The following is a 576,716-nucleotide window of genomic DNA, read 5'->3' as shown; positions in this document are numbered from 1 at the left end:
TCTTCTGAGGCGAAATATGAAATGAAGGGAATTTAAGCTTGGAGTTGGAGTGTGGGTCCAAACACGGAAACTGAATGGGTTACACGGAGGCCAAGGAGGCAGCAGCCTGAGCACATTTCCTGAACTAAGGCGGCATCATTTCCTGAAGGAAGATCTCGGGGCGTTGAGGTCGGCGGGTCTGTTCTGATGCCCCCCTCCCCTGGCCCTGCCACCCATCAAAGGGCAATTGCTATCCACGTCCATTAAGTAGGAAAGGGGGGAAATTCGCTCGGGTCAGCCGCCTCCTCGCCTCCCCTTCCGCCGGTCACCGCCCATACCTCGGCTAACGGCCACCACCCGCTCCGCCCTCCTGCCGCCCGCGGCCCACCCCAGCAGCGACACCCCTGCCACACCGACCCCTTCTGCCCAACACTACCCTCCGCGCTCCAACGGGCGATGCGCTCCGTGGACCTTTCCCCTCCTACCCCCCTCGACTCCCCCGCCTTCCTCCCTGCGTTTTCCACCGCCACCCACGCCCCCCCATTTACTACTCGAACAAAAAAGGTGGAAAAAGGCCTTCGTCCCATTCGATTCCGGTTTCTCCACCCGCCCGGCCAATTAGACCTACAACGGGAATGTGGACCGGTAATTACTGTCTTTCGCGTTTGACACGTGGAAACATGTTTGACGTTCAAAACGATTGGCCGCCATTAATTCTTTTCGAGTAGCGAAGCATTTCGGTCGTGACGCTCTGCTCTGGTCAGGATGGGTTATTTGGGGAAATGGGGGTCAGCGACTGCATGGGAGGAGGGGGGCGGAAAGCCGATGCCACCCATGAGTAGGAGAGAGAGGCAGAAATTGGCAGGCAGGCAGCAACAACGGCACGGTGGGGCAGCAGGCAGTTAACTAAACGGATGTAGGGATGAGGCCACCGCAAGCACTTGGGTCATGGGAAACCCGCAGAGGCCAACCCAAATCTTTACCATAGCTTCATCCACCACAGTCTCCTGTCGCCAAAAATAGAAACTTTTCCATTCTCTTCCAAAAATTTCTCTTTCCTCAAAGAGCCATTAAAGAATATTGTTTGGTGGACTGAGAGACAAGCATACTGTGAACTTAAACTTGAATGGCAAAATTTGACAATGGCGGTCATTTTGGTTACCATTATTATTTATTATTTTATGAGGTAATCTACCGGTTAAGGTAGGTTTTTGGATGGACAAAGCTACTAAATAAATATTTTGTGACTCTTAACAAAACACAAAATCCAGTATCCTACTCTATTTCAAGTCCCTCTTCATCTCTGAGTTTTTTCTTCCTCTCTTCATCCCGTCCAACATCCCTATCCTGTTCCTCCCCTTTCCACGTTTGCCTAACATTCTCCCATCTATTACAGTCATCAACAACCCACTGCCGGTCAATACGCCCTTCATCCATTTTTCCTACCTCCATAGGATATCTCCTAACAAACCCCTCTCTTCGCTCACCATACCAAGTACTTCCTCATTTGTTTTCTTCTCTGTATATTTCACCTTCTCCATTCTTCTCCACATTCACATTTAAAAAGCCTCCAGTCTACGTCTATCCTCCTGCTTTCATGACCACGTTTCCGCGCTGCACATAATTACGCTCCATATCAAAGTTTTGACGAGTCTTTTCTTAATATCCTTACCCAACGTCCCTCTCATCAACTCCCTTCTCCTTTTGAAAGCCTCTTTGCCTAGCGCAATTCTTCTCCTTACGTCCCTATTGATTTGACCGTGTTGGTGCAAAACACTTCCGAGATACGTAAAATGTGCTACCTGGTCTAGTTTTTGCCCTCCTACTTTAATGTTTAGCTAAGCTTTTTCTTTCTAGAAAATCGCAAACCCTTTGTTCTATTAATATAGATTTTCATCCCATACCTGTTGCACTGAATTTCCAATTCACTCAGCAATGCTTGCAGCGCCTTGGCTGACTGACAAACTAAAGCTTGGTCATTAGCGAACCTAACTGATTTTACGAAGTCCCCGCCCATTTCATTCCTACCTCCAGTTCTTCCCATGCCTCTTTGATCATTTCCTCTGCATACAGGTTGAACAGCAACGGTGATAATGGGAAACCCTGCCTTACACGTCTTTCTAACACTGCCCATCCGGACTCCCCGTTCCCCACTCGAACCTGAGCAGTCTGAGACATGTGCAGGTTACGTATTAGCCTCCTTTCCTTCCAATCTATTCCTATTTTCTGCAGAATACTCATTAGTTTTTCCCAATTCACTCAATCAAACGCTTTTTCGAAATCTACGAAACAGGCAAATACCTCCTGGTTGTGTTCTATGTTCCTCTCGATTAATAATCTCATTACTGTAATGGCATCACGCGTGCCTCTCCCCCCTCCCAAACCCAAACTGATCCTCCCCTAAGCAATCATTTGCCCTACTCTCTATCCTTTTGTTTATGATCCTGAGAACCACTATAGCTGCGTGGGATATCAAACTTATTGTCCTGTAGTCTTCACATGATTTAGCCTTTGCCTGTTTCGGAATAGGAACTAAAACTGATCTCACAGTCTTTCGGCCAGATTCCTTCCTCATAGATACAACGCATCAGCCCATATATCCTCTTCCTCCCACATTTTCCTAAACATTTCAGTAGTTCCGCAGGAATATTATCTACCCCCACGGCCTTACTTAGTTTAATCTCCCTTAATGCCCTTTCTATCTCATGGTCGAGTATGCCTGGACCTAAGTTATCTTCCTCTACGTCATGTTCTTTTTCTATGACTGACTTTGTTGGTCTAAGTTCTTACCAGTTCTTCTATATACTCGTTCAATCTCTCTTGGATCTTTCCTGTTTCAACTATTATCAAACCCGCCTTATCTCTAACTGTTACCAAATATCTTCCTTTCTCACTTCCCGATAAAGATTTAACTTTGCTGTACAGCGCAGTAATTTCACCCTTCCTCTGCAAACTTTCCATATCCTCACACTGCGTTTTCCACCATGTTTATTTTGCTGTATTTGTTGCCCGTCTCAATTTATTGTTTAACTTTTTGTACTTCATTTTGCCTAACTCTGTGCTTACATTCTTCCATTTTCTCCTCTCATACATCTTTGTAATCATCTCATCCGAGATCCATGGTTTCCTAGTTCTTTTCAGGTTAAAGGTTTTAATAGTGTCTTTTGCGGCTTAAGATAACCCTTTCTTGATACTTTCCCATTTTTATGCGATAGTACTCAGCCCTTTACCATCCTCCATGATTTCCTCTAGAGCCTGTAGTACTCCTTCCTTTTCAATCCATTTAATGCATCCACATTTTATTTTCTAACCCGCCGCCCCTTCCTTATCTTTTTGAAACGGAGGCTACATTCCATAACAACTAAATAGTGGTCAGAGTCCGCATCCGCTCCCGGGAAGCTGTGCGAATTGATCACACGGTTCCCAAACCTGTGTCTAACCAGAATATAATCTATCTGATACCTTTCTGAGTCACCTTGAATTTTCCATGTATATCTGCATCTTTTGTGGTGTCTAAACCTGGTGTTGGTTATGACTAACCCCTGTCTCATGCAGAACTCAACTGCTTTCTCCCCGCGGTCATTCCTCGTGCCTAAACTGTAGTCCCCCACCTCATCACCATCTCTTCCTTCGCCTATCGTCGCATTCGAATCTCCCATCACTATCAATTGTTTTCCTATTTCCTGCGATTATGTCATCTAACTGATCGTATATCCTATCGACCTTTTCCTCCGTATGGTTGCTCGCTGGCATGTATAGCTGAATAATAACCAAGTTCGTCGGTTCTGCTTTTATCTCTACTAGTAATATTCTATGCGTTATCTGCTCTATGGTGACTACGCTTCTTCCTACCTCTTTATTTAGTACTATGTCAACCCCTCGTTGGCTCTTGTCCCCATTGCTGTATATCATTCCATAACTATCACCACAGTAATCCCCGCTATTCCTTCATTTCACCTCGGATAAACCTAAAGTATCTATATATCCTCCTTCCATCTCTCGCTTAATATTCTCTAATTTTCCTGCCCTCATCATTGTCCTAACATTCCACGTTCCCATTCTAACTAATTTGGTCTTTTTCTCCTGCGTCTTCTGTCTTGCTGCTGTCGGTTTTCTTAAGGAAGTGTTTCGTGAAATGACGACCGCGGAAGCCTTGCATCCCCCGCTGCCGGGCACGACACACGGCCGATTGGGCCGAGCCCCGTAGTTACCAGGACTTAAAATCTCTTTAGTGACCATCATATTTATCTTGTGAATGATAATTGAAGTGGTTTCCTGTTGCCTTCCTCAATAGTGTTTTTAAGGTGACACCATCACTTACTGGCCGTCCCACTGGGGTCAGACGCCATTGCAGCCGCCTCACTGAGGAACAGACGCTGCGTGGACTACCTTTCGTTTCATCTACTTAATACCCCGCAAACCGCCGCAAGGGCGTGTGGCGGGGGATTGGCTCCTAACCTTCGACCTATCTGGCATGGGTGGTCCTACCAGGAGTAAATATTATTACTCCCGCCAGCCCAGCTCTAGGGGTCATCGGAACGCGCAAGTCCTTCCACCACGTCAAGGTTGTAATCCGGGGAGTTACCGTAATCATGTTCAAAACATTTAAACTAATCGATGAGTTAACTGGAAAATGGAATACTTTGTCAAACGCACGATTAAAATTTGAGCAAAACACTAGGGAAACGGTGGCTTAGTTGTGCTGTTTATTCGTTATCATCTAAATCTACATATTACCTCATAAATGTGGCGGGGGGTGTTAGCTCACGCCCTGTAAATGAGATCAAAACCAATTGCAAAAATAACCATTTTAAGCAAATCTACACCCATAGAGTACACAATCATGCAAAAACCTTTTTCGTTTTCATGCATACAAATGCATATGCTATCAACTCACAAACACATGTAATTTAAAACGTAGAAAAAATGTATTCAATAACGTGTAAACTAGAATTTGTGAAGTAAGAAGGCGTAAGGCCACTACCACATGGACATGCAACATAAAATGGTCTCCGCCCCCAAGGGCACTTGTAGGGAATGTGACACAACGCTGCAGGCAGCGGGAGAGCCCCCCCCCCACGGAGAGGGACGACGGATGGAAGGGGAAACTTAAAAACAAAGCCGAGTAAGCAATACTGTAGCGAGCAGTGCATTCTTTAATGGCATTCCCACGCGGAAGGTTTTTGAAAACAAAACACGCGAGGTTAGTGAAAGTGCATGCATTTGATTAGAATTATGTAGTACCTAGACATTGTGATTGGTAAGCGGAATTTTTGCTGCCCATAAACCGACAGTATCTATTCCGTATTGTCCGCGGGAAAGAGTCCTTGAGTCAGCAAGTTCTGGCATCTATGTATTTCCCGAATTTTATAAACATGATCAAGGCGACCAACGTATGGTGGAGTGCGAATAATTTGCAAAACCTTGGCTCTAAAGCATATGAATCTGAATTCATGTAGCAAGTTCGAATCGTCTTTCTTCTAATGATTCCGACCCCAACTCCAGAATACTTTTCGTTTTATCGAAAGAGTTTTTAACGAAACGGGCTGCCCGGCATTGAAAATTCTCTATTTCCGGAGTGAGGCCTTTTTCACTCGGATCCCATACACTGCATGCATATTCTGAATGAGGCCTTACAAGAGCATGGTAACAACGTTACTTGACCTTGGAGCCAACAATGCGTCTAATAAATCCCAATTTTTTAAATGCTTGCCCGCAGATTTTACGCATGTAGGTGCTCGAAGTTGTCTTTAATGATTGTAAAACCTAGGTATTATACCGTTTGAACTATTTCTAGGCCAACTCCAGCTAGTTTGTGAACAAATCCTGTTAATCTTTTAAGGAAATATACCACCGATCATTTATTAAAGTTTAATGACAATCCCCATTTTGAACAGCATTTCGTTACGCAATCTAGATCCTGTTCTAGAATTAAACGATCCTCATCCCCAGGTGTATCCCGATGAATCACCGGCTCATTCGCGAACATCCTTATCTTACTTTTCACTCTGCGGTTCAAATCGTCATTAATCGTCTATGGACTCTACCTCAATGTGTAAAATTTCTCGTAGAGTTCAATGTTTCTTCAATATCACATAGATGATATTAACGGAAGGTTTACATTAATAAAAATTACTTAAAGAAGTAGTACGGTCTAGTTACGAAAGCAATACTTTGGCTAGAATGAATTTTTCTACATGCATTTATAAATGTTTGTTTCACCACTGGTGGAGACACCATAATATCTCAATATGGTTGCAAAACCAGTTTTGGTTCCTGGACCTCATAGGGCTCGGCTACGGCAGTGGCGGATATTTATTTCTTTGTGTTACCAGATTGGTTTTCCCTGGCCACGTGAGTGAGGAGCGAAGCAACAAAGCCTCAGCATATGTGATGTTCCATTGTACGTATTACCATACGCTCACCGTATTCCTCTCTCTTGCTCCCTCCTACCCCTTCATCTTTGCAACTCCACACGCACTTCTGAGCGCACTCCCAAGAGTACTTTCATGCCATCCTCTCGTTTTTTTTCTCCCTCGGAGTGAACGAGTTACTCTGAGATTCCGCTTTGGAAAAGTAATTTACCGGGTAGCTCCGTGCTGGATCGAATCCGCAAACGTTTATCGGAAAATCCCCCTCTTCACCCTCCCCCGCGTTACGCACTCCTCTTCCTTTTCGCCACAAATCTCCACCTATTCTACCCCACTTTGCCTAACCTCTCCGGACACACACATTCGCTGCTATTTCTTACGCCTCGCTCTCATTCAAGAGACCGCGATCGCCAGCCTTGGTCACCCATCTCCCTCGGTCTCCCCTTGCAACCCGTCGCTTCTTCAAGAACATTTATCCCTTCCATCATTCTTCTTTTTTACTCTTCGCTTCTAATGCGTCTGTGTGGGCGTGATTCGCATGCTCATCGTTTGTTTCGCATGCAGTCGGATTCTAACTAACGGGTGGCGTCCAATCACATACGCCACAAGTTCTTACGACGGCTGGCAGAGTATTGAGTAGATGTGGATGCGATGTGAAAAAGACGTACCGAAACCGGACTAGCTGAAGAATCCGAAATCAAATCAAATATGCAATCCGATCCTATTTCGATCGTGGTCCTGCTTTTTAACAAGTCCTCTCAAAGATTTCTTCCATTTCTATTTATTTATCCATATCTTTGGTTTCTTGTTACGATGTTCATAGAGCCATGGTGTCAGAGTGTTTCACTCTTGCAACCGTGATTAATGTTAGAACCGAGTCGCCAGTGGATTCATGGCTTACTTTAAATAAGCGGTAAGCTACAATAGTTAAAGTCAGTATTTGGACTGGAGATCATCACCGTGTGCAACTGATCTAGTTACCAGGCTCAATTAAAGTTCTGAATATTGATGTATTTTAATTTTCCAAAGTGTTATTTTAGATAATCGAGGATCAATAAATGATAATTTTGGGAAGTAGTTGGATTTAATGGAACCAAAAAAATACTTCCAACGCCTTTTTAGTGATGCTTTTTCATTAATTATAAAGTCAGCAATTAGGGTGTAAATAAATGATTGAATTCTAGCCTGAGAAGGACGCCACTTCCTTTCACCAGTCTCATGTTTATCACAATATTTTTCCAAAGGGACAGCTTGACTGCGGTACCACCCTTTTCCCAGTAGGCATATCTGACTTTGCTTCTACCGTGTGTGCATAATGGGAAAGGGATACGCCAGGAAAGGTGCCTTCAATTGCATTCCGGAAATCGTCGCACGTATTTCAAACAAGCTGTCTGCAGTCACGCGTGAGGTATTCTGTTATTCACTGTTCACGCTCCTGAGAACGGAAGCGGGAAGAGCATTTGGGGGATTTATTGTCGAATGCTTGTGAGTTTTTGATAGCAGAGAATCGGAGTGTCCATTAATCCCAGGATCCTCTCCGGGGACAAATATTTGACTTCTCCTTTTGAGAGTGGCGATATGCGATCTTTTGAAGGCTCTCTCTGGTGTCCCCTTACTAAAGCCATGAAAAGGGAACGACGATGTGCGCAGGTTTTGTCTGTGAATGTATTTGTATCTCCAAATGCGTCGGTCAGTTTTGTTTTAGGATAGATCTATGAGATTTTGTGGCGATATTTAAGCATATACTAATCACTGCATTGAACAAGATTTAGCATATCGTTAATATATCTCGCTAATTACAATAATTTACCTTCCGAATTTAAGGGATAGGTGGATATTACTGGATGCGATATATGTGTGAATGTATATGTGGATGTGATATATTGCGGCTATTTGGTAGGTAATTATACAATAAAATAAATAATGACCTAATTATGAAAAACCTGGTGAGCGTAGTTATGAAACTACAGGACAAAATTTTCTTTTGTTAGTTTGCTGTACGATAAACGAGAATTGCTTGATAGTGTTTAGTTTAACATAAAGGTCAAGGAAAGTGACATTTCATCTACATAATGCGCCGCAATCCGCCGCCAGGGGCGTGTGGCGGGGGGTGTTAGGTCACTACCCTTAAACTAGAATAAAACCACATGCTAAAAAAATTATGTTAACTCTACACAAATATTAGTTTTTTCAATGCACTTGACAAACCTTAATCACAGGAAAGAGTAATTACAATCAACAATATTTAATAACAGGGTAAGTTCATTCAAATCATGCAGTATCAGTCTTAAATAAATGAGTCTATTAAATAAAACGGATAACTTGCAGGAAGAATTATGTAAGATATCGACAAATAAACACACTACCAATACTAATTATCTCCTACGCGATTAATGTCATGCCTGTTATGGTCTCTAATGGCTCAAGGAAAAAACGAAATTTTAAATCTCTCCGTTCTACAATAAGTCTCCCTGATTTTACGTTGGTAATCTAGTGAACCGTAGTATGTGGGGGCGTGTAATATGTCTACATTTGCATCTACTTAATGCCCCGCAAGGGCGTCTGGCGGGGAACCACCCGTATTTCATAAAAAACCGCTTGAAAAAGCCACAAATTTATACAATCCACAAACAAAACATGGTATACATTCATGCAAAAAACCTTACACCCCACGTACATGCAAACACCTTAACTACCAACTAACATACACATACATAGAAATATACCTGATATCTTTGCAATGTTTAATTTTGTTCCGACTTGTAAATTAAATGTTTTTAATATTTCTAAAGTAACGTGTTTTATCTTTGTGGTCTAATCTACCTAAGTAGTGTGTGGCCATAATAACTCCTTTAGTGTCATTGTTAAAGTTTGTTCTGCACCTTTTTAAAAGACTTGTTCTCTTCGTATCTCAAGTGGCTCCCAGCCTAAACCCCCTACGATGCCTGTGTCACTCGCCTTCTTATTATAACAATTTTAACGAATGTGGCAGATTTTCTCTGGACTTAATATAATTCTTTTTGTCAAATTTCCTCCCAGTGGTCCCAAATACTTGCGCCATATTCCAAATGAGGTCTAACTAGGGCAAAATAACACCTCTCTTTAACTTTTTCATTACATTTCCCCGTCACCTGTTAAATGAAGTCAAGTTTCTTTAAAGCGGATCCGCAAATTGTCCTGATATGTGCTCCCCATGAAAGGCGTGGTGTCAGAACTACCCTTAAATATTTAACTTAATCGGCTTTAGTTAGCACTGAACCCTCAATTTTATAATTTATATTCTGCCCGCCACTTTTTTGTTCCAAATTTTCAAAACTGCGCATTTTCCTATGTTAATTACTTATCCCCACTTACACCAATCCGATATTATGTCTAAGCCTCTAGAGACTAGCTCGCAATCTGATAAGCCCCTAATTTTCCTGTACACCACCGTGTCGTGAGCAAATAATCTGAAATTGCTAATAACGTTTGATCTTAAGTCATACAGATATATTAAGAATAGAAACGGGTCTATTATACTTCCCTGGGGGACGTCCGAAGTTACACCCCTATCCGTTGTGAAAAACCCATCGATGGCTACATTTTGTTTGCGATTTGAAAAGAAGTATCCAATGCAATTTATTATTTTTCTATTGATACCATAGCATTTGAGTTGGTGTAACAATTTATTGTGCCGGATTATATCGGAGGTTTTCTTGATATCCAGAAATATTGCGCCAACTTGTGTTTTTTTCTCCCGATCGAAGTATATCGTGAATTAAAAGACCCTATTGTGTTTCGCAAGATCTGATCTTTCTAAATCCGTACTGGCTGTGACTTACCATCTTTCTACTATCAAGGCATCCATCTCATAGTTTTACGGACAATAATGTGCTCTAATGTTTTACAAGAGATCGATATTAAAAAATGATCGATTTATTTCTATCGCCGCCTTTATGTATGGGAATTATACGGGCTAAAGCATATAGCATTGATCTGAACATTATTTTCACCTGAAAGAAAGATATCAACAACAAAAAGTCCCAGCTGGGTCTCACAAGATTTCCCCTTTCAGAAACCCTGTTGGGTTTTTAAAAGTAAACTCTGAGAATCAAGCTATTTTTAATGATTGCAATTATAATGATGTGCTTTAAGATTTTGTATGAGATGGATAAGAGAGATCCGGATCGATAATCAGTCCGATATTTTCGGTAGTTTGTTTATGTCCGTTGCTAAATAGGGCTGACTTTGTCGACTAGTTTCCCTGAACCTCCAGTACATATGACCGAAATGCTTTTGTGTTATTGTCCAAATATTCACTTGATCTTTATTTTTTAATTCTGTTTAAGCCTGGCAACATGTATTCCTTACGTTTGCCTTAGATGTTTTAAATTTATGAAATAAAAATAACTCTTCTCGACATAGATCTTTTTATGGAGCACCAAACGCTTTCTATGTTACTATTGGAGCATAACTCAATTCTGTTTTCGTGAATATCTTTAACAGCTATTAACACTCCTCTTTCAATTCTGTTTCCTGTCTCCTCTGTGAATTCTAAAGTCTTTTGGAAAAATCTTCTTGCCTGCAATGTCTTGCGATAACCAGTTCACTTAAAATAGTTATATCGGCTTCGGTACTTCTTATGATTTGGTGAAATCCGACTTTTTTGTTTTTAAAACCTCGGTAGTTGGTGACCACTACGGGAATATCTTTATCGTTTTACAATTCATAGTAATTTCCCCTTCTGATTCGACCTACTGTAGGAATTAATTTGGCTCATTTTCGTGTATAAGTATAATTCGCTAAGTATAATCATTAATTACAAATTCCGTCATTCTTGTTGTAATAATTATGTCGAGAACTCATGCTATGCTCGCTAAGTAAATTGCCATTAGTTGACCTAATCTCTCAACATACAAATATGCTAAACTTTCCTCATTTGTAACTGAATTACACTCGCTACATTCAGCGATGCCCCATTCGGACATTAAACTTCCGAACGTTTGAGAGACTCTCAACACGATCCAAGGACAGGCCGCATGCCAATGAAGTTCACTCTAATTACCTGGCGAAAATTTTCCCGTCTATTATTAACCCCTTCAATTCGGCTTCAAATAATGCCACGATCAAATCGCGGTACAATTGTGCAAATGATTAAATTTACAAGAACCTTAAACTGCACTCGATTCACTTAGCCCCCGAATTTAGCTCCTCGAAAGAATTCCTACGGATCCGTGGTGTGTGACGTCGTTTGTTCCCACATATGCTACGATTCGCAACTTGGAGTAATGCGCGTCACGTGCCATCCCCTTCACCGCCCTGTTCACATTCTTCAAGCGTCAGAAGACAATATTGCTCCAGTGTGGAGTGCTCGCTAAGATTGTCTCATGTAACGCTGTTTTGTGGGAAAACTACTGTAGTTGGGTCGAAGACGGTGGGTCAAATACATTTTCTTTTTCGGGATTCGTTATCCCTTTTTTGCTATAGTTCCATTTTTACTCGATATCACCAACTCTTTTCCTACACTCATTATTTTCTCTACAGCCTGCTGGTACTCCTTCGGGGTCGATCCAGTTAACGTTTCTACATTCCACTTCTTTTGTTAGACCACCTGCCTCCCCTACCTTATTTTTATGAATTGGACACTCTACTTCATAACTACTAAATTGTGATCAGAGTCCGCATCCTCTCTCGGGAAACTGGACGAATTGATAACGCGGTTCCCCAAGCTGTGTTACCGGAATATATTCTAATTTATACATTTCTGAGTCACCTGGCATTTTCCATGTATTTCTACGATTTTTGTGTTGCCTAAATCAAGTGTTGGTGATGAAAAAATCCTTTCTTCTGTAGAATTTAATTTCTTTCTCACCGCGGTCATTCCTTGTACCTAAACCTCAGTCCCATCACCATCTCTTTCTTCGCCTACCGTCGCATTCCAATCCCCGTCACTATCAAATGTTTCCCTGCGGGAACACACGCGATTATGCCCTCTAACTGGTCGTATAACCAATCGAATTCTTCCTCCTAATGATTGCTTGGTGGCATGTATACTTGAACAATGACAAAGTTCGTCGGTTCTATTTTATCTGTGCTAGTAATACTCTATCCGTTGCTTGCTCTATGTGGACTACGCTTCTTCCTACCTCTTTATTCAATATAATGGCAACCCCTTGTTGGCTCTCGTTCCCACCACTGCATATTATTATATTTGCTTTGAAATAACCAGGAGTTCAAAAATATCTAATTTATTCAAATGAGCCGTTGTTTGGATAATTTGAGGCAGATATAACATCAGGCGTTAATCAGCGAAATGTAAATGAGAGCCTACTTTCCTTGAGTTACAATAACGGCCTAGGATTCCTCGCAAGCAAAAGCGTTTGATTTTCTGTCGAACAAACATGTACGGCGAATTAACTAGCATTTGAGGGCAGCGGGCACATTATAAGCCATTTAGATCTGATATGGAATTGTTGCGAGACATACGGATTAGTATTAGTTATTAAAAATGTACTGTGATAACGATATTTCAGATTTTAGAGAATAAAGAGAAGGTAGATGAATAATGTACAGAAAATAGGAGGAAGTACAAGGAGTTCAATACCAAATGAATTAAGGAACTGACATGGCGGATGAACAGTGGTAAAAGGTAACGTGGGCGAATATGGAGATTTTAAAGAGGACGGGTGGAATGGGGATGCTGTACAGGAAGGTGAGGCCACATTCAGAATGTTAGAAGATAAAATACGAGCGCACCATTAAAGATAGTGAGAAATATTTTTTATTCAACCAGGAAAGATTCACTTGAAGTAGTAAGAATACGAGACGATATATTTGATAAAAATATTAGGTCAGCAAACATAATATGTAGATAGGAATCGAAATGGAATGATTCGGTGGGGAAGGTTAACACTCCCAACGAAACTACATAATGGTTTAGGAAAATATGGAAGAAAGAGTTTTATCGCCTAATTCGTTTAAAGCTTTAATGGGGAATTTTGCCGGAAGATTTCATCAAATGAGTGTTTGTTACAACCTAGACAGGAAAAATTTAGCCACACACGAGGACTACAGTATGATAACCTTGATTTAAAACGTACCTTAAGTGATACTAAGGATCATCATGAAGAGGTAGGTAAATAACTACTTAGGGGATAATCGGTATGGAATCGAAAAGAGAGAGGTATGCCGTGAGGTTGTAGCAGTATTAAGGTCACAAATGGAAAGGATAATAGAGATAATACTGAATGCAATTCTTTCTGACCCTTAGATTGAGTAAATAGCGTAACAGTTTTGATAATGCCAGAGTGCATACACGTAGGAGTAGATTCGAGGGTTAGGAGACATCCACAACCTGCACATGTTTATGACCGATCAGTTGCTGCACCGGAATAATATTCGGGATAAGCAGTTTAGAAGACAGAGGTGCCCAATAAAACTCATAATTTTCAATATGCATGTATGCAGAGGAAATGTTAAAAGAGTCATGTAAAGTAAAGGGAACCCATGAAAGGTGGTGGAGGTTCATTAAAAGGGTTAGGTTTGTTGATAATCAAGTTTAAGTCGACGAGTAACCTGGTGTAAAACAACCAATGATGGTCCCATGGTGTGTTGCGTTTATGTAGTTGTAGATATCTTCCACGAGGGTAAACACCCATGTACAGATAAGTTGAAACGACCCACTACCTCTCACGAGAGTGCTTTATGTGTATACCAATTCTTTATGCCATGTTCTACCAAATTCAAACACATACTCCATTAATTAATTAGGTTGAGGAAAATCATATAATATCGGATTTACCGAAACCTTAACGACTACATTCAAGCAAGGTAATATTAGAAGAAAGGGAAGAAATATTTGAAAGCATTTGTGTGAAGTGTTGGAAGATGGATCAGAGTCGTGAACCATGAAAATATACGGAGAAGGAGAGGATAATCCTTTGAAACCTAGTGCGGAAAATAAACTCTGAATATCAATTTGAGAGGCAAGTTATGACAAGGGCTAGAGTTCAACAAAGTGCATTAGAATGTGAAGATATGAAGTACTATTAATAAATGAAAGAGCAAGTTGATTGGGCACATTCTTAGAACTATAGACGTGTATGAGACATTTTAGGGAGTAAAATTAAAGGCACTCTAGTGGAAATTAAGCGACAAATACGTGGGTGCAGTGAAAAACGTTAGACAGTTAATCGGTCAGGAGTGAAAAAAATTAGAATTGGACGAGAAAAAGTGGAGAGCTTAAGTCCAACCAAGCTTAAGATTGAATTAATCAATTATTACATGGTATATGCCTGTATGTAAAGATGGAGATTGTGTACATTTCCAATGATCAAGAGTCGTGCAATATTGTTGAAGGAGGAAAAATTGACGGTGGTGCAACCTTTCATGCATAATGGATTTCCTGGAGGAATTCAAGTGAAATTGTTTGATCACATCAATACAGAAAACCTTCATGCGAAGCGTAGAGTCGAGAGAAATATCTGTACCCGTCATCTAAACCTAGATTCGCTTTCGGTATCTTGCAGCTCCATTTATATCAGTGAGAACTTTTATCACGGCAGGTGTAGGGGTTTTAATGCAGCGAATAAGTTGAAAACGGTGAAGAATTATGCCTTTGAATTAGAACTTTGGGTGCACCGAAGGAATGAGTTGTTGACGAAAGCGGAATAGAAATCCTTGCTGAACTGACATCTATTACTGACGTCAAAAAGTATTCACTCGGCTATACTATTTTTATGCTAAATAAGTGACTGTTTTCGCACTTTTTCGGTTTATTAACCAAAATAAAACATTCACATCTTACAAAACAAATTTGACACTTTTTCTTCACCTCTAAAAATTAGTTGTAAACCTCTTACCATTATTCTTTCTGAGATTTGGTTTAGTTCCAACTTCACGAACATTCATAAAATAGATGGTTTTATGGTATTATCTTTGCCAAATATATGTCAATAATAGTATTCTTTGCTTACACAAATTGGTGTGATTGATTCAGCAGACTGCTTATATAGGACAATAAAATCTACTGTTACTGAAAGCATTCTTTTAAACATATACGTGCACGAACCAGGATATTTCTTTATTATGATTCTTAAAAGGTTGAATCCAATTCTGAATAATGGCGGAAGAAATGTTTGAGGCTGGACATATGAGGATGAACTTAACATATTCCTATAATGACTCAGAATGCTAAAAAAACTGTCTACTCAGGATTTATCATGTTCATTAAATCAGCGCCCAATAACTAATGAACCATCCTCTACATGCGCACATCGAGAGTACCTTTGATGCGTAGAAGTATTATGAAATTCATGATAGGTGAAATCATTAATAGTAATTAAATTTCTTGTGTAATGTTTTGCACCTGTGTCCGATCAGTCATCGGCCACATTTTGCTTTTCCGCAGAAAAAATTACCACCTACCAATTAAGAAGACCAGGCAAGGGAAATGAAATCAGTGACTTCTATTGGTAAACTCACTCCGCTAAAACAAATCGCCTGGTTTGGATGGTGTTATCAGTAATATCCCAAGATATGACTCGAATATATAGCTCTGGTTTTCTCATATAATTAAAAGATAAGTTTATTCACTATCGATTACCGTTAACCTAAAATGCCGGTCGGCCTTCCAGTGGTAAAGGGTTGCATTTAAATGGAAAATTACGGAATTAAATTTCCTCTAGATATGCTCCAAATCCCTCCCATGGATTACCTTGACGTGGCGGAAGGGCTTGTGCGTTCTGATGACCCTCAGAGCTGTGCTGGCGGTAGTAGTAATAATTGCTCCTGGTAGGGTCACCAAGGCCAGATAGGTCGAAGATTAAGAGCCAGAAGAAAGGTAGTCCACGCAGTGTCTGTTCCTCAATGAGGCGGCTGCAATGGCGTCTGACCCCAGTGGGGCGGCCAGTAAGTGATGGTGTCACGTTAAAAACACTATTGAGGAAGGCAACGGGAATCCACCTCAATTATTATTCCCAAAAATATAATGATGAACAATGAGAATATGAGTCCTGGCAACTACGGGGCTCGGCCAAATCGGCCGTGTGTCGTGCCCGGCATCGGTGGAGGCAAGGCTTCCGCGGTCGTCTTCCCACGAAACCCTTCCTTAGGAAAACCGACAGCAGGAGGACAGAAGACCAAGAAGAAGAAGACCAAATTAGTTAGAATAGGAATTTTGAATGTTAGGACAATGATGAGGGCAGGATTAGAGAATACTAAGCGAGAGATGGAAGGAGGAAATATAGATATTATAGGTTTATCCGAGGTGAAATGGAATAATAGCGGGGATTACTGGAGTGATAGCTATAGAATGATATACAGCAGTGGGGACAAGAGTCAATGAGGGGTTGCCGTAATATTAAATAAAGCGGTAGGAAGAAGCGTACTTGGAAGAGCAAGTCCCGGATATAATATTGCTAGTAGAGATGACGAACTTGGTCATTGTTCATGTATACATGCCACCGAGCAACCATAAGGAGGATGAGGTTGATAGGATATGCGATCAGTTGAAGGACATATTCGCGTGTGTTCCTGCTGGAAAACATTTGATAGTGATGGGAGATTAAAATACGAAGATAGGCGAAGGAAGAGATAATGATGTGGTAGGGATTACGGTTTAGGCACGAGGAATGACCCTGGAGAGAAAGCAACTGAATTTTGCAGGAGGGCGGGTATAGTCATCACCAACATTGGTTTAGAAATCACAAAAGGCGTAGGTGTACATGGAAAATGCCAGGTGACTCAGAAAAATATCCGTTTGATTACATCATGGTTAGACATAGGTTTAGGAACAGCATGGTCAATTAGTACAGCTGCCCGGGAGCGGATGGGGACTCTGACAGCAATTTGGTTGTTTGAAGTGTAGCGTCCGTTTCAAAACGATAAGGCAGGGGCGGCGGGTTAGAAAGTTGAATGTTGAAGCAATAAACGGATTAACAAGGAATGAGTATCAGAAGGCTGTAGAGAAAATCATGGATAACGGTAAAGAGTTGAGTCCTATCGAAGAAAAATAGGAATGTGAAAGCCGCAATGAAAATAGGAAATAGAAAGTGATATCGAAAGCCGCAATGAAATTATGGGAACCGTTAACTGGAAAAGGACAAGTAAACCATGAATCACGGATTACAAAAATAGATGAGAAAAGAAAATGGAAGAATGTAAACACACAGCTAGGCAGAATGAAGTACAAAGAGTTAAATAATAAATTGATACGGGTAGCAAATAGAGGTAAAGAGGCATCGTGGAAGACGCAGTGCGAGAATATTTAAAGTTTGTTGAGGAAGAGTTAAATTGGTGCCCTGTGCAGCATGGTTAAATCACTATCGGGGAGTATAAAGGGAGGATTTATGCCAACAGTTAGAGATAAGTCGGATAAGATAATAATTGGTATAAAAAGATCTAAGAGAGGTGGACGGGATATTAGGAGAACTGTTTGGTAAAAGCAGAGAACAACAAGATTAGACATAGAAAGAGAACATGGCGCCGAGAAAGATAGCTTAGGTCTGGACATACTAGATGTGAGATAGCATTAAAGGAGAGCATAGGGGCAGAAAAAATTCCTGCGGAACTACTAAAAGGTTTAGGAAAATGTGGGAGGAAGAGGCTATATGGACTGATTCGTGGTATCTATGAGGAAGGAATCTGGCCGGAAGACTTTGTGAGATCACTTTTAGTTCCTATTCCGAAAAAAGTAAAGGCTATATCATGTGAGGACTACAGAACAATACATTTGATATCCCTCGCAGCTAAAGTTGTTCTCAGGATCATCATCAAATCTAGAGGGTTGGGCAAATTACTACTTCGGGGTTTAGGAAGGGGAGGGCCACGCGTGATGCCATTGCAGTTATGAGTACACTAATCAAGAGGGATGTAGAACACAATCAGGATGTATTTGCCTGTTCGTAGATTTCAAAAAGGCGTTTGATAGAGTGAATTGGGAAAAAATAATGAGTATTTTGCAGAAAATAGGAATAAATTGGAGAGACAGGGGGCTAATTCGCAAATTGCACATATCTCAGACTGCGCAGGTGCGAGTGAGGAACGGAGAGACCGGAATTGCAGTGTTGGAAAGAGATGTGGAAGGATTTTCCATTGTAACCGGCGATTTTCGACGCATATTTAGAGAAAATGGAGCATGAAGCATGGAGAGAAGAACTGGAGGTAGGAATGAAATTGAAGGGAATTCGTAAAATAAGTTAGGTTTATAGTAGGAAAAAAGTAAACGCTACATCATGTCACGACTACAGGACAATAAGTCTGATATCCCACGCAGCTATAGTGGTTCTCAGGATCATAAACAAAAGGATAGAGAGTAGGGCAAATGATTACTTAGGGGATGACCAGTTTGAGTTTAGGAACGGAATAGGCACGCGCGATACCATTGCAGTAATGAGATCACTAATCGAGGGGAATATGGAATACAATCAGGACGTATTTGCCTGTTTCGTAGACTTCGAAAAAGCCTTTGATAGAGCCAATTGGGGAAAGACTGTGAGATCAGTTTTAGTTCCTATTCCGAAACAGGCAAAGGCTAAATCATGTGAAGACTACAGGACAATAAGTTTGATATCCCACGCAGCTATAGTGGTTCTCAGGATCATAAACAAAAGGATAGAGAGTAGGGCAAATGATTGCTTAGGGGAGGATCAGTTTGGGTTTGGGAGGGGGGAGAGGCACGCGTGATGCCATTACAGTAATGAGATTATTAATCGAGAGGAACATAGAACACAACCAGGAGGTATTTGCCTGTTTCGTAGATTTCGAAAAAGCGTTTGATTGAGTGAATTGGGAAAAACTAATGAGTATTCTGCAGAAAATAGGAATAGATTGGAGGGAAAGGAGGCTAATACGTAACCTGCACATGTCTCAGACTGCTCAGGTTCGAGTGGGGAACGGGGAGTCCGGATGGGCAGTGTTAGAAAGACGTGTAAGGCAGGGTTTCCCATTATCACCGTTGCTGTTCAACCTGTATGCAGAGGAAATGATCAAAGAGGCATGGGAAGAACTGGAGGTAGGAATGAAATGGGCGGGGACTTCGTAAAATCAGTTAGGTTCGCTAATGACCAAGCTTTAGTTTGTCAGTCAGCCAAGGCGCTGCAAGCATTGCTGAGTGAATTGGAAATTCAGTGCAACAGGTATGGGATGAAAATCTATATTAATAGAACAAAGGGTTTGCGATTTTCTAGAAAGAAAAAGCTTAGCTAAACATTAAAGTAGGAGGGCAAAAACTAGAGCAGGTAGCACATTTTACGTATCTCGGAAGTGTTTTGCACCAACACGGTCAAATCAATAGGGACGTAAGGAGAAGAATTGCGCTAGGCAAAGAGGCTTTCAAAAGGAGAAGGGAGTTGATGAGAGGGACGTTGGGTAAGGATATTAAGAAAAGACTCGTCAAAACTTTGATATGGAGCGTAATTATGTGCAGCGCGGAAACGTGGTCATGGAAGCAGGAGGATAGACGTAGACTGGAGGCTTTTGAAATGTGGGTGTGGAGAAGAATGGAAGCTGAAATTGACTGAGAGGAGAACAAATGAGAAAGTATTACGTATGGTGGGTGAAGGGAGGGATTAATTGCGAAATCATTAGGAGGCAGGAAAAATGGATGAAGGGGGGATTGAGCGGCAGTGGGATGTTGAAGCCTAATAGAGGGGGGAATGCTGGTATTCCAAGAAAGGGCAGGAATAGAATAGGTATGTTGGACAGAATGAAGGGAGGCAGGACGTACGCAGAGATGAAGAAGGACTTTAAGAAGAGTAAGATGCTGGATTGTGATTTTTCAGGAGTAACAAAATATTTATTTGGTAGTTGAGTCCATCCAAAACCTACATTAACCGGTAGATTACTTAATAATGCTCCAAATATAAAACAAATACCTTAAATTAGCGCCTGAAAGTTTCAGATAGACAAATGTATTCAGTCTCAAATAATTTATTTAATTTAGAAAATTTATGTAATCAGTTTTACCAGTATCTCAACGTAGAGTATCTAATATTTTTAAAATGTGAATAAGATTTCAATCAAAATTAGTGGAATAGTACATTGGTAATTAAATATTTCTTCACTTAACCTTCCTGCATTACGTAACTGAAAACATTTATGTATGAATGTGCCTATAGAAAGTTCATTCGTATTAATTGTGATTCCATGGATCTTTTATGAATTAATAATTTCCAAAATAAGGCCAATAATTGCCAACTATGTATTTAAACGGTATTGAACACTATGCGCCGAGTAAGCTTTTGTCCATTTTAATGTTCTAGCTAAACGTGAACAGTTTGTAGCCGTCATATTTAATACGATGTTGGGTAGATACCATTTTATTAACCCATCATTATTTAGACAAGATAAAGGAGGAGAGAAGACGTTATGCGCGAAGGTAAATGTTGCCTGTGGAGTACAACCGATGGATGCATTTAATCGCAAATATGTAAAGCACTTTAGTAAAATTAAGAAAAACCATTTTAAGGTAATTTAAGAAGTGGTACTTCTAATTCACATGCTTCTACAATTCTCATTTATCGCTTGTTTGTTTCACGAGTACAGAATCCCTTCCCCGGACACAGGACTAAATTATCTTGGTCTGTTTTGGCGCAATATCTGACTAATTACGCCTAACTATTTTGTGAATATGTTTTCTAGAACGTACACCCTAGTTTTGCTCTGCTAAAATATTTCATTTGAGCATATATATCCTCCAGCCTTATTATTCAGGTAATTTGTTTCGGGCAGCTTATCTGTCGTCAAGGCCAAACAAGAGTTCAAAGAATATGAAATCACACCCAAATCTTATTATCTGTAGCAATAAGGTTAACGCTTCTTATTGTATTTTATTACTGATGACTCATTTTTTGAAAATTGTTACAATTCAGGTGCATTGAGCTCCCTAAGGACTTCCCAACTTGTGTGGAATAAGAAGATAGAAGCTAAATATTGTGTCATCTATGGAGCACTATACCATATATATTCAAAGTAAAAAGCAATATGTATTTTCAGTTAAATTTAATGCACCCTTGTGTAGATGCTTCAAATTTTAAATATAAGATGAAAAAAGTATATTTGACCTAAGTCTTACGCTGTACCTACAAGATAATAATATTAGCATGTTGAAGACAACAAGAGCACGTGTGTTTTATTTGATTTTCTAGATCTATCAAAAGGTCCAGTAGTAAATATCTATGAAGGAAAATATTTAGATATTGGTCCAAGCAGATTGGCGTATGCAGGAATGTCAAATATTCCTGGGTTTTATGAGACTGAAAATTGTGCCTAGTGTTCCTACTCGTGGCTTTAATCTCATCCTCTCTCTCCATCTCTCCTCTATCATCATTATTTTTCGAGCATCAGCAAGTTTTGGATTTTTGCAATGGAGAATCACTCGAACGAAAGTTAATGACCAAATAAACAAGGAAATGAAAACATACGTATATTTAAACACTCAAGAGTTTTTTTTTGGAAAATTCATCATTCACTTTTAGTTAATTTTGTTGCTTCCAATCTTGGAATAAAAAGTCAAATAGATGACACATGTTTTCTTTCCCATTAAAACTTCCCCACCCGTTGCATGGCCCTGGATTGTTCCGCGGCCCCAAACGCGCGTCTTGCCAGGTGTGCGGTTAAAGAGTTGGAATCCGTCCGTCGGCAGCGGTGCTCCCTCACACCCTCTTTAACGCTTCCTTCGCTCCGTCTCGTTTGCCTCACCTCCCATGCCATCCTTCTCTTCCCCTTTGGTCAGTTGGTCGTGTCGAGCGAGCGTTTGTGAATGTCAAACGCCATGCCTTTGGAGCGTCCATGCTGCCTCACCCACCCCCGTCGTCCGCCCCCGTCACCTCCGCAGCACTTACTCCCTCCCGAGCCGCCCCTTTGCCGCCCCCTTGAGGTCCCCCTCCTCTCTTCTGGGCCCCTCTTATACCTGTCGCTCTCTCCTCGGCCACCGCTACCCGTCTCCGTGACACGGCGTCGGCTTGACGGACGCTCAATTGAATCGCCAGCTCCGATATTTTGTTCGGAATCCCTAGGGATTTCCGCCTTGATCATCAAGGATTAAAATATTTGGATCGCACAGGTTGGCCGTCGCCGAAGTCCAACGTAAGCAGGAGCCTGGGAGTTGACGAGAGCGGGGCGTCGATATCGAGGGCCCAGGACGCCCTCAATTATGAATGAGCTCCGTCGCAGATGCCTATCAAAGGGTGGACCCGTGGATATTTCATAATTGAGCGGCAAGGGGCTTCGCGTTGAGTGGAAGGTGTCAGTTATAGTGCGAGTGAAAACGGTGGAGTTATAAATTCCCCTCACGCTGCGGCCGTGTTCCACGAAATTATTGCCGCACCCACCTCGGATGCGGAGGAAGTCGATGCCGCACCTGAAACCGTCCCCTATCCACCCCTTGAATATTTCATGTCATATTTGTGTGGAACCATAAACTGCATTTGTTCGCAGGGAGACTATGTATAAGTTTCGTTCGAAAGCTTTCGGATACTTTGAAATACCCGTCATACGTATCTAGCCACAGCAAGAAATATACGTGAATGATGCATGGGAACGTGGGACAATTAGCACCAGAATAAGCGGGCGAAATATTACCCGGCACAGAATTCAATCAAATGTTTCCGCGTTGGCTGTGATGACTGACCGACTGCTCCCGTTAGTGAACAAGCATCAGTAATCCCATCTGGATGATCAAAAGTCATTTGCATTATGCTTCTTCTTCTCTGTCTCTGATGATCAGTATTATTTTAGTGTGAGCGCCTTCCGGTGAAAGGGAATTGTATACACCCCAGCAATAGGAAATAATGGAAAAACTGGTTTGCATTAAAACTATTATTTGAATGAATTTTATGGATTTTCTAAAACCAGTATTCTTAGTACTTGGTCAATAATGGGTGAAGGCTACTGGTAAATTTGGTCGACATCTTGAACGTAAGGAATCCAAGCATTTCATCTAAGAATGCTACTTTGCCATGTTGATGTATAGGGTATAATGTCTTCCAACATGAACGGGATAGAATTCTATTCTCCGTTGTTTTTTAAAAGGGTAGATATGAACTTGAGTTTTACTTTTAAACTTTAAATAGAGAGTAACATTGTCTCTTCTTCTCCCGATAAAATATTGAATTTGGTGGATAAAATATCCACAGTATCGTAGCATTTGTGTCTCGAATGAATATATTTTGTCAACCTTTTACTGAGATGAACATCCTGAAGTGTATTTCGCATTGCTTTGATTGGTTCAAGCCACTGAAAGGTCATATGCATCCCAAAATCGAAATATCAATCATGCACATTTGCTGTTTAGAAAAACCGATTTTTTTACGAAACAAGCGTGTTTTACCGTTCACTTTAACTCATCGGGGATTTTAAAATCATTTTCCGGTAAATTTGCTCGAGAGGATGTATAATCAGATAAATATGGCTACTATTGGATTGATCTTCTTTGCGCGCTATTAGGCGCAATAAGTGATTTTGAAAACATAACAGTTAATAGCATGGATCTTCTGACTCCGATATCTTGTTTTCTGTAAGATAATGCCTCAGACGTTACTTGGTGGAAGTCATTCATACTAGGCGTAAATGAGGGAAGAATAACTTGGCAGATTTCACTAGAAGTTGAATGTTTCACGGCCATGGTTTCGTCGCGAGGCAATATTATCACGTCACCTGTGTTGATGTCGCCTTGCGACGAAACTACGGCCGTGAAAAATAAAAATTCTTGTGGAAAATACCAAGTTGGTCTTTTCTCATTTAGGTGTTTATTGATTTATTTAGGTGTTTTATGAATATCTGTGCTTGTAAAATTCCTTGTGTTCGGTTTCCACCGTCAAATTAAGTAGATCACGAGTAATTGGGAGTTTTGCGTCGGTTCCTCTTGGGAAATGTTGAAGGGTTTAGCTGTCTAATGCGGAAGTGGTAATTAAAAGTTTTCTAGGAGCCAATTTGCCCATTGTCGCTCGCCCGGGGACACGCGATCGCTGCTTACGTTGTATTTCGTTTAGATACGTTACGTGTCAGTTTAATCGATGCGCTAAAGTTGTGATGCATGGGGTTCTATTTGGGATTCATTACATCCAAATTGAGGTAATAGAATGAGGATTTTTCTCAATTACTACAGCACATCATTGAAACTTCCTAGCGCCCTATCGATCGTGATAATTTTTGGTTTAGCTCCTGGCGGAGCCTGTAATTTACCTCCATCTTATTAGTGCCTAAAACCGTTGTACTCTCTTCTTTATGTGATATTCTGTTGCTATTAGAACAGTTTCTATTGCATGTAAAGACACATACTACCTTGATCAAAAATTTCCCGGAATTTATTCAGAAAATTAAAAATACAAGTTTATTCATCTAAATCTATATTGTCCCCTTCAAAGTAATCCCCATCGACTGCAACACACTTATGCCAGCGCTTGATCCAATCCTCGAAACATTTTTTATATTCGGTTTTCGGTATGTCCATCAGTGCTTCCTGCGATTTTTCCATTACTTCCTCTCGGCTGCTAAAACGCGTTCCCCGTAATGGTTTTTTAACTCGATTGAACAGAAAGAAGTCACAGGGAGCCAAATCAGGTGAATTCGGTGGCTGTTGGATGGTATTTGTTGCATTTTTCGTCAAAAAATTACGAATAATGATAGCACTGTGCGACGGTGCGTTATCATGGTGCAAAATCCACGAGTTTTCTGCCCACATTTCTGGTCTCTTTCGGCGAATTGCTTCACGCAAACGTCTCATAACGCCCAAATAATACTCTTTGTTTACTGTCTGGCCTTCTGGCAAAAATTCATGATGCACTACACCGTTGTAATCCATGAAAACCGTCAGCATTGCCTTCTTTTTTGACTGAAAACGACGTGGTTTTTTTGGTCTCGGCTCATTTGGTGAACGCCATTCACTTGCCTGATGTCTGGATTGCGTGTCGTACTCATAAACCCACGTCTCGTCTCCAGTAATGATCCTTTTGATGAATGTGGGATCGGATTCAGCCTCGCAAATCATGTCTTTTGCGACGTCAACACGGTCTCTTTTTTGCATGAAATTGAGGTCTTTTGGCACCAACTTTGCTGCTACACGACGGAAACCCAAATCATTAACCACAATGTCTTGGGCGGATCCATAGGCAATGTTCAAGTCCTCCGCTATTTCTCTGATGGTTAATTTGCGGTTATTGACCAACATTTCTTTTACTTTATCAATTTTTTCACCGACTTTCGATGTCGATGGTCTGCCACTGCGTTCATCATCTTCGATTGACTCACGACCACTTCTGAACCGCTCGTGCCACTGGTAAACGACCGTTTTTTTAGAGAATCGTTGCCGAAACACTTTTCCAACATTTCCAACGTCCGTGCGCCACTAAATCCGTTTTTTACGCAAAATTTAATACAAGTTCGTTGTTGCAAATTTAAATCCATTTCTGAAATTGTAAAAAATCGCCAACACACACAGAGATAGATGTACTCTTGGCTACGTAACTTTTGCAAATGTCAAGTTATGACACTAAGATTTAAAGGGAATATCAACAACAGATGTGCCAATTTAACAAAAAAAACAGAACTCAAATCGGAACGATGGGAGCGCCACACGGTGGTTATTCCGGGAACTTTTTGATCAAGGTAGTATATCTATACAGAGAAGATTTGAGCCATTTAAGGCAGAATATGTTATGCGTGGATAGTCCTGACTTTTATTTACTTTAAGTAATTTGGACTCATGAAAATAATAAGCAATCGAAAAGTCTAAAATAACGTCTATATATTATTGATGTGTGCAACAATGAGACAAAATGGAATGAAGCGCCTATGTTGAATTTAGTTTGCGAATTGGTGTATTTGCTGAATTATTTTCATTAACTTAAATTTATTAGGTATTTGTTTCATATGAATGCACAATCATTTATTATATATCTGCGGGGTAGACATGCAAATTCCTTCATTAAGCTAGTTTTGCCTCGGGATGATCAGCCCCAAGTCAGGAAACGCCACCAAATCATCTCAAAAGGAAATTTTATCCCCTGATTTAACATCCACATTTTTTGGTAGTTTTACACTTAATGCTCGCTCAAAAAGATTAATTAATACTTTTAACACGGACGGTGCTGATATCTATACTTTGAACGTTCAATGTTAATAAATTATTATATAAAATAGTAAACAGAAGTAAATGGAAGTAAATAAAAATAAATTAGTGAAATGAAAAAATATGACATTATATTACTCTTTTTAATGTTTTACCCTCCTTCAAAAGGGCTTCATAGCCTTTAGCTCAATCTTGTTATTTAATTTTCAGCATGCTTCTGATTGATCTCGTTTCTTTTAGCTTTTCCTATGTTTTCAAATATTCTATCATTATTCATTGTCGTTATAGCTATTCTCACTTGATGCAGAGCCATCTCTACTCTTGAAATAAAAGCTTTTGTTAACTATGTATAAAAATTAATGAAACGAAATGGTTCGAATAAGATGACATTTAAGTGGTAGCTGAAGTATCGCTCACACCAGCTCACTAAATCAAAATGCAGGTGTAGGATTGTAGCACTCTAGGTCAGTACCATAGTACTGCGAGGAGTATCGCATAGTACGGCGAGGAACAGAACGGTCGAAGGATCATTCTGAAAAAGAGGACGACGTGGGACTTAAGTGCATGAGATTTTATGCTGATGGCAGACTATATTAATGACGGAGTAGATGATCTGTATGGTGATATTACGTGCCAATGAAGTAATAAAATATGTCATTAACATTTGGTAATCAACCGTTTGACGCATATTTTTCATGGACTCAGGTAAATTTGCCCAACAAGACCCAATCTAACGCCGCACAGAACAAAAACCTGCAGCATGCATTCTCGCTCCATTTCCTCTAACATGCCTTATCCTTCTCCTCCCCTTATCTCACCCGGCAAAGGTTTCCCTCTCTACCAGGCTTCAACACTCCATCGTCGTCCAAATGATCCGAATTCACTCTTCCTGCCTCCTTTGGATTTCTCCTAGCAACCGTCTCTCCTCCCTCAACATGAACACTCCGCCTTCGTTTGCTTTCCTTTCCGTCCACTCCACCTTTTCAATCCTTCTCCACATTCACGCTTCAAAAGCCAATTCAATGTACACCAATCATCTTTGTTCAACGAATGTTTCCGCGACTTTCAAAACGAAAGGCCCTTCATGTCAAGGATGTGTCGAGTTTTTTCTGAATATTCTTAATGTCCTTGCTATCAATTCATTTTGCTTTTTGAAGGCTTCTTTGCCAAATTCAGTTCTTTTTCTTATGCCCGCACTACTTTGACTATTGTGATCCAAATTGCTTCCAAGATGGGTAAACTGTTCCACCTTCTCTAGTTTCTGAACTCTTATTACTTCTTTATTTTAAAAATGATGGGCGATAATAGAAACCCATGACTTATCCCCCATCTTTCCAAGGCTACCTTCAAGAAAACAAGTAATGGCAGAATAAACAAGAAATAGAAGATGCAGTTAAAGAGAAAGACCCTAGGTAGTGTATTTGGACCAACTTAATTAGGAAAATGAAGTGCGTTGCGGAAAGCTGGTAGAGGAAGATATTTTCCATACTTAGGGTAAAGAACATTATGCCTTCAGACCTTTATTTGACGTAGCAGTAAGGGACATTAAGGCTATCGAAGATTATAAACAGAGATCAACGAAATTCCTTCGGGCTAATAAAATATTCTGGAATTATGACTTTGGTGGGGCCATACTATCTGTAACACGCAATGAATCTGTACCTGAGTCGTGTAATCCCAATATACGTATAGAAAGATTATATTGCTCTTAGACCAAAAATAACAACGGGAAAATGTAAAAGCACCCGAGAAAATAACTTCAAAACCCAAGTATCAAAGACAATGTTAACACTAATTTGGGCACGAGCGCGGCGGGAGACCGAAGATTAAGTAAAATCAATTTGAAATTGTGAGAAGTAGGGGAGTAAGAACACTTGTTCTTCATTTCATACTTCTCGATGAGAATAGTAACTCCTTTATTTTAACATTTATTTTAAAACCAATTGGAATCATCTCCAAAGACAGTGGACAGATGGACCTTCAATACGGATAGCGAGCGGCTGTGAAAATATGGGAAGAATGAACTGAAGGTAAGTTAAATTAAGGAGTGAAAAGATTCCGTCTTTAATACTGTATGTAAATTGAGAATGCATTAAAAATAAAAAAAACGATAAAATGTGTCTTCAGGGTAACGGAAGGAAAGAAAGAGCGAGCTGAAAATTGCGCAACCTGTAATAAATAGAATAAAATGAGTGAGAAGGATTTCAACAAACACTAATGACGAATAGACTAATTAAACTAATACATGGAATTAAGTACTAGCTATCGTTAGTAAAGGACGCAAGAAGTAACTGAATAAAGGAGTTTGGATGCGATGGAAATGTGGTGTTAGAGAAGAATGATGAAAAACCATCATGAAAGAGTAAAAAAATGAAATTGAAAGAGTGCGCTAAGAGCGAAATCCAGAGAAAGGAACATCTCAGAAGAGAAAAACATAAATACCGAGGAACTCTAGTTCACCGTCGACCGTAATTGGAGAAACAGGAGGGGGAAGAACAAACTCAGGACGCCAAGGAATATTCCGAGAACATGAAATGCACCTCAGCCGAAGGAACCGTGGGGAGAAAAAGAAATTAAGTCATAGGAAACATTAACGACAAATGACTATGATGATTCACAATTTTCGGCGAAGATATTTCAAATGCAAAACAAATAAATCAAAAATATAATAATACATTATACCTAAATTTAAATTTGTGGAGCAATATATTTTGAAAGACGATAATGAGTTTTTGGATTTGGACGTTTAAGGCATGCCTTCTAGATAGTGGGAGTTTCTATTTAGATTCCCAGATTAGACTTTCGTAGAACTCATAACGTTTTAAAACCGAATGGAGGTCCTTGATCTCTGAGACCATTAGGCTATCTCTGAGCTGACATTTCCCCATTATTGTGGGACTTAGTGTAATATATTTATAACTAAGCTTATTTGTTTCATAAGAGATATATTATGACAGGGACATATTTCACAGTTGTTACTCGCTTTTACACTTCCTATTTTCATGTTTGATAATTTGTATTCGTAAAATTATTATTGAATTTTCTTATTTAATGGACCTGATTTATAATCTATTTCTCTCTGTAAAATATTTTCGAAATATTTCCAAATTCCGCTATGAGGGAATACCATCCACTTTATGTAATATATCGATTTCAGTCACCAAGAGCGTGAGATCAATTCCTTGTGTCGTCAGTTTCGTTCTGAGCAAATTTATCGAGATTATGCCGTAATTGATTGTCTAAATATTTACACGGGGTTGTGGAGGAGGGGCAAGTGGAGTAGTGAGCAGTAGTGTGGCGTGGTTGGGGGAGGAAAGGGTCGTCGTCCAGGGGGAGGAGGACTCAGTTGCCTGGAGGGGAGGGGCGGGGGGGGCTTAAGGCCTCTTCGTACAAATGTGGCCATCGGAACGGGGACGAGAGCAATCACATGCGATATCGATCCTGGAGGGAAAGGGGAGGGCGGGGTGCGGTCGGACGTGCGGGTCGGAAAGCTGCGGGGCGGAGCGCAAGGCTTCGACAAAGGTGCGCTTTCGTTTGAAGGGTGGTAGGAGGGGGTTTGGAGCAGGAAGTTCTGCTCCGGGAACCATTGAAGGACAACACATGTACGCGTATGATGAGAAAATACCTTGGGATAAACTGAAAAATATCTTTAACGTGGTTTTGGCTGTCGAAGCCTTACCGGGCGTCGCGTTCCCAATTTCGACTGATATCTCGTGGATATTCCTTCTCGGGAATATGCTGAATGGCCTATGGTGGCCCATTTCCTCGACAATTCCCGAGGTCCACGGGGTTCATCGGCGATACTCCGGCACCAGCCTCGCTTCTGGAAGGATTGGAGCAAAGGTGGAGCTCGTTGCCGCCGCAAGTGTTGGTAGTCAGTGGACGAGAGGATGTGGATGGATGAGAGCAAATGGATTCGGCGCTCACCGAGGCTTCCTTCCCGCGAACGGCTTCCTCCCAGTCGATCCACCATACGCGCGTATCTGCCAAGGGACTGGCTGGCCGTTATCTCTCAGGAGACTATCGAAACTCAAAATTGTGTAAATACTGAAACACTTGAAAAAAATGAACAACATGACATTCTTGTTTAGAGCAGTAGAAGTATCCACATGGATGCGCGCAATTTTTATATTTCCTTCAATTAATTGGTGTTCTTATTTACGAGAATGTAATCACATGAAGAGCTTTTGTTTCGCGATCATGCTCCCGGCGCCAAAGTTTCTCGCCAGGGTGCAATTAAATCGTCAACATTTTGCCTTTGTGAACTAGCCTCACAGCTGCCACAATCGCGTTAAATTTTCGAGGAGCACTCTCTGGGTGATCCGCTTTGCACACTGAAGTTCCGTAGCTTCCTTTCATGCCACTAAGGATTTCGAGGCAATATTTTTAAGTGGCTTTTTACGAAGAATATTTTTCTGTATCGGTGTAATAATTTTCCCAACACTAAAGTCTTTATTGACGCAACATTACGAGTTCACGTAGAGAAATTGAGGGATTCAATAAACATTAGGTCCTCCACCATGTCCAAGAAATCCAGAAGTCAGATCAGAATGCGATAGCATATTGATGTGGGTGAAAATAATCAGGCTGTATTTTCCACCCCATCCGCCTGTCGTTTGACCAGGAGACGGAGACTTACTCTCCTGCTGCCTCATGATGAAAAACCGTTTCTCGCGATTTTATTCTTACTCATAAATGCCCTTCTGTCCTCAGTCTTGCAAATGCCCCCAAGGTACCATAGACCATGCGAACCGCCATACATTTGTCTCGATGTGGCACAGGGAGTCGGGAAACTTGATCTTTAGTCTTATTTCACATGCCTATGCAGTTCATCTTGCAGGTTTAAAACGAAATTATGTGTTCATCACTTGCACTTATTTTAGTGTCCCTTCAAAGATTCTGGTTACCAAACTTCACGAATTTATTTGCCTTAAACTTTAGTAATGGAATCACATAGTGTTACATGTTTCTTTTCTTTTATCGTCTTCGTTTAAGTATGCTATTGTTTAGTTCACGAGGTTCACACCATGAGATGATCGGGCAACTTTTTTCCGATATCAGAAGAACTACCACGTTGATAACAGAATAAGGTGGCTTCGACAAAGATTCAGAAGTACGTTATGTATTATCCATCTTCTCACACTCAGAATAATCTCAAAATCAGGATAATCTCCACGTATTTCCCAGCTTTGAGTGCTCTCGTTGCACAAAATTTGAGAGGTTTGTTAAATCACATCTTCCATTTGATGTGCCTCTGGCTACGTTAGTCTTTCTCACCTTCAGCTAGGTCAGTGCACCTTTCTCTGGGTTTTCACTGGATTGCGTCATTAAAGTTTGATTCACTGTCTGAGGTTTCGTCATTTTCGCATTCCAGTTCCATCACTATTCGCGTTGAAATTAACTGAATTGGCAAACCATTCAGCCTCACTTGTCTTTTTCTAAGTGATTGGCGTCGAATGACAGACATTGAGACGGCACTAAAGAAGAACATTCCTGTTTGTGGCAGTCTCCGATTATTGATTCTATCGTTAGTGATCGAAGTAATCAAAATTTTCTGGGCTATATGGGAAATATGAGTGTGGCGCTTGATATCGCATTCTGAAGGTCACAATCTCAAACTGTTTCGTATGTATCGCTGCTTATGAATCAACGTATGTACCCGCTAATATCGTAGAGTGAGATTTTGTTATGATCAGGAATCGCCTTGGGCTGTGAACCTCTTTCACGTGATCACAATTTAGGCATTCAGAAGGATTTGCATATTGTAATGTGATATAAATGTGCAAAGTTGATAGCAACCAATTAAATAGACGAGTATAGGTGTAACATAATTTTGTTTTTTCTCTAGTTTGTAGACAAGGAGGCAACTAAATGGTAGCTCTTTTGTAATAAATGGAGAAAACATTCAATGTAGTTTTTTTTTCTAGCTTCTTTTTTAAGGTTCAAAAAATAAAAAAAATTTCATGCTGAAAATTATTTATAGGCTTCAATATTTTCAGTCTCAATCAAATCGCTTCTTTGAATTACTCTCCTGTACCCATCCCCGAAACAAACCATCATGAAATATGAACCATGATACCAAATTCTTTTAAATTTATGATGAAAAACCTAAATTTTTATTTTGAAAATTAAAGGAAATACACTATATTCGTGGCTTTAAATCTTGATATTTAAGCTTCTTAATTCACTATTTTGTTTCGACCAATACTGTCTGCACAAATCACAGACTTTGAAATAAATCTTTGTAAGTAATAATCAGTATTCTCACAATTTGAACATGAAGTGATGCTACTTATCCCTGTAAACAATTAACGTGATATTATTAATAATCACTTAATGTATTTTTAATTCCGTGTATTAACCAAAGCACACTATTGCTCAACTTATAATCTGAATAATATTAAATGCACCTTCATGCAAGCTTTCCCTTCTTCCTCCATAATTGAGAGTTTTTTTTGGGATTTTCATGCAGCATCCTCATTATTATAAAGTAAGGAAAATTCCATGCTCTTTAAATGGGTAACTATAACTAGGTACGTGAAGATTTCTATTGCGGTTTCCTTCCTGGAAAAGAAATCATCAGGGCCTAACTCGAAAGTATGGATTAGGAGAGCTGACTATAGGGTGCATACGGCAGGGGAAAAAACTTCTGATGTGGGACGTGAGTGACTACGTGGCCCAGAATGATATTTATCGTATGGGTATCTCTGGTTTACATCCCTGACAGTTATTTGTACTCTCTGCCACTGAAAATATTATGCCTTTCTCTCTACTCCTTCCAACGATCAATTTCTTTCCTTCCCATTCATTCCCTCTTTTCAGTGCCACGTGCGTCTCCATCCTGCACCCTTCCTCCGTAATTCCAGTGCATTAACACATCGTCGTCCAGTAGATGCTGGAAATATATTACCGACTCAGATGCCATTTACAGATACCGATGTAAGGGCAGAAAATACGCATTGAATCCAGAGCTTACAACAAGAGGGCATATGCACCCCTTGTTTCCACTATTTGACGAAATCTCACTCTTGTTCTATGCACCGAGGTAATATGGGCAAATTTTTCCCAGAGTTTGGAAAATTAGTTTTAAATTCCATATTATTTGAGCAGTTCAATGGATACAGTACATTTTGTACGTCATAGCCGCTATTAGAGCCTAGCGAATTCTTAATGGCAGTGAAGGTTTATACATATTTTCCTCTTTATGGTCCGCAAATGAACGGCATTTCAATCGTATATCGAATATTCATAATAAAATGGGGAAGAAATGACGGTATATGAACTTGAAAATGAGAAAATTATTAAAAAAGAAAAACTTTAAATTTCTCGATTTTCCATTCAAATCTCGTCCTAGAATATGAAAAAGACTACAGGTAAGTCTTGTGCTTCTAAAGACACTATGCTAATCCATACATGTATAATGTTCAGGTCTACTAATGTACAGCTCAGCTATTGTTTCAATCAGAGGAAAGATTTCGAAAGGAAATTCATAACTTCCAAAGAAATACACATAAGAGGGGAATAATAATTCCAGTAGACTTTCAGCGCATGAGTGTAGCTTTCTTTGTCCAGCTCAACTTAACATCCATTTCTTTTTATTTTGAACTCTATAAATTAAGAATTATTGCTCTAAACATTTTGCGGATCATAAAGTATTACGAGAGGCTCATAGGAAATATACTCAACCTGAAAGAGGCCCTTTTTTGTGCCAAAATATATCATGAGATTATCTAATCTCTATGGAAATATATACGTTAAAGTAACCGAAATACTTCATTTTTTTCCTTCAAGACCAGTTTAAGTTGTGAGAATGGGCAATATGGAAATATATGAAATTGTAAATATAAGAGGTTTGAAACACGGCATTGAAAAATCAAGAGGATTTCAGCTGTTAGGAATTACACATTACACAGTTCTTAGTATAGTTTCAGCTAGAGGAATGTTTTTATTAGTAAAAATGATTTGAAAGCAAAAATTATTAATGTCGTAATTGGATTAATCATTGGAATTTGTGAAGGCATTTGTTTGTTATCCCCTAGATTTGTTTATTTAATGTCGTGTGATAACCTCCGATTATGAGTGAATGCGCAAATGCCGATGCCAAATCATCTTTTCACGACGGAGGGCTTAAGAAAAAGGAGTAGTTACTTTTTGTAAATAGTTAGATTGCATTTATAGAGTAAAGACAAAAAAGAATTATGAAATCTATACTTCTTGTCACTGATTCTCAAACTCATCATGGCGATGCCATCGGGAAGACCAGAGTTTCGCAAGAGGACCGTCATTGACACCAAAAGACTGTGACCCGTCACTTTAATCCAGGGTCTCTTTTCTCAGCTCGAAATTTCATTTACTCCCGTGATTTTCCCCTCTGTCTTCGGGACTTTTATTTAAATAAGTGGAAGTGTCGGACGATTGGAAAGGTAAAGTGAACAAGAAACCTAAAAATTGAATATTTTAGCAAAATCAATTGAGGAGGATTCACCTTGAAATCCTTGAGTTAAATATGTGATTTTAGTTTTTGTAATATTTCATCTCCCTACTGACAGTTTATATCTCTTGTATACATAAATAATAGAGTATTTGCTATCCACAAGTCTCCATGCCCTTTATTTAAGTATTTGCATTGATAAATGTTTGCTCTAAAGATGATTTTGAAATATTTAATTGTAAATGAAGTGAATATAGTGAATATTTTACTTTCGATAAAAATTGGAAACCCAGATTTAATAAGTTCGCAGCCGGGTCAGGGGTAGTTAGGAAAGTGAGTACATTTTAATCCATAGTAAAATCATTCTTCCCTAAACAAAGATTTATGTTGAGCAATTGAAGGGTAGATAAAAGTGCTTGGTGGGGTGTAGCTCCCTCGACAACAGCTCAAGACCAAAAAAGTACCATTTCTGACGTATTTAAACGTATAAATGTAGGGTTGTCAATTTTAGGTTATATTTTAGGAATCTCAGCGGCGTGTTTTCATAGCCTCATTAACTTCTACACTTAAAATTGCAATGTATGCCCATTAATTCATAATTTGGGAACATCGCACACCATGTAGTGAAATACTCTCAGGTACCGTGTGCTACCTGTGGGCTGTGCTACCGTGGTGGACTAAGATAACATTAATTTCGGGACCACATATCAATGCCGTCGTCAACAGTTACCTTCGACGAATTGTGAATCAAATGGTAGTTAATAATGCACTCGTGGAACATAAGGGGAAATAAGCGCATCATTGATCCATTCCTAATGATTTTCCAACTTATTAACTATGACTAAGGAAATACAAAGGTTAACACTTTCCAATCCTGGGTCTAACTTTTGGCCAGGCTCGTCAGTACACCCCTTAACTTCGGCGTTTTACGTGCATAAAATCTAGTATCTATGATGTATCGGTAATATTCTAAGAATATACTTCTGCTCCTAGACCAACTGTGATGTCATATCGTCAAATCTCTCGAGCACGATGGTAATTTGGGAATACTCTTACGATTGTTTATATAAACAATACTGGTAAAATTACAGCGAAAAAATTAGTTTTTTATCAAGCATTGAAAATCTTCCGTAATATAGACATGTCCACTGTACTGTACTTTGTGAATCTGAATTTTTAATTGGTGGCGTACAACAGGCCTACTTTTGACAATTGTGCCACATATTCATTTCTAAATGCCACAGGAACGATTTCATCGAGTATTTAAAAATGTATCACTTGAGGGAAATGGAATTCGAACATACCTTTAAGTATAAATTAGTATAGAATGAGTAAACTGCTGGCATTTCAGCATTTGTCGCAAAAGATTAAAATGAAAGTTAAACATTTGTTTATAATAGGTATCGTTACATTCACGCGTAGTTGTTTTGCCTTTCAACTTGTAAATTATTAACGTGCACTCATCAGTGTGGCTAGGGAAAGTAATGGATGGTCCCATCCTCTCAAGCAGCGAGACAGCCGAGGTGTTTCTATCGTCCCCGGGTCTCAAATAGCTCCTACGTCTTCTGTGAATTGCGAGAGCACGGATGATCCCCAGTGGCTGCCCCGCGGCTCTTCTTCCCCGTCGTCCACCCCGTCTCCGCGGGCCATTCTCGCGGGTGACGATCGAGGTCTCCGTCCCAGGCGCCGGCGAACTAAAGTCCCCCGTAACCTCTCGGCGGGAGGCCCACCCGCCGCCAGGACGGCCGTCCCTCCCCCCTACACCCCTCCGCGGGAGGAAGAGGACGGAGTCTCGTCGGCGACACGTCGACACTTTTCTCTCCCTCGCCTCGCTTCGCCTCCTGCCCCCCTCTCCGCGCCTCCGCCGCCCCGGGCATCCCATTATAATTTCCCATCCTACTAATCGCCGCCACCCCCAGTACGCTCCCTTCTCCCCTCCCTTCCTCCTCGGATTTCAATCCCTCTCGGATATTATTTCAATTGTGATCTCAGGGAGTGCGGTGGGTGGGGCGGGTGGCTCGAGCGAGCCTCGAAACATCCGCGTACTTGTGCACCGCCATTTGCAGTTTTTGCTCTCGGCTCTCGCAATCCCGGTCAATGTGGCTCAACCCCCCTCCCCCACAACTCCCCCCCACCGTTCTCTCCTGAGCTCCCCCCTGCCGCCCTCGGCGTAATTAAGCCTCATTTGTCCGCTTCCTAGTGCGCTCCGCGATGGGTGGAGTGGGGGGAGAATCCGGCGATTCGCGGGCACTGGGAGGGGGGAAGGGGGGCCTCTCGGATGCACTCGTCGGCGGGTGGACGTGAGGGGGCGGGCGTGGGGGAGGGGTCGAAGATCCCCCTCCCCCTCGCGCATTTCCATCCCTCGACCCCCCGCAACTCTCCGCATCCTTCGCTCCACCGCGCGCCGCAGCGGCACGGGCTGGTGCGGCCGGCCGGCGGAGAGGGTCGGCGGCACGGTGCGGGGGGACGTGTGTGGGGGCGAGGGCGGGGGCCGCTCCTGATTGAGAGTGCCCGCTCCCGATGCTTTTGTCCACGGCCGAATCGCTCCCCGCGCCCTCCTTCCGGGCCGCTGCCCCGCGACAATGGCCGGCGGCATCATTGTTGAGAAGGGGTTCGTTCTCTCTGCTGCGGAAGAAGTCGCTGTGAGCCTTCCTCCCCAATCCCACCCAAGCCCCTCGCCCCGCGACGCCATCAGGGGGTCATTAGACAAATGAGGAGGGTGGCTTCACCATCACTCCTTTCCCATGCACCCCCGTTCCCCCCCCCCCACACACCCACGCACATCCCTCTCCTCGATAGCTATCATTCAATAGATTGCGCCTTGGCGGATAACCCCTTCTCATGAATGGGGCCTCTCCGCTCTCTATGGATATTTCTTTGTTGTGTGCTGATTTTCGCATTGGCGCTTTTCGATTTTTCATAGTGCCCCTTTGAATGAGAGCAGGGAACCCTTATTTCCTACCCTGTGTTTTCGTTATTGAAATGCACCAGAGCATCTCTCAGCGTGATAAGGGCTTTGCAAAGCAACTTAAGAGCCCTTGCTCATATTTAAAAATACTGTAAACATGAAGAGATGCGCTCATGCTTTTACACTCACATGATCTGTCAGTGTGGAATAAGATTGACCAATATTTTTGAGAAAACCCTCCATTTTGCCGGAAAGGTTATATTCTGTGATATTTAATACAGCTCTAATCATGCTGCTGAAAAATCTTTTACGTTTACATTATTTTCGTGTATTATACCCATTACTCTTATGTTGTATTGTTTAATAATTACTATTGTTTTTAAGAAGTATTTTCAAAATTATAAGATAGGTAACTCAATAGCAAGTTTTCTGAGCAACTGGTTTGCGTTAATAGTTGGATGGATCCTATGAATAATAATTTGTGCAAATCAGTTTTTGATATTTTAAGGCTTTTAAACATTGCAATTTAGATCAAAATCCCATTATTGAAATGGCTTTCACGACATCTTAGTGGTAGTCGGTATAATATGCTCGTAAATGAGTATTTGTAATGAACTTCTGAGCAAGTTGACGCGTTAGTCAGTGCTGTATAAAATGGAAAATGTCACTAAGATGTTTTCGAATTGTGGTTGGAAATCTTAAGGAAATAAGAAATGGGTTTGAAATATTACATTTTTAAAAGCATACTTTTTTCAACTCTGTGGCTTAGTCAGTTCACAAATGGCATCCAAACTTTTATTTCATTCTCAGACCACAAAATAAAATTTGATGACGAGATCCAACTCTCAATAGATTAAATATAGTAATTTTTCCACGCCTAATACATTACATGGTTCCAATTATAAGGTCCTCATTCCTAATACAATTTTATGAATACCTATACTATTCTAGTACATTTTCTTTTCATACTTGAACTCTCTACAACAGCCCGTAATGCTTATTGGACATCATTTGTTCGTTCACTAAAGTTAACCAATTCAAAAAGGTAATTCAGACTCACTTAACTTTATCGTCTTCAATTTTTCGTTTTTACAATTCAATGGGAATCGAATAATTCCCAGTATCAATTTTCACATGTCGATAATAATTCTATGACAAACATTTCGTTAAAATTGCTTCTGCTAATTACCTCCTTTACGGAACTACTCGAGACGGCTTTTTTAAGCCCAGGTTAACTGCTGGTTAAATACCTATAAGTCTGAAGTAAATCATTTTGGGAAACCGCGATTCAAATACGTAGTCCTCATAGAATCATAATTCTACCACCCGTACTTTTCTTAAATGCTCTATACTTTTCCTTTGATGTTATAGCCTTGTGATTCATTTGTGATTTAAACGAATCTTTACTGGGTTACTCATTTCAAATTGGGCACCTATGGTAAAAATTGTTCGAAAGATATTATTCAGGTATTTCAAACTATTAGTCTGGCATGACCGCAGAGAAGAGTATTGAAACCTGCCAAGACGTTGGGCTGGTAGAAACGCACCTGTATGGGGAATATCTTAACATTAACCAAAACCATCTGTCCAAATTAATGTTAGTACTCTATTAACAATTAAAAATAGAGTTATTTTATAGTGTAGGTTGATTTTTATGTAGGCAGTTGGGTGAACTATCTATCTCGCCTAGAGAATAAATTTGAAGTTATTTTTGGGGGATAGATTTGAAATTTATTCAATTTCTATCTTCTGAGCCCTCTTATAACTCGGAAGAAGTGATGTCGACATCATTTTTAGAAGCTAAAGTCTGGAAGTGAGCCGAAACTCTGAGTAATTATTCATCCTCACCAGCTGATGTGCCTATTCCTTTGTCTCTTCAAATAATTTCCTTAAACTATGGATATGCTAATTAAATGGAAATGCACAACCAATTTACAATAATGGAAACATCGGCTAAATATTGGGATTCTTTCACAAATAAAAGTTTGCAAGTATGTCCATTGAATTTGATTAATTGATTTCCGTCAATATTGTTTGCATCTAAAGGTACATGAGAGCTGTTGGGTGGAATGAAGTTTATCATATAGGACATATTTTGGGTACAGTCAACGATAAGTATGAAGAATTTTTAATACGCAGCCGGAGGGGTGGGGTGACTGAGGTTTGTGAGGTGACTTGGGCTCACGAGGGTGAGGGTTGTTTCTGCAAAGATCTAGAGTGGTGCTGAATAAAGCGAGCCGATGAAGTACCCGGCTGAAAGAGATCCAGACGTCTGAGGGTGGGCGGGTCTGTGGGTGGAAGCGGGGGCACGTCTCAGCGGAATCGCTGGGGAACGGTGAGATTCCTCGGAGCGAGTGTCTCTTTCCTTTCTCCAATCGCACGAAGTCTACCGGCGTGGCGCATCAAAACGTTAAGCTCTGCGTCTGGCTGTGGCCTGTTTCATGGTAATGCACTCCACCTTCGTTTCCACCTGAAATTGTTTGCAAGTAGCGAGCGGTTTTTTCATGGGTTCCCCTAGCGTGTTCAATCGTGAGAATTGACTGTATTAAACATCTCCTACCATCACTCATCGTGAAATTTCGGACGTGTCACGGAGGTGTATCTAGAATAAAAACTAGTCATGCGTGATATTTTCTATCCAGAAGCTCTTTGAAAGAGCTTCTGGATACATATGGTTTTGACTTTCACCTCGGGGACATATCAGGATATCGAAACGGAACTTTCTGTTAGTCTAAAATGGTATCCAAAATATTAATAACGGTGGCATACGAGTCATGAGTTCGGCATACTAAGCCAAAACATTTTCTCATTTTTTTACGCATGAAAATACATTATGATCTTTGATCAATGCTTTAAGTATAGAAATTAAAAAGTAAGGCTCAACTGTTCAATGCGCAGTGCATTTAAACAATGTAAAAATTGTTGGAACTGCAGTGTCCTTTAGGTTATTTAGGAACTCTTCATTGAAAAAAAATATTATCTAATGGTCAAAGTCAATTCGACGAATCTGAAATTTCTATCCCCAGATGAATTTTTTGTAAGCCTGTCGTAGTGAAAAGAAAAACTTGCTTTGCATTGTTTACGCATAACTAACCCAAATGAGATTTACCCTAAAATCACCGTTATATTTTGACTTTTAGGTTCCTGTGTCTGATTTTATGCCAGTCACGAAACACTTAAAGAGTGAAAACAAACTTTAAGTTTCGAGGATGACATCGATACGCGACATGGCTATTGAGATATCGATTTGTTTGCCAACGTGGCAGGGAATCAAGCTCACGCGTCGACCCCATGATTCAAGCTATTTGTGTTTTTGTCCTGGAAGAAAATGGATGGAGAATGTTTCTTCAAATGAATACGTAGGTAAGATTTAGCTGAGCTTAATTTCCGATCGATTTAATTTCATTCTATATTCATCATTGCAGTTTCCTCACTTGAATAATCCAATGATATTTATAATGGTTTTAGAATGGAATCATTTTCTGTAAATATTGGATTCAGGCAAGGACCATTTTGTCTGGGATTCATGATTAATTCTGCAGGCTGTAAGAAAACACCAACTGCCTGCAAATTACATAAATTATAGGGGAACAAGACTTCATAAATATTTATGCATTTAAGTGAGTGAGAGCGAAGCCATGTTCGGCATTATTTATTTATCTTGATGGATGAAGGATTCTAATTAAGGGTTTACACAGCTACGAGTCAGAGGAGACGGCTTTGAGAAGTCATGACGAAAAAATGGTGGACACTTGGCATTTTCAAATTAAAATATTTAATCCCTCTCAGAGACCTGCTGTGCCCATTAGCTACGCCCTTGGCAAAATTGCTGTCTATAATTACCGCCGTTTTATAGGCGGCGATTTCAAACTATTATGCGGAAGCACCAAACGTGTTTTCTCCATTAATTACGTCCTCAGTGCAATGTCTGGATCCGTGTCCCGCGGAAGAATTCAATGTCACTCGTAAAGGTCGCTATATACTCCCAAACTTCCCCTTTTTGCGAAGAGATTCGATGTGATAATTTTAAGAAATCCTTTGAACAAACCACCAAGGGATCATATTTTAGGATAAATTAATCACAGAAGCAGTCTTAGTAGGTGTTTTGAGTTATAAGAAAACGCATTAATTTCTTCATTAAAAAAATTAAGACCTTATTTCGCCCACGAGGATGAATTTGGGTGAACTTTACATTCGAAAAAAATGTGTACGGTACACGTGTCGCACATTTTTTATAAACGAGGAAATCTCTGATAGATAAAATCCAATAGCAATTGCATCACTCTTTATATTTCTTTCGAGAAATTCGGAAGAAATTGGCGAGAAAAAGTTGAAATCAACAATGTTTGGTTTGTTTGCCGTACTATTCTAATGTTTCTAATTAAGGCTACGGAAATTTTTATATCCCTATACTAAGTTTACAACTAATTTCACCTTAAATTGAAACAATGAAACTGTGAAAAATGTAGGAACTCATATCATGATTATTACTTGAATATTCAAGCTATTGAGCACACGTTTAGAGTACCTGGGTCACATTAAGATGGAAAAATTGTAAGAAAGAGACAAAAAGAAATACATTTACTGATTGACAGCTTGTGAACACGAGTTATGCATTAATTTTGAGCTTTGAATTTTATTTTCCCAAGGGAAACGATATGAAGTCGTTCGCGGAAATTCAGACTAATGCACAGAAGTATTATGCAGTTTATGAAAATACCATAAACACAGTAATCAACCCGCAGGTCGGTTTGGTAGGTGATGGTAGAGTTCACCCAGTACTAAGTCCGACGGCGTGTGAAATTCACACGTCAGGTTAGGGGGGCCAGTTCCTTTCCCTGTGCCAGTTATGGTTTCCCAGGAAGACCTGGTACCCGAAAAATCATAGAGCTTGGGTGGAGCTGCAGGTGCCCGGAGACTTGCCCGGGAATCGAACCCGGGACCCTCCAGTTAGTAGTCCAACGATCTACCCCATGGAATACCGCGACCCATTATGCAGATTATTATACTCCAATTCCTCCATCGGAAATTTATGGCCTAGGCTTGAAATATTCAAATACTAATTTCACTTGTATTTTTGGTTTATTTTATTTTTTATTCGAATTTTATAGATAAGTCAGTAAATACTACCTGCATGCATAGTTACATGATATTTAAAGTTTTCAATCGAAATTATTGGATGGATTTATCATTCATTCTCCAGGCATCTAAGGATTATTTAGTGATTCCCAGAAAGAATTAAAACTCACTTCCTGATTCCACATTTCTTTGCTTGCTTCCTAACTTCATTTTTTCTCGGTAAGGCTACAGGAATATAAATAATTATAGGGAGTATGAATGAAAATTTAAATCCGTAGAATGAAAAGCTACAGTCAGTAACATCGGTTATTCTTATAAATATATATATGTATCTACATAATATATATCTATATAATATATATAAAATATATATATATATATAATATATATATATATATATTAATAATATTATATATATGTATATATATATATATATATATATATATATATATATATATATGTATATATATATATATATTTATCCTCCACGTGGAGCCCAGTGCTCACCAGTCGGCGAAAGGGCTGCAAAATTACTGTACGCATTAGAAAGTCAGTACGATGGGAATGGGATGAGAATCAATGGCTATGCAGTTTTCGAGAGAGAGGAAGGCTAATTTAAATATTAAAGTGGGAGTTCATCTAGATCTACATAGTACCCCGTAAGCCGCTGCAAGGGCATGTGGCGGGGAGTGTTGGTTACTAACCGTATAAGAGAAAAAAACCGCATGCAAAACCCACAAATTCATGCCCATCTACACCCACAACTCGTACGTATTCATGCAAAAGACTTTATAAATTAGACGCATGCTAATAAATATACCATTAACTAACATACAGATGCGTCTGCGAAAACATATACCTCATGTCTGTGCAACGTTGAATCTTGTCCCGACTTGTAAATCAAATGTATTTATATAGTGCATTTGGTTGTTTACCATTATAATTCCTGATTGTCCGGGGATAGAACGAGCATTTGCATCCAGCTGTAGTGGAATGTAACTCCCTTATCTTATCCTTTTTCCCTGATTTACCTAAACAATGTGGGGCCATAAGAATTCCTTTATCGCCATATATGTTTTCTTCTCTGTCCATTTCACCTTCTCCATTCTTCTCCACGCCCACATTTCAAAAGCCTCCAGTCTACGTCTATCCTCCTGCTTCAATGACCACGTTTCCGCACCGTACATAGCTACGCTCCATATCAAAGTTTTTACGAGTCTTTTCTTAACATCCTTACTCAACGTCCCTGTCATCAGCTCCCTCCTCCTTCTGAAAGCCGCATTGCCTAGCGCAATTCTTCTCCTTACGTCCCTACTACTTTGACCATGTTGGTCCAAAACACTTCCGAGATACGTAAACTGTTCTACCTGCTCTAGTTTTTGCCCTCGTATTTTAATGTTTATCTTAGCCTTTTTCTTTCTAGAAAATCGCGTAACCTTTGTTTTATTAATATTGATTATATTAATAGCAGTGCCAGCAATGCCTGCAACCTCTTGGCTGACTGAGAAACTAAATCTTGGTCATCAGCAAACCTAACTGATTTTACGATTTCCCCGCCCACTTTCATCCCTACCTCCAGTTCTTCCCATGCCTCTTTAATCATTTCCTTTGCATACAGGTTGAACAGCGAAAGTGATAATGAGCAACCCTGCCTTACACCTCTTCCTAACACTGCCCATCCGGACTCCCCGTTCTCTCTCCCACCCGCACCTGAGCAGTCTGAGACATGTACAGGTTGAGAATGTACAGGAGAAGAATGGAGAAGGTGAAATGGACAGAGAAGAAAACAAATGAGGAAGTACTTGGTATGGTGGGCGAGGACAGGGATTTGTTGGGAGAAATCCTATGGAGGCAGCCAAAGTGGATGAGGGGGGTTTTTACCGGCAGTGGGATGTTGAAGACTGTGATAGAGGGGAGAATGTTGGGCAAACGAGAAAAGGGAAGGAACAGGATAGGGATGCTGGACGGGATGAAGGGAGGAAGAAGGTACTCAGAGATGAAGAGGCACCTGATATAATGTAGGTTGCTGGATTTTTTGTTTGTTAGGAGTCACAAAATGTTTTATTTAGAAGGTGTGTCCATCCAAAAACCTACCTTAAAAAAATATATGTATATATATATATATATATATATATATATATATATATATATAAATTTGTAAAAACATCGATTAAGATGTTTAAACACAGAAACACAAATAAAGGACACTCTCATACGGCGTGTGCGGTAGTCCAGGAGGTAGAGCATTAGACCACTGACCCGGTTCGATTCCAGGGCAAGCCTATATGAACACCCGCAGCTCCACCCGAGCTATGTAATTTTTTGGGTACCAGATCTTCCTGGGAAGCCATAATCGGCAGAGGGAAAGGAACTGGCCCCCCTTCCCTGGGCTTGTAACTGGCTGAACTCTACCATCACCTACACCGACCTTCGGTATGATTGCTGTGTTTACGTTTTTTAAAAATATATTGTGTGTGTAGTGTGGCAGAGAAAATTGCAATTGTACTTTATTTTAGTTGTTTTTCGTAAACTGAGCAATAGATTTTATGCGAAAAGCAGGTTATTTTTGAAATGTTCGTTATATGAACACCAGCTTCACAGCAGACTTTCCTGAAATACGTAAAAATGGCTTTAAGAGTAAATGACTTAAACCGTCGAAGAAGCCTTTGAAGCCCGTATACCTTAACTCGCTAATACTAATCGAAGTCATACGTGTAAAATAAAATTTAATGTGTTATTTAGAATTTTTGGGTAATATTGTAGTATTGAAATAATCAACAAAATCCCCACACATGCTGCATCACGAGCGATTTGGGGTTCATTGAAATGAGAATGATATCTACTATTGAGAAGGAATAAACGTTCTGGATCAGGTTTTGGAATATTGATTAATATCTAGGAAAAAGGAAAATGTGGCCTTTTGTAGGTATACAGTTGATGTACCAGTTAGTTGTAGTAGATATGTACACTGATACTTCATTTATTGGCCATTGTTAGCTAAACGTTTGCAGAGTGATTGAAGTCATTTACGAAGGTTTATTACTATGAGTGGGCTCGTTCTTTGAGCAAACGCCTACGTCTGATATTCCGAGGTAATCGTTTCAGGCCTGGGCTGAGATTATGCGTCGGTTACTGCTGGCTATTATTTAATTTTAATTTAGTATATTATTATATATTTTCCATTAGATTAAAATTTCCTCTGAATTCGTTTATGAAAATCACATGGCCTGAAGATTTTTACTCCTTTCATTAGTTTAAGCCTGAATGTAATATATTTCAGCTCTCTTAAAATATGAAGATGGTGGATTCAATTACACTCCGTTTCACTTTTTAATGGATATATCTTCAGAAAACAATCAATTTTAAATCGTCAAAAGGACAGAATGAAATTGGGAAGGTCTGATCTCTTAATAATATCATGTTTGAAGCAGAGCGTTGTTACGTAACGTGCGTTATGAAAACTTGCCCTTTGTCATTATGTCCTCGCTCGTGGGTATTTCGCCCTTTGCCCTTTGATACCCAATATATTTTATAGAAAAATGGAAATTGCAATGACAGGAGCATAGATTAGAGCAACTCCATTATGTTTCAGTTATACGTAGTACCATATACAGTATAGTACTTGTATTCGTCCTCTCGTGATGCCCTTAGTAAAAGGTCAGCTATCCTCATTCTCTTGCCAGTTACTCTCAATTCAAGCGTATTTTGGGGTGCAATAGATTCGGGAAAATATTAAAGTTGGTAAAATAGTTTCCTTTACCGGCGAAAATATTCATTCTTGAATCAAACCTGTCCGTATGAAATTTATTTTAGGGAAGACATCAAAGGGGTCAAGATTTCTGCAACCGAAATTACACTTCGTTCTTGGGCCATTTTGTATTTCAAATCAAAAATAAATATGTTCCTTCTACCCGGATCAAATCAAAATAAGATTACTTCAGTTCCTATTTGTTTTTCGAGCCTTGATATGCAGATCGGAGGGTGGAGGATTCCGCATTCAAATGGTAGATATCATGTTGTTATCTGACCCGGTGTGAGCGTTCATTTAATCCAGTGGTGTTATTCGCGAGGCGAGCAATAATAATCCTTTTTCTTAGCCTTCGTCTTCAGGGCGTGACGCTCTTTCGAATTCCCCGCCCTCCTCCTTCGGTGGGGTACGCGGGACGAGGAGAATTATTTATCCGTTGCGGAGAGGATCGGGGGTGCGGAGGGGGGCAAGGGGAATGAAGAGGGGCGGGGTAGTTGACGCGAGGGAGTGATAGCGAAGGGGGTTGGGGCGGGGCGAGTGGCACTCGTGGGTGGGGGCATCTCCTCGCGTTTATCTTCCTTTGTGACCAACCCCCGGCGCAAAGACATCCATCTCCCCGGGTCCAAGGGGACACGCCACCCCTCCCGCCCTCCGCATACCTCCCCGACCCATCTCTGACCCTCCCCACCCCCGCCGCGGACAAGCCGCCCCCACACGGCCGCACCACTGCCACCACGGCCCATCCCAAAGCTTCCCCGCAGCAAGGCCTCAGAGCCGTGGTGGCAATGCGGTACTCCAAAACCTTCCCTTCCTCCCACTATCCCTCCCTCCCTCTCTATCTCTCTTACTCCCCACTCCCATCGCCTTTCTCCGTCATTCAACCCCCGCTCCGTCGTTCCAATTCCCTCTTCCCCACCCCCGATTGCCTCCCCGCCTCTCTCCCCGGCACGCTCACCCACTATTTCACCGATTCAGGTGACACTGTCGCCACTCTGCGCATCTCACGCCAAAACAGGGGCGGCGGCGCGCCTGGCTTCTTGAGCGCCCTCCCACCCCCCTCCCCTCTTCCCCCTCCTCGCCCTCCTTAACGTTCCCCCACCCACATTGAACGCGACTCCTTCCCCGACACTGCCTCCCTCCCCTCCAGCCCGCCCTCCCATGGTCAAGAAAGAATGTAATGATTCGAAATGTTTATGCATGGATATTCAATAGGGAATTTGAAATCCCAATGCTTAAAATACTCTTCAGTCACCCCTATTCCATGCGCACTGTGTAACCAGTTTATGACGAATACTTACATGAACTATTTTTGCTTTGAATTATTTCTTTGAAACTCCGATTCTGTCGAGAAATATTATTCCCAGGGCACCGAGTCATGCTCGAACGATAATTTCGATTTACAGAATTGTTGTAGAGTGATTTATTTCAATTATGTTGAAAAATCAATGAAAAGTTTAAACTTGTGGAAAAATGGAATTTTTAAATGAAGGGCTAACTTAGAAATTTTCCAAAAACATTTGTAATGTTCGACCAAGGGTTTCGATTTATTTGTGCACTGAACTGATTTTCCCTAAGCCCATGGCGCTGGGAGTGACTGAAGTTTTGGAAGCTTGACGCGAAATGTTAATAAATATAAATAAATAGATAAATAAATAAATAAATAAATAAATATATATATATATATATATATATATATATATATATTCACACACACATCTATAATTATATTTATGATTTTCCTAAGCATTAATATCTTCCAAGAAATTTGTATTGATAAGACAAATACTACACTTAAATGAGTTGGATATTTTTCATTATTTTTGTTGAGTGGGAACATTCGACTCAATCTATTTTTAGTGATCGCTTTTGTTACTGATAATTTCAAAATATTCAAAATTCTCTGACTTGATGACTTGTCATTTCTCTAATTCATGAGCTTAACAACCATGTGCTTTAGGACAATACGCAGTTAGGTACGGAAAGTTAAAAAAATGTGCTTTCCTTGTTTTCCACCTAAACTGCTATTGATCTGTGTATTGAAAGGATGTTCCTAATACATCGCAGATCTAAATCCCTCGGCAGTGTTTTATTTAAATATTGATGCTTAGTGGGATCATTGTTCTTATAAATATCATAAATTGGTGATAAATCCATAAACGACGATTTGGAGCTTGCTGAGAAAAAACGCAGGAAAAAATAAGGCATGTCTCCTTAAGATTAGCGTAGTAATGGAATTAATTTAATACTTATTTTAATTGAGACAACTAAATTAACCTGAAAGCTAATCAATCTGAAGAGCAATGGCTTATCAATATAATAACATATACTTGCGAAAATTTGGGAAAAGCTACTCATTAGCAAGTATAAAGAAAGGAAGGATAACCTTTGAAGAATTCAGTGTAATATATCCCCTCTAAGATTAAACCACGAATTTGGAATCCCAATCATGCTGTGACAACGGCTGTGACGAAATATTAACATGAAATTAGAGAATTCAAAATAAAAATCAACTAGAATTTCTACAGTGGTAGTATTTTCAAACCAGATCATTTCTTTAGTCTCTTCATTAGCGAGTGAGTAGGAAAAAGTAACTACGGTAGGTACGGTAGAATTGTCCGTGCAAAAAGTGAATCGTGACTTATTCAAATGTGTTTATTCAACTTTTCTCTCGTGAAGATTATACACGAGAACGAAATAGTAAAAATTCCTTTTCATTATTCAAACAAAGTGCTACTTTAAGACTTGAACATTAGGATATCAAAAACATGTATGACCTTATAGTTTACACCCGCAGTTAGAGGAGGTGACGGACGGTGGTAAAGTCGCTACATCGGTTTCTCTCCGTAAATAATGGATATCGCAAAACGAGAACGACCATCAAACATATTCCATGCAGAATTTTAGCGCTCCATCATAAATTATTCATATTCGATGAAATTCCATTAGGTCTTACTCCGTCGCAACGGCTTTAAAAAAATCCGAGGTCTGCTCTTACATTTCGGACGGAAAGGCGACATTAGAGTGTTAGGCGGCAGAAGCACTCCGCTGAGCGACGCGGCAATTGCACGATTTTGGGCACGGCTGTCCCAATTCCGCCCGGGGGCCACCTCCGCCAGTCTCCAATCCCCGCTCTCCTCGTCTCTTCCCTTCCAAGATTTCACTCGCCCCTTACCCGTAACTGGATATCCCATCTTGAATCTCTCCTTTCCGACGCTACTGCCAATTGGGAAGGCATTCAACTGTCTCCGTATCGGCGTGAGCCATCTTCCGCCCCCGATCATCCCGCCGCCGCCGCCGCCCCCGTCCCTCCTCCCGCACGACGATTCCCACGGAAGTAACCTCACTCTGTTTGCCCCCACACCTCCCGCGCCCCCGTCCCATAACGCTCCTCCTCTCCACCATCCCGAAAAGACCGACCGGCACATCTGCCCCATTGTGCTCGATCTTGGGGAATAGCTCCGAGGGGGAGGTGGGGGGGTTGGGGGTATGGGGGTCGTCGGGGAGAAGGGAGGGGGGTCGCGGCGGCGGGTTGGGGGGGTGGTGGGGCGACACAGCCCCTGGAGTGTGGGGGACCAGAGTGGAAAATGCGGCGAGGGGGCGGGGGAGTGGTGGCAAGCCCTCTTTTCGGAAGAACCAGGGAAAGATTAATGTATTTGATAAGCCGTTCCATCCTGCCATCAAATCTGGATCCGGGCCGTTTTGGTTCACCAGAGTTCCCCTGACGTATCGCTGGAGCCGATTCTATCAGGCGGTTCAATTGTCCGTGAGGATTCCCTATTTCGAGCGCCGCTCTCAGCCATCCAGCTCTCGCGCCCGGGGGCTCGGGGGAGGGGGCAGGATCGAGGGAGGGGCAGGGGAGACGAGAGGTGGCAGCTCTTAGGGGTGGGAGTCCCGTCGCTTTGTTGCGGGAGTTACGAGGGGGTTGGGCGGGTTTGGATGGGGACGGAGTTGAGGGGACCGGCATTGGAAATGGCGAGGGGTTGAATGTGCGGCACGCCATTCTCCCACCGCCCCAACTCCGGCCACCCATCCGACCCCGAGCTTCGACCCCCCCCCCCCGGCCACCCACCCACACCATACCTACCACCCTCCCCTCTCCTCCTCCCTCTCCCCGCCACTCCCTCCTGCCCTTTCAATCGCATCATCACGGTGGGGCTGAATACAAAAAAGGAATTCACTTGAAAAGTGAAACATTTACAGAAATTACTCATATCCTTGCTCACTTCTCTTCCGGAATAAAAAGCATGCTCATTTCGGACAAGGTTCTTCGCGAGTAATAAATAAACCGTCGCAAGTGCCACGCGTGTAATTATATCGTGGCGTTTTTCCTCGGCATAATTTTACCAGAAAGATGAAACTTCTCAAGGGGCGAAACATTTCTTTTGTGAATGTAAATTAATTTTCATTTTTTGGGCTTTGAATAATTTTCATTGAGCAATCTCTAGTTCCTTTTGCGGAGATTGTTTGTTCTTGGACGAAAATTTGATCTGCCACACAGGGGTTGTTTGTCACGCCGAAACCGATAGCCAGATAAATAACATTATTGTTTCATTTTCATTTTTGCAATAAATGGTTAACTCTTACATCTTAGATTAAAATGCCGTATGAATTTGATGTCCTCCGAGTTTTCTAAAAATTGGCATCACACTGGCTTCCTGAGAATCTGAACAAACTTAGGCTAAAGTAGACGACCAGGAACCCATTAAATCATTAATGTGAAATTAGATTCACCTAGAAATCTCTAAGGTCAGTAGAAAAAACAAAAATGAGGTAATTTAGTCCTTTATTCTCCGTTCTTTTTTATTGCGGATTATTTTTTTGGGTACGTATTAGTAATACGGTACATTGGGCATTCGTTGCTTTCTTGTGTGTGTTAAATGATATAATTTTTATATTTCGAGACCAAAAATTACTGGAAGAGGCATTCCCTTACCTGTTTCTGGAAACGGTATTTTTGCCAATGAAAACAGGGCCCTGTCCCATCCACTCCCACTGGTTGTTATCCCACCAGCCGTAAATCCGACCCATCCTCACTTATTTCGATTCATTCGAATCAACTCGGTGGTTTGATGCTCTTCTTGAGTGATATTTGGAATCGGCCGACCTTGAAAGGAGAGCGACCAAACAGAATGAAGGTGTTGTACGCCAGTTGGAAATCAAGAGCTGTTTCATTCCACGAAAATGCATTCGTCCTTTTTGTACCCCGCACAAAGCATTTTGGATTATTCCAACTTTACATATTTCATTAATTTGTGGTGCATCAAATCCTCAAAATGAGAAATAATGCAGAGGATATACTAATGTGTTTAACTTAGTTCATATTGCTTTTGAAAATATTTGTCGGTACTCTCTCATACTCCTCTCTCTCTTTTCTGTCTCGTCCAACAAAATCCATCTCGAATTTTCTTGGATAATTACTCAACCCCCTATTGATTACGAGTGTTTGTATTGTAATGTATGTTCGAACTGGCTACCCCTCCGACATTGTTTAGACTTCCTTCCTTCTCAGAGAGCAGTTCGATTGTAATGGTTTTGCTCTAAACCTCTAGATTGAAAATAATACAAATAATAGACTTTCTCTGAACAGTCACTTAAAGACAAATCATAAATTAAGGTAACTAGTCGAAATATTTAACACAATCATAAACTCTACTGCATAGATAACGAAAACAGAGTAATTATAAAATTAATATTTATTGATGACCATAGTGTCGCCACTGTGTGGCATCACCAGGTGGTGCTAACTGATGATGCCACACAGTGGCGAACCCATGGTCGTCAATAAATATTAATAGTGGGATTGCTATTTTTCTGTTATCTATACAATGGCGGCATTCCGAGTAGTGACTATATGAATAACATGACATGAAAATAGACCAAGTTGGTTAAATCTATCCAATGTTTTCTAAGGTTAAGCTTTGCCATTGAATTTAGAAGCGTAAGTGGGAGCGCCTGAAACTAAGTGTTCTCTAATGCAGATTTTTTTCATGATTTTCAAATGAACGCAGTAAAAATGGCACATAAAACGATGACATGAATTTGGGTAGATGATATCGTCTATATAACATTAAAATAATAAAAAAGGGAATGATTTCATCGATACGCGATAAGACCGATTTTGTCAATATATTCTGGTAATAACATTGTGGTATGTTCCGTATGTCAATTTCCCTCTTATAGTCCGTAGAATCTACAGATTTAGTAGGTAAACTTTAAAAAATATTTAATGTCTGGAATAAATCATTAAATAATCTCCACTGTAATCGACGATATCGATGTACGTTTTTGAAGATGTTTCATTAGCATTAGTCTACTGGGTTAGAGAAGTTTTTGGCGGATACTAGGACTGCACATTACGGTACTCCAAAACTCTCACTAATATGATTCCAAGTAACCATTAACGATGTGATACATAAAGGTAAATTATTCTTTTTATCCCCACTCATTCCATCCTAAATGAATTGTCTCTTCTCTTTACTTATTCTGTAGTTCTCTTTCAGTATTCTACTCTCTAATACCGTCTTCAGTATCCCATTGCCCCTAAGTATCGCCTGCGTTCATTCATCTTGTCACCTTCAAACCTCTCCCAACCATCATCTCCCTCCCCCTGCCATGTCTTAAACTTGGCTACTTTTCATTTCAATCTATTTTATCCTTTTCATTCTTATCCGCTGACATACATGCAAAAGCCTCGCTGCGTACATGCGCTAATCATCTGGCTTCCACAACCATATAAAAAGATGCACTTATAAATATAAAAACAAAATTTCCGATCCGTAAAAAAGTTATTATTTTATTTACATCTCTACATGAGGTGCCTGTCGTCAACTTCCATCTCTTAGTAAAAGCATCTTTATCTACTTACAATACTATCTATTTACAATTCTCCCTTGAATTTCTCTATTAATTTTCTCCCCTATTAAAACTTTTCCGCAAAACGTTAACTGTTTTATCTACTCTAGTTGAATTCATTAAGAATTAATTTTTACATCTGCCCTTGTCTTTTTTTTTTGAGAATCTCAATGACTTCGTTTACTTACTATAAATTCCCACCCCATTCCTATCCAACTGACTCCGTAACACTCTTTAAGAAGAACTGAGAACCTATTCCTCCAGTTTACTCCTTTCATCTGAAAAATATTTGTAATATTAAGGCTTGGGAAACATATGATAATTGTTCATGTATCGATAATATTACTCAATATGTCCTCTTTGGTTCTCCATGGCCGTAATTCGTCATTACCCCTGCAGTTAATGAAAATGGAATATCACACATCACTAACCTAAGTAGTTTCTGAAGGTAGTAGAACGTGAATTTGTGCGTGTCTCCCCAAGACAGTGTCTTTGATTAATAACCAAAAGCCTAGCGCTTTCTTAACCATGTTCAATCCTTGCCATGCGATTTTTAGATTGGTGACGTATTTTCGATATAGTATTCGTGCGGATTAGTTAGGTGTACCTGGGGTAGGTTTTCGATGGATCCTGACACTACAAGAGACTACGGTAATGTAACCCTAAGCTCTGGTTAACATGACAAAAATATCCTTAAACCCTGTACTAAACATTAAAATAATTCGCTCTTTAGCTTTGCATACTTTCTACCTTACTCAAGTCCAACCAAATGGCCTATTATTTTCCTCCCTCTAACTCACTTACCCAGCATTTTTCCTTCTCTTGTCTCCATCAGTATCCCATTACCTCCCAAATTGTCTGGTCTTGGAATTGCTTCCAACAATCTCCTCTCTTCCGCTACCATGACAAGACCTTCATTTTTTTCATTTTTGTCCATTTCACTCTCATCATTTCTCCATACCCACATCTCAAAACTCCCCAGTGCACATTTATCGTACTGCCTCAACGATCAAGTGTCCAAGCTAGAACAAGAAACTACGCTGCATCATAAATCTCCCACTGAGAGCTTTATTATTCCTTAAGGTGCTTTTAGTCAACTCCCATCTGTTCTTAAAACCGCTGCAATTCGTCTTTTAAGCTGAATTTTTTGTCCAATTTTGCAGCGCTGCGAATCAGGACGCAGATGGCTGACTACGGTGCCGCAGTTGCTCCGGCAAGCGAAAACGCATGCTCCCCTGTGGTCATTTACTTATCTCCCACCAAAACACAAGATGCGCGGATCCTCGCCGTATTCTTCTCCTGTTCGGTGCCAACGCAGTCATGAAAACGCGGTATGACGGCGCCTCTAAAACGGAGCTCAAAATGGAATGTATGCAAATGTGGCTTCATGGTCCCTACTACTCTGCCTAACTTCCTTCAAAAAACTTCGGAAACCGGTGAATATTTCCACCCGTTCTATTAAATGTCCCCTTGCTTTAATGTCACTCATGTCTTGTGTGCTTCCTTTGTTCATTAGAATCTCATTACCTCCATTTTCGTATGATGAAGTCTCATCTCATATCTTCTACTTCTACTTCTACTTAATACCCCGCAAGCCGCCGCAAGGGCGTGTGGCGGGGGGTGTTAGGACACCACCCGTTATTTAGAAAAGAAAAAGAAAAAAAACCGCATGCAACAACCACAAAATCATATATCCACAAAAAAAAACATGGCATACATTCATGCATAAACACTTACACCCCACACACATGCAAACACTCAATCTACATTTTACATACACATGCACCTGAAGGTATACCTAACAGCTTTGCAGTGTTTAACTTTGCTGCGACTTGTAAATTCAATGTTTTCAATATTTCTAAAGTGACTTCGGTTTCTTACTATTATGATTTCTGATTGTTCGGGGAAAGAATGAGTATTTGTACCCATCTGTCCTGGAATCTATCTCCCTTAGTTTATCTCTGCGGTCTGATCTACCTAAGTAGTGTGGGGCCATTATAATTCCTTCAGTGTCATAGTTAAACTCGTTTGTTCTGAACCTTTCTAAAAGTCTAAGCCTCGCTTGTTCTCTCCGCACTTCAAGTGGTTCCCAGCCTAAATCCCCTAAGAGATCTGTCACACTTGTGTTCTTATCATAACAATTTTTAACGAATCTAGCGGATTTTCTCTGGACTTTATCTAATTCTTTTTGCCATATTTTCTCCCAAGGATCCCAAAAACTTGCGGCATATTCCAAATGAGGTCTAACTAGAGCAAAATATCTATGCCATTGATTTCGCAATGCTCTTACTAATGTTTATAAACCTTTAGATGACTGGCTAAATTATCCTTAATCATTTGCAAGTCAAACTTAGAGGAGTTGGTGAGTTATCCACCAACTTTCACGCCAGCGAATCCCATGCCTCTCTCAACGTTCCCTCCGCATATACATTGAAAAGAACAGGGGATGGTGGACACCAATAATCTTACTTCCCTTCCCAGCAAAGTCAATTCGGCCACTCCATTCCACAACTATCCACAACTGTGCATTCTGAAACATCAACATATTCCGAAGCAAATTTTATCTATTCCAAGATATTATTTCTGAGTACATTTCACCTATCCACACAGCCTTCTCCGATGTCGTTTCCTTTTATGAATATACTATTTAGCTTTCAAGTATTCTTCTTCCTAGGCTATCACTACCATTATCATATTCTACTCATGAGAGACTTTATATAAAAAGTATATGAAAAAAATATGATCGTGTAGTTTATTTATCTTTCAAGTGACCTTGATGACGGGATCATACTGGGATACTACAATGGGATCTTACTCTACAGGTATGGTAACTAGCTCTTCTATAATTGCCTGATATTCACGAAATTGAAGAAAAAAAACATAGGTTTCCGTACTAAAACCTAAAGCCATTCAAATTAAGTTGCTCGCCTATGCCCTACAGACAGGCATATCATAAGGGAAGATTTACTTGAAACAAGATATTTCCTCTTTGGTATTCTATCTTCAAGAAATCTTTGGGATTTATTGCTCCCTTTCAATGATTTCCAGGAAATATTTGCGTGTCTTTGGACACACTTTTTCCATTTTACGAGAAATTGCCTCAAAGGGAGTTGTGTGTCTCTTTTAACTTGAAACTTACCAGACAAGTGACAAGCTGGAGGAAGATTTCGTGGTTAAGAATTAATATGTCAATGTTTAAGAAAAACAGAGTAATAATAATGTGAATTGTGGAGGAATACCTGGTAGAAATTTGTATTCGGTATAACTGGCAGTTAAGGAGTTATGTAGACAAATAGGCTTTAAGTAGCCAGGGAACTCACTGAGAATATGATTCTGTTTCAGGAGCCGGCATTGAGAATTTCCGGGATAAGGAATATCTTAAGTTTGGCTGAACTATTTTTGTTGAATGAGTGCGCTACATATGTGATGTTGGTGAGCACAAAATTTCCGGTATTACACTATTGAATTAATCTGGAAGCCAGAAATGCAAATATTGGAAAGCATCCAATGAATAAATCAATTCACCCGTAATTAAGGACACTTTTGTCTCGGGCTTAACAATGTGAATTTTCTCCATATTAAAAGGAATGGTAAAAAATACTGCATTTCCACAATTCACAATTAACTAATACATGACCATGTCAGTAACGTTATGAGAATTCTCGATAGCATAAAGATACTAAGCCACAATCAGCAAGGATTTAGATAGAGCAAATCTAGCGATACCCAATTGGGCCGCTTTATTCTCGATATCCTTTGATCGGGATCGGGAGAAAACAACACATAAGCCGATGAAGTATTTCGGGATTACAAGAAAGCTGTCGATGAAGTCTCTTTTAATAAATTGTTATGCAAACTAAAACGCGGTGGCAACAATGAGGAAAGAATAAATTAAATTTGAGACTTGTCGTAAAATCGCAAACCAATAGTAATCATCTATGGGTTATGCACAACGGGCGTCTCACAGGGAAGTGTAACAGGGCCGCTTCTATTCTTACCATATATTAATGACTGAAGCTCGCACGTTAGTAGCAACATCAGATTATTTGCCGACAACATGGTGGTATACAGGGAAACGATTGTGAGCTACTCTCTAGAGGCTTAGACAAAATATCAGATTGGTGCAAGGAATGGGGATTACTGCTTAATATAAGCAAATGCTCAGTTTTGAAATTTTTGGAACAAGAAAGTGGCAAACAGGACAAAAACTATGAAATGGAGGGTTCAGCGCTAACTATGGCCGATTAAGTTAAATATTTGGGGGTAGTTCTGACACCACGCCCTTCATCGGGAGCACATATCAGGGCAATTTGCGGATCCGCTTCAAAGAAACTCAGCGTCAATAAACGGGTGATGGGGAAATGTAGTGAGAAAGTTTAGCAGAGATGTTTTTTTACTCTATTAAGACCTCATTTGGAATATGCCGCAAGTATTTTGAATCCTTTGGCAAATTTTGGAATATTTGGAAAAAATTGCCAAAAGTACGTAATTAGGTAAAGTCCAGAGAAAATCCGCCAGATTCGTGAAAAATGCTAAAATAAGAAGGCGAGTGTCAAAGGTCTTTTAGGGGAATTAGGCTGGGAGCGACCTGAGACGCGGAGAGAATAAGCGAGACTGAGACTTTTAGAAAGATTCAGAAGGAACTAGTTTAACAATGATAATAAAGAAATTATTACAGCCCCAAATTATTTAGGTAGATCAGACCACAAATATAAGGGAGATAGATGCCAGTACAAATAACAACCAACTGTCATTCTTTCCCCGGACAATCAAGAATCACAATAGTAAGAAACCAAAGTCACTATTGAAATACCAAAGACATTTAATTTATAATTCAGGACAAGATTCAACTTTGCATAGACATAAGGCACATTCGTAGTTGCATATGTATATTAGTTGATAATAAATGTATTTGCATGTGTGTAAGTTATAAAGGTTTTTGCATGAATATATACAATTGTGTGTGTAGGTTGGCATGAATTTGTGAGTTTTGCATGCGGTTTTATTCTCTTTTACGTGTGGTGACCCAGCACCCCCCCCGCCACGCGCCCTTGGGTGGCTTGCGGGGTACTATGTAGATGTAGACCATGGTTTTGCTGCCGCGTACAATTATCAAGAACTGATGATGCTACGCGCCTGAGAAGCCATGGTTGTGTGTAAATAAGGTGTTAATTGTGGAACTGCAGTTTTATTTTAACATTCTTTGCACAAAATGGTCGTCTGCGAATCGTTAGTAATAATGAGGGACCCTCGTGATGTTAACAAAGCCGACACCAGGTGGAGGATTCAAGATTGATACCACTACTATGCAAATACGTGTCGTTCAATTGAAACGAAAGTTTTGTGGGTTCAAGAGTTTCTAAGATGCATTGACAGCATGTATTACCAAAAAATCCATCATAATTCCAAAATATTAAATTAAATTAAATATTAAAAATTAAAAATTAAATTAAATAAAACCAAACGATTTTCATATCTACTCAGTATCACAGAGCAGCGGGCGAGCTATTTATTTTAAATTTATGACGCATTACCATTATGAAAATTGCATGTACGAGGGTCATCCGGAAAGTAGTACCCGTTCGTGCCGCATGAAGTGCTGACGACGCGAGTAGCCGCTGGACGAGGTCAGATAGCTTCAGTGGCTTGTCTGCCTTCTCTGAGCCAAGTTGCGTGACGCTAGCATTGCCTGTGTTGTTTCTGTGATTGTTTACAATGTTTAAAAAAATTGAGAACGCCGCCAGTTGTGAAGTGAGGGCAGTGATTAAATTCCTCAATGCAAGAAACGTTCGCCCATGTGATATTCATCGCCAATTAAAGGAGGTGTATGGAGACAATGTAATGGACGAGTCGTCTGTTCGGCGGTGGTGTCGCAACTTCAACATGGGGAGGGGGAACACACACGACGATGAGCGTTCGGAGAGACCGTCTGTCATTACAGACCAACTGGTGAGCTCAGTTGACGAATTCGTGAGGAACGATCGGCGCGTCACAATTGATGACATCTGTGAGCATTTTCCCAATGTTTCTCGAACAATTGTTCATGAAATTGTTAAACACCATCTGCATTATGCAAAAATTTGTGCAAGATGGGTCCCTCGCGTATCTCAATGAGCTGGCGGCGAAGGACTATGCAGCAGGAATACAGAAACTTGTCACACGTTATGACAAATGCCTTAATTTGCTTGGAGATTATGTTGAGAAGTAGTTTAAAGTATCCTCTTTCAAATAAAATATTTTATGTTTGTTAATATTTACTTTTGTGTCTTTATTTCACGAACGGGTACTACTTTCCGGATGACCCTCGTAGTATCGATTAACAATAAATTCGTTCAATACGTATTGTGGTTATGGCCATTGAAAAACTCACTAGAAAGTTAAAGAATTCCCCGAAAAAGAATTAGAATTAAGAGGTTTCCCTAATTATGAAAAAAAACAATGCACAGCCTCCATAGTTTGGGGCGATAAAATGTAGAGACTCAGGAGGTTTGAAGAGTGTAAATTTACAAAAATCATAAATTGAGTAGCTTCAGGCGTGATGTGGTGGAAGTCGAACATAATGAATAACTGATTGAAGCACTTTTCCACTTGATAAAAATATTTTTATTTACGACCGGGTTTCGATGTATTACATCATCATCAGGTGATGATGATGACCTGATGATGATGTAATACATCGAAACCCGGTCGTAAATAAAAATATTTTTATCAAGTGGAAAAGTGCTTCAATCAGTTATTCATTTACAAAAATCGTTTGTGAGCTCATGGTTGTTATTGATATTAATAGATGAGACATCTGAGGCAAAAGGTGATGCCACGATTTAATAAACGCCTGGTGGAAAAAAACAGTACACAGCTTTCGAATTCATTACGACAGAATGTAAACAAAGTCAGAAAAATGTAAGTAAAATAAGATCGATAAAGTATTTCTCAAGCTGATATTTTGATCAATGAGGTAAGGAACTGCAGCTAAGTACGATGCTACTATAGTTAACGGTAGCAATATTTCTCTCATGAAATCAAAAGTGTGTGGTATAGTTACGCGTTATGAAATATTTAATCTTGATTTTCTAATAAACTAAAGATTGATCACATTCTTAAGTAGGTATTTCTGTCTTCAAGGGGACAGAGCATTGAAGATAGATAAATACTAGGATTATGTTTTAAGCGTTAATATTTTCATTACTGCCATGGCATCGTATTTTATTATTTGTTTATTTTATTCAATATAGTGTTGAATACTTTTAGTATTGATTGCATCATCATCATGAACAGTATTTCAATTCTCAGATTGATTCTCTGTAGCTCTTCATTTATCTCTGTTCACTCTATTAATTCCCTCCCTGAAAGCTTTTCGGTTTTACATCCTTCTCAATTTGTCTCATGTACATGTTTATACGTCTTTCTCTTGTGATTCAACCTTCAAATTTCTCTTCTATTGTACGCATTAACTACACTAATGTGCCTCAAGATGAGTCCAATCCATCTAGTTCTTCTTTGCCGTTGAGTACTCCATACGGTCTCCTCCACTTCTCCCCCTGTTAATTTTTATAATTTTCCTCCAGCGCTAGGTTTCAACGGCAGGTAGGTTAGTTAAAAATTGAAAATAGGTAGAGGACAAATACCCTCTAGGGTTTTAAACTCCATCTTTTAGGGAATATTTGAATTTGATATGAATTTGTAAATCAAAGCTAATTACAGGTATGTCTCTGATCCGTAGAGTACCATTGTCTATATATTTTCTTTTGGTCGCTTAGGAATTAAAATTATGGTACTTCGGTGCCAACGCATTTATGATCGTTTTTCAATATAGAGATGGAAGTTAGATATTCTTGTTTATTAGTTTAACTTCGTCGTCATGACTAATACATACTTTCAAGTTACTATCAAAACTTTTCCGTTCCTACTGGAAGTGTGCCTATTTATTTTCTCCCAAGTTAATCTCAATTTTCTGTCATTTGTGATGTCTAATTAATAAATTGATTCCATTTAATAAATAATTTTACCATTTATATTTTTAGATTCTCAATGTATAATTTACTTTGTTTTAAAGAGTAAGCTGTAATTTTCTTTCATTTCCTCTCTTTCCTGTCTTCCGAAGTTCTTATATCATACTAGTATGCTTTTCAGGAAAACCAATCTCCCGTCATTTTACTTTGTCGCATTGGTCAATTTTTTACCTACTTCGTAAAATATTTTCCCCAACCCCGTGCTCACATCACTCGATGTTCTTTACTTTGACATCTTTATAAACATCATTCCTCTAACCTTTCACCTTAGCCTTTCACATTATTTTCGTATTTAACATTTTTGCAATTTCCATCATCATACTTGGCTGTAATTTACCTATCCACTTATTCTCATTTAGAATTTAATAACTTATTTACAGTGTTTTTCATATTTATTCCAGAGAGGGCATCTACGTATATATATCATATTTTCCCGTCCATCTTCTTTAGTTATCTCGGATTCAACGTGGTCCAAGTTGCATAAAAACGACCATTGAATTATGACCTGGATTTTCATTTGTTACTGGAAATCTGTTGGAATTAGGCTACTACTAAAAACAATGAATAGCTAAATTAAGTATGTATGTATGTATTAGACCCACATCTGAAAGGCTCCGAAATATACTTCTACCTACAACCAAACTCAACAATGATCAATATTCTGAAACACACAGATTACGCTTCGTCAAAAAAATTTTCATTAATAATTCTATCTCGTTAAAAATACTAATTATAAAAATATTTTCCTCCTGTTCTAATTTATACCTTTCTGATTTGATGCCTTCTCATATCTTTAAAATCTTATTATTCTTTTTGCTGTAATTTTTTCCCATTCATTGCCTATTACACTGGTTCTGCGATACGTTCAGCAACAATAGAAATGTTCTCACTAGCTGAAAAAATAAAGCGTCAGCATTTGATTATCTGAACAATTGTTTCATATCTTACAGTATTTAATCATGTGGTTCGAGATGGTGCGGTGGATAACGTGTATACTTCCCACCGAGAGAGCCCGGGTTCGAATCGCGGAGGCTATTTTTCTCAGTATCCCGGATCCTACGGGAGGTGCTTTGTGGAGAGCACTTTGAGTAAGTACGACGTCCGTCGGATGGGGCGTTCAGCACCGGACCCCTTGGACCCCTTTCGACTAGAGTAGGCTAATGCCGACGTCGGGTTTCTCTCCACCTTTCCCATCCATCTCTAACGGCGCAAATGACTCAACTTATCGATCGCCTCGCCTAAAACTACATCTACTCATCTTTCCTGAGATCCTAATCTTCATTATCCACTACTCTCTAGCGCTCATGCGTTTTCCTTTACAGGTCCTCACACCCCTTTTAGAAATATTTGCATATAAACTACGTTCATCTGTACTCATTTACCTTTTTCTCTCAAAATTCCGTTTGCAAACCATTGATATTCTTCCTTGTCCTAAAAACGTAAAAATTTACGTTTTATATTGGTAACCTCATTCACTGTTTATCCTCTCAAAGATCGGAAAGATTCATGGGTAATAAATTATGATCCGGATTTCCATTGGCTACTAGGGAACTGTGTAGACCCTTTTAAATATATGTCTAACAACGTTGTATATAATGTTTGACTTCATGGTTTTAGTCATGAATATTAATAATAGTAAAGTTCCAAGAGTCCCTACCTTTGTCAAGGCACTTTATACAGGGGATATTCTTAAAACCTTTCTTCTGCCAAACACGATTGTTGTCTCCTTACTGTTATTCCTTTTTTCTTAAATACTAGCTCATTTTTCCTTCTTATCTTTTCCTTCGTTCAACTCAGTATTCCGATCCCCTATCATTGTGTTTTTAGAAGGGTTTCCCCGGTATTTCATAAATGCATTATATAATGGTAGTTTGAAAGGTTCTCGAAATCACCACCAGATGTCTGTGCTAGCGCAGCAACGAGTTCCCATTGTAGTAATAGGTAATCCATTATGAGTGAACACGTAACGCGTCAGTACTCTGAGAAGAGATCTGTTGAACGGACGCCTCTCTGTTGTTGTTCCCGTCTTGTGATTTGTGAAGATGGAGAAAATTGAGATTCGAGCAGTGATTAAATGCTTCGTAAAGAAAGGTACGAAAGCAAAGGATTTTGATGCCGACTTGCAGAATGCTCTGGAAGATCCTACTCCCTCATATTCAAATGTTACCGAGTGGACAAACGAGCTTAATTTTGGTCGGGATAGATTTGATGATGGGCCGCGTATTGGTCGCCCAAAATGTTCCGCCATCCCATAAATTATTGCAAATGTGCATAAAATGATCACGGAGGATCGCCGATTAAAAGTGCAAGAAATCGCTGAAGATGCTGTAATATCTTCTGAACGGGCTATCACATTTTAACAGCAGAATTGGATATAAGAAAGTTATCTGCTAGATGAGTGCCTTGACTCTTGACATAGGATCACAAATTTCCCTCGTATAAGCGATCTCTGTTTCATCCTTTATTGATATAACAACTTGGATAGTGTGTGAATAGCCTCTCTTTCTCCATCATGCTTTTAACTCTAATAGTATTAAATAAATCCATGGCGCAAATTCCAAAAACTCAAAATTTTCTATTCAGTGTTCTTTCTACTCAGTATTCAGTGCCATTCAGCGTGCTGAATCTCATCTCCTCTTTTTTGTATGCCACCTTACGCTACTGTTTCAGTAACAATTGATGCCCTTCTTCCCATTTCAAATGATATTGCATGTGCTGATTCCCTCCTTCAGTTTCTTTTTTGAAGCTTTCAAATTTCCGCGGCTTCATATCTTGCTAGTAGCAGCTATTGTGCGAAGGCGAGCGAGATTCGAGGGCAAAATGCGCCATCGGGCACACATGCGATATGAGCAATTTGGTAGTGGTGGGTGGCTCAGAGAATCGAGGAAAGGTGGAAGGATTTGTTTGTCCCATCCGACGGGTGGCGTACTCCATTTGAAGTCCTCTCCATATAAAAGCCAAGTACGGGTCGGGCTAAGTCTGAAAATTCTACCGCTGATGCATTTGAATTTGGATCCTCGGAGTTGGAAGTCGTGGCATAAGGCACCGCATCAACCCCGATGCCCCTCACAAAATGCTAAGTCACTGATGGCATGGCAACCTTTCTCCGGCAAAACTCGGTTACTTTCTCACCTAATGCTCAATAATTATTAACTTTAATGCCATAGAGCCCTTCTCCCGCCACAGCCTTCCGACTCACTTGCTATCAAAATGAAGTTTTATGGTCCTGGATATTTTCCTTGATCACGAATGTGATCATGCATATAATCCACAATTATATTGACAGATCCTAACGTCATGAAATCGTCCAAAAACACTGACATGCAGAAGTTTGTAATGCATACATTTGGAAGTTTTGATTTTAACTACTTCAGGGCCTACTACTATTAAAATGAGTAAAATTTATTCCGCACCTTACAGCACTTGTGAAATAATCAAAATGCATTAGTTTTAGGATTGACAAAATGACTGATATACTGTATAGTTTTCCGATTTTATTGTTACTGTTTGGCCTCAGATCATTTTGACGTTTTTCATTACTGTTTCTGGAGACATTTTCTTCCCTACGCTCGCAATTTTAAAATCGCCAAATCTGAATGCGTGCTTAAGTTCAGCGCGCCGTAAATGATACAGCTTTCAAGCTGAATCGTGTGGAGTGAACACCCGAAACTGTTTTACGAGAGACCAATTGCTGCCGCCGGCCCGTGGAAGTGGACGTGCGAGTGGGTGTGCTCTTCACGCGATGATTCGATGCACGAGGGCTGTTGGGAGGGGAAGGGGGCAAGGGGAGAGTGAGAGTGTAATGCGAGAGGGCGGGGGGTGGTGCGAGGGGGCAGGGGTCGATTAGCAATTGGAAGGCACTCGGAACCTTCACCCCAGCCACCCTCTCCCCTCCCCTTTCGCCCCTTACGGGATCCACGGAAGAGGGAGGGAGGAAGGGCGGGTGGGGAGGCACGATGAGTGTGGCGATATTGCGAAAGGAATCCACGTTTCAAGCAAATCCCAGTCTCTCCTTCAACTTTTACATTCAACCAACACCTGTCTACCTTATTTTTCGAGCTCGCTTATTCAACTCATTGAACCGTATGGAGAATTGATGGAGGGGTCGCAAAATTTCTGGTGGATGTTTTATTTCGACACGGTAATGGGGGACCTTTGTTGAGACAGCTGTTGATAAGATTGGTGAGACGGACTTTAATTTTGTCTTAATACTCAAAGGAATAAACGGTGGGAAGCGTGCTCGTCCATTACTTTATTTATTTATACTTTTTAATTTATTGCCACTTCGGACTTGGCTTGGATGCTGTGTTGCCTAAAAAAGAGAGCGGGTCGTGCTGAATGGTCTGTAAACTGTAGCTCATTAAATGAGCAATATAAGGATTACAACTTTTTATCAAGTTGCCCACTTATTCTCTTGTCAAGTAAGTTCTAAGGCAGTAGCGTGAAGATAATTGATGTAATACATGATCACGTTTCCAATTATTTGGGAATCGCAACAGCTGTACAGAAACAATTTTGCGCAGAAATAATGCCAAATCATGCCGTGTGATTCGGCTATGCTTAGCGACTACATGGCTACACATCATCATAAAGATACTTACATAAAAAAATCACTCGAAAAAACCTTCGGGTTAATTGCTCGGGAGGTTATACCTACAGCTGCTCTAAGTACATGGTGCGCCAGCATTACGTACTTCCTTTTATGTAAAGCAAAAGTTATATTGTCGCACCCTGATGCTCTCACTCTGGGTATGGCGGCTAGGTTGCATCAGTATAAATTGGTATTGGCGTTTTTAGTTTTGAAATGACCTTATCAAATGCGTAGGAATATTTTTTCATTTAATAAGTCCATGGAAACATTAGTCTCGATGATCATAATTACGGGCATGTGATGACATTATTATGACTTTTACTAAAAAATTAAAATTCAAATGAAAAAATCAACATCCGAATATCTTTCACACCAAAACCTTTGACTTGAGGACAGAAGAGGATTTGTTTGAAAGCATCCAAGTAATTTTGTAATAAAAAGCACGAAATTGCGGCATGGAATTTTGATCTTAGTCACTTTAGGAATTGATTCGAAGGAGTTATATATTCGTTAAATTACTTGAGAATTTTCGTTAATTTGATGTTTGTCAATTTTTTTATTTTCTGATTTTAATTCCCACAAAGGCTCTACGTTAGTTTTTTGGTAACTCTAGGAATTATAACTTTTCATTCCCAGTGCCCCCATTTCATCAGAATTATTTAAACTTATTAATCCAGGGTCAGTATTCGTTTATTTCATTGTGAAGTTCCTTGTAGCCTCTCCTAGCTTTTGTCTTTACGTCAATTAAAAAGGTGGAATCTGAAATACTTAGTCAAGTCATCCTGGAATGGTATTGGTAACAAACCGGCCAGTTTCTCTTATTTCGGGTCACCTTTTCCAGTACTCTCAATTGAATGTACACGTATTCCTGTTCATATACCTGTTCACTTAGTTGTCATAAACATTTCACTTGTTCTATCGTGCGTCTAGATATCTTTCTTAGGCCACGTCTCACTACATTTGAAGAATTTCTAACAGCCTGCCGTATTGATGAATTCGATTAATGGATAAGCTGCTGTCTACTAAACTTTTTCTGGTTCTCATTACAGTATGCTGACACGGTTTTGCTCTAACTTTTCAAACTTATTAAAATTTCATAGTTCACGGGTTTGAATTGAAAGATACGGCAGATTATTTTGAATACAGACAATTGTAAACCAATTCCAACATGCACGATTAGCTTTGGCGAGAAAATCTTTTAAACGACATTTTTTGCTTTGACGCGTGTGCATTCTAAACGTTAGCAATTAATACTGAGATATCAAGCCACTCTTATTGATAGTCATTATAATTTTTTATGCTACGGAGTGGGTGAATTAAAGTTGAATTATGTCTATCAAAATAGTTTTGTTGATGCGACCTCTTTTCAGAGATATCTCGTATCACAATGCATTTTTTTACATATCCTGTCCAGACATTTTGAAAAAAAATAATGATTATTGATTAAAACAACTTTCGTCATGTAAAACCTATGAATTAGTGTGAATACTTAAATAACCACAAATTATCAATCATAGCCCATAGTGAAACGATGCCATGAAATGTATGGCCTGTTTTGAAAAAAGTCTCATTTAATTTTTTTCCCTCTCCTAGATGTTTGCGTTGAGAAGCGTTCGTTTTGCCCCGTGATCGGGAGTTTGAATAGGCAGCAGCATCAAATATTTCTAGACTTTATAGGCTATTTATAATGGTCATACATGTATAAGGGTCTACGCTCTCCTTCATTTCAACTTCCGCTAAAGTCCGTTTCATATATGTACTTAAGAGCCAAGTGTGTTTTATTTTCCGATAGGCTTTGGCTAACTTCGCTCTGAGACTAATCAGCAATCTTCACTACTTCAATGTTTATGCTTTAAGGCCTTCCTGCGCTATTAATTACGAAGAGCCATCACCCAAATGTACCGACTTCTCGCATTCATGCATCACAAAGCCTAGCGGAAATCACTTCATCCCTCGTGCCTTTTAATACCCCGTGTCTTCTTGACCCAAGCGAGTGATTAATTCACGCATAACCTGTAGCCAGTAAATTTCTCGACACTTAGTTACAGCTGCTATGTAGCATGCGATCATCAGCAGTAATTGAAAGCAGACATCTTCCAATTAAGCCGAGGATTAATTTAAGATCGCCAAGGGACACCGTTGAAAACTTCACCGGCACAATAACGCAGGCCATTGATTTTTTGGCCGGTTCTGTCGAACTTTCCTCAATCTGCCTACGGCCCAATGATCAATCCGCATCAAATGTTTCACTTTCGTTTTTTGTGTAATTCACCGTTCTCTGATTATTGTTGCACTAGTTTAATCCAATTAAAATATTTTGAATTATTTTGTATGAGATTTTGGGTGCAAAATAAGGGCGTCAATGAGGACAAAACGCAAATAATGAACAATGGATACATTGTAAAAGTAAAATAGATAGCATAGCATTTTTAAAAGAATTTCATGCAAAATGTTTTTCAATGCAATAAAATATGCGTGGAAGATAGACTTTCCAGTATTTCTACCAGGAAAGTGACACCGTTTAATAAATTATAATCGCATACTTTTGCGTAGGGTAAATTAGCAAATCAAATACATAATCAGAAGCACTCTGGCGATACCAAGTCTTTTATTTCGATTTTCTTCCATTTTTATACTATTTGGGAAATCTTGGCCTTGTTCTCGTTTATTTCCCTCAAGCACTGGAGCATTTGTAACTATAATAATGTTGAATACGGGTTTAAATTTCAGCTAGTCTTTTTGTACACACAATTGGCCTTCTCAGGCAATCTACTTCATTACTATTGGGAGGAGTTGAAAAAAATTAATTTATAGAGTTATTTGTGAATGTTTACTTGATGAATGAAGATGTTATTTAGTTCCGAAGAAAATGACCTCAGTTACTTTATTTATTTATTTATTTATTCAGCATTAGTCCGAAAACAGCACACTTTGGCCTTTACATCGAACTTTTAACAATGATAACAATGGTCACATTTACAAACACCCAAGCCCTAGATGGAGGGAATCTCACCTAGGCGGGAATCGAACCCGCGACCCTTGGAATGGCAGACGAGGACGGTACCCCGCCGCCACCAGGGTCGGCAACTGATACTGCAGCGATTTTTGTGGGGGAGGTGCGTCTTGCAACGACATTTGCCCAATCTGGGTCGTTTGTTGGCTGAAGGGTGAGACCTGGGGGGGGGGGGGAGGGTGTGACAAACTTTGATAAAAAGTCGACTTCCTCATTTGCCTACTCTTGTTGACAAATAGTTCTATATAACCTATTCAACGGCTAGTTGACGCTGGATAGCATAGTTAATTACTTGACGTCTCTGTTTAAAAACGACAATAATTATAACTTTACTTCTGAAACAATACCAATGATTGAAGCCAAACCACTCTGAATGAGTATCGAGGTAGTAACCACAAAATTGTTACACTCGTGTTTTGTAGGCTAAAAATTTTATTTCCGGGAATTAGTTAAAATATACCTACAGGGGATTTATATATAATGTATATCTAAATTTAATGTGAGGGAAGAATTATCGGTATTGTTGCTGCTCTAGTTTACAACATTTAAACTTCAAGGCTAATAAAGCTTACAGTTAAATGTAAGCAACTGATCTTCACTGACCATCCTGACGCTAGAAAGTTGATTCGGAAGGGTTTATTTATGTGCCGGGAAAGCATTGCAACATAAACCGGTGGGAGCAGTTTTTCATCTTAACAAAATCACGGCACGAGGAATGGTAGACCTCTTATTAGGTTGAGTTATCTTTGGCCGGGAAGGGAAGAGTAGAGAAATATCCATAAATCGCATATTGGTAAATATGATAAATCGTATTATTTTTCCTGTGAAAGGATCTAATAAAATGAGGAGTGGGGGATTAATGTGTGTGGAAAGGTAGTTGGGGTGGCTCAGTGGATGACGAACGAGCAAGAGGGGGGCGACCGAGGGAGTGAAGGCAGTGGGGGAAGGACGGGTTGCCGAGGGTGGCGCGTGGGACTTGGTAGCGGCGGAACAGGGTGCGGGGGGAGGGGCGATAGGAAAAGGGGTGAATTTGTGAACAGGGCTTGAAGACAGTACTTGAATCGATTATTTAAGCTTAGGATCTCGCTGCTGTCGTCAGCGTTTATTTTCGGTGATACACCGTTAGGAAAAAAACGATGGGTTTGGCATGACAATTACCCTGCCAGAGTCAGGGTTTTAAGCTGTTGTGTCCCTGTACTGGCCATGTGTCGTCATTTCCCTCGGCCGCTCCTTCTCCCTTGGAACAATTTCATTTGAGAACCCGTCAATCCCTTCTTCCGAAACGCATTCTGCTGTCACCGTTTTGAATAAAACACTTAGCGTCATAATTGATGACGGATTTTTCCACGGCCCTGTTTCATATCAAGTGAAATGAAAAGCTTTAACTTTTTTTCACCAACTAGGAGCACCGTACGTGTTGCCGTGCGAGATAAGCAGAATATGGAGGAATTATGAATTCGACAATGAGTTCTCTATGATACCAAAATCCACAATGGTGACATGACATTCCTTCATTCTATCCGTAGGCTGTATGAAATAGCCATATTTATATATAATTAGCAAAGAAAAAGAAGCAGGTACAGCTTATGTTCCCTGCGAACATTGAAAATGTTGGTAAAGTTTGTACACACGCATGCCTATAGTTTTCGGCAACTACGGTTCACCAACAATATGTTGACCCCACCTTTCAGCATGTAAATTTAGATAATAATAGTGTGACAAAAATTGTAGGAGGATAAGGGTATGAAGAGACTTTTTTTATCTGCTACATATGTCTGGAAATAAACACAGACATGTCTGCGAAAAGCTACTTCAATTTAAAATGTGATTTGAAAAATGTATAGAGAAAATATGAACCAAATGTAGGCGCTCTTTTTTCGAATGAAGATAGAGGTTTTTTCCAAACACTACAAAATATTTGCTCATACTTAACCAACGTCCAGAAAAATAAAGCTAACAAATTCGGGTATGATTCTAGTCCACCAAAGAGATCCGATTTCCCGCTAAAGATGTCACCACAGTCGGGGAGATTTTGCGAAGCTAGCAGTATCTCACAGTTCGTTCCACAGAGGACTCTGTCAACCAGTATTGAGACGAAGGTGTATTTGAAGTTTGGGCGCCCTTTTTAAAAGTTTTTTTAATGAATAACCATTCTACACTGCTGTTATTTTCGTAGTTTTAAGGGAATAATTTTTCTTTCTCTTTTGAAGCTAATGCACGAAGAAAACCTGATGATCTAAGGTACGAATCTTTTACCGTTACAAATAATTTGAGCTCCGTATAAAATTTATCAATATATCATAGTATGGGTGGACGTGGTAATCCAGGGATAGAGGTTTGGTCTATCGCCCGGAGGGCCCGGGTTTGATTTCCGGGTATCCTCGGCTCTACCCAAGCTGCGTATTTTTTTGGGTGCCTGCTCTTCCTGGGAAACCATAACCGGAGCAGGGAAAGAAACTCGACCCCCTACCCTGATGTGTGAATTTCACACGCCGTCGGGCTTAGTACTGGGTGAATTCTACCATCACCTACCAAACCGACCTTCGCGTTGCTTACTGTGTTTATGGTTTTTTTATGAAGTTAGCACTAGCGAACCTAGACAGAAACACAACACACTCATTCCTAAGGAACTCCAGTTTCACACACCGGTCGGCTTATTATTGAGTGAGCTCTACTATCACCTACCAAGTCAATCTTCGTGTTGATTAGTGCGCGCACAGCTTTTTTATCCCATTAAAATATTTTAAATATATTTCTGTGAAACACTACAAGGTTATAATTAAGTATCTCTTCGTATTTATTTAGCGAATGACTTGAAAAATGCAAAACTATAGCATTTCAGTAAAGTAAAAATGCAATGCAGTTGATTATATTTCATTGCTGAAGCTATTAAGAAAATGAAAACTGCAACAGAATCACTATTCATTATGAATAGAGCATTAAATGAAGAATGCAATGTTTTTTATTTTGGTACTACAAGTTTCAACGCTTAGGGAATAGTTTCAACAGATACCTGATGAGGACGCCTAAGCGTTGACACTATTAGTACCAAAATAAAGAACAGTGGAAAGGTTCACTGTGTTCTTCATATAATGTATTTGAACTTCCACTAAGTTGGGCAATAAACCATCGACTAAATAAATAGAGCATATTGGACGCTATAATTTACTTGTTCTTTAAGGAAAGTGATTATTGATCGATAATACAATTAAATACTTAGGTTTTACATAATCTTTAACAGTTAAAAAAAGTCAGTCGAATCCCATGGTTAACTGTAAAGCTAAGTAAAGAGAATATCCGAATCTAAGGATTTGTTATCAACGCTGAAAATTTTTATGATTAAAGAATATTTTAATTAGTCACTACAAAGTTTGCACACTAGTCACAACACGAGATTTGTGAAGTCGTCGAGGAAATGCGGGGGTTGGCGCGGTAGTTACCATAACGCAGTCATCCACTGTGATGTATCAAAATACAGGTTTTTCACAAGGTAAAAATCTTTCGATCCGCATAAAAATCATCCCGCTCAAGAGCAATAGTTTTTAATCGGTAATATCCTTGCTTTAACATGCCCAGGGAAATTCGTAAAAAAATTTTTCCGGCACAAAAGATATTCAGTAGGGTGTTTTTTGTAAGTTTCAGAGTATTTATTCTGGTAGCCAATTCTATACCTATGCCACAAAAAGTATAATAGGCAGATAAATTAGGTGCTCTTCTTCTGGATTCCTTCGCATAGGTTGACATCATTGACAATAGTTTTTCCTCCAGAACAGGTAGTAAAAGCCGTTGAATTCCATCCATTAAACTGTTGTCAAGAATGCCTTATTAAGCGGTGAAACCTGGATGAATATGTCTCACGTCGCCAAAACCTACAAAACTATTAACGGAATTATAGAGAAACCTAATAATAAACTCAAAATATCAACCTTTTGTCTTTAAACGTTTCGACATTATAGGCGATGGTTTTTCCATCACCGCTGTTTGGGTGCGCAACGGATTCCTACAAAAGCCAGCTCCTCAAAAACAGCGTTGTGTGTTTTCCGATTTCGAAAAAGGAATATTGCTTTGTTGGTCGCAATTCGGGATGAGCTACAGCTATGACCATTCCCGAATGCTCCAAGGGAAGGTATAGCGATACACTATATACATACATATATATATACGATAAATAAAAAAAATTCATCCATTACAAATATTTTGAAAATTGGCAATTATAACAGAAACGTTTTACCGAAACAAGCGAAAAATCTCCTCATCTACGAGGGTCATCCGGAAAGTAGTACCCGTTCGTGCCGCATGAAGTGCTGACGACGCGAGTAGCCGCTGGACGAGGTCAGATAGCTTCAGTGGCTTGTCTGCCTTCTCTGAGCCAAGTTGCGTGACGCTAGCATTGCCTGTGTTGTTTCTGTGATTGTTTACAATGTTTAAAAAAATTGAGAACGCCGCCAGTTGTGAAGTGAGGGCAGTGATTAAATTCCTCAATGCAAGAAACGTTCGCCCATGTGATATTCATCGCCAATTAAAGGAGGTGTATGGAGACAATGTAATGGACGAGTCGTCTGTTCGGCGGTGGTGTCGCAACTTCAACATGGGGAGGGGGAACACACACGACGATGAGCGTTCGGAGAGACCGTCTGTCATTACAGACCAACTGGTGAGCTCAGTTGACGAATTCGTGAGGAACGATCGGCGCGTCACAATTGATGACATCTGTGAGCATTTTCCCGATGTTTCTCGAACAATTGTTCATGAAATTGTTAAACACCATCTGCATTATGCAAAAATTTGTGCAAGATGGGTCCCTCGCGTATCTCAATGAGCTGGCGGCGAAGGACTATGCAGCAGGAATACAGAAACTTGTCACACGTTATGACAAATGCCTTAATTTGCTTGGAGATTATGTTGAGAAGTAGTTTAAAGTATCCTCTTTCAAATAAAATTTTTTATGTTTGTTAATATTTACTTTTGTGTCTTTATTTCACGAACGGGTACTACTTTCCGGATGACCCTCGTAGATTCAGTGTCTCTCTTGATTTTGCTACCAATAATACACAAGTAATCAACCCGAAGATTGTTTCGAGAGGTGCGGATTAAGTTCATCCAACAGTAAGCCCCACGGCGTGTGGAATTCGCATTTCAGTAAGGAGCGGCATTTTTTTGGTGCCGCCAGTGGTCAGGAGATTACACCTGGTGCCCAAAAAATCACACAGCTGGGGTGAGACTTAGGGGACCCAGCTGAGCCGACAGAAATCGAACTGCGGCCCTCCAGTCAGCAGTAGCCTCTCCGGGTTGTCGCCAACCCACTGGATGCCACGCCCCCAAGTTGCTACAATAACATGTTAAATTATAAAATTATAAGATGGTACTTCATTTTGAGCGGGAGAAAAACATGAGGAAAACGGGATATGACGCTACAGGATACATTGGTCGATTACTCAAACTCTTTTTGCAAAGCAAATTCATTAGAACATACTAAAACGGTGATTTATCTACGTACTCAGCTACGTATGTTTTACCGCTAAATCATCATACGACTCGTGTCATGTGTATTTTATGCTCACTAGAAATTATTTATAACGGGGAAATGGAAAAATTAGAAATATTTCAGATATGTGAGTAAGCATATCGTTTTTTGTTATTACTTCGCGTTTTAATGCAACAATTCAACACATTCGAGATCCATGGTTTCCTAGTTCTTTTCGCGTTAACGGTTTTAATAGTGTCTTTTGCGGCTTTAGATAACCCTTTCTTGATACTTTCCCATTTTTATGCGATAGTACTCTGCTCTTTACCATTCTCCATGATTTCCTCTAGCGTTTGTAGGTACTCCTTCCTTTTCAAACCATTTAATGCTTCTACATTCCATTTTCTAACTCGCCGCCCCTGCCTTATCTTTTTGAAACGGACGCTACATTTCATAACAACTAAATTGTGGTCAGAGTCCGCATCCGCTCCCGGGAAGCTGTGCGAATTTATCACACTGTTCCTAAACCTGTGTCTAACCAGAATATAATCTAGCTGATACCTTTCTGAGTCACCTGGCATTTTCCATGTATACCTGCGTCTTTTGTGGTGTCTAAACCAAGTGTTGGTGATGACTAACCCCTGTCTCCTGCAGAACTCAATAGCTTTCTCCTCGCGGTCATTCCTCGTGCCTAAACCGTATTCCCCCACCTCATCACCATCTCTTTCTTCGCCTACCGTCGTATTCCAATCCCCCATCACTATTAAATGTTTCCCTGCGGGAACACACGCGTTTGTATCCTCTAATTGATTTTATATCCTATCGACCTCTTCTTCTTTATGGTTGCTCGGTGGCATGTAAACCTGAATAATAACCAGGTTCCTCGGTTCTGCTTTACAATAAACATCATATTCGCCATTGTAGCCGCCTCCCTGAGGAACAGACACTGCGTGGAGTACCTGTCGTCTGGCTCCTAATTTTCCACCTCTTTGGCATGGGTGACCCTACCAGGAGCAATTATTACTACTCCTGCCAGCACAGCTCTAGGGGTCATCGGAACGCCCAAGCCCTTCCACCACGTCAAGGTTGTAGTCCAGGGGAGTTAGTAGTGAGTTATATAATGTATAACACTTAGCATTAGTGAACACAGGCAAAAACACAGAAACACACAAAAAAGAGACTCACTATTTTTCGAAATTTCGGTGTTCGCGGCCACCTTTATCAAGGAAGAGAGGGACAGAGTTCTGTCGACGACATTTAGCTCCATAAAATTATTAAGAAATAATTTGTGAGTGTTCTTTTTATTTGTTTCTATATTATTTGTTGCTGTCCAAGTTTTTATTCAGCACTTCTGTGTTACTTCGACGAAATCATCGATGCATGTATATACGATATACACACACACGTAACTTATATGATGTAACGAGCGAAGGTATTCTTTTGAAGATTGGTATCTTGTAGTGGCATGCTAGAAGTTTTCCAATGATAGATCTTTGATTTTCAATATTATATGTTCATATTAAACAGAGAAAGGTAGTTTCAAAACTATTTTTTTCACTAGAATTAAGAGATGTGATTTCTTTATTAAAATCTTCTGAACAGAAGAGCACGCAGGAGAAAATACGAACATGGCAGAGACGAAACATCTATTCAAGGATAGGACCGTTTGGAAAGGCATTTTTGGAATGTTTTCTTTCAGAACTCGAAACCAAGATTTCCTTGGAAGGATCGAATCCCAGAGAAAACGGCGTGTGCTTCTCATCTTCACTGCAATCCTATTTACAATTATCAAAATGGTCTGTAACGTAAGGCTTAATGCCTTACCGTATATTAATGATTACACCGTGAATATATTTCACTATCGGAAAGGTAGGAGTCGAAGGATCTCTCCTTCTTATTCGGCTGAAACCTAAAGGAAAAGCGGGTGTTGGCACCTCATACTCACTACTGCAATGACTCAAACTCAACACACTCAACTTACGCCTCAAAATCATCAATGATCTCTTCGAATTAGCCAATTAAGCGTCTCTTTAGATGTAATGATTTTTTTCATGCAATATCAATATATTATCCTGGTGAGTATTCAAATTGATTGACATTAAATACAGCCTATTAAACGACTCAAGGAAAACCTCCAACTTTATTGGTTCATATATATTGCCTGCTTTATGAAAGGTCTGCTTCTACTTGAGAAGCCAAGATGTCGGGATTTCAAGTTATCAACGACAAATTGGTACGTAATGTTTGACTTAAAATTGAGAGAGAGATGGATAGCAAATTGCGGTTTTTCATCTGCTTGCACGTAGATGCAAGCAGATGAAAAACCGCAATTAGAAACCACCTACATGCAATCAGATGAAAAACTAGGGATTACGGGGAATTTTGAAGGGCCGGAAACAGTAATTATTGTATCTCTGTACCTAGTTAACGTTATGCTTTCAACATCTAATCGAAACGAAAAGAAAATTTAACTCTTATCATGATGAAAGCTTTGTACATTATTGGTTGGGTGGACTAGTGGATGATTTCCTTTATTTGGCGTATTTTGTGTCATGGACAAGAATGTGCTTTACTCATGCAAGTTAGTCCCATGGGCACGAATTTCCCAGAAACACATTATTTTCAATTCTCTCTAATGAATCAATTTCTTGAAAAACAACTACAGAATACAAATTGATACATTTTATTTAAAACGTATCATCAGTTAATAAAATAAAGCCACTCTCCCCAGTGAAAGTGAATGATTGCAAGAAAAAAAACAGTTTTGAGAATTCGCTTTGCTTCCCTTTTTCACTTCACGAATTTTTTTTAGCAAATAATAATTGATCTCAATTCGCTTCATCTGTTTCAAGCAGTAAATTCATCACTTCAAATATAACTCACAGTAATTTGATTTCGCATTCAGTCAAACATCTCCCCACATCGAGTGCTTTGAACTTGACTACGCCAATATTTCCTTGCATCCATACATTGCAGTAAATTATAGGCAGGACAGGGAATTGAGTGTACTCCTAACTTCATGCGTCAACTGTCGAAACAATATTAGGTAAATTTATATTAGGTTGCGACTTTGTATTGTAGTATGACGTCTTGGCATTGAAACGCGCTGTGTATTAATATAGAGTCAAAGGAGACAATATATGCCGTAATGTAACCATGCACACCAGAGACGATTGAGTAAACTTATTGAGGAAACTTTCCACGAGGCAGAAGAATGTGACAAATATTTGTCTTATTAATAGAAACAGGGTCGAGATAGAGTCCTGTAAGTGAGGTACATAGCGCATTTATTTTTTGTGGGTTTTTTCCTGTGCACTTGAAAGAAATCTTTTGGAACATAATAATTTTAGTAGGATAGACAATTTTAGCTAAATAGCCAAATGTAACGTTTCTGTGGGATAATTTCCGCACAACATTTTAAGCATTAGTATTTTTCCCCCATGATACTCGGAAGAGGATTTTCTGACCACTTCCAAAGAGAAAGTTAACGCTCAATTTAAGAGATAATTTTGCGTTTTGGCAAATAAAACTACCGGCAGGTAAGAAGCCCATCCGGCTTACTGGGCTCCTACACAGGGCCCTATTGTTACAAGAGGAGCTAAGTTATGTTAAATTTAACGCCAATGAAGTGAGTAGATGAAAATGTGTTATACATATTAAGTTACGTAAATATATTGAACATATATTAGAATTGCAATATCTATGTGTTTTTTGCTGCTATTACGTATGCATCGCAAGATTATACTAGTATGCTGGATGAATAATTATTAATCACGAGGTAAACCGAAATTTAGTGTATTACCTTTACAAATATAATTGAATATTACTCCAAATTATATTTTTCAAATATGTAATGAAATATTAGTGAAGGTACAGATACAAAATTGGTACATTAACTTGTAACAGTTGACTCTAAAACTAAAGCTTCCAGGATAATACCTTCATTTTTGTTGAAAAGTAACAATACATTCAGAGAATAGCATTAAAATTTAGTTTTTTTAAAACTGGAATCTTTAGTACAGGCTGAGGTTCATGTCTCGTTCATTTTGATTATTTCGCAAACACAAGTTAAAGGTCAATGCTGATTCCAATGAATGGTTAAATTAGTGGAACCAAAAATAAAATAAAATATATAATTTTTTTGAATAATTTTTAATGAAACCATTTCTAACGTTAATTACGTCCTCTCTTCTCTCAAATTTTGGTTTTCACTGAATTCCACAAAAGGTAAAACGGGTTTTTATCTCGTTGAGAGGTGGCGTAGAGCCCTGGCAGAAATTTAAGAGCGGGGGAAGTGGTACCATAAATACTGTACGATCAAGGGCTAAAGGCGACCCTTCTCAGCCTTTAAACCTCTTTCCAGCGAGCGACAAGAAGCTTATCACTTTCGGAATTAATAAACGCCCAGAAAGTTATGTTTTTTTTGTCATTTACGACACATACGAGATTATGTTTCTTTATTTCCCGTCACCCTAAAAACTATACTGAACTTCAATTTGACCATGATTAAATTAGGTAACATAATTACACGGTTATAAGTTTACCTTCGCTTTGTGCGATGCAATGAAATTGCACTTGTTTTTAAATGGGAATCTGGGATCAGTAATTAGAGAGTTTATGGAAGTAAAAAAGCCATTAACTATTCTGAACATGTTCATTCTCTCAGCTTACGTGGGAATCTGAGAAAGCTTTAGAAATTATTTGATTTAATATATTTTAACAGATATACAGAACTCTAGTTAAAGGATTTAAGTTTTAGGAGGGTACATTTTTTACTGTTGCCTTACATTATTAAAGACAAAAGTGAAGCGTGCAACGTTTTTGCAAAGATAACAATGATCAGTCTCTACAAAGTGTTATTTTAATGGAATAAAGTGTTTCATCATAAATATCCCATTTTTTAGACGATTTCCTCTTTTATAACCTTTCAAAAATGTCACATGTTTTGGCCGAACTGTAATAAAAAAAGGCTATGATTTGTGAACTTATCATTATCGGTGAATACTAATCGCTTCAACTGAAGAGGCCATTATAATTATTTTATAATGCGAGAATGGACTTGCTGCAATTATATTGTGCAGTCTAAATTTTAATGCCCGTTCTTCTTGCTCAATAAAGCTTGATTATTTGATCATTTTCTACAAGGGTTTCACTTCTGTCCCTACTCAAAACACTCTCCCCTTCCAGTTTTGTCTTCTTTATTCTGCCGTGCCTCGGAATATGCCCGGCTTAATTTTACTCCTGTCAGTATTTTTTTCGCGGGGCTCTTTATCCTCCTGCCTGAAGCCTTCTGGAAATTGGCAGATGTCTCCTCTTTAATCTCGATGACAATTGAGTGAAAAAGGTATTGTTTCAGAAGTCCTGTTGTATAGCCTTCCAAGTCTGATGTCATTTTCCGGAAAACTTCTGCCAGGTATACGGTGCGAAGTTTCATCACATTCTGCTTCATGATGCGATGTGCTGCTCAAGCATCCAGATATAGTGATGTATGATTTCTGAATCTACTTTTACACAATACCCCGCAAACCAACTTAAGGGTTGCTAGGACACCATCCGTAAAAAAGAACAAAACCTCATGCAAAACTTTCAACTTCATGTCCATATACACCCACACAGACGTATATACTGCACATGTATTCATGCTAAACCGATTTTAAATTACACACATGCATATTCATACACTAGCCACTAGCATACACATTAAAATGCACTCACGAATGTACCGGATGTCTGCACATTGTTTATTCTTGTTCTTGCTTGCTATTTGAGTGCCTTAACTATTTCTATTTTTACATTGATATCTTATACTATTATGATTCCTGATTGTCCGAGGAGAGATCGAATATTTGAACCTGTCTGCGCTGCAATCTCTCTCTCTTGTCTTATCTTTGCGGTCCAACCTACCCCAACAGCGTGGTGCCATAATAATTACCTTTGTGTCGTTGTTAAACTCGTGTGTTCGGAACCTGCTAAAAGTCTTGCTTGCTATCTTCGCATCTCAAGTAGCTCTCAGCCTAATTACTCAAAAATTCGTGCCACCTTCGTCTTCATCTCGTAATATTTTTTTACAAATAGGCGGATTTTCTCAGAATTCGTCTAGTTCTTTTCCCATGTACATGCAGCGTATTCCAAATGTAGTCTACCTAAAGCTAAATAACTCCTCTCCCGTTGTATTACATCATTTATATTACTATATATCCTCTACTATTATTGGAATTATATTTCCCCACCACCCGTTTAATGAAGAAGAGTTTCTCTAATGCGGACCCGCATATTCTCCTAGCATGTGCTCCCCAAGAAAGGCGTAATGAGAGGACTACCCCATTTGATTTTACGTCATCTGTCGTAGTTAGCACTGAGGCCTTTATTTCATTTTTATGCCCTGCTCATCAATTATTTATATCCAAAATTACGAGACAGCTCATTTGCTTATGTTAAATACTAACTCCCAATCCGATACGAGTATTTTGTCTAAATCTCCATAGAGTAGCCTTCAATCTGCCAGGGTCCTTTTATTTCTGTACGATATACTATTTTCTCTACAAATAATAAAAGGTTACTACTAATTTGTGAGCTTAAGTCAGTAATATATATTAAGAATAGTAGCAGCCCTATTACCCCCTTCCCTTGGGGACACCCTAGGAACGACACCATTCCCGATGTTACATTTGCCTCCGTTGAGCACAGCCCATCGATGACTTCTGTTGATGTATGGATAATCATCGATATTAGTTTGCAATATGAAAATAAGTCTCTAATGCAATTTATTACTTTATCATTGATACCGAAGCGTTCAGGTTTGTTTGACAGTTCATTGTGAGGACTGTATTGAAGCCGTTCTTGAAATTTATGAATACTGCATTGACTTGTGTGTTGTTATCTCCCGATGTAAGGATATCGTGAACAAAAAGACCGAACTGGGTTTCGCAAGGTCTGCTCTTCCTTAATCCGTGCTGGTTGTGGTTAAGTATCTTTCTACTATCACGAAATCTCATAGCATCACTAAAAATGATCTGCTCCAATACTTTACATGAAATCGATCAAGAGATGCTCCGGTAAATCGTAGATTTCTCTCTATCGCCGCCTTTATACATAGATAGGGGTTATGTGAGCCAGCTTACAGTCCCGAGGTACGAAGATTTCTTCTTTCGATTTTAGGGAAACACTTTAACAATATCTTCAGCTTATTCCTTCAATATTTTAACAGGCATACAGTTTATCAGCTTCGACAGCTTCCAACAATAGTTTAGCAGTTAGCAGCTTCCGGACCTGGTGCTTATTTATTTTGATACTACCAAGCTGTTCTATTCCTTTCTTTGTAAGAGTTATATCGCTCATGTGTTCCTCGGGTGGGTGTGGAAACTCGTTTGGTTCATTTGTGTCTTTATTGCAGACACTCTGGAATAAATTTTTGAAAATATTTGCCTTTTTATGCCGTCTGTAATACGTTCGCCGATTTTCGTCTTCAAAGAATGTATAGTTGGGCGTATACCCTTTATTTCTCTAACGTACGACCAGAATGACTTTGGATTATCTCAAGATATTTGCATATCATTTTAGATTTGACATTGTGTTCTTCATATAATGAACATTTTCCTTGTTGACTAAGTATGTTTTATGCTTTTCTCTGTTTATTTTCTCTAATTTAGTTTTTATTACTATTACAATAGCTTTATGATCGCTGATGCCATACATTATTTCAAATTTTTGTGATAATCCAGGGCGTGGACGTCGCGAAGATATTAAGTATGCTGTGACCTCTTGGCGATTTAACAATTTGTTCTAAAGAGTGTTTTCCGATTATATGTAGGTGTTTTTCGCATAAATCTCACTTTTTCAGATTTTGCTATGCAAAACAAGTCCCAACTAATTTGGCGGTAGATAAATATCCCCATCGATTATAATATATACTATTGCTTTGATGGTTGGCGAGGGTGGACCTTTGGTCGTCGATCTCATGCAGAACAATGATATTGGATTCTGGGGGTTTGTAAAATGAGCACACGAATATGCTTCTTACAATTTACTTTTTCGACGAAATTGTAGTTTCTTCAATCTTTAAAATGGGATACAACTGAAAACTCTAACAATAACATATCACGTACAATACATTTGATTATGGTAGAGGTAACAAGCTTAGAGTAGAGTTCTGGTAAGCAGCTTGAAACTTAATCTTTCATTGTTTATGAGCTGAATATTCCGCAAGAGTGGGGTTTACATCTTAAGTTTTGTGTCCTGGTTTTTCAAACTTCAGTAAAGACTGTAAGTGCCAAACGAGAAAATTTTCGCATTGGGAAAAATCTGAAGGGCAGCGTAACAGCCGGAATATTGAACCAACTCGTATCCTTTTATGAGGGGGTCGCTGACTGAACTGAAGCAGTCCTGATGAAGGGTAAATATTGGTAAAATAGTAAAGGCTCCCGGGCGTTCATCCGTGTCAGGGTCTCTCTTGGCGACAACTCCTCCAGCCATGCTGTTGGCGTCTTCAGGTAAGAACTTCTGACCTGAAGACGGCAGTTGCAAGGCTGGAGAAACTATTGTCACCAAGAGGTACCCTGACGTGGAGAAACACCCGAATGCCTTGACTACCATGGATAAACGCCGCTGAAACCTCCGATTCCAACTAATTAACGATTGGTACTTGAAATCATTTGTACTGCGAGAGGAAATGCAATCAGTCTATATCTCTCGCACATTTACGGTTCCTTGTGTAAAGTGGCGCGAAGTGATCTCCTCATCGGATTCATGGCGCAAGTTTGAGGGATGCGCGGCTCACCTCACTCATCCTGGCACCACTACATGCATGGGCGCTGCCCAATACACCTACCCAGGGCGTTCTCTCACCCTCTCCGCTCAATATAATGAGTCACATATCTTCCTTAACGGGACTACTGTCGCCTCGAGCTAATGCCCGCGGCCGTCGGCACTCGGGGCGACCCGTGTGGCTACACGGATCAACTTCTGGCCGTACGGCCCAGGTGGCCACGGCTGCTTATACGCCTCAGACGCCACCCTAGTTTCCTTGGCTCGAAGGGGTCATGCTTCGACGGAGAAAATACGTAGACGTCCTCTGCCAAATTTGATACGTAGATGTAGATACGTAGTTGAGATAGTGTATACATCGAGGAGGAATCTGCCACGAAATATGATGCACATTACCTGTTTTATTTTTAACGATGAAGATAATATTCCAATTTCTTGATGTGCCTTTCCTTTAAGGCAGATTCCTGTCAGGGAAAAAATTTTGTGTGAGGGATACTTCGGATTTTTATTAATAATTTTCAAATTAGCATTAAGCAACAATAAGTAGTATTCAAGATTTGTAACATGCTGCAGGCATCTCTATATGGTAATTGCCAACGTCGAAGTCACTCCTGGTAAGCTCACGCTCCATACCCCTACCAAACCTATAGCTATCTACGTAGCTGCTTTAACTGATTTTCCACTCCTAGGCATTTTCACCTGGACATCCGATTGAAATGCCATTTTATCTCCAAAATATTTCACCGTCAGGAACAACATAGCGCACTATTTGTGGGTGCATGCCTGGAGCTTCTCATTATACTACTTTGGTGGACCCCATTTGACTCCTATATCTCAGTACTTTGGCAGATTCCGCGAACTTCACTGTCACCCACAGCAGCAATAGTTGAAGTCTTGAAGGAGATAGCTCTGCCGGCGGTACCGGCAGCTTCTGGTGAAACGGGAACCTCCCATCCGTTGTGCAGTTTATTTGTTTGTAGGAGTCGAAAAGATATTGCGCCACACCAGCACCGTCTTTCAATTCAGTTTTTCAATATTATTCATTGAATGCTGTTCTGTTTCCAAATCTTAAACATACCTGTATAATATTTGGAAAAAGTTAGAACTATGTGATATTAGTTAAAAATTTACGCGGGAAAGAGCGTTTCAACGCTTTTAATGTTTTAAAACCGTTTTTATGTTTTCCATGGTTTTCTGGAAAAAGGGATCCAATGAGAAATTGAATTAAGAATTGTGATATTTCGGTGCTTTAAAACTGTTTTCTTTTTTACTGTATAGAGCACGGAGTTTTATTTACTCTAGTGAATGTATCACATTTTAAAATATAACTTCCTTTCAGACACGATTAAAAGAACAAAATATTTCCTTAGCACTTTTATTGACGTCATGTGCATAACGCTTTCGAGTATCATCAAGATTTACTTGCCTGGCATGGAAAAATGATAATATTATTGCGGAAGTTCAATATAATAAGTTCAACATACGCAAAGTATTTTTAACGAAATTTGAACCTAACAATTGCAGCAGATAATCACTTAATTTTATTCGGAAGCAAGGATAAAATCAATTAGTGAACTACATATCCTCTTGGCAATTGTAATGATGCTCGAAAGAGACGACATTTTTAATCAAAGAGGCGAATTTAAAAAGAACTGCAAAATTCATTTACGTTGACGAGGATCAGACGAGCGTAAATATCACTCTATGACACCCTCTCCAAAAACTGGACCACGTTTGAAACAAGACTGACGAATTTTTATAAGTATAAATAAAGTTCGATTTCCTCTTTGGTGGTGTCTGAATCACGCTCCTTCGTCTGTTGGGGAGAGAAACGCCAAAACTCAAGCGCCACTTGCTAATAGCAAGCTAATGCCGACACACTTTACACCTTCCTTCTTGTCCAGAAATATCTTATTACCCTTGAAAAGGTTAACATGCATCAGCAGCTTCTTTATAATCTATTGAAAATTAAGTTTAATGCATTTCTATTAAGACGAAGAAAAACATAAAATGTTCATTGGATTCGTTTAAAACTTTACGTACATAGGGATACTTCAAGAATATAATGGGAATGCCAATGAAAAACTGGAAATTGAGCATATTTAAGAGCTAATTAAACGATTCTCATCCCAAGATATCTCCCTATAAATCACCGTGCCATCCGTAAACATCCTTATCTCACTTTTTACTTTGCGGTTCAAATCGTTAACAAAAATCAAGAGTGGCAACGGCCCAATTACACTTCCCTGAAGTACACCCGAGGTCACTCGTACGCTGTAGGAACTAGCGCCGTCAAGGACTAGGTACACTTTGTCCCCGCTCTGAAAGAGAGTCTTCAACCTAATTAATTTCGCCTTTGTTTATCCCTACGACCTTTAATTTATGAAGAGTTTACCATGGGGAATCTTATCAAATGCCTTATGAAAATCAAAAAGATCGCATCCACTTGATCGCACTCTCACCCGATAAAAGTAAGTTATAGAATGGAACTGAAAATAATGTACTCCAAAATTTTGCGACATATAGAAGTGAGAGAAATGGGTCTATAATTACTGGGGCTCTCACTGTCATCATTTTTGAAAATAGGCGTTATTTGCGCGGGTTTCCAATTCTTTGAGAGTTTACACTCTGAGGGATTTCTTAAATATAACTTCAAGATACGGGGCGATGTTAGGAGCTAAATGCTTTATTACTCTAGCTGGTATATTTTTGGGACCTGAGGTTTTGTTGGATTTAATCTCATTGAGCAAATTGACAATTCCATGTTCGTCCGCTGTTATACTTGCCATGGCTTCAGTGTGTATTGTTTCTTGGAGATACGTGGTGGCAACATCGTTCGTGAAAACGCTTTGGAAGAATGTATTTAGAATGCTAGCTTTTCCCTCTCTGACAGTATGAATGATATTGTTACAATCTTTGAAGCAAGCCACGGTTGCTTACCCCCTTTTACTTCCCTAACGTATGACCAGAAAGCTTTGGGGTCAGTGTCCAAATACTCGCATAGTACATGTTTAAAGTCTGATAAGTCTCTACGTAATTGTGTTTTGGTTTCAATTGTAGAGGATATATGCTAGTCCAATAACTGTTTATTCTCCGAGGATGATGTGTTCATGCCTGCTTTCTTCACCCTAGTGTTAAATTCTCCGCTTTCGAAGGGCTCTTCTTACGCTTTTATTGTACCACCTGGGGTCGCGATTTGCTTTAACGTATTTTATAGGAATGAAATCTATGATGCCTTTTTGCATGATGTTGACAAATTGTGCCCAAGTTTCTTCCGTTGGCATGACTTAGGCGCGTTTTGCACTCGGGTAGTGAAGAGTTAAATGGTCTGGCAAAATTTTCAAAGTCTGCTTAATGGTAATTATAAATTTTTCTTTTTGGTTTAACAATCTTTCTTATTTCCTTACCGATGTTGAAATTAAGGGATTTATGGTCATTCAAGCCCTCGTCAGTTGTTACACTCATTATACGTTCCGGTGTGTTCGTAAGAAATAGGTCCAATATGTTCTTTCCACGGGTGGGCATGCGTACTGCTTGATGGAGGGAGTTTCTTTGCGCTAATTTCTTAATGTCCGAGATATAACGCCATTACTGTCCCAATCGATACCAGGGAGGTTAAAGTAACCACCAAATATGTTGATGCTGTTATTATTTTTACATGTATATGTGTATATTTGCTCATTGAAGGCGCTAAGTGTTTAAATATCTGAGTCTGAAGGTCTATAGAATGAGCATAAGTTAATGTTGGGTTGATTAGGTCGCAGTAAGGTGAATCAAACCTTTTTATATTACTATTTTCGAAACCACATTTTCTGCTTTCAAAAATACTTTTCACTACCACGAAAACTCCGGGTGTTGTACCTCCATCGTGTCGGTAAACTGTGAAATCTATTGGGAAAATTTCTTGGTCAATTATATCATTACACAGCCAACTCTCTGTGCCTAATTTTATATCGGCGGAATAACTTTGGGTTATGCTTCGCTGTTTTATTTTTGAGGCTTCTGCAATTTAGCACAAGGATAAATAGATAAATTTTGTTTTGAATGACGTCAGTATTTATTGTGACTCTAATTTGGAATGCATTTGTGGAGAAGTACATGTCAAATGTCTTTCTACACCAATGTCATTGTTGTCCTTTTCTTTCATATGTTTATTAATAATTTTTTCTGCGCTAGCTCCAGAGAATAGCGACCCACCAAATGACCTTCTCTTTATCCTAAAAACGGCCTACAGTGGCCTAGTATCCTATCCGCTACCTTAATCGCCGCTTGAACACGTAATTTATGTACAATCGACCGCGGACTACCTGATGTTACATCCGCCAAGTTCTGTGAATTTTTAAACTAGTATTATTTTACAGAATCGGGGACATGGATAACTAATGAAACTCAATGTGCACCATTTATTTCTTGCTTGGGATCATTTTAAATCCAGTCCAACTTACTCTTAGTAGTTGAGAAGACGGATGCCCAAGACCCTTTCTTCAAAACTTTTTTTTCAAATTGGTCCTATTCATAAACCTATCGCTATTTACCAATGGATCTAGGTTAATGCAACTTGATTCAATGAATAATAACAGATAAAAACCATACGAGTTATTTAGATAACATACATGCGGTAGAAATTTGGTGCAAAATAATCCACAAATCGTTGACTAAGGTGCAGTATTGAACCGAGATACATTTCCAAGCTTTATTTACCGAAAATATACCGTCGCTACTTAAGAACCCATACCTATAAATAATAGCCTTTGTGTTTTTCTTACGTCGGTAACAAATGCCTCACTCTCATGACCATGGACATATTTTTCTGCTCGCTGCCTCATTTATAAACGAAATCCTCTTTCTGCCGCCTATTAGGTGGGGATAAACGCAGAAGCGCACCGACTTAAGTTTTGGTAAAGAGATGTAAAGTATACGTTGGATAAAGTAAGGCTCTTTAGTAGTTCTTCCTTTCACGTTCAAAATTTTCATGCTCTTTTCCCGATTTATACCGTTGTGAAAACTCGCTTGCGGTTCGCGGCACCCAGCTCAAACTGCCCGAATTCCCATCCAAACAGTTTATAAGGATCGTAGCTAAGGAGCTTTGGCCACCTAATCCAGGATTCCCGCTGCTCCTCCCATTATTCCCCTCTCCTCCTTTAGCCCCACCCGGCCCCTTCTCCGGCCGCCTGTGCCCCCCCCCTCACAACCCCTCCCGCGAACTCCACCCTCCTGCCCGCTTTCGCCCTCCAACCCTCCCTCCGGCCCTCCACGGCTCTCGTGCGGTGGTACACGGCTCTCCACTGCGGTAGGCCAGCGAGGCCTACCCCGCAAACGGCAAAATGGATATAAGGCTCAATTCCCTTTATTTGCCTGTCAGGCGATGATGCCCCCCCCCTTTTACCCTCCCTGAAATCTGCACGCACCCTCCACCTTCCCCAGTCCCCCCATACCAATCTCTCTTCCCTCCCACCCGCCTCTGGGGATTTTTAAGGAGATTTTCCCCGGAGCTCGGGTGGTTTGGAAATTCCATGCACGTGCGCCGGGGTCCCTCGGCGGCTTGCGATGCTTGTTTTCTCGGCGACCTGGTCTTTACATCTAAACGAGAACGTATTTATTCTCAGATCGAGCCTACTTACCTTAATACCCTGACGAAAATTCGAATATACCCCATGCGTATTGGCATACATCGGAGTTTCAGCTCGTCATGCCTCTCGCTTCAGTGGATTCGTCCGAACCCCACGGGGATATGCATAATTTGAAAGAGGATTTGCTTTTTACTGTTCTGACTAAGAACGTAAGAAAGAGTCTTCCTTCGTAAGAAATAGGGTCAGGATATTGTTTATTAGACCAAGTTCCAAAATGCCAGAGTGACCTCGGATTTAAATGGTTCGCCGTAAGGAAGAGCGTTGCAGCAAAGCATCCAGGTTTCATAGACCCACTTATTATCATTTGCTATCCGATTAATCAACCAGTAGTTGAATATGCGCGGCGTCCATGTATTCGTATATCTGGGTAATTAATTATTGCTAGATACATGCTCCTTGTGCAAATTTATCAAAGTAATAAATACTTTCAAGAGATTTAGCCGCGTGTTATTCCTCCATTCAAGTTATACGTTATACAAAGATATTTTATAAATAGGAAAGTAAAAAAAATATTTGGGATGAAAATTTAACGTTCCGTCGAGATATTGTAATTTCGAATATTTTTAGTTTAAAATAATTGCTCACCAAATAAAAATAAAAAGGCACATCGATTTAAGAAAATAATGCCTCTCCTTTCACAACTTAAGGTATTGAGTTCTCGTAGTTTCATTAATTATATTTCATTTACAAATACTCGTTAGTAATTCAGTGAAAGATAATGTCATGGCAGCGAACTGATTAGGATAAATGTTGAAACTATCCTTCAGGTACACCCAGTCTCGTTCACAGTTGACTCTCATCGATATTCTTCTACACAATTATCAATAAATGTTTTTATAGGTAATAGTATCATAATGACATTATTCGAATTCAATATTTTTCCTTCCCCTTATATTATCGATAAAAATGGCTAGTCGTTTAGATAACTAGTGGCTGGCTAAAAATCCGACCGTACAACGGCGCCGTCTATCCTCGAGGAGTTTTGGATGCTAAAATCGTCATTCTTCCTCCCCCACTATGGTATTGATCAAAAAGTATTCGTGAAATACATGAGGGCTAATTCATTTTACAACAGAATTCTGTTTAAAAATTTTAACTCTACCGTAGTGGTACATTTTCTCCGGATTTTGTCTTTTAATCATTTGCAAATGTTTTCACCCAACAACTAAATACCATAAATTAATTACGATATTGGGTTGAATGTGAAATAGCCTAGTGAATGAGCCTAGGTTTAGAAAGATGATAATTTTTTGGAATGTGAACTGTTTTGCGTTCTTTGAAAGTGGGTGGTCGTCGTGTTGTTCTGCGAGTGGGAATAAATGGCATGTTGACATACAGGGTTCGTCCGGAAAATAAGTGTACTGAGCTCAGGAAAAAAAATTTATTACACTTTTACATATCTTAAGCTAATATTCCTCAAAATAGGACCCTTGTGAGTCGATACACTTGTTCCAGCGGCGTTCTGATTCCTGGAACGCTCCAACGAAGGCATCATCGGGAACCTCTCGAAGACACGTCGTCACAGCCTCTTTGACGTATAGCGTCTCCAAAGTCCCGTATAGCGTTCCTTTCAAACTCCTCTTTATCTCGTCACCCGAAACAACGTTCTCTAAAAAATCTTTGCAGTGATCCGCAAGTTGTGTCGCGATTTCCAAACGATTGAGTCTTTGATCACCACTGAGCACTTTCGGCACCAACTTTGCACAAATTTTTCGCATCTGTAATTGCTCCCTAATAATCTCGTGCACTATTGTTTTTGGCACATTGCACTGCTCTGCTATCATCCGAACACTAAGACGACAATCAGAGTTCAGTACATCGCGAACTTTTCGCGCATTTTCGTCGGTGAGTGTCGTTGATGGGCGTCCAGGCCGTGGTTCGTCGTCGACCTCTTCTCTGCCCTCCACGAACATCTTGTGCCACCGAAAGATCATGCTTCTGGACATGGCTGACTCCCCGTAAGCCTGGTTAATCATACCGACAGTTTCGGTAGACGATTTCCCAAGCTTTACCGCAAATTTGATGGAATAACGCTGCTCCAAAAACTTCGGCATCGCGTTCCGTGACGTGGGTCGAGCGTGGAGGTTCGCGTTAACAGAGCTCCTCACTACACCACAGCTCAGAGCCGACTGCCTTTTTCAGCGTCGCTTGCCAACATACCCCCCTCCAATCGCAGCCCGTCAGAGCGGTGCTGGACGCGCCTGGAGCGGCGGGAAAAAATCAGTACACTTATTTCTTATCAAAATTGGTGTTGTAATTTTTTGTTTTGGTGGGGAGGCAAAGGGAGAGGCAGCCAAAAATAAACAATAGTTTTAAAAATGTTAAAATGAAAACCTTTTTAAAGGAAAACACAACTCCTGGCTACCAAAATAAAGCAGACACTGCAAAATTTACTGCACGAGAGCTCTTTGGAATCGCTATCCGATCGCCACTGCAGGGGGAAATATGAAGTGACATTCATAGAATTTTTATCAATTTCATTTAACTGGTCTTTCAGATGTGTTTTTGTAATCCTCATTTAATTCGTGATCAATGAGTTAATTTGTGCAGTAAGTTTTGCACGTACGCGCCACGCGTGCCCTAGATTCGTGATGACTTGTCAAGCACGTGCATCACTTGTTGTTTAAATTAAGAAGTTATTGTATAGCAGCATGAAACCTTTTTTTCGCTTTTCACAAGGAAATACGCAGCGTTTATGATTTTGAATGATTGAAAACATTTCAATTTTGTCGGTTCTATTTGTGAGAGTATGTAACATCGATCCAATTAAAAATCGATTTTTAATTTTTTATTTCATTTAATATTTTCTATATGATTTCATATTTTACTTAAAATAATACCCTCTTTCAATGCTAAGTCTGAAAATATGGGTAATAGTTTATACACAAATTGTTTTCCGAAATATCCATGTGGAATCAGCCTTTTTTAAAGTTTTTATATGCTTTTATGTAATTTTACAATCACATGTTCATATTATCGTATATCCTATTGTTTGTACTGATCTTTAGTTTATACGAGTGGGTTTGTTGTATGCCTACATGAGAAACTCTTAAAACCCTTCTCTCGATACAAGTAACCCACAAAGAATTGCTTTCCCTCCTCCCTCCCATTCTCTTCCTAATGATTTGTCCTTTCCCCCTCATTTTTCCCTCTTATGCACGTTTATGCTATTGAAGTTTTTTCCGGCCAAAACAAGATACCTTTAGGGTGGCAAAAGTTATTTAAACCATGGTCAGTTAGATTTAAAATAGTGCGAAATTCTTTTAATAATTTATTACTATTAATATGACATTTAATTGTTATTTTTTACCATTACTTCATGAGAAAAGTTTTTTAACTCCCACTCTCTTCCACCGACCAACTTTACTTTCATAATTCTTGCGTCATAGTCCTCTAACATTTTATACTACATACACGTACATCCAATTATGAACCGGCTGCACAGCTGTTCAATGTTGGACCTCATGATGCACCGTTCCCTCTCAACACGCAGCACCAGTAGTCAACGAGCATTAGTCACTCAGTTAAATGATGGGAACTTATGAGATTTTTTGAGGACGAAATATAAAGTATGCATCAAAGTGCACTACACTAACCGGGCAAATATGCGAATGAATTGCGCCACTATTGTGGACAATATACAACATTTAATTTTGAAGGGCATTTATCATGCGCAAAATATGGTATGTAACGCCCTTAAGTTGACGAAGGTGAGCCAATACTTTTGGAAAACGTGCATATGAATAGCAATCTCATTCCTAGAATGTATGAATTGAGTATGGGGAAGGGGGATGATGCATGCTCTTTTAATACCTCTAAGTCTATAAAAAAGCTCTCCACTGGCGAATGTCTCTTGGTCCCGTCACCCCCCCGCCAATAATCTCTTTGCTAACTCACACTTCAATTTCATGACTTCCCTGAACAATTTGTCCAATTGACATCACCTTTACAGCATTTATATTTCGTGTTAAAAAATAAGTGAGTACTAATATCGAGTACTTCGAGAATTAAAGTTTGTGTAATACGTAGGCATGTTATTCGTCCCTGCTTGAAATGGCAGAGATGGAAAGCAATAATTCCAAAATTGAAAATTTCGTACCAGGAAGGAATGAACAAAATTTTAGCTGTAGATGCTTTTCATGCACCGAAGTCTTCCTTATGCCTTAGTAAAAAATCATTGCGTCTCATTAAGAATGATGGGTATTTATTTTCAGCTAACCTTATAGGGTAGCTATGTGGGGATGAATGAATATATAAGTATTAGATTTTTCTGCAAATTTCATTTCTGCAAATTGATAATATTCAGATCCATGGCTACATAAAATCTCACCTTGAACAGTTCAGTCTTTCTACCATGAAAATTAGCATCAAGGTCAGCTGCCCTAATTATTTATCATGATTACTCCATTTTATAATTTAAAGAGGATTGGGTGTCTCGTGTACCTACTTGCCGTGCACGTCCATTGCGCACGATATGACGCTCTCATCAGAAACGTGAGCTCGTCCGATGTGAATTGAGCGAATACATGCTATGCAACGTGACTCATCGTCCGTGTTAAGTGTTCTAGGGTGAAGCTCGGGCGTGAGGTCGATTGAACTTGGGTTGCTCGAGCGGAGGGTACCGTCAGGGGATCGCGTTTGTGCTTTGTGTGCCGAATCGTTACGCGTTCAGCCCAAAGCTTGATGCACCGTTGGTCTCGTGGACTTGTCGGGCGTATTTACTCAATCAAAGGTGAGACTTTTAGATATTTTTGAGCGATGAATTAAACGAAAAATATTATGCACAGAAAATGCTTCCCAATACGTAATTTGCAAGAGAAGAATCAAGCAGCGTAAAATTTTCATCATACGCATTTTATCTCTAACGCTGCTGCCGTTATTGTTCTCCATTTTTATGATATATAGGTCAAATGAGTAAGAGAAACAATTTTGAGGCCTTGATTTATATGATCTTGAAAAATATGAAAAAATAAATGGCAGTAATAAGTAGGTACGTGAAAATATTTACAGGGTCAACGGGCGAAAATATCAGGCCTAGTACTTAGATACAATTTGAATTTTTCTTTTCAAGATTAGTGCCAGATATTTTTTTCACGCAATTCTTTTTTCATTTTCCAGACAAATAAAACGAACTTTATGCGCCTAAATAGAGGTTTTTACAAAGATTCGCTTTGATAGAGCGGAATTTATTTGGCTCCAACTTTATTTTACTCCAACCAATAGGAGGAAGGCGTGAAATTCAATTGCATTACCTTCGGGACCCGCTCTGCTCGTATTTGTCGTACCCGGCAGCGGGAGAGTTATGGCTTCCGCGGCCGTTATGTCATGAAACCCTTGCAAAAAAAAGGAGAACTGACAGCAGCAGGACCAAAGGTGTAGAAGAAGAAGAACAAACTAGTAAGATAGGAACTTGGAATGTTAGGACAATGTTAAGGGCAGGAAAATTAGTGAATATTAAGCGAGAGAACATAGAACAGGCAACGGATAGAATATTACTAGTAGAGACAAAAGCATCACCGACGAACTTGGTCCCTGTTCAGGTATACATGCCACCAAGCAATCATAATGACGATGAAGTCGATCGGCTAAAAGATCAGTTGGAGGATACATACGCGTGGGTTTCAGGTGGGAAACATTTGATAGTGATGGGGATTGTAATGCGACGGTAGGTGAAGGAAGAGATGGTGATTAGGTGGGAGACTACGGTTTAGGTAGGAGGAATATCCGCGGGGTGAAAGCAATTGAGTTCCCTAGGAGACCGGGGACAGTCATCACCAACACTTGGTTTCGATACCACAAAAGGCGTAGGTATACATGGAAAATTCTAGATATCTCAGAAAGGTATCAGTTAGAGTATGGCATTATGGCATGGCATTTGGTAAGGCATAGATCTAGGATGAGTTCGATTGGTTTGCAAAGCTTCCTTGGGACGGATGCGGACTCTAATCACAATTTAGTGCTCATGAAGTGTAACGTGCGTTTCAAAAAGAAAGGGTAGGTGAGGCAGGTTAAGAGGTGGAATGTTGAAGCTTTAACTGGATTGACAGAGAAAAAGAGTATCAACCGGCTGTAGAGAAAATTATGGATGGCAATAAAGAGCTGAGTACTATCGAGGAAAAACGGAGATCAAAAAAAGGATATTGAAAGCTACAAAAAATACTATAAGAACCGTTAATGGGAAAATGACAAGGAACCCATGGATTACGGATGAGATGATTAGAAAGACAGATGAGAGAAGGAACTGAAAGAATGTAATTACAGAGTTAGGCAGAAGGAAGTACAAAGAGTTTAATAATAAATTGAGACGGGTGGCAAATAAAACAATAGTAGGAAGGTGGAAGACGCAGTGCGAGGATATGGAAAGTGTGTAGAGGAAGGGTGAAATTTGCGCGCTAAACAAGAAGGTTAAAATACACTCGGGAAGTAAAAAGGGAATATCTGTGTTAAGGTAAAGAACTTAGGCCAGCAAGGTCATTCATAGAAAGAGAATATGACATAGACGAAGATAGCTTAAGTCCAGCCATACTTGACGATGAGATAGAAAGGGCATTTAGGGAACGGAAATCAAATGAGGTTGTTTAAGTAGACATAATTCTTGCGGAACTACTGAAAGGTTTAGGAAAATGTGGGAGGAAGATGCTATATGGACTGATTCGTAGCATCTATGAGGAAGGAAGACTTTGTTAGATCATTGTATGTTCCTATTCCGAAAAAAAGTAAAGGCTCTATCATGTGAGGACTACAGAACAATGCATTTGATATCTCACGCAGCTGTGGTTGTGCTCAGGACCATCAACAAAGGATAGAGAGTAGGGCAAATGATTACTACGAGGATAATCAGTTTGGGTTTAGGAAGGGGAGAGGCACGCGCGATGCCATTGCAGTAGTAAGATCACTAATCGAGAGGAATATAGAATAAAATCAGGACGTATTTGCCTGTTTCGTAGATTTCCAAAAGATGCTTGATAAATTGGAAAAAAAAATAAAAAAAATAAAATAAAAAAGTAAAAAATTGGAAAAAAAACTTATGAGTGTATTGTAGAAAATAGGAATACCTGTACATTGGAGGGACAGGAGGCTAATTCACAACCTGTTCATGTCTCAGACTGCGCAGGTGCGAGTGTAGAACGGACAATCCGGATGGGCAGTGTTAGAAAGAGGTGTAAGGCAGGGTTGTCCATTATCACCGGTACTATTCAACGAATACATGGAGAAAATTATTAATAAGGCATGGGAAGAACTGGAGCTAGGAATGAAAGTCGGTGGGGAATCCGTAAACTCTGGTAGGTTTGCTGATGACCAAGCTCTAGTTTGTCAGTCAGTCAAGGGGTTGCAGGAATTGCTGAGTGAATTGGAAAATCAATGCGATAGATATGGGATGAGAACCAATATAAATAAAACAAAGGTAATACGATTGTCCAAAAAGAGAAAGGCTTAGGTTAACCATAAAGTAGAAGGGAAAACCCAGAGCAGTTAGAACAGTTTACGTATCTCCGAAGTGTTTTGGACCAAAATGGTCAATGTAGTAGGGACGAAAAGAAAACTATTGCACTGGCCAAAGAAACTTTCACAAGGATGAGGGATGATGACAGGGACGTTGAGTAATGATTTTGAGAATAGACTCGTCAAAAATTTGATATGAAGCGTAGCTATGTACGACGCAGAAACATGGCCACTGAAGAAGGATGATTGAAGTAAGAGGCTTTTGTGAAATTGAATTGGAGAAATGTGGAATTGGAGAAGGATGGAAAAGGTGAAATTGACCCAAGGAAAACAAATGAGGTAGTACTAGGTATGGCAGGCGAGCAGAGGGGATTTTTGGGAAAAATCGTAAGCATGAAGGAAAAATGTATGGAAAGCGTATTGATTGGCAGTTGAATGTTGAAACTGTGGTCAAAGGGAAAATGCTAGGCAAACGAGGAAAGGGCAGGAACAGGATAGGGATGTTGGATGATAAGAAGGGAGGAAGGAAGTACACAGGGAAGAAGAGGGACTTGTTGCAGAGTAGGATTTAGGGTTGTCTTATGTTAGGGCTTGATTATTATGTATTTGGTAGTTGTGTCCGTCCGAAACCTACCAAAACCGATAGATTACCTATTATACATAATGACTATGGTGATTTTAATACCGGAAAGGGGATTTTTAGTTTAAGACACCTAAAATTTAAAAGTTTCATTGAGACCAAACATTTTCAAGGGGCATAAATGTTGACGACAATAACGTAATACTAGCACAAATCGTTATCGAGATATCGAGCTCTTTATGAACAACCTCGGTCGTTTCATTTCATGAAATAATTGGATATTCTTATTAGTATATCTAAAATAGGATGTCGAGAGTTTACTTTCTGCAATGGGGGATCAGTCCCGTAACCGTAAAGTACTGAGGACGAGAATTTGGAATCCGTGTTCACAGCGTGAAAAATGTGGAAACAGTAACCCGGTTTCTAGATGAAAACAATTACTCTTCTTAAAAGGTGACCCAGGCGATTAGATTGTATCGTTTGCATAATAAAATACGATTTTCCTATATAATTCCTTGCTATGCTTTAGTTCCCTGATAATCAGATTACCTACTCAGGGAATGACTTAAGCGATAAAAAACGTCGTTGTTAGTACAAAATACAATCCTTAAAAAGAGGGGTCTTCATGTTGGCGAAATGTTTATTAACTTGATAGGAAAACATTGATTATAAAGGGTCAACAACTCGACGGAGCAATTTAGCTGAGAAATTTTGTCATTATAAAGGGTCTGTCCCAAAAAGTAAGTAAAATGATTTTTTCTGGTGAAGCGGACGTCTGGAGTGGGGCGGTAAAAATGGTGAGAGGTCTTGGGAAAGCAACACGACCCGCGTCACTTGTCTGCGGGACATTGCAGTCTGAGGGTCGCTGCTAGACTGAACCCCTGTGCGAGGGTCGTGTCATAAGTTCTCAATGCGTAGACAGGAAAGGGTACACTTACATCTACCAAATGCACTTTATCTATGAATCTGCGTCTCACAAATATAGCCACATAATATAATGAAAAGCTATTTGAAGCTCCAGATCATTGTTTCTCAAAATGCTTTTTTCCGAAGTCCCATTAACTCTCACTTTCTATACGCTATTTATCCATGGTTTCTCTAGATTTCAATAACCCCTCGATTGCTACCTATCCTTGAGAATCGGTCCTAAACTCTCCCTATTTATACTTTTCATTCTCTTCATATCATCAATCCAAATTTTACTCTCCATAGATTGTCCATATACCTTCCACACCCGTTCAATCAAAATTGACCCAACACTTTCCCCATCACGCTTAAAAGACTAATGGTATGATAAAATTCTAAGTTACCCCTTTCTTTTCTTCTCTGAAGAGGAGCGAGGAGATTAGGGAAGTGGACGAATGAATAGGTAAAAATATCATCTCTCGTTGAAGAGGAGCGAGGAGATTAGGGAAGTGGACGAATGGATAGGTAAAAATATCATCTCTCTCTTCAAGCGTTTTATGCAAGTAAATTGGAAAACTAGTTTAGACAATTCATATGTACGAACAGCTACTAACCAGTCTCATTAACCTGCAGCTTTTCCAATCTTCAAAAATTTGCTCATCTTGGAAACTCATTCCCATTGCCACTCACTCACATGCTCCCTTGCATATAATACCAAGATCTAATGTATTTGACAAAAAGTCATACTCCACATCATTTATACATAATTAATTCATGCCAAGATACTTTCTCTAGTAGTCTTGAACTTCGGGATACTTCCAGAAATGTACTGTAATTCATATTTTGCACCGAGGTCAACCTTTTGGCCTTACCTTGTATTTTACTTTTACATGTATGTATAACATGCTTTTAATTTCAGTCTCTCGTAAAATTAAAATAAAACATTTATGGCGCCCTCATTAAGTTCACTCTCACAATTCCGTTTTCGAGATATTTTTAGCATTCCACCTCGGCCGAGTTAATCTCATACCCTGGCACATATTTACATTGAATTCTTACGATTTTCTGTACGTTACTTTAGTTCTGAATGCAATATGCACGTAAGTCTTTGCAGTACAATTTACCCAAATACACAAACTATTTTTCACTTTTAATACACCACATTTCCACCTATTTTTCACGAATGCTCTGTTTTTCATAATGTGCAACAGTGTCAAAAATCATTATTTTTCATGCATTCATACATGTTATCCTTTTCCATGCATTACAATGAATATACATGTAAACTATAGATTAAACTATTTATTCTAGACAAATATGCCATCTACCATTCAACAAGGTTCTCCATTTTTATTCACTCACTTTTGTTCACTAAAAGATCCTGACACTTTTACAGAGGTGACTTTTACAACACCAGCGGAGCCAATCGCGACTTTTCATACTATTAGTCGATCACCTTAGTCACACTCCGTCGTAGATTCTCTCGCTTCTCTTGAGGACTTCATCCTTTCAATCTCAGTATTCACTGATGTATAACGAGTTAATTACAACTCAGTGAATGCTAACTTTCATCGGAACCTAAAGCAATTTAGGGAATATCAAATCTTTGTTCTTCACTTGCCTGTACCTGAGCCCTCTCGTTATTGGCAACCCTTACCACTAAATGTTTGGTACACTATCGTTAACTCTAGAGCGCAAAAATAATTTCCATTTATGTCAACACTCAAGTCGCAGAAAAGAGATTTGTTTGTCTCGGAGTCGTTTCCTGCAACAGTACTTGTCTGTTTCCATCCAAAAGTGTCACATTAAAAATACCTAGGGATCATGTATCGTTGCCACGACCATTTTTAAATAGGCTGATGTGATACGTCCATCTTGATTTCTACCCTCTATGGGTATTATTGTACATTTATGAATAATATGATATGTAAGGTTACCATTTATGTCCAGTACCATTACTTACTTATGTACAGTATTCCCGGACAAAAATGAGGGGCATTATCGGTCAGTTTTGGGGAATTTTCACCAGTGTTTCACAAGTGAAACCAAATCCTGGCAATGCTCAAGGTTCACTTTTCCAGTTTAAATAAATTAGTTAATGTTTGGAAGAGACGGTCTTGATAGCCATCACATCATTGCTCTCATGAAGACGAGGAGAATAGAATACAGGTTACCGTTTAGTATTTTATAGTTTCATGGGTAAAATTGAGAGAAAGAGGGAGTGAGAACAATGGTGAGAGAACATGTAAAGAGCAAACATTTTGCTGCAGGAAGCAAGACAATCGATATGCAATGAAATGATAGAAACAGAAAGTACGTTCCTGTTCGAAGTGTTGGTATATAATAATGACTTATAAAAAGGATTCTGACATCATATAACATTTGATGACCTTTCTGTGATTTAATTTTACCAAATCACGATAAAATTGAAGGCACAAGATGAAGGACCAGTGTGAAGTTCAAAGTCTTAGACGTAAAAAAACAGCTAACGTAGGAAATGCTTTCTGGCGTGATATGGTGAAGGCTTTTCTTCACGATATACACTCGGCCATTTGGATACCTCCGCTATTTCTCACGTTACTCGAAAACGGAGGTTACTTTCTAGACGACCCTTGTGCTATTGGTGATCTCTGTCCTCACCTCTCAAACTAGCCGTCCGGTTGATTACTGCAGTAATTTAGATTATGCCTATATATCATAAGTGAAAATGGAATTTATAATAGATAATTTACTCATATTGTCGTAATCAAGGCAGGAAATTGCTGTCTTGCCCGGAATATTAACATTTAAAAAAAATAATTTTTTCGCCAGGGTAAAAAGAATACTCGCTTAATTTTGGCATCCTAGCAGAAAATCTCAAATAGATTTCAACAGTAGCTGTATTAGAGATTTCAGGCGTAGGATTTTAAAGCATAAGCTTACGATTTACTTATTACAGTTATCTGCTATGTTCTTTGTAACAACGTTCTCGTGGTGTTGGCTATAATTTCCATCTGGCTACATTAGTTCTAGAAAATAATATATGCTTTAATTAATTTATGACCACTACTTGTTCCTCTAAAGCAAAAGAGTAGCTTCTTTATTCTCTGTGAGACAATATCATGATAACTGACTGTTTTTAGTTTTGTATAGGAACGATTATAGCTCCAGTTACACAAATAAATATTGCATCACAATTGAGAAACTTAATTTAATATATGCGTCTCTAGAGATTTACATGTTAGGCTCGTTTTGTAATGTCTCGTTAAATCCAGAAGTTGGTCTAAGTTTACTTGATGTGGAGATAATTGATAGTTTCCATTTCAGAGAAAGTACTGTCTGCTGCCATGCTAATCGTAGTAACTCAACCATTAATTCAAAGAACAATTAATAAGTCGCTTTGCACTAAACTAACGACGATCAAACTTTTTTTGGCCTTAAATGGAGGTTAAACTTAATCTTCAGTTGAACGAGGCATTATGAAATCAGTCTTTAAAAAGTTTAATTGATATGTTATTTATCATTTGTAAGTAACTTTCCTACAAGGTTGAATGTTCTGCTTACCTCTGCCTCTAGTTTATGTGGATATCTATCAAAGGCAGCTGTGGTTTTTGATCCCCAGTTGGTTTGAATACAGCTGTTGTGTGCATAGTGCTTAAAAATGGGATTTAGTAGTTCATCTGGTCTAGCTAACTGCCTATGCATATTAAGTCATTGAGATAGTAAGTTGAGTTTCAATTCTTGTGCGTTAATAATTCACACATGCATTAAGAAAGGTGCAGTTTGTACTCTTAATGAAAACTTTCCAACCTTGATATTTTGTTGCACTTTCGACATGATTGTCTTGTTTTGGAATAAAATCTCAAATAATTACAGTAATGCACTTATGCATTACTGTAATTACCCTGAAGACGATGGCAGAGTTAGCCGTCGAAACGTCGGTGCACACCACGCTGACCCGGTGGGAAACCCGAGAGAACTTCCTGAAGAATATATCATTGTTTATTTTTGTATGACAACTGTAAATCGTATCACGGTTTTGCTTAAGAAAAATTGGCACAAAAAGAGCATACTTCAACAAAAAAGTCACATATTATCTAAATACATACGTAATAGATACCTTTCAGCTCCAAATCAATTCGTACCGTATAATAATAAAACATTATTCGTTTAATTGGATACTTTTATGCATACTTAATGATTTCCATGCATCTGTTTTATGTGAAATTATTAGAAATATAAGCTATTACCATGCAGAATTAACCAAACAATTAAGCGGCGAGAGAATATGTAAAAATAGAGTAAATAAAAATTTGCAATTAGGCACTACTGAGGAGTAACTCCCGTGGGCTTTCCTCTTTGTCGAGCAGGAGGAAGAGGTGAAGGAGCACAAAACCCCAATAAACTTTTAAGGGCCATGGGGGAAGATTAAAGCAGGGACCTCTCTTCTTCTCGCGGAAGATGGGCACAATCGATTCATCCCCATCCTTGACTAACATTCAGTCTCCTTTGGGCAGTGCTGCGTGGGCCGGGAAAGTGAGAGGGGGCGTGAGGGCGAAGGGGGACCGCCGGACCCCTGCCCGGCTGGGGATATGCGAGTCGTGTTATGGGAGGTGGGACGACATGACTAGGGCTGGGAAATGGACCGTAGCGGCACCCCTTCCTTCTCCCTTCCCCCTTCCCCCGAGCAGGGCCCCCCACACACATACACACACGCACACAACTATACTCCCCCTGCCCGCACTGCCCCTCCCCCTGTGCGACGGCTGATACGCGTCGTGCGCCCTACTCCCCCGGAACCCCTTTAGCCTTCCTCCGCCGCCAACCCCTTCCCTCAGGGCAGATGATATCCCTCCCTCCCGCGCACACCAACCCTTTTCCTAGCTCCATGCCGCCTGGGGGCGTCGGCCGGCTCCCCCTGACCCTTGCCGACTCTCCCCCCCTGACCCCTGCCAGCTCCCCTCTGACCCCTGTCGACTCCCTCGCGACCCCTGTCGGCTCCCCCCTGACCCGCTACATCGTTCCCCCGCGCCGAGGCACCACCGATTGCGATATTTACACGGATGCTAACATTCATATGTTAGATGTCACTCGGACAAGTGTTCCATTCCCGCCTCGCTGAATGGAAGGCGTGAGGCGAGATGTACCGTGTGGGGGGGATGGGAGGGGGCGGTCTCCCCAGGGGGCCCTGGTTTTTATGGAGGCATGCTTGAAAGAAGAGCTCTTATCTCCGCGTCAGATTCACAAAGCCCTCCCGCGGTTTTCATTAGAACTTAAAAGATCGTTTACATTTTTATTAAGTCTGCCATATTTTTGCTCTAGTGAGGTAGGTTCCTGAATAAGATTTACTGGAGTAAAATAATCGTTTATTCCTTTTTTATATTGGTAGGAGGAAAGGAGTGTGATTAAATTATCCTTGGGTTGAAGAAAAATACTTCTGCTTATTCATTTGTAGCTACTTTACCCTCTGCCCGCCAGTTAAATTGCTCATTCCAAAATGTTGTCCAACGTTTGTATCGCTGTGAGTTTGGAATGAAATTCATTAACATTGGGTCCCACGCGCCATCCCCTTTGGTATATCATTTCCATAAGTACATTGAAAGGTGGTTTTCTTGTTTATGCATTCCGCAATGGATGCCATGCAAATGTTGCGGTCCATTTTCCTTATTGATATAACCCACCGGATATATTTTATCAAAATGCAACATCCTAACACAAGAGAGGGTCCAGGTTAGTAGTGGGGGACTATATATTCATATACATGCTGCATTGTGTGGAATATAATAGATTGATAGTTCTCTGCTTTAGATAGGCCACATTTGGAATTCGCCGCAAGTATTTGGGATACATGGGAGAACATGTACTGTCAGAAATTGGAATAGGTTCAGAGAAAACCCGCCAGGTTTGCTAAAACTTGCTAAGAGAAGATAGCTAGTGTGACGAGTATGTTCAAGGAATTAGTATGACAGTCCCTTGATTCAAAGTGAGCAGAAAAGAGTGCCTTTCTGTGTTTTTTGCGACACCGAGGGAAATATTAAGGCATGCAATTACTTGTATACATGTATTTGTAGATTTCTTTACCGCGATAAAATAAGAGAAAAAGACGCTGCAAACAACGGCTTTAAGCATGCGTTTTTCCATCGCAAGACACGCAGTGATAACAAGATCGAATACAAGCATCGGAATATATTTATTAAAATACGGGCATTAAATGATTAAATCAAATATTGTGGGATATAAATGAGCATTTATTTGCGTACTCGTGGTTTGTGCAACAAATACGCGAACTGGTGTAATCTGGTGGCTATGATCCGGACTATAGCCCTGCCTACTAGCAGCGCTAGTTGCCTGAGACCCAATGAGCCATCTGTGCTTGGCGGATCGTCGAACTGTGCGCATTGTGCCAGTTATGTTAGTTTCTTGTTTTTATGTCCGTTGTCCTTGTTTTGACTGTTAGTCGAAAATGTAAATTGAGGAAATCACGTAGTAACGAAGCAACACCAAGTTTTTAGTGAAATGCGGCTAAAGTGATAAGGAATTTACTAAAATGTTGACAACGGTTTACGGTGATAATCCTCTGAAGCAAACATCCGTTTTCAAGTGGATTAAATCAAACCGAAAAATCAAGACGAAGCCGATCGAAAATCAAAGTCATGCACCTGGTTTTCTCAAATGTCGAAGGTGTTGTTCGTCATGAATTTCTTCCTAAAGGACAAACAGTAAATGCTGAGTTCTACCTTACAGTTCCGAAGCGTTTAAGGAATCGCGTGCCACCAAATTTGACTCAAGATGATGGATGGGTCCTTCACCATGACAATGCACCTGCACAATCAGCATTGATTGTTCGCCAGTTTCTGGCAAAAAGTTGGATCATCATCCTTGATCATCCTCCTTATTCGCCAGTTCTCGCCCCCTGCGACTTTTTCCTACTCACAAAATGCAAAAATGTGATGAGGGGACATCTCTGGGAAGATGTAGACACAATAAAGCAAGAAACAACGAGAAAACTAAAAGCCCAACTGCTGAGGACTTCCAAGGGTGCTTTAAACTGTGGAAAAGAAGATGGAATAAGTGCATAGCAACGAATGGAGAGTCCTTTAAAGGGGATAAAATCGGTGTAGACTAAATTTTGCAAACTAAATATTTTATGGCCTTAGTTCGCGTATTTATTGGACAGTGTAGTGTGCACGAGGTTTTCAGTACGTTAGCTAATACACTTACGTAGCTTTTTCCTCAGATGCACGACTGGGTAAATTATTATGCACATTTTGTGTGTGCCTTACGAGTCACCCCCGTCTCACGGCTAACGGCGGCTTGAGGGGTTTAGTTTGGATGTACGTAGATTATTTGAATTGAATACCGAACTCAGAGAGCACCTAAATATTTTACATTGAGGTCTATTTTGAATATAAATAATAATATTTCACCCAAAATTTTTCACGCTCGATTGTTCATACCAATTACGATTGTCCATCAAGTTTATAGCAATCCTTATCAGTTACTCAGCATCGTGTGCTAGCTTCATTCATCGCCCCGCCGATATGCATCATTTTCATCGCTCTCCCTCCAACGCGGCAGCAAAAATATCAGTGCCGTCACTTCAGTGAGCGTAGTGTTAACATTTCAATTTAATGCCGGCTTTTTCTCACAACGTCTACCCGCTCGGAGGCAACGGTCAGTTTTCCGCGAGAGTGGGCATTTTTGCGCGCAATTCCCAAATGCGCCTCCTCGCTGGCCTCGGCCCACCATGGTATAAATAACATATCATATGGAAATTCGGTATTATCAACCGGAATAAAAGATCATCATCGGTGGAATAAAAAGAGGGCGTGATTTGTGTGCGGGAGGGGTTGGGAGGGCGACGATGAAGCGGGCCCGAGTGTGAGGAGAGGGAGTGCTGCCCTCGCCGCGTCCCTTCCCTCCCGCCGCCGGCCACGGCCGCTAGCTCTCCCCCACTCCCCACCGCCACTACTCCCGCTGCCCACCGGCCCTCTTCTCTCCAACCTTTCCCCAATCCCTCCCTCCCCCCAGCCATCCCCCCCGCCCACCACACACACATACACACACACGCCGCCGCCGCCTCCGGACGGCACCAGCGCGGGGGCCCGAGCAGAGGCACCAAGCCGCCCTCCCCAACAAGGCGTAATTAAAGTAACGACCAACTAACGTAGCCGAGCCCCTGTTCCTCCCCATTCTCTCTCTCTTTCTCGCCCGTCTCTCCGCGCACCCTCCCTCCCTATCACTTCGCCCCTTTAACGCCCATTTCCAGACCCTCTTCCCTCTCACGTCCTCTCTCTGACTAATTTTCGGCCTACTCTCTCCTTTCGCCCCCCCCCACCCTCACCCACGTCCCTCAACCCACTTGCCCCACCCACATCCTCAAAATCATCCACATTCCCTCCTTGCCGCCCGAGCGACTAATTTTCCTCCGTCTCCACGCACGCACACACGCCGCGCCAAACAGAGAGGAGAGCCCGCACGCCTCCACACGCCAGCCCAGCGCTCCTCCTTCCCTCCTCCCCGCCCTCCTCCTCCTCCGCCCCTCGTCTTCCTCCACCCCCTTAATCATCTTACTCTCCGCCCTCACCACTACCACCACGCCCTCCGCGCCTCCGATACTTCCTCCCTCCTCCTCAACCGCCCCCCTTCAACTTCCGCAGTCCCCCTCCCCGCACCCCCCGCCTCTTTCCCCTCCCACCTTAACATTCCTAGTTGCCCTCCCCCCCGCATTTCGCCATCGCCGCGCTCCCCAAATAACCCCTTCCCGCCGCTCCAGCGCGCCTCTCAGCTACCCACACACACACACACACACACACACACACACACACGCACGCTAGGCCCCTCCCCCCCTTGCCCACACCCCAGTTACCCGCTCTCCGCTCCTCCCTCACTTCACTTTCCTCTCCCTCCGGCAACCTCACGAGTTTTCAGCCGAACATTTTCTAGGACATTGATTATGTTTGATATCCCTTTTTGACGGATTGCGAATATCATTTGCTCCACGTTTTCGGACTTTGCTAGATGGATTTGAGTTGCCGCGAGCGTTTGAAAAACAATGTCATCGTCATGACGGTCATATTTTTTTTGTCATGAAACGCGCCGTTTTAAGTTTAACAGAGAGCAAATTTCTCAAATTTCCCGTTTTTCTTACGCTCGATATCGGAATATTTTCCCCGGGCGTTTTCGATATCCGAAATCATGCACTCAATTTTATCCCGTGGCACCCTCACACTCGGCTCACTCCACCATCGAAAATTCAATAGATACTTGCCTCATTGTGCGCACTCTGATGGTAACTCGATTTCCCATTGTGATCGCCGTTGTCGGTTTGTGCTTTGCATGCCATGGGTGCTGGTGCGCTGAGGGAAAGTGTCCTCGTAAAACTGCGGCCGTTCCCACGCCCCTCTCGTGTGAAGGCATCCCCCTCCCGCTGCTCACCCTCAGTCCCCACACCCTCTCCCTCCGCCCACTTCCGCCCCCGCGTGCCCCGGCAGCCACCCTCTTCACGCTGACCGAGAGATGCGTGCGCCAGCAGCGTTATAGCAGGCCGTCCCACGAGCCGCTCCCGACCGAGGGGCGTGCGGGGTTAGTTCTGGGTGGGGCGGAGAGGTGGGGGGAGGGTTGGGGGAGGGGTTTGATGGTGTGGCGAGCAGGAATGGCCCTGCGATGAGAGGCTAGTTTTGCTAAAAAGCCGCACGGAACGAAAAGCGGAGTATTTCAGCATTCTACCGAGAGGATTATAATTAGCTGCGGGGTTTCTTTGCTGATATGCTGATGCTTTTGACACATTTTCTCTCATTTTCTTTATTTAAGCGTGGAATCAATCGGATATAACTCACTGAGGGGGCCATAACTTGGTGAGGTAACATGGGAAAAGGCGAACTATTTCGGCATTTAAAGCGACATCTCGCTCTTGGAAGAAGTACCTGTTTTTAAGACACAAAGCATCCCTCAATAAAAAATTGTCGCTTATGAAGGCGTCAACCTAACTATACTTAGCCTAAACCTACAATTGCTTCAGGATAATACTTAATTAAACCCATACTCAGTTATTCTCAAACTCACAATACATTCTATGCTTCGATGGCACCAAATAGTTAAACAAATAACTCGTGCACAAGAGCGATGATTAACATTTTTAACTTCATCTACTTCACCCACAAATTATTTTGCTTTTATTGAGTGGCCTCTGGTGAAAAAAATATTGCATCATTTTCTACAATGCAATTGAAATCTGTTGACAACATGGATATGCTCATTGTTAATTTTTCGCTAATAAAATATCATTTTCGGCTATTTAGCATCCAAAAAAGCATGAGAAAGTTTTCGGCAAAAATACGTTAGGGGGAAAAATAATATTGTTTTCCATGCATGAAGAATTAACCAAACAGTAATTGTATGATAAATTTAGTTTTAAATGGTCATATCGTAGAATTGCCAATACATTTATAAAAAAACCGTGCACGGTGTTTTTTATAAATGTATAGGCAATAGAAAGTGATTCTTTGTAAAATGGAGTGGTTTTTCCTTAATGCCACACCGCAAAGCATTCTCTCGTTTTGCTCACCCTTGCGTAGCACTTAAATCGTCTCTCAAAACTTATTTGAAAATATGTGAAATTTTGTTCGAGTGGAAGCATTAAAGTTAGTGAGGTGTAAATAAACCGTACGTGGTATTTGATACACCCGCCCATCCTACTCTTTCTTTAGCCCTATTTTACCAAGCTATTCCTTTCAATTAACTCATTTTTTTGCATGTGATTCTCTTCTTTACAGTGTCAAAATACAAAAGAATGCGTGTCCATCAATAACATACATTGAACTTAGTCAACAAATGGCAAACAAATGCATCTGAAAAAGAAAAATTTAATGTTTAGTTAAAAATTATTTTCTCACCTTCTGTAAATTTTTATCGTACAAATCCAAGATTGCCCCAACAACAGATTAAAAATCATTCGCCTGTAGCAAAACTTGGGAACCCGGATCCCTCGAGGTTTGACTGAGTGCTAAAACTGAAAGACCTATTGGGATTACTCACAAATCTGAAAGTGCCGAAACAAGTGCAGCAATGAAGAGGAACCTTTCGAGAACTTCTCTCTAATTATTTCTTACGGCCGGGTGGCAAGTCTTGGTGACTGAGAAACGAACCCGCGTGGCGACCATGTTCGGTAAATATGATGACGATTACTTTTCTTCAATAGGGATTGTTTTTACAGTCATACCGCGAATGTGTGCGTGGTAACGAATAACCACAATAATTATATTTGAGATAAATTATTGTAAGCAGTATTACGCCAGGTTAGGTCAGGTTTCTGCAAGACCCTGGTACTCATTCTACTCTAATTTTAAGCCCTAACTTACACGGCAAAAATTTTCTTGAACCCTAAGACACATATCACTTTATCTCATTCATTATTCATAACGACTGTCAACCTCCCTTAGTTCCATACAAAATGCCTATTCTTTTCCTTTCTCTCCATCAATTTCCCTTTTTTATTAATTCTCTCGCCATCTTCATCATCCAATTTCCTCTCAGTATGTCTTGCATCCAATTGTCCTGCGTTCTTTAAATTTTACGCTACAACCTTTATTCTCTCTACTATTTCTGGGACTTCATTGGGTGTTTTACTTTCCATTCAATTTATTGTTTCTATCATTACCCACTCCTACTTCTCAAAGGCCTCCACCTATGTTTATGCTCCTGCTACAATAATCAAGTACCCGATAGAACTACGCTACGTATTAGAGTTTGCACTAGTATTTTATTTAAAGCTTTACTTAAGGTGCCTGTTGTCAACCTACGCCTGATTGTAAGAGCTACTTTATACGCTACAATTCTTCCTCCAATATTCCTTACACAATGCCCAACCTGCAAACAGTTTTTTTAACTATGTACCTTTTGCATGTCATTTTATGGAAAGCAGATTTCCCAAGGCGGTTTCGTTACAATCCTGGAAGAGCGTAAAGGGTTCGAAAATCTGGAGAAATGTACTCTTTTCAAAGCCGCTGAATGTGTTATCGCTAGCTTCAAGTCAGATTCAAAAGTAATATCAATTACAAATCTAATTACTAGTTCTACAAGAATTACATCACTATTTAGGTACACATTAACACAATTAGGTTTCTTGGAGTTCAATTTAGATGGAAACGAGCCGAAAAGTGATAGAATATTTTCTTTTTTTCGCATGAAATTAATGATTTGATATTGGGGTTAGCAAATATTTTCACCATTAATGCTTTTTTTATTCAATTTTTTGTTCTCGAAAATTTATGTGCATTATATAATGTTATGTGATAATCTTTCTTCTACTTCTCTCTTGCTCTGTGCATACGTCTTGTGTGTCCTTTAGGGATGACATTTTTAACCGGAACTTTTGAAGGTAATTTGTTCTTTTTAAATCCTTTTTTACTCCGACAAAAAGGCACTTCTTTTAGACACTTGATTCATGATTTTAAATTCATGTCAGCTGGTACTGAACAGATTATTACGGGTTCTCTTCAATGAAGACATTATTTTTGAGTTTATGTTTAACACCAATATAACATTAACCGTAAAGGTAGTATAGCGATTTTCCCATACGATCCACGTAACTTGCCGTAAGTCATTGAATAATTCTTCTTTAATTACCAACTGGCCATTAGAAATTACAAGAGATTATGAATCATTATGAAAATAAAACAACACAGTTCGTTCATTTGTAGACATTCAACTAAGACTAAATGGGCTCATTATCTTGAAGGAAACGTACGAGTAGTGTGGATATTATATAAATATTACTTTCGACGTAATCAGAGAGTCTTTGAGGACTATTTCGTTATTATAGCTGAATAGTAAATTTTTTACAGTATAGTTTTTTATTCTAAAGAATAGTAAACGTGTAGATTTACAGTAACATAATCTGCATGTTGAATAAAATGTGATGTAGGAACGTGGATGTTGCGTAGTTTTTCGGTGTGAAGATTTGTCTCATCTTTATAACTTATGAATCCTAGAATTAGCTTAAGATAGCTCTCCGAGTAACCCTGATATATCTCATTGGTTCTATTCCTATGTCCATTTCACCGTCGACTTCTATGACAAGCTCCTTTTAAATTACGCATGGCGTCCCTAAGTAGTTTTTATTCCCATTTAGTCTACAGCAGCATGTTTTATTTTGGAACATTTTCAATTTGTTTTTCTCTTCTTCTTACTAGTAACTTTAATTAAATGCAACAATTTCAGAGTGTAAAAATCAATCGCCTTGACTGGGATGATTGACTGGCGAATGATATTTACACTGAAATTGTTGCATTGAAATGCACATTAGCGGATGACTCCGCTAAAAGTTACTGTTGCGGCATCTCCCGCAGTTTCTTTGGAAACTTTAATTAACTTCATACTTAAACTCTGAGGGTATTTTATATATACCCAGTCTATTCACTTTATTTTCTTTTGTAACAGAAGAATTTCAACCCTTTTAATCTTCGTTTCACTTTGCAGCTAGTTTTCCACGTCCCGCCGTGGTAAAAACATTGGCCTTGTTCAAATTTATTATAAAACATTTCCTTATGGGCAGTCAAATTATGCGTCGATGTCTTTTCATATCTCCTGATATTACTTGCATGTTAATGGGTGTTTACTAACGAGAATTTCTGGAAGCCACGGTCTATCTCTTACTGATACGCCTACCTTCCCTGTTTTTAAACTAAACACATCCATGTCTGGTAGAATTAGAGAAAGAGTACAGTAGTAAAAATTCTACTTTAATATACGTCTAATACTTCTATTCTATTCTCTAAAACAATTCTTCTGTGCTAAAAAACTTGGAAGCTGAGATTATTTCTTAAAATTTGTATGCTAAAGATTGTGTCAATAAAATCATTTCCGTCAATCACAAAAATATACACCCATATTGCCTCTTTCTATGATTATACAAACAAAGACTTTATAAATCGTAGTGGTGTTTTCATTTTAGTGTCTTTATTGTCGGGTTTCTGGAGTATTTTTGTAACAATGTACTAAGGAAATACCAGCTACTCTTATTTATCAGCTGAAAAATCATATCATCGTTGATAAAACAATAATGTCTTGAAAGAGGATATGTTATTCCATTTATTGAATTATGAGGGGTAATAATCTTAACATTTTAAAATGGATATTGGATACGCGTTAATTTGTCACATTATGCTGCAAAACAAATATTCTCACGATTTTCTGGTTTCACATTTGCAAGTCTGCCCATTAAAGGGATACAATGGCTGTTCGTGTAAAATAATCAACGAGAATGAATGAGTCACACCCTATGCAGGCTTCTTTAGGGCTGGTATTTGGATCCTGCTGAACAGCATTAAAATTGCCTCCTTCTTCGACATCAATATTACTTGTGTGATCTGGAAAGTTTTCGGCTTGAAGATGAGACTGAAAATTTATATTTTCAAAAAAGTTTCATTTTTCAAAAAAATCACCTTAAAATTAATGCATTTCATACAGCGGTATTCCAATGTCATTATTCCGTCTTTGTAGTGTTCTTCCGAAGTGCTAGAAAATAATGATGTACAGCCGCAATCGCTTCTTCATAGCGTAAATCCCTCAATTTTTCCGTCACAAAGATAATTTTACGGGCAGGTGCATTTTTCTGATGGGAAACAATTTTTTCCTGTGCAAGCCCTGCCTGCTTTCACGAATTTTTGCCACTAAACGACAAAATTCTCACTACTTAACGTTTACACATGGATAGCTTCGAGCATGAAAACACAAATAGGGAAACAAATTATTTCTTCCATGTTTTGGTGTATTTGGTGCCGCCTTCGTTCTTTGATGGTAAGTGATATTTTCGAGGTATACGTGAGGGTGGCATTGATTTAAGAAGGAAACTGTGAATAGGAGAATACTTAGGAGTTGGCTTTGTGACGGTGAGGAGAAAATGATGGCTAATAATTGTCAAATGGGTGGCTCGAATGCATGAATTTTTGTATGACAGAATTAATCTTACATCTCAGCATCCAAAGCATGAAACAAAAAACGAACGAAGCAGCACAAAGCAATCTCATACTTTTTTTTGACCTTTCGTTGACTATACTAAAAGAAAAGGTCCAACATGAAGTTTTTCGAAAACCTACCCTCAAGGAAATTTGAACAGTTTTATTTTAACTCGCATATAGGCTAGTAAATATCACAATGTAAAAAGAAAACTTTAAAATGGAGATAGCATACATTTAGAAAATTGCAAAGACAAACTGTTTTGTGAGTTGACCAAAATTAAAATATCACTTATTCCAACAGGAAAAACGAATTAATTCGACACACCAGCGGAATAGATTACCGTTTCATTTAAACTTCAGGAATATCCTGGAAAGAATTTTAAACCGTAAACATATTTACATGGTACTCAAGCTACGAAAATTTGCAACAATTACAAGGCAAAAAATGACAAAACATGCCAACAAAATGATTCTGCATTTATCAGATTAACTGCAAGTATATTGATTCCGTTTTCATTGGACAGGCACGGAAAAAATCGTTACAAGATACAATTGATTACCATTCACACAACAGAACATGGTGATGGATTATTTGGCAATACGTAATTAATTAGAGAATTTACATCCGAAAATCTACTTCACACTATCCCATTTATTTATTATAGCGATTATTGTATGCTCATTTTTTTGTTTCACGAACACACTTTCAAACAATGAGATACTCTAATAAACAAATATTAAGGCCCTTATCCTTTCTCCTATCGTCCATAGTCGTATACCATGACTAGGTATATGGACCAACATTTTTCATAATCCCAAGGCTTTCTGCCCCCATCCACTCCTCTCTTCCTCTTTTCTTCATTTATTTATTGTAAAGCTGAAGTTGATGGAAATTTGAAATAAAATTTTGATACATAACTACACCATGGTAAGAGAGAAGTTTAGTCATATAATTTTGCTCTTTGTCATTTTAATTTCAATCAATTGTCTCTCTGTCAATGCCATATTTTAATACATTTAACTCACTTTAATTCGCCACACCGAAATTGTGCAAATATTAAAGATTCCCTATTCTCTGACATCATATTCACCCAAAACAGTATTACTACTTTTACTCTAAATTGCATTCATTCATTTGCACATCCTCTCAATTTCTAAGACAGGTCCTAGGAGATTTGACGCTGGTGTGTCTTCTATTATCCTTTTATTAATCACACTTCCTTAATATCAGTCAATTTTAAACTTACGCCATTTTATCCTTTTCTTCATTCTTTTTCCTTCAAAATTAAGAACTCATTTAAATGCAACGATTTCAGAGTGTAATAATCATTCGTCTTGACAGGGTTTTGAACCTGGATCCCTCGATGTCCGGCCGAGTGCTTTAGCCAGTTAAGCTATCGAGGCATCCTCTTAAATTCTGAAATTTATTAGAGGACTCCTCGATAGTTCGAATCCCGGGCAAGGCAAATGATTTTAACACTCTGAAGTTGTTGCATTGAAATGCATATTAGCGGATGAATCCGTTAAAAGTTACTGTTGCGGCATCTCCCGCAGTTTCTTGGAATTAAGAATTCATGATTTTACACTCAGACACTACGGGTTTTTAAAGGTACTTCCTTTCGATTTCATTAAAGCATCACGCATATTTAGGTTTCCCAAGTCGATACTTTCCTTATCTGCCGAATTAGACTTCAGCTTATCCTAAAAAACATGCATTGGCAAGGAATTATTTTAGTCTTTTCTTGCAGTATTTCGACTTTTAAGCTCAATTGCTTTTTCCCCCTAGTATATCCCTAGCTACCCATTTCCCCTTTGTGAGCCACGCCGCTGTCATAGCGTCTTGTATTATGTAAAAGTAGGAAATTTTCCTCTTCTCAGTTATTTGTTTCACCATATGCTTTTTCTGTTTACTCAAATTTCAAGAACCAAATGTCAAGGTATGACAAGCTGTCCATCCAGGTGTCCGTTGCTTCGTAAGCGTATCTGATACCACAAACGGAATTCGAACAGAGTTATTATGAGCTTGTTTTAGCCAAAAACCTAGTAATATTACCTCAATACTATGTTCGCAATCCTTGCCATCTCTTACGTAAGGACTAAACTAATGCCAAGTAGTATATACAGCCTTGTCGGCACGAACACCAAGGGATCTCAAAGCGGATTTCTGACGTGGCAGAAAATGAAAATTATACAGATTCCAATTGATAACCCAAAAATTAAAAATGTTCCCATTTACCTGTAGTTATACATTTTTGAAACATGATATATTCCCAGGCATGTACTTGTCCGCCGAACCAACACACTCTCTTCTCAACGATTTTCTATGGAGTAAACTATTAAGTGAGCTTGAAAACCTCAAGTTGACTCGTAGTGTAGCATTAATTAATAGGAGTGTAGAATCTTCCAAAGCTGATTGCGCTACATATTAGCAAGTTCTCAAGTGGGGTATCTTAAGAGTATGTGAACCGTCGCTATTGGTGTTCAGATTATTCGCACCAATGAAAGTCATCAAAATGTAAAATATTACATTGTGTTTTTGGGAAATTTTTGTTCAAACATATATATATATATATATATATATATATATATATATATATATATATATATATATATATATATGTTTATTTATTTATATATAGGGAAAGAAACAAAATATTTAGCTTATCCTGAATATTCATTTGACTTAATACTATGTATGTAAGATGCAGTGTCATTCACTTTGTTTTTTGTCAAAGAGATGTATATATATTATTATTAGGTAATCTACCGGTTAAGGTAGGTTTTTGGATGGACAAAGCTACTAAATAAAACATTTTCTTGTGACTCCTATCAAAACACAAAATCCAGCATCCTATTCTATAACAGGTCCCTCTTCATCTCTGAGTACTTTCTGCCTCCCTTCATCCCGTCCAACATCCCTATCCTGTTCCTTCCCTTTCCTCGTTTGCCTAACATTCTACCCTCTATTACAGTCTTCAACATCCCACTGCCGGCCAATACAACCGTCATCCACTTTTCCTGCCTCCAAAGGATTTCTCCCATCAAACCCCTCTCTTCGCCCACCATACCAAGTCCTCATTTGTTTTCTTCTCTGTCCTTTTACCTTCTCCATTCTTCTCCACAACCACATTTCAAAAGCCTGCAGTCTACGTCTATCCTCATGCTGCAATGACCACGTTTCCGCGCCGTACATAGCTGCGCTCCAAATCAAAGTTTTTACGAGTCTTTTCTTAACATCCTTACTCAACGTCCCTGTCATCAACTCCCTCCTCCTTGTGAAAGCCTCTTTGCCTAGCGCAATTCTTCTCCTCACGTCCCTACTACTTTGACCGTGTTGGTCCAAAACACTACCGAGATACGTATACTGTTCTACCTGTTCTAGTTTTTGGCCTCCTATTTTAATATTTAGCTTAGCTTTTTTCTTTCTAGAAAATCACATAACCTTTATTTTATTAATATTGATTCTCATCCCATACCTGTCGCACTGAATTTCCAATTCACTCAGCAATGCTTACAGCCCCTTGGCTGACTGACAAACTAAAGCTTGGTCATCAGCAAACCTAACTGATTTTACGAATTCCCCGCCCACTTTCATTCCTACCTCCAGTTATTCCCATGCCTCTTTAATAATTTCCTCTGCATGCAGGTTGAACAGCAACGGTGATAATGGGCAACCCTACCTTACACCTCTTCCTAATACTGCCCATCCGGACTCCCGTTCCCCACTTGCACTTGAGCAGTCTGAGACATGTACAGGTTGCCGATTAGCCTCCTATCCCTCGAATCTATTCCTATTTTCTGCAATATACTCATTAGTTTTCCCCAATTCACTCTATCAAACGCTTTTTCGAAATCTACGAAAATTCTTCTCGATTAAAAATCTCATTACTGCAATGGCATCACGTGTACCTCTCCCCTTCCTAAACCCAAACTGATCATCCCCTAAGTAATCATTTGCCCCACTCTCTATCCTTTTGTTTATTATTTTGAGAACAACTTTAGCTGCGTGGGATATCAAACTTATTGTCCTGTAGTCCCCATATGATGTAGCCTTTACCTTTTTCGGATTAGGAACTAAAACTGATCTCACAAAGTCTTCCGGCCAGATTCCTTGCTCATAGATACTACGACTGAGCCCATATAGCCTCTTCCTCCCACATTTTCCTAAACATTTCAATAGTTCCGCGGGAATGTTATCCACCCCCACGGCCTTATTTAGTTTTATCTCCCTTAATGCCCTTCCTATCTCATCGTCGAGTATGCCTGGACCGAAGCTATCTTCCTCTACGTCTTGTTCCTTTTCTATGTCTGACTTTATTGGTCTAAGTTCTTTACTATACAGTTCCTCTATATATTCCTTCCATCTCTTTTGGATCTTTCCAGCGTCGACTATTTTCTTTCCCGCCTTATCTCTAACTGTTAGCATAGATCTTCCTTTATTACTTCCCGATAAAGATTTAACGTTGCTATACAGCGCACCCATTTCACCCTTCCTCTGTAAAATTTCCATAACTTCACACAGCGTCTGCCACCATGCTTCCCTTGCCCTATTTTTTGACCGCCTCAATTTATTGTTTAACTCTTTGTACTTCATTTTGCCTAACTCTCTATTTACATTCTTCCATTTTCTCCGCTCATCCATCTTTGTAATCATCTCATCCGTGATCCATGGTTTCCTAATCCTTTTAGCGTTAACGGTTCCGATAGTGTCTTTCGCGGCTTTCGATAACCGTTTCTTGATACTTTCCCATTTTTTTCGATAGTTCTTAGTTCTTTACCATCCTCCATGAATTCCTCTACCGTCTGTTTGTACTCCTTCCTTTTCAAACCGTGTAATGCTTCTACATTCCATTTTCTAACCCGCCGCCCCTGCCTTATCTTTTTGAAACGGACGCTACATTTCATAACAAGTAAATTGTGATCAGAGTCCGCATCTGCTCCCGGGAAGCTGTGCGAATTTATCACACTGTTCCTAAACCTGTGTCTAACCAGAATATAATCTATCTGATACCTTTGTAAGTCACCTGGCATTTTCCATGTATACCTGCGTCTTTTGTGGTGTCTAAACCAAGTGTTGGTGATGACTAGCCCCTGTCTCCTGCAGACCTGTCTCCTGTCAACTGCTTTCTCCCCGCGCTCATTCATTGTGGCTAAACCGTAGGCCCCCACCTCAACACCATCTCTTCCTTCGCCTACTGTCGCAGGCGACGGTATATATATATATATATATATATATATATATATATATATATATATATATATATATATCTATCTATCTATCTATATATATATATATATATATATATATATATATATATATATATATATATATCTATATATATATATATATATATATATATATATATATATACATACATACATAGAGAGAGAGAAGACAAGACTTTTTTAATTTGTAGTAATCTGTTGGCTCTATTTTTACGAGAATCAAATGGTACCCTAGGTTTTAACGCACAGTTTTGATTTGTTGTCAAAAATGGATTATAATTCAAGGTGCTGATTTATTTTATCTTATGCAGCTGTCTTGGCTGCATCACTACGCTTCCAATTGCATGCTCAATACACTATGGAAAAAATTGCCAAGTAGGAAGAATTATGGGTCACGTTACCCAAATAGAATTTCGTGTAATTAGTTTGATTAAATAAGACAAGAAATCAGAAGTGAAAGGATTAGAATGTGTTTTCATCATAATAATATAATTCGATGATTGAAGAAAGTTATGGTAGTGGAAGTAAATTAATTGAAATAATTTCACATTGAAATAGTTGTTTCTTATCCTGATAAAACCACAAAAAACGAATTGTGTTTGATTTTTTCTAAAGGTTTAGTATTTTAATGCTGAATTTTAATTTTAGTTTTCTCTTTGTTACTTACAATGACAAAAACTAACTCATTTTTATATATCAATAAAATGAATACGCATCCGTTCTCAGTTGTGAATAAGTGATGATTATTCAATGCAATCGGCAAACAATCCTTTGTCTGACCGCAAAAAAGCTATGCTGCAGCCGAGGCCGGATGCGTAGTAATCAAATAATTTATTACTTTCCAGCTGCATTATTTTTTGCACTTGAAATTCAATATTCTCGTTTGTTTGATTTTAGTGTCGTGGAAATTCATAGTCTGAATATAATTCCCCGTCATTTTTCCACAACGGGGCCACGGAGGTAACGCATTTGACATATTTATATTTCAAAATATTTTGTGCGTGATTGGAATATTAACTTAATATCGGGCTTTAAAATTTCTCAGAACTACGGAAAAAACTTGAAATGGCGTGGTCTAATAAAGTTAAAGGGAAACATGAATGGATTGGTTCCGTCGTGGGTGTGTGACATTTCAGTTTATAATTAAACAACTTGATACGTCGAGTGTAAAATTATTTCAAGTCAATAGACATTGGAATGAAATGTCTAAAAATCGTTCGCTGAGTTTTCTGCGAACATTCGGTTTTTTTCCGGGAAACTGCGGTGAGATTTCTTAGAGGTGGTGATGGTGGAATCTACGAGGGTCATCCGGAAAGTAGTACCCGTTCGTGAAATAAAGACACAAAAGTAAATATTAACAAACATAAAAAATTTTATTTGAAAGAGGATACTTTAAACTACTTCTCAACATAATCTCCAAGCAAATTAAGGCATTTGTCATAACGTGTGACAAGTTTCTGTATTCCTGCTGCATAGTCCTTCGCCGCCAGCTCATTGAGATACGCGAGGGACCCATCTTGCACAAATTTTTGCATAATGCAGATGGTGTTTAACAATTTCATGAACAATTGTTCGAGAAACATTGGGAAAATGCTCACAGATGTCATCAATTGTGACGCGCCGATCGTTCCTCACGAATTCGTCAACTGAGCTCACCAGTTGGTCTGTAATGACAGACGGTCTCTCCGAACGCTCATCGTCGTGTGTGTTCCCCCTCCCCATGTTGAAGTTGCGACACCACCGCCGAACAGACGACTCGTCCATTACATTGTCTCCATACACCTCCTTTAATTGGCGATGAATATCACATGGGCGAACGTTTCTTGCATTGAGGAATTTAATCACTGCCCTCACTTCACAACTGGCGGCGTTCTCAATTTTTTTAAACATTGTAAACAATCACAGAAACAACACAGGCAATGCTAGCGTCACGCAACTTGGCTCAGAGAAGGCAGACAAGCCACTGAAGCTATCTGACCTCGTCCAGCGGCTACTCGCGTCGTCAGCACTTCATGCGGCACGAACGGGTACTACTTTCCGGATGACCCTCGTATTTCAATGCAGATGTCGAGAAAAATTTTGAAATATTTCATAAATTTATAAAGGAGTTGTTTTGGGATAGTAGGTATCATAAATTTTAAATGAATTATTTTCATTAAAGCCAGAAGTAGCTCTATCATTTACCATACATCGATGGTATCTGATTGATTTTATTTTGTAGATACCTAAATCATGCATGGTGTTTTTTAAACATGTGTTCGGTGTCGTATTCGGTGAACATAATGTAATTTTGTTTTCAATTCAACAAATGAAACTATGATTATATTTAACAGGTAAAAATGTGGCAGGGATCAGGGGTCTGATACAAATTGTAGCCCACTGTGGGTGCACGACGTTCCCTCCGAAGAAAGGAAGGTAAAAATCCTTTAGAATTCCCAGGAGTTAATTTTATATCGGCGAAAACAATAATAAATTTTAAGATAACTATATTTGTGTCTATGGCCATTGTTTCTCTTTTTCTAGATTTTAACGATATATCTTTTAAAAATGAATGAGTGCTTAATAAAAAAATAACTAAGATGATAGGGAAAATATAGAGATAAAATATAACGAGCAAAGGTTTTATTTACGGCGTATATCGAATATTCCACCCATGAAGGGACCACTATAAGATCACTTAATTCCTTTCTGCTTCCAGATGGCAACCTATATTAACTCCGAATTCGATTAATCAGTTCGTGGGGATCGAGATGGTGCGGGGGCTAACGTACTGGCTTCCCACCCTGAGGGCGCGGGTTCAAATCCCGGCGGTGTTGAATATTTTTCAGAGGTATCTCGATCCCTACTTGAGGTGCTTTGTGGAGGGCACTTTGAGTGAGTACGCCGTCCGTCGGATGGGACGTTAAGCCGCGGACCCCTTGGCGCCTTTCGTAAAGAGTAGGCTAATGCCGACGCCGGGTTTCTCTCCACCCTTCATCCTTTCCTGTCCATCCCCTATGGCGCAAATGACCTTAGCTGTCGGTCGCCTCCCCTCAAAACTACTACTACTATCAGTTCGTTTAGTCCAGCGCTGCCTTTTTACATCAAGCTCGTGCGTACTCATCCCGCCTTAGTAATGGGTTTGATGCCTACGTTCGTTGTCCGCCCCATACGAATCTCAATTTTGGGATACCAGGGGGCACGTAAAAACCATAATGCTTTCAAAGGGAAAAATATTATGCAACCACCATTTAGTAAAAGCGAACACATCCGGAGTCAGCTGAAACCTTCTCTTAACAAAATGTGTCGAGTGATCTGCCTCCGACGAATGGAGTACGGTGTTTGTAATGCACTCCATATGGCACCAAAGCTGGTATTCGTATTTCACTTAGAAAATTATCCTCCGTCAGGAATCAAACCCGTCATTGACTTGGGAGCAGTCGGTACTAGCACAATGGATACAGGAGGAATGAGATCTCATTGTGATTATTGTCGGTCCCTAAATGACGCGTACCCGAGTTTGAAGCCTTGCACTGACGTTTTCATTGTATTATGTTCAAAAGCCAGCTTGATTATTTCTTCAATAATGGATTTTCGAGATGGATTTAAAAACAATACCGTAGATAGAAAGATAGAACAGGGGGTAATCTGAGAAAGGGAAATGCGTCGAATAATGGTTTGCTTGTGAAATGTGGGACGTTTTAAAGAATAATGGAAACTATCGGTAGTGGGATCCTTTTTATTTCGTCGTAATATTGGAAACTACCATGAATTCCCGGCATGAGGTAATTTTCTCGGTGCTACCACTTGATTGATATCCTTGAAATAAGTTAAACATATTATCGAATCATTTTGTCTCCATTAGCTCCCATTAGAGTGTCCGCAGGTATATTGTGACAGTTTTCTGACTTGCAAACCAGTTTTATTTGATTTTTCAATGCTATATTTAAGAGGTACAGGAGGGACGGGGTGGACCAGAGGTAGCGTGTCTGCCTGTGGAGCCGAATAACGAACAATTTTCGAAGACAAACATTTTTCAGCATGGAAAAAAAAGTTATGGGTTTTCGGAACGAGGCAACTACACATTAACAGAAAAAATACAATAGCGGTAATTCGGAGCGAAGCAACGAGAAAAATAGATCCCTGAATCCATGGTGAAAGGCAGCATTTTCACCATAAGGCACTGGTGGCGCAGACCGAGTGGGTCAGCTCGGCATCAGCTGCGGGCGAGAATGACGTGCACGGTATCGGCTGCAGTACTGCGATGTGGAAGGCAGCGGGAAACCACTACACTAGTCTCCCGAGAAGATGCAGCCTTGCATTCAAGATATGACGCGATGGCACTCCTCCGGGTAAAATCTTCCGCAGGTAAAATAGTCCCTCAATCGGATTTCAAGGTGGGGACTCCTGGAAGGGGAACATCAGTCAAGGTAGACAAATTTATGATAAGGATATGGAACGTGAGGTCATTGGAAGTGTGCGGGAAGTTGGAAAATGCTAATATGGAGATGGACAGATTGAGAATCGACATTCTAGGAGTGAGCGAGATGAACTGGGCCGGGGCCGACGACTTCTGGAGCGACGGATACAGGGTGGTATACTCAGGAGACGAACAGACAATTGCAGGAGTGGGCATCATATTCAAGAAAAAGGGGGCAAGAATAGTCAAATTATGCTGGAAATATAGTGAGAAGATTCTGATGATAAGGTTAGAGGGAGTCTACAGACACAGTGATGGTGCAATTATATACAGGGTTCGTCCGGAAAATAAGTGTACTCAGCTCAGGAAAAAAAATGTATTACACTTTTATATATCTTAAGCTAATATTCCTCAAAATAGGACCCTTGTGAGTCGATACACTTGTTCCAGCGGCGTTCCCATTCCTGGAACGCTCCCGCGAAGGCATCATCGGGAACCTCTCGAAGACTCGTCGTCGACCTCTTCTCTGCACTCCACGAACATCTTGTGCCACCGAAAGATCATGTTTCTGGACATGGCTGACTCCCCGTAAGCCTGGTTAATCATACCGACAGTTTCGGTAGACGATTTCCCAAGCTTTACCGCAAATTTGATGGAATAACGCTGCTCCAAAAACTTCGGCATCGCGTTCCGTGACGTGGGTCGAGCGTGGAGGTTCGCGTTAACAGAGCTCCTCACTACACCACAGCTCAGAGCCGACTGCCTTTTTCAGCGTCGCTTGCCAACATACCCCCCTCCAATCCCAGCCCGTCAGAGCGGTGCTGGGCGCGCCTGGAGCGGCGCGCCCAGCCCAGGAGTCAGTACACTTATTGTCCGGACGAACCCTGTATGTCAACATCCAGCCATTCAGAAGAGAAAATAGAAGAAGTATACGAACAACTGGAAGAAGTTAAAGGAGCAGCAAAAGGGAAGGAGAACCTAATCGTGATAGGGGACAGGAACGCTGTGGTTGGAGAGGGCCGAGAGGGAAGGAGCGTGGGACAGTTCGAAATGGGAAAACGAAACCCCGCGGGGAAAGACTGGTAGATTTCTGCAACGAGAAGAACATGGTAGTGGCAAACATCCTCTTCGAACAACGTAGGAGAAGAAGATACACCTGGAGGATGCCAGGGGACAAGGCAAGATACCAAATTGACTACATCCTCCTGAGAACGAGATACAAAAACCAAGTTAAGCAATACAAGAGCTACACCGGCGAGGATATGAAGAGCGATCACAACCTGGTGATCATGGACAGCCAACTGCAATAAAAGAAAATTAAGAAAGTGACACAGGAACCCAGATGGAAAACAAAAATGCTGGAGGAAAAGCAGGCAAGAGTAAAGTTCACCACAACCATTGACAGAAAAATAGAAGGAATAAAAGCGACTAGCATAGAAGGACGATGGAAGGAAATAAGGAATATCATAACGGAAGTAGCACATGAACAACTCACGAGTAAGTCGGCGCCAAGCAAACGGCTAAGTATAACAGCTAAAATAAGATTCCTCGTAGAGGAAAGAAGAAAATACAAGAATTCAGGAAATTAATCTGAGGAAGCCTTTTACAATAAGTTGCGGAACCAAGTCATACGGGAGAGCAAGAAGGCCAAGGAAGAGTGGATAGAAAGCTGCTGCGAGGAACTCAATGTCAACTTAAGGAACGGAAACAGTGAAACTGCTTATAAACTGGTGAAGGTAAAATTTGGATTTTGAAAAATAAAATCCCACAACGTCCGAGTTGTTAATTGTAAGACACTGAGAAGTGGATAAAGCCAGTGACCGAGCCATGAAATACGTGAAGAACAAGGCACCGGGAGTCGATAAAATAAACGGAGAAATTATCAAAGCACTCGGAGCCAATGCCAACGGTACCCTATTTGAAATAATGAAAGAGATCTACGACAGTGGAAGACTACCTGACAACTACGAGAAGAGTGTAATGACAGCAATGCCGAAGAAACCTAGAACAGATAAATGCGAAGGGCACAGAACATTTGAGCCTGACTACTCACGTATTGAGAATACTTACTCGGATAATCAGCCGACGAATAGAGGGAAAGGTAGACGAAAGCCTCTCGGAAAACCAATACGGATTGAGGAAAAACCGAGGAGCAAGAGAGGCAATATCAGCTTGAGGGTACTGGCGGAAAAATTGATCCTTGTAAAAAAAGCCATTACATGAGGCATTCGTGTAATTGGAGAAGGCGCTCGACCATGTCGAATAGAACAAAATGTTCAAGATACTAGAAGCGCTTGGAATGGACTACGAACACTGAAGAATAATGTAGAATCTATCTCCTCTACAAGAATCAGGTAACAACCATGCAAATGAAATATGGAAGGAAAATAGAAGCTAAATAAATAAAGGAGTTCGATGAGGATGCAACCTCTCGCCAGCACTATCCAATATTTATCTAGAAGAGGCAATTAAGGAAGCACATGGATAGGGTATCAAAGGAGTCAAGGTGAATGCCGAAGAAATAAACCCGCTGCGGTTCGGATGCGACCTCGCAGTAGCAGCAGAGACGCAAGAGGACCTCCAAGCAAACCTGAGTATTATGAACCAAGTACTTAGGGATTATAATATGAGCATCAACAAGAAGAAAACGAAAATCCTTTTGTGTGGAAGAGAGAAGCTAAATGCAGATATCACAATTCGAGGAGTGAAACCAGAGCAAGTGGAATCTACTTGGGCAGCAGTATAACTTGGGATGGAAGAATCTCGACCGGCATCAAGCGAAGAATAGCCCAAGCAAAGAAGGCTTTCATTGAGAAGAGGCAACTACAGGTACTATGTTCAAAGAACCTAAGAATGTCAACAGGGAAGCAATTCGTCAAAACGCTCGTGTGGAGCATGGCACTCTACGGATCAGAGACATGGATTATTGGAAAAGTGGACCGACGATGAATATCGTAGAAGTATTTGCAACATGGTGCTGGAGGAGAATGCTGAAAATTAAATGGACAGAAAAAGTGAGGAACGATGAAATATATAGACGAGCAGAAGAAGAAAGGACCATATGGAGAGCTCTACGGCAAACAAGTACTAGAAGTAGAAATTGAAGGAAAGATTCCGCGTGGAAGGCCAAGAGACAAGTACATAGGGCAAAATACGAAGGACGTAAAACAGGGAACCTATTAGAGGGTGAGGTAATGACGAGGGTGGTTCAATAAGTACCCGTGTTAGATATGAAGTAACCCTTTTTTCTGAAACATTTTTTTTATTTTTCAACATAGTCCCCTTTTTGAAAAATACACTTCTCCCAACGTTCCGGCCATTTTTTGAACCCCTCCAAAAAAAAGGTTTTTTCGAAACCTTCAGGGGATCGAGATGGTGCGGGGGCTAACGTACTGGCTTCCCACCCAGAGGGCCCGGGTTCAAATCCCAGCGGTGTTGAATATTTTTCAGAGGTATCCCTACTTGAGGTGCTTTGTGGATGGCACTTTGAGTGAGTACGCCGTCCGTCGGATGGGACGTTGAGCTGCAGACCCCTTGGTGCCTTTCGTAAAGAGTAGGATAATGCCGACGCCGGGTTTCTCTCCGCCCTTCATTCTTTCCCGTCCATCCCCTATGGCGCAAATGACCTCAGCTGTCGGTCGCCTCCCCTAAATACTACTAAATACTACTACTCGAACTCTCCAAAATACTCCTCGTTTGAGCTAAATTTTTTCCCGCGAGCCATTTCTTCATGTTAGGGAATAAGAAAACGTCGCAGGGAGCCAGATCCGGTGAATACGGGGGGTGCGGCTGCAATTCATATCGTAGTTCATGCAAAGCTCGAAGTCGACAGCCGGATCAGCTTGTTGTCCACCGTGAGCAATCGCGGCAACCATCGGGTCGACAATTTTTTCATCGCCAACTTATCATGCAAACTATTAATTGCCGTTCCGGTCGACACACCCACGGCCTCTGCTACTTCGCGCACTTTCGTTCGTCGATCAGCGAGAATCATGGCGTGGACTTTTTGAATGAAATTCCTCGGTAACGTCTGCCGGGCGTCCTGGTCGCTCCTCATCAAAAACAGATGTTCGCCCACGTTTAAATTCGTCGAACCAATCTCTAACTGTGGTCATAGATGGCGAAGTGTCCCCATAAACAGCATCCAACTTTGCTTTTATCTCCTCGCATTTCCTCCCATCCAAAAACAAAAAGCGAATTACCGAACGATACTGCTCGTTTTCCATCTTAGCGAAAATCACGAAATACGTCTTACTCGAATGGCTGCCAAATCCAAACTAACCTTTAAATCAATCCGAAATTTGTTTCACCATCATTTGATAGATGGCAGCAAACGATGATAACATAAATGTCTCTCAGGAACGCCGTTTGTTGTCAAACACGGGTACCTATTGAACCGCCCTCGTAACACTAAAGAGGGAAAAATGGAGGGCTGCCAAACCAATATTAGGATAAAAATACTAATGATGATATTTTACAGTTGCCGAAACAATATTTTTCATAAAACTCGAGTCAATATTATATATCTTAGGTGGCCCAAAACCTTGGCAAAGACGTTAAACACTAATGAACCTTTCATTGCACATTTCTTTCACCTTTAATACTGTCGGGTCTAAAAGGTTCTGAGTTTGCGGAAACGTTGTCACATAAAGGTTTGTCGGATTTTTTTACATTTTGCGTCGAAAATCATATCTATTTTCTTTCTTATTGAGACGTTGCGGAGTTACATAAAAACATCTTTATCAAAGTCAATCTGCGGCATAATATAAAAGAGCCCGTTTTATCGTAGGCTGTACTTTTGGGTATTCCAGGACTAATGCAAATTTGTCGATTTTTACATGCATTAAATTTTGCACAAACTAGATTATTAATTTATAAATGTTGCTATACAATTTCAAAGTTTATTTTCATTTTATCAGAAGCTTTCAATAATTGGATTAATATTCGTTTTCTCGGAAGCTGGTAGCCCGAGAATCTTGCGCATCAGATTGTTGTATTTGTAAAAGCTAAAAGTCAAGAATTAAAAATATTCGCAAAAACTTCTCTGAAAAATACAATTCGTCTTAATTTATCGATTTCAACGTTAAAATTCGATGATATTTTTAATTTAATGCGCATCAATCAAGTGAACTGAACTCCAGGCCAAGGAAATAATAAAAGCCCGGAAAATGTTGCGTATATTAGACAATCATGACGAAATAAGAGATGACCAAGGGGGCCCTTTGATCTCCAGCAAAACTCATTCCCCTCACCTTTTCTTGATACACCATGGTTCCAACATGGTTCTATTCTGAGACTGAAGAAGGTGTAATATACAACTTGATTGAGCAAAATGAGTCTGAAATCGCTCTTTTATTCCCTCTTTTCGTGACCAATCTTCTTTCGAAATTATGAAAGCCCAGTGTAAATTTCACTAACAATAACATTTTCTATTATTTGAAATAGTAGTTAATAATAATATATTTCATAGAACATATATTGAAACGCACGGTCTATACCTGGAAGTTAATCGAATTTCAACTATAACCACGCGAGTATAATATTCAAATAACTTTCATACTCGAGTATTGTTAGAGCACTGTACCAATTACCTACTCTCCCTACATGGATTAATTAGCTTGTTTTGGAGTTGAACCTTAGTGTTAATAGGTTTGCATGGTAGAATGCGCGTGAAGAGGATTGGTATGGTAATCGAGGAAAAAAAGTTACACAGATTATTACTCACCAGATTGTGACTTTCAATAAAAAATTGTGCAAAATACCTAAAAAGTGGTGGAAATGAAAAATGGTAAATTATATTCTGTTCAACGACTTTGTCAAAAGTACTGAGCCATCGTTAGTATTTAGTCTATATTGGAATGCACTATCGATCATATTTATCACAACTTTTGACTCATAAAAGTCCAAAAAAGTTATCTCTAGAGGAGAAACTTCAACGTGATCTAGGTAAGGCAATTGATCACCCTCTTCACCTATATAATCCGAAAGAATGAAAAACCTTGTTTATAAATTGACACTGGCAAACTGTAGGACTTCCACCTTGGCCGTTGTATTTGTAGCACCCCTTATGGTGGTCCCAGCAGCGACGGGACCCCTTACTTGTGGTACCGGGGCTGGGTGGGGAGGGGAGCTGGCAAGCATCCGCGTCTTGGGTGGATGGGAGGCTCGCCCCCTGCCCACGACGTCGCCACCGGCCGCCGTCCGCTCCACTCACCGCCCACAAATGCACTCGACCCCCCTCCCAACCCTCTCTACACGCCCCCGTGTTCGCCCTACGTCCCCACCGCATTCCCTCTCCGCCAGCTCGGCCCCCGTGGCACCCCCTACTCTGACCCTACCTCTGAATCTCCACTATCCCTCCCCCCCGGTGGGGCAAACACGTTTGCCATTCCACGCTCCCTGCGCCACTCCCCTCCCGCCCCAGTCTCTGACACCCAACCCACCATTTTAACCCTTTTGCAGGGCCTCACTTCGCTCATCCTCCCTCTACACCCCATCCTCCCTCTACACCCTGCTCCGCTTTACCCAGCATCCCCCGTCCGTTCTCCCCAGTATCCACTGTCCAATTTCCCACTGTAGCCCCCTCTTCCCCCATCCCGTACTGCACTACTCCCCCTGCCTCCTCTAAACACTTCTTGAATCCATTTCATCCGGTGATCGGATTGGCTGCTTGGGGTAGACCCCCGCGTCTTCCCCTTGTCCAGGGTCCGGGGATCGACTCCTGACCGCCTAACTGGATATTCACTCTCGACGTAGCTTCCGTTTGGCTTTACTTTGGAGAGCACTGGGCAGGAGATTTCACTGCATGCTGATAGGGTGTCGGGACCTCGGGGTATTGTAATAAGGGACGTATTGACCAGGAAAACTCATTAAACCCCGGAGGGCCCGTTCCTATGATGCCGCTCGATTGAATTCAAACTACCAGAACTTTCTTCAACTTGATATGATGTCTCAGTAACTTTTATCCATGAGGTTGAGTATGAAATCGTAAACTTTGGCTTCTATTTGGTCAGAACAATCCTCCGGCATTGGTTTATCTATTCACCCTTGAAATTTATGACCAACATTCAATTTTGAAAAGGGAGCAAGAATTAAACTACGACACGGTTGTAAATTATTGACGAGATTGTACCGTTGAAGAGGGTCTAAAATCCTCACCGGTCTTTCCAAAATTTTCTAAGTTTATTTTTCTCAATGTTGGTCTTCTGCATTCACTTTGTTCCCTGTGATGTTCACTGTATATTGTACTGCATGCGGATCATCTAAGTCTTAGAGAAACATTACTGAAGTCTTCGCACTCCATTGCCAAGATGGCTCATCCCTCGTCTGGTTATTTCCATTATTCATTTAAATAACTACAAAAAATGAACCCTAACTCCCAAGTGCTCTTTTGCCTCACACCTCAACACTCGCAGCATCAAAGCAAAACAGAGGCATATTTTGCTTTGTTCTGAACCCGACACCACCTTTCAGCCCATCTTCCCGCCTCCTCAAGTCCAATTCTTCTCCAGCCATAAGGCGCAAATGACTTCAGCTGTCGAGCGGCACCATAATCACTACCGTAACTACTTGCGTCTCCGTTTCGCTTCCTCCCTCACTCCATTTTACAAAGTGTTTTCACCCTTTGCCTCGTCTTGATTCACATCTTTCCTTGTACCCTTTTCCGCCGCCTTCCATCCCCAACCCCATCTTCATAGATTAACTGAAAACAGAATGGGGCCGGTGGTCTCAATTTCACCCAAAATAAACTCATATTCTTTCTTACCCCCCCCCCTCTCAACTGCCATCCCTCTCTCCCCGAAAACTCGCCTACTTCTTCCCCCTCCAAACTTCGTCGCCCCTTTTAAAACTTTTTCCGAAAGCACCGCATGGCCCGAGCCCAATACGAAAGGGTTTTTCACGCGCTCACAGCCTCTTCATTCAGCTGTTTGTTTGTGAATGTGAACACGACCCGAGTTCGGCATATTATCTTTCGATGGCCGTGTCTCCCCGGCACTCGAACTCATCATTTAACGTGTCCAAGGAGAATGGCGGCAGTGGAACCCTTTACACGCGTACGAAACGGGCTGGTCTCTCTCCGCCTAATGTTTGCCAAGCGTCTTCCCCTCACAGAACGTGCCTAACGCCACTCTGCTCCCGGAACCATCCTTCCTTACCCAGTGCTTTCCCAAGTGCCGGTTGTCCTCATCGAGACTTGAGTTTAACACCCGCTGAGAGCCGGAGAATTGATAATCGAGGTGCGCCGGTAAGTGACTTCCTGCGTGTGTGACGATATTCCTGGAGTGTGAAGGGTGAATACTTTCAATTTCTGCGCAATTATTATTGTATCACAGTTGATGAAGATGGTTTTAAAATACTCATTTCAGTATTTAACTCTGAAAGTGGTATGAATTCCTTGGATGTATTAGTTGACTGGTCGCTTACTTCCCATGTGCGAGTTTTTAGTCATAACTTAAACTACTATTATTAATAAGTCCTTGTACTGCTACTTAGCTACGTATCTAAAATAATTAGCTGCATTGATAGTAGAGCTTAAAAAGAGGGCGTTACATTCGCCAGGTACATAATTGTAATATCTCAAATTATGAGCTCTACATTTGATCCCATTCTCTCCCAATTAATCCCATTGTATTAATTATTATGGGAGGCGCCTGAAAGCTAAGGTCATTAGCGCCGTAACGGATGGATGGGAATGAAAGAAGCGTTGAGAGACACCCTACGTCGGCATTGGCCTAGTACGAACGAATGGCGCCAAGGGATCAGCAGTGTAACGTCCCATACGACGGACGGCGTATCTACTTAAAATGCTCTCCACTTAGCACCCCAAGTAGGGATTGGGATACCACTGAAATAACCGGCCTTCACCGGTATTAAAACCCAGGCCTTGGTTTTCTCCCATGTTTTAAATTTAACCATCGCTAACGTTTAAGGCCAGTCGTAGTTGTTTGTGGCAAATGAGAGAACATAATGAGCTTAACGTAAAATGTAATATGAAATGCTTGCATTAAAATCATACCTCTTTACGTTTCCCTCTCGCGGCTCAGACCAAAGATTTTCAAGGGGTGTATCAGACCGCCCGCCCATAGGATAGAGACCGCTGCCTTTTAAGTCTGCGGAGAGGTCACCAAAGAGGTGGCGCTCTCGGTGCTCCGTCACGACAAAGGGCTTTCTAGTGTATTCGATTTCTCGCCAAACCTGCGTGCGCCGCATTTAAAAACATTTGCTTAGCCATTCAAGTTTACGTCCTGCGTCCCGCCTCTTCCCCCAACCCGCGGAACCACCGTGTACCCCCTTCCCGTCCTCCCACCGCCGCGCGCCGTGCGAGCGAAACCGCGGTCATTTCGCAGAGTTTTTATTGTAACTCTCGGAATTCCGTCTTGCGTTGAGCGACCCTTGTTCCCACCGCTGCCCCCGACCGTTTGCCCCTCTCCCGTAACCCTTTCGCGTTCGCCCCATTTCTCCCAACCCTCCAACCCCCCCCTTTCCCCCCGGAGCGGAGCGATACCCGATATGGGGGTGGTGATGAGGTCCGGCAGCGTTCGTTTCGGTTCGGATGGGTTCGTTGCGGCCCGGCCCGGGTCCGGGGGTGGTAGGGGGTTGGGGGAGGAGAATGGGGGAGTATAGTGGGGGGTCCGCGTGTGAGTGGGGGAGGGCAGGCGTGCGCTGGGGGCGGCATTCGCGGGGGGCGTGGTGGCAGAGCAGGCCTCCTCGTGTCCACGTCAGCTCCCGAGCCTGCGTCGTCTCCCGCCTCCTCTCCCCTCCCACCCCAACGCCTCCGCACATGCTCGCCTCTTCGTTAACGCGCGATTGTGTTATTTGTTGGCATTCGGCTGACTAGCGCCGGCAAATTGAGTCGCTGGGGCGAGAGCGCGTGGACCGAGGAGCGCGGCGACCTGATAAGAGAGAGAGAGGGAGTCGCCGTGTGTGTCCCGCCGGGAGGGAGGCCGTGTCCGACGCGCACCTTCCTTCCTTTCGGTCTTGGCGCCCTCGCCTCTGCGTTCTCCCCCCCCGCCCCTCCCCGTCCCCTTCCGGGCCCCCCCGTAACCCCCTCCCCAATCGCCCCCCAGCCGAAACGCGACTGCGCCCTTGCTCTCCCGTCCGCTCCCTCGGCCGCCAGCCGCGTGGGATCTAGGCCATTGCCTTCCGTGGTGTGTGCCGCGTACCACGCTGCGTGGTGCCGCCCTTCACGCCCCAGGAGCCCCCGCGTGCGTCGTCATCCGAGGGCGGTGTCCCCGTGTGGTGCCCGTCAAGGGGGGCAGCCGGCCCCGTGGAGACGCTACCGGAGGCCCTCTTCGCCCGCGCTGCGTCCTCCGGGGAGGAGAGCTCGTCGGCCGAGAGCTTTCCGGAGGGTCCATCGGACGTCGGCGGGCCGCGCTCCCCCGTCTCACCGTGGCCCCCCGCTCGCGTGTTGCCGGCAGGAGGGCCAACCCTCCCCTTCCCGCCCTCCAAGATTGCTTCCGACGTCACCATTTGGTCCACGCTCGCCAAGGCGGAGGCCAAGGCCGCCTTTGTGGGCCACCGCTCGTCCGCTGGGGACTCGATCACCGCGACGGTGGCGGGTGGGGGCGGAGGGGGGCAGGACTCGGCTTCGGCCACGTCCTCCGCCTCCGATGATCAAATGCACCCCACGGCCGACACCAACGCGTTCAATGACAGCTACACCAAGATGACGTCGGACGTCCTGGCGGAGAGGGCCCTCGGGGAGATCCTATCGGAGCACCCTGGGGAACTGGTGCGCACCGGCAGCCCTCATTTCGTGTGCACGGTGCTCCCGCCTCACTGGCGCTCCAACAAGACCCTCCCGGTGGCCTTCAAGGTGGTGGCTCTGGGTGGCGTGGACGACGGCACTCTGGTGACCGTGAAGGCAGGGAACGACGAGAATTACTGCGCGGAGTTGCGGAATTGCACGGCCGTCATGAAGAACCAAGTGGCCAAATTCAACGATCTCCGGTTCGTTGGACGGAGCGGAAGAGGTGAGATGGTCCTCATCGTTTATAAGGGGCCCTGAAGAGGGCTAAGGGGCCGCGATGCCCCGAGACCCCCGCGGGTGTTGCGATGAGGCAGTTTCGCGCGGCGCGGCGCGAAGTTCTCGCCAATGGCGGGACGCGGGCCGGCCGGCATCCGCCTCTCCCCGCGCCCGTCTCCCGATAAACGAAGTCGGAAAGTCGGGCCAAGTTTTCCCTCGCGGGCCCAACTTCTGAGAAACTTTTTGCGCATGGCAGAAAAATTCCCCCCACCAAGGCTGCCCCCCCGCCCCCGACGCCCCCTCGCGCGCCCGATCGTCCCCATCCCCCTCGGAAATAGACCACGAAGTCGGCGGCGGGGCCATCCGACACCCTCGCCTTGTCTCCGTGGCATGTACGCCAATGAATACCACGTGCTCACGCGAAATATTGTCACCACGCGTGCCCGATACGCTTGAAGGAATAATGTTGCGATCGCTGTTTGTTGGTATCGCGGAAGCGCTTGTTCAACACCTTGTAATTAAGTTAAGGAGAAATCCACTCCTTCGGAACGAAACTTGTAGATATTGTTGTAAATATTTTCGCCGTCTTATGTGCATCACCCAACTGATAATTCAAATGATCAATGATTTGAGTGTGTTGTATATTCTGCTAGTAAATAATGAACCAGGAATTCATGCTTAGTATATTTCTCTTTAGTGAACTGATGGGAAAAGTATGATATCGCCGGTTAACGGTATATTTTTGTCTAAAAATGGTTCTTTTTTCTTTGACAAACCGTTATAATATTTTTCACCGACTCAAAATATTTAAGAAATAGTTGATCAAAATTTTCTCTGAATCACTTTTGATTTTATAATCGCGTATTCCTCACAGACGTCTAAGGGAAATTATGTTTATTTTAGCTTTTCACTGTTCTCATAACACTCATGTCTTGGATATATGTTGAACAATGGACTTCTTTCTGCCGCCACCAATAGTTCAAGGAAAATATGCTCTTCTATGTTTTTGTTATTATGACAAAAATATCTGGCTAAATTCTCATTGTTCCATACGGGATTATGTTTTACGAAACTTTTAGGTAAAAGTAAAGAAAAAAGTTTGGATAAAGCAGTATCATTTTTCATACTGTTTCTCGACGAAGGCTTTTAATTAATTTGCGTTTCAGGGCATATCTAATTATTTTGACTTTACTTTGACAAATCAGGATGGCGTGATAGCAAGAGTACACCTGGATTGATTTCAAAAGACCAAAGGTGGCATTGCCGATCGCCAAGTGGACCTCGGTTGCCACTGACACATGTTTCTTTTGGTATCACGTGGCATCCGAATATCATCTCAGTTGCATTAACGTTGAGTAATCTCTGCAACCTTTGGGCTTTATTACGACACCTCACCTGAAGGATGATATTTACATTCAGGGGAAAGTAACCCGGATTCCCGTAGGACTTTGGTAATACTTACTTCTATAATTTGGGCGAGAGACTGTTTTGTTCACTTTGCATGTTTGTAGACATTACAAAATTAGAATAGATATCTTAATACAATAAAAGTATAATTCCACTGTTAAATAATATTTTTCCAAACCACCTGCTTGGTAGCATTATCCAAGACCTTCTGTCACTTAACGATAATAATTACTACTTATTTACTTAAAAATAGCCCTTCCTTTTCGCCGACAGTGCCGAAATTTAATTTTAGAATATAGATATTCTTAAAAAGTGAAGTTTTTGAAGTTAGTTCATTGAAAAATCGCAATAACTTATTTTTGATAATATGCGTAAGAATTGTTCACTGTAGCGCCACGTGCTTGTAATAATTTCTCTCTAATACACGTTTTTCGTGAGAGGGAATGCTGTTCACATGTCTCCCTAGCTTTCATGCTCGAGGCATATGTCAAGGAATATCGATCGATCTCTTTCCTTTCTTTGGGTCTATTTGTGTTTAACGATAGCAATTTGAAGGAATGCATCGCGTGCTTCCGCTCACCCGACCAGGCGTCTCCTTTTTCGCCTCGCTCGGATTCTAAAGGAGCAGTCGAATGTGCTCTTCGGACGGCGCGGCTGAGGACGGCTCGCAAGCGCTCTCACTCGCGCTTGCATGTGCTACCGTGCAACGATCGCCATCCTTAATCTACCAATAATAATCTGCCTTCCCAATCACTCCATTAATGTTTTACTGTAAATGATTCCTTTGATTCTGGATAAAATAAATAATAGTTTTCAAAAGCAAATACTAACAAGTGGAAATATGATCGGCTAAGACGAAAATTACTGTTTTCGGTTGGCAACGGAGTCTGTGGGGGTATTTTATCTTACCTAGTAAGTTTTTGTTCTTGGATTCACTTTCGACAAGTTTTATTCAGCAAACTAGCAACAGTTGCATGACTCAAGTATGTTAGATCAGCTTTGGAAGTGGAAATTGGGTTTTTTGGTCCGTTTGCGTAGTTTGGTGCATGATTTATTTACATTAAGATACTTACGCTAGAACTTTGACCTTGCGTTCCAACATACATTTTCAAATAAATACCTTTAAAATTGTGTGTTTACTGCGCTGAGTACGATGAAATTTTGAAGGCGGCATTTGATTTCGTTGTGAAAAGTGTGGAAGAAATTCTGATGGATTTATCATCAAGAGGGACAAGCGCGAAGTTTAATGTGACTGTGTGGGGAACGAATGCAAATAGGTGTGCATCGTATTGTTGGATCCCCAATAGAAGTACAATATTTTCCGTGTTCAATAGTGTATTGGATTAATGAAATGGATTGTAATTATCGTACGATTTATCATAAATTTAATTCATAGATTGTTAGTATTGTCTAATTTACATTCTGTTGAAGTTTTTATTCTAAAAGTACTGCTGGAAGAACATTTTACAAATTTTCACTTTATCCTTCCGTGACAAATTTGAAATAAGCATGTATGTGCCAGTTGAACAACTGTTGAAATCAATTGCAGTTTTTATTTGAGTTGGTTTGTTTTTTTTAAACTTACTGATATTTAAGTGCTTCCACATTTTAATTGCTTGATTTAAGAGGTATATGGGAAATGGTTTTACCAAAAGGGTGCGATTACTAAATCTTAGCTTATCATAGTCATTCTTCAGAGTGCACGAAAGGAGGTGAAGTTTTTCGAGTTCCTCCCGCCCCTAAGCCATGTGATTTTCATCTAGTTATTGCTCCCTTCACGTCCGTGCATCAGTTGTTACCATGTGGTGCATCTAATCAGCAGGCTCAACTTAGTCACATTATGGAGTGCATTTTAATTATATGAATTAAAAAGTTCAGTGTCCATACGGGTAACCAAACATGTGCTGTCCCTTAGAAATCAGCTTTCATCTTTTCTTGTGTGAAAACAGCAATAAATTGGCCAGTCAGTGACACAGGCGGCTAGTTTTATATAAAAAATGTGGATTGTGGTATTCTTGGTATCATTTCTTGGAATGTGCTTCTAATGGATACGAAGAAGAAGATCTGAAATATTCATCTAAAAAGTGTGAACGTGATCCTTTGCACAAAAGTATATTCTTCGATTCTGCTTTTGCAACGCTTAGCTGATGTGCATGTGGAGAAGAAAAAGTACGTTGCCCATAATAAAATCTCAGTTTCCTGAGAAAAACATAAATGTGGGCGTTAATGAGGAATCTGAGAATTTCCTCAGTTCAGGGAAAACGCACTTGATTATGATTAAGTCAAAGTTATCTAGCGACGGAAGCCCATTTGTCCCTTTATCCTGATATAAATAAATTTTACAAGCAAGTGTAACTAAATTTAATGATCATTAAATTACATTCGGCGGTAACTCGAGTTTCAGTATAAGAATTTAGTGGATCCAATTTAGTGATCGGTATGGTTTACGGCTCATTCTTTGAGATTAGCTTAAATTTAAGCATTTATGCCGAAAACACTTCAAAATATGCGGACTAGATTATCATACACGAAAAGCAAATATGTCTTCGAGAAAGGTACTTATAAACCTAAAATTCTTTTACCTTTTGACACCAGGTTAATTCTACTCACTTGGATGTAACGGGGAAACTAATATAATTATGCACCGTTGTAAACTGTCATCAACTTTAGTCTTTCATTCCTCAAATTTGTCCAACAACAATCTTACCATGTAGCTCTGTATGCGTGTTGAAATTTCCAAATGCAATAGGTAACTCATTTACAAACTTTTATCCTCCATCAAAGTCAAAACAAAGGAATCAAAAAAATGAATCCCAATTTCCAGGAAATAATATTTTCAGGCCTTTATCACTCACTCACATAAATATATATAAATCATTACATGAGAAGATTTATGTACGTTATGTAAGTAAATACTTATGATATTAACAATGCCATAATTCGCTGCAGCTAAGGGAGTACTAATTTTGTCAATGGTTATTTATCGTTGCATTGCTGAGTGATGGGTATTAGGAATTGGTTATTATTTGATTTCGAGTGGTGAGCTATCCTCTTGTAAACTGTTTAATTTTTCACCTGTTCACTTGGCTACACGTAGTAATTTTACTGAATTTTGCTTACACTAATGAATGGAGCCATAGATTTTAACTATGTATAGTTATTATAGCGAGAGTTATTGTAACTGAAATTATACTCTTATTGCCATTATCATGAATATGTTCACTGACTCAACTTCAAAAACCACTCTGGTATACCCTTTAAAGTTAAATAGTAGTCACTTATCGGTGCTTGATATTGAATTTACATTTTACATTTACATTTTGGTTATAGGTTGTATATATTTATGCAAAACATTTCGACTCAACGAACATATATTCGTAAAATGAGTTAATTACTCATCAGAAAATTTTACTTAAGAACTAAATAAATAGTTTCTCATTTATTGTAAAATGTATTTATGCCCTCATAAGTAAAAAAATGTTAAATATTGCGTGGAAATATCGAAACAAATAATGTAAAGATACCTATGGTTTTTGTGCAGTTGGTTTTTAAATCATCATAATTTTATCAACTTGATGATCATTGATTAGCTGAAATAACCGAGAGATTTTCCATTTGCTCCCATTTTGAATAGTTCCAAATACAGCTATATATCATTACTTTGTAGTATTATGCTGTAAACTACGAAAATAATCTCCTGTAATGTTTTACTCAGTGCAAAGTGTTTTGTGGACCTTTTCAGTTTTTAGGGGAAAGAGTTTCAAGTTAGTAAGAGAGGGACTGAATCTATTCAGCATGTGATATTTCAGTTGCGCAGTAATCGTGCTAGTTTTCAAAGCGTGGGTCTTTCGTTAGTAATAAAATTGTGCATAACTTTGAATAAAATAAAATGAAATGCTTTAGTGAAATAAACAGTATGCTTAATGTGATTAAGCTTTCTTTTCGACTTATGGGCTTACATATATACAAGGACGTGGACTTGTTATTTATTTCCTGAGCTTTTTCTTAAAAGGTAATTATTTAAAGCGTTTTTCTTTTTCAAAATATACATAAGCTTGGAACTTTAAGGGATTTTACTTTTATTTCATTAATAAAATGTGGAAGTGGAAGTCATAAAACACATTATTGCAAAATGATTCAGCCAATATTTATTGTTTTTTAATTAAGGAATTTTTGGAGAAAGTACTTTTTTATAAAAAATTACAAAATTATTTAAAATTCTGGGAATGTAGAATGATTTTCAGTTAAATGTTCTCACAGATTTGATAAATCTAAGTTGAATTTACTTCTTTCTTTTCTTTACTTTATTTAAAATGTTTTATTGAATTTTGTTGCACATTTTTATTTTGTCTAAATGAATTATTTCACGCTGCCGTGTAACTTACCGTGTAACTCAGTCATGCTTCGAAACTTCCCTAGGGGAATTTGAGAGTAAATTAACAGACACAATTTCCTCCATCAGATGTTATTATCCTACAAGTGTCGTATACCGTTAACTAATGTATATTTTCAGAATTTATATGTCAATTTTACGCTTTAGATCCCTTGTAACTTTATTCAAAAGTATATCTGTAGCATTATCTATCACAAAGCATGCTGCTTAAAATCTTGAAAAATTGTTTACAAAAATTAATGAAAATCGGCCTATGCAACCGCATTAGAATTTTACCACGCTTACCTTTTCAAGAAAGATGTTTAGAACTAATTTATTCAATTTATTGATAAATTAGCTGCACGCAACTGTATTTTCCTTACTGGATCGCCCCTTGTTTTAAGCGAATTCCCAGTGATTCCCGCGGGTACCAAAGATAAGAGCAAAGTCAGTGATATTCTTGGCGGTAGGACATTCTGGGAAACAGCAGATGCAATTGAGCAGGGGAATAATTAGGGGCAAGATGTCATTGTTAATTCTAAGTTTCCTTTGAAATAGGCATTTATATTATATTTGTTTGCCGTTTTCGTTCACCATAATACAAATATTTTATTTCCAGTTTACTTTGTGACGCTTTGGATTTCCTTAGTGAAGATAGGAAATGAATTAATCATCTCATTTACGGATAATGAACTGTCTGTTTTCAAGTGGAGAAAAATTCTGTGATGACGATGAGATTGTTTTTCAAAAAGTACCGTCTCCGGGACTGTAACATAATTTCGCTCTGACCCAAGGTGACTGTATTGACTTGAAAATTTTGTGTACTCATGTGAGTTATCATGATGACGGTGTTCATTGGGCTTTCCGTTTGGTTACTCTTGTATTCAATCACACTTTAATTGTTAATATTGCCTCTGAATCATATGTACGACTCAACCTCGGCCCTAAATTTATGTCTAAGCCCTGTGTAAAACTAAACATCCTATCTGCAAAACATCACACCATTTTTTATTTCCAAATGAATCCTGCCTCCTTTTATTTGTCAACCAAACTACTTAATTTTTTCTTCCAAATTTTCCTCTCTCAGCCCTTCTCTCTCATCAATATGAACCACGCATTCGAATGATCTCTCAAAAGGAGACAGGTGAAAACTTTTACTCAATGAATAGTTTTGATGTTATATTATACATTCACATTCTTTATTAATCATCCAGTGCTAGTTTAGCATAAAGTTGAGTGGTTTTTATTAATTAATGTAAAAGTAGAACTCTTCCAGATAAAATTCATTTTCCCTCGAGACGATAACTAATACATCATTTTCAAACAGTATTTTGAGTAATTTTCGCTCGGCCAATTCCTTATATGATGGTGTGCAAGAATTTTATATTTCCTCGAGGTAAGAAAGTGTTTCGATGTCTCTTTGTTGGTAAACATGGCTGATGAGCCTAGGAGCCCTGGTTAGGCATCTCCGTGGGCGGCATGCGCGAGTCCAGGCCGGTCGGAATGCATCCGCCGCAGCCGCAGTCTGCGCCTTCTGAGGCGCACACCTATTTTACTTTCCATCGTTAAGCCCGAGGGCGCCATATTCCCTGATATTTTGCCTTTTGCACTCCATCCGTCTTACAGAAACGAGTACTAAAACTGGTTACCCATAAACATACAGACAAATGAGAAAATAGATCCATATATTATCAAAGAAACGTTACCCGAGTTCCTTTCCTAGTCTCTATTGGTAATTGGTACTGTTTATATACTTCAATGAAACTTGTTGAATCGATTAATATTCAATAGAAATAGGAGGGCAATTACTGACCCTTATGTCGGATCACAGAGTTGAATGCGCTGAACATTAAAGTAACCACAATTTTGTTATTTCCCATTTACCCATGGGTGATTGTATAAAAGAGAAATTTTCAATTTAGCCTCCGTTAACCCCTCCGAGTCTGTTATCTTTATTCAGTGGCTCCATCACGCGCTAATATATGGATTTAAAGCTCAAAAATGAAAGTTCATTGGATAGAGGTAGTTAGGTTACCTATTCATTGCAGAATATTTTCGTACATTAGTAACTTTATTAAAATCAATGAATATACATTAAACATTATATTTAATGAGGTCAGAATATTTTAAAGCTCAGAAATATCAGTTAACATGTGAAAAACTCATTTAAATGATTCAAGTCATTATATTCAGTGTAAACAATATTTTACATAATAACATTTTTCAAAATATCATAAATGCGATTTTACTGCAACTATTTAAGTAAAATTAATAATTTCCAATTGCGGATAAGTTAACTCTCGAATAATTCGCTAATTTTTTAATATGCTACAATAATTGGGATTTTGGAGTTTCCACATGCTTCTCTATTTATGCAGTTGATAGCCCATCAAACGTCAAAAACAAGGAAGGTTCAGAGAAGGAAGTATAAGCTTAAATTTAACTTAAAATTGTCAATCTCTCCTCTTTCTTACAAAAACGCAACTTATGCCCGAGATTGTATTTGTAAACTAATCAACACCAAACAAATCGTAGTTAGTGAAAAATCTTGGATATTGTTAACATTTCATACTATTTTTTAGCCTAGATGATATGCCTTTGAAACATTTAGTGCACATGCATGGGCATGTAAATATATGGTCCACCGTATGCATGCTTGTCTGTTGTCTATCATTTAGGGTGTGTTTGAAGACTATTGTTCATAGCACATATCTTTCAATCCCCATTTTCAAGAGTAATTGAGGCGCAAATGCCTTATGGTAATTGTGTACGCTAATACGCCTCTGCTAGCTGAAAATGCATGTAGATGAATTTTGCACGTAAGTGATAATTTTAGGGCCTTTAATCTAAAATACTGACTTTAAAAGTCAGTAATTATGCAAAATCAAGTTTTACGATTGAATTTTAAATATGAATTGCAATATTTTCAATTACGAGAATTTAAAGTGCTTACCTAGAATATTTACTGTTGTCTCGTCCATTTTACAGGAACAAAAAATTAAGGACATACAACTCACCGGTCATATATTTATTTCGAAAATTTCTCAACGCCACTGGATGTAAAATATGATCAAAACAAAAACGGACTCTTTGTCTAAGCTGGAGAACAGACAATACACTCTTTACCTCGCTTCATTAATTGGAAATACATCTAACATATGGCAGAATACAGTATAAATATCAGGTAAATGTGGCGGGTATGGTGTTAGTACGTTAGTAGTAGTAGCATTGCGTTAAAATTAGGATAGATTGGGAACGGAAGAAAATGAACAAGAAATACTACGGATTGGATACAATGAATGCTGAAAATCATCAAAGAAGGACTCTAAGCTGTAATGGTTGTAAATAAACCGTTCATACACAAGGAAAGTGTTTTGTGAGGAAGGAGTGCTTCTATTATTTTATATGTATGCACCATAAGCTAAAGAATTAATCAAAGGCAAGAAAGTATAAATGGATGAAATAAGTAAAAGTAATGAAATTTATTGAATGTTTAAAAATTTTTCTCTTTGCCAACCCCTACTTCGAAAAGATTCTGTGTGATGAGTATGCCTATAAGAGGTCATTGAAGCAAATTGTATGGATTCAAGTTTGGATCCAGTTCTGCTCGAATTTATGTAAGATATATCTAGGAAATGCTCGAACTCGATATAGGTGTATGCCTACCTGTGTATTTGCAATTGAATTCAAGATTAAAATAGGTGGGGACAGTGAGGTAAGGGATGAGAAAACAGGAGCGTCGTACATGTCATTAAATGATGAGGTATAATAAGTCAGATTTCAAGAGGAGATATTTCAACAAGCCGGAATTCCACCCATGGATCTTACTTTCCCCGAAAGGCTTTCTGGGGTGTTCAAAAGGTGGACACAAAGAGAGGAATTATTAAGTTAAAAAGAACTAATTTCATCGGTCAGTTTTACTTCTCATTTTTCCAGCTGAATGTTCTAGTTGGATATTAGAACGTGTGTGTACGTGTATAGTATATGTTTCTTAAGTAGAGACTAATCAGATTCATAGCTTGGAAAAATGCAAAATATAGTCAAATACATTAGAGTAAACCTTTAAGAGTGAAGTTACATCTGTTTCATTTGTTATGAAAAATTAGATCCAGTAGGTATATTTCAATTCTACTGAATATTGAGAGTTGCTGAAATGTATATACTGCTGCAACACGAGGGAATCGAAACAATCCTACTGGTCGTAGACACTAATTCACCCAATTATTGGCAATAAATATAATTTATAGCTATTCATAATAATTATAATGAAATGGTTGAAGATAAAATGATTTTGGCTAAAGGCAACCATGTTTTCGGTGAAGGTTAAATAGAAACGCGAACGTCGGAAATATGGTTCGGAAACTTTTAACTTCTGTCTGGTGGGCAAGGAGCATTTCAAATGAGAGATAGTCTTACTCATGACTAAGGTATCCTGCAACCTTGTTCTGTAGTACATAATTTACGATATTGAAGAGTAACTGCTTGATAATACCATCATAATTCTAACTAATAATTTGAATATAGGTTATCTGATTTCACGAATGATGGAAGGATAAACAGGTCTATGTTTTTCGTTTCACTTCTTAAATCTTCATATTATCAGCGTTTGAATGGAGGTAGGGTCTTATCAATGCAAAATGATGTAGTGCTTATGTTGATAAGCGTAGCAGTTCATTAAAAACAGCGTTCAGATTGTGATCACGGGGTCCCAGGGTCAATCCTGGGTGATGACTTCCTTGCAAGACCAGCCTGTATGATTTCATTTGTCATCTCGTAGTATCGATCGAAATCGTAAGTGGAGCAGAAAAAGGAACTGGGCTCCTGTATACGGGTGTATCAATATTAAATGCCGTGGGGTTTAGTCGGTAACAGTTGAACTCTGCTCTCACGTAATTACTTTACTGCTCGGATTATGCTGTCTCCGGTTAAAGAACACCTGGTTAAATATTTGATTTTGAAAAATTACTCCAATTATATCTTTCCATTGGTAATATTTTACAATCAAAGAAATTTTCGGGTTACGTGCATTAAAATTAAATGTGTGTGCGTGGGTGTGTTATACATATATCTAAGCTAAAGTGATTTTTCGGGTACCAGGTCTTCCTGGGAAACCATAACCGGCACAGGGAAAGGAACTGGCCCCCCTACCCTGATGTGTGAATTTCACACACCGTATAGGGCTTAGTACTGGGTGATCTCTACCATCATCTACTAAACCGACCTTCGGGTTGATTACTGTGTTTATGGGTTAAATATATATATATATATATATATATATATATATATATATATATATATATATATATATATATATATAAAGTAAAAGTAGCGTATTGCAATGGTCTCGGTGAAGGTATCACGCATTCTGTGCATTGCAGTCCACCAAGTAACATAAAACGAGCATTGTCGTGGTATTATCTGCTTTAGCGACTTGGATTGAATAAACTCATAATAATTATAAATTTAGAAATATTGCTATTAATCTCACACTGAAGCGCTCTATATTTCATTTATCCAAAAAACGTTGTAAATTCTTTGGTTTTGCATTTGCCCACTGCGTTTTTCTACTCTCTTCCTCTGCTGATCCTATTAAATTATTCTGCGTACTCTCCGAAATGTTCAAACTACCTAATGTTCCATTTATTTATTTCACACATGATTTTAGCATCAGCATGCGTTCTATGCGCAGTAAACGCGTAAAAAAAGACGCGGAGAATTTAAGAATTACTTTTCATGCACGGCTTTATTTTTACAATTCAAAGATGTATACAGGTCGATGTTAAATGCATGCATTCAAAGATGGATACAGGTCCTGTAAATGTCATACGCAAGTATTTTATCGTGTGATAATGCATTATGGTTGAGAATTGTTTTATTATATTTAGTACTTTTAAAAACGGCGAATGGAAATGAAGGCTCGGGCGCGTTGAAAATCACCCATAGCTAGACATTCTTCATATAAAGGTTTTTGGTAAGATATCTGGACGTACGCTTTATTCACTAAGAGTAGTCACGGCTCCTTATCTTGCTAGAGAATAGTACATGTATTCATTCTCACGATTCAACAGCCCATAAGGGGGCAGAAAGTTTATTGAAGATGGAATGGACTGTAGATATGCTTCAGGTGGGGCAAAAATACTGGGTAGCAAAATCAGCATCAGCGGCTGGCTGTAAGATAAAATGAGCATCGTTCATCAAAATTGAATACAATAGAAGAGAAAAATTTTGTGTTCTAAGACCCAATTTTTCCCAATAATCGTACAATAAACATTCAAGTTGTTAGCACTGTTTTTAACCACGGTAAATATGGTACTGTTAAATTTTAATAATTTTAAAGAATGAAAAAACTTTTAAAATTTAATAATTTTAAAAGTCTTTTAACCATCGCATTCTTTGTGTTATTAATAATACAACTGATTACACAACAATAATTCTACATATCATTCAAATATACATTTATAATTTAGATAGAAGGGCATAATAGATAAAATTATTAACAATCTTGATCATAATTTAATATTATATTGCTGTGCAAAGTAATCGGAAAGGAGATGTATATATTATCAAGTAATATTACGTTTTTCCGCGTCATAAAAAGGAATTTCGAGTCCTACAAGAGTTCAAGGGACTTGTTATATCTGAATCAAGGTCTTGGTGGTATTGCAATTTCTTATATTCTGGCTCTTTCGTTGTGTGAGCCTTAATACTAAATTGTTTCAAATTAAACTGACAATAAGACCTCTCGGTTACTCGGCAGAAGAAACGAGCCTCTTCGGAAATCAAAGATAAATCATAAATTTATCTCAGCATATTTATATTTCTTAATAGCCTTAGTCATATTATACTTGCATGTATTGGAAATTCACACATTAACTGTTGTTTTCAGGGCAAAAAAGTCTGAATGAATTCGCGTTTGATATAAGGTTTTTATGTTTTTTAAGTCGTTTCCCATCGTAACAATCTATCATTTAAAACAACTTCAAGAAATTGTGCGATCGCAACCTGGCAAGAAATCATTGTGACTAATTCCTTACTATTTATACCCTGATTCTTAATTTTCACTGAAAAGATCATTATTTCATTCTTACTTCATATTTGTTTGGGTTAAAAAGGATGATTTCTCAGATACAATTTTAACCTCAACGTGATGTACTCTTTGGGGGCAATGAAAATACTCCACGCTTAACCTAATTTGATACCATATCCTCCAGCAGGTTTTCTATCTCACTAAATGCATGCGTTACCTGCTTATGAATATTAATGCATTTCATATTAAGCACTCATTATTCAAAGCCTCTGAATCCTTTAATTAAATTCAATTAATGGTGCTGGTCAGTCATGTGTCAGTCATAAACTTTGATGGCAATCATCGACTTGTTTCCAAATACATAGCCAAAGGAATTTAAATGATATTTCATTATGACACATGTTTCACAACTAAAGAGAAGGTGTCTACGCTTCGTTTAAACTGTCGATTGGCTGATGAGTGATGTAAATAACTCATTATAATAGAGTGAGAATATTTGTAATTTGTCTTTTACGTTTTCAGTTCAATATAAAATATCTGTTAAAAGTCAATTTATTTTCATAAATATTCCCACTTCACGTTATTTTCTTTTTATAAAGTTAATTATTCTGACAACTACCGGCGGCGGTGCAATCCGTAAGAAAATAAAAACAAGTTTTTCAATTACATCTAAACCGACAGCACGCAATTTATCAAGTAAGATTTTATTCACCTTTGAGGAGACTGAATTGGCTCATGAGGTTAAATATGGTGTAAAAAATTAAATATTAATACATCGAAGAGTTTTCACTTTTAAATTGAATAAATATTTTACTCGGCGTACGCATGACACCGTATTGGCGGCCATGATCTAACGACAACTCATAAATACCAATGGAGTAAGTTCCAATTATTACTTGGGTGTGTACTTACTGCTGTTATTAAACATACCCATTATTAACTACATCCAAGTCTGATGAAATTATTCATGAAACAGTAATATAATGCCGTGAGATTTGGAATCGAGAGCAACCCTGCCTATCATCGATACCAACTAATGATCCTGATGAATTGCAGCCAAATATTTGAAAATGAACATATATTTATGGCATAAAAAGATATAATTCAATTTAATCATTATTAGTATTTGAAAAACATTGGTTTACTGCCGCTCTCCATTCTTCTCTGACAATGTTAGTTCATTTCCCCGTATCAGCTTTTATGTTTTACCTCCTCCTTATTTTGTCATACGTAACTCAAGTAATTTTACTTTTGTAACCTATGTTCACTGCGTTCATAATTTGTCCGGCAAAACTGTCTTCGTTCAACATTGTTTCCGTCATATTCACGATGGAGGAAAATTTTGCACTATTAGACCGCCTACGAGACAAACGACCGCCCACCGACTTTCAACCTCTCTCATTGAGGCACGCCATGAGCAATTTTTCTCACCCTCCCTCTACCTAACCGCTCCCTGAAGTGAAATCCTTCAAGAATATGGTAATATGCATGGGATCGGCTGTACTCTGTAATAAGCCGCGCACTTTTACTTTCAAAAACGTGGAATTGGAACGAGGCAAGTCTCCTCTCCCCCTGCTCCGCGGCGGGCGGCGTACCCCGGGGGCTCCGACCATCGACGACGAGGAGGGGGCAAAGTCCGTACTCCCCCCCCCTCGACTCCCCCAATCCCCGCTCCACACCCCGTGCTTCGCAGGCTAGGCAACCACGGCTGCCATCCGCGACCCGCCCGCCGCCACAACGCAACCACCCCCGCCAGGCCCCGTCATCGCCAGCGGCCACCCACCGCAGCGAGCGACCGACGGCATTGGGGAGGAGCGGGGCGGGAGACCGGAGGTGGGGAGGGGGACGGGGGTGGAAGGGAGGATGGAGGGACAGAGGAGGGGCATTTAGAGGCCGTGAAGGGAGGCGTTCGCGACGCGCTGCCCCCATCGCTCGACCAGATGATCGCTGCTTTGTTTCCAGTATTGATTGGATTGACCCCGAGCTGATTCCAGCGGCGAGGGGAGCTTGTCAAGGCAGGATCTCCCCACACCAGGATTGTTTGTAGTTGCGTGTTTGGTGGACTGAGCCCCCCCGTCGGCCGACCATCCATATCATTGCGCGCATATGCACTTCCGTTGTTCCGGGTACCGCTCGATTACAGCACGAGTGAGTTGTCTCGGGTGATAGTGGCTGTGTCGGTAGGGCTGAGGTTATGGAGGGGTGGGGTAGGTGAGAGGCGGAGGGGGGTCGGGGCGGCAAAAAGAGCTTTTATTTGGGAAGGATTAAGGGAAGGCTGCTGGGGCATTGCGGCTTCCCGAGGGTGCGTTTCAGTTGGGCCAAGTGTCCAGGAGTGAAAAACATTCTTTTCCACGTAACTTGGGACATGCCGACGCGAGAGATAAAAATATTTATTCGTAGGTTTCCATTCGTAATTAAGTGTGAAAATATGAGAAGGTATTGAACTTTATTCTCCAGTGGCAATTGTTCATATGCACTTAGCGAAGAGAAGACTGCCGGCGGGTGGGAAGCGAGTTCTTTCGCGGAAACCGGCCATTGTCCAATGCCTAAATGAAAATGAGAAGGCTTATCGCGGTGGTATCGACCTTTTTGAAAGACAGTTCAATCGTCCAAACCAAACTCAACACAAGAATAAGTTGTTTTAACTTTATTTAAACGCATTAGTACAATCACCGCTCAAGGTTTTCGTCCTTTAGATTTTTTAATTTGTTTTTTGTAAAAAAACAACGTAGTCTGCAGCGCAGTTATATTACGGAGCATAGGTTTTCTTAACATTAGGTCGCTTTTATATTCTCTGTGGACTATTAATTGGGCAACGGTTGTGAACATTCCAAGAATTCATTTTTCCGTTTTGCATAAATGATTTAATTCGCTGTGCGATATCCTCTGTTCGTATTTGAAAGTTTGTTTTTGGATAAGCTCAAAGATAAACTTACGAAATTTAACCAATTTTATATCATGTAGATATCCGCGTTATCATCAAATAAGAAAGGATTCCCGCTCTCACTTAACGATTACAGAGGCATTCACCTTGTCCCTTTTTTTGCCTTGCCAACCACCGGCCATTTTCTGGTCGATAATTGCTCGCGGGCAAATTTTGCTGCTATAAATTTTAAAGTAATTCACAAAAAAATCATTAGAAAACTGGAAAAAGATTTTTTACGACTTTAACCTATGCTTATATTTAATGTTTTCAGTTCTGGTATTGCTCTCTTCTCGTATCCTCCAGAGAAATAATTCGAATTTTTCCTGTAATTGATGCCCGTTCTAAAATGTTCTCTCAACGACCACAATGGCGTCAAATGAAATACAAATCCGTAGCAGTTTAATTTGAACAGCCTCATCTTTATGCTGAGTTGTTGGTGGCATGCTAAATGCTCGTATATAAATGCAGGACCTAACTTTTAACAATTTATTACGAAATCAATTAAATTAAAAAACGTATTTTTGGTTGAACTCCTGAGTACATAGATACTTTCCAACCTTAATGATAACTAATATGTTCTTAGAATTACCATTACATATTCAATTCCACATTTGAATTATGATTATTATTGTTAAAAATCTACATGTGCTGATAGAGTGTCAGGTGGCATACAAGTCCCAAGTAATCACAAAAGATTATAGATAAAATCAGACAGTAAAGCAAAAGTACACTTAAAGGAAACTTCCAAACACACATCTCTTTAACAAAACAAGAGAATCCCCATCTCATTTACATCAATCAATCAGCAAGAAAAAAAAGATAAATTAAAAAAATTAAGCTGTTACATATAATTTTACGCCACACATCAATCAAATTATTACATATATTCCTTACATCTTTTCTAAAAAGTATGCACTCTGTTAGGAAAGGGCTCAAATATTTTTGCAGGTAAGATGTGTTATGTTCTCATTATAAATAGCAACACGCTAAAAAATTAATTCTTAAAAGTCACATAATGCCATTTAAATTTTGCATGACAGTAATACATATTCCTAGCCGTAAAAAATTTGTGGATTTATTCCTTTATACCAAGTCAGAGAGAAAAACACTCGGATAGTAACACATGAGAAAGAGAGAGACTGGGCTGGAGGACATACGACCTTATCATCACAGAAGGGAATACTTCCCTTCTCAAATGACAGTGCTGGTTACTCTGCTAGAGTTTTTAGTTTCTTAAATTACTTAAATTCCTTTTTTCAACTAGTACGAGAAATATCAGAAATTATTTCCACGTTACAAGAGCACAATATCGTGTCAAAAACATGAATGATAACCAGGATTTAAGAGTGTCAGGTTGTATGACTATGTCAAAGGATAAGTGTTAAGAAGGATTTCTTGTGTCTTTTGGGTGAAAGATAAATCCAGAGACTCATTGAGCCACCAAAAACAGGAACATGAAATAAAAGCTTACGCTGAAGTTGATTAAATTTGAAGGCTGTGAAGACGCTGCAACTTAACTCAGCTGATCAGATGATGGATCTCCGTTGCGTGAAATATATCTGCTCTTACCAACCGCGCGACAAAAACCCGCTAGGGAAATTCTTATGAGGCAGTGCACGGTGCGGCGTGTGGGAGTGGCCGTGACGCCGAGAGACCATCCCCGGCCGAGACCATCCCCGGCCGAGACTCCCCGGCCAAGTTCGGTACGCGCAGAACGTGACAATGAAGTTGGGCAATGTGGTGATTGGTGCCATTTTTCTTGTAATTCTTGCCGGAGGACGCTTGACGTGTCCCAGACGAGGAGTGGAGGGCAGGGAGAGGGGCCGGAAGGTTCGGGGGAATGGTTTCGTATTGGGGTGGGAAGGAATGAGTGGGGGATGGCCAGTCGCGAGGGGGCGTAGTGATTGCCGGGGCAGACGGAGGCAGGCTTTCGGGGCGGGGGTAACTGTGTACAGGGAGGGAAGTGCTTTTGGGCTTGTGGCTGCACATGAGGGCCGACTGGGATTCCGGGTATAAGCGACACTGGAGGTGGGAAGAGGAAATGGCTTCGACATTAGTGAGGTCTATAAAGACGCGAGGCGCTTGCTCATGCTCCCCATCCTCTTTATCACTCGCCTTCCCCTAATGGACTTTTGTCAGTCGCCACTTTCTTTATTCTATCCCTTTGAGACTGAATTTTTGACTCTCGGGCACTCCTCTTTAACGTGTTAAACAATGAACGTCTGAATGTGTGTTTATGCGTTGGTTCCATTTCTTGTAGTGAACGGCGTCCATTTATATTAATACGCTGTTTTTCCCTTTTGTGTCAGGAAAGTTTAATTATAATATTATTACAAGTATTTTCAAATTGATCGAAACAAGCTGAAGTACACATAATCAACAGGGAGTTGCTACATTTCTCACACAATCTCTTTTCAGTTTAACAGTTTTGAAGTTTAACATCTATTGAAATATGGTAACGAGATTTCCTGATGGGGTGTTTTATTGACAATGAATTAATATCCTCCAGAGATATATCTTTGTTCATTTGACAATTTTTTTATTTCCTCTCTAATAGTTTTTGAGTATATCACCTTTCATGTTTTCCACCTCTGATTTACGCCAATGCTATGCATTTTGTCTCCCGGCATTCGGCTTTCAGCCAGCTACGTGAGTGCACATATTCCGTTAGTTATTCTTAGGTTTTTCTTTTTGTAGCACTGTTTGACTATATACAATTTATTAATGTGTATTTTGCCGGTACGACCGAATTTGGGCCATTATAACGTTTTCTACGCATTGAAAAAAGTTACATTCGCGCGTTGCATTGATTTCACTTCCCAGGTAGTTAGAATGTTCAGGGTGCATCAACGTCGAAGTCCACCCCTGTCACTTCACTTCACTCACTTCCGAGGATCAAATACGGTGTGGTTGTGGACGAGCCACTTAAAAATAGCGAAGAATTAGCTGGATGATTGGATAAGTAAATAAGTCATATTATTATTTGGGTGAGTCATATTTTTTGCTTGATTTAATGTAATTTATTAGTGTATTTTTCTCGTGCTAGCGCTCTGGGCTACTAAAGGTACGGGTTTATTTTCATTATTTGCTATTTCATGAATTGAAACTCACTGCAGAAACGAAAAACAGCGAGCACTTCAACAAGCGATCAACAAATCGGCTTAAACATTAATATCAAAGTTAATATCCCATTAATAAAGGGTATCAAGTAGATTTTCGACGTCGCAAGACATCACAATACCAGAAACTGCCTTTTCCATGATCTCACTGCTTCGAAGAATTCACTACAAAATCAAAGTTTTGCTAAAGAAGCGTCTTTTTAAAGACATTTTATCGAAGAGGTTATTGATTTTTTAAATGAAAAATATGTAAATTTAATTGAATGGCTGAGTAGCTTGATGTAACGTGTTTCTTTTGATGTTTTATGTACTGATATAGATTCCAATTTGAGAATAAGTGAATACTTATATTCCATCAGCCTTAGTCTAAATGTGCCTCTCAATGCATACCGCTTACTCATACTTGGCAAGGCCACTATCCCTTTGCCAATTTCAAAGAGCTATATATAATGCCATAAATTAGTTCCTTGAACAATAAAATTAAGGTTAGATGAAATGTTCGATTGTTTATAGAGTTTACACCTGTTTTGAACGTTCAGTTTTGTGGTACATTTTGAGCACTTTGGAATAGTATTAATCGTAAAATGCAATACCTTCATTCAGTTGAAATAGTGCATTAACCAAGAAAGGGATAATTAAATTTCAATGTTTACGGGAACCCGAACTAAAGACAATCCTTTTGCAATTTAAAAAATCTCAGCAGAAAAAGCCTTTAATACCTGTATGTGGAAATGTACTCACCCTTCACCATTGATCAGAAAAGTCACTCGAGAGATTGTTTAACAAAATTGAGAATAGTGGATTTTCAAACGGAATAAATACTCGTCAAGTATATATTAACAGTGGCATTGAAATTATTTTCACATTTGAACAGTCAATTTGTTGAATTTTCCAAGAATTTTGCGCTGAATTTTATGTAGAAAAAAATTGAAATGCACATTTAAAATATGCATTTTTAGCAACGCCCTTAGTTAGTACTGACTAATATTTCCCAAAAAGATACACGTATTTGGATCACATCCTCCTATCATTAATCAGTCACGCTGTGGTTTATGAACGAAGCATTCAAATTTCGGAGAACTTGCCGGGATCGCTAATAGTATATTGTTCGAAAGGGAGAGCGTTGAGTGGTTGGAAGGCTGCCGCCGTTTGTAGCTACTCAGATGAGGTGCTCCAACTCTCGTTTCCCCGGCGTCTCTTCCCCTCCACCCTCCCCTCCCGCTGCCCTCCCTCCTTCACTCGTCGCCCCTCTCCCTCACACCACGACCCCTCCCCTCATGGCGCCCTATCCCCTCGTCCTTCACATCCACTCCAACGCTTATCGCCAATGTCATCCGAGAATTCCCCGGCGTCTGCTCACAGACAGTGTCTGACATGGCCATTGTCTCCTGATTCCAAATCGTGCCCATCACCTTCACCGCAGTGTATTCGACGATACAGTCGTTTGGATCGGTTCACAATTCGCCACCAAGGAGTACTTGCTCCGCAAATTTTGAGGCTTCCGAAACACATTCCAATTATGTTCAGTGCTCGCATTATTTCCAATCGACATGATGGTCCTCTAGGGTAGTCATTGTTTAGTTTTTTGGAAAATGGCTTCGCCTCTGTCCTCATTTCACGTTCTGTTGCCGTTTTAATATCCCATGGAATTGCATCTCATGGCTAATTTATCCCTTAGATTTTGATGGAGACTTAAAAGAAATCAGTAGCCGAGTAAAAATGTCGAATATTTATCCGAAAGTAAAGAAAATTGTTCTTTTATCCTAAAAAGAAGAGATTGCCAGAATAGAGGATGAGTAGACATGAGAATTTAAATGATCATCAAAATGAATTAAACAGTCAAATGAATGAATTTTGATATTAGAGTCTAGACACGTAATAATTTATATAGAATATTGAATTAGAGTGCATGTATAAAATGGAGGCTTTTTACGAAGAAGGAAAGAGATAGAGTTGATGGCAGGCAACTGAAGAAATGAATGATGTAAATAAAAGATTAGTGATACTTACCTTTGGAATGTAGTTTTACATGACTTGGGGACTTTGTCAATGAGGCAGGAGTAAAAGCGCAGATTGGAGACTTTTGAAATGTGGGTATGCAGAAGATTGGCGAAAAAAAATTGAAGGGACGGAAAACAGACGAAGTTGTTCGAGACACGGCAGTAGGTGAAAGCCAGCGGGTGGGAGACATCCGAAGAAGACTGACAAATGGATCGAGAGAGGCGATGCTGTTGTGAATACGGTAATAGGAGATAGAATGCTGGGAATTCGAGGTTGAGTGAGGAAAGGAAATTAAATTAAGAATATAAATTAGGGAGATGGAAAGTATGCTAAAGAATGAGTTACTTGAATAAGTCGTGCGGAGTTAAAGGATGTTTTCTGAAGCGTTTGTCAAGGTCTAGGCAGAGTAGTGTGTAGTGACAGGGTCCGTAAAATATTTACATTAACCTGGTACTCCTCTGTTAATAATGAAAATATATTAGTTATACTCTAATATTGCCAGATATTTTGAGAAGTGTATAGTAAATGGAAGTTTGAATGATGCTGGTAAATGTTTTAAGAAAATCATGCTTGAATATGCAAAATTTCCATGTTATAAGGTTTGATCGGTAGGATAAAAGTTGATCCTTGTGTAAGGTAGAAGAAGTGAGAGTTATTGTGAGTAACAAAGGGAACATATAGCCTGAGGATAAGCAGCTGAAGGAGCGGAATACCGGAATAAATGGAATGATATTCATCATAAATACAATATTTTCAGAGAAAGTACTAAATGTGAAAAAGTGATTGATGAAGAAACATGAGTGGTAAACGCAGATGCAATGCAAAATCATTTTGATAAGAATGTATAAGCTGTTTCGGGATTGGGAGTATCCAAGTAAAAGAATGCAGTACAAAATAAGGTTACAGATAACCCTGGGATAGATGTAAAGTTTAGCACTTTTGGTGGTATTAACAGCAGTGGCTTAAAAATTTAAAAACTCTGACAGCATAAATAGGCATAGATAAAATCTTTGCACTTCAATGAGTGCCTGAGGTATGCATTCATGTCCCAAAAAGGTTTATCTGCGTTTTTCGACCGAATGAAGGGTACGACAGAAAAAATTGATGGCATTTTTTGAAGTTTGTTATAGTATATGGGCTGAGTGAGCATTAACATGTATTAAATGACCTAAAAACAGGGCGATGAACTAATACGGAAATTAATTTCAAGAGTCAAAAGGACCTTCAACGGGGGGTTTTAGCCAAAAGAAAGCGAGAAACCATATTGTGTGATGTCGTCATGATTATTCATTGTTTTAAGGGATAAACATGTGCAAGAGGATGCTTGAATGCAGTAGACCTTATGATTGGGGAAAAAAATTCACCCGTTCTCTCTCCTGTACGCTGAAGACAGTGTTTCTGATTGAGACCCCCAAATTTGGGGGAAACCCGGGGATGCTTTTACAGGAGATAGTGATAGATAGAAATGCTTAAAAAGCATCGGCAGTAATGTATGATAATGGAAATAGAGGAATTATTGCATCGTGAGTATAAACGGCGAATTACAAATAAACGGAACAAGGGAATGGTTTCAAATACAGTGGCAGTTATCAATGAGCATTGAATAAATGAAGTGAACTAAAATGCGTGTGCGAATACCAACAGAAAAATTATCCGTAGTGTGTGAAGTATATCATAAATGGGTACTTGTATGACGCAGCTAAACTCAGCTGTATATATATATATATATATATATATATATATATATATATATATATATATATATATATGTGTATATATATATATACACACATATATATATATATATATATATATATATATATATATAATATTCTCTTCCCCGCATTAATTCAAGGAATTGAAACTTGGACATGCCAATACATATTGGTAAGCCTAAAAACTAACTAAATCCCGCACATATTGGGAGCTTGAGGAAAACTTTGGTGAAAATTGAATGCACGGAAATTGAGGAAGGGGAAATTAAATGCAAAGGGTTTGTTGGATAGAATTTGGATTTGGCACACCAGCGTAATAGACAATTTGAAAGAATTCTACTCTAAAATAAGAAAGTATTCTACTTTGGTTGGTTTATGCTGGCAGATTGATGAAATTCAAGTCACCAGTGAGATTTAGGTGAGGTAAATAAATGTCTTGAGAGGAAGGGGCAGAGGCACTATGGTGTCATTAGTGGCTGTAGTTGAAGAGGCTCCTTGCAGAAGTATTAGAAATATGAGGAGAGGAAGAGCATGTGTGAAACAGTTTTAATATATGGCCGAGTCAAACGAAGTGCCAACGATGGAGCACAATGGAGGAAATAAATGAAATGAAGTAGTCTGCTCAAGTAAAATAACATTATACGCTCTTTTGACCCGTTCGAACATTGAACTGCGTACAAAATGAGTAACAATAATGAATGTCAGGTGAATTAGTTTTCACATTTAGTTTTTAGATTACTCGAAGACTTTTCAAAGCTTATTCTGAAGATGTTGAACTATTCCAAGGGGAAAATAATGTGAAATTAGAACATTACCCTCCTGAACATTTCTTACAAGAAGGCCTCTCTTGTGTACGAGTATGTCCTGCTTACCTGTATTTGTAGTTTTCTCAATGATTATAATTTATACTTGTACATATCCTCGGTAGTTCTTATATTTCCATATTTTCACCCAAACGCCTTGTTTTCTGCATAATTATACTTGATTACATGTTCTTATGGATGAGAATTAGAAAACGACGTAGCAAAATCAATTATTGCTACCCTGAGAAGATCCAAAGTATGTTTGGACGCTAGCTTTTACAATGTGGATAATGATTTTTGATGTTGAATCATATTTAATGGACGAGGAACACAAAAGGACATTTTTAACAGGATGTTTACTCCATCTAATAATATGCTGCTATTAATAACTGCAACATTAATCAAAACTGAGTCATGCATTAATGTCAGCAATATAATTAACATAGTGAGCATAGTTCAATAAGTGAGCAAAACATTTAGGAGTCATCGTAGCACCCACCATGTTTGCTCGTTATACGATGAGGTGAGGACTGCATGAAGATATCTTCACCATTTTGTTAATTTTAAAAATGTTTTATCGTGTAAGTCTTCCAATCATTGAGGTGATAAGCAACACGGCCAGTGGAGGACTAGGAGGGTGCTTTTATCCGAATTATTTAACTCATATTCGTTTTTGTCGTGCCCTTGGACAACCCCTCACTCCCTCGGCGCTTTTCACCTCGCAATACGGCAGGCAATCACCCCCGACCTCCGACCCACGAGGCAACACACTCACAGGCACGCATTAGCTTCTATTCCACCGGTCATCCATAAATATTCAGTTCCCATCCAACGGCCTCACCCCAGCCCTCCTCGCCCGCCCACCCTATAAATTCCCATCCGAATTCGATCCCCTGGCCCCATCCCAAAACGCGTCGTCCTCTCACCCCCTTTGCCGCCCTGGCCTCCCCTCACGCCCCTCCCCCTCGACGCCGGCCGCCGCCGCCGCCACCACCGCTCGGTCCCCGCCCCTTCACTTACCCCACCCCACGAACATCACTGCAAACCAACTCCCGCACCTATCCCCCGCAGTCGCTCGCTCCCCTTTCCTTCCTCCTCAAACATATTCACTGCGTCCGAAAATTAGCCGACACATTTTAAATTAATAACTGCAATGTCGCTACAGACAGAACACTCCAGTTTTGTTTGATCAAGTGGAAATCACGTGCAGCTGTTTTTTTTATCTGTTTCCGTATTGTGGGATAGGAATAGAAATGATCGTAAGAGAATAATTTAGTGGAAGCAGCTGGAATAGTTTTTTTTTCTGGCTGGGAAATTTTCAGGCAAGCGGAGGATGTTTCTGAGGTCCAGTGAGTGCGTGTACATGCTTACTTCAGCACCAAGTGTTAGTAGCCATTTGTCAGTAGTCCATCAATTTTTGGAGTGTCTTCAAAGATCGCAAAAATTCTAGTTGTTCTTTAGAGTTATGAAAAAGTCATTGAAAATACGATCGTATTTTAACTTCCATCATGGTGGTTTTTAGTACATGATATTATATTGCTTTCTTCAGACATTTGCTACACTTGCCATTTACGTGTCTATTATTATTTTCTCACTCAACTCGAGGTGTAAAAAAAGTCTCTCCAACCCATTTTTTCATCTCTTTGGGTTTTAACCAACATCGTCATTTCTATTCACAGGAATTTCATACGCGTCATTGGCGTATTCGCGAATGCTTTTTACGGCCTTGGCCACGGTAATCTGTTTCTCTGCAAAGTTAAACTTTACCCTTGGTCCATTGGACATTTGCGGATGTAAAGGATTTTGGCGTAAAAATTCGTCTCATCACAGTTAAAGAAATAACATGAACGCCAGCAAAATTTGTCGCGTAGGGAAATACAACCAACGTAATGTCGTGAAGTGGAAACGTTTAATAAATTCCAGCGCCTAGAAATTGGCAACTTTAGACTTAGTCGAAGGCTTAAACATGAGGTTGAAGTTTCCATGTTGCCTGAAACCTAGAATTTAGGTCAAATTTTATAGCTGATGCCAGGCTCGTTCCAGGTGCTGTCATCAAAGTGTCGACTTCGCGGCTCCCCTACAGACGTAGCGACTCGAGTACCACACTCTCAGTGCGATACCTGCCCGGCGGCAGGTATCTGTTCTATTTGCGGCTGCAACGATGTGCTTGTCCCACGCTCACATCACATTTGTCGATTGGAGGATTTAGATCCACCATTGGCTAATATTTGTGCACAAGTCGAGTGCGGATCATCCGGTGAAGGCTGATGGAGCTTGGGAGGGAATGTTAACCGCTAACCAAGTCAGCGATTTTACGGATGGCCAGGAATATTCAATTCTTTCCCCATTTTCCTTTGCCCATTGACTCATATTTTGCTCATCTGCCTTCAAGTCTTATCTCAATAATCATTTTAGTCTTAAAACATTCTAGACAAGAAATTTCTCTCCTTGAATAATTTTCAATGATGTGAAAAATTTTGTTTATTGTAGGTTCAGGAGGGATGTATAATCGAATTTAAGACCAATTAGGCGGAAATTTTTTCGTTTTTTTCGTTCTATTCATCGCAATGTAGCATGCTTATCTTTTTGTTGATTGATTGTTGAGGTAATTTTTTTTTTCAATTTACGGCATGCACTCTAATTAACTAGTTTTTGTGTTCCCTGGACTGAATATTTGAGAATTTTGGGACTACAGGGGATCAGTCGGTTGTCATTTATTTAAACAGAGTGCGGATCATTTACTTATTAATGTGCGTCTGAAATTTCATAGTCCCATCTTTACACGTAATTTAGGAGGAGTTGTATTTAATATTGTGAAACAACTTTTCCTTGGCAAGTGGGGGTCCGAAAAACGTGTGCGTCAGACTCTCTTGCTTCTTTCATCGCCTTTAGTGGATCGCGATATTATATGAGTTTTAACCCTCGTAGTGCAGCTATTTCGATTTATTTTATGTAGTTTTTTAGCGCTGTGTATGGCTTCAGCCAGAAAGCCGTACTGAACTCGCTCGGCCACCGTCCGAGAAGTTCATCTCCCGCTCAGCGGGCGCGGTTGCCACACTCACCTGGCTTCTCAATCGCTGGTCTGACTAAATACAAAGTCAGGTATAATATTTCATATTTTATCCAGGAATTGAAACATTCACTTTTGCGGAATTACTTATGTGGTTCACATGACCTGTATGTAACGCACTTCGTCTCAGTATTAAATATATGATTTAACGTTTTGAAAATCTTGATTTGAATCATAACTAGTGGCTTTAAATATATAGAAATATTACTCACCTGAAGAAGTGATATAGTATAATGGGTCTTAGAAGGATCAATCTAATTCTGATATACCAAAACAAAATCACAAATGTCTTGAGGTTAAAAAGTAAATGCCAGTTTTTACCTCCCTTTTAAGATCCAAAGATTTTACGAGAAAAATGATGAATAACAGGAACGAAATGTAGAATATTTACTTGTTCAAATCACCTCTTAAGTGTCAACAAGGTTACTTGACTACTTTCGTGACTTCAGACAGACGCATCAAGAGATTTAGTAGCCGGGTGACTGAGGCAACAGCGCCCGTAGAGGCGGTGGTTAAAGTCTCGAATTGTGGCCGATACGGTTCAATGCGGCTTGCTGACTGTAGCCATACGCAGGGCTAAAAATTATACTTAAAAATAAATAGAATGAAACTGTTTAAGGCGTCTCACCTTTTTCCTTGCTCTGAGAGTCTACATTCTTCGATTCCCTTATTGCATCAATCTTCCCAAATATCCAGTCTGCAATCCATGACTTCCGTCCGCAATGAATGGCTTTAACATTTTCTTATTCATCATTCCTACTTATTCATTCGCGCCTATCTATTCATTTTGCTAATATGTTTAGGTATATATTTCTATGTTTCTTATGTAGCACCCGTCTCTTAGTCCTCACCTATACTTTTTTTCATTGCCATCTGGTGCTCTATTCTTTTCGTCTCGGTTAATGTTCGTATTTCCTCCACCAATTTCTCTCTCTTATCCTCTGAAATCTGATGTTATACTGCATTAGTACTAAATTATGATCTAAATCAGCATCTGATTTAGGAAAACTGCGGAATAGTTCCTTCTCTTTAAACTCTTCCTGGCCACATTACAGGTAAACTGATATCTCTCTAAATCCCTGAGAATTTTCCAAGCACACCTACGTACATCTATTTTGTGTTTAAACCAAATATTCGCTCAGACTAAACCCTGACCGCCTACAGGCCTCTATTTCTTTCTCCCCACGATCAATCCTAGTTCCTACGCTGTACTTCACTAACTTACTCGCATTTATCCCTTCTCCCCTCTTCGCATTTCAATCCCTCATGACTAGCGAATGTTTCCTCCCAAACACCTTCTATTATCTCCTCTAATTGACTACAAGCCCAGTATATTTTTCCTCCATATGGTTAATTGTTGGCATGTAGACTTGAATATTGACCATGTATTTTGGTTATGCTTTTATTTATACTAATGTATTCAATCATTCCCTTACCCTGTATTTACTATGCTTTTTTCAGACTGCTTGATCTACTATTGCTGCCTCTAGCTGTCTGTATTCTTCCTCGTTGCATACTCCTCTCTAGATATTGTCCTAGTAATCTCTGGTATCCTTCCATCTCAACTCGCACACCCTTCAAATATTTCCTTTCTCTATGTACCGGAATTCAAATGCTACAATTCTTTTATCCTCAGCATGGTCATAATTCTCCAGATTGTTTCAACTAATCCAGTCATATTTTACCTCTCAATTTTTCTGCTGCTATAGATTCCGCTTTGTAAGAATTTTTTTGCGATGAATACCGCAGTAGCCTTGCTTCTATTACTCATGGGCACGATACACGGCAAGAAGGCTGGGTCTTGTGGCTGCCAGGTCTTATAATAATATTTTTCCATCATAAGTTCGTATGATAAATAATTAAGGTGGTTTTCCGTTGCCTTCATCAATAGTGCTTTAAACGTGACAACATCGCCAAAATGACCGCACCACTTGGGTAAGACGCCTTTGTAGCCACCTCACTGTACTGCCATTACTAAAGGCGCAACCTTTCATTTGGCTACAACCACCATTGAACATAACTGGCATGGGTGACCATACCAGGAGTAATGCGATTACTTCCGCCGGCACAGTTCAAGTGGACTTCGGATTTCACAGGCCCTTCCAATACGCCAAGGCATTCATTCATTCATGGGGAGGGCTTGAATCAGGGCAAGCAAAGTATAATTTTGGTTTTTGACAAATAGAACACGTACTTTATCGCTTAATCCGTGGTAAAAACCTACGTTTTTGGTAACATGGTGTTACATTCGAACGCATTTTCTTCAAAGATGGTATTCGTGACCTTGCCACGTTATAGTCCATGAAAAAAGTAGCGTGTGATTTTAATTGCACAGAAATAATAACAATGAAGTGGAACGATCTTTTGGCCCTTGGACTACTCAATTGTATGTCAATTTGCTCCTGGTCTATTTATACCATGAGTGGAATGGTCTACGAAGATCAGAGCATGGAATTCAGTAGTCAATGTGGCGGAGGTCGACGCTATTTCACTAATGATTCTGCCACGAAGAACTTTTTCTTGTTTCGGGAACGAAAATCAGTTGATTTGTGTTGAATTAATTATACATTGGTTCAGAAGAAAAAAAATAGATGTAATTAACCCAAGCGAATTGTCATTATTAATCACCTGAATGAATGTGAAATTAATTTGAAAAAATTGGTGTCATAGGTAGGCAATCTACCCACTAAAGTAAGTAAATATATTATATACCACCAATGCTTGACCTATCTTGCTCCCTCCTGTTTCCCGTTTTTTACCTCTTCTTCTTTTCTTCATCGCTTGCGGAAAATTTGTTCTTTTCCTCCTCTCTACTCCCAAACTCCTCATTCTCTCACGTCAATTAGCTCCTACGGCTTCTTCGAAATTCGCGCTGCAAGTTTCTCACTTCACCCAACATTAGCTTTGTCATTAGCCTGCCTCCATTTGAAGCATGCCCTCTCAAATCTTGCCCATATCCAAATCTTAAATGGCTCCAATTTACGTTCATCCTCTTTCCCCACTAACCCGTTCCGGATCCATCCAGCGTTTGAACCATTTGAAAGTCCACTAAGAATGTCTAATGTTTTCATGTTTATCAATTCTCAATTAAAAAGGATAATCTGCCAATTAAACGCTCAGAGAAACAGTTATGAAATAATTTTCCCCACAAAAATGGTCATGAAGACCGAAATAGCTAAGCCAAATTTCGATAAATAATTGGGAAATCTTATGTTTGCAACCCCATTGACTGTATATCTATAATGTGTTCTGTACTCTATTCTATGATTAGGTCAAGATTTGTTTCTGCAGCTTTGTTTTCATATAGCTTCGCACGTAAAGTTTTTCCATCGAATATACTCGTATTAACCAAATCACTGCCAGGTTAACTCAACTGTGTTAGCTGGACTCAGTCTTATATAGATTAAGGCCTCTAGCTGTACTGCTAACTCATTTTACTATATGAAATGCATTTCGACGCCTAGGTGTCATATGGGGTATCAATTGAGTACTGTGTCATTCACCAAGCCTTTATGTGTATGCACATTACAGCGTAAGGAAATTGAAAAAATGAGGTTGGTATGAATGGGTCGGGGATTGAAACGGATGATACTCATTAACCATAATCCCGAATCATATTTAGAGACATATTTTATAGAGCAGTGCCATTACTCTTGCCAAATTAAAAGTTCTTGAGCCGACGTAAGGGCTGTCATATTGGAGCGAACGAAGATCATCCAACGAAAGAAAATATCTAATTGCTAAACTACAGGTATGTTTGATTTGATTGATCTCCACCTAAATTATTCTATTCCATTTAGAAATTCGACTGTCGTTAAAAACAACCCCCCCCCATTAATCCATCCCCTCAGTTCTCCCAGGTTATTATTAAAACGTTAGCTTTAGCATTATTTTAAATATTATAACTTAATACTATTTGAGTCATCTACTGTTTTGAAAAGTTTTTTTCTGTAAGATACACCATTTTAAACATTTTTCCACACCATTTTAAAACTTTTTACGTGAAGGTATCCTTTTTCGAGGCTTATAGATATGATATGGTGGCAACTGCTAGTGGGATACATGCCGTTCCCCGCGGGGATTTCGGTTTGCAGGGCTAGTGTTTCAGTCGGGCTTGGCTGGTTCTTGACATTAGTGGGTGTGCGGTGTTAGTGACCGGTATGGTATACTCTTTAATTCCTATCAAAACATGCATAGTATTTTGGAGACGAAATTTACTCTGTGGATGTATGTGGTAGATGATAGCAGCGTATGGTGGCCTTCACGAGTTCTGTATATCAGACTTTTGGAGCCGTGATTGATAAGAAACGTTCCCAAGTTTCAATGAGTGGAGTAAATTTGATGCTTCGGTGTATTGGTAAAAATATATCGACATTTTACATTGTCATTTCGTTTCCTTTTTGTATGTGAAGGGTCGGCTGGTATTCCTATTTTTGAACAGGAACTCACCATTTTTTAACGGCAGTCGAACAGTAAAGATTTCAGCGCGAGGGAGGCGAGCAGATTACGAAGCGCTGGTATCGGTTGCATTGATGTCCTATAGGTCCAAATATTAAACGTGGAGACATTTAGTGGAAGCCCTCTCTCTCAAGCCGCTGTTGTCGGTCCTTCCTGGAATTAGTCGATGGCAGTCCATAGAATAAAATGCTCCTGAATATTTCTACGCTGGATTCAACAGTGGAGCTACCGAAAATGTGAATTCATTCAACGGCAGTTGCCCCTCAGTCAGAGCGCGTTCATAAAATCCAATGGATTGCTCAAGCATTAATGTTCACAAAGCATGAGTTATTTTATTGTTTTCTTTTTTCTCCATTCAAAATCATTCCGTCTAATTTTGCTAAAAATCTTCCATCTAATGTGTTCCTCTCACTCAATCTGAATTAGCATGATTGATAAACCCATGCACTTTGCTGAATGATGTTTATCTAAATTTTCTTTGGCGCTGATATGAAAAAGATAAAGTTTATAATATTATTAGGCCTTTCAGGATCATTCCTCAACTTCACCTTCAATATTTTATTCTTCAGCGAATTCCCGTATCCATTCTATCAACAACGACTCCTTTATTTCAGCTCACTCGGAAATATGAGTGGAAATATTCAACGCTCCAGATTAGCTCCATACTACTATGTTAACATATTTACCCTGGATTTTTATTAATACAATCCCGAAGAGTAGTTTGCCTCTCATGTCAAATGGGGATTCTCAAGTTCCTGCATTTTACACGAAACAAATATAACGTGCCATTAGATTTAAATATGTCCATTACGGCTCCTGTCATTCTACGGTTTTTTTCCTTTCCCAAATTCGCGCGCGGGGGAAATGGATTGAGAGTGCACAAACACACGCTTACACACATAAAACGTGAAAACACACACACACAGAGTGGCGCTGCTGCCGTCACATAGTGCGTCTCGGGGAGTGAGAGAGTGCTTCAGCCTCGAGAGGAGAGCGCGCTATGAAAATAATTACGCAAGCTTTTCCCTCCGCAGGTCATGCCCTAAGTGCGCTCTCGCCGATTTTCTTAATTTGGTTGAGAGCAGGTGAGTTAGCGGCAGCCCACTCCAAAACTTGCTCCAAATTGGTGCGTGCGATTGCGGTGCGTGCTTCGAGGGCTCTTCACTTATGAATGCATACCGAGGCCGTCACCGGAAACCCTCGAGTGCAAGCCACCGTGATTAGTTCTGCCATTTCTATGCAGAAATTGACTCGGGATTCCCAACTCAACTCCGCGTTCAGCTGCTGGTTGAGGCCACCGAAAACGGTTGTCATTCAGCAATAGTTCAACGGTGGAGCGGTCGTTTCTCCGATGTCCATAGTCGCGGGGAGCGTTTCTGTGATTTTGTGCATATTTCATTGGAGAAGCACAATAGAGGATGAACTTACAGCGAATTTATCTTGGACAGAGAGTAATTTTTAACGGAATTGTCTATTAAAATCCAAACCATCGTGTTGAATGGTGAATGCAAAAACGAAAGAGCTGTATTGTCTCCACTAGACATCGAAAAATTTTCGCATACTGAAATATTTCAATATTTTTCAGATCCCATGAGCTTATTATAATACATTTTGACCTGCTTTGATAGTCTAGAGAAATAAACGCTCATACATCATCGGTATTCATGAGAGCTAGTACTAGCGTATTTACTGAACTAGAAGTTAGTGAATACTTAAATAGCTTATTTCATAGGTCCAACCTCTTCAGTGTACGAGGGTCATCCGGAAAGTAGTACCCGTTCGTGAAATAAAGACACAAAAGTAAATATTAACAAACATAAAAAATTTTATTTGAAAGAGGATACTTTAAACTACTTCTCAACATAATCTCCAAGCAAATTAAGGCATTTGTCATAACGTGTGACAAGTTTCTGTATTCCTGCTGCATAGTCCTTCGCCGCCAGCTCATTGAGATACGCGAGGGACCCATCTTGCACAAATTTTTGCATAATGCAGATGGTGTTTAACAATTTCATGAACAATTGTTCGAGAAACATTGGGAAAATGCTCACAGATGTCATCAATTGTGACGCGCCGATCGTTCCTCACGAATTCGTCAACTGAGCTCACCAGTTGGTCTGTAATGACAGACGGTCTCCCCGAACGCTCATCGTCGTGTGTGTTCCCCCTCCCCATGTTGAAGTTGCGACACCACCGCCGAACAGACGACTCGTCCATTACATTGTCTCCATACACCTCCTTTAATTGGCGATGAATATCACATGGGCGAACGTTTCTTGCATTGAGGAATTTAATCACTGCCCTCACTTCACAACTGGCGGCGTTCTCAATTTTTTTAAACATTGTAAACAATCACAGAAACAACACAGGCAATGCTAGCGTCACGCAACTTGGCTCAGAGAAGGCAGACAAGCCACTGAAGCTATCTGACCTCGTCCAGCGGCTACTCGCGTCGTCAGCACTTCATGCGGCACGAACGGGTACTACTTTCCGGATGAACCTCGTACATATTTTGTCTCCAATGAATATTTTTAAAAATTTGGCTCAGTCAGTGTGCCAAGAACTCCATCGTTTGTTTTTTTCTGTTCCTTCATCTTTATATATATATATATATATATATATATATATATATATATATATATATATATGTATATATGTATATATATATATATGTATATATGTATATATGTATATATATATATATATATATATATAGTGTATGTATGCTTATCTAAAGGAAAAGATTGCAAAGTAACATTTAGCAGTTATATGGCACAAGCGTGACACAAGAAAGGAAACTGGAGCACCAATAACTGAACGGAAGAATTCGCAAGAGAGTAGAGATTTTCGTCGGCCCAGACTTATTTTTCGTGGGATGTAAGACATATTGATTACTATTTTATTCTTTTATGGTAATCGCCTTGTTAGCATCAGTAATTCGCCGCTAGATATCTCTCGAGTTTCCTCCATCTCGTATTACGGTACTTTCGAGGTAGATGAATTATTCCAATTGCTTAAATATCTCTCCTCTTAATGAAATACCTGTATACCCATTCTCTCTTCCACGTACGAGGATATAAGGTTTCTTATGCTTTACTTTCTTGCTATATCTGTGAAGTAACCCACCCAATCCGTTCAGTGAACCGTGCATGGATTCTGATTGCCATATTCCAAAAGTTATAACAAATGGGAAACATAGCATGATAATTTATTATCCACTTTATAATTCTTTCATGATCATAGTTCGCTGTTGCAAAGCTTGTTTCCCCATCGATGGAGTGACTCATTGAAAAATAGGATTTGGTATTTTCTCTGGAGTCGATGACCATATTATTGAAAGCCGTCCAGTAGTTTAACTGTTTTGTTATAACCAGTTATAAGCTTCTAGTATTCGTTAATGAAATTATTTTTATTACTCGAGGGCTCTAGTCATTTCTTACGGTAAACTCAACCGCATAGAGACCATTACATGATTGTAAAACATACAATTAAAATTGGACATTCTCGCTTCGCTACCGAGGATTCTATTTGTTTTCTCAATTTTTCACAAATAATAGCCACTCTTAGGTTAAAAAATTTCTTTGTCAATTCTTAACGTAGCCCCCTTACTCGTACCACATAAATCCTCCGTATAGGCCAATAGAAATTTAATGTTCATATGATGAATTAACAGCGAATAAAATTATATTTTTCCGTACTGTCCCTAATGAATTTAACTAATTATCAGAGTACGAGAATATAACTTACATCCCTCATTGTGAAGACAATCGACATGTAACCGTAAATCGACGTATATAATCATATAATCGCGGACACGATTACCTAACTAAAATTTTGTCTAAGATTTAAAATACTTGATGATGGAAATATTATTATTTTCCATGATTGCGGAAAATTTTTTCTCCTGATTTGTGCCTTGGTCTCTCTCATGGGGAAACAATCTTTTACTTTATCTTCTAACATATTAAAATATATGATTGTCTCTCAATGTATGCCCTATCTATCAACCATTTGCCCCGTATAGTTTTGTCTTTAAATCTCCTGTTCGTCAAGTCACTTCTTCGTTCATTTTCTCCTTTGTACTTTATATGATATTATTACAGGTAATCTACCAGGTTAGGTTTGTTTTGGTTTGGCGCAAGCTTCCAAACGGTAGAGTGACAATCCACTTGTCTCTCCCAGCAAACGCAACCAAACAAACAATTCTACAACCAGCCCCCCTTCAATTCCGTATAATTCCTTACTTCCCTCATTCCGTCCGACATCCCTATCCCATTCACACCCTTTCCTGGCTTGCCTAACAGCCTCCCTTCTGTCACAGTTTTCAACATCAAATCGCCAATAAATATGATCTGCATCAATCTTTCCTGCCTTTTTTGGATTTCTCCCAAAATCCCCTCCTCCCCCGACCATACTTATCACTTTTCATTTGTTTTCCTTCCCGTAAACTTCACCTTCTTCATCCTTCGGCATAACCACATTTCAAAAGTCTCCAATCTACACCTATCATCCCGCTTCAATGGCCATGTAGCCACGCCATACAAAACCACGCTCCATTTCTAACTTTAAGTAAGCCTTTTCTTAAGATCCTCCACTCAACGTCCATGTTACCCATTTCCTTCTCCTTGTGAAAAAGTCTTTTACTAACGCAAGCCTTTTCCTTATGCCCCTAGTACTTTGACCATATCGTCCTAAAACACTTGTGAGATGCGTGAACTGTTCATGCTGCTATAGCTTACAGCTTACCTTCATATTACAATGTTTAGCTTAGCCTTTTCTTTCTGGAAAATCGCATAACCAGTGTTTTATTTATATTGATTTTTACCCCATATTTACCGTCCTTAACTTTCATTTAACTCAGCAATTCGTGCAACCACTTGGCTGACTGATCAACTAAGGCTTGATCATTAAAAAATCTATCAAATAAGGTCGTGAGGGTAGACAATATTCCCGTGGAATTACTTAAGGTTTAGAAAAATGTGAGAGGAAATGTTTTTATGGAATAATTCGTAGCATTTATGAGGGAGGAATTTGATCGGAAAACTTCGTTAGATCAGTGTTAGTTCCTATTCCAAAAAAGGAAAGGCAGCAGTATGAGTAGCACAGAACAATAAATATGATTTCGCACACGGCTGAAATGGTTCTCAGGATGATCAACAAAAGTATGGAGAGTAGGGCAAATGAATACTTAGGTGATGATCAGTTTGGGTCCAGGAAGAGGAGAGCTATGCGTGATTCCATAGCAGTAATGAGTTTACTAATAAAAATTAACATAGAATACACTCAGAATATATTTTCTGTTTCCTGGATTTCGAGAAAGCCTTTGATATAATCGATTGGGTGGAATTAGTCTATGTATGGCAGAAAATAAGAGTGAATTGGAGGGGTGGGAGGATAGGATCCACTACCTGTACATGTCTCAGACTGCTTAGGTGCCAGTGGGGGTTGGAGAGTTCAGATGGACAGTGTAAGAAAGAGGAGTAAGGCAAGGTTGTCTATTATCACCTGTGCTGTTCGACGTTAATGGGGAGAAAATGAGTAAAGCGGCATGGAAAGAACTAATGATAGGAATGAAAGTCGGCGGAAAATTGAAAAAATCGGTTATGATTGATGATGATCAAGCCTTAGCTTATCAGCCAGCAAAGGGGTGGCAAAGAATGTTGATTAAATTGGAAACTGAATGCGATAGACATAGGATAAGAATGAATATAAATAAAACTTAAGTTATGCGGTTATCCAGAGAGAGAAAATCAAAGCTTTACATTAAAAAAGGTTATGCGATTTTCTAGAAAAAAATAAGCCTAAGCTAAAAATTAAAATAGAAGTGCAGAAACTGGAGTAGGTGGAAGATTTAACGTATATTGGAAGCGTTTAGGACCAAAATGTTCAAAGCAGTAGGAGAACAAGGAAAATAATTGCGCACGGCAAAGAAGATTTTGCAAGGAAGAGGAAATTGGGAACAAAGACGTTGAGTAAGAATGTGATGAAAAATCACATTGAAACTTTGATATGAAACGTAGTTATGTACATCGTGGAATCGTGTTCAATGAAGCACGATGAAAGGCGTAGAATGGAGGCTATTGAAATGTGGGTGTGGATAAGGATGGAGAAGGTTAAGTGGGCAGAATGGAAAAAATATGAGGAAATGATAGGTATGGTGGGGAAGGAGATGGTATTGTTGGATGAAATCACAAGGAGGCAGGAACATGGATGCAGAGCATATTGATTGGCAGTAAAATGTTGAAGACTTCTATAGAGGGGAGAATGTTAGGCAACCGAGGGAGGGGCAGGAATAGGATAGGGATGTTGGACGAAATCAAGGGAGGAAGAAAGTAGTCGAAGATAAGAAGGATCCGTTTATAGAGTAGGATGTTTGGTTGTGTTTTTTGGTAGAAACAAGATAATTATTTAGTAGCTTGTGTCCATCCAAAACCTACCTTAAACTCCAGAAAACCTATAATAACTATTATTTGTATAATTATATATATGTATGAGCATATATATGTATGAGTATATACATATATGTATATATATATATATATATATATATATATATATATATATATATGTATAGTAGGATGTTGTGTTTTGCTAGGGGTCACAAATTATTTAATTAGTAATTATGTCCATCCAAAAACCTACCTTAACCGGTCGATTACCTGATAATATAATATAAATATACTCATTTATATAGAAACTGATATAAGGTAAAGGGATAGGAACATGCATAAAGGACGAACACAAGAGAGGTAGGAAAGGCGGAATCAAGCAGATCACGAATGTAAAAATATTTTCTAGACCCGGATCCCGGTTTAGGAAATATTTTTAAATATTTTTTAATTCGTGATCTGCTTAATTCCGCCTTCCCAACCTCTCCTGTGTCCGTCCTTTACGTGCGTTCCTATCCCTTTTCCTTATTACTGTTTCTATATATATGAGTATTTGTTCGCCGTTTGGAGGGATTTCGTGTTTGAATGTATACATATATATATATATATATATATATATATATATATATATATATATATATATATATATATATATATGTGTGTGTGTGTGTGTGTATATATGTATGTACAAGAGGTCTGTCCAAAAAGTATCTCGAATTTGGAATTTCTGCGGGCTACGTATATTTTATTTTCAACTTTTTTTGTGGTGTTATGTAGGTTCTCATGTCTCCCACTTATGCCGAGAAGTAAGACCATTTGAATGATCAGTTAATTTTTGACAGCTGTTTTGCTGGGATGTGTTTTGGCTTGTCCTCGATTTTTGCCTGTTCCAAAAACTGGATGAAAGAATCTGTATCAAATTTTGTGTGAAAAACTGAATTAAGTTCCCGGACGCATTCCAAATGTTGACTGTGGCATATGGAGAAGCTACCTTGGTTCGAAACAACGTTTATCGGTGTTTCGATCCAAATTTAAAATGTTCTCAGAGGGCCGAGAAGATGTGAACGACGAGGAGCGTGCCGGACGCCCGAGCATGTCAACAACAGACGAAAACATTGATGAAGTAAAGAAAATAGAATAGGCCAATCGTCGAATCACCGTTAGAGAAGTTCCTGAGGACTTAAAAATATCCATTGGCTCGCGTCATTCGATTTTTACCTATGATTTGGGCATGACACTGGCCGCCGCGAAATTCATACCAAAATTGCTCAATTTCGACCGAAAACAGCAATGCATTAACATTGCTAATGAGATGTTTGAATCTGTCCGCGGCGACCCAAATTTGCTCCTGAGGGTCGTAACTGGTGGCGAATTATGGGTTTATGGTTATAACGTGGAAACTGAAGCTCAATCATCCCAATTGAAGCTGCAGCACGAGCCAAGACCGAAAAAAGTGCGCCTAGTCCGGTGGAATGTGATAGTTTTGCTTACACTTTTCTTCGATTGCAGGGTCTTTGTGCATCATGAGTTCTTGCCACAGGGTAGAACGTTAAATAAAGAATATTACCTGAAAGTTATGCGCAACTTGCGCGAAGCAATCCGCCACAGATTCCCGGATTTTTGGAAGAACAAAAATTGGCTTTTGCACCATGACAACGCCCCTGCTCACATATCGTTGCTTGTGCGCGACTTTTTGGCCAAAAATAACACACCAATGATGCCGCAGACATCGTATTCCCCAGATCTGCCCACCAGTGACTGTTCCTCATTCCCGAAACTGAAGAGGCCCATGGAAGGACGACGCTACGCCATGATAGACGAGATAAAAACTGCATCGAAGGAGGAGCTGAGCAAGATCAGAAAAATGATTTTTTGGAGTGATTCTCGGATTGGAAAAAACGTTGGCCCAAGTGTATAATATTTAATGGGGATTTCTTTGAATGCGACAAAATAGATATTCATGAATAAATAAATAATTTTTGAAAAAGCACAAAATCGTGATACTTTTTGAACCGACCTCGTTATATAACCATTTTCTATAGGAGCGTGAATATGAGTATGGGTTTGAAATTGCTCTTACCTAAATAACGTTTCATGAATTCATTTTTTTTCCTCATCCCGTGACCACGAATATACACATAGTTGACCAAGAAACCAACCAACTATTTTCTTGATGGAAAGGAAACAAACTATGCAAATTTCACTTGAATAGAGATTTATTCACGACCCGGGTTTCAAACACTTAATGTCATCTTCAGGTGAAGATGACATTAAGTGTTTGAAACCCGGGTCGTGAATAAATCTCTATTCAAGTGAAATTTGCATAGTTTGTTTCCTTTCCATCATGGATAAATTTCACAGGGTTAACCCTAATACCGTTCGGTTTGTTAACTATTTTCTTGTTAAATGCCATGTTTTTCTTGGACAATATAGTTGGCCCTTCTTTTTGGTCGCCTTCTAATCGTGATTGCCCATCTAATTTTGCACGTCTTATTTTACGCAGCTTCTAAAATGATTTTTCTTGCGTCTCAATTTTGTTCTCACTTCTCTACTCCTGTGGAAATATCTTTTGCTACTTTTTTAAGTGTAGGACTAAATAGATTAAGTTATGTAAATTTTACTGGCATATGCATTGAGTATGCAATCCATTAATTGATTAATGCGGGAATTGTAGATTTATCTTTGTAATTGCGATTATATTTGTAAAACAGACTTTGATTATTTCTTCCTCATTTACACCAATTCTTTTGATGCATACGAACGGTGATTCGTTTAACATCTTCCATAGAAGCTAATTAGTACTGGTGGGTTGTATCATCATGTTCAGCAGTACCTTCATTTTTGTCCGCTACTATTTTTGCCGACTTTCTATTCCATTTAACCGACTTGGTTTATACACACTCGGTAAATTACTCTAACGTCGCTTTAATCCATTTCAAGTTTATCCCGGATTTTTCAGCTCTACACAACTCCGCGTCACTTGGTTTTACCTTCACTCGGAATCGATTCTTCCTCTCTGGCCGATCGGGTCCTCTCTTCTTGCCTCGTTCTCCCCATTTTGGTCGCTCCCCGGCATCCGCCCTCCCCTTCACACCCCCGACCGCCAACCACCCCTAAGTACCCCCTACATCCCCCATTGCAAGCAATCAAGGCGTTTGTCACTCGAAGCCTTCCTCGCCCCCGAACATCACCCCTTCCCCAATCCCTAAGCCGACCCCCTCACTTATTCGCAAACGCCTCCGTCTGCCCCCGCCGCGCTGTCCACCCTCATCCAAGTCACGGGGCTCCCGGCCTTTTGTCGGGGCGGGCCGCATTTGAGCAGATTTCTGTAGACGGGCGCTGACGTAAGAGCCGCACGGCTGCCTCGCACGCCGCCGTGTCTTAATCGAATTATGTAGCCAGCGACTGTAAATCTGCTCGCGGTCGTAAAATTGGAGGCGTGGACGGATTCGCCTCGGGAGGCGAGTGGCTTGCCGGATGGGTTTGTTTAATGAGCGAGCTCGCGAAGGAAATGAGAAAGGTTTTGGAAAATGGGTATTTTTTTATCTCGTGTCGATCACCCCAAATTGATTGGTGCGGTGGATAACGCACTTGCTGCCTGACTCGTGAAGGAAGAACCCTCTTCCTCTGGCGTCCAGTCCACCATCATTTACTGTGTATATTCCTCCAAAGGTTACATAGGGTAAGTGCGATTTGAACTCTGCAGAAAAGATAGTCAAAACCTGGTTAAAACTGGATGGCCTTTGTGGGCCACAGTACTAATCCCATGAACCTTGCTGTAAAAGGGTTTGGGAATTATTAATTCAGAAGCACGTCGTTTGGCGTTCCTGTTTTAGTCATATAATTCAATATTGCCATCATACCCTGCCACTCTTCCTAAATTGATAATTCCCATAGTCTTCTACAGTCATGCCTCATTGATATGGAATGTTTTTCAGTTACCTAATATCAGTTGCTTCGCGAGCATTTGTCCCGTAAAATATTAGGAAATTCCGCCCATAATTTCCTATACATAAAATTCATTCATATGCTGAGAATATCATTTACAAATTTTTATTTTATTAGGTTATCTACCGGTCAAGGTAGGTTTTTGGATGGACACAGCTACTAAATAAGCATTTTGTGACTCCTAACAAAACACAAAATCCAGCATCCTACTCCATATCAGGTCCCTCTTTTTCTCTGAGTACTTTCTTCCTCCCTTCATCCCGTCCAACATCCCTATCCTATTCCTTCCCTTTCCTCGTTTGCCTAAAATTCTCCCCTCAATTACAATCTTCAACATCCCGCTGCCGGTCAATACCCCCTTCATCCACTTTTCGTGCCCCCATAGGATTTATTGCAACAAACCCCTCTCTTCGCCCACCATACCAAATACTTCCTCATTTGCTTTCTTCTCTGTCCATTTCACCTTCTCCATTATTCTCCGCACCCACATTTCAAAAGCCTCCAGTCTACGTTATCCTCCGGCTTCAATGACCACGTTTCCGCGCCGTACATAGCTATGCTCCATATCAAAGTTTTTACGAGTCTTTTCTTAGCATCCTTACTCAACGTCCCTCTCATGAACTACATCTTCCTTGTGAAAGCCTCTTTGCCCAGCGCAATTCTTCTCCTTACGCCCATACTACTTTCACCGTGTTGGTCCAAAACACTACCGAGATACGTTACATTTACAAATATAAAAATTACATACAGGCATACAGTTATATTTTCAAAACTAAAGACCCCCTGCATTGTTTTCACTGGTAATGAATGTTTTTACTTGCTTTTTGCTTAAACACATTATTCAGTAGGAAGATTATACAAACAGAAATGATTGATCAAGGGGTGAATCGATTGTAATAAAATTTTTTTATTACATAAAATATAAGTAAAAAACTATGGAATTCTTCAGTGACTAGGATTTATTTGGTCGAGTCGTTATGCGTTATCCATCAAATATTATGAAATATAATTAATTTCGTTTCAGTTGCTCACGTTTTTATTTGAAGGGTAAACTTGCCTACATGGGTTTTGTGTTTTTAAGGTTTGTTTGAAAACTATCGGGAAAAGTTTCGGAAAAATTGCTTTATTTCCGATATTGCTACAAACCCTCAAAATTCTTCAAATGACATCCCCAGATCTTTCACATCGCCAAATGTTCAAGGTTAATGGCGTGTACTACCTTCGTATCAATACCAATACGATCAGCAACCATGCGAACAATTAACTGACGGTCTGAATTCAGCACTTCACGCACAAGCTGCACTTTGTGGTTGGTTCTTGACATAAACGGCCGCCCAGCGCGAGGCTCGTCCTCTACACTCTCTCGGCCATCTTTGAAGAGCTTGTGCCGCTTAAATACTGCAGTTTATGATATGAATTCTTCCTTGCGCACTTATCAAACCATGCCCAAAGTCTCGGTACCCGATTTCCCCAGTCCAACCCAAAATTTGGTGGCGTACCGCTATACAATCGTTCGCTGCATTTTGCGCTTGCACCGAGTCACTCAAAAGGGGTCCACTCAAAACATGATCTAGCCTTAGCGTACTCATGCAGGCGGTCAGTGCTTGGCGTGTGTTGAAGGTGAGACCCCTTCCCACCACCGGGACTTAGCGGTGGGAGCGCACTGCGGCGTACAGTCACATCAGGGAATAACTGTTCCTGATACTTTTTATGTAAACCTTATACGACTTTTCTTGTATGAGTTAGTTGCGACAAGGGAAACGATGCGCGCAAGAGGCTATTAATGTTAGCATCGTTACAACTGTATGTCGTTTTCATGATTTCAAAATAGACTCATTTTTTTGGTCTGCTGCTTTTCGGTTCAAACATGCGTTTCGACTCTGAAGCCATAACTTGTCAAGGTATGCCTAATATACGTAGGTTCATATTTGAATGTCTCGAATTGCGGTATCAAAAAAATTCATTTTAACAAATTATTCAAATACTGGAACCTTGATTAGTGCAATTATTAAGATACTTTTAAAGTTTACTCTTGTTTTATCTGTTAACATAAATATTTTACTGCCGACTCCGACGCATTACAAAAAGATAACGAGATGAAATTAAAGAACGATAGTAACTTTCATGAGTTGTCTTCCTAAATGAATATCTTAACAGCGTGCAATTTTATTCACGTAATGGAAGAGTAATTTTTAATAAACTTGCCAGCTCCTCGTGTATAACTATTACAATTTCCTCAGTTACTCATAGAATGACAACACGATTTCATTTATAATTTCTTTTTGGAATAATGAATATGTTTCATAATCATATGCATGCGGTAGTCTTAATATTGATGATTACACAGTATTTGGATTTCTTATTTACAAAATTAAGGTATACTGTTTATGAGGCACACTGGGATTAAATTGTGTTGGCAAGATGCTGATGACCCTGAAAAATTTTATTATTTGAAATAAAAGTTTTATCAAAAAGGATAAACCGAATGAGCTATAATGCGGACTTCATTACGAAACGAGAATCCACTGTGACAAGACTTTAATTTTATGTGGATTCTCTCCTCTTTCGTGTTTTATTTAAAATATAATTACGCTAAACCACTCACACAAATGTTACAGTTCACTTCAAGTCTTCGATGACTTGTGCCTGTGGATTGTACTTTCGCTATGCGGCAATCTACTGGCATTAAAAGTGAGTAGGTATATTAAATCTTTATCACTTGTAGGACTGTGACCTGGAAGACAACTCTCTCCATTCGGTACTCCCTTATGTACTTTATGAACGCTTTATGCCCTATTCGCTCAATATCCTTTCACCTATTATGTTAGTAGAGGTTGTTGCAAAATTTTCAGGAGAAACATATACCTCAGGTGAAATCATCTTTGATATGGCCAGCGGTGGGGATAGAGCAGATTACAAAAGAGGGTGGTTTGGTCAACTGTAGTAAGCGATTTGGAAATGGAACCCTAGAAAAAGATAGCTTCGAGTGAGTGAATGATTTCCGATTTTGAAAGTGAGAATTTGAATCATAGGCTTAGGATTTAAATGAATAATATAAATAAAAAAGGGGACTTTCGGAGGAGAATTGATTTTACTTCTGAATCTGACAACCTACAGGTATATGCAGGAGTGGGATCATTTTCCCAGAGTATACCACCATCCTGGAAGTTCTTGCATAAATATGAAGAAATCGTTTTTAATCATGGTTGAGACAAAAACGAAGCCTACAGACGCCATGGTGTGTACCATGACTTCGTTTATAAGGTAACGGAATATTGGAGCAGTCCTGAAAGAATATAAAAAATGACGAAAATGTTGACAGGAGAAGAAAAACTCATAAGTAACCCTGGAAGAGTAAACTTTCATGCGTGCTAATGAAAAATATCCTTTTTGAAAAGTACCATAGACGGGTATGAGTATGCCTTCGTGGAAAACGCTTACGAGAGCTAGTCATCGGAAGCAGGGATTGAGGATGTCAATACTTAACCGTATAAAGTACCCAAAAGGGTACAGCTAAATTTGCTAAGATGAAGCCAGAACTGAAATCAAAGACGCAAAGTTCTCCATATAATCAGCAATAAACTTTAAAGTGATACTCTGGTTTTACAGTGTACCCTAGGATAAAGATAGGAAAAATAATCTCAGGAAAGGGTAGATGGTAAAACATAACCAGTGTTCTATACCAGAATCTATAGATTTCGCTTTGAAAGTTTCAGTCTTCGGCTATTTTATGTTTAATAACTTCAAAAATAAAACTTGAGGATTATACGAAGGTGTATTAATCAAAAACTAGCGAGTAAACAGGTATTGAATAGTCAACTGTCATTGGAAAAGACAGGTTTGGTGTCAAAGGACCGACGCGGTTTCAATAACTGTAATAAATAAAATTATCTACGGGCCGTCCACATAAAATGGAAAGAAAATGAAACGTCTGTCTCATTAAGTGTAACTCCAAAGATTTTTCTCCATGGAAAGTATGGAATCAAAAGATAATGTTTCGATTAAATTACTAAAATCAATCAATCACAATTGAAGCATTTCTTCGGCTCAAATCTCCGACACACCAATTTGAGAAAGCTAAGAAAGCAGTCAATCTCACTGAAATGAAATTCAATAGGGCCACAGTCTGAGCATAAAAATTCTAGTTACCGCGCGTGCATTTTAAAATCCAAAGGTAATTTATTATTTAAGTCCGTAACATTCCAAGAAATGAAAACAATGGGAATTTAATTCCTGTTTCCTAAAACAAGGTATGGTCAATAAACTACCTCGGTAATGAAAATCCAATTTCTCTCTCTCAAAATGTAAGCCCAAGGAGCAGCTACCGACATTTGTTACGGTGAAACGTGAAAAGAACTATTGATTGGGCTGTTAAGGTATTCTATTCAGATATCGAAAGCAAAAAAAAATCAATTTTTAGAGTATATACGACCCTCCTCTCTCATGTGTTTGTGCGTGTCTGTTTGCGTGCATGCATGCATGTAAGTACGTGTGTACAGGTGCATATATATATATATATATATATATATATATATATATATTGTCAATCACACGGAAACATAGAAACACCTTAGCGAAAAAATTATAATATTAAGATGGTAATGTTATAAAAACACTAACTTAAGACTCATAGTTTTGTGGTCCCAGCTAATTCCAACAGACGAGGATGTATGTGTGTGTTTGAGTGTTATTGTATGTGTACGTCTGTATACATACACATGAATCCACACAAACAAATGGATGTGCATGCATGTGTGTATGAATACGCACAAAAATTCACACATGTTCATACTTCACCACCTTTTTTAATATATCGGTGGCACAACCTGTAAAACATTCGCGAGTGTCCTTTTTTGTTTTATGTCATCGTCATGCCCGCGAAAACATTCATGTTCACTGGAAAATTTTCCGTGAATATATGAAACACAAATATACACCTCGCCAATTTCGCCGATAATAACGCAATCCAACTCAGTGGTACGAGGCATGCAACAAAAAGCCTCTCTTGAAAAAATAGGGAAATTGGTAATGAGAACGCGGAAATAAAAAGAATTTATCAAAAATGTATGTACCAAGTGAGCGTTTTTAATTAAATGAGTTAACAGACCCAACTGCAGATATTATTCCATGGGGACATCGGGTGGATTTGGGTTTTGGTGTGCGGAGAGAAGTGCTTGACCGTTGCCCAAAATACTGCCGTATTCATGGAGCGAATCTATTTTGTTGCGTATCTCTACTATCTTTTGTTGCGTATCTACTCTCAGCGAGGTCAAGGTTCACGAATAACAAAGTTTGATAAAAATTGTTAACTTTAAAAATTATTGAATTTACTAAGCATCAACTGCTCATAGCATTTAAGAAGTTCTGAAAAAAAAGAACCATGAGCTACAAGCCTATTGATCTGATAGTCAAAATTGGAGAGCCAACAAAACATTCCTTTTTTTAAATATTGACGCAAAATGACTTAGATGAAAGCATAGAAAACAATAAGTATGAACGTTGGTATAGCGCAATCAGATTGGTTCGCCATTTCAACATACACCAAAGTAAAATTAGACATAAAACCCACAACAAAGAAAAGAAACTCACTGAGTGAGTTTCTTTTCTTTTTTGTGTGTGTCTGTGTTTTTGTCTTTGTTCGCTGGTGCTAAATTCATATACATTATTATTCACATCCCTGAGACTCTCATATAAGTTATATATATTATATAAATATATATACACACACATATATATATATATATGTATATATATATACACACACACACATATAAATATAAATATATATATATATATATATATATATATATATATATATATATATATATATATATATATATATATAATTAGTTAATCATGGTTAGAACGCAGTGAAATTTATCGAAATTCCATTATAATCTTAATCCTATATATAGCATCGCTAAAAGTGAAAGGAATACATTAATATGGTACGTTGTTAGTTCGATAACTCCATGGAAAATCCAGGAGATGGCGTTTTATTTATTGGAAAGTGTCTTAGTTCGCATCTTCTCTGACTAGACTTCTGTGTAATCTTCAGATAAACCCATCTTCTGGTCTCATTTTCATAAGCGATTGAAGCCACAAGCATTTGTTTGTTTACAAAAAGGGGTAAAAATAATTTTGCTAAAAAATGTGTTTCTTGTGCTGATTAAACATTTCTATTTAAAAGGCTCAATATTGGAAGAGATCAAAGCAGATTTGGATGGCGTTCATGGCACATCTGCTCCTGTGTTTGCGACTGTTTACAATTTGGTCAATGTGTTAAAACGTGGCCGTAAATCCACAAATAATGGACGTCGTTCGGTACATGCAGTGAAATTGGCTTGCTTCAGAATGAATGACAAAGTCCACGAAATAGTTTTGACTGATAGATGAATCAAACTTCGCGAAATATGGGTACCGGGCGGATAATTATATGTGTGTCAATGCTTGATGTTACTCAAGATCCTCCATCTGGTTTTAGTTTAACAGTAAAAATGTATCAATCATGTGGACTTTCATCCCACTACGGATGAAATAATTATGATTGGGAGTTTATGACAAACGTCGTTTAGAACTCAAGTAAAGTTAGTAGTTTTAGGGGAGGCTTGCCAATATCTAAGGTAATTTGCGCCATTGGGGATGAATGGGAAAGGAGGAAGGGCGGAGAAAAACCCGGCGTCGGCATAAGCCTTCTCTTAACGAGAGGCGTCAAGGGGTCCGCAGTTTAACGTCCCATGTGACAGACGGCTCACTCACTCAAAGTGCTCTCTTCAAAGCACCTCAACTAGGGATCAGGATGTCACTGAAAAAGATCTGCCATCTCCAGGATGTGAACCCGGGTCCATGGCACCATCCAGATCCCGGTTTATAACTCGAGCAGTCATAGTCAAGGTACACAACTTCTTTGATTTGTTGGTCAGGCATTAGGTGAGGTGAGCTCAGAATATGGCATAATTCATCATTAATAGACTTTTGAAGCCATCTGGTCAGTGTAGTGGGTGTAAATGAAGTCATCGTTGAACAATTTATCATTTTGCATACATCGAAATTGAAAGCCGAGGAATTAATATGGTAGATCATATTTGTACCGAGTTTACGTCGCGTAGTGGGAAAACTGCCCCACGACCAACCCTTCCAAAATCCCCAAAAACCTCAACCCCTTAAACCCCCAACCCCAATCCCCTCACACCTCATCACTTCGCTTCCTTTTCATTCGGCTCTCTCCCGCCCCGCCTCCTCCCACTAGTCGCCACACCATCTACTATTCCATTCCGTACCAGTCAGCTGCAGGGCACGAAAACCGCTCCCTCGCTGATTTCCGGTTTTTGCTCATTGCGTGACTGCTCTCACTCTCTCACCCTTTCCTCGCGGCCATCCAATGCCCTCCTCTCGGCCCAACCCCACACCCACACACCCACAAACCCCTCAATCTCCGATGTCCGCGCCTCTGACTATCGCCGTATGTAATGCTCGTGTATCCTTATCCAAATCGATCTTATCAAGGCGCCCACCGTTTCCCATTTGAGTGACAGGATTCAATTCTATCGCCAGATAGTTTATACGAGGGTCATCCGGAAAGTAGTACCCGTTCGTGCCGCATGAAGTGCTGACGACGCGAGTAGCCGTTGGACGAGGTCAGATAGCTTCAGTGGCTTGTCTGCCTTCTCTGAGCCAAGTTGCGTGACGCTAGCATTGCCTGTGTTGTTTCTGTGATTGTTTACAATGTTTAAAAAAATTGAGAACGCCGCCAGTTGTGAAGTGAGGGCAGTGATTAAATTCCTCAATGCAAGAAACGTTCGCCCATGTGATATTCATCGCCAATTAAAGGAGGTGTATGGAGACAATGTAATGGACGAGTCGTCTGTTCGGCGGTGGTGTCGCAACTTCAACATGGGGAGGGGGAACACACACGACGATGAGCGTTCGGGGAGACCGTCTGTCATTACAGACCAACTGGTGAGCTCAGTTGACGAATTCGTGAGGAACGATCGGCGCGTCACAATTGATGACATCTGTGAGCATTTTCCCAATGTTTCTCGAACAATTGTTCATGAAATTGTTAAACACCATCTGCATTATGCAAAAATTTGTGCAAGATGGGTCCCTCGCGTATCTCAATGAGCTGGCGGCGAAGGACTATGCAGCAGGAATACAGAAACTTGTCACACGTTATGACAAATGCCTTAATTTGCTTGGAGATTATGTTGAGAAGTAGTTTAAAGTATCCTCTTTCAAATAAAATTTTTTATGTTTGTTAATATTTACTTTTGTGTCTTTATTTCACGAACGGGTACTACTTTCCGGATGACCCTCGTATTTCTCTTTCATGGATTCCCCGACTGTCCGTAATCACTTTCCTCGGTGACATTTCCTCAATGAGTGTTGGCTTTTCAATGAGGCCATGATGCTGGCCATTAACACGTTACCTAAAGCGTTTGAGATCGAAGGGCATTTTTTAATTTCCAATGAAGTCAACCATTGACTGAGAAACTGTAGCTATCAATTTCAATTGCTTCCATTGCATTAGGCGATGATCTCCCGTAATATATTTGTTTTTACGTGCGTATAAATATAATATCATCTACTTTAACATAGCATTTTCATCGATAATGCTTTCCATTTGCTACATTAGCTTACCCTTATGCTCATAATATTCTTGTTACATTAATCTGATACTTTTTGCCAGCCCCAGAATTTTCATGGATATTTTTAATATTCATTTTTCTTTAGTGCACTGATTTTTTAACAAAGTATATCCGTTACAATACTCAATAAGATCAATTTGTAATTTATTGTCTTAGGTAAGCTTCAAAATTTATTAAATCTCATCTAAATACATTAGATTTTGAAAGATTTGAAAGCACAACTAGTTCCACAATCAAGGCTTCAGTGCAAAAACTGTTCATAAGCCTTGTTATCAGAACTGCTGTAATGCCACCATCCATTGCCAACGTGACATTTCCAACTGATTTCTCTCTAGAGCGACGGGTTTGTTACATGCATATTAGGGTCGAATCACATGTTTCTTGTTTTATCCAGCGTGGAGGCGGGTGCGACAGCGGAGATAAGTTATTTGCCGCCTGTATTTCAATATTTTGTCAAATTTACAATCTAGGCATGCAGTTTTTCCATCCTTAGATGTGATCAATGCTTTTCCTATCATAATTTCTCTCTGATCAAATTCACTACATTCATTGTCCCTAACTAATCTAATTGGCTTAAATGTATACTCACACCATGATTATACGAAGTATTAAAATATCTTTTAACAACCTTTCTCTCCTGATTACTCTCAGAAAATATAAGCAATTTATTCTGAATAGAATTTATTCATTTCTCTTCTACTTGTGGCTCTCTTTGTTTACTTATATCCTAAATAACTTCAGATTTATTTTGTATCCTGAATTACTGATTTTTTTTCCGTTTCTGCTTCAAGTATTATTTCCTCTTTTTCTTTCACGAAGTTTTGCCGTTAAATTTTTCTCCTCTCCCCAAGCCTGAATTCATACAGCTTTCCGAAGTTTTTGTACGGCAGTCCTACGACTTTTACTCGCTGGTACTGTTCGCGAAATTCTTTGCTACTACTTCGCTTTACTCCAGCTGCACGTTTGAAGCTACAAGCTAGTGTTTTGTTCCTAAATTTGTATTTCCCATTGAACTATATATAATTAATATTTTCTCTATTTCATCATGGACAAAATAATCGATAGTGTTTCTAAAAATATTCATGTGCATTCATGAAATAGTAAAGATGTATGATTTACACATAATTCGAGGCGAATACTCCTCTTTTCAGGCTCAAGTTTTCACCACCATTTTCACCACTCCGGTGTGGTAATAGTCCTCAGATATTTGCGAGGGACCACTTTCAACATCAATCTTATGATGTTTCAAAACATATTACAAGAGCAGATATCTTTATATCTCCATCTTATTTTCTCAAACTTTTGGCACTATGCAAATAGTTTTTCAATGTTTTGGTAGTAAATGATGATAAGGTACAGTAAAGGCTGTCTCGTAAAGGCAGAGTGAATTGTCGTCAATCAATCGTGAACTCCTGACCGCACTGCCTTACAATTTGTCTCACTTTTAACAGCATCATACCCCTCACTTTATTTTAACATGCATACTGAATATACATTCGTCTCGTAGCCATTTCATTCATTATTATTTTGTTGATTTCCACGTCCAACTTAAACATCCCAATATAACAATGGTTTATGTACTATTGCGTCATTTGTCTATTGATAGGCTAGTCTTACTTGACCTAATTTGCTCATTATGGATTAGATCGCCAGTGGCGTTTGATTTATTTTCCCAACCGATTAAAAAAAGGATATTCGACTATATCAGCCTTTACACTGCCCGTACCAAGCCCTATCAACGATTACTGCAGTCTAACGACCAGTTTTGGTTCGTTTCTGCCAGCATTCTATAACTGAAACCCAAGCCTTTTAAAACCGCAGACCCGCATATAAGTGATACACTTTCTGAGAGGCCCACCGCAGCGCTGCCCGTTCCCCACCACTAGGAGGTACAGGGTGCGTTACTGAAATAATGCAATTGAATTTCCCACACCGCTCCTGTTGATGGGAGTGGGATCGACCACTAGGAGTAGGTGGGGATAGGGGACGCTAGGCTTTCCCACGAAACTTGTCTCAATGCTCTCTAAGCTGTAGAAGAGGCAATAAATGAGTTATTGTAAACCTATGCGCGTCGACCGTGTAAAAAAAATGGAATCGACGACCAAGAAAAGTTACGCGATTGGGTTTTCTGCTAAACTGAAAAATCTCTTGAGGAGACGAACCATATGAGTCGTGAGGCTTACGGGGACTCTGTTCTATCCTACTCACAAGTTTTGAGGTGGTTAAAGGCCTTTAAAGAGGGCCGGGAAGGGTTCACGGCGAGCAACGCTCCTAGCAGCCGTCAACCAGCAAAACCGACAACAATGTGGCTCGTGTTCGACAATTGTTGCCCTCTGACCGTCGATTGAGTATGAAGAAGGTTGAAAATGGCCTAAACTTGTCGTCTACTCGTGTGTTTCACATTGTTACTGAAGATTAAGCGATGAGGAAAGTGTGCGCCAAGCTCGAGCCTAAGGTGTTGTGAGACGATCACGTGAACTTCAACGCGCCTTACCACAACGCACTACGAGTCCGCGAGTTCCTGGCCAAGCTCTAGGTGCCAACGCTGCCCAATCCCCCTATAGTCCTGACGTCACTCCAACAAAATTCTTTTTGTTCCCTCGGATTAAGACAGCCCTGAAAGGCACCAGTTTTTCGTCCATAGAAAATATCCAAATAGCCGTGACGAAGACCTTGCGAGAGGTCCCCGAAGAATTCTCCCAAGGTGCGTTCCGATCAAGGTAGATTCGCTGGAGAAAATTTGTAGAGGCCCAAGGAGAGTGCTTTGAAGAAGTATATGTGCTAATCTGTTTAATAAACTACTTGAAAAAAGAATTGCATTACTTTCGTAAGCGACCCTGTTTATGCTATATACTGACACATCGGGACGCGATAGAGATATAATTCACTTTTACATTTACATGTAGAATCGCGGGCCGCGGTAGTCCAGGGGGAGAGCTTTGGACTACTGACCGTAGGGTCGAGGGCCGGGTTCGATTCCCGGCCAAGTCTCTGGACATCTGCAGCTCCACCCAAGCTATGTGATTTATTGGGTACCAGATCTTCCTGGGAAGCCATAACCGGCACAGGGAAAGGAACTGGCCCCCCTACCTTGATGTGTGAATTTCACACGCCGTCGGGCTTAGTACTGGGCGAACTCTACCATCACCTACAGAACCGACCTTCGGGTGGATTACTGTGTTTATGGTTATTTACATGGATCACTATAAGGCACCAAACGATTAATAAGGAATTAAATTTTAACTTTTTGGGCGGAATCATTATATTAGGTATCATATACCTTCAAATTTAGAAACAAAATCCACTTAAAGATGGGGAAAAGCATGATTATATTTGCAATGTTTTCTGCTGTAACTTTCTAATATAAATTCATTTGAGAGTAAAGAACAGTAATTTGGTAATTTAACTCGAAATTGATTAAAACTGCCAGCTGGTTACGACAGACATGATCTTCAGGTTATCACTCAGCTGATAGAATAATCTGATTTTGCCTCGAATTTAAGATATTTGACGCCAATCAGGTAGGATATTAGAGGCCAAATTTTGAGTTTATCGCATGCGTTTACAAAAATTCCATATTGATAGCTAATTAAATATCGATAACGGCTATTCGCGGAGGTGTGCTATTAATTTTAAAGCAACTTTATGTTAAGAGGAGGTTTTATGGGAGTAAATAGAGATTGCCATCAAGAGCACACACAATACATTTCTAAATGATATTAGTGGAGTGAAAGCTGTAAGAAAAGCTGTAGGGTCTAAGGAAAGAGCGCAGGAAAGGAAACGATAGGAATGGTAGAGAATGAGAGAATTAGGAAACCATGTGCAACAGGAATTAAGGTTAAGAGGATGGATAAAAGAGGAAAAAGGGAAGAAAGTTAACACAGAATCAGGAAATGATTGCTCAGCGATCTAAATAATCAACTTAGGCGAGAAAATAATAGGGCCAGGAAAATGTGATGGAAAGATCTATGTGATAGAGGACACGAAGAATTAAAATAACGCTACATCAGAAATCGGAGGAACTGTTAGATTGTAACAATAGGAAAAATGTGTGTATAAACTATATTTCCCTTGCGCTTCTTAAGATCTACTTTTCCTAAATCATTGCTGGTTATGTTCCAGCTGCCGACAAAAGCTATAATAGTTGACGATTACATGGTCAAATATTTTACTGTAGATCAATAATGAAGTAATCGATCCGTAACGTAATTTTCCCAAATTTACTTTTAATTTCTACTAATATAGTTTTATGTTGCTATTCGATCATTCATGTTCACGTTTATGATAAAATCCGGCGTAAATGTGATAAATATATGCCGAGCCGATTCATCTACTGTAAATGTCAGTGATTGTCATCGAGAATTTGGCGAATATACATGGTTTGTCCAAAAATTAGTAGGATTAAGTTGATTAAAAAAATATTATGAGCAGAAATGATATATTCACTCAAAAGTCCTTGAAGTACCACCCTTGCGCGTCCACAATCTGCCAATACCTGGTTTTCCCCGCCTCTTACGCCTTTTGGAAGGCGGGGCCCGAATGTTATAACGCTTACACCGAGCCGTGGTGACGTCCTTTCAGCACGGATTTGAGGCGGGGGAAGAGTAAGAATTGTGGTGGGGCAACGTCCGGGCTGTGAGAGGGCTCGTGGGGTGGCTGAGGCAGGGTTGCCACGTTGTGCCGGGCCAGGTAGTCCGTAACTCGGAGAGCATTCGCGGCACTAACATCGCACACACCTTCTCATACCCAAATTTTCGGTCACAAGTCGATCCACATCACTTTTAGGGAAGCCAAGTTCTTCAGAAACCATGCAAACACTTCATCTGCGATCCCTGTCAAACAAAGACTTCACTCTTGTAAGATGTTCGCCGCTGTTTGAGGTCAAAGCGCGTCCTAAATGTACGGTGTCCTCAACATCTTCTCTCCCTTCCCTAAACCACTTAAGCCACTCAAAAACAACTATTCTACCCATGAAGTTATCACCCTTGAACAAGTCATGAGTCTCTTTCTCGGTTTTTCCAGTTTCATCCAAAATTTAATGATGTAGCCCTGTTCCAATAACCCGGTCATGACGGAGCGTAAGGAGGTCACTTTATAGAGGTTTCGCAAACGAACGATCCGCCCTCCGAAAAAACTTGCAGGCGACTGTTCCCGGCCTCCAATCTTTTCTGAGACCCCCCTCCCTCGAACACAGCCAGAGAAACCGCCACCCTTCCGCCCGTCTGCCCAGGAAAAAATATATCATACTGCTTTTGGGGGAGATCTTGTATTGAGTTTTTCCCTTCAATCGCGATATTTTCCGATTTTCCGACGCAATAGTTGCCCAAGTCCTTTGACGGCAAATCAAAAATGACTATAACTATACGGTAGCTATGCTTGTGAAAGAGTGTATGTATTTGGTATTCAGGCTTTCAGGGTACATGTATGTGTGAGGCTGGACATCTGGACTAATTCTTTGCATACAATACACATTTTCTCTATATTTTTATCATTAAATTCATAATGAGTCTTACTGCATTGTGAGTCAACGCCCCTTCACCAAATATATTAGGGTTTTTCTTTTCTGAAGACGATGAAACCTTTGATAAAAACCTCGCTATATCTTCGGTAAAACGAATATCCACTTATGTCGCGATATCTGCCATTATTAAGAAATTTGTCTTATTTCAGATCTTTGGTTTTTCATAATTTGGTAATTTAGTGTAATATTAAGTTTTCTATATCGCAATTCATGTTTGTTGGCAGTAGGAATTGAATTCCGGTTGGTACTGCCATCGTTCTTATCTGCTTTTTTCAAGCTCTATGCACCTACTAGGATTAGTCTTATACATTTCTTTTTACTGCGATCTATCGGTTCCCGTCCGAATGCTACCTACTCTGATTGAAAGATGATACAGTACGTCAAAAGAAATGTCCTCATATACGGATTCAAAAGTGTATTGTTGCGTTTTGGTGTAAGTGACAAATGTTTAAAAAACACATTTTTCAAATTAATTAAATTGAGATTAATATATAATTATTTTTATTAATTTCGGTAATTAGAGAAATAAAAAATGTACCGAGTAGACAATTTTTGCAATGGATATGACCTCAGTAGATAGCCCAATTTTTTAAACTTTGATTAATTTAACCTTGTTAAATTTTTTGGAAAATATTTTTTTTTTTTTGGTGTCGAGAGGTGTCATTAAATCGAGAAGTTAAACACGTGTTTAGTTTGTATTGGTGTGTTTTTAACGTTAAACATGAAGATTAATATTAATATTTTCGTTGCAGGCAAAAGTTTCACGCTGACAATCACAGTGAGCACAGTGCCTCCTCAAGTAGCAACGTACAACAAGGCCATCAAGGTGACAGTAGACGGACCCAGGGAACCACGAAGTAAGACCAGTAAGTGCAAATTCCTCGAAGCAATTGCTGGAGAATTTGTGGTATTTGACTTCGTAATTTGAATTGGGTTTTCATCCGAAACATGCTTTGCTTCTCTTTTTGCCTGCTGCTTTTCTCTGTTTCGTCCGCCGATAGCTTTAACCATTTGTTTTAATTTCAATTAATGTTAAATTAGTATTAGTAGATTTAATAGTAGTCACATGGAATTTTTTTCACCACAGATTGTATTCAATGAAAAAGAAGTACCTTCAAACCTATGTTTAGTTAGTTCACGGATAACATAAAGAGTAATTGTAGTTTATGGTAGTATTATTATTTAAATATCCTGATTAGTAATGGTATATATCACAAAATGAACGCTAATCCTTTTTTTCTGCGTAGTCCAATTTACTTGAAATGAGACAGATTATAAACAAATTGAGTAACTTCAGGCGTGATGTGGTGGAAGTCGAACATAATGAATAGCTGATTGAAGCACTTTTTCACTTGATAATCCACTTGATAATCTATGCTTGAAAAGTGCTTCAATCAGTTATTCATCGAGACAGATTATGCTGAAACTATGGCTAATTTGACATTCGGCTAGCATCGGATGAAATGTTTCTGTACACTAGGACGCACAATAACTTATTATTTTAAGTATTAATATTTAAGGCAAAGGAAAAGAATTACGGTAGTTTAGTTAAATGAACTATTGAGTTGCTTGGATATTTTCCTTTCGGTGGACTGACCGATGATTAATTTTAAAGTTATTTCCTTTCCCGGACATTATTTATATTTTTGTGTAGGGGACTTCTGAAATTCTCAGCGGGGAATTTCATGTTTTTACACCCTATTAGTGCACTCGCGTACTCGCGTATGAAAAAATAAACATCGCGTAGATATTTAGAAAATCGGGACTGTTGTGATGATGTAATTAACTAAATTTTAGGATCGCTCCTTGGGCCGCTCATGTCAATCAGTCTACTGATAGTCCAGTCTTATTTGATCTAATACGCTCATTACGGATTCTATCGAAAAATGTTGAATTTTCATGGATATTAGCGGATGACTCCGTTAAAAGTTACTTTTGTGGCATCTCCCACATTTTTGTTTGGAATTTGAAATAGTGGTACTTGACTCAAACATCATCGCTTTTCTAAACAAATCCATCAAAAGTTTTTGCAGTGACTTTCACTGGACTGGCGGAAGGGAATGATACCCTCGTTCATTTTTTGTACTTAAGGCGATTTAATATCCTTTTGAATGGATAGTCCCTTTCTCCATCAGCCAATGAGTTTTCGCCAAATCTTCAAAACAAATGCCATTCCCTAATAATTCCTTAAATTAGCGTTATTCAGGCTGCTTTGCAACGAAAGCCATCAACGACTAATTTCTTCTCCGTGCACATTCCCGATTTGTTCAAGTAGGCTCCCCATTCCACGCATGTTCGAGCTGTGAGATCGCAGCGACTGCCCCCAATCGCTGAGCGCGTGATTGCTTTGGCTGGCGGGCGGAGCACACGCGGCCGTCAGAAGGCAAATTCAGCCGCCCACGCCCGCTCACAACGGCAGAGGAACTGCCTTTTCCGAATATTTATTCCGATGAATAATTACTTATGCTAACGAATCAAAAATGGTAAACTTTCCATTAAACTTTATCCGTTTTAAATTCATCTATAAATATTCATGCTTCTTTATTTATTTTTATTCGCTCCAAGATCCATTTTGAATGTTATTACGCTAGGCTGAATGACTTGAGACGGTTTTGAGTTGAGAGCATGCACTCACGAATCAGAAGGACATCGTGAAGATGCAATGTCGCCTAGCCGTCCTGCACATTTATTCATTTATAATTTAGGCCCATTCTTTGCTGTTGTCGGGAGAATGATGAACCAATGCATTTGAAAGTGACGGATATTGGCTACGGAAAACGCATTGCAGTAACTTACCCATTTACTATCTACTTAATCGCTTCTATAGACGTGATCATAATACACCAAGAACACCCTTTCTTCACATATCAATTTTTAATTCAGGAGCGGTGTTACGTTAGACTAATTAGTATTTAACCTCTTGACTGTTTTGACTCTCTCAGAGATTACCAGTCTGTAGAAGAGAGTGGTTTGACATCTTCAGGAAGCAGCTGTGAGGATGGTTAAGGAGTAAAGATTAAATTTTTAGGGTGTTTTTTTAAATATGAAGGCCAATGGCATGGCCCGAGTTAGAGAAATGTGGTTCATACGAGGGTCATCCGGAAAGTAGTACCCGTTCGTGAAATAAAGACACAAAAGTAAATATTAACAAACATAAAAAAATTTATTTGAAAGAGGATACTTTAAACTACTTCTCAACATAATCTCCAAGCAAATTAAGGCATTTGTCATAACGTGTGACAAGTTTCTGTATTCCTGCTGCATAGTCCTTCGCCGCCAGCTCATTGAGATACGCGAGGGACCCATCTTGCACAAATTTTTGCATAATGCAGATGGTGTTTAAGAATTTCATGAACAATTGTTCGAGAAACATTGGGAAAATGCTCACAGATGTCATCAATTGTGACGCGCCGATCGTTCCTCACGAATTCGTCAACTGAGCTCACCAGTTGGTCTGTAATGACAGACGGTCTCTCCGAACGCTCATCGTCGTGTGTGTTCCCCCTCCCCATGTTGAAGTTGCGACACCACCGCCGAACAGACGACTCGTCCATTACATTGTCTCCATACACCTCCTTTAATTGGCGATGAATATCACATGGGCGAACGTTTCTTGCATTGAGGAATTTAATCACTGCCCTCACTTCACAACTGGCGGCGTTCTCAATTTTTTTAAACATTGTAAACAATCACAGAAACAACACAGGCAATGCTAGCGTCACGCAACTTGGCTCAGAGAAGGCAGACAAGCCACTGAAGCTATCTGACCTCGTCCAGCGGCTACTCGCGTCGTCAGCACTTCATGCGGCACGAACGGGTACTACTTTCCGGATGACCCTCGTATATGTTGGGCACTCATTTATGGTACAATGAGCTAAAACGCTGAAGTTAGTCGAAGCGACAAAACAATATGATGGCATTCAAACCCACGTGTCTCATGTGGCACAATTTTTTCCTCTGCTACATTAATACATGTGCTTTCATCTTTTCTTATTCCGTAGGGGAGACGCGACGGAACTGACGGGTGATTGCCCTCCCACATTACCCCTCTTTGCTGTTACATTTGCTCTCGTCATATATTGCAAACTTAATTTTTGAAAATAAAATATGCGTGTAAGAACGGAAAAATATATTGAATTTCTTAGCAATGCGGCATCTTTTAGGGTGTTTGTGAAATATATTATAAACCCAAATGTACCCGAAAAATGAAATTGAGCCTACCATATGAATAAGCAGTATATATATATATATATATATATATATATATATATATATATATATATATATAAAATCCATTATACAACTAAGATTGCAGTAGACGAGTGCCGTGGGCACAGGAATGGACATTTGAATAATAATCTTTGCTATGGTAGAGAAATCTTGACGATAAAGTAACGCCAATACATACACTACTGTAGTGCGTCAATTATGCGTTGGGGTATAAAAATACATGCATTCCACGTTTCTCGGGTTTTCAGCGCACTTGTAGTCAATAGGTTAGCCAACGTTTCTGCTGACGTCAAAGGTTGCTCAAAGGCAACTTCACCAATGGGAACTCAGTAGAAGCTGTTGTCTAGTAGTGTTATTAGTTATGGATTTATAAAAATATAATGTGCTTAACCAGATGGCAGGCTCAAATTTATTTTCATTTCTAGTTGCATTTGTGCATTTAATTTCACACAAATTTGCTCAAATATCTTGAATAGATACAAAATTTATAATTTCGGGTGAGCGATGGAAACCTAATGTTATTTCAATGCAACAATTTCAGAGCGTAAAAATCATTCTCCTCGACTGGGACTCGAACCCAGATCCCTCAATATCCGGTCGAGTGCTTTAGCCACTTAAGCTACCGAGGCGTCCTCTTAAACTCTGAAATTTTGGGGCTTTTAAAGGAACTAGATGTTATGACGAAATAGCGTACATACAATGTCACATGCATTCGTAGTCGTGCGCGAGGCGCCACTGTCCACGAGGTTAAAGCCAACTTTAAACACGTATGGTGTTTTCCCTTTGACAAATTCCTAAGAAACTGCGGGAGATGCCGCAACAGTAACTTTTAACGGAGTCATCCGCTAGTGTGCATTTCAATGCAACAATTTCAGAGCGTAAAAATCATTCGCCTCGACTGGGACTCGAACCCAGATCCCTCAATATCCGGTCGAGTGCTTTCGAGCACTCGACCGGATATTGAGGGATCTGGGTTCGAGTCCCAGTCGAGGCGAATGATTTTTACGCTCTGAAATTGTTGCATTGAAATGCACACTAGCGGATGACTCCGTTAAAAGTTACTGTTGCGGCATCTCCCGCAGTTTCTTAGGAATTTGACTAATGTTATTTGTTTCACTAGAATAGTAGGAATTTGGTAGATTTAGGACTATCAGGTTAAAGGTGCAGAGGAACCCCTGAGTTGGCATAAGGCTACTCATAACGAAAGGCCCTAAGGGGTCAGGGTGTAACGATCCATATGACGGATGAGTTCATGAACTTGAAGTTAAGGTTATTGACCAGAAAATAGCACTTTTCCGCTAGTTCAAAATCTATCACCAGCCAAGTTTCGATATGCTGCATCATAGTATCCCTAATTGCTCATTTGGTCATTAATGCTCCGTAAATTCCCTATGTCTCGCCTGAAGCTACGAAATTCGTCCACTTGAAGTCCTCTTCGTATTTCACCCCACATGGAGAACGAGGTGCCACTGAATTACGCGTCCATCACCGGGAATCTAACCGGTTGTTTCATGTTGGGATGCCGATAAACCAACCACCGCACATCCCCATCCCCAAATGTGGATATAAATAGGGAAATAACGACTTGGCAAAACTTGAATACTTGATGGTGCAGAGCTTGTGTTGAATCACCCACCGCCACACACCCTGGCGGTGATTTGTAGAATAACACGGAGGTATTGTCTAGTTCTCGGCTCCATGAACTTGGCAGAAACCGGCGATATGTACATGCAGAGATCACCGAACGTACTGAGCTGAAACCTGGAAACGAACATGAAAACACGTACCGTGAGTAGATACGAAATACTTGATCACAGAATTACTCTTGTGACAGCGTCGTTTTAACACTCGGCTTTGGGAGCAGTACCTACACGGACGGCCGCGTGATTCCCCCGAGATAATAAATGGGATTGGTTGAGCGCATTTTGCAGGAAATGTTGGCCGGGAAGTGGGTAGCTGGGCGAGGGCGTGCGTGGGGCACGGCGGGGAGCGAGATGGGATGGTGCATTGTCGGATCTTGGGGAAGGGGTTCAAAGGGGGAGAACCAGGGGAAGGTGCCCGAGAGGGGATTCACCCGCGTGGGATCGGGTCGAGGCCAAATGAGTCGCAGGGAAAGACGAGTTCCCCTGTGGTCGAAGAGGGATGGGGAGGCGGGATGGGGGAAATAGTGAACGCGGATCAAGGGGAAATTTGTTTACGCCTCTGTCCTGTCGGTTCAAATTGTGAAACTCGAAAGTGCACCTCCGCCACACAAATAATAGAGAGTGAAGAAATTAGGGAGCTTGGAAGTTTCATTACTCACTGTAATTACGGAATGAAATTGGTTTTCTGTTTCAGCGGACAGAATGTCCTTAGGTAGTTACGTGAAAGGGTATTTTTTCTGAATTTGGAGATGAGTGTTGGAAAGAAATTTTCCTACGTTTTTTCGTAAGTAGGAAAATATTTTAGAAGGAGCTTCTTAAGTGTGGGAAACATAACGAGAATCAGAGAAGTTAAAGATATGGCAATGTTTCATCTTCCCTGAATGTTTCCAAGTTGTGAATTTTTCTTGTTAATCAGACTACATCAAACTTCTACGCAACGAACCTCAATAAACAGCTGAAGACCATGGGCAATGTTATTTACTGACTCGATAACTAGTCAAATTATCACGCAAATGGAAGTAAACATAAAAGTAGAACAGCATTTTAAATCAATTCGCTTTTTCAGAGGGTGGTGACGAAAAGGTAGCATTAATGTGCAAGGCGAATGGCGTTGAGACGAAGAGAGCCCTCGGCGGTAGGTGACGAGTGGTCAGCCGGCGTCGGCGACGTCGGTGTGTGGGACGATTGGCTGATGCTTATTTACGGATTTGCTGCGGAGTGCAGGAGGGACGAGGAGGGTTCTACTTGATCGAAAACCCGAAAACAATTTGCGATGGTGTGAATAGTGGCGATGGGGGACACGAATGTGGTCTTCAGTTAAATTTGGAAAACAAATGGGTGGTAAAACGCTTCTGGGAAAAGGAATCACATCAACTTTTCAGTTATAGTCTCAGAGGAATCGCTAAAAGCTTAGCGGGCCAAAAGAAATGCTTCGGACATCCACAACACTGACATTTAAGAAACAAGCGACAATAGTTTTAAAGCAGAGAAAATACACCAAACAAATAATTGGTATATATTCAAATGAAAAAAGTAAATAAAAGTGTTACTTCGCCATGGTTGAACTTGATATTATACGATATGTACCGCAAGAATGCTGAATTCAACGCAGAAATATTAGCTCGTTGAGTAAAAAAGAATATTGCTGAGAAAAATCGTCCCATTCATAAAAACTTGGGAATATTAAACGTCAAATGGTTATTGAAAAGTCTAAAATTAAATAAGAAAGGGACGAAAAAGTTGCATGAACGTTTAGCATACTGAATAAATGAACTCAAATGAGTTTATAGTTTACATCGAAGGAAGAGTCCCAAACCGATAAAAAAATTTACCTTATTTCATCATTAGACATAAGAATAGCCCGGTGATGCTATAATTGGTGAAACTAAATATATTTGAATGAGGATTTCATTTTATCTCGCAAAAATAATGATCAAAACATTGAAGGACAACAGGCCAACATTTCAAACTGTTTCAATCTACAGTAATGCATTTGTTTTTGCCTTTCGCGTAAAATTTTGGAATTTAAATAAAATATTGAAATGAAATAAGTAGCTTTGTAATTCCACACACACTTTATTTAGAACACTACTTAGGTTGAGATGATGGACGTCATCATCTGGCGATGATGACTTTAAATTCTTTATAGATATCACTGTATATGTACTAGTCAATAGTCTACCTAGTCCGTTTGGTCTATATACACGTATATTAATCCACTTATAAATACGTGTATATAGAATATATACACGTGTTGACGCCGTCGCTGGACGTCATAAACACGTAATAATAGCGTTCAGCTTCGAAACCGAGGTGGTATTCTAATTAAAGAATTTGTGGAATTACATAGTTACTTATTTCATTTCAATGTAGCAATACTTATACATTATAATCCTCTTTAAGACAGTTGCTATGTTCTCTATTGAATGGTGAAGCAACACATAACCAAATAAAATGCGCCCCTGTAGGAGCTTCAATGGTAATATGTCAAGGTAGAAGGTAATGATAATTTTGTGTTCTTCTATTCCTAATTTAAAATAAAAAGGAAGTAGGAAAGGTAATTTTCGCGCAAAAGGGCAACTTATATTTGAATCTCATTATTTATTGTATCGTTGAAAAATTGACAGTGCTTATTTATATTTTAACTCCTGATATTAGAATAGTAGATTTAACAAAACTGGACCTAATTTATTGCTTTCGAAGGTAAATAAAGATGCACGATAAAAAATTAAACGAGGTATTGATTACGGATTAACTGATGGAAATAATTGCAGTAATAGATTATTGAGAGGGAGGTGGTTAGAGATTGATTCGCTATCCGTGGTACACGAGAAATGAAAGGCAACCCCATACACCCAAGTCCGTGGTGCAGATAAAACCAATTTGGATTTACATTAAAGAAAATAACAATTTGGCGGGATTCTGCAGTTGGGGCCTCATAAATGTAGTTAGATGGAGAGGGTGTGCCTTTTTTAAAGCATGTTTTTACTAATTATGGTTGGCGCGACTAGTGACGTTAAAGGTGGTAAGCATATTTTCAACTGGAATCAAGCGCTCCTTAAGCTAAAAAAATAAAGTGATGATTATACTGTTATTGCAGTATTTTTAGCACCCATCGGCAAGAAAACCGCCTTTTCAAGTCGTTTTTTTCACATTTTCGCACTTAAAATTCGTGAAGAGGCCCAATTTAACCACCATTTTACATCTTTCTTAGTCCACTGGATTTAATGTGTTCAAAATGTTTTGGCTCCTCTACAGGCACCTTTTATACATCCCTTTTACTCCACATGATGACTATTTTCCGCCTAATGTTTTATTTCTCCCTTTCCTCAATACGCTTCTCCGCCAGTTGGAACTGACAGACATGGCACGTAAAATCACATCGTTTTCCATGTGACATTTTTGTATTTTTTATCACAAGAATTATATTGTTTCCCAGATCGCACAAAATTATGCGTAGTTGTTTCAAACTAACAAAATGCCGAATTATTTATGAATTATTAAAATTATATGAAATCCAAATAAGGGCGCATAAGAAAGTAAAGACTAAATGCAAATTTGTAACCTAAGTACTCGCGTGGCACTCGAAAGGCTCACAATATTGATTCCTGGAACAAAATATGCGGTTCCGATTTCTCGAGGATATCAACAATATAGAAAACCACTTATTGTTTTGTAGTTAGTAATTATTGCTAAAACAGGCATCATGTCTTCATCATCACAGGCAGGATATGTCAGGCTCAATCCCGCAAGGTTAAGAGAGAGGATTAAAGAAGAGCGAGCTATCTGTACACGGTATTTGAAGTGAGACTTATAACTCTGAACAAAGCATATTATTTATTGAATAATTATTTAAAAGTACGTTTTACTTCATATCCATTATCCCAGTCATGTGTCATGTTTGTCATTTTTCTCAGCGAATGATTTGGAGAGATACTACATTTAAAGGCATTTGGTGTTCAAACTATTTTAACCATGAATAAAAGAAACATTAAAATAAATTTTCTTACCTCACCTGAGCTTACCTCGTAGGTAATAAGTCCAATTGTATTTGCAACTTACACAATCAGAGTAAGGAGGCCAATTTCTTTCCCTGCACAGACTGTGGTTTCCTAGAACTTTCTGGTACCTGAAAATCAACCAGCGTGAACAAAGCTGAGGGTGTCCAATATGTTCACCGGGAATATTATTTACCGAAATATTAAATCTACAGCAGAAGGGATATCACCTGGAATAGAACCTGGGCCCTCCGAGGACTATTCTAGCGCTCTACCCTCTGGACTAGTACAATCATACAAACGCATAGAAATGGCAAAGGGCATTTAAACAGTCGTTGCATTGTTTCGGTGGTGGCCTTCCGTCACCGTCAGTAGTAGAGAACAATGATTGATTCAAAATGAGTGATAAGGTTGAACACTAGACCAAAATAAATCACATTTGACGCCTTATTGGCATTTAAAATGTTTGTCGGAGCATACGTTGTGGGTTTTTCAGGAATTTTTAACTGAGATTTTCAAACCACGCCCCTCACCATATTCACTCCCATTTCCACCCATAAATGGAAAACTTGTACACCCTAACCTGCTAGCAGATCTACTCATTACCCCTTTTCTTCACAAAACTTCTCAAAAGTCCTTCATGTTTTCCCTATAACCGAAAAAAGTTACCCAAAAATGAATAAAAAGCCCTAAAAACATACGCTCCAATTCCGACATTATTATCATTACTGCAGACAAGCGTTCCTTTTCAGTGACGCTTAACCCTCAAGGCGACATAGAATCACATACAAAACTTGACTCGACTTTTTCTCCGCATAAATAATCACCGATTTTCAACCAAATCTGCATCCTTGCATCGAATTCCGCTTTATTGGCCCACATTTTGATCACTGTTTCTCTCTTTTTGTCCTAGAATCTCTCCTCGATTCCGTTTCGAACATGGAAGTAAGGACTCGTGAGCTATATGTATCTGGGACCTAAAGGCCTACTAAACCCCAGGTCTCAACAAGCTATACTAAATTGAACCCCTTTACCCATTGCACGAATTCTCTTCCGACATCGACAAGTTTCCATCAGTTAGTATCCAGTTATCCAGAAGCAGAGAGTGAGACAGGAACAAATGGTCATTGCAAATTAAAGTACAATGCTAATATGGATTATAGTCCAGGCAAGAAATATGTTTTTAGTTGGAGATATACGATGAATTATTAGGAATAAGAACAATTTACACGGTCCGTATATTACAGAATTTAAAATAAAAAGCAAACGGTATTACGAGCATCATATGACTTCAATGTCAGTGTCCTACGCGAGTGAGCAATAAAGGTTGTGACATTAGAGGCAGGTAGCTGTTAAGAAGGGGACATTGGGCCAAGTAGGGGACGGGCACACGTAGTCACCAGAAGTAAAACATGAACCGGTCTACTAACGATTTCAACATGTTCTAAGATATCAAACTCATACCCTTTGTTCATTTTATGTGAAATAACAGGCTCAAAATGACTTAAATATTTGTTATCAAACAAATGTTTGGATTAGTTTTATATATTGCCAAATATAAAACAATGTCTGTTTTCTTTTACTCTATTAACTCTTCGTCCAGTTTATGACAAAACTCTGGACGAAAAAGTTATCATGTTTGCACACACATTCTCTTTCTATCTATGTTAGCAAATTTATCTTTTGCGTTGAAAAATATTGTGCTCAAGTTAAAGGAATCATAAAATGGTCTTCCAAACTTTTCGGCCAGAAAGTTTTAACATTATTTGTGACAGATGGTTTTTTAGGGTAGCCTACTCCAGTGAATAGGTTTTACGGGGGAAAAAGGTTGGTGGTAATCACACAAATATATTATTTTTTTTCAGTATTGTGAAGATTGTATGAGTGCAGTAATCATTTCTAAGGGCGAGGACATTTAATGGTCCTCAGCACTCTTCGGTATTTTATCCCAAGCATTTTTATATGAATTAACTGATGGCTCATTGACCTAAATGCAGCCATTTTATGCGTGTAGTGATAGTATCACTTATTAAGAATGATTACGTCACATTCGGTTCGGTTTTATAAATATAAAAACTTTGTAGTTGCTGTTTTTAATACCTCCATAATATTCAGGAAAGAACAATGGCCCACCAATTTGAAAAACACCTCGGTAAACACAGAGCAGGTCACTGTCGACACCAAATTTTGTCAAGCACGACAAAAACTGTAACCCGTTGAGGCCCCACTTTGGAGTAAAATGTGGTACACTGACTACGAGGCAGGCAAATGCCGTGATCGTGTCCTCAGATAAATTGAAAATTTGAATCACAAAAGGAGGATACAATGGGATTTACAGTAGAAAATTATTCCAAGAAAAAAATGAATCATGATTTTTTGGCTATACCAACTCTAAAAGGGAATGGCGTGAATTCTGAATGCATGTATGTAAATATATGAATTCAGATTTTCCACCCGTTCAAAAAATGTGTGGCCTCGAATTCAATTTTGGTGTATCATGGAGAGAATAATAAAATTACTGGACTTATAAAAAGTATTCCCCTAATGGTGAAGATTATATTTTTCTGATTGGGAGGTTGTTCTCAGCAATGTGAGTCATTTTCTTCATAAATGTGATGTACTCATATCTACATCTACATCTACTTAATACCCCGCAAGCCGCCGCAAGGGCGTGTGGCGGGGGGTGCTAGGACACCACCATAATTTAGAAAAGAAAAAGAAAAAAAAACCGCATGCAATAAAGACAAAATCATATATAAAAAAAAACATGGCATTCATGCATGAACACTTACACCCCACACACATGCAAACACTCAAACTACCAACTAACATACACATGCACCTGAAAGTATACCTAACATCTCTATAGTGTTTAATTTTGTTCCGACTTGTAAATTCAACGTTTTTAATATTTCTAAAGTGACTTCGGTTTCTTGCTATTATGATTACTGATTGTTCGGGGAAAGAATGAGTATTTGTACCTATCTGTCTTGGAATCTATCTCCCTTAGTTTATCTTTGTGGTCTGATCTACCTAAGTAGTGTGGGGCCATTATAATTCCTTCAGTGTCATATTTAAACTCGTTTGTTCTGAACCTTTCTAAAAGTCTAAGCCTCGCTTGTTCTCTCCGCACTTCAAGTGGTTCCCAGCCTAAATCCTCTAAGAGACCTGTCACACTTGTGTTTTTATCATAACAATTTTTAACGAATCTAGCGGATTTTCTCTGGACTTTATCTAATTCTTTTTGCCAAATTTTCTCCCACGGATCCCAAATACTTGCGGCATATTCCAAATGAGGTCTATCTAGAGCAAAATAACACCTCTCTTTAACTTTTTCATTACATTTCCTCACCACCCGTTTTATGAAGCCAAGTTTCTTTAAAGCTGATCCGCATATTGTCCTGATATGTGCTCCCCATGAAAGGCGTGGTGTTAGAACAACCCCCAAATATTTAACTTGATTTGCCGTATTAGACACTTGACAGAAATTATGGAAAAAGAGGAGACTAGCTGGGATATTGCTGGTAGCAATAGTTTACGTAGACCTAAATATGATCCAATTTTGTTATGATCAACGTCCTTGGTTCATTTTGTCCGTAATTGCGCTATTAGCAGCCGAAATAGGTTTTTGGCTGCATCAACGTGGGAATATTTGCTCTTTCTCCCCTTGGCGGCATGAAAGTATAAAATGAAGAGCCAAGGGTTTGCATCGCTGGCCTTATGGGCAACGCTCGTTTATGTATTTACGCCCTGCCCTGGGAGCCGCCATACGGGTTGCGGTGTAGATACACCATCCGTGAATAATCTAGTCGAATGGAGTTCAAGTTTTCCTGTTGAAGGATTCCGTACTAGTATCAATACAAGGACAGTAATTTTTAGTTTTTTTTTGCCAATGTAATAAAATTACGTTTGCTTTATCAACGTTTTCAATCAGTTCTTTTAACCTTCCATGCCCAAAATATTCTAAATATAGGGTTAACGGATTTTTCTTATGTAGTTGTATCAACCAAACTCTTACTGTTGGGAGTGCTGTGAACGTACGTGTGTATTCTGAGAGTGGGAATGATTGCTTCGATGCCACATGATGATTCTGGTGGGACTTTGAATAGTCAATGCTACAGTGACCTTGACACTTGGCATTGGGTGGGCTGTGGTCAGACACATTACAGCTCTCCGAAGTCAAGGGCTTGCTCCTTTTTTAATATAATTATTTTTTGTCGTATCGTTCAATCTACTCTACTTATTCATTTCAAACACCAACCATTCTTTGAGAATTCATGATTCTACGAAATATTCTTTTCGTAACATTTGTGTGTTATGTTCATAGCCCCGAGTCATTGATTTCTTTTACAACAGCGAATAATGTTTCTGGGTACCCAAAACTTCACCATAGGTGGTTGACTTTTTGAGTTTCAGATCTTCCTTAGAAACCATAAACCATTCAGGGAAAGAAACTGCCCCTACCTGATGTGTTAGTTTGGCACACCACTGAGCTTATATTATTGGAACTCTATCTACGCCTATCTAACCAACCTTCGAGTTAGTAACAATTGTATTAAAATTGTGGCTCCTAAATTGGCGGTAATATTGGTGAAGTTTGTGCAGACGTTTTTTATAGTCAAGTTAAATCATTCGGAGAAATAATATCACATGTCACATTCTCATTTAATGCATTTCCCAAACAATATCTAATTACAAATTTTAATTTAATGAACAATGCTTCAGCGCTGGCTTGATGTATAAATGAAGGAAATACCTCAATATATCTTTTCATTTAGAAGTTTTAAATATGGTTTTCTACCCTTTTCCTTTTACTATTAGCTAGGTTGTATTTACTACAAAGTGCTTTCTTTTTCGTGGTCGATAACGGAGCAAGCAAAAAAGTCCTTTGGTGCAATAATGCGTAGCCGTTTCGTGCGAAGGGATTAGCGTGCGACCACCAACTGCCTGCCCCTTGGCACCCGGGATAGTGCCACTTTCCGGGCTTGGTTGATTTTCCCTCCCCGAGCATGAGAGCGTGGGAGCATCAGGACGAGTATTGCCCTTGCCAGCTTAGCCCGAAGCAGCTTGCCGCAATCTTCCGTCTTGTTTGAGGCTCTTGGTCACCCTTAATTCTAGCAGGAGAATCTTACATTAAAATTCCGGTTCCTGAACGGTCCAAAAATCTTAGTGCTATTACAGTCTTTGGCTAACAAATCCAGTCTCAGTATCTGTGATTACAGGAAAATTTCTCGAGAATCTGTCGTCGAATTTCACTTCAATTGTGCTATCAGTTATGCTGAAACTCTGAACACCTGCCATTATATATACATAAATAAATAAATAAATAAATAAATATATATATATATATATAATATATATAATATATTTCTATATTTATTTATATTATATATAATATATATATAATATATATATATATTTATTTATATTATATATAATATATATATATATATATATATATATATATATATATATATATATATATATATATATATATAAACATAAAGTATATATATATATATATAACCATAAACACAGAAATCAAGCCGAAGGTCGGTTCGGTAGGTGACGGTAGAGTTCACCCAGTACTACGAGCCCGTAAGCCATGGGCAATCACAGAAGTATTTCAAGGCATTCTGATGATAAAGGAATTTACCTGAAAAACAATTCCGACTCCGCAAGATACGGCATGGAGGAATGACCTCTTCATTAAAAGTATTCACTGTGCTAATCCGCTAATATTTTGTGCTGCAAGACTGCTTGAAGTTGATTTCAAATGGTTAGAATAGTAGTGAGTGGGTGACTCTTATTCGGAAATTGTGCTGATGAGAATTTCTCTTTACTACTATTTTCTCTAATTAGATATTTTCAAATGTGGTAAAAGGGTTAAAAATGCACATTGCCGTCTCACTTCATAACGATATGGTATCGTGACTGAAAAATCTTTGGTTGGAATATTTTTCATCTCTCCAATTATCAGTCCATTCGCCTTATCAAGGTCACCACTATTGCAGCATTTGAAACGTAAAGTTTTCGTCAGTGGCGCGAAACCAAGGGGTTTTAAAGTAGCTGTTCATGTTACTTGTTCTCGTAGGTATCGTCAAGCCTGCTTAACGCGATGTGATAATAACGACTTTCGTGCGGAGGGAGTGCAGAGATTTTTCTTGGGGATCGGGAGGCATAAAAGAGATCACCTCTCTCCAACAGGCCCTCCCTCATAAAGCCGACCACCTCTCACTGCCTCTGAGACGCCCTCAAATTTCCCTTGGACCCTCTTCATCCCTCTGCCCCTTTTGCCATGCGCGGATTGGATCGTCGGGTCCTTTTGATCGTCCCATCTGGGCGCATTAGTAAGAATGAGGTTTGAAAGTAATTTCGAGAACGAATTATGGCTTTAATTTCTGTTCACGGTCACAGGTAAGTATACATGTAGAAGGAGGGCCACACCCACTGCTCCCGGATCCTCCGAACTCATTTTTAAGGGAAAGGCGTCGGGGGAAACATTGGGAAAATACACGAAAGTGGTATTTCTTTTCTCAATATCTGGTTTTTCGTGGATGAATATGAACTCAATAGAGTTAAGAAGAAATACTTATAATGGGGTCCATATATGTGCCAGTGCTTATTATGTCTTATAATGGATCTCGAGTGGAGCTAAAATGGAAGGAATTGTCTAGGGTATCTGAGAGGCAAGATTGTCGTTAATTGCTTCTGATTGTAAAAAAGGAACGGGTATTGATTGGTTTATCTTACAGCGCCAAGTGCCCGAATTTAAATACCATCAGGAAATTTTCATTTTAATCACAGTTTCGTCTGAATATTTACAGAAAACATGCTCTGCACCATTCCAAAGTTCGGTCGGGACACATGGGGTCTACCGATAACTCTAGGCGTAGAAAATATTAGTAATAATCCATGAATAGCAATAAATCCAGGCCCATCATCCTTTCATTTGTCAAATCTTGGACGATAGAAATTTTCATCTTCAAAACCTATTTTGAGTTAAATATACAAATAAAAGCAAAAGCGATTTGGAAGTAAATGAGAAAATAATGCCGAGCCAGTAAAAACCATGCTATAATTTCGTATTCCGGTCCTGTTGCGTGCGAATCCGTGCGTAATATTTCTGCTTGTAGCCAATAATCAAGCCTAGGATTCTCAGATAACTCGCCAAGACACTCTTTACTACTCCTGTGCTCCTCTCGCTCTTTACTCCGGTGAAAAATATTTCTTGGGGCCTCACACACTTATCCCAGCGACCCATTCACTCTTAAAACCCATCAGCAAAGTTCTTTTTCGGAATGGTCAATCAGCTGCCTCGTCAATTTCTCCTTTATCTCTCGACCAACTTTTGGGAAGACAGGGCTTTTGTTTCAGGGTCATAGCCGTAGACCCCTGACTCATCTCCGATTATGACCTGTTTTAGAAATCCTGCCATCGTTTTTGACTCTAGGCAAGTCCCCTGCAACTACAGCAGGAAGTTCTTGTCTTAGACGAGATAAAAGATTCTGCGACGTGGCAGCTGTTCACTATTCCGAAAAATAACTCTGCCGATTGTTCTGAAAAGAGGAAGAGACGCTGGTTTACAGTTTCACGAAAAATTTGATGGCGTAGCACTGTTCCAATAATTGGTTCATGACGGAGCGTAAGGAGGTCACGTTATAGAGGTTTCGCGAACGAACAATCCACACTCCGTATAGGCTGGGAGCCACCGTCAAAGGCTTCCAACTTTTGCTGTGACTCCCTACCCTCGAACCCAGCCAGAGAAACCGCCGTCCGTCCATCTGGGGAAAAGTGTCGTACTACTTCGGAACCGACGCTGTATATGGTTCTAAAATATAATGCGCTATCGCAGTCGCTGATAAAATCCACTCTAAACCTTAAATTAAAATTCTCATACCTCTCAATCATGCGTGGCCTGTATGGGTTCTTAGCAAGTTGGCATAAAATAAATTGAATTTCTTCGATAATATCTAAGCCCTTGCATTGAAATGGTTTTTATTAGTGCTCGCCTTACCCTCCACGAAAATCTGAATTATATTCAATATTCCTTTTCATTCGTCGGTCAAAGGATAAAACATAGTCCCCATGATCCGTATTAAGTGCACCGATTCTCTCTGAATTCTCCCTAATCACACGCTTAAAACAGGACTTTATCACCAATTGTCCACAGCTGCTCTTCCTTGACAGTTTCCCGGTAAAATCGTGTTTTTTCCGCATTTATTCATTACTCCATGGGTATATATCCCGATTATCGCTGATTAGACACTTGCTTAATGTCCGCTTCTCTCTCTCCAATGACTTCATTTATTCGCATTCTAGGATATTTCGCTATTTTTACTGAGTCATTAACATCTGTCATTTCTTGAAAGTAATTATTACCTTCTTTTCCATTAAATATCACGCTACTTATTTGGTTAGCTTGATATTTTTATGCATGTGCCATACCTCTCATATCAACTGTTTTGCTATGCCACCTGAATTCGTCAACACTTCTGTGTGTGGGCAATCAATTATTAAGAGTAGGCTACCGATGATGGATTGTTTTTGGTGGACCCTATAGAGAAGCTTTGCTACATCTCTAAGGTTCTTATAGAACGGCACTGAATACGAGTGCACTATACGGTGAAACCTACTTTACATTAGGTCACCCCACTATATGTTATTTTCTGCCTCCCTTCATTAAACCCGTAAAATGTATTATTTTATTTCCCAATCTCGTTTACACTACACTCTACCCCTTACCAAAGTTGTCTGATGCCTATTGCCGCGAAATAAATCTATTTTCACAGCCTTCTTGATATTTATCGCAGCATCATACGCTCTTTCATCACCATGCCTATGAACTTTTATGCTTGTTTTCTTTCCGACTTACTCAATTTTATCATCCCTCTCCACAGCTATATCTCAAAAGTCTCCAGTCTACCTTTATTGCTTGCGTACGTTGTAGCTACGCTGTGCTTAGAGAATAACTAAATAAATAAAAATACGAATTATTTTTCAGCATAGCTCCCATGACCTTTCGAAATAATCCTCATTTTATGCTCTGCACTGGGAAGGGAAATGTTTTAACTACCTCAGCCCACTCACGCCGAGATTCCCGGATAACACGGATTATCTCGTTTCTAAGTCGCCGCTCCCCCAACGTGCTGCCGCGGCACATAATTGAGAATTTGAGTGGCGAAGGGTGAAGTCGAGCGGTCTGGGAGATTTATTCGATGGAAAGGGAGGGGGTGGCAATTTCTGTCCTTCCCGACAATGGGAATCCGGAACGGAAGAAAGTGGGGCTCGCCAACCCCATCTTCCCCCAGAGTGCTCCTGCACGCACCTAATGGGCGCACGCCCCCCCCTTCACAATTCGACGCCCGCGGCTCCCTTTCGGACGCCCAGAGCTGGACCCGCAGGGCACCACGCTCGCGCTGGCTCTGGCGCCACTCCCCCCCCCGCTCTTTTCACCCCCCCCACTCTTCCTCCCTCCCACCGCCGCCCCGCAATCGCGCACCGTAGGCCCCTTTCCTCCCACCCCCTCCCGCGCCTTGGCATCGACCCGGCCGCGCCCCCCGCCCGCCCCCACGATCGCTTCTCAAGACACTCGCTCCCCCCCCTCGCCCTGTCCACCGCCCGCCCACTTAATCCCCGCCTCCTCCCCCGCCGCCCTGGAAGGAGAGGCCGCCGCGAGCGAGGCTCATTGGTCCTAGGCAGCCGAGGAGACCGCTCCACTCCAGCTGATTGGTCGGGAGTGCGGCGACCGGGGTGTGAGGGGCAGATCACGAATGGGAGCCAACTTCCGCCAAGTGACGTCACTCGTTATGCCTTAATCGCTCTTTCTGAAGTCGCCTCTCCCGACCCTCACTATCGACGATTTCGGCCAATTTAGGCCACCCTTCACGCCGCCGCACTTCTTCGGGGGGGTGGGGGGGTGGGATGGGTGGGTACTCTTCTCCCGTTTCTCCGTCGAACCCTGCTCATGGCCTCTCGCGCGGGAACTACGCCTCTGATACCCTTTCACACGCACAAATTTACCCTGGGTCCGGCAAATTATGCAAAGCGAGCTGTCAAAGTTTGGAGTTGAAGCGTTGTTTGCCGCCGTTGTAACACGCTTGTGCACCGTGGACCAGGGATGACTTCAGCGGAGTGTCCGTCCGCGGGCGCCGAGGAGTCTTCGGGAGAAGGAAGGGTTGTCGTCCGATGTTTGGCATTGCGCCCGCTGCCCCTCATCAGGGCGGGCTTCCGTTCCCACGCTCGCGGGAATCGTCGTCGAATGAGGGGTCCTCAGCGGTGGTAGCCAAATCACTTGTCGACTTTGAAGCCCTTTTCTATTTACTCTTATCGTGTCTGTTTGAAATGATTATAATAGAGGTAGTTGGCTGTTTTATGAAGCTTTTGATTGGAAAAATTGATCTGCCAACTGTAAATTGCTAACCTTGGCTTAAAGAGGCGGTATAATCACCAGCAATGCAACAAACTCTTGCTCAATTCCGTACACCTCCTACCTCCCTTCATTCCGTACAACGCACATGTCATTTCCCTCCCCCTACCTCGCCTGCCTAATCTCCGCACCTCTGTCACCGTCATCATCATTCCGTCGCTTTTCAAAATGTCTTCGTCCACCTTTCCTGACTCATTCCGATTTCTCCCAACAACTGTCTTTCCTCTCCTACCATGCCTACTGCTTTTACATTTTTTCCCCTCCGTCCTCTTTGTCATCCCAATCTAAAAACCGTTAAATCGTCATTTATCATTTAGCTACCATAAAAATAATTTGAAAAGGGCTGAATTGGGTGATTTTTTTTAGCAAGGAAAACATTTAGACGACTTATTTTTGCTAATGCTTTCTTTGAAGAGACAATACAAAGCATTTTTTGTTGATATCGTCCATGATGTCTGCGCATTTAGCAGCCTAGAATTTGAGTTTTTTCATTGAAATTGCCACTTATGGAAGCATCAAAAAAGGGTACTTTCTTTTCTTCTCGCCGTTGGTGCTTATCAGTCTTAATGGATGAAAAATTCGTAAGGCTTGTCGATTGAGGACCAAAGGCATGCATGTGTATGTTTTGTTTCAGTCGCATTGCATTGGCGTGTCGGTATATGGGGAAGATATGTTGTTGCTGTTGTCGGAAGAATTTAGGAGTGGAGGTTGAGGAGTCGTGGAGGAACGTGAGAGAAGAAAAAGCACAGATTGATATCATCAAATAAATAATTATTACTTTCTTTTACGTGAATTTCGACCGATCTTAATAATTGTTTCTAAGGCACAGGGAAACGGAGACTGTCTTTGGGGTAAAAGGTATTGTCTATTGTCAGGCATTAACTTGGTATGAAACAGGAGGGCGGCGAACCTTCGATTTCATGTCAAGCTAACGTTTCATGCCTTCACCTGTTTATCATTCTTTTCTACATTCGCTGGCTCTACAATCCGTACAGGATTGGCCTTGCGCTCTCATATTCCCTATAAAATCCATATTGCATTGATCCATGCTAACTATTTCGCAGTTTAGTTAATTTAGATTACTGTGTTGTTTAGAGGATCTAAATAATCATTTTTCCTGTGGTCTGTCTTTTGAGATCTCATTTCCGATCATCCTTGTGTATTTTTTCTTGCAAAACCTCTGCGTCAAGAGGTTTGCCCCATCTATCTGATTCTTCCACTACAAATCTTTGTTTCTATTCTTTTTCCCTACTTTTCTTTTTAAAACTTCCCGTTTCCAATTTTATCAATTTGGCACTCGTCATCTCCTTGCAGCAAAATTTGATGAATACACAATCCATTTGTAGTCTACTTTTACATATTATTATTAGTGTTTTCAAAGTTTCTTTATCTATAACCTTATGATATAGAAGAAGGATTAATTGCCTCTCAGTCATAAACAAAGTCTTGTTCTTTTGAAATTCATGGAATTTCTTCCATACATAATGCTAGTGCCAGGGAAGGTCAACTGATTAAGTCGTTATATTTTGTGTTCAAAATAATCACACGTTTGCAACTGAAAATAAATAGCATGCTTAAATCTTCCATTATTTCTATGTTAATCTACTAAGAAACGTAAATAAACTTCCAAAATATATGAAGAATTTGCGAAAGCTTTCAAATATGTTCAGAAAGCTTCTGGAGAAAAATGCATATTTTTCACCCAGGCTGAAGCGGTTAATCCCTGTTTTTTGGTTGTGCTGTTTTTAGGTATTTTTTTGGGATGGAGAACAATGTATTGTACGCCATTCTAGTACTCATGCAGCCACCTGTGACCCGGACGGGTACCGCTAGCAAAATAACACACGCAGTGGTATACGAGACATTTTGCATTCTCATTTACCTTCAGTTTAATTTCTTCTCTGCATTTAGAGTTAATATTTAGGGATAAATGTGTGCAATATAGATTGATCTCAAAGAAACAGACGTATACGTATCTATCGTTAATATATTTGAAATATTGCTAGTTAAAAACAGTACAATTTACCTGCAATGATAGAGTTTTGAGTGACTTAGGGACTGTGCACCAATCCACTAACATTAACTCCCGTCTAAGACTTCAACACAAAACACCAAAAAATAGCATATGATAATACGGAATTTTTTATCGCATCATAATTTCTCAATAAGCCATGCAAACACACCTACCCCTCAACTTCCTCATCCTAATTTACCTCTCCAATTAGACTTCAATGCTTCATGTACCCTAATTCACTTGCTTTCTTCGAATTTCTTCTAATCACCTCCTCTTTCCCCGTATTCGCAGCATATAAGTTAGCTCTCTTCTTCTATTCCATAAAGTCATCTAGAACTCGAGTCCCAATTCAATTTTTAGTTCCTGCTTCTTTCTTGTGTCCTTTTCTGTCAAGTTTCTTTAATTTTTTCGCTGTGACTCCTTTGTTTTTCTCTATGCCAATTTGGAACCATTTTCTTTTCTCTTCTACATTTTAATACCTTTTGTTTCCACACTTTATCTCTGGAAGTCACCGTATCTGTTAAATTTTATTCCTTTATATTGATTCCTTCTACATCTTTCTTTACTTCTCGGATCTAACTTGCTGTTGTCGTCCTTTACCAAATATATTCGTAGATCAATCTTTTAACCTATTTTCATCCATTCTATATAGATAACAAGAAATGCCATTATTTATATTTTTCATATATGATTATAACTTATTGGGCGACGCACTTTTGTATTTCATCCGCTACGTTACTACTTAGCTTGCTCTGTTTCATGTCCAATTTACGAATTTTTTTTCATTCTTCTCCACAGCCATTCTCACCGAATTTTCGCAAAGGTACAGGGTACAGGTGGACTGTTGTTGAGGAAGATTCCAAGGGTTCCCTTTGGGGAAGGATGAGGAGGTCAAACGATATCAGAGGGGCATGAGAGTTAAAATATTTATTCGATTTTCGTTTATTGGTTAAATAATACATTTCTTTTCATTTTTTAAATCATCCCTAAAAGTAGAGTGAAAATGCAAATACAACGGTATTGGTAATGCGAATTTGTGAATATACAAATAAAGTAAAAATTCAAAAGAATTTGCTTCTTTACCTACGTGTATGCTTTGGAATGGAAACCGAGAAGGTTCTCGGTAGGAATTTATTTAATCGGTGCCTTCTACCATTTGTTTCTGGAATCAGCCGAGAGGCTACCGTAAATATTTTTCATGTCCAAGGCATATTATCATTACCCTCCGATTCCCGCTATAAATACTCCCTAACACAATGCGGAACTTTTTTCCGAACTATAAATATGCAACGTATTTGTAATATCTGGAAATATTGGAGTATTTAGCAGTGTGAGGGCAGCTTGAAGAATGTGTTTCATATAAAGGTAATCTTATGCAATTCTTATAACCTTTTCAATGATGAAAGGAGAATTCATTATCAAACTGTCCTGCAGATATAGTGGCACTAGAGATAGCAACATTCAGGTAAAAATTGTAAACATTCACGGTACTACCAAAAAGTTAAAGTTAACACGCCGAAGATGATCATTAATTTTAAAGTTCTCTGCGTTTTTCTCCCAGACATGGTCAAAAATATTTACTCGCTATTTATACTCTATTTGCCACATTTCGTCATTTTGAAACCGCGTAGCTACCCCATCAATGAAAGATTTGATTTAGAGTACTTCCATGTGTAAGAGAAATTGTCAACTTAAGTTATATTAATATCTTAGGCTATAAGCCCAGATTGCCGAAAAACACGCTAATGGGTTGAACGAAAGTAAATTACACTTTTTGAAAAATCATTACGTGAGTGTAACAAACTATTCTTTATATTAAAAATATGTTACCATTGAATGAAATTAGGTATTACCTGTTTTGGGTATCTTTTCAAATAAATAAAAACGGAGTTTTGCTATGATTGGCATCGATAAAATCATATCATTATTATAACCTCATCCGTCCACGTACGAGTATGAATACTGGTACATTCGCATGTAAAATTCAACCTCAGCGGATGCCATTCTGGCATTCAACTCAGCCCTCTACACGCAATGGAGTACGAAGGAAGATATGATCATGTTGCCTAAATGAAATGTTCATTGTATTCGCTGTACTGCATTTAATCTGTATTGGTCATTTTCCTTTAGACATTTAGTAGGGCTTTCAGTGCGCTAATGGCTGGAGTACCATCACAGTGCCACTTATTTGGGGAACACTCTGTCCTATTACAGCATCCAGGATCTAATCAAGAACCAACTAGACCTTCGTTCTTGGCAGCCAGAGGAAACTGATAGTCACCAGATTTAATCTCATTTCATACTCAAATTGTTTATTATTATTATTAGTAATTTTGTCAAGTAGTTGACGAATAAATCAGACACACGTTATGTTGTTTTTATAAAAAAATAACGACGGCTAGTCTTATCAACCGCTGCCCCAGTCGGTATCATTATGGATATCTTCCTGCGGCGAACTAAGTTTATGTCTTACAGGATAAATATATAAACATCGGGTTCGGTTAGAGCTCTACCCCAAATACGGTAAGCAACATTTCAATAGTCAATGTTCGCGTTCTGGTACCTTTTCCGATTTATTTCTTCTCCATTGTCATCTCAAACTTTTTTCTCAGAGCAGGTTGAAATATCATTATAATGATGAAGTAACTTGGGAAATAATGAAATTGCAACGGAAACGAGAGACATTGAACATCCAGGGTTGGTCTCCAGCTCTACGACCTACCCTAGGCTTTGACAGATTCATTTATCAGATTCAAACTCCTTGCTGTACTGAAATATTATTGAAATCCGTATTTTGATCCATATTCGCTCCACCTTCTTTGTTTGGGACCAAAGCATAGAGGATTCTTAGATCTTGAATGCGTTTCATTTTTTTCTGGGCATCATACAGACATGCGTTATCCATTACCAATGTTTCATCTTTTTCTTCACCCTAATGCACGCATTATGTCCCTTTCATTCATGAACGGCATTAACTGAACTCATTACAACAAAGTGTGGGCATTCAACGCCATTGAATTATTCTGAGTTACACAGAACGCCTTCATAATATTAAATTTTAAAATTGATTTACTAAATGAGTATTATCGCAGGAACGTGTTGAGTCTGATAAATGTAATATTAGAAACGGTAGAAATTATTTCGTCGATCAAAATTTATTTTGAAATTTCAAAGAATCTTCGGGAAATTCCGCAACAGTAAGTTTAACGGAGTCATCCGCTAATGTGCATTTCAATGTAACAATTTTAAAATGTGAAGTTTATTTTGGTTTCATTGTTTAACGTGGACGGTTGCAAACCCATGGGGTAAAAAAATCACCACACAATCCTTCAACGCTTCACTATGGTAGCTTTGCATATGCGGCGTGAACATCTTAGGGTATATTAACCAAAACTGAAAAGTTATTGGTAAATAATGCCACAGCGAGCCTTCGAAGCCGGCCCAAATTCCTTGTTTTAAGTGGCAAAGTCCCTTTAACTCCTTTTAGGGGCAAATGGTTTTTTGTGCTCGAGCCCGGTTTGTTTGCATGACCACACGTAATGGGAATTTGAACGGTTTTAATAGAGGCGGGGTGAGACCCAATGAGTTAAGACACGGGTTTTGGAAAGTGAACAAACCACTTGCACATTTGACTTGCGAGATATGCTTGTGAGTGACCAGTATCCACGCGAACAGGAATGCCGGAGGAATTGTTGTTGCACGCAAAATAGAAGGGAATTCGTCTCCAAGGTGCAGTCACCGTCCGTACAGCCTTCCCCTCTACATTTTATCCCCCCCTCCATCTTCCGCCTCCCCTCCTCCCTCCGGCTACCCTTCTCTTCCTGCCCCCCCTCCCAGCGCAGCCTTGCTCCAGACTATATATTACCGACATTCCACTCGGAGCTCTCCCGCTTTGACAATATATTTCTCCAAATTACCATATTTATGCATTTTATTTTATGGGTCCACGAGGTCACTCGGTTTCTCTCATTTTTTTGAAACCAGACACTGCGAGGGACTGATGGGGAACTTGGAATAGTTTGGTGAACCGCGCTACATTTTATGCTTGGAGCGCCGCCCGTCTTTTTGGGTATCCGCTTATTTTCACATGCAACGAGTTTTTGATTCAAAGGGAAAAGAATGCTGACAATTTTAAGAGAGCGGCGGGGCATTTATTTTGACTTTCGATGGCACAGGAACGTCATGGTTGTCAAACACAAAAAGAGTGACGCTTTTCATATCGGTTCATGCATGTTATAGAATGATTATCACAAGTTCTGAACGATATGAACTCCTATATCGCTTTCCAACTTTCTAAACTCAACCCGATAGTTGTGCGTAATGTAAAACTCTATTCCCTTTTTCATTGATAGTTGAACTCACAATGTTCGTATATGTGGGAATAAAATTGTTAACAAAGGGTCTATTGTGATGCACTTTTTCATATGTTTAGAAAGCCGTATGATGACCAGCGATAAGTGAACACAGTGCGTAAATGATTAAATGAGAGGGATCCAATACCTTGATATATCATTATTATGTAGCCGATGAGTTCTAATGGATAAATTCCACGTGAGTTTTAATCCAAGAGTCATGTTCAAACTTCCTAAAGTTATCTCAGATTCCCTATCATTGCCCTTTATGTCAGTCCTGAATATAGATCGAAATATCTTTGGTGGATATTGGACTCGTAAGAATGAGGAAAATTTGACTGATATGGAAGCGAAGAAGGCTTTGACGAAGCCGGACGTCCGTTTGAGCGTGTGCTGCTGAGTGCCCTTCAGTGAATGCTTAAAAATACGAGATTATTATAACGAAGAGAAAATTGCAGTTACTATTATTCATGTCGTCGCGGCATTAAGGGAGAAGAAAATAGTCACAGCTCTACATTTAGTTTATTGATAACTTACGAGGCAATGAGAGGAGACCGGCGGAATAGCTATATGGAGGAAGTCCAAGGAGGCCGAGTCTCTCGAGGTCGCAGACTCAACGATGGCACGGTTGGGATCGGACTCCCCGAGCATCCATACTACCGCGCTTATAACCCCCATCAAGGATTCAATGGGCGGATTGAGTCATCCTTCGATACCGTAGTAAGGCGGGGCCAGAGAGTTAGAGGAGGGGGTTACTGGACTTGCCCCCACATCCCTGCTGCCGTGACCCCCCACTACAATATCACACCGGTGAGCGTTAAGCCCCCGGATAATAAAAATTCGGCCCTAATACGTAACAAAAATTATGTATTAAAAATATAATATATCCATTATTATTAGTACTATGTAAGTAGTCTTCAGAAATTCCTTTGAAAGTATCATAGAAATGGAAACAATGCAAAAATACAATCAGTCTTCAGCAAGTCATTTGAAAATAACATAGAAATGTGAACAATACAAAAATAAAAATTGAAAATCCCTACATAATGACAAAAAATAATTAGAATAAAATTTCTTCTTGCTGTAGCACTTAAAAAAAATATATAGGGATCGTTCTCGGAAAAAGGCCTTACCAGTGCACTACTCTGATAGATACATCAGCGGTCTTTCCCGTGAAGTCGTCCGATCCGATGAGGGTCACTCGAACCGTGCCTTACATTTGCGAGGCGATGGGGACTGATGGCCGCCAGTGACCTCATCCGAGGTTTTTGCGCTCATAGCGCCATCGCTGTTTGCTGAGCGTTCTCACCGGACGTCGAAGCGACGCTTCCGCCTCCGTTGAGATACTGGTGCATGGCGTTACTGCAGCACGCTGAGTTGCGGGACGAAGTGCAAAGGGTCCCACCGAGGCTGGCGGGGTCGTGGAACCCTTCCCCGTGGTGGTGGAAATAATGGTATCGCACTTGACGGTGGTGGCTGCCGCCTCCACATGCCCATTTGCGGTATTACCACCGAAACCGAGAGGCACGACCATCAACCCCTTTGTGGTGTACGTAGGAAATTATGTGATTTACCACCCCGGTGTGGTATAGGTGCTGCTGGCTCCCCTCTTGCCCCTCCCGTGGTCCTCCGGCCCGATATTTTTGCCCCCTGCGCACTGTTCATGGGGTGCAGCCGTAGCACCAGCGCCTCCTCCTCTTCCGAGTCCTCCTTTATCTTCGGAGAAAGGGAGAAGCCAAGGAAGTGCTCGTGGCCCCCGTGGGCTATGAGGTGCCGGTAGCACTATTGCTACCTCTACACCCCCTCCACCGCCTCGTTCTCATCCTCATCGAGGGCCATCATTAAGAAAACAAAATTGGAGCAGTTCCTTAGCCGATTCTTTCCCTACCACCGGTAGTGCTGTGGTACACTCTCCAAGGAATAGTTCTTGGCTCACTAATTTATAATTCCGCGCCATACACAGCATAATTGAGAAAGTGGGTATCTTGATATTCTCTCCCAAGTGCAGCAAATCGGAGCCACTATTTGCACCAGAAGACTCTAGCATCTTTACTGAGACTACGGACCGTCCGGAGGCACGTCATCAACGACCTTATGTAAAAGGTAAACACAGATACGCGAAATAATAATTTTCTGACGGCCTGGCGTTAGCATCACCTCGCTCTATAGTTCCGTTTTCCACATATTTTTCAATCGTTGGTTCCGCCTGAATGTATGTATTTTCCCATTGTGAATCACGAATCCTTTCGGTTCGATTGCGCTCCCTAGCCCAGCGGAGAAGTTATTCACCGACTCCAGGGTGCGTTGTACGCATGTTATGAACATGCTTACAACACCTCCGCTCTAGGGAGATGGGAGACATTTTCATTGAAAATCTACGGTGAAAGTTGTTTGCAAAACTATTACGGTTTGCCAAGATATGAGGGTAAGCGGTAACATACTCCGCAGCGGTGCCACTGAATCGTAACCGGGCGATACTTAGGGTTTAGATTTCCGTCCATGCACTGAGATGTCTAACCATTTTCAAGCAAGAAATTAATAGCGGTAATGTCGTCGTCTCCTTTAAATAGTGGGAGGAAGTAAGCTAGATTGTCTGATGCTGGGGACTTGTGGGGCTGGGTATCGTATGACTTGGGGCAGCGGATGATATGAGGACATTGACCGTGGGAGCAAATTCAGATGACCAAGAATAAGGATTCGGCATTGGATAGAAAAGATGGTAATATACGGGTTTTGCGAGGGGTGGAAGGAACGAAATCAAAGAAACCATGACAGAGGTCGCTTTTAATGCACAAAAAAAGGATAGCTTAATATAAGTGTTGGCCGAGAACTTTGAACGTACAGCCTTGACAAATTAAATGCCTTATACGCCAGCAAGCTTATCGCAATTGCCTTTGAGCTCAATGTTAAAGAAATTAAAATATCACAAGAATAGTCCAAAAATAGATATAATGATACTGGCAATGAAGGGACTATACCTAATAGCTTACTCCTTTTCTCCTTCTATGTAAACTAGAAATCACAAGTACCTTGCCATTAATACGAGGGTCGTTACTCTTACACACCTGACACCAAATAATGTCGTCAAGTCATTAAGGGAGAGGGAAAGGCAGTACATAGTTCTGCGCTTAATTTATTGAGAACGTACATGGCAATGGGGCTAGACCGACGAAATAGCTACGCGGTGGAGTTCCGGGGAGGCCAAGTCTTGCGGGGTCTCAGACTCAACGAGGGTACGGTTAGGATCGGACTCCCCGAGCATGGATGAAGTCACCCTTCGATACCGTGGCAGGGCGAGGCCAGAGAGTTAGAGGAGGGGGTGAGTGGGCTCGACCCCACGTCCTTCCTCCCTAGTCCCCCTACCACGACATTCACATATTAAATTACGGCAATTTAATCTTATTTAGAAGGTGATGGTGAAAGACTCATTCGCTAAGAACACATTAGATTGAGGCTAAAGCATAGTGCATTCTTCTTCGAGATGAAGTTTGTCACCTATTATAAATTCAATATAACTCCCGACCCTGGAAGATCTCCATATTTTACTTTGTCAGTTGCAAAGTGACGTCAACCCTCGTTTTGACTAGCAGGATGGGAATAGTACTTTAATCTCGCATGATTCCTATAATACCGTGGCTTTTACGTCTTTCACCATATAATATTTCAGCAAAGTCTGAAGAATGGTACCTTTTATTGAGAACGTTCATGGCTATTTAAGTGCCTTCTTGCTCAATATGTCCACACAACCCTCGTATTTTACCAATCTTGGTGGCTCTAACGCCTATGAGGGTCTTAGTAAACCTTTTTGGCTTGCTGTTAGGGGTTTAACGAACGTGGTTTTAGACCCGTTCCTAATTTGAGCAGTCTCTATATACCGATGACGTCGTCCCCAATTCTTTTTCCACCTAATTTCATCCTTTTGCTTCCTTCAAACCACTAATTCCCTTCTACATCACTCTCAAAGAAACGTCTGCTACCCATTATTTTTTAACTCTTTTCCCCCTTAATATCCGTCATGAATGCGTCTTCATTTCTTTCCAACTCATTTTCTTCGTTCGTATCTAATACCACGTAATGGAAGATCGGTCCATCTACATTTCTCTTTCCTCAGGAAAGTAATAGGCCCATGCCAATATGCCAACTTGTTTTCATTGAGAATCAACTCTGCTCTTTATTTTCACGATCATTGTCAATAATTCTATCTCTCCGTGAATTCCTCTTTTTCTGTCGCAATTCATTCTGTGAATTTACTCTTGATCACTCTTTGCTAAGTAAATTTTGATTCTGAATAAATTGAGAATAAATTCGGATTGGTAATGTGCCTACGGATAGTTTCTATTATGATATAAGTCAAAAGTAATGTTAGGGATGCTATTCACCCAAGTTTCTATATTGGTGAAATAGCTGATCAAAGTACGGTTAATGTTATATCAAAAATGGTAGTAATTACTTTTTACTTAGCTTATGAGTGAATGAATCTATTTATTTGTGCAGCCTCGCCACTCTGAAGTTATACAATGGTTTCTTTTCAAAAGGTTACCCTTTTTTTCTACCACACACGTTATTTTAACATCCCAGTTTTGAGAGCTTGATACTTTGTTGCTATAATTATTTTTAAATTTTGATCGCTTCTAACATCGGTTGACTATTTACCCTGTAATTTCATCCCTTGAGTGGTCATATTAACGTGTGAAATTATTGAAAAAGCAAAAACACAAACTGTTAAAAAAAATTGTGCGTACTCCAATGATTTATTTTACTTTGTAGGGTAAAGTTCGCATTCTGTTTTATTCATATCAGATATTAGAGGGAAACTCTTCAATTTGTAACGACGGGTGAAAGTTCTCAGTTAAAGCCGTTTTTTTTAATCCAATAGCTTTGAATTAGTCACTTAATAAGAAGCGACGCCTGTAATGCCGTTAACTTTCACTTTCCTCTAAATGGAAAGATATTTTCTATTTAGTAATATTGTGGCTAGCTGTCTTGCTCTATTTAAAAATTGTTTATTTCGTTGAAAACATTCCTACTGTTCCTAATATCTCAGAAATCACAACTCTATGTTTAACGGAAACAATTATTTTGAAAATATAAGAGAAAAATCACATTTTACTAATTGCAACTGTGAACACCATTTGTTTTTCGACCATTTAGCACAATTATGAGACAAATATTATCTACGATTATGAAAAAGGGGAAACTTTCTTTCGAAAGAAAGCAATTACATAAGTTAACGTCACGACCTCTGAAAACTATATTTTTTTCTTAATATAAAGGACTATTAAGTCGAACGGTATTTAGATGATTTAACCTAATCACTTGCGACTCTGTTAAAAATTCAAGTTTTGTCTTTATGGGCGGCTATAATAGCGAAGAGCATTCAACAATAATTCTACCATTTGAATCATATTTGATATACGGGAAATTATTTGCATGGAAGTCCAGTCCAAATATGAGCCAGATCAAATTCGTATTTGATTTAAAGCTTATTGTGGCCTCTGCATGAGGAATCAAGGAATCATTAATTGTTGTGTGGTCACTATACAAGCATTGCGTAAGGTTTTCATATGACGTCCAATTAATATTTTTTCTAGAATAGTAATTTTTTCATGCATCACTATTTTATCGGCGATTTTGATTTTCAATTTCATTCTACTGGGTGGAGTTTGGGATTGTCATCCTTTCAGGTATGGGATAGGCAGTGCAATTGCAGTGTTCCGACGATGTACATGTATATATGGTACGTATATATTGCTATCTTTGTCAATAACGACAGGCATGCATGCCTTCAAGGGAACAGTATTCCGCCAACAGTATGACCACAAAGTATGGCCAAAGTTCATGTTTTAAGTCACAAATCCGTCACAAGGAGTTCTTCCACGAATGGATATTTGAGAAAGCTACATGTTCGAAAATGGTTTATTTTGGAAACTATTGAAGATTCATTGCGATGAGGCCAAAAACGCTGCCTTCAAGCAGTTTCAATTGAGGTGCCTTCAAGAAATTTTAAGGCTGTGTTGAATGGATGGAGGTTGCATGAATGTTGAACTAATATCAGACATGTTGTACATTATTCACAACGGTATTGGTTTAAGCAGTTGTAACTGGTTTTATCCCTTTTCCTATAAATTAACTTGCTTCCCTTGTTACCTATGATTGCCGCCTAGAATGTATTCACGTCGATTCCTTCAATCATTCCAGTATTTCACGTCACCTAAACCAATCATTCTCTGTCTTTGCCTTTTGAAATAGTTTTATACAAATCTTTCACGGAATTCCCAGTTTATTTCAGCGCTCGTTTTAATGACCTGAAAAGTGTTCACCTGCGAATTATCATTTAACAATTTAATATTTTATCGCAGTTTCAATTTAATGGGAATCGTTGCTTGATATAGTCTCTCTAATTACCTGTTTTCGTGTAGCTTGGGTTGGTGTGAGAAGTTAATGATATGGTTTTTCTTGAGAATTGAAATTTGTTCACAATATAAGTTTAATAGAAATGATGTTCATGCAAATTCAGAAATAATCCTTGTTTTTTATAACCGATTTTTTAGAAACTTTTCATGTAGAAAGATTAAGGTCTCTCCAAAACTTACTCAGTCCATCATTTATTTCAAGAAAATGCTTTCGACAATTCCCCAATTCACTTAAACTGTTATAAATTCAGTCCAGTTGCGTTAATGGTGTCTGTCACAGAAACAGCCCAGATAAAGTACGTGCATCTTGTAATTCAACAGTTAGAATTCCCATGCATATTTTTATCAGCCTAAAACGAGCTGGTGAAATAGGTATAATTTAAAATTATTATTGTGTAGTTAAATTATAGTCTGGTTGATTTCATTTTGATGATGGAAAAGAACAAAAGCGTAGCAAAGTGAAATAAATCAACTCTCGAATAGTCATCGCTATTTAAGTAATTTTAAACGTTTATCATTTATTCGGTTTTTGGCATTTATTTCCAAAAGTTGTCCAACACGAGGCATTTTTCTCTTTTTTCACCTATTATAAGCTCCTTCGAAATTACACATATTAATCAGAAATGTTGAAAAACGATCTCCTTGGTAAAGATAAACGTTTATCTTAAATTAGCGATAATTATGCAGGATTGGTTAGGGATTAGGACCTAATGCCGCAAGATGAATTGATGAAAAAGGGAGCTGCAGCATGAAATGATGCTTAACGGTGTCAAGGAGGGATTAAATAAGATTCACATACGATAAGCCACTCGTATTCCACAGCCTCCCAAAATGAATTGATCTCATTGGGGACTGTCTCCGTGCTCACACGAGCCGAGCACACTCGTCCAAGGTGCCCGCTCCTGCTCAGCCATTTTGTCTCTTCCTTCGGAGGTAGCTTCACTCCGCGGCCCTCACCCACCCTCCCCCGCCGCACCCTTCTACATCACCCACCCACTCCCCTCTTCCGCCTTCTCCTCTTATCCCCTCTCCTCTCTCCACCTCCTTCGCCGCTATCAATCCCCCTTGATGCTCTGGCGCCTTGAGTTTCGCCCTCCTCGACCCTTCTGTTTCCCTTGTCCGGCGGAAAAAACCGGGAAATGGACTTCCATCATTTGCTTGCTAAGGCGGGAAACCTATTTGCAGCAGAGATCTTTTTTCGCGATGATCAAGAAATACTGAGTGCAATATTCTATTTCAGCCATGCTCGACTCAAGTAGACTTATTAGCATGCAAAACGTGTGCTTCTAAAGGGATTATCATTGAAAGAGAATCGTCATAGTGAATGAATGATGAGTTTTATCTCTGAGATGCTTAAAGGATGATGAGTTTGGGAAAGTACACTTCTTTCCAGGAAATTTGGAACTATTATATTTTTCATTCAGCCGTTGTCCATGCCGCCGGGTACATTAATATTGATTTTTACTGCGTGTGCAAAAACTGACGAACTTACAGATGAGAATGATGAATGGGATTGTCCGAAAATTGAACTCTATTGGGGCAAAATCTGGAAATGTATTAGACGGTGTCTTATGATAGCGTAGCATTTCCAATTTTTCAATCTAGAGCGTTATTACTAAATAAGAGTTTTCTAACTTCTACAATTTACATAGGTTACCCTTCTATTTTATTTCTAAGTAATAGCAAAGAATTTAAACCCAACCTGATGCAAAAATACGAGAAAATTCGGACAATATCGTAGATGGACCGGTAGAACCAAGAGTTAAATTTCAATGAGTCGGAGTTAACACAATTTTCTCCGTAGATTATAGTACAAATGTCGAAGGATTGGAAGCAGTGGTCAAGGGATTTTGCACAAAATAATGCAAGGTCGATTCATGGGTATTTAATTTTTATTGCAATTTACAGCCTTTTAAAGGTAACTGGTATTGGCTCCAGTGAAGGCTATAGTTGATGAAATGTTAACTTTCTCAATATAATATTGTTTAGAATTCCAATGTTACTGCCGTTTTCTTAATTACCTTTCATTTCATTGGAATGCTGGAACACGGTACACAGTTCAACTTCCCTCTGTAATAACTGGTAAAAGACATGAGTTATGCATGTAGTCATCAAGTCAGAATGCAAATGGCAGACAGTAATTCTTACACTCTTTGACATAATGCACTAAACTGGGTTAAAAAAAGCATTTGTCCTTAGAAATACATTGCATCTGCTATGGTCAAGCAATTCCGTGCAGAGCATGTACGTGGTCACCTTATGCCTGGACCATGATTTTAATTAGCTTTATACCAAAATAATCCCCAGAAACTAGTAAGAATCACTTTTATTTTTATACAGACGAATGCTAATTTTTGATGATGAGTTATCAGTTGATCGGACGTTTTGTGGTCAACGCCTTAATTGGGTAATATAGCCGAGAACATATTTCCGGTTAGTAATGCAAGTGAAAAATTTACTTGAGAATTCGGATAGTAGATATTTACTTACATAGCTATCGTCGATAAGATTGCCAACAAACTTCTTATTATGTTTTGATTGTATAAAATAAAATATATTTTATAATTTAATTAGAGTACCCGAGGGTAAGAATAAATTTATATTTGAAACAAGGGTCATTTTAATTGATTTTACACCTTTAATGAGTAATTAGTAGCCTATATGAGGTACCACAAAGGTCTATAAATACTCGTAGGCATACCCGTATGAGATGAAAGGCGGTACGGACATTTTCTCAATTTTATCGCGTAATCTTTCCTTTCTATCAGTATTAAACATTATAGAATATTTTCGTGCAAATAGTAATGTATGCTATTTACAAGAGATTTAATTTATAAATAATGACAGCTTGATAGTTGTATCTTTCCTCGTTTCAGTCTTAGGTCATTTAAGTTTGTGCCCAAGACTAGTTCGCATGCTCGTCTAGACATTAGTCTGCAAACGGCAGTAAAAGAGTGTTGACAAATGTCTTTCTTAAAAGAATCGGGAGAAAACCTCTCTGTTATTTCAATTGGGTGTATCGTGTGCAATGAACGTGCGATTTATTTTATTATGGTCTTTCCTCGACATGTTTGGCAAACCAAATAAATGTTGAGATTATCTGCATTAAATATTACGTAAATATTCTGACTTACCAGGAGGTCAAATGAAAATCGAAAACGAAATGACTGAGGAGGGATCCTTGAAGGGACTCTGAACAGGGATATCTAAACAAAATGCAATAAAAGGGTATTGCTGCCTTAAATGACTTGTTTCCAGTTAATGGGATAGGGTTCAAACCACAAGAGGGCAGCGTGTGAAAAATTCGCTTCTCTTAGGCCGATCAGTACGTCAAATGGTTATGAAGCGGAATAGGACCAGTAGGGTAAATCTTTTAATTCTCAATGAGAAACGAATATTGCCAGAGACATACGGGTATACCTGTATATCTATATGTATACACACACATATAGTATATGTATAATATGTATACATAGTATGTATATACAATATATAAACATATATATATATATATATACTATATATATATATATATATATATATGTATATATATATTTATTTATTTATTTATATACATAGTATATACCCACCGTAAACAGTAATCAACCCGTACCCGAATGTTGGTTTTGGTAGAATTCATCCAATGCTAATCCCGACGGTGGAATTCACACATCCTTTTCCTACATATACGAGCATTTATATGTTTATATATATATGATATAGAAACACTCACACGAGCAGTATAGTATTTGAACGGCACAATAGAACACAAATAAAATAGTAACACTTAAAAGGACACTGACGTTGTAAATTGTTTAAGCTTTCAGCCTTCTCCGAGGCCTTCTTCAGTCTTTGGCTTTTAGGTTTTGGCTTAGGTAATATATATTCTGACATAACTATGCCACTGGGTATATTTACTCGATAAATCGATTCTCCATTGTTAAAAATCAATATGTAATTCTGTTAAATGTATAAATTGTGAAATTTGCTTTCCGTATTTCTCTACGACCTTGAAAAAATCTCATTTCCATTAGATACCATTTTTTTGATTCCTCAATCTTTATATTTTAACAATGGCATCAACTATTGCTAAATAGTTAAAAATTTGCGCTAAGATGGTTGTTTTTTCTCATTGTCATTGCTACCTGTGGCGTTTTGTTAAAAATTGATTCGGTTTTATGGTCAACATTTTTCCTTCAGAGATATTTCAAATAGATCTGTTCCAGGTTTAGGACAATATGGTAAACACTATCCGTTGTCATTCTACTTCTCTTATCCGTTTCACTTCTTCCTGAAATCGCAACAAAAAGGCCAAAAGAAAATTTTAAATTAATTTTTCAAATTTAGCGGTCATTCGCTGAAAAACTTTGCAATAAGGCATTCATTGCGTCATCACTCTTAATACCTGAGCAGAAAGATTTAATTTCAATGTTCTGTAAAAATACGATTACTTTAAATGCTTTTTATTGACCTTTTCCTCCCAGTGGCTACTGAAAATTTTCAAAGTTACATTCATAAAAATATTTTGTTTGAGGCATCATTCAATAGCTGTTGTCCTTTGAAACAAATTATAGCTCAAAATATATTTTCATAATTTCAAATTGAACTTTTATTTTCTTTTACGGAAAAGATGAGTGTGTTTCAAAAGTTGGTTCTTAAGCTTCGAAAACGATGGAGGGCTTCCCCCTAATTATTTCCGTGATATTCCCTGGCTCCTGGTTTACTTTCCCGTTTGTTACTGCGTAATTTTTTTCTCCTCTTTGTTTTGTACGTTTGGTATGAATATTGTTACGCCATTGGATTTATTTTGCTTCTTATTAAATTGATTTACCTACTTTACAAAGTGTAATTCAATTTTTTTATCAGTATTAAAAGTGCCAGTTTTCATTTCGAAGGAGTTAATCATGTCTGTTTACTTAACTGCCATGGATAATGGAATAGTGTCCAATGAAATTGATGACTTGCTTTTCCTCTCACTTCCCTGGATACATGACTCGCAGAGTTACTGCATGCAGTAACGATAGGAAATTGGAAGATCAATTGGAATATTATTTGCTATTTGTCCATAAAAGCCTTTGTATCTTACGGTCGTCAATGCCTCTTGTCGTCCGTGGCACCCTCCATTCCCACTCCTCCAACTCCCACGGCTGGCAGGCTTTTATTCAACTGGTTAAAAAAAGGCTTGGAGATCAATTGTTTCGTTGAGGAAACCATTTGTCTGACCAATATAATGCTATATGAATCGCTGTGTCCATTAAATCTGCCTTTTAATTTATTAGGTCTAAAATTTGCAGTGTATTTTTCGTGCTGCACAAATACTTTGATGTTATTTTTTATTTACTTTTTATTTGACTTTGATTTACTGTTGATTTATTTTTGATTTACTCGCCATTACTATTTCATAGAATTTTACCAACCCGAAGCATCCTTCTGGAGGTTTAATTTTTTTAAACTTTAATGCCTTGTTTTTAATTTGAAATCGACATTTGATCAATCAATTTTTTCCGAGACGCATGGTGAGTGAGTTGTTTAATTTATCGATCGGATGGTCATTTGAAAATAATCTAATATTTATGCCTAATTATCTGTATATATGAATGTATTTGAAAATTGCCGGGATATCACGGTTATTCGTGCAACAATATGTGTTTGGCCTTTCATTTCGGATTTTTAAAAATTACAAATTAAAGCAAAAACGATCCAAGAAGAAAACGGTCCGCTTCTCTTTGCTTAGTAATTCGAATTAGCGCGAAAACAACGTAAAATACACAGAAACGCATGACATTTTATGATGAAATGATTAAATTGGGATTAATCATTATCGAATCGTGGTTAACAAAATAATTAACGATATCACTTCAACATTTAAAATTGAACCACTTTCCCGGTTTATAGTACGTGTTAATTAAATTTCTAATCGTCGTGTCAATCCCGGAATTCACGTAAAAAGTTCCGTGGTCACTGTTCCTTCGTGGTTGGTGAGGGGCAAATGGCCTCAAATATGTTTTACGCCTGGTACGTCACCATAGCAGCTCTAAAAAGTTTGTCAGCTGATCCTAGTCCGTGGATGGCGAAAGGTTTCATTTAGTGATCTTGAATGTTCCGGGAACGTTTCAAAAATCTTCAAAAAGGTCTCGCCCACACGTTTTTCAAGGCAATTTTGTCTAAAATTTTGTGAAACGTCAGAATTGCACTTGTTATCCCGCCAAACCTCTTTCACCACCCCGTGCCACTTGCCTCGCAAACTACTCTCCTATTTGTTCTTCCTTACGACGCCAGTGTTTCACGCGTCCGTGAAAGGTTTTTACTCACAGTGGTATAAAATGTGCTCCTATATTTATTAATGCACTGACGCATGAAAATGCATAATTTTTGTTCAAAAATACACCGCATCTGAACTGATCATTCATCTTGATGGGTAAAATTTCCGATCGCAAAATGGCTATGAGAATATCGAGGCTAAATGAGATATACACGATTAAAGAATCTTTTTTCGGGAAGTAGAATTCAAATGAAATAGAAACGCAGAGAAATTTCAGAAATGATGTGAGTGAATAGCAATCCGAAAAATTTGGCACATGGCAAATAAAAAGACACATTTTCCACTTAAAGAGCCTCGTTTTCCGCTTTTCTCCATCACCCCACTTAGTATAGTAAAGGTTAAGCTTCGTTAATTTGTTTACTCTAAATACTGAAATGACAATTAAACACCATGAACAATATTTAATATCTTAAAAAATGTTAGCACCAACAGTTATTTAGTTATAGCCGACCATTTTATGCTACCCAAAGGAATATTATTTCATATCACATGTGTAATGTTTGTATATATTCTACACTCTTCATATATTTTGTTCCAGTATTGCGTCTGCGTTAGCTGTCGTTAGTTTAAACAGGTTTATTTTGCATATTGCAATAATGACGGTTAAACACTCCTTTAAAATTTTTATGCTGTGTTTAAATATTCTCATCTGAGCTACATGTGGTACAACTTAAGGCTGCTGGAGAGTCTATCATTCCAAATAGCAGTCGTAGAAGTTAATGTAAATTCCAAAGACACTGCGGGAGATGCCGCAACAGTAACTTTTACGGAATCATCCGCTAATGTGCATTCCAATGCCACAATTTGTGTAAAAATTATTCGCCTTGACCAGGATTTTGTCAGAGTTTAAGAGGACGCCTCAATAGCTTAACTGGCTAAAGCACACGACCGGACATTGAGGGATCCGGGTTCAAATCCCGGTCAAGGCGAATGATTTTTTACATTCTGAAATTGTTGCATTATTGTAAATGTTTATAAAAAGGAGGCAACCAATTTCAAAAGGAAGGCGGAGCCGGATTTTCAGCCAGTAAGTTAAGTACAGGTAGACTTAGTGCGAACCCCTTGTTTCATCGAGATTGAAGGTCTTTGAACTAAGTTAATGCCACAATCAATCAAAGGTATAGAAAATTTCGTTGGGCATCACCGACATGTTTATAGAAAAATCGTACGTTTGTGCGCGGTTGTTTCCGCGAATCCCATTGAGATATTTCAACTATCTCAAAAAAATTATCGTGAAGACCGTTCTTTACCCATCCCATAGTCAAGATCTAGACCCAATGTGACTTCTACCTGTTCCTCGATGAAAGAAAATGCCTTCATATAGGTCGTATTTCATCTTCAGAGGCAGGCGTAGGCGCACTGGATATGTTTTAACTTGTAACCGCGTGGATACAATATTGGGTCAAAATCAATGCAAATTGGTTCATATGTACATTCCTCATGCATCGAACAAATTAACATAAACTTCACCGTAAATTATGCGTATAAAAATTTTATGATTACCCTGTATTGAAAATTCCTTGTACTTCGGTATTCTCCGGGATTGACACGGATGGCTGAAATATGTATTCAGTGTGTATGACCAAGCCATGTATTCAGGTTATGAAACGTGGTAGAAGAGGGGTAGTATGATAGAGTACTGAACCGAAGGGCCCGGGTTCGATTCCTAGGTACGCCTCTCTGTCGCCCTCGGCTTCACGCAAGATGTGTGATTTTTCGGGTTCCAGATCTTTTTGTGAAGCCCCATAGCCGGGATAGGGAAAGGAACTGGCCCCCATATTCTGTTGTGCGAAGTTTACACGCCGCATGCCTCAGGTAGATTTTAAGTGAGTCCACCTGATTTAAACCGACATTTGGGTTGGGAATTGTGTTTTTATGGTTTATATTCAGTTTGGTATTTGATGGATCCTATCTGTTTTCCATGGCTGTTTTACCTATTGACACTGATACTGTACGAAATGATTTCAGTGTAATACTGCTGAAGTACCTTCAAATTATTAGGAAACAAAATCTCAAGTTCCACGGACATTTTTAGATTGACGTACGGAATGCCTTTTGGTTATTGGTCATATGTAACTATTTAGGATGCGGGCTAGAGGGGGAAGGAGATGGGGTGTTAAGTGGAAAATAGGGCTAAGCAGCTGGCGACCGTGAAACAGCTAGGCGCGAATCAAATTCTTTTCTTATTTGCCGTGAAAACTATTTCTCACACAAGTCGAAACATACTCTTTCATTCTTCATGTATGCTTATGTTTTCTTTAATTTTTTTACGTTCCGCTTCATTGAATTCTTAATGTATAGAAAACAGCATAGGGTGATAATCAGCAAATCCTTCTTATTTTTGATTTGTTTTTGTTATTTCTTCGCTGTCAATGGATCACATTACTGCTGTAGTTTCTATGTACGCTTATGACCATTCTGTCAATGTACTTATGGTTCATTTGTACGAAAGGTTATGGTGCCATATTGTTTACGCAGTGTTCATAATTAACAATATGTTTAAAGTTGGCTTTTAACCTCGTGGACAGTGGCGCCTCGCGCACGACTACGAATGCATGTGACATTGTATGTACGGTATTTCGTCATAACATCTAGTTCCTTTAAAAGCCCCAAAATTTCAGAGTTTAAGAGGACGCCTCGGTAGCTTAAGTGGCTAAAGCACTCGACCGGATATTGAGGGATCTGGGTTCGAGTCCCAGTCAAGGCGAATGATTTTTACGCTCTGAAATTGTTGCATTAAAATGCACATTAGCGGATGACTCCGTTAAAAGTTACTGTTGCGGCATCTCCCGCAGTTTCTTTGGAATTTGTCAAAGGGAAAACACCATACGTGTTTAAAGTTGGCTTTTAACCTCGTGGACAGTGGCGCCTCGCGCACGACTACGAATGCATGTGACATTGTATGTACGGTATTTCGTCATAACATCTAGTTCCTTTAAAAGCCCCAAAATTTCAGAGTTTAAGAGGACGCCTCGGTAGCTTAAGTGGCTAAAGCACTCGACCGGATATTGAGGGATCTGGGTTCGAGTCCCAGTCAAGGCGAATGATTTTTACGCTCTGAAATTGTTGCATTAAAATAACTTGTATGTTTTGATCCACGTCTCGAGATGCACGAAATTGATATTGAATTCTCTTCTCTACGATGAGTCTGAAAGAGGAATGACTCCTTTTTTTTCTCTGCTTCAAATTCCACATTAGTCATTGCTTAAGTAGTCCGATGCTTTATTGTAGCTCTTCGATAGGTTATTATTGTCAAACTTTAATCCAGGGAGATCGTCATGCAGATTTCCGATGGAAGTAAATGCACTATCCCTGTGTTCATTTTTCCTCTAGAATAGGTAGCATGCATTATCTCATCATATTTGGCTCAGTTGCCCTCATTATTACATGCTCTCTTTGATTATTTATTGGAGTCTTTCTTTTTTATTCAATTTATTCACCATCGGATTGTAGCTTATTCATTGTATAATGTCAGAGATTAGAATTTTTTATCGTTGCTTCAGTCGTATTAATGGAACTAAATTGCGTTACTAACTAAAACTAACAGTTAGGGGAGATTTCCGTAAATGGGTTTGCGTAAGGGATGTCAATGGCATCTCTTACACGTATGTGACCTGTGAAGTGGAAAATATAATTATTTCACGCATATTTATATCCAGATATTTAAAGTTTGCCATAAGTATTTCAAAACAAAGTTTTCATTCTCAAAATTAAGTTCTTTTGTCAGTTTGTATTGATGCCAATGGACTAAGGGAAGCGACAAGGTTGGGGCAAAAATCGAGTTTCTTAGCAGTCATGCGTATCGGAAGTTGGTATTGACGTGAATATTTCGGTAAACTCCAGGGAATAATCCGTTTGAAAAATAATCAAGTAAAATCGTAAGATAATGCCATAAGAAATTCGAAATGACTTGGCTCAAAGTTAAAAAAAAATATTCACATTTCACAATGAAAGTACGCAAGGCTGGCACAATTTGAACACGGAGTGTGTGTATACGTAAAATTGTTGTCCAGGAATTTCTTACTCCATGTTAAAAACAATTTTACCGTCAGTAATTTAAGGTTATATAATTTGTCGTTTATGAATCTGAAACATGTATGCAGGCAATCTGCTAAAATAACGGATGGTGCTAAACTGGTCGAGGGAAAGGCTCGACTATCTTTCGAGAGCAAAGCTCTTATTCTTGTGCGATAAGAGGGTACTTCAAGCATATGAGACGAAAGGTCCAACTGGGAGTTAATCCGATTAAATGAACGATGGAACTATTAAGTAACATTAAATTGATGACACTAATTCTTAACTAAAAACTAAGTATTTACTAAAAAATCTTATCGTTAAGTGAGAAATGAAAATCGTCATCACAGAGAAGAAAATCAGAGGAACGCCAAAGCATAAGAACAAATACTGTTTTCGATCCGAAAAGGAAAACTGCTGGAATATTAGATGACCGTGCAAATGGCTATTTACCAAGCGCATTCATAAAATGCCCCTTCTTTACCAAGCGCCTACATAAAATGTATGGAAAAATATTCAGTAAACTGACTTGATAAATAAATTCCCACAACATAATTTATATTCTAAAAATAAATAGTACCGTGGTGTTAATAACTAGCAACGACAATAACGATTCTGTTTTTTCATGACAGTAGTGTTAGACGAGAAGCAAGGACAAAGACATACCGTAGATCATAAAATAGAAGAAATTCAATAAGATATATCACCTATAATGACGAACATACAGGAACAAAATGACTTTTATCATAAGCGATATTTATTAATTATTAATAATGTGACATAACAAATATGAAAAATAATAGAATTAAAATATTTTTTATTGTTTTAATACTACAGTGATATTCTCGACTTATGAAAAGCATTCCTTGTTTAGACCAAACCAAACCTGGAGACGGAGAATACATGTTTTTCCAAAATGGTGAAATGGTTATTTTAATTAAAATTTTCTCATAATTGAAGGATCCATGCTATTTCCGGGAATTACCGTCACGTAGGTGTGTTGTTTCGCCCCCATCTATGGAGGCGTCTTCAGGTCGAAGTGATCTGCGTCGCTAAAGCTCATTGAAGGCCCTTGCGGGCACATTTACACCGAAACCCACCTCGTCATTCCTCAGCATTCGACTGCAAGGGCTCTTTGTGTTGCCCTTGGGCTGAGCCTTTCCAGCCGCCAAGGCTACTAAGGTGAGAAGAACTCTTCTGCGTCCTCAGGCGTTCGTTTTCTTCCCGCTCAGAGCAGCCTTGGCCTCTTCTTCGCCGGAAGGGTGCCTTTGGTATCTAGGGAGGCTATGGGGCGCTTATAGCGGTCCCATGGCCAGATCTTAATTTCGGTGACCCGACAAATTAGGGTCGCCTCTGCCGCTTTCTCGAAGAATTCTCCCGAGATTCTAGGCAGAAGGACGTCCAGGGGTTCCAACTTTCCGTCCTCGTGCATTTCAGAGACGCGGGCGCAACGACCGCGTCCCAAAATGTTACGAAGAGCAGAATTCTGCACCAGTTGAATTTGAGCAAGACTCTTTCGCGACACTCCTGACCATACCGCTGCAGCGTAGGTGATGACTGGCAGCACGCACGCTTGGTACAGTCTACGCTTCGTGTCCATACTCAGGACAGGCGGGCAAAAGATCGGCCGAAGCCGATTAAGCGCCGCGTATGCCTTTGTACGAACCCGAAGTGCTTGGGCATTCCAAAGGAGTTTCCGGTTCATCAGCACTCCGAGGTAAAGAACTTCAGATTGCCACGGTAGAACGACTCCGTTCACCGATAGTTTCACTCCTGGCGGCCCACCATTTCCCGGATGGAAGATGATCGCCTTCGTCTTTTGTGCATTAACCACAAAGCGCCATCGGCAGTACCATTCTAGGAGTTCCACCACGGCGTTCTGCAGTCTGCACCGCGGTCACCTTCTGCCAGGAATGGCACAGGATACATGTATCGTCGGCATATAGAGTCAGGATCTCAAGATTCCCACAATGAGTTGGAATGTCCTGGGTAGAGATGTTATAAAGCAGTGGCCCAAGGCATGCCGGCGGAGATCCGACGCACCCCCGAGTCCGCCCCGAACCACTGCACTGTGAATGACCTACCTCTCACGTAGGAGTGAACAATCCTGATTGCCCAAGGTGGGAAATGGAGTCGCCTCATCTTCAACAGGAGATCCGGATGCCAGACCCGATCGAACGCCTTACTGACGTCGAAGAAAGCCTCGGCAACCGCAATATTCCTGTTGAAGCTGTCCATGATGAAATCCGTCGTTCTCACCAGCTGATGGACTGTGTAATGCTGTGCACGGAAGCCAAAATGCTCCTCCGGATGGATATCATTCTCCAGGACGAAGTCAGTCCGTGGTCATTGCAGCAGTCGCTCGAATATCTTACCGAAGCCGTCGAGCAAGGAGATATGCCGGAATTCTCCGGGACCCACCTCCAATTTATGTGACTTCGGCAGACAGACGATTCTCGCTCTTCTCCAAGTGATCGGAAACTAGGAAATCCTGACACAGCCATTGAAGATCGTGGTCAGGTACCCCACCGCCGCTTTGCGAAGCTCCCGGATGACATCATTAAACCCACCTCGCGATTTTGACGCTATGTATAGGAGACGCTGACTGGCCCGGGGTTCTCTGATTGGCTCTTTCTTGGCAGCGAATAGGAATCACCCTTTTCCACATGGAAGTCAGGGTGTAGCCGTCCTCACGATAGAAATTATTGGATTTCTTCAGTATTTCTACCGCTTCTCTTATGAGCCTCGGAAAATAATGCCTCTCTCTTGCCAGTCTGGTTGAGGCATTGCCTAAACAATTCAGATCCTCACTCACATGGTCGAGAAGATCTTGGTAGATCCGCATGCGAGTTTCCTTTTGCTCCTGCGAGTTGGCTCGCAGCACCGACTTCCCACACGCCTTTCTCATACCCTTTTTCGGCCAAAAGTCGATGCCCTTTACTTAAAGGGATGCCAAGTTCATCAGAAACCATGAAAACACTTAATTTGCGATCCTCGTCCAACAAAACCTACACTTTTGCCAACTTTTTGTCACTTTTTGAGGTCAAAGGCCTCCTAAACGATCGGCGTCTTCAACATCTTCTCTGCCCTACCATACTAACTTGTGCCACTCAAAAACCCCCATTTTACCCATGAAGTTATTTACATACACTGCCTTGAGCATGTAATGAGTCTGTTTCCTGTTTTTGCTCAATTTCACGCTTGTTTTGATGACTTAGAGCTGTTCCAATAACCAGTTGATGACGAGCCTTAACGAGGTCACGTCATTGAGGTTTCGCAAGTAAGTGATTCCCACTCCGCAAAGGTTGGGGGGCAACTACCACCAGCCTTCAGCTTCTCCTAAGACTACTTCCCCTCGAACCCAGCCAGAGAACCCGCCGCCCGTCCGTCTGTCTATCCGAAAATAAAAAGGCATACTACTTTTGGGAAAGACCTTGTATGCGGAGGAAATAGGGTGAGATTAATTTGTAAAGTGTGTGAAAGGAACGAATTTCGGCGTGAAATCCATCACAAATTGAGATTTGCGAGTCATTAAACTTTAATAAGGCATTTATCCAAGAAATTGCTATAAATTTTGAGTCAATTATAAAATAAGCTGTGTGTTTGGGATGAAAATGAGCGGAAGAGATATAGAAAATAAAGTGATCATTAAATACCACCACTTAAAATGAATAATAAAATTAAGAGACACGAACTTGAGCAGGTAAAATATTTAACAATTTTTGAAGTATTTTAAAAGAAAGAGGACAAAGTATTTATGCTATCAAAAGTAGAAATGCGTTTGAAGGTAGGTAAAGATAATTTCATTCGGAGTTAAGGACAAATATCTTAAATAAAGATGCTAAGTACATAAGAGTGGAAGCTATCATTAAACGTGAAGCCCCACTCTTGTGGAAACAATCCTTGAACAAATATGATGGGAGCAGACTGAGGGTATTTGAATAGTGGGTTTGCAGGGTTACGGAAAAAGTGAAATGAACGGAAACAGAAAACCGGTCGGAGAGGAGAGATAGTGGTTGGGAATTTTCGAAAAGATGGGGAATGTGAGTGAAGGGAAAAATGAGTGGCAAAAGATTGATGCAAAGCCTATAGATTTGCAATACGTTAGTAGATATTAGCAATAGGGAAAAAGTAGGCATGTTGGAGGAACTAAGGAGAGGCAGTATGCATTTTAAGATGTAGAATGACGCAGGCTCAACGGTATTAATGCTGTGTTAGTTGGATGTTAGAAATGTATCAGTGCTTAGATATTGTATCAATGAAAAACCCACCTTGAGCACTTGTCTACTCTTAATAACCGCACATAAGTTATATTATTCTGAAAATTGAAGGCATCTGTCTCTACGTTTATGTGTAGCTTGTGGCGCCTATTTGTATTGATTATGATAAAATATTCAACAATGAAATTAGTCCCAATAACATAAAAAAGTGAACTTAGTCAGAAACTTTGCTGAGCATATTCATAAATCTGTGCATTATGGAGCCATAGTCGTAGATGAAGTACAACCCGTCCAAGCGATACTGGAAAAGTTATCAGGAGAAATATTTCGCAGAAGGTGTATTAAAGCGTGTTTTCTTAACAAATCGGGAGATCAGTGCGGTATGGTGGAAACAAGAGGGACAATAAGCTGCGGTTAATTGAAATAATGACAACATAATAGACTATTAATTATGATCAAAGAAAAAAATGTTTTCCTTATCGGGAAATGAATTACTTTCTTTTCCAGTCAAGAGATATTGCTGCTTTTTTCTAGTTACTAATGATATGCATACTTGCGAAAAAATCTGGAAAGCGCTGCAGCAATATGTAGTAAATAGAGGCCAATTTAATGATAGAGACACAAAAAAGAAAATAGATATTTTTCAGCTTCGGCTATCCAGATATCCAGGGTGAAAGTTTTGAAAGAATTGATAGGGGGATGGTAATATTAAGGAAAAATAGGCAAAGGGGGAACCGGAGAGATTTTAACAGTTTGAGAGACAATGAATAATTGAGGGGGATAGAGTAGAATGGCAATTAAAGTGGGAGTTCCATTGGTAAGGGCACAGGGCACAGGACGAATGCTTGAGCCAATTAAGCGGGTGCATAAGATGATATCACTCTCCAGGATCATGCGAAAGCGGAGAGTTGAGAGCTTCAGAGAATCAGTATTCGGAATGATGCCCCGATGATTCGCATCCACGTGAGTAGATTTTTCGTGGGATATCAATTCTCTCAAGGAGGATTCTCCCAATGAGCAATAACAGTTTCAAAACTTTTAACATAAGATGAAAGGAGCGCGATTGGAATCATGTTAGAATGAGTTCAAACCACAAAAGCGTTAACATCAGATGGGTGACTGTTATGCTCATAGAACATAAAATATACATGTAAGGAATCATTGCCACTGCCACGTTGTGGTGTAGTATGATTCAAGGAATTAGGAATTTGGAATAACGGACGAGAAAAGAATCAAAATCATCAAAACCTGGTGCTAGTGCCTATATTGAAGATCAAGTAAACATATAATCTGAGCTAAGGATAAGTATTTATTGAGAAGTAGGGGTAATGGCAGCAAGGCGGACGGTGAAAATGAGAAGATTCAAATTGATGGGGAATACTTAAACGCATAACGGATTTGTTGGGAGCAACAGGGAGGTGAAAATAGGATGGAGGGCACCGCTAAGAAGAACATGGTACTTTTATACAAGCAAAGTAGAGAAAGAAAAGGAGAGTGTTGGACCAAAATAACTAATGAAGGCGCTCCTTATCTTGTTTCCCCTAATACTTGGCATTGTAGTATTCCCTAAACCCGAGGTTGCCAAACTATGTTCCACGGAACACTATTTTTTTGCTGAACTTGAATAGGTATTCCGCGGCATTTTTAAAAGGTTTTATACACTGCAATACATTTAAAGGTCTGCTACTATCTACTCCAAGTAATAAATTAAAAATAAATTTTAAATTTCCTGCTTTACGTATGTGCGCGCGTGTGTGGATACATATCTTAAGCAAAAGTGACGCCGCGTAAATAATGCTTGTTCCCACTTCCAATGTGCGGGCCTTCGCACCAACCACTCGCGCATTCCCACGAGTTATGAGTTACTTTTGTAACTCACTGCTGCTCTTCCCAAACTGCAGGTTGAACTAATAACAAACACGCATTTGATCTTTGATATTTTAGTAGGAATGAAGAGCACTTTCCATCTTTGTATATTTGGAAATATCTTAAAAATGAAATCACAGCTCTCCTCCACTCTTCATCAAAAGACAGTCTTCGGCATTGGTGCATAAATTCGGGGAGGAGAGGTCTGCGGGAAATTGAATAATTAAGTCTGTGTTGGTTTTTAACTTTAAAATTTGGTTGGCTTTGAGCAGAAATTTTTTGCTAATAAGATTGTCCTAATTACCAAATTTATTGTCATCATCTTAAAACTACCCATGGATTTGGGTTGAACACTGAAACTTTGAAAAAAGGAAGGCCAAGTAATTCAATTGATACGTCTAATGCGTCTATCGTTGAAGAAGAAAATTATCGAAAACCCGTCGCTTCTTCAAAATCTAATATTAAAGAACAAGTGTCGTCTACGAACAGACCAAAACGGAAGTACGATGAAAGTAATTTAAACTTGTGATTAACGTGTATTGGCAATTCGGATGCTCCAGATGCAAAGATTTTATGTTATAAAATATTCGCAAGCAGTTCTTTGCCTTCAGCAAACCTCCGCAGGCACTTAGAAACGATACACAGTGATTATAAAAGAAAATACATAGTCATTTTTAAGATAAAACGTGGCTCACTAGAAAAATCAAAACTTAAAATGATTAAAATAGTTAAAACTGATAATGGAAATGCAACAGAGGCATCTAACCATGTGAGTTATCGTATTGCACTTAATTGTGATGCTCATACAATAGGGGAGACTTTCATTAAGCCATGTGTGAAAGACATGGTGTCATTCATTATTAACGAACAGCCTGCTAGAAAAATAAATGCAACAAATTTTTCAAATAACATTCATTCACGGAGCATTAAAGATCTTTCTACTAGCATAGATAAAGAGTAAATTCGTCGTCTTGGACTTTGAAGTGAATATGCATTGCGAATGGATGAATCTACAGATGTTATAGAACTAGCTGTATCACTAGTATTTGTTCGTTATCCGTATTATACAAGCTTTGAAGAAGATTAACTCATGTATCAATGTTTACATGCAAAAACTACAGGAGAAGATACTTGTATATTTAACTGCATTATAATTACATCTAGATGTAGATGTACATTACAAATCAAGAGATAGGTTGGAAGAAATGTATTGATATTTGTATGGATGGTGTTCGAGCTTTGGTAGAAAAGATGAAAAATGTTGTGTCACGTACTCAGAAAAAGCTACAAGAGCCAACCGTAGTCATTGTATTTTGCATTGGAAAGCACTCATGGCTAAAACATTTCCACAAATTGAAAAAATTATGGATGAAGCCGTGCAAGTAATAAACTAAGTAATCAGCAATCCAATCCAGCAATACAATCAACACCACTTCAATCCAGATTATTAAAAATTTTGTTGAATGAAATGGCTCGTGGACCTAAGCTCTTTTATTATATGCTGAAGTGAGATGGCTATCCAGAGGGAAGGCACTGTTATTAAGACTTTGTGAGCTTTGAAGTGAGGCATTGGTCTTCCTGAAGACAGAAAATAATGCAGTACAAGTACAAAAAGTTGTTGAAATTTTAACAAACCCGTCATGGTTGATAAAATTTGCGTATATTGCAGATATTTTTACCAAGTGTAATGAAGTTAACTTATTAATACAAGAAAAAGTATTGCAATTTTTATAATACGAGATGAAATTGCACCTTTTGATAAAAAATACAATTTGGAATTTCATCAGTTGAATATAATAATTTTGATGATTTTCCTGTCTTGCATGAATTTTTGAATGGATTAAAGTCAAAAGCAGATTACAGCGTTTCCAAAGCATTTTTTGAGCATATTGAGGGATCTGGGTTCGAATCCCAGTCAAGGCGAATGATTTTTACACTCTGAAATCGTTGCATTGAAATGCACATTAGCGGATGACTCCGTTAAAAGTTACTGTTGCGGTATCTCCCGCAGTTTCTTTGGAGCTTCTACGAGTATTTAACTTGAAATTTACTCTTTTACAACATTTCCCAAAAAACTGCTGAGGAGGATTTTGAAGTTCGAAATCTATTTTCCGTGACAGCTAAACCAGTAGGCTTCAATTTAACCATGAAAATCTAATTGATTTAATTATTGCTGATTGGAGACAAAAATACAAAGATCAGTCTGTCAAATATTTCTTGGCGAGTGTGTCACAAGAGTTCCCCAACTTATCAAAGCAAGCTATTACTACTTTACTTCCATTTTCTGCAACATATTCTTGCGAAGCCGGATTTTATAATTATGCTGCGACGAAGTCAAAATGCTGGAACAGGATCGACGCCAGACCAGATATTTGAATAAAAATTACCAGTATTTTGCCTGAGATCAAGAAGATATGCAATTAAAATTTCTAAATCATGAAAATCATTGAATGCTTTATTTTATTCATATTTTTCAGTTTATATAATACTTTAATATTTAAAAATAATTAATAAATAAAATTTTTTGAAAAAAGAATGTTTATTAAATTATAACAAGTAGTATAACCCAGCCTAAAAATTAAGCTAATTGTTTCGTCAAACTTCCCAGATTTACCAAGGGTTCCATTACAGAATATGGTTGAGAAGCCCTGCCCTAAACTATCTTGCGTACGCAATGGGACCACTCGTTATTATTTTACCATTTTACTTCCCAACAAACAGCCTGGTTTTTCCAAAACTCAGTGTGTGATGGAACTTGAAAGGGAAGATTTAACTGCTTTGGGTGTGACAAACAAGCACTAAGATTGAAATATTGTTGATTGCGAAGAAAATGAGAGAAAATACAGTAGATATGATCACTGATAGAAAGTTTTTACCTATTTTTATCGCAGTTGAGCTTTTAGGTTAATTCCATTGAATATGTCATATATCTTTTAGTGTCTCTCTTTTTTGGCATTTCTTTTCTGATGGGGGTGTCACCAACGAAGAAATTAGAATTGTATTAGTAGATAGTGCATGAATTATTCGAATTTCACGAAAATTTGTCGTTCATCATTTATATATGGCTTCACGGCTACTGCTACATTTTGAAAAGGATGTCAAATATTCTGCCAAAACATTACAAATATTGCTGCTCAAAAATTGCATTGGATGAAAGAAAGTGTGATAGCTCCTATATATTAATCTCCTTTCATTACCTGTAAATTATCTGACGATAAATAACTCGTTTGAATTGCATTGGGGAGTAAGCACTGGACCTTCTTATATGATTGGACTCATTCGGTTCCTATCTTTATCATTCGTGGAAAATAAGTGCATTAAAGTATTTTGAATCTATATCGCTATATCACTCTTCCTAGTCCATGTCTATAATGATTGTTGTTACATATTTAACTTTACCTAATTGACGATAACCTACTTCCCATAAGACGAACATTCCAAATACCGCAACTGGCATTTTTTACGTCGGATGCCATAAACTGAATATTGACTGATATTGAAGTCGGAAGCCATAAAATTGCACTCTAATTGAGATATTCCAAAAAAAGATAGTAATTATTGCAAATGGAAAAAATTACCGAAATGTACTCATTGAATCTCAGTTGACGGCTGTGTTAGTGAATATTCCTATTAGTATTTAACAGCTGATGTTAATTGGGCCAAGGCTTACTACCATTCATTAAAGTTCTTTTAAACATGTATGCTTTGCATAAAAAGTATCGGAAACAACTCTTTCCAGATGTGACTGTGCGTCGCAGCGCGCTCACACGGCGCAGGCTTGGTGGTGGGGGTTTGACCTTAAACACGCACCAATCGCCTGCGAGTGTTCGTTCCGGCTAGATTGTTTTTTTAGTGGACCCCTGTCGCATGAATCGGTGCAAGCGTAAAATACAGATGCAAATAAAATAGCTATACAATGGACGATTGGAGAGCGGTACGCCATAAAATTTTGAGTTGGACTGTCAAAATCGGGTATGGAGACGTTGGGCATGATTCGCCAAGTGTTAAAAGCATGTCACAAACTTGTTTTTAAGTAGCACAAGCTCTTAATCCATTTGCATCCATAAGCGTTCTGGTACGCGCGCTGTTTATGGCCTCAATCACCACAAGCGCACTGGTACGCACAACGCATAGTGCTCGGTTGAACCGGCTGCTATCTTAGGTTTTTTTTGTAAGTTTGTGTCAGCTATCTCTATGTTTATAGTAGCCACCATCTGACGGCTTCCTCGGGAAGTTTTTCTATTCATTACTTTAGAAACTGCCTTCTCTTATCTGTAACATGTAGGTCTCTACAAAAAATCCGGCGGTAAGAAGCGAAGGTTTAGTGAAAGTGTCGATGAAGAAAATATCAGTCAATTACTTGATATTCTTAGCTCTAGTGATGCTGATTCATGTAGTGAAGAAGGGTACATCTTTCCAAAACCCCTTGGGCTACTGAATAGGATTGTTTCGGAGAGTAAATATTATTCAGATGACAGTGCTTCGGAAAAAATAATAACACCAACATAAATGTTGGGATCAACTGTGATATTATATGGAGCTAGAAATAAGATTCTCAAGAGGCTCAAGTTATTCATCCTTCCACTGTTAGTGCAGGAATATCCCGTGATTTAGGCGAAGGTTATAGTAAGCTTTGTGCTTTTGAAATTTTTCTAAATGAAGAAGGTGTCCAGAATGCTGTCACGAACACTTACTTACAGGTATGGATCAGCTGACTGTGACTTTCACCATGCGACTACTAGTGAGTTGAAAGTGTGTTTTGGTCTTGTTATTTTGATGGATAAAATTGAGAATCCTACTTTACAAAGCTATTGGTGTAAAGGTGCATGTATAAGTTCACCCTACCTAAGTACAGTAGGTAATGACCCTCTTAGAAAACTAAGGCCTGTCATAGATATGACGATTGACGTTTTTCGTGAAGCATACACACCAACGCATTCCACTTGCATTGATGGATCACTGATGAAATGCAGAGGTATACTACACTTCATTCAATATATTTGAACAAAGAGGGAAAGATTTGGGGTGAAACTATATAAATTATGTGGCTGTAGTAATGGTTATATAACTAACTTTAAAATTTATGTTGGGAAATACAGAGTGTACATTATTCCTGTTAGTACCAAGGTTGTGTTATATTTGATGACAGAGTCTAATCTACTAAACAAGGGATACTCGTTATTCATTGATAATTGGAATAGTTAACCCGATTTATTTTACAAATTACATAATTTAGGAACTAATGTCTGTGGTACCTTGAGAGCCCGACGGAAAATATACCAAAAGATATTAGGAAAACACTTAAAAAAGGTGCAGCTTTATCTTACTGTGGTAATAACATGAAAGCAATAAAATGAGGTGACAAAAGGGATTTTGTAATGCTCAGTCCTACGTACCCCTTGGAGTTTGCAAATACTAAAAGTAGACTGGAAAAGTAAGAAGGTAAGATAGGTAAACCCACTGCTTAGATTGTTTACAATCAGAATATGGTAGTAGTAGATTTTGGAGATCAGTTATTGAGCAAATTCCAATGCATGTGACGATATAACAAAGCTTATAAAAATTATTTTTTACCGACTATATATGATGCTACTAAATGTATACGATGTGTATACATTTGTAAATAAGAGAAAATATAGAACTTTTCATTATTTCATACAGATATTAGCAGAAGAGTTGTTAGAAAAATTTTATCAAGGTGTTGTGATGAGACGCAGTAATGATAAACCCAACTTGCCTGCGAGACTCGCTGATCGTCATATCCCAGAAAAAGTTGAGGCAAAAGGTAAACGAACGGCTACATCGTATTGTGTGCCTGGAGAAAAAGCTAAGGAGGGAGTCTACGTGGAAGTGTGATGTCTGCAAAGTTCCACTATGCATAGATCATTCGAAGCCATTTCAAACCCTAAAGGATTATCCCCAGTGGTGTGAAATATTGAAATAAATGTTTATTTTTGTGAACATAATAATTTCTTTTTTATTTTAATTGATACCTTATTTAAGAGCGGATAACTATTAAAACGATTTCAAAATTTTGTCTAAAGTAGCTGTCGTTTACCTTGCAAAATATTCTCTTTTCAAATGTGCTGCATTTGTGATTGAATACCATAAAAGTCGGTGGTGTTTGGGGTCACTTTTAATCACAGAGAGAGGATGTTAATGGGTTAAAAGATGGCCTAGAGAGCGTGTAGGACGAGCCCCACGCTGGACGCCGTCGACGTCAAGAACCGTGGACCACGTGTGGGTGAAGTACTGAATTCAGACCGTCGGTTAAGTGTGCGCGTGATCGCAGATCATAATGGCATTGATACGATGACAGTTCGAAACATTTTCCCGAAACTTTTCCCTATTCTTTATACAAACCTTTTACTCTCTAAAAGAGAGCGAAACTTGTCACAGTGTTGGCAAATATGATTTTGTGACCCCAGAGTGATGCTACATTGGTTTTTGAGGTTTACAGGAATCAGAGTTTTTTAAAAAATGCATAGGAGATCATAATTTATGCTGGGTAAATATAATTTCGTATATCACAGGTTACCATAAAACACATTAGTATAAGTAAATTTACCCCATTCCGTATTGATTGACTGAACACTATTTAAAGTATTAACGAAAAAGGTATTGACTCAGTAAAATTAATATTTCTTGCTGATGGAATATACACTTGACGTGATAGAAGGGCTTGTGCGCTCCCATCGAACCTAGAGCTGTGCTGGCTGGAGAAATGATGTACACTCCTGCCACGGTCACACTTGCCAGATAGATTGAAGGACAGGACCCAGGCAAAAGGTGTTCCAAGGTAGCGTCTGTTCCTTAGTGAGGAGGCTGCAAAGGCATATAATCCCATTTCGGACGCCATATGAGTGATGGTGTCACATTACAAACAGTTTTTAGGAAGGCAGCAGTGAAACGATTTCAACTATTTATTCCAAGACTATTAGGACGGACACTAATGTTATTGAGTCCTCGAAACTACAGGACCAAAGCCAATCTGCCGTGTTCCATGCCCCGCAACGGGAGAGGCACGGCCTCCGCGGTTTCATATCACGAAATCCTTGCAAAGCGAAAGACATAGTAACAATGCAGAACACACAGAAGAGGTGCATTCTTGTTGGAATAGGGCCCTAGAATGTTAATACGATGTGGATGACAGGAAAGTTGCAAAACAATGTGAGAAATGGGAAGAGGAAGCATATCAAAGATGTTGATTAAAGGGCAGCGGGTATTACTGGAGCGATAGTTAGACTAATGTAGAGCGGAAGGGAAGAGAGCCAGCGAAAGGTGACAATAAGATTGAACAAAATTGTAGGAGGGAACGTAATAAGCAATTGACTGATTAGCACACTGATAATATGAATATACAAACAATAATGAACCCAAGAACTTGGTCAATTTTCATTCTACATTACACCAAACAATCATTGGGAGGAGGAATTTGAAAGGGTGCACGATCATTTAGAATAAATTCCTGAAGGTTGTCTTGAAAGGAAGTGTTTGGTAGTGGGTAGGAACGTGACGGTAGACTAGTAAAAAGTTGGTAGTGAGGTGGGGTAGTTGTAGATTTAGGGGACGCGACGGACAGCGGGGGTTATTTGTGACATTAGGGATGGATGGGAAAGGAGAGAGGGTAGAGGGAAACCCGGCGTTGGTATTAGCCTACTCTTATCGAAAGGCGCCAAGGCGTCCACAGATTAACGTCCCATCCGATGGACGGCGTACTCACTGAAAGTGCTCTCCATAAACACTTCGGGTAGGAATCGGGATACCACCGAAAAAGATCTTCACTCTCCAAGATTCGAACCCGGGCCCTCTGGGTGGGAAGCCAGTACGCTACCGCACCACACCATTCGAATCCCCGTGAGGTGGGTGTTTATAGTATACGAACAAGGAATAAAGCAATATACAAGCAACATTTGAATTTATGCAGGAGACTGAGCTTATTCATAACGAACACTTAGTTTCAACACCACAACAGGCGTAGGTGCACATGAAAAACTCCCGGGTATCCAGAAAGGTATGTTTCAACATATTTTCATTAGATATAGGTTTAGGAAGAAAATTAAAAAAAAAGGATTTAGCTTTTGTTTATAAAAACAAAAGGAAGGTGGTTTTGGGAATTGAATGTAGAAGCATTAACGGGTACGGCAAGAAAGAAATGTAAGTAGGTTTAAGAGAAAATGGTTGTTGAGATCACGGGACTGAGTTAAATAGAAGAAAAATGGGAGCATAGAAAAAAGGGTACCGGAAGCCGCAAACGAAACTATAAGGAAAGTAAATAGGAAAAGGACAAGGGAACCATATTTTACAGAAGAGATAATTAGAAAGGTGGAGGAGAGAAGGAAACAGAATAAAGTAAGCCCAGAGTTAAGTAAAAAGAAGCATAAGGTGTTCAATTAGAAATTGAGATGCAAAACAAATGGCGCAAAAGAAGCGCGGTGGAACACGCCGTGCAAGGATATGAAAAGTTCACAAGGAAGTGTAAAATTGGTGCCCTATACAAAATGTAAAAGCCCTGATAGGAAATAAGAAGGGGAAATGCGTGAAAAAAATCCAAGGTAATCCATAATTTATTGATTACATCAGGAAATATTCAAAAATAGGAATGAATATACACAGCTGTACTGGCAATAGGCCGAAAAGATTGAGCATGGAATGAGAATGTAATTTAGATGGGTATAGCTAAGGCACAGGTTAACTTGATGGCGAGGTGGATAGGCAAGCAAAGGAATAAAAATCGAAATTGGTTAAGGGGTGAATGAAATAATTCCGGAACTATTTAAGGGTTTAATATTAGGTGGGAGGAAGAATTTTTATGGACTAATTCCTAACATTTATGAGTGAAAAATTTGGCCGGAAGATTTAGTCAGGTGAGTCCTTATACCAAAAAAGGAAAAGGCAGCCATATGTGAGGACTATAGGATAATAAATTTGATTTCGCATGCTTTTATAGTGGCATTGAGGATCGTTAAAAAGAAGATGGAGAGCTAAGCAAATTATTAATTTGGTTATAATTAGTTTAGGCTCGGGAAGGAGAGAGGCACGCGTGATACCAAAGCAGTATTGGGATCACTAATGGAGAGGAACTTAGAATACGAGTACTTTTTGATTGTACGAGATTTGTCGTATTTGTCTGTTTCATAGATTTCGAGAAGGCATTCGATGGATTTAGTTGAGGAGAATCATGAATGTGTTTTAGAAGACAGGCGTAAATTGGACAATTGGATGACTTTTCGGTAAACGTCTCCAATTACGCAGGTGTGAAAGGGAATCGGGATGCGTAGCTATAGGAAGGGGGGTATACAGTAGCAACTGTGCATTTCAAGACATAATATGCGGAAGGAATGGTAAAAGAGAATTGGGAAAAATTAGAGATAGGAATAAAATTTGATGGGAAATTCATAAAATTAGTTAGGTTTTCGGATGATCAAGCTTTAGTTTAGAAGTCAGCCAAGGCATTGTATGCATTGCTGAACGTTTTGGAAAGTTGGTGGAATAAGCATGGGAGATTGGAGGTTTTGGTAAGCATGGTGTGGATTGGAGGTTTTACAAAGTTTTAAGTTGCAATGGACTGTTGAAGACTGTGATAGAGAACGTCAATCAAATGAGAATCGGATAGAACTATGATAGGTATGTTTGACAAAATGAGGAGAGAAAGGATTAATGTGGAATTAAAGAGGGGCTTATTTTACGTTCGGATGCCAACATGTGATTTATTTGGAGACACATGGGAATGTATCGCTGCACAGTTGTATGGTATCTGTCCCTTAAAAATCTACGTACCATAACCGGTAGAATACCTAAAAATAATAATATAATAACTGTCACATTGCACTTTGTTTCTTATTAACTAATTAACTGATTGATGGAATGTAGATGTTGAGGAAATTTGAATCTAATCATAAAATAAATATAAAAAATTACAGGTCGTTTTTTGTGTATGTGGTGTCTCATTTGTCCATATCATCGAATTCTTTTGGCAGTGTACCTTATAATTGTCCCGAATAGGAATTCGGTCCAAAAATTCGTAAAATTTAGGTAGCTTTTTAATGGACAATAAAACTGAGCTTTTACCTACGTGAAAGGCGCATTAATATAAACGTAAAAGGCGCTGGAAAGCTCTCCAGGATCTCTCGGAATGAATAGTACTGCTTCAGAAACGAAGTGAAGTTTTCTGTAATTTCTGAGACTAGCAAGAAAATCGTTGTCATCAAACGAGAACAATTACACCATCCAGTCACGGTCATATGTTTACTAAAAGCATTCCATGACATAAAAATATTTGCAATTAGAGTGCCCATTTTGGTTTCACTCAATCCCAAAATGAATACTCTTCTCGTCCGGTTTGCACGAATACTTTCCGCATTTTGTTAGACATCAAGCACTCAGAGGGCACCATTATCCTCAGCTTCCCACATCATATTTCATCGAAAGGATTAATGAGATCGAATCTCCTTTGCGCGTTCAACTCGAGAGACAGACACGGTGTCGATTCTGTGACGAGTGAATGAATATAGCGATTTAGAGTGTATCTATTCGCAGGCCCCGGAGTATGGTGATTCAAGGATTAGGGCGGAGAACGTTGGGAGGAGTTATTTAAGATGGAGGCGACGCGAGTGTGGGTGCTGGGGCGTCTGGGGCCGTGAGGACGGCGGGTGGGCGGGGGACGGGTGGATGAGGGGGGAGCAGCAACTTGTCTGTGAGAGAGCGGCGCAGCTGCTGTGCCGCCTGTGGTCGAGGCAAACGGACTCTCTCAGCCGTCCCTCCTTCCGCCCCTCCCATACACCCGCACCCCCGGCTCCTTAGCCCCCACCCTCATCCGCTTCACCCCTCCAGTCCACCCCAGGGCGCACACCCCCTCGGAGACCGCCCCGGGGGCGACTAATTCGCACGGCCGTCGGAGAGCGAGAGATGGCTGGGGCCGGAGGGGGGGAGATTGTCGGCGTTGGTGCCCTCGACCGCCTGCTGGTCGGTGCAAGGGTAGAAGAGAGGGTGGGAGACGGCGACGGACAGTCTTTTCTGCGATGGACCGAGATGGAGAGAGGCTGCTACCACATCTTTCTTAGTCGAGGACTTGGAGAGGAGCGGAAGAGTCATTCTGATCCAACTTTTTTTCTCTATCTGGTACTAGGCCGTTCTATCGAGACATGCGCTTAGCAGTGAGACATTTCAACGTCGAATAAAAATCCAAATTTTCCGGGAAAAAATTTATTCCATGGAATATGCTAATGGCTATGTATTCCCTGATACGAGTACTTCAGAAATTAATCTTGTTCTTTTTTGTAGCGCCAGGATTATTTTTTCACAGACCTGACGAATACTTTTTTAAAATATATATTTCGGTACAAAAATTTCTATTATCATAACAGGTATTCTGCCGGTCAACGTAGGTTTTGGATGGACGCAAGTTAACAAACAATTCTGTTGTCCCTCCTAACAAAAGACAACCTGATATCCAGTACTAAAATAAGCCCCTCTTAAATTCTGCAGGCCATTCATTCCTCCAACATCCCTAATGTATTACTTGCCCCTCCCTCGGTTGCCTAACATTCTCCCTTCCATCGCAGTCTTCAACGCCCCGTTGCCAATCTGAATGCTCTGCATCCATCCTTTCCATCTCCTTATCACTTCTCCCAAAAATAATCCCCTCTCTTCCTCCATCATACCCAGTACTTCCTAATTTGTTTTCCTATCTGTCCACTTTACCTTCTCAATCCTTCTCCATACCAAAATTTCAAAAGCCTTCGACCTACCCCTATCATCCTGTTTCAGTGGCCATGTTTCCGCGCCGTTCATAACCTTGCTCCATTCCAAAGCTTTAACGATCCCTTTCTTAACATTCTTATCGTCCCCATCATTAATTCTCTTCTCCTTATGAAAGCTTCTTTGCCTAACGGAATCCCTCTCTCTATGTCCCCACCAATTTGACCATTTTGGTCTAAAACACTTCCAAGATATGTTTACCATTCCATCTGACATAATTTATGCTTTCCTATTTTAGCGTTTCACTTAGTCTTTCTTTTTCTGGTAAACCGCATTACCTTTGCTTTAATTACGTTTATTCTCAAATTCGAAATTTCAAATTCACTCAGCAATGGTTGCAACCCCTTGGCTGACTGGCAAACTGAAAGTTGATCATCAGCAAACGTAACTGATTTTATGAATTGGCCATGAAATATTTCCTGTATGTAGTTCTTCCCACGCCTCGTTAATAATATTCTCCAAATATTCGTTGAACAACGTAGGTAATGATGGAGAACCCTACCTTACCACTCTTCCTAACACTGCTTACATGTACTTGTCGTCCCCTACTCGTGCCTGAGCAGTCTGATACATATGCAGATTGCGGATTAGTCTCAAATCCTTCCAATCTACTCCTATTTTCTGCAAATCATTTATTAGTTTTTCGCACTTCATGGACAACGAATTTGTCGTCGGGGAAAGACCTGTTCTGATAACCCCTAGACCTTTTCTGGCGGGAGCAATGATATTTTCTCCTGGTAGGGTTATACATGCCAGAAAGGTAGAAGGGTGAGTCAGACGAATAGTACTACGCAGCGTCTGTCCCTCAATGAGGCGGCTACAAAGGCGTCTGACCTCAGTGGGGCGACCATTGAGTGTATGTGTCATATTTAAAACACTATTGGGGAAGCCAATAGTGTTACCAACCACCTAATTTTTTTATCCAGTGATATTTATGATGCACAAAATAATGTCAATAAGTCCAGGAAATTCCGGGACTCGGCCCAATCGGCCAGGTAACGGCCCAGCAGCGAAGGAGGCGAAACTTTCGCGGTCGTCATCTCGCAAAGTCCTGGCAAAGTAAAATTCACGGCAGCAGTACGAGTTTTCCGAAAACAAATATGGTGGGCGTTTTAGATACAATATAATGCTGGGGAAAGAAGTGCAAGCTTCAGGATGCCCGATGCTTGTCTGTTTGTACTGGGAAAAAATTTATTCTGGAAAATATCACTAAAATTGTTAATTTTGGTGTAGAAATTGCGTCATAATACCCAAGAGGTCAACTCAGAGAAAAATTAAGCGAATAAAATATTCTTGGTGGCCCAGAAGCCCTCGCGGCAAAATATCAAACAATTTTGTTGCCATTGCACACATTTATGCGGAGAGCGTAGAATTATGCACCTGATCACTCGTTGAGAGAAAAAAATTTCAATTAGCTTGTGTAATATTTGTTATTTTTTCCAATTGAATGCTTCCAAGTAGCTCTTTTAGAGATGATTATGAGCGTTTATATTCCAAGCGCCAGAAATGCATGTTGCGCTGCGTATTTATTCATGTTTTTTTCAAATATTATAATCTGATAAGGTAGCATTTCTTCTATTTTTGCCGTATTTTAAATTTATTTTTATTAAAGATACTGCGGAATTTATGGAGTAGCAAAGTTTTTTACCTGTAGCTTTCCTGCCTAATTTATTCAAAGCTAGGCTTAATATATCGGCATTACTTTTTCCCGTATATTTAAGTCGCTATAGCTATTTAATGTGTTTCCTCTTTGTCAGCCATTGTAGCTAATCGAAGGAAGGTATAAAAATTTGGGTGAGTAAAAGAACCGACGATCAGAGTAACCTTAAAGTGTATTAAATGATCTGTGGTCTTTATCTACTAAATAGGCCGAATCAGAGTTCAAGATGGAATGGAACCACACTGTTTTCTGGGGGGGGGGGTTAGTGAGAAATGGTGCAACAACTAAAGAGGTCCGATCTTCCTGGGAAAACGACGCACAGAGAAGATTAATCGAATTGGAAATATAAGCACACAGAGAAAAGGGTCCTTTTTTGTATTGAGCCGCTAGGAATTTTCCTGTATTCGCTTCCATATGTCGTAGAATATTTATAATACTCATCTTTAGTGCTTTTTGTCTTAGTAAATATTTCAATTTGTAGCAATATATATGAACTTGAGGACAAAACTCTGAATTAATTAATTTTTTACTCAAGTACCCGGACCAAATATTATAAATAGGGTTTAGTGCGCACCTTTGACGCAGAGTAAAGAGCACTTTCACATCTTATTTCACGGTGGATATCGATGACTCGGTCTATTCAATAATGGTCAGGCATGGCGAGTATGTTTCATGCGACGAACGAAATACCCAAAAATAATTTTCAAAAGACCACCCCCACTAAATTACTGTTGCATTGGAAAAGAAAACAAAACCACCGAGGTCGAAGAGAGTTGTTCACCCAAGACTGCAAAATTGAACCTGTAACGGAGAGGGCAAGCGTTTCTAACTTTCACCCAGATCTTAGTTCGAGGGACCATTCTGTAGGAGGTTTTGGCGTTTCATTTGTACAGTAAGAGCTTAGGGTCCCATAATAACTGAGCAGATCTTGCACTTACGTGCAGTATAGTTAATTCAGTAGTGGGGGTTTTGAGAATTTTGCTTTTTTTAGTTTTTCATGTTGTCAATTTTAAGGCTCAAAATATCTAAATATGGTCGAGAATACGGGGGTTGGACTCCGTAGTCGTCCGGATTACGATATTTCTCAGCATTACCAGGTCGGTGTTATCGATTGAGATTTACTCCACTAAGGTGGCATGTGTGGACCAAGTTATTGGTTATTCAAAACATTAGTATTCACAGCCGTGAAATACTCTTCATATGCTTCATTATTTTCTTTATTTTCTCTTTGTAGACAACCTTATTATACAACCTTGTATGCGACGGCATGGGCTCAAAATCGTGCATTTGTGAAATTTATTTATCCACATTCTCTCATAATCTCATCATATTACTCTGACACTCGTTCTTCGCGTGGCTGTGAACCTGACAAAAATACAGTATCTACCTCCGCCCCCCCGCGGCGATGCCCAGCTGGCATGCGCCCGCACGTAACTTTCGGGTAATTGTACCTTGGAACCGTAGTTTAGCGTTCGACATTTTTTCAGCGTTTGGCCTCGGCAGGGTGTATTGCGAGGACAAAGGTTTGACAAGAAGACTCCGAAGCTTCTTTATTTGTATTTGTAAACAGAGGCCACACAAAGTTTGAGGGAGGGTAGAGATAACCATAAATTTTATGAAATTAGGAATGAGCTAAGGACTGCATGCTGAAATTTGTTTGCAATGATACCTGATCTCATAGAGTATGTGCTTTAAGAGGAATAAAAAAACCTTTTAAATTTCATGAGAGCGTTAATAATACGGTACTACCAGTTTCATCACATTGATGACATTAACATGTACCTGAAAGGGTCACATATGAGATGAAGCCGGAAGTACCGTGTTAACAATTGTTTTGTGGATTTTACAAAGTTGATCTTATTCGTCAAGATGAATGTTCACAAAGTTGTGGTCGATGTCATTGATATGAACTCAAACTTCAGATTGATGAGTTTCCGCAGTACTTATGAAATTCTACTTTTTGAATTTTGCCCCCTTTTAAAATTCATCAGCCAGATATACAGGGTCGCACCCAAAAGTGGTAGGACTGATTTTTTTACAAGAATTTTATTGACGATATACTTACATCGACTTAATAATCTTCAAAGTATGCTCCTTGAGCTGCTACACACTTAGTATAACGTTGCTCCCATTCCCCATACGCCCGCTGGAAATTTTCTTTGGGGATGCCGTTGATGACCCTCGTCGAAGCCTCTTGAACGACCTTTACCGAGTCAAAACGTCGTCCCTTGAGCTGTCTTTTCATCAGGGGGAAGAAGAAGAAGTCCGGTGGTGCCACATCGGGAGAATAGGGCGGGTGCGGCAACGTGGCAACGCCGTATTTGGCCAGGAGCTGTCTGACGACGAGCGCGCCATGGCAGAATTTTCGGCACCATCTTGGCGCACACCTTGCGCATGGCCAAATCCTGTGAAATAATGCGTTGGACGTTGGATGCAGACACACCCAACTGGTCTGCAATTTCTTCACTAGTTAAGCGTCGTTCTGTGTTCAGCAGTGTCCTCACTCTGTCCACATTCGTGTCGGTTCTTGCCGTCGACGGCCGACCGGAGCGATGGTCGTCTTCAACGAACTCCCTACCCTCTTTAAACAACTTGTGCCACTCAGATCCTGTGGAACGGCTTAAGGCAGTGTCCCCATGAGCCTGCTTGATCATATCGAGGGTCTCAGTCGCCATCTTCCCGAGTTTCGCACAAAACTTCACGGAATAACTTTGCTCTTAATTCAGATTCATTTTGTTTTTCGACGCGGACAAAAAACTTGCTTCACTAAAAACGGTGTCCTCAGTCAACGACAGCCCGTAGGCAACTGAGGTTGGTGTCGGTCTGTTGCTAAGAGCTCCCTCCACCTTACCCTGCCAGGCAGACCCCCCTCCACCGCTCCGTTCGCGCCAGAGAAAATCAGTCCTACCATTTTTGGGTGCGCCCTGTATATGCAGCTCAGATACTGCTGGCCGTGATTCACCAAAGTAGTATAGAGTTACTGTGAAAAGTCGCAGGAATCCGTAAAACCGTCATAACGGATATTAAATATGTGAAATATTAGAAAAATATGAAAATAAATACCAAAAGCGAAGCAGGTAAACCATTGTTAGCCATTGGTGCGTAAAAGCAACATTTAACATTACCCAGTTCACCTGCCTATTTTTCCTTTTGCGGTTTATAATTTATCCTCATTCTTTTCTGTGTGGTTCCTCATTTTTCACCGAACTATCCATAGCGTACTGGGATTTTAGCTTTACTCCCAGAGGGTCATGAAGGAAACCTGGAGTCTTTGGTTTATTCTTTTCAATGATGATAGCAGACTTTTTGTATTGAGTACTAGTGCTGTGATTTCTACTGCCAAATGAAAAGTTTAGTTTCTTTTTTATAGCCTCATTAATTTCTCTGATAAAAATTGTTAATTATTTTTTGTTTCCCTTTACAATCATGCATTTAAACAGTACTTATCATGCTTATGTAAATCCTGAATTAATTCATTCCTATTTCTTTCATTCCCAATTCGTTTGCTTGATTTTTATTGAGCAGTTATTCTATGACTTCTTTGTTGTAATACGCACAGGTAATAACTTCAGTAATACCTATATGCATCATCCTTTGATTTTTGAGAAAATTAGAGGTATCTATCTATTAAGAGATTGAAAGATTGTGTTTAGTTTTAATTACATAGATTGAACACAGAATTAATAGCAAAGGAATAAACCTCAAATGGTATCGTAAGTGGTGTTTACAGGAGATTTTGTTTTATAGTGTCCAGATATAACCTGATCGATTCGTGAAATTAGCCTCTGAGAAATAACTGAGAAAACTGAAGGAAAATACTTGAGTGTAGATTGACAGAGGGCTCTAGTCACACACATCTGAGATTCTAATTGTTAAAAAGCTATTTCATTTCTCAAACTATCCTCGAGTAAATAATGAGTATTTTATTGAAACCTAATCGGCATCAAAATTCAAGTCTTGCTAGTTTGTAAAATTGACATAAAATAATAATTAGTCTCTCTTGTCGTTTGCACATTAACAAAGCTCATGAACTAAAAGTATTTAACGTCTTGGGTAATCTTGTTTTAGGAGTAGTTATTCGGGGAGGCAACCAACAGCTAAGGTCACCTGAGACATTAGGGACGGGTGGGTGATTTGGTGGTGGCAGGACGTCCAGGGATTGGGGAAGGGATAGGGGGTAACCCGGCGTCGGAATAGGCTACACTCAGCAAAAGACACCAAGGGTTTAAACAAATCAACGCCCCATCCGACTTGAAGTGCTCTTCTAATGGCACCCCATGCAGGGATTGAATTACTTCTGCCAGAAACAGACTGCTACGGTCTGGTTTCTCACCTGGGCCCTTAGAGGAAGGGAGCCAGTGCACTAGTGCCGCACCAAAACGATCTCCAGAATTTTTATTTATCGTCAAGCAAATCATTAATTTATACGATTAAAAATGTTACTCACGCTTCTAAAAAGACTTAGCTGCTCTCGATATACAAGTATTTCTTCTGAATTTTTGGAATGAATAATGGAAAATATTTCACTGGCAAATCAAACTCTGCCTAAAATCATTTGATTATTCATTCTTTTTTAAATCATGCCACTTGTTATCATTCTACTGATGGTTTCCGGAATTCTTCATGAATAGCTAATAAACCTAAATTATTTGAATAGCTAATAAACCTAAATATAAGAGATTATTTGGCAACTTAGTAGTTTAAGATAACTACGTACTAAATTTAATGATTTTGAATATCAGAACATTTTAATGTAGTCAGAGGGAAACAATTTTAAAATTAAAGAATGATGAAAAACACATTGCAATGCAAATCTCGAGTCTCATGTCATTTGCAACCAGAAACACAAAATGAGATATTAAACTTGAATAAAATTGAAAGCGAATGACATGTTTTAGTTTAGAAAATTAGATTAACGGCTTGTCGGACATTTTATGGATTCCAACTCTGCTTCAATAACGGTGATGTTGACTACTACTGCTCCGGGTGTCTGAAAACATTTCAAACTAATTTTTCTCGAAGATCATCCTCAAAAACAGTGCATTAAATAATTTATAACTGATATCATGATCCGCAGTTAATTTCTATATACCTCAATGATCTTATCGGAGGAAAAACTAATATGTCATTATTAAATTATCAGGAAAAGGTATATACCTGTAAGTCTAATAGTGTTCTCATCGCTATAAGAAATAGGGCCTTTTGGGGTACCTTTAGGAGTATGTTTAGCAGTGAAGCATGAAAAATCTAGTTCTTAAAAAATCAATAAATAATTTAGTAATTAGAAATAATAAAGCTTAATTATTTTATCAGAAATTAAATTTTCAAGAAGCCAACACATCTCTACGTAGATGTAGCGATGACTTCTGATTATTTAGATTCATAACCATACATTTCAGCGATCTTCTTTTCCATAGTAGTTGCCAAAAGACGTTTCTCCATTCAACAGTTCATTATTGAATATCACTCTAATGTCTCATGACACGAGAGAGTGGGGCTTTTGTGAGTAGTGGTATATTCTTCAAGTGCGTTTCCAAAGTCCTCTAAACTATTTACTTTCCTTGTAATATTTTATTTTTTCATCCATGAGGAACACATTCATACAGCACGTTAGATTTTTGGTGTCTTCCTAGAAAGAATGAATGCAGAATTGTATGCCTCGGATATTTTGTCAAGATGGCAAGAGAATAAAGCGTATATTGGCAGATTTTTGTATGTGACGGCGTCGTAGAATGGAGAAAATTTAATGGGTGGAAAGGAAAGCATACGATGTTCTAGGCATGGTCGAGGGAGAAAGACGGTTGCAAAGGGAAATTCGAAGAAGGCAGAACAAGTAGACGGAGAAGATACAGAGAGGCAATTGTATGCTAAGGGCGTTATTTGAGGGGAGAATGCTGGGAATGCGGAGTGGAAATGAATAAGCATTTTGGTTGGAATTAAGGGAGCTAGAAAGTATAAAGGACTAAACACGGAGTCCATGCAGTATGAGGTTAATTTTATTTCATATCGAGCCGGGCTTAGAAGTGCAGCAGAGTATGGTAGTGACATGGTCCATTGCTAGCCCACTCAATATATATGTAATAACGTTACTAATCAAATGTACGAAAATATGTACCAGCATACTGGCTTTATCTTTGCTGAACGATAGGGTAAATTAATTTCCTGTAAAATTTTATATAATAATTTGAATGAATTAAGCCGTTTCATCATCGACACTCTCTCTTTATTTAATTAGCAAGCTAATAATTGAAAGATAATGATGATCAAGTAATTGTATTTTTTTAATCATCTTCAGATATTAGGATTTAGTATTAAGGTTACAGTAGAAAGTTTGAGCGAAATGTTTACAGAAAAGTAGAGTCTCATAGCGATTCTATTAACTAATGGGGGAGAAATTTCAAATTTTTTCCACTAGTCTTTCTAAAAATAATTTACTGCGCTATTTACTTTGTGCTGAATGGAGATATTGCAATTAATCAAGTCCCCTGAAAGAGAGCATCGTGCATCATATTTTTTACAAATTTCCATGACTGCACGTTTATATCTGTAAAAAAGAAAGTAACAGTTATTTATGTAATGGGCTAAGCTTTTGCTCCATGGCGGAAGCTCAACCGTCCTCTTTGAGGGAGCGTTTGAAAACCATCCCCGAGAGACAATCGCGGAGATCCTCTCACGCCAAAACTTGTGCTACTTTTGACGTTTGTGGAGATTTTTACGGGTCTAATTCTATCCCGTGCCGAGTGGTTCGTTCGCATTTTCCCTCCCCCCTCCCGCACCCCCGTGGGAACAGCCATCGTGGTGCGGCGGCGGGGAGGGGGTTAGTTTGGGCGGAATCTCTTCCAACATGGGGAATCGACGCCAGGGAGGAGATGGAGGAGGAGCGCGCGGCGCTCTACCGAGGAGCATTTCTCACGAGAAACCCCCACTTTCATCCCGAGGAGGAAACTGCTGGCCTCCATCCCCCCACGACCCTCAACTTCCTCCCGTCGCCCCGCCACCCCACCGCACCCCCTGGCCCTGCCCCCCACGCAACCCAAGTTCCCCTCTCTCTCTCTCACTACGGTTCCATTGGGTAATTCTCGCCCTTCCCGGGTAATCCAAATATTCATGGCCTTGGCGGGGGAAGGGGACGACCAGTCGAGAGGAGCGAGCGACTGGCACAGGAATACTTGACCGCAGCGCAAGCCCGAAGGACAATCAAGCAGTCGAACTGATGCTGAGTGTTCCTATGGTTTAGCGGATAGCGAGTTTGCAATTTTAAGCTGGTGAGCAATATCGGTCGTGCTCTTTACACATCTACCTAAAATCGTTCAACGTATTTATAGATCGCATTCTCTAATTGTATCCGAAATTGAGAATCCCCCGGATACCATAGGGGTTTTTCACCTGATATTAACGCACTTCAAATACCTCAACAAATGAAACAGAATCGGAGAGGTAAGAATGAACACTCTTGTCGCGAAATAAAAGACAATAAACTAGCATTGTTAGGCCATCAGGGTGACCAAATAAATCAAAGAAAATACTTTAAAATCCATCAGTGGAGATGCTCGACAGGTTCTTGTCATTCCTCTGCCCAGTTCCCGGGATAAAAAATTCCGACCTAGTTTCATGGAATAACTACGTTTTAAACGTTTTTCTCGTTTAAAAATGTCAAAGAATGCCTAAAATCTCCTCACATTCTGTCGTCTTTCCTTTATCTCATTACAGTAAGCACGTAGAGAGGAACCCAGTAGGTCGAATAACGATGGTTCTCTTTTGCAACGATCATTAGCAATAGCCTGCAAGCCTTGAGCCAGCTTTTTTGAGTAAAGAGCATATTTTAAACAATAAGTGTCGAATTTATTGATAGAACTCGCGAGATAAATTTCAAAAATACATGCTATAGATTTTTGCAGCGTTTCAATGACAAGGAGGTGGCTCTCTAGATGAGCTCTGTATGGAGCATTTCTCGGCGGCCCAATTAATCTTTCAGACTCATTTCATTCCGTCAAACAAATCTGCACCTCATTTATATACGAATGTACTCTCTCAACAATTTTTCTTCACCCTTTCTTTTGACAGAATCTTCGACTACTTCCCGGTTCTAAACCGTAGAAATTTATGCAGAAATATTTTGATCGATTCTTAGATATTTCAATGAATTTTTCTGGCTAACAACTACAATACTCTGCGCATGACCCCAATCTTTCTCATAACAATTTTAATTGGTTGCTCTGCTTGAAAATCTTTCCCTCCAATACATCCAAGTTGTGTCTTTATTTTATTTAGTTCATGTATGCATGTGTATGCATAAAAGAGAGATCTGGGGCACATCTCCACCCTGCACAATTCTCAATCGACTTTTCTCCTTAGGCTTCGTCCCACCTATATGCATATGCCATTCCATTCACAGACGAATCAGAGGCCGAGATGGCATAGGGAGGTAGAACGGCCCGTGAAGGACGGTCGGCCGGATTGTCGTGGGTGGAGATGTACCTCCAAGTCACAGTTCGTGACATTTCCTTTATAATTGATATATACAGAGATTTGTCATCTAAATTGCACACAAGCAATCCCTTGCCCTTATTCAGGGCATATACAATTCATTGGTTGTCGCAATGCACTACAATATCGGTTTGTTCTGGTACCGCCGAGAGGCCATGTTCTGCCGCCATCAGTGCCGCAATCGCCTCCGCCTCGTATATGGGTTTACTCTCCCCGAATGGTCAGATTTCAGTGATATCCTGACAGAGAATAACCCACGCTGCCTGGAACGGGGTTACGTCTGAAAATATATCTGCAATGTATCTGAAGGCCGCAAATTCCCTGTTTTTTGCCAGATTCCGCTTCGCAATAGGTCCTCCGAACATCTGGTATCCCGCTTGGCTAAGTCGTTCATTATAAAGTAGGGGAGCTGTGGAATGTATACACACCATGACATGAATTCGATGGTTTTAGGCATTTCAATGCTTCGTGTTTTCCCATTACTATCCGTTCATAAATACGCTCGCGTCTGAGTGACATTCGAGATCTTTTTCTCGGGATTCCTCGATTTTTTCCACAGTAATCCGATGTAGATGAACGTCTCCCGAAAACGTTGTCCCTAGAATGGGTAATTTCTGAGACATTTGCATGCAGCTGACAATATTGTTTGAACTGATCCTTTGACATAAAGCACACCTTAGACTGCGTTAAGTAGACTGATTAGAGATCCAATCACAGAATAATCGCCGAATACATGCTGCACGCATTTTAGAAAATAAATCCTAAATTAAGAAGTAATTGAAATATGAAAAAAACTTTATTATCCATAAACTCGATGGTTTCAGGCTTCACTTTGTGGAAATCCATTCTAATAAATCAAAAGAGAGATGGTACTTTTTTCCACACTTTATTTTACAAGTCGACCGGTTTCGTCGCATAGGCGACATCATCTGATGATGTCGCCTATGCGACGAAACCGGTCGACTTATAAAATAAAGTGTGGAAAAAAGTACCATCTCTCTTTTGATTTATTTATTATCCATATTAAATAAGTAATGCTTAATTAATGAATCGTATCATACACTTGTTTCATGTTGCCAAAGCTTATTGGATGTGACTAAAAAAGCTGATTTCAGTTAGGTAAATTACTGCTATTATGTTCTTTTTTAATGATATAAATTATCCAATTGCCTACATTGATTATCATATCGAGTTGAATCACTGTACGGATATAAAACATTCCAAAATGTATGACTTTTATGTGGTTGAAAAATAAAATTTTGCGTAGGAAAATGACTGAAGAGCGAATGAACCTAAAAAACCGCGTGAACTGAAAAAGTGTGTTTACATCCTTTGTGATTGAATTTAATATCGTAACAGACATGGATGAAAACAATTTGAAACTAGTCTTCGGTTCACCTATTTTTTTGTGAGTAGTTTATGGCTTTTGCCTATGTATGGCGTTTTTAGAGAGGTCATAAAATCCTATATTTACTGTTTTACAGATGAATATATAAGTATATGCCAATCACCCTATTGCAAAGCTAGCATATGGGATTTGTAAGCAGACACATTGCCGGAGTCAGCTCCCTTTACTTGTAACCGTGTTAAGAAAATAAAATACTTGGAATTAATGAGGAAATCTTAATGTAATTAGGCAATGCTTGCCCATTATTACCGCAAGGTTAAAAACATTATATTAATTGGCTTAACGAAAAATAATTCGAAACCTTCCTGTGGGATTCCACGGCGTATTTCGTGTCCATTCCCATCTTTCTTCCACCTGCGGGGAAAGCGTCTGAAAACCTCCTATCACCTCGGGCATATTTCATTAGTGCCATTCATGAAGGGTGAGTGTTAAATCATTCAAAATGAAGATAATGCGAGGGTTTTCACTCCCCGTAAACGATCGGTTAGGGCTCTTACGTGGCAGTGAAAGCGCAGCCCTCTGGAGATGGGGCGCGCTCCTTCATTTCGCTTATTACTCCGAGCCACGCTCTTCGCTGAGAGCCCACTCACCATTCGGCGGGTACATTCTTGGCATGCCAGCCCTCGCTCTTCGCTCTGCCCACCCATCCCAATTTCCCCGCCCTACTCAGCGAACGGCGCCCTTCGAACCCATAACACGATCCCGTCATTCAGCCTCTCCCCGTCCGCCACTTCCCTCTTCCCTATATTCACGGGATGACGGGAGGGAAATGCCGAAGCGCAGAACTAGATTAGTAGTTTCTAGTGAGAGATGCTATAAATAATTTCGTAGGGATCAAAAGACTGGATATCTTCCTCGAATGATATTTCCCATTGCCATAATTTGATTTCCTGGGAAAAGCGGTTCCAATAGATTTTTAACAAACACCACGGAAAACTCTCGTATCTCTCTCTTTCTACTTTTTTCCGTTTACGGTGAATGAGCGCTTTCAACGTCCGGTAATTTACCGATTTCCGGTTTTTGGGAATGCGGACAGAGCATTGACTTGATTGATGGACACTTGCCTTTTCGCAATTGCGAGTATTCGCGAAAAACATTGAGGTCAAACTCCAGTAATAGTATGAGGCATTAATTACCAACATTTGATACTATCCTATCCGGTGTACCAACGGAAATAGATAATTTTAAATTTAATAAATTCCAGTTAAACCGAGTAAAAGAATATTCATATTCATTCACCTGATAAAAATTGTGATGAAATTTTATCCCTGCAATAACCCTCTTGTCTCAAATTGGTCATCCATTGAAACTGGACGTTAAATACATTTGCTACAGTTCGTACAATCAATAAATGTATTCATATATATTAATTTTTTGAGCAAGCCTCGAAACTTAAACAGAGGTCAAGTGACTGTATCTAGTTCAAATGTTTCCCATGCTTTCATCAACCCGGCACAGTGGTCTTTACAAAAATGAAAAAAATATTGACTAAGATGAATTGAATAAATTTAAAAATAGATTATTTTGAAGGAAGTGCATACTCAGCTAAAGATTCAAATTTGAATGTTAATATTGTGTGATATGGAGGAGTCCGTAAAACAGGAGTCAAATTGAGACACACGTCAAGGGATAACAGAGTCTCTTTACGGTTAACCATTGGGGCTGTACGTCAAATAATTTATATGAAACAATTATAGATTACGTATTTTCTTTTCAGCTGACTTCTGCCATGAGGTAATTTTAGGTTTTGAAGTGCTACATACAATCGTTTTTTGATAAAAATATGAAACTTTTAATGTGTGTGTCTATACACACATTTTAAATTAATGAATAAATTATTAAATATATTTATTTATTTATTCAATATTTCAGTCACGTTTTGAGCTTAGGTGTTGTTTAAATTCTGCTGCATCCAAAATCTCATAGGTGTTAAGCCAAACCGATTTCGTCGGCTACTTAGCCACGCCGAGCCCGCTAGTGAATGGCCGCCATGGATACTAATTGTTTCATGTATAATGTATACAGCAGAAAGCCCATGTGTGCGAGAAAGGCGATCGGGTTATTTGCCTGGCACCGAAATGCAGTCAGCGTCTTCCGCCTCGGACCGGGCGCTCGCCATTGGCTGTTGACTCTAGTTGGGGCTGTAGCGCTCCCTCGCGGGGTTAAGCAGTAGGAGGTGTGCAGGGGATCACTCGCTTGTGCCTCTGTGTGAGTGGCCTCAACTCAAGTGGGAATGCACTGCAGAGGCCAAGGGTGAATGGTGTTCTCCTCATCTCCCAACGGCTTCCCCCAACAAACATATACACACCCCTGACCCTTGCGCTACAAGGTGCGCGCGAAGAGAAAAAGACTGCAGTTGTACGAACGTCCCGCTAATAAGCTTTGATAAATAGGTGCGATCCAGTAAGCAACGTACATAACGGCATAAGAAAACCGCAAACAATAAACGTCTTTGTGAAGGGAGAGGTGGGCGGAGGTTAGGGTGTGGGGTGCGGACGGGAGGAGGAATGAGAGTTGATGGCGTTGGTGATTCATAGCCGGAGGTAACCGCAAGAGCCGAATATATCATAGCAGGAAGGGGGGGAGTAATTAGTTCTCGCCTCGGTTCATCCAGACTCGCGCCCTCCCGGGCTCCTCTCCGCCCCCCAGATTTGCTCCGCTCACCCCCCTTCCCTATCCGCCCCACTTCGTGCACCCCCGCCGCTGCTCTGGGCCGCCGCCGCAGTCGACTCTCCCCTTAGCCCCCGGCGGCACCCCTCACTTCGTCCCCCTACCCCAGGCCACTCGCTCATCTTCGCTGCCGCTTCCTGGGGCGCCCGCCCACTTTCTCCGCCCCCGCAACCCAACCTCTGCCCCCGAGGCGAGTAGACTCTCTAATGAATTGCTTGTTTAATTAATTAGAGGTGGACTGCTCCGAAGTTGGCGGGTGCGAGTGGATGTACTTGAGGCGGACGGGAGGCGGGGTGAAGATGGGGTCGGGGGGCACTGCTCGGGGGCGGCGGTGGAAGGTGGCGGAGCGTCTTCAAAGGAGCCGAATGCCGCGCCGCCACCTCTGCCGTCCCTTCCGCACCCTCCCTCCCTGCCCCGCGCGGCCTTCCTGCCCCAAACCCCCTCGGCAGCGTCTCCCCGGTCCCAACACCACTAACCCACCCCATCTAACCCCTCACCCCTTGATCTCCTCTGAGATAAGGAAGCGAATTACCTTTCGCGCATTGTGAACTTTTTCTCGGCAGTTGTGTACGTGGAGTGAGCGGGAATTAGCAGAAATCCCCAAGAGTGCCATCGACGGTTGTTCACTTCCGGAAACTTGAGCATGGAGCAGGAAACACAATGCATTAATGAGGTGGTAAAAATGGAAGCCTCATTCTTCAATAATATATTATGCCTACAATTTTCGGAAGCGAAGTTTCGAGAGTAATCTACGACCCTGCGTTGCCTTCGTGCCTCGCATTACTCGCTGTAAATTGCACTCTCTGTAAATTGAACCCTACTCGGAGATATTATCGTTGTAATTTTAATGTCGTTGCCGTGTTAGCGGTAAATATATTCTAATATTTTGGAACTTGAATTTTGCGGTAAAAGTAACATTATTTACTATTATTTTCGGTTATATATTTTGGGTGGTGATATTATTGACTATAGTTAAATTGCAATTCACGAAGCCTTTAACTATCCAGAGAAGTCAAATTCTAAATTACGCCGCAAAAGTGTCATAAACCACCGAAGTCTGGCTGGCAGCACCAAATAAACGGCAAGGATTTTATCGAAGTGTGCCTACCCTTACTTTGACCTGTTAGTTTACCGTTATAGTGGGGCTAATTGTTTATACTTTACTTTCAGCTGATCTAATTTTTGAATTAATGTTTTTCAAAAATAGCCGCTAATGTTTCGCTAGCGCCAGAGTTCTTCTTCGTGCTTGAATGATAATCTCATGTGGTTTTCTCAAAACTTGTGAAAATAGGTCATTACTATTTTAATAAAATATCAGATAATTATTCAAGGAACATAGAGCCATATTGCGTCGAGTAAACACGAAGCCTTTAAACTATACTTTTGATATTTTGCTGGTTCTATTTTTTTAGCTGTAAAATTTTTGACCATGAATTATTTTATTTAATGTCACAAGACAAACGCTTTGCTCGAGTACTTATGGATTTGAACAGCTTCAGAGCTACTGAAAGCTACATGCCCCCTAGCATTTCTAACAATTTCTTGCATAGTTCTTTCTTAGTTACATCGGAATTCATACTTACAACTTAATCTAAATATTACTATGTTCCTATCAGGTCGTTATTGTGGCATGTTTCAGAGGAGTTAAGTCACATGTCACTAACACTTATTTTTAAAGGAATTTGTGATTTAAAATTGTGAATAAAACTTTTAATACCTTATTTATAAATTGAATAGCGGACTTTAAATGTCTGACGCTATCGCTTGTCACAATGGAAAGTTGTTTGTGAAAGAAAGAAATTAATGTATCGGTTTATAGGTGAGTAAAGTTCTCCTAATATTATACATCATCATCTAGTTAATACATTAAAGAAAAGAGGAATACAGGGTTCGTCCTGAAAATAAGTGTACTGAGCTCAGGAAAAAAAATTTATTACACTTTTACATATCTTAAGCTAATATTCCTCAACATAGGACCCTTGTGAGTCGATACACTTGTTCCAGCGGCGTTCCCATTCCTGGAACGCTCCCGCGAAGGCATCATCGGGAACCTCTCGAAGACTCGTCGTCGACCTCTTCTCTGCCCTCCACGAACATCTTGTGCCACCGAAAGATCATGTTTCTGGACATGGCTGACTCCCCGTAAGCCTGGTTAATCATACCGACAGTTTCGGTAGACGATTTCCCAAGCTTTACCGCAAATTTGATGGAATAACGCTGCTCCAAAAACTTCGGCATCGCGTTCCGTGACGTGGGTCGAGCGTGGAGGTTCGCGTTAACAGAGCTCCTCACTACACCACAGCTCAGAGCCGACTGCCTTTTTCAGCGTCGCTTGCCAACATACCCCCCTCCAAACGCAGCCCGTCAGAGCGGTGCTGGGCGCGCCTGGAGCGGTGCGCCCAGCCCAGGAGTCAGTACACTTATTTTCCGGACGAACCCTGTATATTTAAGGGTTAGGCGACTAATACGCAACCTGTACATATGCCTGACTTCAGCTGGCGATGAAGCAATCCTAGTAGTTATCCTTATCCTTACCTGCGTTTATATTTTCCCAGCAGGGATGCATGGAATCATTACACAATATTTAGAATATTTTTCTTTCACCTTAGTCAGGAGTTGTGAGTGAGTTAATATTAAATGTAACAAAGGAAAACATCATCTATGTCAACTACGGTAATTTCGTATTTAAGATATATAATTAGGAGTATTAATTAATGTAACGCAGACGTTTATTTGGGCAAAAACTTATTACTATGCCTACTTTTAATTGATATTGCTCACTCCTTTTTTCAACAAGGCATGAGGTTATTAATGCATTGTTCTAATGTTTATTGTTTGTGTGTAAATAAACTCAAATAATCAAATACCCAGTCAACTCATATGGTAATAGTGAGGTAAAATAAAATAAATGGACTGAATGACACATATTTTGTTTTAATTAATACGAGTATTTTTCTGCCCATATGCAGCGAAATTTCATGGGTCATAGACATACTGAATCACTTACTTGTTCGTTTCAGATTTTACATTATTCTTGGTAACATTACTTTCCGTAGCATGATATTATCACAAGAAAATACTTTAAACAGGTTTATAAGGTTAGCTGATGGTAAATTATCTAAATTTAAATTATATTCCGATAAAAAAACAGGAGACAATAGTTCGTTCCTTTTTCAGAAGTTAATCACTGAAGAGAATTTTTGTGACTTTGGTTATCTGAACCTGTGACCAGGAAAGTAGTTCGGCAAAAAGTAAGATTCATTCGTAAAAATGATTTTAACTTCTTAATCGGGAGAACGAACCTTACATCTTACTCGTATAGTGATCTTCCCTAGAAATGTTGGGATACCAAAAACTTAAATAAATTATCCTGATATATTCTCGGATCCCACGGCCAGACATCGAGGGATCCGGGATCGAATCCCGGTCAAGGCAAATGAGTTTTACACTCTGAAATCGTTGTATTTATTTATATTATTACAAAAGTGTATATATCTGTAATTATTATATTAGTGTGGAATTGAATTAATTCAGCAATTAAACTTATGTTTGTTTCTAAAGTGCTAGAAATTATTTAAGATTCATTGAAATCGGGATCATGCCGTATGATCAGTTTATTGAGAGAAAATATCCTTTCCGCTATTGTTTTGTGCTCGTATATCAGACCTTTTCTATCTTTTACGCTGCTTCGAACAAGGTAGTGAAATAGATTGAAAACATTTATCGTCACCGAACCCTCTGCAAGTACTTAATTACTTTGTTTGTAAAGCATTAGGTTTTAAATTTTCCGTTCACTATACCGCTAACCCACGCCATAAAAAAAACTCAGTATACCAATGTATCAAAGACGCATATCATTTAAGTATTTTTATGAGGTTATTTTTGCTATCATTCTATAAAAACTGTTAAACTGAGGAAACCATATTTAAAATATGGTTGCAAAATATGGTTTTCTCATGCAAGAGGTGTTTCCTTCTACATATAATACTTCGAAATATGCTGATTAATGCGGATTTTATGTCTTTTTGTGAATTTCTTTACACTAGTCTTCCTCTACGTTCTCTTCTACGCAGTTTCTTTGCTCAAGTATTTTGTCGATTCAGCCACTGAAATCGAATTACTATATTATAATTATTCCTCTCTCGTCCTCATCAACAGTAGACATACAAACGGTAGTAATGATATTATTTTTAACAAGATTCTCCGTTATAAGGCACTAATTGTGAAAATGGAGGCAGCTGATGGGGAGAGCGCAATTATCCATGAGAGATAAGGTTTTACTTTGGCGTCAGGGGTGATTAAAGGGAAGTAGGAGTGTATAGGGAAGAAATGGTAAGGTAAAATCAAGAAATAACTACCAGTATTTGAATCTAGAACCTTAAAATGAAGAGAGCACAAAATATTTTAATTACTAATATATTAATAATTGATGTCCAGGGTACATAAATGTCATAACCCTCATAGACTTATGCCTTTCGAATACAAAATCTTAATAGTTGATACTTATTTTGATTAAAAAGGTAAAAATGCTGTATCATAGCCTTCATATATTGGTGAATTTCGGTAGGGTTTCTGGTGCTCTTAATTACTTTATCATTAATTTAAAACATGATCGTAACCCTCTTTATTTGTCATTTAAACTTTAAATTTAGAATGGAATTTTTTTGGCCAACTTAAAATAGCGTGTTTAATTCAATTAGTAGCCCTAATCCATCCCTGTTTTAAGCCTTGTTTTCAATTCTTTGAATCCTATGAACAACTATGGTGTACTTTCATAATTTGACCTGTCTAGATGATATTTCCCAGTGTATGTCATAAAGATTCGATTACCACCGATATATTACTGCATCTCTGTCAACCGGTGCAACATATCAGATATTGCACTACACTGTTGTATGCCAGGAGTAGCACTTTTATGTAAAAATAAAAAAATTTAATAGGCAATAAATATCTTTTTTGCTTAAAAGCCCTGTGAAAACAGGTAAAATAGCCTGTTTTTGCACGCTTAACTGCGAATATCTTAAAAACTTGAATTGATACGCAAACGAGAGTTTGCGTATCAATTCAAGTATTCAATTCAGTGCCATCGTGTTCCGCAATTAAACTTCGGCGTGTAATGCCTGCTCCATTATCATATGCAAAATTCTTGTTCCCTAGTGTTATGTGATGAGAGATAAACCCCCCTATATTATCTTTCCCAGCATTCTTCCCTGCATTGTGACCTTTAGGGCCCACTTGTCCATCCTCTTTCAATTTACTCCCGATTCCCACATCTCTTCTGCTACCAAGCCAACATTTTTTTTTGTTTTATGCCCGCTTGGTGTTTTATTTTCTTATTTAGAGGCAGATCTCAAAAGTTTCCAATCTTTATTTATCGCCTTTTCTCAACAACAAACTTTCCAAGCCAGAAAAACTGCATTCATTACTTTTTCTCTAGTCTTTCATAAATGTCTCTTATTAAGATCACTGTCATCAACTCCCCCTCTCAGTGAACATCTTCTCCACCTAACTCATTTTGATCTTTTAATCTCCTTGCTCCTTTTTTCTCTTGCTTTGAGACACAATTCCTGTATGCGTGAATTGATGAGCCTGTTCTGATCATTTTTTGTAATTATTTTGCTTACTGACTGATCCATGAATCTAATTTATTGTAAGCATTCCATACCTACCTTTAATATTACCCTCAGCCTTTCCTCTGCCTCTCCTGACATCCTCTCCATATATTTTGAATAAAGAAACGTTCTTATATTCTTTAATGCCTGTACTCAGTCATCAAAGTGGTATTTAATCGGGGTAAAGGGAAACCGGTTATCCAGTTTGCAAAAAAGACTTGCTTGCCCACGAACTGCAAATAGTTTCCCTTAGCCCTGAGAGGTCGGAATGCCATTCAGTCACTGAATTCCAACTCAATCGATCATATTAACTTTTTCCTAATTCTCTGTCCTCAGAAGTCAGCCCAAAAACTTTTGAAATTTCTACCACATAAATATTTGATGAAGCCTCTTCCGCAGATTCTGAGAACTTGCTGTTCAGCTTAAATCTGTTTATTTTAACTATTTGATAATTTTATCAGGCCACCTTTTAATCATTCAGTGCATTTAAATAAAACATTCCATAAACAACATTTTAATATTTGACCAACAGTTTTAAAAGCAAACTTCATTGTCCTGGTTGCTTTTTTCCATAAAATATTGATTTTGGCTACACGTTACATAAGGAAATCAACATTACTAACTGAAAAAAATTATTAACCTCCACCCATTTCTCTCCATTATTTGTTTTTTCTTTAAGTACTTCAGCATTAAATATATTTAGGTGACGCATAATACCGTTTATAATGTGCTTGGATATGGTGCTTTTGAGGCGCATTATAACTAGTATTTGGTCGAAAGAAAGCGTGAATCGAGACCGTCCTGGAATTGCGTATTTCAGCCCACTTCCCGAAATAATCCAAGGATCCATATCAAGTGCACTAAAGTCTCCATTAATTTTGTTTATAAATTCAGGTGTCATTGTGACAGAGATGGTATATATACAGGTAGATCATGGGGGAGAATATTGTATAGAATTGTTTGAGGCGTCACTTTATAGAGGCGATTCATATTGCAGAAGAAAATACGTTTTTCCTCCCCGTATACCCGTATATTTTATTATGCACGACCAAGGTTTCGACTTTCAAAGTCATTATCAGGTGAAGTACAGAGGAAAAACAGCTTTATAGACTAGACATAGAAGAGGAGGGGGAGCTGCTGGTAAGGTGGGAGGAGGGGCAAGAGAGGGAAACTGGTGTGTGTGTACGGGGGGAAGGGGTAGAGGCCGGTTGGGAATGGCATCAGGTAGGGAGAGGGACTCTGGTACAGAGGGAGGTCAAGAAGGAGGGAGCGGGAAGAAGACTGGTCATGGTCGTTAATGGCCATTAATCAAATGAACCATATAATGAGTGTTCTTGGAAATTTCCAAATGTTCCAAGGCATCTAATCTTAAACCCTTTTGCTCCAAATGTTAAATCTCAGGAACGGAGTCACTTCTGTGGTTATTTTCCATTAGGTGCTTGGAAAATTCGGAAAAAAGGATTTTTTTATTTGAAACAGGTGCAGTATTCTTTTTCACGTTGAAGGAATTTCCTCCCGGTTTGTCCAATATAAATAGCAGAGCGCTCACAACACGATTTATACCCTCCAATCTTATCCATGATGGGAATTTTGTCCTTGCCGTTAGATAAAAGGTTCCCTAACTCGCCTTTATTAAATTAGTAAAGTAAAGGTTCTGGTCACTTTTCGAGATTAACTCCCCATAAAGAGAATTATTTTCCATTTCGATGTGTCTTTCTTGGGGATGGATTTGAAAATGGATGTGATATGATGTGATGAGGGAAAGGTTGAAGCGTGGGGGGGGGGGAAGATGAGGGAGAAAATGCTTTCGTCATTTATTAAATCCAGGGTAAAGACAAGCTTGCGAATGCCAGTTACATGCTTCTTAAAATGTTTTACGTTATATTTGCCTAACTGCTGGGGTTGGAGGGGTAGACGGAATGAAAATATTGTAGGAGTGAACAAGATTTATGTAATGCAGGGACTCTATAAATATAGGAACTCTTCCAATCTCTTCCACTTTTCTTCCACTTCCATTATATTTCACCATTGCTAACCCAAATGACATTGCTATTTATACGTGGTTCATTGAAAATTGTTTCACGGTGATTTAAGTTGCTTCAACGTTTTCTTGAAAAAGGTTGCGCTGCACTTCATCGTCCAGTGTTTTCACGCATACTTTTCTGGCCCTTCTTGCTTTCTGTTAATTCTATGTCTCAAAAAACTGTAGCAAACTTGTCCTTCCTCTGTCTTTGAATGTTTGCACCGTTATTGCTCATAAAGTGGAACCAGCATTCCACCAGAGATTCATGGTTTCATTTTCAAAGGTTTCTTTTGGCCTGTGAATTTTCTTGCAGTTGCTAAGTTGATTCTTCATTTTATGACATATTTCTTCAATTACCCCTCCGTCGTTCCGTTTCTCCATTTCTCTTTCCATATAATTGTTGAAATCTGACCGTGATTCAGTGGCCTTCAATTTGTCTAGCTTCCGTTAAGTATTAATTTTCTGCCTTATTTGCAGTCCTTTTTGATTCTGACATCTCTACTTCACCGCGATGTAAGCAATTTTTTTTATCTCCTAATATATCATGCCTCTTTTACATGTGTTGCCTTCGTAGGTGGTTCAGAACGAGTGATTTTTTCTAACCACAGGTATAATTTGACTCTTCAAAAAACTTCAGAAGCCTTAAGATGCCCTATGAAGTCTGATTAATATGCAAGCTATGAAGTCTAATTAATATTCCGTTAAGTATTAATTTTCTGCCTTATTTGCAGTCCTTTTTGATTCTGACATCTCTACTTCACCGCGATGTAAGCAATTTTTTTATCTCCTAATATTCTATTACCTAATTTGACTATTCAAAAAACTTCAGAAGCCTTAAGATGCCCTATGAAGTCTGCTAATTAATATTCCGTTAAGTATTAATTTTCTGCCTTATTTGCAGTCCTTTTGGATTCTGACATCTCTACTTCACCGCGATGTAAGCAATTTTTTTATCTCCTAATATTCTATTACCTAATTTGACTATTCAAAAAACTTCAGAAGCCTTAAGATGCCCTATGAAGTCTGATTAATATGCAAGCTATGAAGTCTAATTAATATTCCGTTAAGTATTAATTTTCTGCCTTATTTGCAGTCCTTTTTGATTCTGACATCTCTACTTCACCGCGATGTAAGCAATTTTTTTATCTCCTAATATATCATGCCTCTTTTACATGTGTTGCCTTCGTAGGTGGTTCAGAACGAGTGATTTTTTCTAACCACAGGTATAATTTGACTCTTCAAAAAACTTCAGAAGCCTTAAGATGCCCTATGAAGTCTGATTAATATGCAATTTTTCACTCTCGATCTCATTTTTACCTACTATTATTAAATTCCTTCTCTCAAAGTTTTCTTTGCTTTACTTATACTTTGTCTTCCATTCTTCATCTTCTATTTCAAATTGGCTATGAATTCTCTCATTTCCCATTTATCGCACCCGGCCACATCATTTCAATTGCTGTTTTTCATGTCATTCACTATGGTGATATTTCCCTTAGTAACTTGTCTAGGTTTTCGTTTTCAAATTCCTCTTTTTGTTACTCCAACTGCCCTTCTCTAAAGTTTCACCTCGTTGTTCAGAAATATTCTTTCAGATTTTTCTTATACAAGATATACTTCATATTTTTAAGTTAAAATATGGTTTATGATTATTCTGTCTAATTTATTTAAAGTTTAACTGGTTTTAAAATAAACCATATTGTAAAGAGATATTGCTCTTTTAGCATAGTTCCTTATTTCTGTAATTGGTCTTAGGCACCGTGTCCTATGTTTGGAAATTTCACCCCGAGGTATTATACTCTTTACAATGCCTAATATTTTGGTAATTTTCTTAAACAAGTTTATAATATTTTCGTCCTATACAATTAGGTTCTGTTTGTGTTCATGGGGATCGCAAGATTACACTTTAGATATCATCATATACATTTCCTTGTCATGTAACTATTCCAGATCTTCAGATTCTTCTACTAGAAGAACTTGATCATTGACTTGGTTTGCAGTATATATTAAATTTCCCTTTACCCATCGTACTGCATGTATTTCATAGACTTTTCGTATTTTAATGAATAATTCTTAAACAATCGGGAAAAAAATACCATGTTTAGCCCCATGCCTATCAAACCCCCGGAATAGCATACTTCCTATTTTCATTTGTACTAGACTATTTTTGTAGACGTTCTTGATAGATTTTTTTGCATTTACATTTATATTAAATTTCTCAAAGGGTTCGTTCCTACGGGTATTTTTTTGCACCAAGTAGTAGGTTTATTTATGAATTCATGTATGGAAATGTCGTTCTTCATTATATGCGAGCTTTTTTGTCTATCAGTTGTTCTATACAAGACCGATGGATTCTGTGTGAATTTCTTTTCTGAACTCACCTAGATCTTTTACTTCCCTGTCTTTATTTCCCCAGGGCAATTTCACTACCAATGTAGATGCTTTGCCAAATAATCTACGTTAACTCTTCCAGGAAAAAATATTTTTTATTTCTATTTCTTCCGTAGTATCAAAGATCGTGCTTAAAGTTATAGGTATGATTAATCTGAATTAACATAGAATATATTTTAGAATATATTTAAAGTTCATTTCCACCCACATGGAGTGTTATTGTTGGTGATTTAATATGAAGTGAGATTTGAAATTATATTCATCCATGCTCATAGGGCTTTATCCTATTATGAATAGAGTTTCATTATTTTGGTTGCTCCACTCTGTCTGGTGATTGACATATCCGTTAAATATATTTCATTGACATTTATAGAATAATTTTGTAGACTTGACTTCATTGAATAAGTGGCGCACTATTTATTGAAGGGTTACGTATTTGGAGGTAATGGTTCAGAGCCTCACTCGCCTATGGCCGTAGTTTACGTGGGCACGTTTAAACCGTGGCTCTGCGGACAAATCCGATAGCGGCCGCCTCTTGGAGCCCGATGGCCTGCCACTTTCCTATGTTCAGGTTACGCAAAAGTGACACGCAGCCATGGCCACTTTGGGACTCAAAGCCGCGCTCATTTAGTTTGAATACGCCTGCGTTGAATATCAGACATCTAAATGCAACAATTTCAGAGTGTAAAAATCATTCGCCTTGACTGGGATTCGAACCCAGATCCCTCAATATCCGGTCGAGTGCTTTAGCCACTTAAGCTACCGAGGCGTCCTCTTAAACTCTGAAAATTTGGGGCTTTTAAAGGAACTAGATGTTGTGACGAAATGCCGTACATACAATGTCACAGGCATTCGTATTCGTGCGCGAGGCGCCACAGTCCACGAGGTTAAAGCCAACTTTAAACACTTTTGGTGTTTATCCTTTGAAAAATTCCAAAGAAACTGCGGGAGATACCGCAACAGTAACTTTATAACGGAGTCATCCGCTAATGTGCATTTCAATGCAACAATTTCAGAGTGTAAAAATCATTCGCCTTGACTGGGATTCGATTCCCAGTCAAGGCGAATGATTTTTACACTCTGAAATTGTTGCATTGAAATGCACATTAGCGGATGACTCCGTTAAAAAGTTACTGTTGCGGTATCTCCCGCAGTTTCTTTGGAATCAGACATCTATCTGAATCGGGTAGGGCGCTGAATAATTACAAATCGCGTAGTAGTGAGGGAGAGCGCAGGTTAAACGCCCTTTCAGCATCACCTCCGAGTCAATTTCATAGGGTTTGATGATATTATAAGGTCATATATTTACTATGAGAATAATTGATCAGGTGAATGCGTAGCTCTAATATTTGTTGGTTAACCTAGTAGCTAAGTAATACTTGAGAAATAGGAGGTCTGTTCAAACACTTCCCGAAATTTTATTTATTGCAAAAAATACTTCACAAAGAAATTATTGAAATCGGAGTCCCCTACAAAGTAGTCTCCTCACCAAAGTATTCATTTATCCTGAGAGTGTATCCAATTTTTGAAACAGTTGTGGAACCCTTCTTCCGAAACGCTCATAAGCTCCTCCGTCGAATTTTTCTCTATCTCTGAAACGGTGGCAAATATTTTCCCTTTGAGCGGGGTTTTTAGTTTAGGGGAGAGGAAAAAGGTACATGGGGCCTGGCCCGGTGATTAGGGTGGGTGAGGAAGCACAGAAGTGGTGTTATTTACTAAAAACTCACGATTATTGAGGTACGAATGAGCCTGTGCGCGTTGTCGTGGTGAAAAAACAACTCTCCGCTCTTCCTAAGTTCGGGCCGTTTTCGCTTAGCTCTCTCTTTCGCTAGGGGTTTCATAGCCCCCAGATAGTGTGTTGCCGGGTTGACTGTCTCGCATTTGGGTGGGTAGTCGTGATGCAAAAGAACCCCCTTTACATCGATGAAATACAGTCAACATCAATCAACTTGACATTCGAGCGAATTTATCAAGCCTTTTTGGGGCGGCATTTAATGATCCTGGATAAGATACTCATCTAGTACTCACTCAGTAGTTTCATCCTCTTCAGCTCAATCAAGCAGAGCTCGATCGACAGACTTGAACTCGAAGATTTTTCTGGTCTCCTGTCATCATGTGAGGCACAAATTTGGCGGTAACTCAAATGTATTCTCGATTTCTCAGTTCGAATTTGATAGCACAAATCAGTGGAGATGCCTTGCTCCTCTGCAAGTTTCCTCACAGCCACACGTTGGTTTGATCGGACGAGATCTTCCACTGATTGCCGCCCCTTTTTGAACCGGGTAAACTACTCATAACGCGCGGTACGTTCAAGCATCCTCAACATAAGCCTTGGTTATTAACTCAAAGGTTTCCGTGAGGCGTTTGAAGAGCTTCAAGAGAAATTTCACAGGACAACGCTGCTCCTTCAAAGAGCTAATTTCCGCTGATTCGATTTTTCGCCACACTCTACAAACGCCATTCACGTAAACGACCGTAACTATTCAACAAAACCAGATAACTATATTTTTTTGAAGGTTGTGTTTTAAAAAGTTTCCACGAACCTCTAAAAAGATTAAAACATAATCAACTGGAGGCGCGCTATACAGAAGTTCGGAAAGTGTTTGAACAGACCTCGTAATTATTGATGTTCCACCATTACAGTTGATACACACATTGGAGGCAGTAAAATTGAAATCAAAAGGCTTACAGAGAGCACGTCCCATGCGATCATGATAATGCTTTGGATCAATGAATTTGACCATTTATTTCTCTTATTATCTCTGTTATATTTAAAGCATATTCAATAACGTACAGAAATAATCCCCTGTAATTCTGCTATTGTTTTTAAAATTTAGAGCAGTTGAGTGCAAAATTCTTTTCCATTTTTATTTAAAATCAATAACAGTGTTGGATTTTTAAATACATAATGTATTGAAATTGAAAAACAACTAACTTGCCTTTTCCTCATATAAAAACCATATTAGTTATTTTTCAATTTCAAAATGAAGTTTTTCCACCAAGTCACGCCAGAAACAGTTCTACGTATTTAGAAGAGTAGATATAAATAGTATGCAGCACAGATTCTTGCATATTTATTCGCATAATTTGTTTTGCCAAATTCAAGTTGATATTTTACGGATGATATTATGCGTAATGTGTATGTCGCAAAAGATTCATCGATCTGACTCCAGTATTGAGTCCGGGACAGCTGCTGCTTCTTTGCATATGTTCAGTTCTCTTACGACAATGATGGATATAAAGTGATAGACACGAGAGAAAGCAGTGTTCTATGCTTTGGTTATTTTGAGGGAGTGAATGAGATTCCATTCACCAAAAATGTATACAAAGTCGGTCCCAAAAGTGGTAGGACTGAGTCGATTGGAAAAAATGTATTGCCAGAATTGGTATATTCAATTAAAACGTCTACGAAGTAGCACCTTTTTGCGTCCACACACCCCAGCCAGCGGGTTTTCCACGCCTCGTACGGCTTCTGGAAGATGGAGCCCGGAATGATGCCAACCTCCGTTGTCACGACCTGTTGTAACACTTCCACCAAGCCGTGGTGACGTCCATTCAGTGCGGATTTGAGACAGGGAAGAGTAAGAACTCTGGTGGGGCAACGTCAGGGCTGTAGGGTGGCTGCGGCAGGCATTCACATGTTCAAAAATATCTTGGCAGATCCACGCACGAGTTTCCTTTTGTTCGTGCGAGAGCGCTCGTGACACCAACTTCGCACACACCTTTCTCGTGCCTGTTTTTGGTGACAAGTCAATGCACATAACTTTTAGGGATGCTAAGTTCATCAGATACCATGCAAACACTTAATCTGCGATCTCTGTTCGACGAGGTATTTACTCTTTCAAGATTTTTGTCACTTTTTGAGGTCGAAAGGCGTTCTAAACGTTCGGCGTCTTTAACATATTCTCTACCCTGCCAAAAATATTTGTGCCGTTCAAAAACACTCATTGTGTATATCCACAGCGTTATCACCATAAGCTGTCTTGAGCATGTCATGAGTCTCTTGTCCAGGTTTCCCTCGGTTCACGTAAAATTTGATGGCGTAGCGTTGTTCCAATAACCGGTTCATGACGGAGCGTAACGAGGTACGTCATGGAGGTTTCCCAAACGAACGATCCGCACTCCGCCTAGGCTGGGAGGCAACTGCCACCGGCCTCCAACCTTTCCTGAGACAACCTCTTCAACTCTTCCTCGAACACAGCCAGAGAACCCGCCGTCCGTCTGTCCGGGGAAAATAAGTCGTACCACTTTAGAGACTGGCTTTTTATGATGGCAGAGAGAATAATTTTTTGAGAAAGAGGAATTCATGGGTGAATATGTTCGAAGAGGCTCTCGAACCAAGAATAAAATGCCTTGGACAGAAGAGCATATATGAAATGATGCACGATAAAAAATTGGCGGAAAGAGTATTCATAGGTCCAGAAATGCGGATGAATTCGATTTTCTCTCCTTAATTGACATCATCGGGCGTATTCCATCAGCTTACCCTAACAGGCTTACAAGGCATGCGTTTAAAACAGTAAAGCTGCTTTATAGAAAATGTGGAATCAATGCTCGACAGTCTATTTAATTTAAATAATGAGCTTTAAATAGCAACTATTTTTCAATATTATTTTAACGAATTATTGACCAATGCACGTAAAATGTTTTACTTATATTATTTTCCACGTCCGGCTGGCATGAACATATTAGGCAAGCAGGAACTCACCACGCAAAATAACAGAATAAATGTCCCAGTTGACCATGTTTCATGTAAGGTATAATACATCAGATTCCATTTTGTTTCTAGTGATTATCCTAACTCTTTTGTAATAATATTATTTTTTGCTTAAATTATGAATCTTTAATTGTTTTAAATTACGCATGCATATATAAGTTACACACTCAATTTTGCATTGATTCTTCCTTCCATTAATATCACGTTTTTAATGAACTCTCAATATTTTTTGGGAACAAGTAATTTAATTCCATCCACAGTATCTGATAACTTTCACGTGGATTAAATTTGCCATACAAGGATGACTATCTTAGTTGAGTTAACTTTCCTAATTAAATATCGTTGTAATATAGAAATCGATTGATTGGCAAAACCAAGCATTTTTTTTGCACAATTTTGAAACAGTGGATTGACACAAGACTGCGTAAATAGATTGAACCGCTTTATTTCATTGGCAATTCGTTAGTCCACATTATTTTGTAGACACACATTTTAAGTTCTTAGTGGAGTGAATATTAGAATCGGGTGCATAATAAAAACTTAAACTAACGGATTAAGTCTGTATTTAATCCTCTGTTTTACGTTTCTTATCCGTCAGAAATTCATCGAAATCCTTCTGTAGGCGGAAATATCACATGGAGGGATTTAATTAAATTGTCCAAAGATCATGATTTCACCTTACGACTTTTAGTGGGAAAGTTTTAACGAGTGCGTTAAACTCTTTTGTATGTGTAGGAAATATAACATTAATAAGGAATAAGTTTCAGTGAATTCGTTCCTTGAATATTTAGCAATTAATCTTAGAATTTGTTATATTAGCATAGTACGTTGTAGTTCAACAGAACGATAAATTATGTCCAGGCATTAGTTCTGCCATTAAGAGTTCATTTTTCGTAAATTGAAATGTATTTTAGCGTTCTTTCTGGGTAATTAATAAAATCTGTATTTGGGGAAATATCTTGGCCAAGTACACTAAGTTATTATTTTAAAATGACTGGAACACCAAGTAACTAATTTTTTGTGCAAAATTATGCTAACTAGGTGTTGATCAGCTGTATTCCTCTACATGAGACCCTTTTCTTTATTACTATTTCCAATTTTTCCAATTATTGATATTGAATCATTCAAGGAAAAAGTTATATCCGTTTATAGTGTCAGTCCAAGTAGGAAAGCATTTTATTTTGTCTAATCTCTTACTTAACCTTCAGGAAAGGAGAAATATGTTCGCGTGATTATACTTGAGGTAATTTAGTCTGATTGATGGTGGTAGGATGTATCATTAGAGGAGCTCGTCTAACACAAAGCTCGCGCCAAATCTGTATTTCTGTTTTTTTATGAAATCGACGTGAAAAATAAGTTGCAGGGATCATTTCTACTGCCATTCAACGGTTTACCAAATGTTTCTTTCTTGTTCTGACTCTAATTATGCCATCATTGCTGCTTCTAGAATATTTCCAAGCGCTTAGCATATTCCTAAATAATAAACCGATGGGGAAAAGTGAATATTTCTGCCTAAATCACTTCGTTATCTACGAAAGTAATGATCACTTTTATTTGATCGAAATCCGATGACACATTGAATATACTCTTGCATATAATTATTTCAGGGTATGTTTTCCTAATTAAATAATAACAAGACAATCATAGGTAATAATCAATAGATATAGCGACCACAGAGACTTATCGGTAGCATGGATCTAGCATTGAGCTAATAAAACTCTGGAATTTTGAGAAGTCGTGTAATAGATGGAGATATCTGGAAAATATCTGAAAGGTCAAATTGAAAAAAGAAAAAATTGTCATAAAATAATCTCTCCATTAATTCACATTGTGACCTCATTGAGTAAAAAAAGTATATTTCATTGGACTAGTTTCTAAGTAAATGTTTTAGTTATTAATGAAACCTGAAAGGAATGGATCATTAGCAGCCATGCAGAACGAGTAATCAATATGGCTCCTCTCGGCATATACATAGTAACTCTCTTGCCCTTCATCGACGCTCCAGTGCAACGCTTCAACGAACTACATACAAGGGTACTCTGTAATTGGGAAGCTATTTGCCTCTTCAGCGTGGGCGAATCGCAAATGCTACACAAATCCACAGGCTGCTCTCTGAAATGATCTTACTCATAAATTCACGGGTTGTGATAAGACAATACAGGACTTCAATTACAGCGGCATTGTCCGCGAAGCACATAGTGCCTTAATGCAGTTTAGCATGACCCATTACGTAATAATTTAGTGAAGCATGGCTTGCAACGGTCAATTAGCCAATTCAATGGGCACGCGATGCTTCAAATGGGAGTGGGCCCGGTTGGGAAACTTTAATTAATTAATTAATTGAATGTTCAAGTGTGTGACCAAACAACGAACAATGAGGATATCCTGCTCAGATTTTAAAGACTAGTAGATCCAAATCAAATTTGTGCTTCAATCAACTTTGAATTTTCAGATACATTCACCAAGTTCTAATGCAATAGCATGAATTGTGGAAATTGGTTGAGGAAACCAGTCAGCGAAAACCCCATTTCTCCGGTACCGGAATCAATTAGAAGAGGTTTATTCACCTCTAAGAGAAAGAAAACTTTACGGGCCATCATTTGCAGTAATTTGACATTTTTGTTTGCCAAGGTTCACATTCTTCAAAAGACAGGGCTGGCAAAGCAAGGGACTATACCAAAATGATACAGGTAGGGCAGACGCTGATCAAAATGTAAGGATTGTGATCTTATGAAAGTTAATGTAGAAATACGTGTTTTACTTATGCATTGAAAAACACTATAAACAATAGCGAATGAATATTTTGCCCTTTTTTTATTGTAGCTCTATTTTTACAAAAACGTAGCTTCTCTATGTAGCTTAGTTTCAAAATTATAGAAATGTAAACTACTGTTTTCAAAGTATTTCATAACGTTGCTTTCAAATATTCTTGTTTTTTCGAGTTGCATTTATAATTTAGTATTTATCCTGAAGCTTGCAAAAAGAATACACGTATTGGTCAAATAAGGTCGTAAAAACAATCAGTTCACCTCCTGTAAACATTTTTCAATCTCTTCAGAACTTCTTTAGAGTAATTCTGGGGATAAATATTCAATTTAAAGAAATATTGCTCATTTTAGTTCACTACAACTGTTTAATTAAACTATTTACTTATAGTGTAAACGTAAGGTTGCCTAACATGAATGAAAACTCGAAGATACGTACGTGTGAAATAAGTGCATGATTTTGCTACACTGAGGATTAAGGAAACCATAAGAAATTACAGCAATCATGTCTTATCTTTTGTGCTCCATTTTGTAAACTCGATCAATTTTATTACGCTAGTATCAGGACCTTACCAATGTAAAATATACTGCAGAATGGGTGGAAAGGAGAACAAATTGGTTTTAAACTTTTTACTATCGCAAAATCAATTCATAAATTTGAGCGAAAATAATTTTAACAAAATAAGTCCGGATTCCTCTCCTGAGGCATGATACATTTACGCTCATCTGTTCACCAAGAATCTACGTAGTTCTTGATTGAAACAATAGTATGATATTATTTTTTGTATTACAGTCAAATCTCGCTACTATGCCACCTGTAGGCTCCGAGCAAGTGTGACATTGTAGCGAGAGTGGCATAGTAACGAGGGTTTGTAAAAACGGCTTTATTTTCTTAAGTTACCCATCAGTCCAAAGCTCTCAAGAATCGTCGGCCGGCGCATCTTTTTTCGGCGGATCCCGTGCATCTCTTCTTTTAGCCGATTGCACGCCTACATCACACCAGGCTTCCCGCTTCTCTGTTGCATGAACTTCCGGACGGTGCTCCAAGCGTGCTGGGTTTCCTCGATAGTTATCTCGTCATTTTCGCTCCTCCGCAATCTCCTCCAGCCTGAAAGACCCGCCACTCGCGAGGCGCTTGTCGGTTTTCAGAAAGTCAGACAGCTCGATCTCTCCGTTATCGTGTATCTTATCCTCGGCAGGCAAAGCTTCCCAGATCTCGAGTAGCTCCGCATCCTGTGCCTCAGTTTGGATCTCTTCGATGAACTTTGCGAAACGATTCCTGATCGTCGATTTGCTGACCTGCTCCCAAGCACGCCGGGCGACTAGTTGAGCGTCGACCAACGTGAACTTGAATTCCTTTCCCTCGTCCATGACCTCAAGCCAGCGGCATGGCAGGAGCTTCTTGTGGTGGAAATTGAGGTTCTCTATGGTTCCTTGATCCATTGGTTACGAATTAGCTTAGTGTTAGTTGGGAAGAAGACCAGTTGGATGTTGTTCAGCTGGAGCTCTGGAGGGAGGCCAGAGAAGTTATCGAGACAGACCAGCACTCCCTCACCAAGCTTCGGGTCGTGAGCTTGCGTCAACTTCATGCGCTTTGATGGAAATCCAGCTTTGATTTCAGCCTCGATTGCACCATTCTTGCTGAGAATGTCCTTCACGGTGGTTCTCTTTACTTCGACGCCCCATTTCTTGCTGATCTCCCTGGCCAACTTGGACTGATTCGGCTCCTTCTTCGCGGTATCGATGATCTCCTTTTACTCCTTCAGTGGAAAGTCGGTTCGCTTGCGTTTCTGAGCTGATATTATGGGCTGAATAAAAAAATGATGTCACTGTTGTGCGCGTACGTATTGAGGTTTATTGTGCGCAGCTGGGCTGTAGTTAGTCGCGTCGCCTTTGGGAATACAATGTAATAATCGAGCACTGCGCAGAAATACAGAGTTTTTCACGACTCGTGCCTTTTAACAGTCGCACAATAGTGGCATAGTAGCGAGAGTAGGGGGTGGCATAGTAAATTTATTTTTCATTGAATGTCGGGACCGAGCAAAAGTGGCATAATAGCGAGAGTGGCATAGTAGCGAGGTGGCATAGAAGTGAGGTGGCATAGTAGCGAGATTTGACTTTATTGTAAATTTATTTCTATTTATAAATTTTTTTCCCAGCAAACAGTGCACTGAACTTACCACCAGCTAGCGGTGAATTAGCACAAAGTAACAGTTCCTGACGTATTCCATGCAAAGGAGTTTAATTCACTTTGAACAATGCACTGAGTCTGGTACAGAATAGTACTCGGCAGTAATTAATTCTGGAGCCGTGATTTCTAGAGCTAAAGCCTCTTCTCTGGAGAAGTTTTTAGGGGTATATAGTTGCTGATATAAATTTGTTGCTTGTAATTGTAAGTTATGAAGATGAAACTCATATAGGTGTTTAGAGTTTGTCACTAACCTTCTTTGGGCAGCTAAAACACTAATGCGTTGTTCCGGTCGTCTTAATGAAGAATAATTTTCCATAAAAAAGCATGGGGAAATTTTCTCTGTGTGTTGACGCATGTCCGCTAAATTCTCTTTCAACACCATCGAAACCTGGAATTTAGGTTTCATACTACACTTATTTCACTTACGGAAAATGTTTCATTGTTTTAAGCATTCCAACCATTTCAGGATGCTTCTATTTGCTTGGTCAAATATTATTTGATGCTTTGTTGAAATGGATTTAAAGTTATTAATCTATGCTTGAGAGAATGCAGGATATTGTCTCATCGCACGTATGTTAAAATGGAATAATAAAAGGGAAAAGCGATCAATCCAAAATAAGGTTGGATTGGTGAGGGTAGGGCTTCCCTAATACTAAGCCCGTTAAGGTATGTGACATTTACGCCAGGATATATGAAGTAGTTATAATCTGTATCGTCAGCGGTTTCCCATCAAGACATGCTTAATGGAAAGTAATTCAGCTTGGGCGAAACCGAACATGCTCGCCCAGATTTGAACCCGCGCCCTTTGGTCAATAGGCCAACCAACTTTCCAATCGCCTTACACGGTTGCTTTGTTCATTTGACATCGCTTGGTTTCCGTGCCGTTGCTCCATGAATTGGGGGAACTGAGTAAGCATCAGCCGAAGAATCGAGAGTGGCTCGGGAAAGGCACCGGCGCTGGCGTGGGGCAGTCGGCGGGCCATGGGTGGAAGTCGGAACACGCGTGTATCCGCCGGCACCTGGGCTGGCGAAAACGGCCCACTCCGTCTCGGAGCGGGGAGCGATGTGTTTAGTGGGAGGGGGGAAAGAGTTTTTGGGAGAGGGGAACCATGGGTGCCTTCTTCCGCCAACCTTCCTGTTCCGTCACCTCCAGTCTTTCCCATCCCCTTGATACCTTCTGCTCCACAGGGGGCTGTGTGGATTTAAAGAAGACTCACCCTCCTTTTTCTCAGATGAAGCAGTCTCGTCGCTCCCCTCACATCAACAGACTCTCTTGGGTAGCACCCTCCTCCCCATCCTCTTCAACCTCCCCCCCCCCTGCACTACCGTACCCCCATTTCGTTCGCTTCTGGCTGCTCCATCGTTGTAGCTCTCGCCCTGCGAGAGCTCTCCGCCCTCGCGACATTTCTGCGCCGGTTTTGTGGACCCGGGGTTGGTTTTGGGTGAGCGGGAGTGAGGGCAAGGTTGCGGCTGCTTTATCACCCCCATACTCTTTCACCAGGTGGAACTTAAAAAGAGTCTGGAATCACAAGCTATGACGAGGATTCCCCTCATCGAGTGCTAGAAAATTGGAATGATGAATGTGTGCATAAAACTGCTTGCGGGCCATTACTTACAATAAGCATCTTTTTCTGGAGCATAAATAACGGCCGGCTCTCAGTGGGTCGAGGTTCACCATGAAAACAATAGTTTGGATGAGTGCACTATTTATTGGGCCTTAACACAGAATTGGTCATACTAATCCGTTGCACCTTGTCTAATGGGGACGTAGCGAGTCTCGTGTAAGAATGCACCATGATGGTCACGAAAATTTGTCGCTCTCGGGTGATTCCATACCGCATAATTCTCTACATCATAATTGAAACCCTTGGTTAATGGTTTCATCTGTCCACAGATCTTTTCTGCAAATTTTAACTTCTCACAGCCAAGGGAGAGGTGAATTTTTCGATGAAAATTTGTGGTTAGCCTCAATCCGTATTCCAGGTGTAACGAGGGGTCGTAATGTGATGCCTATAATGTAGTTAACATTCAGCAATCTCGATGTGATCTTTATGTTAGGAAAATACACTGATTAAATGTTGCAATAGGTTACCAATTTGTTATCCAAAAGTCATCTTTTTAGTAGTGTAATTCTATTCCTATGCTATAACAATTATGCAGAAGCATGTCATAAATAGCAGCTATCATTGTACGTAATTGATCATTTAACACTAAATTGAAATGAATAATTACATTTCATTTAGTGTAGTCATTTTTCCAAAAGAATATTTGGAAAACCATGCTGTAATTTAACAGGTGTATAATTTTAAATATAATCTTTTTTTCCACAACTCGTATTTTACGTCACTCGTGTTCAGGTAGCATTGCAAAATTTTGAATTAAATAAAATTTGTACTTCCTGAATGCTAAAGATAATTTACTGCACCCTTGCCACCTGTAAAATGGAAATATCGTGTAGTCATTATTACCTGGAATTATGCTCCTCCTAAAGCTTCCGACTGAATGCGTATATTTTGAGTTTGAATAATATAACCGAATGAGTCGTAGAAAATGAACCCTGCAGCAGCAGGCGGACATAAAGGGGAACTTTCCCCGCGGAGCCCTCTCTCAGGCGCAAACAACTGCTCTCTCTCTGTGGTTTCCTCATGCCCCATTCCCACTCCCCCACACCCAAAATCCCTCCTCCGCACCCCCGACGACCTCCTACCACACCACCACGCCGCGGCAGTTCCCAACCACCCCCGCTTCTCGTCACTCTCCCCACGCCCATTCAGGACCCCTCCCCGCTCCCCTATTCCGTTGCTCAGCTTTATTTTCCCGTGTTCAAAATGTTCTCCTTAATTTAATAATTCATGATGAACGCTCAACCCCTTCTCCCGAGGGAATTTTAAAAACTTCGTTTTCAAGCGCAACACTTCTAGTGGGAGAATGTTTTTCACTTTCCCACTAAAGTCAGGGGATCTGTGCTGGAGGAAGTTTTTTTCCCTTGTCTCTCTTTTTGCATACACAGCCATTGATGTTGGAATACACAGGCGTGCGCCGACCTCCTCCCTCTGGACCCCCTCTCGCTCCCTCTCGCCGGCGAGATCTTTTTTTTTCAATTTAATTTTCCACGCGCTCCCCGTCAAGTTTCTTCCGCACTCTTGACTTTTGCGCAATACGTTCATTCCCTCTGTTTAGTGTGCATATGTTAGGGGGTGTATCGGGCAATCTTCTTTCAATGCCCGGTGTTCTCTTTCCAAGTTTCCCATAAATTTTTTTTGGACGATGTTTACGCCACACTTTATAGTGACATTCATTATCTGGGATTCCTGAGGTGTAAATGCTGTGAAATATGAAGACCTCCCCTTAAGAAGCATTGTGGTGAGTTTGTAAGAAAACTAGTATTCAGCCATTTAAAGATGTCTCAAAATTTTTCTTGACGATCCCTGTTTCATATAGTGCTATATTTGTACACTGCTGTGCAGTTTGTTCATCATGTTTGTAAGTTAAAAACTTATTTTATGAGGATAACTTATTTGTTTGACCATTTTAAAGTAAAAAATCAAGGATTTGGAAGAGAATGAAAGTAGACAATTTCATTAGATTTCTCAGAGTAATGATAAATAGAGCACCTTAAAATTTAGCTGCTTAATTTTGTTAACACCATTCCATAGATGTAGTTCTTCCTGTGGTCACTGAACGTAGGGTCATTTCTCAGTAACGACCATATTTTCGTTCCATTTTTATCAGTTTTAAGTCCATATATATTAAAAATTAGGCTTTACTGTTCATAAGGAAATGGATGCCAATTTCTTCACTCGCACATTGAAGAGCTATTTGGAAATCATGCGAATCCTTCTCTAACCGGTGAGGAGTAAAAGTGTGAAGATAGCTCTTTTCATGATTTGTTAATGCTAAGATCACGCAGTATTGAATCATCTATAAAGAGCAATAAAATGTTCAATGAATAGTCCTGCGGGACTACACATCCCGAGCTGATATTATATAATGTATGCACATACCATAGATGGAGTTATTCATTATATTCACATCCAATTTTGTTAAGACTAGAATTTTCCTGAGTTTTATGACCTATTAGAGAATTTTTAATAGTTCATTTGGTTCAGAAGATTTTGCTGCAAATTATTTTTAATTTGTTCTTAATTTTTAAAATGTATATTTGCTTCTGAGCCGCTGCTTTTTTTCAAGCTAAGTTACATATATTACAATGCTTCCCTTCTTTTGTTAGCAACTTGCATTTGAGCCTATTAACACATTGAATGGTTCATTTTGACGTTTGAAACCAGGTCAAATGTGTTGATATTTAGAGTGAATTTGAATTTTCATTCACATGGGTAGAACCTATTTTTTAAAATTTATTCCTTATGATTAAATATTTTTAAAATGCTGATGCATAATGTATGAGAATAATTGAGAGAAAGGTATGTGTGGGTCCTACCCTGCACTTTCGCTATTCAAGGAAATTTCCTCTAAGGCTAACTGCGAATATTTATTATGAACATTCTTCGCACCAATTTGAATAACTTAATGGAGGGGCTTTTAGTACTGTCATCACGCTAATATGTGGGGACTAGTCAGAATAAATGATTCATGAATATTCATTGAACTCGAATTGGTTAATATCTTTTAAAGAGACAATGTGTGCTATTTCAACAGATCCCTGGGCTATTCGCTTGAATAGCTGGTGCACTATTAATAGAACAGCAAAAATTATGTTCAAGTCTATTGCATGTGCAACTCTTCACTGAGAAACGGCAGTTAACATTTTATCAATATTTTAATTCTAATGGACTCTCTTTTTATTTTAATTATAATCCCATTGCATAAAGAAGTTGCTAGTGAGTACACACCTTTGATTTTAAGCGTAGAGAGTGCTGCTGAGATGCATTATTTCCGTGAAAAAGGTCCATCGTAACTAATTTTGGATTGGCAACATTCAATTGAAAGAATTAGGAAGATTAGAAACTGCATATAGATAAGACCCCACAAAATAAGTAATTTCCTAATTATTTATTTTAATATATAGTCTAAGGATTTGCAGTGTACAGCACAGCGGGACACCCTAACTTACAATAAACCCTTCTTCAACCACGCATTTTTTACCTCATCATATTCCACCCAACGTACCTTTTATTTTCTTCACACCACCTGGGCTGATTAAAATTCTCCTATCTGTCATGAAACTTGACCTCCCATTGCCAATCAGAAAGCCCAGCATGCTTTTTCCATGTTCTATTGAATTACCTCTAAAAACCTTCTCACCATACCCACGACGCCTCGTAATTAGTTTTTGTTTTCTTTTACTTCTAGCCGATTTCTTAATTATTCTTCACAAATGCACAAAAATTGCTCAAGTATTAAATCTGGTGTTAGCCACTTGCCTCAGATAACCAGATTTCTGCGCCGTGCTACATTCCTCATTACTGTTTTCTTTACTTTTTTCTTGCCATTCTTGCTCAAGGTCTTTTCAATCAAATTCTCCTTCCTTGTAAAATCGTCTTTGACTAAATCAGTTCTTCTTCACATCCCCTACTACTTTTGACAACATCAATTTAAATTACTTAATAGATTGGTGATTTTTTTAATCTGCTCTAGTTTTTACCCTTCAATTTTAAATTTTGATTTAGTCTTAATGCTCATATCTCAAAATCTTTTCTTTAGTTACCTGTCCTCTTATTTTCTACTGTATTACTAAAGAGTTCATTAATAAGTTTAAATCTTGAATGACTAGCAGAATAAAGATTAAACATCCACAAATACAACTATATTTATGAACTTTGCCCCTTCTTTCTTTCCTACCTTCAGCTCTATGCAAGCCTCTTTCATTAGTTTCACCGCTTATACATACAAAAGCAACGGTTATAGTCGCTAGTCCTGCCCCATCCCCTTCACAACGCTGGCCATCCCGGCTGTTGGTTTATTACCGGCACCCGTGCAGTCTGAGAGATGTACAGGTTTCGGATAAGTCACACTCTTCCAGTCTACTCCTGTATCCTGAAGTGTCTTCATGAATTATATCCAATTTAATTTGTCAAAAGCATTCTCTCAATCCGCGATTAAGCAATAATATCCTGATTGTATTCACTGTTTCTATCCATGATCTAATTACTACTTCAGATTCACGACTTGTCTGCCTTAAACCAAACTTCACCCCGCTGCAATTATTTGCCTTCTTCTCCATCCTGTATTTGATAATCTAAAGCAGTCACTTTTCTGCTTGTTAAATCAAACTCATTGTTCTACAGTCATCACGGGCTGCTTATTTTCTTGGGGATTTTTTTTGGGTTGAGAATTAATGCTAATCTTAAGTAGTATGCCTCCATTATTATTCCACCAATACTTTTATATGAAAAAAATTACCTTCAACCTATTTCTAAACTCTTTACGGTTTTCTAGGTGGGGGAGGTTTCTCACCCCGTGACCTTGTTAAACTTCATTTTCCTGAACCATCATCCGTCACTTCATCGCATAAATTGCCGCCCCCACTGGGGTCACACGTATTTTAGCCACCTCACTGAAGAAGGGACGCTGTGCGGAATACCTTCCGTCTGGCTACTACCCTTCGACCTATCAGACGTGAATGAACCTATCCAGCAATTATCGGAACTCTCATTAGCACATCCATGGGGATAATAAAACTCAATTCATTCCATCATGTCCTAGTTGTAGTCTGCTAGTGGAGTGTGATAACTTATATCTGACTTTAAATAAATTATTTAAAAAATGTTTAGTACCTAGGCGGAGTACATGAAGCGTTATACAACAGGTATTCTCAAATGAGTGAGATAACCTTTGATGCTTGCTTGATGAATGCTGATGGTTAGAATATACCCTTGATTTTTAATTTTATAACCACATTTTTAACTTGCGCTGAAAGTTGGAACTGGAATTGCTTATTGAGGATAATTTCAATTTATTCACATGTGATATTATTCCTTGGACATAGACATAAGGAATTTGCACGAAAGGTACTAATGCGCTAACTGCAAAAATATGCTTACTGAATTCATTTTACAAATATGCAAGTTAAAAATTTAGCATTTTAATGCTAGAGAGTTAATGAAGTAAGATCAAAGTCGGTAGCCGTTTTTCCCTTAAAAACTTTCTGCATTCATTTGATCTCTTTTTACTTTTATTTGATTTAGTTCTAGCTGATTTAGATCCGGATTTAGTCCAAGATCCAAGATCTAGCAGATTTAGTCCAAGATAATTAGTTGTTTAACTTCATTATTTAAAAATTAAACTGTTTTCAACCTAGTATGCGTAAACTACCAATCAAATAAAAGGTGTGGTACTTCGCAGGCTTATCTGCCCAATACATTCCACTGGGAAGGATTCATCATATCCGCCACTGTTTCAATGGTTTGCTCATCCTCTTCAGAATCACTCAATACAAAGGTTTTGAAGTCGATGAGTGAGACGACTCATCGAAACTTTGGCAGAGATGGAGCTTAAATCTGTAGAATACTCTAGAGGAGTTTATTCATACTACAAAACTCTGTTTTTAAAGCATTCACCGAACGTGGGTCTTTCAATACGTGCTATAGCAAAAATAGAAAAACAAATTATCATGGTAGATTATTTATTTTCCAACATTGTAAAATTTTAGCACGTTAAACTTTTTCCAGTGCTTCTCCGAATTTTTTGAGTCGTCCAAAAAAGTAGGCTTTGGGAAGGTCTCCAACATATGCATCTTCGTTGGCGATGACCTCGTCGTTCGTGGCCAATCGTTTTCCCCGAGGCATATACTATATTCAAATTTGGAAATAAAAAAATTAACTGAGGCAAAATCTGGTTAATACGGTGGATGTTTTAATGATTCAAACTAAAATACCATTATTTTCGCCATAAAAATTTTTCAGGCGTGCACCTGTGCGTTGTCTAGAGGGAAGAGAATTTTTGTGATCAACCTCGTTTATTCCTAATGTCTTCACTCAACCGGTGTGATCACGACGAGGAAAACTCTTCATTTATCGTTTGTCCTATTTGCAAGTCATCGATGGAGATGACTTTGCGTTCATTCCAAAAAACCGTGTTCTTGTCGGCGGATTTCACCGTCTTCGCCTTTTTCGAATCGTGTTCACCTTCAGAAACCCACTTTATCGACTGTCTCTTTGTCTCTGGAGTGTAGCGGTGTATTAATTTTCAGTCCACAGTGACGTATTGACGCATGAAATACTCAGGATATGCGACGGAAAAGCACCAAACATATCATCGTATCAACCACATGATTACGCTTATTCTCAACTTTGAGCAAATCCATTTTGCCAAGAGTTTTTTACACGCAACTTTTCCTGCATAATTAAAAAATACTGTACCTCGTGAAAATACTATATTACAAATATTTTGAAAAATTTGATTCGTCTATCATTCATAAACATACGGTGAATTTTATCAATCATTTCGTAAGACCATCACTCCCACTCGGTATCCCGAAATATACTCATCATTTGTGGATGTACGGTTACGGTTAAACTTATTACGTATTAAAACAAATTTAAACGGTCGCAAACACAGGAGCAGATGGGCCATAAACTTCGTCCAAATCAGTTTGGATCTTTTTTGGGGTTAAGCCTTTTTAACAGAAGTGTAGGATCACCGTGCGATTTTTTTCACTTTTGTAAATAAAAACGTTTTTTGGTTCATCCGACTATGAAATTGAAATCACGATATGGTTATAACAGAAAATTTCATTTCAATCTGATGAGAAAAGAAGATTACTCAAATAAAACATTTTTCGATACTAAGAGCTTATTACTTTATTTTATACGGAATTATTGACCGAACCACGTAGTTTCTGGGGTTTATCTGCTTTTTCTGTTTTGTCGATTCAATTCGATAGGCATTGTTTTACTTCTGAATGTAACCTTCCTGTTCCCATTTTTTTATCGTATGTTTTGCCGATATTTAAGAATAAGTTTCAATGATTGTATATACTTGAATCGTCCACCTAGACGATCTGTTTTTTCTTGCACTACTTGGCACCTGTGCTGAGAAAGACTCGTGCATTTCGCGTTGGAATAATCTACTCGGTTTCTACAGCTCTAATGCCATGTAGCTGACTTAGATATGGCTGAGAACAAAATCAGTGTTGAAAGATTTTTTATAATATACTAAATAAAAATGAATTCGTTTTGGGGAGTATAATTGCTAATATTGTGGCAAAAAAACAGGTTTAAACCTGGACATGAAAAGTGATTTGGAATATGATATCATTACTTAAATCTTGATTGTTGATGGACTTATTAAAAATGCAATTACATGAAAACCTGGCCTTATCATTTTGCGTTGTCTTGTAACTAATGATTTTAAGCATTTCAGGAAACTTTATTTTTGAAAGATATTGCAAAACAATAAAATTACAAAGAAAAAATCGGTCAAGGAGAATGATCGTTAATATTTAAAATTTTGCATTTTGCTTAAATTAAATTTCAATTTCTTATCCAAATGCATTAAAAATCAAATTGTAACTACCAAATGGAAAATGACCATACGAAAATGTGAAACAGCTGTTTAACCGCTTTGAATGATCAAAGGGCATTAATAAATCCATTCAATCAATTAATCTCTTGAAAATTCCATAATATTCCGAAAAATAGACTTATCATTCCTCCAATCCCGGCTGAGATATGAGGCTGTGCTGAACTCAATTGTTGGCTCCAAACGCCCACGAATAGTACTTCTATGAGGCTTAAAGTATTTTAATAAATATAATTTAAAAAAGGCAAGTCTAAAATTAGGAGTTCAGATTGATTAATATTAGGAAGACGTACTATTGGTGGCCAATGATGTTGAACTCGAGGAAAGGCAATGATGTTGAAAGAGAGAGGAAGTGAGGTGAGGGAAATGTGACGATTGAAAAGAGGATCGATCATTCCCTGGAGAAACTCTCGAAAAGTGGGCGTCTGCAAGACCATCTAGGTGTTAGTGACTTTTTCACTATACTATTCGAATGGTATGAGATAACTATTGGTCATCGGGGTAGGGATTTGATGTAATGGAAGTTAAGGATATATTAAGAAGGGTGAAAGGTATTTAAGGAAAGATATAAGGAAAAGAAAAAAAAGAGAAAGGAGCAACTCTTTTTCGAAGAAAAAGGAATCCTCGTCAAGAAAAGTGCATTATGTGCATAGAATGACTTCACGAACGGAATATTTTTAATTCGCCGAACCAGATTTTAGCCTTCACTTATTTTCCGGACGAACCCTGTATTACCTGCAAGTTATGTGAAATTTGCGCGAAGGAATAAACCACAGACACCCGGAATTGAGGAAGAACAAAACTTGACTTTTGCACCATGACAACGCCCCTGCTCATACATTGTTGCTTGTGCAGAAATTTTTGGCCAAAAACAACACACCAATGGTGCAGAAGCCACCGTATTCTCCAGATATGGCCCCAAGTGACTTTTTCTTGTTCCCGAAATTGAAGAGGCCCATGGATGGACGACGCTACGCCATGATAGACGAGATAAAAACTGCATCGAAGGAGGAGATGAGCAAGATCCCAAAAAATGATTTTTTAGAGTGCTTCGATAATTGGAAAAAACGTTGGCAAGTGTATAATATCTAATTGGGATTACTTTGAAGGAGACAAAATAGATATTCATGAATAAATAAATAATTTTTGAAAAAATCAAAAGTCGTGATACTTTTCGAGCAGACCTCGTGTATATATATATATATATATATATATATATATATATATATATATATATATATATATATATATATATATCTATATATATATATATATATATATATATATATATATATATCGGACTACAACCTTGACGTGGTGGAAGGGCTTTTGCGTTCCGATGACCCTTAGAGCTGTGCTGGCGGGAGTAATCATAATTGCTCCTGGTAGGGTCACCCATGTCAGATAGGTCGAAGGTTAGGAGCCAGACGAAAGGTAGTCCAAGCAGCGTCTGTTCCTCAGTGAGGCGGCTGCAATGGCGTCTGACCCCAGTGGGGCGTCCAGTAAGTGATGGTGTCACGTTAAAAACACTATTGAGGAAGGACACGGGAAACCACCTCAATTATCATTCCCAAGATTAACATGATGGACTATAAAGAGATTTTGAGTCCTGGCAACTACGGGGCTCGGCCGTGTGTCGTGCCCGGCAGCGGGGGAGGCAAGGCTTCTGCGGTCGTCATCCCACGAAACCCTTGCAAGGGAAAACCAGCAGCAGCAGGACAGAAGACGCAGGAGAAGAACACCAAAGTAGTTAGAATAGGAACGTGGAATGTTAGGACAATGATGAGGACAGGGAAATTGGAGAATGTTCAGCGAGAGATGGGAAGGGGAAATGTAGATATTTTAGGTCTATGCGAGGTGAGATGGAAAGATAGCGGAGATTACTGGAATGATAAGTATTGAATAATATGAGGCGGCGGGGACGAGAGCCAACGAGGGGTCGCTATTGTATTAATTGAAGAGGTATGAAGAAGCGTAGTCAACATAGAGCAGGTAACGGATAGCATACTACTAGTAGAGATAAAAGCAGAACCATCGAACTTAGTTATTATTCAGGTATACATGCCACCGAGCAACCATAAAGAAGAAGAGGTCGATAGGATATACGATCAGTTAGAGGACATAATCGCGTGTGTTCCCGCAGGGAAACATTTGATAGTGATGGGGGATTGGAATGCGACGGTCGGTGAAGGAAGAGATGGTAACGAGGTCTGGGACTACGGTTTAGGCATAAGGAATGACCGCGGGGAGAAAGCAGTTGAGTTCTGCAGGAGACAGGGGCTAGTCATCACCAACACTTGGTTTAGACACCAAAAAAGACGCAGGTATACATGGAAAATGCCAGGTGACTCAGAGAGGTATTAGCTAGACTATAACCTAGTTAGACACAGGTTTAGGAGCAGTGCGATAAATTCTCACAGCTTCCTGGGAGCGGATGCGGAATCTGACCACAATTTATATGTTATGAAAGGTAGCGTCCGTTTCAAAAGGATAAGGTGTGGGCGGCGGGTTATAAAATGGAATGTAGTAGCATTAAATGGTTTGAAAAGGAAGGAATACAAACAGGCGGTAGAGGAAATCATGGAGGATGGTATAGAGCTTAGTACTATCGAAGAAAAATGGGAAAGTATCAAGAAAGGGTTGTCTAAAGTCGCAAAAGACACTATTAGAACCTTTAACGCTATAAGGACTAGGAAACCATGGATCACGGATGAGATGATTACAAAGATGGATGAATGGAAGGCGAAATGGAAGAATGTAAATACGGAATTAGGCAAAATGAAGTACAAAGAATTAAACAATAAATTGAGGTGGGCAACAAATAAAGCAAAAGAAACATGGTGGAAGACGCAGTGCGAGAATATGGAAAGTCTGCAGAAGAAGGGTGAAATCGGTGCGCTGTACAGCAAAGTTAAATCTTTATCGGGAAATAAGAAAGGCAGATCAACGATAGCAGTTAGAGCTAAGGCGGGTAAGGTAATAGTTGACGCAGGGAAGATCCAAGAGAGATGGAAGGAATATATAGAAGAACTATATAGTAAAGAATTTCGACCAACAAAGTTAGACATAGAAAAGGAACATGACGTAGAGGAAGATAGCTTAGGTCCAGGCATACTCGACGATGAGATAGAAAGGGCATTAAGGGAGATGAAACTAAATAAGGCCGTGGGGGTGGATAACATTCCCAGGGAACTTTTAAAATGCTTAGGAAAATGTGGTAGGAAGAGGCTATATGGGCTAATCCGTAGTATTTATGAGGAAGGAATCTGGCCGGAAGACTTTGTGAGATCAGTTTTAGTTCCTATTCCGAAAAAGGTGAAGGCTACATCATGTGAGGACTATAGGACAACACGTTTGATATCCCACGCAGCTAAAGTTGTTCTCAGGATCATAAACAAAAGGATAGAGAGTAGGGCAAATGATTACTTAGGGAATGATCAGTTTGGGTTTAGGAAGGGGAGAGGTACGCATGATGCCATTGCAGTAATGAGATTATTAATCAAGAGGAATATAGAATACAACCATGAGGTATTTAATGATAATGATAGAAATGATGATAGAAATGAGCTCTTACGGCTAGTAATACAGGAGGTATTTGCCTGTTTCCTAGATTTCGAAAAAGCGTTTGATAGAGTGAATTGGGAAGAACTAATTTGTATATTGCAGAAAATAGGATTAGATTGGAGGTAAAGGAGGCTAATCCGCAACCTGTACATGTCTCAGACTGCTCATGTGCCACTGGGGTCAGGTTGGGCAGTGTTAGGAAGAGGTGTAAGGCAGGGTTGCCCATTATCACCGTTGCTGTTCAACCTGTATGCAGAGGATATGATTAAAGAGGCAAGGGAAGAACTGGAGGTAGGAATGAAAGTGGCGGGACCCTAACAGTTCGGAAAGTGTAAGCTTTCGGCTTTCTCAGGGTCTCCTTCAGGTCAAACTGAAAGGTTTTGGGCAGAGGGAATGCAAGGGCTGAGGCGGCGGGGAGCGCAGGGTGTCCTGGGGAAGGGGGGAGGAAAGCGGTATGAATAGTGGTGAAGTTGGAGCCCGGTAATTTCCAATTATCGGAATACTAATGTGTACGCGTATTCGTGAGTCTTCACCCTTTATTGGTAGCTTAATGGGGTAGGTATCCTAGAATATTTAGGGAGTAACACTGACCAAAGGAAAGGTTGTGGGATATAGCGTATTAAATGATGGAAGGAAGAGAAGAGAGTGAGGCAAAATTTCAGGAATAAAGGTCCATGTGGATGGACAAGGTAGTAATGCATTCAACTATGTTTACTGAAGAGCATTAATTACATGCCTGAAGATAAATAACATTTTTGGTAATGCAATTACCGTGGGAACGTGATCGGATGCAAATAAGGGGAGTGTGGGGAGACGGGAGCAGATGTCATAAGGGGACATGTTTTACATCTGAGGCGGTCGCAATTAGGGGCAATATATGTATGAGGAAATTTATCAGGGGGGTTTGCCAAAGAGTAGTGGTGGATCTCTGAATGTTCCTGAGATTGGAGGGTTATCTGTATGCAAGAGAGGGGCATTGCGGTAGTAGACATCAAGTAGCGTCCTTATCGCGAAAAACCGGATATAGTTTTAAAAAAAAAGGTTTTGTGAGTGGGATCCTGGAAAATAGACGGTGCAAAGGTTAAGTCCTGCGTCAAATATAGGGTTTTTTTCTGTGGTGTGAGGTGGGGGGAGCGGTGGATTTTATTTTATCGGAGCTTTTCTGGGTAACCGCGTTTGTTAGGCCCATTGTGTAGATTGTGAAGGTATTTGTTGAGAGAGGCTGTGGTATTGCATTTCCGCTGTCCGCGGATAGACTGACGGTAAAGAATAGAGCAATTGTGGCTCCAACAGAAAAATAAATAAATAAATAAATAAATATATATATATATATATATATATATATATATATATATATATATATATATGTGTGTGTGTGTGTGTATGTGTGTGTGTGTGTATGTGGGTCACGGTAGTCCAGTGTGTAGAGCATTGGACTGCTGATCGGAGGGTCCCGGATTCGATTCCCGGGCAAGGCACTCTGGGCACCTGCAGCTCCACCCAAGCTTAAGTGATTTTTCGGGTACCAGGTCTTCCTGGGAAACCATAACCACCACAGGGAAAGGAACTGGCCCCCCTACCCTGATGTGTGAATCTACACACGCCGTATAGGGCTTAGTACTGGGTGATCTCTACCATCAACTACTAAACCGAACTTCGGGTTGATTATTGTGTTTATGGTATTTATATATATATTTATATACATATATATATATATATATATATATATCATACCAGAGGGTAGAAGAGTAGAAGAGGTCGATATGATATACGATCAGGTAGAGGACATAATCGCGTGTTTCCGCAAGGAAACATTTGATAGTGATGGGGGATTGGAATGTGACGGTAGGCGAAGGAAGAGATGGTGATGAGGTGGGGGACTACGGTTTAGGCACGAGGAATGACAGCGGGGAGAAAACAGATGAGTTCTGCAGGAGACAGGGGTTAGTCATCACCAACACTTGGTTTAGACACCACAAAAGACGCAGGTATACATGGAAAATGCCAGGTGACTCAGAGAGGCATCAGCTAGATTATATTCTGCTTAGACACAGGTTTAGGAACAGTGTGATAAATTCGCATAGCTTCTCGGGAGCCGATGCGGAATCTGACCACAATTTAGTTGTTATGAAAGGTAGCGTCCGTTTCAAAAAGATAAGGCAGGGGCGGCGGGTTACAAAATGGAATGTAGAAGCATTAAATGGTTTGAAAAGGAAGAAGTACCAGCACGCGGTAGAGTAAATCATGGAGGATGGTAAAGAGCTAAGTACTATCGAAGAAAAAAGGGAAAGTATCAAGAAAGGGTTGTCCAAAGCCGCAAAAGACACTATTGGAACCTTTAACGCTAAAAGGACTAGGAAACCATTGATCACGGATGAGATGATTACGAAGATGGATGAGCGGAGAAAATGGAAGAATGTAATTACAGAGTTAGGCAAAATGAAGTTCAAATAATTTAACAATAAATTGAGGCGGGCAACAAATAAAGGAAAAGAAGCAGGGTGGAAGACGCAGTGCGAGGATATGGAAAGTCTGCAGAGGAAGGGTGAAATTGGTGTGCTATACAGCATCCTTATCGCGATGTAAGAAAGGGAGACCTATGCTAACAGTTAGAGATAAGGTGGGTAAGATAATACTTGACAAAGCAAATATCCAAGAGAGATGGAAGGAATATATAGAAGAACTGTATAGTAAAGAATTTCGACCAATAAAGTTAGGCATAAAAAAGGAACATGACGTAGAGGAAGATAGCTTCGGTCCAGGCATACTCGACGATGAGATAGAAAGGGCATTAAGTGAGATGAAACTAAATAAGTCCGTGGGGGTGGATAACATTCCTGCGGAACTTCTGAAATTTTTAGGAAAATGTGGTAGGAAGAGGCTATATGGGCTGATTCGTAGTATCTATGAGGAAGAAATCTGGCCGGATGACTTTGTGAGAGCAGTTTTAGTTTCTATTCCGAAAAAGGTAAACGCTACATCATGTGAGGGCTACGGGACAATAAGTTTGATATCCCACGCAGCTAAAGTTGTTCTCAGGATCATTAACAAAAGGATAGAGAGTAGGGCAAATGATTACTTAGGGGATGATCAGTTTGGGATTAGGAAGGGGAGAGGTACGCGTGATGCCATTGCAGTAATGAGATTATTAATCGAGAGGAATATAGAACACAACCAGGAGGTATTTCGTATATTTCGAAAAAGCGTTTGATAGAGTGAAATGGGAAAAACTTATTTTTATATTGCAGAAAATGGGAGTAGATTGGAGGGAAAGGAGGCTAATCCGCAACCTGTACATTTCTCAGACTGCTCAGGTGTGGGTGGGAAACGGGGAGTCCGGATGGGCAGTGTTAGGAAGGGGTATAAGGCAAGGTTGCCCATTATCACCGTTGCTGTTCAACCTGTATGCTGAGGAAATGATCAAAGAGGCAAGGGAAGAACTGGAGGTAGGAATGAAAGTGGGCGGGAAATTCGTAAAATCAGTTAGGTTTGCTGATGACCAAGCTTTAGTTTGTCAGTCAGCCAAGGGGTTGCAAGCATTGCTGAGTGATTTGGAAATTCAGTGCGACAGGTATGGGATGATAAACAATATTAATAAAACAATGGTTATGCAATTTTCTAGAAAAAAAAAGGCTAAGCTTAACATTAAAATAGGAGGGCAAAAATTAGAGCAGATATAACAGTTTAGGTATCTCGGAAGTGTTTTGGACCAGCACGGTAAAAGTTGTTGGGAGGTTAGGAGAAGAATTGCGCTAGGCAAAGAGGCTTTTACAAGGAGGAGGGAGTTGATGACAGGGACGTTGAGTACGGATATTAAGAAAAGACTCGTAAAAACTTTGATATGGAGCGTACCTATGTACGGTGCGGAAACGTGGTCATTGAAGCAGGGGTATAGACGTAGACCGGAGGCTTTTGAAATGTGGGTGTGGAGAATAATAGAGAAGGTGAAATGGACAGAGAAGAAAACAAATGAGGAAGTGCTTGGTATGGTGGACGAAGATAGGGGTTTGTTGGGAGCAATCCTATGGAGGCAGGAAAAGTGGATGAAGGGGGTGTTGACCGGCAGTGGGATGTTGAAGACTGTGATAGAGGGTAGAATGTTGAGCAAAAGAGGAAAGGGAAGGAACAGGATAGGGATGTTGGCCGGGATGAAGGGAGGAAGAAAGTACTCAGAGATGAAAAGGGGTCTGATGTAGAGTAGGATACTGGATTGTGTATTTTGTTAGGAATCACAAAATATTTATTAGTTGCTGGGTCCATCCAAAAACCTACCTTAACCGGTCGAATACCTAATAATATATATATATATATATATATATATATATATATATATATATATATATATATATATACATATACATTTAAACCATACATTTTTATATGTATGGTTTCCCAGGAAATCTGGTACCCAAAAAATCACGTAGCTTGTGTGGAGCTGCAGGTGCCCAGAAAGGCTTGCCCGGGAATCGAACCCGGTCCCCCCAGTCAGTAGTCCAACGCTCTATGCACACACACACATATATATATATATATATATATATATATATATATATATATACGCAAGGCTGCATATTGTAGGTAGAGTAATGTGGTCGTTTGTCTTTGCCTTCCGCGTCGCAGTACTGCGGCCGATACCGTGAGCTTCACTTTCGCCCGCAGTTGTGGCAGCTGATGCCGCGCCCAGCCACTTGGTCCGCACCACTAGTGCCTAATGGTGAAACTGCTGCCTTTCACCATGGGTTCAGGGCAGTTTTTTAATAGGAGTCTATTTTACTGGTTGCCTTGTTCCGAAATATCATTATTTCTGTTAATGTGTTGGTACCTCGTTCAGAAAAACCATTCACAAATGTTTTCTTAGCTGAAACATATTTGCCAGTCATGGGAACCGAGTCAGTAACCTCCAGCTCCGCATACAGACACGCTATCTCCTTATGTATTTATATGAATATTATGCATTTTCTCCCTTTACTATTTCTTTTCTCGGGGAGGGCGTTTTAATTCTTTACCGACATTTTCTTCCGTGTTTTGTATACATTGTGAAATCCTCTTGAATATACTTTGATTGACAAGACAACACTCGTGAAAAGAAACGTGTGGATAAGCTTTTATTTATTTGTTGATAATAATTATTGAACATCACTTGTGTCTTTATATCCCTCAGTTAATGCCATAGGATATAAATTAGTTGAGATGAAGAGGCCGAGTGTCGTGGAATCATGTCTAATTATATGCTGACAAATACAAATCAATAATTGTTTCCGTTTCCGATGCGAAAACATTCTAATTTTATTCGGAGAAACCAAATGTAAAATGTAGGATTAAAAGAAAGAGACAAACAACTTCCCATTTTTATTCAATGCATAATGAAGGGCAAAGAATCAAACTAATAATAATGGAGCGAAACAGTGTTGTAGCAAAAAAAACGAATGACTCACGCTGTGTTTTTCATGCAAAGAAAAAAATAAAGCAATGAATCCCTGATGTATTTTATCCCAAATATGTATAAACATTTATTTTTTGTCAAGTAAACATATCTCTCTGATGAGATAACCATTATTTGAAGAAATCAAGAAAAATAAATACTCGTATTTTATTTCATGAAACACCTCAGTTATCAAGGTCTTTTTGATTGTTGAGTGGTTTACGCAACTAATACTACAACCAAAGGCTTGTGAAATTCAAATGGTAGGGTATGGAGCCAGATCTTTTCCCTGTAACGGCTGTGGTTTCCCAGAAGTATCTGCTACCCGGAAAATCACACCCATAAGGTGAAACCGAGGGTGTCCAGAGAGGCTTGCCCAGGAATCAAATCCGGACCCTACGGTCTGTAGTTCGACGTTCTACGGAATAGAGTGTCCCTTTGAGACAAAAATCAAACCGCAATATTATTGTCTTTGATAACTTATGCCAATATAAAATCGCAGCTGAAAAACCCAGGATTGGCCAAAGAGCTGTGTCGATAAAATGGTGTAAGTAGCGAAATTTAGTGCGTACATGCATATTATATAGGAATTACAGTCACAAAGAGAATCGATGAATCCTCCTGAAAACAATCAATCGGATAGTTTTACCTGCGAACATTTGAAAGTAAAAAATGGCATTAAGTGTACACTTTAAACAACTGTCGGCCTAGAGCAAATATTTTAGACTTTGACAGAGAGCTCCTCTAAGTGTAAAGCCAATCTCCCTGCCTGGATGCTGCGCATTCAGCTCAAAGGAATGGAATGAATGGACGTAGGATATCGCTGCATATGGATATGCTATGCTATTCTCTGCATAGATAATAGAGAAATCATGTGTTTTATATCCTAAGACTAAATGAATACTCATGATATTTTTAAAACATTCAAAATCAAAGCTATCATCTACTAAAATATTTTGTATTTTAATATTGAAATAAAACGATTTTAAAGTTACATCGTAAGATCTGTTCATTATACGACCCTAGGTTGCAATACAATATGTTGTAATAAATATACCATTTTGTCTACGTGGTGATACGTTATAGCGATAATTCCATTGTGCCTGATATGTTTTGTGATCTAAGTCGTTCGTACCAAATAATGATTTGATGCCGTGGGTTTAGTTTTTTCCTTGTTCTATGTGCGAAAATTATAGAAAGTAAATGTTAGAATTAATTTATGTTTTCAAAATGTACTTGAGACAGTAGCCCTTATTCCACGCACATGCACAAAAATTTAACATTCATAAGGAGTCATCAGAAAGACTGATTATTTCTTCCTGCCGTTCATTAGAAGGTACTGTTTTTTTCTTTATAGTAATCTTTAGATGAATATTTCACTGCCTGTGGTAGGTGTCATCGTCGATTGTAAGCGCCAATCAACTGCGCTGCCAAAGTCGGAGCCTCAACCGCTTAACATTTATACCGTATGTTTGATTTGCCGCAATAATTGCAGCAACTACGTCAGGTAGTAGGGTGTAAAGGCTTCTTGATTTGCCTTGTGTTCCTCTCACCTTGTAAATAGCAGAGCAAATATCTGATAGATATCAAATCATTCTCTCTCTATCCCTCTACTTAAAGGAAACTAACTTGGGTTAAATGGAAGAAGGGACCATTTGGTCTCAATTTCGCCCAAATAAAGACCATTATCTATCTATCTATCTACTTGAGCGGACGTGCTTTCGGATCGCTCCTGAGAACCAATTTTACCCACCACCTACCTGCCTACGGGCCTGCTGCTTGGTGCTTTTGGATTTAGTGAAGTGTGGTGTAGAGTCAACGTATATTTTGTTTCGTTTGTATGGTTTTTTTGTTTTTTTTGTGCTTTGTTATTCTTTGTGTGTAATAGAAGCAGTTATAGTTAGTGGGTTTTGGTGGTTTTTTCATCTGCATCCATATTATACTCCGCAAGCCGCCGCAAGGGCGTTTGGCGGGGGTAGGTTGTTAGGTCGCCACCCGCAAAGGTAAACTAAACCACATTCAAAACCAACACCTGCATGCAAACCCATACCCACAGTAGATCATACATTCACACAAAAATCCTGTCATGCTACACGCATTCAAATATGAATACCATCATCTAACAAACAATTGCACCTTGGGATGCCATAAAATATTAATCCAATAATGTGCAAGCTAGAATTTGAAATGTAATAGGGCGAACGACATGGATATGCAACATACAACCGTCTCCTCTCGAAGGACACAGGTAGGGAATGTGACCCAACGCTGCAGGCAGCGGGAGAGTCCCCAAACAGAAAAAGACAAGGGATAGAAGGGGAAACCTTAAAACAGACTAGGCAGAGCCAGCAATACGGTAAAGAGCACGAAATTATAAAATTCCATTCTAATGCGGTCATGCGAAAAGAAAGGGTTTTTACAATAAAACGCATAAGCAATAATGAACACAAATATAATAAGAGCGAGCGTTTACTAGACTTGACTTTTGCCACCAGGGAAATTGCCTAAATGCAACGAGATTTATATAATAATAATAATATGCACAAAAATAGGATATTTGCGCCTTTATTTTCAATGATGTTTTAACCAGGCTGAAAGTACATATTTTTTAAAGGGATTCTGTCTTAACAGACATTAAGAGGCGACATGTGTGCGTTACAAAACTTCTCTAATTTTCTCAAATTGAAATCTCACACCAAGTTCATTGTATTAGGTTTCCAACTCTATTATATGGCAAAGCGAAATTTTATATTCTTTCTATGCATTAAAATGACAAAGGAGATTTTAATAGAAACTACTCGATGGCAGTGCTTCAGGTAAAAGACGAAACAAAATGAATTAGAAATGTAGATTTAAAGAACAATTGAAGCAGAAAGAGTCGCATTTGTCTCATTGAATCTTTTGCTATGCAGCAAGGAATGCCATTCACTATGTATTGCTGAAAAATGATTATAAAAACCAAGGTCGTTATATATTGACCAAACTGCTAATTAAAATGAAACCAAGATATTTACGAGTTATAGTATTTGCTATGCTCATTCATAAGCTGGCGCTGTTTTTATTATTCTATTATATGTTTGTTTTTAAAAATATTTAAAAAATTATGGTCCGTCCTTTTTGCATTTGACTTAAGCGTAAGAATGAAATACAGCCGGGACGGAAAGAAGGGAGTGGAAATATTCTGAAAGAAAACTTATAAGCCAAGGCAGAGGTAAGGTTGCAGCAGAAGAAACGTATAAAGAGCCCAAAGCTTTAATGAATCCCGCAGGCGAATAAAAATTTAAAAAAAGCTAATGGAACCATGGGTTTCAGAAGAAATGATCAAGAAGGTAAATGAGAGGTGGAAATATATGAATTTTTAAAGTAATTGGAAGAAGAATATAAATCTACAATTGCATACCTCCTCGCAAACTACCGCAAGACCATGCGGCGGGGAATATTAAGGACATTCTGGTTGCAAAATAAAAACATATGAACGATAACCTGTAACGCAAAAATAAAAGTGGAAAAGAACGTGGTAGAAGATTCATTTGAAGATCACGATGGTTTTATCGATAAAGACTGTATGGAAAAGGAATTAACAAAGGAATCAGAGAACTGAAATCCATTGACTGTCATTAGTCTCTACAGGAGAAGTGCTTTAACTAAAAAAATACAATTAGGTAAGATAAAAAGGAAATATAATAAGGCAAAAATATTAAACAACGCGTTACACATACAGGGTTTGTCCGGAAAATAAGTGTACTGAGCTCAGGAAAAAAAATTATTACACTTTTACATATCTTAAGCTAATATTCCTCAAAATAGGACCCTTGTGAGTCGATACACTTGTTCCAGCGGCGTTCCCATTCCTGGAACGCTCCCGCGAAGGCATCATCGGGAACCTCTCGAAGACTCGTCGTCGACCTCTTCTCTGCCCTCCACGAACATCTTGTGCCACCGAAAGATCATGTTTCTGGACATGGCTGACTCCCCGTAAGCCTGGTTAATCATACCGACAGTTTCGGTAGACGATTTCCCAAGCTTTACCGCAAATTTGATGGAATAACGCTGCTCCAAAAACTTCGGCATCGCGTTCCGTGACGTGGGTCGAGCGTGGAGGTTCGCGTTAGCAGAGCTCCTCACTACACCACAGCTCAGAGCCGACTGCCTTTTTCAGCGTCGCTTGCCAACATACCCCCCTCCAAACGCAGCCCGTCAGAGCGGTGCTGGGCGCGCCTGGAGCGGCGCGCCCAGCCCAGGAGTCAGTACACTTATTTTCCGGACGAACCCTGTAGTATAAAAGTATAATTCTTAATGTTATCTCCAGCTAAGGTGGATATGTAGTTCAAATGTCCGCCGTGTAATGGTCCCATTGATGGAAAGGGCGCGCCGCTTAGGCGTCGATCAACGGGTGACCGCCTTGTGTAAATGTACCAGGTGGAGGAGTTCCTCAGATGACGAAGGCGATCGAAGCGGTGGCCAGGTGCACGAAGAGCTCTCGGCTGCAGGTCGTGCCCTATGTGGGCACATACGACGTCACGGACCGTGGATCCGAGGAGATCCTCCGTTTCCTTAAGGAACTGAGATCAGAGGTAAAGCGTGTCCAAGGCGTCGAGGGTGTATAGCAGGTTTTAACGGACTGCAGCACTGTTTCGACGGAGGATCGCGGGTCCCTGGTTTAGAGCAGAGTGGAAGGCACAAACCAGGGACTTTGGCGATTCCGCTCGGACATAGGAACCTCCCTCGTCGGCCTAAGGCCAACCCTACAACGTGCAGGACCCCTCAACCGATCTGGGGTCCATTACACGGATGAAGCGGGGAGTAAGGTAGCGGATAGGATACTCGACTGCTGAAGACCTTTTTTAGGATAGAGAGAACGTCATTTAGTGGGCCGGTAGTATATTTTGTCAAGCGCAGATATAATCATTAATAAACGTATAAAAGTAACAGACAACATTGAAATTGATGTAGAAAGACATTTGACACGAAATTCTCCGAAAAAGGGTTCTAATTTATAGTCAGACATAAATAAGGGCGATATTCAAAATAAAAAATACCAACCCCTTTTTGCACTAATTTGAAGGAGCTTCAAAAATAAAACAGCGGATCTCGAGCACATAATCCAAAGTCATTCCGCTGATATAGTATTAGGCACATACAATTGGCTGTGCAATCAATGGTGTATTACACGACCAAGATATTTTCCTGATAGATTTCACAGTTTACCGAGTCGATTGAGGTACAAGACCTAGAATAGGAGTTTCTGTGGCAGTGAAAGTTATTTTTGAAATAGACGATTAAGATCTTGAAATTAATAACATAGAAATGGTTTAGTGCACCTTATTGCGGTCTAAACAACCCAACATTAACTTATGTTCTTTCTATTGACCTACAAACTCAGATTTTAAAACACTTCATACCCTTAATGAAGAAAAATACAAATTTACACGTAAAATTAATAACAGCATCAAAGTAGTGTTGGTGGCTTTAACCTCCCTGGTATCGATTTTGACACCAATAGCGTTAACTCTCGGACCCGCGATCGCGCATCTTGTAATTCCTTAGTAAAATTGGTTCGAAGAAACTACCTTCATTCAGTAGTATGCATGCTCACCCATGGAGAGAACAATTTGGACCTATTTCTTGCGAACGCACCGAAAAGTTTTATTGTATCGACTGTCGAGGGCTTGAGTGACCATGAACCCGTTTATGTAAACTTTGACGCAGAAATTGAAAAGATTGTTAAACCAAAAAGGAAAATTTATAACTGCCATTAAGCAGACTTTGAAACTTTTGACAGTCAATTACACTCTTCAATACCCGAGATCAAAAACGCGCTGAAATCATACCCAGGAGACAATTTGTAATGTTATGCAAAAAGGCATCACACACTTCATCCCTATAAAGCACGTTAAAGCAAATGGAAACCCTAAGTGGTACAATAAAAGCGTTAGAAAAGCCCTACGAAAGCAGAGAATGTTACACTCTAGGGTAAAGAAAGCAGGAGAGAACACATCATCCTTGGAGAGTGAACAGTTATTGGACAAGTTTATGTAGATCCTCTAAAATTGAAACCAATGCATGATTACGTAGTGCCTTACAAGAATTTAAACGCAAAGTACTTTGCGAGTATTTGAACGCTGACCCTAAAGCTTTCTGGTCATATGTTAGGGAAGTAAATGGGAGGAAACCAACCGTGGCTTGCTTCAGGGATTACAACAATATCATTCAAACTGACAGTCAGGGAAAGGCTAACATTCTAAGTGCATTCTACCAAAGCGTTTTCGCGAAAGTTATAGCCACGGCGTTTCTCCAAGGAACATACTGAACCCATGGCAAATAACAACGGCCGAGCAAGGAATTGTTAAATTGCTCAATGGGATTAAACCCAACAAAACCCCGGGTCCCGATAATGTACCAGCTGTGGTGATAAAGCATTTAGCTCCAAGCATCGCCCTATGCCTCGAAGTTATATTTAACAAATCTTTCACAGACATCAAAGTCCCTAAGATTTGTAAAACCGCGCAAATAACCCCTATTTTTTAAAGTCGTGACAGGGTGGACCCCTGTAATTACTGACTCATTTCTCTCACTTCTATGTGTTGCAAAATATTTGAGCACATAATTGTCAGTTCTATAATGAAATACCGTGTTAACATTAGCGTTTAAAGTAACAAGACGGATTCAGAAAAAACCGCTTATTTGAGACCCAATTAGCATTATTCATACATGACTATCTTTTATCGGGTGAAAGTGGCAGACAGGTGGATGCTATCTTTTTAGATTTTGAAAAGATATTCGATAATGTTCCCCATTGTATACTTATTCATAAACTGAAGGCCGCAGGTATGAACAAGACAGGTATAAATTGGGTTGATGACTTTCTTTCAAAGCGAGAAGAGAAGGTAGTCCTTGACCGTGTTACTTCCGACTGGGCACGAGTGACCTCGAGGGTTCCTCAGGGAAGTGTAATCGAGCGGTTGCTTTTCTTGATTTTGGTTAACGTTTGGAACCGCGAAGTGAAAAGTAAGATATGGATGTTCGCGGATGACACGGTGATTTATCCGGAGATATCTGGGGATGAGGATCGTTTAATTCGAGCACAGGAATTAGATCGCATTACTGAATGGTGTAAAAAGTGGGGATTGTCATTTAGCCTTAATAAATGTTCGGTCGTGTACGTATTTCTTAAAATTGTCATCGGGATTTGTTTACAAATTAGGTGGATTTGATCTAGAAGTAGTTGATGCGGTAAAATACATAGGTGTTGCAATCACTAAAGACTTAACTTGGGGGACGTACATGGGTAGAGTCTGCGGGCAAGCTTATAAAAAGTTGGTATTTATTCGACGCATTGTCGTCAGAAGTGACTCTATGGTCAAGAAACGTCGTTACCACACTCTTGTAAGACCTTATTTAGAATATGCATGAAGTGCATGGGATCCGAGTGAAAAAAGCCTCATTCGGGAAATTGAGAAGGTTCAATGCCGAGCAGTCTATTTCGTTAAAAACTTTAAAGAATTAAACGGAAAGCGTCACTGAAATGCTTCTGGGTTGGAATCATTAGAAGAAAGGCGATTCATTGCTTGGTTGAACTTTTTAAATAAATTCAGATCCACATGTTTCAGCATCGAGGTCTCGCAAATTATTCGCACTCCAACAAACATTGGTCACTCGGATCATGTAAGTAAAATTCGGGAAATGGATGCGAAAACTAGCAGATCAAAGGACATTTTCTTCCCATGGACAATACGGATAGCAGCTGTAGGGTTATAGTTAGCAAAAATTCCACTTGCCACCCTCAACGTCTTGGGATTAATTAGGTCTACTCCATTGCATGCACTTTCAATAACCTCGTGTGTTTTGTTATCAAAACCCTTTCTCTCTGTATGACCGCATTAAAATGACGTTGAATGCAATAATTGCTTGTAATGTGCTGCTCTGAAGAGTATTGTTTGCTCTTCTTAGTCTGTTTTTAAGTGTTCCCTTCCATCTCACGTCTTGCCGTGGGGGACCCTTCCTCTACCTGCAGCGTTGGGTCACATTCGCAACCGGTGTCCTTTGGGGAGGAGAGTGTTGAATGTTATATATCCATGTTGTGTTGGAATTTTGCTTCTAACATTTTAAATTCTAGCTTGCACGTTATTGGATAAATCTTTTATGGCATCCTAAGTTGCAATTGTTTCTCAGTTGATAGCATATGTATTTGCATGAATGTAAGTTGAAAGCATTTTTGTATGAGTGTATACGACACTGTGGGCTTATTTTTGCATAAATATGTTGATTTTGCATGTGGTTTTGTTCCCATTAACAGGTGGTAACCTAAACCCTCCCGCCACACGCCCTTGTGGCGGCTTGAGGGGTATTATGTAGATGTAGATGTAAAGATGTTCATGATGAGAAAGGAGTGAGGAAAATTAAAACCTTTATGACGACCTAGATAGATGAAATCCCTGTGGAAATACTCTAGGGCTTCAAAGAGCACAAAAGAAAAAGGTTTTATTGGCCCATTAATACTAATCGTGAGAGAAAGAGTTTCCATGAGAATTTCCAAGTGTATTCGAACTCGATCACTTTCCATCCTGGAAATAGTAAAACAGGAATATGTAAAGACTATAGGACGAAATGTATGACTCTGCACGCAGTAAAGTTAGGATGCCCAACGAATAGAAGAAGAAAGAGCGCCCACTTATTCAAGGCAGATATCAGGGTGGGGTTAAAATGTTTTTCTATAGGCGTGATAACAGCACCAGTTGTTGCCGATAGGAAGAAATGGAGAAACCAAAAAGGATGTCCGTATTTGAAAGTTTCTATAATTCCGAGAAGGTGATCAATTGAGTGATAAAATTAAATTAACATATTTTATAAGATACCATAAATTGATGGCGTTTCCGGCGTAACTTTATGAAATCCATTCATAATGGAAATGAAAAAATATCAACTTTGTGATTCCACTGAAAATTTTACTATTTTTTCATTTCCAAGATACAATGAGACTGAAGGGATCGGTGACTTTCCCGATGCATGCCCATGTTTCATACTGCATCCGTATGGGAAGTGAATAGAGAGTCAGGATGAGTAGTGGCAGTTAGAGAGTGAGGGTCGTCCATTACAAATGTGACTTTCAACGAGTATGTGAATGAAATGAAAAATCAACCTGAGGAATACGGGAGGAATAAAATGAATAAATTACTTGGGAAAATGTTTAAATCAGCTTGATTTGTTGTTAATTAAGTTTTTATTTGTCAGTAAACCCAAAATTTGACATCATTGCGCTGCACATAAAATAATCAATTTAATAGTTATGGTATGAGAATAAATTAAAAGAATGCGAATGCAAATTAGTTACCAAGATAATGAAAAGTTAAAATTATTCTTGGATTCTTAAACTAGAGGAGGAAGGATCTTCGGCTGGAATATTTGGGAAATTTTATTGAGCTAATTGGTACGCAAGGACATGAAAATGAGGATTGCATTGGTATGAGAAGCTTTTCAAGAAGGAACGAACTTGATGCCAGGGCCCTAAAGTAAAGATGTGAAGAAAAGACAAGTGTAAACTTAAATGTTTGGGGTTTTATTCTAAGACTCAGAGAATAGAGTCCTTGAAGAGAGAATAACTGTAAGGTGGGGCGTTGGAAAGGTGGATGTCAAGATGGACGGAGCATTGGCAAAAGAAAAATAACAAACGAATAATTTCTCGGTTTTACTAGAAAGGGAATGTTTTCAAGCAAAATTCTAAGGGAGAAGAAAAAACAGATGCAGGGAAGGAAATCGATCAACCTTTTAAACTTTAAGACAGCGATGGATGGGGGGTCATTAAATTTGTTGTGAATTATGAGAAAGAGAATTAGTAGTGAAGAATGACAAGAGTCTCCATAGGTTTTGAGTGTAAAGCAGGCTATATTTAATAGCTTAAAAATTATATCTGGGAGAAGATGTTAGCATGGAATATACGAACGCGAAGGCATTTGAAAGAAACTTAGAGGAGAATTGAGACGTAAACATAAGAATGCGTTATGAGTGTTTGTTTGAGGAGTAGTCCGAATCTAGAATCCCCCGACATAGGAAAACAATATTGAAAATGGACGGGTATTTAAATAATAAGAGATGAGATTTTTCATAAAATAAATTAAGGGTAGTTAGAGATGCTGAATATTGAGCAGAGTATTTTTTTATGTTGACCTGAGGAGGAACGGGATTACATGAAATGTATGACCACTAAAGTAGCTGAAAGCAAAAGGTGAAAATTTTCGAAACAATCTTAAGAATAATCAATTCACGTATGTTTGAGGATAGCGTGAAGTGTAATCAGACGGAAAAGAAAACTATATGAAAGAACTAAGTGTGAAAAATGGAAATGATTTGCGAATGAACTGAAAGTGTAATTGGGAGTTTGCAAGGGAGGCAATTTACAGGTAGTGTGTAGTTGAAAAAATGTGAACATTCGCTGCGTGCCATGTGAAGGGTAAGTGGATGACATTTGCTAAAGATCAAGTTCTGAGTGTTATCTCTCAAGAGATTCAAATAGTTGGATAAAAATATCCATTTTCAGTATCCATTTTCCAATATTTGGGTAGGAGTGTGGTAAGGAATTAATACGAGAGACGGAAGAAGGTGAATTTCAAAAATATTTTAGACATGTACTGTTTAAGATTTGGTTAAAGAGGACAAAACAATGATTTGCCAATAAATTAAAATGCGGTTAATCATTGCAACCAAAGGTTATTTAGAATTTACGTAACATAGGATGATATGAGTGAAATTGATACTTTACCTCCATGATGGATATTTCGCGAGTGGGTAAAAAATTACCTCAATAATAAGAGATTTTGAAATTTAAATATTGTTCCTGGTCTTCATTTGGAAAAGGTGATTTACGGTTCCACTTGAACAACAAATTTTATCTCTATCAATTATCTGTGCTCAATAGGCGCTGCTGGGGACATTCGTCGTATGAATATTTTTGCATAATTCCCTCACTTGGATTAGGAAGTGCTCGAGAAATGTGACTTAATAAAATAAATATAATTAGCTGGCTCAAGTTTACAACTAAAGGCAGATTTATTTTCATGTTTAATATTATTTTTAATGGATGACATTAAGCATCCATTGTAAATACATTGGCAAATCTGCTTATTCTTATTATTGAAATTATTATGCTGGTTTATATACGAAGTTGCTTTCTAATATCATAACACGTATGGCAGCAACAATTTTTTCTTACGTCAAAAATTCTGCATGATAAATGTATAACTTGTGATATCATGTGCTATTAATTTATCTCTGCTGCAATGGTTGGAAAATTTGCTGCAATAGATGGGACCATGGGTATACCATCACCGAAAAGTCTAGGGTCTCTAGCGAAATTTAGAGATATAAGGAGTAACAAATTGATGAAAAAAACTACATGAGACTTGTTGTTTTGTGATTGCGGCACTCCACTCAATCAAGATGCTATTGTAAAAATAAGACTAGAGGCTAAAATCATTGAAATTGAACGGTATTTCACAATGCGCTCCAGTTTATTACTGAGCTGTTTTATTTTGTGTAACATTACATCGGGTGGAAGAGAGTCGGAAAGTTATTATTAACTAATATAATTTAAACATGGTTAAAAATGATTTCAATTGAAGCGCTTTATGAGACTTGTGTCATTGTTGTATGACTTGCTATTATGTTGAGAGAAATCCCTAAGCTGGATATGAGAGCTGTAGTATTTACCGTAATTACTTCTGAATGTACAAGTTTAATAATTGGCAAAATATGCAAGCCATAGAGAGCTAAAAACAGCTTTTAGATTAATACAAATTTACGACGTTTTATGGGATCACTTAATGAGCATAGCACAGCCGTTTGATAGTTATTGTGGACTTTTTCAAGCGCCATCCTGGTGCACGGGACTCAGTGGGAAATAGTTGTTTCAATTCAAATTATAAAAGCGCTCACAAGGAGCAAACACTAGATATTATTCATTATTTCCTGTTCAATCATGTATCCAAGAACCAACCGGGATGCTCCTACAAAATGAGAGACATGCTTTCTTTTCGAAAGGGACAAAGGTACTTGTTAACATAAAATGACTACATTTATTTTGATTTATAGGAAAGACTATTTTTAGCCAACTGATATACTATATCTCATATATACCTCATCAGTGGATTTTGATCATCGTGTACCCCTAACTGTAATGGATCTACATCTAAATCTATAGAATACCCCACAAGCCGCCGCAAGGGCGTGTGGCGGGGGGTGTTAAGTCACCTCCCTCGAATGCTCAATCACAATCATGATCTACACTAATACAAGTTTAATCAAGCACTGGAACAAAGTTAATCACTCGAAATAAAACACTTGGATGCAACAATATTCAATTTATGATACGTACATTCAAATTACTCGGGACGAATTTTAAAAAGATAGGTCCATTAAAAAAACATACATAATATCGAAAACTATATGCAGTACCTTAGCTCCCTTGCACCTCCAGTAATATCTATTTTGATTTTTTATGGTACGAGGAAATTCCCAACTTTTAAATGTCTGTTCTATTACCTATCCCTATGGTTTATCTCTGATCTAATATAGTATGTCGCATAGTGTGCCTGTGATATGTCTTCAACATCCTCAGATTAGTAACCTACCTCAAATTCATGCAGAAAATTTAAACTAGCTGCTCTATGTTGCACTCATTCTGGTTCCAAAACTAAGCTTACCTCATGAGGAACCCTTACTGTCGCAGCATTCTCTAGGTGGAGCCTAGCTAACGTAAAATGGAAAATATCCTTAGCCCTCTCATTACATTTCCTAAGTATCCTTTTTGCGAATCCTAACTTTTTATATGCTATATCACTAATATCACGAATGTGTTTTTACCATGGCGTATTTTTACTAATCTTAACAGCCAAACATTTGACCGAGTCTAGGTTTGTTATGTTGGTTCCTTATATGTTGTAAGTGTTTTCGGGTGATAAACCCTTCCTCCAAAAATTCATTGAAATATTTCTTCATTATTATATTTGCTCAAATGTCTCGCACCACTTTGGGATCGCATTAGATAATGATACCCTTCATGATATGATAACCTTTATGACTGGATATTTCCCCTGTTATCACTATATCGTCTGTACATAGTCGAAGTTTGCTGGTACCTAAGATCCGATGCAATTAATGTACAGTATGAAACGAACGATAGTAGGCCAATAACACTTCCTTTTGACATACCATATGAAACACATACTGTGTCGGATGATACTCCATCTAATACGACCCTTTGCTGGCGGTTTTTTAGAAATTGAAAATCCAATCTATTGCAGACTTATTTATCTGGTAGATTTATGAATTTTTGAACACCTTGATATGTACTTTGTCGATTGTCTGTTCAAAATCTAGAGATATGGTGTCGACTTGAACAATATTTTCTCATGAGAACAAAATATGAGGAACGAAAGGTGCCAGCTGGCTCTCGACAGATCTACCATAATGGATAATGGAGTTCTTGTGAAATAAGATGCTCTGGAAATATAATCAGAGGATTAGTAGGGATCTTTGTTATTTCACGTTAGTTAGGCCCCACTGAGAGTATATTGCCACTATAAGGTATACTCACGAGGTAGGCTTGGTTTTGGAACTAGATAAGGTACAACGAAGAGCAGTTAGGTTTGTGAAAAGTCATCATGGACAAGATAAAATATAAAGGCATATTACAGGCCCCAACATACTATGGTAGGTCGTATCACGTACGTAAAACCAGGGAGATAGGCAATAGAAGAGGCATTTTAAAGGTGGTTAATTCTTTGAACCATTAGAGATCAAAATAGATATTACCGCAGGAGTGGCGGAGATAATTAGCATTGGTATAGCATATATTTTCTCGATAGTTTGCATGATTTTGAAATAGAACTATCTTTCAAAACTCGTCCAGAATGATTTGAATATACGTATTCTGTTATTGAACATTGTTGCATATAAGTGCTTACTTTCATGTGATTATCTTTGTTTCAGTGAATGATCAAGCTTATAGTAGTGTAGATCATGATTGTGATTGTGTATGCGAGGCAGGTGAACTATCACCCCCCGCCACACGCCCTTGCGGCGATTTGCGGAGTATCATGTAGATGTAGACTAGACCGCTGAATTGAGAGTCCATTGATGTAGCTATAGGAATTGTTCACTTTTAATTACGCTATAAATTGACTTTTGACAGACGGAATATTTTGATGGATAAAGCACTAACCGATGTGACAAAATTTATGGCTATGAATACCTAACCTACGAGACCTAACTCGTGATATATCAAATAAAAATGTATGTGAAAAGACAAATAACGCTCTTTCATTTCGGTTTACTTGCGGCTTATCTCAAGTATCATTAAGAGTGCCACTATTGAGATCAGAAGACCTCAGTTGTCACTTGGACAATAGTATAGGTAAGTTTTTTGCTGTTCCATCCTCCGGTCATCCATGGAAGTCCGTGTGAGCGGTATGCTACCGGAGCCGAACAACTGCGAGCTACAGAGCACCGGTTGCTGATAAGTGACTACACCCCATTGATCTTTGGTTTGCAGGCAGGCACTCTTCCCATCGGGCTAACTTCGCAGGCTTGATTGATTCAGCATTGACTCGACAACGTGAAGTGACACCTGGGCCCCATGTCGTGAATCGCGAGCAGGCTTCAGGTCTGATGCAGTGCTCTCTCTTCTAGGGCAGCAGCAGCAGTTTCACGCTTTTGCCTTCGGCCAGCGGCCCTTCCTCGGGGGACACTTCGGCGGGCCGCTGGACCCTTTGCAGAGGGCCGCCGCCGACCCACTCTCCGGCTTCCGAATGCCCTCCATGTCCAACTGTCAAAGTGAGTGGCAATTTCATGCCCCAACCTAAAGAACCCGCGCCGTCAAAGGCAGCAGGTTTAAAGGGAGCTGGGAATATTGCATGTCGATTAGAGAGTAGAAAATTGTGTCAATTGCTGGATTTCTCCTCAAAGGAGAGAAATAAAATTCTATTTCATCCATGTTTTAAGATAAAGTAGTGTAGTTAAATTTCCAAACTTGTAAATTAGAACACACGCATTGGGTGAGTGCCTAAAAGAAAGTCACACATATTTTTTTTAACCCCTTTTACATTTGAAAGTATTGACATAGGTTTTTCCTTGAAATTACGATTAAAATTCTTTCATTTTGTCCATTTTTCATGCTTTGTAGTGTTAATAGTGTAATTGAAACTATGAGGTAGGTTGTGATACCAATCTAAATGTATTTGCAAGTACAATTGAATAGAGTTGGACATTTGTTTTGCATGAACTTTACTGTGAATAGCTTCATTTAGTTGGACAATTGTCGTTAAATAGTGAGCAAAAAATTGGCAGGTGAACTACTATTCAATTTTACTGTTCCGCCCTATATGGTACGCTATATGGCAAGCTGCCACAAGATTATTAGGCGTGGGTGATTCAACATCAGGTATGCAGCATTAAAATTAAGGTTTTGCTTAGTAATTAATTGTCACAAATTTTGTAAAATATTTTTATTGTTGCTTTATGATAAAAATTGTATCAAGTGGAAATTTGGTTCAATTCCTGGGTTTAACTTCTTAAGAGAGAAGCACAAGAAAGGGCTGAATATTTAAGTTATGTCACCATGAACTGCGGTATCTAAGTGAGAAACATGAGGTTTGTTCAAAATGTTCCCGAAATTTTCATTGCAAAAAATACTTCATTAAGAAATTAATTGTTAGCGTTCCCTTCAAAGTAGTCTCCTCCACAACTCATACACTTATCCCAACGGTGTTCCCACTTTTTGAAACAGTCGTGGAACGCTTCTTCCGGAATGCTTATAAGCTCCTCCGTCGAATTTTTCACGATCTCTGGAATGAATGGTGGCAAATCTTTCTCTTTTGTGCGGGCGCCATGGCTGGTGAGTATGGTGGTCTTGAAGCATAGTGGTCTTGTTTTGGGCTAAAAACTGACGAGTTTTGAGAGACCAATAAGACCGCGCGTTATCGTGATGAAAAAACAACTCGCCACTCCTCCAAAATTCGGGTCGTTTTCGCCTAATTCTCTCTCTTGGGCCTTAAGCCTGCGCAAACTCCAGGTAATACCCCGTGCTGACTGTCTCGACTTTATGCAGGCAGTCTTGATTCAAATAAACCCCCGTAAAATCGATAAAATACAGTCAACATCATGTTGACATTTGAGCCAATTTGTCGAGTTTTTTTTGGGACCGTGGAATGTTTCACAAATCCATTGTGAAGATTGTACTTTTATTTCGATGTAACATCCTTTACATCCCTGGTCCATATCCATGTTATCACCTGTTATGATCCTGGACAAAAATGTTTCATCCTCTTCAGTTCGATCCATCAGTTCCTGAACTCACAACCTTGAACTCAATCTTGTTTCGGGTTTGCTGTCATCAGGTGAGGCACGAATTTGGCGGCGACTAGATGCATGCTCAATTTTACAGTCCAGATCTCATAGCACTAAAGAATCGAGATACCTCAGCTTCTGACAATTCCATGATAGTTTAATTTCGATTATTACGAAAGAGACCATCCACTTTCTCAATTTAGAGGTTATCAGTTGACGTTGATAATCTTCCAGAATACTTGTCATCTTCCACTGATTACCGCTCTTTTTGCACAGAGTAAACCACTCATATAATGCGATGCGTTTAATACCATCCTAAACTTAAATCTCCAAAAGTTTCCGTGAAGAATTTGCAGAGTTTCACAAGGAATTTGACAGGACAACCCTACTCCTTCAAAGAGCTAAGTTCCCTGTATCCGATTTTTCGCCGCACTCCGCGAACACCCCTTCACAGTAACGACCGTAGCTTATCAATTAGGTAAAATAACAAAAAAGTGGTGAAAGGCAGTTATTTGGGAAGTTTTGGCGCACAAAATATTTCCAAGTGGATTAATTAGTAACCAACTGAAGGCGTTTTTCAAAAGGTTCGGAATCCTTTTGAACAGACCTCGTAATTCTCCATTCATGTGAGACGAGTTACTAATATACGATAAAATAATGGTTGCCTAAAATATTGACAATATACTAAAAAAATATAAGGATAAGATTTCCCCCCAGCGCTTTGTTTTTCAGTTATCCATTATTGTTCAGCAAAAAAATGAAATCTTAACTTTATAGATTCTATATTTGATTTATTCTAAATAATATATTTTGTAGGTCTTCACTTGCAAGAGATTTATTCAAATATTAAATAACGGCTTTAGTTATCTGTAATAAACCTCTCCATCCATGAGTGATTTATGGATTAATTCCTCTATAATTCCAGTCTCTAAACACTTAGTATAATACACCTCACATTGGGTTGATTTTACATATATCGTACACAATGCCCCGCAAGCCGCCGAAAGGGCGGGGAGTGTTAGGATACCATCCAAAACAGAGTAAAAGACAAGCCAGCCAAACAAAAGCATGACAATTCACACCCAAACAGACGTATGTATTCGTGCAAAACCAATTTCAACCTACACACCTGGTCTGGCATATACTAGCAACAAACATACATATGCCAATCCACTTGCGAATTGACCAAATGTCTACGCAACGTTTAGTATTCTCCTCGCTTGTAATTCGAATGCCTTTACTATTTATATTTTGACTTTTGTTTCCTAATTTTGCAATTCCCAATTGTCCGTGGAAAGAACGAATATTTATATCTATCTGTACCAGAATCAAATCTCCCTTATATTATCTTTGTTGCTTAACCGGCCCAAAGAGTGTGGAGCCATTATAACCAACTCCCTTTTTTGCATGGTTGAGCGCGTGTGTTCTTATCCTAGCTAAGTGCCTGAGCCTTGCTTGTTCTCTTCGCAACTCAAGCGAATTCCAGCCTAATTCCTCGAAAAGACCTCTAACACTAGTCTCCTTATCGTAACAATTTTTGACGCATCTGGTATATAATTCTCTGAAGTTTTACTCATTCTTTTATCAACGCTTACATCATAAAATCCCAAATAATTGCGGCGTGTTTCAGATTTGGCCTAACTAATGCGAAGTAAAACCTTTCCTTAACTATCGCATTGCATTTTCCCACCATCTGTTTAATGAAGCCAAGTTTCTGCAGAGAGGATTCGCATATGGTGCTGATACGGGCTCCCCGAACAGCGTGATGTGAGAAATACCCCGCATTATTTAACGAGATCTAATATAGTTATCTTTGAACCTCTATTTTATGTATCCTGCTTATCACTTCTTTTGCTCCGAAAATTGAAAACTGCGCATTTTCTTATGTTAAGCACTAATATTCATTCCTTGCACCAATCCGATATTTGATCAAAAACTTAAACTAGTATCCCGTAATTTGCTGGGGTTTTTATGTACCTGTACACTGCTCTTTTTTCTGCAAATAATCTAAGGTTGCTACTAACGCGTGCGTTTAAATCTTTAATGTGTATTAAGAATATTAGTAGCTCTATTAGACTTTTCTGGGGGACGCTCGAAGTTACATCTACCCCCGTTGTGCACAAACTATCGATTACATCGATTTTTTTGTGATATGGTAAAATAATCTTTAGTAAAATTTGTTACTTTTTCATTGATACCATTGCGTTAAATGATGTGTAACAGTTTATTGTGCGGGACTTTAACGAAGGCTTTCTTGATATAAAAAATACTGCATCGCCTGGTTTGCTAATTTCTCCCGATCTAAGAACGATATAAACGTCTCGTATATCGTGAATAGAAATACCGAAGTGGGTTTCGCAAGATATTCTCTTTCTAAATCCGTGCTGGTTGTGCCTTAGCATCTTCCTACTAGCGAAAACTCTAATAACGTTATAGATAATAATATATTCCACTATTTTACATTAAATCGATGTTAACGATATGAGTTGTGGGTGGCTTTCTCGCTATCGACACATTTATAGATGGGAGATAAGTGAGTTACCTTCCAGTCGCGAGCTACAGAGACTTCCTTCATCGACTTAAGAGCAATTCGTACTTTCTAAAAACGGGGCATTTGCTTCAGCTAATTCCTTCAACATCCTAGCAGGCATTTCTTCTGGATCTGGTGCTCGATTTTTTTCATATTTTCTAACGTAGTATGAGTCCCAATCAATGACGTTAGATTAGTATCACCAGTGATTATAATTATACTGATACTATGTTTGTTACTAAGTGGGGATATTTCGTCGTCGGGCTTGTGGAGAACAGAAGCTATAATGGAATATGGGAGTCTGTAAAATGAGCAAACGAATAGGCTTCGGTCGTTGTAAAACTTTACGTTGCACCAAGCACTTTATTGGCCATTTTCGTCGCATTCATAATATTAGCTATGAAGTTCTGAATTTACTACAATGAATACTCCTCCGCCAAGAATATTTTCGTATTAGGCCTGTCTTTTCTTTAGAACGTGAAAGTGTTGGGAGGTTCAGTTATTCCACTGTATTAAACTTCAAGTTTCATCAACTTTGCTATGAATGCAAATGGTGCGAAAATATATGCTGCACCAGTAGACGTAGAAAAACTAGGTAACGTAACTGTACGCTCACGCGTACATATTAGTAGATATAATTAATTATAAACATAAATTTTGCATCACTAATGCTCTAATGATAGATAATATGCATATTTTGCGTCACCCAAATTAAGATATTTTCTTCCACACTGTATTAAATTGAAAAGATTCTTTTGATCTTCTTTGTGGTTATCATCATACTTAATCCAGCGGCATTAAGACCAAGACATTCCTTCCCTCTATGTAGTGAAAAAACATGTAGACCTTAAACAGTGAATCTTGGTACTCATGAAGAAAATTGCCCCGAAAAATCCTGAATGTATCCTAAAAAGATTACATGTCATTATAGGAAATTAAAATTTGCCATCAAAAACCTATTAAAATTAATTAAATAAAGAATAACATGTACTTTAATTAGCAAATTTATAAGGACACAAGTTCTAAATTAGTATAAATATTTTAAAAGATCTGTGAATATTTTTGCCTGATATTATGACAGAAAAATGGAAATAGCATTTATTATACTGTTTTTGAGATTCGGTTTTGATCTTTCGAATTATCTTCCCACATAGCTTAACAAGAGTAAGTATAAAGTAACGTTTCTAAATTATAATAGTGTGGCGTATTACGTTCTACCTGTCAATAAAATGGAAGTCATACCTCGCTGGCTGTATGCAGCGCGCACTCCATTTGTCCCAAGTGTCACGGACTGGAATCTCATCAATCGAATAATGGATCGAGGTTGCTGTCACGTGCTCCCTTAGAAATGCGTTCACCGCACCAAGTGTGCCTCAGTGCGGCATTGCAGGAAGGCCGGATGGATGCCCGTGCGCTCTCTTTAAATAGCAGCGGAGGGGAATGGGTGGCTAGAATGTGAATGGGAGGAAAAATTCGCCACCACAGAAATTCCAATCGTGCCCCATTCCACGGGCTCACCATGCCTGCATTTCTGGATGCCGGCGGTTTATCACTTCACTACCCGCTCGGAATGTCGTATTTGCTCAACACCTGCTCTTTTCTTCTTTTCATCTCTCTCTCTTTCACTTCGTTTCATATACCTATTCCGGAAAAGTAGTGGGATTGATTTACCCCAAAATGGGAAATATTCCGACCGCAATATTAGTATATTTTCTGTGTTTCGTGAATTTCTCAGAATTCGTCCTCGGGACGACATAAATAATACCAGGCATAACCAGAGACTATCGAGATTCTGCTCGGACATAGGAGCCTCCTTCGTCGACCTGAGACCAACCCTCCGATCTTGCAGGACTCCCCTTAACCGATCTGGGGTCCATTACACGGCGGAAGCGGCGAGTAAGGTGGCGGATAGGATACTCGACCACTGTAGGCCTTTTTTAGGATAGAGGGCAGGTCACTTAGTGGGTCAGTAACATCTGGGGATAGCGCGTATAATATTATTAATAAAAATATAAAAGTCACCGACAACACTGGCATTGATTTAGAAAGAATTGTGACACGCACTTCCCCACAAAGGCGTCCTAAACTACAGTCAGGCACAAATAAGGACGTTATTCAACATCAAAATAACTTAACTATACTTGTTATAAATTGCAGAAGCCTCAAGAACAAATCAGCGGATCTAGAACACATCATCCAAACTCATTCCGCTGATATAGTATTAGGCACAGAGAGTTGGCTGTGCAATGACATAAACGACCAAGAAATTTTCCCAATAGATTTCAAAGTTTACCGACACGATAGAGATACAAGACCCGGAGGAGGGGTTTTCGTGGCAGTTAAAAGTCATTTTGAAAGCAGGCAAGTTTCATTTGAAAATAATAACATAGAAAGTGTTTGGTGCACCTTAATACGGACCAATCAACCCAACATAAATTTATGCTCTTTCTACAGACCTCCAGACTCAGATTTGAAAACACTTCACACCCTCAACGATCAAATTTACAATTTTACACGTAAATATAATAACAGCATAAACATAATTGGTGGCGACTTTAATCTCCCTGGTATAGATTGGGACAACAATATCGTTAAATCTGGGACCCGCGATCGCGAATCTTGCAATTCCATGATAAAATTGGTTCAAAGAAACTCCCTCCATCAAGCAGTACGCATGCCCACCCGTGGAAAAAACATATTGGATCTATTTCTTACAAACACGCCTGAACGTATTATTAGTGTATCAACTGATGAGGGGTTGAGTGACCATAAAGCAATTAATGTCCACTTGGACATAGAAATAAAAAAGATCATTAAACCAAAAAGAAAAATTTATAATTACCATAAAGCAGACTTTGAATCTTTTGCCAATCAATTAAACTCTTCACTACCCGAGTTCAAAACCCGCTTAAGTCATGTCAACGTGGAAGAAACTTGGACAGAATTTGTCAATATCATGCAAAAAGGAATCGTAGATTTCATACCTATAAAATACGTTAAAGCAAATCGCGACCCCAGGTGGTACAATAAAGACGTTAGAAAAGCCCTTCGAAAGCAGAGAATGCTACACTCTAGGGTAAAGAGGGCAGGCGTGAACACATCATCCCCTGAGAATAAACAATTATGGGACACATATAGATCCTCCAAAATTGAAACCAAAACACAATTACGTAGCGCTTTACTGGACTTTAAACGCAAAGTACTTTGCGAGCACTTGGACACTGACCCCAAAGCTTTCTGGTCATATGTTAGGGAAGTAAATGGGAGTAAACAAACCGTGGCTTGCTTAAGGGATTGTAGCAATATAATTCATACAGACAGTGAGGGTAAAGCTAACATCTTAAATTCATTCTTCCAAAGCGTTTTCTCGAATGATGTTGCCACCGCATATCTCCAAGAAACAATACATACTCCACCCATGGAAAAAATAACAGTGGACCAACAAGGAATTCTAAAATTGCTTAACGAGATTAAACCCAACAAATCCCCGGGTCCCGAAAATATACCAGCTAGGGTGATAAAACATTTAGCTCCAAACATTGCCCCGTACCTTGAATTTATATTCAACAAATCCCTCACAGAGTGCAAAGTACCTAAGATTTGGAAAACCGCGCAAATAACGCCTATTTTTAAAAGTGGTGACAGGGAGGATCCCAGTAATTACAGACCTATATCTCTCACTTCTATCTGTTGCAAAATCTTAGAGCACATAATTGTCAGTTCAATAATGAGACACCTTGACAATATTAACTTTTTAAGTGACAATCAACACGGATTCAGGAAAACCCTTTCCTGCGAGACCCAATTAGGATTATTTACACATGATTTACTTTTATCGGGTGAGAGAGGTAGGCAAGTGGATGCCATCTTCTTAGATTTTCAAAAGGCATTTGATAAGGTCCCACACGGTAAACTCATTCATAAATTAAAGGTCGCGGGTATAAACAAGGGCGCCATAAGTTGGGTTAAAGATTTTCTTTCAGAGCGGGAACAGAGGGTAGTCCTTGATGGCGCTAGTTCCGACAGCGTTCGAGTCACGTCGGGGGTACCTCAGGGAAGTGCGATCGGGCCGTTGCTTTTCTTGATTTTTGTTAACGATTTGAACCGCGAAGTGAAAAGTAAAATTGGGATGTTCGCGGATGACACGGTGATCTATCGGGAGATATCTGAGGATGAGGATCGTTTTATTCTAGAGCAGGATTTAGATTGCATTACTAAATGGTGTTCTAACTGGGGATTGACTCTAAATTATAATAAATGTTCAGTGGTAAATTTCTTTAAAAGATCAACGGGATTTGCTTACAAATTAGCTGGAGGTGACCTAGCAGTAGTTGATACGGTAAAATACCTAGGTGTCACATTCACCAAAGACTTAACTTGGGGGACTCACATACGTAAAGTCTGCGGCCAAGCATATAAAAATTGGGATTAATTAGACGCATTGTCGGCAAAAGTGACTCGAAGGTCAAGGAACGTTGTTACCACGCTCTTGTAAGGCCTCATTTAGAATACGCATGCAGCGTGTGGGATCCGAGTGAAAAAGGTCTCATTTGGGAAATTGAGAAGGTTCAACGCCGGGCAGCCCGTTTTGTAAAAAATTCCTACGATAAAACGCAAAGCGTCACCGAAATGCTCATGGATTTGGGGTGGGAATCATTGGCTGAGAGACGATTCAATGCAAGATTGAAATTATTAAATAAATTTAGATCCGCATGTTTCAGCACCGAGGTCTCGCAAATTATTCGTACTCCTACATACATTAGTCGCTTGGATCATGCATATAAAATTCGGGAAATAGATGCCAGAACTAGCCGACTCAAGGACTCCTTCTTCCCACGGACAATACGGGATAGCAACTGCAGGGTTATAGATAGCAAAAATTCCACTTGCCACCCTCAGCGTCTAATAAATAATTAGTTGTTTTTAAATGCATGCTCTTCCACTAACCTTATGTGTTTTATGGTAGTGATGTTTCACATTCTTGCTTGTTGTGTCCTGGCTTGCGTGTTTTAGGATGGCTTTCGTGCTGTATCCTGGGGTGCAGTTTTTTGTTGTTTTGCGGTGTATGTGTTTGCATGAGTATTGGATGGAGGGAGTTTTGCATGAGTGTGTGCGCTGCTGGGGTGTAATTTTCTGTGTTGTTTTTTGCATGTGGTATTTTTCGTTTTTACGGTTGGTGACCTAACACCCCCCGCCACACGCCCTTGCGGCGGCTTGCGGGGTATTATGTAGATGTAGATGTAGATGTTTTGTTATAATAACACATTCTTCCCGAATGACCTCATTCATGTTCTGTTCATCTGTTTTTAAGTTTCCCTTTCAATCCCTCGTCCCTCTCCGCGGGGGGAAATTCCTGCTACCTGCAACGTTGGGTCGCATTCCCTGCCTTTTAAAGACTCTTTGGGGGCAGAGTGTTTCGTGGTGCATTTTCATGTGGTGTTTCAATTTCTTGCTTGTTGTGTCCTGGCTTCCGTGTTGTAGGATGTCTTTCGTGCTGCATCATGGGGTGCAGTTTTTTAGTTGTTTTGCGGTTTATGTGTTTGCATGAGTATTGGATGAAGGGATTTTTGCATGAGTGTGTGCGCTGCTGTGGGTGTAATTTTCCGTGTTGTTTTTTTTTTTTGCATGTGGTATTTTTCTTTTTTACGGTTGGTGACCTAACACCCCCCGCCACACGCCCTTGCGGCGGCTTGCGGGGTATTATGTAGATGTAGATGTAGATACCGTGGAGAAGGTATTAAAGTTTTGTACACGAAGTCAAAATGGTGTATTATCAATTTGATAGGTAATAATTCCTAGGGAATGGTTTTGTTAGTTCACGGATTCCTTTCTAAACATATGTTCGGCGGAAAATTCACATAAACGAATGTTCACAAGTTTTGAGCGTCTCTGGATCATGGGATTAGAAACAAACGGTTCGTTAGCAATCTTGCATAATAGACTGCATCAGCACCTCCGCAGATTAGTTCGTCTTTTAGATAATTAAACCATGAATGGGGAAATTTATCACCTCGACGCATTTGAAGTATGAATACATTTTTCTCGTCAGCATTCAGGGTTCAGGAATATTTTATTTATTTCTACAGAGTGCTTATTTTCACTGCCAATTTAACTTGTGTGTAGTTTCTAATCACTCTACCTATAGTTTCCCTAATTTTGGTCGGCATGGTGTTTTCTTCTCTCTCTACTATAGGCTGTCACGAGATGATTGGGCGGTGCGAATCTATGCGTTAGGGCACAATTTTTATTCCGTCCATTCACGGTAAATTGTTGCTAGTAAAACACGGGTTAATAAAATGGCAAGGGGAATACTTTGCGATATTTATATATGGTAGCCATAAATGCGTTTACTTTAATATATCAGCGAAAACTCACTAGATTTTTAACCTTGAAATATATTAAATTATAAAAATAAAATTAAGGTAATTTACATTTTCAAATTACTATTTCGATCGTGTCTGAGTTTATTTTAGATGACTCGAGTAACTTCATATACCGAATGGATTCAGGAGCCGTACTTTTATTTATGTGCGCTTGAGCATTTTATGGAACGAAGCCAAGCTTAATTTGAGATGGCGATGGATCTTATGATTCCCTGAGTTTATCAGTATTTTTACTAAAATTATGACTCGATCGATTCAATATAAATTAATTCTTTCGCTTTCATATATATTAAACAAAAGAGTTCATTGCCTTCAAGTAGACACATTCGATATAACTTCAACGATTTGAGAAACCTTTTCCTGAAAAACACTTATGTGATTAAAAAATAACATATTCCCAAATACTTATGTTGATTTTCACGTTTTTATGTGACTGTAGAAAAGGAAACTTCTGGAGTTGTAATAATAATTCGTTCCAGTTCGTCCATATTTGAAAAACACAAGCTACTATTAGCGATTGAAATACACGTATGATGGAATATTTAGCAAATTCTTCTAGATACTGGAAGATTCAAATATTGATAAATAAAATAACCTATAATAAACACAGTAATCAACCGGAATGTCGGCTGGATAGGGGATGGTAGAGTTAACCCGGTACTAAGCCCGATGTGGCGTGTGTGAATTCGCACATCAGGGTAGGGGACCAGTTCCTTTCCCTGTGCCGATTATGGTTTCCCAGGAAGATCAGGAACCCAAAAAATCACATAGCTTGGGTGGAGCTGCAGGTGACCAGAGCCTTGCCCGGGAATCGAACCCGAACTCTCCAGTCAGTGGTCCAACGCTCTACCCCTGGACTACCGCGACCCCATAAATTATTTTGTGTCCTAATCTCAGGTCAAGTATATGTCATTAGGTGATAGATAGATATTTTAATTTGTTTTAAAATTCGAGGAAAACGACCTTCGGCTACAAAGATATCTGCGATCAGGTTGTAAGTCACATTAGCTTTCATAGAGTTGATGAAATTCCGAAATACGAAAGCGCTAATGGCTATTGTATTCCTGGATAGAAACATATTTTCTCCTCGACGGGCGCTATCATTCTGTGTTAAAGGTTTTTATATAAATATATTCTTATGCCATTGGTAATCTTTGAGTCGAGTAAATGTAAAAGACGTCGACCTCTGTCTTGGACCTTGCCATATACTTAAAACAATTAAAACTCAAATATTATAGCTATAATGGATAAATATTTCCATGAGCGCTACTCTACAAGAGTAGGCTGCCATAGTGTGAGGCGCAAGAAAATATTTAGTGTCGCAGTATGAGATAAAGATGACCCCATTTCCTCGAGGGCTATTACTTATCGTGTTAGCAATCATCATGAAACCCATTTAATCTCATAATCGGTTTTTACAACTGGGTTTACCGCAACCTCATTTTATCGGAGCAGTTATCATTGCTACTCTTAATAATTTTGCGTAAAGCTTTTTCATTAAAGGTTATTTCGTTGAAATGAGTTATTTTCCATGATGAGAATTAACATTTTCCGTCGATAAACTTCCGGAGGCCGCCGATACATTTTTCACTTTTCTGCAAACTAACCTGTTTGGAGGGTCAATATGATGCATCCAATTCTCCACTCCAGGACGAGATATCAAACGATGGAGATGATCAAACGAAAACTGATTAGAGAAACGTCAGAATGATATCAGAGAAGGGAAATGTCGAAGATCAACTAACTACAAGCAAAACTTTTCTTCCGTAGATTTTAAATATTCTGTACATAATATTCCCGGTGACGCTACTGGTACAGCCTCAGGTTCAGCTAAGCAAGTGACCTTTCATATTTCAGTTTCCCAGGATCAAAACAAAATCCCGGGGAAAAAACAGGTGGTATAGGGAAATAAACTAGTCTCCTACCCAAACGAGTTAATTTTACATGACCTTTGCCTTAGTACGAGCCTGAGGTGAACTGTACCATCAAATCCCTTAGGTGAACTGTCATTCATCAAATCAATCTTCGAGTTGATTGCTCTCGTCTGGGTACAATTAATACATATTTCTCTCATCTGCGCACGAACTTTTAAAAACACAATGCTGATACGGCTCTATGTAGTAGTAGCAGTAGTTTTACGGGAGGCGACCAACGGCTAAGATCATTAGCGCAATTAGGGATGGATTGGAAAGAAGGAAAGGTTGAGAGAATCTCGGCGTCGGTATTAGCCCACACTTACTGAAATATGCCAAAGGGTTCGCATTTCAACGTCCCATCAGCGCCCTCAAACTCTCGTCGGCGTACACTCCACAAAGCACCTTTACTAGGGATCGGGATACCACTGAAAAATATCTGTCGTTTCCAGGATTTCAACCCGGGCCCTCTCGTTGGGGAGCCTGTATATTAGCCAACGCACCATCCCGATCCCCCGGTGGTATCTTCGCGTTGTATAAGGGTTATTTATAATTTATTTTTTTGGTAGCCATAAAGCGAATTACCGTTAAGAAATTTGTCAATTTTGCATCGCACTGGTTCAAAGTAAAATTTTTCATGCCGAAAACATTGATGTTACAAAACGCCAAGTAGCTGGTTCATTTCATCACTTCGCCGCACAGCTATAATTAATGGTCTTGGTACAATGACTACGCCCTTGTCATAATTTACTTTTAATATGTCTTTTCAATTGTTAGCAATAACATTTATATGAGTACGAAGGTTTAATAGCGTGCATAATTTTTATAACCACTTTTTAGGGACTAATTCTAATCGAGATAATTATTTATTACTTGACTCTGAACAGTAGAACGCAAACGTGTTTGAGGAAAGCATGGCTCCGATGCTCATGGAACAGTGATCAATCACATATTAAGTTATTATGAGAAACAATCTTTTGCAGGTCTTACATGAGTGAGATGATGTGCGCTATACGATGGATGTGCCAAATAGAAGATTTGAGAATGTGGAAACTATTTCAATGTATCAGAAAATTTAATCTCACTGTTATTATTATTAAATAATCTTATAGTAATTCTTCTCTCATCTATCCTTGTAATCATTTCATCCGTGATCCATGGTATCGTTAAACTCTCCCCATTAACGGTTCCTAGAGGGTATTTTGGCGCTTTCGATATCCCTGTCTTGATACATTGACATTTTATTTCGATAACATACAGCTGTTTACCGTCATCCATGAATTCTAACAGCCTATTGATATTCCTTCCTTATCAAATTTTTATTTAATGCTTCAACGTGCTATTACCGCCGCCCCTGCCTTTTTTTTTAAACGGACGCTACATTTCTTAACAAAATAGAGGTCAGAGTCCGCATCCGCTCCCGGGAAGCTGTGCGAATTTATCGCACTGTTCCTAAACCTGTGTCTAACCAGAATATAATCTAGCTGATACCTCTCTAAGTCACCTGGCATTTTCCATGTTTACCTGCATCTTTTTGGTGTCTAAACCAAGTGCTGGTGATGACCAACCCCTGTCTCCTGCAAAACTCAACTGCTCTCTCCTCGCGGTCATTCCTCGTGCCTAAACCGTAGTCCCCCACCTCATAACCATCTCTTCCTTCGCCTACTGTCGCATTCCAATCCCCCATCACTATCAAATGTTTCCCTGCAGGAACACTGGCGATTCGATCCTCTAATTGATCGCATATCCTTTCGACCTCTTACTCCTTATGGTTCCTCGGTGGCATGAAAACCTGAACAATGACAAATTTCGTCGTTGCTGCTTCTGTCTCTACTGGTAATATTCTATCCGTTGCTTGTTCTCTGTTGACTGTGCTTCTTCCTACCTCTTATGGTAAACTCTTGATGGCTCTCGTCCCCGCCGCTGTATGTAATTCGATAACTGTCACCGCAATAATCCCCGCTATTCCTCCATATCACCTTGCATAAACCTAAAATTTCCTCTTCCCATCTCTCGCTGTATATATTCTCTAATTTTCCTATCCTCAATATTGTCTGAACATTCCAAGTTCCTATTCTTACTAAATTGGTCTTCTTCTCCTACGTCTTCTGTCCAGCTGCAGTCGGTTTTCCCTTGCAAGACTACTCTGAGATGACGACCGCGGAACCCGTTGACTACCTTGCCTCTCCCACTGCCGGGCACGATGCATGGCTGATTTGGTCGAGTCCCGCGGTTGCCAGGACTCATATCCTCTATTTTGTCCATCATTATGCTCTGGAGAATGATAATTGAGATTGTTTCCCGTTGCCTTCTTCAATAGCGTTTTTCATGTGACACCATCATTCAATGGTCACCCCACTGGGGTCAGACGCCTTTACAGCCGCCTCACTGAGGAACAGACGCTGCGTGGACTACCTTTTATCTGGCTCCAAACCTTCGACCTATCTTGCATGGGTGACCCTACCAGGACCAATTATCATTGCTCCCACCAGCATAGCTCTAGGGATTTTCGGAGCGCACAAGCCCTTTCACCACATCTAGGTTGTAGTGTTGTTGTCCATAGGAGGGAGTGTCACTAAAATAGATCATGCGTATATTACCTAAATGTGAGATCACTAGTTCCTTGGAAAAAGTAGTTACTGTCGATCACACCAAATGTCATCAGAAGTAATTGATATTAATTCCTCGTTGGAACTCAAGAAGGTTTATTAGCCCATTGCAATATTGAGGTGAGGAATGCAATCAAAATTATCGTAAAAATTTTTCATTTTTCCTTTCTCGCTTTTTATTATTTATATATATGTATATAAATGTACCACGATCCCCCGTAAATCTCTGAGACAGGAGGTTAAGGAATTAGGAGGGATGGGTAAGGGATAAGGGTGAATATTGGAAATGGGAAAAAATTACAAGAAATACCAAAATTTACCAAAAAAATACAAATTTATACAAATTGGTGGAAAATTTAGTTCAAAACAATTGTCAAATTTACCCAATAAAATTAGTATTTGTGACGCGGAAAAGGAGGGAATACATATGAACCACAAATGATTTGTATATGACAAACCTACACCATAACAAGACTATTCATATAGAACTGGAGTGTAAGAAGAGGAAGTTCTCTTAGTTCATGAACTTGCAACGGATGGTCCCTGGGTTACTGGGTTTTCCATATCGCCACTCTTAAATATTGGTGTGGTTTTTACTAATTTCCATTCCTTGTGCTCCATCAATGATTGGCAAAAAATTATTTATAAAAATTGTGTCTATCTTGACCCCATTGACTTGAATGTCTAGTAAACACGGACGGGAATTTCATCGGGAAAAGGAGACTGATTGGGTTTGATTGGATTTGATTTTCATGCATCGAATTTTGGTACTGGCTAGGAAGAATTACGTTAGCTTTTTGCTGACGTGGACTGAATACATTTTTAAGAGGGAATTTAGTAAATTAGCTTTTTCCAAGCTCTTCCCCGCCTTTCACTGAGCACACCGCTGGCATAATTCCTTGACAGTCTCTCAAATACGACCAGAAAGCTTTTGTCTAATGTTTCTCTAAAATTTTTGCTATTGAAATCAGGCTGCGCTTTCCGAAAGGCTAAATTGGCCAAATATTTAGACTTTTGTTATTCTCTATAAACGTAAAATGGTTAAACTTGGGAAAATTTCAACTGGCTTTTTTCATTTTTGCGTGGCACACCCTATGGCGCCTTGACGATTTCCGCGCCTCTGCATTGTAACATCAATACTCGAATATTTATCCTTTTTAATTTCTAGTACTCCTCATATGTGCAATAAAATAATCAGCCATATTGAAATAGAAAATTTTTCTTTTACGGATTGAATACTTTCCTATACCGAAGTAAATTTTAACTTTATGTTCACTAATCCCTTCTACGTTAACTACATTCAAAAACTGATCAGGTACGTGTTTTGATAACAGGAATAGATTCACCCCTGATTGGTGAATGGTGGAGGTGAACTCTCTGTAAGGAAGTGACAGTAAGGCGGCACCTGACTTCAGTTGAATATAATGTAGTACAAATAACCTGGTAGTTAATTAAATCAATATGTAATGGAAAAATATTTTTATTTGTTCATTTTTATGTTCGAATCCCAACTTATCACGCCTGAAACTGCGTCATTTGATCATGTGTTTTGGCATTGCATGAGAATCGATGGATAAGTTCCATAAGAATGAGCTCATGAATATTGAATTTACTGCCTTAATTTTATGTAAATACAAATCTGATATAGGATATTGGAATGATTTTTAATAACAAAATAACAATGTAGTTCGATATGATGGCGAAGAGCAAACGAGAGAAAATACTGCACTAATAGTCTAGCTATACTAGAATATAATTGCCTTTGAAGAAATAATTTGTGCACTAATGAAGTCTTTACACTCGGATTCTTAATAGTTGATATGCAAGCCACTTGAGCCGAGTATTACTAGAATTTGAACCTTGAACTAATGTGACCGCAGGAAAGCAGCAGGCATGTGCTCATTGATGAGGCAATCATGAAAAGTTAGCTCCTACCTACTCTTTATCGAGGAGTGGCTTTAAGTGGTTAATTTATTAAATAATTTAAGAAACGAGTCTCATGGTCGTTGTTGGAAATGGGTTTGCATTTGGCTGTTAGTGATAATATTTTTACTCTACCAGTAGGTTTAATTTTCAGTGATTTAAAATACCAGACCAAATAAACTTAGCGGATGTGGTAGTGTTACTTGCATTGAAATATGATAAAAATAATGTTGACGACTAGATTTAGGAGAAATGGGCGGATCTTGGTTTCGTCTTGTAATCCAAGGCCTTGGTGTACGAGGTGTATACATAAAGTAATGTACCGTAGCGTTTGATATGGTACCCCTGCAGACTTCCCGTTTAGAGGGAAGGTGGGGAATTTGGTGGAGCTCCAATGAATGGGTTTGAAGTGATTTACTTGTTCGTAGAATTTTTTTCGCCAACTGGCTTTTCTGTTGCGTTCATAAAACTACTGTCGTGAAATTCGAGCAAGGGTTGCTATCACGTTTTGGTTCAATCTTGGCCACGGTGCCATAGAAACAATTCAAATCATTACCAGGTCTATGGAAACAATATTTTGTTAAAATTAAAGGTGTATAGGTGTTTTAACGCATTTTTAAAAAGAAGGGACCTTATTGAAGGTAATGGTCGTAGCGGAAGGCCTCTCAACTGCAAGAACTGATGGAAGCGTTGCCAGAATTCAGGAATCGTATGAAATACAGCACCTTTGGAATAAGATGGATCATGACAGTAAGCGAGATATTAATATTTACTTTTTATATTCGCCACTTTGGTAATTTGTTTAGTCGTTAATAGTTTAGACGACGATTAATCATTTAAGCATATAGTTTGGTTTTCTTTCTTCTGCAAGTGGATGTCATCGTATTTACCATTTGTTTCAGTGAGTATTTGATTATGATATCTTCAAGATCATTGCGCTGGCCCAGTAGTTATGTACTATTTCAGTCGGACATCAATATCCCGCAATTTGTCGGAAGTGGAAAGATAACTTCGGATAATGGAATTTTTTAGCCAGGCACAGTGTACCTTAATCGAGATATATTGGAATGACATTTTAGAGAAATAACCATTGAAGTTAACTCATTTTAACTATAATAAATTCACTGGTAAATGAATATAAAAAAATAAATTTTGACGCCAAAAAATGGAAAAATAAATCCTGAATCTCCAGATGTACTGTGCTTCTTAGATGAAGTAAGTGTTAAAATAACTGAACGAAGCTCTGTGGGAACTACGGTGGGATCTGATGGCGTAACTCAGTAAGAATGATATGCCAGGGTTACAATTTGCTCTTTTTTAAATTAAAGGAAAAATTAGCAAATATTAATTATATAAAATGTCTGTGTGATCATTTTATAGTTGAAGTTATTGAATTGGCATTGAAATATTAATTAGATTCCGCTAATAAGATAATAAATGCTTGTAGGTAGTAAAAAGTTAGTGATTACCCTTATTCATTGTAAGTAAAAATTTAGAGGATTATTTATAGGAAATAACTTATAAGATCATGTCAGGTTATCTGTAACTTACTTAACTGGTGCATGCCAAATTCATATTTTTAATTTGTCAAAATTTATATTATTACAGATTTTATTATATTCTCATTTATACCTTAAAGGGCATTTTAAATGAATGGAAGCCATGTACATTGGGAAGATATTATTTTTGTAAATTTTAATATCTTAATTTGCATTATGCTAGGGTTTTTTCTACTTCGGCTTATTTGGAATATCTCTCGTTCATTTCAACTTGGCGTCGTATTTAAAATTTTATTTTAACTAATTTAAATACCCTGTGTTTTGCTCGTTAATGTCTATCTTTTGCCCCTGGATTGAAGCAAAATGTTAAATTTTGAGCAAAATAATTTATCGCTCAGCATATTTACTTGAAAAAGAAATGACTAAATTAGTAAGGCGTTACAATCGAAAAATTTGGAAGTCATCAATTGTTAGATTGTATCTGTTGTCCAACAGGAGTGAAAAGAAACAGGAATAGTGAATTACTTTCTCAAAATTACGTTAATACCTAACTCGAACGCTGAAGCCATCGATTATAGGTGTGAATCCGCGCGTGCGGGTTTCTATGAAATCACTCATTCATCAACATGAGTAGTTATAAACTTTTCATTTCAAGTATATTAAATATACTTTAAATTAAACTTTCACATAATAATCAGATATTGGTACATCCAAAAACTCCAGAACAAAATTTTTGTTGCCAGTAAATTCGCAGTTGCTGCGTTTATGTAACTAATTTATTAGAAGTAGTAATTTTTTTAGAAAATTTACCAAGTCCCTTGCAAAAAAGTCTCCAAGTTTCCAAGGGCGTGGAACAAAATAACGGTTTAATTTTTACTTAAATGAAATGCCATTTTTGGAATATTTTGGATATGCTGGCTTATTGTATAAAGCTCTAGGTAATATGCATTTTTTTATTAGAATGTTTTTTTCTCTTGACAACATTCCCAAATTGAAATACTTATATCCTGTTTAATCTTTAGGTCCACTCGTTTTTTACCAGCATTCTATCTTATTATAATCAATAGATCTTAAAATGACCCATAACCGCTACCCCTAAACAAAAAAAATTATACGACTTTGAAATAAAATTTTAAATCTTTTTGACGTCTAAGTTTTTCCTTTGGAAGGTAACTTGCTACAAGTGCGATAAAGCATATCTTAATCTTTCTATAGGGAGTGTTTAAGAAAGAAGAATCCATTCTATTAAGGTCCCCCCAAACGGAAGCTGAGTTTGCTCGCAAATTTATTATTTGTTTGATTTTTCAAGCATGAAATTCATCCCATTTTTATTTTAGGATCGCTGGAAGAATAAGATAAGGCAGTGTCGATACTAAATCAATCAATTTATTTTAAATTAGTTCTTTCATGAATTTTACTTAAGCCATTAATCATCGCAATATAAATTAGACATTCTTTTAACGGTTCCATCACCTCCAAAAGCCTTTTCTTCAGTGAATTCATAAATGCACTTAAATACACCCTGGTGTTTGAGTGCAATTAATTACCCTTCGTATAAAATTGTTCTCATTTATTTCTGTTTTTAAGAACGTTTTCATTTCTTTAACATCTTGCTTGCATTCGATCCATCGGCCGGCTAGGGTCCGCCGATTAAAAAGAGGTCGAATCTCTGTCACACAATAATACCTAGGGTAATGACTTTGACCGTTGTTATTTACAATTTATCCTTCAATTTTCCTATATTTGGTGATTCAATTAAAAATTCATAAGAGTCATCATTGCGCTTGTTAGTTCATGTCTCAATGCTTCATTTTACATATTACGACGGTTGAAAACATTAGGAAACGTGAAGTGAAAATATTTACCCTTTAGCATTGTTTTTATCAATTATGGTGATAAGAATAGTGATTTTAACGATTACTAAAATATAAACAGTCATTGCAAAAATATCACTATCTCTATAAACAGTTCTGAGATGAATGCATTACTATGTAAATGCTTAACTGTAAAGAATCACATAAACGCTACTGATGCTAATCCTGTTGTTCAAACATTTTTCCCATTGATTCTAACTTTTATTAAAAAGAAAAGTAGCGCATGATGCAAAAATATCCACTTTTTCGTGCATCCATAAATATTAAATTAACAATTGCTGAGTGAGCAATCTTCATTGTCATGCTGAAAAAGTTTGCAATAAAAACCGTTGGAAACTTCGAGAGCGAAATTTACGGGGATTAAAAAAAATAACCTTCTACTCCGCCGCCGTATAGTTCGTCGTAAAATAGATCAAATCCGGGGAAATAGGCCAAACGGTAGTCGTCTGTCGAAATTACTGCCAAGCGGCTACCATAACAAGAGAGGGACGTTATTAGATGATTTTTGGACTCCCCAATTAACTCTCAGAAGGACCGCCTCTTCGACTTATATTTTTTTTGTTATTCGGCAAGGTTTTATTTTCGGCGGCCCACCTACATTTTTGGCCGTAAGAATTCGACCAGCTTCCCTTACGATAAACACGACGGTCGGGCGGGCAGGGAGAATGGAGGGTGGGACGGCGGTGTGTGTGTGTGTGGCATGGGTGGGTGAGGGGGCAGACAAAGGGAGCCGGGCGGGGGAAGGGCCGTCGCCCGCCCATTCCAGACTCGTGCAGCGGCGGAGGGGGCCGGCGGGAGAGTCCGGAGGGGGAATGGCTCCGCCTGAGGATGGGGAGGACTCCGGCCGTAATCAAAGCGTGAGTAAACAGAAGAGGTTCATAAAAAAGGGCGCGAGGGGGCGAAGGCAAGGGTGGGGGGGGGTGAAGGGTCGGGCTAGAGAGAGGCGGCGGCGTGTGTGCATATGCCGGGGGGAGGGAGGAAGGAAGGCGGCGGGGGACATGGCTTTGATGTCCTCAAACGCCGGCCGCTCCGCCACCCTCGACGGTTGCATCTTTTCCGAGGGGGGCGGGCGGATTGTTGCGCGGAAGGAAGGAAAGGCGTATTTTAAATCCGTAAATGAGAAGGCCGTAGAATGAGGAGGAGGAGGAGGCAGCTGTTTACCTGCCGTCCTTTGAGTGAGGAAGGAGACGGGAGGGCTCGCGCCTCCCTCACGGGTGGCTTGGGCCCCAACCCTGAACTCCTCTCCCTCCACCACGTGGGCCCCTCGCATTCCGATGGGCCAGAGGAGGGCCATCTGGGGAGCGGTACGCCCTTTAAACAGCAGAGCATGATTTGATGGAAGTTGAGGCCCTGGAACCCTTGGCACTCAAATTAAAAATATGTTATCTTAGCAGGAAGCTCAAATTTTAATTCGTGATTATTCTGAATTTTTAAAAACAAATATTTTCTTCCTATCAAGTATTTTTCCGAAGAATTTTGTGGCTCCTTAGAGGTTAAAGCAATGGTAAGCTGTACTTGGTAGTGACGTGGGTCCTAAGGTTATCAGAAATGTCCCTCCCCGTTTTCAATCCACCTCAATCTGTGATGAAATTGTTCGTTTCATTATTTCAAATAGTGTTTGACTAAGAATTGTTATTAATCTATATCTCTTTCCATTCCATATTTCTCAAGCCATTACATGGTCTATAGTGGGGGTTAGTGCACCTACCACTCGTATATAAAATCGGCCTACTCATGAAGATCAATATGTACTTTTTCATATGAACAAACAGAACATAAATAATTGAAATCCATGCTTTTGAAATTTAGAGCGTTAAAATGGTGCCAGGTAAGAATTATTGCATGTAATTCTTACTAAATTACTCTATTATGTAATATACCGTTGAACCCAAATGAAAATTGAATTATGATGGACCACCAATTGTTTCTCTTACACAGCAGTACCAACAAAATAATATGTTGGGCTTTAATAAAACTAACGAAGGTTGACTGTAATTGGATCGGCGGTCTACTGCTGACTGAAGTGAGGAATGTTTGTTGCTGAGAGAATAGAGATTAGGTAGGTGGACTACAGAGCTCGTGACTTGTGGGTGGAGGCCCTTTGGAATAGTGTCATCTAAAAATATCATTTTGTCCTCATAAAATCACACGTAGCATCTCCCAAAGTTTTTTCCTTCCTTCTTCCTTTACTCAAAAATAATACCCTTAGACTTGGGTAAAGGCTACTGCAATTGAGGATGGCAGAATCCGGTTGAAATAGTGGGCGTAAGTGAGCCAACTAGAGGGTCATAAAGGGAAGCGCAAAATGTTGTCATTAGATCGGAAGTGGCCGTTAACTTCAAAATGAAGGATCATAAATAGGATTATTATAGGTAACCTATCGTGTAAAAACCATGTTCGCATGATCCATTTAAGCCTAATGGACAACCTTTAGGACTCGGGAACACTTTTTGAAACAATGTAAGCAAATTACTCCCTCCGAGTTTGTTTTATTCAGTTTTTATTATAATATATTTATTCTTTTATTAGTTTTGACTCCTTGCGTTTTCGTCTACGCACTGTACATCATACAGTCCCATTTACACCTTGCTTCTCTCTCCATGCTTCGTTTTTCAAAATTAATGGAAACTATCACCGACCTACCGCTTTCTCTGGTAGTAATTAATGCGTTTCCGTCTTAATTTTATTTTACCATAGAAATATACCAAGGGTCACTGGATGTAAAAGTAGTTTTAATGCAAATTATGACAAAGGTAAAATACGACTTACAACATACGAGCCGAACACAATGGAAAAAATTCTTAAGATATAAAGATATTGAAACTGTGTAGTAGGAAGTTCATTATTATCTTATAATTTAATGGCTTTGGTCATACGATGCCCCTCTCAGAGTATACACTTGTTTCTTTGTAGACGCAAGAAAAATATAAAGCAAGATCTGTTCCGATGGGACCATCGTAATCATCCCAAGAAAATTTATAACATAGAAGTGCCATAGTGGAAACTTTAAAAATTATCTCCTATGTTTTATTTCAACACATTATTTTCCTCCATTATCGCAATTTTAGAAATTACATCCACTGCTGTCCATTCTTGTGTATCATCTTGACGCACCCAGACCACACAAGTGGTGTGGCAAGTGTTTAGAGTCGAGTATATGGTAAAAATTGCACACAGCTACCGCTAATACATGCCAAAGTTTCAATTATTTTATAAATTTTCATCAGATTTACGAGTGTACCAATGGTAGACTCCATAAATGTGTCAAGCACGTGAAAAATCACCATTGCGAAAAACATCAAATTGAGTGAAATATAGTTTAGAAAATATAATTCATTACCTAACGTTTCACTTTGTCAACTAAGTACTCCTGAATCAATATTGTAAACATTTACCTACAGGCAGTTTGGTTACATTCAATTTATTATTTTTTAAGTATACATTATATTCTATGAATTCCGGAGTAACGACTAATATTCTTAGTTATTTCATGAGATTGAGAATGAGATTCTGTCCCACAAAATGTTACTTTTCTGACATTAAGTGATACATGTAGACTGTCATAACCCCTATCTCTCTCTCCCATGGCTCTGAATTGACGTTAGGTGTAACTCCCCCATCAAAGTGCGTCACGTTAACATCGTGCGGGCCCTTCGATAGGAAATATCTTTAGAATTTAATGTAGCACTTAATTTGTTAGCGTTGTTCATGGTTGTTCTAGAATATATATATATATATATATATATATATATATATATATATATATATATATATATATATATATATATATATATTCTACTCTGTTTGTGTAGGTCTGACGGGATGCGTCCGTGTTTTAGCACGTGCTTGGTAAAATTAACTAGGAGCGGTACATAACTTGTGAAATATTTTTAATATGCAGGCTAAGGTAGGTTGTGAATTTTTTTTGGGGGTTTTCTTTTGGAATGTTTTGGGTTTTGGAATGGACACAAGCTAAACAACGCTACAGAGCTAATTCCAAATTCCCTATCCTCCAAAACAACCTGACATTCACCTCGACATTTGAACCCTTCTTCAATTCAGCATTCATCCGACCTCCTTTCAATCCTACCAGTACGCCTATCTTATTCCTACATCTTCCCTTGCTTTGCAGACGTTTTCTGCACTATCACACTCTTCAACATCCCATTGTCAATCTAAAGCCTCTGTATCCACCTTTCCGGCCTTCTTTGGATTCTTCTTTTTTATATGGTATCCTGCAAGCCACCGCTCAGGTGAGTAGCAGGGGATTATTATGCACCAGGGTGCCCTTCACCCAAACCAACTTTCCCTCCTAGTGCCGTCAGATGTTAGTCTGATCGCTTCATTTTTAATACCTTTGCTAAAGAAACATCCTTCCAATATACGCAAGGCATTTAATCTGTAATTTAACCATCACTCCGTGGGGGATTACCAACCTAGATTCCCTGACAATTTTGCTACGCTTCTCAGTTTAGCATAACAATGTTTTGCAAGACTAGCTCCTCCACGCTGCACGCAATCTTATTTTGGTAGTTAATCTAACTCAATGAGGATCCCATATACAAGCAGCGTGTTCTAAGTGATGCCTAACGAGTGAAAGATACAAGGCATTTCTCCTTCACATTTTCCCAAAACTATTCTTATAAATCCTAATTTTTGGTTACTTTTGCACATATTTACCGTACATGTTTATCTTTTTCTCCCACTAATATTCCTCATGCTAGCTCACTCCCATCTCTCCCTTCGCCCAGCCGTTCAAATCACCTATGATTGAATATGTTCCCTTTTGGGAACACCAGCAGTTATTTCCTCTAGTGATCGTATACCCAGTTGACCTCTTGCTCCCTATAATTTCGAGCTCACAAATAAACCTGAATAATGGCCAAGTTCGTTGGTTCAGCGTTTAATTCTACTTATAATATTCCTTCAATCACTTGCTCCGAGATCACTACGCTTCTTCGTACCTTTTTCTTCAATTGGGAAATATATCACGCAATGTTTTGTATCCGATGTCGACCTATGTGGGAGTTTTCCATGACCTCGAACCATTCACACGGAAGACCATTTTGATACGATTTACTAAACTTCCAGAAATTGAGGTTTTGAGAAGATCTGCAACTTCCTTTCTGTCTTTTCGTCCAATGGAATACACAGTTCTGGAACATTATCCCCTAGTAATCTATATTATATTAATTAAAGAAAGTATTATACTGCTATCATGATTTGTATTTGATTACATTAATGTGTTCAGATTGCAGTTATCCCTGGCTGCGAATTGCAAGGCCGGAAGTTAAAACACTAGTGTGACATATTTCGTTTACCGCAGAAAAGACCACAAGTATATGGATACATCTGTGGCTGAAAATTGGTATTTCAAGTAATTTGCTAAATTACCTCTAATAGAGTAATAATCATGCTGCTTAGTCATCGCATTTTCGAAGTGTCCCATATTTGCCCTTTTCTGAATATTTTCAGGTGCCATTCCAGCTCGGGAATGAACAAAGTTAACCCTCCACCTCAACCATTTATGCGTACATATTCTAGGTGATAACATATCTATTAAAAAGAAAAAAGATCCCAAAGAGAGACACATCATTTATGCTTAAGAAATTCGCCAGATATTTGAATAAATTACGTATAATAGCTATTTGAAATACATATAATAGTCTCTTATGAATATTCATGAGAAACCTAGCACGAGTGGTAGCACTGATGCAATTTCCGTAAAAGGAGATCCCCCAGGTCCTCCCGGTCCTCCCAGTTGGCATCTCGCTGTCAGTCGTGCAACCAAAGGTGGATGCAATATTATGCTATTACGGGTGCGATATAGGGAAGCTATAAGCAAATGGGATTAGGGGTATCCAATTCCTTGTACTGTGGGTATGATTCATGCGACATAGAGTGAAATGGGCTCCCGCGTGGCCTACATTCTTCCGTCCAACGTTGTTCCCCATGGCATTTAAGGGGTACTACATCTACATCAGTACCCCGCGATCCACCCATAAGGTGTGTAGCAGGGAATGTAAGTACCAGGTGGGATGGGTAAGGGATAAAGCAGGATAAGATAGAGTAAGGGAAAAGTATTCCTTAAAAACCTAAAGTAGCCTGCAAATGTATATACATTCAAGAAAGAATTGCAAAATTGAGCCCAAGAATATCATCTACCGGAGGGATGGAAGGAAGAGTGCTGAGTGTGTTTTCAGGCATTCAATTTATTCCGAGATCGCGTGGTCACCCGAATACATAATAATGTTTCAATTTGCGATTTTTTCCTCTTTTCTGCGTACATTTTGCCTGGCACTTTTCCCAGACTCAATAAATTTAATGAAGTAATTTGAATGCAAATGCTTATGGATGCTTGACGTTCTTTGCGGGGTCTGTAAGAATATATCTTATGCTCTGCTCTTTACAGGTTCTTCAACTTGATTTTATCCATAAAGTTTTCAAATGACTTAGGATCCAAAAGTTTCTTGATTGAGACAGATATCAAACCTAAAGATGTGCGTACTGGAGGAAAAATAATGCATCTAGGTCGAAAGTTAGAGAGGTTAATATGTCAAATATTGTACCTGCATTACTGAAGTTTTAAAAAGGAAGCGATCTCCGTTTCTGGCATCATAAGTTACTTTGCTGAGTATTACGGAATTACATTTCTTTTTGCAATAGTCTATCATTGGCAAGGATATCAGTCATTTTTGTGGGACCATACTTATTTTTGTGGGACCATAATTACATATTTATAAGTATAGAGCGTAAGGTTGGTGTCCTACAGAGCCTAAGGAAGAGATCCTACAGAGATTTTACATGTAGGATAGTCAGAACTGATTTAATTAATTTTAAGTCCCATATTGGTACGTCATATCGATAATAAGAAGAAACTGGCGTGTTTGTCAGATTAAATTCAAAGAATATTAAGGACAAATTTAGTGTCCCTTCTTTATTCTAGGAAAGAAAATGAAAGTGAAATCTCTAGCTCGAAGTTAAAGGGGAAAACAATGTTCTTTAAAGGATCTCCTGCCATTTAAATACATCGCTGTAAATGCAGGTGGTGTTTACAGAAAACACTATGGCAACATATTTGCATAAATAAAGCAAAATGTGTTCTTGTTGCCTGCTAAACATATTATGGTGCGGGAATAATTAAGGTATTTTTAAGGCCTTGAACTTAAAATGATATTCTGCTCACCCTCTGAAGACTTTTGGGTTAAAATTAGGTGTGGATTCCTCAATTCGCCTGCAACAACGAACTCCAAGCCCTCGTGGTATAGTGGCTAGCGGAGCGTTGGAAACCATTCAAGTGAAGCAGGAAAAGGGACTGGCTCCATTTGATGCATTAAAATATGCTACGTTCTGCATGGGTTTGTGGCCAGGTTAGCGCTAAACATTTCCTAATGTACGAAATTTACAGAAAAAGCCGCCTTTTAAGAGCTGAAACACATTTTTCTACGTTGCAGTTCCTGCACTCCTGGAATTGTTTTTCTAAATATATCATACACTAGAGCTTTCCATTCCTGAAAATTTTCTCCTTAAGACGTATTTATTAATTTCCGTGCTAAAGAATTGCGATTGTTTTTCAATTTGCTCCCTAGGCTCTTTTTGCAGGTACAATTTCGTCGCTAATCTTATAAAATATTTGGGGTCACATATAGATATGCCTCCAAAGCTTCAGCTCCAAATATTTTTACCATTCAAATGTTGCGGGTAATATTGGCTCGAGCCAGAAGCCACAGAACTGTAAGTTAAATCCTAAGCGTGGGAATAATATCTATTGCAAAATCTTGCTAAAATTTCTGAAAAAAAGAACTTACTTTAAATAAATGATTATATTAAATTATCATTATACTTCTCCGTTGGTGCAATTTGCAAGTATTTTATTTGGAATTGTTAAGAGACGAATGAAAGCTGTTATAAAATTCGATTAGCGGAAATCTAATATGGGATATTTTTTTCAAATTTATTCAGTTTTTTTTTGGGATGGGACGGAAAGGGAGGAGAACGTACTTAGCAAAGGATGATTGAGAGATATTGGGAGCGATAAAAGGAGGAGAGGGTGGTGAAGGGGGCGTTCAGGAATCCACGAGAAGAAACGTTGGGCCACGCGTCGCGAAGCGAGGGCTTGAAGGGCCGTCTTTTCATCTCGAAAGGTAAATTCAAGGACCCTTTAAATATTATAGCACATAGAATGTGACGATGGTGGTATTGGAGAGATAAAATACCCTGAAGGTAGATGGAACTCATGCTAATGACCCGCTACGGACGAGATTATCAAGCAGACGGACGAAAGAGTGGAATGCAAAGGGAAGGCGCTGTCGATTTGATTTTTTGATATTTTTTTACTTTATACTGTTTTTTTATTGTTTCAATGATTTATTTTCATAATGATCGATTTTTTAATTGCACTGGGTAAAATCAATTGCGATTCTCGGGACTAGTTGAAAACAAGTATTTCGGAAAGAAGGGCGAGAGGAGTTATTGAGGGGGTAGGTGATAAGAGGGATTGTTTACTAGAAATAGTGGTATATGGTATCTATCACTTACGTTTCATGCCACCACGGCTGCTTCTTCAACTCTTACCTAGGTGCTGTGTTCGCCCGAATCAACCCTTTGTGCCCCACTGTCCGCTCGATGGCTCATCAAAACTTTTATTTGGAACGTGGCTTTGCACTGCGCGGTAACTTGGCCATTGAAGAAAGATGATAGGTGTAGATTGGAGGATGTTGAAATGTGAGCTTACAGAAGGATGGAACAGGTGAAATGGACAGAAAGGGAAACACACGAGGGAGTGCCAGCACGCCGCACCTAATACCATACCCCACGCCGCACGCCGCAAGGGCGTATGGCGTGGGGTATGGTATTAGGTCACCCGTAAAAAGGAACAATACCACATGCAAAGACAACCACTTGAAAAACTACACCCACAGCAGCGCACACACTCATGCAAAAAACCCTTCATCCAATGCTTATGCAAACACATATATCTTAAATCAACAAACAACTGTACCCCAGGATGCAACACTGAAGCCATCGAACAACACGCAAGCCAGGGAACAACAAGCAAGAATGCGAAACTCCACCACCACTTGAACATGCAACACAAAACAGTCTCCCCCCCGAGGAGACTGTGAAAGGCAGTGAATGCGACCCAATATTGCAGGTAGCAGGAATTTCCCCCCGCGGAGAGGGACGAGGGATTGAAGGGGGAACTTAAAAACAGATGAACAGAACACTAATGAGGCCATTCGGAAAGAATGGATTATAATAACAAAACACACGAGGTTAGTGGAAGAGCATGCATTTAAGTAGAACTAATTATTCCCTAAACACTGAGGATGGCAAGTGGAATTTTTGCTACCTATAACCCTGCAGTTGCTATCCCGTATTGTCCGTGGGAAGAAGTAGTATTCGAGTCTGATAGTTCTGGAATTCTATTTCCCGAATTTTATATGCATGATCCAAGCGGCCAATGTATGTAGGAGTGCGAATAATTTGCGAGACCTGGACGCTGAAATATGCGGATCTGAATTCATTTAGTAATTTAAATCTTGCATTGAATCGTCTCTCTTCTAATGATTCCCACCCCAACTCCATGAGCATTTCGGTTACGCTTTGCGTTTTATCGTAAGGATTTTTAACAAAACGGACTGCTCAGCATTGAACCTTCTTAATTTCCCGAATGAGGCCTTTTTCACTCGGATCCCATACGCTACATGCGTAGTCTACATATAGCCTTACAAGAGCGTGGTAACAACGTTCCTTGATCTTCGAGTCACTTTTGCCGACAATGTGTCTTATAAATCCCAATTTTTTATATGCTTGCCCGCAGACTTTACGTATGTGAGTCTACCAAGTTAAGTCTTTAGTGATTGTAACACCTAGGTATTTCAAAAGTGCCAGAACAGTGGATGCAGCGGTTTTGGATTGGCAATGTTATGTTGAAGACTGATGCAGAAAAGAAAACCTTAGGTAAAGAAAGACGGAGTAGAAATAGGATAAGCATGTTAGAGGGAATGATAGGATGTAGAAAGTATACAGAATTTAAGGAGGATTTCATGTAGCGTTGGATATCAAGTATTCTTTTGTGGAAGGCGCAAGTGAATCAGCATCAGTACTATTGTGTTGTATGTGTCCATCCAAAACCTTCCTTAACCGTTATATAAGTATTACCATTAATAATAAAATTGCACAAATGATATGCCGCTCCTATTTCGTTGACCATGTGTGTGTTAAAAACGGATGCATACAGTCATACCTACGTATCACAAGTACTATATATACATAGGTTATTTCAATGACATCCATGAATAACGCGCAAATATTTAAGAACTGCATTACATTCCAAAGACATTTCCCGAACAAAAGGGTCATTCAATGTTACGTGACGAACTTTGATTGGCCAATTTAGAAACATGAAAGAGAGAGACATGGACGTTATGGCAAGTCTGCATGCTACACATAATACTTAGTAACATTTCACCAGGAGGGCACTCGTAATAGGATGCCCTCGCGATTATCTTTCAGCATAACGTTTGTCAATTTATTAGGAACGACTGTGAGTTTACGTTTATACACAACTAAATCTAAAATATTACAATTTTAACATTTTATCGCTTATTCTTATACAAAAGTAATTCAACATACTTCTTTCTTGCCTTCGTTCCGTCCATCATACCTCTTCAATACCTATAAATTGCAGTATCAATGGCCATTGTGACAAGGACCAGCAAATATGCGACTGGGCGTGACAAGAGATGGTCAAATATACTTATGCAGTGACTGGAAAAAATTAAACCATATTTCGACGGAATCTTCTTGTATTTTGAAAGTGGATGGACGGAAAATTGAAGCCATATTTTATATCCCATATTTAAGTACTCCGCCGCGGTACTTAACACTTTTTATCGAGGACAGCAGTGTCAACAAGGCTGAAGAATCTCAGAGTAATTTGGAAGTTTACAGTTGAGTTTATACTTTAATTCTAGAAAGTGAAGTCATCACAAAAAAATTCAAGGACATTTTTTTGTGCGTCACAATGCAGCTTTCTGACATGATTTTGTAGTCGATACAGAGCAAAAGCCGGCTACGCATTGCAATCAATAGGAAATGGAAGATATGCCCTTATTTTTGTTATACAATCGAAAAATCGGGTCAAAAATGTATCTGTAAATATTTATCAACAATTTAAAAAAAATTGAGTCCCGGGAAAGGTATTCTAAAGGCAAACATTTCAGTTGCGCTGTAAATCACTGCCACCACACTGTACTGAACCGTGAAGACACTGATTAACTTTCCTTTTTTCCAAAGGTGTGCTCGTATTGTAAGAAAAAATAAATAAAAATATTCGAGTCGCTTTTTCTGTTTCTGATATCGGAAAAGAATGGAAACAGCAAAATTACAAACTATACTTAGTGTAATATGTCGTATGCTGGTCTCACAGCTGGTCTCCAAGACGATCAGAAACCCTGAAAAATATATTTCCGCGCCTACACCGCAGCCATTCGTCGACAATAGCTTAAGACTGTTCGACGTGGGTATATCTCCTTAATGATCATCGAAATATTGCTAGTTAGGCCATTTCATGGCATAATGCTATACAATAATTACATTTTCATTATAATAAGTAATAATAGTTTAAAAAAGAAATAATGAGAGCTGTACAGAACGGAAAGTTGAGGAACACCCTCTGAAATTCTCTAAGAAGCATAGAATTGAAATAATTGGTAAAAACTTTTATAGTAGCAAAACATGATTTCATCGCGCCCTCTATCTAAAACCAGTTGAACAAAAGAGGATTTTGCCGAAATCCGAATCAAATATGCTTTGATCTTGGAATTTACACTGGTGTTTGTTTTTTATTTATTTGCCGGCTACGCAGGTGAAGCGCGCCGGGCGAAAAATAAAATCTCCTTTCAAATATCAATCAAGACAACCTAATTTTCTAGCTCTGCCCATATTCTAACTCTGCCTGTATATAGTATTTTTCGAAAGTTACGAGAGTAGTTTGAAAAGTCCGGAAGTATTTTGAAAACTAAGAGACATAAAGCCTCTACTTTAAATGCTTCAATGAATGGTGTATGAACACTGCCGTTGTACCGATGCATGTGAATTAGTCAGCACGAATGCTTTATAAACATTCATGGGGCTTATGTTGGGGAGGAGCCCAAAATAATAGTATTCGGGAATATATTCGAGTCAAAACTCAACTGATAACCTCCGGTGCTGGCCGCTGGAAACCATTCAGATTATTATGAAGTTAAACCATTGGATCTAAATACACAAACAGAAGTCGTATAAGTTTTAGGATTCATCATACCTTCATCCAAGTTACCAATGCTCCCATTATTAAATGAAGCCATACGATAACAATAGCCATTGCATGCGATAATTTCAAGCGCTACTAGGCCTAGTTAATCAGATGTAAATGTTTGAAGCACCAAATGCCAGATAGGCTGAAGAGTGGAAGATAAAATGTTGTCCTTTGGGCTAAGCAAGGTAGTCCTCAGTGGGACTGCATTTTTCTCAGAGAGATGCAAAGGCGTTGGACCCCAGGGGGGCGGCTATTTTAGTGATGGGTGTCACGTTATAAAACACTATTGAGACAGACAACGACAAACTACTTCAAATATTATTTTATGAACCGATGATCGACAAAATTATTAAATGAGTTCCTACACATACGAAGCTAGACACAATGGGCCAACTGCCGTGACCGTCAGCGGAAGAGACAAGGTTTCCTCGGTCGGAAACGACACGAAATTCTCGCAAACGGGAATAGAGAGTACAGAACAGAAGACTGAAGTCGGGCATAAAAATAAGAAAAAGGCATTTGAGTGCCTGAAGGATGCTGAGTACAGGGAAATGAGAATATTTAAGGCAGAGCTCGAAGAGAGGAAATGAAGATACATTAAGGCTGTACTAATTAAAATGGAAGGATAGTGGAGATTTTAATATCAAGTGTTATTGAATAATATACATGACTAGGGAAGGGAATAGAACCAGAGAGGCGTGGCAATTATATTGAGCTAAAATTGAAGTATACATAACGCAAACAATGGCAGATATATATACTGGGAGAAGTAAAAGCCGAACGGAGGAACTTGGTCATTGTTTAGGTCTAAACGCCACCAAGCAATTATTCGAAGGTATTCGATCACATAAGAGGAAATAACAGCGGGTGCTCATATAAAGGAACATGTTACCAAGGTTAGCATTGGAACTCAACGATAGCCGAAGCTAGAGATGGTGATGAGTTAGGGAAAAAGGGTAGGAAAAAGGAATGACCACGCCGAGAATGCAATAGAATTCTACTAGGGCTTAGTTAAAACGGCTATTTGACTTATATGCAAGAAAAGGCATTAGTGTGCATGGCAATTCAGAAGTTTGGGATTCGGAAATGTAGCAGTAAGACTATATTATTAATGAAAATAGATTAGGGACTGGGATAACAAATAGATTTAGGGAATGCAATAGTATTAACTTGCTACATTTCTTGGGAGCTATATGCGGAGTCTGTTCATAATTTCGTACCATTGAAATATAATATCTGGTTTGATAAAATAAAAGTGGCATCAAGGATGATAAAAGGTAATGTAGAAGGACAAACTGACATGGAAAAGAAGGAGTACGAGGAGGTCGTAGAGATAGTTTTAAGTGAGGCAAGGAAGACGGATATCATACAGGGTTCGTCCGGAAAATAAGTGTACTGATTTTTTCCCGCCGCTTCAGGCGCGCCCAGCACCGCTCTGACGGGCTGCGATTGGAGGGGGGTATGTTGGCAAGCGACGCTGAAAAAGGCAGTCGGCTCTGAGCTGTGGTGTAGTGAGGAGCTCTGTTAACGCGAACCTCCACGCTCGACCCACGTCACGGAAAGCGATGCCGAAGTTTTTGGAGCAGCGTTATTCCATCAAATTTGCGGTAAAGCTTGGGAAATCGTCTACCGAAACTGTCGGTATGATTAACCAGGCTTACGGGGAGTCAGCCATGTCCAGAAACATGATCTTTCGGTGGCACAAGATGTTCGTGGAGGGCAGAGAAGAGGTCGACGACGAACCACGGCCTGGACGCCCATCAACGACACTCACCGACGAAAATGTGCGAAAAGTTCGCGATGTACTGAACTCTGATCGTCGTCTTAGTGTTCGGATGATAGCAGAGCAGTGTAATGTGCCAAAAACAATAGTGCACGAGATTATTAGGGAGCAATTACAGATGCGAAAAATTTGTGCAAAGTTGGTGCCGAAAGTGCTCAGTGATGATCAAAGACTCAATCGTTTGGAAATCGCGACACAACTTGCGGATCACTGCAAAAATGATCCACATTTTTTAGAGAACGTTGTTTCGGGTGACGAGACGTGGATCTTTGAGTACGACCCGGAGTCGAAGAGACAAATTGCGGAGTGGCACACCCCATCATCACCCCGTCAAAAGAAAGCTCGCATGAGCAAATCTCGGATCAAGGCGATGCTCATTGTCTTTTTTGACAAAAGGGGAGTCGTCCACTACGAATTTGTACCTGAACGACAAACTGTAAATGCTGCATTTTACGTCCAAGTGCTCTACAGGCTTCGAAAACGAGTCGCCCGCGTCCGGCCAGCGATCAAAAACATCTGGCGGCTGCATCACGACAATGCGCCGTCTCACCCGCGCTTGTCGTGTCGGACTTCTTGGCCAAGCACGGCGTGGCAACGCTGCCGCACCCGCCCTACAGCCCGGACTTGGCACCACCGGACTTCTTTCTGTTCCCGAAGATAAAGAGGAGTTTGAAAGGAACGCGATACGGGACTTTGGACGCCGTCAAAGAGGCCGTGACGACGTGTCTTCGAGAGGTACCCGATGATGCCTTCGCGGGAGCGTTCCAGGAATGGGAACGCCGCTGGAACAAGTGTATCGACTCACAAGGGTCCTATTTTGAGGAATAATAGCTTAAGATATGTAAAAGTGTGATAATTTTTTTTTCCTGAGCTCAGTGCACTTATTTTCCGGACGAACCCTGTAGACAAATTGGTACAAATCAAAAAATGAATTTTGTAGGCTGTAACAGAACGTATAGAGACCTAGGAACTGAGTATTAAAAACATTAAACAACCATGGATTACAGACGAAACCACTTGAAAGCTGGACGAGAGAAGAAAATGGATGACTTTGAACAAGGAATTTAATAAAAAGAAAGAGAAAATATTTTTAAAACTCCGAGGCTAAAACTATTCAATGAAAGAGATGTGAAAGAAGACTCATTGCAGGGATATAGAAAGGTTTCTAGAGAACAGTGAAATTGAATCACTATATAGTAAGTTGAAAGCACTACTAGTAAGTATGAAGGGAGAATTTATGCGGATTATCAAAGTTACATCAGGAAAATTATAAACGGAGCAACAAAAAATTCAAGATAGTTGAAAAGAACGTATGGAGGATTCATATGTAAAAGATAATAGGCCAGCAAAGATTGAATAGAGAAAGAGTATGCTTTGGATTGCGGAAGCTTATATCCAGGCATGTTTGAGAGCGAGATGGAAAGGGCATCATAAGATTTCGAATCAAATATGGCCATAATAGTAGTAACATTTCCGCGGAACTACTTACTTTTGGAAACAATGGAAGAAAGAGTTTTGATGGGCTAATTGGTGGAGCATATAATTTATTTGGCAGGAATATTTCGTCAGAATTTTTATTCCTTTTTTAAAAATGAACATCGTCATAAATAGGAAGATTGCAATATAGGGCAAATACTTACTTCAGGAACGATTATTTCGGGTTCAAAAATGGAAGAGGCTAGCGTAAAGCCATTAAAGTAATGAGATCATTAATAAAAGAGGACTTACAATAAAATCAGGATGTATATGTTTGTTTTGTGGATTTCGATAAGACGTCAGATAGAGAGAATTGGGTAGATACAGTTAATAATTGCAGAAAATAGTAGTAGATTGAAGGGATAGAAGACTTTTCCACAATCTGTATATATCCCGGGCTACTTAGGTAGCGAGTGGCAAACGGTCAGAATAGCCATTGTTATGAAGAGGGGTGAGACAGGAATGTCCATTTAAAATCAGGGTTTTTAACGAATATGCTGAAAAATGGTTAAAGTCATGGGAATAACTGGAGATAAGAAAGAAAGTTGGTGGATAATTCTTTTAATCTGGTTGGTTTGCGGATTATCCGGCTTTATGTTGCCAGTCAGCGAAGAGGTTGCAAGTGTTGCTGAACGCATTGGAAATTGAGCGTGATAAGCATGTGGGATATTAAGTTAATTTAAAAAAATAGAGTACAATAACTAGAGTAGATGGACAGGTTTTACCCATCTTGGAAGTGTCTTGGAACAAAATGGTTTCGAATAAAGTGTTAGGGTCATCAAAAGAGAAAGAGTTATATTTGCCAGAGAAGTTTTGGTGTAGACGAGGAAATTTTGGAAAGGGGCGTTCATAAAGGATGTTTAGGAAAGAATTGCAAAAACTGATAAGTAGTGTGGTATTTATGGTGAAGTAATATGGCCGTTGAAGCTGGATTAAAATAGTAGCTGAAAGACTTTTGAATTTAGGCCTGGAAAATGATGGGCTTTCTAAATTGGACCGACAGGAAAACAACAGACATCATGCAGGATGTGATAAGGGATGAATGGGGGTTGTTGTGAGAAACCCAAAAGATACAGGAATGACGAATACGAAGCACTTTGATTGGCAACATGTTGCATAAGACTAATAAAAGGAACAATGCCAAGCTAGCGAGGAAGGCGTAGGATTAGGAATGGTAAGATTAACGTAATGAATGGAAGAAGGGTGTATGTGGAATTAAAGAATAGCTCACTCTATTGGTAAGGTGCCAGGTTGTTTTTAATAGGATAACCAAATAGATCTATCGTCTTATAAATGTCAGTTGGTGTGCATCCAATCTACCTTAAATCGTGGAATACTAAATAATAATAACATTTCAGATTCTTTTCGGAAAATTAAAATAACTATATAAAGTCTCGAATAGGTACTATTACAATGGAGGGGGATGGAGATACTGGAAATATAGCACTTTTTAATGTTAGATGAGAGAGTCAAAGAGTAATATAAAACTTGCCATTTAATACTTCCACTTATAAGAAAAAATATGCTCCATTTTGAAGTTATTCTGAGATAAAAGCATGAATAATAACTCAATAAAATATTTCATCCAATTTAAGATTGGAAACTAACACCTTTTTTGTTAAGGAAATTTAAATTAAAGCGTGACTTTCGGGCTTACGGCTCTTTTCCAGTAAAAAAGCAAGAAACATTAATAATATTAAGAATTAGTGCGTAGGTAAGATTATGACGAAATATTTTCCATTTCTGTTAAGCTCTTTTAGTAAAGCAGGTCTCACTCTGAATACAGGACGCTGTATTTCCATTCTCTCAAAGATATTTATGTCAGTACAATCTCATAACCTAATGCTTGCGAGTGATGTGGGCTATTATATTCGTCGAAATACTGATGACGGTCAAAGATATTTTCTGAAGAGCCCTCGATTATAGAAGGTAAAAAATTGAAGGACTGAATCTACGGTAAGTGTATGAAGATAAGTGTTCTATCTAATTTTGCGATCTCAATGGATCTAAAATATTCAGGTTACTCCTAGTTTACAAGTCGCAATGAAGTTATTTAACACTTTTTCTCGAAAACACCTTAGGTTTATACACATTTCCAAGGAAAAACAAAGTTTATTAAGGGAATATGCCTTGATATTAATAGACCGGACCGGTATATACATATTACTATATATTATTATTAGGAAATCTACCGGTTAAGGTAGGTTTTTGGATGGATAAATATACTAAATAAAACATTTTTGTGACTCCTAAAAAAACACAAAATCCAGCATCCTACTCTATATCAGGTCCCTCTTCATCTCTGAGTACTTTCTGCCTCCCTTCATCCCGTCCAACATACCTATCATGTTCCTTCCCTTTCCTTGTTTGCCTAACATTCTACCCTCTATTACAGTCTTCAACATCCAACTGCTGGCCAATACCCCCTTCATCCACTTTTCCTACCTCCAAAGGATTTCTCCTAACAAACCCCTCTCTTCGCCCACCATACCAAGTACTTCCTCATTTGTTTTCTTCTCTGCCCAAGCCTCCAATCTACGTCTATCCTCCTGCTTCAATGACCACGTTTCCGCACCGTACATAGCTACGCTCCAAATCAAAGTTTTTACGAGTCTTTTCTTAATACCCTTACTCAACGTCCCTGTCATCAACTCCCTCCTCCTTGTAAAAGCCTCCTTTCCTAGCGCAATTCTTCTCCTTACGTCCCTACTACATTGACCGTGTTGATCAAAAACACTTTCGAGATACGTAAACTGTTCTACCTGCTCTAGTTTGTGTCCTCCTATTTTAATATTTAGCTTAGCCTTTTTCTTTCTAGAAAATCACATTACCTTTGTTTTATTAATATTGATTTTCATCCCATACCTGTCGCACTAAATTTCCAATTCACTCAGCAATGCTTGGAACCCCTTGGCTGACTAATAAACTAAAGCTTGGTCATCAGCGAACCTATCTGATTTTACGAATTCCCCGCCCACTTTCATTTCTACTTCCAGTTCTTCCCATGCATCTTTAAAGATTTCCTCTGCATACAGGTTGAACAGCAACGGTGATAATGGGCAACCTTGCCTCACCCCTCTTCCTAACACTGCCCATCCTGACTCCCCGTTTCCCACAGGCACCTCTGTAGTCTGAGACATGTACAGGTTGCGGATTAGCCTCCTTTCCCTCCAATCTATTCCTATTTTCTGCAATATAAAAATTAGTTTTTCCCAATTCACTCTATCAAACGCTTTTTCGAAATCTACGAAACAGGCAAATACCTCCTGGATGTGTTCTATATTCCTCTCGATTAACAATCTCATTACTGCAATGGCATCACGCGTACCTCTGCCCTTCCTAATCCCAAACTGATCATCCCCTAAGTAATCATTTGCCCTACTCTCTATCCTTTTGTTTATTATCCTGAGAACAACTTTAGCTGCGTGGGATATCAAACTTATTGTCCTGTAGTCCCCACATGATGTAGCGTTTACCTTTTTCGGAATAGGAACTAAAACTGATCTCAAAAAGTCATCCGGCCAGATTTCTTCCTCATAGATACTACGAATCAGCCCATATAGCCTCTTCCTCCCACATTTTCCTAAACATTTCAATAGTTCCGCGGGAATGTTATCCACCCCCACGGCCTTATTTAGTTTTATCTCCCTTATTGCCCTTCCTATCTCATCGTCGAGTATGCCTGGACCGAAGCTATCTTCCTCTACGTCATGTTCCTTTTCTATGCCTAACTTTATTGGTCGAAATTCTTTACTATACAGTTCTTCTATATATTCCTTCCATCTCTTTTGGATCTTTCCTGCGTCGACTATTTTCTTACCCGCCTTATCTCTAACTGCTATCATCGACCTTCCTTTCTTACTTCCCGAAAAAGATTTAACTTTTCTGTACAGCGCACCAATTTCAACCTTCCTCTGCAAACTTTCAATATCCTCATCGTTGGCTCTCGTCCCCCCCGCTGTATACTATTCTATACTGATCACTCCAGTAATCCACCCTATCCTTCCATCTCACCTCGCATAGACCTAAAATATCTATATTTCCCCTTACCATTTCTCGCTTAACATTTTCCAATTCCCCTGTCCTCATCATTGTCCTAACATTCCACGTTCCTATTCTAACTACTTTGGTATTCTTCTCCTGCGTCTTCTCTCCTGCTGCTGCTGGTTTTCCCTTGCAAGGGTTTCGTTGGATGACGACTGCGGAAGCCTTGCCTCCCCCACTGCCGGGCGCGACACATGGCCGATTGGGCCGAGCCCCGTAGTTGCCAGGACTCAAAGTCTCTGTATAGTCCATCATGTTAATATTGGGAATGATAATTGAGGTGGTTTCCCGTTGCCTTCCTCAATAGTGTTTTTAACGTGACCTACGGGGCTCGGCCCAGTAGGCCATTTGGCCCGGTATGCAAGGCTTCCGCGGTATTCATCCCACGAAACCCTTGCAAGGGAAAACCGGAAGCAGCAGGACAGAAGACGCAGGAGAAGGGAGTTGATGACAGGGACGTTGAGTAAGGGTATTAAGAAAAGACTCGTAAAAACTTTGATATGGAGCGTAGGTATGTACGGTGCGGAAACGTGGTCATGGAAGCAGGATAATGGACGTTGACCGGAGGCTTTTGAAATGTGGGTGTGGAGAAGAATGGAGAAGGTGAAACGGACAGAGAAGAAAACAAATGAGGAAGTACTTGGTATGGTGGGCGAAGAGAGGGGTTTGTTGGGAGAAATCCTATGGTTGCAGGAAAAATGGATGAAGTGGTTTCTACCATAAAAAGTATGTCAACTGAAAGAGTGTCGTTGTTATTGGCCTTCTCCTAGGCAGAGTAAACTTTTCCCGGAGACATTCCAGAAACGATATGTATATTTCTTTTTTTATCGAAAGAATATGTGCGTATTATTCTAATCATCAAAGCTAAATGTACCATCCCGTATGGTTGTATTGCCTTGTGATGGCGTGGTGAAGTTTTCAAGATGACCACTCGTTTTAATGGGACTAACGTTCAATCAAAATTAAGTACAATTATCAAAGAAACTGCAGAAGATGCCGCAGCAGTAACTTTTTAATGGATTCATCCGCTAATGTGAATTTCAATGCAAAAATTTTAGACGGTAAAAATCATTCACCTTCACCGGGATTCGAACCCGGATCCCTCAACGTCCGGTCGAGTGTTTTAGCCAGTTAAGCTATCGAGGCCCTTAAACTGCTCTTAATAAAATCTTCATTCTCCAGACGGTTCAACTAGTTAGGTTCTTTCGACTTCCGCAGGAGATACGTTAAGGTAATAATTGCCTTTTGTCATTGCCAAAGTGACATGCATTAACACTTGAACAAACTTTATCATAGGAGATGTTTGAAAACTGGCTTACAACACTAGTATTCTTTAATGTAGAATAGATGTAGGCTAACATTAATCGGTGACTAAAAAACAAAAATGTATTTTTTCGGGTAAAATAATCCTTTCATTGATTTGGCCCTTTAGATATGTTTGTGCACCTCGAACCGAATTGAGAGCATTCGCTAACGTCGAAACTACACTGAAAGAGAGTTTATCTGGTTTATGCTACTATTTTTCAAATATATATCCTTTAAAGTTGAAAAATTAGTATAGTTTACTCTTAAATATTCAAGGAAACCCTGTTCATTAATGAGAGGTCTGCTCAACGTTCTCTAGACGTGGAGAGCTGGGGTGGGAAGTTGAGATGGAGTACTAACGCAAGTTGGCTTGGTGAAGCATAAATTTGAGTCGACCAGTTAGACTACGGCGTGGAGATATTGTGTAGCACTGCTTGTCTTGAGTGTGGTCGAGGCAACCTTCCTCCCAGAGTGCCATTAAGTACTGTGCGCTGGTCCAACAAGAGGAAATGGAATCACATGAATGTTATGGTGGAGGAGAACTTGGTACACAGAATTCAAATGGTTTGGGAAATTTATTAACGCCAAACGAGTTCTCACTGAAAAATGAGTATTATTACCTGAAGTTTCATGCTAGCTTTTTTTCCCGCATATACATATTTATTTCATAGATTGGAATATGATTATGTCCTAGCGAAATCATCCGTGCATGTTTCACGCAGATTTAAACACACAAAATACCTTAAACCGTAATCTGCACTACCCTTCTTTAATTTTATTAACAACTCAACGGCTAATATTAATGAATCTGGGAAATTATTTTTAAGAAAAACTTTATCGTTTATGTTCCATTTTGGGAAACGGCAGGCAAGTTTGAAACAATGTGGGCAGGTTTCCTTCATATCCCAGAGTCTACACGGATGGCATCCAACCGATGATTGCACATTATAGCAGAAAAAATATTAAATGTAGACTATTATGAATTCAATGTGAATGAAATAATGAAATGGAAAAATCTAATCCACCCCTTAGTTCAGTGACAGTAATACATCCTCTATATACGAGATAGGACAAACCTGAACGATAAGCTGTGATGCAAGGGTAAAGTGTGTTACTCTTAGAGAAAGCAATAAGAAAGAGCTGCTCGATATCAGTCTCGTCTACAAGGTGTACCATCAGAAACCGTTTATTGAAATCAAAGAAATAATAAAGGTAAAGTAAATGATTTAATGTGATAAATATATTTCAAATTTGCGGACGACATATTGTGGCTGTTAATAGAGATGGAAGAACGCATGACGCATACGGTGCTCTATAATGAGAAGGGTACGAACAAGTGAAATCTCAAGGTAAATATAAATAAACCATAGGTATTTTTGAATAAGATTTGGGAGAGTCACAGGGCTAGTAGAGCTCTATGAGTAGTCTTCTTTGAAAAATATTCCAAATTCTGATTATTACTTTAAGTCCTTAATGTCATCATTATACCGACTGTCTTTAATTGATTCTCCAATATACAATGCTGCTTCAAAAGGTTATTTTGGAGCAGTTTTATTTTGTTTTATTCAGCTCTGTTATTTTATTTTGCTTGTCTCATTTTGATCATAAAATCTACTGTTTAGGGATTTTAATTCCTTCTACTGACAAAAGACCTAACTCTTAATTATCCCTCTGGTTTTCTTATTATTGGCTTAACGTCTACATCATCAATAAATACCATTTGTTTTCATTCCACTATGATCTTTTAACCTTCGCGTAAAGAAAACTGGGAAAGAATATGAATGACTGAATCAGGAAATGCGTCATCATTTTAAGGGAAATTAGAATTGGTTTCAAAATGGGGTTAATTTCACCAAAGAGCTTAAGTCCATAAGTTTTAAAATGTTAAAAGTATTTACTGCGAATTCAGGCATTCAGATTACTGCGAAATCAGGCACTGTTGGAGTATTTTGAGTATAAATAGCACAAAGGTGACTTAGATTATGTAAGTGAGCCAAGCTATGAAGAAATCGGCAAAAGGTAATGTAAATGGGTATTGATGAAGTAACGTATATTTTGAAAGCTGGAAAGGTTGCATGTGTATATAACATGCCACGTAAAGGGAAATTCGAAAGTTTCTTGTTTTTTAAAACTGTTTCGTTTATTTTGGCCACATTTGTTCATCAAACGAATGGAAGAATGATTTTTGTCTTTTTGTAATGGTGAAAATTATTTAAAAATATTACGGTAGAGTGTAAACATATGAGCGCAATTGAAATTTTTAATATTCCGGGGGAAGTGAAGATTAAGTGGTGATTGCATGAGTACAGAACGCAGCTTTAAGCAAACATGAGGAGTAAAAGGTCTGATAAATTTTGTACGGATTAGAATTTTGAGCTAATCCATGGCTTGGTAAGAGTGTACGCGTGAAAGAGGTAGTTTATTTTGAATTTGTTGGTTTGAAGAGGGCACACGAGGAAAGTGTATGGTACTTGGATATGTTTGATAGAGGATAGGCAGTAAATAGGCATTTTGAACGAGATAACACTGCTTTTGGAAGAGTAAGCCAGTGGATAAATCGTACAATTCTAAACTTCTACGTAGTAAAGCATGGCTTAAAACAAGGGTGGATGAAGTCATAATGGCGGTTCAATATTATCATGGATAAAGTCATTAGGTTTAAGAGCTGGAGATGCAAATGGAGGAGTATTTATATGGGCTGACGTTGCACCATTGTTTAAGGACATATCAAAATCTACATGGGTCCCTGGGTAGTGCCTGTGAGGTGACGGAGAGTATGAAATTTAGGGCACGGTCTTCTATACATAAGAAAGTTTTAAGTGACAAAAGGAATCGAAGTAAATTTAATTTACGACGGCAAACGGGGAAAATATGAATAAGTGCGAGATTTTATCCACGAAGGGATACCATAAACTTTTAACTTTTACTAAAAAATAACCGATTTAGAAAATTAAAATATTATTATTTTAACTTTATTTGTTGTTCTGAATTTCACAATGAAATTTTCAATGAATATTCTTCATTGACACCATACAGAGGTATACGTACATGTCCCCTTGCGAGTCTTGACCATTTAAAAGACGTCTATATAGAACGCAGAAGATCGCGTCGAAAGCCACGATTCCACATTTTTAATGACATAATTTGTGTTGTCAAATTCTTCGACCCCACAACAGTTTTTTTACTGATCTGCAAATAAGAATGAGGTTGGGGCGAGGGAGGGAGGGAGGAGGGAGAAGAAGGTTGGGGTGTGCTCGGGAGAAAAGGCCGGCGGCAAAATTTCAAAGCATCATCTCTTTGTTTGCCGGTGGCGCCGTGGTCGGGATTGAGACTGCAACATGTTTACTTCTGAAAATGAGACAGTAGTCGTGATACCCACCATGATGAAACATTTGGAATGTGCAATTCTTCGAGAATGATTTTCCACACACTGCTGTAGCTGAGATCAGTATCCTTCATGTTCATTAGATGGTTGCTAGTAGTAGTAGTTTTTAGGGGGGGGGGACCGAAAGCAAAGGTCATTTGCGACATAGGGGACAGGAAAGGATGAAGGGTGGAGAGAAACCTGGCGTCGGCATTAGCCTACTCTTAACGAAAGGCGCCAAGGGGTCCGCAGCTTAACGTCCTATCCGACGGACGTCGTAGTCACTGAAAATGCTCTCCACAAAGCACCTCAAGTAGGGATCGAGATACCTCTGAAAATATTCAACGCCCCCGGGATTTGAACCCGGGCCTCTGAGTGGGAACCCAGTACGATAGCCACCGCACTAATCCCGATCCCCCTAGATGGTTGCTCTTCAAGTAAGACTGCAGTCTTACTTGAAGAAGCTTCTTTCTTACCTTCGGCCTCGGAGAAGGCCGAAAGCTTAAACAATTTACCATGTGAGTGTCCTTTTAAATGTTACTATTTTATTTATGTTCTATTGTGCCATCCCATTATATATATATATATATGTGCATATATATATATATATATATATATATATATATATATATATGTGCATATATATATATATATATATATATATATATATATATATATATATATATACATACATACATGCATAGACACATATTTATATACATATTTATGTTTATATATATGTACGAGTATAGTATAAATAGTATCTTAATGGCTTCCACTTGTTCTTTAATCACAGCCACAATGACTGAAGGCTCGGCTCGAAGACAGGGGTTGATGAATAAGTTAGCGAAACGCAGCAAATTATTTGGTATGGGGGTACCTTCGTGACTTTTGCTAATTCTTGATGCACAAATTACGCTTTCATTTGCGTATAATAAGCCATTGCTGTATTACACCCTGATGAAGATGGCTGGGAGAACCGAAACATCGGAGTGAGCTATGTCTGCGTTTTTTATCCCTTCCTTGTTTAATATTATTAATTACTAGTGTACAGTAAGAATTAGTGAACGCCATAATGGTGCGCTTTATTCTGAATATTTTGCAACGTTTCGCAAATTTCTTCAACAACCCCTCTCTCTGAGCTATGCCTTCAGTCATTGTGCTTGTGCATCAAGAATATGTATGTATATATGTATATATGTACAGGTATATATATATATATATATATATATATATATGTATATATACATATATATATGTATATAATTATAGGTAATCCACCGGTTAAGTTAGGTTTTGGATGGGCACAACAACCTAATAAGTATCTTGTCTCTTCTAACAAAAGACAACCCAACATCCTAATCTACAACAAACCCCTCTTTACCTCTGTAATATACATAACCTACCATAACCAGCAGATAACCCAATAACAAAAGACACAAATATATTATTATTAGGTAATCTGCCGGTTAAGCTAGGTTTTTGGATGGACACAGCTACAAAATGAATATTTTGTGACTCCTAACAAAACATAAAATCCGGCATCCTACTCTATATGGTGTCCGTCTTCATCTCTGAGTACTTTCTTCCTCCATTCATCCCGTCCAACATCCCTATCCTGTTCCTTCCCTTTCCTCGTTTCCCTAACTTTCTCCCCGCAATAACAGTCTTTAACATCCCACTGCGGGCCAATACCCCATCCATCCACCCTTCCTGCCTCCATAGGATTTCTCCCAACAAACCCCTCCCTTGGCACACCATACTAATTACTTCCTCATTTGTTTTATTCTCTGTCCATTTCACCTTCTACATTATTCTCAACACCTACTTTTCAAAAGCCTCCTGTCTACGTCTATCCTCCTGCTTCAATGCCCACGTTTCCTCGCCGTACTTGGCTACGCTCCATGTCAAAGTTTTTACGAGTCTTATCTTAATATCCTTAATCAACGTCCCTATCATCAACTCCCTCCTCCTTATAAAAGCCTCTTTGCCTAGCGCAATTCTTCTCCTTACGTCCCTAATACATTGACCGTGTAGGTCCAAAACACTACCGAGATACGTAAACTGTTCTACCTGCTCTAGTTTTTGTCCTCCCATTTTAATGTTTAGCTTATCCTTTTTCTTTCGGGAAAATCGCATAGCCCTTTTTTTATTACTATTGAGTCTCATCCCATTGGAAAACAATTAAAAGTACTTGGAAATATAAGAAAACAAATGAGAAAGTACTTGGTATGGTGGGCGAAGAGAGGGGTTTGTTGAAAGAAATTCTATGGAGGCAGGAAAGATGGATGAAGGGGGTATTGACCGGCAGCGGGATGTTAAAAACTTAAATAGTGGGGATTTTAGCTCTTAAGCTTTAGGATTGCTGTTAAATAGAGCAATTTTAGGCAAACGAGGAAAGGGAAGGAATAGAGGAACAGGATAGGGATGTTGGACGGGATGAAGGCAGGAAGAATGTCCTCAGGGATGAAGAGGGACCTGAAGTAGAGTAGGATGCTGGATTTTGTGTTTTGTCAGGAGTCAAAAAATATTTACTTAGTAGTTGTGTCCATCCAAAAACCTTCCTTAACCGGTAGATTACCTAATAACAATAATAATGTATGCATATATATAAATAAATAAATAAATATATATATATATATATATATATATATATATATATATATATTATTTCCATCTCTCTTGAATCTTTCCTGTTTCAACTATTGTCTTACCCGCCTTATCTGTAACTGTTGGCATAGATCTTCCTTTCTTACTTCCCGATATAGATTTAACAATGTTGCATAGCCCACCAATTTCACCCTTTCTCTGCAAAATTTCCATGTCCTCACACTGCGTCTTCCACCATTCTTCTTTTGCTTTATTTGTCGCCCGCCTCAGTTTATTATTCAACTCTCTGTACTTCATTTTGCCTTGCTCTGTTTTTACATTCTTCCAATTTCTCCTCTCTTCCATCTTTGTAAGCTTCTCATTTGTGATCCATGGTTTCCTAGTCCCGTTCGCGTTAACGGTTATAGTGTCCTTTGCGGCTTTAGAAAACCCTTCCTTGATAGTTTCCCATTTTTCTTCAATAGTATTTAGTTCTTTACCATCCTCTATGATATCCTGTACAGCCTGTTGGTACTACTTCCTTTTCAAACCATTTAATGCTTCTACATTCCACTTTATAACCCGCCGCCCCTGCCTTATCTTTTTGAAACGGACGCTACATTTCATAACAACTAAATAGAGGTCAGAGTCCGAATCCGCTCCCGGGAAGCTGTGCGAATTTAGCACGCTGTTCCTAAACCTTTGTCTAAACAAAATATAATCTAGCTGATACCTTTCTGAGTCACCTGGCATTTTTCATGTATACCTGCGGCCTTTGTGGTGTCTAAACCAGGTGTTGGTGATGACTAAACCCCTGTCTCCTACAGAACTCAACTGCTTTCTCGCCTCGGTCATTCCTCGTGCCTAAACCGTAGTCCCCGACCTCATCACCATCTTTTCCTTCGCCTACCGTCGTATTCCAATCCCCCATCACTATCAAATGTTTCCTTTAAGGAACACCCGCGATTATGTCCTCTAATAGGTCGGATATCCTATCGACGTCTTCTTCTTTATGGTTGCTCGGTGGCATGTATACCTGAATAATAACTAAGTTCGTCGGTTCTGCTTTTATCTCTACTAGTAGTATTCTATCCGTTACCTGCTCCATGTTGACTACGCTTCTTCATACCTCTTCAATTAATACAATGGCGACCCCTCGTTGGCTCTTGTCCCCGCCGTTGCATATTATTCAATGCTTATCACTCCAGTAATCTAAAAAGCCTTTGTGGTGTCTAAACCAGGTGTTGGTGATGACTAACCCCTGTCTCCTACAAAACTCAACTGCTTTCTCCCCTCGGTTATTCCTCGTGCCTAAACCGTAGTCCACCACCTCATCACCATCTCTTCCTTCGCCTACCGTCGTATTCCAATCCCCCATCACTATCAAATGTTTCCCTGCGGGAACACACGCGATTATGTCCTCTACCTGATCGTATATACTATTGACTTCTTCTTCCTCTTGGTTGCTCTGTGGCATGTATACCTGAAAAGTAACCAAGTTCGTTGGTTCTGCTTTTATCTCTACAAGTAATATTCTATCAGTTACCTCTTTTTTGTTGACTACGCCTCTTCCAACCTCTTCATTTAATACTATGGCAACCCCTCGTTGACTCTCGTCCCCGCCGCTGTATATTATTCTATAATTATCCAGTAATCCCCGCTATCTTTCCATCTTACCTCGCATAGACCTAAAATAACTATGTTTCCCCTTTCCATCTCTCGCTTGATATTCTCCAATTTCCCTGTTCTCATCATTGTCCTAACCTTCCATGTTACTATTTTACATAATTTGGTCTTCTTTTCCTGCGTCTTCTGCCCTGCTGCTGCTGGTTTTCCCTTGCAAGGGGTTTGTGGGATGACGACCGCGGAAGCATTGCCTCCCCCGCTGCCGGGCACGGTACATGGCCGATTGGGCTGAGCCCCGTAGTTGCCAGGGCTCAAAATCTCTCTATTGACCATCATATTTATATGGGGAATGATAATTGAGGTGGTTTCCCGTTTCCTTCCTCAATAGTGGTTTTAACGTGACACAATCACTTACTGGCCGCCTCCCTGAGGAACCGACGCTGCGTGGACTACCTTTCGTCTGGCTCCTAACCTTCGACATATGGGTGACCCTACCAGGAGCAATAATTATTACTCCCACCAGCACAGCTCTAGGGGTCATTGGAACGAACAAGCCCTTCCACCACGTCAAATAAATAAATATATATAAATATATATATATATATATATATATATATATATATATATATATATATATATATACACATATATACATATATATACATATATACATATATATACATATATACATATATATATTTATTTATTTATATTTGTACAATTAGATTTGTGTATAGAAATATGTGTATGAACCATGAACAGAATAATCAATCCAATGGTGTGCTTGGTGGTCGATCATAGAGTCCGCGCGACGGTGGTTGATATTCAGACATCAGGATAGTAGGGCCAGTTCCTTTCCCTGTGCCACAGCTATGTTTTCCAAGGAACATCTGGTACCCGAAAAATTACACAGCTTGGGTGGAGCCGAGGGCGCCCAGAGAGGCGTGCCCGGAATCGAATCCGGGCTCTCCGGTCAGTAATCCAACACTATAACCCTGGACTACCATCTTCATAATTCTGAAGATGTCGGCTCTGCCATGGATAAGTCAAATATGTATGTGAGTCTACTTTCTTTCTGTTTCTATGTTTAGCTAAATTCTGCATAAATTGTAGTATTTGTATATATATATATATATATATATATATATATATATATATATATATATATATATATATATATATATATATATATATATGTATGTATATATATGTATTTATATATTTATATGTATATATGTAAAAGTGTATTTGTGTAAGGTAATAAAAGTATTTTAATTAAAAATACTGCTTCACTATTTTATGTACACTGTACTTAGATATTCAATGATGGTGATAAGTTTTGAGTACATGTGGCGGGTACTTTCGAAGTATATCCGGAGAAAATGGAGGAAAGAGATTTAGGTATGAGAGGTTAATAAAATATTTATATCCCTTACAGAATAGCATGAAACAATGTGCTTACCTATTTTGGACTTTTTGACATCCATGTTGTGACTCGAATAACGTAAGAGATGGATGTTAAGGCAGTTTTTGGGAATGATTGACCGTAAAATTAAGGGGTGGGCATTTATTTGCCGGAGGAAGTTCATGAGACGACAAACATTTTCAGGAAATGCGGCAAAATTTTTAGAATCTTGTTAAATGCAACGGGTGCGAAGGAAGTTTACCAAGATGGCGTCAAAAGTAGAAAAATAAATGCCCAAAGTATTTTTTAACGTCATTTTTCGTTCAATATCGTTAATCGGAATGCCTGGAATGGCATGCCTGTCTGCTTCATTATGGCCCAGCGTGAAGAGGAGTTGCGTGTCTATTCGTTTAATGCATATGAATTTCCTTCGTTACTAGTAAATTAAAAAATATTATCGAATATTATAACTGAAAGTTGTTTACAACGACAGCTCCGACGGATAATACGAAACTTATGCTCCGAAGTATGCTTTAAGTAATTCATGATCATTTTTCCGTGCCTCTCGATCATAAAAGCTTGGAGAGTATTCTGCGTCCAGAATCCGGAGAGGGACGCTCTCTCCCCCCCGCTTTCCGGTCACCATTCTCCATCCCCCTTGAACAATCCTATTCACGCCACCATACCCATTATTCTCACCCCTTTCACTGCTGCCCTCATCGATCCTGCATCGGGAAGGGAAGCGAGTGGAGCAGGACTACTCTCTGTCTATGACGGCACGCTCTCCACCCTATCACAGGCCGCACGCAAGAGGGGGAGCTGCTCCCGAGGGCGTGCGTCTCCTACCCCCAGCCCTCCCGTCACAACTCCCCCACGCAATCCCCCCATTCCCCGCACACCCGCCGCCACACCGTCAAGACTCGCTCCCCCCTGCCGAGTGGGGGCATACGTGTTCGCGTCGCTCTCGCCGTGCCCGGTCGCTCTTGTGGCTGCGGATGACCCGGGGGGATTGGTCCGCCGGAGAAGTGTCAATCGGGTCGATTCTACGGGTTATCATGCTTCAGTCATGCGAATTCATTTCTTCTCTGCTATTGTCCTTACACTGCTCATCCTTCATCGGGAATATGCACCATTAGATAGATTTTTTGCAGTTCGCCGTCCATGTTCGGTCGCCACTCGAACAAATGTCCCACCGCCTCCCGCGGTTACACGAGTCCTATCATGTTCGTGCGCCCGTCCTAGCTTTGCGAGATTCGCTCTCTTGCCCCACACCCTCTGCACCTCTCACGTTGTATGCTTCGGCACTTTTAATCTTGCGGGTGGTTAAACTACTGCCGCTCCCTGCATCCCGTTTAGTTCACCGCATACCTTTCGTTGCAGTTGCTTCAAATATTCGAGTCATGGCTGAATGCGTATCATATTTTTGATTTTTAAAGTCGAAGTGTGAGACAACGAATCAAATTGAAGAATAAACAACCTCTCATGCAAGTGATTGTCTCTATGCCTTCGTTCCCTTCAGCTAGCGGGAACGATTCCCTCTCCAACCACTTTCAACAGCGGTTGTTCGGCCTTCCCGGGGAAGAAGGCATTACAGTACTTTCCATTTGATGTCAATCGGATGAAATCACTTCCTTGACCGTTTTTTTTCTTCTTTGAATCGCATTGATTGAAAGGTTTTGTGATAAGGTGGAGAAGTTCAAATAGATTGTGAAATTTCTTCCATTATTCTAGTTTTGTGTTGGAGAAAAGGTCGAATATTTAACGCATTAAAATGTTTGCTATGAGAAAACATGACAAATAATAATGATGATGATTTATCTAGCATGACCTGGCCTAAATATCTTGGGTTAAAATTTGTGAGGTAAATTTAGGAATCGCTAAATCTTACTATGTTTTTTGTACATATAAAGGATTTAAAGATAAGTATATTTCACATTATAAATGATTACCTAAGTGGAAATTTATATATTAAATAATTAACTCACATGGAAAAAGAGCTTGGTGAACTTAGTGACTCTATGCGAGGGCATGGAGACTTTACAAATGAAGGGTGGAATGGGGTGAGAAATGCAAAGGTGGGAGAACATTTAGGAAGTTGGAAGGGAAAATCCCTTTTCACTCTCAAGGATACGGCTTGAATTTTACTATGGTTTAAAGAGGAAAGATCGCCGAGATATGAAAGGAACACATTAAGAGTCTGCATGGCAAATATATAAGGCCGCTTTTTTGAGACATAGAAAGACAAGGTGGCGTAAATGGTGATAACCTAGTCCCTGACATACTGAATTGCGAGATGGAAACGGTTTTAAGCGAACTAAAACTAAATACGGCCGTGGGAATGGAGTAATAAAGTATTATTTTAAATTAAAGGTTACAAAGTTTTCAAGAAGGAAGAAGGCTATCAAATGTTTGATTTTGAGGGAAAAAATCGAGCAGATGAAAGAGTTCACTTGACTTGGACATATTTTGGGCCATGGTTGTCATAGCGGCAGGAACATATGTATAAGAATTGCGTTACACGACGATGATTTCAAAAAAAGAGACTGGAAATGTCGACAGGGATGTTGGATAAGCTTCCATAGATGCTATTTTTCCATACTATGGTATCGAGAGTGGTTTTGTGTAGCACAGAAAGTTGGCTTTTTAATCAAGATTTCTCATTTAGACGTAGATTAGAGGATTTTGAGATTTGCATGTGCATGTAAATTAGGTGATGAAAAATTAAATAGGCAACAGTAAAAACCCCGTCAACTTTGGCATGGCGGGGGTGGAGAGAAGACTCCTGGGAGAAATCCAAAGGGGACAGCAATGGTGGTTGCAGAGTATCTTGAAAAACGGTGGAATGTCAAGCCATAATGTTAGAGATAGAAAGGGAGAAAGAATATATGGCAGCTGATGAAGGAGGAGGAAAATAATGCGTATGGAGGACGGGAGGGGGGGAGCGTAGAATGTATGTGGAAGTTAAGAGAAGTTTATTATAATTTAGGATATCTGGGGGAGCCATGCTAGGCGAGTCAAAGACATGCATTCCTATTAAGTTTGTGTCCACAGATAACCTGCCTTAAACGGAGTATTATCAAATATCAACTGGTGTATATCCCCGTTCCTTACGCCATCAAATGAAAATATGAGACAGGAGGGTAGTCGCAAAAAATTATGCAATTGTTTTATATCGTCTCATTTTTAGGCTAAAGAAGAATGAATCTAAATGAAGATATTATTTTTAATTTTAATAATATGAAAATGAGTTGAAAATTGCGCATCAGGGACTGTACGATGTGTATATATATATATATATATATATATATATATATATATATATATATATATATATATATATATATATATATATATATATATATATATATACACACACATACATACACATACATACACACATATATATACACACACACAACCACACACATTTATATATATTGTTTTGGGTGGCACTTGTGCTGTTTTGTTGTTCGTAAATAGATTCTTCCGTGTAGTCTCCCAATGCTTGACGCATATTGCGTTTGAGGTCTCTCTGATGCAATAGAACACACCTTATATAGGTACTTTGAGTGATCATCACCAATAATCATTCTATTAGGCATTGTTTCTTTCACGAAGTTTTGCCGATGCTTAAAACTTTCTTCCACCTCTTTAGCCAGATTTATGTTTTGTTCCTAAGTATTCGACATGGTCCGCTGAATATATGCCAATCTCCCAGGGAAAATTCGTGAATAGAATTCTTATCCCAACGGATTGCCTTTTCTTCCGGTTTCAATGAACTTTCAAACTATTTAGTTCATACTAAACCAAGCAATTTTAATGCTCAGATCGCTAGGGGTAATCTCACAATTTGCTGTACATTTAATAACCTACGGTGACTATGATTTTGGCAAATAACTTTATTTGCCATTAACTGTATTGAATATGAAAATAGTACTCTATGAAGAGGAAAAAAAAAACCTGCATCATAAAGATTCTAAAGGTTATGTCCTTAGTGTCATAAATAATTACGTCAATGACTACATTTTGTTTACGCTAATGGGGAATTCACGTGCCAAATAAAGTATTGTTCTATATAAACGCAGTTTGAAAGGTGTTATTTCAAATGAAATCCATCAGTATTATATTTCTTATCTGACGCCAAATTTTTAGTTAAAATTATCAAGACTTCAGAAATGTAACAGAAATGGATGACTCAATAGATTGATAATAATGTAGAAATGGAAGAACACAAAATAAAGCCTTCAAATATCAAAATGGTCGAGAACCATTCTGTTGGCAAGTTTGAGCTGCTATTCACCGATGACTGGTGATCCTAATAGTTGTTATGTGTCCTACACTCCGATATTTATCGGTTGGGTATTGGACTGGCATTATTTACATAAAATAATATCAAAACTGCATTGGAAAATTGTAGAGAGTTAACTAATATTAGAAGGTTTATTGAACGAAGAATGCAGTTTTTACTGATGGATGAATTGACAAAATGTTCATTTGATAATTATTTTATTGTTTGATGAATTCCCAATATTGATCATTACCATTGTATGCGTACATGGATATTCTAATCTGAAATTTATAAGATTTTGTTGATAATTTGAGGCGTGTTGATTCTTGGCTATTAAATACCAAAAATCCATCATACTTTCTTGACAAAATTATGATTCAATACAAGTTTATTCTTAGTGAACATTTCTTTATTCTTAATTACTTATAAATAAACATTGATTATAGCTACATTTAGATCTTAGCAAATTATTTACGCATTAACACTTAAGTTTTTATTCCGATTTTATCAAAATTTCTCGACGAATAACATATAAGATGTGATCTTAAAATTATATATTAGCTTATGTAAAGCTCCGGAAAGTTCACTATTACGAGGGTCATCCGGAAAGTAGTACCCGTTCGTGAAATAAAGACACAAAAGTAAATATTAACAAACATAAAAAATTTTATTTGAAAGAGGATACTTTAAACTACTTCTCAACATAATCTCCAAGCAAATTAAGGCATTTGTCATAACGTGTGACAAGTTTCTGTATTCCTGCTGCATAGTCCTTCGCCGCCAGCTCATTGAGATACGCGAGGGACCCATCTTGCACAAATTTTTGCATAATGCAGATGGTGTTTAACAATTTCATGAACAATTGTTCGAGAAACATTGGGAAAATGCTCACAGATGTCATCAATTGTGACGCGCCGATCGTTCCTCACGAATTCGTCAACTGAGCTCACCAGTTGGTCTGTAATGACAGACGGTCTCTCCGAACGCTCATCGTCGTGTGTGTTCCCCCTCCCCATGTTGAAGTTGCGACACCACCGCCGAACAGACGACTCGTCCATTACATTGTCTCCATACACCTCCTTTAATTGGCGATGAATATCACATGGGCGAACGTTTCTTGCATTGAGGAATTTAATCACTGCCCTCACTTCACAACTGGCGGCGTTCTCAATTTTTTTAAACATTGTAAACAATCACAGAAACAACACAGGCAATGCTAGCGTCACGCAACTTGGCTCAGAGAAGGCAGACAAGCCACTGAAGCTATCTGACCTCGTCCAGCGGCTACTCGCGTAGTCAGCACTTCATGCGGCACGAACGGGTACTACCTTCCGGATGACCCACGTACAAATATACATGTACTCTATCTAGGTATAATTCCAAGGGAATACCTTAAAAAGATAAAGCAAATTCAAAGAAAATCATTATCTAATAATTTAATCGAAAATTCAAAACCCTAATAGTCCTAGCCCCGGAAGATTTAGTGAAATAAGTCAAATGTTAACTTTTTCAAGGAATTCCAAGAAAAGGCGTTTGGGTTATAAGAATTTGGGGAGAGGTGATCTAATTAAAGTTCTTTCAGAGCGTTTTTACGGCATTTCACCGAATGTATCCTATTAATTAAATGATCAATTTTTCACTAAATATTCGAAATTTAAATTTCTCGTATTGGAATAAAATATCTGCTGAAAGGCATATACCCGAATAGATCCTCCGATCCCCGTAACATATCAGTTCATATAATCTGCTGCGGAAATAGGTCCATGTGTAGAAATCGTATTTGTGATGTCCCTAATCGATCATTGAGTTGCACATGCATAGATAATCACTAATAGTAAAGATCAGTGACAGAGAGTAACCGAGTGATTGTTGACCTATTTCTGTGGCTTCAATAGTAAGCAAGATCATAGAACATGTGTATTTTCGTCTGTTCTGAAATGAGGCTTCAAGGTAGTCCGGATCTACAGTTGAAACCCCTGCACTTCTTCCGAAAGGGTACATCCTGTGAAGCACAGCTTGCGGAATTTGGTCACAATGTTCCGGATTAGGGAGAAAAAGTGGCCGTTGATGTGATGTTTTCCGAGATTCCAGAAAATGTTTCAGCCATGTGCTTTATAGAATGCTATCGCAAAGCTAAAGGCCTGAGGTAAAGTTCAAGATGTCATAGGCTGGATTAAAGGTTTTTAAATTATCGCAAGCATATGGTGTCAGCTATAATGCAGTTGAAGTCATATTAGGGTTTTCCTTAGGAAATTTCGGTGGACCTCTTTTTTTCCTGCTTTACATTCAGGAAATAAACACCGTGGCAAATTGACAAATTCACTTATTTGCCGAACACGCAGTTTGTAAAATTATCCGTAGTCCTAAGAATGTTGAAGCATTAAAAATTGAACTTTAAGCGTTTATGCAATACATGGGAGATAGAAATATACTTACATATATTTTTAGTAATGAGTTATTGGAGTATAATTAGTTTCCACTAGAACGCCTACTGCGTTATCAATATCGAAATAGCTAGTGTAGGTTCAATTAAATAATAAGAAATTATCCTTTAAACTTATTTTGGATAATACATAGGCATAGAATATTTGGACAAACTAGTAATAAATTAGGGTTTATTTGAAAAGTATTGGGAGACTATAGGGCTAATGGGTAATGCTGTTTTTCGCTACTTTGGCCTCATTTAGAATATTCCACTATTAAAAGTGATCATCACTAAGTCGGGGACGGAGAATATAGTGAAAATTATGAGGACAGTAAGCGATATAGTTTTTCCCCAAAGCATGGACTTACCCATGCAAAATGCAAATTATCAGGAATAAAAAAATTTAAAAGAAGCAGTAATTGATATTATTGAACAAATGAAGGTTACTGTAGCCATTCAAAAGCCGAAATCTGGAAAATATGTAAATAAAATCTTCTAAGTTGAGTTTGATTGTAGATTTACCACACTTTGATGTTTTTTAAATTGGCAAGCGTCGGAAATCTCTCTAAAAGTAAATGCGATGAAATTGTGAAGCTTAACATATCAGCCCATTAATATGGAATTATCAAATTTACTTCGATTGAAAGACCATTAAAACGACGAGTACACACTCCATTTTCACGCCATATTTCAGGTGGGCTTATTTGAAAAAAATTGGTTTAAAAATATTTAATAGAGTTAGTTAAATTCCTCTCAAAACTCTGCGCTGCTATTTTCTGCACTGCATTATTTTTGGTGGTCATACCATCTTTCTCAAGGGAGTGAAGGAAGGAACTCACAGGAAGGAAGTTCCTTCATTCTCTCGCTTGAGAAAGGTGGCTTCACTACCAAAAATTCGAAAACGTGTGAGTTTCCTTTATTAATTTGTGTCTCTGTGTTTTTTTTGTTCATTAGTGCTAACATTATATATATATATATATATATATATTATTATTATTATTAGGTAATCTACCGGTTAAGGTAGGTTTTTGGATGGACATAATTACTAATTAAATAATTTGTGACCCCTAGCAAAACACAACATCCTACTCTACATCAGGTCCCTCTTCAGCTCTGAGTACTTTCTTCCTCCCTTCATCCCGCCCAACATCCCTATCCTTTTCCTTCCCTTTCCTCGTTTCCCTAACATTCTCCCCTCAATTACAGCCTTCAGCATCCCGCTGCCGGTCAATACCCCCTTCATCTACTTTTCCTGCCTCCATAGGATTTCTCCTAACAAACCCCTCTCTTCGCCCACCATGCCAAATATTTCCTCATTTGTTTTCTTCTCTGTCCATTTCACCTTCTCCATTCTTCTCCACACCCACATTTCAAAAGCCTCCAGTCTACGTATATCCTCCTGCTTCAGTGACCACGTTTCCGCGCCGTACATAGCTACGCTCCAAATGAAAGTTTTTACGAGTCTTTTCTTAACATCCTTACTCAACGTCCCCGTCATCAACTCCCTCCTCCTTGTGACAGCCTCTTTGCCTAGCGCAATTCTTCTCCTAACGTCCCTACTACATTGACCGTGTTGGTCCAAAACACTTCCCAGGTAAGTAAAGTGTTCTACCTGCTCTAGTTTTTGTCCTCCTATTTTAATGTTTAGCTTAGCCTTTTTCTTTCTAGAAAATCACATTACCTTTGTTTTATTAATATTGATTTTCATCCCATACCTGTCGCACTAAATTTCCAATTCACTCAGCAATGCTTGGAACCCCTTGGCTGACTAATAAACTAAAGCTTGGTCATCAGCGAACCTATCTGATTTTACGAATTCCCCGCCCACTTTCATTTCTACTTTCAGTTCTTCCCATGCATCTTTAAAGATTTCCTCTGCATACAGGTTGAACAGCAACGGTGATAATGGGCAACCCTGCATTACACCCATTCCTAACACTGCCCATCCGGACTCCCCGTTTCCCACTCGCACCTCTGTAGTCTGAGACATGTACAGGTTGCGGATTAGCCTCCTTTCCCTCCAATCTATTCCTATTTTCTGCAATATACTCATTAATTTTCCCCAATTCACTTTATCAAACGCTTTTTCGAAATCTACGAAACAGGCAAATACCTCCTGGTTGTGTTCTATATTCCTCTCGATTAATAATCTCATACTGCAGTGGCATCACTCGTACCTCTCCCCTCCCTAAACCCAAACTGATCATCCCCTAAGTAATCATTTGCCCTACTCTCTATCCTTTGTTTATGATCCTAAGAACAACTTTATCTGCGTGGGATATCAAACTTATTGTCCTGTAGTCCTCACATGACGTAGCCTTTACCTTTTCCGGAATAGGAACTAAAACTGATCTCACAAAGTCTTCTGGCCAGATTCCTTCCTCATAAATACTACGGATCAGCTCATATCCTCCCATATTTTCCTAAGCATTTTTAAAGTTCCGCGGGAATGTTATCCACCCCCACGGCCTTATTTAGTTTCATCTCCCTTCAATGGAGCGTTTTGTGTGATATGGGTGGCAACTATTGTAGTGAAGGTATTGCTGTTTGTTTGTGGGTTTAATATGTACAGAGGTATGAAATGTTTGGTTTCTTAATGTTACATTTACATCCAGAAAGGTGATTTGGGAGGAAGAAACTGTAGAACTGAAGGAGACAGAGGACGGAGCATTGAGGTCGGAAATGAAAGCTTTCAGGGAATCGGTCATTTTATCGGTCCGAATTATCCTCCCGTCACTCCCCAACTGAAAGAATCTCTGCATTTGTAGACCACTATCTCCAACCGATAGTCCATTCCCTACCGTCACACACCAAAGATTCTTACCATTTCCTGGAAAGGCTAAAATCAACCTCCCTCCCTCCAGATACCGAGATTATTATGGCCACTATAGATGCAACATCCCTATACACATCGATTCCCCACTCAGAAGGTCTCTCCGCTCTCAAACATTACCTCTCCCAACGCCCTGAGCCACACATACCCAGCACAGATTTACTCCTTAGTCTTTCCGAGTTCATCCTCACCCGCAACTCATTTTCCTTTAACGATAAATTCTTCTTACAAATCAAGGGCTGTGCCATGGGTAGCAGGTTCAGCCCTTCCTATGCAAACCTCTTTCTTGGTCTCGCAGAGAAGACATTCCTGTCAAAATAACCACTGAAACCTCTATTGTGGCTCAGATACATCGATGATATCTTGCTCCTCTGTCCACATGGTACCGATTCCCTGAAAGCTTTCATTTCCGACCTCAATGCTTCGTCCTCTGTCTCCTTCTGTTCTACAGTTTCTTCCTCCCAAATCACCTTCCTTGAACGTTTATTTTGTTTTCCCTTTCCATAGTAAATACCGGAAACCTTTTCTTTTTATATATTGTAGTAGTTCATTTAAAATAAATATGCATGCTGTCAGCATTCAATCAGAAGTTATCCGAGAATGAGTTGATATGATGCCAAAATATTTTTGTCAATTTCATCGAATTTCGGGCTAAAGAATTTCTTTTATAGCTGTCTTATTTTTGAGGCAGACGCCAGGATTCTCGCCAGGAAAATACCTAGAGGAAAAATGTTAAGGCCACTCTCTCGTGATGACATCTGTCCATTAGGATCCAATTTTTCCCTCTTTTGTGTACTCTGGTTCCTTTAATCCTAGAACCCTCCCTGCTTATACTAAATGGATTAAACCAGCTGCAGCTGCTGTTCCAATATGAAAATGCTTCCTATTCATTTAGTGTTTGTCACAACTGTGTATATTGTATTGCTATAACTCACGATTCGTAATGATCTTATTGTATTCATTAAAATAGAATGTACGTTTGCTAAGCTTCAACCATACGATATAGTTCGCACACTAGCTTGTGGGAAATTTTCTAACCCGCCATCAACGAAAAGGTTGCCTTGTAATTTGGATTTTACGGATTATAGTTTATTAATATGCACTGGATCTCCACTTTATAATCAATCTCTCTCTGAATGTCATTTATAATTATTGAACATGTTTTTAAATGTAAGTTTAACTAAATTAAGACTAAATTACTTGAGATGCATTATTCCTGCATTGGGTTATTTATAATACATTTAGAGTAAGATATATCCTGCCATTCTAAAAGTATTAATGAAATCACTTCATTTCATCAAAGGTGAGACACCCTTAACTCCGGAAATAGAGATAATGAGGAGTTTTATATGATGGTAATTTTTTTCGTTCTTTTTTCCTTTTGCTCTTCTTATAATTTCTCTTTAGTTTGCGCTTTATTGGCTTGTATTTCTTGTTAGTGTTTTAGAAAAATATTTGATCATGGTCTCGGGAACATATCTCACTCTGAAAAGAAGAGGTGAATTGAACGCTTCTGAGGCGTTGGTGGTGGTGGAGTCTCAAGGATAAAGGGTTGAATAAGAGACCGGACACAAAATATCCGCCTCCCATGTCACTCTTCTTTGAAATTCCTCCTTTGGAAACCACCTAAGGTCGACCGCCAACGCCCTCCCACTTAGGATCCTCTCCAATGTCCCTGAGTATCCCGCCGTCCCGGCCCCATTCTTTGCCCACCCTTTCATAGCAGTGTGCTGCGAGACTTCATTCAACGTCCCCGTACAGCACACTGCGCCACTTCATCAGCCGTCGACAAAGTACTCTGCATCTCATTTCCGTGTTGCAATGAAGGGAACTCTTAATATATGCATCCGGATATTTTCATGCAACTAACTTTCACGACGTGAATATAGTACTAAATGAAAAGGAGTTACTGCGGAGTTCTAACATCCTAAAGATTTCATTGACTAAAACTGTTAACAGTTTGACGTACATTGCAATATTTACACCATTAAGTACAATCTGCGTATGCAGTAAGAACAAAGTTGTAAAGCAGGAAGTTTCATCTTTATGTGAAAATAGTTAAATGGCTTAACTCTCACCGATTTCAAAAACACATTGTTAAAAGGTTAAAGTATGTGTATTAAAAATATGATACCTTAACAATATTGATGTGAGAACAAGATGGACAACTAACCTCATATCAAATCTCTTTGTGGAACCCTCATTGTTGATTTAAAGCATATTCATAAGTGGTTGAAAGAGAGACGGGCAAGGTTACCAGAAAAAAAACGCGGGATTGAACATAAATCCATTACCCAAATACATTAAGGTATTTCATTATATTTCGAATGAACCCTTGCATGAAAAACTGTATTAAATTATTTTTTTAAATATTTTATGATTAAATACAAAATTTAAGGCTTTGATACGTTCAATGAAGAAATTCTTTATCTTAAATAATGTTTTTAATCACAAAACTTCATTAGTTTCTTTCACTTGGTTATTTAGTTAAACATACATAATATATAATGCAATAATAATAATTGAAAGCTTAATTAATAAATTAACTATCCTCTCGGAATAATTACCCTATTTCTCACGTTTGAATAAGAGAATTCATCTGTTTGAGCGAACATTTTTCAAGAAAATATAGAGTTGTGATTTTCAAAATGTGCACTTTTAAACGCTATGAATACAATAATAAAGTTTAATTTGTCGGTCTAGTTAGGTCTGTCGGTTAGTACGAGTATTACTACATACAGTACACGTGCGCAAATACGACACATATCTTTAAGCGGTGTTTAAAATCATGTGCAGCTCGTCCCGCATTAATTCAACAAAGAAGTAGCTTATTATTTTATTGCATATATTTTTTATACATTTAAATTTATTGCATAAAATGTATCGGGGAAAGTTTTGAAAAAATTGACACACTTTCCCCAGCGGACTTTCCACGACTCGAAGGCTCCCTGGTAGACGGAACCAAGCTGGTCCTTACAGGTGAGCGTGCAAGCTTCTTTGCCGACACTTGGGGTCTTATGGCGGTGTCCTTTGAGGGAGAATATCACTTTTGGGAATATCTAATAATCTGCAGGTGCCAAGTCCGGGCTGTAAGGTGGTAGGGTAATCCCCGCGTTACGTTTCAGGTCTTTGCAAGCCGAGACTCGGCTCTGCTCTTGTTCGTCCGTCAATACTTTCGGGACGTATTTATTGCAGATCTTTCGTGTCGCCAAATTTTCAGTGATAATGGTGTGCACTGTCGCCTTATTAATGTTAATACGATCTACGATCATGCGCACACTTAACCGACGGTCTGAAATCAGCACTTCACGCACACGTCAGGAAAAAATTGCAACCGATACTTTTTGCGCAACGTGGTAGATGAAATTCGTGTTGTATGCTAGCTGGCAGAAAATAAGTTTTTATAGATTGTAAAATTTGATCATACCGGGTGGTGCATCTGAAGCTTGGTTTTTAATAGCAACGTACTTTAGGATAAGTATAAGGCTTATATTTTCCTTCAAGTTTATTTTATTCCTACTTTTCAGTTGCGCACTTTTTTATGCTTATTTATTCTTTTGGATTTTAATATTGTCTCCCAAACCAGCTCCAGCCGGCCCGACCCGGATGAGCAAGCAGGGATGGGTTGATACTTAACCTCCAACTCACCTCCGAAAAATGTTCATTAGCTTAATATATCAAGAGCTTTAAGCGCAGAACGTTGACTTTGAGCAGCTCTTCCTCCAATGAGTTGCTGACCAATCGAGTCGCCTGAGCGGCATTTTGAACATTCGAGACATTTTTTTATAAAGGCCCGGTAATGATTTTGAAGATAAGTTAGAAACGTTTCTTTTGAGGCATTGTGACTTTAGATATTATTTCATTGTGGCCATAGTTGACCATATTAGGTTTCTATCCGTACACACAGATAGATGTTTAACCGAATATGCAGTACTGCAGAAAATTACGCAATATTCTTTCGTTATCAGGGAAAAGTATGGAAATTGCATGAGAAATATAGGTCCAGTTAAATTCTTTACATATTTCTTAGTAACTAGAGGGATGAAGTAAATAAAAAGACAAAAAAGTATTTTTGAACCACTTTTGATATGAATTTTTCACGTAAAGATTTAACTATTCAAAGAAGGGAATATTATCCACGTTTGCTTAATATAGTATTACTGAGATCCGGCTTTTTCAAAAGGAAAAATGATATAAATGTAGAGTTTAATCTGTAATACCTTGAAGAGTATTTGCGCTAGCTAGTAGTTTGGTGGAGATGTTTGGGTACCGGCCATCCATGTTTCAATTTTAGTTCATGCATGCAGATGGCTACGTATATATTCCTATGCGCAGGCAAACGTAAGCATACACACATACATACATAATGCAGTAATTAGCGTATCACATGGATTCGCTAAATTTTAGTGTTTTAAGTAAAAATGTAGTGGTGCTTGAGTTTGATTTTTTTATGATTGTCTATCGTATGAAGGAAGGACACATACCTGAATCTGTCACTGACGATATCAATTTCTCTTATTCTACCTCGGTGGTCGAATCAATAACAATATTTTGGAAACAGTTTGCGACCGTTGATGTCGCACGAAATCTCAGCTGTCCTGTAACTTTTCCAAAAAACGTGTCTTACCTACTCTCTTCGTGAATCAATGGTCTTCCAACCTACTCCCTTCAGCATACCCGTCCTGATTACTCTGTCTTTTATTCCCATACAAATAAAAAAAAGCCGTTCCCACGTTTGAAGCCAAATTTTATTAAGTCTACTGGATGATATTTCTATTTCTGATACTTATTTATCAAGACCGCAAGACCATGCCAACACTCACCTCTGTTTAATTTTCAGGTAATGAGGTAAAACAAACTTGAAGCTCTAGCATTCACGAAGAGAAAAGCTAATGCCTTTTGACAGTTTTATGGTAATATTTTAAAATCTCACTCAGAGAGAGTATAAGACAGATCCCAAACCCTATCAGTGGAAAAGATCTCCAAGATAAAATAGGAGACGCTCAACTATCCGTATTTTAAAATGCTCGCTCTTACCTCAATCAGTTCGCGTTTGTTGCCGAGCAATGGTAAAAAATCAAATTATATTTGCATGAATACTGGATTTGATCCTCTTTTTCAGTTCAAATCCATTCCAAAAATTTTTAAATACTACATTTGGTTGAAAATAAAAGGTCGTGGTAGTCCAGGGGGTAGAGCGTTCGACGGCCGACCGGAGAGCTCGGGTTCGATTCCCGAACAAGCCTCTCTGGGCACCTGCAGCTCCACCCAAACTATGTGATTTTTCGTGAGCCAGCTCCTCCTGGGAAACCATAACCGGCACAGGGAAAGGAACTGGCCCCCCTTCCCTGATGTGTGAATTTCAAACGCCGTGTAAGGTTTAGTACAGGATGAACTGTGACATCACCTAGAAAACCGACCTTCGGGTTTATTACTGTGTTTATGGTTTATGGTTATATTTGTCCGTGTATTTTTTTATTTATAATCAAATTTTTAACTCTGATGACGTCATATACTCCTTAAGATTAACTCCTTAAGATTAAGATTAGAGTTGATTACTGTGTTTGTGGTCATAAGATTAATTCATCTCTAAAAAATGTTCAGATGAAATGGCACTGAATTATCATTATAAGGTAATTACCGGTTAAGGTAGGTTTATGGATGGACACAGCTACAAAATAAATATTTTGTAATTCCTAAAAACCTTAGCTAAGCATTGATGTACACCACATTTCTGTCTCCCTAAATTCTGTTGCAAAAGGTTAACGCGTTTGATGTTATTGAACTTTCGGAGAGGAGAAATGGCGGAAAGAAGCGCTTTTTAATCTTCTGCTTACTGAGTGAAACCTGGAAACAAAAAAATTTTATCGGATTGTGTCCTACTTGTAACCATTAATTCATTAGCATCGGATGAAAAATCCATATCAAAGTCAAGGCAAACCCGAAAGTAGAAAGAAAAACCTAATTTTTCGTGGCTAACTGCATTTCTCGAACCACCTTCGCGTTCTACCTGTCGTAATGGAAATAAAATCGGGGTGGAGCATCCTAGAACATCAAAATATTAATTTTTTCCTACGGGATTATTATGCTAAATGAGTCATATAAATCTCCACAAACCACTTCTCTCACGGTATATTTTTCCGCCTTATCAAATTCTCTCCGTAGTTCCTCTCCCTCCCATGCCGGTCCTTCATCCCTCATTCCCCAAATTAGCCTCTGGGCCCAGAAAACACTTCCAATTCCCCCTCACCGCTTGCTTCAGGGTCTCCAAGCATAGCTTCCCCCCATGCTCGCGTCCCCGTGGACTTCATTTGTTTTTCCCTTCCCCTCAGCAGGCCATAATCCTTGTAACCCCGCAATCCTCTTAAGCCATACCCTTTCACTACCTCGCTCCCAGCGAGCCTTTATCAGAGCTGGGTCCGAATGCGATTTCATTAGAACATACTCCTGTAAGCACTATCATTTTTTCGCGCCAAGATGATTTAATTTGAAAATAGTTATTAATTCTCATTGTACCTCTTCCTCTCATTCATATATATGTTTACGATAACAACCCATAGCCGATAACCGATTTACACACGTCTACCATTCCATGAAATTATGTGGAACGTAGACATCCAGAGCACGCATGGCTTGTTAAGTTGTGCCGAGTTTGACGTGCTGTTGTTACTTTTTGTTGGACTACGCCTATATTCAAGGTGATGGACTAGAGAATACATGAGAAATGTGTCCAGTAAAACCTGCATGATATCAAGGGCATTTAAAAAACAGTGATTCGGTTTGATTTTTCAGAAGAAAAATAATTATTTAGGCCACTCGTGTGATTTAAGGTCGGAAATAGCAATAACAATTTGAAATTGTTTATTTTCAACTCAGATGAAAGACAAATAAATAAATCTCTTATTTGAAATAATTTTACCCTTAATTTTTTCGAGTATTTTATGTAATTACGTTAACCATTTCAAAATTTTATGCAAAAACTTAATATAAAAAAGAGTTATGCTAAATTTTTTCCTTGGATTTTCATTAAATACGTATCCGCCCTCATCATACTTATAGCTACGCAGTTAGACAACCATCTTCATAGAATAGACAATGCATGTATGACCTCATAAATCCTCAGGTTTGAGCTTTGAGCTGGGCTCACCTTAATTTTTGAAAAGCTAATTCGATATGGATTGGTTTCTCGGTTTTCGAATGAGTTTGAGTTGACAGAAATGCAATTGCGCTCAATGAGTAGTGCTCTTGTCTTTTTTCCCATTTTCTTAAAAGTACTTTTTGAGCCGTGAATACAATTTCATTGCAGACACGCTCGGAAGCCGTCTGGATGCGACAAAAGCCTCGAGATATTGTCGTAACCGCAGGTTCGCCGAATGGCACGCAAAATATTCGCGGCTTACCGTTAGCAAATTTTTCGTATGACAAGCAAATATTTCTTTTTCTCTTATTTATGGCTCTCTTCTTTGCATAATGGTGATTTTTAGGATGATATTAAACTTGAGCAGTCACAAAACACGAATAGGTAATTTTTATAAGTGCAACTATTTGTGTTTAATCGCCGTTTTATCTAAATCATAATCTAAATCAATAATACTGTGGATACGCACTGTGAAAAATATTGCATATGCATAGGATACGAGGACAATTAAGCATTTCGGAAGTGTCATGTTCTACTTTCTAAGTATTTTCAGTCAGTAGTACATTGTAATTTTTCTTATTTGTTATACCGGATCTTGAACCGTCCGCCGAACACCGTATAGTTAACGCACATCAAAACGCTGCTGAAAAATTCTGTCATTATATACCTTCTAAATCTCATTTATATACCATATTGTTCGCTTAAAGTGCTGATGTTAACTAAGCTTAGAGTTCAATTATATCAAGAATATATAATGGTAAATTATCCTAGCGTAGACATATAGTATTCCTGAATTTAGGAACGGATATAACCCGATTAGTTGAAGCATGGAAAGTACCTCCGTCACATTATCCTTGATTCTTATCTCAAAAGTAGATTAGCGTTTAAAATATCATCTTGCTCGTGAACCCACTTTTCACCAAGGTCTTTTATATTACATAAATTCAGGTTGTTTCATCCATGATGAACGTAATGTCAAATCTTTTTTTGAGGCATAAAGTACACATTGGCAATCAAAAGCGTGCGAAAGATAACATAGCAGGACGCAAGAATACTATAATAGCCTAATGAAGCGTTCACTTTACAGCTCACCTTTAAAGAGTTTTTGATGAGGCGATATCTAATCAGATGCTTTTTCAAAGACGTTGAGAGTCATTGCCTCTTCTGTATTATGCTATATATAATTTTGGTTTTCTGCAAATTTTAATTTATTAATCAGTTAATTAGATTTATAGCCGCTATACTGCACGATATACTAAACTTAATTTAGGAGTAAATAGAAAATATATCGATGAGGAGGCACCTAAGTCAAACAATCAAACAAAATAAGCTTAAGTCAAACAATTAGGGACGGAGTTTCACGTGCTCTCAACACATTAATATCTTCTCTTATACATTGCGCTCATGTGATGAAATATCATATGCTTAAATCATCATAATTTTTTTATTGGTTAGATGTACAACATGATGTCGTGGTAAAAATATTAGAAAACATAACGGTCAGTAGGTAATAATAAACGGTAAAGTTTCAACTATGGAAGTAGAGAGAAAATTTGCAACTGGAATTCAAATTAGGGAGAAAAATGGGTGGATGTTATGTCCGTATGCAGTGAAATGTTAGGTGTCATGATATGCGAGAGATATTTTGGCAAAATGGTAAGAAAGTAAGATTTTTAATTACGTAAATTCAGGTGGAACCCATGAAATGACGAAGGAAATAAGCCAAGGCCTAATCAAAGAAAGCTCTCACAATGCACAGTGTATTATACTTACGGGACCGTTCAAAACTTAATTTCAATTGACAGAATTTCTAATATTATCTATATTAAACTATTATTGTTATATTATGCTCCGCAATAGTAGTAACATTTAAGCATCATAATGTGTAGATAAAATAAAATATTTTATCGAAAAATAGAGTAATTAATATGGCCATGTGTAAAGCTTCATTTTCTTCCGTATAAATTGACGGACAAAACGTTAGATTAATTATGTATTTTTTAACTAATTTACCGTATTTAAACTCTAATGACATCAGATGTAGAAAACATTTTTAATTCTCTTCAGTGTCAGTTATGTCGCTGTCAACGTTTTTCAACGAGCTTATTTGTCGAGATAGACTTTGTATTGCCGGAGGTGTATCTATTGCTTGCCTATTCAGTATCTTTTCAATTTATTTTATTGCAATAAATTAAATAGCTAAACGAAGAAGGGAAGATCTCGCAAGGGAGACCAAAAGTGTTAGGGGGTGAGGGAATTAACACTAAATAGGGGAACATGGAGTGCAGTAGTAAACCAATCATACGATTGAAATACCGATGATGAAGATTTGACATTGATTAAAGGGATTTTAGGATGATTTTGAGATCCAAAGAAATTATTGTCTTCCCCAAACTCTGTGAGCAAGTTATTTTTATATCGTTTTTGTGGGTAAGATGGATGGCATATAGCCCTTGGCAGAGTGGATTCCTTTGCTCCAAAGTTCAATTGGAGATCGGAGCGTATCCAAGATCGAGCTCCACAGGAGTTCATAAGCCTATGTTGCCGTCCGCTTCTTATTTAGGAAACAATGCACATTTTATCACATTATAGCAAAGAAATGGTATTTTTCTTGTTCCCACTGCCTTTTGCCTTTGCGGTGGATCGCCGGGTGTATCGCAGAACTAGGTGTGAATTACCACAAATCAGCTCCGCTCTATCGCTGACATCTCAAAATATTTTTCCACATATTTGGCTAATATTCGGAGGCAGGATTAGAAGTTAGTATTGCATAGTTAGTCAGCATATTTCTGGATGATAAATCAATAAGTATCAGCTATCATAATGCGCAGAAGATTTCGATCTAGCTCTTACCTGAAGAAGGGGAAAAGGTTTGATAGTAGCCTTCAAGTCAAGGATGGAAGTCATCAAAAACTCGCAATTCAACCAAAATAGCCACGCTTTAAAACCATGGATAGGAGCTTATTTTCTTATAAAGAGGGTTTTCTTAAAGGAAACATTAATATTTTGTAATGGTCATGACTGATCAAATCCACTACTGCCTCCCTGGACCCGTCTACCGTTTCGTGAACTACTGAATTTATCACCCACCGGTCATTTAAAAACGGAAGCAAGTATCTCAAGTTTGATGTTTTTTTATTGAATGCATTTGCTACCGGGCCGGGTTTCCAGATCAGATCCAAACTACTTGTCGCAATCTCTGCTCCGTTCTCTTTTCTAAAATTCGCTACGCCCGCGGGTCCTCGTGTCACTAGTTTAAAAATTACCTATGCCACGTTGTAGTGATATAATACGGCATTTTGAAATGAGAAATAACAACCATTTTTTATGTGAAGGGCTGCTATTGCAGTGCTCCCAGCCTTTGTATGGAGAGATCACCTTCCATAGAGTACGTTCTATGATATCTAGCCACCCCATTTCTTAAGTACGTTCTCAAACACGTCGTATTACACGTAACATTGCATATGTTATATGTTATCTTATGCATATATATATATATATATATATATATATATATATATATATATATATATATATATATATATATATTTGGCTGAAAGAATCGGGGCGCTTGGCGACATATTAGACCCACGGATCTCAGGGTAAATTGACTATCCTCGATAGCTCAAGTGGTTAAGAGCATCCGCCCGGCAAGTGGAAAGATCCGGTGTTCGAGTCCCGGTTGAGGAAATATTTTTACTCTTGTGATCCGTTCGATTCCGCCTTCCCCACCTCTATTGTGTTCGTCCTTTATATGTGTTCCTATCCCTTTTCCTTATATCTGTTTCTGTATATATGAGTATTTATTCGCCGTTTGGCGGGATTTCGTGTTTGAATGTATATATATATATATATATATATATATATATATATATATATATATATATATATACATATATACATATACATATATATATACACATATATATATGTATATATATAATATATATATATACACACACACACACATATATATGTATACATAGTATTTAGACGGCACCATAAGGCACAGATAAAATAGTAACACTTAAAAGAACACTCAAATTGTAGATTGTTTAATCTTTCGGCCTTCTCCGAGGCCTTCTTCAAGTAAGAATGTGTGACTTCAAGTGTCTTTTTAAGTGTTATTATTATATATATATATATATACATATATATATATATATATATATATATATATATATATATATATATATATATATGTTCTAGTGATTTTACGAATTAACCCATGATTCTTTGTTGCTATGCGTTTAAAAATAACGCTTAAAACCATGGAAAAATACCTACTTGTGAAGCCGCCTCATTCCAGTTTCCATTCCTCGCTATGTCCTCTTTACCCCATTCCCCTCGGCTTGTCTCCCCTGCCTCTGACTAAACAGCACTTCCCACCTCGATATCTACTCTCCCATCTACTCTTTTACCCTCTCTACTCCCTTTCTTCCCCCTCCTTCCACTTCCCCACACCTCTTTGTGGATAACTCTCCCTCCTCCCCCGAGTTCCCCTCCTCCTTCAATGTCCCACTCGCTGAACACTTCTCCCCATCACCCTCATCTTCCCTTCCCATTCCACTTTGCCTTCCCCACCCCTTCTTAATGCTCCTTAACCTCCCATCTCCTTTCCCCAAGTTTTCCATTCTCTTCAATCTTCCCCGGCACTTCAATCTCCTTCCCTCCCCTTAAATGCCCTCAAATACGCTCTCTGTCTCTCCGCTACTTCTTCACCATTCCTTTAACTTCCGGTCAGACCCGCCCACACTTCACCATAGACCATAAACACAGTAATCAACTCGAAGGTCGGTTTGGTAGTCGATGGTAAAGTTCACCCAGTACTAAGCACGAGGGCGTGTGAAATTCACACATCAGGGTAGGGGGGCAGTTCCTTTCCCTGTACCGGTTATGGTTTCACAGGAAGACCTGGTACCCGAAAAATCACTTTAGCTTCGGTGGAGCTGCAGGTGCCCAGAGTGCCTTGTCCGGGAATCGAACCCGGGACCCTCCGATCAGCAGTCCAACGCTCTACCCACTGGACTACCGCGACCCACACAAAAATTATATATATATATATATATATATATATATATATATATATATATATATATATATATATATATATATATATATATAATATATATATATTTGTTTTATGCCACAATTTCTCATCTTTATGAACCGTATTATTACATCCCGTGCCGCATCACATAATGGCGATTTTTCTCCTTACACCAATAGCGCCCTTTATCGTGTATCTCTTCCTGTTCGCATAAAAACTAATATTGAAATAAATATTTTTTGCTTGAGATCTTCTTGTAAAGGGTTGATTTAGTCTGTTCCGTGTCAATAGGCGTGGTTTGGTTAAAATGCTGAAACACTGTGTGCTCTTTTAAAGATTTTATATAATGAGATTCTGTACTATAGTCTTGAACGTTGGTTGATAGGAGTTTTTATCCGTTGAAAAGGTGACTTGTGCTGCAACATTCAAACGGAAACTTATATTATGATTTCCAGTAATGTGATCCTAAATGCATAGCAAATGACGAGGTAATTAGCTGTAGCTTTGGAAACCGCGTTTTCCCCTGAATCTTGAACACCCTTGGCAATTGAACATTTCCTCAAGAGTTACCATAAAATTTTTGACGATAAAAAACCCTTAACGATAATGGGTATATGAGTGAGGTATGAATCAAATTCCCTGTTAAATTTTTCGAGATTTTTTCCCATAAAATGAAGACCAATTTTATTAGGAAAAAGAAAGAGTCAGTCATGAGACGAACTAGGCACTAAGACTGGTCATGGAAAAAAAATCTCGGAAGAACCAGAGCATCTTCATTGCGTTCATATGTTTTGGTTAAAAGGTTTATGGTGTGCAACGGCAGCAGTGATTCCAGTACTAAGGGAGAGATGAGAGATTCGCCCGTAGATGAAGTAGCTGTATCGATGGACAGATTACACGCCATGCCATTTAGATCGGCATGGTTCAATTTGTATGCGGTATATAAGGAAGACACATGGAGTTGGTTGATAAAGATTAAGTTTCACTTTCCGACATGAGATGGTTTCGTATTTATTATAAATAAGCAGAACAACTTAAAGCTGTTTTTAATTAATAGATTGAACTTGATGACGTCAATACCTCATGAGTAAATACTACGAATAAATTACAATGATAGCATTGTCAATGGAGTTCTCATAACATGGTTGGAAAGGAGAAGTTACGGGAAGAGTAAACAATAGGTATTGCGCGTCCTTAAGGGATAAAATTTTTCAAATTTAACTTTTAACTTTATATTATTGTATTTTGCGTTACTCCATGGTTGTATTTGTAATAGCTATAATATCATCATTACATTCCTGGCAAAACACCCGTTATCTTTAATATATGCTTGGTATTCATCCCTCTCCGCTGTCACGATTGCCCAGGACCCATTTACTACGAAAAAAAACTATAATCACTTCTACACCACCATGCTTCTCTCAAAATCCACCAGCCTGATCTTTCCATCGTAACCATTTACTTCCCTATCTTTAAGTCCCTCCAAGTCGTTCCCAGAGATCTTTTCTGTATCCTAACCAATGATAAAACTACCAGAAAACTACTCCCTAAATGTCCTTCAGGTAATTAATACTTCCCATAAATCATCCTCAATCCCATCACATCCCTCAATTCATTCTTCTTTTCTGTGAAAATACCACCTATTCTTTTTTAGCCCAAGTTTCAAAAAAAGTTCAATTTTATTTCAATTTACACCCTTCACAATATTAACTTCTGAATGTCTTCCAGAAAATGTTCATCTATTCTTTCCCGCTTCACCCTGCACGAATAGGTTCTTTGCGTTTCCTTAGGCGCAAAATCTCCTTTTCCTATTACATTGGCTTTCGATATCACTTATTTTCCAAATTGATATCAGCCGAGTCTTTTATTTCATCTCCTCCTGCTGCTGTAATCAGTTTTTCTTTGATATATCGTACGTTTATGAGGGCTTATCTGCGATCTCGCCCTTTTACATCAATACATACATGCTACTTCACCCAAAAACTATAGACATACATTTGGATTATCCAAGATTTTTCACCCGAGGCATACTGAGAAATTTATCGCATTTAAACTTCTCCGTATCATCGAACCAACTCATTTTTTCCCTCGCCTTACGTGACTGATTCCAATATTCCCTAATAGAGTGTCCCTTTGTTCCATTTTAGTATTTAGAGCCAAAAATAAGTGTGTTAAAATAAAAAGACAATATATGGAGAGCAGTAGAGAATAGAAATCATCGAAAACACTGTTAATTGTGAGCTAATGAAATTCGAAAAAGCATTTGAAAAAAATTTGTAAAGCATTTCGGGACAGCCTACAACAAGGAATGGTAGATTCATACAGACATCTTTTAATTGACTCCAGAGTCTGCCCCTGCTTTAATGGAAGAGATAAAACTCTGATATCACACACCAGAGGAAGTTAGTTTGATTGGAGCTCCCGTAAACATTTTAGAGGGAAAAGGAGGACGATTGCACTTTGAATGGACCCGATAAATGAGGCCAATATTTCATATTGGAATTCGCTGCCGTGAACATTTTAACGAAATGAAATACAGTGCAAATTAGCATGAATTCTCTCAGTGCTACTAGTATGCTCTAGAACGTATTGTATGAATTCTGAGAAAATTTTACAATTTTATCAGTGAAATTCATGCAAATATAAACTTCCGAAAGGACATTAAAGGATTTCCTCATAATTAATTGGCTATAGCTGTGTTAATTGTCCTAAAATGAGTAACAAGTTAGGAGTTTTTAAAAGCATTTAATTTTCATGCTTGCATAGACTTTTTCTTAAGAATTATTTGCAGGATGCTGGAGCAGCGGGTGGGAAAATATTTTAATGCTCAGTCTTCCTTAAGAAAAGGGAAAATAAAAAAGGAATACAAGATCTGATCTTTCACAAGGGGGAACATAATGCCAAAATTCTTAACCATGTATCTATGGAAAGGAATTCTATTCTTAAGGGAATACACGACAACAATGGAGTGCTTGGACTACCGCACTACGTTGCATACTTTCTACTTCTCTTGATTCCACCAAAATCCCCATTGTTTTCCTCCCTTTACCTCAAGCCAAGATACCCCTTAACCAAGTTTCCTAGCCATTAAAAACGACACTTAATGTATTCACTAATCTTTACTTAAAGTGCCTGCCATCGACTCCCACTTCTTCGTAAATACTTATTAACCGAACACAACTCTCCTCATCTACTTTGCCCACTATCCCCCAAAACACTTATACGACGGTCATCCGGAAAGTAGTACCCGTTCGTGCCGCATGAAGTGCTGACGACGCGAGTAGCCGCTGGACGAGGTCAGATAGCTTCAGTGGCTTGTCTGCCTTCTCTGAGCCAAGTTGCGTGACGCTAGCATTGCCTGTGTTGTTTCTGTGATTGTTTACAATGTTTAAAAAAATTGAGAACGCCGCCAGTTGTGAAGTGAGGGCAGTGATTAAATTCCTCAATGCAAGAAACGTTCGCCCATGTGATATTCATCGCCAATTAAAGGAGGTGTATGGAGACAATGTAATGGACGAGTCGTCTGTTCGGCGGTGGTGTCGCAACTTCAACATGGGGAGGGGGAACACACACGACGATGAGCGTTCGGGGAGACCGTCTGTCATTACAGACCAACTGGTGAGCTCAGTTGACGAATTCGTGAGGAACGATCGGCGCGTCACAATTGATGACATCTGTGAGCATTTTCCCAATGTTTCTCGAACAATTGTTCATGAAATTGTTAAACACCATCTGCATTATGCAAAAATTTGTGCAAGATGGGTCCCTCGCGTATCTCAATGAGCTGGCGGCGAAGGACTATGCAGCAGGAATACAGAAACTTGTCACACGTTATGACAAATGCCTTAATTTGCTTGGAGATTATGTTGAGAAGTAGTTTAAAGTATCCTCTTTCAAATAAAATTTTTTATGTTTGTTAATATTTACTTTTGTGTCTTTATTTCACGAACGGGTACTACTTTCCGGATGACCCTCGTATGATTGGTAGTGATGAAATTCTTTTAAATTAAAGAAAAATGTATTGGGCACATTCATAGGCAAAAAAGCCACTAGTGAAAGTTAGATAGAGACACAGGTGATTAAGAACATGAAGGGAGGATAAACATTTTCTGTTTTAAAAATATAATGTGCATTTCAATTGACTTAATGAAAAAGTAATTAGATAGGGAGAGCTGCATAAAACGAATCCTTATCGATCAATCAATACATCGGTGTTTGCCTATTATGATCTAACATGTCCCTCAGTGTAGGTCAAGGAATTGGATGGCCCTACTGTATCAGGTAGTTTTTGAATAATGTAAAACTGGTAAAATTAAATTAAATTTACTTGAAATTCAGAAAAATTTCGTTGAATAAGGGTATTTTCTCTTGCTCTTTGGTTGCGAGAGAGCATCGTTGGTTAGCCCGCAGGTCACCAGTTCGCTTTCGATTAGAATGTCGTTCCTCTATTTACAGCTTAGATGTTTTCATTGGTGATTATTGTTTTATCTTGCTGAACCATGCAAAGCTATAGCATAATTCCGATGAAATAGTCCAATATTTGTCTGTTGCCGGATTAATTCTTTAAAATCAAGGCTCTAGCTGGCTTTTTGGGATTGTGGATTTTAGCAGTCGGAAAACTTAGGTTAGGTTATGTAAAACTTTAATTTTTGGAATTACATACAATTGTTGTCAGCTGGAATAGGGATTTACTTCAGCCAAAATATGCAGCAGCCATTGAAACTTTAATTTAATTATCCGCTTTTTCTTGATTGATATCCTTCAGTATTTCCATATGAATTAACCGCTTGGTTTCAACCCTCAATCTTGGACAAAACCAGAAAATGCTCGAGAATGTTTTCAGTATTTGATTTTTTTTTAATTTTTATCGATAACTCGTATTATTTTCCTTAATATTGTGGTTTACTAAGTTGACCATGTCCCTTTAATTCACCTGTATATCCTAAGCATTGAAATATATCGCAGAGAGTATTCTGAATTCACCCGCATTCATCAATTGCGCAGGGCTCTTTTGCCTCGAAAGCAAAGATGATAAGTGTCGCGGTCAGTTCACTGATCTTCGACGTTAATATTCCAGATCATGCTTTTAGTAGTGTGGATATTTTTAACCGCGTTTGGACGCTTTTTGAAGAATATAATAAAAATGATTTCGAGTACTTCAACCGTCGTAGTGATTGTTCAACTGCGGGCGGAAAATGGATGGCTGGTTTTCCTAAAGGAAGGTAAAGTTAGGTAATTCCTTTCGGTTTTCATGATGCATCCAATTCCTCGAATGCCGCCGCAACACTCCCATTGGCCACTACTCTGAGGCTATATTCGCGCCTTCTGTTCCACCCAAGACGAGGAAACCAGGACGGCGACGGTGGTGGACGAAAGGGAAGGATATAAGGGATAAATAATGGAGTGAAAGGGCGGAAACCCACATTGAAGAATGTTACGCAATTTCTAATAGGAACTTAAAGGCCGGAAAATTAAAAAAATATAGCTTAAATCTTTTTGTTTTGCCACCTGAACTCCTAATTTTACGTTCCTAGTACAATTGTCAATTGTAGGCTCCGAAACGAATTTTCGATTGAAATTTGGCTTTTTGCTCTCTCAGTCTTATGTTTTGAATAATTTCAAATTGATTTGTCTCTTTTTTTCCCTCACATTTCAAAACTACGTCGTTTGAAATCTACCTGCACTTTTAATTTAATCCTAACGCTCGGTTTCGCCAAATTGATAACAAGGTAAATAGATTAAGTATTATACTTTTGCGGATATAATGCATCCTCTCCCGGATGATTACGTTCAAGTATTGGAAACGGCAGACTACTCTCCTATGTAGTCATACCAATTGGGGATACTGTATCCAGCATGCTTAGAGAAATACAGACCGATAATTAAAGGGGACTCGCAGTAAGTCCATGTTGGACGCCATGTGATTCCCGGCATTCCGTACGCATTTGCAATTAGCTGAATGTTCTATAAAGATCAAGAAAGTCAGCTGTCGAATGTGTTCCATTGTGACAAAATAGGAATAGCTTATCGATAAAGCAACTCCTCTCGACGGAGCGAAATTGGGATGCTAAATGGACGGACCTTTCAAATTTTAAAATTCTCCTAATCCCGTGGAGCAAAAGGGATTGGTGTGGAAGCGTAACCATCCGAAGAGAAGCGCGTGGAGCCTTTCTTTATGTATTACCCATCTCATTCAACCTCCTCCGCCACCCTTTCGACATGAAAACCCTGAATAATCCGGAGTTAAAGAATGACTCGCGGGCGGAGGCGTGCTCTTTAGATGCCGTTAGTCGTCCAGTTGAACGTGTGAGCGAGGAGTCATAAACGCAGGGCGCCGCCGCAGCCACCGAGCCTACTCTTGCGCTGGAGGGTGGATAAAGGTGGCGGGGGTTGGCGGTGGGGAGTGGCCGAGAGCAGCGGGATGGAGTGAGCGACTAAAGGGGTGCGCTTTGAATGAGCGATCCCGGTTCTTTCACGGCGTGGGCCGTGCTCCAGCGAGTAATGTAGAAGAAAAACCTGCGATAAAACGTTCCCTCTCTCACTCTTGTGTGGATTTCGCTTCGTGAAACGACTATTTTTTTGGGGAACTTGAAGTACGTAAACTCTCAGTTCCTCCACATTGCTGAAAAAGTCGTGATTGAGTAGCCCGCGGTGCAACCCAATTCAATGCCTCGTATTATTTAAAGTTTTCCGTTCCTCAAAAAGGACCTGAATTTTTTTTTTTATTCGCAGACACCTTTTATGTACGTGCTCACCCCATAATTTGTGTGAAATAACCAAAAAATCAGATCGGTGTTTAGGATAAGAACTGCACCATCATTAATTGCCGTTGTTCAGATGGACTTCATGGAAGTGCTTTCACATCCATGTTAATTGCGAGTAGTTATTGCCCCCTTTTAGTCATTAACCACATCTGAAAGGCAAGATTTTTATTAAGGTAAAGAGAGCTTTTCTTTAAAATTTCAGGAATTAAGTAAATATTCATAGATTATACACTTTCATTGATGATACGATCAATAAATGCGTGCTAAAAAGAATTCTTCAATTAGTCGTTTGCATGTCACTTTAATTCCCAGTATTTACAATCTAAAATGTGCATTATCTTAAAAACATTGTAACTGCTACATCTAGGTCAGGCTCATTTATTTATCTATTTTTTTTATTAATTTGATTCTTAATTCATCATGATTAAAATACTCCCTTACGAATATGTTTCAATGCTCTTAGCGATTGAAATATCTTTCAAGCGTTTATGGTTTAATTTTATCGCTAAACACCGCTTTGAACCCGAAAGTTTACTTGTTAAGAAGATAACCCACATGAACTTTGATTTTGTAATTGCGGGCAAAACCTGCTAATAGTAATCCTATGCTGCGTGCCAAACTCATACAGGGTGCGTTCTTAAAGTAATGCAATTATTATTCTTTGTTATTTAATGAACAGATTTCTACAAACACATAAAACGCTTCAAATTACCATCCTTGGGCATCTACACATTTATTCAGTGACTCTGCCATGACCGGTACGCGCCATAGAAGGCGTCTTCGGGGACCCCTCACAAGGTTTTCGTCACGGCTGTTGGAATCTCTTCTGTGGAGAAAAAACGGGTTCCATTCAGGACTACCTTAATCCGAGGGAACAAAAAGAAGTCTGCTAGGGTGACATCAGGACTATAGGGGGGATGAGGCCACGTTGCCACTTGGTGTTTAGCCAGGCACTCGCGGACTCGTAGTGTGTTGTGGCAATGCGCGTTGTCGCGATGGAGGTGCCAGGTAGCGGAGATGTCTTTTCTCGCCCTGATGGCCCTTTTTCAGAGTCTTTCCAACACTTTCACGTAGTAATAAGTGTTAACCGTCTGTTCTTGGGGATCAAACTCCTTATGGACCACTGCTTTATTTGTCGAAAAAGACAATGAGCATTGCTTTCTCTTTTGATTTGCTCATACTCGCCTTTTTGGGTCGGTGTGCCACTCAGAGCTTTGGCGTTTTGTTTCTGGCTCATATTCAAAATCCCATATTTCATTACCAGTGGTGACACTGGCCAAATAATTAGGTTTATTTTCAAGACGTTGCAAAAGTCCGCTGGGTTGGTCTTCCGTGACACGGTCGGCGCGCAGAGGTTTACATTAACTGAGATGCATATATATATATATATATATATATATATATATATATATATATATATATATATGTGTGGGTCGTGGTAGTCTAGGGCATGGAGTGTTGAACTACTGACCGGAGGGTCCCGAGTTCGATTCCCGGGCAAGGCACTCTGGGCACCTGCAGATCCACCCATCCACTATGTGATTTTTGGGGTACCAGGACTTCCTGGGAAACCATAACCGGCACAGGGAAAGGCACTGGCCCCCCTACCCTGATGTGTGAATTTCACACGCCGTATGAGGCTTAGTACTGGGTGACCTTTACAATCAGCTACCAAACCGACCTTCGTTTTGATTACTGTGTCTATGGTACTCGTACCAAAATTTTCTCTGTTAATGAAATGTCATCTCTGTTAATGTTTTTGTGTCAATCAAATTTCGCCATTATTTTTTAGTCGAAATTAGCAATACGGATATTGATTAGAATGGTAATCCTATTTCTAAGAAAACCACCAACGATTTTGAAAAACCAAAAGAAAAACAACATTTCTATTACTATCATGTAAAGTTGTGTAGCATATGGCTATCAGTAAATTTCAATACCTATCATTCAATAAAATGGAAACTACGAGATTCTCTGCGGCAGAATGATTGAAAAATGAAGCAAAATATTCAAAATTTTCTCTCATATCTTCGATAACGCAGCTCTTATCTACGTCATGAACAAAGAGAAAAGCTATAATTTCGGTATATTTGTAGGAATAAATGAATATTGCATGAAACTTTGCTTCTGTGTTCCAAGGACCTTGAGAAACGGTTCGGGATGACCAGCAAAAACCAGAGTTCTGCGCAGGCCTTGAGAGTCCTCCCGAGCTAACAGTCAGTCCGGCCCGTGGGATAAGCCCTTTGAAGAATGGGATTGAGCTGGGCCAGCCGATTTCGAAGATGGGACAACTGTGAGCCTAGGCTGCGCATGCGTGCCGATACCGGCCCACTCAGGCCTACCGACGACTGTACAGGCCTTTGGGCCTGTCGTGGGCCAACAACTGAGCTACATGCGGACTGTCGTGAGCTTTTAAGTCGAGCCCCAAATGATTCTGCCTGAGTTGCCCTGATCACCATTCGCACGCCTGGCGGTCTTCTTTTTGGCTCACGTGCCACTCTCTCATACACATACACGCACACACATTCTACTCCAAACAATGGAGAATAAGAAATTTTAATACGTAAAAATTGATACGGACCTTCCATTGCCTTATTTCATCGGCTGTCCAATTACGATGATAAAGGTACCGGATGCGTAAAATGTATTCCTTATTCATTTTATAAGTTACGATTCGAAGTCGACTTATAGTATGTGTAGCAATGGACCACAATATGGATATCAGTTACATTCTTCGTTCACAGCCTTGCTAAAGCAGGATTCTTTGCTACCTCAACAATAATTGTCTGAGCTGGAGAAACAATGGATATCTTATCGAACACCACAATGACGAAAGAAGAAACTTGGCTTTTTCACACAGAATATTTTTATTACGACCTATGTTTCGTTACAGGGTAACATCTTCAGGCCAATCTGAACTTGGAGATCTTACGCCGTAACGAAACCTAACTTGTAATAAAAATATTCCATGTGGAAAAGCCAAGTGTCTTCTTTCATTGTGAAGGATTTCCACCATTTTATGCCTGAAACTGTGTCATGTATTAAACGCAACAATGGATATCTTATCGAACGCAAAAATGGAGTCTAGAGTATTACCATTGGTATAAAGTTGCCTATTTTATTCTAAACAATTTACTCTTGTTGAAAACTATTCGAAAAATCTATTTCTGTTTTCGGGCCCGTTTATTTTCCCGAATATTTATTTAAAAATATCGGGGTATACATCAATATACTGTTGATTTCTTATTAATTGTTCAACTAAAAACATAATAAAAATCAGCCCTTTTAAGAATAAAATGAATATTGTCACAAAATGAGCATAGGTATCATTAAACCAATTGTCGGGTTTTTGGCAATGCGTTAGATCGATAATATCAACGTAATTTTCAGTCGCTTGTCTACAGAGGTCAATTTGTCAGTATATCCAACCTAACATTCCGTTAACCTCTCAGTTTTTGGTCGTTGCTTTTAGCTAGAGTGTAGATAAATGAGGGAGAAAATTAATGCCTTCTTTAAATTTGGAGCAATTCTCTTGGTTTGGCTTCCTGAATCGATAAAAATTATCATCTTTATGCAATTCTTATTGAATTATCTGGCACAATTTTACGGCTCTGCATTTAAGCGACGTGGAAAGGTTTTTGACCAATTACTATTATTAATTTATTCTTGTTATTTTCCCTGGTCACTGTAGATACTTGTATTTGATGATCCAGCGAATAAAGGCCAGATTTAATGCTTTGTTCCCTCTTTCATGAAATTGCTGTTATACCCTGCAAATAAAATAACAATTTTCAATTGCATTCATCTTTTTTTATTTGCCCTCATTTCATACATTACATTTATACCTTTCCTTCAACGGTATCGCTTACCTAAAATTTCTCCTCAATTATTCTACATTTTATTGCCATTGATATGCTCTTCATCATTGCAAACAATATTTAATGAGGTCACATATAACGCGATTGAAATTCGTCGACAATTTCTTTCCGGCGCCATTTTTTAATGGCCAATGTATTACTGATAAAATAAAAACACTCTGCAATGCATTTTAAAATATATTTACTCATATATTATTCAAACATATACGTTTTATTTAATTAATCAAACGCAATATATAACTAAATAAATATCAGCTCTGAAAAAAACTATAGCACAAATTACAAGCTCAAAGTGCAATATAACCGGCACTCTTCATGCATGTTCATGCAAACAAATATGCTATCAACGTTTTCCGGTTTAAATTGAGCTCTTCTTGCACTTAAAACGAAACCCGCTGAGCTAAAATTACGCTCAAAAGCTAAGCTACTAGCTGGAATCGAGACCACCCGTCTAGCTAGCGAAGCAAGTCGGGGAATCACAAAATAATGATCTTTCCACCAAGTAGTTATGCATGTCACAAACTCAGTAGATAACCCAAGGTAACGTGATATTTTGTCAAATTCTCAAACTGTATCTTCCTTTGAATCTATCCACTTGTCTAAAATAGCAACTTTCTGGACATGCCTTGTGGCTGTGTCCATCTCACACGGTTAATTATGACTGGCTCCATTCCTATCCGTGAATAATTCTTCAGACGTCGCATGAATTACCTTTCCGGGGCCATAGAATAACATTCGTCCAACCTTGAGAGAATGAAGTTGGAAACATTTAATAATAAATATTGAATATTTGCTCAGAGAAGTGAAAATATGATTATTATATTTTAACTGAGAACCTAAATGAAAAATCACCCCATACGAAGAAGTTTAAAAAAGAAATTACACGTGTACCTCAGCAAGGAGTCACTTCATCTAGAACGTAACGCCCACTTATTAGGTCATCATATATGTCTGAGACTGAGGCCCAGCAACGCCCACATTTTCTTGATTTTTGTCACCTAACATTTTTAGCTGCTTAAATCAAGGTAATATGAAAGCGGCAATAACGTGATTGACATCGAATGAAAATTTTTCTTTGAGGAAAAGGCGAGCTCTACTGCACATTTCCCTGGGCTCCTGAGGATCTCCCTCTGTATCCTTACAATACTCCAAAACCTTTGTCCCCCATAAAAGAACCAAAGTGAGGGTCGGCAGGGTCTTTGGTTTGTTACTTACCTCTTTAAATATCTGAATAAATAAATTAATTTCCTAATTAATTGCCCTGATTTTATCTGACCGTGTAAATATAAAACATCGAAAAATGTACTACCTTCATCAACTTAACCATGTGGCCCCTTTAGGGAGAGGTGGACATCTTTCGATGCGCAATTCTTCATTTCGGTCAGTCAACAAAGCATGTATAAAATGATATTGATTAATAAAATATTCCAGGATGAGCAGCCGAGTGTTTCATCTCGTATCATTGCTCTGGAAAATTGTTCTCGGCAGTCGGCCCACCATTCCACTTTTTTTATGAAGTTCACAATATCTTTGTAGTCATCGTGCATGTCCTTCATCTTGGGAGTGCTAAATTTCCTAAAATACCGGGTTGAATATGTTCCCAAGAACTGTGTGTATCATATGTTATGCGAAGTTGAACCGTTTATATTGGTGCAGTGCAGTCATTATATTCGCTCCTTGATCGGTGACGGACGTCAGCTGCAGTGCCTCCTTAACTTGTATTCCGAAAACTGCCAGGTTCCGAAAGATTTCTTCTTTATGTTTTCACCGCCTTTTTCTCTTGGGGGAATTAAGCTGTGAAAAGAACCTGACTTTTCAGCCTCCAGTCTTTAAAATTACTGTAAACGTAGTGTAATAAATGTTTTTATAATCGTCTGTCCACATATCAGTAAAAGCAGCGCATTCCCCTTTTTAAATGGCATCTTGAATTTCTGGCAAAATAATTTCACGCAAATCTCCTGCCATTTCCGCAAGGGCGCGCAATATTTTAGCAGGGTGTGGTAATATATCCTTTGCGGGAACCTGAAAATATTAATTTTTAAGTTGAATAGTTTTAAACATAGAAAATACATAGTCTTCCGAGTGGAGGGGATGTTTGAGCGAGATGTTTGGCAAACATGGAATACAAAATCTGTTTCTCGATACACTTTTTGTGTTCACTCACTTAAAAACTGAATTCTCTCTCTCTCCTACCAATATATTTTACTCGTACTAATCAGTTATCACAATGGAATGAATAAATACCGATTATTTGTTGGAAGGATAGGGTCTTTCGTGTTGAACAGATATTTTTTCAGAGTTGGGGGGGTCTAGTAAGTAGTATTTTGCATTTATCTCTCATATACTCTTTCATAATGTTTTCCCAGAGATAAGAACAGTTTCAAGTGCTTTTCTATTTTATGAGATTCTCGAAACATTTTTCCTCGGAAAAATTTTTCGAGCCCTATGACCCCTTCATTCTCTTCTCCAATCACAAAACGTATTGATGGAAATGAAACAAACTATGCAAATTTCACTTGAATAGAGATTTATTCACGACCTGGGTTTCAAACACTTAATGTCATCTTCAGGTGAAGGTAAGTGTTCAGGTAAGTGTTTGAAACCCGGGTCGTGAATAAATCTCTATTCAAGTGAAATTTGCATAGTTTGTTTCCTTTCCATCATGGATAAATTTCACAGGGTTAACCCTAATACCGTTCGGTTTGACAAAACGTATTCTTTCACCCCCCATAAATAGTGGTGCCCCATGACCGAAGATATACGAGTATACATATGGAAGGTAAAGCTCAAAAGAGTACCTGATGATGATACCACGTATTGAAACCCGGATCGTAAAATCAAAGCATTAAGTGGAATTGACATAGCGATATTTTTCTTTCGGAAATAGATTATTCCGTTATTTCAAGCTATGCCATATTGACAATACATTTTTTATTCTCATGGAAACGCTTAATTTTTTCAACGTTGTTAATTGAACTCGTTGGCCGTTGCCACTATTTGGCACCATCAAAATTTTGGCTTCATTAGTCGCTATAAAGAAGTTTGAATTCAGTGGGAAAGGTAATAGTCAAATAATAAATATGAATATGCATATCCAATAATCTAAATATGCTCCAAATAGGCCACCGGAATATATGTCAAGGTGAGAGATTTATTTACCTTATATGATATTCCTAAGCAAACATAAATTTCATGTAGGTGAACATCAATGTAGATATATTTTTAGTTGCAGTGTTTGATGGCATTAGCATAGTTTGAAAGGAAATGAATGCTTTCTTGGAGCAGAAAACATAATGGTCTTAAAATTCACGATTAATATAAATGATTGATCAATAATCATTTGACATACCTCTAACAACGCAGTGTTGGAACATAATCATTTCACAAATTCATGCAAACAAGTAATGAAAACATATTTAAAATTACACTTTTGCAGCAATTTAATATGCAACGAGTACCCTCACCTCCATTAGCTGACCGTGAGCTATATTTTAACAAAGAAAGTATTTAAAATTTAGCTCATAAAAAATTGATTCTAGGGAGTAGGATAATTAGCCCCATTCCATCGTACCACGGTAGGCAAGATCATATAAATAAAATGAGTGTGATGAAGGGTAAACAGATTTTTTTTAAATGTCATTTTCCCAAGAATGATAAGTGATCATAATAACGTTGTCCAGCCTCTAAAAGGGGAAAAATTATTTTGGGTGAAATTCGCCACACGTGTATTTACCCCATCATACACCTGGCGTGGCTTGAAGGGTACTATATAGTAATCTTAAAAGTAAAAAAATAAATCAACAATATATTAATATATTATAAACCTTTGAGAACATTAATCCTACTCTAGATTCCATTGTTGCGTTCGCTAAGATACCCATTGTTTCTTCAGCTCAGACATTTATTGTTGAGGCAGCAAAGAATCCTGTTTTAGCGCGTCTGCGAACGAAGAATGTAATTGATATCCATATTGTGGTCCGTTGCTAGATGTAAAGTCGACTTGGCATCTAAACTTATAAACTGAAGAAGGAATACATTTAACTCATCGTGCGCCTTGCTTTATCACCGTAGTTGGACAGCAGGTTAAATAAGACAATTGAAGGTCCGTATCAGTTTTTACGCATTAATTATAACGTGAACATAGCTATTTCTTCAATATTTGGAATTGAATGTGTGTGCGTGTATGTTTTTGAGAGAGTGGCACCTGTGCCAAAAGGAAGACCGCCGGGCGTGCGAATGGCCATCAGGGCAACTCAAGTAGTATCAGCGAAGGACTCGGCTTCAAAGCTCACGCCGGTCCGCATGTACACGTAGCTCACGCATGCGCAGCAGTAGGCCCCCGACAGGCCCGCATAGAATGCCTGTACAGTCGTCAGTGGGCCGGACCGAAATAGGAGGTGAAATGCGCATGCGTGAGGTCGAAAGCCCAGTCACGGGCTGTGCGGGCCGAACAGTAACGAGCCCAGAACGTGAGCTGACTTGGGCCTAACTCACGGCTCAGGCGAGTGGTCTGGGTGGGCCGACTATGCGGGACTGACATAAACAGAGTAAAAAAGAAGAGAGATGAGCTCCTGAAACGTGTCTGCACAGGCTTGACTTATCGCCTTTCGTAGTAATCCAATGAGAGATTGACCCATCATCACCAAGAGGAAGAGGATTTATCTATCTCCTTTGTAGTGGACGATCCTTTTCTTCAGTTACTTCGTTCTAGACTACAAAACCTCGTGATATTTTGCATAGAAAATTTTTCAAAAATATACAATCAGTTTCTAGTTACCGACGATCTGCATAATTGCCTGCCGATGTGTTAACGTTCGAAGAGTTTAAAGGGAGGGGAAATCTAAGGACGGTTATGTCCCTTCTTCACATAGTCTGTGAAGGAATTTTTCCTTCTGGGTGCCATAAAAAGAATGCATTACTATGTTTATATTTTTGATAAACACCCGTTCATTTGCTACTAAAGCCCCTGGAGTTATTTCGCTAACGAGTTTTGTTCCCGAAGCAACGAATTCACCCGAGTAATAGTGTATAGTTCACATCAGGCGACCGAGATTAACGTTGGGAAGGCATAAATAATCTAGAAATATTGTACTCCCCCCTCAAGTTGCTGCGTGAGCGTAGAGGGAAGGGGCGGTACCCGCACGGAAGTGGATTCGTCAGCACAGCCTGGGGAAGGGAGACTTTTTTTTGGATGCCTGGACGGTTTTGCTCCCCAGCTGATCGACGGAGCCAACTCATCTCCAAGTAGTTCTTAGCCCCTCACTAAAGTCACTATCAGATACGACCACTCGCCGCCTGGCGGATATGGCAAGGAACCGCTTCCCCATAAGACTCTTTAACTTCCTCTTAATGGAGACATATTTTCTCGATAAATGATGGTACTGTAATAAGTCTGTCAGTGAATAGATGACGAATGTATGAAAATTGGCACGGATTAACACTGCTACGCGTTACAATGTATATTGCGTATATCAATACGCGTATCATATATATCAATGCAAATTTCAAAGTTCAAACATTCCTAAGATTGACTCTTTTCCTAGCGTTGAATGCATTTCAAAAGCTTACGTAGTCTCTCCATCAGCACAGCTGATACGATGATTAGCTTACAGGACCGCAGCTTCCCAGAAGGCAGTACAATATGATGTCTAGTTAGGGTTGAAGCACCATCCTGGAAGAACTTATGTCCGCAAGATGAATGGGTATACGGAGGTAGCCTGAAAAGTATCCGAGTTCAGGATGAAAATTGCAGCACTCCTCAACAAATGTTGCAGAATGGTTTTGCGCATGCAATATAAGAGACTTGCCAAAATTTAAAAAATTTTGAACTATCAGTTGTTGTTTGACAATCGTTTGAGTTAGTCGTTTTGTTTTTGTGAAAATGTAAAAACATTTAGTTTGAGCTCTCAATAAATATTTGCTTATGAATAACAATACGCCTACGCAGATAAAAGACGAGTGGGAAGCTGTGTACTGGGGCTCCGCAGCATCATTTGCGCCCTTGAAATTTTGAAATTTTTAGTAGTTAAATTTAAACGCGGTAGTAGGAGATTGGCAAACGATGAGCGTTCGGGACGGCCGAATCTGCGACTACCACCGATAACATCTATTAAGTTCACCAAGTGGTACAGGACAAACGTTGAATTCAGGTTAGGGAGATAGCAGGAAATGGGCATACCGAGGAAGCGTATTTGTCATATATTTAAGTGAAGAACTGGACATGCCTTCGTAACGTGCCCGCGCGTCGGGGACCGCGTGTCCTCACGCATTCGAATAAACACTTCCAAGGCTCTGTTGAAGCGGTTTAAACGTATCCAGTCAGATTTTGTACGTCCATTTATAACTGAAGATAAAATTTGGATCCTCGACTACACGCCTGACACGAATGAACAGAAAAAACATCGTTCTGCAAAAGTTGAATGCTGCTCGAAAAAAGGCGGGAACGGTTCAATATGCCTGAAGGTGATGGCGACTCTTTTTTTGGAATAGTTACAGAATTGTGTTCGTCAATTACCTTCGGGAGGATAAAAAAAGTAGAGTACTACCCATCATTACTCAACAAACCAAAGGCAGAAATGAAAAAAACCGCATTTAAAGAAGAACAAAGTGATTTTCCATCAGGACAACACACCTGCTCAAACTTCGGTGGTCGCCGTGGCTAAAATTCATTAATTGCCCTTCGAATTGGTTCACTACTCTCCAAATTCACCATGTCTGCCCCACATCAAAGTTTTCCTCTCTTCTAACCTTACATATTTTCTCGGAGGACAGATTTTCATCGGACAATGAGGTTATCACAAACGCAAACGCTTATTTAACGGAGAAAAACGTCAACTAGTATTTTGAAGGGATATAAAAAATTGGACATCGCTGGAAAAAGTGATTCAACTTAAAATTAAAACTTCTATGTTGTAGAAATAAAAATAAATTTGAAAGAAAAATGTTTCATTTTATTGCTAGGTGGGAAATCTTTTAAACGGTCCTCGTAGTTGGAGAATCTGTGGTCATCTCATTCTGATTAATAATCTCATTCTAGTTTGTTAACAAATAACTTTCAAGGTTTTCCCCATTATTTCGTCTTAATCTTGAGAGACTTCATACATATTTATTAAAAAAATATTGAACGATCTGGCTGATACGCTGTCTTCTTGATCCCACCATTATGTCGTCATGACAGTAGAACTTTAATTTGAATGATTGTGACACCTATCATATAATTCTTGCGTCAAGTCTACTAGAAGCTGTTTTAATTAACTTTTTTTTAGCTTATACGTTTTTATAATTTTTACATGACTAAACTAGGTTGGAAACCTTGACTCAATACTGTTTGAAGATACAAACGCTTGCATTGGTGACGTTCACTTTTGCCCATGTAGTAGAAATTGAAGTAGCATTTGGTTTTTTTTGATAGACCAAGCTGAATGAGTTATTACAGTGAATGCGTCAGTATAAACCGAGTCTATCTTACCTATCTCATAATTATTGCTCAATTTCACATTACCATTCCAATTTGACTGGATATATATTCTTGCGTGGTTAATTTCCTTTTAGACTTACAATATCATTTTCGAAACGCTAAAACGTTACTAAACATATGATTAACAACACAACGAGGGTATAGATATTATGAAATAAATAAATTCCTTTCGATGGTGAGTAGATTTTCTCCGAAAAGTTTCATAATCGGCCAGCCAATGCGGGTGACCGCGTAATTTGCAAACTTGAGTTTTTTTGTTTAAAGGTCTTACCATAAAATAAACCAGTGTTTCCATTAGTCTGCCATTGTTTTCAGTGTAAAAGTTTGAGAGACATCGTTAATTGGTATTAGAATATGAAGTACGCGTATTTTTCGCATCTTTCTCTCGTCCTAAATCATGAATATTGCCCTTAGGACATTTTCAAACATCTCATTCATTGTTGGAGGTGTGTGATTTTCCAGCAACGCCATGGAAATACCGTTTAACATACTGGTTATTTCAACAAGAGTGCAGAGGTACAAACGAGATTCAGAGGTACAGTACAAGAGCTCCGGTCGCAAACATCGGACTTCTACTGCCCGAATAAGTGCGACGGAGTTCGGTTGCATGTTAGTTTTTCATTTGTCTTACATTAAATAATAATGCAAAATGGGTTATAGATAATCTTTCATTACTTTCTTAATAGTTTTGACCGCCGAGTAAACAGAAATTCTCTTCCTGTTAATTGGATAGTAATAACAGTAGTTACCATCGGAGTTGACCAACCGCTGAGGTCATTTGAACCATATGGGATAATTAGGTAAATTGTCAGGGGTAGGATGTTCAGGGAATAGGGATAGGCTGAAAAGAAACCCAACGTCAGAATTAGCCTACTATTAACATAAGTCACCGCGAGATCTACAATAAAACATCCCATCGAACGGGCCCCGTACACAATAAGTGCTCTCCAAATAGTACTCCAAGGGTGAATTGTACCACACGAATTTTCATCTCACACCAAAGTTCTTCAAGCTGGCTAAGTTCTTCTGAACTTAGGAGCGGAATGGTAAGCATTTCTGTATTCAAGTAATTAGAAAAAATATTTAATGACCTAGAATGTCAACCACTCACACAAATGTCCTATAAATCTTTATATTGAGATAACTTTATTCATAGATTTTTTGGTAAGTATATGCTTTAACCTAGTGAACTGTGGCGCAACGCGGACGGTGGTGAATACCTATGGCAATACATGTATGGTATTTATTCATAACCTCTTGATCCTTTAAATGCTTTCAGAATTACGGCGTGTAAAAGTATGCGTCCGGAGATTATCTTGCTAAAGCACTCGGCTGGCAAACGAAGGGTCGAGTTCTAATTCCGGTCCAGGGTAATGAATTTTAAGCTTTGAAATTGTTGCATTGTTTTAAGTTTAGAAATTTAATTCACTTACGTGAACTACATTTCTATACTACGGGAAATGAGTAACATATTTTGTTCTTCAGCATTATCTTTTGAGGAAGAAATTCAAGGCACGAAGAAAAGAGTCCTCTTGCAAACGGATATTTCGTGTGTGTAAAAGTTAAGTAATTTTAATTGATAATTTACTAATTTTTGCTACGACTTTTGATAATGTTTTCAAATATTTATTGAAAATGTACCAATTATATTAACATATGCATGTATGTTGTGGATATCTTTTTAACTATACTTTATTTTTGTTTTCGTTCATGATTCTTCTAATACGTAGGTACATTCCAAACTGCAGCTTTCCATATAACTTCATCAGATTCTCTCTCACTAAAACTAAACCCTTGCATTCGTATTCTTCTTACATCGGAATTCTTCCATTTGCCCTTCCACTTTGGCACTCAATGTAAATATATAATTTGACGCTAAGAGAGTGACCCTTGAATATGTTACTTTTCTCCACATCCGCCTCATCAGCCGCTCTATCAGTCAACCGCCTCCTCTCTTGCATCTTACAATTGAATTTTTTACTTTTGGGTTTTTTTCCCCTTTTATCGCATCCACAAGTAAATGCATATCTTACTCTGGTTACGAGCCGTACTCATTTATTCCTTTTAGTATTGTTACTATCTAACATACTGCATGCATAATAACATTAATTGGCCGTTAATTTAATAAGCTGCTCCGATGGAGTAGCAGATAGCTTTATAATGTCCAGCCATATTTCGATACTTTGAAAATTCCCTCAAAAAATTGATGTAAATTTCTTTGTGTTGGACATATTTTGCCTGCTATTTGTCAAATTGCTGGCGGTCACCTTGATTATGACATTCCGATCGTCTGATCAGTGCGGCTATTAGACAGCGAGACTGAGTATAAAAAAGTACCTGTAGCAAAAACGTACAAAAATTTATTTATTCAGAGTGGCTCCATCCCCACATGCACGCTCTTCAGACAAATAATATTGAAAGGCCATGCGTGTTTTTCCACTGAAATTTTACGTTCAAACTGTGTTCATATTGCCAAAACAGCAATATTTCGCATGTGAAGGAGCTAAGACAGTCAATATCTCACGAGGTTAAATGAGGTAAACATGTTTAGTGGACACATTTTTCAGGTCAAGAGAAACAATATCGCAAAAAGCTTTTAGATCGATAGTCGTTATTTTTATCACCTGTTGGATCGAGCCTAGGATGAAATCGATTTTTCTGCCTCCAGATGTTCCATGCTTTCCACTTTTATCCGGGTAAGGCAGAAGCATTGTTTATGCCGCGTATGCGTACGAATACGAAAATGTTCACCATAAAATCTATTCAGAATTGAAGACCTTTGCGTGGAAATGTTTTAGCGATATTTGAAAATTTAAATGCGCCACGTTTCAATGAATTGTCTCATTGCAGCTATTTCAGTATAAAGAGTACGGTCAAGCTTTTTTCTTTCACCCCACCCAAACCAAAGTGACTAACTTTACCATTTTTATTTTTTTTTTGTTTTAAGACTAAGTAATACTAATATTTTTTACATTCGAAACAAAAAAACGGCCGCGTTTTTCCCTCCACGTAGGACCTGTTCTTCATTGGTAACATAGAATAACAGTTCCGTTGTGCAACATGATTTCTAGAGCTGCTCCATTTCCCCTCAACAGATATGGGCCAAGCGTTTGGACTGAGTGCTTCCAACAGTCACCACTGGGGAACTTACGGCACCAGTCCGTACTCATCGTACTTGAGCGGAGGCCTGGGGAGTTGTGCAGCTCCGTCTGGCGGCTTCAACGCGCCCACTCTCGGCTTCCCCGCCGCCGACCTCAACGGCCAAGGCACGGCCGCAGCCTCGGCAGCTGGCACTTCCACGCAAGACGCTTTCAACTCGGGGAGCACCATTTCCTCGCGTAAGTCAGACCTAAATTTCCAATAGTTCTATTGTATGATGCCTTTTCATTTCTTACGATTTTGCATGTTTGTGCATCTTTGTTTTACATAAACCACTGAAGCATTATTCCGCCACGCTGCTGTATTCCTATTCGTAATTTATTCTTAATGTTTGATGCTTGAGCTTGAGTGTAATATGCATTTGTTTTCAAGCATAGATTGATAGAATCTTTCATCAGTCTTACGCAATTTCTTCAATAGCACGCATGATAGAAATACATTCCTTATCCGGTATAAGCGTGAACAGGAGGAAACTAAATGCATATGTTATTAAGCATATGATACTCATTACCATAAAGCATGTGATACTTAATGATGATATCTCTGCAAGTTGACATAAATCCTCATGCCTATCTTGCCTAATCTTTAGAGGACGTCCATACACCTCGGGTAGAGACAATCTTTCTACATCTACATAATACCCCGCAAGCTGCCGCAAGGGCGTGTTAGGTCACCAACCGTAAAAAGGAAAAATACCACATGCAAAAAAAAACAACACGGAAAATCACACCCACAGCAGCACACACACTCATGCTAAAATCCCTTCGTCCAATACTCATGCAAACACATATACCGCAAAACAACCAAAAAACTGCACTCCATTATGCAGCACGAAAGCCATCCTACAACACGGAAGCCAGGACACAACAAGCAAGAAACTGAAACATCACTACCACATGAAAATGCACCACGAAACACTCCACCCCCAAAGAGTCTGTAAAAGGCAGGGAATGCGACCCTACGTTGCAGGTAGCAGGAATTTCCCCCCCCCGGAGAGGGACGAGGGATTGAAAGGGAAACTTAAAAACAGATGAACAGAACACGAATGAGGTCATTCGGAAAGAATGGGTTATTATAACAAAACACATAAGGTTAGTGGAAGAGCATGCATTTAAATACAACTAATCATTTTTTAGACGCTGAGGGTGGCAAGTGGAATTTTTGCTATCTATAACCCTGCAGTTACTATCCCGTATTGTCCGTGGGAAGAAGGAGTCCTTAAGTCGGCTAGTTCTGGCATCTATTTCACGAATTTTGCAATAGAACAGAAAAATAAATGTATGGAAATTCAGATAAATGATATCTGTCGATAAAATTAAAAGCTTGATAGTTTCTCATCCTTCTTTTTTTAAATTTGTGATTATGGTGAGAGACTAAACATTATGAGTACCTGTAGCCTTACAGTTAAGCCTTACAGTTAAGCTTAAATTGGTATTAAAGAGTCTTCCAAGGAGCGCTTCGGACATCTCCTCAGAGCTCGAATCATCCCCTGTCATCCTGGAGAGCATCGAGTATAATGCATATTAGGAAACAAATTTGATATTCTCCTTTACACAGTATGACAGTGAATATTTTAACCATAGGTATTCTCTAAGCAAGCCAACCATTTTTTTTATGAATTCATCTTACACATCTGTTCTTCAACATTCAAATTGGAGTAGCAGGTTATGAGTAAAGAAATAGACGAAATGTAGTCTATGGTATAAATGGATTGCAGTACATCTATGGGTAGTTTTGCAGAGAAAATTGTTTTACCTTACCCGTTTATTTATTGCATTATTGATTATAAGTATGAAGCAAAAGCATGCCGGTATTTCAACACTATTTGTAAAACTAATGTATGGGATAAAAATATTCCATAAGTGACCAAATATTGATTTATTCATACAATAATGAACTTTTTTAATATTACGATCAAAAATAAATATTAGAGTCAAAGTACATTTGAATAAATACATACTAAACTAAATAAATACACGGAAAGGAGAAGACTAGTTTCTTCTAGTTTTTTACTTCTCCATCTTGACAACCTGCCTTGTGGATGTTGGTTTCGCTTCTCGCCTTGCCATACAATTGCCAACACATTGGAATGCTTATATAGTGCTGAAAGCATGAAGAATGTTTGAGCTTGGACCTCGTCCTCCAAACCAAATTCGCATGAACTTGTTGAGCACCATCAATTTTGGCTTGTTGCTACCTGCATGGCCTTAGAATCGACTCTGAAGCTCACATAGAACTAGAAATGAATATCTTTGTGTGCCCGCAGTGATCCCAGACAACGGCGTTTCCTCCGGTACCCCCGCAGACTTCGCTGCCTCCTCCACCGGCGACTCCCGACTCAAAGGCAGCGGCGGCGCGGCGGTGGAGTCGCTGGCGGGGCCACATCAAGACCGCTCGCCAACCCCACCGCCCGCCGCGCGGTATTCCAACTCCGCTAACGACTTCGCCCTCTCCCGTTCCCTCTCGGACTCCGTTGGGTCTCCCATGTCCGGCGGAAGCGGGGGCGGCGGCGGCGGGGGCGGCGGCGGGAGCGCAGCCGCGGGCGGTGCGGCCGTCGGCCAGCAAGGGGCGTCTACCCTACTCGCCAACTCCAGCACGCCCTCCGCCTCCGGCCACCTCCCACCCAACGGCAACTTTTCCCTGGTGGGGCAGGGGACGTACGGCGCCTCGTCGGCGCCCAACGCTGGTCTCTACCTTAGCACGCCCGTGCTCCCCGCCTCGTTGCTCTATTCACAGCTGTACACCAGTGTGAGCCAAAACCAGTTACACTTGCATGGTGGCGAGCTCCAGAGCGCCATGGAGCAGATAAACGGAGGCACGGGGGCCGCGCAGAGGGGGGATATCCTGGGGGCCGTTGGTCAGGGGGTCGGAAGGTCGCTGCCGCCCATGGGGCAGAACGAAGCGGATCCCACGCAGCACTCGGCTGTGCAGGGGGGCGGGGTGGCCGCGGCTCAAAGGCTGGGAGCGATGGGGCAGCAGAGTAGGACGCACACGGATGCCGGAGTGTGGAGGCCGTACTGACAGCCTACCGCCCCTCTCCACGATCACGTCGACGCCCCGAGTGGGTGTAACCCTGGCATGGGAAAACCTCTGGACCCCTTACGCTCCGTGGATGCTGCAATTGTGGTTGCCGGCACCGGCATGTCGGACTGGCGGGAGAGTTGGAAGGCCCGTCTGTGGTCGTATGCCCGTCTAGTTTTGTGACACTCTGGTGGACGGTCGAATTGCTTGAGCCGCCTTGTTTGTATAGCTACAACTACGTACATTTTGAGGCCGAAGTTTGTCATATTTACCTCTGGCAGTGCGTGAAACCAAGGAACTGTCTCTCCTGTTGGTTAGGAGAGCATATGGGGGTATTGCAGTTGTTTAAAATGTTTCTCTCGCCGCTTTAATTATTATTTCTTTGACTTACATCTGATTAAGATTTGCTGTTTATCTATTAATAGAAGAGCTCCAGACCAAAGAATACAGAAAGATGTAAAAAGAATTGTTAAGCATGGTGTTTTAAACTCGAACATGAGTAGGTAAACATGGATTTGTTTTTAGGAATTGCGACTCTTATGTGAAAAGTTCACCTAAGGATTTCTACATTATCGTTAATGGATGCTAAGTGATCGTAAGTTCCATCACCGGCTTTAGTGAGTTGGTTTTCCATGTTACCAAAGATAATTTACCAGTATTGCCGACACTACTTCATAAAGCTGGTCTCGCAAAACTATGAAGAGGAAGTGAACGATTCGGTCATTCGCCCGTATCGTTACCTGTTCTTTCGATATTGTTTTTATTACCCTTTCTAAATGAAATTATAGTTGGGTTAAAATTTACTGTTGGTTGTAACATCTTCTTAAACGGATGCTTAGTAGTAGTTTCATTTGTATTGTTTCAGGGTCCAATGCTCTCAGACCAAATAAAACATTGAATCCTCTCAAGAAATTTTATCTACTTCTTATGTGTTCATATATCCTTGGTCATTGATGTAATTTATATTTATTTCACAGCCTCAATTGGAAATTTTCTTCCGAAGAACTGGAATTGGTTTGTAATCTGGATATTGTTAAACGGTTTTCCACAAAATGAATTGGTAAAAATAATTTCTAAGGCTCCAAAACCTGTTGGCTCGCGGGAGACGCATTGATATAATTATGCCATTTCTCTCTCTTTAATCCTTCTAAACGAAGTTGACAGTGTTCACATCAGGCAGTTTTCTTTCGATTAGACCGAAGGAAATTAATTATTAATTACGATTGCGGAGGAGCAGTTGTATGAAGGATATTTTGGTAACTTGAAGTACTGAGTAAAATTAAAATTAAATTGTTGGAGGCCGCAGTAAAACTTTAGATCGGTACTGGTACAACCGGATAATTACTGTCTATTTTACGCTTTGACTACTATGTTTTTTCCTTGAAAGTCCCTCGACCCATCGATTATTTTGTGTCCTTCTCTTTGCCGACGCATTTCTGTCGCTCTAGTTTTTCACCACCTCGAATGTTTACATCTTACAAGATGCGCTGATTCAAGCAGGTTGGATGACATATCGCTTCACTGTAATACAGTAATCAATTAATATATTTCGATACTATGCTAAAAACGTTTCAAAAATAAAAGTAATCTAATTTTTTAAAGAGTATAAAATCTGCAATCAAAAGAGTAAAATATGTGTTTTATGATTTGGTAACCAATTCCAAGTTTTGGAAAATGGTAACATATGACGAAACCAATATGAAATCTCCGATGATTCCACACGTAAAGGGAAATTACACGTCATCATATTCACCAACAGCCACGAGTTTTCATCTTTGCTTCTCATTTTGCCCCCGTTCGATTTATTCTCCAGTTATGTTAACATTCGTTTTTACTTTTATTTTAGCAATTAAATGTAAAATATTGAGAACTGTATTTTGTTGCCGATATGTGTGGCAGCGGAAAAGTTTATGCCTCCACAAGATAAGCGGACTGTTCGGTTACGGTGGGTACTGTTCGGTACTTGCTCAGAGAGCACTGGTTAAAATCTTTGTTGTATCACTTTACTACCTGCTTCCCTAAAACATTGAGCGTCAGATCTTTCTAAATAAGTATATGACGGAGCACAAGAAAAAGGAATTGGGCGCACTACCTTAATGAGTAATTTTCACATACCTTGGAACTTATTGCCATCATAAGTCATAGCAAACTTCTGGTCGTTTTTTTGACTAATAAAAATCCTCTCAATCTCATTTAAATGCACGATGAATGTTTGTTATTCTTGGTGTTTTCCATAGGAACATACGGTTTTTAAATCAAACATTTCATTAATTTGAACGAAATATTTCCTTTGTTGGATTTCAGTAAATTGGCGAAGCATATTCTGTCAGTTCATGCATTCAAAGACAAGTTGTCATATTTTTCTATCAATTTCTTGTTTCACTATGGTATATGGTGCGTCTGAAAATAGTCTCTCAATGATTGATTTGCCATGCATTTCATTAACTAGGTGGAAAAATTGAAGATACTTTTTGTAATTAAAACATTTTCGCAAACAGGAACGTAACGCTTCTTGGACATAATCTAAACATCACAAATACTCACTTGAACTTTTTTTTTAGTTTGTTAGCTTTATGATATGTATCAAAATTCCTATTGAAATTTTATTTTGCGATGAAAACATTATTACGCCAAAAATAATTATGGATCTAAACATTTTAATAAAAAATACAGAAATGTTTTAAATAAAATGTATCATCATTGCGGCTTGAATTGTTTCAGCTAGCACTAAAACCAAGAGGCGGCAACGGCAAAACAAAAACCAAATTGGCAAAAACTTCGTCGCCATATTTCATGTGTATAATATGTGTATGATAATAATTGAATATTTTTGTCAATTATAGCTTTATTATTTGAAACGTAGTAGTTTATGCTCAATTAACGCTTGTTTAGGCAAGGAACGAGAGCATCATTTCGATGAAGATAATTCAAATGAGGGAAATAAATATCTCATGCAAATGTTTGAGCGTATTTTTACAAAATACTGAGGGATGGTTAAAAACAGGCCGAGTAAGAACCTCTGAATCGTTTGTCGCATTTCAGTCTTATTTTAATGTCAATAGATTCCAAAATATAATTGGGAAAAGTGTAAATTTAATAATATAACGTCCGTGTTACTAGCCGAAAATCTCAACCGGTTCAAAATGTTTTTAGTTTATTTAGATTAGCCATTTACGTTGGTCCGCAATAGAACAGTAGTTACACTTTTAATACAATCGTGAAACCATATTTTAAAATGTTTTATTGGGTAACTAAAAGTATAAAAGTGATTCAATCCCATTTTTCGCTGATAAAAAATCGTGCATACACGCATCGTATAATTTTTGTCTTATCGTATCTTTTATTTATCCTTCCTACGAGGGATAGTGAAATGACAGTCGGACACCCGCTACAACAACCGGTCCGCGTACCAAAAAGGGCTAGGACCACTACGTGCGACTGTGAGTTGTCACTATGTATTTCTCCTGTCACAGCAATGGCAGTATCGATAGGTAGAAAGCTAGCTTCTACCTTTTAGCGGACTGTGTGTTATGGCGGGTGTTCGGTTTTCATTAGACTATATTAGAGAGACAGTGTGTTTGTATGTATATTTATAATTGTTATCTCTCTTTCTTATTACTTCATTATTCGGATAGCAATATTGTTATCTCTAATCTATTTTAAAGTCACAAGGTATTTTAGTCACCTCTATATACAATAGTCCCTCTTTGGTTTAATAAACGCATGATGAGATATGGCAAAATGATAGATTGCATGGTATGAAATATAAAGTCAACTACATATATCATCATATACCATCTTAATCCTTTATCCCGCGAAACTATGTTGCACAGGAAAATGTCTCTGAATCCGGGAAATGGGATTCCACCCACAGGGGAGGCTGTCTTGCCCGGCAATAGGGGAAGGAATTCTCCTGCAGCCGTCATCATACGAAATATTTGCAATTATAAGTTGACTGCAGCATCAAAAGGGAAGAAACAGAAGAACACTGCAACGGTTAGAAGAGCGATTGGAAAAGTAATGGTGATGAAGACGACAGGGGCAACTCTAGAAAACCTTAATCCGTAAATGGAGGGAGCAACAATTGAAAAGTTCTTGCCGGACCAAGTGAGATGATGGGATAGCGGGTATTTTGGGAGAGAAAGTTACAAATTAAAACGGGCAAGAGGTAAAGGGAACCGGTTAGTGAAATCGAACTCCGGTTTTTGTCAAAATTACGGACAGTAATCTTAGAGGGGCAGAAATAGGCAGAATATGCGGGAAGTTGGAGGTTTTTATTGCGTGTTTTACTGAAATTTTTACGCTGGAAGTAACTGGAAAGTGTTCGTGGTTGGGAACGTGTTGTTAAGGGAAGGGAAAAATGGAATTAAGGTCCGGAGGGACGGTTTAGGAAGGAGTTACCCCACGGAGGCGAAATATCCTTTCGGAGGATATGGTTAAATAAAACCAGCATTTGGTTTTAACACCCATATAGCACCCATATGAGAAAATTGCCGGGAAATTCTGACATAATTTTTAATATTGTATTTTCCTTTATTGTGTTAATATAATGACTACGCGCGTATTTAGGGATAAAAACATCAATCCGCACATTTTATGGGAGAATGCAGAGTTGGAGAGTAATTAATTTAAATCATTATTTCAAGTCAAAATCATGGGGATAAAAAAGAGAAAAGATAAGATAAAATGAATCGTCGAATCGTAAATCGGGACGAAGAGTTAGGAGTGCGAAGAGGCGCTCAAAAAATGTCTAGGAGCGGGTAGATACGAAAGAGTATAATTGGAATAATATAAAATACCACAAGTAAATAAAAAAGAATTTATAGGAGAATGTTTGGAGAGTGACAAATTGAAGAAGAGTTAATGAGAAATGAGGTATGTTTGAAAAGTAAAGATCGTTTTCATATATTTAAATATTTTCCGGATAGAGCAAAGCTGTACGCATACAGTACCATATATTGTTTCCGAGGCCACTAAAGTTAAAGTGGTCGTATCAGTAGTCGAGAACATTGTCCTCCAAATTATTTGCTCCCAACAGTTGCGAAGTGTGTTCTATGATACGATTTTTGTGGGCAAAAGGATCATGAGCAGCCCAAATTCATCGGGAGCTCTGACAGGTTAATGGAACAGAAAAGAGTCCAATTTCAAGCTGCCTTTTCATTAGGAGCCAAAAAGTATATTTCCTAATGCCTGATGAGTCAGGACGCAGCTTAAAACCACGATCTGCCCAGAACGAACGCTCCCTAGTGAATGGCACTTGGCGCGTGTTGAAGGTCAGACCTCCCACCACCGAGCCTACGCGGTGAAGCACGCTGCGACGTACAGTCATGTCAGGAAAGAATTGTTTCCGATACTTATTTTTAGAAACCTTGTGGTGAAATGAGGTTTCAAGAAAGGTTTCTCCGGATTGATGAAAAGGAATTTCATCATTACATTTCGCAAGAATTTTTTCGAGATTTTAAGCAACAGCGTTTTCAATGGTCGGTGATGAATTATCTTTTTGCAGCATTCAGCCCTTTGCTTTTAATTTAGAAGAACTCAAAAATGAAATAAATCAACAAAAAATGGTTATTACTCGACCCACGTTTCGTTGTTAGACAACATCTTCAGGTTACAAAAATATATTCACAAATATATACATTCAGGGGCGAAGGTCAGAAGTGTCGTGGAAAGTGTGGGAAAGGAAAATGGTAGGTTAAAATGTTGTTTTAGGGGAAAGTGTGGCGAGAGAAATGTTAATGAACTGAGTAAGTTTGCATTTGCAAAGCTTGGGGTAGGGCAGCGTATTAGCTTGGAGGAAGGAGCGTGTAAGTCACCGGGGCTTGGGTTAGGTACGGGGAAGATGAGAACGGGATAGTTTGATGGAATAGTTTGAGGTTTGTGGTTCAGCTATGTGAACATTGAGAGGTTAAGGAGGGGGCAATTGGAACTGTGCATATACTCATTTAAAATAAAACATTTATTTAAAGCAAGATACCGTATTATTTCCAATTGTTCGAGAACGTCCAATGTAAGCTCCTTTTTTCCAGTTGGAGTATCGTGGGAGTACAAATGCTGGCGTGCTCTTCCTCGATCAAATATTTCGCGAATAATAATGTCATTTTTGTTTTAGAGACAGAATTCATATTTGTTTATCCTTTCTTGGAAATTCCTCAGTATGATGACGCTTGAGCGTTGAAACTAGTTGTACGTAAATGAAGGGCAGTGGAAAGATACATTGTATTCTTCATTTAATAAACATGAATTTCCACAAATTTTGAGCCGGGAACAATTGAAATAACCTTAATTTTGTCACATTTTAATTTATACACCCCACCTTTAGTGTTTTATCGATACTCTCTTGTGAGACTAAATGCATTTTGCACATTGAATTCATTGTTAAATGAGGGTTTTTTCCGGTTTTGTATGAAAAGTTATGTTACCTGGGAAAGAGATTTTCCAGGTTTTGTAGGGTCATAATCTATGGAAAGCGTTCCGTAGATGACTTTGATGGCTAGTTTGATGAGTTTTATGTTGTACAGGCCATGATTTTGGCAATATTACCGATGTTTGCAGAAATTTGTTTGATGACTCCGTATTATTTCTTTATGTTGGATTGTGATATGGGCATGGTTAGCAGCCCATGAACGGAATGAAGGCTGCTATTTGTTGTGAAAAAATGATTTAATGAATAGCGCTGGATGGTTTTGTGCTAGATCTACCCCTAAATGTTTGATTTGATATGTCGTATTTAGCACTGCCCCCTCTGTTTCACAATGTATGGCCTGCTCATCACTTCCCTGGTTCCAATATTTCAAAACCGCGCATTTTCCTATGCTTAGCACTAATCGTCATTCCTTGCACCAATCCGATATGGTGTCTAAGTCTCTACAGTGTAGCAAATTACAGGGATTTCATGAGCCCCTTATTTCCCTTTAAAAATATACATCTACATACTACTCTAAAAGCCGTGTAAGGTCGGAAGAGACGGGGAGAGCTAGGTCACCACCCTTAAAAAATTCCAACTCCGAAGAATTCATGCCAATTTACACCCACAGAGGCGTGTATATTCATGCAAAAACCTTTTAAATTACACGAATGTAAATACGTATACTATCAAATAACATACACTAGCACAAGTACCTACGAATACAACTTATATCACGCAGCATTTAATTTTGCCCTGACCAGTAAGTGAAATCTCTTTAATATTTATAAAATGACGTTGGTATCTCTCTGTTATGATTCCAGATTATCCAGCGAAAGAAAAAATATTTGCATCCACCTATACTGGAGTCTATCTCCCCTATCTTGTCCTAAAACCAACTGGGAACATTTTTCCCTTCCTTCGCGATCGAGCAGGGTGTTGGCCTTTCAAAACCGCCTTTAAATCAACCGGGCGCCCGACGAAATTCTGTATTCACTTTCACACTCGTTTCCAGCTTGGGCCTTAAAAATTTGAAGCGACCAAATCCTTTCTTCTATCCAAAGCTGTCAACGGTTTTCCTTAAAATTACCATATTTCCGAAATATTTATGGCGCATGACTTGACTGATTTTCCTATTGCAAAGTAAAATCAAGGAACAACAAATTTGGCTAACAATGGTGATGACAGAATTGAGTAAATCAGGAATACACTAAGTACTCTCATTTTTTCTAAATAATTTGTTTATTTTTCTACCTTGTGTTCATTCGGTAGTGAATCACTTCGTCAAGTAATAGTTATTTATTTTTCTCTGTTCCTTAATCTGGAAATATATGTGGTAACATATCACTGTCTTTTTATGCAAATTACTCGTTACAATTGAAAGTGGATGAGGCATCCATTGCATTAGCGAGAAATCCCTACAATATTTGACGGAAGAATCATTGTAGAATTAATGAAAGTGATATTTTTATCGTCATTGTCATTCACCGACTACATCAAATGGGTAGATCCAAAAAAGACGTTATTTACAAATTAAAATAGTATCTGTTAAATGAAAACAATGGTCAGAAAAATTCTACTGTATTTAAAAAATAGTCATTTTACCCCTTGTATAAAATAATTTAATTGAAATGGAACGCAGGACTAATTAATGTAGGCTATTCCTCTCTGTGACCCTGAGTTTGAAAAGTCATCGTATTGGAGCCTTTAATGGCAGGGGTGCTGAATATTAAATTCGCGACTCATGAAACGATATCCAATACCTTCCTAAGGTAATTTTTTTAAATAATTTAGAGCATAAACGCTAATAGGTGCACATTATGATGGGAGTATAGTTTTGAAGCTACATTTGCAACAATGGCCCAGCCAACAATTTTCCCAGCAGGTTTCTTCCGGAGAAACGACTTTTTTTAGATGAAATAAAACATTTGAAAAATAATAAATAGTATAAAATAATAGTCTATAGTCTACATGAATACCCCTCGATTGACCAAAAAGAGGTGTGTCAGGGGGTACAAGCACCAGATGGGATGACGGAGAATAAGGAAGAGGAAGCGAAAAGGGGAAAAAAATGCCGACAAAAATCCTCCAAAAAAGTGCATATTAAAATAAATACTGGCGGAAAACATAGCTCAAAAGAAGTGTCAATTTTACCCAATAAGATAATAAGGGAAATAAGGGAATAAAAATTAACCATAACCATTTACACGACAGACCTCCGCCAAACCAAAACAGGTCGTGCACAACTGCAATTTAAGATGGGTAAATTCTATTAATTAATGGGCATGTGACTAATGGTCTCCGCCCCTATATTTAAACGTTGAAATATTGACATCCCACTCTCAGCAGCGGACGACGTGAGGCATCACCGCCACAGAGAGACAAAGGATCGAAGGGGGAGTTTGAAAACCACAAAGAAAGAGTGGCCATATTGTAACAGGCACTACATTCATTACATGACAGTCCCACGCGGTCATGCGGGAAGGAATTTGCCAACAAAACACACGCGATTGGTGAAAGTGCATGCATCTGAGTAAAACTAATTATTCCCTTGACGCTGTGAGTGGCGAATGGGATTGTTTCTATTTCTAATCCTACTAACCCTGAATATCCGCGGTAAGAAGGAGTGCTTGAATCTGCTAGTTCTGGTTTCTATTTCTCGAATTTATACTGATGATCAAAGGGATCAATGTATGTTGGATTGCGAATAATGGACTAGACTTCGGCGTTGTAACAAGCGGCTCTGAAATTATTTTGATATGTTCAACCTAGCATGAAATCGTCTTTGTTCTAATGATTCCCAACCCAACTTCAGAAGCATTTCTGTGGCGCTTTTCTATTGTTGGTAAGAGTTTTTTTTTAAAGAAACGCGCTGCACTGCGTTGAACCTTCTCAATTTTCCAATTTATTCAGTCGGATCCCATGCACTGCATGCATGTTATAAATTAGGTATTACAAGAGCGTGGTAGTAGGGCGCGGTCCTTGACAGTTTACAGTTATAGTAACACACAGGTATTTTACCATATCAACCACTTCTAGGTCAACTTCAGTAAGTTTATAAACAAATCTTGTTAATATTTTAAAGAAATTTTCCACTATTTCCATGTCCATTAAACGCAGTAGTTTTTTCAAAAGGATAGTTTCCAAAACCTTAAAGTTATCTTTATAGCTCCAGCAAAATTGATGATAATGTACTAATGCATTCCGGTAGAAGTTTCACTTCTGTGAAATGTTTTTGGGCTGATATTTATCTGAAGCTGATTTCAAATTTTATGGAGGCTTAAACACGCCAATTGAAAGTGAAAACCGGATTAAAAGCTTTCCACGTCGTATTCCTTCGAAATGTTTTTATGCCTCTGAAGAGTTGGAGAAGTAGCATGATTACGTGGGGCATATTTAAAAGGAAGAGTCATTTGGCCATGAAAAATATATATTCGTTAGAGAGAACTTTTATTGACGGTGGTATTATTGATAATTTATGCCAATTTTTTTTAAATATAGACATTATTTCACCCCACAAATTTAGTTTAATACATCTTGTGCAATTTATTGCTTATCTACACAAAATTCTTTGTTCCTTTAAGTCGATAAGAATTTTTGGTACCCACCTTGCACATAAATCGTGATCTCTGAGCTTTTCCGTAACGACCCGGTAAAAGGTGTTGCTTATAACACGAGGAAATTAATCAGCCAGCTCACCTGTCGTCCATTGTCGATCAGATTGCTGTTCTTGTTCCACTTGTTGAACGATGTCCTCGGTCTGAACACTGGGCGAGCCACTCCGCTCGTCATCATGAACATTTGTGCGGTCATTGTCTAACCTTTCCTTCACTCTTTTCTTTGGGTCTATTAACTCCTCCAAATAAATTAAGATATGTAAATTTATACAGCGTACCAATCTAGGTAAATTAGGGCTGCGTATGAAACTTTTTCGCAATTCGTATTTGGTGGGAGCGAAGATTTTCGGGATCGAGATGGTGCGGGGGCTAACGTACTGGCTTCCCACCCTGAGGGCGCGGGTTCAAATCCCGGCGGTGTTGAATATTTTTCAGAGTTATCTCGATCCCTACTTGAGGTGCTTTGTGGAGGGCACTTTGAGTGAGTACGCCGTCCGTCGGATGGGACGTTAAACTGTGGACCCCTTGGCGCCTTTCGTAAATAGAAGGCTAATGCCGACGCCGGGTTTCTCTCCACCCTTCATCCTTTCCTGTCCATCCCCTATGGCGCAAATCACCTTAGCTGTCGGTCGCCTCCCCTAAAAACTACTACTACTACTGCGAAGATTTTCGCGGACAGTGCTATCGGCATTCAATGAAAGGTAAACGGCTACTGACTCCATACAGTACCTTCAATGGCTTTGGAAAATATCAACTAGTGGCGTTGTATGCATACAACTTTGTTTTTACGCTTCAATGTTTAAATATAAGAAAACGGTGCTTACTTTCGATCATGATTTGCACGCAGTTTTATACCATTTTACTTCCTGCATACCAAAATCATCTAATATATTGCTTTAAATATTCTATCGCACGAACTCCTAAATTCATTCTTTACTCTTTGTCATCAATAAATAACTTGACTCATCGTGCTAAAAAATTAATTAAAAAATATATTGAGTGGAAAAACGCTCTTGCATGTAGAGGGTACACAAATATTGGAGACAGCAATTGAGAACATTTTCACTGCCGTCAGAATATCATGGATTTATTAAAGTCGGAAAAAGAAAGGATAGAACGCATTGGCATTTAAGAAGATGGCCCTATATTTTTAGTTTTTCTTTATGAATGTAATCCCAAAAAAATCGTTTTCCTAAATATAATATAATACGTATTACATCTTTTGAATGTTCATTAAAGACACTCGAAGAAAATTTACGAAGCGTCTTACATTTAAAAAGCTCTTTCCCTAAATCTAAAACAAAATATGCACCTGAAATGTAATTCTTTTCCATTTAAAAAAAACAAGTGCCTCCAAGTATTCTGCATCGTTGCGCTTCACAACATATCCCGTTAGCAATGAACACTGACCAGGTGGCAAGACGAAATCCTCGCGACACCCTTTCCAGCTCACGAATGAACTGAAGTTTAGACATTCTATAACTTTCCACCAGATCCGCAGACGAAATTTGCGAGCAAAAATACAGCTACTGCAAAATATGTATAGGAAAAGTGAGTACCTGAGCCAAACTTTTGTTTCCTCGGGCTTTGCCTCGCGCAGGAGGTATGGGTCCGAAGCAAATGACGCTTTTCTTCTTCATTCTTATGGTTAAGTTTATGCCGATCTCTCGGGCCAAAAATAAAGCTACACTATAGTCTGAAAGAACACATTTTTATTTCCTAAGAGTAAAGGAACAACCACAGGAAGCAACATAAAATATTATCGAACAATGTTATCACACAATCGCACTTTTATTCGAGCACTCGTATCGTACTTTTATTAAATTTGATGCATTAAGAGCAGCAATTGAACCGGGAAGAATACAACCGATATTAGCTGTAGGAATGGATTTTACAGACCCTGAATCGTACATCATTTGAAACATTCTCAAACAAATTATCATAATTAACAAGCCCATAATCGCGGATATTTCAAATATTTCTTACAACCTGGATTTAAATTCATCTGGTAATTAAATCGTCAAACATACTTTCAATATCCACTGCCCTATAACCGTCGATAATGATATACTATATCTGGTAATCGGAGATGGTCGTTTGACTGTACGAGAGAATGCTAGAGAGGTGAGGGCAAGTAAAGATTCCACACATGTAATTATGCATGGAGATTTGAACATACGTGACTGCGTAATTTGTGCCCAGGCTTTTGTCGGCGGAACACAAAGAACTACTGCTTGCGGTTGTGCAGGCATTGCTGGACATAAAAAAACGCTTATTCTAGCGTTTCTGACACCGTGATAACTTGAGATGAATCACAGGTGCACGAGAAGGACCCGGTAATAGAAGCAGGGCTGCGGCAATGGAAGCATCCCTAGCCCCCAAGGCTGAAAAAAGCGCGACAGGTGCAAAGCAAAATCAAGAGAATGCTATGTTTTTAGATATCCGTGGAAATGTGTATCACTAATACATACCAGGAGAACGAACAGCAAAAAATAATACTGTTGACAAGTTCTACTCGTAATGGAGTTCAGCGCAAAAGACCAGACCTTCGGGCGGTAGTTGGATCATTACAATACTTGGGCTAATTTATTGCTGCTGGTGCGGATGATTTTGGTGAATCATGGAATTTCAGTCGTTCACCAACCAATCCACTTCTCTCAAGACATGGCTCCCTGCGACTTCTAGTTGTTCCTGATCCTGATGATACCATTAAAAAGGATCCCGCTTTGAGAGTAGGGGAGAGATAGTGAAAAAGTTGACGGCGAAGATTAACACCATTCCAAAATAAGCCTTGCAAAATTGGAAGGTAGGTTGGGCTGTGTGAAGGAGCAAAGGGTCTAATTTTAAGGGTATTAGGGTTCCAATTCCGTCGTAAAAGTAATATATATTTCCCAGCCAATGGTGTGATACTTTCCAGATCACCCCTCGTTTAAGCGTGTGTGTGTAGGTACACATGGCACACTAATCAACCCGAAGTTCGCCTTGGTAGGTGATGGTAGATTTCACCCAGTAATAACCCCAACGGCGTGCAAATTCCACATATCAGGCAAATGGGACGAGTTCCATTCCTTGTGCCGCCTATGGTTTTGCGGGAAGATCTCGTATGCGAAAAATGACATAGCTTGGGTGTATCTAAAGTGTCCAGAGAGGCTTGTGTATGGATGTATATATACACACATTTTACACGAAAACCCGCCAAATGGTGAACACATGTTCATTTTGCATTGAAATAGATATAAGGAAAAGGGATAGGAGTACATATAAAAGACGAAAACAGGAATTTTGGAGAAGGTGGACAAGAGCAGACGCAACAATATTTCCTTGACCGGGAGTTAACCACGGATCTTCAATATGCCGGACCAATCAATGTTTATAATAGTATTATCGCGGAAACGTAAATTGCACTGAGATATGCGGGGAGTTTATGCCAGCAACTGCCCCGATTATTTGTCCAGAATGCGTTAGGGAGCTATTTAACCCACCCAAGAAGAAATAGACGAGAACATAAGAGGAAAGGGTAGTAGGGAAAGAAATCATACAATATCATTAAGAATAGGATGTAACCGTTTCATGACACGCATACACGCAAAGCCAGAAGAAGCAAACGAGCCACACTGACCTTATGCCCCCTGGTTGCACATTGGCGTTATGCACATTGGATATGGAGATGTGATTGGCCCTTGCCCAAAGAAAACCCATTCTCACGGTAAACTACCAAAATTATAATATATATACTCGAATGTCACTAAATTTGAAATTTTAGACTCAAATACTTCATTATGAATCATAGAAAAATGTGTTTCTGATCATTTTCGCAAACCAAAAATTTCAAATATTTTAATGGAGAAATGATATAAAAAATGTATGATTAACATTTTTAACTTCAGTTGTTAACCCAGATTGATTTTAATAATTCCAGCAAAGCTAATCTAGCTGTTAATTAATTCAAAAAATTAAAGTTAATCATCAAACAGTCGAAGAATCTTGATAAAATGTGTTATTGTTTGTGAATTACATGTGTTCAGACGCTAACATAATTCCAAACTGCCCTTCATTCAACTAATTCCTTGGCTCTTAATTGGCTCTGAAAATTATACTAAATTCTAATGAAATACGAAGTTAAACAGCCATAGAACTGCCGTCTTACTGTTAAAGTGACAACGTATCAGGAAAAAATATTTCTCACCGAACAATTGAAAATTTAAAAGACAGAGTAAAGTTTTTTCCGCCTATAACCTCAACTATCTGGCAAATGGTTTCAATTATATTAAAGTATACATTCAAGTTCCACATTGATCCATTGAAATTTGCTGCATTGATGTAGGGATTTCAATTTCCTCATTGAGTCGGTGAAAATATCTGTCCCATTTATAACATGCATGGAAGAAATTATATGCCACTTCAATAGGCTTGAAGAAGAGAGGCCTTAGTAAATGAGAATTGGTAAATGTTTAGATGATACAGGGAGATATGTATTTCAATCCTAGGATTGGTTTACTGCGGCACATATTTTTTCCATTCTACTGTATTTGAATGTAAGACAAGGCTGTATATTCCGGGAAGAATATTGCGGTGGTTTCCCGTTGCCTTCCACATCGCATTACTGCAGGGAGATAAATTTACAATTTTCAACTAAGTTAATAATATTTGAATCCAACGTGAGTGCTGAGAATCAGTCACTATGGACCATTAGAAGAGAATACACGAGATAAACCAAAATTCTGTCACATTGAAAAAGCCTGCATATCTACAGATTAGCGTTAAACGTTTGAAAATGTCATTTATCGAACAGAGATATATTATAAATTGACGAATTTCTCAATGATCCTTTTGTGGCACATTTTAGTGAGTGTATTTAATTTTTAGAGTTGTAAATATTTAAAATATATAATTTTAATATCCTAGTTCCTAAAAGAAATGAGAAACTTCGAGCAATGGAAGCCAATGGGGAACTGAGTACGGTTCCCTCGTACAAAAATGGACGTGAATAAACATAAATGGGAATAAGAAGCGCTGTTTTAATGTGATACAAATCTTAATGGATATTTACTGTTTTAATTGAAAGGACTTGTCTAATTTTTGGGTTTTCTGGCTATGGCACCAGATAGAGTAGGCTTTATTAAGAATGGAAACATTAAGGTACATACGTATTCGGACACATAAGTAAGTGACCCCGCACAGCTCGTTTCAAATCTTCTATTCGAAGATTTATGGTTGTAAATTGTTATATAGCCCTGGTAAAACAATAAAAGCCATGAGAAGACATGAATGCAATAGGAATTAAACGTCTCTTAAAATATGGTTGGGCTGTTTGGTGGCCCCAAAGGGAATAAAAATCATGCAAACATCTGTTATCAAAAGACGAACTTTTTCAGGATTCGGTTTTGTTTTCATCGAACGCATCAGGAATAAATAAATATGTACATTTTTTTATTTTTAAGGGACCTATCATCGAACTAATCAGGCTGAAGAGTAATCAATACGAATAACATTAGTTTCAAGACGATATGTAATCAGAGTGCTGATTTTGTATTATTGCTATTTTGTATCTAGCTCATCATGGACAATATTATCAATCTTCACAAAAAAATTTGTGTCGATATGAAGTACTGCACAAATTATGGAGCGCATTACTCTGTAATGATTGTTTCGACTTCTAACTTTCTTGATTTATAAAGCTACTTTGGTAAACAAACGGTTTATGACGGTTTATGCCCTGGATTAAGTAATACTTCAGCTGGAAATTTTCCAGGAAAACTTAAGGGAAAATCACATTCAAGGATTCAATCCGGATAAGTTGCAATCCGCAAGGATGACAAATATGTTCATGTTTTTAATGTACTTGAATACGAAAAAACGCATTGTATAATAAAATATTTAGTATTATCTCACTCATCGGACTTTTTAATCGTGCTCTCCGAAAAACTAAATTTTTCTGAGTGAAAACGTTGGAAATCTTGTGATAAAATTTGCATTGCCAAGAGGAGAAAGTGAAAAATGAACTTCAAAAGTCGCGGCGCAAAATCCGTAGCATGCAAACATCCACACTCATAAAAAGGGCAACCATTCAGTAAAACAAGCGCAAAACAAAATTCGACAAGTATTGAAAAAACGAAGGATGACGTATGCATTAAAAGTTACGATAGTCAGGGTAACGCGATAAAAGAGAGCTTTTCCTCGCCATCGAGGAGGAAGGAGAAAGAGAAAAGGAATTGCGAAAGTCGCTATGGTAAGCAGGAAGCTATGGCAAGGAAAGTCAAAAAGGGAATTATTGTTGACCAATCCGCCTCCATGCTGTTGGAAATCGGACGACACATTATAAAGATGATCTCTGTGCTACTCAACTACAATGGAAGACTCTCGCAAGGTAACATCGAATCTCAGTTTAACTTTTCAAAGCGCGGAAGATGAGTACGGATTAAAGCATTAGAAGATCTCCGCTTTAGATTTTAGAATTAATGCGCACACTCATAAAATGCACGCATTACTGCAAATTCTAATGAATCTAATGGGAATTGGTGATAGAAAAGACGACTCTAATGCACCCACGGATTTATTTTTCACCCGAAGAAATCACTTCTCAGCTAGGGATTCAAGGCAGGAGTACAAGTCACAGTGTAATAGGAGTGTGAATGAGGAGGGAGCGGAGTGGAGAGATGGACTGGTATGTGGGTATGGAGAGAGGGGGACGAGTGTGTTCGTGGAGACGGATGAGGAGGGCGAGAGGTGAGCGGGCGGGGTTGGCGGGAGGATTAAAAGGCGGGGTAGGTATTTTCGGGGAAGAGCATTGCTTCCTCTCGCCTTGTGTGCGGCACCCCCGACGTGGCGTGGTCGGAGGGCCGCACCCTCCTCTTAGGCATTCGTCCGACGGCTTCAAAGGATGCGATCCGAGATGGGGAGGAGAAAGGAACGGATTCCGCGCCATCAGGAAGCTTCCGTCTGCCCTAGCCCACCCGGTCTTATTTCCACCCGCACCCACACTCCTCACTAATTATTATCCGAGCTCCGCTGGCCACATTCACCATTCAGGCCTTCCCTCACTTAGCCCCGAGGAGAAGTGATTCCACCCCTCCGCCCCCCTCAGCATTAGCCAATCAATAATGTACCTCCATGCTGCGGTGAATCACTCACGGGATTGATTGGCACCTTTCTCCTCTTCCACCGCTTGCTCGCATTCCAGTTACCAAAGGGATGGGGGTCGGAGGGAGGGAGATGAGCGAAGGGCGAACTCCAATGAATGCAGCAGCAATGCGAATCAACTCTGGGGAATCAGGCGAACTTTTTCCAACTGCGCCCGATATTAATAATGTGCTAATGGGTGATGTCAGCAATGAAGGCACTAACGATGATTGTCACGAAGTTTGCCTCCACCATCCTTAGACTTCCCGAAAAATTAATATTGATTTCGAATTACGAAGATTTTTTATAGCATACAGCGTGCGTTCCAAAAGTAATTCAATGGTTTTTAAAAGTAATTTATTGAACATATTTCTAAAAACACTCAAAACTCTTCAAATTACTGTTCGTGGGCCACTACACATTTTTTCCAGCGACTCTGCCATAACTGGTACGCGCCCTGGAAGGCGTCTTCGAGGACCTCTCTCAAGGTCTTCGTCACGGCTGATTGGATATTTTCTATGGACGAAAAAAGGGTTCCTTTGAGGGCTGCCTTAATTCGAGGGAACAAAAAGAAGTCTGCTGGGGCGACGCCAGGACTAAAATGGGGTGGGACTGTGTTAGCACCTGGTGTTTCGCCAGGAACTCGCGGACTCGTAGCGCGTTGTGGCAAACACCTTGGGCACAGGCTTGGTGCACACTTTACTCATCGCTAAATCGTCAGGCAATGAGAAGCACAATAGTTAACGCCAAGTTCAGTGCATTAGCAACCATCTTGATACTCAATCGACGGTCAGAGTTCAACAATTTTTTAACACGAGGCACACTGTTGCCGTTTTTGCTGATTGACGGCCACCCTGAGCGTTGTTCGTCATGAACCTCATCCTGGCCTTCTCAAAAGGCCTTCATCACCTCGAAACGTTTGAGTAGGACATAACAGAGTCCTCGTAAGCTTCATGAATCATTTTTTTGGACTCCTCAGGAGATCTTATAGTTAAGCGCAAAACTTAGTAATCGCGTAACGTTGCTCGATCGTCGATTCCGTTTTTTTCGTTGCACGGTCGGCGCATAGAGGTTTAGAATTACTGAATTCCTGCCGTTTCCACAGCTTGAATAGCACTGAGACCGGTTTCGGGGCAAAGCTTAGGGTTTCCCTACCTTTCCATGTGGTTTGATTCCACTTCAACCTAGAGGAGCGGCGTGTAAAATTTAATTGCATTACTTTTGGAACAAACCCTGTAATAGCATAGGTCGTATGGTGTTGATTCACCTTAGAAAAAAATGCATCTCGAAATTCGCAATCTCAGCTAATATTTTATTAATAATTATTGTGAAACACATTATACGGACTTGGGGGTTTTATATAATAATATATTTATTCGTTAACTATTGTAATTACATTATAGTATCTTTAGAAAAACAGCGCCAGAAGGTGATGCAGTACAGAAAAATTAATGAAATGATGTTTTAATATAATATTTTGTGGAAGGCAATTGGTCATTTTGTACTTTACGTTTATCAAAGATGAATTCCTCAAATTCTTGGTCTCAGCTTTCTTTGATGAAAACTTTCAAATTTTTTCTGAAGGAAGTACGCTCTCCCCGCTCATCAAACACTGCTTGATAACTTTTGTCGTTATTTTTAGAAAACATTTTTTGAATTTAGGCGATATAATGGAATACAAATACTCGTACATTAGGTCGCGATTTTAATAGATGAAATTAACAACTTAGCCTTAAAGATAGGCGGGATGTAGAACAGATCGCAGATTATGCCTAAAAAACTGTAGGTTCCCTAAATTTAGAGTTAAACTTCGATTTTCATACACATACATCTAGTGTTTAGTTTTTAAAATCCATAAGAAGTGGTTTATCTAAATGTTCATTAACGATACTTTGTCCTGTTTCTTAACTCCAGGGGTGAACCACAGATTTTGAGAAACACGAAATTTTTGTCGAGGATCATTTGGGCCGCGTAAGGATTTCATGCATGGATAAACTAATGCCAAATGTGTATATCTACAAATAGATAGAAAAAATAGATTAGCTGAGACATAAGCTTATAGCACTTGGATCGTTGATGACAGTGCGAAGACAAGGTCTAGAGACATCATTGAGTACAATGCGAAATAATGCTAAAACATTCTGAGAATAAGTCTTAATTTGGGGAATAGCTGCTACCAAACATTAAAAATATCGATACATCGGTAGAAACAGCATTCGTCATTATTATGAGTAAAGAAAAGTACCATATATTTGGTAAAACAGGGCTCATTTCACTGTATGTGCGATAAAATTACCCAGCAATTTAAAAGAGAGTAGGTTAACTTTTTAAACTTTTAATCAAAGAAAAACCATATCTTTCTCTATGAGGAACATCCGAAACCTTTGGCAAGGAATTTATTAGTGGGACTTGAACTTTTACGGAACTTTGAAAACATGTATATTAAGATGGTTCAAAAGTAGAAATTTGAACACTTTGATTAAATATCTCGGGAGCAGTTGTAAAATAAATAGCTAGAGAAGGAGAATTTTGAAGTAGTTGCCACCGGAAATTTTTCACATATTCAGTAAATTACAATAGCTAAGTTGGTTAAATGTATTTATAATTTAAAAAAACATGCTACATAGAGCTAGAGCTAGAATATATTTTTCTATTATTCTCTATTATTCTGTATCTCCCTATTCTCAGTCTAACCAACTCTTAATCGCTAAAGCGTAGCTGTTATCTTTTAAATACGTAAAAGCTTAAGGTTAAGTTGGTGAATATATCTCGAATATAATACACAATACATGTTAGATAGAGCTAGAAACTTTTTTCTATTGAATTGTACAACCCACTTAACCTCTCATTCCCAAAGGCTTCATATTTTGCTGACAACTTTTAAATAGAAGCTTACGCTAAAGAAATGTTTCTAAATTCAAAGGAAAAGTAAGAACGTTTATGGGTTGGAGGAATGGATTCTACACCAGCAGATTATATATGTGTCTGTTATGGTACTATAATATGTAAAAGCAGTCCTTGAACTTCAATTGCAATAATGCCATTTCAGACTGCATTTTTTCCTAATTTCGTTCAGATAGTTACGCGATAATATTTCCAGACCAACTCCGGGCCAGAGGACTTACGTGATGTAAATTAAAAGTGGACGCGAGTAACACTCTTGCGTTTACCAACCATGAAAGTTTAATTCTCTAAATAGGATCTTTAAAATACAATACTTTGATTAAGTTAAGTCACAGTAACTAAATACAACTGGGAGATATTGATGTAATGCTAATAGAAAACTTCTTTAAAATATTACCCGCTAGCCAGTTATAAAATGTTTTTGGCAACAATCTCAGAGTGTCAAAATAATTCGATTTGACTGGGATTTAACCCAGTTCCCCCAATGTCCGCGATCCGCCACACTCCACCAACTTTAAACACTAAGGGTGTTTTTACCTTTGACAAATTCCAAGAAATTGTGGAAGATGCCTCTACAGTTACTTTTAAAGGAGTCATCCGCCAAATGTGTATTACAATGTAACAATTTCAGAGAGAACAATCATTCGCCTTGACCGCGATTCGAGCCTGGATCCCTAAACCCCTTGATTTAAAATTTTTGCATTTTAATGTATATTCAGCAGGTGACTCCGTTAACAGTGACTGTCTCACCATCCCCCGTAGTCTCATAGAAAGTAGAAAACTTCATGATGCAAAACATATTAGATAATGGAAATACGAGCTTAAATTTCATGAGTGTTACACTATTAATAATATAAATTTTAGAGCATGCGCTTCCCCTTCTTCATCCTTCTCCACGTTCACATTTTAAAGGCTTCTAGTATACGCCCATCGTCCTGATTCAATGACAACGATTCTGCGTCGTAAATTACAACACTTCAGCTTTTTCGTCTTGTGCAATTCTTTTCCTCAATGTCTCTACTACTTTGATCATTTTGGCCGAAGGATTTCTGAGATAGGTAAACGATTCCATCTGCTCTAGTTTTTACCTTCCTATTTTTAAAATTTATTTAAGAATTCCTCTACCTAGAAAACCACACACATATTATTTATTTACATTATTCTCATACCTTTCATATTGACCTTCCAGTGCACCCAGCAGAATTGGAAAACCCTTGCCTAATTGACAAAATATTGCCTGATCATTAGCAAACCTAACTGACTTAAGAATTCCCAGCCAACTTTCATCCATATCTCTATTCTTTCCCATGCCGCGCATTTCCTTCTCATTGAGTATGCGTTCAACAGCTCAGGTGATAAAGGACACCCCTGTTTTAACTAACAATACCCACCCAAAATCTCCATCCACTAGTCCTTCCTGAGTTCTCTTAGACATTTACAGTGTGCGGATAAGTCTCCTTTCGCTTTAATAAACTACTATTTTTTGCAATATTTTTATTTATTCTACCCAATTACCCTATTAAATTCCTTTTCACACATGGCGAAATAGAAATCTTATCATTCCCATTTGCCCTACTTTTCATCCGCTTGTTGATGATCCTTTTAAAACTACTTCACCTGCGCGCAGGTGTCTGTAGTTCCCACATATTACTGCCCTTCTTTTTTTGATGGCATTAACACCGATCCTGCGGATTCCACCAGCCGAATTCCTCTCTTATAAATGCTACGAATAAGTCCATGAAAACTCTTCCCCTCAACTTTCCCTTAAACCATAAGTACTTTGGCGGGAATGTTGACTACCCCTGCGGCCCTATTTCATTTCCATCTCCTGCATTCCCTTTCTCTCGCGCTATCATGAAAGCTGAGACCTTAGCAAAACACAACTGCATCATATCATCTCTCAATTTCTAACCTTTGTGACGTAATGTGTATACAATATATTTGCTGTTCCAATTATTTAAATATCTATATATATGTATATATATATATATATATATATATATATATATATATTATATATATATATATATATCCTGAAAACCACTTTAGCTGCGTGGAATATCAAAGTAATTGTCCAGTAGTCCTCACTTGGCGTAACCTTTACCTTTTTAGGAATAGGAACTAAAACTGATCTCACAAAGTCTTCCGGCCATATTCCTTCCTCGTAAATACTACGGATCAGCCCATATAGCCTCTTCCTCCCACATTTTCCTAAGCATTTTAAAAGTTCCGCGGGAATGTTATCCACCCCCACGACCTTATTTAGTTTCATCTCCCTTAATGCCCTTTATATCCCATCGTCGAGTATGCCTGGACCTATGCTATCTTCCTCTACGTCATGTTCATTTTCTATGTCTAACTTTGTTGGTCTAAGTTTTTTACTATACAGTTCATCTATATAATCCTTCCATCTCTCAACAATTATCTTAGCCGCCTTATCTCTAACTGTTAGCATAGATCTTCCTTTCTTACTTCCCGATAAAGATTTCACTTTGCTGTACGGCGCACCAATTTTACCCTTCCTCTGCAAGCTTTCCATATCCTCACACTGCGTCTTCCACCATGCTCCTTCGGCTTTATTTGTTGTCCGCATGAATTTATTGTTTAACTCTTTGTACTTAATTTTGCCTAACTCTGTGCTTACATTCTTCCATTTTCGCCTCGCATCCATTTTTGTGATCATCTCATCCGTGATCCATGGTTTCCTAGTCCTTTTCGCGTTAACGGTTCCAATAGTGTCTTTTGCTGCTTTAGATAACCCTTCCTTGATACTTTCCCATTTTTCTTCGATAGTACTTAGCTCTTTACCATTCTCCAAGATTTCCTCCACAGCCTGTTGGTACTCATTCCTTTTTAATCCATTTAATACTTCTACATTCCATTTTCTTACCCGCCGCCCCTGCCTTATCTTTTTGAAACGGACGCTACATTTCATAACAACTAAATAGAGGACAGAGTCCGCATCCGCTCTCGGGAAGCTGTGCGAATTTATCACATTGTTCCTAAACCTGTCTAAGAAGAATGTAATATAGCTTATTACTCTCTGAGTCACCTGGCCATTTCAATGTATACCTGCGTCTTTTAAGGTGTCTAAACCAAGTGTTGGTGATGACTAACCCCTGTCTCCTCCAGAACTCAACTGCCCTCTCCTCGAGGTCATTCCTCGTGCCTAAACCGTAGTCCCCGACCTCATCACCAACTCTTCCTTCGCCTATGGTGTTGTTCCAATCCCTCATCACTATGAAATATTTCCCTGCAGGAATACACGCGATTCGGTCCTCTAATTGATCGCATATCCCATCGACCTCTTCCTCCGTATGGTTGCTCGGTGGCATTGATACTTGAATAATGACTAAGTTCGTCGGTTCTGCTTTTATCTCTACTAGTAATATTCTATCCGTTGCCTGTTCTATGTTGACTACGCTTCTTTCTACCTCTTCATTTAATACTATTGCAAACCCTCGTTGGCTCTTGTCCTCGCAAGCTGTATGTTATTCTATAGTTATCACTTCAGTAATCCGCGCTATCCTTCCATCTCACCACGCATAGACCTAAAATATCATATTTTTCCCCATTTCCATCTCAAGCTTAATATTTTCCAATTTCCCTGTCCTCATAATTGTTCTAACATTTCATGCTCCTATTCTAACTAATTTGGTCTTCTTCTCCTGCGTCTTCTGCCCTACTGCTGCCGGTTTTCCTTTCCAAGGGTTTCGTGGGATGACGACCGCGGCAGACTTGCCTCCCCCGCTGCCGGGCACGACACACGGCCGATTGGGCTGAGCCCCGTAGTTGCCAGGACTCAAAATCTATGTATTGACCATCATACTTATCTTGGGAATCATAATTGAGGTCCTTTCCCGTTGCCTTCTTCAATAGTGGTTTTAACGTGACTGCATCACTTACTGGCCGCCCCACTTGGGTCAGACGCCATTGCAGCCGTTTCACTGAGGAACAGACGCTGCGTGGACTACCTTTCGTCTGGCTCCTAACCGTCGACCTTTCTGGCATGGGTGACCCTACCAGAAGCAATTACTCCCGCCAGCACAGCTCCAGGGTCATCGGAACGCATAAGCCCTTACACCACGTCAAGGTTGTAGTCAGGGGAGGGATTAATATAATATACATACACACACACATACACACACACACACACATATATATATATATTTCTATGCATATAGCAGTCTCACTTGAAGAAGGCCTCTGAGAGGGCCGAAAGCTCGAACAATTTACCGTGTGAGTGTCCTTTTAAATGTTGCTATTCTATTCTATTTTTGTTATATTGTGTCAGCCCATTATATATATATATATATATATATATATATATATATATATATATATATATATATACCTATAGCTCTCTCTATATATATAGAAAGTTCGAACAATTTACCGTGTGAGTGTTCTTTTAAATGTTGCTATTTTTTTCTATTTGTGTTATACTGTGTCAGCCCATTATTGTTCCGCTCGTGTGAGTTTTTCCTTACAATCTATATATATATATATATATATATATATATATATATATATATATATATATATATATATATATATATATATATATGTGTGTGTGTGTGTGTGTGTGTGTGTGTGTGGGTGTGTGTGTGTGTGTGTACATTATATGTATTTATGTACATATATATACATATTGGACAACAAAACTCACCCCGTGACCTGGGTCAGTGATTCAACGCTCTACCCCGAGACCATTGCGCCTCAAGTGTATATTTCAAAAGATTTGACTGACCTACTGTCAACACTGTAATGTTTTTTAACTCAGCACCTGATTTTTTAAAATACGAATGATAAATTACAGTAATTTTTAGAAGCATCAAATTGTATGAAATTACTTTAGTTACATTTACTCTTCAAGGACTTCTAATTGTTTCGTTTAACCACGACTATTTTTAAAATTCTTGTATTGTGATCAACTTTTTAGCAGAACCCGAAATTTTGTAAAAATGCATTAGTGGTGTTTGCTTTTTACTTCGAGTAATATTCCACTGGCGTTTGACTAAATTACCATAAAAGAATGTAGGTGTGACAGCACGTATTTTCCTCAAACCTTTTTCTTCCATTCAGTGAAAAGAACTGGGAATCGAAAGATGCGTCAGGAATTTCACACCAGTTGCATGAAAACTAGACTTATAATGTATTAAAGTCTCAGAAAAATAGCCCTCTTCCCCTCCAGGAAGTTTAATGGCGCACATAGTTCTTGAGGCAGGGCGTAACTCATACTTTAAACAGAGTTTAAATAAGCGAGCTCTCATATATTGATGTCCAGTTTCTACGTACAAAATAAGGAGGAATTTGTTAGGAATGCCAAGCGTGTTAAAAATATTTTCCCGGGAATATAAACTCGTAAAATCTGGAGTCATTCGTTGGATTCTTCAAAAGAATACTTCCCCTAAGCATTCCCCCTTCTTCTGGGGCCATCCAATTTGAAGAGCCAACGACGATATGATAAGCACATACCACGCAGTCCTTTTCGCCCGAATACCCAAGTCTTTCTTTACAGTCGCCGTGGTGTGTGGCCGTCAAAAACACACAGCGGGCCGCAAAATTGAGGATGAAGGTATGCTGTGAATGTTGCCAGCTGCTCCCTCCACCATCTTCCAGCCACTCCAGAATCCAACAGCACTCGCACCCTGCCCCGCCCACCGTCCGGCTACCTACCTCCTACGCCTCTTTCTTTCCCCTCGCAGGCATATCCACCTTGACCTCACCCCCAGCACACGGCTCACTCCTCCCCCACCCCCTGCACCGCTCAAACAAGACCCACGCTCGCCACTTATCCTCGCAAATATGCAACTCACCTCCTCTCTAGCAGAGGACACGAATTCGGACGGTGGGTAACGAAGCGGACGATGGGGGCGTTCCGACATTAACGCCTGCCATTCGCTCTATGCTACCCAGCACCAAGCGTCTTTCCGCCGTCGCAACTAAGGTAGATACTTATTGAGCTGCTCTCGGATGCAACGTTAGATGTTTTTAATATGTCAAACCAAAGGGTTTTTCTGTAAGAAACTCTTGAGAAGTTCACAATGTTAATCAATTAAAAATGCTTTAGAGTTTAAGGAACCCATCTAAAAATGCAGGTATTTATTTAAAATCTTAGGAAAAGGTTTAATCTTAGGAATTACGACTTTGGAGGTAATGGTACGCGTTTCTCACGGAAATACAATATCAAGTTCATTAAATTTTACATCCAAGAATGTTTAAAATTTGAAATTGATCAGTAATTTTAATATTTTTTGCCAAACATTTATTGTTTCAATCAACCCGTAAGAAAGTAACAACTGGTTTGCACTCTTCTAATATGGAACTCAACCTAAACTAGCATTGTTTTCTCTTCCGCGTTGATAATTATCTCATATCTACATCTACATCAATACCCTGCGAGCTACCAAAAAGGTGTGTGGCAGGGGATGTCTAATATTATTGTAATGCAGATTTCTCGTTAATAATATTATTTATCTTTACAGCCGACCCTAAACTTCAGCTTCTAATCATTGGCGCTATTTCCGAAAAAATTTCCCGAAATTCCATGTGAGAGGCGTGCATCTAGATTGGACCATACTGGGGTATATTAAATGAAAAAAATACGTTATATTCACCTACAAATACCGAAGCCTGGAAAATTGAATTTCAAATATTTAAAACTTATTGTTCGCAGTCACCCAAGGCTTATGCATCTGAAAAGGTTGTGAAATAATATCATTGAAAATAAAATCAATTGAATGATAAGGAGAAGTTATTTTCCCTTTTATTATGCAAAATAACGAGACATTGAAATTTATGAAGAATATCCGGCAAACTATTAAAAAATATTTAGTTATGACCGCACTTATCACCCAACTTCATGACTCATTTTGATTAATATTGTTAAAGTAAAACATAATCTATTCAAATAGTATTAAAAAAATAACTGGATTATCTGTTATTATCGAAATGCTAATTTTTTTAATAATGATATGCGATATTATGAATTTAAAAAGAGAGGACTAATTATATTTTACTTAAAAAATGAAGACGAACCAACACCGCGGGAGTGTAATTTTCGAGAATTAGTTTCTACTCACGATCGAAGACTAAATATTGTATCCAAGTTTTTGCTAAATATTATCCATTTATACGTCTTTGAGTAATTATTACTAAGATATTACCAAGTTATCCGAATAAACGTAATTTTTCACATAAATTATTCCGTTCGTACATAATTAGTATTTTTCATCTAAAAACAAAGGCACAGCGATGGGAACTAGGAGGGCAACATCATACAGCAATATCTTCATGGGTCACCTTGAAGAGACTTATCCTATCGCAACAACCCCATCCAGCCACTTTTCTTGGTCCGTTGCGTGGAAGACATTTTCATCCTCTGGACGCATGCCTCGGAATACCTTAACCTTAACAATTTCTTATTGCCCCTAAATTCTCCTTTCACTATTAAATTCACATCTTCCATTTCAAACTCCATCCTCACCTTTCTCGGCTAAGGTTTTTCAATATTCAACCACGAATTCACGACTTCAATATATACGCAACCTACTAACCGTCGTAATGCCTACATTTTACTAGTTGCCACCCAACCCAAACCAAACGCTCAATTCTCTCTCGCTCCGGGGACACCGGATCTGTAACTCCAAACCTTCCCTCAAAAATACCTTCACAATCTCCACAGTGTTCCTAACAAACGCGGTTACCCAGAAACGCCCCTGCAGCATAAAATCCTCCGTTCCAGTCGGCCTTAGACATGTAGCAATATCAACAGTAATTATCCTCCATACTTCCACATTTTTAAAGGTGTAATGTCTTAACGAATAGAAATAACATTTTCCCCTTACATGGGATATTGTGTCCGTATGTACTTCCACCTGAATTCATTCTGCACGCAAGTGTTTCTGCCACACTATCATTTATGAAATACTAAGCATTTATAGGTAAATTTTTAATCTCCTCTGAGTAGCTCTTCTACTTATCACGCCCAACAGAAAATCTCCACTCGAATATTTCCTGGTTTAAGGGAACTATTGCTATGATACCCTTATTATAATATTATTATTACTCTTGAAGATAAATTAATTGCGGTATTTTAAACAAACATTTTAATAGCTATGATGGAAGATGAATGACTTTCTAAACAGTCGATCTGCATGAGTTAAGAAGTTCTGTGTCTTTACGACAGAGTTTTGCTTCAACGTGATTTAGTAAAAACTCATTCCTCCGCATGTGTAGCTTTTTCTCATTACAATTTCCTTGTTAATTTACGTTTAACATTCTTAAAGGTGTGCACCAAAGGAGTAATTTTTAGATTTATTTTTTACTATGCCATTTTAATTGAAATTATCTAATATTTTGAAGTACGCAGGAATAGATTTTATTATTTTACCACATCATTCAGGCGCAAAAATTATTCTACAATCCACTTTCGGCTGTCTATTTAATCTCTTTTACAATGTTTCATCCAAATACGCAGTAATAGAAAATCGATTTTAACTTATTTGAGACGTAAATTTTAACGGTATACGGAAGAAAATTCTTTCGGGAACAGTGCGAAGGCTGGCTAGCATATAACATCAACTCCCTAAGCTATCTTCAGGCAACCTTTTATCCATTTCTAATTTTCTTTAATTTATTGTAAAACAAAATTCCTAAGTTTTGCTATTAAATGTCGGGATTGGAAAGTTTTTAGCCGCAAAATGAACTGGAGATAGATATATGCGTATTTTAGAGTCTTATTCAAATGTAAGTTTTCTACTGATTCGCAAAATTTTATTTTTTCATTTATTTTATAAGAGATAATATTTTATTTTTTTAATTATCGTGCCACTTGTTCTCTATAATTGTCTAGCTTTAAATACTTAAGTAATTTTCCCCATTTCCTAGCATTTCAATATCAGATTATTTCTTTTGTCAAAACTTATAAATTGGTGTATTTATGGCATCAAGCATATACAGGGTTCGTCCGGAAAATAAGTGTACTGACTCCTGGGCTGGGCGCGCCGCTCCAGGTGCGCCCAGCACCAGTTTTAAGTGAGGCAAGGAAGACGGATATCATACAGGGTTCGTCCGGAAAATAAGTGTACTGATTTTTTCCCGCCGCTCCAGGCGCGCCCAGCACCGCTCTGACGGGCTGCGATTGGAGGGGGGTATGTTGGCAAGCGACGCTGAAAAAGGCAGTCGGCTCTGAGCTGTGGTGTAGTGAGGAGCTCTGTTAACGCGAACCTCCACGCTTCGACCCACGTCACGGAATCGATGCCGAAGTTTTTGGAGCAGCGTTATTCCATCAAATTTGCGGTAAAGCTTGGGAAATCGTCTACCGAAACTGTCGGTATGATTAACCAGGCTTACGGGGAGTCAGCCATGTCCAGAAACATGATTTTTCGGTGGCACAAGATGTTCGTGGAGGGCAGAGAAGAGGTCGACGACGAGTCTTCGAGAGGTTCCCGATGATGCCTTCGCGGGAGCGTTCCAGGAATGGGAACGCCGCTGGAACAAGTGTATCGACTCACAAGGGTCCTATTTTGAGGAATATTAGCTTAAGATATGTAAAAGTGTAATAAATTTTTTTTCCTGAACTCAGTACACTTATTTTCCGGACGAACCCTATATATATATATATATATATATATATATATATATATATATATATATATATATATATATTTAAGCATATATATGTGTATATATATATATATGTATATATTGTATAGTAAATAATATACCTTTATGGTATTCAACAGATTCAGGCGAGATGTAGTGGAAGTTCAAATTTGTTTCTCATAATACTTTTATGGTGTTCATTAATTCTTGATGCACACTCAACTAAAACAGTTAAAAGAAATATTAAAAAGTTGAACAAAAACCAGTGACTTCAATATTCCAGGTTTTCCTAGCCACTTTCAGGGTATGAGGTGTCTAAATTATTTAATCAAGGCGTTGTAGTAGGGGTTTTCCTAGCCACTTTCAGGGTATGAGATGTCTAAATCATTTAATCAAGGCGTTGTAGTGGGGGGCAAGGGGGCAGGGACGTGAATGCGAGTCCACCTACCCCATTCTCTAAATCTTTGGCCCCGCCCTGCTACAGTGTCGAAGGATGACTCGATGCGCCCTCTGAATCCTTGAAGGGGATTATTAGCGGGGCAGCAACGATGGTCAGAGAGTCTTATCCAAACCGTGCCCTCGAGTCTTCGACCACGAAGGAATTTTCCTCCCCGGACTTCCACCGCGTAGCGCTTTTGTCGGTGTCGTCTCATTACCATGTAAGTTGTCTTTCCTTCGCTTTTACTCTCATGACGACATTATATGGTATCAGGTTTGGAGTGGGCTCGACGACATTATTTGTTGTTAGGTGTGTAACATGATCGACCATCGTACTAATGGCTAGGTACTTGTAAATTCTGGTTCTTTTTGCAAGGAAGAAGGAGTTAATTATTATTCATAGTTTATTCATTGCTGGGTTCATTTTATCTGTGTTGGACTTTTCTTTTATTATTTGTCTTCTTTTCAATTCCACTCAAAGGTAATTACGCTAAGCTTGCTGGCGTATAGTACCTTTCATTTTTAATCGCAATGCAATTAAAAGTTTTGGCACCACATGTTTTAAGTTATCCTTTCTCTTGTATTGTATAAGCAACTGCTGTCATGGTATCGTCAAACCCATTTCTCCCACCCTTCTCAAATCCCTCGTATTAACCTCCTTCCCAAACACTGCCGAAACATTTATCTTAGTTATCTGACTTTGCTCCCGCGGTCAATGTCCTCACGTAAAATACGCCATCCGCTGTCCCAAGCCAAGCAGTATCCATTATGCCCACCATTCCTAGCCTCAGACGTACAAGCTTACTTCATCCCACTATTTATAGGGTACGATGACACTACGCTACTAATTTCTTAGATTGCTTGAAAACGCTTAGACATCTCAGTGCGAGGACGGAAGTCCAAACCCTTGGTATCGCTCGGTTACGGATTAGTGGCACCGCTTCGGAATTTGTTACCGCTTACCCTCATATCTTGGAAAACCGTGAGAGTTTCGCAAACAAATTTCACCGTAGAATTTCAATGAAAATGTCTCCCTTGTCTCTAGAGCGGATATTCATAACTTGCGTTCATCGCCCCCTGGAGTCGGTGAATAACTTCTTCGCTAGGCTAGGGAGCGCAATCGACCCATAAGGATTCGAAATTCAGCAACGGGAAAAAGTATACATTCAGGCGGAACCCACGATTAAAAAATATAGTATATGAATAACGGGACAATAGAGAGAGGTGATGCGAGCGCCAGGCCATCATAAAATGGTTATTTCGCGTATCTGTGTTTACCTTTTGTATAAGATCGTCTCTGACGTGCCTATGGACGCTCTTTAGCCTCAGTTCAGAGGCCAATGTCTTCTGGTACAAATAGTGGCTCCATTTTGTTGCACATTGGAGAGAATATCAAGATACCCGCTTTCTCAACTATGCTGTGTATTGCGCGGAATAATAAATTAGTGAGCCAAGGGGTACTCCTTGGAGATTGTACCACAGCACTCCCGGTGGTAGTGAAGGTATCGGTGAAGAGACTGCTCCGGTTTTTTTAATTGACGGCCCTCGAGGAAGACGGTGGAGGAATGGGCAGGCAGCAGCACTCAGCAGCAGCAGCGCCTCATGACACACGGTGACCACGAGTAATTCCCTGGATTCTCCCTCTCTCCGGAGATAAAGGAGGACTCGAACGACGAAGAGGCGCTGGTACTCCGGATACGGCCCGGCATATGACAAGATGATCCGGGAGGAGAACCGCCAGAGGGGCAGTAGCTAACATCACCTGCACCGCCCCGAGTTGGTAAGTCACTATTAGTTCACACTTCCAACACTAGGAGTCGATGATCGTATCTCTCGGTGTCGGTAGTCGTTCCGCAAAAGGGCATGCGGAGGCGGCAGCCGTGGCCGTCATGTTTGATACTATGACTTCCACCACCACGGGTGAAGGGTTCCACGACACCACCGGCCTCAGTGGAACCCTTTACACTTCGTCCCGCAAGTCAGTGTCTTTCAACAACGTCATGCACCAGTACCTAAACGTTGGCGGAAGCGTCGCTTCAACGCCCGGCTGCAACTCGCAGTACACAGCGACGGTACCGTAAGCCCAAAGACATTGCAGATGTGGATCACGGTTCAAGTGACCCTTGCCAGATCGGACGACATCGCGGGAAATTTGCCTAATTGAATTCATCAGAGTGTTACACTGATTAGCCCTTTCAAAGAGAGCTCATCTTACATTTACTTTAAAGTGGCTACAATAAAAATACCTTTTACCCTCCTACTACTACTACTACAACTATTTGTTTAAATTATCCTGGATATTCTCTTAGTATTTTTGTATGTTTCCCAATTCTATATTATTTTCAATGAAATTGCTGAAAGCTATTTATATAGCACTACGAATACCTGTGGTAATACTATATTTTTTGAAATGCATAATTTTAATGCGTCAAAGATGCGGATTTTTCCTTCTCAGGGGCTTGAACAGTCACCAGGGTGACGTTGTCGTGGGAGAACACGGGAGCAGGAACGTAGGGGCGAGTTCACTCACCCCCTCCACCAACTCTCTGGCCCCGCCCGACTATGGTATCGAAGGATGACTCGATCATCATATTGCATGGCCGGATCATTTCAGAACAAACCTGGATTGTGTGTGTTTGCATATATATTTGTATATATATATATATATATATATATATATATATATATATATATATATATATAACGATTGTACGGAAAAACTCACACGGGTGGCACAATAATGGGCTGACACAATACAACACAAATAGAATAGAATAGCAACATTTAAAAGGATACTCACACGGTAAATTGTTCGAGCTTTAGGCCCTCTCAGAGGCCTTCTTCAATGAAGAAGCCCTCTGAGAGGGCCGAAAGCTCAAGCAATTAACCGTGTGAGTGTCCTTTTAAATGTTGCTATTCTATTCTATTTGTGTTATATTGTGTCAGCCCATTATATATATATATATATATATATATATATATATATATATATATATATATAAGAATTTAGCACTACCGGATAAAGACAAAAACTAAGAAACATTAGTTTTCGAAATACCGGTGGTCCAAGCCACTTTTCTCAAGGAAGAAAAGGAAGGAACTCTTTCCGTCTTCCTTGAGAAAGTAGTTTCTTCCCTGAGCAAGGTGGCTTGGACCACCATAAATTCGAATGATAGCGAGTTTCTTCTTTTGTGTATTTCTGTTTTTTGTCTTTGTCCGATAATGTTAGTTTCATATACATTAGTTTTCACATCCTTGAGTTTTCACCTTTTCACCAAGTTATATATATATATATATATATATATATATATATATATATATATATATATATATATATATATATATGTATATATATATTCAAACACAAAATCCCGCCAAACGGTGGATAAATATTAATTTATATAGAAACAGATATAAGGAAAATGGATAGGAAAAAACATAAAGGACAAACACAATAGAGGTGGGGAAGGCGGAATCGAACGGATCCCAAGAGTAAAAATATTTCCTTGACCGGGAGTCGAACACCGGATCTTTCCACTTGCCGGGCGGATGCTCTTGCCTTCCCCATCTCTATTGTATCAAGAGCATCCGCCCGGCAAGAAGTGGAAAGATCCGGTGTTCGACCCTCGGTCAAGGAAATATTTTTACTCTTGTGATCCGTTCGATTCCACCTCCCCCACCTCTATTGTGTTCGTCCTCTATGTGTGTTCCTATCCCTTTTCCTTGTATCTGTTTCTATATAAATTAGTATATATATATATATATATATATATATATATATATATATATATATATGATATGGAAAGTATGCAGAGGAAGGGTGAAATCGGTGCGCTATACAGCAAGGTGAAATCATTACCGGGAAGTGGGAAAGGAAGATATATGCTAACAGTTAGAGATAAGGCGGGTAAGGTAATAGTTGACACAGGAAACATCAAAGAGAGATGGAAGGAGTATATAGAAGAACAGTATAGTAAAGAACTTCCATCAACAAAGTTAGACAATGAGAAAGAATATGACGTAGCGGAAGATAGCTTAGGTCTAGGTATACTAGACAATGACATAGAAAGGGCATTAAGGAAGGTGAAACTAAATAAGGCCGAGGGGGTGGATAATATTCCCGCGGAACTATTGAAATGTTTTGGAAAATGTGGGAGGAAGGGGCTATACGGGCTGATTCGTAGTATCTATGAGCAAGGAATCTGGCCGGAAGACTTTGTGAGATCAGTTTTAGTTCATATTCCGAAAAAGATAAAGGCTACATCATGTGAGGACTACAGGACAATAAGTTCGACATCCCACGCAGCTAAAGTTGTTCTCAGGATCATAAACAAAAGGATAGAGAGTAGGGCAAATGATTACTTAGGGGATGATCAGTTTGGGTTTAGGAAGGGGAGAGGTACGCGTGATGCCATTGCAATGAGATTATTAATCGAGAGGAATATATAACACAACCAGGAGGTATTTGCCTGTTTCGTAGATGTCGAAAAAGCGTTTGATAAAGTGAATTGGGGAAAACTAATGAGTATATCGCAGAAAATAGGAATAGATTGGTGGGAAAGGAGGCTAATCCGCAACCTGTACATGTCTCAGACTACAGAGGTGCGAGTGGGGAACGGGGAGTCCGGATGGGCAGTGTTAGGAATGGGTGTAATGCAGGGTTGCCCATTATCACCGTTGCTGTTCAACCTGTATGCAGAGGAAATGATCAAAGAGGCATGGGAAGAACTGGAGGTAGAAATGAAAGTGGGCGGGGAATTCGTAAAATCAGTTAGGTTTGCTGATGACCAAGCATTAGTTTGTCAGTCAGCCAAGGGGTTGTAAGCATTGCTGAGTGAATTGGAAATTCAGTGCGTCAGGTATCGGATGAAAATAAATATTAATAAAACAAAGGTTATGCGATTTTCCAGAAAGAAAAAGGCTAAGATAAACATTAAAATAGGAGGGCAAAAACTAGAGCATGTAGAACAGTTTATGTATCTCGGTAGTGTTTTGGACCAACACGGTCAAAGTAGTAGCGACGTAAGGAGAAGAATTGCGCTAGGCAAAGAGGCTTTCACAAGGAGGAGGGAGTTGATGACGGGGACGTTGAGTAAGGATATTAAGAAAAGACTCGTAAAAACATTGATGTGGAGCGTAGCTATGTACGGTGCGGAAACGTGGTCATTGAAGCAGGAGGATAGACGTAGATTGGAAGCTTTTGAAATGTGGGTGTGGAGAAGAATGGAGAAGGTGAAATGGACAGAGAAGAAACCAAATGAGGAAGTACTTGGTATGGTGGACAAAGAGAGGGGTTTGTTGGGAGAAATCCTATGGAGGCAGGAAAAGTGGATGAAGGGGATGTTGACCGGCAGTGGGATGTTGAAGACTGTGATAGAGGGGAGAATGTTTGGTAAACGAGGAAAGGGAAGGAACAGGATAGGGATATTGGACGGGATGAAGGGAGGAAGAAAGTACTCAGAGATGAATAGGGACCTGATATAGAGTAGGATGATGGATTTTGTGTTTTGTTAGGAGTAATAAAATATTTGTTGTCCATCCAAAAACCTACCTTAACCGGTAGATTACCTTGAAAAAAAAAAAAAAAAAATATATATATATATATATATATATATATATATATATATATATATATATATATATATATATATGCACCCACTCTGATATATACAAACAGTTAAAATAATTCTTTTAAAGTTTACTTCTCTTATAAAATGTCAAAAAATGATGGAAATATTAGAAGCGTCATGATACTGCTGAAGTAGAAGTCATGGACACATTACCAACGCAAATTTAGTTTATCTCATTGCATTATTCGGAATTGTCGAAATTCCATTTCCTTTTATCTACAATAGAATACGTTTGCGAGGTTTATCACACATATCATGGAATAATTAACATAATCTATTATTATATATTTAATTATAATTTATATACTTTTTAAGTCTCGCAGAAGCCCTCCAGTACAATGGAACAAGCGCGCTGTATGCTTGATATCAATCTGATGGATATAGTAATTTTTTGAAACATGCAATAGAGACAGAATAAAAGGGAAGGCAATCACCAGAAGGGGGAAAAATTCTCCCCCATTAGCAATTAGGTAGAATGTACGCGTTATTGTAAAATTAATTTTGAATTCATTACCGAAATTCTAAACGGGAGAATGCATACGAACGATCAAGAGGGGACTTCAGTGTGAAAAACGAAGGATGGTATATGGAAAACTAGTAGGCGGTTTGAAGTAGATTTGGTCCTTTGGAAACCGGTTTCATTGTTGCGATGACAGCACATAAAAATAACATTTAAAATGATAAATGGAATACGATAAAAGAATCTAAGAAATTAATAGAAAAAATTTTGGATTAGAAGACGTGTTAGAGAAAACAAAATTGGACCATATATGGAAAATGGTGAGTTCGTGAGGGTTGTGTCATTATAGAAAATTGCAAAATGGTCTCCATACCGATAGCTCTATTTCATTCTGTTTGAGCTTTTAAATGTTTTATGATTGTAATTTAAGCCGTAGCGGCCATGATACTTCTGCTCCAACTACCTGCGGAAGTTTAAGTATTAGCACGCTAAGCCATTCGGTGTAATACTCTATCAGGAGCAATATAATTTATCCGTTACCATTTTCAGTTCATATTCCAAATCGTCGCATTTTCATTGGCACACTCGGAGCAGGGAAAAGTATCGTTTCCCCAAGCAGTGTAAAATAGCATTAAATTGGGCCGCATTTGGGGTGAGTTACACTCTCAACTTCATGAAGTCACCAACCGTTTCCACGGAGGGCGTAAAAAGCGCTCACCTTCCGATACTTAACAAACCGCCACACACAGCTCCACGGCCTCACCCAAACAGCCAGGTGTTTTTTATTTACCGTGAATATTAAGTGCCGTTCGGCGGGTGGGAGGGGCACAGGTGCCGGCCGGCGGGGCGCCCTCCCCGTCCTTCTCCCCAGACACACACCCCGCTGCACCTCGTCCGTACACGGGCCGCACGAATCCTGTCGTAAACAAGGGCCGCCGCCCCCCCACATTAAGGGTCGCCATGACTCAGCCGGGCATACGCCGCGGTGGCTGTGGATGCAAGTGTGGGCGGCCATCGTAATGCTGTTCTCCCACCTCCGACCCCCGCCACACACACCCGCCCCCGGATCCCGACGCCCGCCCACGTCACCACCGCCACCGCCCCAGCTTCCCGCCCATCCACCCGCCTCATACCCTCCGCGCGTTATATCCCACACATCCAATCCCATCTGTCATATCCACCTTCTCCTCGATCCATGACCCCCCTGCTCACCACGCATCCGACGGCCCCCGCACCCGACCCATCCCCACGGCTACCCAACCTACGAATCCCACCACCCACACCCGCCGCCCTCCTCCTCTTGCACCGACGCTCTTTGAGCCGCACTCATCCGCCCCCCAGTTTGCCCTCCTCCCGCAGTGCAAATAGTCCACGGCTCATCACAGCCTAGATCACGGCTAAATAGCGTTTACACTCTCAAGTGGTAGCATGCAGCTCGCTAGAAATGAATTTCACCACCGTAATGATCGGAAAACAATAGGTGTAATTTGTTTGGGGAATCATGGATTCTAAATGATGTTCTAGAATCAAAGCCATTATCTGAATGTTTAAGTTTTTTTTTGTTTTTCTTGTAATATCAGTTGGTTGCTACTTATTAGGTATTTTCTGTTTCAGGTTTTCAGTACATACATTCCGCTCCAAGAATTCTTGGTAGAACCTCTTTGATTGGCTCTTAGACGAAAAAAGTGTAACGCTTTGGGTCAGTCCATAGCGCTCGCTCTTGCATGTTTCCCCTATCTTTGCTATGTTTAATTCAGACGGAATTTAGGGAGATGCTAAACTTCTTGTCAAAAACATGTCGTTGAAAGTCAATACTCACTAACACTGTGAAGCCCACACCATCTCTCTATGAAGTATTGATTTACTTTTACCATTTTGTTGCTGTAAGCGACTTTTTTTCTGGCAGTATCACTTTTTTCCCTCACGCCCTTTTGGGCGCCATGCCGTTTTTACTCGTCCTGTGGCATAAAAACAGACTTAAAATGGACGAAAAAACTCTTCCATACACAGTTTTAGTGGTATAAGCTAAAAGTTATATTTTCTTCTCTGTGATATTCCAAAAATATATTTTATTTGTATTTCTATTCCCCATTTACATCGCCAAACCATTCAGGTAAAAATACCCCTATGTGCTTTGTACTTCTCTGCCTTGGCTGCTCGCTTTTTTAATTAATACGAGCATTACTTAGACGAGTGAAAAGTAATATTTTTTCAAAATCGCATTACTTCCTCTATGAACCTGAGATTCCTCTCAAATATTCTAATTTCCCAATCTCTATTGGGTTGGTTTTAGTATTTCATCTTTATTGCTGGCTACCTACATTCATTTAAGTCCATTCTAGTTCCACACTCTAAATGCTTTTGCATCGCCCTCCTCAGAGTCGATTTGGTTCGCTGTCTTATTTATCCCTCAGCCAACCATCATTTTTCAATAAAATGTTAAAAATCTTAAATGTCTCTTAAATGTTTCGAAATCATGCCTGACAAAAAACCTTACCGAAATGTGATAAACATCGATTATTTATAAACGTTCACCAATTTTATTAAAATGGTATATAACTGAAGTGAGTAAAATATTATGTCGTTCCCAATATTGACTGATTGTGACTTTATATCTCCTTAAATTTGTTTCTGGATTCGATTTTACCTGAATGTAGTGACTTGGAACAGCTAACCCGTCGTGACATAAGAAATGATTAAACAGCGGTTTCCGAAAACAATTCCTTGTAATTGGGGCATTCCATTATGCGCTCAAATCAAGTAATTTCTCTTTCTATTGATGTCATTTAACCAATCCGTGATTTTCCAACCACTTTTTCTGGAAACCGGATTGCGTTCACCTGGGATATGATGATTCCTAATCGCAAACAGATGTTACTTCTGATTTTCTTTCAAGTACAGGTAATTTCGTCGAGAGTGTAATCCAATGCAGGCATATGTACTAGTTCAAATATTTTATCCTTTGTTTTCATTTTCGACATGAACTTTACTCTCCTTTCCTTTTGACGCGGGAAGCTATTCACAGTCATTCACAGCTTTGTAAAGTACGATTACCAAAACCGATTTTCAATGTTCAAGCTATAATTGGAATGAATTTTGCTGAAAACTCTCAAGCCTAATTACAAGGTGTAATCCTGTAAAAAATATGTATTTTATTGACTCCTCACAAGTTCACTGCCAACAGTTCACACCCTCTTCGCTTCTCAAGCCATTCCTTGAATTTAAGTTTTGAACTTTACATAGCATCCGCCGTTCCTAACTGATCTGAGAAGAAGGCATACCCTTAATTTTTATCACAAATTCGATTTATTTTATAATATAAAGCAACGATTTTAACTGGCCATCGAATCATTTCCTCACTGTTCGCTTGTTGAAACTCGATCTCCGAGGACACTCAATATTGTTGAGGTCAGGCAATCCTGGGATCTCGAAGCGAGCGAGAGTGACGAGGGTTGGGTGGGGATGTGCACGGCTTGGTTATCTCAACAATATTACCAACCTCAACTCGATGCCAGATGGAGAGCAATCTCCAAGCGTATGAGTGCGTGCTGTTTAAACGCCAGTGGTCAGCGATCGTTTTCGAGGGTTGCTTTAGTATAAGCATAAGGGTCGGCCGAATGATAAAAAATCATCCTCTAAAGCACTTAGAGGATAACAGTCGGAGCGATAAATTCACTCTCGTGTGTCTGCTGAAAGACCTGAAGATGGACCGGAACAGTACGACAAGAGGCCGTTTTTACACTAATGCCACATCGTCGTGCGCATGTGACTTTTGTGAATCTTTATGAATATTACATTCTTAGCAATTACCTGAAGAATTGAATGGAATTAAGAAAAAGATTGAAATATCTACATCTACATCAATACCCTGCGAGCCACCAAAAAGGTGTGTGGCAGGGGGTGCAGCACCAGGAGGAAATGGTAAGGGATGAGGGGGTTAGGGTTTTTCAAATGGATGGGGAAATGTGGGGGGAACCTGCAAACAAAATATATAAATATAGTAGTGTAACCATGCGCAGTCGCTACCTTGTAGGTTAATACTTAATATGCCGAGCCGACTAGTGGGGAATTTCGATTACAACCATTCTGGTCTCTTATTGTTCTTGGAAAAAATGACCATTAAATCTGTCAGTCTCGCCGTCAATCTCTCTAATCTTATATTCGTGATCTCTCCGCCCGTAATACGTTGGGGTTCGTATTATGTTCTTGATGTCATCGGAAATGGACCCATCTTTAAATGTTTTTATATGTTTAATCTATATCGTAAATGCCGATGTTTAAGGGAATCCCAGCCTAAATTTTCTAGCAAAGTAGTTACGCTTCTAAGTTGGTCATAACAATTTTTGACAACTCTAGCCCCACTCCGCTGAACTCCATCTAATTGCGAAATCAAATTTATCTCTTGAGGATCCCTCATACTGGCAACATACTCTAGATGGGGCCTGACTAGGGCAAGAAAACATCGTCCCTTCACTTTTTCGTCACATTTACCCAGCACTCTTTTTAAAAATCCCAATTTTTTATTAGCACGACCGCATATTTCTCGTATGTGCTTTCCCCAGGACAAATCGTGAGTAATTGTTACACCCACGTATTTAAAGGAATCTACCCTCGCGAAATCTGTTTGTTTCACTTTGTAACTAAATATGAGGGAATTACTCCTTTCCCAAAAATGTACTGCTACGAATTTTTTTAACTTTAATTCCAATTGCCATGTATCGCACTAAGTCTGAACTGCATTTAGGTCGTTAGCTAACGCGACTCTGTCTTCGCGACTTCGAATGTCCCTATAAATCACCGCATCGTCAGCAAAAAGACTGAGCCTGCTACTAAACATGGTACTGAGGTCAATTCTGTATAGTTTCATTGATTTTATCAGGGGAGCAATCTTTAACCGAGTTTTTCATTCTGGCATGGCACACCCTTTGCCGTCTTAGTGATTTCCGTACTTCAGAGTTGCACCAACGGGGTTCCTTATTCTCTCTCTTATATATATATATATATATATATATATATATATATATATATATATATATATATACTGGGTATGAATCTCTGTATTGCTGAACGTGTTAACGCAAGAAAATTATTCCAGGTATCCTCGACACTCCTAGTTTTGCTTAATTCGTCAAATCTAAGAAAGGAACAGTTTAACTCACATTTTAAGCCATCATAGTCAGCTTTATTAAATGAATAAATTTTTATCTTAGGTTTGTTAACTTTTTCTACGCTTAGGGGAAATTTAGCGTTTATAGCCCTGTGATCACTGATTCCATCAATAACTCCTACATGTAAGACTTTTTCGGGTATATTAGTGGCTAATAGATCAAGATGTTCTTTCCCCTTGTTGGAGAAGTGACTAATTAATGTATGGAATTTGAGGTGAACGTCAATAAGAGGGACTCGCATAAATCCTTGTCTTTACCTCCATTTATAAAACTGTACGAATCCCCATCTACTGTGGAAACATTAAAATCGCCACCGATAATTAGTCTATGCTCATTGTTGTGGGATGTAAAGCTTTTTATGTGTCTTTCTGTATCTAGTATTGAGTTAACGCCAGCATGGGGCGGTCTGTAATACGCACAGACATATATTCTTTTCGCACTGGGTATTTTTACTGAGCACCAGACACTTTCTATACAGCTATCAGGAAATAACTCAGCTCTACTGATGGTAGAGTTTTTAACCGCGATAAACACTCCTCCTCCGGCTCTATTCTGTCCGTCGTTTCTATAAACTGTGAAGGACTTGGGAAATATTTCGCTGTCTGCGATATCATCTGTTAACCAACTTTCAGTTCCTATAATGATATCTGACTCTGTGCTATGAATGAGGTGGTGAAATCCCGATATCTTATTTTTTAAACTTCGGCAGTTAACTACTATTATGGAAATTATTTCTTCGTCTAGAACCTTCTTTGTATGCGTTGCGGTCTGCTTTCTGGTAATGCTATTTAGTCTTTTGGGTGCCTTAATACACGATCGGTCTTTATTCTGATAAGTAATTCTTTCTTTTGTTTCACTAGCACTGTACGTACTTCGAGAATTAGGCAACCTAGTATTGTGAGACCCACTCAGACTTATTAGGGAAATTTATCTATACATAATATTTGGCTCTCAAAGTCATAAATGATCGTAATATATTTCTACAGTCGTTGCGTCAGTTATCGGGAAAAAACCTTTACCTGGTGAAATTCCAAAAGGGCCAATATTCCACCTAGCAGTTATACAAATTGCGTTAATCCCGAATGTCTAAAATAGATTCTTTTTATTATGTATAATCTTTAAAAAGTATAAAACTTTCAACACTGATGATAGCTATAAAATTACCATATCTTCAAGAAAACGTTCAATAATTTCCTTTGTTTACACGTTTATACACGTTTACACGTTTTACACGTTTATAAAAATGTACTGTAGTGATGACGGTGTTTACACTGTAATCGTTTAGTTTTATCAAATTAGTTATCCAAGACGATAACATCGAATACGTTTTTGATTATGTATGAAAACTTGTTCAGGCATAGATTGTTCTGTCCAAAACCGTCTCGTTGCAGTAATGAGTTCCTAATAACACATATAATAGACCAAATATTTTCGTTATTATTTCCGTTCTTTAAATCCTGGCGCAATATTTTTATTTTGAGTTTTTACAATAATATACGTACTATATCTCATCTGAAATAGTTTCTAAAGAATTGGTAAAAAGTCTAAGTTTTCATATGATGAATTATATGTTCAAAAATAGAACAAATAGAGTTATTTTGTATCGTTTTATTCCTTTGTTATAAGGTATGATATTTTATCCATAACCGTGCATATTTGGTATTCACGATACCCCTTGCCCTCTTATAACCATTTAAGGCTCCGGGGATACTGAATATGATTAAATAATTCAGGAAGCATACCAACTTCTTCTTCTCTAAAAATATTTCCCGAATTTTTAAGACACATCTTTCCGAAGATTACGTTACCGTCCCGTTTTAATTGATGTTCTTGACTCAAAATATACAAATGACGTGTATTTTTAAACTTCTTCAGATATATAGGATAAAAATTGGGCTTTATGGTAGTTTATCGATGAAAATTACTCCAAACCTCCAGTTTGATATCCTTAGCTTTGCTTATTCAGGGAAAACATCAGGTAAGGTTAGAAATATATTTTTCTTTTCAAATTGCTACAGACTCATACTCTTATTGCATTGTAAAATATTTATAAGAATACGAAATTATTTTGGATGAGATAACGTCAAATAAGAATGCAAAAAAATGAAAATATTAACAGAATAATAAACAAATGGACATATGTTACTCATTCATAGAGAATAGAGTTTTGGGTAAGCAAGGCAGCGGGGGAAAACTATGAAGCATTTTGCATTTAATTAGTAGGGGTAAAAAGTATGCAAAGATAATTTATAGTATTATGCAATATAAGATTTAAGGATATCTATTTTGAATCCTGTCAAATCTTTGATGTGCATCAAGAACTGGCTAATAACAAGAACAATGAAAAATGTACCCTCACCATTGGGGAACCAATGAAGGAAAATATTCAGCCGCTAAACTGGCTTTTGTGATTAAGAAGTGAATTTGTATTAAAGCTAGTGGAGCTCCGCTATCGTCCTCAGGGCATTGCTTTACATCAGTGAAATACAGTCATCATCAACGTTCTGGGGACGGCGGCGGCGATTACCATCGAAGCGCCAGCAGCTGAGAACGTTACCATACCATTGGTAAAATCACGTAGACTTTTTCAGAATCGTACGCCTGTAAAGAAAAAATGTTACGAATTATTTGAGTCAATACGTTTTCAATAACACGGAGACATATTTTCCGATCTTTACTAAATTGGTGGAAGCATTTGGCACACCGAGGCAAAAATGGTTTCTCCTGAGCGTGAATATGCGGTCTAACAAAAAGCGCTCCAATCAACATGAGAACACATTCATTGATATTTAAAGGAGAATATTCGGCTTGCATTAACTGTAAAAATATTATTTCAAAGATATGTAACGTATAACCAATTGGGATGTCATCTAGGTACAATGTTCCACTACTAACCATAGGTTCCGAGTTGGTTTCACTGGGATGCCTCAGGGAACCCTCAAAATCGCTCAATTCGTGTAGTTCTTCGGATACCAGACCTTCCTGAGGCACCGCGCAAATAACGCCTATTTCCAAAAGTGGTGAGAGGGAGGATCTGCATAATACCCCGCAAGCCGCCACTAGGCCGTGTTGCTAGGGGTGTCAGGTCACCACTCGCTAAAAGGAGCAAAACCCCATTCAAAACCAACATATACATGCAAACCCATACCCATTGTGGCGTACACATTCATGCAAATATCCTTTCAACTTGAACGCAAGCAAATACACATACTATCAACTAACAAATAATTGCACCTTAGGATGCAGCATGAAATCCATCCAATAACATGCAAGCCAGAATTTGAAAAGTAAGAAGGCGAAATTCCACAACCACATGAACATGCAACATACGTAAAACGGTCTCCTCCCCCAAGGACACAGGTAGGGAATGTGACCCAACGCTGCAGGTAGCGGGAGGGTCCCCCACAGGGAGAGACAAGGGATGGAAGGGGAAACTTAAAAACAGACAAAGCAGAGCAAGCAATACTGTTAAGAGCACTACTTAATGGTATTCTAATGCGGTCATGCGGAAAGAAAGGGTTTTGACAGCAAATCACACGAGGTTAGTGAAAGTGCATGAAATTAAGTAGAACTAATTACCACGCTCTTGTAAGGCCTCATTTAGAATACGCATGCAGCGTGTGGGATCCCAGTGAAAAAGGTCTCATTCGGGAAATTGAGAAGGTTCAACGCCGGGCAGCCCGTTTTGTAAAAAATTCCTACGATAAAACGCAAAGCGTCACCGAAATGCTCATGGATTTGGGGTGGGAATCATTGGCTGAGAGACGATTCAATGCAAGATTGAAATTATTAAATAAATTTAGATCCACGTGTTTCAGCACCGAGGTCTCGCAAATTATTCGTACTCCTACATACATTGGTCGCTTGGATCATGCATATAAAATTCGTGAAATAGATGCCAGAACTAGCCGACTTAAGGACTCCTTCTTCCCACGGACAATACGGGATAGCAACTGCAGGGTTATAGATGGCAAAAATTCCACTTGCCACCCTCAGCGTCTAAAAAATAATTAGTTGTATTTAAATGCATGCTCTTCCACTAACCTTATGTGTTTTGTTATAATAACCCATTCTTTCCGAATGACCTCATTCGTGTTCTGTTCATCTGTTTTTAAGTTTCCCTTTCAATCCCTCGTCCCTCTCCGGGGGGGGGAATTCCTGCTACCTGCAACGTAGGGTCGCATTCCCTGCCTTTTACAGACTCTTTGGGGGTGGAGTGTTTCGTGGTGCATTTTCATGTGGTAGTGATGTTTCAGTTTCTTGCTTGTTGTGTCCTGGCTTCCGTGTTGTAGGATGGCTTTCGTGCTGCATAATGGAGTGCAGTTTTTTGGTTGTTTTGCGGTATATGTGTTTGCATGAGTATTGGACGAAGGGATTTTAGCATGAGTGTGTGCGCTGCTGTGGGTGTAATTTTCCGTGTTGTTTTTTTTGCATGTGGTATTTTTCCTTTTTACGGTTGGTGACCTAACACCCCCCGCCACACGCCCTTGCGGCTTGCGGGGTATTATGTAGATGTAGATATAATTTTTCCCTAAACGCTGAGGGTGGCAAGTAGAATTTTTGCTAAATATAAACCTACAGTTGCTATCCCGTATTGTCCGTGGGAAGGAGTCCTTGGGTCTGCTAGTTCTGGCATCTATTTCCCGAATTTTATATACATAATCCAAGACCAATGTATGTTGAAGTGCGAATAACTTGCGAGACCTCGGTGCTGAAACATGCGGATCTGAATTTATGTAGTAAGTTATACCTAGCATTGAATCCTCTTCCTTCTAATGATTCCCACCCCAACTCCACAAGCATTGCAGTGAAGCTTTTCCTTTTATCCTAAGAGTTTGTAACGTAACGGGCAGCCCGGCGTTGAACACTTTCAATCTCCCGAATGAGGTATTTTTCACTCGGATCCCATACACTACGTGCATATTCTAAATGAGGCCTTACAAGAGCGTGGTAACAACGTTCCTTGACCTTGGAGTTACTTCTGCCGACAATACGTCTAATCAATCCCAATTAAAAATGCTTGCCCGCAGACTTGACTTTTGTGTGTCCCCAAATTAAGTCTTTAGTGAATAAAACACCTAAGTATTTTACCGAATCAACTACTTTCAGGTAAATTCCAGCTAATTTGTACACAAATCCCGTTGGTCTTTTAAAGAAATTTACCACTGAACAATTAATAAGATTTAAACAATCCCCATTTTGAACACCTTTTAGTAATGCAATCTAGATCCTGTGCTATAGTTAAACGATCCACAATTATTGTAGGCGTCAGAGGTTCAATTTTTTCAAAACTTTGATACCAGCGATATCCACAAATAATGCTTAAGTATTTTTACAGAACCATACTGCATGCATTAAAAAGAAATCTACAAAAATATGTTTCCAATTAATCCATTAAAAAATCCTTTTGAGACCATAAGGCTTCTTCGGAATCTATAAAAGGGAAAATGTTATAATTTGGTTGACCTCAAGGGTCGACAACTTCGCCATTGCAAATATGCGTCATGTTGTCCAGCATTGGTATCCTAATTTTATCAGATAGAAAAGAAAACCACTCATTCTTCATCCAATGGTAGAAGTAGAACATGATCGTTGAATTGAAGGGACTGATGGTAGATTAGACAAAAATAAGCACTACTATAAGAGCAAGTCATCCATGAGAGTTTGTTGCCGATAGGAGCGGTTAATACCGCCAGTAGAGGTGTGTAATTACAATTAATGAGGTCCTTCGAAACTCTTCGTATCGTGAATCTGGGTCTGCGTCCTGCGAGGATGCTTTATCGATGCGGAGTACAACTTGCGTAGCCAAAGGAAGACTAGCGGGACGAGCTCGACGAGCACTCGTACTGAGCCATTGGGCATGGGCAGCTGCCAGGGCCTCACAAGGTTCAACGCATGTCTATTTGACGGGATGGCCGAGAGAGTCGATGGATAAGAGCGTTACTTCATACCTTTTATTGTCAGTTATATGAGAGCAGTTGTAGCAGATTAAACTTGGATTCTTGGATCCGCGCAGGTGCATTGGTTGTCAGATCCTAGTACCCATATTCATTCTACAAAAAAATCCAAAATTTAAAACCACAACTGATTTTGAAACCTTGCCATTGTGTACTTCACGACCTGTTAATATCGATAACTTGAAATTTATATTTCAATTAGAAGATTAAAAAAATACTCTTCGCGTGTACTACCAATTGGACGGTCGAATGGTTGTCGCTCGAACAATCTGGGTCCCTTAGCTGAGAGTCCACACTCCCTAGTTCGAGCCGAGGCGTTCGACCACCTTTTGCTCAGTCATGCATGCCTTTACCGATCGCAAACTTTAGTCCAAGTGTTATACAAAGGAATTTACATAACTTGAACCTTCAGTCACTCACTCACCCGAGGAAAAGTAGGGGAAAGCGGGTAGACCTGCCCACCTTTCGCAAATTTGCTGGACGTAGAGAAAAAAGGGGCCCTATGGCATGGTTAAAAATGATCCACTGAATATCTAAAAAGGAAGGGCGGAGGTGTAGAGGGACGTGTTGTGACGACATCCTTCTTAATGCCGGTCAAAGAGACACCTTCCCTCGTGGCAACGAACCCACCTCGCCCCAGTCGTCTCTTCCCACCAAACCGCCTTGTTAGGGAATCCAAACACCACTCCCAAACCCGTGACACACAAGCCAATATTTTTGTGAGTCGGAGTATCTTTCGGATGTACTAAATCCCCTTCTGAACACCAGCGATCTCCAATCACCAAACCTTCTTGCTCAGGAACCCATGCCTGCAATATTCGTCAGCTTCTGGCAAAAAAATTGAATCACCATCCTTACTCTTCCTTCTTCAACGCTAGTTCTCCCCCCCTGTGACTTTTTCCTATTCCCAAAATGCAAAAATGAGATGAGGGGACATCACTGGGAAGATGTGGGCACAATAAAGCAAGAAACGATGAGAAAACTATAAAGCCTAACTGCCGAGGACTTCCAAGGGTACTTTAAACAGTGAAAAAGAAGATGCAATAAGTGCATACCTGTAGCAACGAATAGAGAGTTCTTTGATAGGGACAAAATCGATGTAGACTCAATTTTGTAAAATATAGTTTATATGGTCTCAGTTCACATATTTATTGGACAGAATAGTATTTAGTGGTAAAATGCAGAGATGCCAATGTGCCTTTTTCATCATTTGCCTTGACCGGGATGCGAATGATTTTTACACTTTAAAATTTTTGCATTTTAATGAATATTATTGGATGCCTCCGTTTAAGGTTTCTGTCGCGGCATCTCACGCAGTTCTTTGAATATATGTAGTCTGTTTAACTAAACTCTGGGCAATATCAGCGAATACACTATGGGATCCACCTAGCGTGACTATATTGGCTTGGGTCTTTCATAGAAAACACTTCAACAACTTTGAGTGAAATTGAAAATGCACCTATAAACCATAGGGATCACATCATGAGAAAGAGAAATTACTCGTAACAAAAACCTTTGCTGTTTAAGACCTAAATAGGAATGATGGAAAAAAGTACGGTCGTATCCAGTTTCGCGAAACCTGACCTTTAATTTTGCGTTTTACCTTTTTACTGACACATTATCGCTTCACATGTTACGTGTCCAAGAGGACATTTAATGAATGGATTAAACTGAAGATTTAAAAAACTATTTGAATAAAAGTGAAGAATTCTGTGAAAGAGTATTACCGCGTAATACGTAGCTCTTATTAATGTTTTATATTTATTGCCCAGTTGATATTTTATTTAACTGAGAATTTTCGGACTGCTATTGCTGTCTTAGTAATCAAATTTTCCATATTGGATGACATGAAAGGCCTTTTATCATCTAAGAGTATATTTAGCACTCTTTGGGTCACTCAGTCATTGTTTATTCGAGATTCAGAACGCCTATGTAGTTCTTTTCTATTTCGCTGCAAAGTCAATGGTCGAATAGGAAAGGTAGCTTGAACCCACATTGGCAATGTTCTATTTTGACCCTCTCATTTTAAGAGAGAAGAAATAATTGCGAACGAAAGCGAGTAATCTGTAGCAGAAAATAGAGAATAATTTTGTAAGTATCCACAATAAATCTGAGGGCTAAGTCTCCGCGATATCACTACTCCAAAAACTACCTTCCCTTTCATCCCAATCGAAGTGCAACTTAAATCTATGTAACAAAAGGGATTTTTAGGTATTATTTATGGTTTCCTTCTTAAGTTTATTGTTTTTATCAATTACCACGATTTTGTTTCCACTGCGATTGCAAGTTGAAAGAGTAGGGAAGACCTTTCAGCCGTCGACTGGAAAATATAGCCAATAAACTCTCGTGTTTTAGACAGAGGTTTAATATTATATGGACGCTTATGTTTTCTGTTGAAGTTTACAGCCCCTCTAAGTTTTTGAACATTAGTTAAAATTAGTTTAATTTGCAAAATATTAAAGAAAGCCTCCAAATAACCGTTTAAGTTTCTTGAAATTATTAAAGTAAGTTTATGAGACTGCCCTAGAAGAATACTCAAATGTTTGGATATGCTAGTCCAGGGCAGTGCGGATTTTACAATACTATTTAATAGAACAAGTAAAATATTATATGTGTAGAAATTCAGAAAGATAATTTACCCAAATCCCTTTTTGGGGTAGGCAGCGTTAGTAAAGCTTCTTATTAATTAATACCATTAAAACTTACTTTACTTATTTATTCCACACCGGAAAAAACAAGTACGGGTGTCTTACAGGTATCCTGATACATCTAATCTATTGCCACTGTCACATTTTTACATTGTTTCCTACATGCTGTTTGCTTCTGAGATTTTTAAGATTCCTCATCTCCAAAATCTCTTTAACCGCATCCACGCTTGAGTTTCTCGTCATGCTTCTTTCTCTTAAACCATTTTTGCTTCTCTTAAATATCGTATTGCTAAAGAGCTAGTTTCTATACCATAATATACTTATGTCAAGCCCACATTCTACCTGTTTTTCCACTTTACGAAACCTGATCGAAAAAGAGTTAATGTAATTTATTATTCACATTAAATGTTGAGCAAAAATTTAATTTTATACTGTAATATTAGATTCTATAAAATATATATGTGGTTGAGTTTCATTGGTGTGATTCGAGTAATTTTTCATAGGCAGTTGTTGCAATTGAAAAACTGTTTTTTTCGCTTAAGTTTGGTTCTTCTTTTGAGAAATGTTTTCCAGGGAGATGTGTGTCAACAGTGGATACAGGATAAGTTCACATAGACCTTGTTCCTACACTAATACACCACTTTGATTTTCGCGAAATAATCTCAAAACTACGATAGGTTTCGTGGAAAGGGTAATTAGTTCCATGTGGTAGTTTTAGCATGTAGTAATTCAGTGGAATAATAATAAATATCTTTATTCCTAATTTTTTCTAATTCTTATTAGTTCTTCTGTTTTTAAGTTTAGAAAGTGATTTTCTTTCAGCTATGGGAAGGTAAAAATTCGACTTGAAAATGTTTTTTTCAAATAATATACACAAGCATATAATATTAGAAACATTTAATTAATTAATATAGCCTTGCTATATTAATTAATTAATCGAGATTTCCCATTCAACAATAATACTCAAATTCCCAAAAAGTGTCTAAGTCCAAATTGAATTTTGAAGAAGTAGAGGAACGAATGAACTTATTTTTGCTCTCAGACTGATCTTTTAGAAAAAAAACATGATGAACTGATCTATCGGATCGGTACCACTTTATCGGAAAAGACGCCTCTTACTACGTGGACTGGAGTATGATGCTATTTACCTTGAAGGACATGATGATACTTGAATAAAATGAAAGGAGTTTATTCCACGTTATAAAGGGAGAGAGCCATCGGCAATGACTAGATGTTGTTACAGCAGGAAAGAAGCAAAAATCATGTGAGGAGTAGGGTAGGACTACTCATTGTCACCATTGTTATTTAATGCTTTCATTGACTAGGAAGTTAATCATATCAAGGGAAATATAGGATGTAGCAAACGAATAAACGGAGAAGGGATAAAAATACTGCGATTTACGGAGAAGACAGCTTGCAGAGAAGAAATAAGCCACTATCCACTACGAGAAGGGAATGAAACGTTACCTCATGTTACACGTTGCTGACGGGGCTTGATCGCTTGCTGAAGAATCTCTTGACAATACAGACTGATGCCTTCAAATTCCATTCTCCAACTAGCGGCGTAGCTATTTCCTTGTTTGATCCTCTCGTTGTCCTCATCCTACTCCACGTTTCTTTCGACTTCAATCTCATCGGCCGCCGAAAACCCGCGTATGTAATTGTACACGTATTCGAAAAGAGGTAGAGGTCATTTTAACGCTCTCTAAAAGGTTTCGAGTACTTAAAATTTTATATTATATCACGGTTTATCTATGAGTGACCGATGCACTCAAAATAGAGGTAATAGATGCACTCAAATCATCATTTCAGCAGCACTCACGTTAGAAGTCAATTTTCACCATACTCTTAAAAGATATAATAATAAATGCATTCAGTAAATTTATATATTTTTACGATATTTGCTAAATGAACTTTTCTCCTTTTCATCAAAAATTCATAAATATATTTTCTAGGTAGAATTTGGATGCGTACATTTGCATATACATATATACAAGCAAATGCCGCGGCATTTTTTTTTCACTTTCACCATTCACTCATGTCTCTCTCAAATTTTCTTAGGTGCAGCATGAATTGAAAAGAATAAAGTTCAAAACCGATACCTCATGACATTACTCATCGTTTTTATTGATTATCCATAAATATGGTACGATATGATTCAAACTCGCAAAATCCTTCAATAAAATAGAAAAAATTATTCCTAATTTGTTGGACGCATTGAGAAAAAATGGATCATTTCTGAGTGATATTGAATGTGGGCATATTTTGGCAAAATTAATAATCACTGGCAAGTTTAATGAATATTATTCAAGATACCTATGGGTTTGAGGATGTTAAAATTTTGCTCAGTAAAGCGAACAGTGGGATGTAAGAGTCTTCCCACGGATGTGACCAGGGAATGAAATCGAGCCGACCCATCAAACACCTTCTTCACCCTACCCTTCTCTACCCTCTCGCCTCCACCCTCTAATTCCCACGTCGCACTGGATGGATTCCTGGCCCGCTTCCAAGTGCGCCCCGTCCCCATCTACGAAACTGTCAAGTTCATCCGAAGACGCCTTCATGTCGCCCTTCCACCCACCCCTCCGCTCCCCCTCTCAAGGACCCGGAGCAAACGACATGGGAGACGCGGAAGGTGCAAACACAGCGTGGGGGAAAGCGAAGCGCTCGAGCCGAGTGTCAAAGGTGTGGCGGCGTCCTCCTACAAACGCCGCGGCTTGCTAGGGAGGGCACTTGAGCTCATACTCGAAGCCTGAAGCGATTTCCTAGCCACGGATCTGTCCTCTCTTTGCCGAGAAAGAGGGAGAGGAAGCCTTACAAGTCTGTTTCATATGACGACTTTGCTCATTTATTCATTTCATGGGGTGTAGATTTCCGGTTGCCTATGCATACAATTGCATATTATTTGATCCATCATGCCCGTAATCAAATTCAAACCTTATGTACGGAAATGAGATTGTGAAGCACTCAATTATATGTTGTATATTTTTGTCCCTGAACTACTTATTTGCCCATTATGTGTGTCAATTTATCCATATGCTACGAAATGTGTTGGTAGATATACTTCAAATCATATTCTTTTCATAAATTTCGGACAAAACTATCCAAACTTATGTACACAAAAGTGAACGAATACAATTATTTTAAAAATGGAGAAAGGCCTAGGTACCGATAATATACACGTATGTAAAAGGTGGAGAAAAAATTATATTTTGGAAAATGTAATTGTTATACTAAGGGAGTATTGAAGTTTTTGATTTTCTTTGTGCACTAGAAAATGGGATAATCATTTCTATAGGATGACGAATATATTGCTATGTAAAAATGTCCTTATTTTCCTTATTTTTATTTTAATGTATAGCCAAGCCTACTAAATTTAAAAGTTGAATGTACTATCCAAGGCCGTCTGATGTAGTTATTTTCATTCCGATCGTAGGACACGTATAGACAAATTGCACTTAAAGTGAACCTTTGGGTTAATCAGAAATCTGTTCAGGTTTTTATCACCAAGTAAACCAAGTGGTGAGCAGTTAGTACATACTTTTGAAATGGTTATGTGCTATATTCAAAAGTTAGAATGCAGTTTATTCAAGTATGGTTAAGTAACATGTGAGTAAAATCGTATGAAATCAGTAGAGGGAATAGGAAGAGGAAATAATAAGACCTACACCCGGCTATTGGATAACGTAAGAAGTCGTAAAACTTGTATACTTTGTCACATTTATAGTTTTTTATATTCTAAATTATGTCAAGTATCATTTAAAATTCTTCACTCTTCATGCTGCCCTTTCACTTTTATTTATTATTTTAAATTATATTTTGTCTATAGGTCATATGCTATCTTTTTACAGTTAAAAATGTAGTAAAAATAGCTTCAAAGTTTCAATGAAAAGTAATCGATAGCCACTGTATTCATCAGGGTAATGTATTGGTAAAACTTTATTTCTATTCATTTCGCTTTCAAAATATAGAAATAAAGCTTTTATACTTCGGTTTCCGTCAAACGGTTTCCACTAAAATATGTGAGTTATTTTCTTCCTAACATCTCGGATTAAATGAACATGATGTTATTAAGTGTATCATTATTTCATCTTAAGAAAAATAAATATGTAATATTTCCAGTGTTTTCATTCCTTTTATTTCATTTTGGGATATTTTTCCATATTTTTTAATTGTATTCACATAAATAAAGCGTCTAAAAATCACATTATTCAAATATCATTTTCTCTGTAGTTCTTGGTTAATTGCCATAAAATATTTTAAATTTCACACCAATCTTAGAATCTGATTTCCAAATTGTTGGTTGTAGACTGCATTTTAACATTGACCATGAATTAAGGGCAACGTAATATTTTTTGCAATCAATCTTTTTCGCCTCATGAAATAGGAATAGGAAAAATCTAAGGCACCAGGAGCGTAACCATACAGAACAAAGCACCTTTATTAAAGGAAGAGAAAGGAATGAACGGTAGTTTTTTTTTCACTCTCTATCGGAAATACTAGTCAATTTATTATTTTGTTATATTCTAACTACTGAGCTGCAGTACAAGTTTTAGCTATGGGCAAGGGCTTCAATGATTGTGAAGTAGTGCATTCATTAACTTAAATAATATCCGGAAAGGTGAATCCAAAGAACAAAATGTCTTACGTTTAAAATAGCACAATGAGAAGAAATTAAACTTCTTTGATACTTAATTATTGTTTTTAGGTAATTAACTATTGAAACCGTTGACCTTAACTGAATGACGATGGATAAATAGAAAAACTATAAATGAAGAACTCTTTTCTAAATTAATTAGGAAAGTCCGATTGATAGTGCCTTCTTTTCATTTCTCTTATTTTCTCCTAAGTTATACGAAATAATATGACATTCCATTTTTTACGAACATCGGTGTCAGTGAGGTCGATTCTTCTGCTAATCTGGGTGGTATGAACTAAATCCCAGGGGATTTTCTTCATTTTCAGCTTGGTTACACTTTTGTTGCCCATGTTTTATTTCCACTAAAGAGTTTATAATTATAATCTTTATGTGTAAACTGTATATTAATAGAGTATATTGATGGAATAAATTTTCCAAGAGAGGTTGCATTGATACTTCGAATTTTTCACATTATAACTAATGTTAGCCGCTCTCTGGAATATCTCGATTTGTTTTCGCTTTGAAAACGAGTAGGAAAAATCGGAGATCCCGGTTCCAGAAAAAGTGCAATTTCTAAAAACATATAATGAGCATAAGCTATTGGTGCATCTCATTCGTTATAAGTGAATCAAACCGCAAATACTCCAATTCAAGCAGTTGAATCAGTTTCCTCGATATCATTTTCACTCCGAATCCATGGAAGATGAATTCTTCGGTGAACCGAGAGCACTTCTCTCCTGTGGAGAATACAGCCCTCAAATATTTGGAGCCAAAATGAGCCTGGAGTGATTCAAATTCTAACTTTCGTTCATTTAGCCATTTATTCGATACGGCCACTAAGGGTCATCGGAGGTACGAGGTTGCTCCACTTTGGGAACCAGGTAAAGCAAGAAGGCAATATTAAACCAGAGAGAATCCTTCGCAAGAGCTCTAAAGGTGAAGTGAATTGGTCAGAGATTTACAGCGTGAATAAATGCGTTAGAAGTGCAAAATTCGATGACCCTTGGTATGATTAAGTGGAACTGCTGTGTATTTACGCGTGGAATATGTGGACGGTATTTTTATTGAAAGTAATTATTTTATTAATGCCAGATTTTTCTTCACACTGATATTTCAAGGTATTTGGCTACTACTGAAAACTCGAACGGATCACAGTCCAACAGCGCAATCATATCCTGCACCATGTAAAAAATTTATGCTCGTCCAAAAGTCGTCAAAAATCGTAGAACAGTTTAGAACAATCTGTGCGCAATGAACAAGGTAATCAGAGTTTTATCATCATATTAAAATGGCAAAATATACTAGAAATAATTGTTCATTTAATGTTATCATTAATTCTACAAAATGCAATTTCACACACATTTTACATACACTGTACTAACCATATTTGGTGTCTGTAAATATAAAAGCTGAAAATACGCTTTGAAAAGTACTTGTGAAAATTTAAGAGGAAGCAATTTTTTTAATGTAAAAATTTATTCTAGATTATTCGTAAATTTTCTGATTAAATGTTAGCTATAATTAGAGATACCACGAAGGCTGATTATTATTCGCAGCGTGGGTTTCAATTAATCTCTTTTAAAATTCATGTACAACAAATTACATTTCTTATTGCTATTCCTAACTATGTAATATTTTGTGTTCAGAAAATTAATTTTTAAACTAATAATAATTTTTAAATTTTGCATACACTCTTTGAGTATGAGGCTACGAAATAGTGTGGAAAAAACTTCCTTTTTTGAAATAGTTTCGCGTTTGAAAAAAGGAAGTTTTGTTGCCGAACCCTGAGTACATAGATACAAGGGTTTCGCAGTTTTAGCGACGCAGTATGAATATTTTTTTTCTGATTTGAAATTGATTTTGTTTGTAAATTAATATAATTTTATTTTTAATAATAAAAAAATTACTTTTATTTTCAATTTATTTAAAAAAATTTCCCACATAACTTACCTATTAATTTAATAAATTAATTCACACTTATAAGGTAAATTATAATAATTCACTCAATAAAAGTTTTTAAATGGGACTCAAGACCACCTAAAATATCTATTTTGACGCCATTTATATGTGTTTGTGTGTGTGTATTTACGAAAACACACACGTGCAGGTTGAAGTAGAATGGAGTCTCTGATTTGGCGGGTAAATTGTTAAAAAACAAACAAGATCATTAAAAAAGTTTTAATTTCTAAAAACTTAATTAAATGTCATTTTACTTTCATTAAGTTTTAAAAATTATTTCATCCAGGTGGCGACCTTGTTGAGCGTTGCAAATGTTAATTCATTCAACAAAGTTTTCGAAAACTCTTCTCAGCATATCTTGCGTTATTCAAGGGCTAACATTTGCAATTCACACTATGCAGTAGCCTCATAATCAATAAGTGTATGCAAGATTTAAAAATTATTATTAATTGAAACATTTTTTTGAACACAAAATATTATAAAGTTTTCAATAATAAATGTAATTATATATTATAGAATATATATATATATATATATATATATATATATATACAAAAATATGTATACGTAGTAAGTTGCAAAGGTAATTGTCGAAGAGGTTACAACGGAGGGGATGGACAATGTATAGAAAATATAAAATTTGTAATTTTAAGCTGGAAGCCGGGACTTAGGGGAATATAAATTATTTTACACAATAGAGATATCTGATTGACGTTTGAAGTATACATTTGATTTCATAATTATACGAGTGAAAATTTTTATCTTTAAATTGAACGGAGGTTAAATTCTGTACGATACAACTATATTGTGGGGTATGGAAAATCAATGTCGCCTGTTGGATCATCGTAGGTGTGCGGACGGAGTAAAGGCAAATTCTGTGGCCTTAGTATTTTTGCCATATGACGATTATTTTTCACCGATACATGGGGACTGTAGTACAACAATTGATGATCATTAGCTTGAGTATTACTTTTTTTCAGCAAGTGAAGTACCATTCCAGAAAAGTCAACCCACCTGTCCGTGACTCTCGAGATTACTTCTGCCCATTTTTAATACATTCCTGGCCAATTCTGCGACATTTCTCTCTCTGAGGCCGATTGCTCTTTGACCTCCACAACAGATATAAACTAATAATAGTCAATATAATTGGAATTAAGTGGTATATATGTAATTCATTTGTAATACAAACATGGTTTTATTAAATCCTAGAAAATGAAGTCTTCAGAGGCCATGCTTGACATATGTGCACCTGATGTGACGTGACGGCATATATGAATATATAGTGAAAGCACTAAAACAGTCTATATGTAATATCAATTTAATTCAGTTGATAAAAGTAGATTCGTGGGGGGTCATTAACTTCCCTAATACCTTCTTTGTTACATTTTGCCAAACTAAGTTATATGCTTGTAAAACTAATTAGATAAGATCGTTAACAAAATTAATTACCCATAATATTATCACATTTTTACGTAGAATTTGTGGATTCAGAGTTATAATAATTTTCCAAAAGAATTTTCTCAATGCGGAATATCCTCACCAAAAGTAACTCGGTGAAAAAGTAAACCCTTTCAATGTTGTTTCATACTTTGAGTATATCGATGATTTGACAAATGTGGCACTTGCAAATGGATCCCTTGAGTATCATTATATAAGTGAATAAAAGAACCTAATACAAAATTATTCTGCTATGTTATTTAAGCGATAAAAGAAATGTTAGGAAAACGTATAAAAAATTCCAATTAAAATGTATTATATCCATAAAACCTAAGAAAAGACTCTAAACCTAAGTAAAAACTTTGATATGGAGCGTAGCTATGTACGGCGCGGAAACGTGGTCATTGAAACAGAAGGATTGACGTAGACTGGAGGCTTTTGAAATGTGGGTTTGGAGAAGAATGGAGAAGGTGAAATGGACCGAGAAGAAAACAAATGAGGAAGTACTTGGTATGGTGGATGAAGAGAGGGGTTTATTGGGAGAAACCCTATGGAGGCAGGAAAAGTGGATGAAGGGGATGTTGACCGGCAGTGGGATGTTGAAGACTGTGATAGAGGGGAGAATGTTGGGCAAAAGAGGAAAGAGAAGGACCAGGATAGGGATATTGGACGGGATGAAGGGAGGAAGAAAGTACTCAGAGATGAAGAGGGACCTGATATAGAGTAGGATGATGGATTTTGTGTTTTGTTAGGAGTCACAAAATGTCTTATTTAGTAGCTGTGTCCATCCAAATACCTACCTTAACCGGTAGATTACCTAATATATATACATGTAACCATAAACACTGGGTCACGGTAGTCCAGGAGGTAGAGCGTTGGACTGCTGACTGAAGGGTCCTGGGCTCGATTCCCGCGCAAGGCACTATGGGCACCTGCAGCTCCACCCAAGCTATGTGATTTTTCGGATACCAGGTCTTCCTGGGAAACCATAACCGGCGAAGGGAAAGGAACTGGCCCCCCGGCGGTGTTGAATATTTTTCAGAGGTATCTCGATCCCTACTTGAGGTGCTTTGTGGAGGGCACTTTGAGTAAGTACGCCGTCCGTCGGATGGGACGTTAAACTGCGGACCCCTTGGCGCCTTTCGTAAAGAGTAGGCTAATGCCGACGCCGGGTTTCTCTCCACCCTTCATCCTTTCCTGTCCATCCCCTATGGCGCAAATGACCTTAGCTGTCGGTCGCCTCCCCTCAATACTACTACTACTGGCCCCCCTACCCTGATGTGTGAATTTCACACGCCGTATAGGGCTTAGTACTGGGTGAACTCTACTATCACCTACCAAACTGACCTTCTAAGGTCTGTTTGGTAGACGATGAGTTCAGTCACCTCTAAGCCCGCTAAGTCCGATGGCGTGTATGAAGGGATATATATATATATATATATATATATATATATATATATATATATATATATATATACACACACACACACAGCTAAAAAGGAAAGGCAGCAAAAACAAGGAAAGTTTTATCTTTTTCACCTGCTCGTGAATTCATATTTATTCAGTCAATTTTCTAAATTCATCTTGGCTACAATGGCTCATCCTACGTTTACTGTGACACATTGATTTTGTTCTTACCTTATTGTTTTATTTTCGATGCCATTATTTTTACACAATCGCTAATTCAGTGTTTCAGTTTTTAATCGAGCAACCTCGTGGCAAACCTTATGGAAGGTTCTCCTTTAAAGAGTTCAAAGTATCTAAGGCACTAATGGGTCTCTGGTGACCACCCTCGCGGAGCTCCCACATGGGCTGCCATCACACGCGTCCACCCCCCGCACCAACTCCAACACTCACGTCCCGCCATTCTTTCTTAGCAGCAGTTGAAGTTACCGCGCGCCCCAACCTTTTTTATTCCTTCTTAACGTTGCCCACGCCATCCTTCGGCGTCCCCTGAAACTAATAAATGCCCCAGCGAAAAGAAATGCCGGCCTGGGGCGCCTTCGTCTGGAGGCGGGGTGAGTTACTTTAAGAAGGTTGACGTAAGAAAGCGAGCTCCTTGCAAGGAGGCCCCTCTCCCCTTCCTTCTCCCCCTGCTCTCCGGCCCCCGCCCCTCTCCTGAACACCTCGCCCTTTCCTTCCCTCTCGTCGAGGGATTCCTTTCGGGACGAAGACCGTGTTCTGGGAAGGGGGGCAAGGGGGCCCGGGCGGAGAGGGTTTGGGAGCAGAGGGGGAACGGTGGAAAGGGGTAAGAGATGCGGGGGCGGGACCCGTCGGAACCTCTCCGGGGCGCAGGCGGGTAGGCGTTGCGGTCTGGGGGCGGTCCACCCGGGTGCGGGGGTAGGGGAGTGGCGCGGAACGGGGCGGGCGTGGAGGGCATTGGCTGCTCCCGTCTCCGGACCCGCTCCCCGGGTGGCGGCTCCTTGCCTGCTTCCGCCTTCCGCGGACGAGACCGGCACTTGCTCCGCAGCCACCCTCGCCTTCCCTCCCTCGCCCTTTCCCTCCGCTCCACTTCTCTCCCGCCGTGCGGCGTCCCTTCTTTCTCCCGGTGAGGTGCAGTGCAGTACACTAGTATGGTGGGGGGTACTTCCCCTCGCAAATACCATCCGACCCTAGCTAACCGGAGTGGTGTTGAAACACATCCTAAGCCAGTGTGTCCCCATGATTACTTTCGCCCACGAGCCGGGAGTAACCGTTGAGGTAATATCCGCTACCGCTCCGAAGTCAGAACCCTCTGGTCGGTTCTGCTATGTTTTTTAATCCTTCAGAAAGTTAAATGGTAATTACTGGCTTAATAATTTATAAACACATGGAACAGGGAACGGTTATTTCAATTTCGACATTTGTATGGATAAAAATGAAGTCTCAAGACAAATTGAGATTAATGAAAGCAGAGTTTGAGGTCAATTTTTCTGATTTTTCCAGTGTCTATTTCGTACATTAGAGAGTAGATTGGGGACATACCGTGCGTGCATATTTCTTCCGCAACACAGTGGCTTTCTTCATATTTTTATGGATCAAACCGCAAGTAATGACGCATACATTTTTTGCTACTTGTTTAATAGTGACCTATCGTTCTTTTTGAGTTGAACTTAGTATTTTTAATTGCATAACAGCTCGCATTGGCCTAAATTTATTTTAATATTTAGCAAGAAAAAACTGAAAACCTATATTGAAACGAGAAATTACTCCAATTTTGTCGAGGAAATTAATGTAACCTTACTCAGCTTCAGTGGCTCGTCTCGAATCATATACTCTAGAATCAGATCAGGCTTCTAAGAAAACTCCATCTTTTTGCGCTCGAAATTCAAATTATGCCTCAATATAAAATGATGATGATGATAAAAACATTTTATCTGTTTCCTTAATGGTTGCCACGTTGAGATCCAAGCCACGCCACATAATAGCTGTGGAACCGAATATTAGAATTTGGTGTGAGATGAGTGAAAGTACTGAATAAAGAAACAGTCGTGAAGAAATAACGGCCTCAGCTCGAACGAAAAAAAGTGAGATGGTTTATGAGCTACAGTGTGCCGAGGTAGTATGAATAATAGAAGGTATAAATTCCCTGAATTTCTGCGCAAGTGTGAGAGTAAAATTGGAGAGCGTGGGGAATATCGAAACCGTAATTATACTAAAATAATAACAGTGTATTAAAGACTACACTAGACTGTTTAAATCAATTGTGCGAGGAAGGTAATGGGGCAAAAAATAGTGCCCAGCAAATATTATCTCAAGTTACTCCAGTTCCGAAGTCAAGCGCTCCGACCGGAGATACCCCAGACAAGGAGTAAGCATAAGTTGTGATGAAATCTTGAATGAAATACGCTTTTTATATTTATTTCATGGAGATGCTGTTTTTCGGGTACCACATCCTCCTGGGAAACAATAACCAGCATAGGGAAAGGAAGTGCCCCCCCCCTACCCTGATATGTGAATTTCACACGCCATGGGCTTAGGACTGAGTGAACTCTACTTCCACCTACCAATCCTTAATTTTTATTGATTACTGTTTTATGTATATCAAATCATATATACTTTGATATGGAACTTCCTTGCATATATTCCAAAATTGCTAGGGAAGCTACTTTATTCTTCCTATACATTCCAAAAAACAATCTGGCAGATGAAGAATGACGTTTTTCCCATCTAGTGTCACAATGGCCAAGATGAAGTTATTTTAATATTTTTTTCAAAGATATAACTTAATCAGTATGAAATTTCCCAGGTCGACTGATTCCAGTGTCCGGTGGTCAAGTGAGTTGAGGAACTCCCGTGATTCATTGTACATTGGTGAGAACAAATGAAAGCGTCTCCATTTACTTCCCTTGGCTCAGATAAAATGTTGAAATTCCTGGTATCTTTGCTGAGGTAAGTGGGAGAAAAAGAAAAATCCATTCCCGAAATCGGAGTGGAAACGATTTCCCATTGCAACTGGATTTTAAATACGTACAGATCAACGCAGGATCAGTATCAGAAACCATGAAACGGCAACGAGACAGAAATCAAAATAATGGGAAAAAACAAAATCATTGATAGTTAATGCTTAAAAGTGAGAAAGGAATTGATAGAATCAAACAGGAAAAAATGTACAAAATTAAAGTGTGTTATAAAGTCTGATTAAGTAAAATGAGAGAGATACCCTCCAATACTGCTGCTGCAAGCAACTGAAGAGCAATTTCCAATGCTATGAAGGAGTAAAATTTCCACAGAACCAGGTAGTAAGGACTTGAAGAGGAAAGGCGTAATTTTGGAGGAATTGAGTGATGGAGTATAATTAGTAGATATATGTAAAAAGGAGCAAAGTCTGCTGTTCCTTCAGAGATGTGGCCATTGAAAGTAAGTTATAAGAAGAATATCTGATTAACCTGATTAATCGAGAATCCTGCCGGACGACTACGACTAATGTTTAATATAAAGCGAAAACGAAGTAGAGGGGTCTTGATTGAGCAAATTACGAACGATAATCTTTAGAATAAAGGAGACTTTTTGAAAGGTTCTAATTAATATCTGGGGCAAACAGTATTATAAGGATGAAAACTTGAAAATTCTAGCAGTTACAGAATGATGTAACCAATTACCATAAAATATATCGACTTCTTGTAGAAAGCTCCTGCATTCCGATTAAAATTGTGTAGTTTGTTTTGCGATTACACTTATGAAAAACTCTCATAATATGAATATACAAATAATGCGAAAGAGAATGAAAATAATTGCAGTTAAAATGTTTAAATAGAATAAAATGGGGCAACATTATTACCCACCGAGACAAAATAATCTCTGAAGGAAATAATAATAAAATATGGAAAGATTATTACCCCAAAGAATAGATCAAGATGTTTGTGATTCAAAAAATTTTTCGATTGGCGTCATATCAACGATGGGGACGGAGTATGCTAGGAAGGTTGTTTCAAACGACGTTAGTCCTTTGTTTTTTTATTTTCACAAGTCTCAAAGGAAAAGTGTGCAAATATTTCAGCGCTATGCTTTTATGCATGTTTGAGTACGGCCAAAATACGGCTTATAAGATTACCAGAAGATATTTATTAGGAGGAATAAGAGCTGCTTAGGTGAAAATAATTTTTCGATTGGATAGAAAAGGCATTGACTCCTCTTAGAGAACTGTTATATCAATGTAATGAAACATTTAATACGATCAGTAAATCTTATTTTATGTGAATTTTGAGAAGCCTTTTTACTCTTTAAAGTCAATTATTTTAATAGAAAAAGTGAAAGTTGTGTGTAGCAGTAGAAAGAAGGAGAGGAGCCATATGAAATTTCAACATAGAGCTTCATCATTATGTAAGTGTAGCTGACGTGGAGTTTCTATTGTCAGAGAGGCATGAGTGTGATACAACCTATTTTGTTTTCGCCCCGATGCTCATTTACAAAATATAATGGATAATGGAGTGATGGGAATGAATGGGAATAGAATTGGAATGTGCGGGAGGCTGTGTGCGTCAATTCTCTCTCGGGTCCATAGCCCAGAGGGCGGCGGAGGGAGGACGAGGGGTCTCGACACTTTGGAAATTAAAATTATATAAATTTGATAATTTAATAAAAGGAATGAAAATGATATCAAAAAAAATTTGCCTTCATTTTTTTGGGTCTAAATTCATTAAAAACTGAAACGCGCATTCTAAATAATTCAGCTATTTTGTTAGTATCGCGTTCACGGAGACTGACATTTTATTTTCTACCGGTGCAATTGGGCGGATTTTTTCATTAATTCTTTTATTCTTTATATACGCATATATTGAACTGGAAGAAATGTATTCCACAGTTTTTCCTTCCTTATACCTGTACATATGTGAGTATGTATTGATATACATATAAAATTAAGCCAATATTCTCAACATTCCAGGGAAAATTAATCGCCAACTCCCCTTCTAGCTAGTTCTGCCTAGGGGTTCATCGAGATTGCCGATGATAATTTGAATTAGCCAGCCAGTCGTGTGATTGATTTCATTGTTTGTAAATAGTTCGATCAGACGGAAAATGGTTCAAAAACATTTCCTATGGAACTTCAAGCATATTAAAATACGTTAGGTTCGAATGACAGTTCTAATTGAACGAAGAAAATAAGCGTATAAATGTACAGCATCAGCATGTTGATAAAGGAAACTTTTCTTTGACTCATAGCAATAGTTTTAGTTATTTAGAGTGTGGAAATTCATAAATTTTAAAACAGTATTCATTAATCTTATTTTAGTAGTCGTCGCTATAACGGATATATGTTTAGGAGTATTATAAGATTAAAGAGCATTTGTTCTAACTTCTGTTTTTTCTTTCTAATGTACTTTTGATGGGAGATTGGACTACTGAAATATTACCCGCGTTTATTACTGCAATTAGCCCCTCTACTTACAAATGATACAATTTCTTTGGTGCATTAAAATTTTTCTTGTACCCATATGTTGTGAAGAGGTTGATTAAAATGTATCAGGACATACAAGCATGTTTTTAGACGATAAGTAAGCCAAATTTAAAGATTGGTGAGCAAAAGCATCATTTGAACGCTTATAAATTTGAAAGATAAATTTAAGAAAACTACAACTCTCCACTATGCTGGATAGTGAAGAAAATACTTTAAAATCATAGGTACTAGAGCCCTTATAATCTGAAGGAGTGTATTTTTTATGATAACGCTCAGGTTGGCGAGACCAAGTATCTTCAATTAATACAAGGCTAAAAGTGGTGGCACATGGACAAGGCGTCCGTTGCGATGAGCGAAGGCTCCGTTGTTTACACCCCCTCATGACTGCCTCGCTTTCCTCCCCGGCCTCTCTCCCCCGATCCACCGCATCCCGCCCCCCCCCGCCCCGTCACTCCCCAGGACAGCCTCTCAAAAAACCTCCTCGCCCTCCCCTACATTTGTTTCACTACCAAATTAAAGTTTCATCAGTCTCCGTTTTTGCCTGCAGCCTCCACTCACTTTCCCTCTTCCCACCTCCCTTCCCCCGCAGGCCCTCCCACTCATCTGCTCGGCCGCCTCGGCCGACCACCCCCACGGCTACAACCCCGCCGTCCGCCGAGCCACCCTGCACCCCCCCCCAGCCCTACCCACCACCCCGCGCCGCCTAACGTGCACTCCTCAAAATGGTTTTCATTTGCCGGGACGGTTAAAGGCACGGAGATCGGGGAAGGGGTGAGAGGGTTCGGAGGAGGGGGATGGGTTAATGGGGGCGGGGGCGAGGAGGACGCCACACCTGTCATTCGCAAACTGGTGGGATGCGGGCGGATTTAATTGCATCAAACTCAACTTCGGTCGTGTGTGTGAGCGAGGAAGAAAAAAAAGCTGATAACCGGCCGGCCGGGCTCGGCTGATTGAGAGGACTGTGGTGAGTTTTGGGGCGGACGTCTGGTGGAGTAATAGCGGGATTTGGGTCCCTGGGGCAAGGGAGGAGACGGAGGAGGGGAGAGTGCGTGGTACCGAGGTGTTGGAGCATCTCACCCCTTCTCCAGCGTTAAGCTTAGCGCGTTGGACGGCAAGGAGTCGGGTCTCTCTGCAATACTTCAGGAGGAGATGCCTCCACACCTCCCTCTCTCTCAGTCCCCCGAAGGGATTCGTTCCGCGGGGTACTCCTAAGGTCCGGCCCTCTTCCCGCCGCCTTCCCCTCTTTGTCACCACTGCGGTTCATTCCATCCCGGCGGTTGCTCTGTCGTTCTCCCGGCCCGAGGGCCGAGTGCCGGGAAATGAGAGAGAGGCGCCGGAGCTCGGTGCTTCGGGGACGGCCGTGGAAATACACGCGTCGGCGGGAGGGTAAGTGCGGGGCGGCGGGGGGACCTGTGGAGGCCGTTTGGGGGGGGGGAGGGGGGTGTGGACGCTCGAGGTGAGGAACTCGGGAGCGAGGAGGGGGCGAAAGAGGAGATGGGTGGAGGGGTCTCAGGCGAGGTGGCGGCGGTGGTAGTGGTGAGGTCGTAGGGTGGCGTGGAGGGCGTATGCGGGGATTGGGGAGGCGCGGGGTTGCCAAAGGAGGGTGGTCCTCTATGGGAGGGAGGCCTGGCGAATAGACGCCCGAGTGATTTCCCAAATTGCAGGCTTGATTTGGAGAAAGAAATAAAGTGAAGGGGCGAGGGGATGGCTGGGGTGCGTGGCATGTGCGGAGGCGGGGGCGATGGAGGCCGTGGGATGGTTGGGCGGCAGGAGGGGGAAGGTTTGAGCTGTCATGGAGGAGGTTAAGTGGAAGAGGCCTGAACCGGATGGGAGCGCAGGGGCGCGCGGGATGTGGGGGTGTGGGGACCGTGCGGTGGTGGGGGAGGAGGTTTCGGCCGTGCGGCAGGCAAATCCCCGGGCCCAAGGGAGTGGTGCGAGAGGGGTGGGAAGAAGAAAAGAAGACCCCATCGAGGGCTAACCCCACGGCCCGTCCCCTCACCGGCAAAAAGAAGGCTTCTTCTTAGAAAGAATTAGCCGCGTTTTTAATATATATTCCTCTGAGCGCTGAGGTCGGCAGGATTATTAATACACTAATGAGAGCTTCCATCGCATAAAGAAGGCTTATATTCTCACAACCCTCATGATTATTCATGTTTGCCGAGGCTCTGATAGCTAAGACTTGGATACATCTCCGGGGCTCATTTTTAATTTTTAGTAACACCTGAAACTTCGTATTTCCGCTGGTAGTGAGATGCTAACATGAATTCGGTGAACACATTCAACTTGGTACGAAAGGATTAACTTTTACCCAAGAACCAAATTCTACTTCAGCCCATTATGAAAATTTCTTTAGAACAGTTTTGTAAAATACACACATATTTCCACGTTCTATAAACTTTCTGGTTTATTTGGGCGCCATTATTGCTTTCATCTAATTCGTTTGAGTTCTGACTGGCTGCCTATTGTGACTACTAGGATTAATGCATAAATATTTCCTACAGTATGAACCATTTATTAAAAAAGAGATATGATATCATTATTTAACCAACCACAACCTCCAACCCGAAGGTCGGTTTGAAGTGAGGGTATAGATTGCCTAGTAATGAGTCCAACGTGAGGACGAAACATTAGGGTGGGCGGCAAGTTCCTTTCACTGTGCCGTCGATGGCGTCTCAGGAATATCTTGCATCCGAAAAATCACACAGCCGATATCTGAGGGTGCCCGGAAGCGTACCCAGGAGTCGAACCCGGGCCTTCCAGACAGTAGTTCATTCATTTTGTTTGTATATTCTTAACCATGGCTATCCGTCACGACATAACTTTCTCTTCTAAACTCGCTAACGCGAGAATAATTCCTGAATTGTAGGTAAGGTAAGGTAGGTAAAGTATTTTAGATTATTTGAGTGAAATATATTACGCATTGAAGCCTTTGAATCGGAAATAATGTCATGCTTAACAATATAAGTACTTCATGGTTATTGAAAAGGACACATTATAACTCTTAATCCTAGGCGTCTATTAAATGAGATGTCTATAAATAAGTGTAAATATGCAAAAATCCATCAAGTTTACGAAATATTGTTTCGTCATAACGCAGGCGTAGTGTTTCTAGCTTGTTAAGGTTGAATCTAGAATGAAACTTCGCCCTTAAATGTTCCTAAGTTTTTTTATTAATTCAAAGGAGTGCCCTCATTGACATTTGATGGGCTGGCTTCATTCAACGGAACTAAAACATTTATTTATCAGTGGAAGTGGCCATCTGAGTCGTAAATTCGAGAGTATTAGCGAAATCGTAGAATGCAATTAGGGTTACTCACTACTCTCACAGTACACTTAAGAAAATTCTCAAACACTCTAGTTATTCACGTATAAATTGGCCAGATTTTAATTTAATTTCCATTGATTTGAGTAATTTTAAGCCGGTGCCAGATCAAATGTGTTGGAGGAATACTGCAGTAAAAACATAAAATTAATGTTATTATATGATTTTACTGCCAACACGACATCAATGGGAGCATTCCATCTTCCGATAAATAAAAAATCTGTACATTGTTAACGGCAAAATATAAATTTGGCATATAAATCATAATGCAATGATCAATTATCAAATTCTTCTGAAAAATGTTATCTCCACTTTGAAGCAAACTATTTGACACTCTTTGGGAAGATATAACTTTTTTTCGTAAAAATGAATAAATGAGGCATTTTTGTGGTTGCATTTATTAAAAACTTGGAACAACTTAAAAATGTCACTCGAATGCCACATTCCTTCAACTTCTATCGATAATATTAAATATCTTTAAATATAATGAGAGAGAAAGAGTTTCCTTTCGTCCATTCAATGTCCACCAGACAATTTTTTTTAGTAATGGTTCTTTTCGATGGTTTTTAGCGATTCCGGTTTCTTTTATTTTTAAATGTTTGTTATACCGATGATCTTGGTCTAAGTTACCAATAATTAACTATGCATTCTGCCCTGTACTTATAAAATAATTAGGAATATTTAAAAGAATTTTGGAGATGAAAACGCTAACGTTTAGTTTTGCTTGAGCATGTGAGAGGATATATCCCCTAAATCTCATTTCTGCGAATAATTTTTATTGCTTTTGTTTGCAAGTGGAGTCGTTCGGCATGTAAAAAAATAGTTATGTTTCATATTCAGTATGCGCGTGCGAAATATCAAATGTATCCTTTCTTGCAATCTATCCTTAACCAATACGCAATATCAATAAAAAAAACTAGGTTTAGATCAGATTTCTTCGCTTCTTCCCCATTTAGCCTTATATTTTCTCCCGTTGCGCCGTTACGATTCATAGAATGTAAAAGAGAATTTTTTTATGTTCAGGTGAACTCATTCGGATTAAGGCGCGGCATAGCTCTCACGAATCACATAAAAGAACAAAGGGAGCGACATTTTTTAGGATCCTTGTAAGGTCCGCCTTCTCCATATCTCTTCTCTGCCAAAGGAAGGGCACTCCTCTGATGTTGCACTGACTGGCGTCTGTGAGTCCCTCCGCCTCGGTATAAGGTCCCGCCACAGAGCCACCGAAGTGGGGCCGGCTATCTCCCCATCAAAAAGGGCACAGCCTCCACCCACCCGTATCCTCTAGATCCCCTTTCCCCCTTTCCCGTCTCCTCCCCCGCCCCCCACGCGCCATCTCCGTCGGCCCAGCACGACCTCTGGCGCATGCATTATTGAAGAACTGCCCCCTCGAAAGTCTTGCTTGCTCTTTGTCGTCGCTTCCTTCCCTTTGCCATTGTAAGGCTGGTAGCGTTACCATACTGGAGCCAGGAGTGATGTCTCGTTCGACGCCTTGGAAAATGAAATGCAATTTTAAAAACTTCCCTGGGTGCGAGAGTCGGGCGAGACCCTGTGATGCTGTGTGTGTGTGTGTCTGAGCGAGGCTTCTGAGGCTCCCCCACCGCCTCCACTCCTCCCCACCCACTCCCGCTCCCCCCCCCACATCCTCTCCACCCCGTCCCTCTCTCACGATTTTTCCCTCTCGGCCGCCTCCCGCAAACCGCTCCCTAGATCCCATGCTACATCACCCGACTGCACACATTTTCCTCTCTTAAAAATGCGCACTCCCTTGAGCCCCGGATTTGACTGCAAAGAAACTCGAATCTTTCGATATTACAGCCCTTGGGGATGAATACAATTCGTTCCCCGCGTGCACGCGTGGGAGGTGGTGACCGAGTGGAGGGTTTAGAGGGTAGAAGGGGAGTGGATGGGACGGAAGAGCAGCGAACGAGGGTCCGTCAGCGAGCCCCAGTTTGTCCTGCCGGTGTCGCATGAGGGTCAGCACCAGGTGCCACGAACGACCCGACGATTGGAAAGACTTCTGGGGCCGTCTGATGGTTAGAACGCAACGAAGCTATTAATCTGAATACTTAATGTCCCTCACTTAGTTACAGAAAAGTTCCCTCATACGTTAACATATTTTCAGAGAGGTGGCAAATAAAATCCAAACAATAAACTCTTCGAAATCTTCAGTTCAGTTCGGTTAATATACAATCAGCATAGAACCAGATTCATTTACCGTATTTCATTGAATAGATTTCGATTATAAATTACTTGATCATCAGAAGTATTTAAAACCCTTAGCACTCGTGCGTAGGCATTTCTTGTGCAGATTGAACAGATTTTTTTAGAAAAATAATCAAATACAGCATAGATTGCTAGGTTAACCTCACACTCATTACTTGTGCGTAATTAAAGGCAATTAATTGTGAATTAAAACATTTCAATCTAAAGATAAAACCTTAGTTCAGCGCCAGTTTTCTTCCTTGAGTTTGAGCTGCTTGTTCTGCACTCGAATAATCATTAATCATTTTAATAGCTGAACAACTCCTTCTATCAGTGACTGTATCTATATATATATATATATATATATATATATATATATATATATATATATATATATATATATATATGTACATTTATATATATACATATATATATATATATATATATATATATATATATATATATATATATATATGGTTTCCCAGCCATAAACACCATAAACATAGTAATCAAGAGTTCACTCAGTACTAAGCCCGACGGCGTGTGAAATTCACACATCAGGGTAGGGGGGCCAGTTCCTTTCCCTGTTCCGGTTATGGTTTCCCAGAAAGATCTGGTACCCGAAAAATCACATAGCTTGGGTGGAGCTGCAGGTACCCAGAGTGACTTACCCGGAAATCGAACCCAGGACCTTCCGGTCAGTAGTCCAACGCTCTACCCCCTGGACTACCGCGACCCATATATATATATATATATATATATATATACACAACCAATTTACATTCCCAAATAAGACTCTTTGCTGATGACTGCATTATATGCAGACGGATAGAGCATGTAAATGACCGCGTAATACTACAAAATAACATCGATCGCCTTTGTAACTGGGCTACAAATAATAATATGGAAATTAATATAAGTAAGAGTAAGCATATACATTGTTCAAATAAAAAGAATGCAGTAAAGGAAATTTACACCCTCTTTGGAGAAAAAATCCCATGTAGCAGTCATTGCAAATATTTAGGCATTTACTTAGCTAGGGATTTTGGGTGGGGAGTCCAAGTAGATAATTTGACGCGGAAGGCATTTAAAGGTTTGCATTGGGTAATGAGAAATTTAAAAGGAAGTAGTATAGCCACAAAAGAAAAAGCATATAAGGTACTGGTTATCCCTATCCTAGGATACTCGTCAATAGTATGGGATCCATATGAGGTGGGACATATTAAAAGGATAGAAGAAAGAAGTTCAAAGAAAGACACCAAGTTATGTACTCGGAAGGTACAAAAGAACAGATAGTGTCATAGAAATGTTGGCTATACTGAAATGGAAGAGTTTGAAAAATAGAAGAAAAAGGAGTAGGTTGGCCGCGCTGTAAGTAAGTTCACTGTAGAATTGTTAAAAAGGACGCAAGCGTGGGAAGATTTATGGAAAGAGATAGAAAAGCCTAACTTTAAGGGAAAAAACGACCATAGTTTCAAAATAAAAATAAAGACGCAAAAAACAAATTAGAAAAAATACTCTTTTTTAAATAGAACTATTATTGATTGGAACCAGCTGCCTGGAGGTTTGTTTGAGCCCTTTCCATCCAATTTTAGAAGTTTTAAGTATAAATGTAAAGTAGCCACTGGCTGATAAACTTCATTGTAGTTATTAAAATATTGTTTGCATGTGATGTGGGCGGCACTTTGTATGTGATGTAGAAGTTTATTTGTATGTGATGTGGAAGTGTCATTATGTAAGAATATTTTGTCTCTTATCTGTTTTTCTAGTGCGTGTATGCATTTATTTTTCGTTGTAAGAGTGATAATTGACCAAACTTGACCATTGCCACCAAGAAAATAGCCTATTTGCAACTTAATTCTTTAATAATAAAACAATATAAAATTTGGACAGCAACAAACAATATAAGCACACATAAAAAGAACACTCACGCGTTATATCTTAATAACTTCGTCGGAATTCAGCTCCGTCTAGTAACTACTTTTTCATCTGAGGAAGATGGACCTAAATTCCGTCGAAATTATGAGGAAATAGCTTATGAGTGTTCTTTTTATGTGCTCTTATATTGTTTGTAGCTGTCCAAGTTTTTCATGGAACACTTCCGTGACACTTCGACGAAATCATATATATATATAATTATATATATATATATATATATATATATATATATATATATATATATATATAAATGCCACAATTTCAGAGTGTAAAAATCACTCACCTTGACCGGGATGATTGATGATGGCGAATGATTTTTACACTCTGAAATTGTTGGCCAGGCCAGATTTCCTGGATATTAGCCCTGATTTTTTGCGAACCATTGATAAGTGGGATATCGTCGATAAAGAAAGGATATATTCGATCAGGCTATTCATGAGAGAGCCTGAAGCCAATTGGTTATTGTAAAACCTAAACGTAATTAATTCCCAGCCCTCAACACAGTTGGTACTCTCTTATGTACAGTGATTTAGATTAATCATTATAAAATTTTTATTTTTTTTATATGTGCAAACTTAAGAACAAAGAAAATTTCGAGTGGTTCCTATCCAATAATTATCACTTTAATTAATGTTTAGTGCATCGATAAATAGTGAGCGAGCTCCGATGCGCAAAATAAAGTGTCCTTTAGAGGAGCGAGACGGTAGAAAAAATTGTTGGCATTGTTAAACCATGCGACCAAAGTAATCGGTTTGTGCGCACACGCTTGTTAAACAAGGCTCCTGCCTTTTTTCACCCGTTTCCCTCCGTCACTGAAAACAAACTCGAGTGTGGCGTTGTTAAAGGAAGACGTCTAGAGCCACGTTTGACGACGGCATATAAAATACGCGGGCCATTAAGGGTGGTGAGGGGAGGGGCTGGCACACGTTAGTTGGGAACTGGGTGGTGTACGGTCGTGTGGAGTTTGGCGGGTGGGGCCGGGGCAGAATGGTTCGGAAGTGGTGGAGGATGGAGTGGCGGTGAATTCGTGTCTGATGCAACAAATGAGCAGCGGTGTCCAGTTTGGCGGGAGCGTGGAGGTAGGCGCGCACCGCCCTCCCCCCTCGTGGTATGCCTCGCAATTACGGCCGCAATCCCCCCCCACCCCGAATATCCCTCCACCTCCCACACCCCCGTAGCTGAGTGATCTCATTAGCCCCCTTCGGCCATCCTTATATTTCCCACACTAACCTCTGCTTCCGCGTACAACCTTCAACATTCTCTTGTTTTCACGATCAAACCAACGCCATGCCATTAAATGCGCAATTGCTTCGGCCTCCCTCCCACATTTTCAGTCTACCGCGGCGCATTGTAAATAACAGTGGACAGCACTCCGTTCTTTCATATATTTCAATCCCTTGCCGTTACACTTCGCTTATTTTTCCGGCAGAGTACCTTGACTCATAGTTAACATTTTTACCACACTTGAATGCCCAACTTCCAAAAAAGATAATTTGTGCCTATACCGCAGAAAGGAGTTGTAGTTTTTCTTATTGTTCTGATGGAGAAAGTATAAAAATACTATCACCCCACATTTTAGGAGGATGAAATAAAATTAACATTTCGTTCACTAGATATATGTTATAACTTCAAATGAAGCGCAACATTGTAGTATTCCAATTGACTCCACAAAACGTGAAAATAGAAAGAAACCACTACCCTGATTTTGTGCCAAGAATTACTATTTCATCAAAGGTTTACGTTTCATAAGGAATGGAAGTTAATTTACCGAGGCGCAGAAATAGATGGGCAAAAATTGAAGAAATATTGTCCTCTCAATTATCTTATATTCTGATATGATATGTATTTCTGGCATTCTAATATGATAATTTATTCATTGCTCAATACCCCTTTATAATAGGAAGTACCTTTCAAGCTGAAATCATTTTTATTCCAAAATTGGAAGATTTCAAAAAATGTAGTGTTGGTTTCCGTGAGCTTAGGACATGTTAAAATGATAATTGGTTGTAGTTATAAATAATAAGTCTCCATGCATGCGATGTTAATTTATTTAGAGACTCTTATCGTTATTCTGTAGCTTCTCTGTGTGCCTGAATATAAAATAGGTTTAATTTCTTAAGGGGTTACTTTAATATTGGATATGTCAATTAAGGGGTTCTCATTCTGCGGCTCTACGCTTAGTTTCTGCTGAGGTTAGGTAGGCAGTGGGTTAGGTTTAAACAAGTATATTTAAGAAAGTTCAGTCAAATATATTTGCTATGATTTATTGAAAGCATTAATTGCTTTCATTTTTATCTAAACATAATGTGTACAATACACCATTTCCAGAGAAAGATTGCTTGCTATGTATTTTTTAGAAGTTTGGCATGAAGTGCCTTCCCTTTAATCGTGTAATGAAATTACTGGCGCAAGAGGCCCATATGGTCATATTTAATGCAAATTCATTCATCGTAGCTTTATTCAGCGCTAAACGTTAAATTACGTCTACCATGAACTATAGTAAGGATACAATCAATTCTATTACGGATGAACGATCATAAAATCAGGAGTTCAGACCGGGGTTTGAATTTAACGCATTACCTACGATAAAATTACACATAACCAAGAATATAATTTTTCAGCATTGAAAGCTACCTCTTCATAACTACTACGGGTCATGAATAATAAGATTGGCTTGACGCTTCTCGCTATACGTACGATAACCTCTTCATGTTTACCTATTTATTGCATGCATAAAGTTTTACGTATTTTCAGTTCAAGTTTATTTTCAAGTGCTTAAAATGTTGATGCATTCTTTTCTTTCTAGTTCTTACCGATAATTTTCCTCACGAATGTCTTCATGAAGGCGTAGTGTCGCAATTTGTGTACGATTATCTTCCGAACATAATCAATTATAATTTATATGGCAGTGGGTTTAAGCACTTCATATGCAAAACACTGATACTATAAAAGCAATCATTATATGCAGACTTCGAATACGCGAAAGAGAAGAAACCTTAAAAAATAAAGATTTTTCTTGTAGTCAAGAAATATTTTGAATTAAAATTAAAACTCTTAGCGGCTGTTGCTTTGTAATGGGAACGAATAGATCGGTTTAATGCCCCATCATGTACTAAGAGGAACAATCTCAAGTTAAATTTCAAAATTTAAGAGCCATATTCCTGTAGTAACTTTTCTATATCATTACCAAGTATAGCTCCGAACGTTCCTGTAAGCATACAAAAAGTTGTAATTCCGTTATAAGATTTGAAGAAGAAATCTCGTTGATGACCCAAAAAGTTAAAATTCCTTCTTATCGCCACGATTGATCCCAAGAAAAATTTGCTACAGTAGTTTCCTTAAATGCTAATAAATGAAGCTATAAACAAACAAGGAATCTTTGAATCAATTTGTCGCTTCTTTGTACTATATAGCTATAATTTGCTACCACGTTTTCCCACCAATCTCTCTTGCCCTTCATCACACTATCTATTCCCAAATAAAGTATCCGCTAATAATTTTTTGAATTTATACTTCAACGTGGAGGATTGTATTTTTCTCAAACATCTGTATTCCATCTTCCATCTTCCATTCCATCTTCGAATCAATTGGTCCCGCTTAATTTCACCCTTTGCGTCCACTTTCGCGAGGGCATGCCATAGTGAAGTTAAACTCCGGCCAATGTGACTTCCCCAGATGGAATGAAATGGAAGAACGGCCCAAAGGAAAGAAATCGGGGGCAGCGAGGGTCCGTTGGGGGTAGGACTTGGTGGCGTGGGGTGCCTTTACAGATACCCATTTGGTGCGTTGAAAGCTGCCCCCCGTCCCTACACCCATTCTACGCCGGCCCCGAAGGTACCCATCTCCTAGCGACCCCTTCGCTCTTTCTCCCGGCTTCTCATTCATCGATATCCACTGCTTATTTTAGTTTTCATCATTCTCCCCACTTCGCAGCGTGTGAGAAACAGTGTGCGGCTGATATGTGTTTCTTCTTGGATGGGCACTCTTCTCACTTATCTTTCTGTGCCGTTCGTTGATTAACAAGCACACTTTTTGGAAACTTAATGCGTCATAACGCAACCTAATATACCATCTAGCATTTCCCCTCCCTTAAACTGTGAACTTAAGGTATTGAGCTATCTCAAATTTATCTCTACTCTTGATTGTTAAACAAGCTTAGACATCTTTAAGGAAAGGTTAAATGAAAAACCTTGAATTTAAATTTTGGTGAAATTCATTCTTGCTACAACTTAGCACATTTTTGGTGGTCGTCTTGCCCATTGCAATTTTTGGCAGTGAAATACAGAAACAATTTCTCGTTTTGCTCGGCGAAAATACTTACCCGTCATCTTCATGCCTAGGAATATGTACAACAAATGTTGTGTTTCGGCGGAATTACTGGGCCTTGAAATAATATCGTTGGAATTTCGTTGGGAGATTTAAAGTGCACTATATTCATTTATATGGAAGCGTTTAATGTAAACAAATATTATAAACTTATTACCAAAGAGGAACACACCTACAGATTACTAGAAAATCAAATTACACGTCTCCTACTTAGAATGAAATCCGCCCTGGTCTTCATCAACTGCTAAGAACTGCATTCTTGAAATATTGAAAGAAACAGTATAAATCAGTCTCAGATAATCTTAAGACTACATAATTCTTAGATTTTTATTATCACTAGTGAATGAAAACTGGGAAATATTTGGCTTCATAAAGGTCATTCAGTGAAAAGGGCATTTGCCTTGGCATGAAGAAATTATTGCAGTACATTTCAACCAGATTGGATTTATAATTGGTATAGGAAATAGCTATAAAACCCTCATACCTCTCAGTTTGACCTAAACAACAAGAGCGAAGAATTCGCGGGCATTGTTTCCTTTCTAGACGCGCAACTCAAATAATGAGTGTTCCTCTTATTTTCTCGTTTCCTACAATTCTAGGTGGTAAATTGTTGATAACTTTGAAAACGTTGTAACTCTTGCATCTTCCATGCGATGGCTGCCAATCGTCACAACTTATTTTTGCAATAATACATTTGAAAAATGTATTCCACATTTCTTAAAGGATTTCCTCGAGTTTCTTCCGTTCCCCTCACCCCGCTCACTCCTTTGCGAAGTCTCTTGCCCCCCACCCTCGCGCCTCGCACCCTCCCTTCGCCCACTCATCGCCCAGAACCCCCAAGCCCAAACCCCCCACCCTGAATGAGGACGCTATCCCGGCGCCTCTTCGACCATCCGCGGGGCGGCCCTTTTGCCATTCACCGGTTTACTTGAGGGGGCATCTTCGGAAGGATTTTCATTCGGAGCATCTCATCGTATATTCTCGTGCTAAAAGGGGGCGAGGAGCGACGGACGATGGAAGGAGCGAGTAGGGATGGGGGTGGGCGGGCGGCCGTGCGGGAAGGGGCGACTATGCAACTGCCTCCACTCTCCTCCGTTGAGATTCCCTCGGGCGGGTTTATGAATAGATTATAAGGTCGGGCCGCCCCACTCAGACTTTTGATCTTCTAACCTGCGGGTGTTCATCGTGGAGGGAGCGGTGGAGGAGGCAGGCCACCTCCCCATCCCCCTCCCTCGCTCATCCTTTCCCCAACCCACCCCGCCCTCCCCTCCACCTCTCCTCCTTTTACCCCGCCCCCTCCCGAACCCAGCGGAGTAACCCCTTTCCACGGGTTAGGGGGGTGAGATTTACCCCACCCTTCTTCCCCAAGCACTCTACGGGGGTAACCGCCTCCCTCCCTCACACGCCCGCCTCCTTTTTCCTCTGAATACGCCACAACATGGAGTAAGTAGATCGCCTCATGTTTCACGATACCCCGGGTGAATTATGGAATCTATGGCCAGAAGTACTGAAATAAATCATCCAATGGGGTGATAGTAGGAAGCATAATGCTTGAGATCGCGTTCGATACCCACGTGGTGCAGACTTCAAACATGAAGCAAGCGCATGAAGGGAATCAATCTCCCGCTTCTTTTATTTTATATCCTTAACCTTTACCGTGTTGATATATTGACAGACCCTTACCTACTCATCAGTAGCTATGGTAGAATCAGTGTGGGTAATAGCTTTTGCATTTTAAAATGGAATCTGGAGTCCGATGAATAAAGCAGCATAAACAAATAAAGACAAATATATGAATAGATATAAAGAGTCACACAATAGCAATATGCTGGGAGGTTCATTGCACGACGCACCTGTCAAACGCGACCATATATTACTTCGTTGCCTGCCTCATTGAATGAACACTTTTATATCCCATCCTCTCCCTGCATGCTGCTCTCACACTGGATTCGTGTTCCCAGTCTCCGGCCGCCTTAATTTTCAACGCTTTCACATCTTCCTTCTCCTTCCTCTCTCGTCCCCCCCCCTTCGTCGTCACCCTAACCCTCTCGGCCCGAGCACTCTTCCGACTCGCTCCTCTCTCCCTCACCCAAGTCTCCCGCCCATCCCCCGCCATCCCTCCCGCACGCACGCACACTGCGGGCGAGATAATCATCACTCCACCGAGAAGTTCTAGTCACCGTGGCCTCTCCCCCACTCCGCTTTTTTCCCCGCCGGCCACCCCCTCTCGACCTCCCATTCCCCAGTAAACCATCCCTCTCGGCTCCCACTCCTTGTTTGATTCCTCCATTCCCCCTCGGCGCCCTCTCCTGCACAAGAGCGGGGACACACTCTCCCGTCTCCGCCTTCCCCGGAGACCTTCCCTCCACTCCACTTCGCTCCCCACCCCGCCCGACCCAAGGACGACGTTGCTCCGCTCCCTTCTCCTTCCGCCCGTCCTCCGTCTCTCTGCATTCTCCTTCTGCCCCTTCTCTCTCTACTTCTCCCTCTCACTCTCCCTCGGCCGGCCGGCATTTGCTCCATCGCCCCGAGCTCCCTAGCCTCCCCGTCCACATTGATCCCGGCTAAATCCGGAAGCCCCCCACATTAGCCTCAAATGAACATGCCTTAAGCCCTATCTTTCAGAGTGTAAAATCGGGTTCAAAAGGGGATCCGACAAGGGGTAGACATGAGGAAGAGTGGAGAGAGAGAGAGGGGGGTTGAGAGGCAGAAAGAGAAGAGGACAGAGTAGGTAGGGGTGTGGGGTGAAGAGGGATGGTGTAAGCAAACACGGACGAGGCAGTGGGGATGTTGGGGCGGGGAAGTGTGGAGTAAATCAAGGATGAATGCGGATGAATACAAGATGTACCCTCGTAGGGGGAAGGGTACCTTAAACACGAGAAAAGCTACGCGTAAGAGTTAAGTGAATCAAGAGATGATAGAAAACGAGAAGCTGAAAGTGTTTGTGTATTATGGTGCGCGTAAAAAAATCGAAGAAAAATATTATCAGAATTGAATTACATAAAGAGAAGTCAAACACGTTTCTATTTTTATGCACAAGGCTATGGAGAGTTTTGATGTATATTTAGGCATCATAGAAGCACTAATTATTTACTATAGCTCAATGCTAATTCTTTTGCAAAAATTTGAGCGCTATAGAATTAAGATTATTTAAAAGCGTTAGGATTTTTGAGCAATAAAGTGGATATTTGCACAAATTCTTGTTTAAACGTGATTTTTATTAGGTTGCCCGAGATATATATATATATATATATATATATATATATATATATATATATATATATATATATATATGTATATATATATGTATATATATATATGTATATGGGTCGCAGTAGTCCAGTGGGTAGAGCGTTGGACTGCTGACCGGAGGGTCCCGCGTTCGATTCCCGGGCAAAGCACTCTGGGTACCTGCAGCTCCACCCAAAGCTCCACTATGTGATTTTTCGGATACCAGATCTTCCTGGGAAAACATAACCGGCACAGGGAAAGGAACTGGCCCCCCTACCCTGATGTGTGAATTTCACACGCCGTACAGGGCTTTGTACTGGGTGAACTCTACCATCACCTACCAAACCGACCCTCAGGTTGATTACTGTGTATATGCTTATATATATATATATATATATATATATATATATATATATGTATATAGATATATATATATATACATATATATATTATAACACAAATAGAATAGAATAGCAACATTTAAAAGGTCACTCACACGGTAAATTGTTCGAGTTTTCGGCCCTCTCAGAGGCCTCTTGAAGAAGGCCTCTGAGAGGGCCGAAAACTCGAACAATTTACCGTGTGAGTGTCCTTTTAAATTTTGCTCTTCTATTCTATTTGTGTTTTATTGTTTCAGCCCATTATCGTGCCGCTCGTGTGAGTTTTTCCGTACAAACATCAAACATATATATATGTATATATAATGATAGATATATTGATTATTGTGTTTATGGTTTTTATATATGTAGATGGAAGGAATGTATAGAAGTACTGTATAGTAAATAACTTAGACCAACAAATTTTAGACGTAGAACAGGAACAGGAGTGAGATGAAACTAAATAATGCCGTGGGGGTGGATACATTCCTGCGGAACTACCAAAATGTTCAGGAAAATGTGGGAGGAAGAGGCTATATGGGCTGATTCATAGCATTTATGAGTAAGGAATCTGGCCGGAAGACTTTGTGAGATCAGTGTTAGTACCTATTCCGAAAAAGGTAAAGGCTACGTCATGTGAGGACTACAGGATAAGTTTGATATCCCACGAAGTTGTTCTAGGGATCATTAACAAAATGATAGAGAGTAGGGCGAATGATTACTTAGGGGATGACCAGTTTGGGTTTAGGAAGGGGAGAGGTACGCGAGATGCCATTGCAGTAATGAGATTATTAATCCAGAGCAATATAGAATACAACCAGGAGGTATTTGCCTGTTTCACAGATTTTGAAATAGCGTTTGATAGGTTGAACTAGGAAAAACTAATGAGTATATTGCAGAAAATAGGAATAGATTGGAGGGATAGGAGGCTAATCCGTAACCTGTACATGTCTCAGACTGCTCAGGTACGATTGGGGAACGAGGAGTCCGGATGGGCAGTGTTAGGAAGAGGTGTAAGGTAGGGTTGCCCATTATCACCGTTGCTGTTCAACCTGTATGTAGAGGAAATGATTAAAGAGGCATGGGAAGAGCTGGAAGTAGGAATGAAGGTGGGCGGGGAATTCGTAAAATCAGTTAGGATTGCTGATGACCAAGCTTTATTTTGTCAGTCAGCCAAGGGGTGGCAAGCATTGCTGAGTGAATTGGAAATTTAGTGCGACAGGTATGGGATGAAAATCAATATTAATAAAACAAAGGTTATTCGATTTTCTAGAAAGAAAAAGGCTGGGCTAAACGTTAAAAAGGAGGGCAAAAACTAGAGCAGGTAGAACAGTTTACGTATCTCGGAAGTGTTTTGGACAAACGCGGTCAGAGTAGCAGGGACGTAAGGAGAAGAATTGCGCCAGGCAAAGAGGCTTTCACAAGGAGGAGGGAGTTGATGAGAGGGACTTTGAGTAAGGGTATTAAGAAAAGACTCGTAAAAACTTTGATATGGAGCGTAGCTATGTGCGGCGCGGAAACGTGGTCTTTAAAGCAGCAGGATGGATGTAGAATGGAGGCTTTTGAAATGTGGGTTTGGAGAAGAATGGAGAAGGTGAAATGGACCGAGAAGAAAACAAATGAGGAAGTAATTAGTATGGTGTGCCAAGGGAGGGGTTTGTTGGGAGAAATCCTATGGAAGCAGGAAGGGTGGATGAAGGGGGTATTGGCCCGCAGTGGGATGTTAAAACTGTTATTGCGGGGAGAATGTTAGGCAAATGAGGAAAGGGAAAGAACAGGATAGGGTTGTTGGACGGGATGAAGGGAGGAAGAAAGTACTCAGAGATGAAGAGTAGGATGCTGGATTTTTTGTTTTGTTAGGAGTCACAAAATGTTTTATTTAGTAGCTGTGTCCATCCAAAAACCTACCTTAACCGGTAGATTACCAAATAATATGTATTTATACACACACAAACGTATATATATATATATATATATATATATATATATATATATATATATATATATATATATATATATATATATATATATATATATATATATATGAGTTCAATGATTAAAATCTTTTTATCGAAAATAGAAAAACAATCCGTAAATATTTATTCATGCTCACAAGACAGAGATAGGACTCCACTATGGATAATGGACTGAAAAGGCCAAATCCATGGAATCCTGAAAAAACTGAGATTATTATCATACTCTGAAGAAGTGACACGAAAGAATTCACATGCCATTTACATTAGACATGAAATAGAATTCTTATAAATATTTTACATACCATTAACAAAGAGTGAGGGCCCTCTTTTTAAATTATAAATGGCCATTAATATCCTTTCTCGATGTCCTTCACTGCAATATTTCAAGAAATCAACTGAGTCCCTGGTGACACATAATCTCTAAGGAATGGCATTTTCGAGGCTTCTAAGAGAACCTTCTTTGAATAGCGCCTTTTTCAAGCTTTACTTATCATCTGAATTAATACATTAAAACTACTTCAACAGATTATGAAAATATGGATAGCGCAAAAATGTATAAATTAGGGGAAAGCCTGATCATCTGCTTGTTCTCGCAAAAGACGCCACCCTAGCTTCTTGGGTCACCGCATCCTTCATTTATAAATGCTAGAACTGAATTGAATCGAGAATAAAGAATCGAAACTCCAAAATTTTCAATGATTGGAACAGGACATTAACTCGGCTTGAGTTTAAGTCCTTCATATAGTAGCTTCGTGGATTTCTAAGTTCACTTGGGTTTTCTTAAATCTCTGAAGAAAATGTCCACGTTTTCATTCTAAACTTGTTTATTTTTCAATTATGAAATAATTTGTTTAAGTATTCTGCTCTTCCGTGTAAAAAAATATTTAATCTGAAATGTTTCCCTTGAACGGGGAAGAAATTTATGATATCTTATTACAATGTATTGAATGATATATTTATGATAACATTAATGGGAAGAAGTTTGAGTTGAAAACATCTACATAACCAGTATGGTAATGGTTTTATTTTAACTAATATAAGTATATAAATTCTAAAATAAGTTTTGCCGATGTTGATATAGTACATGCAGAGTTACAGAGTAGTCTATCTAACATACAATAAGAACTTTTTCCTTAATTCTCTTCAGCAATATTTACCATTCCTCCAAGATTCTTTAGGATAAGGGCTAATAATTCTACCATTTGGCTGATTAAACCTCAAAATTCATTTGAAATAAAAAATTTGTTATCTTTAGTCAAATGTGAGTTTGTTTGTTGACTAGTCAGCCATCTTATTAATCATTAGTCAATAATTCTAGCCGAAACCTTTTGTGTCGGACAATTCATATATTTTCATTGGATATGATAATTCAGGTGGCAGAGGTATCCCGGGAGTGGCATGTTCGAATGAGCCAGAAGCTCAAGGTCACTGGTTTTATTTCCAGGGTCGTCAAAAGTTTGGAATACTTGAAATCATCCCATTAATCTCCCCGGAAGATATGGACTCGCAAGCAAATATGATGTCATGATATATTCCCCTGTCTAGTTCCGGAGTTAAAATAGTTCTCTAGACTGATCAGTTGGTAGGACTACTGGAATGGAATCATAGGATAGGGGTATGCAGGATAGCGATAGGGCGAAGGGAAAAATAATAGCTGAATTCTAGAACTAGAAAATCATAGTAGTGGCAAACATAAACCAGATTTAAATGAATTTTCATAAAAGGACGATGGAGGGAGCTAAAGAGTGCCAGAAGAGAAGGAGGAGATGAACAACTCATGAATATGGCGATGAAATCGAAGCGGCCTTTGATAGTAGTCCGAATCAGAAAATAGTTGAGTTGAGAGAGAAGAAAATGCCAGAATCGATTAAATGAAATCGAGGATACACTTGATAAAAAGCTGCGGAATCAGGTCATATGGGAGTGCAAAAGGTCAAACAAGAGTGGATGTAATGCTGCTACTCAGCAATGAATGACAAAATAAAAAGAAAATAGCGAAACTACTTCAAAAAATGCGAAGAGGAAATTTAGAGAAAGAAAAACAGATTCCTATGACGTCCTAGGTGTCAATGAAAAGATACAAACTGAAGGCAAAGATATTAGAAAGAGATGGAGTTAATAGATTGAAATATTTTAATATGAACCGAAAACACCTGATGGTTTGGTAAATCAAAACGGAAATCTTAATATAAGAAGACGAACGGGGACCGAAAACACTGATTTTCAAATCCATGGGAGACATTAAAGACCTGCAGAAATAGTACAAGGCACCAGAAGTTCAAAAAAATAAACTGTGATTTATGGTACTCGGGGACAAAACAGGGATACTCTAACACACCAAAAATCCCTACTCGGAAAATTAGCCGAAAAATAGATGGAAAGACAGAAGAAAGCCTCACGTCAAACCAATTCGGATTCAAGAAAAATCGTGCAACAAGAGAGGCAATACTCGACTGGAGGGAACTGGCCGAAAAAATGGTGCAATCATAAATGTGGGGAATTTCTTAGGCTGAAAATTGTCACAAGTTTTGTGTTTGTCTCTTGAGTATAAATATGCAAATGGAAAAATTATTAGGTCAGGAAATACCGGAATTGTTTTGGAATTCAAAATTCTCTATGATTTAAATAACATATTTTAAATCTTATTCCAGACGCACTTCATAATTTAAGAGTGTGTTTCTTCTTATAATTTATATCGTTGGAAAAGTTAAATCTTGTTATACTTTTCTTGATTAGTAAATATTAGTGAGATCTGCAGAAAATTATTTTTTATTTTCTAGTATAATTTTCTCGTTTACGCAGAATATTGCCAAATTTTTTCCTGAATGGCACCATCATGTTCTCCCACTTTTCCCATTCCTGTAGTAAGATAATACCTTAGGCTGAACGGTTTGGCCAAGAGTCCTCATGTTGACTGCGAAATTGTCAATGCACCTCGTAAAAATGTGCTACCTCGAACGATATGCTGTTCTCAAAGAAACCCTGTGGTCTCAAACGGGTTAATTTTGTCTTTATAATGGGAAAATATGAGGCACATATGACATCCCGTACTGCACCAGTCAATCAGTAATCACCTGAGTATAGTTATTTGACTAGAAATAATCCAACAACTAATTTACCAAATCGTATCTTGTAAGTATACTTAGTACTTCCCCTAAGAAGTACTACTGTTCAGAATTAAAATGGACGGCCACCTGTACAAATTACTTTATGTTCTGTAATTGAAATAGGTTTCCTATACAGAGATGAGCCAACATTCATTAAATATATTAAAGTGGTTGGTGACTATTGAATGGTACGAAATATGTATATAGAAATATTGTTAACGAAAGTGCCGTTGAAAATTATCAACCATTTAATTCTAATTGCACCTGATAGAACATCAAAAGAAAGCGCACGTTGTTTGTGTTCGACAATTGCCTCAGTTTCCAAAATTTGTCACGTGAATTGAACAATGAACTTTCTTCTCAGTATAAGATATGCATAATATCTATTTTTCGAATATAGAATAACTCATAATGATTGGCAATAGAGAGCCTGCTTGAATGCGTACTACACTTGAATTAATAACTGCCTCCTTAATTTTACTGCCGATAAAAATCTTCCCATGATTTTTTAAGGCTGATTAAATATCTCGGAATTTACCCAGATAGAATATGTTTGAAAGCAGTGATAGTCAATTCCTGTAGGGAAGAGGATGTTGAAATATTTGTATTTTAATGGCTTGACGCACAGGAGTAAAACGCGGATAATAAACGAGGGAGTAACTGAGCATATAGAGAAATTATCCGATGACCGTGTTTTTCCATTCCCATTGCCACACGGATCCATCCAGGGAGAATTAAAGACGGACGGGGATAAAAAGTAGTGGTACGACGTGGATCTAATTTGGAAAGGGCTAAGCAATGCATAAATGCCAATAGTTGGGGGGTTAGCGGAAAGAGAATGGTGATGGAACCCAACGGGTGTGTGCTTAGTGCAACCATCATCGAACAGCGTGCCCAATCACGTCAAACCAAGGGCGCATAGCTTTAGCACATCTCTCACATGCCACACACCCAGGGCAACGCTCTTAACCCCTTCCCCGCGGGCACAGCCCCCTCCCCCTCCCGCCCCACTCCACCGTCGGGAGTGGCAGCTCAGGTTAATGAGAAATCAATTCTCACTCTCCGACCACACCACATGGGCCCACTCACCCTCCGGCCGCCTGTTCGTTTTGCCCCGAGAATTAACGGCTTCCAAATTTGACCCCGACAAATGCATTAATTTCAAACGGCAACCGCTTTCTCACTCGCCAAACTACTTGCCCACCCTTCACGCAATTCTTGCCTCCGATCGCCTCTCGGTGTACCGCCTCACTCCGGCCTTTTTTTCCCTGCGACTCCCTCCCCATACCCTCCCCCAGACCCCCCGCCCCCCTCTCCTGAGTAGTGCCCGTTCAACCCCCTCTTGCCCTCCTCTCCCCCCTTCCGCCACTCTCATCCATCCCGCTCCCCCTCCTGCCCCGCTTAAGGTCCCTCGCCCTCCCGAGCCTCGCAACCTGCTTTTCATTTGCCGATCGCTGCTAACCCCCAGGCCCTTAATCCCCTACGGGCACCCCCCCCCCGCGACATTCAAAGCTACTGGCAATCGACAGGAGGGAAGGGTGGCTGCCATTGCTCCGGCAACCATTCCCTTGCAATGGGTTTTCATGTTGAAGGTTTTGTGGGGAGACTACCCTTCGCCTCGTGCGTGCATTCGCTCCAATAACATGTATCGGCGAATTTTGCACGATTAAAGAACGAAGCACTCGCAAATTTCAGTTGAAAAAGCAGCTCAGCCTCGTTGGTAATATTCTGCGGCTGCGCGACGGCATTTTAAACTTTCGTTTTGATTACTTAAGGCTTGGCCGCATTTTTTCCGGTTGAAGTAAGGAAAACATATGAATTTTTTGGAAACCGTTTCAAAACTTTTTCTACTCCTTAAAAATGTGAGAAACAAAAATTATTCAGTGGAAGGAAAATTAATTCTGTTTGCACCACTATGCCAATAGTAGCTTATGTGGAGCAAGTGGCTGGCGAATTTTGAAAATATGTGACAAGGATGACAGCGGAGATCATTCATTACAGACTAAGAAATTCGAGGTCAATCCTATGCACCCCAATACTTTCGATGTATCTTATTAAAAACGAGTAAATATGTTTTAATACGAAGGTATTCCACTGGGATGAAAGGTTCATTCAATTATTAGTTCCTGTGGCAATTTAAAACATGTATGAGTAAGGAGATATAATTAAATCCACACTTATTTTCATAGTCGGTCTGTTCTGTGTTACATATTCACCGAATATGTTAACGTACTGATTTCCATGTATCTATCTGTCATAGTCACCCTTTAATTAGCAATTTCATATTTTAGCATTTTATCCTTCTCCCCTTTATAATTTACCAAGTATTGATTATAACGAAAAGAACACAAACCAGAGGGCATAAATGCATTAATGATGTTTTCATCGATACGTATAAATCATGACTAATATCTCCACATGAGCGGGCATGAATCTTCCTAAGAAGGTTACCCTTTGAAGTTCTGGTAGTCAAAGTGTCAGAGTTGACGGTTTTAACTCAAATTGTTCGCAGCCTTCCCTCTCATCCGTCTACAAGTATTTCCCACTTCATTAATGGGCTAACTTGAACGTATATACAAAAATAACTTACCTATATTCCCGTCAGATAATACTCAAAATTTTTCAAAGTCGTCGACATATAAATTTTTACTGAATATTTTATTTATCTCAATCGCTGGTTGATATTTTTGCTGAAGAACTTTGTTAAGAAATATTTTCCATAACATTGGATACTTATCCCATGTGTTGATCCTTTTCAGGTCCCTAGTTGTGAATAGATTTAAAGGATACCTCCTATATCCAAATGCTAAGATGACTATCGTTATGTGTCCTCTCTGCAAATCCGTGGACTACTAATAATTCCGTGGACCATTAACATGAGCGTTTTGAAAACGAAAAGTCCTCTGGATAATAATCTTAAAAGTTATATTTTAAGATCCTGAAATAGAGATTATACTTGATTAAATAGAACAAAGTTATTAAAGCTTGTGTTATCTTGAAAAACCTTTCAGAGCGGTATTGGTGCCTGGCCGCTTGAAATTTCTCTACGGAATACCGGTTGATGATCAGTGATATAGCATATTCATATAAAATGCTGGGTCAAAATAAAGGAATCCCAAGTGATAATGTAGCACATAGCATGGTAATATTTCATTGCAAATTAGTAAAATATTTGTATTCCGTTAAACAATATTGGGAGCTTATCACCATGTCATACGTATGTCATGCCTTCGTCAACAATTCATCATTACGTTTAATAAACTATATTTATTAAAACAATAATGAGTTCTATCTAAATGAATAAAGAAGTTAAATTGAGGTGATGAAGTTGTGATAATTAAACGATAAACGGTAATCTTAAGTGTGGAATGGCACGCCTTGTTATGAAGGAATACAGTATTTGGGTCAGCAAAACCCACTCTCGTCAAGGCAAAGGATTAAGAAGAAAATTGGTCAGATTTGAGAGACTTTGAAAATAAAAAGGAATTTGTAACATCCGCAATAAATGAACTATGAAGCAACTTTCAATAAAAATTTACAGGAGCTATTAGACTTCAGTAGATTACAAGTAGGTGTGTTACGTGTGGAATAAAAGTAGACCAGTGTATTCTTTTTTTGCACAACGATACGTTAATGCGAACTTTTATGGCTTTAAACGGAGAAATTACTTTATACCCTGTTTATTGAATGATATACTATCAAATTTTGAATCCGGAACCGATAGTTCACCGTTTGTCTTGCCCATTGACTATTCCCATTGCTGCAGTTACGAATATCACATTTGGAATTTGTGTTCGCCTGCCTTAAAAAATAATTTCCAGCAGGGAATAGATCATCAATATGATTCATCAGCTATAGGGCATCAGGATCCATAAAACTTATTACTATTATTGTTCCACTGAGCATTGCACTTAAAAGATTTCTATTTTTATTTCTCTTCTTTTTTTATCTTAGACATTAGATGGCAAAGTCGTTAACTCTCGTTAAGTTCCGGTAAGAATAAGAAGTATTCTTTGATGATGCGTCCAAAAAAAGACGCGTTAAGTTGAGAGAAGAGGGTGATCAACACAGACAATTCATAAATATTCAATAAATAATAAAATTGATAAAGATTTTTTTAAATTATATGAATTTATCCTCAAGGGAGATATTCTATTGTCATGCATGTGTATCACGTATTAATTAATATAAACATTTGTTAAAACGTAGCCTTAGGTTAGCAAATAGAATTTACTTTTGCCAACTTAAAATATTAATACATTCTCTGATAGTTATTTTCAATTTACTTGAATTATTTCTCGTTGATGAATGACTCATAATGCATTGCAACGTTTTTGGTTGATATTAATTTTAATTCCCAAGAAAGGAAACCATTTCAATACCTTCTTGTAGTTAACTAACGACATCTAGTTTCAATCTACTGTATTTAGGTTTGTAAGTTGGCAAGGGTTGTCTCATTCAAAAGACATTTAATGCATATACGAGTATTCAGTTTTGTAGAAGTCAGGATATAGGACTTCAAGTTCTGATTTACTCTGTAACAGATCATTTTCTGCGTATTGTGAGATAATTATTTTGCCTTAAAAGGATTATCGCAGAAAATTGTTTTACATTATTTTGGTTGTAATTTGCACAGCGCGCAAAATTCATTATTTGATTAGTCGCAAAATTTATCCATTCGGATAAATACTTTTTCATTTACAATCTTGGATGAAAGATTTTCCACAAATAATTGTTCCAATGAATAATTTCTAATCGGACGAATTATATTTTGTGAATTTTAGATGGAAATATCTCTAGTTCCTTAGCAAAATCTTATATTTGATATTCATGTCAAAAACGGCATTTTAAAAGAACAGCTAGAGGCGATGTGTACTTTAACGAAGCCATTCATTAATGGGCAGAGAGAAAATCCACAGCGTAAAAATCATTTACTTTGATCGGGGCTCGAACGTACAAAGAAACCTTTCACAGGATATCGTTATTATTGTACGGTCTATAATTTTCAATGAGTTATGGATTAAATTGTTGGTAATGATAAAAAATAACCGTAAAGAGGAAGTGACATATTGGGGGACCGATTTTTTCGCATATTTAAACCGCTTCACACTTTGACCACGGATTAATGCACAAAAAAACAAATGAATGTGTGGATTAAAGAATTTCCGTGATGCTAAGTGAAACAAATCAACGTTGTTATCGAAAATTAAATTGAGGGAAAAAGGTACTGAATTAAACTACCTAACGCTTTCCACAGAACTACTTAATTGAACACATTTAGCATTCTCGAATACCAATATACACCGGGCGAGCGAACGGGAGAAATTCAACCCTTTTAGTGATTTCCTTTAGTCCTCTCGAGCCATTCCTTTGACGCGTTCCCTCTCGCGCCCAGAGTGCCAATCGACATCCGCTTCCCGCATTCAAAGCGATGCTCCGCTTTCCCACCACCCTCCTCACTCCCTTCGGCCCACCCTTCGCACTCCTGCACCCACCCCCACTCACTAACCTTCCCTCCCACCGCCCCATGGCCTCCCCTTAATCGTCATCAACTCGCACCGATCGTGCTCCCTCATTTCCTCCACCCACTCCTTCCCTGTCATCGCTCTCTCCTCCTCCCAGCCTCCCGTCCCTCCATACTTCGACCTCTTGAGCCCCGCACCCCTAACCTCCTCCATCCTTCGCTCTCATCAGCGGAGCCCCCAACCCCGGCCACTAAGACCACTCCTCGCTCACAACCTTTACGGAGAAAATTGACGGCAACGTTGTCAACCTAATGGCCTGAAAATAGGTATTTATTTTGTTTAAATTTAAAAGGCGGAAGTGCTCCGTGTCGGAGTGTCTTTACTAGTGCATGGGCCTATGTAGTTAGATAACGAAGTGGTCGATGTGGTCCAATCCACGGCTGTTTGTGGGTCGCACGTAGCCCTCCCCTGAGCCGGCTTAGGTGCCGCTTCAAAAGAACCACATTCAGTTTGATCTTTGGCCGTGAAAACATCTTTGAAATTCTTTATTGTCCAGTTTTGCATGATTTTATTGCAGCTTCAGCATACGTAACTTGTAACTATCTTCCCTAAAGAAAGTGAGGTACGTTTGATGATTTTTCTCGGGAGTTGAATCATGCCGCATTGAAACTGCTGACGAAATTTTCCTCTGTCCGAAAATGTGACAAAACTCCATTCGGATTTTTATCCTAAAAATTGAGCAGCCTATCATACGTACCGAGAGATATCTTTGAAACCCTTCGCCCTCTCTCCCAAGGAAAGCCAACGTCTTGCAAATTCTATGCGCTCTCCCGGTGGTGTTTTCTCATTGCAGGGAGTGGGATGATATCCGCTGACTTCATATGCCACTGCCAACTCGCAGCACGGCGAGCGCAAAGCCCGTAGCTCTTTTGTTCCCATGCAACGCCCTCGCATCGCAACCGCACGCCCATGCCCAACCTCCTCGCCTATCCATTCGTCCTAATGCAAACCCCCAGCCGACCCATCCCGACCCCTAACCCTTCCGATCCTCACCCTTGCGAGCCCTATCCCTCGCACGTCTACCGAGTACCCCTGCCCCCTCCAGCCATCATCAGCACCCTAACCCTCGGCAGCCCCTCCATTCCAACGGCAGGCCGTCCCTTCAGGCCCCCGTCTCTCATACCCTGAAACCGCTCACACCCCCACCCTCTCGCTTCCTTCCTTCCTTCCTCTCTCTCAACCATTGCGAACTTTTCCCACTTTTTCGACGCCAACCCTGCCAGGCCCCGCTCGCCCCTTGCCCTCTTGGCCGCCCTCGGCCCTTCCCACTCGCTCCAACCTCCCAATCAACCTAATCTCTCTCTTGCCCTTACCCTTGCCCGGCCTCACCCTCGCCCCTCTAATTTCCTCCTCGCAAGCCCTCATTCACCTGCGTCTCGCCTTCCGCCTCTTTCCCTCCTCGCGTACCCCCCTCCCTCCGCTTGACCAACCGATCTCCCCCATTCATTTCCCCGAACCTCACCCCAACTCTCCGTTCTCCTCGACGGGGATCTCCTGAGTCTACCCTCCCTTCCCCCGACCCCGTCCCGCCCGACAGATTCCTTCCTTCTTCATCCCTCCCTTCCCCGCGTGCTGTCTTCATCCCTTCCTCGCCGACACCGTATATCATTTAACCCCCGAGGTGCCCCGGGCCCCTTCTAACCCGCCCCTAGCACACAACGTGCTCACTCCCCCCACGCACGCACGCGAACGCCACCTCCATCCGTGTTCCTTCTCCTCCCAGCCTCGACGGCATGGGCTGTGAGTGCCCCGCCGCGCGTGTGAGCGGGCGGGGGAGTGAGCGAGCGTGTATTGTGCCCAGGTTTGGTGCCAGGGTTCGGCCTCCCCCATCACCCCCGCAACTCTCCTCCCGCCCTCTCCCATTCCACTTCCTTCCCTCTCTGTCGTCCCCCTTTAATAAGCCCCTTGTTGCCCCGAACCCGTCTCCCCGCCCTTGTTCCCTGGGTAACTGCCGAGAGTGCCATGTGGAAAGTGGGGTGAGGAATGCTGTGTGACTGTGTGGCTGTGGGTGTGTGTGTAGGTGCCGCGGAGAGGGGAGGGGAAGCGAAAGTCTCCCTCCGGCACCCGTCCCACTCACACACACACAAGCACGGAGCCTCCTCGTGGAAGTCCCCCCTTCCACCGCACCCCCTCTCGCCCGCCCCTCCACTTCCTCTTTCTTCACGGGGAGCGGCGGTTGGGGGTGCCGGCCAAGTGGGAGGGCGCCTCAGTGCTGATTATCCCAGTCCGGTGCGGGATGCCGTTCTTGTTACCAAGGAGAAGGCGGCTACCCTCCAGAACCCGCTCTGCTGCTGCTTCACCTCCTTCTCCCGCACATCTCCCGCTCCCCACACCCACCCGGGGAAGGAGATGTCCCGACCCCCCTCATCTCCCCATCCCCTGCACCGCGGAACCACCCACACCTCCACCACCACCGCCACCGCCGCTCCAAATACCCCTCCTCCGCACTCGTCCCCTCCCCATACCGGCCCCCTCCCACCCCGCCCATTCTCAGCGCTTTCGCCCTGCCTTTCCGTCCACGCACACCGTGTAGCGACCCCTCCCGACACCCTCGGCGCTCCTCAAAGCGAACCCAGAGGCTGTGGGTCAGCATCTGCCGAGGTGCCCGCCCCATTTCCAGAGCCGCCACCCCCACTCGGCATTCCGCACCCTACCCGCGCTCGCTACTTGGTCTCTTTTCATCTCGCCCTCCGCCTTGGTTCCCTCTCCTCCCTCCTCGTGCGCCTACCTCTCCCTCATTCTCTACCGCTCCCTACCTCTCTCCCTCTTCCACTTTTACGACCCTCCTCTCTCATTTTCATCCCCCCGCTGCCACCCTCCGGGCTTTCCTTTTCGGCCCGCTTCTTCCCTCTTCCTTTTATGCCGCCGGCCCTTATTTGAGAAGTTTGCATTCGTTATCAAAGCCATCGATCAAAGATTTCCCCAAAATGATTCTTTTCATTCAGGGTAATTCAGCTGATTTTCATAGTTTTTGGAAGTGATTTATGTGTCTCCCGATAATGTATTTAAAGTATTCCAAATCATTTTCGGGAGCTTTTTGAGAGCTCTCATTATGAAAGGAAGGGCGCGACGAAGGTCAGGTTTTAGACCAGCAGCATTTTATTAAATCCACTTTAATGTGATAATTTTGTGCTCACCTCAAATTTTTTTCTGCTTATTTCTGTATCTTATATGCTATTCTAAATTGGAAAATTAGCTTGTTAAAATAATAATTTTATATCATAGCAATACAATTTCATTGAGACTATTCATTTTACTATGTATTAACAGTATTTTGTATCTAGTTATAATACGAGATCCATAAATAATTAGATTGCCAGAAGAGATTTACATCAAGACATATTTCAAACCCCCATTAATTTCAGTCCTTATCTTTGAGGCCTTTTAATGTGATTTTATGTCAACATCATAAACAACTAATAACAGAAAGCTTGAATTAGTATTAGTTTTAGAGGAGAAATATTTACTCTATGCCTCTTAAAAATGCATTTCAGTTTTATTGGCTCCTTAGAAAATAGAGTTAATGAATGAAAATCGCTGTTAACTTGTATCACTGGTTTTAAAAAATATTTTAAATGTATATTTTACTAAATAATGAAACTATAATAATTATTTTAATAGTATGTGGTCAAAAACATATGAGTAAAATTTAGAATTCAGCTCAAGCCCCTCCAATATTCTTATTCCTGAAAATTTGCTTGATGTAGTATTAATTTTCTAGCTGAAGCGCGTCTCATCTCTAATTAAAATTTGATTTATTTGGGTAATGCAGCCAGAGACTAAAATTACAGAAAAAATCTCAATCAAACAGTTACGACACTCGAACGGTAGTGAGTAACATGAAATCAGAAGTCTCAGTCTTTCGAAAACATGATTATTTAATAGTCTACTCATAAGGTCTACATGCTCTTTGTTAGTCTGTTACCTTTAACGAAACGATCGAACTGCTGTTCGAAAAACAAAGAGAACTCTTGTAACAAATGGAACCTTATCGTATGTGTGTAAACAAATACTCGCGCACACATAGAGATTGGGCGAGAAATAGAGTTAAAAATGAAGAGAGAGAAAGTGGGGAGGAGATATTTCAGTCACGCTGATGCTGAAATGTTGATATTGCACTCAGTAGGAGTCGCTATGTTTTAAAAACAGCCCATTTAGCCTTTCGGAGTTGCACGGGGAGGATTTAAGGTAAGGTCCCCGCCGGGAGCGGTCGGAGTTGAAGGGGTCGTCCATCGAAGGCAACGGCGAAATGAGTTCTCCGGTGCGGGCCGGTTTCGGTTTTAAGACGTAGGGTCTCCATCTTTTGGGCACTGGCGTAACACACGGTGGCAGAGAGGGGTGGGAGGAAACAGGATATATCTTCAACACCGAACCATTAGTCTCAACCGGCACTTGGCTAAGCTCCGGGCCGGACGCTAACACCCTGGTCCTCCGGCATCCCTTCAACCACCCTCAACCCATGACCCCTCTTTCAATCCGCCACCTCACGCGCTCCCCCTCAGCATCCCATTCGATTACCATCACCCCTTCCTTTTCCCGGGACCATGTCCTTGTCTCTCTCTCTTTCTCCCTCAGGGAGATAGACCATCGCCCGCGGAGGGACCCGCCCTATCGGAACCCGATCTATCAAGCCGGCCGCGATGTTTAATTAAATATCCTATGCAGCACGTTCCCAAAATGTGAAATATCACATGGCGCGTCCCTTCCCAGGGAGCCGCTCCTTCCATCGCATATCCGTCGCCCCACCCACCCTCTGGTCCGTGCCCGCCCCCTCGTCTCCTCCTCCCCTGCCATCTTCTCTCTCCGCCCCCCCCCGGAGCGGGTCGAGGTGCCCCGGGACCTTCTCCACCCTTCGCCCGTCCCCCACCCTCCTTCTCGCCTTGAAATGGCAACTTCAATGGAAGATTTAATTAAATCCGGGTCTTGATTTATTGTCGCAGGCAGAATGAGGGTGCCTTCCCATCTCCCTGCCTCACCCCCGCCTCCCTCCACGCCACCACCTCTTCTCTTCCCTTCCGCGCGCCTCCCCCCGCCGCCCCGACGGCGTCCCCCTCCCCCGCACCCGATGCGGCAGTTTGGGGCGGGCGTCTGGGGGGGTATGCGAAAGGGGGTGGGGAGGGGCCTTGTGCGTGGGTGAGGAGGGCGAGGCGGCAAGGAGGGTTTAAGGCGACACGCAACATCTCGTCAAGACACCTAATTATCCGGGCCCGGGCCTAAGAGCAGTTGATCCACTGGTTTACCTTCGATTGAAGCGGCCGCCTTAACCCCGTGGCCCGCCGGTCCCTTTCCCGCCCCCACCGCACTATCCCGACCCCTTCTCTCTCTCTCTCTCCCGTTGCACCGTCTTCCTCCTCGCCTCCCTTGCTCCCGATCCCCGCTATTTTCCTACCCCCCCCCCCGGGGCGCATCGAGGCGTGCACCGGTGGGGCCGGGAAGAGGCTTGCTTCCCCCAGCACCAGAGAGACGTGGTTTCCCCAAAAGAGCCCCGGTGCTTTCGGTGTGGGAGGTGGGTGAGGGCTGAACTTAATTCGTCCCCTCGCCCCAACTTGGCGCCTCCGACCCCTCCGCCGCACCCCCTCCCCTTTGGCTACGCAACAACAAGGGTTGAAGGTGGCTGGAAGACACCAAACCCATGGGCTACCTTCCACTTCCCCCACACCCGGATTTCTTTCTCTTTCTCGTGACCCCACCCCTTGGATTCCCCTACTCCGTTGTCTCGACGTCCGTGCTCCAGATAACGATCGATGCATGAGTGATCTCGGCTCTCCCGATTCTCTATCCACGTGGAATTCCCAATTAAAGGGGTTATCATTTATCTCCGTTGCCGATTGCGTGGCAACATCTCCCGTGAAACAGATGTCGCCATCCGTTAGCATATGTAACCACTCTTCATTTGGACGCAAAATAACTCTTGGGCATAGGAATTAGGGTATGAAAATTTTGCCGAAAATCAGCTTCTTTTGTTTGAACATAATTGGGAATAGATATGGGACGTTCTGTGCAAGAAGGGTGCTATACATATAGGGATGTATTTTGAAGCAATAATTACTCTGTCGCCCATTAGCTAAACACTATGTACATTTTTCGTATAATTCTATAATTGCACTGAATGGTTAAGGCCTTAACTTTGTAGAATTCCATTTTTAACTTAGGAAAAATACTATCTTTGCTTTCTACAAAATAAACTTTATTGGTCGACTAGTTTCGTTACACTGTAACATCCTCAGGACTAGTCCTGAGGATGTTACAGTGTAACGAAACTAGTCGACCAATAAAGTTTATTTTGTAGGAAGCAAAGATAGTATTTTTCCTAAGTTAATTCTATAATTGTTTAAAAACACCAGGCAAGCAAACCGTATTAACTTTTTCTGTTTCATTTTGTTTTACTTTCATTGGTTCTATCATGATTTTCGTAGAATTTGGTGATACTTGTGATATTGAAATGTTTTTTAATGTTACCAAAAATTCAGGGCTTATGCTGAGAAAATATTTGACCGAGGGAATGCGTAACCATTGAAAGGTTAACATTGGTAAATTCTTATTTTCGGATTATTTCTTATTAGAATGGAAATATAATTGATTTATATTATTTAGATGATGCATTATTTCTTATTTTGCTTACCAAGAGCTACAGTCAAACTGATGGTTTTATCAGATTACTCTGTACTAATATGCACTCCCTTGAGTCCCTATTATACTGAACTTTGACAAAGAATTCCCCCATAAAGATTATTTTACTGACAAGTGAATTCCATCATAAAAGAAATTACGAACTATAGATAGAAATGAATTGCGGAAGAACAGCACTTCTAATATTGTACATAAGTTACGTAATATCGTGTCAAATCAATATTCCAAAAATCATTTATCAATTATCATACTGTAATTGTTATTAAAAACCGGGTTTAATATAATCAGTAGCTTAAAGTTGAGCATGTTTATAAATAGGACACCTGCATAAAAACCTTTTTCAGAAATGGCATAATGATCTTATTTAAAGCATATTATTAACCTCGATTTTTACCATCGTCTTTGTGTCTTCAATTCGTAGATTGGTTTTCACGAACTCCCAATTGGTTTCTTTTTTACTCCACCCTCTTCATTTCCGTGTTACCAGGGCAATTAATGTAATTCTGTATTTATTTGAAGAACATATTACTGCCTTGCTCTGAATCTTCAGTTCCATCCTTTAATAGTTAATTCCATAATCAAATGAGCGCCACACATTTTTCCATGTCTAAAGTTTGTCCTTCAAATCTGCCTCTAGTTTCTTTCTCTCTCTGAATTTTCAGTATCTCCTCATTTTCTTTGTATTCAGTCAATCTAGTTTTCATCATTTTACTCTAGTACCTCTGAAAGTCAAAACCTGTCCTTAATTAGGGTCCTGCCGTACACGTTTCACTTCCATACATATGGAAAATCCACCCAAAAGGCCATGATTTTATTTTTCCCGGACCTTACGCTGATACTGCTTGAGGTAAATAACATTTCTCATTTCATTCTATGCTGCTTTTTCCCTCTGTGACTTATTCCGTCTGATGCTGTCTTATCGTACTTACCAGGTAAGTAGACTGTACGCGCCCAATGTATTCATCTCCGAGCGTCGTTCTTTTAGTGCGGTGACCAGTTTGCTACTCATGTATACATATTTTCGTCTGGCTCTTAAAAATCATCAAATTTTACAGTTCTTACGATAATTTCCATCTTCGTGGGCAAGATCATGAGGTGTTCCTTACTCTCTTCAAAACAATTTGATGTCCTCCAGTAACCAATGCATGTCCACTTCACTGCCTGAATTATCATTTCCCCAATTAAGAGCTCTTTTACTTCATGTTATATAATCTGAATGTAAACGCTGAATAATATGGGGGTCAAAGGTCAACTCTTTCTCATTCCTCCAGCTTATGCTCTGCACATTCCACCACTGGCATCTCAGCCTTCTGCAAAAACCAAATCAATCTAGTATATTTATATTTCACCCCACACCCCGTTAAAGCACTAAACACTGCTCTTCATTGAGCATAACCGTGGCTTTCTGTGTTAAAATAGGTTGTTGTGGATCCCTTTCCTTTTTTAATTCAATTGACCCTCCGTAACGATGTCCCCTCCATATTTTCCATCATACTTAAGTTTGTATTATTGAAGCATGGCAGGCCAAAATCTCACCGATAAAGTTCACATCTACTTGCAGTGGCTTTCTTTAAAGTGAGAAAAAAATTACACTTACTGAAGTCGTCAGGGTTTTCTCCAGTATCAAATAATTTGCTTGATGACTTGTTAAGTGTCTAATGCGTATACTGTTTTCAAAAGTTCTACAGGTAGTCCATCCACTTTGTGGTCCACCTTCCGTCAGGCTCTGCCAGAGCCCTGTCGTATTCATTTTTGAATAGGGAGCCTACTAAATCTCCTTGCCTACCTTCTGCTCAAAATATTAAAATCTTCCAGATTTTCTCCATCCATGAAACAGCCCTCCAGGCAATCTGTTCAACAGAATTTTAGCTTCTCCTGTTTACGTAAATAATTATGTATGCGTGTGTGTATGTATGATTACTTATGCAAGCATCATACATATATAAATATCTATATATATATATATATATCTATTATATATAACTTTAAGTTTTCTCCCGTTCAACACTTACTCTTTTTGTACATAAAAAAACGTTTACGCCCTTGTCCTAACCAAAAACACAAGTTGAATTTTACAATATCCCTCCTTCTTCGATTCCGCATAGTCATCCCTTCATTCCTTTCATCCACCATGCCTTAACTATTCTTTCCCCTTCCTCCTTTGCCCGATTTTCTTCTCTCTCACACAGTTTTCAACATTTCATTCACAATCAAAACGCGCTGAATCCATCTTTTCTGCCTCCTTCGGAAATCTCTCATCAATTCTCTCTCTTCTTCGTCACGATGTCCATAACTTTCTCTTTTGTTTTTCTTTCTGCCCATTTTACTTTTTCCATCCTTCTCCACAACCACATTTCCAAAGCCTCCAATCTGTGCCTATTATCTTGCTCCATTGGCCATGCATTCGCGCCGCATTAAATCACGCTAAATAGCAAGGTTTTGACGAGCCGTTTCTAAGCCTCCTTATCTGAGCTACATGAGGTATGTACAGGTTGCGATTAAGTCTCTTATCCCTCCAACCTTCTCCTTCGTATTCATTCTTTAGTCTTTATTCGTTTGTTGATGATCCTCATATATAGCAGCTATACCCTATTTTTAGAATTGGAATTAAAACTGATCGGACGGTCTTTCGTTCAAAATCGCCCTTCATGTATCCGACGAATTAGTCCATAAAAACTTTAATTTCCACAATTTCCAAAATATTTAAGTATTTTCGCGGGAATGTGTGCCTTATTTGATTTCAATTCCTTCAGCGTCATTTCTATCTCGGCATCGAGTAAGCTTGGTCCTAAGGTAACTTCATATGCTATTATTGGATTATATTCAACGATTTTCCCTTCTTACTTCGTGACAGGGTTTTAACCTTGCCATGTTTCTCTCCAATTGTATCGTGGTTCCAGCCAGCACAGCTCTAGGGGTCATCGGAACGCACAAGTTCTTCCACCATGTCAAGGTTGTAGTTCATAGGGAAGTGGGAGATGCACATTTATGTACATATATACGAGTAAATGCTTGCCTTCCTCAGTCAAGGTCAAGAAACTTCTTAAAGGTTTTAGATACACTTTCCTTCTCCCTAACACCTCCTCTGCTATGTGACCAGTCCTGGTAAATATCATCTAGCAATTCACATTTTCCCCTTTCCGTTTCAATTTGAATCTCATGATAAGTATCTTACAAGTGATCAATATTTCTTGGTAAAACTGACAATATTCATCATAGGTTATCATTTGAATAAGTTTATCATTAAGTTTCATTTTTAATACTGATGTAGATATTTCAGATAAATGTATTTTTCTTTATCCTCGTTTATATTTAATATCTTGTAGGATATTTTTAATTCTCTTTAACTAAAAAACATAAGAGGATTGGTAACTTGTCTCACTCTTTCCAGAGTTTTAGCCATATATCCTAATTAGGATATTCATAGAATGAATGCTAAACATTTGTCCTCATTTTTATCGAAAATAATATAATGATCTTTCATTGTCTCAGATTATTTCCGCTGAGATGAGATTACGCATGGTATAACTTTCATCAGGCAAACATGACGAAGTTTTTGATCCGATTAAATAAATAGATCTGAGCTAATTCATCATCACAAGGGGAAATGCGTTTATCAATCCATTACGCTCCTCACGGTTAGAAAATACTGGTAAAATTCTGCAGTGTAAATCCTGACCTGATGGTCTTTCCTCGCCGTCTAATCCACACCCGACAAAGAGAAATGCTTCGGGTCGGTTTATCGACGAATTGCTGATTTTATCAAATCCTTGCCCGTGGGACGGTACGCTTATTTACTCCCTCAAGAACCCTCCGCAGCCTCAAAGCTGCCTACCCACCACTCGCCTCTGGCCAGCCACTCCAATCCCCCCAATTCCCTTCCCTTAGCCTCTCCAGGGACTGCCACGGGCCTCACCCTGGGCCATTACTCCCCATCGGTGGCATCCGATACTAATTAGGGTAGTTCACATCACTATCCTGGGGGGTGTCGCCAAGGTACGGGGGGAGGCACCTCAACCGATAGGGGGAGAAGGCATCCCGCCCGCACCCCAAAAGTCTATTGGAGGAACACGAGGGGTCGTCGGACGGTCCGAATGGGGTGGAGAAGGGCGGCGTAGAAGCTTCAGACCGAACTGGGGATGGTTTTGGACATGAAATTCGAAGGGAGGAAATCAGAAGAAAGGCGAAACCCGATCGAATTTGTGTATCGTATTTGCCTACCCGGAAATTGGGGTGTGGGAGTTGGGGTGGGGGGTTGAGACGGATGAGGTGCTGTAAGGGCTTGAGGGATGATCCGGCCTACTCTAAGGGTAATGCGTCGCCTTCAGGAGAGAGTGGTAGTAGTGTGCTGCGCTGGTCACCCGATATCGAATTTAAAAGCCCCATATTCCAAAGGGGGAGGAGTAGAAGCAGGGAGCAGTTGGGATGGAATGAAGTGAGGGAATTTCCAGGCGATGTAAGGAGGGTTTTTCGAAGAAGGACGGCCAAGGGGAGAACAAGGATAGGGGGAGTGTTACTCGATATCAAAACAGGGTATCTTACGATAAAGTAAGCATAAATTGTTTCCTTTTATTATGGCATCGCTTGTTTCTCTTTCCCATATCAGGCAAAGAATTAAAACGGATAGTATTAACGATACCTTCTATTGTTATGTTTGTTTCTATAAGGGAAATGGGTGAACCTTGAGTTTTAGGATAAGGAATAAAGGAATTTTAAATCCGGAAAATTATAACTAGCCGGCTAAAACAAGATTGTGGGCTTGGGAGTGAAGGAATTATAGCACCTTTTAAGAAAAAATAGAGCAATTCAGTAATGCCCATACACATTCTTGATTGATAATCATATTTTGATGAATTAACTTCCATTAGAGAAAATGTTGTTGAAGCTTTTATAACTTTGTTCCTAACTAATGAGAGCGTTCTGTCTCTAATTTGTTCTACATTATTTCATTAAATTGGGACTTGCAGCTAGAGATTTTCACGTCAATGGCCACGTTCATCAAAATATTCATCCATTAAATTATCTCTTACGAAGCTTTTGACATAAATACCTAATATTGAGCCATAATATTTGTTTCTGTAAAATAAATAATTCTGTCACTCATAAACTTTTTTTTATCTTGTAAGCCCCATTTCATTACTAGCAAGTCAAATTAAATAATTATTCATTACAGTAAATTTACGAATTTTCTGTAAAGTTGACATTTTTTTCTGTAGCTCTGCCCCATGCTAGGTGCGGGACTTAGTCTGTCATGTGCTGTGCATGCCTGGTGTGAATCTACCCCCTGCCATGCACCGTTCCGAAGGGCATTTTGTAGATTCATTTGTAGATTTCCTCATCACTGGCATAAATACTTCCTAGTTTTTCCGGGGGTAATATGATATTATAATTGTTAACATTACAGATTATTTAAGAAAGCTTGAAGATGAATGCATTATTTCAGTTGAAATCATTGGCAATTGTTCTCCTTTTCTTTATAAGCACATCAATTTTAAATTTATAGCATATCAAAAGATATTTAAAAGTATCAAATAGGTAAATAAATGTTTTGTCACCTATTTTGCATATCGGTGTTATCAAAGTTTAACCCATTTTGCGATTTCAATCGCAGGAATTCAACAATTTAAAAATCAAATCTTACCGCAAAGTTGTGTGAAAAGCGTGTTGTTGTGAAAGACAAAAGGTAAGACATAGATTTATTTAAATAGCTCATACGCAAAAATCAATTCCTATCCGATCAAAGAAGATAAAGTACTCTTCGTGTGATTTAACACTCTTAAGCACTCATTGATCTCTCTCAGAACGTATAATGCATAAGCAAACAATTATATTTCGTGCAAATTCAACTGAACGGTAGGTTTACACTAATAATGCACCATTCTTTTATTTAATATGTGAACAACTTTTTCGCATTCCTGATATGATATAATATCTCTTTCCCTTTGGCGAAAAAATATTATTTTAAGGATGCCTACTCAAAGGCTTTTTTGCTTTTTCCATTCTCTGCCTTACCACTTCAGATTTACACCGCAATTACTTATCGAGAAAGGCTTTAACACACGCTTTCCGATTGATTACGTTGTTTACATTGAAAAGTGACCCGGACATTGGATGGTAATGGGTTTGTTATATCATGAATTCAAGGAAGTTTCCATCCCCTACGTGTCCAGCATACCAGCATAAGCTTCAGAGCATGTGCCCGCAATAGGTCGAAGAGTCATCACGTGATATATACTTCCCTGATTGAGGTGTATGGACCATCCCCGCCGGCTCTCCCGCTCCTCCGACCCCGCTCTTAATTCTCGTAACAATTCGGGTGCCCCCTCCACCCTTCCTCCACGCTCTCACATAAATCCTCCAAACGGCTCACTTCTGGGAGAAATGGCGCAGGCCTCCTTCGCAGCCTTCAGCCGAGTGAAACTCACTGTTCGCCCACCCTCCCCACCTAATCGGACCAACCCCCACCCCCTTCCAAAAGCTTCCTCCGGAGCTCCTTCCCCCTCCCTCCCTCCCAGCGCCCCTCCCGAACCGAGCGAGAACTCCTTCCCCCCCTCCCTCCACACGCTCCCTTTAAGCTCCGGAAGGACTCCTCGCCAAAGGCGCCGTTATTGGCTCCCCAGCTGACAGCCTGCGACCTCGTGTTGGCGGGGAAAAGGTCCGCGAGAGTGTGTGTGCGGAGAAGAGGGGGGGCGGAGTTTGGACGAAGGAATTAGGGGGGAAGGGGGGGGGCGTCAGGGCGGGCGTACCAAGGGGGGGTCCGTGGGGTGTCGGGGGTGAAGCCGAAGCCCGCCAGATGGCGCGGCAGTTGGCTAAGAACAAATCCGAATTGGGAGTCAAGATCGCAGAGTGAACGGAGCGGGGAGCACGAGAAGTCTCTCTCTCCATTTTCGGAGTCTCTCCTTCTACTCCTCCCTCCCCCGCCTCCTCCGCCCCCGGCTCCTCGCCCCGCCAAGTCGCCCCTACCCTTCCCTCCCCCGGCCCCCGCACCCAGACCCCCCCACCAACATCCACCACCGACCCCCTCCCGCGCCCTCTCCTCGAAACACTGCCCTTGCAGCAGCTGGCCCGTAAGCGCCGATTTGTAATGTCACAGTTGGGACGGAGCCATCAATAAAAGGGATGGGAGGGGGATAGGCTTGCGGGTGCGGGAGGGGACGTGGGGAGGTTTGGTGTGGAGTTGAGGGGACGAGCTTTGGAGGTGAAAATATTTCGGAGGGGAGGGGGGCAAAGGTTGGGGCGGCAGAAACAATAGTTTCCGAATTTAAGGGAAGAGTGGTGGGTGGAGGGCGGTTGGGGTGGGGCGAGAAAGAGAGGCCGGGTAATGTCTGGAGTCCTCGTGCGGGCTCCGTGGGAGGTGATATTAGGGCGAGCGGAGGCGAGTGGGTAGGGTGGGGGCCGTGGGTTGAGTGGAGGGGGTGGAGTGAAGGGGGGCGGGGGGAGGGGTTGCGTTTGGGGGAAAGGACCGCGACGCACATCGGTCTCGAGGTTTCGGGAACACGTGCCTCGGCCTCGGATGCGTGCTTTATTGATTCCGCCAGTATGTACGCTGGGCCAAATTTTTTCCTTTCATTCATAAATTAATGACAACAGGACGAATTTCGCGTCTTGTGTCATCAATCATTGAAATTCTATGCGGCAATACAAATTACAAGGGGTAAGGAGAGGTGAGAAATATAGCGGTCTTGTTCTCTGTCTTCCAAAAGTCTGTGGTTCCTTCTATTTGGAATTAGTAAATAGTTTTGAAGCATCCACTTTTTGATGCTAAAAATATGCATAACCAATTTTTTATTTTATCTTAAACTCGCAAATGATGTACAATTTACTCAAATTTCTATCGAAAAGCAATTGTGTCATCGGAGAGACTTTGGTCTGCATGCAAGTCATAATATTAATCAGATTTTTTGTCAAAATCTCTTCAGATGGTTTCATACATTGAAGTCGCTTAGGAGTCGAGTTTTAATATTTTATATCGTCGATTCCCATGGGCGAAGTAACACAGGTATGTTTTTAGTAATCTGAGTCTATTTTTCTAATTACCATACCAGGTATCACCACCGTGTGTCACCTGATTTCCTCATCAACATTCTATAATGAATGCTTCACGTCGTTGCTACGTGTCATTCTTATCTAGTGTTTGATTGCCATTTAGAGCAAATATTAGATTTTATCATATCGGAAAACTTCTCAGTCCCCGCAATTAGCCCTCAAATGAGTTCATTTTACCTATTTCAGTATTAAATTTAAAACATTAAATGACGTTGCAAGATAGAGGAGGTTCTAATCCGGGTGTCTAACGCGAACACTTCCAGCCACTCCATTATTGCCAATGAGAGAATTAAGTAGATTAAGTATGGCTCGTCTCATTGGAAGATTTTGAAAATAATTTGCGTGACTCAAATGTCAGTGCGATAATAATTTATCACAATATATTTCCGTATTATATAAGCTAAGGCGTCTCTTAGATCACTTAAGCAAAACACAGTTCTCTCTACCTTACTGTGTTGAAGTTATCTAAACTTTTATTAGTTTCACATCTATTTTTCACTGCGGATATGTTAATCACAATACTTTTGGGCAGAATGATGAGTTTTAAAGAAGTACTCAAAAGGAAACTCGTTTCGGTTGAAGCGATATTCAAAAGTCCGCGAATCTGATAGCACAAAAGTTCCAGTCCTTCGCAATTCAAAGTTGAAGGCGAATATTAGATTTCCGATAGTAAACGTCAGGCTTTAAAAACAGCTGATACCTTAGGACACTCCTGCTCAACTCCTGCTTCATGATTTTCATCATCGTCTGCGTTCTGGCATGTAAAGTAACTGTTTCCCTACACTGTTGTATGAATTTTTCACCCCACAAGATTGAATACGAGAGTATTCTGAAAACATTTGTTTCCCTATACTTTTTAATTTGCTTCCATCAGTAATAATTCTGTAAAAAATTACTGGTTTTTTCAATCATTTTCTACGTCCGTCTGTTTACAAATAAATGAGGGTGTTCCACTCTCGGCATCATAAATGTAGACCAATACTGGCGAATTACTGTAACTACACTACTGCGTTTCGAAAATTGGGAAGGAAATTAAATACAAATTTCAAAAAAAGTTTCCATCTTAAATGAATCTTATCAATTTTCAAAGGCAAATCAAGGTAAATACATTTTTTGTTGGGACCGATAATGGGGTAATTAAATTCATGCCATTTTTGGTCTTAAAACAATAAAATTTTTAACGAAATTAATTTTAATAGACCTCATGCTTAAATGATAATGTATTTCCTTTTCCCCTTTAATTACAACAATTGATACGGTTTTCTCAATCGCAATAATTTATCGATTTCATTAATTTTGGATTTCAAATACTTGGCGTGAAAAATTTCTAGGGTTCAATTTTTCGCGTTTCATGCAATTTTACTGATGATTTTTCCAAGGCAACATTTTATTATGTTGTATTAAGATTTCTTTAATGAACCACTTCTACAATTACGTTGACGATCACCGGTAGTAAACACACCCCAAAGAGGGGAAGATTTGAATGAGGTCCTTCATACTAAAATTCCGTCATCGAGTTGGACGAGGGATAATTCTATTACCTAACTGTGTCACCATGGCTTGATCCCTGAATCTCCATAGACCTCGGTGGTGATTTGTTTGAGATGGAGATAATGGGATGCCAAGAGTGAGGCCGACTGGCCTCCGGGAGCCAAGTGGTCCCACCTTTTCGCCCCACAGATTCCATGACGTCCTTTTCCGGTGCCCCACCATACGTCCCATCTCCCTATTATACCCCTTCCTCCGCCCTACTTCCCCACTCGAACCATCCCCGCCCACCCCTCTTCTCGTCACAACCCTCGAGCCCCATGTGCAAACATTTCCCTTGAAATCCACTGGCAAACAAGATGGGGGGCGTGGACCCGCTAAGCCCCATCCACTTTACCTGTTCTCCACGAGAGAGAGGATCGCGAGACACTTAGATGCCATTTGCCAACGTAAGTCGCTCGACTAAGACGGTGGGGCGGCAGGGAGGGCAGGAAAGGGATTGGTTGCAAAGGGTGAGACTAAAATGCTAGGGGGTTTCCGTCGACCCCACACTGGATTCCTTAACCCTTTCGCCTCTGGACCCCCGTCCCTCGTGACGCGACACCTCCCCCGTGATTCGATGCAGCCCGCTCCATATCTGCACCCCCCCTCCCTGAGCCTCCCTGAACCCAACACAACCCCTTCACGGCCATCAAGCAACGTCCCTTCACCTCCCCTATCCGCAGACAACTTTCCTCGTGACGCTCCCGACTCACGCCTCCCGGTATTCGCTGATCCGTGTGACGTCAATGGAGCGGGAGGTTCTCAAACATCAGTCGATTCGTGCCGCCCTTGCCGCGTCTTTGAGCAGGGACACCGTCTGAAAATTAATTATGGGGCGCTGGAGCTGCTCTTCCTTCCTACCTCCCCCTCCAATCCCCTTCTGCTCATTCCCCCCGGGGGTGGGATGGCAGTCCCAGCCACTCCCACACGCCCCTTCCCCTCATTCCCCCCTCTCGTTCCCGCCCCCTCGCAAACTTTTAATTACTCCTCCCCATCATAACGGCTTCGTTTATTTGCGGGCCGGGTGTTTACTGCTCCACCCAGCCAACATATCACGAAGGCGTTAGGGAAAAGGTTTCTATCTTGGGGATGCTGGTAGTTGAGCCCCTCGGCCCTCTCTCCCTTCGTCATCCTTCTTCGTTCAGGCGCTCCTCCTTCATCCTAGAGCTCCCCCGCCATCGCTTCCCGCCTCGTATCTCTTCCTCCTCTCTCGTCTTTTACCACTTGGGAAGTGAAAAACACCCTTTCCGTCTCACCCTTCTCTTCAAGCGCTAATCCCCTGATTGCTGGTGCGTATGTGGAGACTGTTAGCCGATATACGGCTTCTTTGCCCTAGATAATCGGAGCCTCGTAGGGGTAGGGAGGCGCATGAATTGACGTCTCTAATCCGCCCTAGTGCCTATGATTGCAGCCGGGAAATTGGTGGCGATTGGCAATGTCCCCTGTAAACAGCATCCTCGATGTCCCTTGGTGATTTATAAAATTTTTCATTATCTGACAAATACTTTCTTCATGAATTTCCAAAAAACTTGATTAATCACTTCCCGCATGTATTTAAAAGCTATTTTTTTCATCATTATAGCATTGATATTTCTTAGGAACGAAAGGAATTAAATCCCTTTCATCAGAATACACCACAATACCACAGTATTTGAGGACGCGTTTATGTTGTATTTTATCTCTTTTTAGTCGTTTTGTTCTTTTTATATACATGTATGTTTTTAGGAATTTATACGAGGAAAACTTAATAAAATACTCAAACTTTGACGCACTGTTTTATTTTCTTGATGTCATTCATTTTTACACAATCAACTGCTTCAAATCGAGTTTATCTCCAATTATAAATCATGGAAATTGCCAAGGAACGTTTTCAGTGAGTGCCTCTCTAATTTTCTTGTTCATTACCTTAATTACATTTATTTATCATTATCGTAGCGAGCGATTGAAATATTGGTTAGGATTCAGAGCGGTTATTTTCTATATGAAAGTAGTTTTTGGTTAATTATAGATAAATAGGCCAGCTTTTTCGCTAATTATGTTATGTTGTGTTTTGTGATCATCAATTTCAACCTACGAAACCCTGGCTACTTCCATGGTTTTCCAGAGAATTTTCTCTAACACTTTTACTGTGTATTAGTGGCGAGTCTATATATGTATATATATATATATATATATATATATATATATATATATATATATATATATATAGACTTTGATGTAATAATTGGCTAAATGATTAGTTTCAATTGTCGACGTCATTCAACACAGATGTTTCCAGGGAATATCTGTACAAGCAAAATATTTTTTTGAAAAGCATACTAAAAACTCGAAGTTGTCAGTTTAGTTGTTGGGTAATCCAATTACGAGGTTGATATAGGATTGACTAACATTTGTTTAGCAACGAAATCAAGGGGGGAAAGGTTAATGGTAACATCAATAAACTGATCGAAGTAGTCGATCATAGTCGTCCTAATTAAGATCAAAGGAGGCCTAACTGTACTGACATCCCAAGAATCTTGAGAATTGCATCAATATACCGCTACCTACTCTGCCAATTAAAAGAAGCTGTGGATAGTACTCGTAAGCATCCATTTGAATCGCATGTCGAGAATTGCATCAATTCCTACGTTTATCACGAATGCTGTCTTTCCAATGGCGGAATTGCGGACGGAAACGTCTTCTGCCGGCGTACTGTCCATTTCCGCCGCGTCCTCAACCCTATCATCCCGGTGAAGAATTTCTAACGAATCAGGGGTCTCTTTTAACGCATTTTATACATTCTTATTTATAAGATGCAAAATAATTGTGTCCCCTGAGAGAATCAACTACTATTAATGAAAATGATGCATGCGGTAACATTATCTATATAATATTATACATTTTACGCTTAAGGGAGATTTCGGTTGGTCTCAGTCTGAAAAATGATGCATTTTTTGTCTGGCCTAGGAAAATAAAACTTGACATCGAACGCTTGCAACAAACCCTTTTCCATTTCCACAGCCTTGATTCCTCCCTTCATTGCGTATAAAATAATCATCTATCCCTACCTCTTCCACGCTTGGTCACCATTCTTCACTCAGCGGTAGTCATTAACATTCCAGCGCCTATCAAAAGGCTCTGTATCCACCATCCCCATCTCCTCTGGATTTTTCCCAAAAATCCTGTCCCCTCTCCCATCGTACCTGGTACTTTTTCGTTTTTCCCCTTTTATCCAAATTCATCTCTTCCAACCTTCTTCACGTTTACCTTCAACAAGCCTCCAATCAATGCCTGTCCTTCTGCTTCAACGACCATGTTTCCGCGCCGTACAAATGGACGCTCCATATAAAGGTACATTTTTGCTAACATCCTTGCCCAGCGACCTTGTCATCACTTCCGTCCGTTTGAAATCTTCTATGCCAAACGCAATTTTTCTTATTACATCCCTACTACTTAGAGCATTTTCCTCGCCCTGTCGCCACTCGCACCTGAGCAGTCTGAGACATGCACAGGATGAGAATAATTCTCCTATCCTTCCAATCTACGCCTGTTTTCCGCAATGTTTTCATTAATTCCACACAATTTACTAAATCGAAAGCTTCCTAAAAATCTTAGAAACAAACAAATATACACTGATCGTAGCCTGTGCTCTTTTCTGTTATTGAAATCATTACTGCTATAGCATCACGCATGCCTCAAACTTCCTGGACCTAAACTGATCTTAACCTAAGTAATCACGTGTATTCCTCTTCATCCTATTATGAAATATCCCAAGTACCTCTTTAAATACTTAAAAAGAAGCTTATTATTCCATGATCCTCTCATACGAATGCCTTCCCCTTTCCCGGGATGGGAATTGATACTGATCTTACCCACTACTAAACACAAGTTCTTCCATTCTTCATTCTCATAACTCCTTCCATGTTTTATTTAACTCCCATATACTCTCTCCCGGTCGTTATCCAAACTTAAGGCTTTCTTTGAGTTCTATTTCATATTTGACATTTCTATCTTTTAATGAAATATGCTTGGACATGGTATATCCCCTTCTACTTCTTTCCCTATATCTAAGCCTGCTGGTCTCATACATTTACCAATTAGATCCCCATTGTATCAGTTAAATCTCTCTCAAATCTTCCTTAGTTCATTTAATAATTTTACCATCGTATCTTTAATAGAGTGCGCGGATTTTCCCTTCTTATGGTTCTACCTAATAGTGCTTTCAGTTAATTGCACAGCCTGACCTTTTTACCCTTCCTTGGTAAATTTGCCATATGCCTGAAATGAGCCTTACGTCACAATTACTTCGCCCTATTCATTTTGCTTCAGTGTATCATTTTCTCGTCAGTAATCTATCGTTTTTTGTTCTTCTCGTATTTAATGCTCCTATACCTTTGTTTTTGGATTTCGGTATCACTCTTTAGGAATGTTTCCATCTTTCATATGTTCTACCGTATGATTTCTGGCTACTTCTTGTCCTCATCGTATATTTTTCCATTGCGTTCTGCTTTTCCTTTCTTTTAATAAGCTTATTGCCTGTTTTATTCTTTTGAATCTGACGTTATATTTCAGTAGTACTGAATCGCGGTCTAAAACAGCATCCGCTCCCCGGAAGCAGTACGAATTAATCATTGTCTTCCTAAATTTATGGCTAGCCAAATATTAACGTTTTTAGTGTATCTTATATCTCAGTTCCCTCGTATATTTAATGTATAACTACGCCTTTGGTGGTGTATAAAAAAAGGGTTTATGTAGTCGCTATGATAAAACCTTTTCTCTTTTAAACTCATTTGCGCGCTACCCACGATAGTGATTTGTTCCTAACTGCATTAAACCTATTCACCTACCATCTCTGCCGACGGACACCACTACATCTCAATCCTCCTTCACTACGTTAACTCTTGAAATGTCCGCGTTTATTCCTCGAAGAGATCGTATAAAATGTCAATTTCTTCCTCAGTTGGATTACTTGTTTCTATACTGATCTGAATAATGATCAAGTTCGTCCGTATAATTTTTACTTCTTCATTTCTAACAGTCTCCTGTTCCTTGTTAACCACCCATCGCAGGCTCTATTTCCGTCCGCTGCGTATTAATGACTCTGAAACTATTGCTTTAGTTCCCACTATCCCTCAATGTTACGTCTCACAGTCCTAATATGTCCCCATTACTTTTTCTCATCTCTCGCTGTATACTTTATAATTTCACAAGTCTCAACGTCGCCGCAATATTGCAGTATTCATCGCAAGTTCGTAAGATAGGCAATTGAGGTGGTTCCCTGTTGTCTTCCTCAATGAATTTTTTAGTCTCTTAGCATCACTCAATGGCTGAAATCAAACACATTTGCAGCCAACTCACTGAGGAACAAACCCTGTGGGCCTTACGTCTGGCTCCTACCCTGTGACTATTCTCATGTTGAGAGTGGGGGACACGGGAGAAGGGACATGGGGGCGAGTCCACTCACCTCCTCCTCTAAGTCACGGACCCCGCCCTGCTACGGTATCGAAGGATGGCTCGATCCACCTTTTGAACCCGCTGTCCCAAGCCAAACAGAACTCATTATGTCCCTCCCCAACCCATTCCCAGCCTCAGACAATCAAGCTTACTTCCTCCCACTATTTACAGGGGACGATGACACTACGCTACTAATTTCTTGTACTGCTTGAAAACGGTTAGTCATCTCAGTTCATGGACGGAAATCTAAACCCTAATTATCCCTAGGTTACGAATCAGTGGCACCGCTGCCGAGTATGTTACCGCTTAGTCTCACATCTTAGAAAACCGTGAAATTTTCGCAAAAAACTTTCAACACAGATTTTCAATAAAAATGTCTCCCATCTCCCTATAGCGGATGTTCATAACATGCGTTTAACGCCCCCTTGAATCAGTGAACTACTCCTCCACAAGATTTCGGTAGTCCAATTAATCTGAAAGGGTTTGAGATAAGGTAAGAAGGAAAAATAGACCTTTAAGAGGAACCCACGATTGAAAAAGATATTGAAGAATGGAACACCAGGTCGTCAAAAAATTGCTATTTTGTGAATCTGTGTGATATTTTATGTGCAGATGTTTCTGACGTTGCCTCTGAGTGGACCGAAGGTTCGGATCTCTGCACAGAAATTTTCCATGGATCAGCGCGGTAGTATCGATACTCGGGGAGTCCCAACAAGTAAACGAGACAGTTTTCCTTTGAATTTATTTTTTTCAATAGAGTCTCCTTCCAAGCCGGAACACTTTGCCCAGAGAAGCTCCAACTTTTTCAACCCTTCCAACTAATGGTTGATGTATTTTTCCACAAATAGGCGTTTCCGTAGGCCATATCTTCCTTGTACGATGAAAATCTCGGTCCTCAAAAGAAAATTAAGGTTAGAAAACAGGAAACCTTTGCTGTGGGGCAGATTGGTGGAATAAGAAGACTGTCCGATGTATATTTACGTGTATTTATTGAATTTCAGCCATGGAGACAGCTGAAGTGTGGGCAGGTGCGTTGTCCTCATTAAAAAGCACTTTCTTCTTATTCAAATGTGGTCACCTTTTTGCAATTTCTGCCTTCAGCTCGTCAAGTAATTATGCGTAATACTCTTTTGATGTTATTATACTACGGGAAGATGATAGCGACTGTTTTTTGGGATAGTCACGGAATTGTGTAAATCGATTATCGTAAAATAGCATAACAATATCAAGAAAGCATTGCGCGACTATACGTACTATTTGACTGACAGTTATTTTGTCTCAGGAGTGTAGTGGTAGATGCAAGTTTCATCTACAGTTATGAATAGCCGTAAAAAAAATTGTCTCGCTTCGCTTAAACCACTCCAAAGGGCGTTGGAAATGTTCATTCCAATGCGCTTTTGATCCGATGTGAGCTAACGTGGCACCCAAAGCGTGGATAGCTTACGTACCCCTGTCCAATTCCTCTGTCAATATGTGATAAATGTGTCCTTTTGATATGGCCATTGACTGCAATCTCGAGAACCATATGCACCGACGGTCGTCCAGTACCATTTGGATAACTTTTTCAATGTTATCGTTGGTTATCGCAGTTTTTGACCGTCCCGAACGCTCATCATCAGCCCATCTTCTACAGATACATTTAAACTCAGCGGAAAAAAGAACCTGGTCGTAAATTGTACTGCAGAGTCCCCGTCCAATTCATCTTTGATTTCCGCAGGCCTATTGTCTTTAAAAATTAATATTTAATGGCAGTTCGATACTCAATGTTTTTCATTTTTCTCACAATCCCTTGCATGGCTCACTGAACCTTTTGTCAAAAAAAGTTGAGTGTACAAAAAAGCAGAAGTTTTGGCGAATACTTTCCAATGCATGCGCAGGCAGATTTCACAACATTTTTTGTTGAAGAAGGCTAACATCTTTATGCTGAGTTACCGTTCAAATGTGCAGACAACCTTTGTACCGGGAACAATTATAAAATTTCCTTCTGGTAAAGCTTACAATACCAGAACGCATACGCCATTCCACCCTCGTAGAGATTATAGCCTATGCGGAGGTGTAACTTGTAAATACTTACCAATGGCTCCTTGGTTGTTATTTTCTGTTTTTTCAATAGTCTCTAAGCTTGGATCTGGATAAGGCATTAGTTACCCCTTGTTCACGTAACCCTTCAGGGCTTGAGATGGGGCAGTAAAATCGTAACAAAATATTTGTTATTTATAGGATAAAAATCTATCGGACGTAAGTTGTTTCGCCAAACATTAAATAATTGTTAAAATCATTTGTTGTTTAACGTCATCACTATACACTCATGATTACTTCAGTATTATTTAACACCAGAAACAATGTCGTGGTAAAATTCTCACCAAGGTAGCATACTATATTATTCATTTATCCTGATAAATGGATTTCCTCTCGGTTCAGTAAATTGTTTTAAGCATTAACAAAACTAATTTGTTGATAAATTTACGCCATTTTTATTTACAAAAATAGCATGGTTCCTTTCATATGCTTCACTTTTAGAGGTGTCATCAGAATATTCTTGAATTACATTGCTTGAACTTGATCATTTTATCATGCTTACCGAAGACATTTCAATCAGTTTTACTGAAACAAATCAAAATTTCCATTTCTTTTACGTCAACATAATCGCATTAGGCTTGAAGCAGGTATGTTACCCAGAGGAAAAGCATACAATGCATAGTGTCAAATTTAAATATCTGCCTAATATATAAATGTCTAAAACGTGCCAATGACTTCCACTGAACTTATATGATGAATGAAGATAACTCTTCCAAAAAAATGTCAAGTCTATTTTAGTGGAATACAGTCAGTTTATTACGATTATCTTTTTATTTTAGTTTTTTGGTCGTATTATTTTGTAGACTTGTGATAGGTTTAAGAAACATTTAATGAGATCATCTTGGAATTAAACTAAACTGAAGGATATGCACGACATATTGCCTCTGAATAAACAAAACTTGATTACTTTTATTCATCCCTTCTTGAGTTTGATGCCTACTTATGTAATATTCTAGTCACCTCTAACGGTTTCGACACATTGGTGACACAATCTCGCATAAAATTTCATACATAACCGGGGTATAGAATACGTTATACAGGTATGCTCTCACTAGAAGAGGTGGGCTATGGAAGGGAATTTTAGGCGAGGAGTGGAGAAAGGGACAAGTATCGGTTAAGAGGCGGCCGCGATGGGGGGAGTTGTGGTTTGGTACAATGGTTGATGGTGAAGGGGACGAGACATTGTGTAGGAAGGGATCATGAAAGGGAGGACAAGCAAAGAGGTTACGAATGCATTTTTTGATGGACCAGGAAACTTCCAAAAGAGGTACCGTGCAAATATATTTTCGATACCCAAATACCCGGTATTGTATTCTCTCATTACTTCTAACTTCTAACTGCTCCAGCGTGTCCACTGTTCATCTCCTTTCCTCAAGGTGAAATGTGCCCCGAACAAAGTAACTGATATGGTCCATCCCCCTTAGATGCTCGACGAAATGTGATTGAGTGAAATGATATGGAATTCCCATTCCGGAGAACACAGGAGAAATCTCAAGGAAATTTATGGTTTGTGTACATTAATATATACAGAAGCACACACAAACTCTGATTCAAAATTCAACTAAACACAGAAACACAATGCAAGGATACTCACGCATATCTTTCACATTTTGACGGGCAGACTATCATTTTCAGAATGCTAATGAATATATATGCATATAATTATATATATATATATATATGTATATATATATATATATATATATATATATATTCCATCAAGGGTCCACCCCTTCTCATACCTATCTCTCATATCCTCAAACCCTCCTCAGCACCTCCAAACACCTCTAAAACCTTCACCAGGCCTTTCCATTTTCCACAAATCCCTTTTAAACCTCCTTTCTCTTCTATGTCCCCCATCACTAAGGATCCGAAAATCTCAGCATCAAACTCATTTCCCCCGCGGTCCTCTCGATCCCCGGGGGCCTCTACCACCTTTCCCACCTCGGGGGTAGGACACACGTACATAAGCGCACACACAGCCCTCCACTCTCCTCCGTCGACCCAGATCCTCCTTCTTCATAGGGCTTTCATCTTTGCATCACCATTCACACCACGGACGTATAAATCCTTACCTGCACCATCATGAAGATGGGATTGGCATTAACGTCAGGATAACCTTTTCTCCCGGCCTTCAGTTCCTGTTTAGACTCCCTATATGTTTACCCTTGAGATCCTTGTGCACCAATTCAGTCATTCTTCACAGGATTTCATGGAGTTAATTTCTTATCAATGGAAATAATTATGGAAAACATTTTTATTATACTTTGGAATTCGTGTTTTTACAGTTCTTTATCACTGGGATATCTATATATGCATGAGAATAGTATGCATCAATTTGTTAGACTTCGTTTCTCATGGCACTTCCATTAAAAATCATTTTAAAAATATCGAAATTTAGACTTCTTGGCCTTTGAGGATTAATATTAGAGAAAATTTTAAAGATTAAACCGTGGTTTAAGAGAGAAAAGACCTCTGACGATCTCTTTGCCGCGGTGGTATGTTAATCCGGTTAACAAGTATAAATGTATTTCGGGTTAGTCCTTAAAGACCTTCGTATCAATTGGTAAATTTTTGACGCATTTTCCTTTGCAAATAATAGATTAGTAATAGCAAAGAATACCCAAGAATACAAAAATACACTAAATAATAATTAGATATACCAGTTGAAAATTCCAAAGCTGCGCGTGGAATAATGGGCTGTTCTCAATTTACTCAGAATGTTTTTCGATCAACTACGCTGTCACAAGGTGAGCTATTTTCTTAAAAAATTAGTAGGCTAATCAAACAATAATGCATCAATTTACGCCTCGCCTATATCAGGTATAGCACTACTTACCTGCTACTCACCCCCCTGGTAAATCATTAATGACCTTGTTATTTATATAATATAAAGGATCAAATCTTTTAATAAATGGGAAGGATACATCTTTTTTGTGGATTTTTGTTTGACCATTTTTAAACGGTAAATATTGGTAGTTTTCTGTTTATAATTGGCCAGCTATTGTTAATATATTGAATTTTCTTCTGAAATTATAATTACATTCATTGCTAAAAGATAATTTGTGATGAATGACAAAACATCATTCTCCATAAAATTATCATGATTTTGGCGTCTAATCTTCTTATGCCATGCTACAAAGTTTCTTAATTAAGCTTTAGTAATTCACATTATCTAGCATTCATTTTCATGTGCAATAGACTGTTAAAGTATTATTCTAGAGATAATTGAAAACTATTTACGGCATTAGTCACCAGAATTTTGAGTTTGTATTGCAACGCCCAGTATAAATTATTATTAAAAGGTTTTATAGTCTTAATGCGTCATTTGTAACACAAGTTTTGTAAATTCATAATGTTTTCTAATTAGCTATGGAACTCCAGCGTAAAAGCTAAATGATCACATTATAAAGTTAGCTGCTCAGCCAGTTATAAAATTGCGACAGGTTTCTGCCCTCCCTCTAGCACCTTTGCTTCCGTGCACTGCAGGCAAGAGCGATCAACACGAGCGCCGATTACGCGACACTTGAGATTCTTTGGGCACGCATGTTATCGCTCATCGCTTAAATTCAGTTAGCCACCGGATACGAATCCCTCCCTCAAATTCCCTCTACTCCCTATCCCATATGCATTCATCTCCCACCCCCTCCTCCTCCATTCCCGTTCATATCCCGCCGCTTCTCCGACAAGTGAGCCTCTCATTCTTCGAAATCTGTATTTCAATTAACATTGCTTCATCTTACTAATTACTCCCCATCCCACCCTTTCTCTAATGGCGCCGCTTGTTGGGAGTGCGCAGCGGAGGGCGGGTGAGGTTGAGGGCGGACGGGGGAGGGGGGCGAGCGGCTCCCCAGGGGCAGACACCAGCTCAATTGGATTGGCGGTACACTCCCCTCCGCCCACCCCACTCCCCATTCACTCTCCATCTCGCTCGCCCCCCTTGCTCCCCACCCCCCTCCATGCCTTTAGCGCCCAAACCCCTGCGGCCCCCCACCAACCTACCCCTCCCTCCTCTGCCAACCAGCCCCCATGCTCCTCCACCCTGAACATCACTCGCAAACCCAACACACGAACGCTCTCGAGCACAGGCACGCACAGAGCACACCTTTACGGCCACGGCTTCCAATGCCACGGGCTCTAACTCACCCACCTCTCACCCAATCCTCGTCCCTGGCTCCACTCATCTCTTACTTCCCGTCATCTCTCTTGCCCTTCCTTTCTTGCACTCTTCCTCTCTGCTCTTTTTGTCAATATTCCCTCCTTTTGCGTGGCGGAGCGCAATCCACCCACAGCCTATTGATTTTTTATTTATCACATGTGTTTGACTAATTTTAAATTTATTCATTTAAGTTAGAGAATACGATTTTCACCTACTTTATTCCGCTGAAGGAGATTTTTGGTACGACTGCTGAAATACGAGTATACGAGATTGCAGACCACCCTCGTATAACTCAATATAATAACTCGCTATATGGCTCAATGCAATATCTGTTTTCGCTCGGATGAACGTGCATCTGTTTTTGGCGAAAGACCCGAGAGCATACTACCGTGGGAGCTTCCACTACTTTTACACCAATATTTAATGTGAAGAGGTTTTCTTCTTTTCTCTTGTTCTTAACGTGCAGAGAAAAATGAGGCCTCGATATCAGAGGCCTTATTTAGGACTGGGCTGAATTCTCAGGGAAGGATCTCCTCGAGAAAACGTTGCCTTCGGGGCACCTCTTCACTACACGCGATGCTACTTTTCATTTTCCGTGAGTAGGAGCTTACACTGCACTGCGTAATTAAAGTAACTCTTTCTTGTACGCGTCCATTGAGCACGAGAAAATTTGTGGCCAAAGTTATCATTTTTTTAAATATTCCGAAAAACTTCAAAAAAATTTGGAAAATGATGGATAACTTAACATGATACTGAAATTCCAACAGGATGCTTTTTATTTTGTCTCTGTAATACCGGCTACCCGACAACCCTTTGAGCCACGAAAGTGTTTCTCGGCCCATAAAAAGCTTTCCACTTGAGAGGCATGGTAAATTTTAAATAATTAAACGTTATTCATCCAAATAGTATTTTTATGTCTAGATTACAAAAGTTTTAAGTAATTTGTTTGTAGAAATTCATTTCTGCTCACTCAAAAATTTCCTCACTTTTAGATAAGATTTTTTGACTCTATGGAAAGAAAATCTCTCGTGCGAAAGGCAATAGAAAAATATTTATGATAAAGGAAATGATACGGACGTATTTTTAGAAATGTATTGTGTCAGTAGCTTTGCTGAGGCTCATTCTTAACCAACATATCATCATTTCCTCCAATGGGATCATAGTTTTTATGTTGAGCGATAACATTTTCTCTCCTTAAAATGCGAACTTACTACTATTTTTTACATGGCAATAGATATGAGGAAAGCGGATAGGAACTCATACAAAGGACGATATTTGTATATGCACACACACATACACATACATGTAGAAATATATATATATAAAAACACAGATGTAGATTTTTAGAATATAGAGACACAAAGAAAGGACACTCACAATTTGTTATTTGACGTTTCGATAGCACGGCTGTCGTCTTCAGAACCTTCTAAAGACGACAGCCGTGCTGTCGAAACGTCAAATACCAAATTGTGAGTGTCCTTTCTTTGTGTCTCTATATTCTAAAAATCTACATCTGTGTTTTTATATATTTGTGTGTCGCCGAAGAGCGTTCCATTTCGAAGATATTATATATATATATATATATATATATATATATATATATATATATATATATATATATATATATATATATATATATATATATAAACCATAAACACAGTAATCAACCCGAAGGTCGGTTTAGTAGGTGATGTTAGCGATCACCCAGTACTAAGCCCTATACGGCGTGTGGCATTCACACGTCAGGGTAGGGGGGCCAGTTCCTTTCCCTGTGCCGGTTATGGTTTCCCAGGAAGACCTGGTACCCGAAAAATCACTTTAGCTTGGGTGGAGCTGCAGGTGCCCAGAGTGCCTCTCCCGGGAATCATAGATAGCAAGAGATAGAAGATACCAAGTTCATCAGATCCATGCGAACACTCAATGTGTGATCCCTGTTCAACAAAACCTTCACGCTTGCAAGATTGGCGTCACTTTTTGAGGTCGAAGGGCGTCCTGGATTTTCAGCGTCTTCAACATCTTCTCTGCCCTCTGGACAACTTGTGCCACTTAAAAAGAGCCGATATTCCAATGGTGGTATCACCATAAGCTGCCTTGAGCATGTCATGATTCTCTTTCCTGGTTTTTCCCAGTTTCACGCAAAATGTGACGGCGTAGACGTGTTCCCAAAATCGGTTGATGACGTATCGTAACGAGGCCACGTTGTACAGGTTTTGCAAAGAACGATTCATACTCCGCAAAGGTTGGGAGACAATTGCCACAGGTGTCCTGCCTTTCTTGAGACTCCCCTCCCTCGAACCCAGACAAAGAAACCGCCGTCCGTCAGTCCGTCCATCCAGGATAAAATAAGTCCTACTGATTTTAGGACAAACTTGGTATACACATATACAATCATAAATGTTCACATTTCACTACGTGAGAGAAATAGGAGTCAGAGAAAGAGGAGCACATGAGGAAGATGGCACAGCTTGAATAAGCTAGTGGCACAATAAAAATTAGAATATGAGAGAACTTTTAGCAGGTGGTTATTATTAAAGAGAAATTAATTAAGAGATCTAATGGAGAAATAAGAAAATATAATTCGGAAAACGCTATTGAAAAGTACCACTTCTGTAAGTCATAAAAAGGTTTTTGTTACAAGATGTTATAAATACAAGCCAGCATGAATTTTGTTTCCCTGGAGATAATAACATGTTAATTTCAACGCAAAAGTATTCAGGATAATGAAAATTCAGTTATGCGAGAAATATTGTAATACTCGTAATAGTATTTAAGGGAGGCGACCGACTGCTAAGGTCATTTGTGCCATTAGGGATAGACAGGAAAGGATGAAAGGGTGGAGACAAACCCAGCGTCGGCATTACCGGCAGCTTAACGTCCCATCCGACGGACGTCGTACTCACTCAAAGTGCCCTTCACAAAGCACCTCAGGTAGGGATCGAGATACTACTGAAAAATATTCGACGCCGCCGGGGTTTGAATCCGGGCCCTCTGGGTGGGAAGCCAGTACGGTAGCCACCGCAACATCTCGATAAATAATTTGAGGCAACCTTTAGGTAAACCAATTCGGATTCCGTTAAGAAAATAACCGGTTCCGTTTCGTTGGGCTGGGCTACGTAGTGGCTGAGGTTCGTGACATAGGTACATGGGGTCTCGTAGCCGCCATGCGATGGCATGAACCTTCATAGGGGAGGACCCTGATTGGGGGGGATCCCTGTCCTCGGACAAGCCGAAGGTTGACGTCTGAGGATTCGGACCAAGCATACTATTTTCTTGGTACTAGAATCTGAGTCGAGTTTCTTTTTAAGTCTTGTGTGCCTGCTCACTAGGCCCTCAATGAAAATAATAGTATTGGACGGCGTTCTGAACTTGCGAGCACTCCGACTTGAGAGTGTGGTCCTCATCACACTATGACCGGGGTTTTTTTCCAACCAGAATTCAATCCTTGTAAGCCGTGATTAGGCCGGTTCTACAAGGTAATGGCGGAATAAAGATCGTCGGACCATCACCAAGCCTCGGGGGGGAGGGGGGTATTCAAGGTAGTTGTTACTATGGGAGGCGACCGGCAGCGGAGGCCATTTGCAACACAAGGGACAGGTGAGTAATTTCGTATAGGTACGATGTTCAGGAAATGGGAGAACGGTGGAGAGTAACCTGATGTCAGCATTAGGCTAGTCTTAAAGATAGGCGCCTAGGTACCCACAATTTAACGCCCTATTCGAAAGACACAGAAGTGCACATAAAGTGTTCCACTTTAAGTGCACTTCTTGTAGCACCCAACTAGGGATAGGGGCACCGCTCCAATTCTGACACCACCGAGCTCTCGTAGTGGGAAGCCAATTCATTGGTCACCATAATAATCCATATTTCCATAATATCTCCTTTACTGTAAGGAAATTAACTTAATCCGCATGTAATTTAAACTCTAGCGGACAACTTCATACTATGCTGCCAAGTATGCAAGCCATCCCTAGTTGCCGAGTTTCAAGGTCTGATCCTGGCGGAGATCGCTTTGGCGGTCGACTTGCAACCTTGAAATTGAATTCCTGCGAGGTGCGTGGTTCTATTCTGAGGTGTGCGCCGGAGTATTTCTGTGGATGACCAGGCCAAAATATAATGCATCATCAATTGTTTACGTTCCTAAGCCTTTATTTATCCAGTAGCGAACTACTATTTCTCACAAAATACTTTTTGGGTGTTCACACAATTGAATTTCTCAATGATGAGTTTCTAGGCACGTGAACTATTAATATCCCAATTCTTATCTTTATAAAGTAATTATTTTCATTTTTATGATGATTCTTTTAGGCACAGTATGGTGTAGTGAAGCTTAAGTTCCTCGGAACATGGAAACTACCCTAGACAAATACCCACCTTCCCTCTAAGTATCTTGCGTAGGGACCGCATCCTTCAAAAGTGCTTATTCATTGAGCAGAATGTAACGTAAGTAAGTGGGTGCATTGATTTAGATTTCTATTAAATGCTATTATATTTTATTAGAAAGTATAGTAAATAAAAGCGTATTTCCATATTCCAGTCGGCTCAACTTTAAAATACAAAGAAGTGCCTAAGGAAAGTAAGTGGACATAAATTTCCATTTTAAAATTGTCTCAATTTCCAAATTTAAAAAAGTGTTTTAACTCAATCGAGCTGAGCACAGATCATTTTTTAGTGAAATAAGTCGTGTTCCTTTGCAACCCGTAAACATTCTTGTCAATAGAAAATACATGAGTAGATGAGAAGTTAAACCAGCACTGCCAAACGCATATTGTCTTTTTTGTTGTGGTTGATGTGTTTGCCATGGCCATTAATAAAAAGGCCCATTTTTCTTTCAATGGGATAGTGACTATTACCTGAAGGATTTCTGGTTGCTTGTCCCAGCAATTAGAGAGAATCTACCTTCTTTGTTATTTTAGTAAAAGAAATATATGCCTATTGAACTCCTCTCTTTACATATACTGGCGTTCATTTCCCAATAATAAGATTTCAATCTGACATTCAAAAAAAGACTTACATACATGACGGGACTCATCGGAATAAACAAGTTGCAGAATATTTTCAATACCACCCAAAACATATCACTCTTTTGTATGGCTGCAGCAATTTATTGATTTTAAAATGTTGGTTCCGATGTAATTAGCATTCAGTAACCATTTTTAAACCCTGACCCGCGAGATCTAATGCTAAAGGGAGAAATCGGCGGAACATAGTTTTCTCAACCGTAATTGTAGCTCCGAACTCTTCGAAGCGAAAGCTGTGCGTACTCGTCAAATACCACATAAAAATATTTTATTTTTCATAAAGATGTAATATTTCATAAAATATTCCATTTATTTCAGTTTCGTAAAAGTAATATCAACAGTCAAAATCTTTTGGTGAGACAGAGAGTCTACTTTTTCTAAACCTACTCTTATTCACCTGGATACCCGAAATTTCAATTAACGGCCTAAAATGAGAAGGTCAGTAAAGATGGAAAGTCCCATGCGCATTGAGAGCACAGTGACCCATGTGAAAGTAAAAATATATTTTTTTGGCTAGAAATTTTACGCCAATCTCCCCGTTCTCCGAAAAAGAGAACTCACAGTAAATATGAAAAATCGCGTTGCTAAATATTTAAAATTTTACTTTGACGTATATCATCAGAATCTGAAGAGCTGTTTTTGAGATATTTATGGGGTAATTTGAGACCGCATGAATCTAAAAACAAAGTAAGGCACTGAATACTGTAATGGCGTCAATGTAGGAAAGTTAATTAAACCATAAATTGCATTTAGAGAAAGGAAGTAAGGTCATGGAATGGCATTAAATGGAAAGAAAATGTGCAATACTGGAGTAATGTTTGCCAATATTCGATCGCCCTCGTAAAGGGAATGGCTGTGGCCATGAAGTGATATTGCCACAAAAAATATCGCTGAGAGAGTCATAAACATAGTCACACAATGCTAAAAGTATAGTTGTTATGCCAGAAGTAATTTAAAGCTAGATTGGTTAGTAAGGGTTGAATGCATGGTTGGTTATGTGAAAGGCAATGAAAAGAATTTAGCTGAATATTTTGTCCATTATTCAATTTTAATTCATTTTTTGTGTATTCATCCTAAATAATTTAGTTCTTAACATAACCTCCACTCTCTTCGAAAACTCTAATTTGGTCAATAATTTGGACCAGACGCGTTCCTCTATCTCTCACCACAAATATTTTTCATGGCCCTGTTTGATGCTTAACTTACCCTGTATTTGCTTTCACTGTATTTCTCTAGCCATATTTTCTTCAGCTCCTCTCCAGCTGTTGTGTACAATAGCGTGTATTGATTACCAGTCCCCATGCTGCATTTGCATACTATATCGTAGTAAGTATATAGCACCAGGAAACTATTAGATAAATGTTAAAGTTTTTTTCTGACACACCCGTGAAAGTACATGACGGATAGAAGCATATCGTAAGGCCACGCAAAATAGTAAAAACTGTATCTGAATTTGTAGCGAATACATTTCCTTTTTGTCGCTTTTGTCTTAATGCCCAGACTATGAGGTAATTTTGCGTAATGTGGCCTACTATGCAGTATTAGGCTTATGCACTTACTTTCGACACATGAAAACATATAAATAATTAGAGCGTAAATAGAAACACTACTCGGTGATAGCTTCATTATGTCGTTACTTGACCATATTTCCTAAATTCTTTTACTATAAATATTCTCTTCGGTTTAATTCTTCGTTCTACTTTTATGTTTATCATCCCGAAGTGTACTTATATACCTATATTAATTGTGAGTCTATTTTCTTACTTTTTGCGTAATTCCCCAACCAATCGTAACAATTTATTTTAAGTTGATGAGAGACGTGTTTCTTAAAGTAAGTTAAATGTTGGATTTAATTTTTTGAGACTACACAAAGGCGTATGATGAAAGAAGTAGCATTGGACCCATAGAGGTATCTCAGGAATCTCATCTTTTTCTATCAACCAAGTTAGCTTTGGAAAAACGATCGCTGTCAACATGGAATATTAGTTATACTAGTTCTCCTGCATAAAGAGCATAGGAAATTTCATTTTTCTGCTGCAGCGTTAAACGGTCGGAATGGAAATAAATCCATTCAAGGCCTCCAATATTCCATTTTAAATTCACTCCATCCAAATAAGATATCCCTTGAGCTGCTTTTAGGCGCCGACTTTCGATATGGAAGCATTTTAGGGCTGAATTTTGACCATGCACACATTTCTGTGCCATTGAGAGTTTTTGTATTCCCACCAATATGAAAGAAATCTTGACTATTTTAATACATTATCTCAAATAAGTTTTTGCGAACAAGACTTTGTAGAACCTAATATATTATTGCCGTAGATTTCAAACTTACTGCTTTAGCTTTGATTGGTGGCAAAAAAGTGAAATATTTTATGGAAGTAAAGTAACGTTTATCCACGAAAAGAGACTCGATAGTGAATTTATTGGAGAATATAATGCTTTCCCTCCTAACCGTACTTCACATTTTTTGTCGTTATTTCCATTTGATGAGAATAGATTGTGTTTTAGTTAAAAGGAGAGGGAATTTAAATGGTTAAAGGAGAATGGGCCCATTAAATTAGGAATAGGCCCCAAATCAGCGTGAATGGATCTTAGTGCTTGCATCAACATTTAGTCTTCACCTTAACTTTAAGTAGAGATACATGAATATTTGCCATCGCAGATATCTGATTGGGTAAACTAAGCTACAAGTTGATATTCATAAAAATTTCTAAAACTATCAAAGTGTTAGAGCCTGGAAAAATGTGGAAAATAAAAATGGCTTTCAATCTATTTTGTTTGTCAAATAAATGTATATATGTATGTATATATATATATATATATATATATATATATATATATATATATATATATATATATATATATATGCATATATGTATATGTATATACATGTGTATATATATATATATATATATATATATATATATATGCATATATATATATACATACATATGTATGTATGTATATATATGTATATATTTTTTTTCATGGGAAATTCCAAAGTTGAGACCTAGAGTTTATTTTTAAGACTACACCAGCAATAATTTTTAATTAAAGGAACGAGATAGTAATTAAAATCCGAAATTACATTCCACACCTACATTTATCCTTCTAAAATAAGGTGTTGATTATTTGCTAAGAGATGACCTTCGAAATAGTTGGCTTTATTATCGTGAATAAAAATCTATTCAGCATCCAAGAAAATTACATAACATTCATATTGTGAACAAAATCACGTTTAATGTTATTGACTCCCCTTTATTTCATTTATCGCTCTAACTGATTGAGATATTGCCCCTTTTTTCAATTTGATTCATCTTTCGAAGGAAATTCGTCCAAATGCCGTGAAGTCGAGGCGCATGGGACATCTCATGGAATAATACGCAGGTGCAGACATGTACGTACGCTTCGTTGCAAGAAGTAAATGACCGGGATGAAATTGCCGCTAGAGAAGATGAGCGGTGGGAGTTTGGAGTTTAGGGTCTGCCCTGGTGAAGGTCCTTTGTAAGGGATAATACTGAGGAAGTAGTGGGATTTATAGGGCGTTGGAGTATGGGGAGGAGGAGAGAAGGGCCTTGCAGGTCACCGAAACCCAAGAGGGCGCTTAATTTGGCTAGCACGCTCTCTGGACGCAATCGTATTTCTAGACATTAATCATGGGTGGCGGGTGAGGGGGGATAGGAGCTTGGGGGCCGGAGGGGGCATTTCGGAGTGGGGGAGAGGGAGAGCGTTGCGGCCGAACGGAGAAAGGGACGTGCAGGGAGTCCTCGACTTTCCCTCGCCAACACGTCCGCTCATCTCACCACGCCCCTTTCTTTCCTCTCTTTCTGTCCATCATCCAGCTTTTTCATAGCTGATTTCCCTGTTTACGCTTCTGGTGAAAGCCTTTAGGTATGTACGTTTTACTGACAAATGTAAGGTGTGTAAGATGGTCATTAGAAATTTTCCCGTCAATATCACTCCATTGTTTCCGGAACTTCTTATTGGGTGTTCAGAAATAATTATTTCTACACGGGTGTTTATAATTGTCTTACATAATAAATTTTCAAATATAAAATAACTTGAAAAACTGTTTTTGAAATATTCATGTTTTAGGAAAATATTTCTATTTGATTTTCCCCTATTATGGTTAACATAAAATGAGAAGCTATAGCACACCACGTAAACATGCAAACTGATGTCGATTGATTTTAAATACATGATTCAATAAGCAGAATACAAAGGGAGGCACAGAAGCAACACTTTCAGGCTGGGTTGAATCGGTGAAAGGTCGACTATCATGACTTAAATCCTGTACCTCGTCTCTCCAGAATGTACATTGCACATTATTTGATATCTTGTATATTAATGATTAATCCTTTTTTGACTGGGATTTTTATATGTTCAAAACTTAAATTAAACAAACAGTATTTCGGATGACTCTCACAATATTTTGAATAGAGAGTAACAGAGCTTCAAGCAGGGGTTTGAACAGAAGTATGGAATAGAGAGAGTTAAGAGTAAGTGGTCAATTCAGCTGGGTTAATTTTCGCATGGACACTCAGGCGACACAGCGTCTTAACAGGGCGGCATTTAACGGAAAACCGGAATGGAAATGAATGCACAATTATTTGAAATTACGACATGAAATATTACTGTATTCCAAATAGTTAATCTGCTCCCAGGCGGAAATCATCATGCAGTGGGAATAATGTCTTACACATTACAATAAGAAAATAACTGTTATTAAAAATTCTTCCTCGCCCTGAATTCAAATCCATACCCGAAGTGAGGGGTTAATTCACTTGTGAACCCACAAATCTGAAATGAGAATTTCGCAAATTCACAGCAAATGGATTGCTTTAGTAGGCTGATATTATTTCCTAAATTGTTCTCCTCATTTGCAAGGTCGTTTAGAAACGAGGGAGTGACATTTATTAAGGCTAAAGTAATGTAATTTGCAATTTAACGTTAACTATAACGTAGTTGGAGATATATGAATTTTACTCATTCGACAGTCCTCAAGAAAATCCTTCACTGCACCTATTAGAGCACAGCGTACGTCTCCCCTCTCAAAAACGTTATGCCAATCCAATGCGAGTGGGTGATATACACAAAGTGGTAAATAATCATTTGACGGCATCGAAATAGTCAAGTCATCCCACCGCCGTCTCACTTCCTCGCCAAGCGTGCCTTCGGAGCCGTGCACGGCCCCCAGCCGCCTCGGGAGACGGGTAGGAGTGCGCTGGAAAGGGGCCGGAACCCACCTCGCGCGCCCCCTATAGCCCTTTGCCTCCCGTCCTCCCATCCGAGTGTGGAAAACCACTCCCCCTCGATTTGCCGGCCGCACCGCGGTGGAGGAGATGAGGGCGTTGGATGGAGGGCCCCCGCCCCACACCTCCCGCCTCTCTCGCCATCGCCGACGCTCCGCTGCCCCGCACAAATATATTACAAACTAGACCTGTTTAATTACTTTGGGAGTTGCCGGGCGGTGGGGAGGAGGGAAGCGAAAGGCGGAGAGGCCTTTCTTGTGGCATCCTCTGCTTCCTTTTGATTTACGCTCCTCGCCGAAAATGAAACAGCAACATACATTCCGGAGGCGGTGGGGCGTTGACGGTTTGGGGGGCGTGATGAGCACCGGAGGCGGAGCCTCGTGCGGCCAGCACCCAGGGGCCCCCGCACACCCCTTCTCCTTTCCGTATTCCCTTTCTTCCCCGTCTCCTCCGCCTCCCTCCACACGACTCCCGTTCTTAATGAATGTGAAGCCCGCAGTACGCACCGACTTTTCGGTGGTGGAGATGCTGAGATCGGTTTAGGTTTTATTCGAATCGCCTGGCAGTATATCCCTTTCTTAGCCTTACCCAAGGCTCAAGTCTCCCCACCCCTAGTCTTTCCCCCCAACTCGACCCACCCCCTTCGACCTCACACAACCCCTGGCCCCTTCACACACAGGGGCCAGGGGGCCCGAAGAATAATGGGAGGTCGAGCGGGGAAGGGGCGAGCCGAAAGCCGTCGGGGCACGAGGGAGCGTGCGCCTATTGAAATAGGTTTATCTCGGCCATTAATTATCGCGAAATTAATTTTATTTCCCTTTTGTTTTCTTCCTAAATTTTCGCTAGGCCCCAGTGAATGAAATTATTGGAGGGATTCAGAAACTTATTTTCCTGTTTGTTTTATCTCTTTCGTTTACTGGACATCTCAAGTGACCCAAGCGATTCTCAGTGACTCCAGCGACGGTGCTGAAGTGATCCTCTCCCTTGGATTCTCATCAGGGACCATGCTGCCTATTTGTTTGAGGACCCATCCGTGAGGTTTGAAGCCACAACATTGCTGGCCGGCATTCTTCTTCAGCAAGGTGGCCCCTCCGGAAAATTTCATGGTACCTATGCGCCATTGGTTTGCTGCAGGGTTTCTTTCGGTGAGACCCATTTGCTTTAAACGTGGAGCAGCTTAAATAGGATACAAGACTTAAATTTATGGTCTGGCAAGGAATATTTCTTAAGTTAGTAGGTTATTTGGGCCACGGCCTGTGAATCACTTCATAAAAAATGTCCTTCCCTACTAAACTGTCGTCATATTAAACGCTGGATGTGGAATTGGCTAACAACGGTGCATAATTATTACCATATCTTTTAGCCCGTACGTATTGCGGCGGATTTTATTTAGTCACCATGGAATCTAAATCTACCCATTATTTATGAGTTTGTAGTTTTAACGTTGACCGTTACGATCAACGTTAAAGCACCGATATTTCATGTGGAACATCATCTAAAACTGTTGTCTGTTGTGCTACATGATAATGAATTCAAAATACTGAGCCTCGTCAACCACTTAATGGAAGTTATCCCTGAGAATGTTTAAATAAAGAAACTACGATTACTTGCCCACAATGACACTCATTATATGGTGAAATCTGTGGGAAATGCTCTCAGGCAATTCAGGTCACCAGGTACCAAGCCTAAGACTTCTTTAGAAATACGCACGTAAAATATATAGAATATTTGTTGATATATTTAAATTATATTAGAGGCGTTATACTTGATAATAACCCTGAGGTCTAGAACATAGTAAAGAATCAATATTGATTTCATGCAACCCCTTCACTTATTATAGCTTATTTTATAATGTACTCTGAAATTGATGACTCCTTTCTTGAATCAATGACTCAAATACCGCGGTCGGTAACAATATTCTTCTAAATTCCTTCCGTTTTAATTTGATGCGGTTTGACTTTGCATATTACATGCGTGGGCGTGCTCATATAGTATATACAGGGTGAGACAGAGAGGACTTTCAGATTTGACGGGTGAATTATAAAAAAATTAACCAAGATTATTAAAAGTGATTTTTATATGTGATAATTACATTTAATCCTATTTTATTTTCCATAGGTTTTAAAAATTATTTCATCTAGGTGACGACCTTGTTGAGTGATGCACATATTGAGGCGTTCAAAAAAGTTTTCGAAGACTCTTCTCTCCATATCTTGCGTTATTACAGCGATGGCATCTGTGGTTGACTCCTTAAGAGATTCCATGGTCCTTGATAGAACTTTGTAAACCTCAGCTTTGAGATTTCTCCGAAGAAAAAAATTACATGGGCCCAAATCCAGGGAGCAAGGGTGCCATGAACATCCCCTCGTAAGGAGATCAGGCGGCCGGTAAACTGTTGCTGTAAAATTTGGCGTAAACGACGAGCGGTATGAGACGTGGCACCATTCTGTTGAAACCAAAAGGCTTCTTTGTCATATTCCTCACTATACTCTTCCGTTTTGGAGAGTAAAAACTTCTCCAGCATCTCAAAATAGCACACAGAGTTCCCAGTAACAGTTGAACCACGAGATTAAAAAAATTAAGGCCCAATCCTAATAAGGCCCGTCCTATGAAGGACGCAGCACACAAAACTGTCACTTTGAGGCTATGAAGAGGTCTTTAGTGAACTTTGCGAGGGTTGTCAGTCGCCCAGTAACGAAAAGTTTGCTTATTTACTTAGCCGGAGAAGCAAAAATGCGCTTCATCTCTAGACCTCAGCAACCTGTGTGTCAGCCGCATGCAATTGTTGTTCTTAAAGAACGTTTCTACGGCAAAGCCCCAATGCTCACAAGAACAATGCATGGTAATTACTAAAATGTCGTTGGTGTTACCCAGCTAAAGCCACTCCTCCAACTTCACTAATTTACCTGCGGGCTTTTCACTGATTTTTTGAAACTACGGACTCCATTCTGTCTCACCCCGCCTCGTATATACAAATATATATGTATTCTAAATATTAATTTGATTGTTTGTTTGGGGATACATCACGCCAAGAAGGTGCAGAGTAGGTGGTTTTAATGTTTAGCATAAATAGGGTAGCAATTTGGAAAGCAACATACGCTAGGTCCAATTGAAGAATACATTTCTGGAAATTACTTAGACCGAAAAACCATTTACAAAATTCCTTTCTTGCACAGGTAGCAGCGTATGACTTCACTCACATTTAATTCGACGTTTCGATTTAAATTCCATCATTTCGATGAGGAGCGAGAATTCAACTATCGCATACTTAATCTAGTTACTATACCTGTATGCTTTACAAACGCATATAATGATTAATTGCGGAAGATGGAGATTTATTTTACATGTAAACAGCTGCGGTAAAATTCTATAGTTTCGGGTTATTTCTTCAATAGTAAACTTTAAATGTTTTTAACTTTTGCAATACATTGTCACCACGAAATTCGATGTGCTTGAATTTTTTCTTTAAAAACTTGGCAGAAAACGAAGATTTTATAAAAATACAATAATGATCAAATGGCATGCCACAGCTACAATTCCACCTTCTGGAGAAAATATCTCTGGTTAAAATGCTCAGTGCTGTTTAGACTCATTAGCAATCATTAATTTTAAAATAATTTCTGAATTCCGGGGTGCAGTAGTCCCGTGGCCACCTATCGGCAACTGACAGGAGAGCATAGGTTTAGTTTCGGGTGATGCCGCCGTGCACCCTCATCATTCTACCTATCTACATGGTAACTGTCACAACCAGCGTTAGTGGCATGGGTGATAACACTCTACGCACTACACAGCAAAAATTAGGTTTTTCTAGTGGAAATTTATTCCAGCATAATTTCTGGTTTTTATGAATGGGGAAGAAACATGATATTTGAATGAAGAAAGGTGTAGATCAAAGGGTTGTGAATTGTGGGTTTGGAGACAGATTGAAAAGGTGTGGGAGGAGAGAGAACTGCAGCTAGAAATCGAAGGAAAGAAAGAAAATGGAAGATGTGGAGCTATTGGCTGTTAAAGAAATAATCTCAAGGAAGAAGATCCTAAGGCCAATAAAAATAATTACGAACAACTCCTGGAGTTCTTCGTAATTATTTTTATTGGCCTTAGGATCTTCTTCCTTGAGATTATTTCTTTAACAGCCAATAGCTCCACATCTTCCATTTTGAATATGGCCCTCCAGCCTAAGGAGCTCAACTTATTACAAACCCTCAGATTCAAATCGCACACAACCACTGCCGATATTCACTTCCTAAAACGTTGCAAGAAACACAACGTATTAGGAGTTCTTCGTAATTATTTTTATTGGCCTTAGGATCTTCTTCCTTGAGATTAAAGAAAGAAAGATCGATTCCGAGCCCTCCACAATCCAATTGCATTTTTCCAAAACACAGTCATATTTACGTGCTCACAGTCATCACTGTCACAAAGTAGGAAACTGTCCAAGAACATAAATATGACAATTTTACGAAATAAACCCAGAGTTGGCTATGTATATATAAAATGGACGAACCTACGGTCGTGAAGCAATGAAAACGAGATAGCGGATACCGTAAACTTGATTGCCACTAGGTTTATTGTTATGTATACAGGCATTGTCTAATTACTAGGCATTATTTTATTTAGGCATAGAGGCATTCAATCCTTCTCTGAAGAGGCCGGCTTGGCAGGCAAGACACCTGGTATCAGGTTTTCTCTAGGCACTTACCTACCCCCGATGCTTATTTCCTTGTTTATTGTTTGTGTTTATGTGATTCACGGGTCCCTGACAAAGGAGAAATCCTTGTAAAGCCTGAACGAGTGAGTGAGTGCAATTCACAAAGGTTAATACACCCGAGTGATTGAGTGATTGCGAACGGGAACTTGGGCCTTTTCTTTGGATTTTTTATTGTTTTAATTCCAGTGTGTGTACAACTGGTCCCTGGCATAGGGGATATCCTTGCAAAACATGAGTTTGTGTGTGAATGCGACTCACGAGAATGAATGGTATTCCTCAACTCACCCTTGTGATCAAGTGGTTGTAAGTTTGTATTATTTTTTATTATTAATATTGCCTTATTGTGTATGGTTGAGGTACACGTGGGTACATATATATATATATATATATATATATATATATATATATATATATATATATATATAAAATATTGTCGGTCGCGGTAGTCCAGTGGGTAGAGAATTGGACTGCTGACCGGTGGGTCCCGGGTTCGATTCCCGGGCTAGGCACTCTGGGCACCTGCAACTCCACCCAAGCTAAAGTGATTTTTCGGGTACCAGGTCTTCCTGGGAAACCATATTCGGCACAGGGAAAGCCTACCCTGATGTGTGAATTTCACACGCCGTATAGGGCTTAGTACTGGGTGATCTCTAACATCACCTACTAAACCGACCTTCGGGTTGATTACTGTGTTTATGGTTTTATATAAAATATTATATATATATATAAATGTATGTATATATGTATATAGATATATGCATATATATACATATATATATATATATATATATATATATATATATATATATATATATATATATGTATATATATATACGAAATCTGTCCAGAGTGTATTAATTATTTTGAGAAAAATTGCCCACCTAGAGCAATAAAGTTTTGCTCCCCATCAAATTACTCCACTTGGAATCTCAATCCCTTATCGCAGCGTCTCTTCCCCTCTCCTAAACAATCGACTAGTTTCGATTTCGCAATGGTCATCAGCTACCTAGTTGCAATTTCTTTTGTCACGTCAGCGTAATAATTTAGTATTTCAGCTGCAGAGGACATGCTACAAACCATGACCCAGTTTTTCCATAAATGATCATAACTGGAGATGAGGCATGGGTCTACCCCTATGACTATGAAACAGAATCACCATGTTCTCAACTGTCGGTTGACAGCAATTAGGCTTATGAGATAGAGGTGGATATGTGCATATTAGGTAAGTTTTATATTTACGTGTATGTATGTATGTATGTATGTATATATAGATATATATATATATATATATATATATATATATATATATATATATATATATATATATATATATTATATACATACATACATATATATATACATATACATATGTATATATATACTTTTTATATAAATGTATGTATATATATGCGTGTGTATATATATATATATATAATTATTGAAGGCACAATAGAACACAAATAAAATAGAAACACTTAAATGGACACTCACATGGTAAATTTTATAAGCTTTTGGCCTTCTCCAAGGCCTTCTTCAAGTAAAACTGAAACTTTGTTGGAGAGGGGTAAGGAGTCTGGGCGGGGAGGGGAGGTGAAGTGCAGGGAATGCTGGGAGGGAAATTAAAGATGGCGGTTAAGGGTGAGAATTTTGAAAGATCGGAAAGCTAGTATATACGCGGATTCTCGAGTTCTCACCTTTATATTGGTGGCTGAATCGGGTAGGCATTCTAGGATGCTAAAAGGAAGATACTGGTCGAAATAAAGGGTGTGGGAATTTGCGTGTGAAGGGATAGGAAGAGCAGATAGTGAGGCAGAATTGCAGGAGTACCGGTGATTGTTCATTGGAATGGATGAGGGGGTAATGCATTCGCCTATATAAAATGAAGTGCATTTTTACATGAAAAAAGATAAATAATGTTTTGTGAGATGCAATTAGCGTAGGAACGAGGTGAGGGAGCAATGAGGTGATGTGGGGAGAGTGGAGTAGATCTAATAAGTAGACAAGTTTTACATTGGGGGCGGTTGCAAGTAGGGGAAATATTAGGAAATTTGTCGCCGGGAGGGGGGGGGCGCCAAAGGGTTGGTGGATCGCAGAAGGTTTTTGAGATTGGTGGGTTGTCTGTATGCGATAGATGGGCATTGGGGTAGTAAGGATGAGGTCGCGTCATTGCCATGTAAAATAGGAAACAGTTCTTTAAGGAAGGTTTTCAGTCTGTGTGATCCGGGGAAATAGGTGGTGCAAAGGTTGAGTCCTGCGTCAGATGTGGGCTTGTTTTTATGTGGTGTGTGTAGTCGAATGGAGCGGTGGATTTTATTTTGTAGGAGCTTTTCTGGGTAACCGCGTTTGAGGAGTGCAAGATGTAGATTGTCAAGGTATTTGTTGAGAGTGGCTGTGGTGTTGCAAATTTGGTGTCCACGGATAGAGAGAGAGTTAGGAATCGAGCGTTTGGTGTGTTGAGGATGACAGCTTGTGTGGTGTATGTATTGCTGATGGTTAGTGGCTTTGATGTCAACTGAAGTGGTGAATTTGTTGTTTTGAAGTGAGATGTCTGTGTCAAGAAAGGTGATGGTGGAGTCTGAAGTGGAAGAGGTGAATTTAACAGTGACAGATGAATTTAAGGTGGATAAGAAATTATTGAGAGACTCAGAGCCATGTGTCCAGAGAATAAAGATGTCGTCTATGTAGTGGACTCAGAAAAGAGGTTGGAAGGGTTGCTGTGACAGGATAGTCTCTTCGAGCCTGGGAGGTCAGGCCTTCATCTGGTCCGGAGTGGAGGAGAAAAGACCGAATTTCGGTTTGTAAAGGTTGTGTTGGTTTTTGGTGAGAGTGGTATAGGTGGATGTATCGTTCAGGTGAGCGAGGGCTTGGGAAATTTAATCATTGGTGTTTAGAATCACAACAAAGGAGCCTTTAACGGCGGAGGTGACAAAGATGTTGGCATTGGACTGTTGGGTTTTTAGGGCATGACGTTCGTTCGTAGAGAGTTTATTTTTTGGTCTGAGATATTTTATGAAGGATTGCTTGGAAACTTTTTCGATAAGGGGACGTATAAAAATTTCGACAGGATGGTTACTAGGAAGGGGTTTTGGTTCATGAGTTGAAGCAGGGCGGAATTTGTCAATTGAGGGATTGGTGTTTAAGTTACTGAAAGGTTTACTTTGTGATTTCCAGAAGGCACGCCATCGAAGGTTTCGGTAGAAATTGAGGGTATCAGTGAGTATGTTTATGTGGCTTATTTTTGGTGTAGGGGAGAAGGATAGGCCTTTACTAAGAACGGATATTTCATTGTCTGAAAGGCTGGTGTTTGAAAGGTTTACAATGTCATGGGCATTATCGGAGGGAGGGGGGGGTGTTGGGATCTTTCGGTGGTGGCTGGCGTCTTGGAAAAACCGGAGGACCTTTGGGAGGAGTTCTATGGCAGGTTATTTCTCAGCTCATCTCTTTTTTTTCATCTATGTGTAGATCGACACATTTGGCATTAGTTTCGCCATGCATGAAATCCTTACATGACACAAATAAGCCTCGAGGAAAATTTCGTGTTTCTCTTTATCTGTTTCACCACTTAAGTGCAGGATCTAGGCTAAGCATCGTCACTGAATATTTCGATGAACCACCACTAATGGATCATAAAAAATAAACACTAGAGGTTTACAAGGTTAATAATAAGAGTATCGATAGCAACTGTTTCCGGACGTTTGCGTGCAGAAGATTGCGCGCGAAAGATCTGCGCTGCAATCGTCCTGAAGGTTTTGACTGAAGATCAAAAGCAGAGTCGAGTGTCTGGTTGTGAAGACTTTATGCAACGGCATCGCGACGATTTATCAACCCAATTACCGTCCCGATTTGACACCAGCAGAGTATTTCCTATTCCCAAAAGTGAAATTCTTCCTCAAAGGACGCCACCATTGGACCCTAAAAGCCGTCAAAGAAAGTTGCACGAGTACCCTTAAGGACTCTAATTGGGAGCGTTCGACTGGTGGAAAAGGCGCTGATCAAAGTGTGCCGACGATCAAGGGATGCATTTCGAAGAATTTTGGGGTGTTGTAGCAATATCTGAAATAATTAAATAAATATGAAAATCAATATACATGCATATATTTATACATAAGTGTGTTTGTATAATTGTGAAAACTTACGTAATGTTCATGTACTGTATCAATGGCTATAAATTTACAATCCTTAAGTAGAAGGTACAAATTTTCATCACCACAATTGCATTACGTTTAAAAGTAGAATACTCTTTCCCTGTACCTAAATGAGGAAATCCATGCTCAGAAGGTCGATGTGCCTGGTTTCTCAGGTCAGTGTTTTATTTCGATGAACAAAGTTAGACGAAGGCATAATGATAGTTTTATCATTCAATGTCTCATTGTCTTGAGATGAAAGATATATATTTGAGCTTCCTGGGGTTTCACAGTTTTCACGTTTCACCTTTACATACAAATGATATCAAAGGCAGGTTTTGGAAAAAAATTGTTTAACCATATTCCTCCATCCTATATTGTACTTTCAACACTCAAGCTCGCCTATTCGGAAGCTACTCTCCAGCAAATTTTACGATGGAGATGACCGATATTAAAATATAAGGTTGATAATTTTAGAGTTGATGATTATTTCATATTGAAAATTACATTAAATATCATCATAGTTATTGGATAGATAAGAGAAACACTGCAACTCCATAGTCAATATTTATTGATAGCCATGGTTTCGCTACTTTGTGGCCGCACCTGATGATGTCACATAGTGGTAAAAGCCATAGTCATCAATAAATGTTGACCTTAGAATTTCTGCCTTTCTCATGACAATGCAATTGAGAAATTCCACCAAGTAAGGTCAAAAAGAGTAACATAATAATTATAACTAACATGATTGAAATGAATCATTATAATACCTGGTTTCACATGAATAAGCTATTATTCCTGGTGATACACTTCTTATTGTCGTTCAGACTTTCTTTGTCAAACTTGGAGCATATAAACCAGGACCTTTATTTGGCATGCCAATGCAAGATATCAAACATATCATCTTAAATGGAGGTGCACTATTAATCCTTTCTTTACTTAATTGAGATTTAAATTTCCACCATGATACTTATTAGATTTTTCCACACCTCTTATCGCATTTTCAGCATCCATTACTACATTTTCTCTGAAGAATATTTTGCAATGCGAATTTCCTCTTCCTAAAGCAACTAAAGCTCCATGGATAGATGATACCTCACTGGAAGTTTTATTTATATTTCGGATGTCATACTAAGAGCACGGAAACGAATCTCAAAGCAGAAGAAAGTTCCTTCTTTGGAAATTAATATATTTTAACACAGTAGGAGAGAAGCTACATAAAGTAAGACAGAATGGGGTGGGACCAAAATTATACATTGACTACGCGTATAAATCACATTAATAGTTTCCTTGTTTTTGCGGTGATGCACCTTTCGTTAGTTGAGAAAATACCATTGGATTTTAATAAAAGGAGGCAAACAAATGATGATTAGAGCTTATTTTGAATCACCTTACCGTGGCAAATTTTATTCCCCGCATATGCTCGTGGTCCCCTGCTTCCCTAAAGCTGCGAGGAGTGGAGTTGTGGAGTTACCGGGGTCAATGCGTATAGAAAATTTTATTAGTTACACTATCTCGCTAAACACACACACACACGCACAAACACACACACACACACACACACACACACACACACATATATATATATATATATATATATATATATATATATATATATATATATATATATATATATATATATATATATATATATAGATGATTTCGTCGACGTAACACGGAAGTGTTGAATAATAAATTGGACAGCAGCAAACAATATAGAAACACATAAAAAGATCACTCACACGTTATTTCTTCATCATTTCGACGGAATTCTGCTCCGTATTCATCGGAAGATATAGAAGTAATGGTATATATATATATATATATATATATATATATTATAAACACACAGTGAAAGTGATTGCCAAATAAAATCTTTTATAAAACATGTATGTTTATTTCTATATATATATGAACGAATAGGAATTTGTAAATATAGTTACCTTTTGAAATTCCGTCTTGTTTCCGAATTGCCGTGAAGCCTTGAGTGCACGCCTCCCTCTCTTCCGGAACACTTTCCGCCTCCAGACCTGACGATTCTAATTTGTGCGATGAAGCTCAAAGTCAGGTTAGAGTTTTAATCAGCTGTACTGAAGGTGGGTGTGCAATTATTAATTAACGCTATACGTTGCCGTGAAGGTATTACCGAGGCTTAACATGGAAGAGCAACCCGGAACCCGGAGCTCTCTCTCTTCATCTCGGTCTCAAGCCTCCAGGGACCGATCCCCCTTCGTCCCTACCCCTTTGCAGCGTCATCCATCCTCCACCACCCCCCTTCAAGTGCGCGGCCCCCCTGGGGTACGGCGACTTCCACCTTCCCGCAGAGAGAGAGAGAGAGAGGGAGGGAGTGAGGAGCATGCCGGCCACGACTCGTGAGACGAGAGCTGGCTCCCGCCGCACTCCCCCGCACCCCTCCCGATCCTCCCTCCATCCTCCCCATGGTGGGTGCCCCCGGGATTACGCCCAACCCCTACTAATCCCCGGACCCCACCCCCTCCCACTTCGTTCCCTTCGCCTTCGGCCGCCGACTAAGGCGCCCCGCTACCGTCACCGCCCATGCCACTGGGGCTAGCTTGCATAATTCAAGCGAGGATATGTATGAACCTTTCAAGATGGCGCTAGGAACCAGGCGCCCCGCCCTCGATACATAATTCAATGGCCCGCTTTTCGCCGCCCCCGCCGTCTTCACCCGTCTCCCCCCCCCCTCACTCTCCCCCGCCCCTTCTCCCTGACCTCCCAAACCCGCGCCCCCTATTTCCGCGCCCCTCCCCCGGTGGGAAAGTCTTCCTCAGATCTGGAGGGGGGAGGTGTGATATCGGGATGCCCCCGCTTCCACACCCGCCCCCCATCCACCTTCCACCCGACGAACGACGTGCGACGGGAATTCCCTCCAAGAAATCAGTGCAGAAAATGATTTCAGGAAAGGATTGAGGGATCGTTCATGGTACGTGAGCGATTTTTCTGGCCACGAGTGGTTGGAGTCGGGCGGCAGCCGCCTCGGCGTGGGCCTGCCGTTTAACACGCGAGGCATCCAAGGTGGCGGTGGTCTGATGAAAATTAAAGATGAAGAAGACCCGTTTGTTTTTGATTGAGCTAATGCAATAAAACGGTCCATTTGGAAAAATTCATCATCAGTTATTACCTTTCCAGAAATGTCTGTAGGAAAATAGGGATGAACAAATTATTGGCAATGTATAACATAGTATAGAATTTTGGTTGAACTCAGTGGATTTGCGGTTTTAGTTTGGCTTGACACTGTGCCCTGTTTTCCTGTTACGTCCAGGAAATGGTTGCTTAACATAATGCTGTAATATTTATGTTCGATCTACGTACAAACTGGAATATCAATTGACCGTAAAAATTTTAATTGACATTTTTATTCAATACATAGATGCCTATAGTATATTGATAACGGCAAATGCTCTCTCTAAACCGGTTTTCTTGAATGGCAAATAAATATACAGGAGGATACAAGCTGACTGTCTCACTCACTCGTTCAATTTTTGGACACTTTAACTGGAGTTGGGAGATTGAATTTTTTAGGAAACGTACCAATCTGGTCGAGAACACTTCTGAGGTAGGTAAACTCTTCCATCTGCTCTAGTTTATGAACTCCTATTTTAATATTGAACTTAATCTTCCTCTTTCTCGAAAACCACATAACCTTTCTTTTGGTTACATTTATTCTCTGGCAAACCCTTGGCTATCTGGCAAATTTAAACTTGATTATAGGCGAACGTTACCGGTTTTATCGATTCCCCCCTGACATTCTTTCCAATAACAAGTTGTTCGCATACCACTTTTGCCATTTCCTCCACATATATATTGAAAAACTCCTGGTAACTGACGCTCCAGTCTTACTCCTCTTGCAAACACCATACCTTGACCCTTTAGCCACCGTAAGCGTCTGAGCAGTCTGAGATAGTTACAATTTGCAGAGAAGTCCTCCAATGTACTCATATCTTTTCTATACATTTATTTAGTCTACCCTGTTAATGACGTCGAACCTAGTCTCGGAATAAAAACAACAAAAAATCATACAAAGATGGTACCCTTATTTTCCGTTCTATTGGTGATTTCATTGCTGGTATTCTTTTAGGTAATCTCATTATTGCTTAGGATGTGCGTTTATATCTTCTCTTTCTGAAGCCAAACCGATCACCCCCTAAATAAATATATAGCCTCTTTTGTTGACAATCCTAAACATCACCTAAGGTGATTGCGAAACAAAACCTATTTTATCTATTATTCACAGATTATCTTTCCACTTTCTGGGATGGGAAATATAAGTGCAATGACGAAATCATCAAGTCCAATTCCGTGCGCATTAATTCCTCGAATTAACCCATGAAAACCATTCCTAACACCTAATCCAAACTGTTAAGTAGTTCTGTGGTGATGGTATTTATTCCCACAGCTTTTTTTATTTTGATTCCCTTAAACCCCATTTTATCATTCGAATTATGTCTCAATCAACGCTATCTTCATCATACTTTCTTTTTGTACCTAAACTTGTTGGCCTAATATCTTTGCCACATACATACACTTTCTAGTCAATCGATCCCTCTTAAATATTTCCTGGGTCAGTTAAAACTTTCATCAATTTTCCTTAGCAACCTGCACTAATTTTCCTCTCTCACCTCCTATTTTTTCTTACTCTTCTGCTGAGCGCACCAAATTCACCCGTTCTCCGTAACTCAACGTACCCTAGCACAACTTCCGCAACCGCATTTTTTCTGTCTATAATTTTCCACCTTATTTTGTTAGCACAGACTACCTTCAGCGTAATTCCATGTGTACATTCTTTCCCTGGAATGCTTATCTATTTTCTTAACTGTCTTATCTGCAATCCATGACTTCCTCCTAATTTTCATATGCTAACATAGTTATCTTACATATTACGATATCCATTTTTATGAGTGATATCCATTTTTCGTGTGTTAATATTTCACAATTTCCTGCCACATTTGCAATTTCCAGCCGTTATTGCTAAATTCCAGTCCCTCTTTCTCGGTTCTATTTTACGTATACTCTTCAATCTGACGTTTTCTTAATGATCACCCAGATTTGATCTAAATCTGCATCAGCTGCTGGGAAAACTTAGAAAATTAATTATTTTATGTTGTTTATAATGTTTATATTGTATTTAAACCTGTGCCAAAATAAAATAACGTAGCCTAATTTCTATATTTTTTTCAATATCTTGGCATGTTCCACATACTCACGGCTATTGTGGTATTGAAACCAATTGTCCTTTGTGATTATAACATTTCGCCTGGAGAACTTCATTGCTTTCTCCCAGAGGTCATGCCTTTTTCATAAATCGTAGCTTCCTTCTTCAAATCCCACTGTCGCCCACTACTTTGTCCCAATTCAGTATTTCTGCTTCTACGCTCCTCCTAGTGAAAGCCTTATTATTTCCTCTAATTGATTTCATATGCTGTCTAGTTTATCCTGCCTATGTTTACTTCTGGGTATGTAGAGCTGAAGCACGACCAATTTCGTTGGATCACCTTTTATATCTAATTGAGCCTATCACGAAATCGTGGGATAGATGATATAAGTTATTTTCGGTTGTCTTTTTTAATAATGTTTTAGCTAGGCATTATCTCTTAGATTGTCCGTGCCAAACACCTTTGCAGCCGGCTAATTTCATCTGGTTCCTGCTCTTCAACCTTTTGGTATTGGTGACCCGGCAAGAAGTGTTACTATGTTGCTATGAAGATATTATTGCCAATATTGCTCCACAATGGAAGCTTCTAAAATATTTTCGAGTCAAAATACCAGTTGCCCTAAAATGATATATTGCGTGCTTCATGTGTCATATTATTTTCAAATTCCGCACACAAACAATTCTTAGATCGATCTTTAATGTTATAGAATTAATCTCAGGTTTGTCTAAACATTCCTGAAATGGTAATCCTCTCTACCTTTTGGTAACTCTCTTAATGTTCTTCAGTAATCGCAATCGATTTCAAAGCTATTTTCAATATGACCCTTTCGGCATGTGGTTTAGTTAAAATTATTGTTTCTTTTCAACTACGTTCACTAACGGCTGATATTTTGGTGCATGTGGGTAGCGGAAAGCAGCAATAAACAACATTTGAAAACAAAGATATGAAGTTTTCTTTTTATGAGACGACTTTGGATGGGGTCCTACTTCTAGAGGGGACCACTTAATCGATGTTTTTCCCGTCGATATCTCTTCTCCCTCGGGATTTATGACCACGATCGGTAGCGCGGGGAAAGAGGAAGAAGCAATAAAGCTGCTGAATGAGAAATGAAACTAAAGTTCTGCCTTTCTTTGGACCATTGACCGTGGCATTGGATTGGCCCCTCTTCTTCTGGTTGCATGGCTATAAAGACTATGTTGTCCTTTCCGAGTAAGGGACGAGGGTGACCACTCGTGAGGGCACTACCAGGGGTCGCAAGGGAGACGCTGCTCTCATTCCCTGTACTTGGCCTCTTAAAAGGGCTATGGAGCAGAAGCGCCCATCGGCCGCGTCACAATAGTTCAAGACGCCCAGCCAAGGCGCCGGCTAGTGCAATGAAGGCGATTCCTCTGTGGGCGGAAGAGAGGGTGAGTGGAGGAGAGTGAGATTGGAGGAGGGTTTGGGTTGAGAAGAAGGAAATGATGATCACGAGGATTAGGGTGTTCGCCGGGGTTTTGTCCGATGGCAACGGGGAACTAGTTTCGGCGTTATCGGGAGAGATTGACCAATGATACATTGATTTTTGTCGGTAATAAAACCGAAATTGGCAGTCAATACCTCTTCCAGGATCCAATAAAGTGTGCTCATGCTCTTTAAATACAAACGTTACCCAAACGGATTCCAATTTTAAGGTTTGGAAGGAGAAACATATTATATTTAATTGAACGTAAGCAATAATGGAAAATCAAATCGACCATTTCCTTTATCATAATGGGTGATGAAAGCATTGCCTATTAGAAAATGGGTAGCTGGGAAAACATGATTTATTGCGCGTGAGTGACTATTGATGAGGTAACCGCCCGTAGAAAAGCTCACTAATGGACTAACGTATTCTTAAAATGCCACAGGAAATAAACATCGTAGAGGGACATACATTTACGAATGTTTGAAAATGCTTTGATAGAGTTTTCCTCATAGAAGGAAAATAGAATGGCATTTTCCATAATTTTCGTTTGTCGTGAAGCTCAAATATTCATAATGTTAGCATTCGCTACTCCATTCTTCTATGGACACCGACGAAGAAATAAGTCAATAATCACTTCCAAGAACATGAGAAAAAAATATATATATATCGTTGAGTAGTGACGCATTTTGTTAAAACTTAGATCACAAAAATAAATAAATTACAAATTCACAAATTCTAAGGTGGATCTAATGAATATATTTTAGATGTGGTTACTGTATGTATCAATGTTTTCATATTTTCACCTTTTTGGTAGGTAGTCTCTTCTTTCCAGCTACCTTTCATGCTCAAGATTTGCATACATTAGCTTCCAATAAATATTCACTCTACTTGTCCTGGGACAATGTCCCTGGGCTACCTTTTTCTAGACTTATTAACTTCACATTTTCATTTTTACTGTAGTTAGGTTTCCGTCGGAGGCAAAAAAAATCTCTGGTTTAATATCATGTTCATCATTTTATTGTCGCCCCCAAAGTTCTCCATCTCCGTCGATCCTTCTACCCACTCGTAAAATGGGAGAACTGATACCGTCATCGGATATTGCCAGCGTGTGACTTGTACCACGGAGGTATCCTATGTGCACCACCCCAATGAAGATTTACACTGTTTATTCGATAAATACAGTCTACAGACACGTCATATCATCAAAGAAAGCTAATTTTTTACACTTACATTTACAGCTACTTTTTTTAACAGTACTATAATACCATTTGTACGTTTCATTACGGCGTCCTTGCAAGACATATATATCTCTTATAGATATCAGTTCTCATAAATGCAAATCAAACTAAAAATGAAGTTCTAATAAGAGGCTCATTTGTAAGTTTAATACCTATCCCCTAGTCCAAAATAATATGACCATCCATAAAATCAGTGTAATAGCTACCACTGTTGGAATAGAATGAGAACTATGATTTTTAAAGATCCAGAATGTACATGGGTGGTCTGAAAATTTTTCGAACTAACAAAGATACAAGACATTCTTTCTGAAATTTTTAAGGTCGAAAACTTTTCAGACCACCCTCGTAAATTAGTTAGCCAGAAATTTCGTAGCATGTGGTAGTTTCCATAAAACTGAAAATTGGAAAGACTGCTTGAATGCTGACATTATTCCAAAAGTATCGAGTTTAAGGTAAGGGCCAGCAGATTTACAGTCCGGGACTTGCATTTACCATGGTGTTATTTTACTGGAAAAGAGAGGAAGAAGGAGTGTTGTAATCCAAATGAGCTGCTGGACTGCAGCGGCTGCGTCCCAGAATCCCATTTGGAATACGCCGCCACTCCTCCCTCACTCCCCCTCTCGAAATACGTCCCGATAAGAACCGCAAAGGCGGGTGCTCGCGCGGCCCTCTAGTAGAGACAAGACTGGAGAAGACTAGAATTAAATGACACGGTATCGATGCTTTCAAAATATATTTAATCCAGATAAGCTTGGAGTGCTATAATTTTATCATTCTGTGTGTAGTTAATTTGTAAATTATATTCTTTTTTTTAAATGGAGAGTAATTTGAGTGCATGTAAATCTGGTGCCAGTATTAAAAAATTTTGATTTTTTGGTTAATAGAATTCTCTACAAATGGCGGATCGTTGCATAGAAGTGCCGACTCATTTTGATTAACACTTAAATCTTATTATAAGGAGGGCTAACTGAGGCCAATTAAAGTATTTACTGTACTAAGAAAAGTTGGTCATTGCTTGAAATGTTAGTGACTTAGGGGAAGGAGAGAGAATTCTCCGGTATAATAGTTTCTCGTTAATTCTCAGTTTTCCATGTGTCAAAATTAATTCTGCACATAGCACCTAATAAGAATCTAAATTTGAGAAACAACCCGTACGAACACTCCTATTCACAGGTAATCTAGATGGAACTTCAACTGACAGGTTGTTCACGTAGCATCAACATGAATGTATGTTTAAGGTGTCCTCTGCAATTGTTTCCGACAAAGCAATTCCATGCTTTTTAAAAAATAATTTAACTAAGTTTTTAATCGTTTTCTGTCTACCGCGTGCATATTTAACGAAAATTTTAAGTTCATTTCTCCTTCAATAAAGAGTCATTGGAATCAACAATCCGAAAAAATAGAATAATAAGATTTCTTTAAAAGGCGCTCAATTCCATGAAATACCGATTGCTCATTCAGATGAATGTTTTTAAAATCTGATAATGCTAGTTAAAATTTCGCATATGTACTCCTCATGTGGTGTAATCTTCATTCAAAAAAATGGGTTTCTGTCGCAATTGAGTTGTGCCTAATTCATTTTCTACGGAAAAAGTGAGTTTTCTCTCTGGGAATTTCAGTGGCTTTACCGAAAATTGATTTTCCAGGCATTTTTATCCGTTTTTTGATTTTTCCCTATAGGCATGAACTGCTCACGAATACTAAATCATGTAAAATCCAGTTCAGTGTAAAATGAATAATTTAGCATTTGTTTTAACAAATGCTAAATTATTCATTGTGTTAGCATTTGTTTGTTTTAATATCTTATTTAATCGTAGAGTGGCTATTATAATTTACACTCTTTTGTTTCCCCGTTATAAAAGAATGCTTAAACTATCTCCACTAACTAATTAAAATAAACCCGAGACTTACCGACCAATATCTCTAATGCATATATCTTCTTAAATAATGAAGGCATATTTAAGGTTGTTAGTGTTGTGATGCCCATACTACGCTGTAGAGACGAAGCAATAAAGGAACATATCATGTGACGAGCTATTGGATATCTTATTTTTTGATATACGAGTACTTAAGTTTAGGAGTGGAATGCCAAAGGCGATGTAGCATTCTTAAATTTCAAGAAAGTCTTAAAGTAATCCACCTTCATTGTAAACACATGCACAATAAACGTCATTCAAAACGTTTTCCGATCATCCATTTTTGATAAATGTAGTGGGAGAAATAATACCTGGAAATTTTCTTGATTAGCTGTTAATTAGCAAAAATATTTCGAGCTATCGATGCGATAGGATATAAAGTTTTCGTGGATAGGCACATTTTTAAATAAATATAAGCTCAAATTTTGTCTAAATTATCCGCCTCATTTCGAAAGAAAAGAAATATTTAAATCTATAAAGCTAATTCTTTAGGATAAACATATGTTCTGAATCACATGTTATTTATCCGAGGATAAATTTTTAACAGGTCTACAAATGTTACTGGATCCTATATATTTCTTCGTTTCTAATTCCTCCTGGCACCGAAATTTTCTATTACCTGGTCCTCCTTGGCCATCCTTGGTAGCGCTACCCTGTTACGCTTCCTTTAGTGATGACCTTCACCAAATAATCATACTTCAGATTATATGCAACTAATTTTAATCCTCTTCTTGTTAGCATACTCCGCCGACTTTCTTCTTTTCCCTTATTTCAACGCATTTTGCATTTGTTACTCTTCCCCTGAATGTTTTTGTTCTTCTCTAGGATCACCTTTCCACCACCCCAAATCTTTTCACCACGCTCCGACGTACAAATATATAAAACACTGATATAGATTTTTAAAACATAGAAACACGAAAAAAGGACACTCTCATTTGTAGTTTGGACATTTCGACGGCACGGCTATCATCATCAGAATGCCGTTCTCGGACGAAGAGCGGAGACGATATGTGTGGGGGACGGGGTGAGGGGAGAAGAGGTAAAGGATGATTAGGAAACGGACAAGAAGGCGGGAGGGGGTATTTAGGCGGCTATTGGATGGATTCATTGGGCTTGATTCAGTCCGGGGGGTTTAAATGGCTGGAGCACCCAGATGGGTGTCATCTCGTGGATTCTCACTTCTATGCTACTTGCAGATTTGGGAAGGGTTTCAATTACCAAACAGAGAAGCAGTAATCGAAAGATTGGTCATGGGAAGCAGTGTGAGCATAGTTGGATAATCAAGAAAGATGGGTGTTATTTGATTTGGTGTTATAGCGGTGGTTATGCATGCGGAGGGAAAGGATGGTGGTGCATTCACTCACATAGAAGGCAGGGCAGAAGTTACAGGAGAGGCGGTTTATAATGTTTTCTGAGGTGGAGGTGGGGTCGGGTTGGTAATTGGTAGTGAGAGAGGTGGCGGGTCTTAGAAGATGGAAGCATTTGCAACGTGGGTGTTTGCATAGTGCGGAGAATAGATAGGGGTGTCCGCTGGTGACCTTGTCGACTTGGGAAATATAGGAATGAAAGTTATGTGGACTGACTCTTATTATTAATTGGGAAGAGTTCACGGATGGAATGTTTAATATTATGGGTTCTGGAGTGGGAAGTGGTGATAAGGTTAGGGCATTCAGGGCGGTTTGGTTTCGGGAGAGGAGTGAATTCGGTTGACAGTTTGAGATTTAAATTTTTCATCAGTTATTAATTATTCCCAGTTTTTCAGGATACCCGCGTTTCCTGAGGGAGTCATGTAGCTGATCCATGTATTCCTGCTGGGAGGGGGTGGTGTTGCAGAGACGGAGGCCACGGACTGAGAGTTAGCTGGGAGGGAGCGTTTTGTATGTGATGGCTGGCAGCTCTTGAACCAACAACCAACGAACAGTCAACAACCATTAATACCTTCATTTCACACTTTAATCTATGACTAATATCTAATCTTTAAACTATGTGACTATCTTATCTCTTTTACAAGTGATTTTCTGTTTAATTAGTAAATCACTTCCACTTATTCCGTTATATTTTTATATAGTCTTCCTTGGAAATTTCTTTCCGTAAATTGAAAACAGAAATTTAAATTGGTTATAACATTGGTCATTTTAAAGATTTGTAAGTTCCTTCCTCCATAGTGCCTTCTATGTTCTCTGAAGATATACTTATATAACTCTAGTGCATATTAGGTAACACTGACCCGCCACTTCCTTAGTTTTAGCTTTGTACCTGCATTAGTACCGTACATTCACAACAGACACATGTATGTTGTGAATGTACTATACCACACCTACTATGTAAGTGTGATACTCAGACATCAGTGATGATATATTGTGAATGTAAGTGTGATACTCACACTTGCATTCACAATATATCATCACTGATGTCTGACCTACATAAAGAGCCTATGATTATCTGCCGCCATTTTAGGCAATTTTCTGCTTTGTTACTCTACGTGGTGCATATTTCATTTTGGATCACGAGGAAGGCTGACTATTTTATTGGACATAATTAAGTCTTTACATTTTTTTACATAGGACTCCTTGTTTAATACCACGACTGAATTCCCCTTATCTGCTTTCGTGACAATGAACTTATTTTTTTTAAATGGACTTTTTTAGGAAAGAGGCAGCCATAATTACTTCTAGTGAGTATATCTCACTTGTGGAATTTAAGAAATTCCTATGTTTTGCTATTTCCCTTGAAATGAACTCTTTTGCTACTGCATTTCCATTGCCGAGGGGCAAATCACAATCTACTGCGAAATTTTTTAGGTCCTAAATGGTCACTCGGAGGTGAGGACTGTGCATGAGGTCTTTCTGGTGAAGACTCCGTTCCTCGGGCTAGGAAGTGTGGTTAGAGAGATTGATAACCCCCTCGTTGAATTTTATGGTTTGAGGGGACAGTTTGAACTCAGCTTCTTTTTCTTTGGTTAACGTCTCAATTTTTTACACTAGGCAGTCATTTTTTTGAAACGCGACTTCACTCGCTTTTTGACTAAAACCATCATCCAAGGCCAACTATTCCGCCCAATGCAGGTAGCTGGTTAACTCTGTGAATAATAGAAGCAGTTAGTGGGATATTGAATCCCTCTTGACATACCATTCGCGTAGTTCTCTTTTGATCCAAGCTCATCTCGCGGTTGCGCCGGCGAACTTCGCTGCCGAAGAATTGGAGCTCTCGGTGACATTGATGTATTCGTACTTAGGGGTGATTCCGCGAGCGAAACCATGGTCGTGTTAAGTATCAAATCTTTATTTGGAAGTGCAAAGTTTTTTTTTCTAACTTCACGAGCCCATGGTCGTCAGACTGATTGTTCTGAAATTTTGAAATTTCATTTTTTTGGTATAGGGACGATAATATTTCCATTTAAGTCTCTCAATATTTTACTCAAATGTTGTTATCACATAATATGAAGTAATGACCAGGGAGATTCCTATTACCTTGTTTATTTATCTGGTCAACGAGTAAATTATCGATCCCGTGGAGTTTATTTGCCCTTTTTTACTGCGGCGGAAATATTGTTTTTGTGCATTACCACGTCATTCCTTAGGGTATTCTGTTGAGATTCCATGTGGCATTCTGTATAAATTCCAAATGAATACTTTCAGAAATACGTTGAAGTTTTTGATAGAGATTGATGAAGGTATTTTGCACAAGTTAACTTCGCTGCCGAAGAATTGGAGCTCTCGGTGACATTGATGTATTCGTACTTAGGGGTGATTCCGCGAGCGAAACCATGGTCGTGTTAAGTATCAAATCTTTATTTGGAAGTGCAAAGTTTTTTTTTCTAACTTCACGAGCCCATGGTCGTCAGACTGATTGTTCTGAAATTTTGAAATTTCATTTTTTTGGTATAGGGACGATAATATTTCCATTTAAGTCTCTCAATATTTTACTCAAATGTTGTTATCACATAATATGAAGTAATGACCAGGGAGATTCCTATTACCTTGTTTATTTATCTGGTCAACGAGTAAATTATCGATCCCGTGGAGTTTATTTGCCCTTTTTTACTGCGGCGGAAATATTGTTTTTGTGCATTACCACGTCATTCCTTAGGGTATTCTGTTGAGATTCCATGTGGCATTCTGTATAAATTCCAAATGAATACTTTCAGAAATACGTTGAAGTTTTTGATAGAGATTGATGAAGGTATTTTGCACAAGTTTTTGAAGCTATCCCTTGATATGGCTTTTAGCGTTCCGTAGGATTTCCTTATATAAGCCGCAGCATGGCACTATTCGACTAATTTGACAAATTATTTACAATATCATGTATATATGCTATAAAATTTTTATATCATAGTGTATATACATGACATATATATATATACTGACAAATAATATTTTATACTCCACCTGTACATTATTTCTTTAATTAATTTATGAAGCTGTATGCTTCAAATTTTTCTTCATTCTCTAGCAAAATTTCTTGTTTGTTTAATAAGGTATGTTTCATATTTTACTCTGCTCTTCATCCTCCAACAGAAAGTACTGAAAATAAATTAAAAATATAAGAATAACTCAACACATTATGGCCGCAAATATTTCCATGCATGATATAAAATTAAGAATTGCTAAATATTATGTGATACAATTAATATCGTAATTACGCATTATTTTGTATTGCAATTGCATGTAACTTTAGAGCTAAAAAATAAAATGCTCACCATTGAAGTGTTCTACTTATTTGGAAGATAACCGCTTCTTGGCAGTTTTGCTCTTATTTGCAATGAATTTTTCGTCCCGAAGGACATCATTCCCCAGCCTATTTGCTATCTAATATAGTGACATCAAATGATTTAAGTTTTTATGACTCTGTTCTGGACTTTATAACCAACAAGTTGTTTATGGTAAAAGTACCAGAAATAATATTTGAAGTTTCGTATTATTAAAAATTGATAATTTAGGGTTCCAAATGTCAGTAAATTAAAATTTAGCATACTGCAGACAGCAAATGTCTTCGTAATTTGGGACTTTTCTACCTCAGATGTTCTCATAGCCAGGCTGGAAGACATTTTCGCGGACTTGAATGGGCCATTAATTATTACAATATATTTCTCCTTTTTAGTTCAATGTAAGGTATTCCCTGAAAATAGTTTCTTAATTTGTTTTCACCATGAAATACCCAGAAATTAGTTTTTATAAAACGTTGTTCCAATGTATCCGTAATTACAGGTACAGCCTGCATTATACCGAAGGAATTCAAAATAGTGTTTGGTGTGTAGATTTATATAATAAATACAAATAAAGGATTGCTTTTTGGCCATGAAAGACAGCATAATTATGGTATTCTCTTGCGTTAAAGTAAGAATTTAACTTTTTTGCTGTCTTCTTGGAAGCAAGTAGACATCATATGATGCTTTCCATTATGTGCCTCACACTTTGAATTTAATGCAATAGGTGATGATATCTCCTTCATTTCTATGAAGAATGATTTAAAAAATATGTTTTTTGAGTGTATATATTTGTTTCATGTATCCAAAGCGCCTAACCGATTTGAATATAAGAACGTATTATGCAATAAAAATCTTCAATGACATTTGCAAAAATGCTACAAAATGCCAAGCGTCCGTGCCATTACCACGTTGCTAAGTAATTCTAAATAGCTCTTTTCTATGAGCCCCTTCTCTGAATTTCACCCCTTTGTATGAATAAAAATTATAGTGTTGCCGCTATTAACGTGAAAAGATAACAGTAGTATTTGCTTAATTTACTTACACGAAATCCTCGGGAGGAATCAGGCGGTCGGCAATGTTCTCCTCAAGACAAAAAGTAGCTAGGAAGATTTCCGTAGAAAAGTTGGCCCTCCCGACCAACCTTGTTTTATGGAAAACTTTGAAAATTCCGTAGAATTCTTTGGAATTCCTTACGTGTTTCGGATTTTATTGGGAGGTTGGCTTTTCCTTTTTTCAATGCATGTCCGTTCCACTTCCCTCGAGCTTTACATCAAACCCGAGTTTCATTTTGTAGACGTTATGTCACAATTGCAGAAAATTTACATGGTCATTAAAATACTTGGCTTCATTGCCATTTAAAGCAGTGTTTCCCAACCCTTTCAGGTTATGACGACCCTTTAAATCTTTAAATATGTTCCCCCATCACATTGCAAATACTTTGAATTTTTATTCACCAAGACGAATGAAACTTTGGGCTTTTTTTGGGATGTGGTAAAATTGGGCCTAACATATCAAAGGAATTTATGTATTAAAGGTTTCGTTCGAAATTCATGAGGCACGAAAACTTTGCGAAAAGTTTAATTTCATGCTTATGCTCCTTTTGGGGTATTTAGCTTCCTCTTCTAGTCCTAATTGTTATTAGATTTTTTACATCAGGGAATCCAATATACGATGTGAAAATATGCGTTTAATAAAAATATAAAAATAATTTACATCAAAATGTAAATTATTTTTGCCTTTTTTCCAATAGATTATCCAAGAATATATTTTTGAAATGGGGCTGGTTCAAAAAACCGGGGTCCTAGAAGTATCACCCAGTGTATTGTGGAAATAACTCAATCAGGTACGCGCAGTGTTGTCTTCGCTACTCATCATTTGATATGGTTTCATCAAGTGAGGGTAAATTTCCAAATTAACTCTTCACGGCTTCTTTTATCCAAGGAGAAAGTTTACAAATAAACACATGGGAAGTTTTTTTTGATCGCCATGATGTTCATATCAAATTCTTGTAATTATGTGTTTGATTTATTCAAATTATTTAATATATTGGCTAAATTGGATAAGCCTAAGATGGGGTCCATTCGTTTCCCAAAATTCTTCACATGTATCATTACGCTGGCCATTATGCACCAATTATCTTTAGACGTATTTCAATAATTCCGCTGTGCGTTCTTCTCAAAGGGGACCATCTTACTACTATGCGATGAAGATGTACCGTTTCCGAAGCACCATTTTTTTGCATAAAAGCTCCAAAGATTCCATCATTGTGTGCCGGAAAACAAAATAATATTTCTATGCATTAAGCTTTTTATTTTAGGCTACTAAAACTTCCCGTTTCTGAAAGCATTCACTAATTTGCTCAATTAATTAGAGTTTATGGCCCGGCTTCGGCAGCAAGACATCCCCAAAGCGGCAGGATACCTAGCCTGGGTCGCATGGGTGCTCCGCATTCCGTCATGCTTGATATCCCAAGTGTACCGACGAGAGGATGCGGCATGGAAGCGGCTCCTGGAGATGGACATCTTCTCCAAAGAGGTAGTCTTGCCGCAGCCCACCGAGACCATCGAAATCTACACAGACGCCACCCCAACGCAAGGCGGAATAGTGATACCACAGTGGCAACTATCTCGGTCATTTCCGGTTCCAACAGACTGGCACATCAACGAAACAGAACTCTACGCGGCATTGTTCGGCCTCACCGAAACCATTCTTCTGTTAAATGATTTAAATCTTGCAAATGTTAATATTAAGGTTTACTTGGATAATACTAGTGCATTATATACATTGAAAAAAGGGAACGGAGTCATGTTCCGGACACGCCCCTTGCTATTCAATATGTATTTTGAGATAATAAAGAACGTACAGTCGCAGACAGTGACCTGGTCTTGGGTATCCACGGCCGATAATCTGGCAGACGAGCCCTCACGGGCCGTACCCGCGTTTTAATGTGTCCGTCGGCCATATTGGTCGGCCGGATATATTAACGCGCGGGACGGGCGTGGGGGCAGTCAGCTATAGATTTCGGTCGGGGATGCTCAAGGCCAGCAGCACAACTCTAATTTAATTAGAGTTTCAATTCCATAAATAATTTATGACAACATGTTGAAGCTGATTAAACTGTAATTCTTCTGAATTTGGCACTGTATTGTTCATACAGTCTGAACAATATTAAACTTCTGTAAACATCTTCATAAACGGCTTCCCTCCCATTGTCACTTTTTTCATAATAAATATGAAAGCAAATATTGGACGTCTATTTACTGCATTTATTCTCTTCGTAAAGTTTTATTCTCAGAATTTGACTTGTTTCTTTATTTTCTACGGGTCATTGCTATCCGCGACCTTGACGCCGTTGACAAAAGTATCCCATTGCTTTGAACCAGGGAATTGGCTGTAGCTTCAGAGCACGGAACATGGTTAAATATAGGTACATTTAATGAAGTCGGTATGCATATGTTGTGTTATAGTTATTAATTAACTAAGCAACTGATGTATTTAGTTGCTGTATGTTAGTCATAAGTTATTGTGTGTATTAATTTTATTGCTATTTATGCAAAATTTGTGAAATGCATCTGTAAGTTTAATATCATAAATGTGTGACGAGGGGTTAGGTCTTAGTAGAGACTCCATAGTTTCAATCTTGCCCCAAAATAAAGATGACTACCTATCTACATATGTCGTAAATGAAATGACTGTATACCTCATTTCTCTCTTATTATTTGGTTACTACTCTCTATTTCATTACATTCCTACATTTTACTTTCGGTTTACAATGTAAACATATCTTTCAAGTTTCTAGATAACTCTCTCAAGTTTCACTTTTTAGCGCAGAACCATCCGAAGAATCAGGGCCAGGAGTATTGAGATACAGAGAACCGTCGCGGGGAGAATTAGTTGGAGCAGGAGTCGCTAGGGCATCGTTGCATATCATTAAAAGAATTTTTGAAGCGAAGTTTTTTACATTACTCTTAAAAGTAGTGAATACAATTTTTCGATGGTCTAATGAGCTCCGGATGATCCGGCCGCATCATGAGCGATCTTCGTATCATATTATTCCTCACAGGATGTGTGCGAACAGTGAGTTTTCTCCTTTTCAGAGCTACCGTATTATTACCAAATATATTATGGATAGTTCACTTTTGAAAGCGTTTTAGAATGAACTATTAAATAGGAAAATTGAATTTGGGAAGCAAAAAAGGATCAGATATGGGATTGCCTTAAAGGCCAAGTATAAAAGTGCAATTAGTTCCTATCTTGAAATTTTCGCCAATAACGTTATTCAAGTCCTAGTAGCCCTAATACCTAAGCGAGTAGACGTAAATGCTTACTAAATACATGAACTTATTATACACATTCTACTTTATTGCTTATTTTATAATATGAATTCTATAGAATCTCATTAATTACTTAAAATATTTATCGTTTGCGAAATACATACAAATTAAAAAAGTCAATCATGGGAATCCTCCATTGGCATTTTTCTAGTAACTTTTTATTCTAAATTATTTCTTTAGCGTTTAAAGAAACGAGTCCTTCCATTTCTGATGAGTCCAAGTGACTCGGTTAAAATTAAAGTCACCCGCTCCCAGAAAGTCAGAAACCTTGATATTTTAGCGTTTCACAGAGCTCAATCTATCAAACCAGCTTAACCTCCAACGATTAGTTTTCTGAAGTAAGTCTGTCTATGTAGGGGAAGCGTTCAATTAAGAATGGTTGAAAAATCCATTCTTTATTAATAAAAAGATCTGTGAATACCAGATAACTTACATTACTGGGAGATGCCCAACCATCAATAGTAATGCGCACTCCTCCTGCATCACCCAAAATATTTCTTATGGAATATTTCTCTTTTTCAAAAATCGGTGCTAACAAATTCCCTGAGAGAAACTTTCTACTGGGTAAAATATAATTGGGATTGAGCATGTGCTTTTTTTAAAAAACTGTTACCCTTTATTTATATTAAATGGTTGGTAACCTTTCACAATGATACAAAAAATTTGTTCATAAATGTCTCTCCTCTTAGAGGCCCCCATTGTTTTGGATGTAAACTGACCTAATGTAAGTTGTGAATGTCGGGGGTTAGTTCAACTGGAAAGCTGGTTTTCTGAATCCACAGATGGTTAACAGGAGGTGGAGGGTGGAGGATTATTTGTCCCCAAATTAGAAGATATTTCTTTGGTTGCTATAATCTCTGTTGAAGACGGGCCCTACTGTGAGAGAGTGAGGCAGCAGTCTCACGACTCGTTCGAGTTACCCTGAGATCTGGTACACCAGGATGCTTCATCTTATTCATACAAATGGCATGCAGAAACATTCATTAGATTTCACTAAATTTTATAAACACCATTACTACTGGCAACAACATGACAGAAGAGAAGAGGGAGTATCCTGACGTGTCTTTTTAGATTGGAGTCGAGTCACCTTTGATAGATAATGTAGCCGAGCAAAAATTACATCTTGTTGTTTTACTTCTACTTCTGGCGAACATCGTCCAAATAAAACTTTTTCGGCGAGAGTGCATATCCATATCTTGGCAAATCAAGAAAAGATCCAAAATATTTCTGAGATGTTCCGGTGGTCGCGACTGCATTGCCTTTGGTTGCAACTAGTTGCAAATGGTTTCAAAAGTAATTATTTACTTTTAATGGAGCTACTGATTAGGGCATTATAACGAGTGGGTGTTGAACGGGTGGAAAGTGTTTCAATTGTGTCGGTAATTCGTAGACCTTATAAAAGAGGATGTGTGGGGTTTTTGATTACAGTTCTTCTTCATTCAAAAGGTAATTCGTAGACCATATTAAAGAGAATGAGTGAGGTTTAAACTTATAGCTCTTCTTCATTTAAAAGGATTAGGGCAAGGCACTTTATCAATCAGTGAAGAAATTAGTCATAAAGGCGTTTTAAGTAGTTGTTTCATAATGTGATTTGGCACCTTAAGTTTCTGTTTCATTCTTTTACTGCGTTGTACAGAATGATTACCGCACAATTAATCTTTTCGAAGATTGGTTCAAATTATGCCTCAAATGAAGCGCGGCCGATGGAATTGTCATAATTTTCTGTCACTGGAAAAATATTCAAAGCTCCGATTATGGGTCGAGAGGCCTCGGTTATTCCTACGTTATCTCTTCTCTGCCTTGCTTCTTATATATTAATCTGTGCTTTTGGTTTAATATTAAATTCGCACTGCTCCAAGGTGACTCAAAGAAATGACTCAAGTGAAAGAGTCATTGAGTTGAGGCGATCCAATTGACTCGAGTCAGTAAATGGAATTATTCGGCCCACCTATACGGCAAACAGTACTACCAGCTCAAAAACTTAGGTTAATTTATCAGGACTTCGTGAAACTTAGCTCAGTAGCCTTGTAAATCACCATTTATATTTTATATAAAGGCTTTCATATTGATCTTGACGACGAAGATGTCTTGCCGTTTTTTAGGCGGCTTTTTTATTTCAGAGATCGCCTTATTTGGGCTTTTGCTCTGTGTCCTGTGTATTTTTTCCGTCTTTTCCTGGACTACCAATCCAGCGTCGTTTTTATTTCCCTTTTCCATTTTTTAATTGTCATTATATTCATTATTTATATATTATTTATTTTTTTTCCTATGTGTTAGGGGTTTAACACCATGTTTGGTCTTTTGTACTTATCGTATGGACCAATTTTGTTGATTTTAGTGTATGTCATAGCTTCGTTAGAATTTCCTTTCAGTTTTTCGAAGTAATTCTTAGTTTGCCTCTTTCAGTTTTTCGAAGTAATTCTTAGTTTGCCTCAGTAAAAAGTTGTGTAAATTTTCCAATTAATATCCTATTATTCAGTTACCCGCCATTAACCATCAGGTATTTTAATTAATTCCTGAATTTGAAAAATGATATAAACCAGAAGCCGTCAGCGCTGCTGAAATAATTTCAAATATATAATATATATCTTCTTTCAAGAAAATACTTTAATCTGTTGGATTGAAACGATTCTATTTTATCACTTCTGTTCCAATGAAAGTTAGGAAATTGCTAGAACTGAATTATTCAACAGCATAATCTTTCGCGTCATTTTAACGAACGTTAAACTCTCCAGTCAAAGGGCGGAGTCATGTCTTCTTAGTATTGGGTACACATATTAACAACAGTGAATGCTCTTAAGTCTTTTCTCAAGTTTTCTGGAAAAATATATTTTCTCTGACTGGGCCACGGCTGTTCAATCAGGATCCTAAGCAGCCAAATTTATCACGCTGGTACTTAATGCTCATAAGACGCGCCCCCGTGTTACTTTTAACACGAGCAACTCATGACACGACGGTTTAATGCGACGAATGTATTTTGAGTCCGGTTTCTGTAGTCTGGAAAATTGCTCTTCGAATTAATTGCAAAGCCTAAATGTTGCAATAAATTTATTCTGCAAAATTTGTTAGTTTTTCTGATATTAGGAGGAGATTTTTGATGGACATTTGAGAATAATGTTAATATGCTTATCGCCCGAGTCTTCTTTCATAGTCGTAAGGAAGATGCATGTAAGCTTATACGTAAACCATTTTTGAGACTCAAGTTCAACTCGGTGTTCGCTACCCTTTGTATTACCCACTTAGCACTTTGCTCTTGCAATACCATATCATTATTTTTCATGGCTGAGTCCTGTTGATTGGTACATCACGCATCACTGTAGTAAATTTGCCACTACCCCAGAAATTATTGCAAAACTGCATAAATTGCTCATTGAGAATCGCCGACTGAAAGTGCGAGAAATTGCTAAAGATGCAGGGATGTCATTTGAACGGGAATATAACATTTTAACAGTGAATTTGGATATGAGAAAATTATCTGCTAGAAGGATGCCGCGACTCTTGACGCAGGATCACAAACGCATCATAATTGAAATTTCCGAATATGGTTTGCCCATGTTAAGAGCAATCATCAAACTTTTCTGAGACTTTTGGTGGCTACAGATGAAACTACATTCATTACTATAGCCAAGAGACAAAACAGGAGGCAAATCTGTGAAAAGATGTCAATTTACGACCGCCAAAGAAAGCAAATGCAATACGTTCGGCCGGAACGTTGATTGCTTCAGTTTTCTGGGAATCGAAAAGGGATTCTGCTGATAGATTATCTTACCACTGGTCAAACAATTATTGAGCAGTACCATGCTAACCTCCTGAACCAACCGCAGCAAAATATAGTATGCACGAAAAAAGGCCTGGTTTGGCAAGGAAATGTCATTATTCATCAATAAAATGCTCACCGGCACACTAGTGTCGTTGCCATAGCAAAAATACGTGAGCTAAGTTACGAAATGTTGCCAAACACGCGGAACCGCGGTCATTGAAGGAGGAGGATAGACCTAGACTGGAGGCTTTTGAAATGTGGGTGTGGAGAAGGATGGAGAAGGTGAAACGGACCGAGAAGAAAACAAATGAGGAAGTACTTGGTATGGTGGGCGAAGAGAGGGGTTTGTTGGGAGCAATCCTATGGAGGCAGGAAAAGTGGATGAAGGGGGTATTGACCGGCAGCGGGATGTTGAAGACTGTGATAGAGGGTAGAATTTTAGGCAAACGAGGAAAGGGAAGGAACAGGATAGGGATGTTGGACGGGATGAAGGGAGGAAGAAAATACTCAGAGATGAAGAGGGACCTGACGTAGAGTAGGATGCTGGATTTTGTGTTTTTTTAGCAGTCACAAAATATTTATTGGGTAGCTGTGTCCATCCAAAAACCTACCTTAACCGGTTGATTACCTAATAAAAAAATAAAAATAAATATATAAATAAAATATGTATTATGTACTTATCTTTTCCATGAAAACCTACATGTTACAAATCAAAGGTGAAATTCTCACCTCTCAACATGCTCATAAATTTTGCACCTAAACAGCATTTCTATTTGCCTGCAATGGTTGGTTATTAAATTATTTCCTTTAGAATAAGAGAACAAAATTAGCTACTGCATGCATGTGATCAAGTAAACAGTTTCATCAGATACAGCAGGATTATCTCAAAACTAAAGTGGGATTTCTTATGTGGCTATGGTATGCAGTCAATTATTCAGGCATAGTTGATTAAATGGTTGTCTGTTATTGAGACATGTTACCGACTACAAACGCACTCTCAAGGTAAGATTCAGGGGTCCACGTTAGGCATTCCCGGGGTGTGGGGGTTACAAAGATTTGAAAGATATTAGGGAGGAGTGGCTTCTTCGGCACACCATTGCGCTTCCAAAGACTTTTCCTGCCATCCTCCGCGGGGGCGATCATTTTCCCAGCATCCCTCTCTGCCTCCTCCCGTCGCCGGGTGGCAAACGGAGCCTCGTCCACCCATCCCTCCCGTCCCACCTTTCCCCTCCCCTCCCCATTCCTACCCCTTCCCCTCGTCCTCGGCTCTCCACTTCTACTACAAACCCTTAGACACCCCTTGGGTGTGAGTGGACGCGGATTGGGCCAATTACGACGGACTGCGAGCCGTGACCAAGTCGGGCTCTGTGTGTGAGAGAGAGAGAAAGGGGGTGGGGGTGGGTCATGGGGAGTGGGGAACTCATCCCATCACCCTCGCAAAATCCCTCCCCGCACCATTATCCCCTCTATCTGTAGGCTCGGCCATGGAGCCCGCCTGCCTCTGGCTGTCCTAATGACATGAGCACTCCAAGTGGCACGCTCGCTCGAGCCCTCGCCTTACTCACCAGGACATGGGATCCAGAAAACACACGCCAGAGGCGCGGTAAGGATTTGCCGGAGGGGGCGGGGGGTTGAGATTCGAGTCACGTTCGGTGGCATCACGTCGACTTTTCTAATTCATTCATGCTCCCGCGATAATGACAATGATTTGTATAGATATTCCATTTATTCATCGTGGACGACTTATGTAAACGTGTTAAATAAATAAAATGTGAAAATGCTCCTTTTTAACATTTTTTTTCCCAACACTACGTATCATCTTCGCCAGGAGGTACTGAAATTTATTAATGCACATAATTACAGTGAACAAGTACAGATTAATGGAATGCAACTTGGATCCGGAGGCATAGCTATGAGATAGCATGTTGAACAGTGAATATCGATTGGGTAAAATAATAATATTTGTTTCACAGTTCTCCCGCCGGGTGTCTTACATAGTATGTCATTATTTAGTGGTGGCTGCATGCGATAAACTTTTCGTTAACTTCGTTCACCATGCCCATAATTTCTACCTGAAATTTATCCCACACAACTGTATAGAAACCTAAATATATGGAGTTACTAATATTTTAAGATTTTCTATCTAGAATATCAATAGTTTTCCCTTGGTTTAACCGCACATTTAGGTTTATCTCTCCAAATCACCTCAATGAATTCATTTCTATGCTGAAGTCATACAACAACACGCATAAATCGATTTTGCATCATATATCTTTTACACATACGATTGATTTTTTATAACTCTTTAGAAGCCTATGAATTTATTATTCTTCAGCATGTGAGCTTCTTATTTGAAGCTTTTTTTAAATATTATCTATAACATGTTTCTTAATTTTGAGTTCGGTATTGTTGTGCAAATGAGTTCCTATTTTTGTTTCAGGGATGATTATTTTTAATATTGATCAATTCCACATATTTATACGTATTTATGAGATAATTATCAATTGTGACTTAAATATGAAACAAAAATTTTTTTTATTGGTTCGCGAATGGTGCTTTTATAAGGAAAACTGGTTTTAATATTAATTTTTTCCATTGGCATTATAGGAAGAGAGATCTTGCAAATAGTGCCTCCCGGATTTCATTGCGCAATTTTCTCCGAGTTTTGAGAAGTAGGAACATTTTGTTTTAGTCAACTATGCTCCATTTAAACAAGAGTATTCATGAAAAACAAAGATTTATTTGCCAAACGAGCAAAACTCATTTTACTGCTTGTGTGACTGATTATGTCTGGAATGAAAACTGCTTTTCCCTTGATCGTATCCACATGAGCGTGTGTCTCAATAGCAAAGGAAGCTTTGGCTGCATAGTAATTCAGATTGAATTTCATT

At 39.4% G+C, this 576,716-nt stretch overlaps 3 protein-coding genes across 3 annotated transcripts; 2 read left to right on the top strand and 1 right to left on the bottom strand.

Moving 5' to 3' along the window:
* Nucleotides 1–132,506: 132,506 nt before the first annotated feature.
* Nucleotides 132,507–132,848, bottom strand: LOC139685791 (collagen alpha chain-like). The gene has a single exon (XM_071582908.1). It carries the CDS (start codon nt 132,846–132,848, stop codon nt 132,507–132,509), a length of 342 nt encoding a protein of 113 aa, XP_071439009.1.
* A 97-nt stretch (nt 132,849–132,945) lies between these two features.
* Nucleotides 132,946–398,021, top strand: LOC139685849 (runt-related transcription factor 1-like). Its single transcript, XM_071582962.1, has 4 exons — nt 132,946–133,351; nt 189,501–189,614; nt 317,082–317,225; nt 398,002–398,021. Exons 1-4 carry the CDS (start codon nt 132,997–132,999, stop codon nt 398,007–398,009), a joined length of 621 nt encoding a protein of 206 aa, XP_071439063.1. The 5' UTR covers nt 132,946–132,996; the 3' UTR covers nt 398,010–398,021.
* Nucleotides 398,022–410,314: 12,293 nt separating this feature from the next.
* LOC139685789 (secreted protein C-like) lies at nt 410,315–413,397 on the top strand. Its single transcript, XM_071582907.1, has 2 exons — nt 410,315–410,555; nt 412,643–413,397. Exons 1-2 carry the CDS (start codon nt 410,315–410,317, stop codon nt 413,395–413,397), a joined length of 996 nt encoding a protein of 331 aa, XP_071439008.1.
* Nucleotides 413,398–576,716: the final 163,319 nt, after the last annotated feature.

Source organism: Hetaerina americana, unplaced genomic scaffold (genome assembly GCF_022747635.1).
Source record: "Hetaerina americana unplaced genomic scaffold, ioHetAmer1.1.p SCAF_12, whole genome shotgun sequence".
Classification (NCBI taxonomy): Eukaryota; Metazoa; Arthropoda; class Insecta; order Odonata; family Calopterygidae; genus Hetaerina; species Hetaerina americana.
The sequence above is the reverse complement of the archived record's forward strand: the minus strand, read 5'-3'. Positions and strand labels throughout refer to the sequence as shown.

Excerpts from the sequence above, each read along its gene's own strand:
- LOC139685849 (XM_071582962.1), top strand. The coding sequence starts at position 132,997 with ATGCACCCCACGGCCGACACCAACGCGTTCAATGACAGCTACACCAAG. Across the intron at positions 133,352-189,500 it reads CGTTGGACGGAGCGGAAGAG|GCAAAAGTTTCACGCTGACA; the intron begins GTGAGATGGTCC and ends TTTTCGTTGCAG. Across the intron at positions 189,615-317,081 it reads GGAACCACGAAGTAAGACCA|GGCAGCAGCAGCAGTTTCAC; the intron begins GTAAGTGCAAAT and ends TCTCTCTTCTAG.
- LOC139685791 (XM_071582908.1), bottom strand. The coding sequence starts at position 132,848 with ATGGTGACGTCGGAAGCAATCTTGGAGGGCGGGAAGGGGAGGGTTGGC.
- LOC139685789 (XM_071582907.1), top strand. The coding sequence starts at position 410,315 with ATGGGCCAAGCGTTTGGACTGAGTGCTTCCAACAGTCACCACTGGGGA. Across the intron at positions 410,556-412,642 it reads GGGGAGCACCATTTCCTCGC|TGATCCCAGACAACGGCGTT; the intron begins GTAAGTCAGACC and ends GTGTGCCCGCAG.